This window comes from Hemicordylus capensis, chromosome 1 (assembly GCF_027244095.1).
Source record: "Hemicordylus capensis ecotype Gifberg chromosome 1, rHemCap1.1.pri, whole genome shotgun sequence".
In the NCBI taxonomy this organism is placed as follows: Eukaryota; Metazoa; Chordata; class Lepidosauria; order Squamata; family Cordylidae; genus Hemicordylus; species Hemicordylus capensis.
In genome coordinates, this window is record NC_069657.1 from 251,530,612 (window position 1) to 252,107,327 (window position 576,716).

At 43.3% G+C, this 576,716-nt stretch overlaps 5 protein-coding genes and 4 long non-coding RNA genes across 31 annotated transcripts; 5 read left to right on the forward strand and 4 right to left on the reverse strand.

The window, feature by feature from the left end:
* The first annotated feature begins 4,581 nt into the window (after positions 1-4,581).
* UGP2 (UDP-glucose pyrophosphorylase 2) lies at positions 4,582-48,931 on the forward strand. Of its 8 annotated transcripts, XM_053284393.1 has the most exons (11): positions 4,648-4,779; positions 5,949-6,047; positions 17,812-17,939; positions 18,582-18,689; positions 33,267-33,452; positions 38,471-38,604; positions 40,204-40,501; positions 41,584-41,781; positions 42,743-42,985; positions 44,575-44,679; positions 48,070-48,931. In XM_053284393.1, exons 3-11 carry the CDS (start codon positions 17,826-17,828, stop codon positions 48,175-48,177), a joined length of 1,494 nt encoding a protein of 497 aa, XP_053140368.1. In that variant the 5' UTR covers positions 4,648-4,779; positions 5,949-6,047; positions 17,812-17,825; the 3' UTR covers positions 48,178-48,931. The 8 variants fall into 8 exon arrangements, with proteins under 8 accessions (XP_053140363.1, XP_053140368.1, XP_053140361.1 ...); XM_053284388.1 differs by lacking the exon at positions 5,949-6,047 and having other exon boundaries at positions 4,582-4,779; XM_053284386.1 differs by lacking the exons at positions 4,648-4,779; positions 5,949-6,047 and adding an exon at positions 5,587-5,626.
* A 775-nt stretch (positions 48,932-49,706) lies between these two features.
* Positions 49,707-149,805, reverse strand: VPS54 (VPS54 subunit of GARP complex). Of its 7 annotated transcripts, none has more exons than XM_053284377.1 (25): positions 149,700-149,805; positions 141,183-141,289; positions 120,003-120,105; positions 116,079-116,240; positions 114,956-115,197; positions 112,600-112,678; positions 111,218-111,252; positions 108,133-108,264; positions 104,522-104,907; positions 98,450-98,576; positions 88,542-88,649; positions 84,737-84,792; positions 83,365-83,461; positions 76,290-76,630; positions 74,874-75,003; positions 72,107-72,288; positions 71,572-71,684; positions 67,804-67,867; positions 65,742-65,847; positions 59,450-59,537; positions 58,889-59,010; positions 58,080-58,160; positions 53,972-54,079; positions 51,953-52,047; positions 49,707-50,115 (listed from the first exon to the last, which is right to left on the reverse strand). In XM_053284377.1, exons 4-25 carry the CDS (start codon positions 116,212-116,214, stop codon positions 50,010-50,012), a joined length of 2,934 nt encoding a protein of 977 aa, XP_053140352.1. In that variant the 5' UTR covers positions 116,215-116,240; positions 120,003-120,105; positions 141,183-141,289; positions 149,700-149,805; the 3' UTR covers positions 49,707-50,009. The 7 variants fall into 7 exon arrangements, with proteins under 7 accessions (XP_053140352.1, XP_053140348.1, XP_053140350.1 ...); XM_053284373.1 differs by lacking the exon at positions 149,700-149,805 and adding an exon at positions 145,906-146,216; XM_053284375.1 differs by lacking the exon at positions 120,003-120,105.
* A 77-nt stretch (positions 149,806-149,882) lies between these two features.
* Positions 149,883-170,846, forward strand: LOC128339874 (uncharacterized). The gene is made up of 3 exons (XR_008313286.1): positions 149,883-150,017; positions 162,886-163,034; positions 170,708-170,846. It is a non-coding gene; the product is annotated as an uncharacterized LOC128339874 (long non-coding RNA).
* PELI1 (pellino E3 ubiquitin protein ligase 1) lies at positions 166,756-247,719 on the reverse strand. 3 transcript variants are annotated; one of them, XM_053284395.1, is made up of 7 exons: positions 247,269-247,719; positions 186,547-186,691; positions 181,800-181,929; positions 174,145-174,246; positions 170,775-170,972; positions 170,463-170,651; positions 166,756-168,276 (listed from the first exon to the last, which is right to left on the reverse strand). In XM_053284395.1, the coding sequence occupies exons 2-7, from the start codon at positions 186,615-186,617 to the stop codon at positions 167,710-167,712; spliced, it is 1,257 nt and encodes a 418-aa protein (XP_053140370.1). In that variant the 5' UTR covers positions 186,618-186,691; positions 247,269-247,719; the 3' UTR covers positions 166,756-167,709. The 3 variants fall into 3 exon arrangements, with proteins under 3 accessions (XP_053140370.1, XP_053140372.1, XP_053140371.1); XM_053284397.1 differs by lacking the exon at positions 247,269-247,719 and adding an exon at positions 247,066-247,181; XM_053284396.1 differs by lacking the exon at positions 247,269-247,719 and adding an exon at positions 210,981-211,212.
* A 101,171-nt stretch (positions 247,720-348,890) lies between these two features.
* LOC128339876 (uncharacterized) lies at positions 348,891-354,372 on the forward strand. The gene is made up of 2 exons (XR_008313288.1): positions 348,891-349,141; positions 351,815-354,372. It is a non-coding gene; the product is annotated as an uncharacterized LOC128339876 (long non-coding RNA).
* A 90,846-nt stretch (positions 354,373-445,218) lies between these two features.
* LOC128339873 (uncharacterized) lies at positions 445,219-455,540 on the reverse strand. The gene is made up of 3 exons (XR_008313285.1): positions 454,808-455,540; positions 450,415-450,576; positions 445,219-445,375 (listed from the first exon to the last, which is right to left on the reverse strand). It is a non-coding gene; the product is annotated as an uncharacterized LOC128339873 (long non-coding RNA).
* Positions 455,109-467,865, forward strand: LGALSL (galectin like). Of its 3 annotated transcripts, none has more exons than XM_053284398.1 (6): positions 455,109-455,254; positions 455,589-455,753; positions 456,488-456,559; positions 456,680-456,768; positions 457,287-457,464; positions 466,155-467,865. In XM_053284398.1, the coding sequence occupies exons 2-6, from the start codon at positions 455,721-455,723 to the stop codon at positions 466,296-466,298; spliced, it is 516 nt and encodes a 171-aa protein (XP_053140373.1). In that variant the 5' UTR covers positions 455,109-455,254; positions 455,589-455,720; the 3' UTR covers positions 466,299-467,865. The 3 variants fall into 3 exon arrangements, with proteins under 3 accessions (XP_053140373.1, XP_053140374.1, XP_053140375.1); XM_053284399.1 differs by having other exon boundaries at positions 455,131-455,254; positions 455,685-455,753; XM_053284400.1 differs by lacking the exons at positions 455,109-455,254; positions 455,589-455,753 and adding an exon at positions 455,919-456,056.
* A 26,754-nt stretch (positions 467,866-494,619) lies between these two features.
* On the reverse strand, positions 494,620-516,644 carry LOC128339875 (uncharacterized). Its single transcript, XR_008313287.1, has 3 exons — positions 516,153-516,644; positions 513,163-513,220; positions 494,620-494,736 (listed from the first exon to the last, which is right to left on the reverse strand). It is a non-coding gene; the product is annotated as an uncharacterized LOC128339875 (long non-coding RNA).
* AFTPH (aftiphilin) lies at positions 516,643-568,346 on the forward strand. 6 transcript variants are annotated; one of them, XM_053284380.1, is made up of 11 exons: positions 516,814-517,097; positions 524,434-524,731; positions 533,453-535,268; positions 544,499-544,647; positions 545,196-545,322; positions 545,612-545,668; positions 547,901-548,023; positions 553,170-553,230; positions 554,609-554,692; positions 557,689-557,809; positions 567,241-568,346. In XM_053284380.1, exons 3-11 carry the CDS (start codon positions 533,484-533,486, stop codon positions 567,383-567,385), a joined length of 2,652 nt encoding a protein of 883 aa, XP_053140355.1. In that variant the 5' UTR covers positions 516,814-517,097; positions 524,434-524,731; positions 533,453-533,483; the 3' UTR covers positions 567,386-568,346. The 6 variants fall into 6 exon arrangements, with proteins under 6 accessions (XP_053140359.1, XP_053140355.1, XP_053140357.1 ...); XM_053284384.1 differs by lacking the exons at positions 516,814-517,097; positions 524,434-524,731 and adding an exon at positions 516,643-516,742; XM_053284382.1 differs by lacking the exon at positions 524,434-524,731 and having other exon boundaries at positions 516,814-517,150.
* Positions 568,347-576,716: the final 8,370 nt, after the last annotated feature.

Genomic DNA, 576,716 nt, shown 5'->3' on the forward strand with positions numbered 1-576,716 from the left:
CGCATAATGTGTCCAAAGTTTGAGCCTGGTCATTTGTGCCTTGAGTGAAAATTCTGGATTGATTTGTTCTAGGATCCATTTGTTTGTTTTCCTGGCTGTCCATGGTATCCTCAAAAGTCTTCTCCAGCACCAAAGTTTAAAAGCGTCAATACTTTTTCTATCCTGCTTCTTCAAAGTCCAGCTGTCGCATCCATAGAGTGTCACGGGGAAAACCATGGTCTAAACGATTCTAATCTTTGTAGGTGTAGACATGTCACAGCATCTAAATATGCTTTCCAAGTCCTTCATTGCAACCCTACCAAGTGCTAGTCTGCGGCCTGTTTCTTCACTGCTGGATCCTTTACTGTTGATGGTCGATCCTAAAAGGCAGAAGCTATCCACCACTTCAATGTCTTCACTGTCAATTCTGAGGCTGGTTGCTGTACCCGTTGTCATTAGTTTAGTCTTCTTTACATTTAGTTGTCATCCCATTTTTTCACTGTGCTCCTTGACTTTCATTACTAGAGCTTGCAGGTCATCCACATTCTCAGCTATCAGAGTGGTGTCATCAGCGTAGTGCAGGTTTCTTCCTCCAACTTTAAAACCACGCTCATCTTCTTCCAGTCCAGCTTCTCTCAGTATATGTTCAGAATATAAATTGAATAAAGAAGGAGAAAGTATATAGCCTTGTCTTACTCCTTTGCCGAACTGGAACCAGTCTGTTTCACCATGTTGCGTCTGGACTGTGGCTTCCTGTCCTGTGTATAGGTTTCTCATGAGAACAATGAGATGTTCTGGGATGCCCATTTTCCTAAGGATGTTCCACAACTTGACATGGTCGACACAATTGATGGCTTTTCTGTAGACAATAAAGCACATATTGATTTCTTTTTGGTGTTCTTTGGCTTTCTCAATTATCCAGCGTGCATCAGCAATGTCTCTTGTTCCTGGGCCTTTTCTGAAACCAGCTTGAACATCCAGCATTTTCCCTTCCACATAGGGCTCTAATCTGCATTGGATGATTCTGAGCATTATTTTGCTAGCATGTGAAATTACACACACTGGCCAAATTCAGACATAACACAAAGCCAGAGTAAAACAGAGCAGAGGTTGGAACTCCATTATGTCCGAATTCATACAACAATGGTTGCGGGCTGAAAGCAACATGCAGTTTGCCTCGCCAGACTCCAGTTTGAACCTTTGGTTTGCAGTAAGGTTCAAGAGACCTGAGGTTTGGCTTCCAAAGCATTATGTCCAAATGCCGCCATAGCCATGAGTTTTTTGAAACCGCAATCTTAGAGATGGCTGTGCAGACCTACCCAGGATCATGCCTGCTCCATGCCTGTGGCACTTCATGCTGGCCGCTTTTCTGAGCACCAGCCCTGCCCCTCCTGTCTCTGATTCAACTATGCAGTTGCCTGGGAACAGGGATATCCCAAACTTGTCAGCCCGTCAAGTGGCAAAGTAACACAGGGGCTTTCCCTCTCTCCACTCTGTCCCTTGCTCCCCACTTGTGGCAAGCAGGGGCAAGGGGATGGGATGACAGGTTGGACGGTAAGTGCTTCACTCCCAGAGAATAAAGTGACAATGATGGATGTACACAAGCACAAACATTCCAGGTGGCAACATAAGCAGGGCACCTCATTAGTGCTGGGACAGGAACATTTGCTAGGGGGGTGGGTAGGTGGGTTCCTGGGATTGGGTTTAGAAGGCAACACCAACTAGGGATGTGCACGGAACCAGGCGGGGGTGTCTCGCTTTAAGGGTTGGGGAGGGTGCACTTATGCCTCCCTCCGCTTTCTCCCTGCTCAGTTTTGGTAAAGGCCTTCGGGGCGGCAGTGTACCTCCCTGCTACCCCTTTCTCCTTTTCAACCGGAAGTGGCCGGAAGTATTGGGCACATGTGCGCACGTTGCGCATGCATTTGTGCACATCGCAAGACACCCCCCCGCCTTTGAACCTCAAACCCACTCAGTGTTCGAACCTGTTCGGAGGCCCATAAAAGGTTCATACAGATCCCTAACCCCAACCAGGGATTCTTGGACAATTTCTATTTTTTCACAAATAAGATGGGGAAGGGGCCCCATTTCTTTTCCGTTGGGGATACCTGTGCAGTCCCTAGGTTTACTCATGTGAATGGCCAAGCAGCCCAAACAGCATTGCCATCACAGAAGAAAGTATCTTCCTCTGTGATAATGATGGATGCTGATCCTGAGTGAACTGCTCAGTCATGGGGACATCCCCTCACAACTCTTGAGAAGAACCATCTGTGGAGAATGGGGTGTTGGGCAGAATAGCTAATGCCACCCCCCCCTTCTCCCATATGCAGCTCTCTCATGAGAGTGTCAGGCCATGGGGGCTTTATATCGAGTCAGGTTGCTCTATGCAGGAAAGCCATGGGCAAGGGTGCCTTGGCAACTGCTCTCCCTGTCTTGGCAAGTGTCCCCAGGTAGCTGTCACAGCACTCCCTCTGCTAGCCCGTCCGCCTATGTGGGCGCATACACCCTTTCTTGTGCCCTGAAATTGCGACCCCGCTTTCTTGGGGTTGCTGGAAATCAAGGCTCTGCTCTTTTGTGATTCCCTGTGGGTGCAATGACAGCCCACACCTGGGAATTTTGAAAGGAAGTAAAGATCCATCCCCACACCTGTTCCCCCTGTCCACGCATGCGGATAGGCTCTGACACATGGAGCTTCACAATCTCCTTTGGGCCTGTGCAAGGCTCCCCAGGGGAGGAGGGAGTTGTAACTTTTTCTAGAGAGAGTGGGGCTCCCTTTGTTGGGTTTGCTCAACCCATAAGCGCACAGTCCAAAAAGACCGAGTGTGTGCCCACTGGCCCTCCCCAGTAGACTGTCTTTCTCTTGGAAATACTAGTCCACTGCCAGAAAGCCACCAGGGGAGCAGAAGTGTGGTCTGCATGGACTGGGTGAGTCCTTGCAAGAACATCCTAGGTTACGGCGGGACAGATCCCCCAGGATCCTTTGCCCTGCCTCATATACATATCCCCTCCTAGGAAGTCATCATCTTCCATTCCCTTCCCTAACAGGGTAGGGATGTGCACAAAATGTTTCATGCAGGTGGGGACAGGGGGTGAGTGATAGCTTTAAGGAGCAGGTACACAGGTCCTTACCTGCTCCTCTGCTGCCCCGCCGCCGTCCCGGTTGTGGTGCTGTACTGCTCAAAATAATGTATGGCTGCTTCCTTGTTCCAAGCAGCCTTCACATGGTGTCAACACACACATGGCATCTGCACATCTCAAATCATTTCAGTGCCTCTCTGATGTGCTGACACGTTTCGTGCACATGCCTATAACAGGGAAGTAGTGCCCCTGCAAGACCCCCCCCCCAAAAAAACCGTGCTTGTGCAGGATAGTTCTGTTGTGCGGCTTTTAGGAGGCAGACAATGCAGTTGCTGTCAGCAGAAGCAGTGGCATGGCATGGCATTTAAAGTCTCTTTCTATTTCAAGGGAGGGTGGGTGGACAGTTTCGAAAAGACATGATCATGCTCAGCACGCCCCCTTCAAATCATGTCCAACCACAGCCACCCTGGTGACATGGTGGTGCACTCAGGGGCGGAGCCACCATTGGGCAAACGGGTTCAAAGAACCCAGACTGTGCCCAATCAGGGGCCGTGAATGCGGCCCCAGACACGCCACCTTCATCTGATGTCAGACGCGGGAGCGTTATTTTGGTCCCAAACGGGGCTGCACGGCTCCGTTTGGAGCCGAAATTAGCCCGCATTGCGTTGGCAGCACGGCCAGAGTGACTCTGCCTGCCTTAAAGGCAGGGAGAGCCGTTCCTGGTTCCGCTGCCAATGCAGCGGGGCCAATCAATCAATCGTGTGGCCCCCGTTTAGGAGAGAGATTGGCCCGCGAAAGCAGTGCAGGCCGATCTCCTTTCCAAATGGGGCTACACAGCCACATGGGGCCACTGACATCAGACGTGGGGGCATGGCTATCCAGGTGCGTCTGATGTCAGATATGGGGGTTGGGGCCAGGGGGCTGCGGCAACAGCACATGGGCTTCCCCCAGCCTGGCTCCGCTCCTGGATGCACTGCCTACAGTCTGGCTACAAAGCTTAGGATATGGCCTTGGCTGCTAAGAGCAGGGAGGGGCCACCCTGGCCTGAAACTGGGGGCTGCTGAACCGCAGTTGGACGAATGTCTGTGATGCCATTTATTGATTGAAACTGAAACCACAGGTTAGTCAACCTCCGGTTTCACGTTACGTGCAACTTTGGCCACTGATTCGCAAGATGGAAATACATGTATTCCCTAATGATGCCATGCCATCAAAATGCCCACATCCTGAGGACTGGGATGTCCACACGTGCTCCCTCTTTGCTCTTTCTGTACATTGTTGCAAGCTCTAGTCTTTAGCCGAAGCCCCCCCCCCCCCGACAGACAAGCGGCGATTCCGTGGCCCTTTACCTCCAGCACCCCCCTCCCCGCTTTCTTGCTCAGTGATGATTGGCAGCAGGCTCTCCCTGTGTAGCATTGCAAGAAGCTGCCTCCGCTGCCTGTCTAGGCTTTGGGCGGCACTTCCGCTGCCGGAGCCTCCGCCTTATAGCCCGGAGCTGGCTGCTATAAGAAAGCTTGTTTTGGTTGCTTGCTGCAGCTGCTGCTCCTCCTCCGGTGTGAGCCCTGCTGCTGGAGCCCTGAGCCGGGGGTGGGAGGAGAGAGAACAAGCCTCTTGTGAAATACCCCGTAAAAAAATCACCACCACCACCACTCGTGCTTCTTCACAGATCTGAGCTCTCAAACCCTTCCCCACCCCCCAGCCCAACCCCACTGCCTGAGGAAATAGGTGGGTAATGTCTGCGGGCTTTGTAAGGCGGGGCGGGAGAAGAGCTGCTGCCGTTGCCCTTTTCAAGGAAGCTTGACTTCGTGTGCGTAGCAAACGCTGCCGGGAGGTTTTTAACTTGGATGCGGGCTTGTCTGCAACTCTGGAAGCAACCCGTCGCTTTTGCAGCTGCCTGCATGGCGGGCGGGAGGGAGGGAGAGAGAGAGGCGTGCAGCGGTCTGCGAAGCAGCCTGAGGAAATCACGAGGCGCGGTGGCGACATGACGATAGTCACATCCTCCTTTGCAGCTGTTGCTCCCCTCCCCGCCTCGCCACGGCTGGGTCCCCCCCCCGCGCTTGTTCCTTGAGTGATTGGGGCTTGCTGTGTGGCGTGGGTGTATATTTAGGTGCCCCCATCCCTGCTGCACTTGCAGCCCTGCGTTCTCCCCGCGTGACCTCCGGCAGCGTCCCACCTCCTCCTCCTCCTCGGCCCCTGCCCTTGCTCCCGGGAACGGACTGAGGCCGAAGAATGTGTGCGCGCGGGCGCCAAAGAACAAACCTGTGTGTTTCCCTTGCTAAGTAATCCCAGCTGGTGGGACGGCTGAAGCTCCCCCCCCCCGCCCGCTTTTCTTTTCTTCTGTCTTGTAATGGAGGAGGAGGAGGAGGAGGAGGAGGAGGGTGGGAAAGGCGTTGTCTCACCTTTTGTGCCTCAGCCTGGCATGCTTGAGTGAAGAAAGTGTGTTTGTGGGGTTTCTGCTCAGATCCGCAGTTTTTGGAAGGGGGTCGGTGTTCGTCGCTGCTGTCTTTCCTGTTCTCCCCCTTCGGCTGTTCCCGGTGCAGGAGGAATATGTGCGTGGGGACTCCTTTTTCCTGTTAGTAGAGAAAACTGGACAATTTATTATGACCTGCTTCGAGCTGTTGTGGGAAGATCATGAAATGAGAATTGTAAGGGACAGCTCTTCATATGGGAGCTGTAATAGAAACGCCCTCTTATTTCCCCCTTTAAAAGCCATCTGTGTAGCTTGATACGCTTGCTAGCTGATCCTTATGTACACAGCAACCACCCCATAAGAGTAATGGTGAACACTTGCTCTAAAACACAGCATAACTCGACACATTTCCTCAAACAATCTCTTATTTTTCTTTCCCTGCCCACCCCTTCCGGCACTTTGTGAATCTGTCCTGGACCCATAGGATTTGTGTGTCTAAGGAGAGATGTAAGGGACAACCTCTTATCGCCCACGATCTTAACCTTGTTCCGTTTGAAAGTTTTCATTTCGACGCGACTTCCAAGTAAGTGAGCAGAGGGTTGCTAGCAAAATAAAACCCAGCAACTTTAAAATGTCTAGCAACCCGGGAGGTGGAGCGGGGCGGGCTATCTGCGCAACCCAGTGCGAGGCGTATTTACTTGGAAACAAATTCCCCTTAATCCAGTGAAATTTATTCCCAGGTGAGTATGAGTGGGATATTGCAAAGTATGCAGCTTTGACAAGAGTAGTTGCTACCCAGAAAAGAAAAAAACACAAAGCCCACCACACTGGTTTGCTGTTCTGAGGTTTCACTGAAACTAGGGGGCGGAATGGAGTTATGAGCATCTACGCCTATGCCCCCTCCCCCAGTTGGCACATGGGGAGGAAAACTGAACCCGTGAAATCAAAGGAGCTTCTCAGCAGAGGGAGAGAAGCGAGGCCGGCTTGGGGAGGGGGCAGCGAGCAGGTCCTCGGCTGAGTCCAGATCCAGAGAGCAGTAGCCGCCAGCTGGGGTTTTCTTGGGAAACGTGCCACTGGAAGGAATCTGTAGTGAATTGCCGGGAAGGAAAAGGATTGGGAAAGCAGCAGCGTGATCCACCCCCTCTGTGCTGCAATCCAGTACTTTAGTGACGGGGGAGGCACAGTTTGAGACCCGCCTCTTTCATTGATGAAATTTAAATTCTTGTGGTTTTTACCTCTTAACCAGCTTGCCTGAGTCATTTATTTTCGAGGGCAGATTCAGGAAGGATCAGGGAGGAATCAAGCAGACGTGAAAACCTTGTAGGATTTGTTGGGCTGGCTGATTGGGAAGAGTAGTTTTATCACTGCAATTTTATTTTTTACGAAAAATACCTTTTCAGTAATTGATACTTTATAACTCTGGAATAACAGCTGGTGGAGCATCTGTTATCCCAAGGAAGGGGGCGTCAAGGAAAGGGGGAAAATACCATCCTCTTTCCCCCGAGCATTTCTTGTATAATCTTTTTCAGGGGCCGAGGGCCAGGGTATCTTAAATTTTCTATATTTATAAAAAAATAGTATTTATTTTCGTAAGGATCCAAAATGTCGTCATTTGCAAAAGGTAAGTCCTGTTTTGTTCCTGAAATGTTTTAAAGCTGCATGATGCTTGTGGTTATGTGTGGGTTTTAATACTGTACTGCTTTGCAGCTTCACTAGCAGTGGCTGCAGAAGTACCGCGGTGATGGTCGATGGTAGAAGGAGGGGAGGGGGCTTGAAAGGGGAGTATCAGTTGAGTAAATTAAGAAAATATATTTTCTCCTCTAGTGCTGAGGAGATGACAGCAGAGCGCCTTCAGCCTTTTTAGCTGGCTCCCCTAGTTTGTGTATGAATGTAGAGGTTTTTTCTTCTGCTTTTCTTTAAATACATAGAAACTGCAAAACCAGACTGAGGCTGTTGTGATGGCTAGCTCTGAATCTGGCAAATTGCAACTGCATCAAGTTGAGTGACAGTCCAAATTTGTCACCTGGTCTTTCTGCCAGGCGACAAATGTAATAAATGAATATTCAACCCATTGTCTGGCTCTTTTAATGGTTCAGGTAAATCTGGGCATGGAGTTTTTCTGGTGGGATATGGCTGGCTCTTTTCTCTATATCTGTGTGTACGTGGTCTGACTTTCAGAATAATCTATTGCGAAACTGGAAATAGCCCGTAAGAGGTCACTTTCAGGAAGCTCAATGACTCTGATGCATTCTGTGGCACTTTTTCTTTCTTTCAAGGAAATGATTCTTTGGAGTGATCCAGCAGAGCAGACTCTTGTCTTTGCCCATTATTATTCCCAAAAGACTCGTTAATAGAGTGTCTAGCCAAACAGAAGTTTTCCTACCTGTATGTACATTGTGCAGAATACTTTGGACTCTATAATATAGATATAAAGGATATTAGTGTCATTAACTTTGTATCCTTCCTGGAGACTGTTTATAACTAGTGAGCAAGATTGTATGTTCTGGTTGTTGACACACTATAACCTGTAGGCAGACTGAGAAAAGAGCTAAAAGCAGATGAAGCAGTTGTCTTGAACTAGGTAGCCTGAAAGTGGTTTAGTTATAACTAATCAACTTTGCACAGCAAAGAGACTATAAACATGTGTGTGTGTGTGTTCTTAAGCCCAATTCTATAGGAGGCCTTTTTGCATAAAGATGGTTTCACTTACATTTCTTATGCTGTCAGTTTACTAATACCATAAGTAAGTTTGATAGGCCCTAGAACTATGGTGGAGTCCAATAATCGTTAAAATACTTGGAAATGTCCCCTTCGACCCAGGCAGTCTTGCATGGTATTTCCCAGCCTGCTGATAATACCCAATTTCCAGCACTAGACATAGAAGCTGAGGCGTTTACATATAATGATTTTACTTTTTGCTGTTGGTCTTGTGGTAGCAAGTATGACTTGTCCCCCTAGCTAAGCAGGGTCCGCCCAGGTTACATTTGAATGGGAGACCACATGTGAGCCCTGTCAGATATTCCTCTCAGGGGATGGACCCGTTCTGGGAAGAGCAGAAGGTTTCAAGTCCCCTCCCTGGCTTCTCCAAGAGAGAGAGATTCCTGCTTGCAACCTTGGAGAAGCTGCTGCCAGTCTGTGAAGACAATACTGAGCTAGATAGACCAATGGTCTGACTGTATACCACAGCTTCCTATGTCAAATTATCTGAAAATGTTAGCTTGACCAAAATTGCTTTATACATATCTTCTTAAATATGTCAGATTTTTATTCTCTTAAATGCAAAATGGGTCCCTAGTTGCATACATAGGCTACTGTGAGCTGGTTCTCACGTGGCTAAAATGTAGGATATACCCCAATTTTAGGTTTATTAACTAATGGGGAGGGAGGCAAAATAAAGTTGAAACATGAACTATTAATGTATCCTCTTCTCCCAGTATACTTGAGGGTGTTTTTTTTTTAAAAAATATTTAATGTTCAGTAACTCTAAGCAATGTATTACCTACCTTTATACCTAATGGATTTTAAGAAGCTAGTATTAATCAGCTGTGATAGTGCAGCGGGGAAGCAGCTTGCCTAGGGAGCAAGAGGCTGTTAGTTGGAATCCCCACTGGTGTGCTTCCCAGACTGTGCCTAGTAAATATTGATTTGTAGTCGCCTATATCAGGCAGCAGCGATATAGGAAGGTGCAGGAGGCAGATGCTCACTTCAGTTAAAACAGCAAAGGCATCATCTCACACTGTGCAGGAGGAAGGCAATGGAGAACCACTCCTGTATTCTACCAAGAAAACCACATGGCTCTGTGGTCGCCAGGAGTAAACACCAACTTGATGGCACAATCTTTTCTTTCCTTTTTAATATGAAAGCTACTATCATTGTTAACAGCATGAGAGCACTGTTAATGAGGTAGCCCATGGCCCCCCCACAAATTTTGGGCCTCAATTCTTCAGCCAATAAAAGCATGCTTAAAACCTACATGTTACTGGGTGCAGAATTATACTTTGTATGATGTCTGTTTAAAAAAAAGAAAAGAAAAATTGAGATTACCTAGTTCTGATGTAAATTCTGTAACGGTTATCACCAAGTATTCTTTAAACTTGCACCCATGGTTCTCTCCTGTGTTGAGACCTTGTAAGTCATGTTTTCATGTTTTCTACTGAAGCAAATTCTGATTGGTCCAAACCTCTACTGAAATATATTCAGGGTATTTATACTGAAATGCATCTTCATTTTTGATAGCATAATATTGTTGCCTGAATTTTTATTAGGACTATGCTTTTATTTTCAAGTGCCATTTGTAAGCATTGTTTCTTTGTGTTGAAGTATGTTTAGGCCAAGTATCTTATCAACGAGTATATTCAGGCACATGTAGTGAGGCTACTTGGATTTGATAGGCAGTGAATGGGCACCTGGGTAAAAAGTAGCTGGAGTTTGTCCCTTATGCTAAATGCTAAGGGTACAATGATGACTGAAATAAAATAAATTATGGAAAATCTCACTGATTGCAGAGCTTTTGGCTTAATTCCAAAGATGTTTGGAAGTAGGGTCTCCACTGTAATGTATTTTAAATGTCTTGATATAATGCTTTATAGGTCTCGGTTCCATCAAACATAATAAGCCTAATGCAGCCAAAGTTAAGCACAAGGTTAAGTCTGCATTTGGAATAAATGCCAATAGGATTGGACTCGCATATTGATTTTAGTGGGACAGAGCCAAACACATGTTTAGCTCTCTCACTGAAGCCAATGGTTCTAAAAAGTGCCTGATTTTAGGTGGATTATGTCCAGTGTGCTATTAAACTCCATATTCACAGTCAGATTCCATCACTCATCTTATTCATGGGCTACTCCCTTGGACAGATAATGAGGTCTTTGCTCACACCAGTATTACTTCAAACTCCCCCCCCCCCAAAAAACCCTCTACTACAAATAATCCTAATATAAACTCTGGGGTATCTATTAATGTCTCACACTACTAGAATGAGAGAAACCACATTTCTCCCTTCTGTTTCTTGCACTTGGTATTTAAATGCTGCCCAAAACACATTGGGCAGCATGCAGAATGAGTTAATCATGACTGACTTGTCTGGATGCAGCCCATTGACAGTTAACAGCTGTGGATGCCATTGCACTTGACATTGGCAAATGTCTGAACCTGCCCATTGTGTCAAGGGAGTGCAGATGTGAAAATTTTTCCAAAATGTGTTTACCAAGTACTACCACATTCATATCATAGTCTACAGTCTATGTTTTGTGTGTGCATGTGGACTCAGATGTTGGTGGAGATTAAAAGAACCATACTACTAGTTCTGCATGCTCAAGAAAACTTTAGTCTTGTGTATCTTCAACATCAGCCTCAGATGCTTCATGACAAGCCTCTCTTGAACCGAAGCAGAGTTTCAAAAGCAATTGTATGGTGCAGTGATTTGTTAGCCAGTGTGGTGTAGTGGTTAGAGTGCTGGACTAGGACCGGCGAGACCCAAATTAAAATCCCCATTCAGCCATGATACTTGCTGGGTGACTCTGGGCCAGTCACTTCTTTCTCGGCCTGACCTACTTCACAGGGTTGTTGTGAGGAGAAACTTCACCTCTCTGGGTTCCTTGGAGGAAGAGCGGGCTATAAATGTAATAAAACGTAATAAATAATAACTGATTTTTTTTTTTAACCCAATAACAAAAAATACCTCCACTGCTACTGGGCACTCTCTGACCGTTCGTCATGCTTAAAGGAGCATCCGGATTTTGAATATCTGTAGCACTGCTTAATGAAATACTGTATTCCAAGCCTGGTAACATACAAAGAGCTACATTTAACATAACACACACCTAATGGCTCAGTGGGGAAATGCTTGACTAACAAGCAGAAGGTTGCCAGTTCGAATCCCTGCTGCTGCTATATTGGGCAGCAGCGATATAGGAAGATGCTGAAAGGCATAATCTCATATTGCTCAGGAGGAGGCAATGGTAAACTCCTCCTGTATTCTACCAAAAGAAAACCACAGGGCTCTGTGGACACCAGGAGTCGAAAGCGCCTTGATGGCACACTTTACTTTTACTTTACACCTTAGGTATTCCTTTATTTTTGGCATACCTTATGTTCTCACAGATTTCGTAGGTTGTAGGTTTCAGGTTTCCTGCTCTGGGCACTCCTAACTGTGGGCAAATTCTGTACCTTCAAGACATCCTGGTATGGTGAAACCTGTGGTATTCAAACTAGTCATTTTACTATAGAAGAGTTTTTCTAAAGAGGGAATGAGTTCATAGCTCATTTCAGAAGAAATGCCAGACAGTGGTTTGATACTACGCGAGCAAGCCTGGAATGAGAACTGGGTTTACGCAATTCTTTTCTCCATATGCTTTGCAACTTCCTCCCTCCCTTCCTGGTTTGTCATTGCATCTGAACCAGCAAACTAGGGTGTGTGCTTAATCAGCAAACCTGGATTGTAAACCAGTTCAGGAGAACATAGTGAGGTAGGCAGAGGTTTGTAGTAAACAATTGTCTTACAATTTGTAGTATGTACTACAGACTTAAGTATGTAGTACACTGCTCTGGGCTCCTTGGAGGAAGAGCAGGATATAATATGTAGATGATGATGATAATTTTGCATCATTTGCCTTTCGTTTGTATAGAGAAATCCAAATTTTCAGTGACAGTTGCGGGCCGGGGAGAGTGTGGCAAAATCTTTGAAGTCAGTAGGGTAAAATGCATCGTACTGACACTGTGTCTGTCACTGAGGATTGAGAATCTTATTAAAGGGCCAGAGATGTAGTAAGTTATAAAACATAATCAATACGGTATAAAACATTGATGCGGGGCAGGCAATAGTTGTCCTAGCCAAATGAATCCCTTGAACACCAGTATGTTCAGCTCTTCAGACTGGCAAGCAGTCATGTCAACACTCTTCCCACCATCTGAAAACAGAAACAGTTGTGTGAGGGGAAGGTTCTTATTTCTGGGGTTCTTATTTCTTTAGAGTAAAGGAATATCTCCTTATTTCTATGTTCTTCCACAGCTTCAGTGTTCTGCCAAAATTAACTGAACATTTTGAGGTTTTTTATCAATAAACCAGAGCCCCTGGTGGCGCAGTGGTAAAACTGCCGCCCTGTAACCAGAAGGTTACAAGTTCAATCCTGACCAGGGGCTCAAGGTTGACTCAGCCTTCCATCCTTCCGAGGTCGGTAAAATGAGTACCCAGAATGTTGGGGGCAATATGCTAAATCATTGTAAACCGCTTAGAGAGCTCCGGCTATAGAGCGGTATATAAATGTGCTATTGCTATAATTAAAAAAATATTACCAGGGTGCAGAACATACTTGTCTTTTAACTTAGAGGAGCACATATTGCTCATTGTATCTGCCTTTTGCTTTAGTTTCCAGAACTGGCATCCCTCCTGCCAAACTTCATCATGAAAGGTTGTTGCTTGTCTCCCTTGTTGCCAGCCCAGAGGCATGAGAGGTGTGCCTGATTTTCCCTTCTGCCCCAGAATGTTCTCTTTAATTACTGGGGGTAGGGTGGTGATGTAAAGCAAAAGGAGGAAGGGCTCCCTCCCTAGATTTGTATAGCACACACTCACACTCTCTCTAGATCTGGGTAGATGTTTCTCCTCTGCTTGCCCTTCCTCATTTGTGAATTGTTTCAGGCACCATGGAAGTACATCTCTGTGTTGCCTTGAAATGGTTTTAACAAGCCCACGACTAAACTGCAACTTTTAAACCAGCTTCCAAGCCAATTTAACTTTGGTAGGTCCTAACAAAGGAATTCTAATAATTTGCATTTCTGTGAAGAATCTGCTGATTTAATACAGAATCTCAGCACCCTTCTGAAACTAGTCCCCATAAATCTTTGGGAAAGCCATAAATATATTTAAATTTGCAGTGGCAGTATTTACTTGGACTAAAAAGCATGTCATATAAAACACCTTCTACTTCTTGCAGTATATTATTCTTGTGAATTTGTAGGGAGGGTGGGTGAGCATTTATAGTATATGTGGTTAAAACCCATGAGTTCCCCATCTATAGTAATATCAGTTAATAAGCTCCTTTCCAGTGAGCTCTATTGCAGGCATGCAGGGCTTGTAAAACGAACTTCTCGAACAGCAGCCCCCTCATGCTCCTTTGGAAGTTGGTTCTGATATCTCCAACACCATGTTTCAGAAGTAGATACAGCTTTGAAAAATAACATTGCAAGTCCTTCTGTTTGTGCAGATCTTGCTGTGACTCTAGATCTGGGATCTAGAATTTCCCCCTGTACAAGTAGGCAACTATTCTTCCATATGCAAGTAGACAACATAACAGTGGTATTTTGACATTCACTTTGCAATTTCAGTGACCTGGTGATAAGCTGTAATGGCCTAGATATGGATCACAATCATGTCACTTGGTGTAGGTACCAAGCACATAGAAAATGCACATTTTAAGTATTGAATTGGGCTGCTTTTCTAGATGTAAGATCAACAAGTATATTGAAAATAATAATAGGCAGCTTTTTAGTACATTGGGGGGGATCCAAAGTAGAATAATACCTTTATTAAAACCAGCTAAATTATCACAAAGTACTGTAGTTAGTGATGAGTTCTGAGCTTTCTAGAACTTGAAACTGGATGTTAAACGGGGATAGAAAATTTTCCATCATGTCCTATTTTATCTTCTTTATATTGTTTGACATCTAGCCCAAAGAAGAGTTTTGGAGAACTCAAAAAGTGTATTGATAATGTATAATAGCTGATATAGGGAGAACCAGTAAGAATACTGCTTTTTCAAGACAGATCTTTGTCTTGTTTCATTCCCACATGTGGTATTCTATGGTGATGAAGTACTTGCTCCCTTTAAATCTAAGCACTTAAAGCGTCTGAATGTCACTGTATTCTCTCCACTTCACTCCACTCCTGTGTGCTGTGGTACGTGCATTGCAGCACTCTGCCTACCTGAAAGACAGAGCAGTCAGGAAAATGGCTACTGTAAGCAACAGAGAAGAAATAGAATCGGAGTATACCACATGCATTCTGATATAATGAAAGTCTTGAGCAAGTTAAAACTACTTGTACATAAAACAAAAATGCTCTGGGCAATTATTGCAAAACCTAGAAATACCCTCTTATAGCAACTGGCGTGTTGTAAAATGAAAAGCAAAGTTCACATATTGAAACAGTCAGGTTTTTCTCTTGATAATTTCTTCTTTACTAATAAATTCTTTCTCTTTATTTATTTATTTAACATATTTATATACTGCCCAAAACTTACGTCTCTGGGTGGCTTACAATAAAACAGCACAAATTAAAACGTTAAAATCAGTTAAAACAATGTTAAGATCTGTAAGTCTAATTAAAAGCTTGGGTGAACAAATGTATTAACTGCCTTTCAAAAAGTCATCAGAGATGGGGAGGTGCTTATTTCAACAGGGAGCACATTCCAAAGCCTCGGGGCAGCAATAGCACAGGCCAATCCCCAGTGGCCACCAGAGGAGCTGGTGGCAATTACAGTGTGCTATTACAAAACCACACGGAGTGCCTCAAAACTCTTTTATATCACAGTTTTTTCAGATTTGTCATTCAAGATCAGTAATGGTGGTTCTGAGATTGTCAACATGTTTAAGACATGCAGCCTTTTTTTTTGAACTATCAGGGCAAGCCAAGCTGTGTCTGTGGATCTCACACTGCTATGCTGTAGATCAGCACTCTAATCTTACTACTGGATGCTCATTTCATTATCTCTGCATGTGTAATATAAGTGGATTTTAAAAACCAAAGTAAATACTGATGAGAGGGATAGAGCAATTCATTCTTCATGTTGCCTAGTAATGGTAGGGGTTAAGAAATGTTGAGTCAGTACACCAGCTGGACAAAAATCTTACTGGTCAGATTTTAATCTTACTGGTACATGTGTGCTGTTGGGGAGCTACACCAGCCTGCTGTGTTGCATAAACATGCAACACATGCCAGCTGTTTTGTGTGTGGGGTTAAGGGCTGAATGGGAGGGTGGCTCTGTTACCTGAGAGAAGGCCTCCTGCGCAGAGCCATTTTTGGAGCGGGGTGGGGCTGGGCAGGCCCTGCTTAGCTAAGGGGACACGTCATGCTTGCTATCACAAGACCGGCTCTCAACTGTGAACTGGGCTACACCTTGCAGACCTAGGGGAAGAGGAGGAGGAGAGCTGGTCTGGTGGTAGCAAGCATGAAGGGTCCCCTTTGCTAAGCAGTGTCTGCCTTGGTTTGCATTTGGACAGGAGAGCCAGCGTGGTGTAGTGGTTAGAGTGCTGGACTAGGACCGGGGAGACCCGAGTTCAAATCCCCATTCAGCCATGAAACTAGCTGGGTGACTCTGGGCCAGTCACTTCTCTCTCAGCCTAACCTACTTCACAGGGTTATTGTGAAAGAGAAACTCAAGTATGTAGTACACCGGTCTGGGCTCCTTGGAGGAAGAGCAGGATATAAATGTAAAAATAAAAATAATAATCACAAAACTTCTTTATCTGGGAGTTATTCCCATTGAATTCAATGGGACTTACTTCTGAATAGACATGCATAAGATTGCACTGTAATTTAAGTACTATTCTTTCAATGAAAACAAGATACACACATTTACAAGCCTCTAATCAGTTGTGGTTTGAAGCTTTTTATTTTTTTATTTTTAAGTGGGGTGCAGCCATGGGGCTAAGCAGAGGGAAAGAGGGGATGCCAAGATTGGGCTCTGCTTACAGGGAAATCGTTGTATTTTGTCTAGCAATATTTTGTTTTGTTGAGAAGTTTGTCCCAGTGGGGATCCTGTATAGAGAGCGTGGGAGGTGGAGTCAGAAAAGGAGAAGGAGAAAATAGAGTTGTTTCTGAAAAATCTATAGATTACTTTGGGCTTATGAGGAAAGAAGCTATAAAGCAGAAAGCCCAATCGCCAAAGCAAGCGTCCACCCTGCAAGCCGCTCCTCTCCATAACGTTTAGCCCCCCTTGAGGAAAGGAGGTCAGGTGCGCTTGTCTCGGTGACTCGGCTCTCTCTCCGTCAGCAGAGCCCAGGCGCGGAAGAGGCAGCCCCCCTCTCTCTCCCCCTTCCTCTGCTTCCTCCCGAGGCGCTTGCCCTTCGGCAGAGTTCAGTGGTGCGGCCAGCACAGCAGCCCCCGCTTTCCCTCTGCTCTCCTCGTGGCTTGGTGGGATTCCTCCGTTGCAGGTTGTATCCAAGCCGCTGGAAGAAGGCCGGGTGGGGGAGCTGCCTCCCTGACTGGGCTAACCCAGTGGGCTTCCCCCCACCCCTCCCAGTGCAAACCGGCCACCACTGCCCCTCCCTCCTTCTCCTCTCCACCTCGTGGGGCACGCGCCTGCTTTTGCTGCTGAGAATCTGCCGCACCGCAGTTCCGGTGACAGCACGAGGATTGCGGCTGCGCGGTGGGGGGTGGGCTGGGGGAGGAGGCAGGAAAATGTTCTGGAGGAAGGGAGATGGGTGATGCCAACAAATCACTAGAACTGGAGGACAGCATGGTAGCTCCTGTGGTCAGGCTTTTGTTTTTGTACGACCGGGTATGTTGGGATGAAAATTGCATGGCTGGGGTTCTGTGGTGCTTGACCACTGAGTTGCAAAATGGCTTGGTGACTTTTCTTCCAAGGCAGTTGCTACAAGCCTGACTTTTGGGTGGTGGTTGTTTTTGTTTGTTTTGTTCATGATGCTCACCGTTAGCTGACTGACACTTCTGCATTAAAAATAAGTGCACCCTCCTTTCTCTTATCCACTGATTGGGGGAGGATAATTTAGCTTTTAGAAATTGTGTGCATAAGAAATCTGAAATGCAATATAACATTGCTTTTTAATGCATTGTTAAAAGTTGCCTATACTTCTCATGGAAGGCAGCAAATAGTGGGAATGGCACCACACTAACAAATGCAGGAAGACAGAAAGAGGAACAGCACAAGAATAATTTATTACTAGGACAAGATATTTTGTAGTCCCCTAAGAAGAGGATATCAGCTGTGGTGGCGCAGTAGGAAAGCAGCTTGCCTAGAGTGAAAGAGGCTCTTAGTTCTAATCCCTGCTGGTGTGCTTCCCAGACTGTGCCTAGTAAATATATTTGTAGTCGCGTGAATTGGGAAGCAGCAATATAGGGAGGTGCTGAACAGCATCGTCTCATACTGCGCGGGAGGAGGCACTGGTAAATCACTCCTGTATGCTACCAAGAAAATCACATGGAATGTGATTGCTAGGAGTTGACACTGACAAAATCTTTCCTTTCCTGAGAAGAGGTCATTTTTTTGCATTGAAACGGTTTGGGACTCATACTAGTAATTTTTGCACCATTCCTTTTTCTGTCCTATATTTCATATGGAAGCATTTTATTCCTATTTTTCTAATGTCTAAAATTATTTGTTTTTAAATAGATTTTAGCAAAGCAATGTCTCAGGCTGGTACTTCCCCGTTCCAGGAGGTGATCAGACAAGAACTGGAGTATTCCATGAAAGTGGAACTGGACAAAATTCTTGCCACTGCACCACAGAATGAGCTAGAGGTAGGGACTGAAGAAAACTGCTGTTCATTTGGGGATGTATTTAATATGATTTCTCGAAACTTAGAAGCATATTGAAATATGGTGTAATGATCATCTTCATGTTAAGATCTGGACAGACATCCTTAGGCCTGCAGAAGGAAAAATGGACTGGCAATAGCACTTAAATCTGAACCTTTTTAGGTTCAATCTAAATCTAATTTAAGCCTGGACTTGGTTGCCCTTAAATATAATGTGATCCATATGACTGCATGAGGTTGTAAACCTAATTTAGAATGAAATCTAGTATATTCTTTGCATTTTGACCAAACAAATGATGATTTGGGACTGGATTGGGTTATATGTTTACTTGACCTATGTGGTGGAAGTGTGATTGCGTCCCTTTTCTCTGTCCACCTGTTGCTGAGTACAAGCTTAGGTGTGTTGGATTTTACATGCAAATTCTGTATTCAAACATGAGACTCGTATATGGATGGCAGAGAGGGAAGGTGTGCTCTTGCTCCCCTACCATGCAGATCAGATTAACTGGCACTGAAGAAGGGTTCATTTCAATTGCGCTTTCACTAGAGTTGCTGGCAGTTTGTGTTCTTGGCTGATACTGCTATTTGAAAAAGAAAAATCTAACTCACTCTCTGTCTTTTTCAGCACACTAAAAAAGACCTGGAGGGGTTTAAAAAACTCTTCCATAGATTCTTACAAGAAAAAGGACCTTCTGTGGACTGGGAGAAGATTCAGAGACCTCCAGAAGATTCTGTAAGTTGCAACATGATAACCACTTTTTAGTGATCTTTCTGAAATGTGTCATTAGCAACAATACATGTATGTGATCTAGCACTAGGACACTTTGAAAAGTATCCTGGTGTAGAGGTTTTGAGTATGTAAATACATTTGTTGGTAATGTGGGCCCCTTGAAGATTGCTCAATAAATATTATTTTACTTACATATGAAAACCATGTTAGCAGAGTCCCGAGGTTAGTATGAGATTCCCAGCCATGTTCACGATTATGCTGCAGGTTAGGCAGCATGTTTCAGGTTGATTCTTGCTTGAAGTAAACTGCTGCTGTCTTCCACTTCAGTTTTGTCTTTACCTTTATCTAGCTTCAAATTTAGGAGTACCTTAGTTGTGTTTGATCTTATCAGACAACTTAGCAATTGAAGGGCAGGATGTTTAACACCCTTTAAACACAATCTGGAAATACTGGTGATGGTAGCTCAACAGGGTTGAAAAGCTGGCTGTGCATCTCACTTTCATATAAAGAATTTATGTAGTTGAGACATGCAGGTTAGGAGGTCACTCCAGGGTCAAAGGAACGAAACTCTTTAGTTTTGTATGTTTCTATTGTTTTCAGTGGGAATTGAAAAGACATTGATGCCTTTTTCTTCTCCTAAATCCTGTCCCCACTAAGCTTCGGGTAACGGTTTGGGGATGGCAATATGCAGGGAAATGTGTGTCCATTTCTCACCAGAACACGTATCTCGTAATCAAAACAAATCACAACTCAAGGCAGGCAGACACCCAAGTTTTGGCTTTGTCAGTCTGCGATCCAGCAAAACCAGATAGCTCTACAGCAATAGTACAACATTTATACTCGGTGCTAAAACCACAGAAGCAAAACTTCTTCCTTCCATACTGATGTATCCTCTTCAAGAGAGGCACACTATGAAGCTCTTCACATGCAGAGGCAAAACTGGGCGAAAGAAGCCCAGCCCGGTTTTGCCTGCACGTGTGCACCGCTGGGATCGATCCCAATCCTGGTGGCACCTTGGCAGCAAACCCGCCTCTGTAGCCACCCTCTAAAATGAGGTTAGGAGAGCCCTCATAAGTCCCTATAAGTCCTGTTTTTGTGATTGTCCTCCACTCTGGCTGCCTGGAGCCAGGGCTGGCAGACATTAGGGGAGGGGAGATCCCTCTAATGCACCGTGCACTCGCGTGGTGTGATGAAAAATTTATTTTGTAATAATAATAAAATTATTATTATTTTAATTGTTAAATTTATATACCGCCTTTCATTAAAACAATCCCAAGGTGGTTTACAGCAAAATTTAAAAACAAGATTATAAAAATGATAGTTAAAATATTAAACTAAAAATATAAAACAAATCTGATTTAAAAAAATTAAAACACAAGTATAAAAACAATACAAAATATGAAGTACAAAGAGCAGCAGCAGAGACAATCATATAAAAGCCTGGGTAAAAAGCCAAGATTTAACATGCTTTCTGAAAGCTGTGATGGAGACTGAGGAGTGAATAGCCACCTGGAGAGCATTCCAGAGTCTGGAGGCAGCAACAGAGAAAGCCCTGTCTCGCGTGCATGACAGCCGAGCCTCCTTCATTGTTGGCACCTGGAGCAGAGCCCCCTCAGATGACTATGGGAGCTCCGGGGGGTTGGGTGACGTGTTGCGGCGCCCTGACTCTCTGAGCTACCAGCAATAGTCTGGGCCGGCGATCCGCCCACCAAAGAGGGAGCACTCGGTAGTCTGTGGGGAAGTAAACTTTTCAGGCTTCCTCCCCGCTAGCCCTCTTGCCCTTTCTCACTGCTCATGAGAGAGGGCTCTGTAAGGGTTCTCTCTGCTCCCCAGTCCCTTACATCTTGAAACTCCCTCCTTTTGAGTTGCCCCTCCCTTCCCATGGCAACACTTGATTTGTATGATAACAAGCCAGTCAAGAAGCAAGGAGATTGCAAGGCAGTTGGGAGCCAGTGCCAGAAAACCAATCAGCAAGGGAAAAACAGGCCTCCAAAATGGCGCTCGGAATGTCGAAACATTTTGACTTAAAATGGGGTTGTTTTGTTCCAAGCTCGAAACAGGCCCTTTATTTAAAGGGTGTTTTGTTTCAAGCTTGAAACACTTGAAAAGGCCCGTTTTGAGCTCGAAACGGCACATCCCTACTTGAAGAGCCACCAGTGCCATATGGCTTATAGAGTGTTGGTCCTTGACATGGATTGCCAGCTGACATGGCTGGGATCAGACCCAACCCCCACTTTTTTTTTTGCAGGTTTGTGATTGGTTCTCAATGCAAAAGCTGTTCATTTATTTAAATTTTGTTGTAAACTGCCCAATTTTGTTGTAGACCACCCAGAGACGTAAGTTTTGGGCTGTATAAAAATATGTTAATGAATGAATGAGTGAATGAATGAATGAATGAATAAATGAATAATAAAAATAAAATGTCCAGCTGAAATAATAAAAATAGCTAACCTGGCCTTGCTTTTCTGGCTGTGTGTTGGTCAGTTGGCAGTTCGATTCTAGGCTAATAAACCCAAATTTAGAGAGAAGCATATTGAGTTGGCTGCTGTCAAAGAAGATGGCAATAACACAGTTGAGCTATTGGCATGATAAATGGAGTCTTAAGAGATTCAGATGAATTATTGTCTTGATGATTTAGAAAAGTCATTTAGTATCTCAAGAGCTGGAAGTTTAACAAGAACTATGGTTTAGTGTCTCAGTTTGTCTTTCTGAAAAATGAGTCACTGGAGGTAATCTTGGACATGCTGGTAGGATATTAGTCTCAGGAATTGAATGTGCCAGGTGTTTCAGCCGACATTATTCCCTAATCTGTCTACAGTTGCGGATTTTAGTCCACATGGTCCACTTGTCGGCAAGAGAGTGCCTTGCGGGTGGGAGAAAGCATCAATTTTTTATAGACATGTTTTCTTTGGTTCTAGATGTGTACTGCAGCTATGAGCCAGAAGCAAAGGTTTAGTTTAAAGTAGGGGTTCCCAACTTGTGGTACTCCAGATGTTGATGAACTACAACTTCCATCATCCCCAGCTACCATTTATTGTGGCTGGGGATGATGGGTGTTGTAGTTCAGCAACATCTGGAGTACCACAGGTTGGGAACCCTTGGTCTAAAGAACCTTAGTATCTCCTTTCCTTGTACTTTATGAAGGTAGTAAACTATTTTGTGTTCAAACTGATGCTCTGGCATAATGAAATCATCAGTAGATGGTTACATAATTTGCTAGATTATTATAATGGTCAAACATGACCTTCAAAGAATTGCTCACTATAGAGAGCACTTTTTCAGGGCCAGACTGGGGGCACTGAGGGGGTGGGGGAATTTATGTGGGGAGGGCACCAGGTTTATTATTTATTTATTTGATTTTTATACCACCCTTCCAAAATGGCTCAGGGCGGTTTACAATTTTTTTAGCAGAATGGGTGGGTTTCACCATACTTTGGGGGTTTCATTTAATAATTAGTTTTTTCTGTTAACTTTTGATATCTGACCTCTGTTTTCTGTTACTTATAAGTTGCTATAAATATTTTAAATGAAGTATCACTTGTAACTATTAAGAAGCACAATTCTATACTAATAAAATAGTTTGGATATATGTGTTCCTATGTAGTCCAGTTCCTGCAAGATTGTTAGAAACTGAAGTGGATGGCATCTTAATTCACTCTGTGTATCACTCCATAATCCCTGCTTCAGCCCTACAATAGCACTGTTTTAAGTTCTCTCTCCCCACCAATTTCCACAAGATGCCTGCCCTCTCACTTCTCACCTACCCAAGAGAGAAAAACCATTTTCAGTTCCTAACAATATATACAGCATCATAGAATTTCAAAGCATTTAAGCATATCGTTGCAGTAATGTTTAAAACAACCTTGTACAGGAAGCATTAATTTTTACATGAAATGGAGCAGGGGAGATACAGTGGGGACAAACCCTGTATATTTCCAGAGGTAGCTAAATAACAATTTAAGTTTAAGAAGTGTAAATGCTATGCTGAAAGGTCCTAGGAAGATCCTGGAATCTTTTCCAACACCTTATCACACTTCCTTTGAAAAACTGATGTCATATGTGGTGTAGCGCCAAGAGCCAGTGTGATGTAGGGGTTAGAGTGTTGGATTAAGACTGAGGAGACCCGAGTTCAAATCCCCATTCAGCCATGAAACTCACTGGGTGACTCTGGGACAGTCACTTATCTCTCAGCAGAACCTTTGTCATAGGGCATAAATTAACCATGTGCACCACTCTGGGTTTCTTGGAGGAAGCACAGGCTATACATGTAAAAGGAAATAAATCTATATAAGGTAAAGCAGAGGCCAGCTACAAGGATGGACAATAAATGCATTCTGAAGTTACAAGAGCAGCTTGCCTGCCTATTTCAAAACTGCATTCATAAATAGAAAAGTCACAGGTTTTCCAGTGATGCTTGCTGCAGCTATGAACCATCTCCTGTAACTTAGAGAACACCATGGGAAGCAAAGATGCATGGGGACACCCTCTCGCTACTAGGGATATGCACAAAACTGGTTCGCCCGGTTCGGTTCGAATTCGAACCGGGTTTGAACCAGGAGGGGGTGTTTCGGTTTTGGTTTTGTTCGAACCACCCCCTGGTTCGGTTTGAATTCGAACCGGTTCAAACTGGTTTGGACACCCAAAAATTGGTAGGATGGTAGCTGGCACCCAGGGGTACCTGTCACCCAAACCCCAAAGCAATCGGACACTCGTACGATTTTTTATGAATTTTTAAAAATTATTTTTATTTTTTCTCATCCTCTATAATAAAAGCCTTGGTGTTCGTCCATGGACACCCAGGCGTGTGTCCGTGCCTCCCTCGCCCGTTCTGGGCATGCGCAGAGCGCATGCCCAGAACGCGCCAAGGGAGACACGACCGCGGCAACCAGGCGGCCATGTTTGTTGCTTTGCCCAGCCGCGGAGTTGACAGATGCGGCCACGGGGAGGGCAGAAGAGCCACAGAGAGGCAGAGGCGGCGGCTCCAGGCCACCCGCGGGCGGCAGTTCCTTGCCTGGCCGCGGAGCTGACAAAGGCGGCCACGGGGAGGACAAAGACGGCAGTAGCTTGCTTGCCCGCGGAGACAACAAAGGTGGCAATGGGGAGGGCAGAAGCGGCTGCGGTGGCTGCAAGGAGGCAGAGGCGGCGTCGGCTCCAGGCCAGCCACGGAGATTAGAGAGGCGGTGCAGGGTCTGGCCCGCCCGCCCAAAAGAACACAGGCGGCGGCAAAGGGTCCGGACCAGCCGCAAGGACCCAAACAATTGCCACCGCTGCCGCCCGCCCTCCCAGCTGCCCGAGTCCTCCTCACCCCCCCACATGATTAAAGGCCCAAACGGCCCAAACAATGGCCGCGGCCCACCCTCCCTCCCAGTTGCCCGAGTCCTCCTCACCCCGTTAGACCCGCATCAGTCGGACGATCTAAGACCATATTATGAGAAGGAGAGAGGAGCTCGCAAACAGAGCTTCTCTCTGTGCAAAGCCTCTGCCTGAACTGGTGCTATGGACGCAAAGGATGCAACAGGCGTCCTTTGTGCCCAAAGCGCCAGTTCGGGCTGAGACTTTGCAGAGAGAGGAGCTCTGTTTGCGAGCTCCTCTCTCCTTCTCAGATTATGGTCCTTGATCGCTCGACTGACGTGGGCCGAAGACGGGGTGAGGAGGACTCGGGCAGCTGGGAGGGCGGGCGCCGCCGCCGCCGCCAGTGGTTTGGGCCGATTTGGCCCTTAATCAGGTGGGGGGGCGGAGCAAGAAGGAAAAAAAGGGGGGGGAATCTAGCGCCCGTTGTTATAACGGGCTGAAAAATACTAGTAGGATATAATGGGACTCCAACCAGCCCATTATTCCTTATTGTGGAGCACCCATGGGTGCCAACAACCATGCAAACCCTGAAGCAATAAGACACCCCTGAATTCGAACCAGAGTGGTTCGGAGGTTCAAATTCGAACCAAACCAGCCATCAGGTTCGAGCTACAGGTTCGAATTCGAACCGAACCAGGGGGTGGTTCGATTCGACACAGGGGAAACCTGCTGAGAGAGCCATTGTCTCATATTTTGCTAAGCCATTTTGAAAACTTGGTTGCTAAAAAGGCTGCATATCAATATTTTTAATAAGGGCGGGGTGTGGGGGAGAAAGAAACCCATACACAGAGATCAGATTAGAGCTAGGAACAGATCCATTTTGTTAGAGCATTCCTCCTCCCTCCCCCTCATTCTTTTCAAAGCTTTTAATACTTTTGCTTGACTAATTTCCTCACAAGAAGGTATACTGTTGCGATGAGGATTTTTCTTAAAAGTTTGCACTAGAACAGTTTTTGCATACTTTGAAAATGTAGTAAAAAAAAAAAAAAGCTTAAAACTCTCTCTCACACATGATGGGACTTCTCTAGCCCGTACAACACACACACGGTTCCTGTGGGTGGCGAGAGAGAGACAGCCAACACGGTAGCTTGACGTAAGGGGAACAAATCACACACAAAACAAACAGGAAATGGTTGTTTTTTACCAAATGTGTTACTTTCCTTCTTGAAGGAGACCAAGAGGCAGCTTCCTTGGCTTGGCTCTGCTGCAGTTCCATACAAATTCCAAGCGGGGGAGGAGCACAAGACTCCAGGAGAACCAATAGGGCTGGGAGAAACGTCAACCCTTTCTTTACTCTCTGCTACTGCTGATCTCCATGAGACTCAACATTCATTCACAGGGAGTGCAACTGCACCCTTGCGCCCTCCCTGGCAGAATGCAGAGCAGACCACGGCAGTAGCAGCAGGGAGGGAAGGGAAAGCCCGATCGAAGCAGCAGCCTGTCTGGCTGCAGAGATTCCCTCCCCTGCAAGAGAGAGGCAGGTACCGGTGGGAGGGAGCTCAGGATGAGGGCGTGGGCGCTCAAACTCTAAGGCAGCAGGGCACAGAGGCGAGGGGCACACCGGGCATTCGGCTTACTGCCCGGTGGGCCAGTCTGAGCCTGCTCTGCTTTTTAAGAAGCACCTTACTTTAGTCCAGCAAAAATGAAATTTTGTGACATCTGTTTAAGCCATGTAATATTATAAAATCTCCCATCTGTGCATTCACCTATTTGGGATTTTAATATATTGCGTCTGGACATTTAAAGTGAAGTCTTTCATCTTAACTTTGGTCCATGTACTGAGAAAGGTACTATCAGAATGCCATTTCTTGCCTGCAGAGCAGTACCTAGGTGAAACTGGCTTTTGTTTTTAAAAAGTAGCTTTAACTTAATAGAGGCAATTGAATACGTTTACATATATTTTTAATTTCAATGATGGTCTGTCTCTCTCTTAAACCCCCCCCCCCCATACAACGTCCATATTCAAGCTGTTCGCAACTATGTAGAGGTAGGCCTGCAAATATTTTTAGCTCACCTTTAAAAAAAATGCCCATCTACTGGGCTACAAATATCCAGTTTCTAGACATAGAGGCTGTTCTCACGAGCAGCCAAGCTTGGGCTTGGCTGCCCGTGAGAACCGCCGGGATCTGCATGGATCCCGGCAGTGCTGCAGTGCTAAACCCAGTGCCTCAGCCCAGCTCCTCGCTGAGGTTAGTGGAGCAAACAGCTCTGTGCTGATACAGAGATGAGCGCCTGTCCGCTGGGGGAATCCTGGGGGCATCCCCCAGTGCACTGCACTCAGTGTTCTGTGGGATTCTTGGAGTCTGGGAAAACGGGTTCCGGCCTTGGAGCAGTCTACGCTGCGTGGAGCTGGGCCGATTGTGTGGGAGTGCAGAGCACGCTCCCACTAGGCAGCAAAGGATCACCTGTGGGGAAGGCAAGGTTTGAGAAGCCTCCCCTCGCCTACCTTCCCATCCAGTAGGTCGTGTGAATGGCCCCACAGACTTTTACTATTTGGGATGGGGTAGGCAAGACTAAATCAAGAAAAGCTCTAGACTGAAGCCCAAGAGGTTTGTTTAACTGTTGAAACCTGCAGAATATTTGCCATGATTACCCAGGATTCTTGTGTCTTTTGCAGTTCTTCATAATCACCACCCATTTGTAGGATCCACCTGTAAGGAGGCTTCAGTCTAACTTTGTGCACTTACGTGTGGCTTAAAATGCATTTTTAATTAGGAGTGCTTAATTTAAAGCTTTTTAACAGCTGAGCTTTCTTTATTCAAGTTGGAAAGGTTTGAGAGAAACTGCTTGAAGCTCACTCCCTGTTTTATTCTTTGTCTAGTATTTGGCACCTTCTCCTATTCATTTTTGTTCTTCCCCCTTGCCTAGCCCCTACTCAGTCATTTTATTTACTTTCTTACTTTGAAACTGAGACCAGTGAAATCTGAGAGAACATTTGATGTTAAAGTTAAATTGAAATTAGTAGGAATTAAACTATGCCAAACTTTTTCTGACTAGCAGTCTGTAGTCATACAGCTATGTGTGTGGAGGGATGGGGAGAGAGAGCGAGAGAGCGAGAGCGAGCGAGCGAGTGCTAGAGGTGTGTGTGCATGCATGCATGTATGCACTGTCTGTATGAAATTATATGGTAACTGGTTGCATGCTCCTGTGCTGGAGTTCTATACCAGGGAGCTAATTTTTCTGTTAAAGCAAAAGATAGATTTCATGCAAAAATGGGAAATGAATGCATATTTTGTCAAATGCATTGTGCAAAGACCAGTGCTAAAAAATTCTCCAATGTGGCAACAGTTTGGAACAGGCAATACACTTCATTCGGATCAGCAAATATTTTAATTTAGTATTATGGTTTCCTAATGTCGTCTTACATAAACCACAAGTCCATGTTATCTGTATGGACCTTTTTTTCTTCGCTCAAAGCCTACCCCTCAAATCTGTCGTCCTTGATGTTTAAATAGTTACACATGTTCAGTAAACATTTTGTTCCTGGAGAAACTGCTTATAAAAGGAAATAACTAACGTACATAGCACTGTGGCACTCCACCTTGGGCAAACCTCTGCTGCTTTACTATAATTAAGTTGGGGCACAGCAGCACCAAGATAAGCAGTTTATGGAAAATTTTACTAAATTCCTTCAAGCTTACATAGGGCATCAAATAAAGTTGATTTTAAATATTTTCAGCCAATAAAGCACCTGCTGTCTCCTCCCTAGAAACTGCCACCCACATATGGTGCCAAGGAATGGAAATAGTGCAATAATTTTCTGCTGTTCCCAGCTGGAAACAAAACCTGTGTTCTTATAGAACAATGTTTGATTTTCTTGTCTTCATTCCTTTTAATGCATGAAAGGAAGTTGTTTATATGAATCATACTCATGGCCATGCCCATTATAGAGAATTTGGCTCTCTTCTGATATTAAGCTTGATTTTTTTTTTCATAGCAGTTGTACTTTTTCAGATATTAGAATCTTAATTATATCTCCTCTGGAACAGTAGGGAGATTAAGGCAGGTGACCACACCAGTGATCAAGTAACAAACTGAAGCTTTACTGGAAACTTGTAAGTGTAGTTGAGTGACCTCTTGCTAACTGATCCAAGGGGCAGCATCCCTCCAGTTGTTTTTGCTGGTGTCTATGTTTCTCTTTACATTGTGAGCAGTGTTTCCTCTAAGAGAGATTCCCAGATGTTGTTGACTACAACTCCCAGAATCCCCAGCTGCAATGGCTTTTGCTTGGGGATTCTGGGAGTTGTAGTTAACGACATCTAGGAATCCCTGTTAGAGGGAACACTGGTTGTGAGCCTTTTTGAAACTGGGAACCATCTTATTTTTCTTTGTAAACTGCTTTGAGAACTTTGGTTGAAAAGTGGTATATAAATATTTGTAGTAGTAGCAGTGCGTAAGGAAAAGGATATTGGTGAAAGCTGCCTGCCTGCTGGGGGATCGTGAAGAAAGACTAGTTCAGGTACATCCTGCTGTATTTAGCTGTTCCCCTGGGGGTGTGGTTGAATCTCATTCTAGCTGCTGGCCTATTGTTTGTTTGTTCCGTACACCATCTTTTTATCCTTGGCCTAATGTGGTTTACAGGTATTAAATATATACTGTAATATCATAAACATCCCACTAGGAACTAGTCACTCGCCTCTGCAGTGATGCTCCCAAGGGGGCCAGTAGAAATAAACTCTCCCCCTAGGACTGCTGGTCATTAGTACCACTCTGTGTCAATGTACCTCCTCTCAGGAACTTGCAGTAGGTTGTATCAGCTGGGTGGTCTAATTGCCACCTGAGTTGTGGCCAACTCCACCCAGCTGTCAAGCCCCACTGCAGTGAGGCAGCCGTGCCAAGAAGGGGGGCAGATGGAAGAAGTCTCTACCCCAGAAGTAGCCATTATAAGCCACTGAGGCATGGCTAAATTCCCAGGCACCTCAGTCTCCCCCCAGCTTTTCCTCTGTGGTGGCAGCATGCTCTTTGGGGCTAGGGATGAGCCCGAAGCATTTCAGTGCCTCTTTGGAGAGGCACCGAAACACTTTGGCTTCCTGGCGCCAAAATGTTTTGGCGCAGGGTTCCCTTAAGAGGAGACGGGCAGGTCCTACCTGCCCGTCCTCCAAGCCCCCACTGCGGCGCTGTTTAAATGGAGATTCCTCTGTGCAAGCTGCGGCTTGTGCCGCTTGCCCCTTTAAAACACTGCGGTGATGGGATGTTTCCCCCGGGCATCCCTCACGTGGCTTCAGCATGTAAATGGCATCGGCACATGCGTCGAGGCCACTTGCAGGGCCAGCAACAGCATGTGATCAGTGGTCCCTATAGGCTGTATGTTAGATATCCACACAAGGCAGGAGTGTGCTTGCTCTCTCTTCTTGGGGCTAGCAATCTCCAACATCCCAAGTGCTCTTCTGCTTGTGGTGTCTTCTGTTCTAAAGGGCTATGTATGGAGACTCCCCTACGGACAATGGCAGGGTGCTCCAAACCGACTGATCTCCTCAGGCCAAATTTCTCCCTGAAGCAAAAGCACGGGTTGTGACAGTAAAGTTGCACATAAGGAGGAAGAGGCAGATGTGGGGTGGAGAAAGGGCCCCCAGTGCCAGTCTCAGCAAAAAATTTCCACACCTAGACAAATTGAGCAGTCAGTAGAATAAATGAAAAGGGACAGGCTGGAGGGAAGGTTATAAAAATTTCAGAAGTCGAGGTTAGGTCACGGGGTAGTTTTCCTGTCCATCTGTTTGGAGCAGCACTGATACAACATACACAGCAGCTTCCTGTGGACATAGCCAGTTGGTGTGAGTGTTGCAGCTGGGATGCACAGCTCTTCACTTTGACCCCTCTTTTTCTCCTCCCACTAATCCCTCAATTGGGCTCTTCCTGATTGTAGGAGCCGTTCTTGTAAATGCAGTACAATGATTTCTAGGTGTTTTCAGTTTCTTTCTCTCTCTCATATTTATATACCACTTGATACATACATCTCTAGGTCGTGTACACAATCCAAATTACAATATAAAAACAAAGTACTTTCACAGAATAAAAACAATTAAAAGCCATTCACAGAGTGAAACAATTAAAATAATTTCACAGGATAAAAACAAACAATTAAATTAAAGTTTAAAATTCATTGTTATTAAAAGCCCGAGAAAATATGTGTGTTAAGGGTCTTTTAAAAATCATTCCAATTGTGAAGAGAGGTATTACTCCAAGTTCATATAATGGACCCAATATTGTCTGTGTCCTAGACTGTACAAACACACTTTTTAGATATGAGTTGGCAGGAGCAGATCATCTGACTTTCACTTCTTATGGGACTCTCCAAGAAGGGGGAAAATGACAGCATGTCTGCTCAAGCACAAATCCTAACAAATATTTTTAAGATTCCTAAGGAAGGCTTCTTAGAAATGAGTTTCAGGGCATTGTTTTGTGTTTCCAAAGGTTAGCTTTCCCTGCATGCATCTAGATGTTCCTGGTTTGCATGACTTATTCTAATAGAAAGCCTGGTAAGCTACATGTCCATGTGATCCTTGCATGCATGATATATGCACATTGCCCACTATTGGCACTGGTTGGGGATTTTCAAGGTTGCAGGATGCTGCTTGCGCTGTAGTAATGTCTATCTTGTTTGCTGGTTTTTTTAAAAAATAGATCCTCTGAACTGAAATGATGTATGTCACTGTTAGCACAGCAACAGATCTGTTTACCTGGGAAACTGAGGGCATTTGTGTCTAAAACAAATACCAGTGTACATAGTGGCACTGTGGCACAAAGATCAGGCCTGTGCTTTGATGTAACAAAGTATTTGTTTTAACATTAGGTTATAACTAAATAAGTAGAAAAATGAATTGGAATGAGTTCAAACTGCTTAACAGCCATCTGCATATTCATAAAATAAAAAAGCTAGGAACTCGGTGATCTTAGTTCAACGTGTGACTCAACAGGACTGGCAAGTCTCTGAGCAGAGAACTACCATGACATTCAGTTTTGTTTATTGCTGCGGCAAATGAAGTAACTCTGTATGTAATATTTCTCCAGTATGCTTCCTACAGTAAAGTATGAAATAAATAAATTAAAAATAAATAAATACTGAAATTCTTAACTTCTGTTATTGGAGGCTCATGCTGTATGTCCACCCGATCCCATACACACTAACATTTCTTTTACTTAAACTTTCCTTTTGCTTATCACCTTGATTTGCAAACTGCAGAGTTGATAGATCTTTTAAGTACCGTTTGTGCCGTTTATGGTAGTTGCAGAATAATAGCATGAGTAGAAGTTGTTCCTGTCCCTGGTCATGTATATACTTCCAAATGTGTGGTATCACCACACTTGCTGTATTACTGGTGATAGTCACAAAGTACTAGTCATGTACACTTGAACCTTAGTTTCCTGTGTTACTTGTTCTTATTGATAGTGTGATAGGAGATTGGAGCCAGGAAAGATGGTCTGATCAGTTGGAATTTGATATGTGGAGGGAAATTCTGATTCTGCGCCTGGCATCATAATTAATGACTTATTTTGCAGCCTGCCTTTAGCTAGAAGTCTTATTAGGAACAAAGTTAGCAAATGTGAAATTGCTGGTGAGCGTAAAATTATTAAAGCCGAAGAAAATGAACATACTTTCTATCCAGGCAACACCTTTATAAGTCTGTTACTCTATTTGCATAATAATTAACATAAAATGTACAAATGCAACCTGTACAGATGGAAAATAACACACCTGAAGAGCAACTAATCTTGTGTCTATTCCACCACTCTAGGGACACTCTCAGTTTGTCCTCTCTACAATAAAATTTTGTTCTGCCCAATTTCGAGCACAGCTCCTATATGGAGCTCAATTTGGCATGTATTCTAACCTCCCAAAGGTGGAATCCATGTAGTCTAATTCTTGAGGAACATTTTACAAGTACCCTGGTATGTGCCTCGTGCTGTCCTTCATCTGGAAGCAGGATTGCTTAAAGTTGAGGCCAGAGTATGGGTTAGCATCTCTGAATTTTGGCTAAAGCTGATTTTCCATCCTGTAGGTTTAGTTACATCTGTGCTATAAGACACCTACCCTTCAAGATGGAAAAGAGAATTAGAAGAGAAGCTCCACTACAGTGGTTCCTCTCCTCTGGTACTGATATCTCTATGGGGTATGAAAATGCCAGGACAAACCTTAGACAATGAATATATGATATGGAGTGACAAACTGACCAGGGCTCCATTCCTGCTGGTGTCTATTTGGGTAGCCAGGTTTTGAGTTACAACCCTGCAGATATCTTAACTTGATGACCGTGCCAAAATAACGCAGAGCCCTGGTACTGGCATGTTGTAATGCTTTACAAACAACAGTTTGGGGAGGGAGACATTTTAAAAAAATCCTCTCTAAGGAATGTTTTTGCCAATGTAATTCGGGAGAAATCGAAACTACGGCTCACGTGTTCCTTTATTGTCCGTTTTATCGAGATCTACAGCACAAACATAAAATTGCTTGAATAAGTTGTCATCCAGGTCGTATGGACTTTTAAAATCTCAATTATTCTCTTCAGCACAGCATCCCTCCAGTGACTGTTGCTGGTGTCTGTCTTATGTTTCTTTTTTAGACTACGAGTCCTTTGGGGACATGGCACTTTGTTTTTATTTTATTTTGGTGTAAACCGCTTTGGACACTTTTGTTGAAAAGTGGTATATAAATATTTTTCATCGTCGTCAGTTGACCAGAATGAGTTAATATCTTATAATGTGGCTAAGTTTTGTTTGATACCCAGCAAAATTTGCCAGGAACGCATTATGAATTCAGTTTAGCTGTTTTGAGGTTTAGCTTGTTAATTTTATATTACAACTTTTATGTTTTACTCTGTTGGGCTTCTGTGTGTATATTACTATTGTACTAGTCTTGATTGTAATAAAGTACTTGATTTGATTTGTGGGGTAAGCTCAAAGTCCGTTTCTCTTAGTTTAAAATGCAGAAAGTAGCTGACTACGCAACTCGAAGAGGGTACAGTTAAAATGACATTAGTTTCTCCAGTGTAGAGCTGCTTCCAAAACTAATGCCTCTCAAAATGTATTGTCGCAAATCCTGTCTTGGGTCTTTTTATCTAAATAAATCATGAATAAACTATAACTTTAATCTGTTCTAGTCAAAACGTTTTTACAAGGTTTTAAAAATTACTAAAGAAGTGTAGGAAAGAGTATATGCTCAAGAACTGCGAAGCAGATTTAAGTTGCTTCATAATCTGCAGATATGTAAATCTTAAAATGTTTGCCTTTCAGATTCAACCCTATGAGAAGATAAAAGCAAGAGGATTGCCGGATAACGTTGCTTCAGTCTTAAACAAGCTGGTTGTAGTGAAACTCAATGGCGGCTTGGGTACCAGTATGGGATGTAAAGGCCCCAAAAGCCTTATTGGTGTGCGAAATGAGAACACCTTCCTGGATCTGACGGTTCAGCAGATTGAGGTGAGTAACTTGCTTTGGTCTTCTCTCAGGTGTAGAATCTTTGTAGACTGTGTGGATTATCGAGAGAGAGATTCAGTACTATAAAATGCAAATGGAAAAGTACTTCAGTTTGTCGAGGAACATAGGAAACTGCCATATACTGAGTCAGACCATCTATCAGGTCTATCTAGCTCAGTATTGTCTTCATAGACAGGCAGTGGCTTCTCCAAGGCTGCAGGCAGGAATCTCTCTCAGCCCTATCTTGGAGAAGCCAGGGAGGGAACTTGAAACCTTCTGCTCTTCCCAGAGCGGCTTCATCCCCTGAGGGGAATATCTTGCAGTGCTCACACATCAAGTCTCCCATTCAGATGCAACCAGGGCAGACCCTGCTTAGCTATGGGGACAAGTCATGCCTGCTACCACAAGACCAGCTCTCCTCTCCTCTCTTCTAGTTCTGATATTTACTTGATTGGAGCCAGCCAAATAGCATTGTGTGGTGCTGCATGGGTTTAATTCCCCTTCCATCTTGAGAAACATTAAGGTTGACTAAACCACTTAATATTCATGTGTGACTACCTTTTCTGCCTGGAAGTGGAACTTCACTGGAAGCACCTTAAGTTCCTCCTTGGGTGAAACATCTAAGAAATATTGAGGGAATCCTCAAGAGTGAAAAAAGGTGGAATAACCATAGAAAATGCAAAATAAATTAATGGGTGCAAGAAATAGCAAATGTATTGTACTTCCAAAGTGCCTACGGGCTTTGATTTGCACTATTCTTTAAGAATACTTGTATAGATAAAACAAATATTTGAACCTATGACACATAGATTTAATACATGCTTATGTAGTAGTTACTAACTCACCCTGGTTTTTTGTCTCTTTAAGATATCAATTCCGCCCCCCCCCCCTCCCATATCATGGTAACACTATTCTCCATTGTTGCCCCTAGGCTTTGGAATGCACTCCCTGTTGAAATAAGAGCCTCCCCATCTCTGGCAACCTTTTAAAAAGGCCTTAGAGACATATTTGTTCACCCAGGCTTTTAATTAGATTTATAGTTTTAATACTTTTTAATGTTGGGTTCTAAATGATTTTAATGTTGAATGTTTAGATTATTTTAATTGTAATCTGTCCGGAGACGCAAGTTTTGGGTGGTACAGAAATGTTAAATAAATAATAAATAAACTTTTAATAAATGCATTTTTAATATTTTATACACATTTCTTCATAGGGAAAATATATCAGAAATATTAAAAAATAAATAAATTTAAACTTCCACCTAGGTATGAGGAGAGAAATACTTTCCCGTTGTCCAAATGACAAACATAAAAAATACATAATTTAAATCATCTTGTTAAATATACAACTCAAATATTTATTTCAATCTCATTTGTAACAAGAAACTTACTTGATGGCCAGTTTATTTATATCTATATATCTCATGTCCATTTTGATAATCTACAGACAATGTGCGCTCTCTTTCTTACTTTCTCGCTCTCTTTCTCTCTGTAAATATGAAGTCCTAGATCTTAGGCAATGTCCCTTATGGACAGAGACAGTTTAAGTTCGAAGGGTAGGCCTGAGTTTTGCCTGACTATGGTTTAGTCATTGGGGCTGTGCCTCAAGCTCAGTGTTCCTTCCCTCTCCTCCTCCTGTGTGCTCAGATTTTCTCCTTCACTTTCTGGTTGAGTCAGGGAGGAGGAAGCACATAAATCCAAGGCATGGCCAAGATGTTCAAACTGGGCCACGTGCTCTCTCTTGCTAAAGCCCAAGTGCTTGTGTAATATGACTTATTCCCTACTACTCTCATTAAGAACTCTTGCAATAGCAAGTCACTTTGCTTTTGGCTACTTAAATGTAAATTTCACTTCTCATCTACTACTTGGATAGGTGCTTCTGAAGTTTCTAAAGAAAACCTTGGCTGGTTGGTATCCAGTGCAATACTAGCAGAAGGCAGAGTTGGTACAAGCAATTACCCCTTCTCCATCCTCCTTTCCAGACAAGACAAAAAAAAAACAAAACCATAATTGCCCTCAAAATGTGAAAACGGGCCAAATAAATTGCCCCACCATGCTCCGTGGGCTGCAAGGAGTCCAAGGCTGTCCCCCGCAAGTGTAAAAGTCTCCAAAATTTGAATTCCTATCTCTCCAAATACAGTATCCCCAAAGAGTGCAGCTAGAAACATTGGATTGTTAAAGCTTTTTTGTTTGTTGCAGCTGTGTGTTTTGTGTGTTCCTCTTTTTAACATCCTTGCTTATGCCATGGATGGTGATTTTTTTTAAGAAGGAGTTTAAATGCCAAAAATTTCCAGATACTATTTGGGAAAGCGGATAGGATAATTCTTCCTTTACTAGAACTATTAACAGGGATGCAGTGGGAAAATTTCTACCACACTATTTTTAAAAAAATATTGTGGTTACTACATGATTAGTGAAACTATGACTCAAAATCACGTCTTGTTTAGAACGATTTTAACTGTGTTGAAATATATATGTGTTGATGTTGTAAAAAGTATTTAGCTGGCGAGCCTTTTTATGATGCATTTCCTTATGATCTCTTGCAAAATCTTCATTTTTGTTTCTGCTGTTTGTGCAGGAGGCAAAACAGCTTTACAAGTAATTGTTTCAAAATGACCTATTAGGGAGCGAGCTTCTACAAGAAAATGTCTTCGTTTTCAATCAAGTAAAGATTAAAATTCTTGTTGCATGGTTTGAGTGGAGTATCTCCCATGCGTCTGCCAAAAGTATTCTTATTTTTGCAGGTGGTCAGCAAAGGATAGCTGTCACAATGTCACCATTTCCACAGTTTAGTCATTTTCTGCTTTAGAAGGTCAGTCTTTGGCTTATTCTTTTACTACATTTTCATACTCTTGAGATCTACATACACTTGTGAACAAAGACACACATTCTGTAATGCGAGGACAGCACAAGGTGTGTCATTTACTGGATGTACACCAGCTTTTCTAATGTAAGTATTGGGCTAAAAAGAGACACACTGTGCCTTTCTTGCATTGCAAATCACTGATCTTTGTATACAAGTGTGGATCTCTGGGTAGGAAATAGTAACCTCTGAAGCTGTCCTTAAGACTTGACTATGTGTAGCAGCCATTGTTTCTCCCATAGATTAGGTTAGGAGAACTAGTGGTTCCATAGAGAGATATGACCTTGTATCGATTTAGATATCCAACACCTTTATTTAGAAAGGTTTGTGCTTGATTTGATATTGACCTCCTGTATTTTCAGTTCAGTAGCCTGGATATTGATATCGCTGCTAAAGCTTCTGTGTCGTCTCCTAGTGCCCTATGGCAGTGATCCTCACTATTTTTCAAGTGGGGGCTACTTTGGCCAAAACAAAACACAACAAAAAAACCCATTTAATGTGAGAGTCCTTTCCCAGTGTGTTGAAATGGAGCCACCTTACGCCCCAGTGCTATCTTGCATGGAGCACCCTTCCTTGTGTTTTCCCAGTAGAGCTCCTGTGGGGAAAGTGCTGGGAAGAACTTCACTGACCAGTGTTCCTTGCATCCCTTCCAAGATAGAAAGGAGCCACACCGGCACTAGACAAAGTACAGGACAACAGGGTGGGAACAGGTGTCTCCATATGGTGTTGGGGCTGCACAGCATATCCAGCCCAAACTTTGCACAGGCCTCAAAAGCAGTTATGGAGCCCCACTGGAAGGTCGATGCCCCTCATTCCTGGGCCTTGCAGTGAAGAAAACTGCCCTGTGCTGATGTCCTGCACTTCCTCTCATCATTTATACTAATGTGTTGGACGCTTACAATTTCATAATAGTTGTTGCAGACTACTTTAAAAAAACAACCTAGGCATATTCAATTAAAGTACAAGCAGGACTTATCCTTTTGTTTCCACTTCTGAGTGCAGATTGTTGTAGCTACTTTTCAGTCAAACCGGTATATAGAATACAGGATACAGTTTGGGGATTTAAGAGTATGTTCAGAACTTTTTTTTAATATGACAGGAGCAAAGTGTCTGGGGAAAATATCTGGCATGAATACTCTTCCTTGGCAAACTGGCACAATTAATTGTTTCTAATTCAGCTGACATTGACATTGCCTGTTCCTTTTGTTACCTGCAGACATTCTTCATGCTTGCGTCTTTTAGTTCCAAACTAAATACTACAGTAGCTTAAGCTTAACAACTTGATAAATGGTTTGATAAACTGCAGTAAGGTTCTAATCCTGGCAGGTGTAAAATGATTATATTATGGTGAAACCCTCCTCTTGAGCTTTGTCCTTCGAAAGAAATCAGCATTTGGAGAGGAAACAATTGTTTGGATAAGAGCTATCATCCTATTAAATAAATCTTGATGTATGATTTTAATGGATTAAATCTGGAATTATTTGCATATGCATGAAAACTACTGTTGTGGAGAAAAAGCATACAGTACTTTGTTTTAGGTGTATGAATGCATGGACCACTTTAGAAGGGGCACCAACTCTTGTGTGAGCGAAATGGGCGAATGCCTTTTCTAAGGAAACTTACGCCATCTGTAGTATTTGTAGTTACTTTTATTAAAAATAAATAAATTAATTAAAGCTTTTCATGCCCAGTCTAACTGGCAACACTCTTTTAACAATCAAACGGTCTTAAATAAATTAAACTGTCTTTAATAAATTAAATAAATTATTTAAATTTAATAAATTAAATGTTGCAACAATAATTTGGATGTGTATCTGGTTGATTTAATTAAAAAATAAAGCTAGAGTGTGGTGATTCTTTAGCATTTGTTTTGTGAAGAAAATGAACAGTTGATAGTTTTAATGTTCTCCTACAGTAGCTTTCTGAATTTGAGACATCCATCATGTTAATTTCTTCTACTGACTGGATGTCCTGACTGAGTCAAAAGATACACTGGACAACATGCATGCTAGTTACTAAGTACCACTGAAATCAATGAGACAAAGTAGTTGGTATGGATGCTCCCCATTCTCTGGTCCTTGAGAATATGTTAATAATTTTGATTTAAATATTGAATTGTTTTGTAAAAATCCAATAACATTCAAAATGTGTCTCTTCAGCATCTAAACAAAACCTACAATACAGATGTTCCTCTAGTTCTAATGAACTCATTCAACACTGATGAAGACACGAATAAAATCTTGCAGAAATACAGCCACAGTCGTGTGAAAATCTACACATTCAATCAAAGCAGGTATTGATAGCACTTTGATTAGGTCATAAAAGCTGTGTGAATAAAGTCAATTAAGCAGTCATTCTGTTTTACACTGTATATTGTAAAATAGCATAGATTGAATGAGTAGCAATATGGTTTTGTTAATTTAAATCACTATGTAGCATGGGAATATTCTTAAAAAGAAGTTAAAGGCTGTTTAGAAGCAGCCAAACTAAACAAAATTGTAAGTAAGATGTGGGTTTCAGGGCAATGGTACTCCTGAAATGTATTTCAAAACAGATATAAAAATAGTAGTCCTTTTCACACGACTATTTGGGGCAGGAGTAGGCAATGTGTGGTTCTCCAGATGTTGCTGAACTACAACTCACATCACCCTAATCACAATTTATTACAGCTGCGGATGGTAGGAGTTCATTAACAGCCAGAGAACCCCACACGCTCCTGGAGACACCCAAAGAGCCACACGTTGCTTACCCCTGATCTGGGGGGGGTGGGTTGGAGAGTTACAGAGCTCCTACTCCAGTAGCAGCACATGATCAAAACCTCTGTTTGGGACAGCAAAATCAGGAAGCACATGACTAAGTCGGGCCAGAAGTCTGTTGTTGAAAGTGGGAGCTGCAAGCATGAAAAGTCCTCCAAGATCTGGCGGGCCTTCCCAGCATGCTTTGTGCAGCCAGCAGAGTGGAAAGTCTCGTGACATTAGCAGCTGCCCTCCGGCCATGAAGGAGCAGAAGGTGGACCCAGCCCTGCTGAATCTGCTCCAGCTACAGGATCATAGTGTGTGCTTTGCAGAGTGGCACATCCATGGACAGCAGCCACTGTAGCCACAGTTCTCTGTTGTTTCCATATCTGCTGGTTAGAAGAAGTAAATGGATTTACATAATCAGAGAAGCGAGGTAGAAAAGTTCTCCTTTCCTCCTACCTTAGTTAAGCGCAGGGTACAAAAGCTGGGTTGCCCTGCTTTGAGCAACCTGGACTGGAGGAATTTGCATGAGCTCTCAAAATCAAGCAAAACAAGTTCCTGCTCTGACTTTAATGATTGTGTGAACAGGCCTAGAGAATTTTAACTTCGTTTCATGTGTTTGAAAGTGGTACAGATGAGTTTTAAATAGTTTTGCAAGGTACCTCTTCTACTGAGGGGAGCGATTTGAAAAAGGTGAGCTTGCAGGGAAAAAGGGAGAAAGGTAAATGCTGCATCTCCAACCAGTTTTATCTCCTAATTTGCTTCTGTTTAGACAGGTTCAAAAAACTTGAGGTGGTTTCACTCCCCCCCGGACTTTATAATAGGTCTTACTATGTAGCTGTAGCTCTTCCTTAATACAAGTCATTTTGTAAGACCTCATCCCATACATCCATTTTAAATTGCACTTTGACATCATTAATCCTTCACTCATATGCATGCACACTCTCTCTCTCTCTCTCTCTTGGTAATCCATGTGAAGACTGAGATATGGTGGTTATTGAAAATTTTCCCAGAACTAGAATATTTCACAAAAATGCTCGTGTATGTGTGTCGGTCTTTGTGTGTATATGCACCTGTGTGCGTGCGCACCCCCCACCCATCTCAAATGTAATCTTGACTCAACTGGTATCTTAAAAGATTTATTCTTTTTGCAGGTATCCACGAATTAATAAAGAATCTTTACTACCAATAGCAAAAGATGTGTCTTATTCAGGAGAGAATACAGAGTCTTGGTATCCCCCAGGTCATGGGGACATCTATGCAAGTTTCTTTAATTCTGGATTGCTGGATATTTTTATCAGTGACGGGAAGGAGTATATTTTTGTGTCCAACATAGATAACCTTGGTGCTACTGTGGATCTTTACATTCTTAACCATCTCATGAATTCACCAAATGGAAAAAGGTGTGAATTTGTTATGGAGGTCACCAATAAAACTAGGGCAGATGTCAAGGTAACTAACTATACATGTATATATTTGAAGAAATTCTGGTTTTGCCCAAATAAAACCTGTATTTTAAAAAAATCTTGTAAGATGGTCAGTATACACCACATCCTTCAGGTGCACTAGACTGATTCCGTTAACATCTATTTCTTTTCCAAAAAATGTGTTAGCATTTGAATCAGATCCTGAGTTCTGCAGTGCACTGAATGGTAGGGAAGCATTCGAATTGGGAAAGACTGTATTCAGTCACATGGTTCCTCTGTTGCGCTACTAACTTCTCTTCTGTTGTCTTCCATTGCTCTCAGAAGATAGGGGCAATTCTGACATTCTGGTTTGCTTCAAAACCTTATGCATGTACTGTTATGTGGTGTATCTTATTATCCCAGTAGATGCAGTGTAACTTTTAATTTACTTCGCTTCAGAAATCTGGTTTCATGGGAGTTTTACAGAGTGTTGTCTACAGCAGTCATAGATGATTTAGGCTGGGACTGAATTCACCTGAAAATCCTTTATTAAACGTGTCTCTTTCTCTGTCTCAAAACCACTTTTAAAAGGCTCTTTCATACAAATTCTCTCATTATGCCCAACATAATTGGTTTCAATTTGTTGTGTTTAAAAAAAACAACCACAAACCACCTTAACTGCTGTGTTTGGATTGGTTCTCCAGGGTTTTTAACCGTTTAAATGTTTTAACTGTTAATTAGTTTTATGCTGCTTTTATAGTTTTGATTTTAACTGTTAAATGATTTTAATTGTTCTTATTTTGATGTAAACCACCTTGAGCCTTTTTTGGAAGGGCGTTGTATAAATCGAATGAATGAATGAATAACAGTATAAATACTGGCATAGTACCATTGAATTCCAGCTAAATTCTGCCATGCCAAATTAGACATGGACTGCAGTCCAGCTAAAGTGTTTCATGATGAAGTCCACTTGAAATCCAGTGGTACAAATTCATCATGAGCAACATTGCTTTCAATGGGGCGTCATAGTTGCAACTAACTTTAGTTGAACTGGAGCCACCATCTCCATTAAAATATGTTTACTTGTGCTCCATTCAACTTCATTTAGATTTGCTCTCCTTTTTCCAGGGTGGCACACTCACACAATATGAAAACAAATTGAGGCTTGTAGAAATAGCTCAGGTGCCAAAACCACATGTTGATGAATTCAAGTCTGTTTCAAAATTCAAAATATTCAACACAAACAACCTGTGGATTTCACTACCTGCGATTAAACGGCTGCAGGAGCAAAATGCTATTGATATGGAGATTATTGTCAATCCAAAGGTAAGAGACTGGGAAGGCCTAAAGCTGAAGAATAACAGCCTAAGTCTGAAGTCTTTGAGGAAAGATTGATTAAACATTGGATGTGTGTTAAAATAGAGCCTCTTGAGTTGAAACATATGAGAATGGTCTGAAAATTTGGTGTGTAGAACAAAACAAAATATACATGTTTGGAGTGATGGGATCATAACAGGTTAATAAACAATAAATGTTTATTATTTTGTTCTCCTGTTTGTTTTCTTGAACAATTAATACTTCTTAAATTGTGAGTGACTCCATTTGGGATGGTGATGGATAAAACTTTGATGAAACTTTCGCCTCTGATAATAGGGTTGGGTTTAAATTTTAAAAAATGAACATACAGGAATTGATGGTCTACAATGGACACAGTTCTGTAAGATATCTGTGTTAGGGCATAATAGAGCCTGGTTCCCCCTCTCCCATGTGGCAGCACATGTGGGCACCACCACACCAGATCATTCTGTGGAATGGGAGACCTGTGCATGTTTCATATTGTTGTCTAGCCTGTTCCCCCTGTCAGTCCAATGCAAGCTCTGAGCTTATGTTCCTTGACTGTTTGGAGATTACAAACTGAGTGGGCACATGGGAAACGAATACAGGGCTCCCACCCCCATGACCAGAAGCGTTTGGTGCCCAAACACATGTGCTGTAGGAAGGCTGTTTTGTCTTCTGGGGAGTCCCCTGTGCTCTGCACTGTTCTCATGGTGGACTTGATCAAACCCATTAAAAACTCTGTATTTTGAAATAATGCCATGTGATTTAGGAATGAGTAATGGCAAGCTCAGTATTTCAAAGGGATGACACTTTTCCTTTGCAAGCTTAGCAAATGTGGAGCATTTCAAATGCAACTGAATTTTCAGTTTCATGAATTCAGACTTATTCAGCTTGTTACTATTGTGGCTCTTGAGCAGTTTTATTTTACTGATGAAACTTTCTTTTCTAGACATTGGATGGTGGTTTAAATGTGATTCAGTTGGAGACTGCTGTTGGTGCTGCTGTTAAAAGTTTTGAGAATTCGCTGGGAATAAATGTACCCCGTAGCCGCTTCTTGCCTGTCAAAACCACATCTGATCTTCTTCTTGTGATGTCTAACCTATATAGCCTTAATGCTGGATCTTTAACAATGAGTGAAAAAAGGGAATTTCCTACTGTGCCACTAGTCAAGCTGGGAAGCTCTTTCACCAAGGTAAACATGATCCTTGAATAAAAAGTGCTAGTGCAAAAGGTCACCAGTGCTAGGGAAGCATCTGTCTGTCTTTTTTTAAACCATCCAATCCACAAGCCAGTTAACTTGGCACATGCCGTCCAGTGTCAGCAATATCACATGCTAGGAGAGTGGGATAAATCTGTTGTACCTGATAGTATCAAATATTGGAGGGAAGGCTGAGCTTAGGTTTGTAAAATATACCTGTGGGTTAACTGAAGTCACTCCAGATCTGCCTTCTTTAGGCCTTTTGCCACATTGTAGTTTTTGTGACATCTCATCTGGTGTCTCTGTTGCTGGCAGAGTAACTCGTGGTTTGGGATTACTAGTCCCACTTATTTCAGTATAATGAAGTGTGCTTAAATGCAAGTAATAGATTAACTGAGTCACGTGTATTTGCCATCACCCCACCACGAATCCCTTCAGCTTCCCCACCCATCAACCATACAATCTTTTGTGTCAGGCTGTAGTAAATAGCAGTTCTTAAATTGTAATTGTCTTCAAGTGGATGTTGTAAGAACTTGGGGTATCAAGATTCCCTCTTCCCAATAGGGGAAAAGATTATTCAGAAATCTAGGTACTTTGTCTTTTGCTTGGCTGAATTTATCCCTCTCGAACTCAAGAAAACACATAGACAGATGATAAAAATTGATAGTTTGTTCTCACCCAAATCTTGGCAGCTCTTAGAAGGCAGCAGTGCAATACAATTTCAGGGTTCAGGCAGCACGTTCTAATCATCAGAGACCTAGATGTTTTGTCGAAAGCTATTTGTCTGGGTTTTTTTCATACCTTCTCTTCTTCCTGTCTCCTCTGTGGTTGCCCTTGTGTGTGGTCCCTTTCCCTGTATTATTACCCCTCCCTTATATCCTGTTTTGGCATCACCCCCTCAATTTTGTCCACTTGTTCCTGATCAGAATATTGATTGATCAGAAGAATTCAGACCACTCTTTAACCTATCATCCAATTTGACACCCCTTCTTGACATATCAGTCTACTGGTCAATCATTATAGACCTTTGGTTTTGTGTCATTTGTGTAATTGATACCTGCAAAATTTGTATCTAGGTGTTTCTAATGAAACTACGTATTTCAAAAATACATCATACAGGGACTTATGTGGTTTATGCTCATCCTTTTGATCCTTTTTGATGTAGAATCTAAACTAAACTGAGAAAGTTGCCAAGATGCACTTTGGCATGCCCTCCAAAAGACCACCCTTTGACATTTGGAAAATGCTTAAAAAACAAACAACAATTTATATCAGACACAGCTTGGAAGGTATATTCGTGCCTTCATAGGCCCCAAAGCCTAGTTTTTACTAAACTTTACTAAGCGGACCAGCCAAGCAGACTGGTCAGCCTGATCATAGATAAATGCCCTTCTTGCATCCTTACAATGTGGTTAGGGAAAAACAGAATAGTTGCCATCAAATGAAATAGACATTTAAGCTACAGTTGATCCTAAATCAAAGGTATGAATAGTAATGACCTCTAGCTTATCAGCCCTGAATATCCACGTCTTTCTAGAGTAAGACTATTCCTCATACTCACATCTCTGCTTTTTTAAAAAAAGGTTCAAGACTATCTGAGGAGGTTTGAAAGTATACCAGATATGCTCGAACTGGATCATCTGACTGTTTCAGGCGATGTTACCTTTGGCAAAAATGTTGCATTAAAGGTTGGTCATACAATTTGCAAATGATAGCTTTATGTACAAATGATAGCTTTCTGTAGCTTGATAATATGCAAAAATTATTGTACTGCATAAATTCTGCTAGAGAAAATCCAGGGTTTGTCAACCTGCCTTATGATTAAGTGTGGTGGTGGTTTCTAAGGTAGAAATGAATTTTTGAACCTCAAATGGCATACTATGTAATGTGTGAATGTCAACATATCTTTGGGCAACATAGTAACATTTGTGGGAAGTAATGTTCTACATGTGCAAGTGGGGAGATATCATTTCCCACGAATCCGCCCCTTCTATCTGATGCCCCCCAGCATATACTTGTGAGTTGCGGAACCTTCAGGAGTATATATTTTGGGGGACACTAGAAGGAAGAGGGAATTGGTGAAAATTGCCCCTTCCCCTTCGTGCTTGGCCATACAAAATGTTCTTCCATGCATGTTGCTTTCTGTCTCTGGGACAGTAACTGAAGCTATTACAAGAATTTGCTTTTAAGTTAGTATATCTGAAATGAGGCAAGGTTATCAGTCATTAGGTGTTATACAAGGTACACCTTTATACTTTTCTGGAAAAGTCTTGATATTAATGTCACTTCCTCAATGTGGCAACATAGTTTCATGAACACCATATGCATTAAAATTAGATATTGTTTTAATAGTTTTAACGTTTTTAAATTTTAATTGTTGAAATGTATTAATCTTTTTATTCGTTTTTATTGTCTTGTAAGCCACCAGAGAACTTGCATTTTGGGCGGTATAAAAATATGTTAAATAAATAAAATACAGAGAAATGCTATTTTCCCCAGTGTAGGAAGTTATACATAATAATTGGTTGAGTAGAGTACCCTACATTCTCAAGGACTACTTTCAATCTGAGACTAATTTCTGGGTGCCAGGGGGCGCCAGATCCCAAGTCCAGTCCTATCTTCCTTGAGACTAACTTGGCAAAGAGGCAGCTTTTAATGTGGCGATTCTCTTTATTTAGCAGGGGGAGAGTAACTGGCCCTCTCCACCCCCAGCACAGTACCTTCAGTGACTGTTGCTGACGTCTATCTTATGTTTCTTTTTAGATTGTGAGCCCTTTGGGGACAGGGATCCATCTTTGTTTCTTGGTTGGTTTGTTTGTTTATGTATGTAAACCACTTTGGAAACATTTGTTGAAAAGCAGTATATAAACATTTGTTGTTGTATGAAATCAATTCCACATGGAAACAGTAAGGCCCAACTATTTCCACAACGGTGGCCAATTTCCAGGGATTATGGGAGTTGTAGGCCAACATCTGCAGCAGGGCCGAAGTTGAACAGCCCTGGTCTATGCCATCACAGGTTCCTAATCAATCATGTGAAAAGCCATCTAAGTCCCTCTACGATTTGGGGGCCTCATTTGACACAGTGTAGGTGTCAGTGAGAAGATTGTATCCCTGTTTGTTCCATTCACGTGCAGATCTTCTGCAAACCTGATGCTCCTGTCCCTGAGCTCCATACATGTGTCTCTGGAGACTACCATGTGTGCCAGATGGCACTCACTTCCACTGTAGTGGATTCTCCTCCCCTTTCAGGACATGATTATGGTGAACACCCACATTCAAGTTCCCCTTCCCTAGATGGTCTACAGGTCCTTTCATTGGGAGCTCTCTCCAGCGATCAGCAAGGTTCTTCCCCTAGCCGACCCAGTTCGGATAATCGTCACAACCAATGCCAGGCTGGTGGGATGGGGTGCCCAGTATGCACAGGGTTGTTGTACAAGCTAGAGTAGACATTCCAATTTGTTGGAACTCTGTGTGGTTTGGCCCTGCTTCAATTCCTCCTCTTGTCAGCGGCCAACATGTTACATTGTCCGTGTGTATCGGGACAATAAAGTCCCACTCACGGCTCCATGAGTAAGGGGTGAGATTGTCTCCAGTCTTTCTATATGCCTTCCCTCTAGCAATCACAGTTAGTCCTTCAGAAACTACGAGTGGAGCAAACGGAATTTATCCTGATCACCTCCCACTGGCCCCGGAGACCATGGTTTTCAGATCTGGTCGCCCTTTCCATTTGCCCTTCATAGCACCTCCCCCTACAGGACCTCCTGTCCCAAGGTCCTCTCCTCCATCCAGATCCAGAGTGGCTCTGCCCCTGGAAGCAGAGTGTGCAACTCCTAGCCAAAAAGGGCTATTCTCCAGCTGTGTAGGCCACCATTTTGGCTTCCTATTGCCCATCAACTAACAGGATCTATTAAGTGATATATATGGTCTGCTTTCTCAAAACTGGTCCACAGGAAACATCTTGACCCACGTTCAGCGGGAATACCAGATGAGCTGTCTTTCATGCAGGCTGGTTTGGACCTCCACCCTAGCATCCATACTTAATCTTCCCTTCACTCTCAAATCCATCAGTTCCTCAAAGGGGCTTCCACTCTCACCCCTCTGCTTATTCACCACTTCCCCTCCTGGAACCTGAATTAGGTGCTCAAAGCCCCCTTTGAGCCACTTCATTTGGTGTTCTTAAGATTGTCCTACAGAGTCCTGTTCCTAATCGCCATTACATCTGCTCACAGGGTGTCAGAACTGGTGGCGCTCTCAGTTCGCAAAGAGCTCTCTGCCTCTTCTAACTGGACTCTGTGGTCCTCAAACTTCAACCCTGCACAATAAGTACCTCTGTCTTATCTGGATTCAGTCTGTTTGTTATCCCTCATTGCCTGCAGGCAGGCATTTAGGGGAGGTTATGCTGTCTCCAGATAATGTTGACATAGAAAAATAGATTTGGGTGTCATCGGCATACTGATAGCACCCAAACTTAAGCATGTTTAGTTACATCCTATTCCTCCCCTATAATTGCTACTTGGGCGCATCCCATTATTTTTGATGACCTCCTACACTGGAGAAAAAGGAACACCTGACTTGGCGTGAAGGGTTCTTTTTCCCAGTGTACAGGGAAAACATCCCTTGGATGTATATAGTTCTTGCCTATGGGCTGGATTTTTTAGTACCCAGGGCAAATCAGTTTAGGATTTGTATGTGTAGTAACTTTGGGGGGCGGGGGGGCATTTCTAAGCTTTCTCTTTCTTCCGCTTCTCACAGCAGTCCCAGAATTGGGCTCTGCCAGCCCCTGGTGCCTGGAAACTAGTCTCACATTGAAAGCAGTCCTGTCTCCTTGAGCATGTTTGGTATTCAACCCATTATCATAAGTGACCTCTGTCTACTGGGAAAAAGAACCCTTCATGATGTTCCTTTTCTAGGCATCCCTCAATAGCTTTGATTATTATAGGATTAAAAAAAATTAAGTCTCTGTTCCAGTGATAGGTATTAGTAGGTATATTGGTGTTAGTGGGTTATATCATTATAGTATTACAGTGTGTGTGTGTGTCATTTTTTTAAAAAATCAAACATTTTTCTTTCTTTAGGGAACAGTCATCATTATTGCAAACCATGGAGACAGGATAGATATTCCACCAGGAGCTGTATTAGAGAACAAAATAGTCTCAGGCAATCTTCGGATCCTGGACCACTGAGCTGCTGTGAACAGTCTCACAGATGGAAGACCTCTAGGCATTAGGTTTCTGCACAGGGGGCCTGTACACTTAGTTATCCATTCACTGTACCCTACAGTATTATTTCAAAGTAGTCTTCTGTACATTTTTACTTTAAAAGGAGATGAAAATTAAAGGTTCTGTAATTCAGTTAATATAAAGTGCAATAATGTTCGTCTTAAGACAGGCAGCTCTTGTATAAGAACATGCCGATGTTCCGTGAGTTTTGAATTGCTTGTAAGTAAAACAAACAAACTGTGAAGCAATATGCAGTTAACTATTAAGTGCAACTACTTTGAAGTATAAATGGCACCCACATCTACAAAACCAAACCAAACCAGGTGTTGCTACTAAAGGCAAGTAAGTTGTTTTAAAAGTCTAGCATTTAATTAACATTGTTTGCCTTTCTGTAGTTAACACTTCCACGTTGTTACTCTTCGAGCAAGCCACACACCCCCTTTCACAGATAGTTCAATACCTCACTGTTTGTCCTGCTCTGGAGTTTTGTCCTGGACTGGAGTTGTTGCTCAGTGTTTACCCAAAGACAAGATACACAAGGAGGAGATACTTGCACCATTACTTCTGACACCATCAACCATCTTCTAGTGACTCTTTAGATGTTTCCTCTTAAATATGAAATGGATAACCTACTCATACAATCAAATCATGTGTTGACACAAATATGGAAATTCCACATCTGTACAGGTACTGAAATAAATAAATATCAAGCCCCTCATCTGGATTAATCAGTGTCTTATGTTAAATTAGGCTATCATTAAAGAAGTTGGTCTCTTAAACAACTCGTTGTATAGCTTTATTTTGATTGACAATGACTTTCTGCTAACGTTAACAGATAGGCATGCCTGTCTGCAGAAATCATAGGCACACAAACACTCTCATTGTACATCATCATCACAAGATTAGGCACTCACTGGGTTTAGGTAAAAATGCTGTGAGGTGAAATACACAGGCACTTCATTTCTTAATACAGGCAGGTACCAGCCTGAAAGGTAGCATTAAAAAAAACCTTCATAAATTAGTCATACCTCCCTTACCGTTGCACTTAAAGTGTAGTTCTGACTACTTTTTTACATTTGAGAAGAGATTTAACTGAGTGCGTAAGGGGAAGAATAAGAGGTTGTGGAACCTGGCAAATCAGAAGTCCCCAAGTGTTCCAAAATTATCCCCATAATAAAACATCACTGCCACATCAGCTTATCGAATTGGCTTGATAGTTCTGTAATTGCCTTACAGAACCAAGGAGGATAGCTCTACAGCCTAGTTTCCAAAACCTGGGAAATATTTAAAATCTTGTCTTCTGGTAGCAGAACAAAGAACAGCTGCAAGAATTACTTTGGAACATGAATGCACCCTAACAAATCTGAATCTATGTAGGTAATCAAGACTTTATAGAAACATCTGTAAAAAAATAATTTAACAGTAGAGTTTCTATTATTCATCAGCAAGAATGTTCAAACTGTACCATCATTAAATAAAGGTGAGACACCATGTGAATTTCATTGCACTAGAGGAAATGCAAAGCATCTTTTTAATATAAAGATTTACAGAGCACTCTAGACAAAACAGCTGTGTTACAGCTATGTATTCTTTTGGATTTGGTCCAAAGAAGCCTGAGTCTGGTTCCAGAGAGAATAAAAGAACTTGCACAGAGAACTGATTACTTTGCTTGATCAAAGATTCTCCTGAAATCACTTCGATAGTTTTCATCCTTTCAAGAGATTTTCCTCTTCTCTAACACTCTCCACAAAGTAGTCGTTCCATGCTGAAGGGCAATGCACTGCTCTGTAAGATCATCACCTCTTCTGTTCCCAGATTTCAACCATGTTTAAGTCTAGGGTTTTAAGCCCTTTCAAAGCTTGAAGGTTTCCAGTGTAAAAATCGACATCTGCTGTAACCAACCTATTTGAAATAGAAATAAAAAATATTTAAGACACACACTGTATCCAAACCTATTAATTCTACTAGGCCTCCAACTGCTTATGGAGTATCATGGTCAGGGTCACTTGCCATGGGAGTAAAAAAAACCACCTCCCTCTACTACAACAGAGATCCCAGGGGATGGCAGAAGAGGGGGGAAGAGAGGAAAAAGGACACATTTCCCACACTTCAGAAACTTCTCTCCAGCTATAGAGCAATAAAAACGAAAAGGTTTCGTGCCGACAGCCAATCCAGAAAAGAAAGTTTGAGGAAAGAAATGAGGCTATTCACATGTGTGTGCAAAACCAAGTTAAGGGAAGATAGCCTGTTGTGCATGTGTGGGCCGATCCCGATCCCGGCTACAGCACAGCGGCAAAGCCGCCTGTGAAACCACCCTCTGAAACAAGGCTAAGGGCATAAGCACTCCTTTAACCTCGTTTTGGGGACTGTCTGTCAAGCAGCTGCAGCTAGCAGATTTGGGGAGGGGCAGATTAGAGGGAGGATCCCCCTAATGCACCGTGCACTAGCCCTGTACATTATTGCAGCTCCAGGAGGTGGGGCGACACGCCCTGGCACCCTGACCCTTAGAGCTACCTGCAGCAGCCAGCCAGCGCTTGTCTGGGTAGGTGATCCACCCGCCCGCCTATGGAAGGACTGCTCGTGGGCGGGGGAGGTAAGCATTTTGTGGCTTCCTCCTCTCGCCCCTTTACAGCCCATTCCCTAATTGTGAGAATGGGCTCAAGGTATCCTTTTTCCTGCAACTTGACTTCTGTTCTTGGCTAGCTGGCTTTCTGAACAAAAGTGCTCCTGTGACAGGGAGAAAGGATACACTACAGTATTTTGTTGCAAATCTCATGGCTGCTTTTAGTTTAATCACCAATGACTGACGGAGAGTTCAGTGCAAGTCAAAAGCTTGTGCTCATGGTTTGCTCCAATACAGAATGACCTCAGTTGTTCAACAAATGTTGCTCTCAGTTGCTGTTTTCCTTATTCTGAGGGAACAACACAGCTACTAAGAAACTGTCGCAATATCGCTGAGTTAGCCTTGACTTCCCCTCACAACCAAGGTCAAGCTTCAAAGATGCATGTCAGTCACATACGGAGGGAAACGAAATAGAAACGTATAACTGAAATAACTACCACTTTTCTATCCCAAAGTCTGCTTGAATGCAAGGAAGCGTCACCATTTGCTCTGAAAAACATCACAAAATGTACTAGATGGGATGGGCACGCAGTTCGGGGGTGGAGCATCTGCTTTGCATGCAGAATGTCCTCGTTTCGGTACCTGGCATCTTTAGGTAAGGCTGGAAAGGTTTCCTGCCTGAAACCTCGGAGAGCCACAGCTGGGCAGCATGGACAATATGGAGTTAGACTGACCAATGGGCTGCCTCTGACTAAGGCAGCTTCCTACGTTCTGTGGACCAGATTCCTTGCCCATGACCATCTGCATGCCAGAGGTTTGCTCCTTCTGCCACAGTCATTGTAAAAAGGAAAAGGAAAACCAAATGATACTGTTGGCTGAATTACAGTGGCTGACATGATGAAGAAAACTAACTAGTTGCACTGAGATTAAAAGGACAAGCTAGGCACTGCCAAACTTGTCCTTTCAACTACTCTGAGTAATTTACCTCGTCACGTAAGCTAGTCTCTGCAAATTAAATCCTAATTCTAATGGAGAGTGTGGATTTATTTACTTTTGGCACACAGCTTTGCTGCCAGTATGTAAGGCATTATTGCTTTCCTATTGCAGCAGCAAAGTTTAGTAGAAAAACAAACAACACGCTAAAAAAAGCACCAAACAAAATCTAATTTAACATACCCATTTTGAGGTCCTCCATCATTGATTACATTTAAGTGGGCCAATTGCCTCTTCAAGTGAAGTTTGTAGCTTGCATTAATTCTTAAAAACAACATCTAGAGGACAATATAGAAGATATTACTATATAGAATATTTTAAAGCTTTTACTTTCTTGAAGAAAGTCAGTTTAATGTATATAGCCACAATCCCCTTCACAGCTACAGCATATTTTCACTTCAACACAAAATCTGCGAGCCCCTTCCTAAGCAATGGCTCTAATACAGAGGCTGCAGAGAACTGCTTCTCCACGGTGGCTGCTTTACAGAAGGGGCCGTAAGGCTAATGTTTGCAAAGCTCCTATTGCATAGACGGGCCTGGTCACATGAAGAGTCTTGTTTGCCAGAGGCCAGCAAACACACAGTGGTGGTGTGTGGAGAGGACTTATTGTGGCCCCACTTTAGCTTTGCCAACATTTCCAGCAACTCACAAATTGGAGCCATGATGTTTGACTGGCCCCTGCCTTAGATGCAAAGATGTACCTGTTGTCTGTTCCACAAGAAACCCTTCTCAAAAGCACATCCCCCCACCTCAATAGAGGCTCAACAGAGCATCAACACAAGGGCTGACATACCACACAAGGGTATGTCAGTGCAGTAACACTGTGTGCACACAAGCCGTGTAATTGCGTAAATGACATTACACAAGAGTAAGTACTTCAAAAAATGGGTTTACTCTTGGGTAATAATGGCACGTCCTGTGTGCACCCAATGTTGATGTGCTAATGTACTCTTGTGCAGTATGTCAGGCAAGGATGCAATTATGCTTGCAGACCAAATATACTCTGGGTCAGGCATCCCCAAACTGCGGCCCTCCAGATGTTGCTGAACTACAACTTCCAGCATACCCAGCCACAAAAAATTCTATCTAGGGATGCTGGGAGTTGCAGTTCAGCAACATCTGGAGGGCCGCAGTTTGGGGAAGCCTGCTGGGTGGTCCCCTAAGTCCTTGTAGTGTGAGTGGGAGCCATTCTGCTCAAACAAGGGAGGGCAATGCAGACACCCCCCCGCCCACCTGCTGCAGCTTCCCATGCCACATGCCATTCTGCTCTGCCCCCAACCCCTCCCCCTTGTATAACACAACTTCTGCTTATGTTACAAGCTTTCATTTATTAAAAAATAAGAGAGATGCCCTTTTACTTAATTTTTGTGTTACAAGCGATTCCATAATTCAGGACTTTTCTTGTAACCCCCGTTTCAGACTAATATAGTCTCTTCCCAGTTGTAGAATTTTTAGAATATTTAGTGTTACAGGTTACAGGTAATTCAGTAATAAGGCAGAATTCTACTTAGGCATAAAACACTTTCACATAATCGTATGGGGGTGGGCTGGACAGAAGGCATGCTCCTACCCCATGCCTCCCACACGACCCAAACCCTGGGTTGGGTTTACTTATCCAACCCCCGCACAATTGGGCTCTTGCATGCTCCAGGAGAGGGAAGAAAATGATGCAGGTTCCCCAGTATCCCACAATGCATTGTGGGAGCAGCTGAGAGACAGTCTTCAATATTACAGCCGCTCCGCTCTGCCTGGCCCCAATTGACAAAGGACTCTATGGTCCCGACATCCACCTGGTTGTGGAGCTGCTTTAAAAACCCGATCACACACACAGACAACCAAATACTGAGATAGGAGAAGAGTTGTTTTCCTCCTACATTGGTTTGGACCTGGGTAACAAAGTCAGGTTACCCAGGTATGAACAGGGTGGGCATGAGGGCATCCTGTGGGTGCAGACAACATGGAAAAAGATGGGGTTCCGCTCTACAACCCAGCTTTTCGGGTTGTGGCAGCAGCTCCATAGTCTCTGAAGCCAGTACTTAAGACCTCAATCCAAGCTACAATGAGATGTGACCCTCTTTATGTGAGCAATCAGGAGCGTAGGCTTCACTTGTGGGATAGCAAAGCATCTTAAACAGTTGTACTTGGGTATATGCATGCATGAGAGTATAGCAACAATAGAGAAACCATTCAAAAATATTCCACCTGTGTTTGTTCCTCGGGAAGTAGATCATATATTGCTTCATGCATTTTTGCCATCTGTTTACAAATGTTCCTAAAGCAGGTGGAAGGAACAGGAGCTTTCACCTCGTACTAGAAATAGAGATAGGGAGAGAGTCATTGAGCTTGTCTCCTAGATCTTGGTTGCTACCTGGTGTTTACAGAGCAGTAAAAAAATAACAACTAAACACTGATGTTCTTTTTCCAGCTGAGTATTCAAGTTTTTGATTCCTATGATTTGCAGACAGTTCGGGCTGATCTTGTGCAATGTAATTATCATATATGCTCACCTTTCCCATTCCTACCCATTTGTTAGGATACATTGCTTAAAGAAAAACAGGTTGCTCACCTGTAACCTTTGATCTTTTGGTGATCCAGCATAATTCACAACGTGGGGCTTTGCGCCTGCTCAAAAGTACCTGTGGAATAATTTCAAGCTCCTCAAAGCACTCTGAGGCTCCACCCTTTGTGCACAGAATGCAATCAGTATCTTTGGCAGCAGAGAAAGGCTGCTGTGCAGAATGGACTTCATACAAGAAGACTGGTAAATAGGTATGTACATCCGAAAGGCGGGGAGGATATCCGGGAGTTGTGAAGGATACCAGATGACCAAAATATCAAAGCTTATAGGTGAGCAACCTGTTTATCTTAGTGGTGATCTGGTATCCTTCACAACATGGGTGATTAACAAGTTCTCCTTGAAGGAGGTGGGCCCGAGGATGTGAATGAAGTACCACCTACCCAAAGTTAGCCTCAGCCACAGAACGCCTGTCCAGTGCCTGATGTTTTACAAAGGGTACATTAGAAGACCAGGTAGTGGCTTTCTAAATCTCAGAAAAGTCAATTCCAGACAAATGAGCAGTGGAGGTGGCTATAGTGCTTGTCGAATGGGCTTTAACAGCGGTAGGAGGTTCTAGCCCATTTGTCATAACAGGTCAGGATAAGCTGTACCAGTCTCTGTCAAGACACAGGTTGGCCTTTGTTAGCACCTTCAAAAGGTTATGAATAGTCTAGTGGACTTTCTGAAGTCCTTACTCCTGTCCAGATTGAAGAGGTGTGTCCTCCAAATGTCCAAGGAGTGGAGGGAGCATTCCAGGGCTGAAACTGGGTGCATTAAGAAGGACGATATCCTGGTTAATTTTGGTAAGAAGGCTGGGTCAGTTCTTGTAATGACTTTAGGAGGTGGAGAAAACAGTAAAAGGAGCAACAGCCTTAGGGCTGTTAATTCGCTAACCTTCCTAGCAATTAAGTTACAGCAATTAAGAAAGCTGTTTTAAAGGAGAGCAATTTAACAGAGGCTGAGGATAACAGTTCAAAAGTGAGGATGGAGAGAACTAGAGACAGACTCCAGGGCTCAACTGGGTTTTTTACTGGGGTGTAGAGGTTGTTAAATCCTTTCAAAAACCTTTTGCAATTGGGGTGGGAAAATAAGGTTTTAGAATCTTAGGGCTAACATATATGGAATTTGATGCATGAAGTTGGAAAGGCTCGAACATTTTAAGGAGGTTAAATACAGTAGGAATTGGAGTACAGAGGCCTTAGTCGGTTCAAACCCTTTAGCATAGTTAACAAATCTCCTCCATTTACAGGTGTAGTTGTGTCAGGTTGTTGTCCTGACATATCTTCTCATCACATGTGAGGGCTGCTCATCTGAACAGTCCCTATACACCCCTCCAAGTACGTATAGAGTGTAAAGTTGTCAGAATCAAGAGGCTAACACCAGGTTCAGGAAGACTTCCTTATATACACTTTGTCATAAACCTGGAATGACTTCAACATCCCTTTTATGTATGATCTTGTGAGTTCTTTCAAAAACTGCTTGCCCTTATTAAAAAAAAAAGAGAACATAGGGAGGACAATGTCCTGGTTGATATGGAAGTTTGTGACCACTTTAGGAAGGAAGGAAGGAAGGAAGGAAGGAAGGAAGGAAGGAAGGAAGGAAGGGTCAGTTCACCTGAAAATCTTACTGTGTTCCTTTCCAACCGCCATCATACAGCACTGCTCTCAAGTGGAGTTCTCTACTTTTCCGCATTCGTTTTGAAAATGATAAGGAAATCTTACATGTGCAGGTGTTTTGGTCCTCCCCCAAGCAGAGTAGACATTGGTCATGTGTGTCTGAAGAAGGGAGGGTCCCGCAACAGGAAAAGCAGAGTTTGAAAGTCTTTTTAGAGTCCATGAGCAGTCAAAGTAGAAGGGTTGAGACGAAGAATAGTCAGAAAAAATGGACCGAAGTAAGATAAAACAAGGAGTTGAGACAGAGAATAGTAGAAAGAAGCAGTCTGAGGTCAGTAAACGAATAACCAAACTGTATTTTTTCCTTTCACAAACCAAGCACGAGGAGCAAGAATCTGAGAGAACTGTCCACAATGGCGGTTGGAAAGGAACTGAGCTAGGAAGTGCTCTGCTGCCAGAGATACTGAGATAACTCTGCTCCACAGAGTTTCTCAAAGCAGAGCCTCAGAGCGCTTTGAGGAGCTTTAAATCCTTCCATGGGGATTACTGCGCAGGCGCAGAGCCCACATTGTGACAAATACTGGATCACCACTAAGATTCACCAAATCCTTAAAGAGCTATTTCTTTCAAGTTAGGTATCCTCTGGAATGATCACTTAGGAGGATGTGTTCTGGGTATCAGGTCCACTACCCCCACTCTCTACCAGTATGGCATATCCAACCTCACGTAGCAGTCACTCCTATTCAGACCAGTAACGTTATCTGAGCATTGGCACATGAGGCTATATTCGAGCTTGCACCAGTTTGGGGCTATTAACCAAGGAGAGAGAGAGAGAGAATCTCCTGGGTGTGCCATGGAATGTGTGTCCCAGCAGCCCAGCTGATTGGCTGGGTGGTGGAGGCACCTGATTGGCTGGCGTACCCAGGAGAATTGGCCGATGGCGGGCCCAGCCCGGCCACCGAGGTGAGACAGCAGGCCCGGCCGCAAGGCGGCACTCGGCCCGCCCGGATACTGGGGCAGAAGGTGTGTGTGTGGGGGGGAGAGGTGGCTGGCCACAGAGAATGGCAAGCGGAGGCAGTGGGCCCGGCGGGTTGTGGAGGCGGCACCTGCCGTGGTGGGCCCGGCCACAAAGGCAGCACTCGGCCCAGGCCGCGGAGGTGGCTCTCGGCCATGCAGGGGTGGGACCAGCCGCCGAGGCCAGGTACCCATGGGAGGCTGGGGTGGGAGGGAACCGGACGGCGGGACTTTCCTGTTCGCTGCCCGGGAGGAGGAGCGGCGGCTGCAGGGCCCTTTTTGGCCGCCCACTGCCCGGTAAGTAGAGTAAAAAAAAATGCAGGAGGAGGAGAGAGGGGGGAGGGCAAGAGAGAGTGTGGAGCAGAGGGGAGGGGGAGGGCAAGAGAGAGTGGGGCAGGGAGAGGGCAAGAGGAAGGGGGCAGGAGAGAGGGGGCAGGGGAGAGGGCAAGAGGGAGCGTGCAGGGGAGGGGGGAGGGTAAGAGAGTGGGGGAAGGCAAGAGAGTGGGGCAGGAGGGAGGGCAAGAGAGAGGGGGAGAGGGGAATGGCAGGAGAGAGAAGCAGTGGGGAGGGGGAGGGAGGGCAAGAGTGGGTGGGGCAGGGGGAGAAGGGGAGGGCAGGAGAGAGGAGCAGGGGGAGGGGAGGGAGGCCAGGAGAGACTGGGGCAGGAGGGTGAGATAGAGGGGTGGGAGGGGGAGGGTGGGCAAGAAAGTGGGGCAGGAGGGAGGGGAGGGGGCAAGAGAGGGGAAGAGGGGCAAGAGTGTGTGACAGAAGGGAGGAAGGGGGACGGAGAGTGGGGCAGGAGGGAGGGGGGAACAGCCGGCCCCAAAGAGCGCACAGATGTTCTGTGCAGGTTGGCTAGTATATTTTTATTAGTCAGCATATAGGTAACAAGCCATCAATCAGTGCAGGCAGTTAGAAAAAAGGGCCAGGGTCAGTGTGGTAATTTCCATGTTATCTGGCAAGAAAAAGTTAGAAACTGTGAACAACTGTTTTATAAAGGCTAATTTCTCTACTGAGAAATTAGGAGACACCTGAGTAAGAAAAATGCAGCTTGTGTGCCTGCTTAGCATTCTGCACAAAATGCACATGTCAAGCAATAGTTAAGAAACATAATTCTATCTATTACCTTAGAGAGCAGCTTGTCAAATAAGCTATCCATTATGGCTACAAGCTTTGCTGAAATTTCAGCTATGTGTTCATGATAATCCTGGAATGAAAAGAATATTTATTATTTATTGCCAGGACTCTGTCTGCAACAAACCACAGCATCCCTGTAAACTCATAGGAACATAGGAAGCTGCCATATACTGAGTCAGACCATTGGTCTATCTAGCTCAGTATTGTCTTCACAGACTGGCAGCGGCTTCTCTAAGGTTGCAGGCAGGAATCTCTCTCAGCCCTATCTTGGAGAAGTCAGGGAGGGAACTTGAAACCTTCTGCTCTTCCCAGAGCAGCTTCATCCCCTGAGGGGAATATCTTGCAGTGCTCACACATCAAGTCTCCCATTCAGATGCAACCAGGGCAGACCCTGCTTAGCTATGGGGACAAGTCATGCTTGCTACCACAAGACCAGCTCTCCTCTCCTCTCATACTCCAGGTGTTATTGGGTTGTATTTACTCTTGTTCTAGACAAAACAAAAATGGTCATGAGCAACTACAGCAGTGGTTCTGAGCACAGGTTCTGAGGACCAACTATTTCTAGCACTATGAATGAACACAAGTGGGGATGGGAAAATGCCCACTCCGACTGAGCTGGAGGAGAGGGAGGCCATCTGCATCCATTCAAAAACACACGCCTAGGCTGAAAGCACCCAAGAACTTACTGCCCATGTCTCATTAGGGAACCCACTTCACACTATGGAAGCCCTGTAAGCATACACCGTAACTGAGAAACAGAACAGAAACACTTCAAAAAAGAAAATGATTCAAATGTACCTTAGTAATGTGGTCAAAATGCCTAAGCATGCTGAACTGTTTGGACTGCAAACGAGCTTCAAAGTGAGCTCTGATAACAGGAATGTAGTGTACTATGAGCTGTAAGCAGCGTGACGAAAGGGCTGTGTACATAAGAGGAGAAAGCAAGAAGCAACATGAAGACTTTTTATTATACTGAGATGTTTTCATTAAAGATGCAAGCAATACAAAACTAACCCGGATACACAGCAATCTGCATTAGAGTTTGGAGAATATTACTTCCATTTTAGAAAGTCACTTTTAATCTGATCCTATCATTTGCTACACCAACATATAAATGATAAATTGAAATAAAAGTTTTAATCGGAAATGAACTCATTTTATAACCTGAATTTGAAATAATTCGTTATGAAGTATTACCATATCACATGCAAGAACCTTTCTGTAAACAAATTCATAACAAAACCTTGAGAGCAAGCCAAGATACAAACTACACTTCACCTGAAAGACTGACAAACATTTCTCTTAAAAATGTAAAGGGAATGTACATGAGCACAGAAAGATTGAGAGTTGAACCCATACCTAAATTTTTTGTAGTTATTGTTTTCAAGCCAACCACCTGCAATGCGCCCGCTCCAAGCACTAGCTGACAACTTCTTGAGTTGAAATACTACATGAGAAAAAGAGAAGATAAACAGTCATACAAGACCCACATACAAAATAAAGAGCAACTGATTTGTGCTAAGCATATATTTATACTCTGATAAATCTCTCCCTTAAACACAAATCCTGGTGGGTTACAGTCGAACCCAAGGTACATAGGCCCTACCTGTGCAATCTTTATATCTACGTTTTAGGTGCAAAGATCATACAGATAGGAGCGCTATACTCTGACACTATGCATATAGGCACCTACACAAACAACAAACAAACATGAAGTGCAATGCACAAACATCAGGTGGAAGCAGGTGCACCATAGGAGAAAGTGCACTTGCACTTTCCCCATCTGAATACGTCTACCCGCTGAGATCGTGAAGGAACTGAGCTGGGAAGTGCTCTGCCGCTGAAGACACTGAGCTCACTCCGCATGCAAAGGGCGGGGCTTCAGAATGTTATGAAGAGCTAATAATCCTTCTGCAGGGACTACTGAGCAGACGTAAAGCCCATGTTGTGAAGGATACTGGATCATTACTAATGTCACCCTGCTGTGTGCAGTCAGATTGCTTCCCACTCTTTCAGTGCCCCATAGGAAACAAGTTGTTCTAGTAAGAACTAATCTACCTACTTTCCTTTTGCTATCCTTGCAACTGGACTACATTTGGTCCAAATCGGTTAGGCAGTTCACAACTTAACTGACTTACACTTCAAACATTTGTGCATCCTCCATCTTGAATCAGGGTGGACCACATCATTACAAACTTGAGCCATCTCTATGTGCCACTATACCTGTAGCAAATTTGGTTCAATATGGTTAAGTTAGCCCTCTTGCGCCTCAAACATTCACACATCTGCCATCGTGGAACAGGGTGGATAACTTCATTATAAATGACACCACTGATGTGTCCCTATGTGTCACTCACTGCAACTGTACCAAATTAGGTTCAAATTGGTTAGACGGTCCACAAGTTAGCCTCCTTGCACCTCAAACATTCACACATCCACCATCTTGAATTGAGGTGGATGAAATCACCACAAACTACGCCACTGAGGCATCCCTACAGCTGTAGCAAATTTGGTTCAGTACAGTCAGGCGGTTCACAAGTTAGCCCTCTTGCACCTAAAACGTGTACGTGTCTGCCATCTTGAATTAGGGTGGATGACATCATCACAAATGATGGCACTGAGGTGTCCCTACAACTGTACCTGATTTGGTTCATATTGGTCAGGAAATTTACATGCACCTTGGATGGACATAAATTCTAATTCATGGTCAATCAAATAAAATATCTTGGGGTGGTTTTTCAACAAAACGCTGGGAAAACGGCGCACATGAGAATGGTAGCCGACTCAGCAAAATGCAGTGTGGTGGCAATTAACAGATTTTTCAGAACGCAGGGAGCAGGTTTCATTCCTGCGGCTTTAAAACTGTATTCAGCAAAGGTTATCCCTCAGGATAACAGGATCCAACTGGGACCCTATGCGAACTTTGACATGCTAGAAAGAATTCAATCCGGCTTTTTGAGAGCTATTTTTGGGACTACAAGATGCACCTCAAATGTAACACTGCGCATGGAGGGCGGCCTCATAAAGATCGAATCTCGTGCCTGGCTTTTAATCATTTATTGTTGGTTGAGAGTCCACCTATGTCCGGTGGGCCTAATTCCTCAGTTTTTATCTTTAATTCCACAACCGCAGTGGTGCACTGTAGTTAGTAAAAAGCTTGCTGCTCTAGGAATAGACCCTGAACAATTGCTGGAATTAGACTTGGCAAATGCTAAAAGAATAGTAAAACAGCGTTTGACAGATATTGAATTGCAAAATAACCAGCCTCTTTAACAGAATTTTATAAAGGAGTAAGAACTAGATGGGATCTTTCACCAGCAAACTATTTATCCCATATTACATTCAGCAAATTCCGGTGGGCATTTACAAGGGCAAGAACAAATTCTTTTCCCTCTGCATTATTAGCCGGGAGATACAATGGTGTTCCCCTGGAAGAACGCTACTGTAGATGTGGCAGTGGGGAAATAGAATCTATTGAGCATATTCTATTATCCTGTAAAATTCATAGGCAATTGAGGGAGCACTTAATTTTACCTCTGGTCTGTAAACAGCCGGATCAATCTGCTGAACAACTTGTTAAATTTCTACTCTCTGATGAGGATGTTTTAAATTTTAACTCTGTAGCCAAATTTTGTTACAGTGAGGGAAATAAGTATTTGATCCCCTGCTGATTTTGTCCGTTTGCCCTCTGACACAGAAATGAGCAGGCTATAATTGGAATGGTAGGTTTATTGTAGCTGTGAGAGACAGAACAACAACAAACAAACCCTCAAAAGCCCAGTGCCCAAAAGTCAGCGATGGATTTGCATTGTAGTGAGGGAAATAAGTATTCGATCCCCTATCAACCAGCAAGATTTCAGGCTCCCAGGTGTCTTTTCACTATATGCAGGTAATGAGCTGAGATGAGGAACACCCTCTGTAAGGGAGTGCTCCTAATCCCAGCTTGTTACAGTACCTGTATAAAAGATACCTGTCCATAGAAGCAAGCAATCACTCAGCTTCCAAACTCACCACCATGCCCAGGACCAAAGAGCTGTCGAAGGATGTCAGGGACAAGGTTGTAGACCTGCACAAGGCTGGACTGGGCTACAAGACTATCGCCAAGCAGCTTGGTGAGAAGGTGACTACAGTTGGCACGATAACTCGCAAATGGAAGAAACACAAAACAACTGTCAATCTCCCTTGGTCTGGGGCTCCATACAAGATCTCACCTCGTGGAGTTGCAATGATCATGAGAACGGTGACAAAACAGCCCAGAAGTACACGGGGGGAACTTGTCAATGATCTCAGGGCAGCTGGAACCATAGTCACCAAGAAAACAATTGGTAACACACTACTCCGTGAAGGACTGAAATCTTGCAGTGCCCGCAAGGTCCCCCTGCTCAAGGCAGCACTTGTACAGGCCCGTCTGCAGTTTGCCAATGCACATCTGAATGATCCAGAGGAGAACTGGGCGAAAGTGTTGTGGTCAGATGAGACCAAAATCGAGCTCTTTGGCATCAACTCAACTCGCCGTGTGTGGAGGAGGAGGAATGCTGCCTATGAGCCCAAGAACACCATCCCCACCGTCAGACATGGAGGTGGACACATTATGCTTTGGGGGTGTTTTTCTGCTAAGGGGACAGGACAACTTCACCACATCGAAGGGACGATGGACGGGACCATGTACCGTCAGATCTTGGGTGAGCACCTCCTTCCCTCAGCCAGGGCATTGAGAATGGGTCGTGGATGGGTATTCCAGCATGACAATGCCCCAAAACACACAGCCAAGGCAACAAAGGAGTGGCTCAAGAAGAAGCACATGAAGGTCCTGGAGTGGCCCAGCCAGTCTCCAGACCTTAATCCCATAGAAAATCTGTGGAGGGAGCTGAAGGTTCGGGTTGTCAAACATCAGCCTCGAAACCTTTCTGACTTGGAGAGGATCTGCAAAGAGGAGTGGGACAACATCCCTCCTGGGTTGTGTGCAAACCTGGTGGCCAACTACAAGAAACGTCTGACCTCTGTGATTGCCAACAAGGGTTTTGCCACCAAGTACTAAGACATCTTTTGTGAAGGGATCAAATACTTATTTCCCTCACTACAATGCAAATCCATCGCTGACTTTTGGGCACTGGGCTTTTGAGGGTTTGTTTGTTGTTATTCTGTCTCTCACAGCTACAATAAACCTACCATTCCAATTATAGCCTGCTCATTTCTGTGTCAGAGGGCAAACGGACAAAATCAGCAGGGGATCAAATACTTATTTCCCTCACTGTACATTGCTCTTAAGATGTATAATGAGAACCTATAGAGTTTCTTATAAATTTGTTTTGCCTTTTGCATGTATGGATTGTTTGTTCTAGGACCGTAAATAAAACTTGACTGACTGACTGAGTTCATATTGGTCCAGGCATTGAGAAATTGATGGGGTGCGCGTGTGCACACACACACTCACACACACAAACTGCTGGGTGGTTGATAAGCCTATTGGAAAGTAGGCTAATAAAAACCCTTCTGATCTGAGCCTTTGATTTAATTTAGATGATTATTGTTTTCTCTGTTCTCGATTCTGGTTATCTTTAGGTCTATTCAGACATTATGCTTTGTGACTATACAGACATATCTACACTCATACATGGTTATTTTGCATGTGCTCGCATTCATTTTAAGAGAATCTGAATACAGACCCCTCAAATGCATGGTATAGATAGGAAATGTGCTGTTGTACATGTGTTCAACATATTGTGTGAATAACTATCTGTGTACACTAGTTATATGACGCTTCAACATAGTGTGTTAACAGAGCTTTTGTGTTTGGTTGCTGATGTTTTTGACAGCTTTGTTAGTTAGTTAGTTAGTCGATTTGTTTTTCCAGTTTGATTTTATTGATATTTTGATTGTAAGCTGCTTTGGGTGCCTCCATATGGTAAGACAAAGTGGGATATACATTTTCAGAATGAACAAACATTCTTTTGAAAAATGTCACCCTAAAAACTGCAGAGGAAACTGACAATTCTGGTATAATTCTGGGTTCCTGAATGTCAGTTAAGAAAAGCTATTACAATTGTTACCAAGTGGTTAAGTAGCTGAAATTGTTTTAAACACACCAAATTCTGACATGAAGTGCTATAGTAATTGCTTTGCACTAACATTTCAACACTAGAAATGAACATGTGAGAGTTAAAAAGCAAAGAAAATTACTTTTAAAAAAGTGACAGCAACTCAAACAGGCCTACAATAGAATACATGCTGTCCTTTTGCTTCTACTATTTATCAGCTTGATTGAGTCAAATGACCTTCAAAGCACATGGCAAAGCCTTTCAATTTGTTTAGTTTTGGTTTAAATTGCTCCTTGTTTTTACTAACTGTGGTCTAATCTCTGCAAATGAAGTACACCCAGCTGACAGTGAGATAGGATGCACACATTGGATGCATAAATAAATGAATGATGTGTAGACTCCAGCAATGAAAGAAGAGCGCATCACCAGGAATTCAAAAAACTTAGCCAGCAACAGAAAGGCTGAACGCCAAATGTGTGAAGGGAAAAAACATCTACACATGATTATTGTGAGTAAATACTGGAAAGTCAACTCTGGAGGTTAAAAGGAGGCGCCTATACCCTATAAGGTGAACAAATGAACAGACCACTTCTAACAAAAATATAATCCTTATGACCTCTTGTTCTGTGCACTGAACAGAGTTCAAAGTTCCATACCAGTCCTCTAATGGTTTCTTACAGTGTTCTTGATCATACTTAAATATTTATGAGAAAACCAAGTGTAAAAATTAGAGATGTGCAGAATGTTTTGCCAGTGAAACATTTCAACTCAAAATGGGCCATTTCGAGCTCAAAACAGAACACCCTTTAAATAAAGGGCCTGTTTCGACAGAAATGTTATGAGCACCATTTTGGATGTCTGTTTTTCCCTTGCTGATTGGTTTTCTGGCACTGGTTTCCGATCTCTTTGCTTCTTGGTTGGCTTGTTATAATACAAATCAAATGTTGTCATGGGCAACTGTGCTCACATTGGCTGCGGGGGGAGGGAGGGGAGAACACTTTTGGAGAAAATTTCAAATTCAAAATGCATTCAAAGGGTCTGAGAAGCACAGAGAGAGAGAGAGAGCTTATACTGTGCTTCTCTTGAAGATATACCAGGAGAAGAGTTTTGTTTGTGAGATAGTATGTGGCAAGTAATGGACATTGGCAGCTCTCTCTCTCTGATTGCTGTGATGAGCTGCAGGTCTGGTCTTGAGACTAACTTGTGCTTCACTCACTGCTCTGGTCTGTTCTGCAATCTGCATTGCAAGGTGGACACTGCAAGGGGTTTGGGGGAAAGGTTAAAAATTTGTTAAAAATCATCCAGTTGCCCATTCCTTTTGTGGGTTGGGTGGTAGGTGGCACCCATCATGCCTTGCCAACCCACTTTGGTGTCCCTAGGTGCTAACCACTGGGAACAATGGGGCGTTTCGAGTTTCCCTATTGTTCCCTATAGCCAAAACACCCAAAACATTTCAGGTTAAATCGAAACAGGCGGCTTGACTGCCTGTTTCAATTGAACTTTTTGGCCGTTTTGCATTGAGTTTCAAGCTCGAAACATTAACGCAAAATCTGTTTAGTGCACATCCCTAGTAAAAATAAAAAGCTTTAACAAGAGCATTTGGAAATCTCTACCTTCAGTAAGTCAGAGAGACGAGTAAGCATGTCAGTAGCTATTGAGGGGATGTTGTCCACACACTGGCAGTACTCAAGGATTATTCTAATTAGCAGTAACACTGTTCTGCAAGAGAAAAAACCAAATATGTAACTTCAGATCATATCACAGACTGCCCAGACATTAACATCACATCAACTTCACTTAAACCTTAGGTATTTCCTTCTGCCCTTTGTCAATAACATGACCTGTCAATCTCTGCAATGGCTCCTGAATTTTACTTTCCTAGTGAATGCAGTCCATGTGCCATTCAAGAAAGTGGTGAAGTTCCCATTGATTTTAATGGAGATAACTAAATGACAGAGACCACAGGCAGAATCCAGATTAAGTTAGTTATGTTAGACTAAGTAACAAAGCAATTGTACGGAAGCAATTGTGTAAGGAAGCAACTGGTAAAACCATGAGTGTTAATTGTACTATATACTGTTATATTGTAAATGGTGTTTTGTAGGAAAGTACTGGCAGAATCATGATTGCTTGAGGTTACTACTTATCTATTGTGTTGTATTTTTGTCTGGTCAATGACCGAAATAAAGATTCCATTCCATTCCATCTAGTACTTTAGCATCACAGCCCAGAAAAATCAGGTAACAGTATATACAAGCTGCATTTGTAGATCACATAATTTTTGTCTTATAAATATTTCGACTTTTGATTATACTCCTATTATATTCCCATTATAAATATTTCTATCATTATTAACCCATCCCAGAGGATATGACATGAGATGTAACAATGGCAAGGATAACTTTGGCCAGGTCTGACTGAGACAGAATGGATGCCGCTGGCATATCAACTGAAGTTGTGGATCCTTTGGTTCATATCTGTTATCTGATCACTCAACCCAGGATAAAAATCATGTTCAGAAGAATCCCCAAGCTGTAAAGCTGTCCCTTCATGAGAAGCAACCTCATCCAGAACAAGCTCACATACCTTCACTGAATCAGTTCTCCTGACCAGCAGTGCTTCCATCTTGTCCAGATTTAATTTCAGTTTGTTAATCCACCCATCTAGCCTTTTAGTGGCCCAAATGATGGGCAGCCATCCACTCCCATAAAAGAGCTCAATTCTTCTGACCCGAGGCTGTTCTAAACTCAGCTGATGTCTTACTGAGAAGCAGAGCAAATGTGGGTGAGGGCAGAGGTGTCTTTGCTTATTCCCTCTGCTCTGTTCAGTCTTTGCCATCCAAAAATATGTTCCTGAGGATCCTGCAGCCCTCAGGAACATATTTCTGAATGGCAAAGGGCGCAATAGGGGTAAGGAGAATCAGCAAAGACTGCTCCACATTCATCTTGCACACGCTCTGCTGATCAGCAAGATATCAGCAGGGCTTGGAGCAGCCTTGGGGCAGAGAAACAGAGCTCCCTTACAGCAGTGGATAGCTGTCCATCATGTGGGCCACTGATAATAAACACCAATTAAAAACATTACATGTTTCTTCAGCTGGGGATGGCACAGTTATACTGATTACACCCCACACCCAACTGCCGGATGACTTCTCCCAGCAGTTTTATGTAAAGCATGAATTTAACCCTGTGGATATCATAGACCAAAAACAAGTACTGAGCATACGTGACTCAGCACCACATTCTGGAAATGTCCCTACAGGAAGAACCAGAGCCACTATATCAGTCCCATTCCTGCAAGGGTATAATACCATGACGGAGGGTACTGAAGTCTGCTGAGAGGTCCAGCAGACTCAATAGCGAAGCACTCCCACTGCCCAGTTCCCAGCATACATCGTCCACCAAGTGAAAAAAAGCTTAGAAACTGGCCAACAGTTATCACACACCAGTGGGTCAAAGGACAGAATTTTAGTGTCAGCCTGGGCAGAACAACAGATCAAAAAAAATAATTTAAAAATGATTAACATTTGATGAGGTGTTTTCTTTAAAAAGTTAATCAGATGCAGGAGACTTGCTTTGGGATCATCTTTATTTTTACAAAACCAGTAAACCTTTTAATATTCAAAATGCCAATTCAAAACACAAACCAGATAACTTATCATGGCAAAAAACTTACCCAACTACAGCATATTTTTGCCCATCAACAAGAAGGAAGTCAGTTGGTTTTCTTTCCTCAGGTGCTAGATAATTGAACAAAAAGAAGAGATAAACAAAACTAAAGACAACCTAAATAATGTCTAAAAAATAAAAGCAGAGAGAGGAGAACTGAGGTGAAAATCACCCCATTTTCAATTTCCCACTTTCTATCTGCTTCTGAGCAATCACACCATTCAGTCTATACCCCCTAGAGTCAACATTCCTTGATCACATGCATAGGTTTAAAGGACATATACTTTATTCTCAGCCCTCTCTTGATGATTGACAGTTGCCTTTTTTTCACCACTCCTGAAGGCTACATATAGTGTGTGGAATAACCACTGTTTGCATTGTATCCTCAGGGGCATGGTTACTATACCTCCACAAAAATTTGAAAAGCTAAGGAAAAGTTAGAGAGAGAGAAATGGGTGAGGGTGGTTGAATGAATTACCATATGCCTGGAGGCTACAAACAACCAGTTTTCCAAGTGGCTGGAGCAATCACATTAGAATTCTAAGTGGCCACCATGCAAGAAATCTGATGCCACTCATCTACATATAAGCTAATTTTGTAGATCCTGTCACACCAAGAAACTGAATGTGCGATAGGGGGTGGATGCAGAGAGGATAAGATTTTGTTCTCAGAATTCTCTTTGTTGCATGAGAAAAGGTGAATGAACTGCAAGTTGAGAGGAAACTAGATCTGCCCCTTGTATCAGACATCCAGTGAGATTTCCCCCCACCTCAGTAGTGTCCTGATGTGCACCACTGTGCTTTGTTTTTCTTATGGGCAAAAGGCAAGTGTGGCACTTGACACAGTGCAGCTGCAGATGACTTTGCGATACCCAGGCCCTGCACTCCACATATACCCATTATGACAATGGGCGTTTTGTGTTTCTGGTGACAGCACGTCCACATGAGGAGCAACTCTAAGTGAAGTGTGAAGTCCACAAGCTTGCTGACTGGCTCTGACATTCTGGTCTTAACTATGTGGATGATCTGGATATTTATGAAAATGTAGCCCTTCTGGTAGGATCTTCTGCATTAAACATAACTTCCTTTTGCTTTCTAGCCAGTGAAGTACTTCATTTACATCTCTTCAGACATTTCTCTCTGCAGATCAGGTAGAGAACAGCTCCAGGATGTGTGCAGCCTGAGGATGGCACTAAGACTTGCCAGATTTATAGACTTTTAAAAAGTTTAAAAAAGTGAAGTGACTGGTCAGAATGAGAGCAAACCAGATTTTTAAAATTGGCCTTTTGCCAACAGGCCCTAAGGTAGCTAACAATGTAGGTGAAAATACAAAGCAATACAAAAAATGTAACACAACACAACAAACAGTCAAAAGCATCATCAAGGCCACCTTCCATGCAAATCCTATGAAGCCCAAATTCTCCCAGCAATCATATACCATAGGCTTGACAGAATACATGGGTCTTTAAAAACACACTGGAAGGCAAAGACAGAAGGAGCCATCAGAATCTCCTGTGGGCAGGAGTGGCCTAAGATACTGTGGCACCTGAGGTGCAAAACACTGCCTTGCCCCATATCCCTGGGAGGGAGCTGGGCTAGGCCTCTTTGAAAACCAGCCCTTGCAAGCTTTGAAACTACACAGGGAACAGGAAAGGTTGCCAGCAGCCTCTTCTCCTCGTGCTTCTTGCACATTTTGCAAGGAGTGTGAGGAGAGGCACTACCAAAGCTCTTGGGTCCTAAAGAGCTGCTTCGATGACAACAATGGGGCCATCTTGCTGCCTGAGTTTTGACTGCTTCACTATGCCTCATTAAAGGGCCACCCCTGCCTGTGGGAATGAATTCCAGAGCGTGAAAACCCTGTTCTGCATGCACATCAGTGAAGCTTCAGGAAACGAAGGAAGAGTAGAGGCTCTCCCAAAGATCTCACTGGGTGGACTTCAGGACCGTTCCTGTAGTCCCCTCTCCTTCCATGCCCTTCCTCTCACTGTTCTTTCTGGTCTTGGTCAGGAATAACACAGCTTTTCTTGGTCACCTTCTTTCAGCCAGTCTCTGGCTCTCCTGCCCAACTGCCACTTTGGTGATTCTCATTTTCCTAGGTGGTGGCTTCTGAGCTGCCCTCTCAACCCTCTCATCTTCTATATTCACCTCAAGATACCCTCACATAGACTCCCTGCAGACTGGAAGATAGGTTCCTTGATTCAGCTTCTGACTTGCCTAAAATTTTGTTTTCTCTTTGGTTTAACCCAGGCAGCTTTTAGCCTAATGATATTCATTTTTACTTCCCTGTCCAATCCAAATCCACCCACTTTCAAGGCATCAAATTTGCATATGTGTATTAACCCCAAACAAATGCTTTCCATAAACTATTACTTCATTTCCCCTAATAACTGAAAGCTCAAAAAATGTATCTTTGCTTTCACTGTAGGTATTTACTTGTCATTTCTCTGACTCATGCAGACAACAATCATACAGTACTGTAAACAACAAATTAACTCTCTAAAGGCTAAGCCAAAGTGCATTTTCCACAAAACACACATGAAAGTAGGGATTCCTCAAAACACTCAGGGTCCAAACTGTACCGGACTTTAAAGATAATGATTGTGAGCTAAATAATGCTATTGTTAGGTGGATTCACAGCTGGTTGAACAACTGTACCCAACAAGTACTCAAGAATGGCTCCACATCATTCTAGAGAAGGGCTGCATAACTCTGGCCCTCCTGCACATGTTGGACCACCACCAGTACCCATAATGCCTGACTACTGGCCACTGTGGCTGGGGATGATGGAAGCTATAGTCCAAAAACAGCTGGAGGGCCAAAACTGTGCAGACCTGTCCTAGAGGGAAGTATCAAGTAGACTGCCACATGGCTCTGACCTGGGCCCAGGGCAACATTTTCATAAATGACTTGGAGGAGGGAATAGATCTTGTCACATTTTCAAATGACAGAAAGCTGGGGGGAGAAATAGCTAATACTTTAGAAGACTGAATCTAGACAGACTTAAATATTGGGCAAGAACTAATGAGATAAAATTACGCAGAGACCAGGGTAAAGTCCTGCATTTGGGCAAGAAAAAAATCAAATTCACAAATACAGACTGAGGGAGACCTGACCTGGAAGCAGTACATATGAAAGGGATTTGGGTGTCCTAGTGCACAAGTTGAACAAGAGCCAGCAGTGTGATGCAGCTTCTAAAAAAGCTAATGCACTCTTTAGAGTGCATAAAAAGAGAGATAGCATCCAGATCATGAGAAGCAATTGTTCCATTCTGTTATGTGCATCACTTGGAATATTGGGCCCTGCATTTTAAGGACATTGACAAAATGGAATTGGTATAGAAGAGGGCAAGAAAGATGTGGAGAGAACTGAAAATGAAATCCTATGAGGAACAACTAAAAGAGCTAGGTAAAATTTAGCCTGAAACTCCTCCAACTAAGGGTGAGAATATGATAGCAGTCTTCAAATATCTGAAGGGCTGTCACATAGAAGAATGAGCAAACTTGTTCTCTGTTGCTCCTGACGGTTAAGACTAGAATCAAAGGCCTGAAATTACAAGGAAGGAGATTTAGGTTAGGCATTAGGAAGAATTTCCTAATGGTAAGTTCAACAGTTGAATAGTCTGCCTTGTGCAGTGCTGGGCTCTCCTTTGCTGGAGGTTGGCACCAATATGAGCACTTTTAATGCAAATTGTTGTGCAAATTGTTCAAAGGGTCATCCCTGGTCTCCTTCCTCTGGAAACATTAGAATAACTAGAGATATTGAGACTAGATACTTACCTCCTGGTTTTTTTTCTGGCAAAGCAATTTTGCCATTTGATATAGAATCAACAAGATCCTGAAATTCTGCCGGAACATCGGCTTGCTTCCAGCGCTCATTATCTAGAAGAAGGCTATTTATAAAGATAAAAGGAAGGAAGTTACAAAAATAATTAAAACACCATTTCCAAATCTCTTATGCCTGTACTAACTAATTTAAGATTTACTACTAGGGTTTTGAAATCACACAAAAATTCACTTGATTCAAAGAGAATCTGTGGGAGGCAGATTCTCATGAGAATTGCACTGGCAAAGCTTTATTGAAATAGACAAGAACGGGCAGGATCCAAACAAAGCACTATTGGAATAAGACATGACTAACGTAAGTCCCATTAATTTAAATGGGCTTAGTTATGATTAACTTTCTCTCCACCATAAGAGTGCCTTTAAAGGGAGCACTCTTAAAATAATTTACAATGTACAAAACAAGGGGTGTGGGTATTAAAAAGTTATAGTGAACTCTAAGACATTATAACATATATAAGGAAACAGATACCTGAGTTTGGTCTTTCTTTCCTCATGGAATCGGTTTACAAATCTGTTTGCTTGACTCTGAAGTGCACCACGCAATGACATACTCTTCCTACCACAGATCTGTTCCGTGTCTAGGATGAAGGTTTCCATCAGTCGTGAAAGGGCAACAAACTCTGTAGAATTCAGTTTCTCCAGGAATCCATCCTAAAGGCAAAGGAAAAAGTGATGAAACTGTATTATAATGATTTCAACTTTAATCAAACAGAAATTGATTAATGCACACCCCTAGTTCTTTGGCTCTTTAGAATTAGAGTATGATAAAAGCTTGAACCAAATTGGAAAAACTCAAAATGATTCACTGAAAACAGCTGGCTTGGCCAATGCCTCGACAGATCAACCTTGAATCACTTGGATTTATTTGAGTGATTCGAGCACCATTTTGAGACCTATTTTTCCAAGGAGAAGAGGAAAAACGGGCCTCAAAATGGCGTCATTTTTCCAGGGAGATTTGGTCTACCAATTGGGGTCAGCAAGTAGACCAGCCCTCTGCTCTGGACTTAGCATGCCAGCCCTCCTAGGAGGTCTGGTCTACCCAGATAGACCAGTCCTCCAAGGCAGACTAACATGCTAAGTCTGGAGTGGAAGGCTGGTCTACCTGCCAACCCCAATTGGTAGAACAGCTCTCCCCAGAAAAATGGTGCTAAAATCTCTTGAATCGATTAGGGTCAAATCAGGGGTGAGTCTCCTTGACCCCCAATCGGGCCCTCTATTTTGAGTGTGAGTCTATTTGAGGTTGAACCCCCAAATCGACCCAAATAAATTCATCCATACAAAGGGATTCGAATCGCACATCCCTACAAAGAACCATACAGTAAGGAAAGTCCAATTCACATGTTCTAGGAGCAAGCTTTTTAACTAGAGAGAGAACCTCTTTTTAATTTATTTATCCATCCAATTAGTATCTTGCCTTTCCTATAGTTCAAGGTCCTGTACAAGGAGGATACCTAATTTTATCTACCTAATAACCCTCTGAGTTAAGTTGGGCTGAGAGTGGTAACTTGCCCAAGCCTACTGTCAGTCAGCTATTGGCTAAGTGTGGATTCTAATCCAGCCAGGTCCACTACTCTATTTACATTTTCTATTTCACCTGAAATGTACTAAAAACACTTATCCCTACATTTTTTTAAAAAATAATCTTTATCCGTACTGAGCCTGACCCATCTCAAAAGGTAACCAAGAGGGCATTGATCTACAGTGCAGAGGAGTCTCATCCCCCGCTTTCCAACTGATTAGTAAACTGCCCAGAGACTTGCATTTTGGATGGTATACAAATATGTTAATGAAAGAAAGAAAGAGAGAGAGAGAGAGTGAAAGAAGAGAGGTGTACTGTTGAGTCCTGGGCTCTAGAGTGTTTCTGTTATTAGGATGAATGAGGGTTTTTTTCAAGACGTATAGGCAACATTATAATGTATGGGGTGGAGGCAAATGCTAGAACAGGACCTGGAATTCTAGCAGGATGCTGTGTTCCACAGCAATACCACAAACTCTATAGATATAAAAATTGTCTGGATAATTCAACCTTCTTCATTAGGACTATGTAATCTGCAGTTGTACTGGCCAGAATATTCCCTTGGCACAAACAATGTACACACACTGGATATCATGCATTCATGGAGGCCTTTACACATGGGTTTCAATCGTATCAATCTGTACGTCATAAAATTCAGCATATAATTCAGGTCTAAGCATGTAAGCTTGTGTGCAAATATGATACTTAACATGGTTAGGACTTCACTCACATATAGTTAGAACACCTGCACAGAGCTATTGCATGAATTCATTTGGATTCTATTCCAAATGTAAAACTCATCTTATCTACAGTAGGTACATTTCAGAGTTCATACAAACCCTCTTCAGAAGTTATCTCCTCATGTTCAGTGAATGAGAGTGGGATGGGGGAGCCTTCCAGCTAGCCAAAGCTTCCATGCTGACATGCTCCCTGAGGACATGTCTCCGGGTATACCTGTATTCTTCTTCTCTTGTCTGCAATGCAAACACTGAAGGTGGGGGCAGTCAGGGTTCTAAGCTGCAGAGAGAAGTGTTCACATTTGCCAGACAGGTGCTGAATGTGGGGGAGTTTAGTGGGCATGATCAGGGAATGAGTTGATGACGGGGCATAGCCAGCTGGCATGCTTCTACTTGCCATCTCCCCGTTTGAATGCAGGGAGATAACATCTGAGGAGGGTTACAATCAAGCCTGTATTGCTGAACCTGACATCTATCTTGAGGTGACTTAGAAATGGTTCAGATGGTAATACTGAATAACAGTTATCTGAATAAGTCTGACTGGCCCCTCAGGGTCACATGTTCCCTTCTTCCACCTTGCCTTGCATACACCAACTTCCTCCCTCCTTTCTTGATCTGAGGCAAACCATAGTTTGAGTTTCATTTGAACTGCCAAACTATGGTTCTATGATCTTTCAAAAGAGGATCAAAAACAGGGCATGGAGGGAGGGAATCGCCTTATGCAACGTAACACATGGGGGTGGGATGCAACATAACACATGAGCCCTAAGGCTTGAGCATATGAAGCCAAACAATGAGTTAGTATTACGTCTGACTCTGAACTATCTGTTAGTGCTCTCAAAGGAACCACTGCTTTTAGGCAAACACAGAGCTTCTATTCAACTTGGTACACAGTAGTTCTCCAAGACTGATCACTGGTAATTGCAAGAAAAGAAAATGGCTTGTGGTTTCTTCTGGGATGCAGACATGTGCAGGGAACTTACTTTTGCTCTAGCCATGAGGAACTTGACAGAACGATCATGGCAAATATCAGAGGCACTGTAAAGTAGATCCTGGATTTTATTTGCCAATCTACCGAGTTCCAGTTCAGACAGCTTCATGTCCTCACCAATCCTGAAAACAATCCAATAAGAGTTTGTTTACATATTACATATAAACTAAAAAAATCCAGTGTCCTACTGGTGTCCTGGAAGAATTATTTATAAAGTGTCCCTACTGATATTCTGGAATAATTGTTTGTTTATTTACATAATTTATATCCCAACTTTCTCAGTTTAAAATGGGTAAAAAGTGGTTGAGAGAATTCACTCACAATTCTACATACCGTGATTTGACATAAATTACTTTCAGATATGGAAGATAAGTGAATCTTTGATTGTTGTGCCAAATAATCTGTTAACTAAACACTACAAAGCATATGATAGCAAATTACTGCTGATAGAAGTCTTTAACACAGAGCTTATAATGATTTAGAAATACATAAACATATTTATACATCACATCACAAAAACTTGTTAACTTGTACACAAAGCAGAGCACTGCTATGTGTTGTGCTTAATTCTGGTTTGTTTTAACCAACTAGTTATAATAAGCCACAGTTCCCCAAGGAGCATAGTAAGGTCAGAGTGGGCCCTGGGACATAAAATAAAGATGGGCCTCTACCTCCCTGCCTTCTTCAAAGAGGTGTGAGAGGGAGAGCAAAAAGCATGCTTTAACTCAACCGGTGGGGACCCCCTCCCTCAGAGGCACAAGGACATTTATCCCCTCTAATTCAATTGTAGCTACACCCCAGGTTCCCCATATATGTATGTGTTACAGAAAATTGGTTTATTCAAATGTGAAAGCAGAAGCTTTTACTCTCTTTCGCTCACACGTGGAGGATGAGATCAAATGGGGAGTATGCGAGCCTAAAGCCTGTCCTGGCTCATTCAAAATTATAGTTTAGGTGAGAATCTGATCTGAAACACACACACTGCACAAATACTCATTTGAGAAAATTTCATATTAAAACTGAAACAAAAAAAAATTGGGAGGGAGTGACAATTTCCTACTATATTGTGGGGAGTATCTGTTCAATTTACATTGTCACATTCAAAGGAGAAACCAAGCTAATGGCTAATGTTATGAAGCTAATGTTTGGTAGGGCAATTCATGTAAAGAAAGTGAGGTTTGTTTCCACCCACTCCCCACCCCACCCCAGCGCCCAGAATGTGCACCTAATGCATATTTTGGAGTTCAAATTTTGAGAGTTTTTGTGAATATTTTCCTTCAAATCTTCAGATTTGCAAGCAGTGAATTTGCACTGATTTTGTTAAATTAGTTGCAGCTAAAGTTTAAAATACGGGGACCCACTTCAATTGTTTGGACCAGGGCCAGGATTAAGGATCTTTACTACATACATCATCTCAATTCCACCAGGTGTAGTACTGGATGAAGTCTGTTCCTTGCTTGATGAAGAATCAGTGGTACATTCAGGCTCAGATACAGAGTCACTGCTGCTGGGCTCACTGTCTGGGGAAAGGTTTCTCTGAGAGACAGAGTCACCTGCTGAAAATGGAAGGTCTCCTTCATTGAAGGCATCACTTATGAACATGCCCTCATGAGTCAGATAAGCCACTTCTGTGTCTATGGTACTGTCCTTTGCAGAATTTTTCTGTGCAGAAGTAGCCCCCAGCTCCTTGCTCTTCACAGTCTTGTCTAGAACCACGAGGACAACTCTTCGAATCACATTTAGTGTTGCCTAGGGTAAAATATGTGTTAAAAATGCAGATTATGCTGGATTCCTTGCAAAAGACATATTTTAGCAAAAATATTTCTATTTTAAATATGGCATAATCTCAGCATACACCCCGGATAGTTAAAAAAATCATGTTCATCAATTTTACAACATTTATTTTGCCTCAGAACAGATTTCACTTTAATTTATGAATAAACATGGTGGAGAATGCAAACAATACCCAAAGCAAGTGAAGGTATTTTAAAATGTTAAAATCTTAGATTTATTATTGTCATTGTGCTCTGCATGTCAAAGTAGTAATATTAAAAATAATGGCTTGGATCCAAAGAACCATGAACACTGCAGAAGGAGAAAGTACCATATTTACCTAAATACAAGACTCTGAATTGAAGCTGAGCCCCTTTAAAAAGAGAGGTTAATTACAGGTTTTACCCTTATTTACCCCCAAAGAAGAGGACTCTGAATTTAAGATGACCCCCGATTTCTAACATCAAAAATCTTGGAAAAAACCTAGTCTTGTATTTGATCTAAGATCGTAAATAAACAACAACAACAACCTAGTCTTGGATTCAGGTAAATACAGTATCTTAGTCCTGTTCTGTGAACTCTTGTGTGAGTACTAGCAGAAGACTTCTCACTGAGCAATACCACAGTATATCGGAGTTGCATTACAATATGAGAAACATGGTGAGCAAGGCAGATATAGGCTCACTGAAACTCTATTGGGCCCTTCAAAGGTCTTGAAAAGAGACTGCCTAAGTGGAAGAATTTATTGGATCTGGAATAGCTTTTCTTACACAATGCTCTTCCTATACATTAGAAACAGCCCTTCTGTGAATGGACTTTGGAACCAAGTCAATAATACAGGCAGACCTCACTATATGTTGACTCAACATCTGCGGTTTCGCATATCCACGGTTGACACCCGAACTCGGCATACGCAAAAAATAACCGGCCAAAATTGGGTTAATTTCATGTGTCTGCTGTTTAGAGACAGCCGGATATTATCTCCTTTCCGGCTGCCATTTTGTGGCTCATTTGGGACAAACACCCCCTTTTCTGTGAAAAATCATCGAACAATGCAGCAATGAGGATTTTAGGGGGCATGGCTAAACAGCAGGAGGCCTGTGCAGCATGTTAGAGCACTTTATTTTGCCCGTTTTAAAGTTTTTGGGCCATTTCCCCCACAATTTTTGGGCCTCCATGAACCTTCCTTATCTGCAGTAATTGCGGAGAACGGAACCCCTGAAAATACTGAGGTTCATCTGTATTTATTATTTATACAGTGCCTCAGAAAAGCTAGGCACTGTACAACAGTTACAGTAGATTATTTTATAGAATTCACAAAAGTGCTTAGGTATTATGTCATTTGTATGACTCAGGTGAACAGTAGCTAGCTTTCACTTCCACTTAAACTCCCCCAGTCCCAACAAAATTAAACAAGGGGGGACCTCCAGATGAGGTTTGTACTGTCTAAGCACCACTGACATAAAGGAGACAAGTTAGTCATCATGGCTAAGTCTCATTCATTTCTATGGCCAATACCCAGAGCAACAAACTATACCTGGGAAGATGATGATGGATGGCCATCCTCATCTACTGGCTTAAACTATCCTTCAATCCTCAGGGTCTGGCCCCCCGACACTGCAGGATAAATTCAATCCTCCTAGAAGCAGTTCATTTGGACTAAAATGTTGTCTCTCCTCCCCCCCACCGCCTCCACTTCTAGTAGCTATGGGTGATGACCAGGCAAAAACAGCAATCAAACAGAGGATAGCAGACACAGAGCACCAAACTGACTTAGCCGGGGTCCCAAACTTCCTTATTTTGGAAAGATTCCTTGTCTCCCCCACCGCCTATTCAGCCCAATTGGAAGACCCCCAAACCATAAGTGCCTTCTCCCTTGCCCGATGTCATGCACTCCCCTCCACTGTATTAGAAGGCAGGTTTAGAAAGATCCCAATCACAGAGAAACTATGCCCTTGTGACACCAGGCAGGTCAAAAACACAGCACACATCCTTCTCTACTGCCCCTTCTATAGAGATAGTCATGCCAATTTCATCCTGCCGCTACTTCTCAAGAACCCTGGTCGTCCGAGCCACTTTAACACCAGGTTGTTGCTTTCAGATGCAGATCCTGCCATCCCGTATAATACTGCCAAGTTCTGTGCGGCAGCGTGCAGGATTTTTTGGACCCTAACAGCCACCAGGCTCTGCCCAGAGAGGTAGCTTCTCGCAGCCCTACTACAGCACCACATGAACCTTCTGACCATTCAGTCTTCAGGGTTTTTTTAAAGCTTTTATAGTTTATGCCAGTAGTACATTAAACCAAATTTTAAGTCCATGCTTGTGTTTTTCTCTTTTTAACACAGTAATCTGTAGTCAGCTTTTATTATAATGTTTAATATAGTAACACTTTATATCTATTTTATATAGATAGTATCATTTGTATAATTTGTATATAATTTTATACAAATTATTTTATTTTACACAATTTTATAATTAAGAATATAAATATAGTATTAATTTATAATATTGTATCATTTTAATACTCTCTCTTATAATAAGTTTTAATATAGTTCTATACCTGGTCAGATTTTAACAATGCCGCAGCCTTATAGCCTGTATATTTTATAAGTCTACAGTGTTTTATGTGCTTCAGTTTATAGATTGCTATTGCTTATTTATGATTATGCCATATACCCTTTTGTATTGTTTTATGCTGTTCTAGGACAGTAATAAAGATTGACTGATTGCTTTGGGAAATGATGTACTCCATCAAGAGCTAATAAGGAAATTAGAGGATACACAGACCATTGACAGAATAAATACTGACAGAGAATAACATTGACAGAGAATAAATAGATATCCTTTTGGGACATAAGTATTATCTCCTCCATTGGAGAATTGGAATGTTATGCATTTTTGGTAAGCTTTCATAGCCTTTGGTATTTTGGTTCCAAATCAATTTAAGACGTTAAAGAAAAATAAGTCTAGTGCATCTTTTGAACTTCTGTGTCGGTGTTTTCCACACACACGTGGACTGTAAGTATAATTGGTCATTTAGACACATGGTTGGATAAGGATTACATTCCTGGTTATTAATGGGAGTGAAAACATCTGGCAGATGACATATGGTATATTAAGCAGCATCAGTATCATCTGAAGTTAGAACAACCCTATATCTGGTAGGAGTTCTAAGCTGAAACCACTGGCAAGTGCAGAGGCATTTTTGAAGAGATAAATGTAAGTAGCAAACAAACAAGTTAACTTTTTGAGTAAATACAGCAATTTGTTGAAGGTATTTTTATGCTAAAATGATATATGCATTATTGTGATTTGGTTCATTGTAGATTTCTCCTGAACTCCTGCCTAAGCAGGAAGAAACAGGTTAAAAGTTACCTAGAATACCTGTAGAGTAACAATCTGGAGTATCATTTTGAGCAAGAATCTGCGAGAGCAAAGACCTATCAGGACTTTGTGGGAACCATAAGGATTGCCTTCATATTTATTCCATCAGGATACAGTAATCCATATACACAAAGGAACTTCTGAAACATTTGACCTTCAAGCAATATCATTTGGGACTTATGGAATAGAAATAATCTCTCTCACAATTCCTTCAATATTTTGTGTGTTTCATTATTGTATGTAAGTTTATCACAGGAAGTTCAATTGATACTTGTGTTAAAACATTTATATATTTGGTTAATTATATATGTTATCAGATTCACTGGATTGTAATTTTGGTAAACAAAATTTTGGCATATCGTTTATGCAGAATTATCCTGTGTGGTGTGTGTGTGAACAGATTATTATACACGGTGCATATATACATTTCTTTATGTATATGGTTTGGCTCCATCAAGAGCTTGCATTCCAGACTAGCACTGCACAACTGTGGCATGCCTCATTTGTCTTAATGGGAACTTTTGCACAATAGTGCTCTTGTGCAAATCCCCATTTTTACTGCATCCTCTTGCACCAGCACAGCAATGCTCATTCTGAATGCAGTTCCTTGCTCTGGGTGTCAGCCAGTGAGATGTAGTCATGACTAACTTAGTCTGGATCCTGTCAAACATTCACAATTTGCTCAGTGAAAAATGAACTCAAAGATCACAATAAATTGAACTGAGCTTAATATTTGGAGAGGAGAGCTGGCCTTGTGGTAGCAAGCATGACTTGCCCCATAGCTAAGCAGGGTCTGCCCTGGTTGCATATGAATGGGAGACTGGATGTGTGAGCACTACAAGATATTCCCCTCAGGGGATGAAGCCGCTCTGGGAAGAGCAGAAGGTTTCAAGTTCCCTCCCTGGCTTCTCCAAGATAGTTTATATAAAATTCATCCAAATTGCCAGGGTATCTAAGAACGAGAGGAGCAATATATTTGGAATGACAAATAGAAAGCTAAAACCATCTGAGAGAGATTCCTGACTGCAACCTTGGAGAAGCCGCTGCCAGTCTGTGAAGACAATACTGAGCTAGATAGACCAATGGTCTGACTCAATATATGGCAGTTTCCTATTTGTACATTTTAAATCTCATATGCTTTTGGACTGTGTATTTGATCAAATACACAATCCAAATAAAGGAAACCTTAAAAGGCAGATATCAATATAATAATAATAATAATAATTTAAAAAAATAATTCGATTTCTATACCGCCCTTCCAAAAATGGCTCAGGGCGGTTTACACAGAGAAATAACAAACAAATAAGATGGAACCCTGTCCCCAAAGGGCTCACATTCTAAAAAGAAACATAAGATAGACCCCAGCTACAGTCACTGGAGGTCCTGTGCTGGGGGTGGATAGGGCCAGTTACTCTCTCCCTGCTAAATAAAGAGAATCACCACAGTAAAAGGTGCCTCTTTGCCCAGTTAGCAGGGGTAAACATATACATGCATATACACAGTAAAATCTGTTACATAGAAGATTGAGATTAAAAAGTATAGGATAAAGCAAAATTTTAAAAGAAAGAAAAAGGGACAATTAAAATTGACCATTTCTGACACACCATGAGAGGATTTTAATCGCAGGCATACAGAATTTGGCTTCTGAGTGTGAGACGTAAGTGTGTTTATCAAAAAGAAATAAGTTTATATAAAATTCATCCAAATTGCCAGGGTATCTAAGAACGAGAGGAGCAATATATTTGGAATGACAAATATAAAGCTAAAACCATCTGCCACTGTTTGTCAGGTCCATCCACTGTAATGTCATGGGATGTTCACAGATATTTTAACAGATCAGTGCAAACATATCAGTAATGGATCAAAGTAGACATGTGTACGAAATATTTCGTACATGCAGTGGGGCAGGGGCGAGCGGTCACTTTAATGAGCAGATAACCGGGTCCTTATCTCCTCCTCTGCTGCTGTTACAGTTGTGGTGCTGCTCAAAAAACCCATGCACAGCTGCTTCCTTGTTCCCAGAACTCTGTGCACATTACTGCCATGTATATGTGATCTGCCCGTGTGCTAGCATTCACGCATGCACGGATCACAGGTATGTGATGACTACACGTGCAGGCTCCTGGGAACAAGGAAACACTGCACAAGTTTTTTGGGGAGACACAGCGCCGGAACTGGAATGGTGGCTGGAGTGGAGGAGCAGGTAAGAACCTGCTTACCTGCTCCTTAAAGCGATCATTTGCCCCCAGCTGAAATGTTTCGGCTGTGGCAATATGAATCATTTTGGTGCCTCGAATTAGAGGCACCAAAATGATTCATGCACATCCCTAGTTCAAAGTCAAGGTGGCTGAAAGAATAGGGACAGAGCAGACAGCGGAATCAGAAGCAGGGACCTAAAATCAAGATGGGTAGAGAGGCAGCAATGAAAGATGTGGAACAAAGAACCAAAAAGGCAGTGCAGCTGAGGAAAAATGTCAGCCAGGGCTTTGGGAAAAGAAGGAATTGTTTGCTGTCATCAGCAAAAAAGCAGGCATTCACAGGAGCACTGGACAATGAGGACTGTGGGCTTAAGAACTCAAAGAGCTGGTACAGAGATACTGGAGAAAGGGTATGATATTTTGGTTTGAATTAACCAATCAGATATTTATCTGAAGATCTCTGGCTTGAGGTTTGTTTTGAAGTCCAGGCTAAAAGAAGTTCAACTCAATTGAATATGCCAGTTCCTTCAAAATACATAATACCCTAACAACCCAATACTATGATACATTATAGGACAATAGTTAAAACACTGATTGAATGGCAATCCTGTTAAAAATAAAAATGGTACTGTACTGAGACGATCACACACACAATTTATTTTGGAGCAAATTAGTAATCACATAAATCACATACATAGGTTTTAATTTCAATAGCACAATAATAACCTCTTTACTTTAATGAATTAATGAAATAAAATAACCAATCCCCCTTCTATTAATAAATATTAATGCTCTAGACTGGGGGTAGCAACCTTAGCTCTCCAGATGTTCTTGAACTAGACCAAGTTCTGAAAGATAAACATCAGCAGACTATATCAAAAATAGAGGAACATGCTGTAGAATAATCAGAAATTTCATTACGGAAGAATCCACTGTACTTTCCTACTTGCATAAAACCTGACCCACATCTGTTACAGTGAATCCTTGGATTATGAGTTACAATGGTAAACAAGGATACAACTTATTTAGGAATCCAGAACAAGCCAAGGTACATTACCAGATGCTAGTTTTGCTGGTAATAGTATGCAAAATACAGCATAAAGCCAATACAGAAAATTTGTGTCTTACCTTAATTCTCTTGAGAAAAATAATAAAATTAGAAAAAACATTCTTCAGTAGATCAAACCACTGTGGGAAGTTCATCATCCTCATTTGATCTGCAAGTCTGTGAAGAACACCACGATAATACAATCATAATTTAATTTTAGCTCTCAGCTTGAAGGGGCACCTTGGATAAGTCACTTGGCAACCCTACCCTCAGCTTCTCAGACTCAGTTTCCTATCTATAAAATGGGACCATGATGGAGATTAACATTAAATGGCATTTTCCTAGTTTACATTTTCTGGTTTCAGAATCTGGAGGGGAGGACAAAATCAGAAAAAATCAAATTACCAGCATATTGTGTCTGAACTGTGACGGGATTGTTTAGCATTTAAAACTTTCTTTATAAATAGAATATATCAATTTGCCTTCACAGCTTTAAAAGCAAATAATTACAGCTCTCAAGTAGAACAAAACAACTGAAGCATATGGGGGTTTTCTCCTGATAGGAGTCAAGACAACAACAAAAAAGACTGCTAAGATGAAACAAGTATTTCCAGTACAGCCAAAACACACTTCTGTAATTATATATAAGTAATTATTCTATGATGAAAATCAGTCAAATCCATTACTAGAAAAACACAGAATCCCAAGAAGTAAACAAAGTAATAGACAATTAGCCTTTCAACAGAATTATAGCCAATAAAGCCTCCTTATAAATCCTCTTGAGTACTTGAGATTAACATTTCATGATTTGAGAAAACATTTTCAAAAATTATACAATTTAATTGTCTCCTAACCACAAACCGAAAACAGCAAAGGATTCTGCTTCCACTTTTCTCAGGAAACTAGACAACAGATCTAATTTTGATCAAATGGTTGCCTAGAATACTAGCCATGACACTTGCTTATGTCAATCAACATTCTTTAGTTTGTAATAGCAAGCCTCCCTCATTTCCTAGTCATGCCAGAGGTTTTGAGAATCAGACAAGCTACTCAAAATTCAAAATTTAACTCAAAATGAGTTATAATACTCATTTTATGAGTATTATAACTCATAAAATGAGTAAAATGAGTTATAATACTCATTTTAACAACATTTTCCTGGATGCAAGATACACAGGATTGTGACAATCACACACACACACACACACGCGTTGTAGGAACCCTCTTCCCTCACTCCCCTCATTATGTAAGCATCTTAATATATTTAACACTTGATATCATGCTATTCATAGTTTTATGAATATGAATGCTATTCATAGTTTTAGAAATGATGCTAAAGCACAAGTGATAAAAGCATGTGGACTTATTTGACAGTTCTTAAATTATTCACAAATAAAAAAGCAAACAACAAGAATCAGCTGTTTACCAAACCAAGATAAACTTTATACTTACTTAACAACCACTTCTGTGTCTATTTCTTCTATCTGTGATACTGTATTAACCACACACTGTAAAAATAAGAAAAGGGTATTTTAGTTTCTTCCCTAACTTTAATTATTTCACTCCCTGAATTATTTGAAAATTCCCCATTTAGCCTAATGCTGAGGTTTATTTATATTTGGAATAACAGCATCAAAATGCTGCAAAAGGGAAAGATGAAATATGGACCATGCATATATTCAAACATCCACAGATTTGCTTATTTTGCAGTATTCTACTTCTGTTAATTATTATAAGGAGATAAGAGGTATGCACGAGACTGAAGCCTAACCCCATTATCACTTTTAATTCAAAACTGCTTCTGGTTTCTGAAGGCCTTTTCACAGATTGCACTGTAGCAAATCTGAGTTGCTCTCAGGGACATATTCCTGGCAGCAAATACAACTTCTGGAGGAAGGGGGAAAAAGTAAGCATAGCTTTCTCCTCCCCTTCTGCCCATGTAGTGCTGCAGAGCAAGGCTTCAACACAATCAGGGTTTTAATTGTTTTGATAGTTTGTTTTTTAAGATGTTTTTAAATTGGTGTTTATATTTATATTTGTTTTAATTGTTTTTAATGATTTCTGTTTTTAATTGTAAACTGCCCTGAGCCAGCTCGGAAGGGTGGTATAAAAATCGAATAAATAAATAAAAATAAATAAATTAGGCTCCTGGCACCCTGAAAGGGCAGAGCCCTTCTTCCATTCTTGTTGTGGAGATATATTCCATCCTTGTTGAGGAGATATAAGCAGGACATGCAAAACCTTTCAAATGCTTGGATTAAGTTAATTTAACATCAATTATATTCCACCTCAAACAGAAAGGCTTGTGTGCAGTGTTCCCTCTAACAGGGATTCCCAGATGCTGTTGACTACAACTCTCATAATCCCCAAGCAAAAGCCATTGCAGCTGGGGACTCTGGGAGTTGTAGTCAACATCTGGGAATACCTGTTAGAGTGAACACTGTTTGTGTGGTTTCATGAAAAGCTAGTGTGGCTGTTCTACAACCAGACATTTTAAAGGCAAGTGAATCCAGTTGTTTTTAGATATGATATTTATCAGAGGGTGTCTAGATAATAATATCTTTAAAATGCTAACATTTGAAGAGGATGAGAGAGAGCATTTGCTATAACATCAAAAGTGGAAGCCCTGCCCCCAGTGCATCTCATGCAGGGTGTCCAACGCCACCCTCCTAACATGTATCCTCTTTCCATGTCAAATGCTCCCTCCCTCACACGTGTACTTCTGCCACTTTCTTCTTTGCAGTAGCATTAGCTGCCACACACTGCATGCACACTCCTCTGCCTCCTCCCTCGCATGCTGCTAGACTGCGGATGTAAGTGGGAAGATGTGGAAGAGGAAATGGCAATAGAATACTGGAGATGTACTGATCTCCACATGCAGGATGGGCAGAGGAAAAGAAGGGAGAGGAAAAGGAGCGTCACAGAGCTGCTCTGGGGAGCAGCCGAGCAGAGGGAGGCAAGTGACGTGGCATGTTGCTATCCTGCTGGTGGCCCAATAACTCACCACTGGAGAAGAGTGCCTCCCCTCCCCTCCTTCAAGGACCACCCCTTCTAATATGCACTATACTCAGGTGCGGGGGGAAGAATCTAATGGCCAATTCATACATGCACTTCTGAAATAGCAAAATCCTCATACAATGATGTTATTTTGGTTCCTTTGGGTGGCTTTTTTCACAGTGCACCCTTTACAGGCTTTTGGAATGTAGTTTTTCCTTGGACGTGTGGCACATTTCACAGTGAGATGATTTAAAGCAAATATCACTATGGCAGACTATACTGTCGGTTATACTATATTACCTGTTTAGGATTACTAGGTTCCATTTTAAAATGGCAGAACTCCATTTTGTATATAGAGATATAATCAGCCTTACATGTGTTTTTTGTCTGTCACCTTGGCAAAAGAGCCACACTCTTCCCTCTTTCTATCTGCTCCATTAGCCTTAAGTGTCTTTGAATTGTTCTAAAAGGCATTCCTCAAGAATGGTCAAACTTGCAATTCCTGCTAACCAATAGAAAATCCTATGAGCGCAAGCCCCTCCTCTTGCCCAGCTCTGGGTGACCTGGGGCAGCAAGATTTAATGTGGTTACCAAGGAGAGGTTATGGAAGGGGGAAACCCAGGAATACGGCTCTCTCATCCTGTTTCATTCTACCAGAGGCTTATATGAAGACACATGCCTGGAGCTGAAGCCTGAAAAATACATTCTTGGAGCCATTTTCGACTTAGTGCATCGAAACAAAGAACTCTGGTAACACATACATTTTGGGAATCCTGCTGGGTAATCCCACCTCTGCCAGGTAATACTGAAATGCTCTCGCTAGAGACATTCGTCTTTCTTGCTCCCCTCCACCGATGGTTTTTTCTCCATCTTGTGAAGACCCTTCTGTTCCAACAGGCTAGAGACATTCCAGGCTAGAGACTGTTCCAACAGGCTAGAGGCCTGTTGATTTGAGAGTTTTAAAATTCTGTCTTCCTTGAATTTTATTGTGGAACAGCTGCTGCCTCTTATCTTGCATTTATTGTTCCAATTGTATTGTTTTTAAAATTTATTCTAAGCTGCCTAGAGCATCCTTTAAACAGAAAAGCAGTATATAAACATTTTTATGATTGAATGGAGTAAGTTCTCTGTTCCTTGCTATTTTTAAATCTATTTTTGTCTGTTTCTTCTCTATGACATGCTGCATAGCCTTATGAGGACAGAGTAAGAGTTCCATCCTTACAAGGAGCGACTCAGTTTGCAGGGATTGCGTTGAAGCCCTGGACAGGCAGAAGGGGAAGTGAATATGTCCATGAGAATCACACAGCCCCTATGGACATATTCCTGGACACAAAATTGGCTTTTGCAGGGAGGTGAGAGAAGAAAATAATTTCTCCCCCCTTCACCCACCAGCGTTGCAAAGCAAGCCTTGCATGTTGTCAGTTAAGTCATCAAGAATGTCACTATCTTTGTTTAAATAAGAGTTTTGTCTAAAAATGACACTTATGCCTATGTTTTAAGAAAAAAGCTACAGACAATTTGGTTGTACAATCTCTTGAAAAGGGTTTCATACCTAGATTAGCAAAGGGAACCCAAAATCATGGTGGAGACAGTTACGGCATATTAATCCTTGCCTTTTGCTCCTTGAATAATGATCTATTTTCCCTGGAGCTCAACCTTGTTTCTTTGGGACCATACTTGTCTCTGACTACTGGACCCTGATCTATCTTTTTCTGAACGCAGCATTTCCTGTTCTGGACCATATCAGTGTCTCTGGGCCTTGGGTGAACAACTACCTCCTCTGGTTCTTGGCACCTGATAACCTGTCGCAGTCCTTATTACTGTTGATCTGTTCAGCCAACGTGGCACTCACAGAACTATACAAGCTACTCTTTCTGTCAGGTCACTAGTCTTTCACCAATCTCATTCAAAATATTTGCAGAAACAAGCCTGGGAACAGCTGGAACATAGCAGGCATTCTGATTCTTAGCTTAAAATAATTATTTTCTATGACATTGTAGAGGCGACCTAATCTGTGTAGAAAAATGTTCCAGAATATCTAACACATCTAATTAACTTGTTTTCCAATCAATAGCCTATACAGAGCTGTACAATAAACCAATTATATATGGTTTTCTGTAACATTTTGGCTTTCTGTAACACAAGATGGATAAAGTCACCTGGAAATATCAGATAATCTGAAGAATACATATGTAAATTATCAGTTAAAATGTGTGTGTGTGGGGGGAAGGGGTAAAAATCCATCAAAGAAACAGATTACCTGCTTAACTATATTCTTTGCTGTAATAATAATTTCATCTCCATATATTTCAAAAAAATTCAGCTTCCTTTGTTTTAGAAGTCCAAAAACTAGTGATATAAGCCTTTCCTATTTAGAAAGAAAACAAAAACCAAAAGAAAACATTGGAAAAAAGGTAATTGGGATCTAAAAGTCAACCAGAAAACCCAAAATAGCACAAACAAACTAGTGCACTAAATAGCAAACTGGACAAGACATGTAGTAATAGTCAGACTCTGTGCTATTATCTAGGTCAAGGTTTGATTCTGGACTGGCAAAAGCCATGGAATTAAATGGGATACATTATCTACAAGTGTTATTACTGTAGAAACTGTAAAAAAAGAAGAGTTGTCAAATATTTACATGTGTGAAAACTAAGGAAGGCTCATCACAAACGTCTTGATACAGGGGGAATAAATAATGGAAGTTGTATTCAGAACCCAGTATTGTGTTTTAGTCCAATACTGTGCTTAGAATACTAACTGTACCAATCCTGAAATGGAAAGAAGAATTTGCAGGTTCCTGCAAATTATTTAGAAATGGTATGGGGAAACTGCTAAAGCAGCTCTTCCAGTATACATGAACTGAACCAAAGAACAGAAAAACAGGTTGATTACTTGTAACAGCTGATCTCTCTGGTGATCCATGTTCACTCACAACTGGGTCTTCTGTGCCTGCTCAGTAGCTCCATGGAGGAATCCAAAACTCTAATAGGCGCTCTCCAGCATTCTGAGGTGTGTGGACAGCGCCTTCCCTCTCAGTTCTTGAATGGGCCGCTGTGATGTGACTGAAGATGAAGTATGATAGAGTCCAAGAAAGACCGGTGAGAGCAGAATACTATGGATGTACGCTAGGAGTGGGGTTGGTTGGGCAGGTGTTGTGAGTGAACGTGGATAATCAGAGAGATCACCTGTTACAGGTAAGCAACCTGTTTATCTCTGAGGTGATGCATGTTCTCTCACAACTGGGTGAGTGACTAACTGTGGAGATAGGAGGTGGGATGTAGCGTGTAAGAGCACTTTCTTGAGAACCGCCCGACCAATGTTGACCTCAGCAGCTGAGTGGAGATCCATAGCGTAGTGCCTCACAAATGGCAAGTCCAAGAATGCGGCAGCCTTGCAGATGTCAGAAATGCTGATCCCTGACATGTGGGCAGCATTAGTGGCCATTGCCCTGGGAGAGTGGGCCCGGACTCTGGCTGGAGGCTGGACCCCTTGCTTTCTGTAGCAGGAAAAAATGGTCCCACTAGCCAATTCGAGAGTCTCTGTCTACAAACTGCAGACCCATTGTTGGAACAATGAAAAGGAGATGAAAAGCTTGTTAGATCTCCTGAAGAATTTTGTCTGGTTCAGGTTGTAAAGGAAGCATCTACAAACATTCAGGGAATGCATGGACTGTTCCAGAGGCGTAGAAAGATTAATAGATAGTATTATATCTTGACTGATGTGGAAGCTGGTAACCACCTTGAGACAGAAACTGGGGTCGGGGTGAAGCACCACCTTATCTGGGTAGAATTTTGTGTAAGACAAAGACAAAGAGTTCACTAACTTCCTGGCCAACATAATGGCTATTAAGAAAGCAGCCTTGAGGGTGAAATGCTTTCGTGAAGAGGAGAGCAAGAACTCAAAGGGCACTTCAGTAAGTTATGAGACCATCAGAGACAAACTCCATGGTTCAACAGGTTCCCTCACTGTGGGGTAGAGATTATTAATTCATCTTTATTAATGCCCTTAATAAAGATTATTAAGAAAGATTTATGTTATTAGTAATGCCATTAAGAAAGCGTTTAGAATCCTGGTGGATGAAAACATCCCACCCTGGGTGACAAGCAGAGATAGCCGATAGGTATGCTTTCAGTGAAGTGTTGGAAAGTCCCTCTCTTTTGAGGGAGGTCAGGTACAGGAGGATCTGACGGATGGAGACTGAGAAGGAGTAAAAGCCACATGCTGAGGCATGGGATGTGAGACGTTTCCACTTACACATGTATTTTTTTCTTCATCTCATTGAGGAAGATTTGGTATAGTATTTTAGCCTCCATGTCATCAGATTGAGGGTTCCTAAGGCGTGATGAAAAACTTGTCCGGATTCCCAGGAGAGGAGGTTCTTTCTCAATGGGAGGCAGCGATGTTGGCCCTTAGAAAGTCTCAGAAGGGTCGGAAACAAAGGTTGCTTTGGCCACTAAAGGGAGATGAGGATGCACAGAGTCCCTTCTTGAAGGATTCTGTTTAGAACCTTGGAGAGCAGAGGGAAAGGGGGAAATAGATAGAAGAGGCCGTAGATCCCCATCCTACACCTGCCCTTGAGCAGAAAAGCTGACATTTGGCATTGTCCTGAGTTCCAAATAAGTCCACCTTGGGTGTGTCCCAGAGTTGAAAGAGGTCCTGTAGGAAAGCATAGTTCAGTTCCCATTCACGAATAACGGAGACTGAGAGGTCCTTGCTCAGAGAGTCTGCAAGGATGTTGTTGACCCCCTTGATGTGTAGAGCCATAGGGTGAATACCTTTGGTCAGACACCATTCCCAGAGAAGTAGAGCCAGGTTATTCAGGGATCTCAACACTGTGCCACCTTGGTGGTTTATATAGGCAAAGGCTGTTGTATTGTCCAAGTGGATTTGGACCCCACAGAACAGGTAGGAAGGCTTTTAAGGCCAGAAAGACAGCCAGGAGCTTGAGGAAGCTGATATGGAGTCCCTGTTGCTGGATGTTCCACAGGCCTTGAGATCTCGGAATGCAACAATGCCCCCCCTCCCAGGCCTGAAAGGAAGTGTCCATTTTCAGTGTAACTGATGGAGAGTGAAGGTGGAATGCAATGCCTTCAGATAGAGAAGGAGTCCAACACTTCAGATAGTCTTTCAGATAGTGGAGTCCAACACTGAAGGGACTGCATGAAATGAGGTGGAATTGTCAGCCACTTGGTTTGTTTGTCCAGGTTTGAGTGAAACATGGAGAGGAAACACAAAGAACTGCAGCCTGTACATCTTCAGGCAGGTGTGAGCAACTGTGGTTGTGCAGGAAGCCATCAAGCCTAGAAGGTGTACGATGGAGCGAGCCCTCTGCTTGGGAGCAGCTTGGAAGACTGAGATCAGGTTGTTGATATAAGTTTTCCTGTTTGAGAGACAGGCGTGTTTTGAGACCACATCCAGGACAGCTCCAATTCAAGGTAGATGACATTGAGGTGTCAGGGTGGATTTCTTCAAGTTGACTGACAGGACCAGATCTTTGAGAAGAGACAGAGAATATTGAACGTCAGAACATAGGGTGGTTTCACATTTCCCAGTTATGAGTCAATCATTTCAATAGGCGTAAATAAAGATTCCCTCCATGCACAGATGGGCAATAACCACACTCATGAACTTAGTGAGGGATGGGATGCCGCAAATAAGCCAAATGGTAGGATCGCATACTGATAGTCCTGAGAGTCCAGACAAAATCAGAGAAACTGACAGTGACGTGGATGGATTGTTATGTGAAAGTAAGCAGCCTGCAGGTCTAATGTCACAAACCACTCCTCCTCCGACAGGAGAGGGAGTATGGCTTGTAAGGAGATCATCCGGAATTTGCTCACATGAATGTATTCGTTAAGCTTCCCCAAGTCCAATATAGGGCAAAGTCCCCCATCGTGTTTAGGAACCTGAAAGTAGCTAAAGTAGAAATCATTTTGCATAGCCTCAGTTGGAACATGCTCAACGGTACTCTTCTCAAGTAGAATAACACCCTCTTCCTCCAGAGTAGGAGCTGAGTGGGTGTATTTCATACCTGTAAACACAGGTAGGGAGTCAAATTCAATGGCATAGCTGGAGGCAACTACGCGCAACATCCAGGTATCAGATGTTATGTGTCGCCAAGAGGAAAGGTAAGGGGCAACATGGTTAGAATGGTTCCGGGGGTGGGTGAGGGGTGTACAGTACTTTCAGGGCCTCATAATTTTAAAAAAGGCTGTTTAGCCTGGTCCTGTTTGCTTTGCCTTGTGAGGCTGGCGTTGGTGTTGATGGAAGGACTTTTGGGGTAAAATCTGGAGGTGTGCCAGAAATCCCTTCTGTTCTGGGGCTTAGATTGGTATCACTATCTGTTGTATGTCTTGTATGACTGCTGTGAAGTTGGCGCAAAAGCCTTCACAGTGAAACAAGACTTTCTGAGTTTATCCATCATGTCATCTGAAAAGGGACCCTCATCATCAAAAAGTAAATTGGCATCCAACACAACCAGGCATGGCAGCAAAGAGCCAGAGCCAGTCAGCACCCTAGACTGTTTCAATCAGGTGCTTGGTGGTGCTTAAGTGTTGGTGTGTTAGGTCAGCTGATTTAGACAAGGCCGCCATGTATTTGGACTGAAAAGAGTCAGGAAAGTCCGCCTTTAAATCATCCCATAAAGAGCAATGGAATTTCAACATGCACACCATGTAGTTGGCGATCTTTAGGGACAGGCAGGAGGCAGAATAGAATCTTCTGCCCATGGTGTCATGTTTGTGGCCTTCCCTGTCCTTGGGAGCTGAGTGTTTTTATCCAGTTTTCAACTGAAGATCACAATCCACTACAAGAGAATTTGGGAGCTGGGTGTTTAGATAAAAAGGGGCAGGAAGCCTCCTGCACCCTGTAGAGGCTCTCCAATCTCTTTGAGGTTGTCATGGAAGTAACTGGAACATCCCATGAGATCTTTGACACACCAACCCAAACAGGCAGCATGGGCAGAGCTGCTGACTGGGCAGTTGTGGATGTTGCAAGAAAGTCATAGATAAGGTCACTGACCTCAGCAGTTGGAGTCTGTATTTTGAGGCCCAAGGCCTTGGCCATCTTAGACACCTGAACCAGATAAGACCTGGCTTTTCAACAGGTGAGTCAGATGGAGCATTCATTACTTGGTTGTCAGGTGAAGTACCAGACAGGATTTCTTAGTTTGCAGTGACTCCTCATCAGATAATTCAGAAGAGTGACATTCACCTTCTGAGAGGGGTCATTCTTCTAGGTTGGATAGGGTCCACAGGTTGTTCATGCTCCCATATTGGGGACTGCATTATGGGTGGGCAGCCAGAGCTGCAGGCGTAGCAGGGTGCTTGAAAGAGTGAGATGAAGTCTTCTCCTTAGAATCAGGTGTCCCTGGCTCAAATAGGTTTCAGTTTCATGGTCTTCTACCAATGGTAGTCCTCAAAGTCATAAGGAAGATCAGGAGAGGTAAAGCACATTTGACCTCCATATCAATATCTTTATTATGGTACTTGGCCAGATTTCAGCATTATAATGCAAATTTAACATTTAATGCAGTTGGTACAGTCTCTAAGATATCACAGTAACATTTAGGTAGAGAAAGTTTATCCAAATCAAGGACATATCTTTACCTAACTGATGGTGGGGGGGCCTTCACCATTGCTTGACAAATCTTGTAAGCAATGGCGCAAAATTTAGCCACACAAGAAGTAACAAATATAGTCTTATCTGCAAGAAGACAGGTCACATAAAAATCCATTGGTCTTCCTTGTAAGTTCTCTAAAAGGGGTAAAATCTATTTGCTATGTGGAGTGCTATAAAATCTACAAGTAAGTAAAATATAAGCCAAATTTTCAGCTTTAACTGAACCACCAGAACACTTGCGCAGGTGATATGGTATCTTTTTATATCTCCCCTCCAGCCAAGCTGATGAAAACATTATAATGAGCTAAGGTGAAGGCTCTCCGATGGGTTGAACATGTCAAATTATAAAAATAACTTGCCAGAGCTAAAATTGAGGTGACCCACCAATTCTTAATACAGTTAGAGAGTTTACTTCTCTCTTCTTGTGATTCGATATCTAGAAGACGTTCTAGGATTCTATTGGCTATATAACCCCACAGCAATTAAAGATTCAGAAGAGAGTCTGACCATCTAAAATTTTCTCATTAACTTGGATAACCACTTAGAGTGGGTCTGATTCTCCAGAACTAGGGAGGGAGCAATCCACTTGGTTGAGATTTTAGCTTTAGCCAATACTTAAAGATTGCCAACCACACTCTAGTCTCCAACCTTAATTCACCCCAGCCTCCAACCTTAAGGCCAAGTTGGATATGCCTTTTGGTATTTGAAGAACCATTCTTAGAAATTTAGTTTGGACAACCTCGTGGGGGTAAAGTTCGAATATGGGCCCAATTGAGCTCCAAAGAGCAGCTGGGTCATTGAGGTGGCTTGAAATAATAGCTGCTGGGACAAATTGTTCCCCTTTGGAGCAACAGAACCTTGAGATCATAGTAGAACTTTGTTGCACTGTTTGCATTATATATTCTAAGGGCACCTTCCTCTCTCCGGAAGCATGAAACACCACCCCCAAGTACTTAAAACACTTTACCTGTTCAGTCATGTTGCTATTAATTCTCCATCTGTGAGATTGGGACTCTTGGCAAAGACCATTACTTTAGTTTTTTGGTAATTAATTAGCAAATGGGCTTCTAAACAGAACTGAGAAAGTGCCTTTAGTGCTCTCTAAGGCCAATGGGTATCAACGCTGAAATCACTGCATCATCAGTGTAAAGAAGTATAGAGATCTGCCTACTTGCTATCTTAGTGGGGTGCATGTCTACCCTATTTAGATATTTAACAAGTAAATTAATATAGAAGTTGACAGGGGGGCTAATAACAGGAGGGCTAAAACACATCCTTGCTTAATGCCAGTGCCTGTAGGAATTAAGTTAGATATATCACCTTTGGGATTATGTCTTATACAAAGAGATGTATTGCTATATAATTTATTAATCAGAAATAATGACATTTGTCAATTGAGGATGCACTGAGCTTGGACCATAAAAGATCTCTTGGAATAGAATCAAAAGCAAATTTGAAGTCAACAACGGCAGCATATAATAAGGAACCAGGTTTACTGCATATTTTCCCACAAGATGTTGGAGTACTAGGCTTCGATCTATTACAGAGTGGGCAGCTCGAAAGCAAGCCTTCTCCTCAGTCAAGATTGATTCCTGCTCCAAACAATCTTGGAGCTCCAATTGTAGGTGTTTAGCATAGTTTGCTGATAATGCTCAATAGACTTATAGGCCTATAGTTTCCTGGGTCATCCTTCCTCCACTTTTTGAAAATATGGACAATTAAAGCAAGATCCCAATCTTCAGGTATTTCAGCAGTTCTGTCTCTGTGTGTGAAAAGGGATGCCAGAATGTGGGTCCACATATTTGACCCCTGTACCTGCCGTGTAAACGAACATGACCTGGGTGAAGGAGAGCTAAGGTAGTTGAGAGGACGTACAGGTAGATGAGAGGAAGTACAGGTAGTGCTCCTTCCAAGGGTAGACTGGCGAGCACCTTGGTGACTGATGCACATTTGAGGCTGAAGGAGTCTTAGGCACTGCAGAAATAGAACCAGCATGGTCGTCATCCAGGCTCTCTATCAAGGGGCATCCCTTGAAAGTTGAGGCAGATGGAGTGGTGGTATTTGATCCCAACAGAGACTATAATCAGTGTTGTGAGACAACTGAGGAAACATGTGACGGGTCCACTAAGGAGCAGCAGTGTTCCTTGTCAGGTCCAGAGTCACCTCCCCAAGGGGAGTGGCCAGGTGTCGAAGGTGGTGAGATCACTGTGGGTGAAGGTGGCTTGGAAGGCACCAGAGACGTATGCACCGTCGATGTCGAATGTTGCACAGGCATCGACGCTGAGTTGGTTGTAGACAAGCGTGTTATCGACAACATCGGAGGGATCTTCTTAATGGAAGGTCTCGATGTTGAGGTAGTCAAAGTGAACAGCTTTGGTGTCAAAGTCATTGACCTGAGCCATTTTTGGAAGGGCAGTATATAAATCAAATCATAAATAAATAAATGTCTTTGGAGACTCTCAGGGTGCCAAGATCGCCAATGTTGAAGTCTTAGAGGAAGTCCGATGAGCTTTGATGTCAAAGCTAGAACCAGCCCAGGCGCTGGAGAGAATGTTCCTGAAGGTTGGGTGGTGGATAGTGATGGGGTATGCAATAAAAAAGCAGCTGCCACTCCTGACATAGACTTTGATGTTGACTCCGAGGGATGATGATGCTTGGACTCAAATTAGTCTGGAGGAGCTTGAGTGATCATGCTTTCTCTTCTTATGGGCATGACAGCTACCCGTTTTTTGAAGGTCGAGTCATCATGGTAGGTGCTAGACATTGAAGCAGTCAATGCCAATGATCCTAACATCAACAGTTGAGGGTTGATTGGAGCTGGTGCCTATGACACTGACAGATTTAGTTTGGGAGACGGGGGTTGGAGTGTGGTTTTGTAAAGAGTGGCTCTTAGTCTAAGTTCTCTGAACTTTCTCATCTGCCAGATTTTACAAATATTATCATTATCATTACATTTATATCCCGCTCTTCCTCCAAGGAGCCCAGAGTACTACATACTTAAGTTTCTCTTTCACAACAACCCTGTGAAGTAGGTTAGGCTGAGAGAGAAGTGACTGGCCCAGAGTCACCCAGCAAGTATAATGGCTGAATGGGGATTTGAACTTGGGTCTCCCCGGTCCTAGTCCAGCACTCTAACCACTACACCATGTAGTGATTCATGTTGCGATTCTCTCCCAAATATATTCGACATTCATCATGCCTGTCAGAGAATGATAAAGTACCTCGACAGGTCTTACAGCACTTGAAAGTTTTCTGAACGTCCATGAAGCAAAGAGTAGTGCAGGCCAGGCAGAGTCAAAACTTTAAAAAACCCCACCCTCACCCCCACACTGAGATGTCAAAATCAAGGGGCGATCCAAAGCGGGTAGTCATGGGATGAGTCGAAGTAAAAAACCTGCAAAAGCACAAATTGACCAGATTGGAGGGTCCTTCTTAGAGAATAGTGAAGAGAACAGTCAAGCCAAAATATCAAACTCATTTCTTTCCACATGAACAAGCAAGCGGAGTAGGAGCAAAAACCATCGCAATACAACTAGCTCGGAGGACAAGGAGGAACTGAGAGGGAAGGCGTTTTCCCACCTACGTATTTTAACTGACACTGTCCACACACCTCAGAATGCTGGAGAGCGCCTATTAGAGCTAACTATTCCTCTGTGGAGCTACTGCGCAGGCGCAGACCGAGTTGTGAGGGAACATGTATCACCTCAGAGATCTACATTATGTAGCTATACACAGCTTCGCAAGAGTATACCTGAGAGGCAGAGTATATATATTTAAAATAAATAAAATAAGAAAAATACAGAGCTGCTGCTGAAAATATTTTGTGAAGTTCTCCTGCATCCCTTCTGTAACATATAGTATTCTATGATGTACATCATTATGCTACGTGCTTCCTTACTTCCATTAGAGAATTATGTGGATTGGGAGGACTCAACACACATAATCTAATGACATTAAGAGTCAGGATAAGTTATACTACATACAATTGGAGTAAGTTCCATGTTTATCATTATATAAAATTCTACCCTGTGTACTTAGCCTTAAGGGTCTAGAGGTAACATATACTTTGACAACAGCATCCAGATGTGTTTGTTTAGCCTTGCAACAAACAACATGTCTAGAATAAGTGCTACATTAGCACCCAGACCTTATAATTCATTCATTTAGAAAAAGCAGCATATCAACAGTAAAATGTCCTAACTGTTCAGTTTCATTGTTTCAATTATAATTATATTCATATTCAATCATTTCAAAACATCAGAAGTTGTAACTGTGGTATTTTTAAAAAGCAACCACACTCTTCAAAGACAAGGTGACATCCTGATACCAAGCATTCATTGATCCCCAAATCCTGCACAGAAGCAAGAGCTATTGAGACCAACAGAGTTAACCTATTAATGAATACTAATAATATTACCACTAATAAATCACGGTGAGAGTTAAAGATGTGTTGGTGCAAACTGACATTTTTGGCAGTGAATTTGAATATGTGTCCAGAAAAGGGAGCTATCTGTAATTAAGTCTATTCAATGATGAGCACTGTACCTCTTCCAGAACATGACACTCTTCCTCCAGAGATCTAGTTAAGTCATTGCGAACATAGGTAGAAAATTCTGCAATCATCATTTTATCTATGAGTTTTTCTAGTTCACAAAGCTGTGATCCAAGATGCCTGTTCAAGGAAAAACATGAGAAATGAAAGTTAAACAATGAAAGCTGATGGAGAAAGCCCAACCCTTCTGGTTTTACTATTGCAATGTGGTGTACACAGAACTGCTCCTGAAACATGCTCCAAAACTGCAGTTTGTTTGCTTGCAGCTGCTGGGCTTCTGAGACCAGTCATTGGGAACACATCATGCCAGTTTTTATGCAACTGCACTGGCTCCCCTAACTATTTTCCAAGCATAATCCAAAGTGCTGATGCTTACCTTTCAAGCCTACATGGCTTTCTAACTGGGTACCTGAACATCTGTCTACTCCCACATTAGCCTGCTTACAGACATGGACAAATGTGTTGGTACCCATCCACACAAAAAAGAAGAACTCACAATTGTCTCTGAATTGCCAAAAAGCTTGAGTTTTGTCTCATCTGTCCAAAGGACATTCTCCCAGAAGCATTGTGGCTTGTCAATATGCATTTTAGCAAATTCCAGTCTGGCTTTTTTATGACAAAACTGGAGCTTTTTGGCAAGTCACATCAGCTCTATGTCCACAGATGAAAAAAAGGAAGCTTTCAAAGAAAAGAACACCATACCTACTATGAAACATGGAGGAGGCTCGGTTATGTTTTGGGGCTGCTTTGCTGCGTCTGGCACGGGGTGCCTTGAGTCTGTGCAGGGAACAATGAAATCTCAAGACTATCAAGACATTCTGGAGTGAAATGTACTGCCCAGTGTCAGAAAGCTCTGTCTCAGTCGCAGGTCATGGATCCTCCAACAGGATAAGGACCCAAAACACACAGCTAAAAGCACCCAAGAATGGCTAAGAACAAAATTGGGCTATTCTGAAGTGGCCTTTTATGAGCCCTGATTTGAACCCTATCGAACATCTACGGAAAGAACTGAAACATGCAGTGTGGAGATGGCACCCTTCAAACCTGACACAGCTGGAGCAGTTTGCTCAGGAAGAGTGGGCCAAACTACCTGTTGACAGGTGCAGAAGTCTCATTGAGAGCTACAGGAATCACTTGTTTGCAGTGATTGCCTCTAAAGGTTGTGCAACAAAATATTAGGTTAACGGTCCCATCATTTTTGTCCATGCCATTTTCATTTGTGTTATTATTTGAAATATTCTGTTGCATCAAAACTCTAAAGTTTTCACACCCCACCTTCGCAGGGGCAAGGGACCTATTAGGATGGTCTGCCCGAGAAGGTTATTGGATCCAATCGGATTTCAAGAAGGCTTGGAGAGATTTAATGTTGGCTCTGCTGGTGATCCTGTTGATGCCCTGGTGGAGAACTGGAACAGCAAACTCACCGGGGCAGTAGACATGACTGCTCCTAAGCGTCCTCTCCGGCCCGCTTCAAAATTGGCCCCTTGGCATACAGAAGAACTAAGGGGGCTGAAGCGGCAAGGTAGACGACTGGAGTGCAGGTGGAGAAAAACTTGGCTTGAATCTGACAGATTGCAACATAGAGCTCATTTGAAGATCTATGCTCAGGCCATACGTGTGGCAAAGAAGCGATTCTTTTCTGCCTGTATTGCATCCGCAAGTTCACATCCGGTGGAGTTGTATCAGGGTTGTGAGAGAGCTAGTATGTGTCCCTCCTCCCTTGAATCAGATTCTGGAACCATCGATTACCTGCTGTGATGTGTTTAATGAATTCTTTGTGGGGGGAAATCTCGTATCTGGGCCGACTTAGATTCTGTCTCCACAATTACTTCAGTGTCTGATGTGGAGGTGTTCAGTGACTCCTCTTATGCACTTAGGTTGGATCAGTTCCAGTTTGTGACTCCTGAGGATGTGGACAAGCTGATTGGAATGGTGCGGCCCACCACCTGTCCTCTTGACCCTTGCCCGACATGGCTTATACTATCTGGCAGGGTGGTTGTTGTAGAAGGCCTGGTAGAGATTATAAATGCGTCTCTGAGGGAAGGTAGGATGCCTCCTAGTCTTAAAGCGTCTGAGGGGGTTGGGGGTGAGAGGTACTGCTCTGCAGTGGTTCCGCTCCTACCTCTTGGGCAGGTTCCAGATGGTGTCCCTTGGAGACTGTTGTTCTTCAAAATCTGAACTTTTGTATGGTGTCCCTCAGGGCTCCGTATTGTCTCCGATGTTGTTTAACATCTACATGAAACCACTGGGAGAGATCATCAGGAGATTTGGTGCAGGGTGTTACCAGTATGCTGATGACACCCAAATCTATTTCTTTATGTCAGCATCATCTGGAGAGGGCATAACAAGCCCTAAATGCCTGCCTGGAGTTGGTAATGGGCTGGATGAGGGATAACAAACTGAGACTGAATCCACATAAGACGGAGGTACTCATGGTGCCGAGTCGAAACTCTGGAGACGATTTTGATCTGCCTGTTCTGGATGGGGTCACACTTCCACAGAAGGAATAGGTACGCAGTTTGGGAGTGCTTCTGGATCCAAGTCTCTCCCTGGTGTCCCAGGTTGAGGTGGTGGCCAGAGGTGCCATCTATCAGCTTCGGCTGATACGCCAGCTGCATCCGTTTCTTGAGATAGCTGACCTCAAAACAGTGGTACATCTGCTGGTAACCTCCAGACTGGATTACTGTAATGCGCTCTATGTGGGGCTGCCCTTGTACGTAGTCCGGAAACTACAGTTGGTTTAGAATGCGGCAGCCAGGCTTGTCTGTTGGTCATCTAGGAGAGACTATATTGCTCCTGTATTGAAGGAGTTACACTGGCTGCCGATATGTTTCCAGGCAAAATACAAGGTGTTAGTTATAACCTATAAAGCCCTAAACAGCTTGGGCCCTGAGTATTTAAGAGAACGTCTTCTTTGTTATGAACCCCACCGCCCATTGAGATCATCAGGAGAGATCCGTCTGCATTTGCCACCAGCTCGTCTGGTGGCCACTCAGGGACGGGCCTTCTCCGTTGCTGCCCCAAGGCTTTGGGATGCACTCCCTAGTGAAATAAGAGCCTCCCCATCTCTGACAGCTTTAAAAAGGTCTTTAAAGATGCATCTGTTCACCCAGGCTTTTCACTGATTCTGTTTTGATTGTTTTTAATGTTGTTTTAGAGCATTGTTTTAAAATTTCTTAAATTGTTATGTTTTAAATCTCTTGTTTTTGTTTTTAACTAATGTTTTAATGTTGTTTTCATCTGTTGTAAACCGCCCAGAGACATAGGTTTTGGGTGGTATAAAAATATGCAAATAGATAGATAGATAAATCGAAGTCTGGTGTTTGTTAAATGTGGAATAAACAATGATGAGTGCCAAGTACGTTTGTCAGTTTCAAGTTATTTCAGAGACAATTGTGGACTCTTTTTTTGTGGAGGGGTACCAACACATTTGTCCACATGTGTATGTACCAAGATCATCTTTGGAGGTCCTCCTCCAGAGGCCCCTGCTCTAAGAAGTGATGTAGGTGGCAACTGAAAATAGGGCCTTTTGCATTATGATGCCCTATTGATGGAACACTCTTCCCAGAGAGGGTCGCACAATACCTATACTAATGTCCTTTTGACACCAGATGAAGAGCTTTTTATTTTTCCAGGCCTTTCCAGGATATTATTGCTGCTATTTTTGTTCTGATGTTTCATTGGTGTTCGTGTTTTTTGTTGTTTCTAAGCATTTATTGTTTTTATATATTATGTGTACTGCCCTGGAAATATTAATAGAAGGGTAGTATCGAATTTTATTAAATAAATACTGTAAATTAATAAATATGGGAAAATAAACAAGCTACCATTGACATTTATATGCAGTAACTAACACTATACAAGTGAGCATACAGAAAATCCAAGAATGTTTATGTTACTTCTTCCTTTGAAGCAAAAATGTCCACTGTTATACTGGAAGTCAAATGTTCATCAAGGGGAGAACAATTTGCTGAAAAAGATGTTTTTCATGCTTGTTAACTTTCTTCAATATAAACACTCATTTGAATCTCAAAGACTGGCTACCTGAAGTACAGGAGAAAGAATCTCGAAATGATTTAAGGTATAGAGAAGCCAGAGAGATAGTTATAACTAATTAAATTTACAAGCTAGACAAGTGCCAGACCTGAAGTCAGCTACTGTTAGAAAACATACAACCATTTTTGAACTGGCAGCATTTAAATTCTGAACTCCTGCCAACTTTTAGCCTCTTCTGCAATAAATGTATCACAGTGTTACATCCGCTTACTCCAGGCACCTCTAGTCTTTATATCAGTATTACAGTGAAAAATTCAATTTTACCCAGTGTATTTCTGCTCTTCTTTCCTGAGGAACTGGAGCAATTATTAGAGCAAAAAGAAAGCCTGTTTTGATGGCTGCTGGGATTCTTTTTGTTGAAATATTTGGGCTCAACCACTTTGCTTTCTAAACAAAGGGCTTCCACAGTAATATCTAACAGCAGACATGTGGGCTTTCTGGAAAAATGGAAAATTTTCTCAAAAATATCCCCATGCATGTTTTCCCTCATCTGCATAAAATTTGTATTATTATTTTTCCTCAGAAAATTTTACTATGCAAATTTTACTGATGCCCTAAATAGATTGTGATCTCATTTGGCATATTATTTGACCTATTTATTTAGTAAAACAAACAAAACACCATATTAATTTCCTATGCTGTCTCTCAAAGGTTTTTCAAGCAGCCAAGTAATTGAACTGCAACACTTGATTGGGGCAGGGAGGGAGGAAATCAATACAACATTTAACATGGTTTAAACATTATACTGAAATAAATTCAAAGCTTTAGGTGGAAAGGATTTTTTATTGGAATAGGTCTATAAAACATATATGTATTCTCTCACACCTCTCCTAGGGATAATCACCCAAAAAACACCTGTGACAACTTTAAAATTGCCAAGATTCACAGGGGGTGTGAATGTAATCAGGGCCTCTCATACCCTCCACGGCTTGGTCTCTGACTGACCCCCACTACTATCGAACACTATAGAGACTGAATCCTAACACATGGAGTCAAAAATAGACAGAGCAGATTGTACTGGAGCCACACATGCTCCACACCTTGCATTTATTATTTATTTAATGAATACCACATTTTACGCCCCCAAACCCTTAAGCAACCACACAATTCCTGGCTCAGCAGCAGACAAATTCTACTGCTATGTTCCACAGGCAGGGCTGGGCGGGGGACATACTTCCCTGCTGGAACAGGAAAGAGTATGCAAAATTATGGGAGATCCCAGTTTCCCAGGAAGTCTTGGCTTGCCTCTCAGATTTGAAAGGTGGTCCATCATTGTGTTGATCACCTTTCTGCCTCAGCATCTCTGGTATCTTCTGCTCCAGATCATAGTCATTTAAAATTACTTTTTTTGATAAGTTCAGATAAAAATGATTGTATAACAGACAAAAGTTATTAGTACCAAGGCCAAAGAACAAGAGTTCACAGACTAAAAATTGAAACTGATCAGTAGATAATGAGATTTGCACATCATATCCCAGTTACCTCTAGAAACCAATTCACCTTTTCTGCAGAATTCAAAAGTGTAACTTGTCCTACAGCCTCCAAGTATGCAACTGTTATTTGAACAAAGAAATAACTTCTAACTCTGAGTAAATCAGCAAATCACTACTTACACAAATTAACTTCCATTTCACATATAAAACTTAATAACTCACTAGTTAATGTTTTTCATTATAAACCCTTTTCACTCCTCTGAATTCCCTGCAGCCCAAATTTCACAAATGACTGTGCATTTATGTGATATACAGGTTTAGCACCACAAGATTTCAGCTTATATCAAGGATATGGTTAAGGCTTTATTTTACTCTTATCAAGAAAACTTCACCGTGCTCTCACAGATACATTCCCTATAGAAAACTGAACTACTAATTGGAACTACCTGGGAAAGAACATGCATTAGAAAAGATACAGTTTATCTGAACAAACATAATACACTAACTTCTTGAAATTGATCATCATAACTTGACCCATGATTCTGAATTTCTACTGGTATCTTAAGTGTCACCTACCGGAAACTGTGAATACCCTGGAGTTCCTGCTGTAGCACCTCCTGAGTTGTTGATATTAAGTCCAATGCTCCAACAAATTCAGAAGTGGATAACAACAGCTGTACAGTAGGTTGTGTTTGATGCACAGTTGCCATTAATTTCAGCTTATTATATGCTCTTATACAGTTATTTCTTGTCAGTGACAGTCTTAACACTTTAAGAGATCCTTCACACATTACTTTATCAAATTGGCCTATTTTATCTCGTAGCATTTTCACAGCTTGGGAGGTTTTCCTGAGGTAGTCTTGCAGTTCATGCTGGGAGGTCATTGCATGGAAAAATGCTTCTGAGCGGAGGGAGATCTGATGAGCAATGTTTACTTCAACAATATCCAGATAGTGACTCAGCTTAAAAAGAGTAAAAAGGAAAGGAGAAAAAACAACACTGTTGTAATACAGTGGTTGGTCTCGTCTATCAAAGGCAGTGGCCAACATCCTGATTAATGCTGTGCTAGTGCAAGGCTACTGTGTTACCTACAGTGAGGGAAATAAGTATTTGATCCCCTGCTGATTTTGTCCGTTTGCCCTCTGACACAGAAATGACCAGGCTATAATTGGAATGGTAGGTTTATTGTAGCTGTGAGAGACAAAACAACAACAAACAAACCCTCAAAAGCCCAGTGCCCAAAAGTCAGCGATGGATTTGCATTGTAGTGAGGGAAATAAGTATTTGATCCCTTCACAAAAGATGTCTTAGTACTTGGTGGCAAAACCCTTGTTGGCAATCACAGAGGTCAGACGTTTCTTGTAGTTGGCCACCAGGTTTGCACACAACCCAGGAGGGATGTTGTCCCACTCCTCTTTGCAGATCCTCTCCAAGTCAGAAAGGTTTCGAGGCTGATGTTTGACAACCCGAACCTTCAGCTCCCTCCACAGATTTTCTATGGGATTAAGGTCTGGAGACTGGCTGGGCCACTCCAGGACCTTCATGTGCTTCTTCTTGAGCCACTCCTTTGTTGCCTTGGCTGTGTGTTTTGGGTCATTGTCATGCTGGAATACCCATCCACGACCCATTCTCAATGCCCTGGCTGAGGGAAGGAGGTGCTCACCCAAGATCTGACGGTACATGGTCCCGTCCATCGTCCCTTCGATGCAGTGAAGGTGTCCTGTCCCCTTAGCAGAAAAACACCCCCAAAGCATAATGTGTCCACCTCCATGTCTGACGGTGGGGATGGTGTTCTTGGGCTCATAGGCAGCATTCCTCCTCCTCCACACACGGCGAGTTGAGTTGATGCCAAAGAGCTCGATTTTGGTCTCATCTGACCACAACACTTTCGCCCAGTTCTCCTCTGGATCATTCAGATGTGCATTGGCAAACTGCAGACGGGCCTGTACATGTGCTGCCTTGAGCAGGGGGACCTTGCGGGCACTGCAAGATTTCAGTCCTTCACGGCGTAGTGTCTTACCAATTGTTTTCTTGGTGACTATGGTTCCAGCTGCCCTGAGATCATTGACAAGTTCCCCCGTGTAGTTCTGGGCTGCTTTGTCACCGTTCTCATGATCATTGCAACTCCACGAGGTGAGATCTTGCATGGAGCCCCAGACCGAGGGAGATTGACAGTTGTTTTGTGTTTCTTCCATTTGCGAGTTATCGTGCCAACTGTAGTCACCTTCTCACCAAGCTGCTTGGCGATAGTCTTGTAGCCCAGTCCAGCCTTGTGCAGGTCTACAACCTTGTCCCTGACATCCTTCGACAGTTCTTTGGTCTTGGGCATGGTGGTGAGTTTGGAAGCTGAGTGATTGCTTGCTTCTATGGACAGGTGCCTTTTATACAGGTCTGTAACAAGCTGGGATTAGGAGCACTCCCTTACAGAGGGTGTTCCTCATCTCAGCTCATTACCTGCATATAGTGAAAAGACACCTGGGAGCCTGAAATCTTGCTGGTTGATAGGGGATCGAATACTTATTTCCCTCACTACAATGCAAATCCATCGCTGACTTTTGGGCACTGGGCTTCTGAGGGTTTGTTTGTTGTTATTCTGTCTCTCACAGCTACAATAAACCTACCATTCCAATTATAGCCTGGTCATTTCTGTGTCAGAGGGCAAACGGACAAAATCAGCAGGGGATCAAATACTTATTTCCCTCACTGTACTTGCGCTAAGTCTGGGGCTTGTGTTCCAGACTAGTGTTGTGCTTGCACTACAGGTGCACAAACTGTAGCATGTTATATGTTTTCGAAGGAACTTTAGCACAATAATGCAATTTTGAAAATCTTCCTGATTTAGTGCAGCCACTCTGCTTATACAGCAAGTGCAGTGTTAGTCAAGATACCAGCCAATGTTAACAATTTGGGGGAAGTAGGCATATTGCCTTTACAAACAAAATCCTATCCTACCCCAAATCCACCTGGCATTTTTAAGAAAACTAGTATCTGGGGGGTGAGGGACACAAAGAGTCTCCAGCAGCATGAAGCTAAGGATGTGCTTCCAGCTCTCTGGATATTCTGTAACATACTTAAAAGTTAGCATACTTCAACAACAAGAGTTTCACACAGAGACTCCAGCATGACTCTGCCAAGCTATATTTCACTTGCAGATTTGATAAAATCAGACTGAGAGTAGCTAGCTGGTTACAGAAAGTAGCCGTCTCTCTGTAGATATTCACTTACACTAGGGGTTCTCAAACGTGGGTCCCCAGATGTTGTTGTGGCTGGGGATTATGGGAGTTTATTTATTTTATTTATTCGATTCCGAAGGACATCATCATCTGGAGACCCAAGTTTGAGAACCCCTGACTTGCACTATCCTCTTGCATTTGCCAGTTTATGACCTGCTGAGAGTAGATAGTTGGGATTCTGGCTTCACTTTATAACAAGATTCCTGCCTTGCACCTGCCTTTCTTTGGTATATCCATTTAGGATTGGTTTTTTAGGTGTCTATTAATCCATTTCAATGTTTAGTATCTTTTTTTGTCTGATTTTTGGAAGACTTTTTTTTTTTAAAGCTTCTGAGTGAAGCCTTGAAATTGGCACAAAGGACCACCAATCAACATTCTTTCCTTCAAAACTGGAGGAACCATTGCTCCTAGGCTCAATTCATGTGAAAGTTTGTACATCAGTTCTAAAGGATGTGAGTTTAGCATAGCAGTCTCATTTCTCATGGTGCATACATCTGTCTTGGTGCTATATCTGTCCACTAAGAATCTTCACTCTTCTGGTCAATGGGCTCTGACTCATGAAAATTACACTTAACAACTGTGTTAGCCTTTAAGATACCATAAGATTTTTTGTTTCTTTTTGCTGCAACAGAATAACACCCCCTGGAGCATCTGGAGAGTTTTCTGAAAGAGCTCAACCAGAATTACAAACTAGTCAAATGTGCATAATTTTTACTAAGCCCCCACCCCCCAAAAAGGTTTTGTGTATTTTCATTACAGAATGCAACCAATCTTACTGATAATAAATTAACCCCACAATCAAATCAGTCCTGAACTATATCCATTAACATGATGTTCTCAGCTGTCCAAACTAGGGCCGATGGAGACTGGAACATGCATCATCTGGAGCTTACCCCTTAATTATTCGTTACCACTGCACTTACTAAGTGAAAACATATTGTACAAAATATTTACCTTCTCCTGAAGTAACTTTGAAGAAGCTGCATCACGATTTCCTTTCCCTCCAGCAGTATTAAAATGGGACCAGGGTAATACTGCATTAAATGTTAAGGGATCTTCCAAGGCAAAATCTGGTTTCGTAAAAATCTGAAATAATAAATCAATCCCAATTTGCTACCACACACCACTACTGTTTTCCCATTTACAGATATAATGAAGTTATTGTCCAATACATTTAACGACAGGAAATGAATTTCATTTTTTAAACAAAGTATATCCTTTGTGTACACATTAACTTATACATGTAATCCAAAGCAGTTCTGGCTTTATACATTGTGTATGCAACAATTCAAGGCACTGGTTTTAATCTTAAAAGCCCTAAAAGGCTATCTGATAGTTCGTCTGCTACCAGCAGAATCTGATCACCACACAAGATCAGATTGGGGTCTCTGCTTTGGTAGCATCCCAACTAGTAGTTGTATGCATGGAAAACATGAGGGGCAATTTTCACCGATTACTTTCCTCTGCAGTCTCTGAGAACATGTCCTTCAGGATATGATATACAATGTTACTTGTTTTTAATTTGTTTTGGCTATTTAATTGGTGTTTTATGATGTTTTAATTGTTAATTATTTTATGTAGTGTTATAATTTTGGTTTTAATTGTTAATTGATTTTAAAGGTGTTTTAATGTAAACTGCCCTGAGCCTTTTGGAAGGGCAGTATAAATTTTTTAATAAATAAATAAATAAATAAATAAATAAATATTTTCGGGGGGTGCAGTAAATTGCATTGGGAAAGGGAGACTGGTGAAAACTGGTGAAAAAGGCCCTTTCCCTCCTTGACAAAACATACAGGTTTCTACTGTTTCACATATTTGTGGTCAGGTAATTGGCACCCAACTTCAGTATAGGTGGGTGGGGGGGAAATGGTGTGAAAGGGTTAGATCCGCATATCCGTTGATCACGGTGGCTGGAAATGACCTCCAAGCTAATTTCTGGCCTCTATTTTGTGAACAGGAGCCATTTTTGTGGCTTGTTTTTAAAGAAAAAAAATGTTAAAACCCCACAATTTTCTGTCAAAGAAATAGCAGAATTGAGACACTTGGGGGCACTGTGGGACTGCTGGGGACTAGGGATGTGCACGAACCCATCCACAGGCCATTGTAGAGGCCTGTGAAGCGGTTTGGGGGGGGTGTCGCTTTAAGGGCGGGGTGTGTGTGTGTGCGCTTACCCCTCCTGCCGCTTATCCCCCTCCGGCACTCCATTTGTGAGTAAAAATTTCGGGGCAGCAGTATTCCTCCCTGCCACCCCTGCCCCCTTGTTGTCTGCCTAAATTACGGGAGTAACTGCAGCGCATGCACCACAGTTACTTCAATAATTTGGGCAGACAACAAGGGGGCAGGTGCGGCAGGGAGAAACGCTGCCACCCCAAAATTTTTACTCACAAATGGAGCGGCGGGGGGGGAGCAGCGGGAGGGGTAAGTACAACCTCCCACCCTTAAAGCGACCCCATCCAGCGTCGGACCGCTCCTCCGTGGTCCATGCACACCCCTACTGGGGACCCATGGAGCATGGTAGGTCACTTTCCCCCGCATTTCCAGGGCCATTTCCACTGATTTTTGCCTTTTATTATTCATTCATTCATTATATTTCTATACTGCCCTATCCTTTCAAAGGCAGTGTTGCCTTTCTCTGCCTTTTCTGAGACCTTTGGGAACCTAACCCCACTTTCCACATTGCCCCAATGCCACGGTTTGTAATGCATGCTAGAACCAGAGAACCAAATCCCCACCGATACAAAGGTCCACCTTATTTCTAGGGATATGCAGAACGTTCAGAGGTCGGAACAGAAAACATCTAAAAAAGGGGTCCTGTTCCAAGCCTGGAAAGGAGCATCCCATTCAGAGGCAGAATGTCCCAACCCCAGTCCAAGTGCCATTTTGGATTTTAAAATGGCCACTGAACATATGTGGCCACCATTTTTGAATCCAAAATGGCAGCAAGAACAGTCTGGTGGTCATTCCGTTGGCTTGCCACAGATGGTGTTTGCCAAAGCACCATCACTCAACAGTAGAGCACATGCTTTGTTTGCAGAAGGACTTTTATTTTTATTTATTTTATTTTTACATTTTTATACCGCCTTACATTAAAAGAAAACCCCAAGGCGGTTAACAAAAATTAAAACATACAATAAAAGCAGTGAAAACATCAAGCTAAAATCATACATAAAAACAAGACAGCAGATAAAAAACACACAAGAACAGCAGTAAAAAACGATTATGTAAAAGCCTGGGTAAAAAGCCAAGTCTTTAAAAGCTTTCTAAAGGGGACACTCTGTGGCATCTCCAGGTAGGGCTGAGGGGAAAACCCATCTCAAATCCTGGAGAGCCACTGTCAGTCAGTATAGACAACACTGAACTAGATGGATCAATGGCCTGACTCATAAGGTAGCTTTCTAGGTCTGTCTGAAGTTTCACATTGTCATTTCACATTGTCTCATTGTAACTCTTCACTATTAGATTTTATTTTCACTGTGAATCTGTGCCACTGCACACACGCACCTACACTCTTTTCTAATTTCATTTGGTAGCAGAAGCTAAAAACTACTATTTCAATTATCTCAAACATAGCTATTTCACAAGTTTCTTCCTGCTCCTATTCTCTGCCTTTCTGTATGCGGAATCATGTTCATCGGGAAGGGTATTAATTAAGTTGTACAAATCTAGAATCTGTTGTTTATTTGTTTTTAACCTTGTCATTCCAGTGGAAGAGTTTATGTTTATGAAACATGTAGAGATTATTTCCTGGGTGGCAAAAGTAAAATGAAATGAAATGAAATGTGACAACAGTGCTGGTATGAACAGTCTACGCCTATAAACTAAGGAATGTAACCAATGGAAGTTGTATTTTATCTTCAAAACATGAAGAAATATAGGGAACATAAAAACTGTTGTGAATTATGCATCTTAATAAATTCTACATAAATTACCATATTGGCAGGATAAGGCATCTCTCTCACACCCCACACTAAAATAATATGCAAGCCATTTTAGCAGAATATTTCTCCTTACTATTGCCTATGGAATACTTAAATCATACCTTAGGTACTTGCTCCAGATCTGTCCTGGATTTATCTAAAAATGGTATGAAATAAAAATAATGTCATGGCAAACACGAAATTTTATTAAATACTTTTCACAGTGAATATAACAAAAATTTGATTTTCAGTGCTCATGAAATACTAGAGAACCTTATTAACTTCAAGACATTTCATTTCCTTATAGACTGAATACATAGCAATGAAAGGATTCTGAGCTCAGCTTTTTTAAAAGAGATGAAAGTATTCTAATTATAGAGAAAATTCTCATTTAAGAAATTGGTAATGGGGCAGTGAAGACTCCTGTTGTGCAGCCCTCAAAGACATATATATTTAGCAGAGCTATTGCAGGGAGGGGAGAGAGGCAAAAATTGCATCTGCATCTTTCTGCCTGTACACAAAACCAAACCAGCAGGGCAGCTAGTTTACTCACTCCTTGCAAAGGCAAAACTCTTGCTCTGCCTTCATAAGAGTATGTAACATTGTCAGCCCCCGAGAGTGGGCAAAAGTAATATCAGGACTTTCCGTTAATTATAATTTACCGAAGAATTTTGGGGCATATGGCTATTCGTGAGTAGGATACTTGATACATTTAACAGGCTAGTAAAAGTTTCAATCTTTCTTAAAGATTTTGACCCCTGCTAACTCGGCAAAGAGGCACCTTTTAAACGTGGTGATTCTCTTTACTTAGCGGGGGACAGTAACTGGCCCTATCCACCACCAATACTTCCAGTTACTGTTGCTGGTGTCTGCCTATGTTTCTTTTTAGATTGTAAGCCCTTTGGGGACAGAGAGCCTTATTATTATTATTTATTATTTCTCAATGTAAACTGCTTTGGAAACTTTTGTTGAAAAGCAGTATACAAATATTTGTTGTTGTTTTTAGTACAATGGTATTGTATCATCTTGAAGTCTCTTATGAAGCGAATAACAAATGGAGCATAATTTATTTAGCATTATTAAAGCACCAAAGGTAACAAAGTCACCAAAAGTAACAAAATTCATGAATATTTCCTCAATACTATCTTTGCCATAGCAATTTCCACAAATGATGAGTGAATGATGGATGGAAGAAGCAGAACAGAAGCGGATTCAAGGCATAGCACTAGTTTATTGTAAGACTAAGGATAGTTAAAAAGGAGAACATTTGAACCTTCAAGGAAAATTAAGAAACAGTATCATGACTTCTTCTACCTAAATATAATAGCTCCCAATTATTTCTGTTACATTCATTGGAGTTATTTTGTAAAAATGGTGGGATATGGCTGGATTTTTCATTGCTCAGTCATTATGCTACTGATGATGTTTTTGATACAACTAGAGATCATGTGCATGTTTCATTAAAAAGAATGACAAAGGTTTTTTTTTAAAAAGAGAACCCTACCGTGAGTCTGTAACAGAGTCCTGTCAAAAGTGTCTTTAGGAGAACAAATGGTCTTGCATTTCTCATGAAGCTTCTCTCTCTAAAAACATGACAATTAACAAACACATATTTTAGTTTAGGAACATACTAAACTATTTCTTTTACAATATGTTCAGGTTTCCTGTGCAAGGTAATAGCTTTTGCAAAATTACTCAGAAGAATAGAAGCATACAGTGGATGCAATATGTACCTATAATTCATAAATGCAACCCTATTAATTACACACTAAATAATAAAAAAGAATACAAGCAAACCTTGCCATTTGTGTATCCGACATCCACGGTTTTGCGTATTCCCAGTCGGGTAATTGCCAGCGGGTGGGGGGGTTCACAAAGGGTTAATTTTGCATATCCGTGGGTTTGAGGTGGCTGGAAATGACCTCTGAGGACATTTCTGGCCATCATTTTGAGGAGAGGACCCATTTTGTGGGTCATTTGTTTTTAAAAGCCCACTTACCCCCATGATTTTTTGTGGGGAAATGATGGATTTGGGACATTGGGGGAGGCATTTCTGGACAGCTGGAGACATGCTGACATTTCTGGACATAAATTTTCCGCCCTTTTCTCCAGCCTCCAGGAACCTAACCCCCCCCCCATCCCACTGTCGCAATACCCCATTATCCGCGGTTCTGTTAACCGCAGTTGTAGCAAAGAGAACCCCTGCAGATAAAAGGGTTCAATTGTACACTAAACAGCACTCTTATCAAGCCTTTAATCAAGCCTCTATTTCATTGTAAGGTTTAATACTGAATTTCAGACAAAATAGTTTTTCATCACATTTCTCAAAAATAGTGATTCAGCTGAGGATGCCATTAAAGTGAGCAATAGGCATGTCTCCTAAATCTCATATAGGTTCTTTAGTAGTACAGTATTACCCCATTAAGCAGATCACCAATAGACAGTGTTGCAATTTTCTTGGTCCTACACGAAGTAGTTTGTTTTAAAAACCTGATTCATACTTCCCTGGGAGAACAAGAACACTCTCCCATTAGGTGACAATTATGACATCAATACTGTTCAACCTCCCTGCTTTCTCCTGTTGCATGTAGATAGACTGACTGAATTTTAGCACTGTTTGTGACTTGTTTTGCACTGATTCATTATGAATGGCTAAGAATTTCATAAAATCTACCAATAAAAATTACACAAATGAGGGAAGCCGAGACCCCAAGGTTAGTAGTAGAGCCGGTTTTATAACTCAACACACCCCACTCCCCGCCATCACCCTCCTTTATGGCATGCCAGTATGGGAATATTTCCTCCCAACCTATTAAAAAGGGAATGACTATGCAGAGAAGGGAATGTCCCTTCTCCATATAGTCAGTGCTCCCTGCTCTGTGTTTTGCTAGTCCTGAAAACAGCGGAGAAAAGCTTCTGTCAGGGCTGGTGACATCTGACTCAAGCCTGCCCTCCCCCACCACCCCAAAAGAGAAATGCATTGAAAATAATGGGCAATCATGTATTTATAATCGCCAACCGCGAGAGTTTCCAGGAACGGAACCCTTGTGGTTGGCGAGGGACAACTGTATAACCAACCACTACTTTGACCTTACTGGGTGGAAATAATGTTGTGTCTGCATCCAGCACAGTGTTCAAATATGTAATTACTAAGGAAGTCCAAAAGTATATTTTTATGAGTAGAATCAGCTATAATAATTTTCAGCAGCTGATATCCAGACTAATGTTGCACTGCCCTGTATGGCTAGCTGCTAGAACTACAGCCTAGATCATCATCACTCTCAGTCTGGATTAACCCTGCCTACCCAGGCTGGCCACTGGATTCTTCTGGAATAGGTAGGGTAAGCTTCCTGTTTGGGCTGAGGATTTGCCTGAGCAACCAAATCTTCTTGGCTCTCTGGTACATTCCTGTGACTTCTGGCCTGTTTCCTTGGCCTGACTCTCAGTTTGCTTCTCTTGTCTTGGCTGTGACTTGCTGCTACAGACTTGACTTGTCCTCACCCCCCCCCCAACTGGTTCTAATTTCTGACTCCTGACTCTGCTGTAGTGTTCCTGAAGCCTGGTAGTGACACCTGGAAATTCATAGATAACAATACAGAGTACATCTAGCATGCAAATGAAAGGTTAAGACCATTTTAATCAGATAACGTAAGTATAATGCATAGTTGATGAGAAAATATTTAACATTAATAGAAGTACTCTGTAATAAATGTAACACCATGACATGAGCCAACTAATTGGAACAAAGCAATTTGCAGGTAGCAGCAGAATCAGATCGGGTTTGAATACCTACAATAATTAATTTGTGTTAGCAGATTTACAAGTGACTAGTATATGCATGCATAGCTTATTCTTTTTACCTGAACAGCTTCCTGTTGGTATGTTGCAAAATGTTCCTTGTTTATCTGTGGGAGGTAGAGTGAAGGCACGACTCCAATGTCTACAAAATCCTGTCCCCATGTCTTTGTAAAGAAATCGGATTCCCTTTTTGCTAATCGAGGATCATTTAGTGCTGCTGGGAGATTTACTTTGGAATGATAAATAGTCCACCTATGCTGATCAGCAACTAAAGATGGGCTGTCACATAAACTATTAGGATCACCTACAAGACAAAATAACCGATTTTAATATAGACAGACAGAGGTATAGATATTATCTGAAAGAAATATGCTTTTCTCTTTAAGATAAAATAATTCTTAAAAATAGGTTATAGATTATGGATTTGAACAAACAACATCTAAAGAAAGAATTGCTTAGCAATATATGCCAAACAATACTTGATATACACCTCAATTGTTCAAGTCAATTTTTAAATATGCATTATTGGACATGATGCTTTTGCTTTCAGTGGCTACTGATATTATTATCTGTGCTTGGAGAAGAACAGAATACTCTGAACCATACGCATTCATTGAGTGAGTGAGTGAGTGAGCGAGCAAGCGAGCAGGTAGCAATCCCTATTCAGTGAGTTATTTCTGATGGCAGAATTGTCTGGCATGAAAATGATCTTTTTTCACCTTTGAAAGTTCTGTAAATAGCCACAATGCTAAACACTACAAATTGCAATATTTTATAAATGGCAACAGTTACCATGTAGTTTACTATTCTTTGTGTCTGTGGTTTGCTATATGCAGGGAAAATCAACAAGATTACTCAAAATCAGAATAGCAGAATATAAAATGAAGAACAGAACACTATAAAGACGCCTCTTTAGCACATCATTTCAATGATCCCATGATCCCCAACAAAGATAATATTCCTTGGTACTATGAAAAGATATCAAGGAACTAATGTAGTGGAAAGAGCCTAAATGCTACTTTGCCCAATAATCTAGTTAGCATTTGTTTAAAACATATGCTATCCTGACTTTTTATAGCAACCAAGACAACTTATGAACACATATAAATTACAATATATACAGGAAACAAGTGCAAGTTATATTCTGAAGATAAATTCCAAGCTTAATTTTGTTACAGGCATTACCTGTGGGTTCCTTGGGACATACATCTGGCAGTGACTGCATTGGTTGAAAGCGTTTAGCAGCATCCACTTCCTTTTTAAAGAAGATATCACTTGTGTTTGACTGAGGCACTGGTGAAGACCTGTGGCTTGAGGCCATTGCATAAAGTCACCACTAGATAAGTACTGGATTAGAAAAAATAAAATGTATTCATGCAGATCAGATAATATATTCTGACAGAACGGTTATCTATTTAACCACCAAGTTATAGGACGAGAAATTCTGTTACAGCAACGATAACAGAAATAACCACCAAGGAGACAGATAACTAGTTGTCCACAATTCTACTTGCTTCATATGCCCTTTGCCTCTGGGGATCATCACAAACCTCTACCACCCCTCCACTGAGCTGCATGCTCCCTTCCCCTCAACCTACCCACCCCCTTTCCTAACACCAGCCATTGCTGGGCATGGGAGCCTCCTCCTCTCTTCTCAGCAACTCTTACTACTCACAACAAAAGCTGTTGTTGCCTGCTCAGCACATCCCCACTCCTTTCAAATTGAGTGGACCGCAGCATCTGTATGTGCGGGCCATGAACAGTGACAGTGGTTTGTGTGTGAAGTACTTCCTAAAGTAGAGAGGTGCTGGAAAGGGAGGGGGTGGCTTGCTTCTCAATCTAATGGGTGAAACGGGAAAGATGGCAGCCACAGCAATGGGTGGGTGGAGGGGTGGGAGGAAGGGAGGCAATAGCAGTGAGGTTCTCTCACCTCTTCCAAGCTCAGGAGTAGGGCAGCAAATCCTTTGCAGGATGCTGTGCTTTGGAGGTGCTCTTTGAAGTACGGCACTGTATGGAAAATTCCTCCTTCACACTGTCCTCCCCCTCGAGCACCTTGAAAGTAGCAAGTGAGGAGCTGTCAGCACTGTTGTGCACCCCTCTGTACTGCTCCACAGATTGGACTAGAAGAGGGCTGGGATGTAGGAATGTGCACGGAACCACAGAAGCGTGGTCCGGCACTGAGGGGAGTGTGTCTTTAGGGGGGGTGATAGTACTCCCCCCCCCGCCGCTCTACTCCCTCCAGGGCGCTGGAGTTGCCAAAAACGTTCTTGGGGCGGCAGAGTTCCTCCCTGCCGCCCCTGCCCCTGTCGTTGTCTATAAGGGTTAAAATTAGAAAGAGCTGGTAGCGCCCATGTGCTCGCCGCTCGCGCCACATACATCAGATGAGCGCATGTGCCATGAAGGGCGCATGCACGCTGCCAGCTCTTTCTAATTTAACCCTTACAGACGACGACAGGGGCAAGGGCGGCAGAGAGGAACTCTGCCGCCCCAAGAACGTTTTTGGCAACTCCAGCGCCGGGGGGGGGTAAGTACTACCGCCTCCCCTTAAAGACACACTCCCCCATCCTGCCGAACCGCCAGAATTCCGGACCGGTCCAGAGTCCTTTTCTATGGCCCCGGATAAGCTATCAAGAATAGAATGCAGAACATCAGCCTTTGTGCATTGTTCTGCAGACTGCCAAATCAGTCTCATTGGGATCCACCCAAGATAAATATTTACTTTACTCATCCCGTAACAAATATATGGAAAGGGTTCTCTAACAGAGAGAAAGGAGGATTTGGGTAATCCTTATCACTCATTCACGTGTCAATTAACATAGTCTATGACTTTGCTTTTGCTTAAGTTGTGGGAATTCGCTCCAAAACCAATGTACAAGTGTGTAATAACAAAGGATCTGAAGTCTGGTTAAAGACAACGTCAGCATTCACTTCTAAGGAGGCAACAGGCTCAGAGACAGACTGGTGAAAACAAAGGAACAAGCTTATTGAGATAACAGAAGCACCAACCAAAATGGAATGACAATCAGTGCCAGGAATAAGACCAATTCTGTTAAGTACTCAAATACAATTAGGAATTGCTAAGTGAGCAAACCAAAAGGGCAAGGTAGAGGGAAGGGGGAGATAGGGATAGAATACAAAGTACAAAGGTAGAAGGAAAAAAGGACAGATCTGTATATCTTTCCCTGAATTCTAACCATCAGGGTGCTGAAAGTCCCTCTGGCAGAGGACATTTACCTGGCAGAGGACATGAGCAAGCAGTGGGGTGTAGGTGCAGTACTCAAGGCTGTCGCTCTGCATTTGCTCACAGCAATCTGGGGGAGCTCCCAGGGTCCCTATCAGTCAGACCTCAAATGCAAGACTCATAGCCAACCCAGTCTGGGAGAACTTTACCTACAGAAGGATTCTCTCTGAGTTTTCCTGTTTGTTTATCATATATGTATACAATTGTTCAACCACTTGGTGTCACTGTTGACTTAAACTGGATGCCTTGATTTTAAAAAAAGCAAAACAAACTTAGGATGATAAACTGTATAACTGAATACAGTTCGGCTATCAGTGTGATTTGATTTGATTTGATTTATAAATATATGCACCCCAATTTTTTTCCACTGACTCAAGACAGTTAAAAATTAAAATACAACAATACACTCATAAAAGCAGAGCAGCAGCAGCAACCATTATAAAAACATTATACAGACAGCATAAGACAGCATAAAAATGGGAGCAGAGCTGGTCTTGTGGTAGCAAGCATGAATTGTCTCTTTTGCTAAGCAGAGCCCACCCTGTTTTGCATTTGAATGGGAGACTACACACGACTGCTGTAAGATTTAGGGGATGGGGCCACTCTGGGAAGAGCACCTGCATGCTTGCTTACAGGAGGTTCCAAGTTCCCTCCCTGGCATCTCCAAGATAGGACTGGGAGAGACTCCTCTCTATAACCCATGCCACAGGAGAATTAAGGTTGTCCATTTTAACATACAGTATGCAGCCAAGTTCCATCTTCTCATAGAACTTTCTAAAATGCACCTTTTGATTATAAAAACATAAATCAACCCTCTGAGTATTAATCAAAAACCAACATACTGGGGAATAGGCAGGTGAGGTAAACACATCAGATATTCAGAACCATAATGAATTTTCTTACAACTTCTTTCTCTGCCCCCTGTATAAAGATAACCTTATACCCTGCCTAAGGTGCAAGGTACTGAATGCTGTGTACCATTATTCCAGTAATGGAGCAGACACATGACATAACAGAAAATTTCACTCTCTAACAAACTGACTTCAACGTGAAACAGAGGCCTCCTTGGTGAACTGCAATATGATGCTGCACTAAATTATTCATACCTAACAGCTATTAGACTATAGTCATAATTTAGGAGCTTATGGATAATTAACAGCAATGAGCCACTGCATTTGCAATCTATTCACATTCCCAAAAAGGGTAAGTCACAGAAGAGTCCACCATGCCTACTCATATCAGTTAAATAAGGATAATGATCTATGGGGAAAATATCAAAATGTGCTCCCGAAACTCCTCTGAATTTCCAAGGGGCAATTAGTCAGTCAGTAAGGGGTAAAAACCACCTTAAGTGGTGCAGCAGGGAAATGCTTGACTAACAAGCAGAAAGTTGCCAGTTTGAATCCCCACTGGTATGTTTCCCAGACTATGGGAAACATATATCGGGGCAGCAGCAATATAGGAAGATGCTGAAAGGCATCATCTCATACTGTGCGGGAGATGGCAATGGTAAACCCATTATAGGTTTACCTCTAGGTAAACCTATAAGCAATTATAGGCCTGTTTCCAACCTCCCATGGGTGGGCAAGGTAATCGAGAGGGTGGTGGCCTCTCAGCTCCAGATGGTCTTGGAGGAAACCGATTATCTAGACCCATTTCAAACTGGTTTTCGAGTGGGCTATGGGGTGGAGATTCTCTTGGTCGGCCTGATGGATGATCTCCAACTGGGAATTGACACAGGAAGTGTGACTCTGTTGGTCCTTTTGGATCTCTCAGCAGCTTTCGATACTATCGACCATAGTATCCTTCTGGAACGTCTGAGGGGGTTGGGGGTGGGGGGCACTGTTTTACAGTGGTTCTGCTCCTACCTCTCGGATAGATTCCAGATGGTGTCGATTGGAGACTGTTGCTCTTCAAAATCTGAGCTGGTGTCCCTCAAGGCTCCGTACTTTCTCCAATGCTCTTTAACATCTACATGAAACCGTTGGGAGAGATCATCAGGGGATTTGGAGCTGGGTGTTACCAGTATGCTGATGACACCCAGATCTACTTCTCCATGTCAACTTCTTCAGGAGCTGGCACATCCTCCCTAAATGCCTGCCCGGAAGCAGTAATGGGCTGGATGAGGGAGAATAAACTGAAGCTGAATCCAGATAAGACGGAGGTACTTATTGTGCGGGGTCAGAACTCTAGAGATGATTTTGATCTACCTGTTCTAGATGGGGTCACACTTCTCCAAAAGGAACAGGTTTGCAGTCTGGGAGTACTTCTGGATTCACACCTCTCCCTGGTTTCTCAGGCTGAGGCGGTGGCCAGGGGTGCTTTCTAACAGCTATGGTTGATACGCCAGCTGTGCCCGTTTCTCGAGATCAATGACCTCAAAACAGTGGTACATCTGTTGGTGACCTCCAGACTTGACTTCTGTAATGTGCTCTATGTGGGGCTGCCTTTATACGCAGTCTGGAAACTTCAGTTGGTTCAGAATGTGGCAGCCAGGTTGGTCTCTGGGTCATCTCGGAGAGACCATGTTACTCCTTTACTGATGGAGCTACACTGGCTGCCAATAGGTTTCCGGACAAAATACAAAGTGCTAGTTATAACTTATAAAGCCCTAAATGGCTTAGGCCCTGGGTATCTAGGAGAGTGTCTTCTTCAATACAAGCCCCACCGCCCATTGAGATCATCTGAGGAGGTCCGTCTCCAGTTACCGCCAACTCATTTGGTAGCTACACAGAGACGGGCCTTCTCGGTTGCTGCCCCAAGATTGTGGAATGAGCTCCCTGCTGAGATATTTTTTAGGAAGCTGAGAAAGCTTGGGAGAAAAGATGGGTTTTAAGGTGTTTTTTGAAAATTGCCAGAGATGGGGAGAATCTTTCTTATTTATTTATTTATTTATTATAAATAATAAATAAATAAATAAATATGATTCTCCCCAGCTCTGGCAATTTTCAAAAAACACCTTAAAACCCATCTTTTCTCCCAAGCTTTCTCAGCTTCCTAAAAAAATTTTTTTTTGTTTTAATCTCTGGTTTACTTTTAAATTGTTTTAAAGTTTTTTGTATATGTTTTAAACTGGTTTTATGTTATTGTTAACCGCCCAGAGACAAAAGTTTGGGGAGGTGTACAAATTTGATAGATAGATAGACCCCTCCTGTATTCTACCAAAGAAATCCACAGGGCTCTGTGGAAGCCAGGAGTTGAAATCGACTTGACGGCACGCTTTACCTTTAAGTGGGAAAAACCTTCCTGTCACATATAGCCCTCTACAGTACCCAATCATTTGCTAGACATTGCCACAGCTTATTCAGCAAGGCAAACTTCCTTATATGGCAATGTTAAATATTCTAAATTAGAATGAACAGCAGTCATTTAAACTTAAAAGATTCCTTCAAACATGCAGCAGTGCAGAGGTCCATCCATTTAAAAAACACAGTTTATTGGTTTTTTAATGTTCAAAGACAACATAAACATTAACAGTCGTCACCATCTCTAAGTCATCAAAAAAAATTCTTTATTGTTCGCTTCACACATATTCACATAGGCCACAAACAAACAATAAATCCTTAAACTTCCTCCCTACTCTCTCACCAATGTCAAAATTAAAAGGATAGTAAAAGGAGGAAAAGGGGGGGAAACACACAAAAAAGAAGAGAGGGGAAGAAGCATATTTAGATATCAGGTGCTACTAAGGTCAGGCAGAGAAGTCTCAAAGCAAAATCAACACAAAACAAACCCATACAAGAAAAGCTGAGCTATTGCCACTAGAAAATGTTTTAATTGCACAACCATGAGAGAATTCTGTTGCAGAAAAAGTATCATGTAAGCAGGCACTGACATAGTTGCAGAAGCCAGCGTAGATAAAAAACTAAAAAATAGGGGCTGACATCCCATGCAGAGTAATGCGGACATCTAAAGCAATGCCTGTAGTGTTGCACAAGACCATTCTTATGCTAATACATAAAATTGCGTAAACGTAGATGAGGAATGCTTTGTCTAATGGAAATAATGGACATAGCATTGTGCAATTGCATTTGCACAATTTTAGGTCTTAGACCTTAGTTTAGGTCTTGAATGAAGACCTAAAATTGTGCAAATGTAGAATCCCTCTTGCACAATACCACAGGCAATGCTTTAGATGCCTGCATCAGCATGGGTAATTGAGAATAGCCTGTATTACTCTGCGTGGGATCTCAGCCAGGATTTTTTTTTAAACATTATTTTAAAATGTAAATAAGATTTTAAAAAATAATATGGCTAAAATTTAATCTCATCACAAACATGCTACCCCTACACTTAGTCTTTTAAAAATGAATTACTGGCTCTCTAACACACACTGGGTTACTTACCAATTAAACACGGGCATTCAACTTACTTTCATCTCATGAAAGTGGCTCTTGTCTGCCTAGCACTGCCCAGTAACTACCAGCTCTCGCGTCTGGAAATTTCTGAGTTTTCATTTCTAAAAACAACCTGAAGGCACACGTGCAAAGACACAGGCTGGATAGTAGGATTCTTGTTTGTGATGGGGCTGGGCCAAGGCAGAGAACTTAATTAAAACAATATAGAAAAAGGGGCAGAGTAGATAGAAACTTTAAAATAAATTTATAAGTTTAAAGGACAGCCTAGGTTACACAGGAGATGGCCTCAACTACAAATGTGATATTATATTTGCATATAATATTTCAGATCATTTAGTTTAATACAATATAAGTGCTATTTTGTCTGAACATGATTTCTTACCATTTTTAATTTACTGCTGCTGCAACTGCAGCATAACACAAATAATGAACAAAAGTATCCATCACATAAAAAGCCAGGTATTATGTACTATTTCCTAACTGAAAAACTGAGACTGAAGACTGAGACTGAAAAACTGAGACTGAAAAACTATTATTATAGGTATTATGTGCTATTTCTTAACCGAAAAACTGAAACGGAAAACAGACAAACTGAATCCAGATAAGACGGAGGTACTTATCGTGCGGGGGTTGAAGCTCAGGAGATGATTTTGATCTGCCTGTTCTGGATGAGGTCACACTTCCCCAGAAGGAACAGGTACACAGTCTGGGGGTGCTTCTGGACACAAACCTCTCCCTGGTGTCCCAGGTTGAGGCAGTGGCCAGAGATCCCTTTTATCAGCTTTGGCTGATATGGCAGCTGTGTCTATTTCTTTAGATAAATGACCTCAGAACAGTCGTACATCTACTGGTCACCTCCAGACTTGACTACTACAATGCGCTCTATGTGGGGCTGCCTTTGTAAGCAGTCTGGAAACTGCAGGTGGTCCAGAATGCGGCAGCCAGGTTGGTCTCTGGGTCATCTCGGAGAGACCATATCATTCCTACCTTAAAACTTCTACACTGGTTGCCAACAGGTTTCCAGGCAAAATACAAGGTCTTGGTTATAACCTATAATGCCCTGGGAATTTAAGAGAATGTCTTCTTCGGTATGAACCACACCGCCCACTGAGATCATCAGGAGAGGTTGTTCTGCAGTTGCCACCAGCTTGTCTGGTGGCTACTCAGGGACGGGCCTTCTCCATTGCTGCCCCAAGGCTTTGGAACACACTTCCTGCTGAAATAAGAGCCTCCCCATCTCTTACAACTTTTTAAAAGGCAGTCAAGATGCATTTTTTCACCCAGGCTTTTAATTAGACACTGTTTTAACTGTGTTTTAATTGTGTTTTAATTGTTTTACATTCTAATTGTTGAAATGTGTTAATCTTTTTATTGGTTGTTTTTATTGTCTTGTAAACGGATGATCTTCAGATTAAATTACCAACCTTGCAGTTCACACTATGGTCCACTAAAAAACCTCTAGTTGTATAAAAAGGCAAAGCATCAGAATATAAATTCATTTTTAATGCTCTCTTTTGGGTTTCAAAATTACATGCTTACAACCACAGTAAAAATAAGAGCCTTTCATAGCAGACAGACAAGTCTGGAGTATTGAAAACCTACTCTCTATTCCATGTCAACACACCAACCTGATGAGTTTACATGCTAGTCACTTACTTCACAGAAATTCATTTTTTGGTCTTTCAGAAAGCAGTGAGAAACGTTTGTGCTGACATTCGCTGTTCATAATACATGCAGCAAAACGAAACATGAAGACACATGGCCACAATCAGCACACACACAAAAATTCAAAGAGCACAGATTGAAAAATGGAGGGCTCAGTTCTGTCCTATCATGGGTGTAGAATCTACAAAGGGATCCCTCTGAGGCTAGAGGGGGCCCACAGCCCTCCGACTGGTAGCCATTGATAGACCTCGCCTCCATGGGGTTTGGATAACTTCATGGAGGAGAGGTCTATCAATGGCTACCAGTCGGAGGGCTGTGTGTCACCTCCAGCCACAAAGGCAAGATGGCTTTGAGTACCAGTTGCAGGGGAGTAACAGCAGGCGAGAGGGCATGGCCTCAACTCCTGCCTGTGAACTTCCAGCAGCATCTGGTGGGCCACTGTGCAAAACAGGATGCTGGACTAGATGGGCCTTGGGCCTGATCCAGCAGGGCTGTTCTTATGTTCTTAAACCACCCAGACAACTTGTGTTTGAGGCGGTATATAAAATGTGTGAAATAAAATAAATGAATGAATGAATAAATGCCCTACTGAGTTTGAAATTAACATGTTTTAGTTATCAGATCTGCACCATTATTTAGGAAACACTCAAAGAAATATCAGTGGGAAACTTGGTTTAAATCGACCATATAAGCCAGGTTTAACTTTTCGTGATTTAAATCATAATTTAAATCACTTATTTAAATAGTCTTGATTTAAATCAATCCACCCTGACAGAAACAAATCTGTTCTGAAAACATTTTTAAACTAGTATTTTTACAATGCAGCCACCTACCATCACCCAACAACATTCATTACATTTGCATTGAAATGCTCTGCTTTCCCTGCAGGCTTCTACAAATTCTCACTTGCTATACTTCTGTCCTTCAAGCCCATTCTGAATCTGACTTTTGCTTTCTGATGGTTCGCCTTAGTTTGGTAAATATTCTACTGAGCAAGAAGTATGGTCTCCTCCTCTCCAGTCCTTTCCTTTGGCAAAGCATTTTCCAACTTTAACCACTTTTTCTTTCATATCAGAGCATATAACTCTTACACAGCAAGTCTCCATTCATGCAAATAGGTGCTTTGGTTCAGCAAACAATTAATTTGCTCTAATTTCTGTATTGCTATTGCCTGATAAAAGTGATAAAGTGAGAAAAGGGTAAAAAGTAGAAGTATCAACTCCCCTTTGTAGAGAAGTAGACACACTTACTCCTCAATTATTTGCTCACTTGAACGTTACTATTAAAAGTATATTTATATACCACTTTTCAACAACAACAAAACCCCCAAATTTTAAAAGCAGCTTTTGTAACAAAAGGAATTATAACATCATGGTTCCCTGTCCCAAGAGGACTCACAAGCTTGCTTTCTTTCTTTTTTAAAAGACTCACAAAGGAACACCTGCAACAGCTTTGGGAAGAGAAAGTGTTCGGGGATAAATAGAAATAGTTGTTCTTCCTCTGCTAAATATAACAGAACCACCATTTTTAGCCTAGATAAATCAGGGTAACCAGCGTAACATTCTGGTACTGTACTGCGCTTCCCGCGGTGCATCTATGCACTGTAAAAAGAACTACAGAAGGTAAAGCAGAGGACAACTCAACAACTCTCTCATATTGCTTCATTTAACCTAACCCTTCCAGTGGGGGATATACCTGTGCATAAAGAATGTGGGAACAATATTCAAGAGCAAGAGTTCTCATCCTAAGATAAGTGACTGTGTGAACAATAGTAGATTATCTCAGATGGGTTAATTCACAGTTCCATTAAAAAACCTGTGCCTTCTGAGTGAGTCAACAAATGAAGGGTGGCTGAAAGTCATCTGAATAAACAAGTCTTGCCATAGCCAGCAACATCCAGTTTTTTTCCAACTTGGCCAAATGATTAACACACTTAGGAAAAGCTGGCCTCCAGAGTAACATACAAGTATGGACCCAGGATGAGCTGCTATCTCCATTAAACGATGAATTGATTACAGGGATAACTAGTCATTAAGCTCAGGTTGAGTACCCAGAAGACAAGCTCTTTTCTCCAATGTCACCTTTTACGAGCTATAGCTCAAACCAAGAACTGCATCTGCAGCCAGTTGCAGTAGTGGTCGGTGTTGAACACAGAATATCACTAATCCAGCTACACAGGTAACATGCTCTCATTCTATATTCTAGTATTTAAGGATAGATGTAGAGCCACACATGCAGCTGTCTCAGCACTGTCTTGTGTTGAACTCTGATCCAGGTCTATGTGCAATGGGTAGTTTATAGTCTAACAATTTCAATTCAGTGTATTACGATCAAAGATAAGCACACAGATCAAATCCAGATACAAGAGTCCCAAAAAGTGAACATCAGGAACAATGCATGCGCATATATATATATATATATATATATATATATATATATATATATAAACATACACATAAAATATACAATTAAGAACTATTACAGCAAATATAAAAGGAATAAGATAACAAAATAAAAACAAAACAAATTAAGAGCCTGAATTAACCATCTCCGACACACCGTATGCGGGTCTTAATCGCAGCTGTACAGAATTTGGTCACCAGATACAAGACATTGGTATACGTATCAGAAAGAAATAAGTTTATATAAAACTCATCAGAATTATTTGGATATCTATAAACAAGAGGGGCAATAAGTCTAAGATAAAAGATCACGATAAAATGAGCAATACAAAAGCACATGACCTACTGTTTCAACATCGCCATTCCCAAAAGGATACAATCTCTCCAAAAAAGGAACCCTCCTAAATCTACCCTCTAATACCACAGAGGGCAACACATCCATCTGGGCTAGCATCAGGGCTCTTCTGTGGGTTGAATATGTCAGATTATACAGATAGTTGGCTGGTTTTTGCAAGGGCTTAACTGCTCCAAACCACCTGTAGCTTGATGCCTGACCTAAATCTATCTGGTGTCCCATATCGATAATACACTGCTTAAGGATCATTCTGGCATTATCATAGCCCAGGGGGAGAAGAAATTCTATTGCAGTCCATATACTTTTAATTTTTCAGTGATTAAGAGGGTCCAATCAGAGGGGTGTTCATCCTTAAAGATTAAGCAAGCTAAACCAGAAAGGGGGGGGGGGGCAGAATCAATTTCAGCCAGAAGCTGAAAATATAAATCCAGGCAGAGGACTCCAAGTTTAACAAACCAGTTTTCAGTCGCAGCTTGATATCTGACACACAACAGGGGGTTGAAAAAATAGCCTTGAGAAATTTGGACTGAATTCTTTCAAGTGGACAAAAGTCACGATATATGCAAATCTGTGAGCTATAAAGAAGCTGTGAGATTACCTTAGTTTGAAAGACCTTAATGGCAGCTGGAACATATCTGCCCACTGCCGAAAAGAAGAATCTCAAAATCACAGTAGTAGACCTCAGGGCGTTTGTTACGGTGGCCTTAGTTTGCTCTTTCCAGCTACCTGTCACCTGGAAGATGACCCCCAAATATTTGTATTGCAATGTCTGTGCTACATCAACCCCGTTAATTTGCCATTTATGCATAATAGGTTTCTTGGCAAACATTACGACCTTAGTCTTCTGGTAATTGATGGAGAGCAAGTTTTCATGACAATAGTCAGCCAAAACTCTCAGCATTTTCCTCATCCCCACCAGAGATGGTGATAGAAGCACATAACTTTATAGTCTAACTTCAGAGAGCTGGCAGCTCCTGAGGGCTAGAAATGGGAGCTAATAGCAGCTATACATCACAGCAGTGGTGAGGAAAAGACCACCACCACCACTGAGTGGAGCAGAAAGCAGTAAATTACCCCCTAAAGAATCATTTGCAAGATTGCAAGCAGGGGCATAGCTAGGGGAGAGGTGGCCTGTGTTCATCCTTCTCTCTGGCGGCCCCCTAATGAAGAAAATAGAGGGATGATCTGGAGGGCCCTCAGGAGCTGGGGGCCGTGTTCTTTGAACCCTTTCGCTCAATTATAGCTATGCCCCTGATTGCAAGATTGCATAGAGAGATACTGATACTAGATGGAGAGAGAGAATATGAAGATAAAGTTCTTGCTGAAGTCTCCAAAAACAAAAATAACACTCTCACACAACTGGGGAACAGTAAGCTGAAACTCACTTAGAGGAAATAAGACAAAATACTCAGTTGTCAGCACTTTCAGTTTTATTATAATCTGCTTTTTGCAAGTTTTATGATCGGAAGGGCACCAGAAAATACAAGAACCCTGAAAAATGCCAGGAAGAACTTTATTATATGTTATATCCTACCCATCCTCCAAAGAGCTCAGGGCAGCATGCATTATTTCCCACCTCACCCCAGCCTACTTTATCCTTGCAACAATTCTGTGAGGTAGTTTAGGCTGAGAGATATTGGCTGGCCCAAACCATCCAATGAGCTTCACAGCTGAGGGGCGGATTTGAAGTCAGGCCTGGCTTGTCAATGTCTAACATGCTGGTTCTCCAGAAGTCTTACAAACTGAAATGAAATTTTTGAAAATTGTGGATTGTGGGGTGGATGGTTAGGACTGGGTTCTTCCAGAGTGTGTTACATCATTGTTATGTTCTGCATCATCTTGCACACAGCATGTCAGATGAAGAGTGGAAGAAGTTGAAAAGAAGAGGAAAAACAACATTTACCTCAACTTGCAAAAGCTGTCTGGTTGCCTGGAAACAGGACCCAAGGGTGTGGAAAACAGGTACACACTTTACCCTAGAATGCCCACCTTTGGCTGCAAGCCCATTGCCACAAAGAACAATTTAAACTAAACTGGAGATCAGGCTTGATATTTACGTAAATTTGCTTTCTTGTATCTATGCTATATGGAGTTTTCAGGTTTTGTAAGATTTGCTGGAGCTAATGAAGCAGTGTTAGAAAAGAACATGCAACACTCTAAACAGTGAGCTGTTGGCCCAAACTCTACTCTAACACAGAGACAGACAAAGAGAGCCTGTACAGGAAACTTTGGAGACTGTAGTTGAGTAACAGAGTGACGTATGCTATCCTATACTCTCCCTCAAGAACAAAAAGACATAAAAAGAAAAGACATCTCAGAGTTCCTTAGTTCCAGTTCCTTTTTCTGCTGACACTTCCCATACACAGAGAGGAGGAACCAACAGGGTGTGACAACTGACATCAGGAGGGAGAGCCAAACACTGAAAGTCAGGGGCATAAAGATCCCAGGGAAAGCACGAGCCCACGCTGCAGACAGAACTTACAGATTCCAGAACATAAGCCTCTAGTAAGCCTCTTGTAGCAAAAGTGCACAGAAATGACACCGAATTGCAGGCCCAGGGAGCAATTTCTAAAGGGCATCCATTACTTCTGATCTTTCATCAGAAACTATTCCCATGAAAAATGTTTCCAGTATCAGTAGATCTTTCAGTATAATACTGAATCATATCAGTATCACACTGAATACTTTTGGAGAAGGGGCTTGTCTTTCAGCTTCTCTGAATAAACCAGCTGCATTTTAGGCAGCAGCAGCATTTCAAACTGCCGTTTTTCCTTCCCCGGACTCACCCTAAAATGCACCACTACAGGAAGCGTTTTCCTGATACATTATAAGGCGAGACCCAGGAAGGAAAATGGCAATTTCAAACACTACCACTGTGTCTGCCCAGAAGGCAGTCAATTTCCTCAGAGAAGCCAGACCTTCATCAAAAGGCAAGCTCTCAGCGAACCCTGCCTTGATGCACTGAGATTATTATCTAAATGCAATTCAAATCAAATCAAAGCAAAGAAAAACCAATTATCAGCCTGATATGATCTAAACAATCCCCTGCATCACGTGCATGACACAAAAATGGCCTGGATTGCTATTGAGCCAATAATGTGACATGTGCACAGCTCTAAAAATTAATAGCCAGTGTGGTGGAGTAGAGATTAGACCACTACAGTGTTGGACTAGGACTGGGGACTAGGACTGGGGTTAAAACTGAGTAAAGAAAGTAATGACTTACCACTGCTGAATCACGGAAATGGCCAGTGTGCATTAGGGGTGTGCAATTCGGTATTTTTGGAGTTTTGGTTCGGACCCGAACCGAAACACCCCTGTTCTGTTCCCGAATTTTGCTCACCCAAATCACCCCGATTCAGTTCGGATTCGGATTTACCCGAATCCGAATCTGAATCGATTCGGGTAAGAAAAACGGGTCCTGGGGCCAAAAGAGTGGGGTGGGGTGGTAGAGCCCAATGGGTGGAGGCTACCACCCAAACCTCAGGGGGATTGGGCAAAGGGCTGATTTTTGGTGATTTTTTGAAGTTTTAGTGTATTTGGGGCAGAAAGTGGGATCTGGGCCAGAAGAGTGGGGTGTTAGTGCCTAATGGGTGGAGGCTACCACCCCAATTGCAGAGTGATTGGGCAGAGGGCTGATTTTTGGTGATTTTTTTGAAGTTTTAGTGTCTTTGGGGCAGACTGGGGGCAGAAAGTGGGATCTGGGCCAGAAGAGTGGGGTGGGGTGGTAGTGCCTAATGGGTGGAGGCTACCACCCCAATTGCAGAGTGATTGGGCAGAGGGCTGATTTTTGGTGAATTTCTGAAGTTTACGCGTTTTTAAGGTTTCCCCCCTTTAGGTAGAATGGGGGGTGTATCGCTTCACGTCGGGGGGAAAGCAGTGGCCTAGAGTGGTGTGGGGTTGGTGGTAGTGCCGGGTAGGGGCAAGGAAGCTACCTGAATTTTTTCAAAGGATTTGGGCAGAGGGCTGATTTTTGGTTAATTGTTGAAGTTCATGTCTTTAAGGTTTAGATTCTATGATAGCAGATTAGAGTGGATTCATGGTGTGTCATTGAAAATCTCATTTGCTATCATAGAATCCACACTCAGAATACCTCAGAAACAACAGAACCCTGTACGCCATGGGTTAGAAACCCATGGGGGTGGTTGGCACCCTATGTGCACTACACCACCACTCGCTCTGGGCCACCCCAGCACCCCCCAAGTGCACTTATGGGGCTGCTGAAAGCTCCATTCTATTATAACTTATGAGGAAAAACCTTAAAGACGCGTGAACTTCAACAATTAACCAAAAATCAGCCCTCTGCCCAAATCCTTTGAAAAAATTCAGGTAGCTTCCTTGCCCCTACACGGCACTACCACCAACCCCACACCGCTCTAGGACACCCCTTTCCCCCCGACGTGAAGCGATACACCCTCCATTATACTTAATGGGGGGAAACCTTAAAGACGCGTAAACTTCAGAAATTCACCAAAAATCAGCCCTCTGCCCAATCACTCTGCAATTGGGGTGGTAGCCTCCACCCATTAGGCACTACTACCCCACCCCACTCTTTTGGCCCAGATCCCACGTTATGCCCCCTATCTGCCCCAAAGACACTAAAACTTCAGAAATTCACCAAAAATCAGCCCTTTGCCCAATCCCTCTGCAATTGGGGTGGTAACCTCCACCCATTAGGCACTACCACCCCACCCCACTCTTTTGGCCCCAGGACCTTTTCAATTAAAGTAAAAGAAAAGCAATTTCTGCATTGAAATCAATGGAGGCAAAAAGGCGGGAAATTCAAAGAGAGGTCAAACTGAAAACAGAGGGGGAAGAAGAAGACAAGGCTAGCACTTTTCTAGGGCACAAAAAGGAGACCCCAAACACCCCAAAAATTTGGACCCAAAACAGGGATGATTCGTTTCGGGTCCGAAAATTATCGGGTCTCATCATGGGTGATTCGGTTCGGCTCCGAAGCACCCGAAATTGGTCGTTTCGGGCACAGATTGTTCTGTGCCCGAAACGTTTTGCACATCCCTAGTGTGCATGCATGGCAGCCCCAAAAAATGGCCGCCCCATGCACATGCACACAGAGGGCCGAAATGGGCCTGAAATGGGCCCAGGGAGACTCGGGAGGGGAGCCATGGGAGACAACCCCTCCCCCACGGCCGCCGCAGCCCCCTCCCCAAGGCAGCTGCAGCTCTTAGCGGTGGTAAGCCATTACTTTTTAAACTCAATTTTAATGCAGCCAAACTCAAACCGGCTTGGAAAGTTCGGCTCAACCTCAATTTTGAGCTGGTTTGCACACCCCTACTGGGGAGACCTGAACTCAAATCTTCATTCAACCATGAAACTCACTGGGTGATTCTGGGCCAGTCACTTCTCTCATAGCCTAACCTACCTCACAAAGTTGTTGTGAGGATAAACATAACCATGCACTTCTCTCTGGGCTCCTTGGAGGAAGAGTGGAATATAAATGTAAAAAATGTAAATGAATAACGATACATACGAGCCACCCTGCTACATCAGGTTATAAATTCACCAGCCAAAAATATCAGAAACTCACAGAGCACAAACACAGAAAAGCTAAAGGACACCCACCTCATCCTCTATAATGCTCTGTGAAAATGGGTAGGATGGCAGGTTTCAAACCTCTCAACTGGAAGAGCAAGAACTATGTAAGCTGCTTCCCACTTTCCTAGGAATTGGACAGTATGAAGTGTGCTACAAGAAGTTGTAAAATTCCCTCAATTCTCTGCCCACCACCAACTAGTCTGCCTGGCCACCTGCTCTTGCTACTTGTTAAGTAGAAACTTAACAAAGTACCCCATAACTGCTTTGTGGCCACACATAATCCTTTTACCTTGAACAAGCATCTGAAAAGGCAGGAAGCTACACAACTTCCTCTCATCCAAAGGCTTTGTGTGAAGTGAGAAGATCACACTAACCAAGCCCTGCTACCCTCTTGACTATTACATGTTGCAGAGTGAGTGATCCTCTTATTTTGCATGAGGCTCCCAGAAGAAAGGAAGTGTTGCATACTCCTCACTTCCCAGATACCTGTGGAAGCGAAATGTGTGGGAGTGTGAGGTGCTCCTCAGCCAGAATGGGGAGCAGTATAGATATAAAAGCCAGTGGGGAGGAAAACAAAAGAACTGGGGGGAGGGGGTTCTTTGCTTTCTCCTCAAACTCAAAATGGAAAATATAAAAGGCAAATAAAAAAACCTCTTATGAAATATTTTCTTGTCTAGAATGATGAAATACTTTAAGCCGCATGTTAAAATAATATTTATAATATTTTAATCCTGCCTGATATGTGCAACTCTAGGCAGTGCACAGAATTTAAAACACAATATAAACAGAGTAAAAACAGTTAACATTTCACAGAAGTGAGAAGAATCTCATAAGAGAAAAACAATATTTGTATTTATCGTATCATCATACAACCCATACACACTACTGCAAATATCTATATGTGCATACAACTGCATGTATAGTCCAGGCCATATGAAACAAGGCACATTTCTGTATCCAGCAGAGCACATTTATTTAAATCACGATTATCAATTGATTGCTATTACACCTTGGTTTGCAAGTAAATAGTCATAATCTAGAAGCACAGTTAAGGATGTATGAACAGCCATTATACCTACTTACAGGCAAAAATTGGATTTCTATTAGATTTTTTTCTGTACACATGCAAGGTTATTAGACAACATCATTTATGCAAAGGATAGGGCTGCAATTCTATACGTACTTATTCAAACGTAAGCCACAAATAAAAGAGACATTGGTCTTACCGTGAAGGTTCTTTTTCCCTGAAGTAGGAGGTCCTCAGATAGGGTGATGTACTGCTCATGCTCGAGACAGAACTAGAATCATGTGGTTTTGTTTGAAGGCGTGGTTACCTCCCAGCCCCAGTTCCAGGGGTGACGAGCGAGGTATGAAGGAGAAAAAACTGGAGAGAGCTCAAGAGAAACAAACTAGCAATAGGAAAAGGTTTAGAATGAACATTCAACATACAGAGTGGTGGATAAACAACAGTATGGATATAGAAAACAGGAAAACACTAAGAACTAAATAACCCTGGGAGCAGTCTCAGAGAAAAAATGCACCCCCGGGCCATCCCGCCCAGAGCAGTCAATTGAGTCCCCAAAAACAGTCAGCACATCCGGGTGGGGCTGAGGACCTCCTACTTCAGGGAAAAAGAACCTTCACGGTAAGACCAATGTTTCTTTTTCCCCTGAGTAGGAGGTCCTCAGATAGGGACATGCCAAAGCAGCCCCCACAGGACCTGGGACGGGAAGGATGTGTTCAGACAACTTGCTGAAGAATGGTGCGGCCAAAGGCCGCTTGATCTTGGGGAAAATCAGGGATCTTATAGTGTTGTATAAATGGCGTGGTCAATGACCAGGTAGCTGCCCTACATATCTCTGTCAGTGGAACGTGGGCAGCAAAAGCGGTTGATGTCGCGGTGCTTCTTGTAGAATGCGCGGTCACTCCAGTTGGAAGGGGAAGCTGTAGAGCCCCATATGCCATATGTATACAGGACCTGATCCAACTAGCCAAAGTGGCTTTAGACACTTTTTCGCCCATGTTTGCGGAGCGGAAAGAGATAAAGAGGGCGTCCGCCCGGCGAATGGGCTTAGTGTGTCGGATGTAGAACTTCAGAGCTCTTCTTACGTCGAGCTTATGCCACAGTTTTTCCTTGATGTGCACTGGATCCAGGCAGAAGGACGGGAGGACGATGACCTGGGATCTGTGGAAGGTGGAATTGACCTTGGGGAGGAAGGTCGGGTCCAGTCGCAATATGACGGAGTCTGGGTTGAAAGTGCAGAATTCCTTATGGACCGATAGAGTGGCCAATTCGGATACTCTACGGGCAGAAGTTATTGCTACCAGGAAGGCAAACTTAAAAGACAAGGTCCTCAATGGAATAAAAGAAAGAGGCTCAAACGGTTCCTTCGTGAGTGCATTGAGAACCTTGTTCAAGTTCCAGGTGGGAAAACGTTTCAGTGGAGGCGGAGCTAGGTTAGAAACTCCCTGGAGGAACCTGGAAAGGTGTTGGTATAGGGTCCCTTGCCCGGTTGTAGGTGAAAAGATCTGTAGGACCGAAGCTAGAGCGGATGCCTGTCGTCGGAGCGTATTGGGCTGTAATTTCATATCAAATCCGGCCTGAAGGAATTCCAGCACCTCTGGTACTCCTGCCTCCAGTGGCTCCTTGTCATACATCTTGGCCCAGCGTAAGAAGGCAGACCAGGTAGATTGGTAAATTCTGATAGTGGAAGGTCGACGTGAGGCGAGGATGGTATCCTGTACCTTCCTGGAGTATCCCTGTGCTATTAGTCTTGAGCGTTCAGCCTCCAGGCGGCTAGTTCATTGCGGATCTGGGTGCAGAATTGGACCCTGATGAAGTAGGTCCGGACGACTTGGTAGGCGCCATGGTGGAGCGGCCGCTAGACTGAGGCGATCCGAAAACCAAGGGCGTCGGGGCCAGAAGGGTACCACCAGGATCAGTTCCACTTTCTCTAGTCGCAGCTTCTGGATGACCTTCATCACAATAGGAGTCGGGGGAAAGGCGTACAGTAGGCCCTTCGGCCAGCGTGAATGGAGAGCATCTAACCCTTCTGCGAGTGGTGTGTAGTACCTCGTGAAGAACCGAGGTAATTGCTTGTTGCCTGGAGAGGCAAATAGATCGACTAGAGGTGTTCCCAGGATTCGAGAGATTTGGAGGAATATTTCCCGGTGTAGAGACCACTCTCCCGGGTCCATCACCTTCCTGCTGAGCCAATCCGCTATTTCGTTGTCGTCTCCCTTGAGGTGTTCGGCCAGGAGAGATAGAAGGTTGGATTCTGCCCAACTGAATAGGAGGTTGGTTTCCAGCATCAGAAGGGATGACCGCGTTCCCCCTTGGCGGTTGACATGTGCTTTGACGGTGGTGTTGTCCGTTCGAAGCAGAACATGTTGTCCTTGGAGGAGCAGGTGGAAATGTTGAAGGGCCAGACGAGCTGCCCGGAGTTCCAGCCAATTTATGGGTAGGCCCGCTTCCGACTTGGACCAGGTACCCTGGACAACTGCCCCTTGGCAGTGGGCTCCCCAACCGAGCAGGCTGGCATCCGTTGTCACTACCACCCGGTGAGGCTCTGTCAGCTGAAGTCCGCGGAGGAGGGCAGGGGACAACCACCAGCGGATTGAGGACCTGACTGCAGGTGGAATGGGAATGATCTGATGCTGGGCCGCCATGATGTGATCTTGCCATGGAAGGAGCAGCCATTGCAACGGCCGGGAGTGCCAACGTGCCCAGGGGGTGCAGTCCAGGCAGGCTATCATCGATCCTAGGGCTTGGGCCAATTTCATCACGTCCTCCCGAGGCTTGAGAAGTAGAGGGTGGAGTTGCTTGACAATGCGGTTTTTGCGTTCCGGTGGTAGGGAAATCGTGTTTTGAGCGGTGTTGAAGAACGCGCCCAGATGTACCAACTCCTGAGAAGGGGTCAGGTGACTCTTTTGTTCGTTGACCACGAAGCCGTGATCTCTCAGTGCTTGCAGAGTGGTGTGCACGTCCTTGATGGCCCGACCTCTGGAGGGCGCTCTGATAAGTATGTCGTCCAAGTATGGGTGGAGTGCCACCCCCTGGAGTCGTAGGAAGGAGACAAGGGAGACCATCAACTTCATGAAGACCCTCGGAGCAGACGCCAGACCGAATGGTAAGGCGCAATACTGGTAGTGAGCTCCGTTGTAGGCGAAGCGAAGGAAGCCCCGGTAGTATGGAGCGATAAGTACATGTAGGTAGGCTTCCGAGAGATCCACTGAAGCGAGGAAGTCCCCCTGTCTCACAGCCTCCTTGATGGTCCAGAGGGATTCCATACGGAACTTCTTCTTGCGTACGAAGTGGTTGAACGACTTGAGATCCAGTACCGCTCTCCATGATCCGTCCTTTTTTGGTACTAGGAAGATGATGGAGTACACTCCTTGAAACCTCTGAGACAAGGGCACCGGTTCTATAGCTTTGATTTGTAGATGAGTCACTGCCCGCTGCATCCGATGATGTTTCAGTGGGATGGAAGACCTTGGTGTGGGGATGAAGTGGGGTGGGGGGAGGACACCAATTCTATGGAATATCCCTTGGATATGGTCTCTATGGCCCAGTTGTCTGTGGCTGTTGACATCCAGGTCAGACTGAAGTGGGATAGCCTTCCCCCCACTGGGATGCCGTCATTGTTTGTGTTGACGGAAATTGGAGAATGGATGGGTAGATGAGGAACGTGACTGGCCTCTGGAGCGCTGCCTCCACTGTGGTCGGTTGGAGCCTCTGAATGAGTTGGCGCGGAAGTCCCTGGTTTGATAAAAGTGGGAAGGTTGGTAAGAGGGTTGTCGAAAGGGACGAAAGGAGCTGTGGCCCCCCCGAAAGGAGGGCCTAAAATCCTTTCGAACGGATGGCATAACTTTTTTCTTATCCTTAGTATCTACTAGGATAGGGTCCAATGCCGCGCTGAAGAGAGATGTGCCCGTGAAGGGGGCCGCCGTCAAAGCCAGTTTGGACTTGGCATCAACATTCCATGGTTTCAACCAGAGTGTCCTGCGCACCGCTACGCCTGCTGAGAGGGCCCTAGATGCCTGCTGGATAATGTCTAAGCTAGAGTCGGCCTGCAGGGCTGCGGCCTTGCCAATTTTATTAATGCCCTGACGTAACTGTGGAAGCTCCAGGGGAACCAGTTGCACTAAATCCTTTGCCCAGAGAACAGTAGCTCGCGCAAAGATGGAGTTAGTGGTGGCCGTTTTAATCGTGAAGGCGGACGCCTCATGGGCCTTTTTTAGGAGAACATCGCATTGCCTGTCTTCTTGTGACTTGAGTTGTTCCTGGTGCTCGGAATGCACCACTGCCCCGACACCATTTGAACCACTGGGGGGTCTACCTTGGGGGTTGCTAGAAGAGTGGCAACCTCAGTAGGTGGAAGGTAATGTTTCTTTGGGATGCTACCTATGGTTCCGGAGGAGGTAGGGTGTTGCCATTCAGAGGACATGACTTTATGGAACGGTGGGGGGGGGGGGAGGAACCACCGGTGTGACTGGTCAGCGAGGGGAAAAACCTGTTGATCCAGAGAAGTGGACGGTGGAGCAGTACTCTCAGTTGGTGAAACTGCGTTAATCGTTCGTTTAGCTTTAGCTAGTAAGATATCAAAGTCAGTAGATGAAAATAGCCTTGTAGAGTTAGAGATGGGAGGGGTGATTTCCTCATCAGAAAGTTCCCCTTCCTCCTTTTCTGATTCTATGGGTTCTGCAGGGAGCATAGGGTCTGAGTTTGAAGATTCCTCCCCAGAAGATGAGGGAGGGGCCGCTGGGTTGGATGGAGGGGGGGAGGGGGAGCGCAAGCTGGACAGGGGGTAGGAGAATAGGGTTGGAAGGAGCAGGAGGAACCGGTCTGTGTGGGGGCCTTGCTCTATCAGGAGAGGAGGAGGAGGAGGAGGAGTGTCTCCTACGTTTATGAGCAGATCTATGCCTGGGTGGTCTGGGCAGAAAAAATCCCCGTTCCCCCAGCGGAATAGCCCGACGTCGCGGGCTGGAATCAGGAGAGGAGGAGGAGGAGAGGCGAGCGGCACCCTGCCGCCTAGTCCTCTTACGCTCCCTATTTCTCAGTAAGAGCCCAGGAGGAACTGCATTTTGTTCCTGTGAAGGGGAGACCTCCCGCTCTTGAGGAGCAGCAATAACATTAGAGCACTCTCTCTGGATAATATGTGGAGCCGCAGGTGGCTCAGAGGCAATCAGAAGGGGGAGGCCCTGTTGCCTAAGAAGCGGAGCCGCAGGTGGCTCATAGTTAGTTACTGCCGAAGGTTCTCCCTGTGCGACACACGGAACCGCTGCCGCCCCCACGCCAAACTCTTTGAGAAAGAAATCCCGAAGCCATTTAGTGGCTCTTGGAGAAAAAGGTGCACTACTCACTGTTTGAGGCGGAGTCAGCTGTTTGGCGAGAGAGGCGGCGCGGACAACATCGATAGGTGTGGGGGGACAGCGCAGACCAGCCGGTTCCCCCTCAACCACAATAGTCTGTCCCTGAACAGGCACTGGAGCCAGCAGGTTGCCCACCGGGCTCCAGACTCCAGGCTCTGCAACCGGTAACTTGCTGCGCCCCTTGTTCCGCTCCTTGGGCTTCGCGCCATTTTTGTTTGCCTTTTGCTTCGAATGGCGGCAAACCGCTTGTATGAGCAGCCGCTCGCTCAAGCGTTTACGCCCCTCCAGATGGCAAGACTCCTTCCGCGAGTCCTTGTGTTTCTTCTTTTTCTTTAGAGTAGAAGTTTGGCCAGTCAAATGCTTGGTCTTTTTAGGGGCTTTAGTGGCGCATTGCCCATTTCCAGCGGGGGCAAAAGAAGTTCCAGCCCTGGGCTGATTAGAACTCGGGCATGGAGGCGGAGACAAACCGCCGGCAGTGGCGGGAGAAATGGCCGCCACAAAAGAAGCTGGCAGGGCTGATAATGTAGCCGCCAAAGCTTTTGAACTGCCCAGGTCCTGCGGCAGATGCGTGCTTTCCGAGAGGGAGCCTTGCATAAGCTCCTCTGAATGAGCCGCTTGCATTGCAAATGAGGGAACCGAAAAACAAAGGAAAAAGGAATTTGGAGCCAAATATAATTAGAACTGAAAAAGAGAAGTTTGGTAGTTGTTGTTGTTGTTGTTTTAAGACGCCGAATCAGAAAACTGCTCCCTTCCCACCCTTGCACACTACCAAGGGAGAAGAGATAGGATAGTAGGAGCAGTAGGGACCAAATTCTGAGAGAATAAGAGAAAAAGACGCCAAAATACCCAAAAAGATCAGAGCTCTCTCCAAAGCAATCCTATCCCGAGCGAGACAGAACTGGAACTGGAGCTGGGAGGTAACCATGCCTTCAATCAAAACCACGTGATTCCAGTTCTGTCTCGAGCATGCGCAGTACATCACCCTATCTGAGGACCTCCTACTCAGGGGAAAAAGTAGGACTTCCTTCAGACTAACCACGCATAGGAGTGGGCTTGTAAGTTTCCAGAACTGCCCATGGGCTGGTAGTTACTGAGCAAAATAGCACTTTCCAATGAAATGGAAAGTAGATATTCATGCTGCAGTTTGGTAGTCACAAATATGCATAATTTGAACACACTGCCAAGAACTAGAGTGGGCATAAAACAGAAGTGTAAGACCCTATGGCCAAGCCTATGTACCCAGCTGCTGCATGAGGTAGGAGGAAAAGCCCTTTGAGCCAGCTGCTGCTTACCACATGAACACGGAAGGAGCCTTCAACCTTGTTTTCCCCTCACAGACAATCAAGTGTCAGGAGTGTTCACAACTCCCAAACTGGAGAAGGCATCTCCTCCCCTAGTCATCATTGTGTAAACCGTCCTACTGAGTGGTAGTAGCTTTCCAGAGTTTCAGACAAAGAACCTGGAGATGCTGGGGACAGAACTTGGGGTCTTCTGCATGCCCATTATGCCATTTACCCCATTGCTCCAGCTCCATCCCCAAATACGGCAGGTGCACTGGCAGCATTTCCTTTTGGCGATGTTTCGTGTCACCCACCTTGGGACAGGGTTTGGGGAGGGGGAAATAAGCAACTGCTGGAAGGGGTGAGCTGAATACCAGCCACGGCACTTTAGATCTCATCTATAATTTTTGCCATGTACAATACATCTCATATATTTTTCCCAGGGTTCTTTGTTACACAAAGAAGAAGCTTTTGACTCAAACTGTTTGAGATGGTCAAAGTTCAGTTTTTAAAAGATACAAGTGTAGGTTTTAACATCTATGTTTGCATTAAAGCAATATTTCATTTCAGTATTTTTTAAAGAGACAATGATTTTTGTTTAAATTTCATTTATTTTTATCCACCCTGGAATATGCAACTAGTTAATTGGGTTTGGCAAACAACATATGAACCCAACCTATTTCTAGTAACATCCTCTTCCATTCAAGTGAAAACAACAGAGGCATGGGATATCTGGAGATACTAGTGGACCTAACCCAAAGTTATATACATAAAAGACAACTTAGTCTTCTACCGCAAATCCTTCACATTATGGGTACTCAATTCAGGAAATGCCTCTTCTATATGTAAACATATATAAACAACCAATTTCCACTGATGTTAAAAGCAGAATAAAAGTCACATTGCATGACTATTTAAGTCAACATTCACACACATTCCATTTTCTATCTTCTCCTAACAGCAGCATGTTACCAGTCTTTACTAGTAGCAAGAAAATGTACTCTGCAATTACTCCACAGATGATAAAATGCAACAATACTAAGCCACAAAGTTTGCATACCTGAATGACAGAACTCCAAGAATGTCCCAGTAAGGCAGACCTCATATCTCTTCCAGTTCCATTAGTTTAAAAAAAATTCTTCTGACTGTGACATTCACAACTGTTTTCTAAACAAAATATATCATCATTAAATCATTGAATAGAACTAAAAGAAACATTTAAACAAGTGATAAATCTATTTATTTCAGATTTTAAATGGTGATTAAAACAGCAGCTGTACTGTTAGGAGGCACCAAGTCACTGAGTGACTTCTTTACCACAGAGTAATCAAACTCCTTTATATGTGAACACAGTCCAACTAAAAGCATCTTCTCACTTTTCAATGCAAGGAGATGAGCTAGTCGCTCCAAAATCTGTATGCTGAACACACACTGTATGCATGTGGATCTCACATTAAGACATGACACTTCCAGGGCTATCATATGGAGTTGTCAACTCATGTATGCACCACACATTCCTGTTTTACATATGTATGCCACAATGGAAGCAAACTTGAAGAAAAAGAAAAGTCTATGACGATGCCAACTACAATGGAAAAAAGCCCCATTCATACTGGCAACAGAAAAGTATAAATGACAGCATTTTAGAAACAGCTAGCTATCTGGTTATCATGGAAGAACAGATAAAGATATCTGTTAAGGCAAAGTCTAAACCCTGCAAAATAAATCACAAAGTTGATTTAAACTCATTAAATGTTTCCCCTTCCCCCCCCCACCCTGTTTCATTATTTTTAGATGTCACAAATAGACCAAAAATGAGCAATAACATGCCTGAGGGTGAAACCTTTTGCTTCAGAATAGTTTCCTTTTGTTTTAAAGTGAGGTCTTTTCTCACTTTAGCTCAATATGGACACCCTGTGAGGAGTCATAACCTGTTTCAAGATCAAAGAAAATAGAATGCCTGAACTTATCACACATCTGTCTTGAAAGTAAATAGAGCAAACATCTGCAACCATATGAACCTGGCTTACACCAGCGTGGTGTAGTGGTTAGAGTGCTGGACTAGGACCGGGGAGACCCGAGTTCAAATCCCCATTCAGTCATGAGACTAGCTGGGTGACTCTGGGCCAGTCACTTCTCTCTCAGCCCAATACACTGACTGGCAGTGTATTGTCTGCGTGAAACTCTAAAGTTTCAGATGGGGCTCATTCCCAGTCCTACCTGGAGATAACAGAGATTAAACCTGGACCTGTATGCAAAGCATGTGCTCCAAATGAGCTATGGTCTTTCCAGAGGGGACACATTTTCTCCTCCAGCCAGTTGTAAGTCTTGCAGTTCTAACACCACATTTTCACAGGTGAAAAAGAGTAACCCTGTCACAAATGCCTCCATATGTCAGACAATTAACTCCTTTTAAAATTATTTTTGAATGACACAATTTGGCAACTAGAGAAAATATTCCATACAGGCTGGGTTCCCAAGTCAACTGACTATCTGGACCAGCCACTGGACCAGAAGAAATAGAAGCAGCATTAACAACACAAAAGCAATACTGAGAGGCTTAAAAAAAACCACTTTACTTAACAGGGAAGTTATCTTAAAAAAATAAAACAAGGTTGGCTACTCCAGCTGCCACCACATAAAAACATGAATTCTAGGCATCAGAATATGGTGCCCCCTCCTGCCCTAGAAAAATATGTCATCCTGGAAAATGGTAACACCTCTTCCTAACCAATGTTCTTTCTAAATTTTTTCATCTACGTGCAGAATGAGTTTTGTTCTGGTGGCAGAATCAAGGCATTGTGTGCGCATGTGCATTCGGAGTGGGAGTTTCCTGATTCAACCTGAGTAGGATCTAAAATTAGCTGCGCGGACATTAAAAAAAGTGTGCGAGCACAGTGTTCCTTAGAGGGAACACTGATCCTAACCCACCCTGCACATGGGTCCATATGGAAGTCCCGAATCAAAGTAATACAAAGGAAACATTTGAAAATTATTAGTTCTACTCTCCCAAACAGTATCTGTTGGACATGAAGATAAGGAGGTAGCCTACATTTGGTTATCAACCAGAGAAGCAGAAATTGTAGGAACATGGCCAACTATGAGGTCACATGCAATACTGAAGAAGAATCAGCACCATGCTAAACAATTTCTACATGGAAGACATTTTTGGATAGGACTGAGAGGGAAACCTGTGTGTTTATCTTCAGAGGTGTAGCTATGTTAGTCTGTTGTAGCACATGCAATGAAAAGCCTTGTGGCACTAACACATTTATCGAAGTATAAACTTTCATGGACTATAGCCCATCAGATGTATGGAGAGTATTAACCTGCACTTCATGTATTTGCTGAAACCCACAAAAGTTTAAGCTTCAATAATTGCATCTATCTTTAGGGTACAAGACTGTCTATTGCACATGAATACAATTTGTGATCATCCTCTATGCAAAATGCTTCCTTGGTGCTACTTTGATTCAGGAGTACCATATGGGCCCCTGAGTAGGTTCTTGTGCTTACATATAGGACAATCACAAATTCAGTGCACGTTTCACATCGATCTATAAGAACTGGAATGTATTGAAGAATCAGAATGGTGAAATATGTAAAGAGACGATTTCTGGGATTTAGTGGTAGGCCTGCAGCAACTATTATTGCTAGGGGAGGCTGCCACATTTCCCGGTGAAGCTTCAAAAAAATGAATGGAAAAGGAATGGTTTCAAGAGGAAATCTTTGGAATTTGGAAACCTTCCAAAAGATTCTGATTTCCTCAAAACCAACAGAAACATCTATAACTCTACCAACCCCAACTATGTGTGTGTGTGAATTATTAGAATAAGAAGTGAACTAAGTTGAATTAAAATATGGTTTATGTAAATTTAAATGAGCGTGTTTCTTAAACAATGTATTTTAAGATACTTCTCGTTGTTTTTGACCACTCTGCCATGTTCACAATTATAACAGCTAAAGAGGAATTTTTCAAGACCATTGAATTTTTCAAAACCACCCTTGAAAACAATAATTTGAAATCAAAATTTCATCTCCCCCCCGGCCCGCTCACCCTTGATCTTTTAAAATCTGTTCTGAGACAAGCGGGGCTTTGGGTGAGCAAAAGCAGGAAAGTCAGAGAGTGGAGTTCAGAATATCACTTTTGAAGGGGCCCCAACCACGAATGACTTTCTGTTAGCTAGAAACGTTCCTGTTCTGAAAACAAGGTGACATTTTTTTAAGCAGAAGCTGTCATGTCACAAAGTAAAGAGCCTGTTTTGTTTTTTAAATGCCCAATAGCCTGAATCAGTGGCCTAGCTAGAACAGCGCGGTGTAGTAGTTAAGAGTGCTGGACTAGGACCAGGGAGACCTGAGTTCAAATCCCCATTCTGTCATGAGACTTGCTGGGTGACTCTGGGCCAGTCACTTCTCTCTCAGCCTAACCTACTTCATGGGGTTGTCTGAGGAGAAACTTAAGCATGTAGTACATGGCTCTGGGCTCCTTGGAGGAACAGCAGGGATATAAAATGTGCAAAAAAGCCCACCAAAAAACCAGTACTCCCACTCGTCCCTACCCACCCCCTCTAAGGGGAAGCTAGACTATGTCTCTCTCTCTACATACACACATACACACACATACACACACAAACACCCTACTGAAAGAAAAAATCTACACGATTAGCTTGTTTGAGGGTGAGGTAATTGAGGCGATCGGCATCGAGGTGAAAGAGGAGAGGAGAGCTGGTCTTGTGGTAGCAAGCATGACTTTTCCCCATAGCTAAGCAGGGTCTGCCCTGGTTGCATATGAATGGGAGACTTGATGTGTGAGCACTGCAAGATATTCCCCTCAGGGGATGAAGCCGCTCTGGGAAGAGCAGAAGGTTTCAAGTTCCCTCCCTGGCTTCTCCAAGATAGGGCTGAGAGAGATTCCTGCCTGAAACCTTGGAGAAGCCTCTGCCAGTCTGTGAAGACAATACTGAGCTAGATAGACCAATGGTCTGACTCAGTATATGGCAGCTTCCTATGTTCCTATGAACGAGCAGTCTATGGGAGCTCCCTCGGCCGGATAGAGCGCGGCCGGAGAGAGACCGCCTTCCCTTCCAAACAAGGAGGAGGAAGGGGAAATGGGGGGAGTTTGTAAACAGAGCCGTGCCGTGTGCCCCCTCGGGGTTAAAGGGGCGGGAGGTAACTGGAAGAAAACAGGGAGCCTGCTGAAGTCTGTCCTCAGAAGAATACAGGTCTACACTGGACCCCGTCCTTGGGGGGTGAACAGGGCGATCAGGGCGAGCGAGAGGGAGAACGAAGCCTACGACGGGAGGGTAGCCCCTGCTTGGCGGGAGAGAACCAGGGATGGAGTCAGCTTGTCCCTGACGGGGCAGGGAGAGGAGGAGGACGAGGAGGAGGACGAGGACGGGGGGGGGGCACCCTGTAAGGGACTGGGCGGGGGGCGGAGGAGGAGGAGGAGGAGGACTCTCTTGCAAAGAAACGGCTCCCACCAGCAGGTGCGGGGCGGCGGGGGTCGACCACCACCCGCTCTCTCTGCCTGGAGGCGCGCCACGGGAGTCGGCGGCGAGAAGGAGCGGAGGAGCGGTCTTCTCCTTCTCCGCCTGGCACCGACCGAGGTCTCAGACCCGGGCTGGGGAGCACGTCGCCGGGGCCGCGGGCAGTCGGATGTCTCCCCCGCCGCCGCCGCCGCCGCCGCCGCTCTCTCTCTTGCCTTGCCCAGCCTAGCCTGGCGTCCCTTGGGGCAGACGGGCTCCCTCCCCTCCCGCCCTTCTTCCTCGCCTCGGCCCGAGTACCTGCAGCGGCGGCTGTGGGAAACGCCGAGGCGGCGACGCGGCCTAGCACATCCTCCAGCAGCGCCTCGCTAGAGCGACACGTCGCTACCCTGGACTCTCCCGGCTCGCTCGGCCCAGGGAAGCTGCCCGGCGGGCGACAGCGCAGCAGCGGCAAGCAGACCGGACTCGAGAAGCGCCGCCTCTGCCCGCAGCAGCAGCCCTCCTCACTGGCTGGAGGAGGAGGAGGAGCTACTACGGGACGGGAGGGCAGCAGAGCAGCCGCCGCCGCCGCGGCTTCCCTCCCTGGCGTGAGCTGCAGAGGCAACGTCTCCCGCCTCCGCCTCCTCCTTCTCCTCTCCCAGTTCAGGGGAATTCAGTAGTAAGCGGGGAGGAGGGAGGGGTGTGTAATGCGCGGAGATTGGGACTTTGGGTTCGCCTGCCCTGGCGGAACACATGGGCCCAAGACTATGGTGTCCTCATGACCTGCCTCGGTTCACTAGGGGGTGTATTGTCCAGAAACCCCACCCCAAAGTTGCTTCCCTTTCCTTCTAGTTAGATCCTGCCTTTCTGTCCAAAGGGTCCTCCTCGAGGAGGTTCACGCTTCATCATATAAAACGTTAAGAACAAATACAAATAAGTGGCACACAGCAAATGGCATGATACAGCAAAGAAGAATATAATAAAACCACATCAGCAGGAGCACCACAGAAATACATCAGGTAGGTCCTCTCCCATACAATGAGCAGAAGGACCATACTTTTGCAGCACAGTATATACAGCCAAGAAAGATGGAGCCAGATAGGTCGAACACAGAAGGGCTTTCTATAATTGTGACACAGTGAACAAGAAGAGTCAGTCCATGCTCACCTGCCACATGGTGCTGGGAGATGTTGGAAAAGGCCTCTGACTTCTTTCTAATGTTCAGGAACATATGGATAAAGATGGAACTGAACATTGCTCGCTTCCGGGTCATTTAGGGCTTTAAAGACACCATACAATGGACCCAGAAACAAATTGGTAAGATATGGTAAAGTATCGGAGTGCTTCAGTAAAATACAGTCCATGGGCTTAGCCCCAATCAATACTCTGGGGGCTGCATTCTGGACCAATTAAAGTTTCCAAACACTTTTCAAAGGCAGCCCCACATAGAGTACATTACAGTAATCTTTCATGTGAAGCACTCCCACAACACTACCCTATGCATATTTTTTTACACCAAGGAAAGACTCATTGAATTCAAAGGGGCTTGCTCTCAAGTAAGTGTCCGTGAGATTACAATGTCAGAGAAATCCACTGAAATCGTGGTGTAGTAGTGGTTAGAGTGCTGGACTAGGACCGGGGAGACCTGAGTTCAAATCCCCACTCAGCCATGAAACTAGCTGGGTGACTCTGGGGCAGTCACTTCTCTCTCAGCCTAACCTACTTCACAGGGTTGTTGTGAAAGAGAAACTCAAGTATGTAGTACACTGCTCTGGGTTCCTTGGAGGAAGAGCGGGATATAAATGTAATAATAATAATAATTTATGCATAAGCATGCATAGAACTTAGCCATTTATTCCCATGTCCCACTGCCATTCCTTCCTCCATTTGATCTTTCCCTTTGTTGTTCCCTTGCCTTGCTGCTAAAGTTTTTTCATAAAGTGTATCATCTCTTTATTTCCCTGTAATCTCAAAAGCACAGTTTTCATGCATTGTATCAATAGATCAAACATCAGTATATTTTGAAATAAATAATATATAACAAGTAAATATATTACAGCAGGTATGGGGAGGGGGAACCAAGCAACACATTACGCTGTTTTATTCCAGACTAGTAGACATTAAGCCCGTTACATTAATGGGCGCTAGAAGAGTTGTGTAGAAATGTTTGCAAGAACAGTCTTTATTCAAGGGCAAGGGACGTGGACCTCCTTGTGCCACTTGGCCATATGCGGCGCGCGCAGCGGGCCCCGCGGCCTCAGCTAGAGGGCGGTTCTAGAAGGCCGCAAGGGGCCAGGCGGCAATGGGGGCGATCGTGGCCGGGGCTAGGTGCACGCGGCCAACTAGGCCGCGAGCGGGGGAGGGGTTTGACTCCTCCCAGCACTCACGGCTGAAGTCTAAGAATCGCATAAGGTGGGAGGAGGACCATTCGTGGCTAGGCCACGTCCAAAGAGAAGGGAAACCGAAAGTTTATACTTCGATAAATGTGTTAGTGCCACAAGGCTTTTCATTGCATGTGCTACAACAGACTAACATAGCTACACCTCTGAAGATAAACACACAGGTTTCCCTCTCAGTCCTATCCAAAAATGTCTTCCATGTGGAAATTGTTTAGCATGGTGCTGATTCTTCGTCAGTATTGCATGTGACCTCATAGTTGGCCATGTTCTTACAATTTCTGCTTCTCTGGTTGATAACCAAATGTAGGCTACCTCCTTATCTTCATGTCCAACAGATACCGTTTGGGAGAGCAGAACTAATAATTTTCAAATGTTTCCTTTGTATTACTTTGATTCGGGACTTCCATATGGACCCGTGTGCAGGGTGGGTTAGGAACAGTGTTCCCTCTAAGGAACACTGTGCTCGCACACTTTTTTTTATGTCTGCGCAGCTAATTTTAGATCCTACTCAGGTTGAATCAGGAAACTCCCACTCCGAATGCACATGCGCACACAATGCCTTGATTCTGCCACCAGAACAAAACTCATTCTGCACGTAGATGAAAAAATTTAGAAAGAACATTGATTAGGAAGAGGTGTTACCATTTTCCAGGATGACATATTTTTCCAGGGCAGGAGGGGGCACCATATTCTGATGCCTAGACTTCATGTTTTTATGTGGTGGCAGCTGGAGTTGCCAACCTTGTTTTATTTTTTTAAGATAACTTCCCTGTTAAGTAAAGTTTTGGTTTTTTTTTAAGCCTCTCAGTATTGCTTTTGTGTTGTTAATGCTGCTTCTATTTCTTCTGGTCCAGTGGCTGGTCCAGATAGTCAGTTGACTTGGGAACCCAGCCTGTATGGAATATTTTCTCTAGTTGCCAAATTGTGTCATTCAAAAATAATTTTAAAAGGAGTTAATTGTCTGACATATGGAGGCATTTGTGACAGGGTTACTCTTTTTCACCTGTGAAAATGTGGTGTTAGAACTGCAAGACTTACAACTGGCTGGAGGAGAAAATGTGTCCCCTCTGGAAAGACCATAGCTCATTTGGAGCACATGTTTTGCATACAGGTCCAGGTTTAATCTCTGTTATCTCCAGGTAGGACTGGGAATGAGCCCCGTCTGAAACCTTAGAGTTTCACGCAGACAATACACTGCCAGTCAGTGTATTGGGCTGAGAGAGAAGTGACTGGCCCAGAGTCACCCAGCAAGTCTCATGGCTGAATGGGGATTTGAACTCGGGTCTCCCCGGTCCTAGTCCAGCACTCTAACCACTACACCACGCTGGTGTAAGCCAGGTTCATATGGTTGCAGATGTTTGCTCTATTTACTTTCAAGACAGATGTGTGATAAGTTCAGGCATTCTATTTTCTTTGATCTTGAAACAGGTTATGACTCCTCACAGGGTGTCCATATTGAGCTAAAGTGAGAAAAGACCTCACTTTAAAACAACCGCAGCCTCATCTAGAGGGCGGTTCTAGAAGGCCGCAAGGGGCCAGGCGGCAATGGGGGCGATTGTGGCTGGGGCTAGGTGCACGCGGCCAGCTAGGCCGCAAGCGGGGGGGGGGTTGACTCCTCCCAGCGCTCACGGCCGAAGTGTAAGAATCGCGTAAGGTGGGAGGGGGACCATTCGTGGCTAGGCCACGTCCAAAGAGAAGGGAAATGGAAAGTTTTACCAAGGGGCTCTAAGCCCCGCCGCCGAAACGCTCGCCCTCGCCGCAGGTGTAGCCTCCACCCTCCCTGGTCTCCCTGACTCCGCTCTCCCCTACTCGCCGGTCCACGTGGCCGCAGGTTGCTCCCGGCAACGATCCTTCCTCCTGCCAAGCTGAGGCAGCCAGGACCCCATTGGCCCGCTTCCTTCTCCTATTGGCCGGCCCCTGTCATGTGGAGGGGGAGGCAAGTCGGCGCCCCTGCCTGCCTCACATGACGGGGCACCCCCACCCCCTCCAACGCGCCACGCATGCGCAGAACACCTGCAAGAGACACGGACGCAGGTACCTTAGGGTTTTATTATATAGGATGGCATAAACTACAAAAAACTACCAGGCCACATTTCTGTATACACAGAAGCAGATGTGATCATCACTGCACAGAGAGGCTGCACTGGCTCTTGAGAGTGGTAATGGACTTTGCTAGAGCTCACTCTGCTTCAGCATCACCATTCCCACTTTCCCTGGAGCACCTAAGAAGGTGTAAGGCAGAGCAAAACACATCCCCCCCCCCACACACACACCTGCCACACAGAGATGACTATTTTGTTCTAAGGCACAGCCATAGAGCAAATAAAACAGCTATCCACGTTTTATTTTAACATTTTCAATAGATATTATTTTGCTGACTGCAAAAACATTAGATAGTTCCATGGAGGGGTGTGTGTGTGTGTAACAGAACAAAGTAACAGTCAAGTATAATTCACTGTACTACCAGGAGCTGCACCTTATTTTCCCATGTGTTGTAGGTATGGAAGCCCTATTCAGACATTATATTATACATACAGGCTGATGTCTGTACACATGTACATGTCTGTGTGTAAGTGGCTGCAAGTGTGTTGAACTTAATGTGTGAATAGGGTTGGAGATCAGTTCTTCACACAAAAACATGTACATGTTTACAGATAGCCTCCTCAAATGCAAGACACAGACAAGCCCTCAACAGACACTTAAAAAATGGGGTACTTGCAGACTATGTCTCAACAGCATGCCTGCAAGCCCTGTTCCGGGGCTAACACACTCAGAAGACCCATTCCCGTGCTGTCCATGCTTACAGTGTGTCTACAGAGACAAATGCTATTAGCATAAGAAGTGTCTTATCATGCTGGGGCACTCCAGCCTTCCAGTCACATATGTAATCTAGAGCATAACAAGGTACCTTATACCAAGCCCATTGGTCCATCTAGCTCATGATTGTCTACACTGATTGGCAGTGGCTTTCCAAAGTTCCAGGCAGGAACCTTTCCCAGTTCTACCTGGAGATGCCAGGTAATGAACCTGGGACATTCTACATGCACAAAACTGACACTATACCACTGAGCTACCAGTATGACCTCAACTGTAGCTTCTCTTCATGTTTACAGTGATCTGATTCACACAGTCATTGAATCTAGGTTTAATGTGGATTACCAACTTTAGTGTACACATACCAAGGCAGGAATCCTAGATTCACCTTGGGCAATCAACCACCTTTGTATGAGTTCACACAATCACGCTAACGTCAGTAATCCACATAAAACCTAGATTCAAATGATTGTGTGAACCAGGACAGCGTTTGTTTCTGCAGACAAATGCTGTAAGCATGGACAGCACAGGGTGAGCTTCTGAGTCCATCAGTGCTGGAGAGGGGCTTGCAGGTGAGCTCTTGGAATGCTGTATGTGCGTCCAACTTTTTTTTTCCTTCGGGGAAAAAAAAGTCTAAGGGCTACAAGAACTATACTACTAAGGAGGTAGTATAGTCTAAGGAGGGCTACAAGAACTATACTACTCTATACTACGGTGGATTAACGTAGTAGCAAATGTAGCATTTGCTATGGGCCCTGCATTTGCTATGGGCCCGGCTTCCAACTGGGAATTAAAGTTAAAACTTTACCTGTTTATTTGGTCCATGTTAGATAAAATATCCCTTTTCTGCTAAATATGCCTTTTAAGAGAAGGTCCAGCACAGCATTCGTCCAGTGGCTATTGCTGGTGCCTACCACATTTTTCTTTTTAGAATGTGAGCCCTTTGGAAACAGAATCATCTATCCACATTTGATTTTTCTATGTAAACCACTTTGAGAATTTTGATTGAAAAATGAAATATAAATGTTCACTGTTATTGTAGTAAGTGTGAGTTTGTGGCTTGGTCTCCCACACTCCAAAATATAGCAAATGAAAAAATTGAATTTCTTTACTATGCAAGTAAATAATTTTTGTTTTAATATTTATGTGCATTTTTTTAAATTTAGGGCCCCTTTATAACATATGCTACAGTCCCCGCACTAGCTTAATCTGGCCCTGATTCTACATGCATTGAACAGAAAATGTTAAAAACTGCATATGCATACAGATTTAATGTGCATACACTGTCCACCATTTGTACGTGCATTGGACATAACATGTGGATAGGTCTTACAGTCTTTGTGCCTTCAGAAATTAAAGATTTATTTTGGCTATCCTTTAGGGCCCTAGATAGTTCAGTAGTGATGGAGGACTTCAGCCACCAGATCTCAGTGACTTCTCTTCTTAAACCACACTCACCATCTTTCTGGGTTTTCTACAGATTCTGTAGCAAGTGGCAACCAAATGACTTGCAGCTGAAATATGTACTGAATTACTATTTGGCATATTCCCTCCAATATTTCATTAGCTAAGAGTTTCTCCCCCTTCATTACAACTAGCATACTATGTTTTACATTTGCTTTGAAAGAATAAAAAATTATACCCTTTCGCCCAATTTCCACCATGCTCTGCAATTAACAAAAATAATTTAAATATAGAAGTGAAATAAGCTACATCAAATGATTCTGAGGATGTGGCTATAATTAAGGCTCTTTGGGATAAGCCCCTGGTGGCGCAGTGGTAAAACTGCCGCCCTGTAACCAGAAGGTTACAAGTTCGATCCTGACCAGGGGCTCAAGGTTGACTCAGCCTTCCATCTTTCCGAGGTCGGTAAAATGAGTACCCAGAATGTTGGGGGCAATATGCTAAAATCATTGTAAACCGCTTAGAGAGCTCCGGCTATAGAGCGGTATATAAATGTAAGTGCTATTGCTATTGCTATAAGTGGCAGAGAAGATATTTTAGATACATAAACAAATTGATACAAATTAAAGAGGATATTGAGGTACATGAATGCACACTCGCTCACTAGTTTTATTATTATTTTTGCATTTTGCATTTATATCCCGCTCTTCCTCTAAGGAACCCAGAGTGGTGTACTACATACTTAGGTTTCTCCTCACAACAACCCTGTGAAGTAGGTTAGGCTGAGAGGGAAGTGACTGGCCCAGAGTCACCCAGCTAGTATCATGGCTGAATGGGGATTTGAACTTGGGTCTCCCCGGTCCTTGTCCAGCACTCTAACCACTACACCATGCTGGCCCTCGGTTATCCCATATGCTGACTAACAAGGGTGCAAAGGTGGAGGCAAAGAGGGTAAACTGCCACAGGCCCCATGGGGCTGAAGGCCCCCCATATATTAATGTTATTTTTATCTACTGACAACAGTTGAAGGAGGTGCAGGAGGAAGTACCAAGACTATGTTTTCTCTCGGGCTCTACTTACTTCACTGTGGCATTTCTGATGAGCAAGATTGACTGCACCATCCATGAATTGTGAAATATTGATAATATTGTGAATTGCTACTGAATATACTTAGGCTGCCTACACTGCTGTTATGTTATCACTTACCATCTGGCATGCCACAAACAAACTTCTTGATTAAGCAGATGGCAGCAAATAAATGCATCAAAGGCCAATCAGTGAAAACCTGATTCAAATATGGCAGCATAGCAGTCAGAATATTGGCTTGTATAGTTGGGCAGTTGGTATCTACACATCTTTCCTCCATGTGAACTCTGAATCAGATTTCTTTATTTTGCTATTACAGAGTCAGACCTGTCAGCACTATCATCACAGAGTACCAAAAGTGCTATAAATATGCACATTATGATCAATCCTCGAAGTACTTACATGAGAAAATAAGTTGAAATGAAATAAATTATTTACTTCCAAGTTAATGTGCATTAACCTCAAGTTGCCCAAAGAAGTATTTCAGCAATCTTGGCTTTTTTCCAAATTAGAGGTGGACATTTTATTCTGGCTGCTGTCAAACTATATGGAGCTAAAGCATTAGCCCATCTCCTCTATGTTGCCCAAATCACCTTATACTCCAATTTTGCAGCCTTAGAAACAACCCAAACCAAGTTTTTGAGAAGCGTATTTCAAGTGCCTTGCTGTATGCCAAATGTGATTTTACATTTAGAGGCAGGTGTACCAACTGTGGAACATGGCTTGTGACATGTAATTTATGGTTAAAGCTTATTTTTCTCCATAAGGGTTTGGCGCCCTTGATACTGAAGGATGGCTTTCAATTACGATGGAAATTACTGATAGCGAAGAAATTCTATTCACTTGGACTCTCTCCTGAGCTATTGATAGCGTGCAGCCATAAATGTGCCGTGAGCCCAAACAAAGGCTCCTAGACAGTGCACACCAAAACAATCTAAGTTTTGTTACAAATAAGTTTTACAAATAAGTAAATCAAGTATGTAACTCCAAACCATCTAGGTACCTTAACACGTTAACAGTGCCTAAGTATACAAGATGGCTGCCTAAGCTGAAAGCTCTGGATATCATCAGGCCTATATGCTAAAAACTAGCAGTAAATATGACAAAATAGTCTCCAAAAAGTATACAAAATATGTGGGAATGAGCTTTGGTCATTCACTGAAGTGGAAACGGAGTCTTAAATCATATTTTTCTTTGCAAAATCCACTGAGCTCTTCAGAGGCTTAAGAGGGGGAAGATTGTTGCAATGAGACCCCGGGCCCTGAAAAGAACTCCAAAAGCACCAAAATGGCTGAGAGCAGTTCCACAGAGAGCGAGCTAACTACGCTGATTAGGCAATTAAGACATGATTTCTCAAAAAACTGGGCTGCTGTGTTCCAGCTCACTGAAACTAAACTCAATGAAATGCCAGAGAAGCTGGCAGATATAATGGAGACAGCTGACTCAGCAATGAACTTAAGCTTGAAATATCAGGAAAAGATTGAGGGACTCACTACCATAACCAGAGAATGCCAGATTAAACTGGAAAACATGCAGGACAGGAGTCTCCAGATGAAAGTCCAAATTAGGGGCCTGGAGGAATCTGCTGAAGGGGAAACTATGGGAAATTTCTTAGTCATATGGCTGAATTCAGTTTGCCCCTCTCTGGAGGTCTCCCTGAGCAACTCTGAAAACCCTTCACAGCCAAGAGACATAATAGTCTGTTTCACAAGATATGCTCACAAAGAAAAAATTATTAGAGCATTAAGCACCTTGCATCTGCTGGAATGTAAAGGCAATAAAACCCAAATATTTCAAGACCTGTGTCCAGAGACTCTCCATAAGTGCAAATTGCTTAAGCCGTTTACAGAGCAGCTCAGAAAAGCTGGAATTAACTATAGATGGCAGTTTCCCATTTAAACTTATGATAACGCATAATAGAAGAACCTCTGTGGCAACAAGAGATCAAGTGACTGAAATATTTGAAGCTCTAGACATCATGATCCTGCAATTGACACAGGTGTTAAAGAAGGAGGAGAAACAAAAGAAGGAAGAGTAAACAAAAGTGCACTATATGGGCACCCAGATAAGGGTGGAATTGGGGTCCCCAAACGTAAGCTTTATTTTGATGCCTTCCAACTGAAGCAACTCATTCATATCCTTCAAAATGATCAGGTGCTCCCATGGGTTTCTATTGAGCTATCCTCAAAAGCTCAAATAATTCGAGCTCTTCCCCTTAAACAGGTCACTGAAGCTAAATGATCAGGTCTGAGTAATCCTTTCTTGGCCACCACATAGAGAATCTGGCGTCCCTGGGCTATGAAGGCCCCACCTGCTTAACCACTCCTCCCTATTTTAGGGATCACACTGCGTGCGTTTGCAAACCCAAGCAAATATCAATAATATGAGAAGTGGGAGTCAAAAGGGATTTACAGACTGAGGGACATTATTGAAAAAGGAAAACTAATATCAGAAGCTAAACTTAATACTATGCTGATTGGCAACCAAGCTACTTGGATGCAGGAAATTCAAATCCGGACCTTTGCATCCAAGTTGCTACAGAAAAGAGAGGCTACTAGATCTTTGACTATCTATGAAAACGTATGTGTCTCACCAACTAAGAAAACAGGGGGGATAGCCTTGCTTATATACAATACCCTCATCTCTGAATCCTGTGGTTCCTCAGGAGGGCTAAAAGCAACATGGGGAACTGATTTAGGAACTTCTCTTGAAAATAATGAATGGGAAGCAATTTGGCTGAAGCAATTTGGCTGAAACAACCACTTAGAACAGTTCTGGTGGGCCACTGTGTGAGGATGCTGGACTAGATGGGCCTTGGGCCTGATCCAGCAGGGCTGTTCTTAAGTTCTTATGTTCTTAACCACATCTGCCCAGATAAGGGAGGCAACATTAAAGGTTGTGCATAGATGGCATCTTACTCCAATCAAGATGCACTATTTCACCAAAACGTCTTCCCCATTTTGTTGGTGAGGTTGTAAAAACAGAGGTACTCTCCTTCATTTGTGGTGGGGTTGCCCATACATAAAAGGCTATTGGCAGCAAATTTTTCATATAATCTCTGAAAAAGACCAACTTGATCTTCAGCCTGGTCCAGAGTTAGCACTTTTATCGATTTACAAAAGTACTCACAAAGATATACCTCATAAAAATCTAATAACTCTGCTGCTAGCTGTAGCCAAGATAGAGGTAGCTAAACACTGGAAATCCTCAAAGGGTCTATGCACTGAAAAATGGTTGATTAGGGTCTGGAAGATCGCATTATCCAAAAAGCTAACCCATCAGATCAGGTTATCTAGAAGAATAAGAAAACAAGACAAGTTTTTGGAAATATGGTTTCCATTTATTGAATATGTCAATAAGGGATGGTCAGTTTGCAACCCTCCATCTACTCAAATCAAATTTTGGAATGATGTTCTTTCTTGAATTCAATTGTTTTCATTTGTCTCCTATCAAGTTGTACCTGCGTGCTCAGCAACTGACAATCTCTTCTTAACACTGGACTTAAGTATAACCTCAAATGACTCTTAATTTCTGGCTTGTATATGAGTTTTTATTGTTCTTTTCCATTGCTGCACAGTTTTTACACATGTGCTATATTTGTTGAAAATAAAATAAAATAAAATAAAATAAAAAGTAATGCCTAATGATGTTCTGGTTGGCACATTTGGCACATTTTAATGCTCTCCTTTCAGCAGTTCTGGAGGGTAGGTAAAAGCAGATTCCTTATAAGGAACAGGTACATCTGTGTGGCGATGGATCAGTTGAGTCTACAGATCATGGTTTTTTATACGTTTTATTGTGATTCTCAGACTTCTCTTATAGTTCCGTTATTAAGAAATGTTCAATGAGATGAGTTTTTTGTTTGCTTTCTTCTTGCTGACCATGATGCTGACGTTACATATAAAGTTGCCAAATTTTGTGTGGTGGCTAATAGAATCAGACAGACTCTAATACTTAATCCGATTGTTATACTGTAGGATGAATTGTTATTAATGCTTACAGATTTTTATCTGTCTACTCTGTATTGCTGGTCAGAGACCGAAATAAAACAAAACTGAACTGAAGTTGTAATAAGGTGATTACCTAGTGTGATAATGGTAATCAAAAATATCCTTGTTGACAGTGATTTTCCCAGGGTATGACATCTTGATGATATGAACTGAAGATTACCAGTGTTCAGTTTTATATGTTAACCAAGGGCCTATGCTTTTATCGTAAGCTTCCCCAAGCAAGAGGTGGGGTGTGTATGTGCGTGTGTGTGTGTGTGTGTGTGTACACAGTAATGAGGGCCTTGCCCTCCCCATGAACTATTACATTAACCTGCCTTTCATTTTCAGCTTTTATTTTTTTAAAAATAACTCTCTTTCATATATCCTTAAAGAGGAATAAGGAAATGAAATAAATTGAATTTTTACTGAATTATTTGTTGCATGTATATCTCTGAATGGCTATGCATGCTTTTTATTTTTAATAAAATAAAATAGATAAATAAATAATAAAGGAGAGAGATCAGGAAAACTATGCAGGCAGCATTTTACTCATTTATTCAGTAAGAATGAAAGGGCTCATATTTTCCAGTATTCTGCAGACAGATGTGACTGGCAAGCAAGGGAAGCAATTATGTCCTGTCTAATTTCTCTCTGTCTCACATACTGATCAATGAAAGAAAACGGGGCACAATATCTGTACTTCCTTTGCATTGATAATAGCAGTCATTTTTTTCTAATTGGTCATGGGTGTATTATTTCTTGTGTGGTGGGATGGGCATTGAATTTCTGGCCAGGGAACAAGATTGGTGGGCACATGGCACTGAAATTTGGAAAACGTCAGAACTGATCAGAATATTAGTAATAGTACTTGAGTGCATTTCATTTAATTTCTTAATATATTATTCCTATACCTGGTCACTTGTTTATATGAGTAATTTAATGCATGAGTCATCATGCTCTCTGATACTTATGCAGTGAGTGGTTTCAGAGTGGTTTTATTTTACGGCACACTAGGCAACTGAGCGGTCTTTGACTTGACTTTAACAGGGACCTAACCTTCAAGGAGATGCTACTGAGGCCTTTCCAAAGAAGTGGTAGCTTCTGTTAGTGTCAAACACTGCATCCATTATGCTGATAAATGAAAACATAATAAAGAAAATAACATTAACTTTAACTGTTAATTCTTGAACTCTGCAAAAAGAAGAGAGGCCTCAAGCCATAGGAATAAGTGGCTCATTGATTCAGAAAGTATTTAAACTCCTGCTCCCCCACACCCGCCTGCCCCTGTATCTACTCTTCTGCCAGGTGGTAATCCTCTATATACCAGAAACTTTGCAATCTTTTGTTTGTTATTCAATGTTAACATCTTGATCTTTTCAGAGGGTAATAAGGCCCCCTTGGCTGTTTAGTCATTTATTTATTTATTGTATTTTTATACCGCCCCTCCCAATTTGGCCCAGGGCCAAATAGTCATTTGACTTTCTCTCTCCTTTCTGTTACTGTCCTTGGACTTCCAGTCTTGTCTCAGTTTTTGCTCCCTCTGCTTAGGGAGCATTCTACCCATATTGTCCTGCCTCTCAGTCCTAGTGAATCTTCCTGAATGACTGCCTGCATTGTAGGCCACCTTGCCACTCCACAACCTTGCAAGGGCTGCCACTTCCTGTCAACACATACACAGCCTGACCAAAACCAATTCCTTCATCTGTATCTTGATGTTTTATTTAGTATTTATGGATGCACTATTTTGCCTGCTGTGCATACTCAGGGCTGGCCCAAGGATTGCTAGCACCCCAGGTGAAGCCTGGCCTCAGTGCCCCCCGCCCTTCTCCTGCATGGTCATCCTTGCTGCCCACTTGCTGTCCTTGCCGCTCTGTTGCCTTCACCTGCTGCTCCTGCCATTGCCAGCTGTTTCTGGGCAGTCGACATGCCACAACGCATTATAATGTCCTTGTCAAGCAATGGTTATAATGTGCCGTGGTGGGTCAGCTACCCTGAAGCAGCTGGCAGCAGCAAGAGCAACACACGGAGGTGGCGAGGAGAGCAGGTGTGTGACCAGGCGGGCAACAGAGTGAGAGATGGGGAGAGCCTGATTGGTCACCCACCCACTCATTTGTACAACAGGAGGTGCATGCATGTGAGGGCAGGGCCACCCGCATGAGGAAAGGAAGTAGGTGGCGCAATAGCACACCCCACAGATTGGTGCCCCAGGTGGCTGCCTAGGTCCACATGGTAGTGGGCTAGCCTTGCTTTTGGCTTATTGGGTGGCACATAACCCAGGCTGTCAGTGCCCCTCCCTGATTGGTTCCCTAGGCAACTGCCTAGTTTGCCTAGTGGATGGGCTGACCCTGAGGGGCCTCTATACTTTGTAAGGCACTCCTGGTTTTTTATTCTTCAAAACAGCTGAAACATTAGTGTTGCTTATTTGTTAATCCAAAAACTTCTAGTTCTTGGCCCCTCATTCTTAGCCCTCCCTCCTCCAATGTTTTTTTCCTCCAGCTGGCCACCTGGCCAACTGCTTGTTCTGGCTGGCCGCCACTCCCCTGCCGCTTTCTTCACCCCCACCGCCACTTTCCCTAGCCCTGTGCCCCCCGCTGCCACCTTCTCACTTTCCCCAGCTCTGCTCTCTCACCCGTCTGTCCATTTCTGCCCGTTCGCTTTCCCCCACCCCTGGCAGCTCGCTCGTGAACTCTCACGAGAGCTGCCACGCATGGGATTAGCGACGTGTACATTTAAGAGAAATAAATATATAGAAGATAGATACTGCTTAATACAAATCTCTAAAAATCTACCATATAATATAAATGACAAGAAAAGGACCAGGACAAGATAAAATATGCTCCATATATTCAGAAGACCCACAATAGCGAAGGGCAACCAATCTGGGGATTGGTGTTTCATTACACTGTTTGCCAATCAGAGGTACAAGGGCTTAGGCCTGATTACAAGTCATGCTTTTCTTTTCTTTTATCTCTAATGTGTGAGGGCTAGTTATGGTTACTTAGTCATGATGGAAATGCACTTTGTTGTTGGCTGTTGAACTATGACTGTTGAACCATGACTGGTTCCATATAGGTGGTGGGAATGTAACTGATTTATACAACTTCTGGGCAGGGCTCTGAACACATCCCTGCAACACAGTGTCTTTAGAGCAGGGTTATTCAACTTCAGCTCTCCTGCAGATGTTGGCCTACAATTTCCATCATCCCTGATTACTGGCCACTATGGTTGGGGATACTGGGAGCTATAGTCCAAAAACCACCGGAGGGCCACAGTTGAATAGCCCAGCTTTAGAGTCTAGACTAAGGGAGGAAGGAGCTATTGGGAAACAATGAATAAGGGGACAAAAGGAGTTATCTCCAGCAGCAATCTCAAGGTGTTACAGCAGATGGCAGTCCAGTACCATATGTCATAAAATATCCTTTCCTGCAAAATTATTGCTTACATCTTTCCACATGACCTGTTAGTTTAGAGGGAAGCCTCACTCAGGGCAAGAGCTACTCGATCACACAGAGAAACAATCTATAAAGTTGAACCAAAATTACTGACTTCTAGTACATATTTTGCCACATGAAATGGAGGCATTGTCAAACCAACTTTTGAATTTGGTTTTTACTCTGTCGTCCTGAAAACTACATTCATGTTCACTTAAATGCACCTTTCTGCTATTTTCCAGTCTCACATTGAGATTGGACAGTAGTAATGTACACTCTGTGGGGCTGCCCTTGAATACATCTGGAATCTTGATCATGCGACTCCTCTGTTATTCCAGCTGCACTGCCTTCCAATATGTTTCTGGGCTCAGTTTACCTTTAAAGGCCTAAAAGGTTTGGGACCAGAATACCTAAAGAACCTCCAATATCAATCTGCCTGATTTCTGAGGTAACCTGGAGAGATCCTCTTGCATGCCCTGCCTTTATCAGAGCTGTATCTGATGGGAACATGGGGGAAGGCCTTCTCCATACAACTCTAATCTCTGGGAGTTTCATCTAGACTTCACTGTGTGTTTTTCTTTCACCTTCTGAAGATGTGTGTGTTTAAGCAGGCATTTAATTTCAGCTAGCTAACTATGTTTTGTGGACTGTTGTCTGCTTTGTCTTTTATTGTGTTTTTCACTGGTTTTTATTTATTGCTTTATCGTAGCATACTGTTTGGTTAATTGTTTAAACTGTCAGTTGTGGTGTCAACAACTGTGGTGTGGTGTTGACTCCTGGCGACCACAGAGCCACGTGGTTTTCTTTCGGTAGAATACAGGAGCAGTGTTCCCTCTAACAGGAAATCCCAGATGTTGTTGACTACAACTCCCATAATCCCCAGCCAACAGAAGAAAACAGCTTTCTTCACATTAATTAAAAACCTGAATAATATTTACAATCATGCAAGTGGTGAAATAACTCATTTAATTTGATGGGAGCATGGCAGCTGGAGTATGTCATAACTGTTCTGTTCTGCATTGCTAACACCACACTCCTGGACTCAATTTAAGATGTTGTTTTTAATCTTTAAAGCACTACACAGTCTGGGACGAGGATACCTTAAATATTGTCTTTCCCTCCTGTATGATCCTCCTGGGGCCCTAAAATCAGTCCCAGAGCACCTTCCTCTCTGCTACTAAGATAAATTTGTTTAGGGTACCAGAGACAAGGCATTCCCAGTGGCAGCTTGACAGCTCTGGCTTTCCCATCCCACAGAGATCAGCGTGGCTCTCTCTTTAGGCAGGTAGCGATGGCATTCCTGTTTAGATTTTATTGCTGTTTACTTATGGATAGCTTTAATTTTGCTGTTTTGTTATTGTATGGTATTATTTTTAAACCACTTGATCACTGATCAAAAGTGGGATATAAATAATCTGAAAGACTATTGAAATTGTGTATATGTATAGTACATACCCTGCAACGTTTCACTGATGAAAATAGGGACACATCTATGAATTTGTCGGAAACATGGCTGGACAACCTGAGAGGTGTGGTTTACAATTCTGACAAGCATGCAACAAACGGAAAGCAGATAATAAACTATATCCAGAGCAGTTGACCAAGCCCATACCCTTCAACATAATTGCAATCCCTGAACCACCATCATTTTTCAATCCCTGAGAACAGGAATACACTTGTGACAACCAAAAGCCAATGCTCCCCACCCCCGGCCAACACATTACACATTGCAGGATTCAAACGGCTATGTGCTATGCACTACATAGTATCTTGGTGTGTTGTGCATGCATGCATTATTTACATGCTGGTGCACTAGCAATATGATGCATCCACCCAGCAGCCACTTGGGAGACTTAATTTCTAGAGATTCTGGGTAGGAAGCAGAGTCCTAAAGAACTACAACTTCTCATATGGAAAAAAATTGAGCAAGCCATCTCCCCAAGAGACAAAAAACAGGGATAGTGCTTTACCACAGGCAGATTCCAGGGAATAGGGACTGTCCCAAACAGTCCCTCTTTAGGAGAGAGAGATTCAATTTATATGTTGACTAGGTTCCTGAGGAAGAAGAACAAAGTTCAAAATGGGAAATTTTAACATCATCCCTTCACTAGGCCTTCCTTGCACCATTGATTTCACATTCCCTTCATTTTGGTATGTGGTGTGTCTCTCTTTCTCCAGGTGCCATTTTTAAACCTGCACCAGTGATGACAATAGAGGACTGGTAGCCTGGAGCCCTCTTACTGCTGCTCAGAGTTTGAAATGAACAGTTACAGCAGCAAATGAAGAAAGTTGTCCCATCTTTAAGTACTTTGAGAGGATAAATGACAGTGAGCTAAGCTTTTTTATATATAATTTCATCTGAGTGGATGTGATGATTTATTGGTCACAGCTGGATACAGAATAATTTGATTTGCCATCATGACTACAATGTATGCAATTAAGGAAACACAGTAGTGTGGTAAACAGGTGCAGAAACACTGTTGGATGATGTGGAAGGTTCCCCCTTCTGCTTAACCCCGAATCTGCTTAACCTAGAATCAGATTAACAGCATTTGTACATTGGTGAGTGAGAAATTAGATGGTTAAATAGTGCATCAACTAATTAGCTGCTCAGCACAATGAGTAGAGGAAGCAAATCAGAAAAGTATGGTTTTTAAGGCATATAATGATGAAAGGACCAAAATGCTTCAGGGTTCCAAGTTATACAGAGTATTTAAGGCACAATTAGTCCTCAGAGGAAAACATGGTAAATTGTGGTAGTACTCTGAAATTCTGAATACATATTTCACCTGTAGAGAACTCTTGTGTACCTTGAATCCTTGCAACATCTTTAAATTAGATTGATTTTTTAAAAATCAATTCATTTTATATTTATTTCTTTGAGTCTAGCCTTCTTAAGTTGTTTTGAGAGTGGGCATATTAAATTTTTTTTTTTTATAGATGTGGCCTAAGTAATTTTTAATCTCCCAGATTAGGATTTACACAGACTATAAATAATCCTATATGGCATTATCCATGTATGTGGCACTTTTAAAACTGATACAGTCACACAAAAATCAAGGTGTCAGCATTACCCTCAGATATGACTCTGTTTATGCATAAAGCACATTTCGGGCTGCATTTTAATTGTTAGTGACTGACAGAGGCTAAATTTGCATGTGCCAGATAAGATATTGTGCATGCCACAGGGGAGGAGCAATTTTCACCAGTCCTCTCTGCCGTCATCTGAGCTTCCTGAAAATATGTTCCTAAGGCATATATGTTTGAGGAGCACAGAGGCTTGCAGAAGGAAGACAGGATTGTTGAAAAATCACCTGTGTGTTGTGTGTGTGAAACATTGTGCAGTGCAAGCAACATTATCTGAATACCTTAGGTTGTCATTTCAGTTATTCAGGATTTAGTTTCCTTGACATCTCCATTCTCAAATATCATGTACTGCCTTGTAACCATCTTCACAGAGCTCATAATGGGGGGGAAGTTAATACCTTTATGATAGAAAATTATTTAATTATGCTTAAGCAATGCTTAAATATTAGATTATTAAAACTTTTAGAACACCGGTTTTTTCTCCTCCCCACTCTGTCCCTTTCTTTTTAGTTCTATTTACATGTATCATCATCCTTGATTATGTCTATATATTGTAACCTTATTGTAATAAAGGGGGGGAACCTTAAGTTTATTATGAGAGTTAAGAAGTTTACAATTTTCACTCATGCTCTAAAAAGTGTGGACACTGCAAGTTAAAATTGTTTCTTTAATGTCCATACCTTGTAAGCACAAGACTTTGCACAATCTCATATTATTCTAACATTATAAATTAGGTTCCATGTACCCACACTTTGGGTTGGGAAGGAATGCATCCTGGCTGAAGATCAACAGGTGCACCTTCTCTAATCACTTGAGAGAGATACCCTTGAAGAATTTCTGCCTGGTGTGTCTCTACAGAGCTTCCTCAAAATGGTACTTATGATAGATCTGCGATAGAAGAATTATTTTTGTGGTGAGGCCTTACACCTCATTGCATAAATAAGGAAATTTTTGTTTGTTCCGAAGCATTCAAACACTGATTTACCATATTACATAGAGATGAGTCTGGATGCTTTATTCATTCACTCCCTGTGCCATTAACAAATCACTAAGTCACCACTGATGACTAGAAACTGTGCCCAGACCATATACCAAACACCTATTGGATACTTTCATTTTAGTGCCAATTTAAGCAATCAGTTATCATGCTCAAACTTCCATACCAGAAGCCTTTGTTTTGTGAAGAGCTGTGTTTGCATTTTTTGTGCAGGTCAAGGACCAATAAATTAAGATAATCTCAGTCAGTGGATAGTGTGCTCCACATCTTTGGAGAAACTTTCTCCTTCCATTTACCTTTTCCTTGCTCTGAGGTGGAGTCACAGCTGGGAAAAGGTATGAAGTGAATTTATTAGGAGTCAGCAGTGAAAGAATGCCACCTAATGGCACAGCGGGGAAATGACTTGACTAGCAAGCCAGAAATTGCCAGTTTAAATCCCTGCTGGTATGTTTCCCAGACTATGGGAAACACCTATATCAGGCAGTAGCGATAGAGGAAGATGCTGAAAGGCATCGTCTCATACTACGTGGGAGATGGCAATGGTAACCCCCTCCTGTTTACCAAAAGGCAACCACAGGGCTCTGTGATTGCCAGGAGTCGACACCGACTCAATGGCACACCTTACCTTTAGTAAAAGAATCCCTTGCAACTGTAGCCATTATTTTTTATACATGTTCCTGTTTTGCTGCTCTAAAGTTATATCATGGTGAATTTTTTTCCACTTTAGTTTTAATTTTTTTTATAATCCAAATCATGTGTTCTGAAGACAGATTAAAAATATCTGTATTTATGTATGTTGTAGTTAACCAGGCTACTAAAAATATCTGAAGTAACTTTTGTGAATTTAATTTGCAAGGCTACTTTACATGGTTTCTAGTCACATCTTAAGCACTTCTTATTAAGCGTGGCTAGGGGAGGAAGAGGAAACACAACTGTGAAACCTACCCCTTATCAAAGTTGTTACTGAGACTGAAAAGATAGTGATCTAGAAACCAGAGTATCTACTTCCAACAAACAGCTTGTGCAAAGATGTCAGAGGAGAAATGGTATGGAGCTCCATCTTGCTAAACTGGCACCAGATTGTTCCAAAGGAGGTTACTGGTTACTTACCAGGTTTACCTAAGTAAGCATCGATGTTATTATGCTATCATGTTAACAGGTTAGTAATCATAGTCAATAGAAAGATTGTACCCATTATACTTAAACTAAATGCAACTCAGACACCCTTGTCACCAGCTGAGCACAAACTCATCTCCAAAAGCCCAATCCATAACTCATTTCAGTTAAAGTATTTGGATTTAAGCCAACTTGATCCCACTAAAGTTCCATGGAGAAACTGGCATGAATCTAAGCACATTAGCAGAACTAGCTTTTATCTGTCTGTTGGAATGATCCAAACCTACCTATATTTACTCAGAAGCAAGTCCAACTGATTTCAATGGAACTTACTTTCAAGTAAAGGCTTAAGACTGAAGGTCTAAACTAATTACAAACATTTCCCATTGTAACTTCATGCCACAGTAGTCTTCATTTGCTGAATTTTTCACATCAGCCAGCTTTTAATGGTAAATCCAGATACTATGGTTGTAATTCTTCATCAGCATATTTCAGAGAGAGAGAGAGAGAGATTGATTATAGGGCTGCTGCAATCCTATACTTATCTGGAAGTAAGCTTTATTGAATACAATGGGATCCCGCCCTCCCCCCCCATGCAATGTATATAGGATTGTACTGTGAATGGGGGAAACTTGCCTTTTTCTAACTGATAATGGTATAACCTACACATATTTTTCCCTCAGGTGATTTTAGGACAGATATCAGGAGTCATATTGCACTTGTCACATATATATATATTATATATATATGTATATACATATATATGAATGAGAGAGAGAGAGAATGAGAATATGAATATATATATATACACACAGCCCTTTTCCATCAGCAGGAAAGTAACACACACCTAGTATAACTTGTTTTTTTATTATTTAAATAAACATTAACCCTTCAGTTTTGCAAATGCAAAAAACAAAAAAACAAAAACAAAAAACCAACACAGAATAGTTAACACACAGAGAGAAAAATACTTCATTGAGGGTAAATTGCATATTCCAAGTATCAGGTAAATTTTGTGTGACCAGTTCATTTGTTACAGTTCTACCAGAGAGAGAGAGAGAAAGAGAAAGAAAGAAAAACAAAGTATTTATCTGGATTATCTGACATGTAGTTAAGCACCTTTCTTCTTTGAAAAAACACATCAATGTAATTTGCATTAATTTTGTTTATAAACCTTCTGCTTTTCTATGAACTCAATACTGTTTTACTTTTACAAAATAAGGAAAGTTAATCTACATTTTTCTTTCTCCTATCCTTTTCTGGTAGAGAACTAATCTACACATCCAGTCAATGGATGCAACACACTACTACCATGCTATTCTACCCAAGTCATCTAGGATAATTTTTCATAGTAAAGATAAATAGAAAAAAGAGTTACTATACATGTTGCTCTATTTTACACAATGTTTGCATCCAAGCTGTAAACTAATGTTCTTTTGAACTGATCACTTTTACCCTCAGTTATACATTAAAAAAACTTTTAGATATTGAAGGCATGTTATTCAAAACATTACATTGAAGGCAAATAATTTTCTCCTTTTCATCTCAAAAAAATGATGGACCAGGAACCACCTTCTGTCCACCCATTACCAATCTTTTCTATGTAGCCAGATATCTCCCATTATCTACAGAAGAATTTAACTGTTGGGGGGGGGGAGAGGAGGGGGGAGAAGTATTCTTCATCTCAAAACAAACTGTCAAAGCCCAGAGAATGAAATATAGTTGATTTAAGATGACAGTTCATTTGAAATCAGAATCCTTTAGCTTATGCATTTAAAAGCAGTCCTTGAGCAACACATTTATTAGTCAAGAGGTCCTTGGAAAATAAGTCTGATGTAGCCTTGTTCGCCAGAAAGCTGATGTGCGCAGAATGGACAGGCTGCATGAAAAGTGTGGGTACCATGAGGAAGAGGAATTTGGGACCAATAGGCTGTTGTCTTTTCTGAACATACATGTCCACATGGGCTGAATGCATGAGTTGGAGGCCCAGCATCCACATAAAATCCAGCTTCACAGCCAAGCCAGAGAGGCACATAGGGGCCGACAGATCGGCACATTGGGCATTCGCGATCCTTCCCATCTCTCTCTTCTTTGTTCCCCCAGTTATGGTAGCCATGGACGTGGCCACAGTTAAGGTAAACCCAGGGTTGCTTTTCATCTACAACATCTTTCCTCTTCATACTAGGAAATGCTAATGTGTTAAAGCCCACTGGGCACTGGGGCCTGGCGGCATTTATTTCCTGTCTCAGAGCTTCCAGGTGTTTCACTGTTGGTGTGCGCGAAAGACCTTCTGCAGTGCGCCACAGCAGTGTTGCTCCACAGAGGTCAATCAATGAACCATCCTGGAGCTGGTTGGTTTCATTTTCAACCTGGAAGGAAACACACACATTTTACAAATAGGAATAGCTTTTAATATCTGAATCTAATTGACATTCTTAGTCAAAACTCATACCCATTAAGTGAATGATTGATACCCAATATTTAAGACTGAGTGACTTAAAGAGGTAGGAAGATCAGAACATTTAAATCATATTTGGTAACTAAAATCACTGGGGGGGCATCCAAACTACTGGCCAAAACGTTCCCAAATACTCTAGACTTGGAGCAAAAATTTGAGATGTTGTCTCCTGCTCTAGGCTGGAGTGATTTTATTACTCATTTTTCACATTTTATACACCACCTTTCACCTGAAGACCTTAAGAGAGTTTACAGGCATCATAAACACAATAAAATAATGGCTTCATCTTGAAAAGCAGCAGCAAATGGAGGTGGCAATTGTGACTCTTAGCTTGCAGGCTTTTTCTTCTCTTCCTCTTACTGAAATGTACTTGAAGCACTTTGAACATAGAAGTGCTAGCTATCAGTATTGATTTAAAAAAAATTATATACAAGTGGAGATTGGAGGAAGGAAAATGGCGCACATCTTCTAGTACTGGCAAACTAGAACTATTGTTTGTAATTTCACTATTTCTTTAGGAAGTCATTAAGGTTGTTCACACGACTGAAAATGATGGGGTTGGCAAGGGTTGGTGGGGTGGCAGGCTCCTACCACATGATCAAAATTCCTCAGAAGGCTCTGCCACTCGTGTGGCACACAAACTATGCCTCAGTGAGTGGCAGAGCCGGGAGCCGGAGGTTCTCTGGCATCCCACAATGCACCACACCAGGACTGCAGTGCACTGGGGGATTCCCCAACTGCCAAGTGCTTTTGACACCCAACTTTGTACACGTGGCAGGCAACCTGAGCGTGCACATGTTCAGGGGCTGGGGTAGAAGAGCACGTTCACCTTCAGTAATCGCCCGGGGGGGGGGGGACTTGGGCTACTCGGCGGGGCAGAACCAGGATTGGGCCCAGTCCTGGCACTCCACATTATCAGCCCTACTCTGGTAGGACTGTGCAAGCCCAGGAAGGGTTGCTCGTGTGAACAGCCCCATTGTGTAGTACATCCCACAGTTTTAACATTTCATAAACTGCCTTGTATATCCTGAATGCTAAACAAGTGGTAAGGATTCTGTATATCAGGAGATGGGCTAAGGGAATCCCACTGAGGTTGATTGATTGATTGATTAAGTGCTGTCCAGTCGGTGTCAACTCTTAGCGACCACATAGATAGATTCTCTCCAGGATGATCTGTCTTCAACTTGGCCTTTAAGGTCTCTCAGTGGTGCACTCATTGCTGTCATAATCAAGTTCATCCACCTTGCTGCTGGTCATCCTCTTCTTCTCTTTCCTTCAACTTCCTCCAGCATTATAGACTTCTCAAGAGAGTTGGGTAGTCACATAATGTGTCCGAAGTATGATAGTTTGAGCCTGGTCATTTGTGCCTTGAGTGAAAATTCTGGATTGATTTGTTCTATGATCCATTTGTTTCTTTTCCTGGCTGATCATGGTATCCTCAAGAGGCTTCTCCAGCACCAAAGTTCAAAAGCATCAATGCTTTTTCTATCTTGCTTTTTCAAAGTCCAGCTTTCGCATCCATAGAGTGTCACGGGGAAAACCATTGTCCGAATGATTCTAATATTTTTAGGTATAGACACGTCACAGCATCTAAATATCCTTTCCAAGGCCTTCACTGCAACCCTACCAAGTGCTAGTCTGCAGCATTACACTGAGGTTACACTCCCCATATATCAAATATCCTCATTTTTCTAGAATTCTGTTTGTACAACATAGAATTCTGTCATGTCCAAAGTAGCACAGACTTAGGAAACAAATTATTTCCCAAACTTAAAAACTATGATGCCAATGACAGAGGGAAGCAGCACTAGAGTAGCTGCAATTGTTGTAAAGAATACATCTTGCACCCCACCTTTCAGTGCCTTTAGCACTCAATTAAAATTAAATTAAGCAGAAATGCAAAGTCATAATTTAATCCTTCTTGGGGCTAAATGGTAAGCCCTCATTCTGCATCTGTTAAATTCAGTTTGTCAGATCTTCAAGGAAACATGGTAGTTTACTGTAAATGTAGCATGGACACATGGATACAGGAGGAAGACCCTGGTCACAGTTAAACTGCTTACAGCTATTTGGAAAACTTGCTATTCTCAAACTTACCATTTTCCCCCTCTGTTGAGCAGATCTTGTTTCACGGAGGCTGAACACATTCCCACACACAGAAATTTCCCTCCACACCCCTGGCTTGGAGTCTTCAGTGAATCCATTGCGTGGATGCATAACAAGGACTCCGTTGGTTGTTAATCCATCCATTTGCCCATCAGATGTCTTCCATTTGGCGGCTTTCTCCTGTGGGGAAACAAATGGAAACAGCTTTTATTCATTTATTATATATTCACCTGCAGATCTGCTGGAAGGCAGTTGGAAGTTGAAAGGCAAGTCTGCCTCAAACAGAGAGAAGAAGCTCCTTACCCCTAGGAAGATGTTTTTGGAGGAGTCAAAGCCAGCAGCATATATTCTTGCTGTGAAAGGAGGATTTCGTTCACATATGATCCTGCAGGCAAACCTTGAGATGGTGCTCTGGACAGACTGTGTCTCTGAATTGCTCTGGCTTCCAGGAACTGTATCTGTCACTACAAAGTCTATGGGGCTCTCTGTTGATCGACCAATCTGGCAAAGATAAAATGTACAAAGAGAGATTCAGATATGATGCAAAATAAAGAATAATAGAATAAGCAAACATTTATCTTTCAACCATCTAAACTCACTCTCCAGGCACTTTTGTTGTGCTAAACCAGAATTACAAAACACTCTCCAGGATGTGGAGAACAAAGTGCTAATATCACTTAGGCGGTGGTATGGACAATATGATAAGATTGGCCCACATATATTACCTCTTAGCTGGCTCCTCTGTCTCCAGCTGTTGCTACTTATTGTGCTATTTGGTTTGTGGGGAGGAGATGCCCTGTAACAGCAGGTTTTGGGCTTGGCCTGGGGAAACAAAGGTTACACCTGGCATAGATGCAACCCTCATTGGGAGACCCTGGGTCAGTCACTACCTTTTTGCTAAATCTATCTTACAGGGTTGTTGCGAGAATAAAACAAAGTAATCCCTTGTATGCCATCCGGAGATCTTTGGATGAAGGGGAGGACATAAATTAGTTCACATAATCTCCACTAACTGGGAAGAGGCACTTTTTAAAGCTGGGGCTCTCTTGTAGCAGGGGGAGAGCAACTGTCCTCCGTGAATCTCGCATACTGTCTCTCCAGCAGCTATTGCTGGTATCTACTTGGCACTTTTCTTTAGACTGTGAGCCCGTTTAGGACAGAGATTCATTTTCTCAGATCTTTTCCTATGTAAACTGCACTGATAATTCTTTTGTTGAAAACCAGTATATAACTATTTTAATCCTACTCATAACTGAACAAAGATGTACCTTTTAAAGTGGCAAGTCTCAAATTTAGCAGGGGGAGAGCAACTGGCCTTATCTAATCCCAGTGCAGTGTCCCTCCAGTGTCTACCTTATGTTTTTAGATTGTGAGGCCTTTTGGGACAGGGAACCACCATTTCTTTTTCCATGTAACTACATTAAGAACGTTCTTTGGTTGAAGAGTGAAAAATATTCATTAATTTAAAAATTATATAGTCAATCTGTACTGAAAAAAATGATGGACAGATGTATTTTCATTCATGAATCCTCACAAAGACATGAAAATAACCAAAAACTAAAACAGTCCCACATGAAAAGCATTCCACTGTAACATTCCAAAGCAGAAATTCTAAGGACTAGGTCAGTGTCTAATAAATGGGCAACTGTGCACCAGGGTTACAGGGCAACATTTATTTCCAAGGCAGCAGGTATGTGAACCCAAGGCGCATTCCAGCCAGCAATTTTACGTTAGATGTCTTTGAGCTGGTGAATCCAAAGGCACAGACATTGTTTGCTCTGCAACCCTAGATACGCATTGGCTGCACAATGGAGAAATAGAAGCCTGCAACACTGAGTGATCTTTGGAACAGAGTTCATATATAGCCAGAGCACAGATGAGCTACTTAATGCAAGTTAAGACCAACAGCCGTGCTCCCTTTCTCTTAGCTGAGAACAATGGGCTGTCCTATTGCCCTTGGCTGTAATCCAGGAATGTCCTACAAGGGTAGATTAACTGGCACTCCTCAAGTTTATCATTGACTTCTACAAAACCACAATAGCAGTGTCCTGAAAGGTTGTTACACAAATGTAACAGAGCAGAACTCAGCCAGTCTAGCCATCTCAACTTTAAGAATCAGTGCAAGTTTGTTCTCTTGCTCCTTTCAAGTTACTCAAATAGTCAAGTTAGAATTGGCAAGGCAACAGCTATTAGAACCAGCACTCTAGATCAGAATACTTACTTATAGCCATTGGTGGAAATGGTGGCCCCTTTCTCTCCCCCCGCCAATAAAAAAATTCAAAGCATTGAGGGTGGCATTTACGCATGCCCTAGTTTGGAGTAAGGGTTGATGAGGTTGCAACTTTGGCTCCACCAGATAAAAGCAAAGCAATTCTGCCTCCTACTCCATGAGAACAGCAACAGAAGCTTGGGTAAAGTTCTCCTTATGAACTTTCATGTACTATTCCAACAGAACTGCTGACAGCTGCCTTGGGCAGTATTGCACTCAAGTTGGGCTATAAAGATATTAAACAACAAACACAGCTCTGTTGCCATTTACATGGAGTAGGGCTGTTAGAAAAATATTTTGCCCGCATATCTGGGCTACTTTATACAATCAGAAGAATCTAGTGGTAAATTTTCCCCCTGGAATGCACCACTTCAGGCTACAGGCAAAGGCTGTGTGTTTGAATATCTCTCCAAGAGAAAAACTCCCTGCACACAGAAAGAGAACATGTTGGAGAGAGTGAGCTAGCCTAGAATTCTTCTCCCTAACATGCCGGTTCTTCTCTATGTGAGGTGTTGTGTTTTTTTAAGAAGCATTTAGGTATGCAACTGTCACCTGCAAGCTGAAATAGTATACTGTACCTTTATTTGTTAATACTTCCAGTTGTTTAACTGTACCTTTATTTGTTAATACTTCCAGTTGTTTAACTGGTTTAGGCTACTTGCTTGGCAGAGTTAAACTCATCAGTTTCAGTTATGTGGCTTGCTAAGGACTATTTGAAAACCAAGATACTGTGCTCAGAAATGTATTTGCAGCAATTATTGAGGATGTAGTTAATTTTGTGATCCCTCTGTTACCACCCCCACCCCACCCCAATTCTGGCTCCACCTAGAATCCAATCACAAGTTGCTATGGCATTATTAGTGGTACATAGTTAACAGAGGCTACTGCCTCTGAAAATGCATGCCACAACAGACAGGACAGTTAAATTGTTACCGCACTTTTTGCCTTCTTGCTACTGTCTGAAACATGGCGGTTTTTCTGAAATTTGAATTTAAGAGTGTATGCCTGATATGGGTTTGATATCAATCTGATTTATCAACACCCCCACCCACCCCAAAAACCCACAAATAAACTCAAGAACAAGAACAACAAAGTTTGGTCAGATTCAGGGCAGAATCTCTTAAAGGGAACAGAGGAGGAAGGCATCACAGTGAGAAAATCCCCGATTAAGAAATCCTCCCCCTTACAAAAGTCTGTAGCGTGCATGCAATTTACAAATCACAGGAAACAGAGAACAATCTTTTTCAACTTTAACCTCTCTTGGGCTGTCAAGTAAATGACATCACCAGTGTTTAGCAGCCTGGGGAAGTGAAGTAAACTTCCTATAAGCCACAGCCAGTTATTTCAACATGAGAAGAGTGTCAACAAGAAGAAATTTGTCCAGTTCATGCCTGCTTTAGATACCTGAAACATGTCTGTGTTGCTGTCATGTGTATATTCAACCACCACTGTTTGAACTCTGGACAAAGTGTAGGATATACTATGCTGGTCCTTGTTGCTTATTGCCTGTAGAGAAGGAAAAAAAGTATATTAAAGAACCCCAAATAATTTTTAGCAGAAGCAATTAAATATCATTACAGCGTAGACTCTCACTAGATAAACCCATTCATGATTTGCAGATCTCACTATTTCCGAGAGACTCCTTATAGGACATATGAATGTAATGGCATATGAATGAAATAGTAACTTTCTAGTGCCCCTATTTAAAAAGCATAGGTTTTTAGTGCATCCAAAAGGCCCATTTAGCATCCATGGTGAGGACTTATAGACTCTCTCATTGTTTTAAAGTTTTAACTTTGTTTTTAATCTGTGTTTTATTGTAAACCGCACAGAGATGTGAATTTTGGGCGATATACAAATATGCTAAATAAATAAATAAAGGTTCCCTTATTGCATGGGTTGTGGAAGATACTGTACCAACTGCCCTCTACATGTGCTTCAAATAGGGGTGGTTCAGATGATCCAATCCTGCATGCAATAAAGGAATGCAGTGGGAGAACATTCGCAAGAGACATCACAGGGGCACATACATGGCACCCACCCCCTTTAATCATATGTGTAGGGAAAATATCATCTAAACCAGCCCTGTAACTGCTAAAGTCTTGTCGATTCACAAGATCTGGCCCAGGAGTAGCTTTACAAAAAAGCAAAGAGACAGCTGGCACTTACAAGCAAGTTGCAACACTACTATATCATTTACTAACGTAAAGTCCATTAGTTTAGTGCAGGGATTCTCAGTGTTGGGTCCCCAGATGTTATTGGACTTCAAGTCCGAAAATCAGGAGTGGAGGGAGGCTGGCGGCGGCCCATATTCGGCTGCCGCCGCAGCCCCCTAACCCCGCCCCCTACATCTGACATCAGACACAGGGAGCCGGCTAGCCACACCCCCGCGTCTGACATCAGGTGCTGGGGAGTGGTCTCCTTCCCAAACGGGGCCGCGCCACCCCTTTTGGAAGGGAGACTGGCCCTGTTGCATTGGCAGCGAGGCCAGGAATGGCTTTCCCTGCCTTTAAAAGGCAGGGAGAGTCACTCCGGCTGCACTGCCAATGCAGCATGGGCTGATTTCAGTCTCAAACGGGGCTGCGCAGCCCAGTTTGGGAGCGAAATAACACCCCCGCCCCAGCGTCTGATGTCAGACGCGGGGTGTGTGTCTGGGGCAGTGGCCTGGGTTCTTTGAACCCATTTGCCCAATGGTGGCTCCAGCTCTGCCCACAATCCCCAGCGGCCTTTAACTGGGGATGGTGAGAGTTGAAGTCCAAATAACATCTGGGAGCCAATGTTGAGAATCCCTGGTTTCATGCTTTGCTCTCCCACAGCAATGACTTTGTGATGTCACGAGGCTATTGATGCTCTTTGGCATGAGTTCTCCTTCCCTATCTGTTGTGAAGACAGCTGCTGCTCCTGGACAATCATGGGAGGCCACAATCCTTCAGATATTCCCTTCATTGCTAAGCCTGTTACAGTTTTTGCTATTTTATAAAAATGCTTATTTCTATTGTGGTTTGATTTTTGTGAAATTTATAGAATAGACTTTATAGAAATTTATGTGGGAAGATACATACATCTTAAATACATACATAAATAAGTCCAAGAATGGCAAGGAAGGTCAATGCATGTTGTACTGTATGCATGTTGCTAAGATATTATTCTTATCCTTCATTTTAGCCTTCTTATAATCAGACCATGCATTGAAAGATATCCATTTAAAATTGACTGGTTTGTTTATTATAGTCTAAAAATGCTACAGGGGTGCAGCATTCCCAGATTTTACAGCGACACTGAACATATTAAGCATAGCTTGGCTCCCTTTTTAAATCATACAAAGCTTGCACAGTCCAAGATGAACTGAAGTTAGAATGAAGATGAAATTCAAACAACTGATGGCAAACGACTCCCACGTATTGATTCTGAATCAGAATGGGGTGTTCTTTGGAGTGGGGCAAGGCAAAGCATTCTAAAGGCCATGCACAAGAACTCTTTCTTTTCACCTGCTAGCAGAAACAGAAAGTGCGCCACTGTGAGCCCATGTTGGGCGGCTGCGTAAGGAAATGCTGCTGGCCCACCCCTTTCCCCACTGGCAATGTTCAGCTTTTAACATGAAGTTCAAGGGAAAAGCAATTCTCAAGAGGGCTCCACATTAATTGCCTTTATTTTATTGCTAGGAATACCAGCTCCTTCAGAAGCTGCTATAGAGGCACTGCATCACTCTTGGAACACAGCTATATACAAAGCATACATTTTGAAGCCAATGTTACGAGCCTCCTGTTGCACTCACAGAAAGTCTGAACTTACACATGCTAATTAGGTGCAGGTGTGTCACTTTCCAACTATGAATTACACAGAAACCATTTTTTTTTAAGTGCATGACTGATCTATACAACAACACAGACCTGACTGGCCCCACTTAGTGCTTCGCAACAGAACACGTGTTGCTATGAGACAAGGACATTAGTCATGCCTACTGTTAGCCATATGTTGGCCTAGACACATTGAATGATTAAGATGATCAGGTTGATTAAACACCACAAAGGATGAGGCACAAAATGTGATGGCTGACACAGCCTCCTCACAGCTACTGCCACAGGGATATGGGGAAGAAAAGTGGTTTTTAAAAAAATATATATAAACAGCCCATTTTTCCCCTCTTGCTGATATCCTGTGGTGATTAATAAGTCACTTAGACAAAAACGAGACAATGGGAATGGAAATTTACGCCATGCAAGATGGGAAAGATCTAACAAAGCAGATTAAGCTTGCAATTTGACAGCCTGGACAGTGTGGCTCAGGGAGATGGGGGTTATTTGTCTTGCAAGTCAATGCCTTGTTGTCTGTAACTGATCCGACTACATCTCTGTTGGCTCCAAATGTAAGCACGGAGAATACTAACACACACACGACTTGCAGTCAGATAGGGGCTCACAGCTCCTAGCTTTTTAAAAGTTTTGAGCTTACCAATCCAAAATAATCTTCAACGTTAGGACACCAAGGATTAATCACACAAGATAAATGTGTGTAGAAGTCCCTTCAGAATACAAAACTGTGTGAATCCCACATGTACGTCAGGATACTAATTTGAACATCTATAGTGCCATGATACCAGCTTCCTCCACGGCACTGATGTTTCTTTTACATATGAAAGAGTCCTGTTACTTGACCCTTTTAGATTAAACTTTCACTGCCTATCATGACAGCTGGGAATTAACTTGCTGCTTCTATTTGGAGCAATTTATTTATTATTTATTTGATTGATTTCTATACCGCCCTCCCAAAAATGACTCAGGGCGGTTTACAATAAAATGTTGTATTAGACCAAAGAGAATATCATCAATGTCTATGTAAGGTAATAGCAGGCAGAATACCCAAGACTCAACTCTGTCTCTTGAGCTTCAAAATCTGAGCAGCTTCCAGACACAATGACTGAATTCCTTCTTTTAGGTAAATTTAGAGATGGGAGATAAGTAGCCTAGAAAAACAAGGGAGGAAACCCCTGTTTACTAGGCAAAAAGGCATCTTTTAAAGTAATGGCTTTCTTACATTTAGCAAGACGAGAGCAGTTGTTCCTACTGAGCCCAGCATAAGATCATTTCCCAATCGCTGCTGCTGGTTTTATGGGGTCCCCCCCCCAAAGATCGCAAGTTCTTTTGGGACAAGGAACCACCTTCTCATACCTTTTGCCATATAAGTCACTTTGAGAATGTTTTTGTTGAAAAGCAGTATGTACGTATTTTAACCATGCTGCCACTAACACCAGACCAACAAGGAAATATGAGGGGGAGCCAGAATAGCAAGTGGCCCAAAGCAATGAAGGGAAGAGAAGAACACCAGATAAAGAAACCTGTGTGGGGAAGCCAAGTAGTAAGAGAGAATGGGCAGGTGGGAGAGGCAGACGTCAAGTGGTGAGAAAGGCTCAAATTTACTTATTGCTCTGAAATAACCAGCCAAATCTTTGGCTACATGCCTGTAGCATTTTAAAAATAATCTTCTTCTATGTGGTTTGGTAAGAGTGTTATATATCTTGAGGCCTTATGGATAGAGGGGCCCAAGTGTATAAGAGAAGCAAGCACAGTGGAGACAAAATCAGAGAATTATAATAAAGGAACGTGTTTGTTGAGTGCTCTATAGAAAATGGAAAACAATTCCCATGTTCTTATGTGGTCACCCTAGCTTTCAAAACAAATGGATGCTTACAGACATGGCGATTTATGGCCTTTGCAGACAATAAAACAATCCTGATGTTTCTCTTAGTGCTATTATGAATACAAATCATGCGGTACTCCATTCATATGTACTCGATGTGACTGGGTAGTGTTGAGCTTTTCTACTGTACTTAGCTGCCTTGGCTATTTTAAACAAGGATAGGATATAAACTATTCTGCAGTGCTGCAGAAAGGAAGTACATAGTTTTCAAAATGAAGCAGAGATTCACAAAGGAGCAGGACATTGCTTCACAAGGGGTTGGAAAAGAGGTGAGAGAAGGAAAGTATCCCTATGCTTGAATGGGTTATATGAAAAAATGCACATGAAAAAAGCCCACAAGAAAATTACGCACAGAAAAAACCCCACTGTCATAAAAGTGCACAAGAAAAATGCACACACTGAACATTGCCCCACACCGGAAAAATGCCCACACCGGAAAATTCTTGCGTTGGAGTGTAGTATATATGTGGGCATTTTCCCGTGTGGGCATTTTTCTTGTGCGCTTTTATGACAGTGGAGTTTTTTCTGTGCGCAATTTTCTTGTGGGCTTTTTTCATGTGCGTTTTTTTCTGGTTACAGCTTGAATGTCATAGCAAGGATAGAGAGGTAGCATAAAGAAACTGAAGCCTTCCCCTACCCTTCCCTCCAAAAAGATTCCCCAAAGAATAAATATGTAATTATGATTATTCACGTAGTATTATCCAAATACATGATGCTTTACAAAAAGTGTAAGTCCCCCCCGTCCAAAGTGCTTACAGTGCAACAATGCAACAGAGAAGAATATGCAATTTTTCTAGTTACACTTTCAGCTGGTTCAAATGTAACAAGAACAGCCCTGCTGTATCAGGCCCAATCTAGTCTAGCATCTTGTTTCACACAATGGCCCACCAGATGCCTCTGAGAAGCCCACAGGCAAGAGGTGAAGGCATACCCTCTCTCTTACTGCTGTTCCCATTCAACTGGTATTTAGAGGCATCTTACCTCAGAGGCTGGAGATGGCCTATAGCCACCAGACTAGTAGCCATTGATAGACCTATCCTCCATGAATTTGTCTAAGCCCTTTTTAAAGCCAACCAAGCTAGTGGCCATCACCATATCCTGTGGCAGAGAATTCCATAGATTAATCACGTGCTGTGCATTGTTCCCTCTAAGGTATGCACATGTGTGAGCACTCACAAGTTTCTGGATATCCGCTCAGTTCATTTTCGATCAGGTTGAATCAGGAAGGCCCCATTCTGAATGCAGGTGTGCACACACTGCCTTGATACTGCCGCCCAGAACAAAACTCATTCCGCACAGAGATGGGGAAAAAATAGAGAGAGACCACTGGCGCTATGTGAAAAAGTACTTCCTTTTGTTGGCCCTAAATTTCCTGGCCTTCAGTTTCATGGGATGACCCATTTCTAGTGTTGTGAGAGGGGGAGAAAAACTTCTCTTTCCACTCTCTCTACTCCATGCATAGTTTTATACACCTCTATCATGTCTCCCCATAGTCACCTCTTTTCCAAACTAAAAAGCCCCAGATGCTGTAGCCTTGCCTCATAAGTGCTCCAGGCCCCCGATCATCTTGGTTGCCCTCTTCTGTACCTTTTCCAGTTCTATAATGTCCTCCATAAGATACAGTGACCAGAACTGTACACAGTACTTCAAATGTAGCCGCACATAGATTTGTATAAGGGCATCATAATGTTCACATTTTTATTTTCAATCCCCTTCCTAATGATCCCTAGCATGGAATTTGTGTTTTTGACACTTTCAGCCAGCTGTCCACCCCCCACCCCCAGCTCAGACCCCATGAGTGTATAAGGGAAGTTAGGATTTTTTGCCCCAATATGCATCACTTTACACTTGCTTACACTGAACTGCATTTGCCATTTTGTCACCCACTCACCCAGTTTGAAGAGATCCTTTTGGAGCTCCTCACAGTCCATTTTGGATTCCACTACCCTCAACAGTTTTGTGTCATTGGCCAATATGGCCACTTCACTGCTCATCCCAAATTCTAGATCATTTATGAATAAGTTCGAACACTGGTCCCAGTACATATCCCTGTGGGACGCCACTTCTTACTTCCCTCCATTGTGATAACTAACTGCCTATTATTTATTCCTACCATCCATTTCTTGTTCTTCAACCAGTTACCAATCCACACGTGAACCTGTCCCCTTATTCCATGACTGCTAAATTTACTCAAGAACCTTTGGTGTGGAAAAGCTTTTAGGAAGTCCAAACTATACTGTGTCAGCCAGATCATCACCTTTATCCACATGCCTGTTGACATTCTCAAAGAACTCCAAAAGGTTAGTGAGGCAAGACTTGCCCTTGCAGAAGCCATGCTGGTTCTCCTTCAGCAAGGCTTAAGTACAAAATAGTTAAACATATAGAAGAACAGGCCTTGCTAAAGGAGAATCAGCATGGCTTCTGCAAGGGCAAGTCTTGCCTCACTAACCTTTTGGAGGTTATTTACCCGGCACAGAAGTTAAGCTAACTGGCCTGCAGTTTCCTGGATCCCTCTGGATCCCTTTTTGAAAACCAGAGTTACATTAGCTACTTTCCACTCCTCTTGTACAGAGCCTTAGTGATGTGCGAGCTGACTCAGCTTGAAGGCTCACTCTTGAACTGAACCAAGGAGAGGGGGGGAGGCATTCTGAAGGAGAGTTGAGCAAATCCCGCACCTCATGAGCTGGCTTAAGAAGTTTTTAAAAACTGTATTACTACTTCAGAAATAGTACAATACATCTGAATGTTTACTACCAGGACCATGCGTACAAACATCACACAGCCTTGTCTTCCGCAACTGACCTTCCAGATAGGAGCGGCCTACTATGTTCCATGCCAGATCCATGTGGAAAATGATCTCAGCCCTGTTCTTGCTCTCTCCATTTGGTGCAAGTTGAGCTGCTATTTCCTTCTTTCTATTTTACCATTGTGCTTTCAGGTATGCTGCTCCGAATGTCTGGGATATCCCCAATATCCTTCCTCAAAATTCATTTCCACAGTGCACTCTTTCCTTGGCCATAAAAACCCCACCTTCAGCTCCATTAACATTCCACTATATGCCAATAGTTAATTCAGCCCTAAACATTCCAACACCGATGAACCCTCCAGATGAGTTGCATCATTTAATTTCTCCATAGAGCACCCACACTACACACTATTACATGAATGCTCAAAATAGAAGGAGCAATACTACTGAAGGAAATGTTTTTCTCAAGAGTAAAAGGTTTCTCATTTTAAAATTGTCCTTCTTGCAATGTATTAAAATAATTCAACCAGTTTCATTACAATCTGCTTTCAACTGACACTGGTGTTAAAAAAAAAAAAAAGCTCAGACTTTTTGTAATGGGCTGAGTCAAGCTTACCTTTGCTGCCTGAGGCGTACAGGCAATATGCACGGTGCTAGGTTTCACCCCATTTGCTTTGGGTCTTTTAAATAAAGCAAACCTGCTTTTTCTTCTTCCTCTGTCTCCATTTGGCAGAGAGCCATTGTACCTGTGGAAAAGAAGCACGTGAAGAGTTACACAGAGTTTATGGAACAAGAGGTTGTGGATTCATTTGGACACATGAATGCAGAACATGCACTTCTGAAGGAGATGCATGTTCCAAAGGAGTGCAGCCAGAAGAGGAGCACTATACTGAGGGAAAGGAATGATGGATCAGCTATACTACTATTCCAATTTTTAAAAGACAGTAGGATCCAACATAGGGATTTAAGAGCAAAATATTTAAAATGGAACAAACCACATACAGTCAATTGGAACTGCAAAAGTGCAGTCTCATTTTCCCCCAGAACTATCATGATATGCCAGCTGCATTCAGACACAGCATGAAATCATGCTTTAGTTAAACAAACTGTTTAGTTAAATTATGGCTTCACATTATGTCTCTGTTCAAGCCTGTCTACAAGCCATGACTTCTTTTGGGATCTGAAACCATTGTTTGAAGCAGCTTTGTAAACCACAGTTTGTGCTGACTGTGGTTTCCTGGTATGTTTGAATTCACAGATAGTTTATAAACCACAGTTAGGGTCATTGTTCTATCTAAAGAGGCTGTTTTACTATTATGAACAGACTTATGATGCCGAGCCCTAAGCAGCAGGGCAAGAAAGCAAACAGCACTAGACCAAGTTTACCTGTTATATGCCTAGAAACCCCATTTGTGATCTAGGTTCTTTACCATGGCTAACACAAACCATGGTTTTAATTTGTGTCTGAACTCAGCCTCCCTCCAAAGTATCACAAATGATAATTGTTCTGATGTTACATTGTAAACCCACGCAATCATTTTCAGAATGATCTGTGGATATGTATGTGAAACTACCATATGGGAACTGGGCTAATAGAGTTCTTGGACTAATTATGTTGATTACACAGTCAGCATAACTTTTCTGCCCAATTATATGCTTCCACAGGAATAATTAGAAATACCATCCAACAAACAAAAAATGTTATATCAGAACTGGTTCTCAGGTACATGTAACTGTCCCAGCTTTCCTCCCCAACAATATTATTTAAGACCAAATAATCCTTCAGCTATGTAAACATCTGTCCCTATTCACATGTTCTCATCTCAAGCAGGTTCAGATGCATGAGTTGAGTGTCTAATATGCATAATATCTGGCCTTCAAGCACTTTTACCAAGCTTCATGGAAAATGTGCACATAATCCCTACATGAAAAGGTGTTGTGTTCCTTCTCTGGTCAGGGTGTTATGCATACTCTCCAAGAGGCCTTGGGGAGTGTGCATATCTTGATGGAATTTGGCACATTTGCTAATCAATATGCATAATCTCCAAGAGGTATTAGAGATGCTGACAGATTTCTGTACATATCCCAGGCAATCTGCATAATCCACAAAAGGTGTATATCCTCACCTGGGAAAGGTGCATATCTTCACAGAATTTGCCACATTCTCCAGTCAGTATGCATAATCTCCGAGAGGTATCAGGAAATGTGCACAAGCTGACAGAACTGTGTGCATTTCCCAAGCAATATGCTTAATCTCCAAGAAAAGCACATGGGTTTCCTATTGCAGAAGCTCTCTGCAGGGTAATGTCCATAGTCCCTCAGCAATATGGCACAAGTGGAAGTACAGGAAATTTAAATAAAAGTTGTGAGACACTGTGGAAAGCCTTCTAGCTGATTATACAAGCTTCCGCAGGAATTGTATGGTATGAAAGAAAGTACTGGGGATGTGTTTGATCATATGTCCCTGGTGGCGCAGTGGTAAAACTGTTGCCCTGTAACCAGAAGGTTGCAAGTTCGATCCTGACCAAGGGGCTCAAGGTTGACTCAGCCTTCCATCCTTCCGAGGTCGGTAAAATGAGTACCCAGAATGTTGGGGGGCAATATGCTAAATCATTGTAAACCGCTTAGAGAGCTTCCAGCTATAGAGCGGTATATAAATGTAAGTGCTATTGCTATTGCTATTGCTATGTATTAAAACTATGTGCAACACTTTAACCATGAATGGGCTTAACATCTACAAGAATGCCCCATGACAGTCGTAGGGCAGGTGAACCAGCCTGAAACTAAGCAGGTCAAGGTATTGTCAGTACCTGGATAAGAACATAAGAACAGCCCTGCTGGATCAGGCCCAAAGCCCATCTAGTCCAGCATCCTGTTTCACACAGTGGCCCACCAGATGCCGCTGGAAGCCACAGGCAGGAGTTGAGGGCAAGTCCTCTCTCCTGCTGTTACTCCCCTGCAACAGGTGCAACTGGAGACCACATGGAAACCCCATGAACACTACGTTTAGTTCCGCCATTGGAGAAACATGGGATATACAGGTGAAACTCGGAAAATTAGAATATCGTGCAGAAGTCCATTAATTTCAGTAATGCAAATTAAAAGGTGAAACTGATATATGAGACAGACGCATTACATGCAAAGCGAGATAAGTCAAGCCTTAGTTTGTTATAATTGTGATGATCATGGCGTACAGCTCATGAAAACCCCAAATCCACAATCCCAGAAAATCAGAATATTACATGGAACCAAGAAGACAAGGATTGAAGAATTGAACAATATTGGACCTCTGAAAAGTATACAGTGTACTGTGCTTGATTGGCCAGCAAACTCGCCTGACCTGACCCCATAGAGAATCTATGGGGCATTGCCAAGAGAAGGATGAGAGACATGAGACCAAACAATGCAGAAGAGCTGAAGGCCGCTAATGAAGCATCCTGGTCTTCCATAACACCTCATCAGTGCCACAGGCTGATAGCATCCATGCCACGCCGCATTGAGGCAGTAATTGCTACAAAAGGGGCCCAAACCAAGTACTGAATACATATGCATGCTTATACTTTTCAGAGGTCCGATATTGTTCTATTCTACAATCCTTGTCTTCTTGGTTTCATGTAATATTCTAATTTTCTGAGATTGTGGATTTGGGGTTTTCATGGGCTGTACGCCATGATCATCACAATTATAACAAATTAAGGCTTGACTTATCTCGCTTTGCATGTAATGCGTCTGTCTCATATATCAGTTTCACCTTTTAATTTGCATTACTGAAATTAATGGACTTTTGCACGATATTCTAATTTTCCGAGTTTCACCTGTAAGTGTCATTCATATATATCTATATATCTATCTCACATTTAAATAACAGATTTGTCCTCTTGACAATAGATCTATTGCATGCAACCCTTTGTTCTGTAACCCACACCTCTTAAAAAGAGAGGACGCAACATAGCCCAGAAAAATTTTATTTGGATCTAGGAGCCAGCCAAAAAATTTAGAAGCCTGCCAATGGACACCTGACAAAAGCTACCAGACATTGTGGAGTGGGAGGGTAAATGGGCTTCTCTTTAGCCCCTTTACAAGTAACATACTTAGAACAAAAACAGGGCTGCCTGAGACAAATATAGATTTTATTAAATAACTCTGCCTTTGCATATCCTAGTCTAGGTGCCATGGTTACACTTCTAGGCATCATGGCTCCCTGGTAACTGGGAACTTACAAGCCCTGACATAGCCAAAGTTAACATCAATTAATGCCATTTTTAGCATTATGTGCTTAGATTTAATCACATGCTTAACTCTCCATTAAGCACGTGGTTAAATCTAAGCAGGCCTGGAAGACGGCTTCTGGGGCCTGGAAGAGGAGCACGGAGACCTTGGCTGCCCAGGCCCAAGCTGCTGCTTGGTCCTCCTCTAGAGTAACCAGTAGCTGTGTTCGCAACCAGTTACTGCAGACTGCCTGGAGGAGGTGGTGCTCACTCTGCCGAGTAGCTGAAGACTTTGTTCCTGCCTTTTACCTGTTTCAGCTTGGATCTCTCCCACCTCAAGATGGTGGCTGCCTCCTTGGATTTTTTTGTGCCCAGCCTGGCTGGGGCAAAGAGATGACAAGGCTGAGCAATGTTGGGTTTTGTTGTGTTTTTTTTTAAGAGGCTTTAGGCTTGCAGGCCGCCAAACCTCTTCTAGCTGAAACAAGCTGCTCCAGAGTGGGGGTGGGGAGTCTGCCAGGATATCCCCCCACTTGAGAGAATTCCTTAAGGAGATAGAGGAAGGCAAAGCAGGGGGAAAGAGGTAGCAGAACCAGGCAGAGTGAGCATGAAGCAAAGAGGGAGAGCCTAGAAGAATCACCCCAATTTCCTTTTTCCTTTTCTTAAAAAGAGAAGGATGTATCTCACGCAACTGGAGAAGTGGAAAAAGATGAAGGCTGAAGGTGTGCGGGCAGGAGCTCCCTTGTGGCACACCTGTCCTGGAGCAAGACAGGAAAAGAACTAGAAGGGTCCAGAACCCACTGCCTGCTGAGTAAGGAGGCTGGTCCAGCCACTTGTTTGATCTACCTGAAACCTTCCTGCCTTTGGATCAAGTAGGAGAGAATAACCCATAGTTAGGAAAAATGATCTCCTACAGAATGTGAGAAAGTACTTTACTTTGGCTGGTGATCAAACAACTAACTTGGTCCCTCCGGCATCAGTGCAAAATGGTTTTGCCTGAAGTCATGATGCTAGAACAAGATGGCAATGGAAATCATCTCTGCGATTCCAGACTACACTGCAAAGAGCTACACAGCAGCTTAAAAGTTGGCACCAACAAAACAGCTTCTGCCTACAGGGTTAACTGCAGCATGGACTCATTTCGTGCAAGGCACTTACCCCAACACAATCAGTTCACCATATTTCACTGGTGCTTTTGATGGATGATTTTCTTGATCAGGTGAAAACATGAGCCTAGTTAGTTCCTTTATCTCAAAATCCACTTCTCTGATCAAGACCCTTGGCAAACTTTTTTCATTATTTCCTGTGGGAGGGAAACAAAGACAAGGTTAAAGATAACAGGAAAACTGTCCAAGAAGTTAGTTATCAGTTTTGCTAAATACTGTACAGAGAATAAAGTGAGCCTTCACACTGTTCAACAGGGTGTTATATTGTTTGTATTCTTGGCCCACTTAACTTGCTACAGTATCCATGGAGTGAATTAGGTTCTCAGCTCTTCTCTTTGCCTCGCTTGAGTCACACATTGCAAAGGAACTCAAACATTTACTCAGCCTAGACAGCAACAATAACGCTGTTAGCACAATAGGCAATAAGCTGCACTCAAAGTGTGCAAGTACCACCTTGGAAGAGTCCTTCAACTCTGCTTTCATGTCTGGACCAAGATTGGTCACTCTCATATACTCTAAGAATCATCAACTACAAGGATTCATTAGATACCTGCATTGTGTGTGCTTGTTAAAGCATCTGCTGTGCATCAACATTCCTCCTACTTCCCCCAGCCTTGCGCATACAGCGGAAACATGCTGCAAGATGTGATGAATGGTCCTGGCACACATTCTGCAGATGAGGTGTGTGTTACTTCACAAGCCCTCTTCTCACACAACACTCCTCATGTTCAGTAAATGTGGGGAAGGGGAAGTGGGACCATGCTTGCTAGTAGAGATGTGCAAATTGATTCAAACTGAATCAATTTGAGCTCGAATCAGGGTGTTTCAACTCGAATCAAATTGCCCCTAGAATAAAGGACCCAATTAAGAGTTCAAACTGAATCAGCCTTGATTCAAGCTTGAATTGATTTGAGTGGCGAGCACCATTTTGTTTTTGTTTTTTTGAGATTTTATAATGCGTTTATTGTTAGTTTAAGTAAAAAAAGAAAGGGTTACATCTCTGAGAGTATACATGATTACACACAGAAGCACATCCATCATAAAAAAACCACCTCTATTTGCAAGATACAAATAGTAATAGTGTGTGTGTGTATAAATAATTATAGAATAAGAAATGTTAACATAGGACTCAATCTTACCATCAGTAAAATTGCGAATCTAGCAGTTAAACAAAATACAGAAGGGAGAGCCAAAACGAACAACCACAAAGAGAAAAGGCAGCAACATATACATGAATATTATGATTAATTCAGGCAGATCAAAACTTCCACTACAAGGGTCCCATATTGACAAACTCAAAAATATTAATAAACATATTAATTAATCTTATATCAATAAAAGCTTATGATTAGCCAGGAGAGAAAAAAAAGGGGGGGGATTCAAACCCAGCAAAAACCTTCATGAATGTAACTCACTGAAATCCATGATTTCAATAAATATGGTTCCCCTGCATGAATGTCATCCTTCTTTTGATTCAAAAGCCTATATAAAAATCATCCAGAAGCTTTCTCAAAATAAAGTTCTAAATGCACAAGTCTTTCTTATCTTTTTCATCCTGATTCTTCTGATTAACACGTAGTACAGTTTCTCCTATAAGGAACTATAGATTCAATAGGTCTATGATGTCAGATAGAAAAATATGGAGAAAAATTCCTAGATCCGATTTCACTGTCATGTTACATAAACGAAAGATATAGAAACCGTTGGTTGTTACCTGACTTATGGCTTTTAGATATCTGCATAGAACTAATAGCTTTCATGAGTTCTAGATAGAAACTCCAAAATAATAATACAAAAATAATAAATTAATAAATATTATTTTTATAATAATATGAAAATATAATTTTTATATCTCCAGTAGAGTATTTAAAGGGGTCCCTCAGAGCAGAGCAACAGTCTGCCCAAAATGTAAAGCTCAACACCAAATCATGCAGCAAAATCTTCATGTATATCTGTTATCACTTCGTATTTGGCTCTCCTCCCTACATAACACTACACCACAAAAAAACTATGATATCGTAATGATGCAAAGAAAACATTTCAACTCTTAACTGTAAAGATCTCATTAAAACCAAAAAGTCAAAATAAGTCTGAGGTCTAGTGTATAAAGGGATATATATCTTGGAGTCTAATATATAAAAAGGTTGGAGAAATAATTTTTGAACCTCTCGTCTAACTCCCCAAAGTATCTAAATATTAGAATGGTAACGAAAAGATTGTTCATAGAGAGAGAAGATGCCGACATCATGAAAACATAATATTTAAATGTAAATTCTTCTTGCCAGTAGCACAGAGCTATGATGGAGTTCCCAGCACTTACACGCCAGTTACATAATAATTTAACATATATTCATGACTGGTATCCAAAGCCTATTGTGCAGAAACAAAATAAAAAAGGTGAAAAATAATTAATAAAAAAGGGGGGGTGGGGGCAGAATGACTAATAAAATAAAGTAACTAGCTGGGGACTCTCTCATCATTTTAAAGACCAACTAAGATTTCTTTGACCCCAATCTTGTAAAATACCATCAAATCTCATATATATAGAGACAGAGACAGAGACAGAGACAGAGAGAGGCTTTTAGTTTAAAGATTTCCCTCTTCACAGAATGGCGAGCACCATTTGGAGGACTGTTTCCCCCTAGCTGATTGGCTTGAGATCTCCTTTTTTCTAGGTTTGCTTGTTATAATTCAAATCAAGTGGTGTCATGGGCAACTGTGCCCCCATTGGCTGGGAGGAGGCCAAAGGAGGGATTTCCAATATGCACTTAAGGGGCTACTTGGAAGTAGAGAACCATCTGTGCCTCAGGAGAGAAGGCTCTGAGAGAGAGAGAGTGGTAGTGGTCTGGACCTGCCTGCCCCAGAGAGGGACAGAGTGCCTGCTGACTTGTCTTTTTTTTAAAAATCCTTTTAATTTGCAGTGCTCAGTCCCCTAAAAAAAAAACACACACAAGAACTCCACCCCCAAATAAAGCCTGCTTCTTTATTTGGGGGGTGGGATTTAATTTTTCTGGCTTCTCGGTGTGAACCACAGTGCTATAGATAGTGCTCTGTGTGGCAGAGCGAGCATAAATAGACCACCCCCAGGCCCACAACCTTAAAGGCACTTCTCTCCCTGCATCAGAGCTGGGGCTTCCATTTTAAAAGAAGTGTTTGGGATGGTGTGAAGCAGAGCCAGGAGTAGAGTAGTAGGCAGAGGGAGGGGTGATGCTGCCAGTCATGGTTGGACAGAGCAAGAGGGTCCTTCTCCCTGAGTTACCCCCACTGATGTACACAGGTTCTCCTTTCTGAAGGAGCCTGGTTCTGCAGCGCTGCCAGCTGTGGTGGCCAAGGTAGAATTCGGGGGGGGGGGCTCTTCCTGTGGTAGCGGAAGAGGAGGCTTCATTGACTGCTAGCCCAGCCGGAACGCTCTCTCCATCCTCTGCAATCCCTGTTGGCAGTGCAACCCCTCCCCCCACCCTGCAGCTGAGACAGAGGAGGAGCAGGAACTACTTCTTCTTCCTGGACCTTCTCAGCCCTATGAAGGCAGTGGTGGTGGTGGCAGCCTCCGGAATGAATCAGCAGCCCCAGCCCCGCCAAAAAGATCCTGGACTGATAGCCTGGTGTGGGACCACTTTCAGCTCCACTATGGTGACCCACACCACGCTGCCTGCATCCACTGTGGGACACAGGTTAGCAGGGGGAAAGACTCCAAGCATCTTAAGAAGTCAGGGATGCTGCAGCACCTGTGACGGAATCACCAGGGGACCTCTACTCCTGCTGGCAGCAAAAATGTGTCCTCAGTTAGAGGCACCTGCTCCCAAGCAGGGGAAGTTGCCTGCAGGGTGGGTGCAGTTGGTGGGCCTGGTAGCCCAAAGTCTCATCTCATCACCCAGGCCATTGGGAAGACTATCGCTTTGGATGACTAGCCATTTCAGGTGGTGAATGCTGGCTTCTGCCAGCTGCTCCAACTGCTTACCCCCGACTACAACATCCCCTCATACACCACCTTCAGCAGGTGGGTGGTGCCCTCCTTGTATGCAGGGAGGCCATGTCGGGAATGCAGCTCTGTGGACCAGTCCAAGTGGAAGCCACGCTGCTTTCCTGTCCCTCATGGCACACTAGTGGGTGCAGGAGAGTGAGGGGACATCTGCTGCTGGTGGCACAGTCATCCCCTCCCATGCAGCAAAGAATAGGTGGGCTGTGCTGCATGTGGAGGTTCTGGACAATGACCACATGGCTGTCGGTGGCCATGGATCGCCAGGTGGAGAGGGGGATGGCTGTCCAGGCAGCCAAACCTTCACTGGGGGAGGGGGTCTATGTTCACCAACAATGCTGCCAACATTACCAAGGCAGCTGAGTAGGGTCAGCTTGTGTCCATCTGTTGTGTGGCAGACATGCTGAACCTGGGTGTGCAAGATGCGCTTGTCCCTTCTGGGGCTGTAGCCAGGCATGAAATGCCTGCTGCTGCCATGGCTGCTCTTGTGGAGAGGTGCCGAAAGACAGCAGCTTAGTTCCCCCAAAGCGAAAAGGGTAGGCAGATGCTCAAGGGGGGAGGCAGCTTGAGCTCCACCTACCTGAACACCAGACCCTTCAGGATGTTCTGACCAGTGTTCCCTCTAACAGGGATTCCAAGATGTTGTTGATTACAACTCCCAGCATCCCCAGCTGCAACAGCCTTTGCTTGGGGGTTATTGTAGTCAACAACATCTGGGAATCCCTGTTAGAGGGAACACTGGTTCTGACCCGGTGGAACTCCACATTTCTCTTGCTGTGGCGCCTGCAGAAGCAAGAGGTGACCACCCATGCTCTGGCAAGGAGGCATGGCTTGAACGTGTGCAACCTATCCAACCAGAAATGGGCGCTTTCAGAGGTTGTCTTGGCACTTGAACTGTGCCAAGACAGGAACACTGAGCCAGGCTTTGCCTGCCTCTCTTCACCTTGAAAAGATGATGGGTGAGCTCCCGACCACACTGATCAATGGGGAAGCAATCACCTTGGCAAGTCGGCTGAGGACTGTAGTGTTGGATCAACTCAGGACACACTTGGGTGCATTGGCAGTGCATGTTTTGTTATCCTGTGTGACCCAATGATGAAGGACAAAGCAGTCACCCCTGCTCAGCTGCCCACGTGGAGGGACCTCCTTGTTGCAGAGATTAGGCAAGCAGAGGAGAGGAGGAAACAATGGGGAACTAAAAAACACCCCATTGATAGGTCCTAGGGACACCAAGTGGGTTAGGCGATATGGCATGGTGGGTGTTACCTACCACCCAACTCAGAAAAGAAATGGTTAAGGGCGACTTTTTTTGAAAACCCTTTCCCAAAAAAACTATAGGATGCTATGAGGACAATTTTTTTAATTGCCTGCTTGCCCATTTCTTTTGTGGGTTGGGTAGTAGGTAGCACCCATCATGCCATATTGCCTGACCCACTTTGGTGTCCCTAGGACCTACCATGGGGAACAATGGTGTATTTCAAGTTTCCCACTGTTCCCTATGCACAAATTTTGCAACCCTGCCTCGTAAAACACTGCAGAACAGAAGCAACAGTCCCTCCCAACACAAAACACCACATTTACCAAACACACACTTCAAAAATGGCTAAAAAAGAACCACTGACCCAGACTATGGAATGCTCTCCTAGTGGTCATTCGCCCCTCCTACCCCATGGGCATCATTCAAGGTAACTGCAGAGAGCAGAGCTGGCTGTTGGGCTTTTTTTCTCCCTCTGAGAGGGAAAGCAAAACTTTTTTTTAATGAACCCTTATGTGTTTTGATTAAGCGTTTCTCTTCCCCTAATATGAACCAAGTGTATGTGAAAGAAGTCCCACCCCCCACGTGTGAAAGAGAGTTTTAAACAACTCCCCATACCAACAATATGCCTTCTTGTGAGGAAATTAGTACTAAAGTATTCAAACCTTTAAAAAGAATTAAGAGGGAAGAAAAAAATGCTCTGACAAAATGGATCTGTTTTTGTTCCTGAGGATACTAAACTATTTATAGCTCTAATTTGGTCTGAGTGTGGGGTTACACCTCCCCCTCCACCATTAAAAATATTTATATGCTGCTTTTTTAAAGCAACAAAGTTCTAAAAATTCTGAAATGCTTGGTTGTCTTCAAATCCTAATAAATTGGAATAACTCCTTTCTGCTGTCCTGGAAGAGATCAAACGGGACTGCTTGCTGCTGTGAAAGGTGTAAAAAGAGCTTTTTGAATTTGCTTCTGTTTACATGCTTAGGATTGGCATGCATGTGGCTAAATGTCAACATAAAGACAACATATACATATATTTTATTATGACATATCCTTTTCTTCCTCCAAAGAGTTCAGGGTACTGTACGTGTTCTTCCTCCCTACTTTTATCCTTACAATAATCCTGTGGGGCAGGTTTGGAGGGGAGAGAGAGAGAGAGAGAGAGAGAGAGAGTCTCAGCTAAAGTCCCACAGTGAGTTTCATGACTGAATGGGGAACACAAGTCCCCCAATCCTAGTCTTAACACTCTAATCACTACACCACACTAGCTCTCAACTGTGTGTGTATTGATTTCAGGAGAAATCTGATGCAAGAGAAAAGGGAGGTTCATGTTTAGTGGTCAAGCAAACTAGTGGAGAGAAGAGTGTTGGATACTTTTAAGAGAGCATGAAAGGGTTTAATTATCAAAATGAGGGGAGACTGTGGGGCCCGGGCAGGCCCTGTGGGCCCAAGCCCTGGATCTTTTAAGTACTTAGCAACACCTGTGAGAAGGAGAGAGCAGCAGGATTGTCCATGCAAAATCTGGTATCAGCAGGTATGTTCAGAATTGCTTCTTCTAATAATAGTAACTATCTTAACCCACGCAGAGCATCTGCGCACTAGTACTTGATTGCTCCCCTCACCCCCTGCCACAGCCCTCCTCACCTCAGAAATTTCTCCACCCTCACCTGAGCCACACTCCTGCTTCTCCTCCTCCATCCCTCTTGGTCATGGCTACAGCGTTGTGGTGTCTATTGGCTGATTCCCCTCAGGCCACTGACAGGGTCAGGCCCATCCCTCACCCTTCCTTCTTTCTCTCTTTCCTCCACTTGCTCTTCCCCTGTCTTTCTCTCTCCCCCGCCCGCCCTTCCTGAGTCAACAAATCTTGTTCCTTCATCTAATTCACACAACAGCAGCCTCCTTCTCCTGAAGGGGATTTTTCCTCCCTCATGACCCCTATCTTCACAGACCCCTGCCCACTATCCTTTTATAGATAGAGAGATCCCTCTCCTCTACAGTCAAGAACATCTTCCGACCAGTAACAGTTGCATACCAACTGACCTTAACTATCACAGGCTCCTATCTGCATATGGAATCCCCACTGCTTAATCACCACGGTGCCACAGGCTCCACCTCCCTATCTGCATATGGAATCCCCACTGCCCAATCACCACGGTGCTTCTGCTCACGAACTCTCGTGAGAGCTGCCACGCACTGGATCAGCCACAGGAACGCCTTAGAGAATTATATTTATAGATTTTTATTTTTTTTAAATCATTTTTTTCCTGAGTCTATTTTGGTGTAAAAAGTAGTGAATTCAGCTAATTTAAGTGGCAGGACAAGTGGGGTGGGGAAAAAAAGGAAATATGAAAGAGGAGGAGGAAGACAGAAGGTGGTGCAAGGTGGGTGCAAGGCAACAGAAGGTGGCACGAGACTATGTCTGGCTCCACAGAGGTGCATCAGAAGCCAATCTGGCCCACCACCAGATTTGAATTTTACAGCTAGGGATGGGTCCGGACCAGTCTAAAGGCCTCCGGACTGTCTGGACCTGGCCGGTTCGGATGTTGGGGGTTACTTTAAGGGCGGGGGAGGGTTTACTTACCCCTCCCGCCGCGTTTCCCCCTCCAGCGCTCGTATTTCTTGTAATAATTGGGGCAGCAGGATACCTCCCTGCTGCCCCTTCTCCCTCTTCAATGCAACATGACGTGAAGCGCGTGCGCAAAAGGCTTGCCGGAGCCTTTTGCACTGAAGAGGGAGAAGGGGCGGCAGGGAGGTATCCTGCCGCCCCAATTATTACAAGAAATACAAGCGCTGGAGGGGGGAAAGCGGCAGGAGGGGTAAGTGAACCCTACCCCACCCTTAAAGGAACCCACCCCACAGTGCCGGGCCGCAGCTCTGCGGTTCCGTGCACACCCCTATTTACAGCCTTGGCATAGTGCATTTGCAAGACAAATAAAATCCAAGCCCAAGAGAGAGAGAGATCTTTTATGGGGAGGGGAAATTGCACCCCCTGTAATTCCCTGCTGGATCCACCCCTGACCTTCAAAGTACTCTGCTGGCTTAAGTAATTTAAGAATCAGTTTTCAATTAATATAAGTTTGACCATACAAAGCAATTCCCTTTGGGAAATGTATGTAGTGGGGGCAGGACCGTATTCTTCAGCCAGTAGCCCAGGAATGACCAAAGCAGTATTTCCTGAGTACTTTTGGTTAGTTCCTGCAAACAGTTCCACCATTCAATGTAAATTACATGCTAGAGCAAAGTGAGCATTTTAAAAGAAGCTACAGCAAACTAGGTTTTTCCAATGGTCTCCTGAACGGACTATTAGTATGACTTTACAAAAACATAATTTGGCTTGCATAACCTGTTCTTCAACAGACTCTTTCCTTCCTCCATTTCATTCTCTGCTATATATTCCAACTTTCACCTAAATCAGGGGTTTAGTTGCTGTTGCTGGACCACAATGCCCATCATCTGCAGCCACAACATCCGAAGGCCATGAACAGAGACAATAGTGGCAGCACCAATTTATTTTTTATTTATTTGAGAGGAGAAGGGGTAAAGAAGATTGAGGCAACTAGCTCTGACTTAAATATTAAATCCTTTCCTAGAAACAGACACCTCTAGTATTTCACTTTCATACTTTAACCCTAAATATATTCAGATGACATATTTCATTAAGATTTAGATCAAAGTATGGAGGTTTAGGACTGCAGCCTTAAAGTTATAATTTAAGACAGGTTCATTTAGTTATAGATTCTAGGTGTTGCTGAAAACGCAAGGCTGTTCCCTAGACAGTGGGGCGGGGAAAATCTAACAGAACTAGGCCTTGCATGGGGGAAAGACTGGCTTTCAGCAGCTGCACAGCAGGCATGCAGCAGGAACTTTTACGAGCATGGGGATGCAGGGACTGAAGTTTTTACATGTTAAATTTTTCTGTTTTACAGCTATTAAAGTGCAAGAGCCCCAGCAGAAGAATGATGATAAGTCACCAATACCACACTGCATCAGAAATGCACTGAAAAATGGCTCAGTAGAACAATTCCAATGGCTTAGAGACTCAATCAGTAGAACTTAGCAGTGAGGCAACTGAGAATTCCAGACACAGCATATCAATAACAAGGAGATAGATGTGTAGCACTGATGCAAAATAAATAAATAAAAATAAAAGGAGAAAAGGAAAAGATAAACATGCACTGGAAGAGCAAGGGAAAATCCACAATTACACTTTTATTTTGTATTCAACCTAGAACTACTAATACTTGGTTAGAGGTACATTCACAATTCCTGTGCACTCAATCCTTTGGAGAACCCAAGCTGCCCTGAAGAGAACATGCCAGTCTAGAAGGCTTTGCAGAGCTAGAGCAGAGAAAGGGTATCTTGCTGGACTAGGACCGGGGAGACCCAAGTTCAAATCCCCATTCAGCCATGAAACTAGCTGGGTGACCCTGGGCCAGTCACTTCTCTCTCAGCCTAACCTACTTCACAGGGTTGTTGTTAAAGAGAAACTCAAGTATGTAGTACACCGCTCTGGGCTCCTTGGAGGAAGAGCGGGATATAAATGTAATAATAATAATAATAATAATAATCACCATCAGCCAATTACAAAAAGCAGCTTTACTGGGAACAGCCTATATTCTGCGACGATATCTATAACAACAGCAACAACATTGACAATAAAATTCAGCCATCCTAGGTCCTTGGGAAGGACTCGATGTCTGGATAAAACAAACCAGTCAGTAACACCTGTCTGACTGTGTAAACAAGAGATAATAATAATAATGTTCCTGGAGTCTCACTTCCAGGTATATTACTACCTTGGCATTAGCGGAGACTTTTCCTTTCACCCCTTTTCCCCATGATCTCAAACACGTCCACAACTTTCTTCCCTTCTTCACTCAGGCAAAATGTACCAAACTCCTCCAAGTGGAAGAGATGTGGTCATTTTGCCCATTTGTTGAATCCTTTTGCTTGAATCCTGATAGCAGCCAACTTCCTGACTAAGTGTGCACCCATGCACTGGGAAGAAGCATTCCCACTGCAGAGAGATTCCTGAGCTCTGCAGTGCCTACTGCATGAGGAGAGGGTAATTTTTGCCACCCTCTCCTTCCCCTGAAGTGCCCTGTGCCACCCAAGAACATATCCCTGAGGGTTGTGCTTCTTCCCTATGTATGGCTGCACAGTTAATAAGGAGGTCAGCCAGAGTCTAGAAGGAGCAGTCTTGACTAGCTGGAACTGAGGCAGAATGCATCAGGTAGTTTAACAAAGATGTGTAAACCATGGTCTCCTAAACCACTGAGTATTGCCCTGTTCAGGCATTCAACTGCTACACACATATGAGTATCAAAAGCGGGCAGGAAGTCCCACCCTAGACGTCACTCACCTCCCTCACTGCTGCTAATGGAAGAGGCAGCATTTATCTGAAGGGGGAAGTGCCCTATGATGGCAAGTGCTTCCCCCTTCAGACAAATGCTGCCTTTTCCATTAGCAGCAGCGAGGGACGTGAGTGACGTCTAGGGTGGGACTTTCTGCCCGCTTTTGACACTAATACGTGTGTAGCAGCTGAACTCCTTAATAGGATGTATGTGTTGGAACCAGTCCATCACAGAGTGTATCTTGCTGACTTCCAACAGCCAAGTCTAAGAGCATAGCTGAGAACTGCACCCTGACATGTGCCAGATTTGGATGGAGCTAGAAGGAATGGTGGGTAAGGTCTATAGGCTAAAAACATGAAGCAAACATTTAAAACATTGCTTTAAACAATGGCAGTACCTCGCTCACTTTAATATGATATTTTCAATTTCTAAGGCCTCTTTACATTGATGTACATATGCAACTTCATTTCAATGTGCAACTTGTTAGGCAGATGTGCAACTTTGATCTCTCCAAACTGAGTGAGTGGACAGTAAAATGGCAAATGTGGTTCAATGTAAGCAGCAGAAAGTGATGCATATTGGGGCAATCCCCCCCCCCCAATTTCACATATACACTGATGGGCTTTGAGCTGTCAGTGATTGATTAAGAGAGAGAACTTGGCGTTATGGTGGACTAGGCTTGCTCAACTTTGCCCCCCCCACAACTGTTTTTGGACTACAACTCCCATAATCCCCAGCCACAGCAGTCAATAGCTAGGGATTATGGGAGTTGTAGGCCAACATCTGTGGGGGGGGGGCAAAGTTGAGCAGTCCTGTGGTGGACAGTCCAAAGCGTTGACTTAGTGGGCAACAGCTGTGAAAAAGGCCAATTCCATGCTAGGGATGGGAAAGTGTTTTGGTTTTTAAAAATGCTAATATTATAATGCCCTTATACAAATCTAAGTTATGGCCACATTTGGAGTACTGCGCGCAGTTCTGGTCACTGTATTTTAAGGAGGACATTGTTGAACTGGAAAAGGTACAGAAGAGGACAACCAAAATTATCAGGGGTCTGGAGCACCTTCCTTATGAGCCTAGACTACAGCATCTGGGGGTTTTTAGTTTGAAAAAGAGGTGACTACAGGGAGACATGATAGAGGTGTATAAAAATTAATCTAAGGAATTCTCTGCCAGGGGACGTGGTGATGGCCACTTGGTTGGCTCTAAAAGGGGCTTAGACAAACTCATGAAGGACAGGTCTATCAATGGCTACTAGTCTGGTGGCTATAGGCCACCTCCAGCCTCAGAGGCAAGATGTCTCTGAATACCAGTTACAGAGCGATCAACAGCAGGAGAGAGGGCATGCCCCCACCTCTTGCCTGTTGGCTTCCCAGAGGCATCTGGTGGGCCACTGTGTGAAACAGGATGCTGGACTGTATGGGCCTTGAGCCTGATCCAGCAGGGCTGTTAAGTTTTACTTGAGATTCAGAGTAGAAATATCTCAACTAAACTAAGGATCCATTAATTCTGGCTATTTTTCATGTGATGTTAGGAATGCCTTCTTAGCTGTATATGCTGCTTCCGAATGTGTTTAATGCAGGATTAAAAAACCCCTGAAAATTCAATTCCAAATTAAGTACACATATTTGAAGCACAGGTGTTAGAAATGTAGGAACCTGTTTAACATGTTTATACCCTGCCCTTCAAGGCATACAATTCTGTTTGCTGCCTGAGAATACACCACCACAAGAAGAAAACCACCACACACACCCCTAAGCAAAACAGACATTTTTATTTATTTTATTATTTTTACATTTATATTCCGCTCTTCCTCCAAGGAGCCCAGAGCGGTGTACTACATACTTGAGTTTCTTCTGACAACAACCCTGTGAAGTAGGTTAGGCGGAGAGAGAAGTGACTGGCCCAGAGTCACCGAGCTAGTCTCATGGCTGAATGGGGATTTGAACTCTGGTCTCTCCGGTCCTAGTCCAGCACTCTAACCACTACACCACGCTGGCTCTCATTAAAAGCAGTATCACACACCTCACAGGAGTTAAACATTGAAAATAAAAATATTTGGCCAGCATTTGAAGGATGTAATTGTGGGGCAATAGGCAAGCCTTCCAGAGAAGAGCACTGGCAGGGCATCAGAACTAAGAAGGTTCCCATTTCTGGTCACCACTTTTCTCACTTTAAATGGTGGAAGAAGCCAGAGGAGGGCTCTGAAGTTGACCATGTGCATGCATAGGCATCCCTTCAGGAGCCCATATCCCAAACGATATAGGGCTTTAAATGTTGAACACCAATGTTTTGAATCCTGTTTGGAAGCAAACTGGGAGCCAGTGGAGGTCTCCAAACCCTGATCAAATGTGTTCCTAGCAACATCCCAATTAGCAGCTACATTTTGAACTAAGTGCATTTTCCAAAAGTCTTCAAACACATTGCCATGTACAACAGAACAGTAGTCTTACCAGACCATGTTTGTCTGTCTATGAGGACCAGAGCTGATACACCAGCCTTAGGTTGGTGAAAGCGGTTCCTTACCTTGGATACCTCTTGGGCCTCCAGTGTAAAAGCTGGATTCCGCCCCCCTTTTCCTAATTTCCTTATTCTATTTACACCTGCCCTCCTTCCAAAAAGAGTTCAAAGTGGCATTCTACTTTCACACATCCCTGATGGACAGGTTGGGCTGAGAGGGAGTTATTTGCTCAAGGCTCCCCCAGGCAGATTTCTAGCTAAGTAAGCATCTAAATCTGGGTTTCTCCATATCCAAAGCCCAAACGCTAGCCATTGTTTCATGCAGACTCTCAGTATGCAGAGCAAAGACCTAACCTGCAGTCCACAACCATTTTTTAAAAACCAAACCACCACTAAAAACACTGGTACTTGCTGACAGCCTAAGTAAAGGCAAAAGCAGCAGGCCATGAATACAGCAGGAAGTTTGTTTTGTACCCGACTTACAACTCAGAATGGCCAAGTAAAACACACACAGATACCAAAATTGTATTTCTAATGAGATGCTAATTGAAACAACCAAGACTCTCAGGTTTTGGACAGTCTATTTTCAAAGCTGTGGGAAAGGCACTAAGAACACTTCTCTATGTGCAGGAAAAAGGCTATATTTGCCTACCTCATTTCCCAGACTCCACTTCTATATTGTAAGAAAGGAAAATCAGAAAAGCTGATCAAAAGTCTGCGAAGCTCCCTTCACAGGGAGCCAACAGGTTTCACTCAATTACTCCATGATCACTACAGGAACAAAGCTACCTTTTTTGTGTGAAGACAGCAGTCAGGCTTTTATGATCTACCAACTCACAATACTGGATGATGTTCTAACAATTAGGAAAAAAACAAAACCAGAGAAAGAAAGATAGTTACAGAGTGACATGGGCCAAAACACAGATTAATATATTGCTGTGTTCTTAAAAATGCTAGAATAAAAATGTGTCTTTGTGGTAAAGCTAACAGCATTTCCTTAACACAGAAGCAGCATTATGTGGCATTAGCAACTAAAGCTAGTAAGAGACTAGCCTTTCTAAAGCATTTCAACCATGGAAAATAGGTTTCACAGTATATTCTTTGAATATACTGTGTGAGTGTGCCGATTCAAAAGCAAAACCAGGAAGTTTCAGTGTCTGAATATTGCAATACATTCCCTTTCATGTTCTCCGCCTTCCAGCTCTAATCCTACAGAGAAGGCACAAAGGCCTGTAGAACTTTTAAACAAACAGATTCTGTATACACTAACCATGTAACCTTTGAACATTCCCCCTCCCCTCCCCAATTTAAGCTGCTTCACTAACTTGAAAACCAACATCATGAAATCTGAATAAAAGCTTCTCTCAATTCCACCAAAAGGCTAATCCTGATCACTGTGGAAGTATGCATCAAAAGCCTAGTTCATTAAGGTAAAATGTATTTGACCATTAAAAATAAGAAGTATTTAGTACAAGATTCAAACCTTTATAATGGCATTTAGCATTGGTTCAGATGAACTTAACAAACCAATATTGGTGCCACAGTCTATCACCAAAACTTGGTTTGTTTAGGTCCTGCCTCACCCCTCCTGCCCTCCCATGAGGGCAGTGTGGTGCAGTGGTTAGAGTGTTGGACTAGGACTGGGGAGACCTGAGTTCAAATCCCCATTCAGCCATGAAACTCACTGGGTGACTCTGGGTCAGTCACATATTTCTCAGCCTAACCTACCTCACAGGGTTGTTGTGAGGACAAACATATCCATGTACCTCTGGGTTCCTTGGAGGAAAAGCGGGATGTATAAAATAAAAAATAAAACGGAGTGCTTGATTTTGGTCGCAGCTGGCTTTGCCCTACCCTACAGCTGGCACGGCATCACTTCATCAGCTACTCTTTCCCCATTTGTCTGATTAGAAAGGGGGTATGGACTGAGTACAAGCTCCTTTGGAAACTCACATTTACTATCCACCCTTCCTCACCTTCCACAGACACTGACCAAGTCCAGTTAAGCATTTCCTACTCACTCCAAGACTAGGAGACGGCAATGCTAATGCCTCCTGGAGACACAGGCACATGAGGCACTAGAACAGGCGGTTGAAATAAACCAAGCTTCTGTGCGACATCGGAACTGGCCCTCTGTATTGGTGCAGAATAAAATGGACCCAGCTGCTTACCAGCTTGCTTTAAAAAAGTTATTTTTTAAGTTATTGCCACACATCAGCAGTCAGCAGTCTGCTTGATAGACCAAACATGGTGCAATTCTTCCCTACCAAAAGAGTTTCCCCACAACGTGATGTTGTGCCACCACAGAAGTCTCATCCTGGAAACTGTTGTTCAGACAGAACTCCTCTCACCACTCACTGGTGAGGTCACTTTTCTTTTCAGAAGAGTAAGCCAGTCAGCTGCCCTGCCCCCACCCCCGCCGACAAAATTTCTAGCCTAATGAATCACACGAGTTACCAATTCATATGTCCCTTAACCACTTTTCTGTAGACAGCATTGCTTACATCTCTTTTCCTGGATTAGACCTTAAGAGAGCCTCATTAGCAGCCTGGCAAGAGTGAGGTTACTGGATTATATGGACGCTTGTTATGATTCAACAGGTCTTCTCTTATGTTTTAGAGCGGGCCCTCCTGCAGATGTTGGCCTACAACTCCCATAATCCTTGGCTATTGCCCACTATGACTGGGGATTATGGGAGTTGTAGTCCAAAATCAGCTAGTGGCGGGGGGGGGCAACGTTGAGCAGGCCTGTTTTAGAAGATTGTTTACATGTATAGTAGTACCAAACATTTACAAAAGGAAGTGTGCTGGTACTTTATCCCACTAGCATACTTCAAAGCAGGAATTAAAATATATACAATATCATGGATATATTTAGTTCAGTGAACTGGCTACCTTGTCAACTAATGCTTGCCTTCTTAAAGTCGTTTGGTGGAAACTCAGAGGTGGGTCTTCTCTATAGCTGCTCCTGGGCTGTGGACTGCACTCCTGGCAGAAATTCGCAATCAGAGTTCATTATTGGTCTTCTGGAGAGTCCTTAAAACCTATGTTTGGCCTGGCCTTCCAGGGTTTTTAAACTGTAAATGTTTGGCTTGGTTTTCCAGAGATTTTTTAAAAAAACCTGTTTTAATTGTTAATGGTTTTGTGTTTTTATAGTTTCTGATTTTAATTGTTAATTGATTTTAGGGTTTTTTTTTATTTTAATGTAAATCATCCTGAGCCACTTTTGGAAGGGTGGTATAGAAAAATCAATAAATCAAATAATAAAGGCTCTGAACTGGTATAAAGAGTATGTTTTCCTACTGGGTTTAGCTACACTTTACTACAGAGCTTTATTTATTTACACATGACGACATGCTGGTGCTTCATTTTACAAACTCTTGCGATAAGGAGAGGATGACTTATGACACTACACAAACACTGGATGCTGTACAGTTAGTAGAAAAAATTAGTTTGAATACCTACCCAGCAATGTAAAACGAAGCCACTAATTCAATTTAAGGGCCATGCTTTAAATAAGTTATACCAAGCATTTCTACTTCTCAATGCTTACCTGGCTTACACAATATTATCAATACTTCTACCCTGGAGGGTACCTCTATTTTGACATCTTCCTTCCTCTTCTCCCCACACTCAGCCCATCCCCACTAAGACTCACTTGTTATTTCTCAGACATATCCTGAATAAATTTCATTTCTGAAGGCTTTGAATTGCATATGACTTTAAAGCTGCATTCAGCTTTTACAGTTCAGGCTGAAACGTACCTTGATTCACCCAATGTAGGCAAGATTTAAAGATAGCATCAGTAGGTGGGGAGTATAATTTTGACATCAGTAGTGCAAATTCAGCAAGATGGGGGCATTCTTGCCACTGGAAATGTACAGGCTCCACCTCTTTAGAACCTAAAATGCCTCTCATGTCCATTCTGTCAGCCAATAAAAACTCGCAAGGGGAGGGGAAGATCACATAAATAGCTCTCAAAAAGGGTTACTAACTTCTACCATATACCAGTACACATCTAAACCTAAGATCTGGTAATTTATACTTTAGAACAATTTACAATTATGCCATTAAGTTCAGAATCTGGCAAACGTGCATGTCGGGAGGGGGAGAGGAAGGAAATAATGCAAATCTGCCCCTCTCCACACCACCAAATGTCCAAAAAGGCTGGAGAAGCTATCTTCAAATATTGCTCTTGTCTTCATAACAACTGCAGGCCTATTCCACTGGTCCTGTAAAACAAGGCAAGCAGCCCTTGGATGTGATGTGTTGTACCTCTTACTGGGGTACCAACAAAACAAAAACAAAAACCACCATCTCCCCCACGAACAGTTGCCATGGTTGGTAATAGTTACACTAAAGGTATTTTCTCACTCTGGTGTTCCTGCTAGTTTAATCTGCTTTTTGAAATTCATACAGTGAGGGAAATAAGTATTTGATCCCCTGCTGATTTTGTCCGTTTGCCCTCTGACACAGAAATGACCAGGCTATAATTGGAATGGTAGGTTTATTGTAGCTGTGAGAGACAGAATAACAACAAACAAACCCTCAAAAGCCCAGTGCCCAAAAGTCAGCGATGCATTGTAGTGAGGGAAATAAGTATTCGATCCCTTCACAAAAGATGTCTTAGTACTTGGTGGCAAACCCCTTGTTGGCAATCACAGAGGTCAGACGTTTCTTGTAGTTGGCCACCAGGTTTGCACACAACCCAGGAGGGATGTTGTCCCACTCCTCTTTGCAGATCCTCTCCAAGTCAGAAAGGTTTCGAGGCTGATGTTTGACAACCCGAACCTTCAGCTCCCTCCACAGATTTTCTATGGGATTAAGGTCTGGAGACTGGCTGGGCCACTCCAGGACCTTCATGTGCTTCTTCTTGAGCCACTCCTTTGTTGCCTTGGCTGTCTGTTTTGGGTCATTGTCATGCTGGAATACCCATCCACGACCCATTCTCAATGCCCTGGCTGAGGGAAGGAGGTGCTCACCCAAGATCTGACGGTACATGGTCCCGTCCATCGTCCCTTCGATGCGGTGAAGGTGTCCTGTCCCCTTAGCAGAAAAACACCCCCAAAGCATAATGTGTCCACCTCCATGTCTGACGGTGGGGATGGTGTTCTTGGGCTCATAGGCAGCATTCCTCCTCCTCCACACACGGCGAGTTGAGTTGATGCCAAAGAGCTCGATTTTGGTCTCATCTGACCACAACACTTTCACCCAGTTCTCCTCTGGATCATTCAGATGTGCATTGGCAAACTGCAGACGGGCCTGTACATGTGCTGTCTTGAGCAGGGGGACCTTGCGGGCACTGCAAGATTTCAGTCCTTCACAGCGTAGTGTGTTACCAATTGTTTTCTTGGTGACTATGGTTCCAGCTGCCCTGAGATCATTGACAAGTTCCCCCCGTGTAGTTCTGGGCTGCTTTGTCAGCGTTCTCATGATCATTGCAACTCCACGAGGTGAGATCTTGCATGGAGCCCCAGACCGAGGGAGATTGACAGTTATTTTGTGTTTCTTCCATTTGCGAGTTATCGTGCCAACTGTAGTCACCTTCTCACCAAGCTGCTTGGCGATAGTCTTGTAGCCCAGTCCAGCCTTGTGCAGGTCTACAACCTTGTCCCTGACATCCTTCGACAGCTCTTTGGTCTTGGGCATGGTGGTGAGTTTGGAAGCTGAGTGATTGCTTGCTTCTATGGACAGGTGTCTTTTATACAGGTACTGTAACAAGCTGGGATTAGGAGCACTCCCTTACAGAGGGTGTTCCTCATCTCAGCTCGTTACCTGCATATAGTGAAAAGACACCTGGGAGCCTGAAATCTTGCTGGTTGATAGGGGATCGAATACTTATTTCCCTCACTACAATGCAAATCCATCGCTGACTTTTGGGCACTGGGCTTTTGAGGGTTTGTTTGTTGTTGTTCTGTCTCTTACAGTTACAATAAACCTACCATTCCAATTATATCCTGGTCATTTCTGTGTCAGAGGGCAAACGGACAAAATCAGCAGGGGATCAAATACTTATTTCCCTCACTGTAGGTACAACAGGAGTTTATATCCACACCAAAAGTGGATATATCATGTCTCCTTTACTGACCAAGCAGAGCATGCAGGACTGAAGCTCATGAACCAAGAGCTGGAAATGGGCTGCCAAATTATTTTAAAATAAGGAAAAAAGATGGATACAAAGTAAAGTCCGGGGGGGGGGAGAGAGCTTTTGTTACCCCTGCCAGGTGGTCTGCAAAGTGCCATCCCAGAGAACAGTGTAGAGTTGCCTCATCTCTTGCTCAGAAAAAGGAAAAACACACCAGCATCCCTTTCCTTTGGCATGATTTAGAGATCATAACCAACAGAATCTGAAGCTGGGGTTAGGGACAGCAGAGAGCTTTATCCTGCTTTCTGTGGAATAGCTTGAAGTAGTGTGTGACTTTCTGAACCCCCTTGCCCAACCCACAGCCTCCTGCAACCTTCCTAGCCTTTCCCCATAGCTCAACAGGACCCACATTCCCTTGCTTGAGGACAGCTGAAGCAGCCTCTCTCCCTCTTCCTGCCATTTGTAAAGGCAGGGGAGGGGAGCAGGACAAGGAAGCATTTGGAGTATCTCACACCTCTGCTTCGTGTCCCCCCACCCCTTTGCAGAGAGAGGCCGAGGATGGATAATAGCTGTGGCAGAGGCACCGGCCTATGGAGTGATTGGTGAGATAGGCACCAGGGGGGGCCATGGAGGCCATGATATACTGGCAACAAACATTCTAATGGCATGATGTGCCTAATGGTATTGGCTTTACTTGCAAAGCTGGGCAAGAGGAATGGAGCTGAGTGGAATATTTCCTATCCTGGCTAGTGGATGCCAGTTGGAAAAAGTTGGCTTTAACCTTTTGACGTCCTTAATAAGCTGGGCCTTGCATACATTGAGTGATATAAAGGTAAACAGGAAGCTGCCGTATATCAAGTCAGACCATTGAGCCATCTAGCTCAGTACTTTCTACTCTGACGGGCAGCAGCTTTCCAGGGTTTCAAATGGAGACTTCTCAGTGCTACGTGGAGATGCCAGGGATTGGATCTGGGACTTTCTGCATGCCAAGTGGATGCTTTGCCACTAAGCTACAACCCCATCCCCTTGCCTGATTTCCTGGAATGCCCACTCAAGAATCCTATCAGCACGGCTGGTCTGAATGCTAAGAGCACACAGAGAACAGTTCATGGTAGATGCCATTTAAAAAAACCCTGCCAAAAAGATTCAGAGCTCTACTGAACAGATTTCAAAAGCAGTCTTCTGTTGTGGTAACACAGGGCTAAGCAAGGTAATCTGTGGGACCAACTTCTATATTACATTCCATTTCAATTTCAAATTTCGTTTTGAGTTCTCACATGCCCAGACTCTCTAAAAACTGGATAATACAAAATCTAAATAAAATATATTTTAAGAAAAAGCCTCAGAACATTTTTGCTGTTATGAAGAGGCAACAGCTGATCCTCCTCTGAGGGAACCATAACACCATCCTACATATTATCTGTGATGTTCTCAGCTTCCCACACACAGTGTCTCAGAATTACATGTATCTTTTTGCACAAAGTGGCTATTTTAAAGCTGCCTGTGTGACATTACCTTCAACTGACAGTATTTCTCCAGGTCAATGTAGAACCAGTCTTCCCTTTGCTTTGCTCACTCTCATAAAATGAACCGAGTCTTGTAATAAAACTAACTACACCAAACCATTTTCTAGCTCTTTACAAGACCTAAGGATCACTTGCTGCAGAATCAGAGCACGTCATATGATTATTATACCAGGAAGTAAAAAGGTCCTGCCTTCAGCTCTTGCCATTGGACAACTTAAGGACATAAGAGCTCTACTAGAGGTGACAAAGGGTCCATCTAGCCCAACATCCTGTTGCCAACCATGGCCAGCCAGATGAAGGAAACCTACAGGAAATGCATGAAAACAGCAGGGGGTCCCCATCCCCCATCAATGGGAATCCCCAGCACCTGGTATTCAAAACTAGGTGGTGTCTAGACATGTGGATTCATTTAACATACATGACAAATTACAGGTGATAGACCTATCATTCATGGATGTATTTAACCTTTTTTTAAAGCAAATGGCCATTCCTGTGGTTGAATTCCAAAAGGTGACTATGCAATCTGTGAAATAGGGCTTTCATTTGTCTGTCCTGCCCAATTTCACCAGGTGACTTAACGTTTAATATAAGAGAGTTCTTGTTCTACCTACATTACTGAGACTACAAGTGTGCTGTTTCGGTTAAAAGCAAAAAAGGTGGTTGACAGCCAGACTACCATTGCGTGCACAGAATTACATTTTGCATGCCTAAAAGGGGAAGGGCTATTTTGGCCAATCCCTGCTCCCATGCCTCCCAAACATACATCCCCAAACGACTGTTTCTGTAACACTCAGGGGCAAAGCAGAAGGTGGTCCCCTTCTGGCAAAAATTGCCCCTCCCCCATTGTACACATGAAACACTATTTGGCATGTGCCATGTTATTGGCTTGTAACTTTATCATCCTACCTCCTCTCTGTGCAGCGGGGAAATTACTTGACTAGCAAATCAGAGATTGCTGGTTGGTATCCCCACTGGCATGTTTCACAGGCTATGGGAAACACCTAAATTGGGCAGCAGCAATATAGGAAGATGCTGAAAGGCATCATCTCATACTGAGTGGGATATGGCAATGGTCAACCCCTCCTGTATTCTACCAAAGACAACCACAGGGCTCTGTGGTTGCTACGAGTTGACACCAACTTGACGGCACTTTACCTTTACTCTCTGTACATGTGAAAGATAATTGCTTTAGAAATTAAAATGGAGATTTTCTTATACTCCTGTCACCTATTCAGCTTAAAAAGTGGCTTTGCAAATGAGATATAAAATATATGGCAATTAACACAACAGTATTCAAAATAATGTCAGCACGCAAAATAAATTGGATCAGGAGTTCTCAAACTTGGGGGTGTGTGTGTCCCAAACAACTCAGGAGGACAAGGGTCTTACCTAACATGTCCAAAGTGTGGAGGAAGTCAGGGACTATGAGAAGCAGACAGACAGAAGTCGAAATACGACTTGGCTCCTCTGCCGCTCACAGCCAAGGGCAGGCACAGCAGTGGGACTTCTTTGGCTGATGGGCCTGGGGAGAGTTCCATCTTGGGAGACACCTGCTAGAGCTCATGTAGTGCGTGGCCAGAAAAGCACCATTGCTGTGCTGCCCTTAGCTTTGTGAGCAGTGGAGGATCCAGCTGGTTTCCAACTCCTGCCCGCCTCCCTATACCCTGGAGAAGTCAGAGCAGCTCTTTGATTAAGTTCTCAACAGTGTCTCTTCCTGAATTCTGGATTAGTGTGCAGGCCGAGTACAAAGAATGAAGTGAGACAGCCATGGAAATACTGACTCCTTTTGATTAGTTCCTACTTGTGTGAATCAAGAGTTTTCAGCAGTTGCTGCTATAACAAACAAATATCTAGTGAAAATAACATGGAGCCAAGTAGGTGCAAGCAAGCTCATCATCATGCAAAAAAGTAAATGGGCTTTATTGCTCTCTACTTCTCAAAACAATGACCGACATTCTGACTAACAGAGAGACAGAGAGAGAGTGTGTGTGTCTAAGATCTACGAAACACTAGCTCATGCGCTGGACTGATGTGCTTCCAAAGCATGGGCACTCTCACTCTTATGGAAGAGCGCAAATACTTTTGGGAGCTCTGGAAGTGCTCCGCTAGACTGGAAACATATTGCTTGACCATCAGCAACACTTTTCTGGTCTACACATTAGTCAAGATGTCAGCCAGTAGCTTTAAACATGGGTGTATGTGTGTGGGGGTGGGTCACATAGCTTTATATATTATTTTTAGGGGGTCACAATATCAAAAGGTTTGAGAACTCCTGGATTAGATCATAAGGCCTCAACTTACTACACACCTCCCCAAATTCAATGATGAAAATGATCAAAGTCACATAAATACAGATAGAAAAATAATCTTATTTTAAACTGGAGTAGGGGTTGAGAAGTCTAGGGTGGTTCTGGGTTGTTTTTTGCACCCTCTTGACCCAAGCAAGGAGGCCTGCATGAATACTCTTGCAGTACTATTTAGAAATCAGCATTTTTTAAAAGTGCTGTTCTTAATACTGAAGAATCCTAGAAACAGCTTTCTTTTTGCCTTTACAGAAAGAACCTGTACCTGTTATTCCCTCTTCCAGTGTACAAGTTTTATCCATTTGCCATTTGAGAGAGTGTGCACCTATATTTGTCTAAAACCTACACGCAAACTTATTCTGCATTCTACAAGTCATGACCCAGGCCACACAGGGTCCCACTGTACATGTGCGGCAGCCTCCAAAATAGCCACTGCACCAGAGAACAGGCCCGGAAAGGGACGAAGACTGCCCAAACTGGGCAATTTTTGCATAAAGGCAGGCAGAAGGGGGGACCTGCACAGACCCCGCCCCCCACCTCAGAGAAACCCCCCAGAGGGGATTAGTTAAAAGAATGTTGTTGTTTTTTTAAGTCAGCAAACTGACCTGATGGCGGGGGGGCGGGGGCAAAACCAAACTGGCCCAGTACGGTTCAAACTCGAACCGAACCAGGCCAGATGGTTTTGTGCACACTCCTACTAGGGGCTGAGTCGCTCAACTTTTGGAAACCCACTGACCCAAAAATTAAGCAGCATGTATTTAAAAAAATCTCTATTGATTATTGCAGCAGCAGAAGCAAAGCCATCAATTCTGTCAAGAAAGGAAGGTTGCTAGAATTCTTTAGTCAGTCATTTATTGTAGGGTAGGGAAAATATCAATACTTCTAATGCTCAGGCACTGGCCATAAGGTTCAATAATGTTATGAACATGAAAAAACACCATTCTAAATTTTCTAGTATATCTGACTTTTGTTTTTAATGCAGTAGATTCCAAGTTTAAACAGATGGTTTTTGTTGTTTTTTTAGATCATTAACAAATCAGAACTATACAGTAGTTTCATTTGGAAATATTTTTCAATTGCCTCCTCCCCTATCCCCAGTTTTACACATTTCCTCGGAAGCATTCAGATATCCAAACTAGTCTCTCTCTCTCATGTTCTACCTGGAAGTGAGTGAGTGAGTGAGTGTGTGTGAGTGAGAGAGAGAAAGAGAGAGAGAGAGAGAATATGACCAATTCTACCCAATTTTGATGGAATTTACTCATCAATAATTAGGTGCTAGGATTGGGGCTGTAATGAGCAGGCTAGACAGCTTACGGATTGAAACTCTTCAATTTCAGGTTGGAGCTGATGAAAGGCTGCCATTCACCCCATGACAAACATTAAATGTATATTTGAGCTATTCTTTGTTCACTCAAGAGACTCTTTTCTGGGGACAGAAATCTCAATCTGACATCACAACAAAGACACTTACCTGTGCCTTCTAGCCCTGTGTTTCCCCCCTGCCAGCAGAGTGAAAAAGAAGTCCACCTTTTTTTAAAATTAAAAAAAAGAGAGAGAAAAATACAATCCACAGGTATGCTTTCAAGAGACCAACAGCCAACTCAGAAGCTCGACTCTGTCTTGCTCTGTGCTTTCACTTAAGCTATTGGAGTTATACATGCCGACTTGAAAGGAGGCAGGCCCTGAGTTACGCAAGCTAGGTAAACACTTGACAGAAGTCTGATCCCATTGGTTAGAGTCAGAGCTGGCATCTTGCTTACCTTCCCAAAATTAATCTCTGACTCCAAAAGGAAGAAAAGGAAGTGGAGGCAGGGTGTGGAACCGTCCCCCCCCCCCCAAAAAAAACCCCCACATACTGAATCCCCAGCAGCTTGTCAGGATTGGAGTCTTGGAGAGAGAAACTGTTCTATTACCTTGTCAGCCTGTGTTACATAACTGTACCCATACAAGCTACACTATGGGCTTTTTAAAAAAATAAAAAAATAAAAATTAGCATTTACTAGACCAACTAGCTTTCTTCACCTCCCACATCATCAGCAATTCTCTCACACAGTAGGTATTAGATCAGCAGTAGAAATGCTTCAGGCACAGGCTGTTTTGAATCAGAGATACATCACGACATTCACACACACACACATGGCCAGCTAAATCCACCTAATTTTAAAGTGAATATTCATTTTAAGGTACCATCCATATTGCTCCAGGTTTTATGAACGGAATGCTCTTTTTCAATCTAACAGATCCCCTTACAGTACAAATGAGGCCTCTTGGGCTTTCCTTCTCCTCTCTGCTCATCTATCCCAGGGCAAGATCTACTGCAAGGTAGAGTGAAGAGGGATTATTGACAGATCAGTACAGGGGCCATATGGATTGCACAGCTGACTCAAACCAATCTGAATGTGAGGGTGTCCCTGGGCGGACAACAAGGTGCCTGCCTTTTCTAGGCCTTTGGCTACTCCTTGGGTTGTGCACTACACCACCAAACCAGAAGTGCAATGAACCAATCATATTTTTAGAGTTGGGAAGCCAGTCCCAAAGGAAGTTTGTATCTAATTTTTTAGACACATCGCAACTACTCTCAGCTAACTTAGAGATAGTGGTATCACATTTGCTAGCCACAGGATTCAGAACAGATTTACATGAAGATGAATTAAATAATCCCTTAAATATACACAAAGTTTAAGTTTACATTTGAAGGCTTTAAGTCAAAACCAGCACTTTTTTTCCATTTCATCTTAGCTGAATCAATCCAGATGACACCTATCCATTTATATCAATGTATTATAAATTCACACAATTAAAAAAAAAAACAAAATTAAAATTTGAAATAAAATTTGCTTCTTTTGATCTAGCCCTAAAGGCAATCAGTGCATCAAAGGCAAGTCAACAGACCTGCCTGGAGTGCTAGTGCCCTGAAGGCAACATGCAAACTAAATGAAAGCTTTTATTGTGAAGTAAAAGTGCAGTAAACTAGATTCCTTGTATGAATAAACCCTTGGTTAATATAAGCAATTCTACTGAGGTCAGTAGGCATAAGCCTGGTGTTCCTTCACCCCACCCCTCCACTGCAGGTAGTGAGAAAGACAAGTCAAGGCTGCCAACCTAATCGGAATGGAAGCAGAGACTGACTACACCCACCTGATCTGGGTGTAGGTGATTACACCAGGTGCAAGACAGTAGAGGAACAGGCCCAGTGAGTTAGGTGAGACACACTGTAACTAGGGTAACAGCAAAATAGGACTTGATACAGAGACACACCAGAGTAGACCAGCACCTTCAGAATGAAGATGATCTGTGAAGAGATCATCTTCATCCTGAAGGTGCTGACCTACTCTGGTGTGTGTCTGTATCAAGTCCTATTTTGCTGTCACCCTAGTTACAGTGTCTCTTGCCTAACTCACTGTATTAGGCAAAACTTTCCCTTCCACTTAGAACAGTTTATAGAACAAGGATCAGACTAGGGATGTACACAAAGAGATGGGGTGTGTGTTCCTTTAAGGGGCAGGGAGGGTGCCCTAACCTGCCCTGCCGCTTTCCCCTCGCCGGCGCTCTCCCCAAAACCCTTGGTGCAGGGCTGCAGTGTACCTCCTTACAATCCTGGTCAGTGTCATACCGGAAGTGACCGACGCCTGTGTGCGCCCCACCCCAAAACCTCGGCCTTATTTATTCAAAGCACTTTTCAGACATTAGGGGTAGAATCTTGTATCTGTTGAGAAAGCCAAAATATTCAGTCTAACAAAAACCCACAGAAACTGCACAGCCTGCATACCAGCTACTATCTTGCATATTCTACTCTGAAATCACAATGCCGATCTTTGTTTCATGTACTATATAGTTGTGGTGGGCAATGCTCAGTTGCATTCACCAGCTTAATAGAAAAATTTGCAAACTCCTTAAGCCTTCATTATTTGGCCTACTACAAAACAGGTACACTCTTAATTAGGAATGTGCAAAGAGGTTCAACATCGAATCGGTTCGGTTTGACTGATTGGGGTGGAACTGAATGACCCCCCCTGTTTGGTCTGAGCCTGGACCGAACCCCCCTAGGGGTTCGTGAATTTTTTTTTTAATCTAATTTTATTTTAAACCTACCCCCTCCAGGAGAGTTGTCTGAGGCAGCGGGGTGGTGGTGTCCATGAAGGTCTCCCCTCCCCCGCTGGCCTCCCTTAGTCCATAAATTTGGCCATTTGACTGTTCTTTGGCCAGTTTTCAGCCTTTCCCCCCCAGTTCTCTGCATGGCCTGGCATGCCCCCGACCCCCCTCCTGGTTTTTGGCCTCCCCCCAGGTAAAGCAGCCATTTCAGAGGCTGCTGTGCCTGTGCAATTGGCCTCTGCATGGCCTGGAATGCCCTGAACCCCTGAGCCTCCTTAGACAACACCCCCGGAGGGAGTAAGTTAAAAAATTTTTTCTTTTCTTTTTAAAAAGCTAGGTTCATGAGGGTGCTGGACCAAACTGACCCGGTCTGGGTCCAGTTCAGACTCAAACTGGACCAGCTGGTTGTATGCACATCCCTATTCTTAATTTCCCATTTTTGCTATTTTTATTAGCATTGTGATCAGTGGTCTCTAACTGATTCATCTGTGTGTGCAATAAACGTTGTTCTGAGCAGCAATATCAAGGCAATGTGTACGTACATGCATTCAGAGTGGGGCCTTCTTGATTCAACCTGAACGGGATCTAAAATAATGATTTAGAGCAGACATCAAAATCCACGTGAGCACACTCATACGCCTTAGAAGGAACACTGATTGCGATACTGACCCACTACTGAACTAGTTTAACCAGCATTACTTGGGTTAAATTAGAAATGATATCTACAGATGTATACCAGATACCAGTTTGGCAGGCTTTGTTGTCACACTACTATATGTAATAAATGCACTACTGTGCACACAATGTGGCACGTCAGTGCAGCTGGACACCAAGAGGGGCCAAAAAAAAAAAAAGCGCAAAGGGGGCAAAAATAAAAACAAAAGGACAGTATCTTATTCTCCAGGTCTCCTGCAATGCCCCCACAAAACAGTCAAAATATAAGAGCCACAAAATGGCTCTCTGCTGGAAAATGGCAGCTGGAAATGACAACAGAAGTCATTTCTGGGTCATTTACGGCCACTAAAAACTGAAGATAGGCCTATTTTTCTATCTGTGGATAATAAAACTAGGTCTCTAAGATCAAATCACGAATACGCTAGACCACAGATGCGGAATACGTAGATAACGAGGGCCATCGGCATTTGCCATCAGCAATCCCAAGACATTTTAGGTTTTAATATTGGAGAAATAAACATCCATATTAAGTTCTATGAAACCTCGATAATGATAAATTGAGGCTCAAGTTTTTATAAGATACTAGAACACTGACACTTTTTTCTGTTTCAATTTAGATAAGTTTTAAGCTAGTATTGTCAGTAGTAGTAGCTTCCAAGAAAATCAGGAAAATGTACATTCAGTTGCCATGTCATGGAGATCACCCAATACAAGATTACAACGTTCACTTGGCTCTTGACTGCGTCTCCCCTGTAATTTTATAATTGTAGTAATACAAGTGAATGTTATCAGCTGCACCACTTACACACACTTATTTCACTCGGCGAACTTGTTAGCCGTTTTGTCCCTTGGTATTAAAAAAAGAGCGAACAACAGTTTCCAAACTCTGGAGTTAATACTGTGATTTAGCTTAGTAGAAGAAAAAGCCTTTTGCAACATTTATGTTTGGATCAAACCACTTTAAAAACCAAGAGAATACTACCACAAAAAGGTTGTCCAAATGACTACATATGTTTAGTAACTTTCATTAGCGGGATTTTAATTATGGTTTCCTGGCAAGTCGGAATTTACTAATGCCATATTCCCAAGTACATGCTCTTGGGCAACCGTCAAGTTTACTGCCAGGAACTAGCATGCACCTTACTCTCCATCCTCTCTACCTGTATCTGATGCTAAAATTGCTCCTAGAGGTCTATCATCAGCTACTAGTTGGAGGGCTAAAGGCCACCTCCAGCCTCAAAGGCAGGATGCCTCTGAGTACCAGTTGCAGGGGAGTAACAGCAGGCGAGAGGGCATGGCCTCAACTCCAGGCTGTAGGCTTCCAGTGGCATCTGGTGGGTCAGTGTGTGAAACAGGATGCTGGACTAGATGGGCTTTGGGCCTGATCCAGCAGGGCAGTTCTTATGTACTGTATGCTTCTTCAGTGAAGGACACTTTGTACGTGGTACTTGGCTCCCTGTCAGTCCCAGCACAGCCTTCTGATTCCTTGGTAACAAATTATTATGAGTTTTGTTTCCTTGGATTGCTGGTGATTTGATTCACTTAGTCTAGTTTTTTGAACAGCAAGGCCGCACTGAGTGAGAGTAGCCAGATGTATATCAATTCAGTATAGGCAACATGTCAAAAAAACTGCTTGATTTTTGTTTTCTACATCAAAACACATGATACGGATACAGCACTGTGGGAACGATTTCATCCTTCTGTTATATGGCACACACTGGAAAGATATATGACATTTTTAAATCAGCCACCAAGTGAGTAGATGCTTACACCATTCTTGTTTTGTGCTGTTCAGTACCATTCCAATCAAGCTACCTAATGGCGCAGCAGGGAAGTAACTTGCCTAGTGAGCAAGAGGTTGCCAGTTTGAATCCCTGCTGGTATGTTTCCCAGACCATGGGAAACACTTATATCAGGTAGAAGTGATATAGGAAGATGCTGAAAGGCATCAACTCATACTGCACGGGATATGGCAATGGTAAACCCCTCCTGTATTCTACCAAAGAAAACCACAAGGCTCTGTGGGGCGCCAGGAGTCGACACCGACTCGATGGCGCAACTTTACTTTACCATTCTGGCCACCTTAATTATTCTCTGATCATCTCCCACATCACCACTTTAAAAACAACCAACAAGTGAATCTTTCAAGTGTCTGACAAGCCCAAGTAGATAATGTGTGACCACCTAGAAGACACACTTTTGGCATGCAGTGGATCTGGGAGAAGAGTAGCATTTGTCATTAGAATGGTAATGTGTATCATTTCCTCATTGAGTGCTTTTAGGTACAGGAGTACTCTTACAAGTTGCTTCTAAGGAATGTGGAAAGCTGCACCAAAGTCTCTACAATGCTGGATTACTTACAACTTTACACACAGGCATCTGGCCAGCAGTTCCTTTATTGCTTCTAACTGGGAGTAACTGCTTCAGCTAGTAAATGCACAGCCACCTCTCTCTCGAAATTATGACCCTGCAACTGATGGGAGTTATACTCCAACACATCTGGGGACCCAAGCTGGAGAACTCCTGTTGTAAAGTTAGTTGCATAGATGTTATGGGGAACAATCACAGATTGAGATCTTATGTTTAGGCTTAATTACTTCTAAAGGAGGAGTTCAATATCTTGCATTACATCTTATTTATATGATGCCCTAGAGGTCAAAAGATCTTAAATCAAGGAGTCCAGTGTTTCCTCAGGAATACTCAGATGTTTGTTACTACAACTCTCAGCATCCCCAGCTACAATCGCCTTTCCTTGGGGATTCTGGGAGTTGTACAACACCACCTGGGAATCCCTGTTAGAGAACACTGAAGGCATCTCAGGATATTTGAGCCATGTAATAATAATAAATACTTAGCACCTCTATAGGACTATTGTAATGTCTAGAGCACTTCACACAAATTGTCTTGTATTCTTTAAGCATGTGCTCTTCAAAAACAATGACATTTTGCCAGCCTTCACGTGAAGTTTGGGGTGGGGGTTTACCTCAAACGTTTCATTATTCTCAGAACACATTTATTTAGTAAGTGGCACTTAACAACATTTAACGGTTCTTGGTACTATCCTTCTCCCCGCTTTTATTTTTGCTTGCCTAAGGCCATCTCTTGAGTTTCATCTATCAATGGATATTAGCCATGATAAAGGCAAAGCAAAACAGAACTTCTAGGGCAGGGGTGGGCACCCTTGGCTTCCCAGCCATTGCTGAACTACAACTCCCATCACCCCCAGTTGCAGAACCAAGGTCGCCCACCCTTTCCCTAGGCAATATTCTCCTGAATGCCATTGCTGGGAACACAAAAAGGTAGTCTTCACTGCCCTGCTCATGGGTTTCTTAGAAGCCACTACTGTAAACAAGATGCAGGACTAAGTAAACCCTTGGTCTGATCCCAGCAGATCTCCTTGGTCTGATCTTCTATTTGAACCAGGAGCTTCCCACTTCATTCTCACTCTCTTAGCCATTACACCAGCTCTGCACTTGCACTAAGCTGTGAGCTCTAATGGCTGCAGACTAGAGACAGTGGCCATCGTACATTATACAAGGGTTAACCCCACTCAGCAGCCTCCCTTTTTTAAAATACCCCATCTAGTTATGGATATATGAAACTACCTTATATGGAGTCAAACCATTGGTCCATCTATCTAGCCTATGGCTCATCTTGTCTAAGAGCTGCAGCTCGTCAGTGATCTCAGGCAGAGGTCTCTCCCAGAGAACTGGAGATGCCAGGAAGGACTTAAACCTGGCTCATTCTGCATACCACCCACATGCTCTATGACGGAGCTACTACCCATTTCCACTGGGAGGGAGCATTATATGGAATCCTTTGTCACTATTTTCATCTCACTATAAGTTACCTAATGGCACAGCAAGATGACTTGATTAGCAAGCCAAAGGTTGCCAGTTTGAATCCCCGCTGGTAACACCTATGTCGGGCAGCAGCAATATAGGAAGATGCTGAAAGGCATCATCTCTTACTGTGCGGGAGATGGCAATGGTAAACCCCTCCTGTATTCTACCAAAGACAACCACAGGGCTCTGTGGTCGCCAGGAGTCGACACTGACTCGATGGCACACTTTACCTTTATCAGCCATTTTGCTAGTTTTCTTGCAACTGCAGATTTAGTTTCAACATTCACTGGAAGTTGAAATATGACTGGCAGAAGCATGATGAGGAAGGAGGTGCCTGTCATTCTGCAACTTCACCCACTTTAATTGGCCAGAACATATGGGCAAGTGTCACTTTTTCTGGACAGCTGTATTTTAAGAACTGTGTTCCTCAAACAATAACAACAACAAAAAAAGGACTTTATTATTCACAACTCTTTTCAACACATTCTACTTGCCTGAGCCACTATTTAACCCTTTGCCATGAAAACAAATCAGAAATGGTAGCTGCTTATGCACAGAACCAAACATTTAATCTTGCCAGAATTTCTTACATTTGAAACAGGTTTCCCTGCAAGTAAGCCTTTTTGCCATTAGTCAGCATAGTAATTCCTGATCACAGTGCCACAAGAGGAAAAGGTATAAATCACTCACTTCTCCCCCAAATGAAACCAAAAGCAAAACAAAGAGGAGGATGCTGGAGATACCTGTATAAAGACTAGGTATGTCCAATTCTTCCCTTTCCCTAACACGGTCAGTCGTAAACAATTGAGATATTTGAAATAACCTACAACGCACACACAGCACAACCCTGAAAGGCAGAGTACATGGACACTCAACCCCCACAGTTATGACTCCACCATGCTTTCACCACCCACCTCTTCAGCCTTCTCAAAGTAAGATTTCCCCAGCAACTGTGCAGGAGGTAAGGCCTACATACCACCTGCTCCAAGACTGCGGCAGCAGAGAACTCCTACTCATTCCTGATGCCTGGTGAAAGGACAGCAGATCTGACTGTGCCTCTGGTCCCTACCTCCACAGTACATAGAATGAGACATAGCAAGGACATGCAGCACTGGGGCCACACAGTATTTGAATTATTATGCCATCTTATAATCTATGGGGAAAAGGGCGAAGACAACCAACATCCGTGCTGTGGGCTATGCGAACATTCAACTTAGTGGACAGAGATATACTAGGTTTTTCCATCTATGAGAAATACCATACATACCTAGTGGCCATCACCATATTAAACCCCTATAAAAGCAACTGAAAAGGGCTCCCTCATGGCAGCCCCCACACATGGAAGCTGTAACATTTGGATTAGTCCACAGTTGCTACTTGTTTCTCAAGCACCAGATAGAAACAGTGTCCGAGTCATTGTTTTTATGACTATGAAAACATGAGGCAGCACAAAAATGGCTATTTTCAATCTAGGGTTTATACAATGTTGCTCTGAAGCAAGCAGCGAAATCAGTATTTAAACAGAATTATAGACAGCCACCTTTCCCCCGGGGTCTAAAAACCTGTTTGCAGCACAACACAAACATCTAAATCTCAAAAAGTTAAGTGAAATGGAGTACAATTCCACAGGTGGCCTTTCAAGTTGTTTCAGAGGAATGCAGCCTTCAGGAATTCCTGAAGGAAACTCTAGGAACTATTTTATTTGTCTGCATGCTCCAGAGATCCTAGGGGACTCCACAGGCCTCTCTGGCTACTAAACAAAAAGCCAGAGCAGTCAGCCAAACCATTCTTGTTTGGGCTTAGGTATGTTTGCAAAGCCTTAAGCAGCTGTTATGATAGATTCTGCGAACTTTTGCTCCAGTTCCAAACTCCATTAGAGCAAAGCTGGTAACAGGAAGGAGAAACAGAAGAAGGTAGCAGGCTGAGACATTGCTTCTGCTTCAAATGCACTGGTGGTGGTGGGTTTATTTAAGCAGTGGAAGGAGACTGATCTATTGCATCTTATCAGCACTGTAAGCCACTCTGGGGACTTTGGTCAAGAGGCATGATAGAAATCTACAACACAAATATAGGACACTTAGGTGAAAGTTAAAATGCTCCTCAAGCCATATTTAAGAGTGGGCAAACAGCTCAATTTTTTAAACAATAAGAAATCCAGTGGACCTGAAACTACATAACTACTCCTTTCATGTTTATTTTGACTGAATTTGGATTTTTCTTTTTCCAGAATCTAGAATGCTTATAACAAACTCAGAACAGGATTGTCAACAATGGAGTATGGAAAGTGACGCAGACTGAAGCTTGTGGACAAACACAAGTTCCTAGCAGTTTGTGCCATTTCTAGCATAAATGGTTAGCAAAATCCACCAGAATGATTTCTTGATTTCTTTCAGCAATCATGAGCATTATAGCTCAGGATGAGGCTAGAGGCCATATACCTAACTCCTTTATCATTACATTTTATAGGCTCTTTTAAATGTCTAGGTTCCCAGAATAAGTTTCAGACAGACAAACAGGCGCTTCACATGAGTAGTGTGAAGCACAATGAGGGCTTGTGTGGGGAAAGCGGGCTTGACCCGCACACAAGCAGGGAGCTCACCCTGGGTGGCCAAATCGGTTGCCCACACAATTACCAGCTCTGTCATGAGCCAATTGGGGCGACAGGGATCAGGGGCCACCCAGCCCCCAGAAATCCCAGAATGCCCCACTTGAGTGCGCAGGGCATTCTGGGGAGACGCTGACACCAGGAAGCTTGTTGTAGCCTCCCGGTCGGGTGTCTTCTTGTGAGTTGCCATGGCAACTCACCATCACAAAAATAGGGTTAGAGGAGCTAACCTTGTTTAAGGGAGGGGGGCATTTTAGAGAGCTGGCCGCCGGGAGCTGCAAGCTGCATAGCACCTGTGGCGACACACAACCAGCCAAAAACAGAGATGGGCTCCCTTAGCCTGGTTTTGGCTGGCCATGGGAATAGCCTCAAGGGATTGAAAGTGTCTGTGTACATTTGAAAAAGGCTTGTTGGCATTATGTGGACTTCTAAATAACTGATTTTAAAATTAGCATTACTACAAAAGAGAAGCACGAGCTTCTCTTCCAAACCTCACGTCAGAGTTACAAATAGGGATATTTGCTACATGGAGATAGCATGTAGCCTTAAAGCCCTTTATTTTTCCTAAACACGCATTACATTCCCCCCCTAGCTAATCAGTTGATAGAAAAGGAATTAGGAATTGAAGTGAGAAAGAGTAAGGGATTCCCAAGGCATTCTCACCCAGTACCCATTCAGTTCCAAAGAACCAGAATGCAACAGATTTATTTATTTATCTAACACATTTATATACCACCCTATATAAAATCTCAGGGCAGTTAACCCAAATAGCCACTAAAACCCAAGATTCATATTAAAAAGTTTAAAATAACCACAAATACAACTTTAAAACTTTATATCATCATAAGCTAAAAGCCCGATTAGTTTTCAAAAGTTATTTAAAAACAACCACAGATGGGAAGATTCTGATTTGCGAGTGTGTTCCAGAGCCTCGGGGCAACCCTAGAGAAGGCCTGGTTGTGGATCACCACTAAATGAGCCATTCCATTACCTCAGGACCTGCAGTATGGAAAAGTTCTAAATTACAAGGGCTCCCATATGTTAGTGTTAGAGAGGGCAAAAGTATACATAGTCACCTAAAGCAGGGGCATAACTACTATTAGGCAAGGGGAGGTGGCTGCTTGGGGGCTCCCAGGCCTCGGTGGGGCCCCCAGAGGCAAATCACATGACTATATATTGTGAAGTGTGTGTGTGTGTGTGTGTGTGTGTGTGTGTATCAGCGAGGGGCCCATTTTAAAATTTTGTCTCTGGGCCCACTCCAGCCTTGTTACGCCCCTGACCTAAAGCCCAGATCTTGAAAAATAAGAACAGTAACATTTTACATTCTTATTGCAAATTATACTGGGAGATGAACAAAGTATTGTGCACACATGCTTCTCAAATGGGCACAGAAGGGTGTTTAATGTCTGTAAAGGTAAAGTTGTGCCGTAGAGTCGGTGTCGACTCCTGGTGACCACAGAGCCATGTGGTTTTCTTTTGGTAGAATACAGGAGGGGTTTACCATTGCCTCCTCCTGCACAGTGTGAGATGATGCCTTTCAGCACCTTGCTATATCACGGCTGCCCGATATAGGTGTTTCCCATATTCTGGGAAACATGCCAGTGGAGATTCAAACCAGCAACCTCTTGCTCGCTAGGCAAGTCATTTCCCTCCTGCACTAGTGTCTAAGTAGTTTACAAGATGAATACTTCATTAAATACACATCACACCCCATAATACATTTTAGCTACCAAAGTCTCCAAGGTTAAAACACTCAAACCATTTATTAGAAGCCAACAATACTATTTATAAGCAGTTGCCAAACAAGCAGTAATTTTCAAGTCATTTATTAACAAGGAACAAGTCACTTATTTTTACTGCAACATTCAGCTCTTTATCCAGAACCACAATCCCATCAAGGCCATGGAAATCCATCCAATTCTGGAATTTGGAAGGAGAATAAATAGAATGCTGCCAAGCTACTCCTGGGATGACATCATATGTCTAACATTAGGAAGTCAATAGACTATACCGTATACTTGCACAATGACGACTTAATCTACATATGTAGCCGTTTGAGACAGCATAAACAGACTGTACCACTTAAGACTACAACCATTTGTAATCCTCCCCCACTAAAATAATGCCTGTAAACATTTTTTAAAAGCATATCAGGGAGAAAGTTTAGAAGGATCTTTTCTTGCTGTGCTTTTTTTTTTTAAATTTGCAAGCAGTGTTCCCTCTAAGGCGAGTGCCTGTGTGCACTTTTTTTGATACCCACCCAGTCAATTTTAGATCCCATTCAGGTTGAATCAGGAAAGCCCCACTCTGAATTCACATGCGTGCACACTGCCTTGATACTTCCGCCCAGAACAAAACTCATTCTGCACACAGAAGAAAAAAAATTAGAGAGAACACTGTTTGCAAGGCATTTTGAAGTGTAAGGAAGCTTTAAAAATGTAATCCCCACCTGAATAATGGCGTGTTGCAACAGACCAAGACGCTAGAACTCACTGCATGTGCAGAACAGGCCTATGACAACCTTGTTAAAGTGGGCCTATCATTCAGACAAGCAGGGTTAAAGTGTTAAGTGACTGTGAAAAAAAAGAGTAGGAGTGGGGTCATCTCCTCTGAACGACTGCTGCTGATCAGGAGTGGTCTTCACCTCTTCCTTCTTGGTTGCAATGTTCAAGTCTCTACCCTCTTCATAGAAAGAAGCTCTAAACCAGGCCTGCTCAGTTTTGGTCCCCCAGCTGTTTCTGGACTACAACTCCCATAATCCCCAGCTACAGTGGCCAATAGCCAGGGATTATGGGAGTTGTAGGCTAACATCTGCAGGCAGGCTGAAATTGAGCAGGCCTGCTCTAAGCCCTCAGAAACACGAGCTATTGTCCTGGTTCTTCTTCCTCCTGAGAACTCTTGCCTATCCTCCCCTCCACATACAGAGATGCAAAAAAAAAGTTGTGTGGTTTTTTTTTTTTAATTGAAATGTTTATTGGCACCAGAATAATTTAATGGCACACATATAGATGTTTCAGTTGACTCATCAATACTTTCTAAAATCAAAGCCAGAAGCCATCTTTATTTATCAGTGAAGAAGATTACATATTGGAGTTCCTCGCATGATAAGTGAGACTGCGGCAGTCTGCGGGGAAAGCGGGTTACGCGGGTTACACTCACCCTCCCCGCAGACGGTCTCCACTCCTTCTGTGAGAGGGCGTATTGCCTGCCCAGATGAGCAGTAGCTCCCTCTACAGTTTCAAGGGTCGGGGTGCTGGTACGTGATGTGACGCGTCACCTTGTCCCTGCCCCCCAGAGCTCCGATAATGCACCGTGCAAGTGTGTGGTGCATTATGGGACTCCCTCCTCCCTGAGAGTGCCAGCCACAATTGCAAGCAGCCGCAGCTGACACAAATCAAATAAGTGAGATAAAGAGAGCGCTTGTTCCCTTAACCTCATTTTAGAAGGAGGGTACTTAGGTGGGTTTGCTGCCATGTAGCCACTGGGATCGGGCCCGATCCAGTGGTTCATACATGTGTGGAAAACCAGGCTGGGGTCCCTTAGCCTGGTTTTGCATGTGCGTGTGAATAGCCTCATTGCTATTGTCAGAAATCCAGTTCTCACTGAAGCAGTCACTCCAGAACCACAGGGTATGTGTAGGGTGTGTGTGGGTGGGGTGGGGGGAGTAACACACATTCCACCCATAACCACAACTACACTTCAGCTTCAAGGCCACTTCCTGTTTTCTGTAGGATTCCTTTCTGTAGAAGAATCCTTCTTCTGTAGGATTCCTATCTCTCAGGCAGATTTCAGATGATATCCCTCAGGGACCCATCCTATCCCTGATACTTTTTAACATGCATGAAACTTGGGTGAGATCATCAGAGGATTTGGAGCAGGGTGTTATACCCACATCTATTTTTCCATATCATCATCATCAGGAATTGGCACAGCTCCCCTAAATGCCTGCCTTCAGACACTAATGGGATGGATGATGGATAACAAATGGAAGCTGAATCCAAACAAGACTGAGGTACTAATGGTGAGGAGTCATAATTCAAGGAATGATAAAACTTTCTGTTCTGGATGGGGTTGCACTCCCCCAATAAAGGCCTGCTCAACTTAGGCCCCCCAGGTGTTTTTGGACCAGAACTCCCATAATCCCCAGCCACTGTGGCCAATAGCTAGGGGTTATGGGGATTGTAGGCCAACATCTGCAGGAGAGTCCAGGTTGAGCAGCCCTGCCCTAACTGAACAGGAACTTAAGTATAGGAGTGCTTCTGGACTCAGGCCTCACCCTGGTGTCTCAGGTGGAGGATATGGTCAGGAGCACTTTCTATCAACTTTGGTTGATACGACAGCTGCATCTGTTCCTTGAAGATAATGATTTCAAAACTGTGGTGTCCTCACTTAGCTGGACTACTGCAATGTGCTGTATGTGGGCCTGTCTTTGTACATTGTTTGGAAAATTCAGTTAATTCAAAATGAAACAGCCAGATTGTTCTCCCTATGGATATTAGAGGCTTAAGAATTTTAGCAGCCTTTAAAAGAATCCTAAACATCTCTTTTTAGCCTGGCCTTTAGTGAGTACTGAAATTATTTTAAACTAGTTTTAATGAATTTGTTTTTTTAATCTGTTTTTGTATTTATGAACCGCCTAGAGCCATCTGAGTGAGGTGGTATAGAAATTTAATCAATACAAATAAATCATCATTAGATAATTAAACTAAGGCAGCTATTAAAAGAACTAAAATATCAAGAGACAGCCCCAACAGCAGGCAGAGGCAAGTTGTTCATTACACTTGTATCTCACTCTTCCCCCACACCTGGCTTGCAGCTGGAAGACTTCAGAATCGATTCCATGCGGTGCCAGCCACTTCTACAACCCTCTTATTATATGGGCAGAGCTGCACAAAGCAGAACATTAGGCATGTGCAGAGAAAACTCATTTTATTTTAACTTTTTGTAATTAAATTTCATTTTAGTTTGTTTAATACCTCTCTTTTTTTGTTTATTTGTATTAGCTTTTGTTTTCATTCTTTAAAAAAAGAAAAAGTTAGACTGAGTCCCATTTAACTGAATGGGACTTCAGTTAGTCACGACTGACTCCTCTCATCAACTACAATGTGCTTAGTCATGACTAATTAGTCTGGATGTTGCCCAGTATCTCTTTTAAAAGAAAAAGTTCCTGGCTAGAACTCTACTGCACAGCTACTTTTTTGCATCAGTTACCCAGGTCTGTGCAGAATCTTTGTGGGGCAACATGGGTAAAAAATACAACTGGCTGCCATCATGGAAGGGGGATGGTGGCTATCAGTGGTGGCAGCCAATTTTTGTTTTTTAACCTATTCTGCCCAGCAATGATGCTGTGTCGCAAGGAATATTGATAGTTAAGACAAGTCTTGACAAATTTTGACACTTCACAACACTTGTGATTGATTTTTTTGGAGGAAGAAGGTAAATGGACGCTCTTTATGTCCTTTACAAGGAACATATTTAGAAAAGAAACCAGACTTCCTGTGATGAATACAAATTTTATTGAAGAATACTTATCTGAATATCCTAAACTAGGCACCATGGTTACATTTCAAGGTGCCATGGCTCCCTGATATCTGGGATTTGTCAAACCCCTGAATTAAGAACACTGCCACATGGCGATAGCTATATGGTGGAACTCCAGCCACAAGCTTTTTCCTATAAGTAAGCAAAAACACACTGGCTGACATCCTAACAAAGTGAGCGTGCTTCAAAGGACTGCTGAGACGCACTGGGAGCTCTCACACAACTCCTCCAGTTCCCCTGCTGCACATATGCTATTGCATCAGAGCCCTTGTGGAGTTCAGACCAGTCTCTGTGTTCCAGAAGCACTCTGCAAGATTGGAAACATTTCGCTGAGGGTCCCTTAAACACACCCACCCACACCCAGAATGTTACTTCTGCTCTGCGTCTATTTGGCATTAAATATTTTGCAAATCCCCTGGCAGTTATTCACTAGGGATGTGCATGAATTGTTTCGGTGACTCTTATTTGAAGAGTCAACACAATTTCAGTTCCCCCAGCCAAAACGTTTGGGGGGGGGGGACAGTTGCTTTAACGGAAGGGAAACAGGTCTTACCTGTTGCTGCTCCACAGCCGCCCCAGTGAGGCGCTGTCTCTATTAAGCATCACGTAAATGGCACCTACGCAAGCACCATTTTGAGTGGCCAGCAACACTGATGACCACTCAAGTTGGTGTCCGCACAGATGCCGTTTACATGACAACATCTGTGGAATGCTAGGAACAGGAAACTTGTCCCCTTCCCGTTAAAGCAACCACTCCCCATCCACCCCCAGATGTCCACGAAGCGTTTCATGCACATCCCTATTGTTCACCTAGCCTTGGGCCCTCAACTGTTGTTGGATTAAAACTCTCAATATTCCCATCCAAAATTGCCAACAATGGTGGCTGGCAGTGATGTGAGTTGTAATCCAACAAGTGGAGAACCAAGGCTGGGAACTTCTGAGGCAGCCCATCAGTAAGCCAGCTTGAGAAACTGTATGCTCAAAAATACCTATACAAAAGGTAGACTCCTCCCACCCCTTAACAACTATTAATAGAAAGATATATCTAAAGATATGTCTGTAACACAATGCAGTTAAAACTGCAGTTTAACAAGAGGAAGGTCACACTACACAAGTCATGAAACAGAGAAATTTAAAAAGGCGAAGTAGGGGCAAGAAGAGACATGAGTGTGCTTTTCTGCAGTGAAGAAGTCAGATGCATGTTTAACTCAATTACGTCTAAATACACTAACAAAGATGGGACTTAGCAAAAATAAGCTGATTTGTCTACGTAAAGAGGGGTGTCTAAAGATTAAAATCAAAGTCATTATAGGAAGCAATAGCTGATAGAAATCAAGGTGCCGGCATACAGTCTTTTTAGGGAAATTAAAATAAATATGGAAATTTCCCTCTACTGGCAAAGCACAGCATAATTTAAAACAGCCGGATAGCATAATACTATAGAACTCCATTCCTCCAAGCATTTGCAAACACAATATGTCCCAGAGACAAGATTTGGACTGATGCAGACCAAAAGAAAAGGTGCATAATAGAAGGGCAGGGGAAATAGTTTGTTCCTATGCTATGTGTTCTTCTTCTGGATGCAATGTTGCTATGCAACATCCCCCTATTAATCTATAGAATAGATTAGTTTACATGGTTAGTGCCAAATACAAGCTTTAGAAATGGTCTTGCCCTGTCCCCATAGACAGCTGGAAAGTTTATGGTGGAATATAAGAGCTCTTTGGTTCTCTTAACATTTTGAACAAAACCAGAGTAGTTATTGTGATCATTAGCCCATATGTCTAGCAGATTATTTCTGATAAATCCATGGTAGGTCTAGAATTCCAAGCATCCCAACCAATAAATTCTTCAGTCAAAGAGTGCTGGGAGGGAGACAGCCACAAGATTCAGCCTAAATTCTGTGTTGTTCTTCATGAAACCTTACTGAGCCAAAAACAGATTACATTTATGAGATCGAAACTGTGATGCTAATTCAATTGACTGAGTTTTGAAAGCATTCTAGAGATCAGCATTCTAGAGATCAGTATTAGGCCAATTCTTATTCTTTTAGCGTGTCCCTGGGTTTGAGATATGCCAAACTTCGGTCAGGAGCATAGTTTAAAACCAGTCACCATGTTTTACGATAACTCAGAAGGCAGTCCTGGTTTTGAATTCTGTATCCCTATACTGAAGAAGCTTTCAACCTTTTATATACATATTAATGACTGCATAACATCAAGTGTCATTAAGTATAAACAAGGAACACACTTACTAGCATTTACAAGCAAATGCTCCAACAGAAGCATAGGAGGCCAGTGCGGTGCAGTGGTTACAGAGCCGGACTACAACTGTGGAGACCCAACTTCAAATCCCCATTCAGCCACGAAATTCACTGGGTGATTCTGGGCCAGTCACTTAGCTTTTTGCCTAATCTACTTCACAGAGTTGTTGTGAGGATATATATGACCCAAGGATAAATATACACACTGCTCCGGGTTCCTTGGAAGAACAGTAGGATATAATGGAAGCAAACAAATGGAACATAAGAACATAGGAAACTGCCATATACTGAGTCAGACCATTGGTCTATCTAGCTCAGTATTGTCTTCACAGACTGGCAGCGGCTTCTCCAGGATTGCAGGCAGGAATCTCTCTTAGCCCTATCTTGGAGAAGCCAGGGAGGGAACTTGAAACCTTCTGCTCTTCCCAGAGCGGCTTCATCCCCTGAGGGGAATATCTTGCAGTGCTCACACATCAAGTCTCCCATTCATATGCAACCAGGGCAGACCCTGCTTAGCTATGGGGACAAGTCATGCTTGCTACCACAAGACCAGCTCTCCTCTCCTGACGACCTGACACCAAAAGTGTTCTGGGAGTGTACTCCCAAACCCCTTCCCTCAAAAAGTTCCAGCAACAGAAGTCACAGGCACTCTTATATCTGTCTGCAGGGAAGATCCCTGGAAGCAGAGGACAGTACTATGTAAGCATTAGTCCCAAGGAGAGACCTGTGCGAGTAATTGTGCCACTGAGGGAAGACAGCACAGGAAGCATTGGTCTCAGAAACTGTGGGAGGCACCCAGAGCTTCAGCAGAGCAGTGTGTTGTCATTGGAAGCTACTTCCATGAATGGAAGGAGCAAGTTGCACTCACACAAGGATACTTTCACTTGTAAGACTCTCCCCTTCCATTGTCAGCAGTTCTTTCCATGCATGGAACAAGATTCTACTGAAGGTATGGATGTCTCCCAGAATGGTCTTTAGTGAATCCCTGCATCCATAAAAGATTTTGGGTGCATGAGTGTGAGACACACACATAAAAGGAGCGTGGATGTTGGCTAATATTGTAAAGCTGTGGTAAACATAACATGTTATCTCCAAACTCAACATAAATGGTAATTAAGTTTATGGTCCGCTCTAGGAAAATGCTCAGTTTTTGATTATGATGTCAGCAAAGATCATCTATTTAATTGAGGGAAAGCTGCCATTTGCAATGAGCAGCAAAAAAATAATGCACCCCCATCGTCCTTCCAACTATTTTATTTGAGAATGATTCACACAATAAAGTGTTAAGTGAAAATATTATGCATTAGCTTGGTGTGTACAAAAAAAATCAACCACCCATGCCTAAAGATCATTCATGGATGCATTTATTGAATGAATGTTGTAGGCATCAAGCATGTTTAGTACCAAAACTATCATTTCTCAACTGCCATGTGTACTGTGAATTGACTCCAGTGTTTTCCAGTTTCAGCAAACACATTTCAATCAACATAAAATAAGGCAGGATGGGAAGAACTCCAACACATGTTTAGACACATAAGGCAAATTGGGGCTATTCCACAGATTAAGGCCTTGTCCACTCATACATTATAAGCAAAGATAAAGTTGCGTTGTCAAGTCAGTGTTGACTCCTGGCGACCACAGAGCCCTGTGGTTGTCTTTGGTAGAATACAGGAGGGGTTTACCACTGCCGCCTCCCACACAGGCTGAGATGATGCCTTTCAGCACCTTCCTATGTCACTGCTGCCCGATATAGGCAAGTTATTTCCCCGCTGCACCATTAGGTGGCTATAAGCAAAGAAACCACCATCTAATTCAAGGAGTCAATGGGTGGCTCATACATATTGTTCCCAATTCTCCAAAGCCATGGTTTGATTAGAATTTGCAGTTCTGATGTGGAAAGCAACAAAAAAAGTTTACAAGTTTGGATTCAAGATCTAGCTATAGATTGCACTAAACAGGAAGAGGAAGTTATGTGTAAAAGCCCATGATACATTCCTAGTTCTTCAAACCATGATTTGGAGGACTGGGAGTGTTACATATAAATCAGTGCTGTGACTGGAGGAGAGCTGCTCTTGTAGTAGCAAGCATGAGTTGTCCCCTTCGCTAAGTAGAGTCCTCCCTGCTTGCACCTGAATGGGAGTCTACAAGTGAGCACCAAAAGATATTCCCCTTAGGGGCCAAGAGAGACTCTTGCCTATAATATTGGAGACGCCGCTGCCAGTCTGTGTAGACAATACTGAGCTAGATGGACCAATGGTCTGACTCTGTATAAGGCAGCTGTTCCTATGACTTAGTTCAAAGGTCACAGTCAGCCAGGACTGAATCCTGATTTCATATTATGTCTCCCAGGCGTATGAGGTAAGGAAGAATTCTACCCTTGAGCCTGACTTTGAACAAGCCAGTATCCACTGTGACCTTCAAATGGGGCTGTATCCGGGATAGGAAGTAGGAGCAAGTGTGCCTGAGGCTTGAGGACATTGAGTGAGATCAGTATTCAAGCCTGCCTCCATATGACATCTGAACAGGCCATTGTGCTGTCAGGAGGCAAATGGCAAGTAACTAGGCAGTGAACAGTCGTCACCCAGTACACAGTTTACAATGCACTCTTCTAGAATCTGCAACACACACACACACACACACACACACCCCACAAATTGCACAAGAAATGTAATGAGCAAAGAAACCCGTGGTGTGTCATACCTGCAAATACCCACACAACAAGATATTCAGACTTGAGAAGAACTACCCTCCAAGTTACACCAGGGAGAGTCACTGATCTCCTGACTTCTGAAGGTTTCAGAAGCCTCCAATAAAACTCTGCCATAAGCAAAAGCCAGCTATTAAAGTTTACCATATTGCTATGACTCAGGACAACTAGATGATCTGAAGGATGTTTCACCCTAGGGAATGAGAGGCCAAGCAGGAGGCGACTTACTCATTTGCAGCCTACTCTGTTCCAAAATATTTTAGCAGGATCTTTATTTCACCAATAGGCCTGTGGGAAAGTTTATATATATTATATTCTAAAGCAAATCAAAACACACACACACCCCGATTTGTAACTCAATGTTACATCAGTTGGCATGGTTTTTCTTTTTCTGTTGACAACTCTTTTTTGCCCCCAACCTTAAATATTTGGCTAGACCCTCAACAGGCAGAAAATTGGTTTTGATTCACTCTTTGCTAAACACTAAAGACCCAGTTCTCACATGTACAATTTCAGATTTAAAGAGGTGTGTGTGTTTTCAACCTAGATAAAGCTGGCGTTGATACATCACTTAATTCAGTTTTCTGAAACTGCTGCATGTTTTGAATGCACACAAAATAGCTGTAGCGTCATGAGGCATTCACATTCACAGCTGGACTCCTAGTGCACATACATGTAGGAGTACATTGGGAATATGCTTTGGGGGGCAGATGATGCATGTGTATTTTCCAATAATGCTAATTGGAGAACACCCCCCTTTTCACACTTAAAGTTTAAAGTGACTCATCACTCAGGTCACCACCGCCATCACTGCTGCCACCAGCCATCAGCTGTTCTGCCCCCTTGGCTGGTCAATGGCTGCTGTTATTGGCAGAGCTGGCCCCATTGCTGCCATCACCCTGATGGCCACTCTTCAGGGCCACACCTCCACAGGTGGCAGGCCTCAAGCACAGCGGCACCAAGAACCATTTGGCGTATGAAGGGGTGGTGGAGAGTACGAGAGGGAAAGGCCATTTTAAAAAAGCAAATGCCTTATTTAACACTTGACTTATTAGGAATGTAGGGATTGTAGTTCCTCTAAGAGCTGTAGCCCACAGAACAGGGCCATCAAAGCAGCAGAGGCGCTGGAGGCCTGCCACATGTGGAAGCAACCACTGGGGGCAGCTTAAGTAGGGCCAGAGTGGCCAGGAACTGTAGCCATTGGGGCAGAGCAGCCAATGGGAGGGGGTGTTAATAAGCATATCGGATAATAAGCATATTGATAATATGCATATCAGAAAAGAAAGAGTTCAGTTGGAGTTCCAACTCTAGGGGTTCCTCTCCACATTACTGCCTATTACCGATATGGGGATTATTGGTCCAACATGCTTATCGGATTTATCCAACTGCACAGGCTTCATAGCAAGTGTCCATCCTTCCCAGTGGCCGCTGCTGGTGTCTCCATGCTTCCTTTTAGACTAGGAGCCTTTGTGGGACAGAGAACTATCTTCTAACTCCTTTGGCTATGTAAACTGCTTTGTGCACTTTTCAGTTGCAGAACAGAACAGGTATGGAGAAACTGTTTTGTAGTCCAGCGATGCCATTGGCTAATAGTGTGCACAGTGTTCCTCAAGTAATTTTCTTCCTTTCCAGCAGTACAGCTGTATTTTTATTTTCTTGCTTTGCTAATTGTAGTATTTACTTCCAAAACACATCACCTAACCCCTACTGATTCCTTCTAATCTATTCATGAGTTTTATATACCATTTCATTCACGTATACTTGTAGCTCACAAGAGCCTGGATCTCAAAGCTCATGTACCCCCTTGAGAGCTGTCAATCTTCTAAACTAAAGGTGGGGGGGACTTAGTACTATTTGAAGGTTTTGCTGCTATGCTATTCACCCCCTTTTGAACATATGAAGAGGCCTCATACAGTCAGACCATTGATTCACCTAGCCCAATATTGTACACTCTGGCTGCAAGTGGTTCCCTAGGGATGTGGAAATGGCCTTTCCTGCTACCTGAGACTCTGGAGATGTCAGGGATGGAACTTGGGGGGACTTTCTCTATGCATGCAACAGATGTGGTCTGCTACTGAGCTCCTTATTGAAGAACCTTGTCAAACTGGTACTGAACGTGCACCTTCTCAACCACACTCTACACTCGCATGATCTAGTTCTATTACATAAAAGGTGTGATTGCCCTTGAGAGAATTCCTGTCAACTACCTTAAGTGGCACAGAGGAGAAAGTTTAACAAGCAGAAGGTTGCCGGTTTGAATTCCTGCTGTTACTATATCGGGCAGCAGCGATATAGGAAGATACTGAAAGGCATCATCTCACACTGTGCAGGAGAAGGCAATGGTAAACCCCTCCTGCATTCCACCAAAGAAAACCACAGGGCACTGTGGGCACCAGGAGTCGATACTGACTTGACGGCACACTTTACCTTTACTTGCTTAGTTTATCCAGCTAGCTTGTCTGTTCTTAACTAGTCAGTCTCATGGACCTGTAATATCTATAATTAGTTCTGAAGCCCTAGGAATGAGGTTGGGGTAGGGTGTGTGTGTTTTATCTATATCCATATCTCGATGGAAGGGGCAGCTTTATATAAGCCTATCTAGAAACAAAGAATTAACTAGCTAGCCAACTGTTTCATGAAACCTGGGAAGTTCAAACACAACCTCTTAACTGCAGTTTAAATAAAAATGTGTTTCAGTACAAATACATGTGTGAGCAGGTCCATTTATAAGATTTCAGTGCATCAGCTGTGACCAAACAACCCTAAAATCCTCTATGGAAAGCATCAGTCTAAGGAAATCCAATAAAGCTGGATGCAAAGTATAAAACTGAACAAAATCTGGTTTGGATGCTTTCAGTACATGCAATACACTAAATCTGGCACAGGTTCTGCAGAACACAAAGTACTTGCGGACAGAGTCTGCCAAAGCCAGGAATATAGCAACTAAGGCTTTGAAGAACAAAGCAGAACAACTAATCGTTTCCACTTGAAGCAGTTTTCTTAAAACTATCCATTGATTCAAGGTGATCTCTAAGGACATGACTACATTAGAAATAATTGGCAAACATTATGAAATGTTGTATTGGACACAGATTGGCAGAGGGCCAATGACGTCCATTTTAAAGAGTGAAAAGGGTTGTGGAAAGCTGTCAAACCTTGGCAACTGCACCCTCTTGCTCCAATTTTTTTCACCAGCGATATATATAATCACTAGCACACCCTGGCCTTGCCTATGTTGCGGTGTGAACTATGACATAGACCATTAGGCAGAAATAAGGCCCACAGATTTCCAAGGATGGTATTATTGCAAGCAAAGGGACTCATCAGCAGACAAATTACTATTTACATCCCTCTCACGCACCACATTTGTTCTTAAGTAGTACCTTCTCAACATCCCAGTGCACATGACTAATCCTGCTGAATTGTGTGGATACATATCCACCTAGCAAGATAGTTACTGCCCTTGCTTCAGATGTACAGGCAAAGCACGATTAGGCTGTTTGCCCTGGGTCATGCAAATGACAAGTGGAGAAATTGTCATGAGAGGATTTCTTTTTCCCCATAAGTAGAAAAAGAGATTTGGGATATGTGGACATTATAAAACTTTGTACAATGCAACCTTTACTTCAGCACAAAAAGGAAGCACCACCAAAGTTTGAACTGCAAGAAAAACCATGATGTAGGAGCCAAGAACGTAGAAGCTCTGTTTTTTGTAAGCTTTCCAAGTTAATTATGCAGACTTAAGTGATTTATCACTTAAAATTAAGTGATTTATCTTCACACCCCAAAAAATACAACCAAGTTCTGACCACAACCCTAATTACTAACTGCATTTATCTTCTCTATTTTCTTCAAAAAACAAAACAAAACTCACCCCCCCCACTCCCTGAACAAGGGAGGAGCTAAGTTTACAGAAGATGGCGAGAAACCAAGGAACTGACATATTTCTAGAATTAGCAACATATCCCAAGTGGTGCATTACAGAAGTAGAATAAGCTGTAACTTTGTTTGAAAGGAAGTGAATTATTTTATAGTAAACCTACATAAGTGATGCATTTTAAGATTCCTTTTTCTAACCACATACTGAAGATTTCATTTAGCCACATGCTAATATTATTGTAAACTGCCCAGAGATGCAAGTTTTGGGCAGTATAAAAACATGTTGAATGAATGAATGAATGAATAGATACTGCAGATCATTTGCTCAGTTGTAGGTTCCACTGAAACATCATGCACGTTTGCTCCGGTGACAACGCAACATTTCAATGTATGCACAGATATCGCATTGAAGGTATACTTTTGGATCTCTCTTTTGGATCTATGAAGCTAAAAGATCCGTGAAGCTAAAGTTCACATCAACTGGGTCACATGAGTCAAATGTACTGGTGGAACTGACTCCACTGTAAAGCATGTGTGAATAACCTGTGACTGACCTGTCATCGCAGGGACAGAACTTTCATACAACTTCAAAAGCAGTGCTCTAACAATAGACAATTAATGTCAAGTTACCATTTGACAGTGCAGAATAAGGAATGGAACCCCACTGAAACCAATTCAGTAAGCACAGGCCTTAGTCTACTGTGGGTGAATTAAGAGGGGAAGTTATCTCCTGCCTCTTTGCCTTGTGGGGACAACAATGCAGGAGGGAGGGTAGACCCTCCTCAAGAACATAAGAGCAGCCCTGCTGGATCAGCCCCAAGGCCCATCTAGTCCAGCATCCTGTTTCACACAGTGGCCCAGCAGGTGCCTCTGGAAGCCTACAGACAGGAGTTGAGGGTATACCCTCTCTCCTGCTATTACTCCTTGCTCTTTCCATAGCAGCAGAATACTGGACAAGGCCCCTATCCTCTGAATATGCTGTCAGAGGAGTCTCGGTCATATGAGGAGAAGAACTGATGGATACTTGTTGCCTTGGAGCACCCCAATCTCTGCTTATTGGGAACTTGCAAGGGGAAGGGAATGCACAGAGAAGCTGCATCCTGATCAGAATTCCCAAAATCCATTGCTTTTCCCTCCTCCCACCTACCTACAAATGAGAGGCATATCACTAGCAGCTTTTTTAAGACTAAAGGTTTTCACATCATCTTGGTTATGTTGTCCTTGAATACAAACACCTATTCATTCCAAGCCTATTAAAGGTAGATGCACACCCTTTAAAAAGGGAAAGCTGATTTGCTTATGTAGCACAACCAATTCACAGAGTTCTCACGTGTTTGTTTGTAGCCTGTGCTGACCCTGTCCTGTCTACAGTATGAAACGGGCTTTTGTGGCTGAATATGCATGTTGGGGTGGGTGGGGAGAAAGGGAAAAGCTTCTACTCTCTCATGTCTTCTACTCTCTAAGCGCACCAAACCAAGATTTATTTATTTCTTTATTAAAACATTTTAATACTGCCCAAAACTTCTGTCTCTGGGCGGTTTACAACAGAATAAAAACAAAGTAAAACATTCGTTAAGACAAAAATGGGGGGGGGGACGCACACATTACAACAATTTAAAATTTTAAAATAATATTTTAAAACAGCATTAAAAACATTAAAACAACATTAATTAAAAGCCTGGGTGAAGAGATGTGTTTTTAAAGACTTTTAAAAAGCTGTCAGAGATGGGGAGGCTCTTATTTCAGTAGGGAGTGCATTCCAAAGCCTCGGTGGCAGCTGCAGATGGACCTCTCCAGCAGATCTCAGTGGGTGCTGGGGTTCATGCCGAAGAAGGCGTTCCCTTAAATACCCAGGGCCCAAACTGTTTAGGGCTTTATAGGTTATAACCAGCATCTTGTACTTTGCCCGGAAACATATCGGCAGCCAGTGTAGCTCCTTCAATACAGAAGAAGATCTCATTCAAAAAGTAATTATCAGATATGCCTTAATAACATTCTGGGGCATTTCTCACGATCACCAAGAGCAGGCGGGGAGGGCACGAGGGGACGGCTGCTTTTAACTCACCTTCCCCCTCAGATGACTGAGTTCTTCTGTTGGGAGCACGAACTGCGCTCCCCAGCTCCAGAGGCCAGGACACCATGTCCTGGCCCCTGGAGACCCCACAATACACAGCACAAGTGCAAGGTGCATTGTGCGGATTCCCACAAAGACAGGTGGGTGCCCGTCAGTGCTTGAGTGCCGGCTGAAAGCACCCGGCACTGGCACATGATCAGGTGAAGGGAGTTATGGGCGCGTTCACTCCCTTAACCTCATTTAAGAGGCGGGCTCCCTAGGCAGGTTTGCCGCCAGGAGCCACATGTCTCCTGGCAGTCCTTATGGGAAGCCAATCCTGGGCTTGGCTGCCTTAGCCCAGTCTTGGCTGCTTGTGAGAACAGCCTCTTTGTGGAGATCATATAATTCTTCCTACATCTGCTGAAGTGGAAGAGCAGGAAGTTAGCAGACCAATATATACATCCATTGTTCTCAGAAAGTACCGGCAGTTCTTCAGGGAGGTGCAAGCTTCTTTGGGATACTCAGTGTAGCTTTATTTATGTACCTGAATGGGCAGAGTCCCAATATACTTCTTCCAATCCATGGAATATGAAAGTCTGTGGGAGCTAATTGATTGACTGAGCCAACAGAGAAATTCTAGTCTTTTCTTCTTCTATGAGTGTCACTCCCCTGGAGACCCTACAACACACAGAAATCCTACATGGCTCTAATCCTTCCTTTGCTCCTGGGAAGCATTGGGGGCTAGCTTAATAATCAATTCAGCTATTTCTGAAAAACACACGTGACAGGAAAGCCATCCATATCATAGCCGGAGAGACTTATGGTCCACTTGATGCATGTTTCTGTATGTTCAAGTTTTACATGTATTTAAGATTAGACCATGAAGTTATAAACTGAGAATTCCAGAGACCAACTTAATCAGTTTAAGGAATTCAAAATTTATTTACAGAGTACCTACTATTGCAGCAGGCATTGTACTGTTTCTAAAATACTGTATAGCAAGACTCTAGACCAGGGTTTCTCAGCGTGTGGGTCCCCAGATATTATTGGACCTCAACCAGGGGTGTAACTACTATTAGGCAAGGGTAGGCGGCTGCCTGTGGGTCCCCATGCCTCAAGGGCCCCCCCAGAGGCAAGTCACATGACTATATATTATGAAGTAAGTGTGTGTGTGTGTGTGTGTGTGTGTGTGTGTGTGTGTGTGTGTGAGAGAATCTGCGAGGGGCCCATTTAAAATTTTTGTCTCTGGGCCCACTCCAGCCTTGTTACGCCCCTGACTTCAACTCCCATAATCCCCAGCCCCAGTGGCCTTTGGTTGGGAATTATGGGAGCTGAAGTCCAATTACACCTGGGGACCCACACGTTGAGAATCCTTGCTCTAGACAACCTTAAAAATTTGTAAAGTTGCTCAATAGCATATAACATAGATGCTGCTGAATTATGTCATGGTGCCTGAAAGCCTATTAGGGAGATCTAGGACATCACTATGAGTTTTGTTCCAGGGTGAGAACAAGAAGGTAGTATATGCATTCATTCAGATCAGTAACAGATGTGTAGGAAGCATTTTTTATTCTCCTATGCAAAATGAACATAGTCACTGAAAAATAACTATTCTGAAAGCCCAAGAAAAAGGCAGGAGAAGATTAAAAGGAGACATCCCATAAAGCTCAATCAAGAAAATGACAGCTAGGTATTCTGAAAAAATGATGGATAGTCTGCCTAACTTTTAGTTCACTCTTTGCCTTATCTTCTGAGTTAAGATAAGACAGGCATTTTTTTTTAAAAAAAAGGTTATATAAAGAGTTCTTTCCTATCTTACCTACCTGATTCAAGAGCATAGCATATGCTATACCAAGGGTGCTACACCTTTTTCAGTCTTGACTGTAGAAAGCAACATACACAGCTACCTTGTGAACAAGCTGGAAGGAATCAGACACTAGATCAGATGAAGGCGCGCTCACTTTTCCCCCCTCATGGAAACCGCCTCAGTAGCATTTAACACTGCTTGACCTAGTTCCAACATTAGCACTTTGCTGTCACTTTCTTGGACAGCTTTGTCAGGGTACTTGTGAAATTTAGAGATTAAAGAAGGGCCATCTAGAAGCAAACAAGATGGGCTCCTCTTTCTTAGGAGTCAAGTAAATATTTGATTATCTGAAGTATACAAATGAGTTGTGAGCTGTGTACTTCCGGGATGACAACATTCTGCAAAAGGATGGAAGTTACAATACTGTGTACACTTTCCTGGAAGAAAGATCCATTTAATACAGTGGGACTTATTTCTGAGTAAATATGCATAAGATTGTACTGCAAGCTTACATCTTAACTCTCAAAGTTTGGGAGTAGGTTTTTATGGCCACTTAGATCAGTTTATACTTCTTACAAAATTGATGTGCGGGATGATAGCAATGAACAGATCATCCACCTCTCAAATGCTGAGCAAGTAGACCAAGGTAATGGCAGGGCAACATCCAGACTATCAGATAAGTTACTCACAACCATCTTAATTCCCATTCGTTTCAGTGGGACTTGTCTGGATGCTGCCCATTGACTGTACCTTAAAAAAAAAAAAACCAACGATGTAGGGAAGAGGACATCTTGAGTGGAACGGAATATAAAGCTACCCATAAAAAAAAAAAATTAAAGGTGATGAGCACAAACTAGAGATGTGCACAAACCTGTTTGGAGGCCCTTAAAGTGAGACACTCCCCACCATCGAGCCACCCACACCTGGTTCTGTGCACATCCCTACAAGAGACTGCTCTGTCAGACTTTTGTTCAAATAGCAGAGATACAAAGAATCTCAGTTCTAGAAGTAGCACTGGTAGGTTTAAATGGGGGAATCTGCAAGATTTGAGGGCCAGTTGATCCTAGGCAGCCATTAGAGTGGCAGTAAACAGTCAAGATTAGAAGGAATTCGTCCCCTTAAGGTTCTGATCCCACCCACTCCCCAAGGTATTCAATATGGTTGGATTGGGAGGAGGGAAGTTGGATTGACAGAGTATTCTTAGCTCCTCTCCCTATTTCAAAGGAAGGCCCAACAGAAGTGGTAAAAAAGTGGCCAGAACAGACAAGTATCAATATCCAGCAAAAAACTAATCTGCATTCATAACTGGGCTTACCAGAAACATACATAATTCAGTTTCACCTCTATTGTCCAACAGAAAGATAGATAACATGAAAGAAAAATCTAATTAGTACAATACCTGGCATTAGGAAGGAATTTGTCCATAATTCTGGCTGGTTGTGATCCTTATGAAAGTTTATGAGATAAGAAATTAATCTTCTCAGGGTGAAAAGAAACCAGTGATTTTAACATACATCGTTTTTTATTTAAATCACTTATTTTAAAACACAGTTATAGCATCTTTTTTTCTTTAAAGTAGCCTGTGTTAGAACAAAATCTGAATATGAAAACAATAAAAATTGAAATCCACATTTGTTTCTGGAAATTATTTCAACAACCTAAACACATTCCACATGAAGAATGACTCATCTGAAAAGTATCTTCCCTGCATCCCCATGATAATGAAGGTTATCATGATCATCTGATAATCATATTATCAGAGGGTCTGGTAAATATTATAAATGCTTCTCTGAGAGAGGACAGGATGCCTCCTTGTCTTAAGGAGGCTATTATTAGACCACTTTTGAAGAAACCTGCATTGGATCCCTCGGAGTAAGCGAATTACCATCCTGATTCTAACCTTCCATGCTTGCGCAAGGTGATTGAGCGGATGGTGGCTTCTCAGCTCCAGGCAGTTTTGGATGAGGGAGATTATCTAGACCCATTTCAAACTGGCTTTCATGTGGTCTATGGGATTGAGACTGCCTTGGTCAGCTTGAAGCATGATCTCCAACTGGTTATCAACAAAGGGAGTGTGACTCTGCTGATCCTTTTGGATCTCTCTGCAGCTTTCGATACCATTGACCATGGTATCCTTCTGGACCGCCTGAGGGAGGTGGGATTGGGTGGCACTGTTTTACAGTGGTTCTGCTCCTACCTCTCTGGTGGATTCTAGATGGTGTTGCTTGGAGACTGTTGTTCTGCAAAGCAAGAACTGAAGTGTGGAGTTCCACAAGACTCCGTACTTTGTCTAATGCTCTTTAACATCTACATGAAACCGCTGGACGAGATCATCAGGTGGTTTGGTGCTGGGTGTTAACAATATGCTGATGACACCCAGAATTACATCTCCATGTCAACCTCATCAGGAAATGGCATATCTTCCCTAAATGCATGCCTGTAGGCAGTAATGGGCTGGATGAGGGATAACTAACTGAGGTTGAATTCAAATAAGACGGAGGTACCGACTGTGGGGGGTCGGGACCCGAGAGATGGTTTAGATCTTCCTGTTCTGGATGGGGTTACACTCTCCCTGAAAGATCAGGTACGTAGCTTGGGAGTGCTCCTGGACCCAAAGCTCTCCCTGGTTTCTCAGGCTGAGGCAGTGGCCAGCTTTGGCTGATACGTCAACTACGTCCATTTCTAGAGGAGAATGACCTTAAAACAGTGGTACATATGCTGGTAACCTCCAGACTTGACTACTGTGATGCACTCTACGTGCGGCTGCCTTTGCAGGTAGTCCGGAAACTACAGTTGGTACAGAATGTGGCTGTCATGTCCCTACTCGAGGACACTGGAGAGGAGTGGGGTCCCAGGAGACTTACTAGATGGTGGGGAGGCACCTGAGGAAGAGCAGGCCGGTGATGTGAATGGGAAGATAATTGAGACAGGCCAGGGCGAGTGTTTGATGCAGGAGGGGGCCAGCAGGGCTGGGTGACTTTTGGAGAGAAGGGTCAGGATCCAAGCCAGAGTTTGAACAGCCACTATCTCCTCGAGGAAGCAGACGGGAAAAACGTCAGCAACAGGTGAGGGAATTCTGGAGAAGTAATCAGTTCGCGAGGAGGCAGCAGGAGCTGGATTGAATCTATGGCAGCTGGCAGGGATGGAATATTGATTAAGTGCACGTGGCTGCTGACTATAGATTGGGCAGCCTGTGCCTTGAACAACTGCTGGAAACAACACATCAAATCGGCTTGAGCCTCTGTCAGAGAGACGGTGACCTTGAAATTTGGGCTTCTCACTCCTTACTTCTGTATTCCTGGTGAGACATTTAGCAATAAAACTGAAACCTGAGCTACTGGATATTGTATAGTATATCTCTGGCCAGCATCTTCCATCGAGTGAGCTCGTGACAGCGGCAGCCAGACTGGTCTCGGGGACAATACGAAGGTACCATATAACACTGGTTCTGAAAAGAATTGCACTAGCTGCCGATATGTTTCTGGGTGAAATACAAAGTGCTGGTTATTACCTATAAAGCCCTTAACAGCTTGGGTTCAGGCTATTTAAGAGAGCACCTCCCTTGTCACAAACTCTGCTGCCTTTTACAATCTTCAGGAGAGGTTTGGTTATGGTTGCCACTAGCTCGTCTAGCGGCGACTCAGGACTGGGCTTTCTCTGTGGCTGCCCCAGGGCTTTGGAATATGGTAATGCCCACTGGAATTTTGATTTTAAAACAGTGGAAATTTACCATGCCCTGACAAACTGAGCATTAAAATATTCTAAGCATTTATTAACCCCAAATCCAGCTTGGACTAACAGAACAAGCTGCGGGAATATCTTTCTTCAGAGTTCTGGCTATAGTCATTCGTGGCCTATTTACAACCAGATTGGATTACTGCCGCACACACTAAGTAGGGCTTACTTTGAAAAGTGTTCAGAACACAGTAGCTAGAATATTGGCTGGTGTGAGCATTCTGGTCACATGACACCAGCACCATTTTAGCTGTATCAGCTGCCAATTTGCTTACAGGCCTAATTCAAAGTGCTGTTCTTCAGCTTTAAGCCCATATATGGTCTTGGACCAGGATCTCTTAAGAAGCAGCCTTTTGTGTAGAAGCTTGCCTGGTCATTTCACTCAACACTCAAAGCTCTGTTGGTCATTCTTCTCAGCCATCCAAGTACAGTGAATGAGACCACAAGGGAAGGTTTTCTTCACTGGAGAACCAATGTTATGATATACTTGATCTATATATCCACCTTGCTTCTCATTTTTAAGCAAACAGATAAAATTGTGTGTATGTGCATTTTTAAAGAAGCCATAGACCCAAATTAATTGTCTGCTGTGCTGTGAAGTTTGTGGATATTTTCTCTCTGTTGTGGTATTTTTATTGTTTGTCCAACAATAGCTTTTGAGGGTCTCTGATAGAAAGGCAGGATATAAATATTTCAATAAATAAACCTCATTGACTTCAGTAAGATTTTGGCAGCTTACTCTGTGCAGGACTGAAGCTTTGGTCTTGAAGTAAGTGATCTTGCTCAGTGTTCTTGCTTGTTGGGTGGGGTACAAAAAAATTAAAATTGCTCAACTCCCTATATCTCTCAAGGTATCACTTTATTTTATCTTTCTCTTTTAAAAAGAGATAACTGTAGGTTGACCCTGGCATTTCAGGACAAGAACCAAAGAGAAAACCTTTTCACATTCATAGGAAGCTTATCGAACATTGTCAAGTTATAATAATTCATTATGATGGTCAGCATCTAGAATAATTATGACTATTTACCACTAAGTAAAAGGGACACATTTAATTCAATGGGACTTGGTCTTCAGGTTTCCCAAGTGTTTAATTCTTTTTATATACATTTAACTATTTTTGTAGTTGCACAATATCAAACATTGATTTTTGTTGTTTAAAGGTCAAGTATTTTTAAAACTTTAACATTATTTGCTCAAATCTATATCTCTGTGCTAATTACAGCCCAGAGACTGTAAGAAAAGGAGAAGGGGCTTCCTCCCACATCTTGCAAAGGGGGATAACCTCCAATTCTGCATCCCCCCACCCCCACTATTAATTTTGCAATGCTTGGACGACTATGAGCCAAATTGTGTACAGTTGTAGAAACACGCAAGGACAATGGTATAGTTTGTGATGTCATCCACCCCAATTCAAGGTGGCAGACACAAACGTTAAGGGCGCAAGTAGGCTAACTTGTGGACCGTCTAACCAATCTGAAGCAAATATGGTACCGTTGTAGTGAGTAACACAAAGGGACACCCTCAACAGTGTATGATGTCATCCAGCCCGATTCAAGATGGCGGACATGTGATTTCTTGAGGCAGAAGGGAGCTAACTTGTGAAGGTGGTAATTATCAATTAAGAGTATAGTGAAAGCAAAGTAGGCAGATTAGTTCTTACCAGAACTTGTTTCTTATGTTTGGTATGCTAACTATGACTGCTGTGTTTCTATGATGCTTTAACTCTTGTTCAGCTTAATTTCACCAACATTATTTGGATGCATATATGGGTCTACGGCAGACCACAACCATCATTCTCAAATGTGCTGGAGTGAAGCTCTTCTAGGCTCCTGGCATCTTCAGGAATTGAATCTTCCAGTGCATGAAAGCAAAACCTGAGCACTATTTATGAGATACTACTTTGCTTTCAATGCCCTATAAATTCTGCCATTTTACCCAACATCTCTGTTGTTCCCAATTCCAGACTTCTTGGAATACCAATTCACACTTATGCTAGTTTATACCACTGGTATCTAGTACAAGATTATGATGTGGGGAGGCAAAACACAAATTTGATATGAATTTTTCAAAGTAACATCCTGACTCAACTCACTAATTAGACCTTAGCATGTGCGCAATCCAAAAGAAATCCTATTCAAACACAGCTACCTTATATTTGTGTAGAGCTCATGCATAGTGGGGAATCAGGATTACTTCTGATCACCTTCCCTCCTGACATCTCTGCTGTGGGCAATGACAAAGCAATCCATATATGTAGATCCAATCCACACAATCACCACTCCTCAAAATTGGTGCAGGGAGAGAGTGGGGAAAAGAAGAGAAGATAAGCACAACCATGCAGATTGGTTTCTCCATATCCAAAGTGGCCATGACTGATTTTATGAACCATTGAAATTATAGCAGTACCTGCCCAAAAGCAATACTACCAACACATTCTTCACCTCTCTTGAAAAAACAGAAGTTGAAGCTGTACAACCAAGCCCACACATACCAAAATTAGAAGCAGATTCCCTTTCTAGTCCCATTCACCAGCCTTGATTAAAAGCCATACAGCTAAGAGGAGGAAGGAGGAAAACCAAACATACACTTTTGAAGTTTGAGCAAGTTTTTTTTTTTTGGAAGAGGTGTTCACCCAAGACTATAAGAAAACAACCTGAAACTTTGAGAGAGCACCACAATTAAGGAATTACTAGGAATAAAACTTCTACATCACCAACTTTAAAAAGGATGTATTTGAACTGTTGCCTCAAACATAGCACATGAATTCTGAAATAAGCCCCCTGGTTTTAATTAAAATGACTCTCAAGTCAATGTATGTAGTAACTGACCTTGCAGCATTCCACTATTAGTTTTTCCATACTCATCAGTCAATTTCAAAAATCAATAGCAATTCTTAAAATCCAGACTGCATTACCTTAAAAGGGGCCTGATTTCAGAGAGCATCTCTTCAGGATCTCCCCCCACCCCATGAATTTGAATATTCATCTGAGTACAGACATATTAAAACATCTCTAATCAGTAGATAGGTTTGAAGACGGTAGGCATTACTGCCTGACATTACAATTACATGTATTCAACTACTAGGTATACCATATTGTTCTCAACTCAAGTAAGTATCAATTAAATCCAAAATTTAACATACAGAGGGGCAGGAAGTTGGACTAGAAAAAACCTAGAATGCACCCAGATTGAAGCATCCAACTCTGCTGCTAAGCCGTTCATTATATCTTATTTGCAAGATGAAAAATAGAAACAGGAAACTCAGCCTTCCCTCTCACCCCATTCCTCTTCCAAATTTAACATGGAATCAAAGCCAATATCATTGTTGTGCAGTTTGTATTCAAAACACAGAAGTCTGGAGTTTAGTTGATAGGAAGCTAAAAAATAAAGAAGAAGTCTCACAAGGATTGTACTAAAGAAAACAAAATCCAAACAGTAGATTCATAGCCAGACACAAATCTTAAAATAAAATGTGAAAGACAAAATACTTCACTAAAACTACAATATTGTATGCAGATACTTATGCGACTACATTCTGCAGCAATGAGTAACTGCAGGTTTTTTTTAAATAAAGCTGTACAAAACATAACTGCAAAGTAACTGGTACACAATTTCAAATGATCTTAAGACTAACAAAGAGAGGAAGCTTCACCTTCCAAGACTGAAGCAAACATAAACGTAAACACAAAAAAGACAAAGAAGATCCAAGAGCCATTCATTGTGTCTTGCTTAAAAAAAAAAAAAAAAGTATACAAACAGAGAAACAAGCAATATGCCCTGACATTAGTTTAGCCATTTAAAGATCTTTGAAGAAATAGGTTGAGAAAACCCTTGCAATGCATATGTCAGACTATTGAGCATTTAGAGGGAGCATATCAAAAGCAAAGGACACAGGGACAAAGATTCTACAGTAAAACTTCATAAGCACAAACGTTACAATAATGGGGGGGGGGAGATGCATGCTTCCTTCTAGTGATGGGAAACCTTCAGGAGGCAGTGGACAATAACTGGAACTCAAGAACACAGAACCCTTATGCATTAGCCCAGATAAATAAAACTTCTTTGTTTTGCCGTTTTCCCCTCATCGGTTGATGTCCAGCACTTTTAAACAATTTTAGGAACTGGACAAATGGAGAAACCAAGCCAGAGTTTGAAGAGACATCTCCTACTCAATGTCCTGTCACCCCCCGCGACTCCGCGAGATTTCCTAGCAAAAAGCTCCATGACAAAGACCTCCCACAACACTGCCAGATCTTTGCCAAAGGAAAATCAAGAGAGGATGTGGGACTGTTGAACTCGGGCGCCGATGCAATTTCCCCTTTGAGGAGGAGGACAAAGAACATGCACACAAACCTAAACAGAAACACGCCAAGGAAAGGAGACGGAAAACAATCCACAACGAGAAAGCAAAGGGAGAAAAATCAGAGTCCACAAGGACGGAAGAGTCTTTCCTTCCTTTTTGTTTTATATTTTCCTTCTCCCCCTCGTAATCCCGCCCCCCGCTAAGCAAACCGATCAATCGTTACTCTGTACAGACTGGGAGTCGGGATACTTACCCGTACGAATTAGTGGCGTCTCTCCATTGCAATTTCCTCTGGCTAGGAGCCCCAGTAACACAGCCAGGCAGGAAGAGGAAGACCCAGGCTCTCCTCGCAAAACAGCAGCAGAGATGGTTGTAAATCAATCACCTCCAGGGAAAAACAACCCTCACACATATGCAGGGGGCGGGTGGGTTGAAGCTGGGAGGAAGGGAGGCTGAATTATTTATGGGGGCTTTAAATAATCCCCACAAACAGCTCCCGCAAGACTGGCCGCAGCTCGAGGCGACAGAGGGAATTGAGCACAGAGCAAGGAAACAAAAGTAGCTCGCCCTCTTTGTGGCTGGGATCACGGCGGACGGAAGACAATAATCCGATCAACCAACCTCTAAAACAAGCCTCTAGCCCTCTGGGGCAGCAGCAGCAGCTCCACCACACATACACACAAAAGTGGGCGGGGAAATGGTGACCTCATAAAAATCCACCACCCCTCTGAAGGAGTCTGGGAAGTGTAGTTCTCCAGAAGGCGAGGCTGGTGGCTTTGGTCTGGTGGTTGCAAGAGGAAGATGTAATCGCTGGTAGTATCTGTGTGGGACATATACAATGAAGATGAATAGCATATCTTATCCTTTCATATTCACGGTCAGGGTAAAAACGGCCATTTGTTCAAATCAAGCCGGTTAATGTGTTTTTTGTTTTTTTTAAACCAAGCAGATTTCCCCTCACTTTCAACACATGCTTTATGCTTAAGCTACTGCAGCAGCTGCTAAGTTACATAATTATAAATAATAATAATTAATAATGATAATTTTATTTCAGTACATTATCAATAGTACTTATACAGATTCCCCCAGCAAGTTAGCATCCATTCTCCTTTTAATAAAATAAAATTCGACAATGGCCGTCTTCAGATATTACGCTAAACTCGCCTCAAGTTCAACCTCCGTGATGTCCAAATGATTGGAACCGCAGTTCCCAGACCCAACCATGGTTCCGATTTTGCCCCCAGATCTAGGAAAGAACCTTTGGTCTGTAGTGAGTTCCACTCACGCAGCCGAGGGTCTGTTCCCTCCATCGTCACATCTGGATTGGGATTTCACCCCAAACTCGGAGTTAAGGGAGGAAGCTCCTCCCACAGGCTGCTGTCCAGGGTTGGAGGAAGCCTGCTCAGCCAGCCCCAGCCCCTTTGCTAGCTCTCAGACTGAAGATTACGCATCTGAGAATTAGGGGTGTGCACAAACTGGCAGACGGACAGTTTGGCGGTGGGGTGTGTGTTTGCCTTTAAGTAAGAGGGAGGGTGCTCTTACCCCACCCTCAGCTGCGTTTCCACTGCTGACGCTGTGCCAAAAATCGCTGGTGCAGGCGGCAACGTACCCTCTTGCCACCCCAGTCAGTGTCAGACTGGCTGGTGTGTGTGCATGATGTATACCAGGCACTTCCAGTCTGACGCTGATCAGGATGGCAAGAGGGTATGCTGCCGTCCTGTGCCAGCGATTTTCAGCACAGTGCTGGTGGAGGAAACGGGGGGGGGAGGTAAGAGCACCCTCGCTCCTGCTTAAAGGTAACCCCCTTGCCACCGAACTGCTGGACCAGTTTGGAGGTCCAGAAAAGGGCCTCTGAACCAGTTCATGCGCATCCCTACTGAAAATGTTTACACACGCCTGGGGGGTGGGGCGGATGGAGACAAACCGCAGGTCTGCTGGACTCGCAGTTTGGCGTTGTGTCCAAAGGGGGCCAATGTTTTCTCTTTTGACAAAGCTGGAGGGACTACAATCCCATGAAACTTACCTGGAGTAAACCCATTGGTCTTCTAGTTACTGGACTGGACTTAATAGGAGGCACAGTATGAAACTTTTGTACAGGTCAGAACTGTACAAAACTCATAGATCCCTATGAGAGAGATAAAGAGCTGGATTTCCTTGTTTAGACACCAATGGCCACAATTTTTTCTCCTATTAATAAAGTTAGTGCTTTTTATAAGAGCCGAAACTAGTTTGGGAGGAGCAATTTCCCCACACACATAGTTCTTTTGTCTCACTGTTGCCTCTGATCAGAGTTTGCTTATTTTGTAACAAAGCAAAATGTCTCTTGAACAGACGTGAAAGTGGAATGGGCATACACACCACCACCAGCAATATCCTTCAAACCCCCACCCCCCTACACAATGATTACCAATCTAGCTAGATTCAGGCAATTGAGACCAAAATAGCTACTTTGAGCCTTTCCCCCTTGACCTTGCTCAGCATGGGATACGATCAGGCAAAAGCAACCATCAAGCAGCGCATTATAAACATTGAGCGCCAAACTGATCTCAGCAGAGTTCCAACATTTCGTATCAGTGACGAACTTAGATCTTCTGCCTCTCCAGCAGCATACCTCACCCAACTGGAGGTTCCAAAGCATAGAAGGGAGTTCACTTTGGCTCGCTGCCATGGCCCCCCCTCAGCAGTGCTAGAAGGCGGCTCTAGAAGGACCCCATTTGCAGAGCAACTATGCCCCTGTGGCTTTGGGCAGATCGAAACTACTGAGCATGTCCTCTTATACTGCTCATTCTATAGAGACATTCGCACCTCTCTTATCCTTCCTTATACTTCCTAAGCAAGTAACCAGGTCGTCCGAGCCAATTCTACAACTCCTTGCTACTCTCTGACTCTAAGCCTCCCATTACATATAGCGTTGCCAGGTACTCTGAGGCTGCGATCAGCATTCATCAACAGATGACGGGCAGTGAGCCCTATCAGCCTTAATCTAACTCCCTGTGACTCTGGGCAGGCCCTGCAATTGCTCACGTGCCTCCCTTTCTACTGCACCTTATAACCTTTAGTCTGGCTGTTTCCCAGTTTTACTACCCAGGATTTTATATATTTCTCTTTTCTTATGTCTTTTAACCTTATTACAATTTTATGCCCTCTTTTTATGCCTTTTATGCATTTTTATGACCTTTACTATTTCTCAGGCATTTAGGCCTTCATGCATTTGGTGTATTATTTTAGTCCTAGTAGTCTTTCTATGATGTTCTCAACTTTGTTTCTACTCCTGATTTTTTTTTAAAAAATAGCTTTTTAGTATATGCTTGTGTTGTTATGTACCCACGGGCTTTTAATATTCCCTCTTTTGTAACCATAGTTTTATTTTGAATTTTATTTCTATTTTTGGTCCCCTGTAGCCTCAAGATAGATTTGTATCTTGTACTTAGTCATTCATCCACAGTCTTTTAATATTTGTTCTTTTATGTAATCACACTATTACTTTATGCTGGTCTAAGACCGTAATAAAGATTGATTGATTGATCTTTCAAACGGCCTTCCGCTCTCTGAGGAAACTATAATCTGTCCCTCAAAAGTCTCCAACAAATATCAGGACGGTGTATATCTTTGTACATCTTTGAGCCTGACAAAATTTATACAGAGATCCATGCAGCTAAATCCAACAATCTGCTTTTAAAAAGATGTATGAACCTGCTCAAACACTTGCTGGGCTCCCTGAGGGCATGGAAGGGCCAACCCAAGCCCCTGGCATCTGCTGCAGCACAGCAAGCCACCCTCCTGCCCCCCTGGGCGTGCCAGTCAGCCCTAGGACCCGGGCTGTCCTTAGAGAGCTCTGGCTGGGTGCAGGGCCTGGGGCAAAGCAACCAATGAGGGGGCCCTTTCCAGTTAATTTTAATGGGGGTTAAAAGAGTGGGCCTGGGGCAGTTGCCCTGCTTGCCCTGCCCTAAAGTCATCCCTGTCCAGGACCCACAGAGTGCACCCCAATTCCCTCTACTGTCCCAGCTTCTCTCCTCCTGTATCCCTTCTTTCCCCCTTATCCCGGCAGGGCCACTCTTTTTCCACCCTCAGGTGGGCTCCTTGCTACCCTGCCCCCGCAAACTCCTTCCCCTTGCCCATTACACTTACTTGGTGGTGTGTGCTAGCCTTGCTCTCTTCCTCCTCTGTTGCCATTCTGGCATTTTAAAACACCAGAGAGGCAGTGGGAGAGAGGCAGTGTGGTGGAGGAGAGTATAATGATGCTGTAGCCCAGCAACCCTCTAGCTCAGCACTCTCTCCACCGCTTCCCTCTGGCTTTTGAAAATGTCAAGGCAGCAAGAGAGGAGGAGACCGGCAGTGGGTGGTGAACTGGGGAGACAGCAGGTAGGCAGAGGCAACTGTAGGTACTGGTGGAGGCACAAGATGACACCTGAGGCAGCAGCCTCATTAGTGGGCGAGCCATGGGAGCAATTTGGAGCAGAGAAGCAGTGGGCACAGGAAGGGTCAAGCAGCCTCTGCCCACTACTTTTTCTGCAGTGTGTATTGCTACCTCCTAAAGCTGCTTGTTCTTGTAAGAATTAGCTGCTGGAGTTTATACAAATCTTGGTGTAACTTTTAGTTAGGCCCTTAGGCTTATACTAGAACTGTTCCACTGACACATATGGGGCCATTCCTGGTTAGGTTAATTGCAATCTATGCTTCTATATAGTACTTCAATAGACAGACTGTAGGACATGTAGGAAGATACATGTATATAGTATACTATCTTTATTACAATAATGCCTATATTATATCTTCAGGCCACAAACCTGATTGTAACCATATTTTGCTGACTCAAATGCACAGGGAAAATCTGGCTTAAAAAAAAATTACAATATATATACCACGTTTCTAGCAGATGTGTCCAAAGTGACCAAATAGAATCACAATAAACACAATAAACAGTACGTGTAACAATACTTCATAACAACTGAAGAAAAAGCAGCAGCAAAAGCTGACCAATCAAGCAGGAGCAACTGATCGATTGAATCAATCAGTCAATCAGGACAAACAAAGACACATAGCAAGAAATAGGTTTTACTAGGTATCTACCTGTCAACAGTGAAGGTGCCAGTCATAGCTCCTGAGGCTTGATGGCAGAAAAGGTGGGTTGCTCCACCATGAAGCAAAGTGAGACAATAACCTCAGGCAGCAACTGTGCCCTGGGCCAGTGAGTGTGGACACCCTGCCCTGCCACCCCATGGACATCAACTCACTTGCCTGCCACTGCCACTATCTCCTCGCCACTCCACTGCCAGAACCTTCTGAGAAGCCAAAATGCCACATATACTCAACAAACAGATCTAGATGTGGAGTAACAGGACTTCTTGTTTTAGTATGACTACAACACACACACTGCCTTGATTTTCCTAGACAGGAACAAAAACTGTTTCAGATTTGTCTGTGCATGATTTGCCAAAGAAATGACAACAATAATGAATTAATTAAGGCAAGGCTTAAGTCATTGACTAAACACATTTCTTGCAGTCTTCAAACTGAGGAATGGTGCTAGCTAATGATAGGCAGGCTCCTGCAGGGTTGATTCAGTTGGGACGAGCAGGAATGCAAGAAGAAAGCTCAGGAAAAGACGTTATATTTTGTTACAAATAGTTCTAAACTGACTCCACAATTTCCACCCCCTACACCTGGTGGCTGCTGCTGTGGTGGCTGCTCTTTTCTCTCATCTTCATCTTCAGCATAGCTCTCACCTATCCATTCTTCTCCTCTTCCTCAATGAAAGGGAGGCAAACTTTTATCTTCCCCTCGCCCTGGGGCCAGTGTTCCCTCTAACAGGGATTCCCAGATGTTGTTGACTACAACTCCCAGAATCCTCAGCTGCAATGGCTTTTGCTTGGCAATTATGGGACTTGTAGTCAACAACATCTGGGGATCCTTGTTAGAGGGAACACTGCCTGGAGCCTGTAGTTGTTATGGCAGTAATGGGTGCCAGGAGGCCTCAGGTATGTAGCTATCCCAGGACCCTGACGTTCCCAGGATTCCTGACAATGTGCCACAGCAGCTTTGCAAGCATCATGGAGACCTAAGACTAGAGTTCATCTCCATCTTGGATTAAAATCTGAGCCAAAGAAAAGCTTGAGAGCCACAATGCTCACCTTTGTACTGAAGGCAAACAGTACAAGTCACCAAGAATCACATTCTGAGCCAAGAAATTATGAACTTTGACAATATCACTAGTGTTGGTTCCTGGGTCCATATCACTACCCACCAGCACTCATAACTGTAAAAGGCCAATTATTAATTTGTAAAGGAGGCTCCCATACTGTGCAAAGGACCATAGATCCAAGAGAAAGGCATGTACACTGCTGTGAAATGCTCTAAAGCATGTCTGCACTGCTGAGAAGGTGGGGCTGTTCTGTGCCTACTAAGCATTGCAAATTGCAGTTGCGACACTATTCCCATCGTTCTCTGAAGCAGCACGGGCATGCTTCAAAGTGCCTCACAGCAGTACGCCCACCTCTCTCTTGGATCCATGGTTCTCTGAGAGGTTCTTCGGTTAGCAGTCTTAAGCCCAGTGTTTCTGGACATAAAGACATTATTTTGAATGAACATCCAGCACAAACCTAGCAGTCTCGCGGACATGCCATTCTCCAGACGCCGTAGAAGAATATCTCCAGAAACATTTCAATTAAGTCTGCATGCTGCTCTGTGGCAAGCAGAAACCACAAGAAAAAATAAATGGCAAGGAAGCACCCTGGCTCTTGATTAAATCTTAATTAATTCAAAAAGGTTGAGGAGAGGATGATTTGAAAATGAAAAGGCACAGATGGAGGAGACTTCTGTAACTAATAATATTGGATGTGAGCTATTGCAGAGCATAGCACAGCAAATGTGTTGTGCGATAAGGAATATATTCCACACTCAGGTAATGCTCCCAGAATGGGTTTTGCAGACACTTGACATGAGGAATGAAATCTGGCAACTTTGTTTAGTTCCTTAATGCTGAAAACAGCAAGCAAATACATTTCTGTCTGGATCCTCCAAACTCTAATAGGTCATCACTTTTATTTATTTGTTTGTTTTATTTATTACTAATTTAACATATCTTTATACTAGTTTAGCAGTTAGAGAATTGAAAATAATAAAATAAAACACATTAGATATATAAATAAATTTCCCATCCCTTGCACAGACAGAGGTGGGAAGACTGTGTCACATAATAAAGAAATTTGTACTCTCCTTTGCAGCTCTGATGTTATATACAACCATGAAGCTGTATGGAGTTATCAAAGCAGATCAAATATATTCAACCACATTTTTTCCTTTAAAAATAAAAGGGCCTGATGGTATTTCCACTGAAGTATACACCATGGGAACTCATCTCGCCCTCACAGTCTGGAGACTGAAAATCGATCTAAATGAGTTGATAACTGGCGTGAGAAAGATATCTTTGCCCATAGTATACGGACATTTGTTGTTGTTGTTCCACTGTCACCTCTAGCAAAACACGCTTTGCAGGTTTTTGCAACAATACAAAACCCTGCAAAACTTGCTTATCAGTGGCAAAGGGGCTGTCATGTATATACCAACAGGGTTGCCTTCAGGGATCAACCAACTCAGGCATTGGCCAAGGGCCCTGGGTCATCAGAGGGCTCATGGCCAACCCCTGACACAGTAGTAAAAAAAGAGAGAGAGAGAGAGAGAGAGAGAGAGAGAGAGAGAGAGAGAGAGAGAGAGAGAGAGATGGCACCTGAAGTACTTCAAGCTGTTGCCACTCCTGCCTTCTCCAGACCCTTGTGGAGATGTACATGAGAGTGGAGTACTCTTTGGGAACTGCACTGGCAGCTACCATCTTGCTTTACCTAAAATGCAATGCCCTCACTGTTGTGACCAGTGCCACAATGGCAGAGGTATTGCATTATAGGTTAAAAATATATACGGCCACCAGTGCAGCTGCTATGCTAGCTTGCTGCCACTGAGGGGCTGCTTGCCCCACCCTGACAGAAAAAAGCAATTTGCTCCAAGTGTCAGTTGCCCAGGGACAGTAGAAGGAAAGGGAAGCCAGCTATGATTCAGAATCATGCGTGTGCCTGAAAACTACACGTATGGTGGCAGAAATCCCAGTCAGAGGACTGGGAAATGATTGTGTGCAAAGCATAATAGTTGGGCACCACCCTGACATCGGCAATCTCAGTTCTGAAGTACAGTGGCTTGGTGCAGCACCAAGAGGCTATGATTGAGCTTCTCACACAATCACTTCCAGGTCCTCTGACTGGGATTTCCATTGCCACACATGCAGGTTTTGTGAGCACACATGACTCTGAATATAGCTGGCCACTCCTGGGACTAACTTTACTAATAAGTAAAGAACATGGCCTATGTTGCCAGAAGTTAGAATGAATGGCAGATAGGTATGTTTTATGGAGGGCACTTATTTGGATGTAACACTTCAGGGAGGCCAGAAAATAATTCATGATTCTGCTTAATCATCATGGCTGCTGTTGACTTCCACTTTGTATTGCAGATGGAAATATTGTAGAGAAATTAGATGAATGCAGGCACAGCCATATTGACTGCATTGACTGTAAACTTCATTTGTTTACAATGTTGCAAGTATGGAGAAAAGTTTAACCATCCATTTCTTCATTTCCTCTAAGTCACATATTCTGCTTCTTAGGTGACTGCATGACAAAGTCCCTACTAACGTCTCCCTGAGAACACCTCTTTCTCACAACTCATGTTAGGACATGTGAACAGAAACTGAATACAATATTCATGAGTTATTGACTGAATATAGGTGCCAACTAATTGAAAGAGACAAAATCAAAAAGAGTTGCCACCTTGTTATTTTATATTATTTACTGCTCACACAGAGACGTCAATGTATATGTTGCTTTACTCAATAATAAAAGTACGGAAGAGCTCCTTCCCCAAAGGAGCTTATAATTTAATTCTGACTATGGAAGTGAAGACAAAGACAGGCAAGTAAAGGGTAACAGGGAATGTTAGTCCTCATCCAACACCTCAGTTTGGGATAAGGACTAAGGGGATAATTCACAGGCCTCACAGAAGGGGTAGATTTTAAGGTTTGTTTTGAAGGAAGAGAGAGGTGGCTTGCATCACACGCAGGAGTGGCCAGCAAGAATGCCATTCTAACATGTTGTCATCAAGCCACTCTTGGGGTGATATCATATATCAAGAATGCTCATGGCATGCCCCTCAACCACTATGTGAACCTAGCTTCTTCCTGCCTTAGCAGTTTAATTGACAGCTATATGAACCAGCAAATCAAACACTAAAGCAGCCATGAGTCTTGCTACTCCCTGACATGCTGGCCAAGGGTAACAAGGGAGGAAAATAAGTGAATGCATAAATAACTCAGTACACTCAGGTAACATAAACAAACCAGTTGTTTCTTAATGTGTGGTCAAACTGGCTGTTTCAACAAAACAAACTCAAAACATTTTGAGCGTTTTGGCTATAGGGAACAACGGGGAAACTCAAGGGCATGATGGATGCTAACTACCACCCAACCCACAAAAGAAATTGGCAAGTGGGTGATTTTAAAGAATTTTTTAACCTTTCCCCCAAACCCCCATAGGATTCTATGGGGGTTTGGGGAAAAGATTAAAAATTTGTTTAAAATCATCTGCTGCCCATTTCTTTTGTGGGTTGGTTGGTAGGTAGCATCCATCGTGCCCTACCATATAACCAACTTTGGTGTTCCTAGGAGCTACCTATAGGGGGAAATTGGGTGCTTCGGGTTTCCCCATTGTTTCCTATGTTTTGAGTTTCTTTCGTTGAAACAGCTGGTTCAACTATGCTTCAGCCATTTTGTGTTTCACTTTGAGCTCAAAACGAAACATAAAATCCGTTTCATGCACATCTGTAATACTCACATGCACTGGAGGATCTGCATGTATATACCCATCCAAAGAGAGCTAGTATGAACATTGATAGTGACATTCACCTGTTCTAGAGGGGAAGGAGGCCTAGCTTGAGTCCACTGCATCTCTGAACCAGTCATCAGAGCTGTTAGGAGCTGACAGACCATTTGTATGAGGCTGATAGACCATGCATGAGGCCTCAAACCAAACATGCATGGGGGTCTGCACAGAAGATGTTTTTATGCATGGACCGATTGTGTTGGATCAGGATGAAAGTGCCACTGTGCATTGGGCACAATTTTTCAAACCTCACAGAGATCTTCATTAGACACAAAGGTACAGTGAGTTACTGAGTTAGTATTACAAGCCCATTAGTGTAGGTTTAGTTAAAATGTATTTTAAAATTTGCATTGGTGATGTGTGATCACATTTGTAAGGAAAGGATGATTAAATTCAAAAGCTTCAGAAATTCTACAAATTCTAGTAGAATTTGTTATAATGGAAATAATGCTTGTGTTATAAGAGAAATAACAGTTACTAATTTCCTTGCATAATAAAGTATTTGTTTAAATGATTTTACATAGTTGCATAATTCATTGCTCACAAGGTACATGTGAAATTGATTAATAATTAAAGTACATAATTATCTGAAGTTTACTGAGGAATCACAGATGAACCTAAGGAAAGGTAGTGGCTACCTTGGCTAAAACTCAGGAATTCCTGCATTCTGGTTCCTGCCCTTGCTTAGCTACTGTAGATGAGATTTTAAAAAACAGTAATTATTTTGTTTAACGTTTGTAGAACTCTTGTCTTGACTGTGATAGTCCACTTTGCTCCTATGCGCACCATTTCCAGATGGCTTCTGTATGCTCAGATACCCACTGAATTACATGTATCTTGACAGAATGAATTGTGAATGTAAATTGACTTCAAGTTGCTGTTCGGAGCAGCTTTAACTTTCACCGCTTTTGAGTTGTTTTTATTCACCTGTGTTTCTGGAATGTAAACCATCTCCAAAAGTCATGACAATTTTTCAGGAGTTTCAAATCACAGGGTTTGCTAGACTTGTTCTAACTTTAATTTGCTTTATGAATTCTCATGCTTTAGTTCTACAGCTACAAATATCAGCAAATTATATTTGAATAAGTGTGATAAATCCACACAGTTATACTGAATGCTGTGGAATGTGCAACAGCATTAAAAGCAAGAGATAAAAATCATGAGAGCTGGCAGCCACAAAGACTGGCAGATAAACCTTTATTAAAACTCATCCCCCAGCAGTCAATGTGTGTGTGTGCACACAAACATATTTTTCCATTGTGTTTGAAGTAATTCAGATGTTGATTCTTGCCCCAACTTTCAGAGATTAGGTATATTACAACTATAAACAGGCAACTAAATTCTCCATCATCATCATCATCATCATCATCATCATCATCCTTTATTACAGTCAAAGACAAGAATAAAAATACATGTTAGAGAATATGAGTAAATAAAGTGGAAATGGAAGGTAGTTACATATGTGATGATGCATACTAACATTAAAAGAACTAATATACTTAGAATGTATGAGAGTGTTAAAAATGTGAATGCTAAAAGAGTTAAAAGTACTGAAATACTAACAATGTAAGTGCATAAAATAATAATACTATTACTATGTTTAGAAGTCATAAAAATGCATAAAAGACATTAAAAGGGGACATAAAATAGTAGAGTTACAAGACATAACATAATAGAGCTGTAAATGTCAGAGAGTAAAAATTATATTGAATGTTAAGACCAATAAAAGGAGTAAAAAAGGAGGCATGAGCAATTACAGAATCAAAATAGGGCTAAAAAGGCTCAGAGCCCATCATCTGCCAGCGGATGCTGATCGCAGCCACACAGTATCTGGCAACGCTATAAGTTATGGTAGGCTTAAGGTCAGAGAGTAGCAGGGAACTGTAGAATTGACCCGGACATCCCGGGAACTTGATTACAGTGGAAGAATGAGAGTGGCACGAATGTCTCTATAGAACGAGCAGTATAGGAGGACTTGCTCAGTAGTTTCAATCTGCCCTCAGCCACTGGGGCATAGACGGTCTGTAAATGGGATCCTTCTATAGCAACCTTCTAGCACTACTGAGAGGAGGCTATGGCAGCGAGCCAAGGTGAATGCCCTTCTGTGGTTTGGGACCTCCAATTGATTGAGATATGCTGAAGGAGAAGCAGAATATCTAAGCCCATCACTGATATAAAATTTTGGGGCACTGCTGAGATCAGTTTGGCGCTCAATGTCTGTAATGTGCTGCTTGATGGTTGCTTTTGCCTGATCATAGCCCATGCTAAGCAAGGTCGAGAGGAAAGGCCCAGCGTAGCCATTTTGGCCTCAATTGTCTGCATCCAACTAGAATGGTAATCGTTGTGTAGGGTTAAGGGGGCAAGGCCAGTTGCGCGAGAGGGTAATCTGAGTCAATAACAAAGAGTGGTCACCCACACCCTGGCCTCAATCTTGATCAGGCTTGTCTCCAGTCGCAGAGTGGCATTGGGGACACATCTTGGAACACAGAGCGCTGCCCTCAGGAATTTAGATTGTATCCGTTCCACAGTCACAATGTTGGGAAAGGGGCCCAACTGAGCACCATAGAAGAGTTGAGCTAGTGGCTTGGCTTTGAACAGTTCAAGTGCTGTGGGTAGATAATGGCCTCCTCTTGTCCGTAGCTTTTGAAGAATAGCAGAGGAACTTCTCTGGGCATTTAAAGCCACATGTTCTCCCTGGGCTTTTCTAGAGCTGCCAGAGTGGAAAACTACTCCCAAGTACTTAAAATGTGCAACTTGTTCAATCTTATGACCTTCGATCCTCCAAGAGTAGATCTTGGGCCTCTGGCAAAGACCATAATTTTAGTTTTGTGATAGTTAACTTCGAGGCGATCCTCCTTGCAGTGCAGCAATAAGGCCCACAGTGCTCTTCTAAGGCCGATGGAGGTCCTTGAGAGGATGGCTGCATCATCCACATATAACAATATGGCAATGTGTCTCCCCACAAGTTTTAGAGGGTGAAAATCAGGATTGCTAGGATGGCCCACCATAGAATTAATGTAGAAGTTAAACAGGAGTGGAGCCAAGATACATCCTTGTTTGATGCTCTTCTGAGTTACAACAGCCCTTGTGAGGTGGCCTTGTGGACTACATCTCATCTTGAGTGAGGTGTCTATATGCAGGGTGCAGAGAAGATATAGCAGATGCCGGTCAATGGAGGAGGCCTCCATCTTCTCCCATAGTTTAACACATGAAATAGAATCGAAGGCTGCCTTGAGATCAATGAAGGCAGCATAAAGGGAGGTCGTCCTGCAGGAGGAATATTTCTCTATGAGGTACTGTAGGACTAGGCACTGATCAATGGTGGAGTGCCCTTCCCTAAAGCCTGCTTGGAGATTTTCCTGTTCCAGCCAATCTCTAAGTTTCCCATATAGGTGTCTCGCATAGAGTTTGCTGATAGTATTGAGCAAATTAATGGGTCTGTAACTGGCGGGAATGCGGGATTGTCGTCCTTGCCATTTTGCCAACTAAATTAAAAATAAATAAATAGGGAGTATTGGGACTATCCATCCACTGAACTTAAATGATTTTTTCCTTCATCAAAGGGAACAGATATGCTGGAGGAATACTGCTCTGAAATAATCTTTGATATTTAAACAAGAGTTGGTTTCTGTTTTGTGACAGGCACATTCTGTTCTGGCATTTGTGTCTAACAAGGCTTTCTGAGTCATGTACGCAAAATAAAATGACACATGGAAGTCTGCATTGTTTTCTGCAGATAACATATATTTCTTCCCCAGCATGTCTTTGAAGCTACAGAAGAAACAATTTCCACTGCATGTACACATGGCAGGAAGTCATGGCCAATCTCAGTTCTTTGCACAATACTAGCATTTAAAAGAAATGTTTGAGGTGTGCATGTGAAACATTTTTACTTATTCACTCAAGCAAGTGAATATATTTACATGTTAAGCACCTTTAACTGAATTACATTTGGGCTCTAATCACTTGGTTCTTTTGTCTGAGTTGCAAGCAGCGTATTGGACCCAGATTGACAGAACATGGAATACCCCTTCCATTCATTGTCAGGTAGACAAAAAACAGAGATGCCAGTGGTGCGCACACCCCCAATGGAGTGTGTCATGTGAATTCAGGTTTTTTGGGCCACCACTGAGATCTGTAATCTAGGATCTGAAGTGGGCTTGTTGATTTTACCTTCATGTGGGTTTGCACGTTGCCAGCTGGAGATTGCTGAAAACCCTTGAGTTCACACAGCACACTCTGTTGGAGCATACACACCACTGGAATTAGAGGTTTTTGCCTAATTGACATTGTATTAATCGTACAAAGAGCCCCTATGTTTCATAAGAGGCTATATGTGTCTGCCTAGATAGTGCCGCAAATGACCTGCAGTTAAACTGTTACCTTTTGTCACATGGAGTATGAGTCCCTGTCAAAGGTAACATCTTTAATAGAGGTGTTGTCATTGTTGACATACTAGTCAATCTTTAATGTACAAGTGGTGGCTGATGTAAGTTATAACTAACTTCAATTAGCAAAGACCATGAAGCCCTTAAATTACCGTAATTATCTGATAGCCTGGCACTTCCTATCACTACCATTGTATTCCAAATACTATAGGTAGTTTGGTTCCAGTAACAATTTAATCAAAACCTTATCCCCACAATAACTCTTTCAATTTATCCAGAATTGGGGAACTAATATCTACTGTTACTCTCTTTCTTTCTCCAGGTTATGCTTGTACTCTCTCCAAGTTATGCCGTCTTCATATACCCAATTTAAGTAGGTAGATGTGTAAATTATTGCAATCAGTCTAAGGCTGAATGTAGATGAAATTATTTTCTTTGGAACCTATTAGAGATGTAATTTACTGTGTGCCAATTAACAAGCATCAAAGATTTATAATGATCTAAGCTCCTGAAGCATATTTGTAAATGTCTGGAGTCAAGAGAAACTTGATGACTGGGGGAAGGGTACAGTTATTGTATATAGCAGCAGCTGATAACAAGATAGCAAGGGTCAGAATACTCTGCTACTGCATCATTAGCAGTATTTTCTGGTATTTTACTGTATGTTGGTTGCTTGATGTAATGACAGTTTGTCTTTAGGCACTTCTTTGAAACCTTCTTTGTGTGCATCTCTACACACATTTTCACATGCTCACCCCAATCCAGCAAGAGTGCCTACCTATTAAAATGAGCTCTACGTGTAGCTTGCCTCTCTGGAAGTTGTCACATGCATGCTACATGATGACAAAAAAGTTGTATACAGCACCAGGGGATATGCTATGCTATGGTTGCACTCTCCTCATACTGCCAAAGGAATTGGTGGTATGGGGTTGGGGGAGGGACTATTATGATTATATGATTGTGATTATGAACAACATTTATATCACAGATCTCTGCCCCATTACAGGTGTGGGCAAGGCAGCTTAAAACAGTGCAGTTTAAAAAAATCAAATCAAAATAAATAAAACATTGCCTGCGTCCTTTGTCCGTACATAGGTGAGCAGCCCTGTCAAAGCTGACAGTATTGACTATGTTTAAAGGAGACATCTTTGTGTGCAACAGCAGCTTATATGCAGCCCATTGCTGCACGCAAAGATCTCAAGTTCAAATCCCCATTCAGCCATGGAACTCACTGGGTGATTCTGGGCCATCACTTATCTCTCAGCCTAACTCACCTCACAGGGTTGTTGTGAGGAGAAACATAACCATGTACACTGCTCTGGGCTCCTTGGAGGAAGAACAGGATATAGATGTAAAAATACATAAATAAATAAATATTTGGCATTCTCATGGTGACTATAATGAGCATCCCAGTCCAAAATATTGTAAGGATCAAGAGGATCCAAAGCAGCTGAATTATATTGTGAAATATCCTAACCCCTACATCCTTAACCCTTGAGAACTTGGCAAAGAGGCACCTTTTACTGTGGTGATTCTCTTTATTTAGCAGGGGGAGAGTAACTGGCCCTATCCAGCCCCAGCACAGTACCTCCCGTGACTGTGGCTGGTGTCTATCTCATGTTTCTTTTTAGAATGGGACTGGACTGATTAAAAAAGGCTGAGCAAGTAAATATTTCATCTCTTCATGGTCAAGAGATATACAGTCTGGAAAGGGGAAGATCAAAGAGAGGCTAACTCATTCTTTGTATGATTCCTCTTGCTTCCCTGCCTCACACTTTGAGGATCTTGTTCAAGGGTCCAGTTTCCTTCTTTTGCATCATCAGTTTACTTCAGATCTTAATGCCAGACTCATTCCAATGTAGGGAAGTGATTCAGAACCACTAAGTAGCGGCCTACCTGACCACAAGATTGCCAAACAGGCATAGGATTGCATGTATGCCAGAGGTCACTATTATGCTTCTCAGGTGAAGTTTGCATCGGCAAGTCACATGAAGATGTACAATGTAATACAAGAACCTCAGGCATAATGGGGAAAGCAATGCTTCTCTTCTAACAAGAAGAATGTGAAAAAAACACCCAAGCAGAATGTGGGGGCGAAAGACAGAAGAATCCGCTGCCAATTCTTTAGGTATCTTATTTAGTCCTCTTTCGATCCCTTCTCTGCTCAAGACAGTTAATAGTTAAAGACAAAACAATCTCTCTCTCTCTCTCTCTCTCTCTCTCTCTCTCTCTCTCTCTCTCTCTCTCACACACACACACACACACACACACACACACACACACACACGTATAAATATATAAATGAAACCTATCCTGCACCTCTTTAACACCCAGGCTGTCAAAATTCAGTCAAAACAAGAAAGGCTTATGACGCTCTGAGAAGGCACACAGCCTATGATTTTGACCTATTTGTCACTGAGATGATAAAGCACTGATTGGGCTGTATCTCATCAGACTGAAGGTGCACGTTAAGATCACAGAATGTTCCTTCTTGCCAAATACTCCCAGCATATAGAAAACTAGATGTCAGGGAGAAGGCTTCTAGTCTAGTTTTCTGTGTGGCTGGACCTTTTCTGCATTCGGTCATGTGAGCTATCACTTGAAGTCTGAGGTGTGACAGCCAGACAAAGGCTTACCTCCTCCTGATGCAAATTAGATCACTGATGGTCCCTAGGGAAGGGAGTTGCACAACTGTGGAACAGCGACCACAAATACTTCTCTCTGTAGTCTTTTTCAAACTTGGTGCAGTGATAGTACAGCCAAGAAGGCATAATCCGTTGATCTTAAAGTGTGGTACTTGAGTTTACCCTCCTTGCCTATCTCTTGAAGTCCAGACACAAATTAATGTTTCCACAGTTCATCAAAGATCAACATTAGTTAGTCAGTTAGTTAGTTAGTTAGTTACTTTTATTAAAAGCATTTTACCCTGCCTTTAAGTCCTTAGGCCTCCAAGCAAAGTGGGTTATAAAAAAACAAAACCAGTCATTAAAATAACAATACAATGGTTCCAAGATGCCACCACTCAATCTAGATGCTGTAACTGAGAAGACCTTGTTGATATAGGTGAAAGAGATCCTTGAGACTGCCAGGTTCCAAAGGGCTTGAGACATCAAGACTAGTGCTTTGAACAGAGCCTGGAAACAAATAGGTAGTCAATGATGATGAAATAAAATTGGTGTTCTATGTTTCACAGAGCATGTGTTAGCTAATGGGTGGCAACATTTTGAACCAAATGAATTTTCTGGACAATTTTCAAAGGCAGCCCCATGTAGAGTGCATTGCAGTAGTCTAATCTAGATGTGATAAAGGCATAAATGACTGTGGCTTGGTCCATTTTTCCAAGGAAAGGGTGTTGCTGGCTGTGAAGGAATGAGGCCCGAATCTCTTTTTGTGTTACAGATTTCTGTACTGGATATGTAATTGCTTATTCTCCATGTTTTGTGTGTGTGTTTTTTTTTAAAGCTGTGCAGGGATCAAAAGTCCACAGCTCCTACTGTTTGGTTTGGGAGGGAGAAGAGTTGTACTGACTAGGTTTTGGAAGGAAGAGAGAGTTTGTTTTGATTGGGTTGTTTAGAAAAATTGAAGAGAAGAAAGAGAATAAAAGGAGGCTTGCCTGCAGCAGAGAATGTGTGCAAGTTCCAGTTGAAGTTCAAGTGCAGGAGTTCAAGGTAGAGATGTGCACAAACCATGGTTTGACCTGTGGTTTGAGCAGAGTTTGGATAGCCATTTGGAAGCTTTAAGAAAGAGGAAAGCAGATCCTTACCTGCACTCTGCCCCCCCCCCCCGATGTGCTCCTGATGTAAACTACAGAGAATGCCATTTGTGTGGCTGTGTGAGCTGCAGAGCCAAAGAGAGGCTCTGGTCATCTGGGAGCAGAAAGGTAGGATCTTGTCTTCCCGCCCGCCCAACCCCATTTGGTTGTGTGAACAAACCTAAAGTGTAGTATCACTTGTCAAACATAGAATGCTGCTATATCACTGTCTGTCACTCTGTGCACTACTATAGTAATGCACATCCTTGGGATTTGTGACCCTGCAGCCACGTAAACACTAATGGAGACAATTTGCCTTACATGCACAAGTGGATACCAGACTGCAGTCCATACGTGTATCTTCCCTATGTGCACTGCTCCCTGCTGGGGCAACGCACATCCCCAAAAGCCCCGTGTGGCACCAGCACACACATGATGTCCGCACATGCGTGGGCGCCGTGTGTGCTGGTGCCATGGAATGCAAGTTCCAGCTGGAGTCTTGGAGAACCAGGAGTTGAACCACCAGAACGGGATAGAAAGAGCAAGATCTGAGGCTGAGAAAGTCAGTCTCACTGTAGAAGCTGACTAGAGGTAATTAGAAGAAGATGCCTGTTAAGGACACTGAGCTAGTCACAGTATTAGGTGCAAGTTAGATTGGATGCATTTTTTGTTAGGAATTCTCTCTGGTAGGAGAAACCCTTATTCATTATAGTAGAGTGCACAGAGACACAACACAGCAGAATTTGGTTAGGCATGTGTGTATGCTGAGAGTATGATAACTTGGAGCCAGATCATAGTTTCAAATCAATATAAGGAGTATTTATTAGAGAACTCCATTCTAGATAGGAAAGTGGAGAGATAGGATCTCTAATCTATCTATCTATCTAGCTGGATGCAGATGGATTCTGCATCTCTGTACACATGCTGCAGGGAGAGAGGAGCTTGCATGTTGCAAGGGAGGAAGGAAGGGAAGAAAAGGGAAGAGGAAGTGGCAGGAAGGAAGGAAGTCCCCTGAGATTAGCAATCTACATATCAAAGGAATATCAAAAGAATCATATTCCACCCTACTTACCTTTGAATAAGACAGAGGTTTGGAAGGCTGTTTCAGAAGACTCTGCCAGAAAAAAAACCTAAAAGTCTTCTTAGTGGCAGTGGTGAAGCTTAAGATCATGGGGCTGGTTGAGACTGGACTGTGACACTGGCACACCAGATGCTGGTTGAAAGGCATTCCTAGAAACCAATATCACTTATGCATCCAGCAGCAGACCCAGGAACATCCCCAAGCTATGGATCTAATTTTTAACAGTAATTGCAACCTTATCTAAAGCAGGCTGTACGCTTCTCTTGGAATTAACAGAATGTCTAAATAACAGTATTTCCAGGGGCACCATCAGGGCCTGACGGCACATGCCCACCAAACAGCCCACCGAGTTGACCCCTGAAGCCCCTATTGCAGTACCCACAGTGGGCAGCAGATATTCCTTCTTCATCTGCAGCACCATTTTAGATTTCCCATCATTCCATGCCCTACCTCCTGACCTCTGAATCAGAGGGATGGTTAATGACACAATGAAACATCCTGATTTAAGAAGGTGCATCTGCCTTCTTAATGATTGCCCATCATCACCCACCCTTAATGATTGCCCATCATCACCCACCCTTAATGACTGCCCATCATCACCCACCAAGCTTGTCAGGGACCAATGTAGGGGCTTGGGGGGACAGCAATGGACATTCCATTAGCTCTACTGTGTGTGTTGATGTTGTAGCTGTAGGCAAATCAACTGAAGGAGGAGTGCATGCTGCCCTTCCTGGGCATTGGTGGGGGCATCCAGCCAGCATGGGGGGTGGGAGTCCAGTGTGCAAGCCCATGTTCACCATCGGAGGGGGTGTTGGCACATAATTGGGGGAAACAGTACAGAGTTTTGCCCCAAGGTCCCCCACAATCTAATGATAGACCTGAGTACTTCCATTTTGTCTGGATGATTATTCACTCACACATCCAGTACATTAACGAACCCAGGTAGCGGTTTAAGATCCTATCTATTGCCACTCTGTGATCAGATGGAAAAGAGAGAGCTGGGTGCCATCAGGGCTGGCCCAAGGATTACTAGCACCCCAGCTTTGGCTTTGGTGCCCCCGCCCCCATTGCTGGCACAGGCAGGCACCTCCCATCATCCAAGTGGGTGTGTGAGTGGGTAGGCCGTCCCCATCATCCAAACATGCGGGTGTTCCGTCCCCTTCGCTCACCCACCCACCCACCCACCCATTTGCTCTCCTCACTGTTCTGCCGAGTTTGTCCACTGCTCCTCCTGCTGCTGACTGCTTCTGGACAGCCAACCTGCCATACTGCATTATAATGATGTCACCGAGTGACACAGCAGTGTGATTATAACGAGCTATAGCAGGCTGGCTGCCCAGAAGCAGCTATCAACAACAAGGGTGGTGCGTGGAGGCAGCACAGAAAACAGTGGGCAGCTGGGGGGGAGGGTAGCCATAGGAACATAGGAAACTGCCATATACTGAGTCAGACCATTGGTCTATCTAGCTCAGTATTGTCTTCACAGACTGGCAGCAGCTTCTCCAAGGTTGCAGGCAGGAATCTCTCTCTCAGCCCTATCTTGGAGAAGCCAGGGAGGGAACTTGAAACCTTCTGCTCTTCCCAGAGCGGCTTCATCCCCTGAGGGGAATATCTTGTAGTGCTCACACATCAAGTCTCCCATTCATATGCAACCTGGGCAGACCCTGCTAAGCTATGGGAACAAGTCATGCTTGCTACCACAAGACCAGCTCTCCTCTCCTAAGGATGTGGAGGTCAGGATGCGGAGTGCCTGAATGTTTACCCACCCCCTCACTCAGATGATGAGAGGTGCACCTAAGCAGGCAGGGGCACCCACATGGGGTGGGGTGCCACAGTTCACTCCACAGGTTGCTGCTCTGGGTTTGCATAGCAGGTGAGCCAGTTCCGCTTTTGGCTCGCTGGGTGGCACGTAACCCAGGCTGTTTGTGCCCCTCCCTGCATGGTGCCCTAGGCAACTGCCTAGTTCGCCTGGTGGATGGGCCAGACCTGGCGGCTACCTGCATATTGATGACCCCAACAGTGAACTACTGTAAATTCAGTAGTTTCATGTAGATGTTAGATAACATGGAGGACAACGGTTGATTGCAGTGAGTGCTGAGCACGGTTATTTTAAACCACTTGAAGCTGATGCTCCAGCTCACAGATGGCACCATTCTAGTCAGTACACCGTGTATTTGGTATGTTCACTTGACTGCATGCTGCATCCTGCCAAGATCACACAAATGGAGTGCAAGAAGTTTAAGTGCAGATGTATGTAAGTGCTGCATAAAACACCACACAGGAACAGGTATCTTTCTAAATAATTTCCCTAGCAAGCATACACTGTGACTTGCCAAGATACTTGAAACATTCCCTGAATCTTGCCAGCATGCATTTTGCTTAGCTCCAGTTCACATTTACCACTAGCATCATTGAAGTCATTTCTTTATTGTAAGATCTCAGTTCAGTGGCAGCCACTGCAAACAAACCGTAGGGAGGCAGAAAAAGAGCAGGAAGTGTAGGAGGCTTCCTGGCTGAGGCAGGCCTGGCCTCACTATCAAGGTTTGCTTGTGCTGTGTGTTTTCTTGCTCCTAACTACTCCTTGGTTTGATCTTTGGCATGCTCCTAGCTGACCCCCTCTGGCTCCTGACATCTTTGCTTTGACTCTGGCGTGTTGCTGGCTCTTGGTTCCTGTCTTGACCCTCCTGGCGCCCAACTGTCTACCTGGAATGACCTCTTGTGTTCCTCCTGGATCGACCAGTCTTGGCTTTGGGCCTGTAACTCCCGCTGCCTGCTGCCTGAGGTTTAGCTGCCTGACACTTGACTAAGTGTCAAATGCTTACCCAGTCAGCTTCATAGCTGACTTCATAGCTTCACAGCTTCATAGCTGATATGAACCTCGGTTGGGTCTCCCACATCCATCATATGGCCACTACACTCTACTCTGTATTTGACTTCTCTAGTAATATGAAATGATTTTAAATTGATTTTAATTTTGTTTTCAGCAAATTGATTTTAATGAGTGTTTTCAGCTGTTTTTTTATTTGTGAACCACCTAGAGCCATCTGGGTGAGGCAATCTAAAAGTCTAATAAAACAAACAAACAACATGTAGGAATGCCTATTTCATTTGAAACAGCATAGCATTTGTACAGAAAGCATGACCATAGCTGCACAAGAATAGGAAAAAAGAACATAAAACATAGGAAACCCTCTCAGAACAGATGTGAACTTTTCTCCTTAGGAAATAGTTTCTCCATGTTTCTGTCAGGCAAGATAATACGTTTACAAATTTTGCCTAAAAGAAAAACAGCAACTGCACTGAAGTGGCAGAGACTAACAGTGTTTGCCAATACATACTTTTAAGCAGTACTCAAAACTGTGTGACAAAGGATCCAAGGAAAGAAAGAAAAACAAACAAACCATGTGTCAAAATAGTGCTTCAGGGCACATAAAGTCCTATGATACTGGCATCTTCCCAATCCATTCAAATGCAAGCTAGTTAGTCATAAGCTGGATGGTTAAAAAATATATGAGAATGCTCTTAGGCTCTACTGGCATTCTCTCATGGCAGGTTCAGACATCAGAACCATGGTTTATTTATTTTGTCCCATGCCAGTCAATACACTGTGGTTTATTTTCAATAGTCAGGCTAGATCTCAACCTAGGGTTTGAAGTTGGTCTTTTGTCCTAACCATAGTCTCACATTGAGGCTATTTACACGTGTGTGCAAAACCAGGCAAAGGGAGCCCAGCCCAGATTGGCACATGTTTGTGAACCACTGGGATCACAAACCCAAATGATTTTTCAAATGTTTTTAATTTATTTAAAATATTTCTTTACTGCCCAAAACTTGCGTCTCTGGGTGGTTTACAATGGAAATCATTTAAAACCTCAAATCAATTAACAAGTAAAATCATTTAAAACCCAGTATTAAATTTTTAAAACTATAAATCTAATTAAAAGCCTGGGTGAATAAATGTGTCTTCAGTTACTTTTTAAAAGTTGCCAGAGATGGGGAGGCTCTTATTTCAACAGGGAGCACATTCCAAAGTCCAGGGGCTGCAATCTTAGACAAAATTAGGGCTGCAATCTCAGACAAAATAGCTTGGAAGTAAGGACTTGCTTCTGAATAAATCTGCAGAGGGTCTGGCAGTAAATCAGAATTTATTTATGATTAAGTTATAAATAGCTGTCCCAGTATAGAAGCTGCACTGCTGTGTAGAACCTGAAGTGGAACAATCCAAGTGCTGGGGGGTAAAAGGAAAAATATTGTTGCCCTATATATACAACAAAAACTTATGCAAGAGAGCATCACCATTGTTATTTCTTGTATGAAGAACTGACAACTGTTAATGCCCTTGCTGTAAAGGTAATGTGAATAGCTGTAAAGGTAATGTGAATATGACAGAGTACCTTCTCAGTCATCCTTGGAGCTACCTCAGTCATCCTTAGAAGGACTTTAAGGAAGATGGGGTGTTTGTGCGTGAGAGAGAAAATATATAGAAGCTATTCACATGTGCGTACAAAACCAGGCTAAGGAAGCCCAGCCTGGTTTTGCACGTGTGTGTGTCCCTGGGATAGGGCCTGATCCTGGCACCACCGTGGCAGCAAACCCACCTACGGAATCACCCTCCAAAACGAGGTTTGGAGAGTGAGAATTCTCCTAACCCTGTTTTACCGACTGTCATGCCAACTCCAGCTGGGCCTGGCATATTGCAGGGCTCCCGGCCAGCTTCGGGAAGGGGAGGGTGGATCCCCATAATGCACCAGTCGATGCATCTGGCACCCTCAACCCTCAGAGCTACTGGCAGCAGCCAGTAATCATCTGGGCAGACAATCCGCCCGCCCAAAGGACAGGACGGGATTGTCTGTGGGGAGGTAAGCTTTCAAAGGCTTCCTCCCCACTAGCCCTCTTGCCCTTTCTCACTGCTCGTGAGAAAGGGCTCGTACTCTATGCTTTTCATTAGGAATCTCATTTGCAGCCCCCTGAAATTCCCCCATCATTCTGAAGGTCTGCACATTTGGTTCAGTTCTACAATGACTGAGGAGCCTCCATCCATCATCTGGGAACTGTGCATGCCTCTGTTTGCCGATCATGTGTCAGTTAAATACTAAGTTGGAGGCTCAGAGCTCGAGCGTGAGCTAAGCCCCAGCTGGGTAGGGTGATTTCATTTATTTATTTATTTATTTATTTATTGCTAAATGTATATAAAGTTTAAAAAACATATAATAAAAATGACAGTTAAAAGTATTAAGCTAAAAATATAACAACAGATCTAAATATATAAAATACAAACATAAAAACTGTACACAGATAAAAACACACAGAAGCAGCAATAAAATGATCATGTAAAGACCTGGATAAAAAGCCAAGATTTAACAAGCTTTCTAAAAACTGTGATGGAGTCCGAGGAGCGAATGACCACTGGGAGAGCATTCCAAAGTCTGGGGGCAGCAACAGAGAAGGCCCTGTCCCATGTGCATGACAACTGAGCCTCCCTCGTTGTCGGCACCAGGAGCAGAGCCCCCTCAGATGACCTCGTTAAGCGGGCAGCAACCCTTGCGAGCAGGTGGTCCCTCGGGTATCCTGGGCCCAAACCGTTAAGGGCTTTAAAGGTCAAAATCAGCACCTTAAATTGGACCCGGAAACACTCTGGTAACCAGTGCAGCTCTTTCAAAATAGGTGTGATATGATCACACCGGGCAGCTCCAGATAGAACCCTAGCTGCTGCATTTTGTACAAGCTGCAGTTTCCCGATATTCTTCAAGGGCAGCCCCACGTAGAGCGTGTCACAATAATCCAGCCGTGATGTGACTATTCTTCCTACCTTGTTCTGAAGCTGGGCACAGAATCTGAGTAGGGTGTGCTTGTTCTACCCAACTCAAACAGCTCTGAGGGCCAGAGCCAAGCAGAGCAACAAGGACTGGACAGGGCAACATAGGAGAATGTTGCCCCAGCAACATATAGCAGCAGATTGCAGGCTCTTACAGCTGCTGCCTAGGCAGAGGGAATTGGCCCCACTCCTTTCCTTGGAGTGATTCTTGGCACACTATGTGCTTGTATATTTAATTATTTGGAAGAAATGTTTCAAGAGTGTGCACACACATTTTTTCATTGCTGATGAAGAATTCTTTGGGGTAAACAGAATTATCCAAGAGGATGGCAAAGAATACAGAATGGACAAGAATGCCGCACTGGAAAAGGCACCCCTTGTGGAGTACTTTCAGCACTGAAAACAGCCCCTTCTAATATTTCAAATGAAAAAACCTCAAACATTCAGCAATGAAGCAATTATAAAGTGTTTGATTATAATACCTCCATTATTTATATTATTTTATTATAATAATTCCATTTTACAGAGCATTAGGGAAGGAAAAAGAAATGAAGCCAACCACAACATGCTATTAAATCAATTAATAGCAATTTCTAACCAATTTTATCTCTCAGGTTTGGAGCTGCATAATATACCCACAACATACAACTAAAATGATCTCCATATTCCTGACCAATCAAACCCACTTAAATAAACTATATGTATATATAATTTTCGGAATAATTTTTCAGAGCTCTGGGACTGGATCAGTCATGCTGCCTCAGCCAGACTCTTATTTTGGTTTGAACACCCAATAAAGGTTTTGTTTTGTTTTTCTGGATATTTGTAACTTGGTGTCACAAGCAGTGCTTTTGCTCAGTCTTTCTTCTTTGCTGCTACTATCTGCTTGCCTCTTCCACACTAGGGCTGACATCTTGACTGAATTACTCAGTAGACGTCCCATTAAAATTAATGACAAATTAGTCATGACTAGTTAATAGGCTAAGGAAAATTACTCAGAGTAGTCCCATTAAAATTAAAGGACAAGTTAGGGATTGCCTAACTTATCCTTTTAATTTCAGTGGAACTACTTTGAGTAGTTTTCTTCATCATGTAAGCCACTAGATTTTTTAAATTTTATTTTTAATATAGACATTTACAAATAGAGAGATTATCATGAATTCATAAAACACATAAAAGAAATACAAGTATTATTAATTAAACCAAAAACATTTCAGAATCTAACGTGGGCATATAGATTTATAACTTGCAGAGTTCTAAAAATGCCATAAATTCACACTGCCTGCTGATTCAAAATAAACCAAGCAAAACAGAGGGGGGATAAAACCCAACCATGACTAAGGTGAACGTATATGAAAATAATATATAGCAAACCAACAATGGAGATATGTATTAATAAACAATAAACCACTAGTAAGGAAATCTCAAAATTCTACTGAACGGCTCTTCCGGATATAAGCCGTTTCGCAGAGATAGCTTCATCAGCTTGTTCAATGTTAAACATAAATGCAGTCAGCCAGGGGAAAGTCTGGCTGACATAAATTTGAGAAGCTTTTACTGGCACATATGCCGGACAATACTGAGAGGCTCTATTTAACCTGAGGATTAAGGTATCGGTATTAATGATGTTAAGGAGGTTTTTATGTATTTTTGCACTAGGATATTTTTTCTGCAGCATTTTGGTTGTTGGGACTTTCCCCTGGCTGACTGCATTTATGTTTAACATTGAACAGGCTGATGAAGCTATCTCTGCGAAGCGGCTTATATCCGGAAGAGCCGTTCAGTAGAATTTTGAGATTTCCTTACTAGTGGTTCATTGTTTATTAATACATATCTCCATTGTTGGGTTGCTATATATTATTTTCATATACGTTCGCCTTAGTCATGGTTGGGTTTTCTCCCCCCTCTGTTTTGCTTGGTTGTATTTCCGTGATCGCCCTTGCTTTTGTTTTGGATTCAAAATAACGGCAAAACTCAACGTCAAGGCGAAAAAGAATTACCAATCATTCTATGGCCCTAAGGAGGAGTAAGTGCGCCAAGGCCAGGCGCGGCTCGTGAACGTGCCTCCGAGGGGGCGGCAGGCGGCTTCTTTAAGGTAAACGGAGCCAGTGCTCTGTGCCACCCAGCAGCCCCCATGACAGGTAATCGCTTCCGCCACATACCTGGCTCCCGTGGAGGTGAGCCCCCGCCAGCGGCCAGGTGAGTAGCGGAGGCGATTCCCCGCCATGGGGGCTGCTGGGCGGCACAGAGCACCGGCTCCATTTACCTTAAAGAAGCTGCCCACCCCCCACCCCCCAGAGGAGAGTTCACGAACCGCGCCTGGCCAAGGCTAATGGCTAAAAGTGATCTAGCAATATATTTGCCTCTTCCCTTCTAGGACTGAAAACAGCATGACAGCTCTGGCTGCATGCACAGTTCCTTGCATGCATCCATGTTCTCTCATTAGAACCGGTGGTATAGGAAGCCTGTGTCCTGGACCGCATGAGGCCCGCCCCCCCCATTGCCCCAACAAGCACCCTGCTCCCTTTCATTATCATGTAGGAACCTGGTGCTCGCACCTCTGTGGCATCCCCTGCATTGCCTCCTCTTCTTTTGCCACTGCTGCTGCTACCCCCTGCACTGCCTTCAACCCCTGCCTCTGCTGCCCACCTTTCACTTCATGTGGGCTCTTGCCAGCAAGCAGGTGAATGGTTGTTTCCTCTCTCAGATGGTGAGAGAAGAAGCAACTCGTCCATTCTCTTGCCGGAAAGAGCAGACTGGGAACGGCAATGGACATGTGGCATCAGGGTGCACAATGCACCCGCCACTATGCCCAGTCAGCTCTTGACAGCAAGAGGGCAGATGGATTGTTACTTCTCTTGCTCGCATAAGGGAGGAAACAACCGATCTGCCTGCTCACCAGCAGGAGCCCACACAAGGTGGGCAGTGGATGCAGAAGTCAGTGGCAAAGCAAGCCAAGGCAGGGGCAATGCAGAGGGGTGAGCACTGCCACCCCACATGCTAATGGAAGGGAGTGGGGCAGCTCTTCATGAGAAGGCAGCTGGTCCCCAAGAGTAGGCGGCTTGTGTTCTTCAGATAGGAAAGGAAAGATTGAGCCGTTGAGTCGGTGTCAACTTCTGGCAACCACAGAGCCATGTGTTACAACTTTGCCCCAATTAGAACTGAGTAAAAGGGGATTATACATCTGGTAACTGAGATATAGTGTATATGGCTTTATTAGAACTGAGACTGCATGCCATTGTCCCACAACAGGATACAAAGCTCACATTAAGATCTTAACAAATGTGAAGTGATACATTTCAGCTTCCAGGTTGGATTGCCAACCATATCCCACTTCATCTTTGCTGTGTGGTTTTTAATTTCTTATTCCCCTGCATAATAGGCTATATATCAATAATAGAATCTGTGAATTGGTTTTTATTTTATTTTATGGCCTGGTTCACACAGTCATTTGAATCTAAATTTAATACAGGTTACCAACATTAGTGTGAACCCATGACAGGGTAGAAATCTCGAATTCATCTCAGGCCATAAACCACCTTGGCGTGAGTTCAGACAATCACCCTAATGTTGGTAACCCACATTAAACCTAGATGCAAATGACTGTGTGAACCAGGTCATAGTATGCATAACAAGTACAAGGATGTTTCCAAAAGTAAGAAAAAATGACTGCTCACAGTACATGTCAAAGTTGCTGGTCTGTATTCACCCTCCTTTTGTTCTTATTTAATAGGGACAGTATTTCCTGACCATGTGTAACAATGTCATGGTCTAGGATATGGGGCATATGGACTGATATCCTATGTTGAAATCACGATATTAGTTTGAGAATCTTTTTATTCTGTTTGATCAAAGATGGAACACTACCTAATAGATCTGATGTGACAGTCTGTAGGTGCTGTCTGAAAAAGGCCACAAAACTGTCAGTTCAGGCATATATTAAATGTTGTCATGACTGTCAAATGTTCTGTGGGTTTCCATGGTGAGTCCTGATTGGGTCAGCAAGTTTCATAAACCAGGAAGTATGCTTTCTGAATTGAGGAGAGGTTGATTTTTGTCAGGACTATGATGCAATGGGAAAAGCGTTAAAACCCTTCTTCTTGGCAGCAGTTCCAGTCCTGATCAGCTCCACTATGGCTGCTATTGAAAAAAGACCAAATGCAAGACCAAATATATCAAACTGCCTTACTATGCCAGGTGACTGGTCCACCTAGACCAGTATTGCCTCATCAAATGGCACAGCTCTCCAGACTGCAGGCACTGATCACTCCCAGCTTTGCTATCTGAGACCCTTTTCACAGAAGGCACTAAGGAATGGATTGGACCTGGAACTGTATGTCCGTAAAGCATGTGCTCTGCAATACACACCGCTCTGTTTTTTTAACCAGGCTGTTTTGCAGAAAGATGGCTCATTGATTAATATGAATCTGCTCAGGGGTGGTTTAAGACCTCTGTGCCTGAGGCAGGATGCCAATTACTGCTCCTTGTACACAGCCTCCTCTTTCTCCCCCCCCCCAAAGTGGGGGCATCTTGCTGCCTCACTGGTGTTGGAATAATCTGATGCCTGAGGCAATGGCCTCACTTGGCCTCACAGAAGGGCCGCCCCGACTCTGCTGTCCTAGGCATGACGAGGCCTTGGGTGCATTTCCCTACAACACAATTTAGCAGCATTTAGTTAGCATTTAGTTCTTCAGCTCCACTGCTTGTAAAGCTGTTAGAGCAGTAATTTCCTAGCCTATAGAAGTGCCAAAGCGATGACCAAAATACAGGTTGCTGAGTACTCAAAGAGAAAGATACCTGAGTGTCCGCCATTAGCTTGGGACGACTAGGGCGACAGCATATAATACCCCTCCTTGTATAAAATGAATCCACAGCCATTTGTGCTTTATGAATAGAATAACTGAATTGCTTTATGCAGATTAAAAAAAGAACACAGCTTGTTACTTGCTGAATTCATTGCACATTGTCATTTAACCCCCCTCCCCCCGCCAAACACCCCACCACCACCCCAAGTCTGTTTCATGTCTTTTTAAAGCTAGCTTGAGGTAGGCAGACAAACTCCTCTTTTTGTGTACTGTTATCCAAATATATATACATATTTTGATACTGTCAAACTATTTTTAGTTTCCTTTCGAGTATGTTTGGAACAAGTCCTTAACTGTTGCCATGCTGCTATGGAGACTGTATCCATGTATAGTGACATGTTTACAATTGTTTTAAACACTTTCAAGGGCAAAGGCAAGCGGCTTCATTGCTTTTAACATGGCTGTGTTTAATATTATTGCTGTGTTGGGACAGCAATAATATTTGGGATGCTTCTGGGCTTCATAAAGTCTTGTCGTTTTGGTGGTGTCGGGACTTTGCTTTTTAGATCAGCAAGTGAATGGCAGAGAGGCATGTTTCAACAACAACAACAACAACAGAACAGCTGTTTTAGACCCCCAGTTTTCAACCCAGCTCCCCAAATGCATATTATTAAACAGTTCATTGATTGCCAGAGAGTTCCTTTAAGGCCAATTTAGCAATTCATAAAGCCAACAGAGACCCATATGCTGTACTTTACGGGAACATCTAACAGTTCCCTCAGCAATAGCTTCTTGCATCCATCCAGCACGTCATTCCAGAACTGTTTGTGTTCCTTTAACAGCATTGAGCCTGTTTTGATTTTCAGTTACCGGCCCTAAATTTAGCTGCCATCATCCATATTTAGGTTGCACAAGATGGGTCAATTTCCCAGTTCCCCATAGCAACTTGCTTCTTTTTTCCTTTCTTGTTTTTGCTAGGTATGGTAGTAAAAGAAAGAAAGAAAGAAAGAAAGAAAGAAAGAAAGAAAGAAAGAAAGAAAGAAAGAACATGATGTGTCTCTATTCCTTTTCAGAACTATTCCTGTTCCAGTGGGATCCTTGGTTAACCCATTGCATATTCTTAAGTGTCAACCAATCCTCAGGCATATATTGAATGTCTGCCTATTTCTGATTCAATTGCATAATCAAAAATGATACAAAATTCTTTTCGGTGCATAAGGAACAGAGAACTATATGGTATAATTCATTTCAAAGTAGACTTTAAGAAGTTCTTCCAGTGTTGATATTTTGATAAAGAGGATGAATTTACTATTTGTGGAAACTGCTGGACTGCTGGGGACCCATGAAGCATGGTAGGCCACTTCCCCCCACATTTAAAGGGCCATTTAACCTGTTTTTGGCCATTATCCTGACCTCCAGGAACCTAACTCCCAAATTTGCATTGGCCCAATGCTTCTGTATTCATGGTTTCTGTACCTGCTGTAGTAGTGGAAGATGAAACCCCCCACAAATATGGAGGTTCTCCTATATATCACAATTCTTCTTATTGGATCAACTATTACTGAAGGCCAGAATGCAGTATTTTAGCAGAATTCTGAAGCTGTGTGTCTTTAAGCAGTTTCTTAACTAGGAAATTTTACCACAAGGTAATATTTCCTTGTAACCCTTCCATAGTTCTTATATATGTTATTTTCCATGATGAAATAAAGGCAGTAACTCCTGTTTCCCTTCCCTCTCTGACTTTTTTTTTTTAAAAAACAGGGAGTAGCATCTTATTCGAGACTAATGCTGCACCAGAGCTGGGGTGTGTGTGTCTCTGTGTGTTTAAATTTCAATGACCCCACCTTCCACCAGCCCTCTGAGCCACTCAAAAATATGTCCCTGAGGGCTGTGCAATCCCGAGGGAATCCTGAGGGAATCTTTTGGGGGTGTCAGAGCACTTCTTGAGCCAGTTGAGCTTTCCAGAAACGTCTTCCATTGCACAGGTTCTTTGTTAGTCAGGATGCCGACCACTGCCCCTCCAGTCCTCGCACTTGGCCCAGTTTCCAAGTAAGTTGGAGAATATTCTGCCATCCGGAAGAAGGTACCATTGACAGACTCCTTGTTGTCCTGGGTACAAATACAGTCCTGTGACTCTGTATATATGTAATACGGCATGATTTTGGATCCTCTTTTCTGTACAATTTTGATGGATGCGTGAGATTCCCTTGCACATACAGAGCCTCATGTTAGGAAACGCTTCCAAGGCTGAGCTTACGGATTCTATGGCTGAATCTGAGTTATCTGACCTTAGAACAATTTACAGACACATGGTGGTTGTGGCCCTTGGAAATATCCTCTGATGCTGTTTAATGGCATATTATTGTTTCTGCCTTATTTGGTGAGAGCTGAGCACTCTGATAAATCATATAAAGCAGTTTTAAGCATCATGTCATCCTTGATTATTCATCTGCTTTTTCCAAGGAGTTTGTACAGGTTATCTGAAATTAACAAGGGAATGCCAATTGCCTATAGCAATGGATCATTTTAGACATTCAAAACATGTGGATATAATGTTTCATTTTACTTCTAAGCCTATGTTCAAAGCCTGCTTTCTTGAACAAGCATCCTCTAACAAGTTCAACACTTAGCCTTACTACAAGACATTGATTACATGTCTATGCATTCATCAGGTCTATTGATTAAGAAAACCCTTCCTTAAACAAGAGGCAGTCATAAGCATGGATTAGACAAGAGTATTACTCCTTATCTGCAATCAAACTTTTACCCTGTACAGCATGATTATATAGTTATTTTAAAAGCTGATTGTTTTATGATGTATACTAAGCAGTGGTGGCTGGAGCTTGTTCCCTGCTCTAGGCAATCCAAGTCTCCCCAGCCCATACCAAGCATCAGCCAAGTGCCAATGTGGCCCCACCTCCACATAATTGACTCCACCCCAGCCACCTGACTCACTGCATCTGGGCGGGAGAGATTCAGGATGGAGATGTGCACGAAACAGATTTTGCATTCTCTTAGGAGTTTGATAACAAAGCACAGATAGCTGAGCTGAAACGTTCCATCGAAACAGCGGTCAAATGGGCTGTTTCAATGGAATAAAACTTGAAACTTTTTGAGGGTTTTGGCCATAGGGAACAATGGGGAAACTCAGACATGGTTTCCCATGGCTAGCTCCTAGGGACACCAAAGTGTGTTGGGTGATATGGCATGATGGGTGCTACCTACCACCTAACCCTCAAAAGAAATGGGCAAGCAAGCTATTTTAAACAAATTTTTAAACTTTCCCCAAACCCCCCACCCATAGGATCCTATGGGGGTTTTGAGTTTCCCCATTGTTCCCTATATTTTGAAAACATGGAAATCAGACTTTTAATATATTTTCTGCAGAAGCAGCCATAGATAAGAGAGCATCATGGACAGGCAACAAGTTGTGTGTGTGTGTATTCATGAATCAGGCTTGCAGTTTTCAAGCATTCCTCCTGTACCACAAAATTACCATGCTCTCTTCCTTCACCTGTTGGTAGTTGATGTGATATTTGTACAAATCTGACATGAACTGAAATTCTATGAACTGAAAAAAATAGCTTGCTCATTGCTTCATAACTGAGTGAAAATCCAGACTCTCTATCACAAAAAGTGTCTGAGAAAATTGCCAAAGTTTGTCAGAAGGTATCATTCACTATGCTTTTCCAATGGGAGAGTTTTTCTGCATTTTCCAACAAATTAATAATTTTTTCTGGGATTTAAAATTTTTTCTCTCTGGTAGTCTGGGGCTGGGCGAGGTCTGGAACCTACCTGTAAAATGGCATGTTTCTCTTCTGTGGTTTGGTCTGGGAGTTTCATGTCAGTAACTGAGTGAGTGAGTGACTCACTCTTCACATGATCAGTGAGAAGAGTTTCTGGCGAGTCTGTGGGGAGACCGGGCTTAGCCTGCTCTCCCCACAGACGAGCAGTCTCCAAGCCCTGGGAGACCAAATCAGCTGCCCACATGACTGCTGGCTCCATCATGGATGCCCCACATGAGCTCACGGGGCATTCTGGATAGACCCCTGAGCCACACGGTCAGGGATCTACTCATGTGTTGCCACGTGCCGCAGTGGCACACAAGCAAAAGAATGAGGTTAACGGAGTGCTTGCTCCATTAACCTCACTTAAGGGGAAGGGGAATTCGTCGGGCTAGCCGCCTTGGAACCACCGGGCTCGCTGGCGAGCCTGGTGGTTCTGACGATCAGTAGAAAGCGGGAAAGTAGGTTCCCTTAGCCTGCTTTCTACTGATCGTGGGAATAACTTCAGTGAGGCTCAAGCAGCTCTGTCTATGTATATGCATCCTCTAATTGCATTGGAAGCAAAAGCAATACACATACAACTGTTCAATCAAATGGCAAGGCAAACATGGAAGGAAGTATATCATGCATGAGACTATCAAGCTGAAGGGAAATACAAGCCAAATGTCTCAGCTGGTTTTATGTACTCACTGGAGAGACCACAAGTCTTTATGCAAGTAATGCAATACATAGTTTGACAATAGGAGAACTCCCCACTTTGGAACTTACTCCCAGATAAGTGTGCATAGAATCACTTGTATCAGTGCTTACTTGCCAGCTAGAAACTTGTCACTTGCCTTCTACAAGCAAAATGTTAGGTCAGAAAAATTCAAGTAACAGAGATTTGATAATAAACTTTCCCTAAGAGTAAAGTTGTGCTGTCGAGTCGATGTAGACTCCTGGTGCACACAGAGCCCTGTAGTTGTCTTTGGTAGAATACAGGAGGGGTTTACCATTGCCATCTCCCTCACAGTATAAGATTATGCCTTTCAGCATCTCCCTATATAGCTGCTGCCCGACATAGGTGTTTTCCACAATCTGGGAAACATACCAGCGGGGATTCAAACCAGCAACCTCTTGCTCCCTAGGCAAGTTACTTCCCCACTGCACCATTAGGTGGCCATTTCCTAAGAGTATTAGTGTTTTAAAAAAAGAAAGCAGCTTCCCACATGCTTTAAGCGCTATATCACTCCCCCCACCCATAGCGTGCCAGTAGGACCTTGCCTGACACATGCTACAGTAAATTATCACAAACTGTATCATGACTTTTTGACAGCACATCCATAGGCTGCAAACACATCTGCAGACTGCCAAAATCCTCTACAGTATTTCAATGCAACCGGAAAAATATAAAGGGCGTTTCCCTTTTTGTCATTCTGGATGCTTGCCAAAAACATTTTCTCTATTGTTTTGAATATATAGATCTCAACTGGGAAATAAATAGTGTATAGCATATTACTTATGAGGACAAGAAAGTGAGAAATGTACTTTTTAGGCCAGTGTGTTGTAATCTCCAACTCTGACAGAAATGCCCCATTCCCCTAGTGCTGTGAAGGCAGGCGTTCCTGGTACAGCCAGGAGCTTTCTATTTCTGGCATTGGGGGGCGGGGGGGGAGTTTTTCACCAGAATTGGAGGTTGCAAATGGGATGCTGGGAAGGTTGTGGTTTCACCGGGAGGGTGAGTGGGACACTGGGAAGGCACACACTAGGGCCACACACTGCAGAAGACGCACACTGGGGTCACCCATGGGGAAAGTGCTGGGAGGAACTACAGTTTCCTTTTGCCTTTCTGGTGTCTCATTTGCAGCCTCCTGCTGATCCGATTTGCCTTCCCAGAATCCTATTCGCTGTCTCTGATTCCAGTGAAAAGCGTTACACCACAATCCATGGAGATGAAGAAAAAACAAAAAACAAAAAACAGAGCTTTATTGCTTCACAACTTAGCAGGTACTTTTACAACCTGGTTGCTCTCTGACTAGGCCAACTCTAAAACTATCCTGGGTTTCCCTGCTCCCTTTCCCCAGAGTTCTCCTAGGCTTTCCTTTTCAAAGTGACAGTATTGTATTCACAATCAGTACCAACAAAGCCTTAACCAGATTGGATTTCATATCAATTCCTTTCACACCCTCCCCCACTAAAAAAATACCCCCCTCATTTTACATTGGTACATATCAACTGGGATAAAATACTGGAACGGGAAATTATTATGGCACATAGCTTTGTGGATAACACACCACAGAAGAGCAATCTTTGTTACAGCTGAAGGAAGACGCTGAAAGGAGAGTATCCTTAATTGGCCATAGGTCAGTACATGAGGGGTCCATTTCTCTCTCACTGGACGATCTGCCACATTTGGACGGAAAGTACAGCCCCCACAGCCAATTGAGAGGGGTAAGGGAGAAGCTTCCTCCCTCAACCCCAGCTTTGTGGGGGCCCAAACTGCAGTGCCAGCATTCATATGTAACTCGTTCACTGCAGAAATTGAGTTTGCGGCAGCGAAACTCCACTCTGATGGAAGGTTCAGAATGGAGTTTGGCGAGGGAAACCATGGGTCGCTTTCCCCCGCAAACCCCATTTCCCTGGGTTCAGACGTTCAGGTGAAGGTGATGTATAGCACAAATGTTATTTGCTTTTAGGATCATTATGCTTTTAGGATCACACATGTAGCACATAAAGAGTGGGGCAGGGCTGTGGAGTATTATTTTATTAGGTGCTGTTATCTATCTTTGCTGTAACTGCCATGCAAGTAGGGAACAAACAGGAGAAGGCTTGGGCATGCACTTAGATGATTAGGGAGGGCTGTTGAGGGGGTGGGACATGAAACCCATTTCTTCTGTCTTATCTACACTTTTGGAGAAGTGAAACTGAACTGGGGCCAGGGGCATAGCTATAATTGAGCAAAAGGGTTCAAAGAACACGGGGCCCCCAGCTCCTGAGGGCCCTCCAGTCCATCCCTCCCTATATTCTTCATTATCTCCCTCACTCTGGGGGGCAGCCAGAGAGAGGGATGAACACGGGCCCCCTCTCCCCTAGCTACGCCCCTGGCCGGGGCATAACTATAATAGGGCCAGGGGAGACAGTTGTCTGGGGGCCCACTGCCTTGGCCCCCCCAAAGGCAAGTCACATGGCTGACTCCCCCAGCCACACACCCACCTGGGCTTCCTTCAGTTGTATTCATCCTCCAAAATTGATGTGAGTGTTAAGAACTGGAGCTACCAGAACAGCATCTCTCTCTCTCTGTTTCTCTCTGTCTGTCTGTCTGTCTGTCTGTCTGTCTGTCTCTCTCTCTATATATATATCTCCTCTATAATAAAGTGCCTGGGTGTGCGCCCGTGTCTCCCTCAGCCGTTCTGGGCATGCGCTCTGCGCATGCCCAGAATGGCTGAGGGAGAAATGGCCGCAGGCACCAGGCGGCCATGTTGGCGGCAGGGAGGCACCAGGCGGCAAGGCAGGGAGCGGGCGGGTGGACGGACGTCTTGCTGCCGCCCGCCCGAGCGTGGTTTCTCCTCCGGTCCGGGCGAGATTTTTCAGAACTTTACTACTATCCATTAGTGGTAAATTCACTCAGGGAGGCTAGTCTCACGATGGGGGAAAACCGGGCTAAGGGAGCGCAGCACGGTTTTTCCCATTGTGAGACTCACCGGGCTTGTGGGCGCCTAGCCTGCCAACAACCCCTCCCCTTAAATGAGGTTAATGGAGTGAGTGGTCCATTAACCTTGTTTTGTTGACTGTGTGCCACTGTGGCGTGCCTCCATGCCATGGCAACATGCGAGTAGACCCCTGAATGGGAGGCTACAACCAGCCTCCCGGCCTCGGGGGTCCCCCCAGAATGCCCCGTGCACCTGCACAGGGCATCCTGGGACTTCCGGGAGCCAGGTGGCCCCCAATCCCTGCCACCCCTACCGGCTTTGTGATGGAGCTGGTGGTTGTGTGGGCAGCTAGCTGATCTGACCACCCAGAGGGGAGGCAGTGATCATCTGTGGGGAGGTAAGCACTTTCGGGCTTCCTCCCCACAGAAGGGGGTAACTTCCTGCAGCAATGGTGAGGATTGCTTCAGGGTCTTCTTGTTAACAAAGGTAGTTCAGTTCCACTCAGTTTATTTATGGTCGTTGACCAGAGAAATCGATATATACTTCTCAAACAGTAACAAAAGCTAATCCAGCTATTTGTAGACCCGATGGAGTCCAGCTGTACAGATATACTCATACTTCGAATTCTAATGGCAATGAGACAGAACTTATCAATTGCATAAGTAATTTTGTCTTCACTATCAGATAAAAGATGGCTAACATAGAATTCACGAGGGCAGCCAGGGTGACTTGCTAGGAGGGGCACTATATTAGTTCATAGTGACTGTCCCTGTAAGCAAAGGTAGTTGTTCAGTGATCTTGTTAATTAAGCAGCAATTTAATAGGCCTGCCCCGAGGTTTCTACCTCAATGTGTGATTCAGAAGCTGCATGCTATCCCCTGTTTCCCTTAATGCAGGGAGAAGGTGGTGAGTAAATGTGGGGGTGGGTTCTGACAACTGAATAAAACATGGTTATTTGGCCATAAACCTGCCTAAGCCCATGTGATTCTTCCTCTCCCTCCTCTTATCACCTTGGCTCTGTCACTGAGGTGTGCCGTAGAGATCATGGTTTGTTTAATGCAGCTCTGTGGCTCATCCAAACCATGCTGTTGTGCTTTAACTGTGGTTTACAAACCCCAATTAAACTAGCACTTGAAACTAAAGTTGAATCATGGTTTCAAGTGCTGATTTAACTGTGGCTTTTAAAGCACAGCTCCAAGTTCGGATAAACTGTGAGACTGTGGTCTAAATAAGCTGCAGTATCAACAGATGGGAACAGAGGAGGCAAGGGGAGGAGAAAGGAGGAGGAAGGAGCACGTGAGCTTAGGTCACTTTTGAATACGATGTGGTTTATTTAAAATTCCAATTAGACCTAACTTTGAATGAGATGTACAAAAAACTAAAAATCAGTCAATCAACCATATTTTTATACTGCCTGATATGTACATCTCTAGGCAGTAAACTAGATAGAAACTGCAAATAAAAATGAAAAATTCTCTCTAAAGTGATGGGTCTTCAAGTGTTTCTTAAAAATTAGGGATGTGCACTGGTTCGGCAGCAAACCATTTCGGTGCCTCAGGGAGGGGAGTGGGGAGTGAGGAGTGGGGAGCGGGATCTTTTTTAAAAAGGAGAGCAAGTCCATACATGCTCTCTTCTGCCACATGCAGCTTCCTGCTGCGGCGGTGCTTGTCCCAAGAACCCATGTCTGATGCCAACATACATATGGTGTCCGTGCATATGTGGGAGCCATTTGTTGCGGGTAATTACTTATATAGCAGAGCATTACAGGAGTTAACACACTCCCAGTACAGCAGAAGTTAACAAGGTCTCAGGGGCAACAGCTTGTAAGTGATAAGCATGGAGATTCATGTAAGGTTAAACTAATCTACTGTATTCAGAAGTCCATGATGATAGAAAAGACCTATATCTAACAGCTGGCTACATGTTGTTTGGAGAGAGACCTATAGAAGCATGGTGCTCAGAGAGAGAGTGCTAGAAGCATTCTGGGAAGAAGACGGAAGTCACTCCCAGGAAGTTCCTAAGTACATTCTATCAATAGAGAGGTCATAGAGGCAGAGATAAACAGGAAAGAGGAGACCCTAACTATCTATCTCTACTCCCAATCAGTATTCTCTCTAATTTTTTTCCATCTGTGTGCAGAATGAGTTTTGTTCTGGGCGGAAGTATCAAAGCTCCCAATGCCCCTAGTGGCCATCAGAATTACTGGTGCAAGGCTGATGCGATCAGGAGCTGGATCTCCAACACCATTTGCGTGGTCAGCAACACCATGCTGACCATGCAAATGGCACCCACACCAGTGTGGACGCCATGTGTGTGCTGGTTCTTGGGACAAGTGCCACCTCTGCAGGAAGCTGCATGTAGTGGTGGAGAGCAGGTAAGGACCAGCCCTCCTTTGTAAAAAAAAAACCCCATCCCATTCCCCACTCCCCTGCCTGGGGCACTGAACCAGTGCACAAACCTTGGTTCGTGCACATCCCTATTAAATACAAAACATACCATTATTTGTGATGAAATTGCTCTGTTCCTTTTTAATGTAAATATTATCTATATAAAAATAATTACCTTGGTTCTTCGCTTGCTAAAGCTTTAGACTTTGCAACCTTCCTTCATCTTGCTGTCATGTTGTGTGGGTGACAAACATCCACGAACGGCTTAGATGCAGAGTGCTTTAGGCCTTGCTTCCATATTTGACACATGATGACTGGCTTTCTTTCCCCCCAAACCCTCTTACTATGGTGTCTATCTGAGGAGATACTTCTTCCCCGTTCTGATCCTGTGTGCTCAATCTTAAAGTGACAGTAACAAAATATACACGTGTTCTGTGTCAGCAGGAGGAGTACATGCAAAATATCAGCATGGGTGGTTATTTTTAGCAGTAGTGGCCAGGGTTCCCACTCTGATTGACAGTTAGGGTTGCCATATGCAAAGGAGGCCAGGGTCTGTGGCTTATATTTGCAAGTACAGCTTGTCATGAAGGATGTAAGAAGGTACAGAGGGCCCAAGTCCAGCGTCTCCACAGCCCCTGGGGCCCCCCAAATCTTCTTTAGTCTGTCCTGGGTGATGTGGTTGCCTGGCAGAGCATAATGATGCTTAATTTGCAAGAGAGGGGGCCTCCAAAGGCCTTTAGGTCCAGACTCCAAAATTACCTAAGTGCACCTCTGAGAAGGTACACCTGCTGAAATGGCCTCTTCTGCTCAATAATTAAGGATACAAGAGATCTCTTCAACCATTGCATCCTGTCACCCTACTGACAGTCAAACCCAACTTTCAAGGGTTCTCTGAGAGAGGACGTTTCCAGCCCCATGATGTCTGATATCCTTTCTCTGATGGTATCAGAGAATGCAAGCTGCATCTTAGGCAAAGTGTAATTTACCTATTGCCTTCGGATATCTTCTTCCAAGAGATTGCTATACATACACTCTGGAAACATTTTAAGGGTCTTTCTGGACAGAAATAGTTTAATTGCAGGATCCTTCTTATGCTTTTGGCATGTTGACACTTACTGTGACGTTAACAGAGAGAATGTATTGTATCAGAACAGCTTTCTAATTTTTCTTCCATGTGGCAGATGTTGCTAGACTGTTGCCTGTGTTGCTATGGGATTTTTCAAAGTGTGCGAGAATGTAATTGGCTTAGTAAGTCTTATTTTTTGTGCCATCCTGTGCTGCTAACTTACAGCAATGTTACTAGGGTGAATCATAAAAGAATTCCAGTTTGATTGGTGGAAGGAAGCTCAACAACAGGATACCAGGTGAAAGTAATTGTGTGCAAATAAGGAAGAAAACTTGAGTGGCCAAAAATGGGATTCCAAGCACTTTGGGACAAACATTTTAATCCTAAAGAATAATGGCTAGCAAAATGCGCTTTCAAAATCACAAAGCAGGTACATTTAGACAGAGTGGGCATGGAGCCAGCTGTAAGTTATCCAAACTTGTATGTCTGACTGTACTTTTTAAATAGGGGTTCAGTCTATTTAAAATACAGAATGAATGTGAAAGTTGTATGCATTTAAATGAAGAATATGCATAAATGCTTGTTGGCACAAATGAGTAATAGCATCTTTTCCCTTCTGGCAGTAATAAGCCTTGTATTTACATAAGATGTAAATACATAAAGTGCAGTATATAGTGAAAAAGTTGAACTTAGAAAACTTGTGTTTATTGACAAGGCTATTGCTTTAATTAAACAAGATTGGCTGCATTCTCACAATCATGATACACCTGATTAAAGAGTTAACTAGGATTGCGGAGCCCCATGGAACTGGTCAAACCACTGTGGTTAAACTAGGATAGAGAACCAGTATGATAAATAACTCCCATTGGGAATTATGTGGTTGGTTGCAACTGTGATGATGCACAGCAGCTATGGGTGTACAGAGCAGCCTCTGCCTTTGCAAGGTGCTGGCACCAAAGCAGTGTGCCTGCATCCCCCTTGGATGTGTGGCTCACTGTGCAGTATGTCACCCAGTGTTGCCTGTGCTTCCCTCTTGGAAGATACTGTGCCCATTCTTTGCTTCTCTGATCGCCATGTAATTTTGTGTTGTGTCACCATGAAGGAGTGCCTGCTGACGACTATCAGCTGTAGGATGATATATAAATAACACAGCAAACTGAATGATTCTATGTTTATCAGAAACAGCTATTGGAGGTGTGTTTATGTGTTTATTTATCAGATTTCTAAATCATCTGATATATGCACCTCTAGGCAGTGTGCAAAGTTAAAAAAAACACACAGGAAACATAGAACAATATAAAAGCAATTAAAATTCACAAAACAAAACAATCTCAGGTGATAAAACACATTAAGAGGCGCTTCACATGAGCAGTGTGAAGCTCCAGAACGGGTTTAGCGAGGAGAGTGGGCTTGACCACCCACACGATTACTAGCTCCGTCACGGAGCCAGTTGGGGCAGGAGGGTTCGGGGGCCTCCTGGCCCCCTGAAGTCCCAGAATGCCCCACATGAGTGCGTGAGGCATTCTGGGGAGCCTCCCGATGCAGGGAGGTTTGTTGTAGCCTCCCAACTCTAGCCTCCCAACCAAGTGGCTGCTGTACCACATCTATATTATTAATTCTCCTGGGTGTGCCTTGAAATGTGCATCCCAGTGCCCAGCTGATTGGCTGGGTGGCAGAGGCACCTGATTGGCTGAGGCGCACCCAGGAGGATTGGTCACCATGGCGGCGGTGGGCCGGCTGCGGAGGCCAGAGGTGGCGGCAGGCCCAGCCCAGCCGCAGAGGCAAGGCCCAGGAGGAGGGAAAGAAAGGGGGTGAGGGCAGAAGTGGCGGTGGGGAGGAGAGGCGGCTAGGCCCGGCACAGGCCGGCCGTGGTTAGGAAGCAGAGACTGGGACAGAAGGTGGGGGGGGGGAGAGGTAACCGCCGGCCCCAAAGAGCACACAGATGGTTGTGGAATTCTCTGCCACAAGATGTGGTAACAGTCAACAACCTGGAAGGCTTTAAGAGGGGTTTGGATAACTTCATGGAGGAGAGGTCTATCATCGGCTACTAGTTGGAGGGCTATAGGCCACCTCCAGCCTCAAAGGCAGGATGCCTCTGAGTACCAGTTGCAGGGGAGTAATAGCAGGAGAGAGGGCATGCCTTCAACTCCTGCCTGTAGGCTTTCAGCGGCATCTGGTGGGCCACTGTGTGAAACAGGATGCTGGACTAGATTGGCCTTGGGCCCAATCCAGCAAGGCTGTTCTTATGTTCTTAAACAGAGAAGGCGATGCTCTTATTTCATCAGGGAGTATATTCCAGAGCTGCAGGGCAGCTACAGAGAAGGCCCAGTCCTGAGTCGCCACCAAATGAGCTGGCGGCAACTGTAACTGGACCTCTACAGATTATTTTAATAGGTGACAGGGTTCATGACAAAGAAGGCACTCTCTTAAATACTCTGAACCCAAGCCATTAGGAGCTTAATAGGTAATAACCAGCACTTTGTATTTCATTCGGAAACATATCAGTAGCCAGTCAGCTCTTTCAAAATCGGTGTTATATGGTCCCCTTGGGGTTGTCTCAGAAACCAGCCTCGCTGCTGCATTCTGTACCAATTGTAGATTCCAGACTACATACAAAGACAGCCCCACATAGAGTGTATTACAGTAGTCAAGCCTATAAATTACCAGCACAATGCAACATTTTTTAAAAGGTCATTTACCTCCAGAAATGGTTGTAGCTGACGTATCAGCCAAAGCTGATAAAAAGCACTCCTGGCCACTGTCTCAACCTGAGAAACCAGGGAGAGTTTGTGATCCAGGAGCACTCCCAAGCTACGTATCTGATCTTTCAGAAGGAGTGTCACCCCATCCAGAACAGGCAGATCTATACCATCTCTTGAGTCCCATCCTCCCAAAGTCAGTACCTGCATCTTATTCGGATTCAACTTCAGTTTGTTATCCCTCATCTAGCCCATTACTGCCTCTAGGCAGGCAATTAGGGAGGTTATGCCATTTCCTGATGAAGTTGGTATGTAGAAATAGATCTGGGTTTCATCAGCATATTGATAACATCCCAGACCAAACCTTCTGATGATCTCTCCCAGCGGTTTCATGTAGATGTTAAAAAGCTCTGGAGCCAGTATGGAGCCTTGTGGAACACCACACCTTAGCTCTCACTTTGCAGAGCAACGGTCTCAAAGTGATAGCATCTGGAATCTGCCAGAGAGGTAGAAATGGAACCACTGTAAAACAGTGCCACCCAAACTCACCTCCCTCAAGTGACCCAGAAGGATACCATGGTCAATGGTATTGAAAGCTGCCGAGAGATCCAAAAGGAACAGCAGAGTCACACTTCCTCTGTGAATAGCCAGTTCAAGATCATCCATCAGGCCGACCATGACAGTCTCAACCCCATAGCCCATTCAAAAGCCAGTTTGAATTGGGTCTAGATAATCTGAATCATCCAAAACTGCCAGTACCTGAGAGGCTACCACCTGTTCAATCATCTTGCCCAACCATAGAAGATTAGAAATGGGTCTGTAACTAGCCAGCTCTGAGGGGTCCAGTGTAGGTTTCTTCAAAGAAGGTGTAATAATAGCCTCCTTTAGACAAGGAGGCATCCTGCCCTCCCTAGGAGAAGCATGTTCACAGAATAAAAATATCATCATCCATATAAAACCATGCTGGTTTTTATGTGGTGAGCTTTGCTCCAGTTCACAATAGTCCAATCCAAATAAGTTGATTGGGTTTGACGTGGACAGTAGTAGGTGTGTGCAGAACCGGTTCTATCTGAACCTGGTTTGAATAGAACTGGCCTAGTTTGACCTGTTTGGACTCCAACTGGACTGGACACCCCCCCCCCCCTGCACCTAAGAGGTGCTGGTCCATGTTCGAGCTGAACCGGCCCCAGATCTAACAGCCACAGAACACATGGGGAGTACATTGTCCATGGCTCTTGGAGTACATAGATGCTATGGACTAAGACTATGCATCTTAGCTGGGATGTCAGGAATCAGGGGAAATTCATTCCCCAAGGCTCCTGATGGCCTCAAGAACCTGAGGTGTAGGGACCAATGGAAGTTCCAGATTTGAATGCTTATTGTTGCTTCCAGATAAGCTTGGATCAAAGAAAGAGAAGGGGCAGCAGTAAAATATCATGGCAAGGCCTCCATCTGAGAGATTAAAATGGATCAGTGTTAATCCATGTCTGGACTCAGGGAGTGAAATACTGAAATGTCGATTGATTGATTGATTGATTGATTGATTGATTGATTGTTGAATTTATATACCGTTTTTTAACCTCTTCAATTCCAGATCCAGTGCCATTGCTCGTGACCACATTGTACCTCCATAGATAAATATTGAGCCCTTTCTCCCAATCATTGAGAAATGGCTTGAGGGCAAGCAGAGAGGAAGCCTTGAAAAGCTTACCTCCCCACAGGTGATCCTTCCTCCTGGTCTGGGCGTGGAGACTGTGCACCCAGATGTGCAGCTGCCTCCTTGGGCAGTGCGCAAGGTCAGGAGCTGGGACACATTGCCCCAGCCTCCAGAACTCCCATAATGCATCACATGAGTGTGCAGTGCATCATGGGGATACCCTCTGATGCCAGCCGGGAGCCCCACAGTCTCTGCAAACAGCCGAGGCTGGCAGACAGTCGGAAGAATGAGGCCAAGGGAGCGCTTCTCCCTTAACCCCATTTTGAAGGTGGGCTCCGGAGGTGGGTTTGCCTTTGTGTTGCCGGCAGGAACCTTAGTTGTCACGCGCAGGCAAAACTAGGCAAAACACGCAGGCAGAACCTTAGCCGAGTTTTGCCTGCACATGAGAATAGCCTCATTGTGGACAGATGGTTGATTAATATAGACTGAGGCTAGTTGCTTTCCTCATTAATCCCTTCCTGGTGATTAACAGTAAGAAATCTATAAACCTCTTCCACTTATCAAATACTGACATTTTGGATTTCCAGTGAACAGGACTTTACAGAAGTACAGAACATTCTTTGGAATTTTGTATGGGGATTTTTTTTTTAAGTGTTCACTTAAAGAGAGGGGGGAAAACACCTCCATGCAAAATTGTGAAACACAACTGGGTTAAGTATAAGGTTTGTCTTTATTCAGTCAGCTCACTAAATTGTTGCCTTTTTCTTTTTTCCTAACCAGCAGGTAATTCTGTCAGCCCCCATAAGCCTCCTTTTTTTATATGTGTATAGTTAATAATTGCACTCTTTTCTTCAGAGATTACTACAAAGGTAAGTAATACAAAGGTAAAGGCTTGGGCTGCTTTGATTCTGCTTTGATTCTTTTAGTAAAAGCTGAATATCTAAAATACTCTGGGCAGAGTTGTGTAGTAAACCTAGAAATGTATGCTTATGCGGAAGAAGCATTCTCTAGACTAATAGGTGGATGCCTTTACAACCACCAGTATGTTTTCGGTTCCAGAAGCTGAAATTCTGGTAATTTTGTTGATTTTGGATAATAAAACATGGTGCTTGTGGTTGGCTAACTATTCAGAATGTACCATGCAAATGTTTCTGGTCCGCAAGTGAGTCAAGAGCTAGTTATCTGCTGGCAGAACTTTCCTTTCCCTAGATCTAGGTCTAAGTGAAATGGCTGTTCTGTCAATTCTGACATGCAATGGTTCTCATAAGAGGATCAGCCATATTGCTGGATCAGGCAAAAGTGTTCTAAAGTGGCCACCCAGCAAAGATGCCTTTAGTCTAACATTCTAAAAGTGGCCACTGAGATGCCTCTGGCAAGCTTACAAACAGACATGACAACTGCCCTCTCTTTTCTTTTGGGGTTTCCAGGGCCGGACTGGGGGCACTGAGAGGGCGGTGGAATGTATGTGGGGAGGGTGCTGAGCTTTGAGCAGAATAGGTAATTAAAGGTGGGACTTGGGGCGCAGGGACGCCACACGGCTGGGGCACACTGGGAATATCCCTGTTGCCCTGTGGGTCAGTCCGAGCCTGGGTGTTTCTAGCATCTGGTATTCAAAGAACACGAAGGCTCTACTAAGCAATCCTGGCTGATAGCCATTGACAGACCTCTCCTCCGTGAATTTTAATTTGAAAGGCCACCTAAAATGAATGATTATGCATTGAGTGAGAAACTTAACTTTGTCTGTCCTGAATTTACTCCAAATTATTATTTATATACCACTTTTCATCAAAAATAAAAATAAAATAGTTCTCAGGGTGGTTCACATAGTGGTTCACAAAATAAGAAAATGGTTCCCTGGCTCCAAGAGGCTCACAAACTAAAAAGAAACACAAGATGGACACCAGCAATAGCCACTTGACGGTGAGGAATCCTGTGCTAGGGCTGAATAAGGACAGGACAGTTGTACTCCCCCTTCTAAATAAAATGAACTGTACATGTGTCTTTTAAAAGTTACACTTTGGAGGAGGGTTGAAAACACTTTCATGGGATTAGCAAAACTCCACCCCAGAGGATGAATGATCCGGCCAATCCCAGGTGAGCACCTTGAGTTGCCTTTTTGATGGCAGAAGTGGCTTAAGTTGAGCTCCATGAGCTGCTGGGACCTCCCACATCCTCCTCCGCTGCCACCGGCACCTCCTCCTTATTGTTGTCCTTCCACCATGAGCACAAGAAGCACAAGCACTGGAACAACAGAGGTGTGGAGGTGTCACCAGCAGTGGAAGGGGGCGATGGAGAGAAGCCAGGACAAGCAGAGCAGTCAGTGGAGGAGCAGGTGCAAGCGTTGGTGGCCTCCTCCTCCTCCTCCTCTTCCTCCGCCTCCTCCTCATGGAGTAGCCACACTGGTTTTGGTCTAGGAAGTGGCAGCCAAGGGATATGAAGCCACCCAGAGCTCAAGTCAGGGAAGGGGATCCATCAATGTGAACAGTCCCTGCTTTACTCCAATTTATGCTTATTTACATGTATGTGCTTAAAGGTGCTTTATATACTCTTGTCCTAACTTGTGTTAAGCTTTGCTAACTTAAGCCATGTCCTGCCATAGTAAAGCTCGCTGTCTTGAAAAGCTCCTTTCATCTTCGTAAATCAAAAAGCCCCAAATGCCTGAGCACTTCCTCTTAATGAAAGTGCTTCAGAACTGTAAACAGTGGGCAACTGTTCTGACTAATGAAGTGTGCGTGTATGGGCATTCATGCCACAGGCAGCCTCAGGCGACATATATTCATGTGGCACACAGTGCTTCGGAGGGAAGGGAAGATCAGCAAAAATCGCCCTCCCACTTTATCACTCGCACTGCTGTACTCTGGAATGCTGCTGCTGCTGCTGCACACACGCCAGTATTCAGTATTCATGTCAGCCAGTATTCCAATGGTAACTGCTCCGTAGTTTTACATCAAGGCATTGTGATACTTGCCATTTTACTTTCAACCCCTTTCCTAATAATTACTAATATGTGTTGTTTATGTGAGCTCTTAAGCTCCAGAATAGCATAAAGGGGATATCACAGAACAACGTATATTGATTTTCATGTACTACCTGGCCCGGGTGCAGAGCATCTGCACCTCTAGTTCAGGGCCCCTTGTTCTCATCCCTCCCACGCTCCAGTGTTTTCTCTCTCTGGCTGGCTGCCTGGCTAGCCGTTGTTTTTTAAAAATCGCCTACTGCTTCCCTCTCACCCGCTGCTGCTTTCTCTTCCCCCTGGCCACCTCTTTCTCTCTCCCCCCTGCCACTTTCTCTCCCTGCCCGCCCGCCCACCTTCCTGCCTGCCCTTTCGCGTCCCTGTCCATTGACCTTATGTTCCCTGCTGCTGTTGCTTTCCTCTCCCCCTCCTCTCACTCGTGAACTCTCACGACAGCTGCCATGCATAGGATTAGCGACGGGTACGTCTAAAAGAATTATATATATATAGATGTACGCATGCATGCATGCATGCATGCATCATATTCTTACTTTCTTTTATCTCCTGAAAGGCTCAGCATATCCAGGGGTGTACCAAGGTCCAAAAGCAGCCTGGACCTGATGGGTTTCAGAGGCTGCTCCCGCCGTGAGGCCCACCTTTCCCCCCTTAAATTTAATTACTGCTGCTGCCCCACTGCTGCTCCTGTCTCCAGGGAGGGGGAGCTCCCCAGAGTCCCGCTCCTGCCCTGCCCCTGTCCTGCCCTGCCCTGATGCTGTGCTCCACTCGCAGCTCATCCCCCACCCCTCCGGCGGTGAAGATGGCAAATATAGGACAGGGCAGCAGTGCGGTTGCGGGTGGGCAGCGGGTAGGGCTCTGGGAGTCCCCTGATCATTCATTGGCCCCCAGGAGGCAGGAGGCCACGGACCTGGTCCCCAAGGTCCATAGCTAAATCCTCCTCTGAGCACATCGTTCATATAACACAAGACTCATATGATGACAACAGGAGCAATGGTCTTTGCAGGGTGGGGGGATGGAGGGTTGTCTCTGATGTCTATTCAGTGATGACAACTGTAGTGACCAAGAGGAGGCTTGTAACGGCCCCTTTCTTGGGAGCACATATTTTGATGCCCTCTTTTAGCACTAGCGGTGGGTGGGATGGGGAGGGGAGGGGGAAGACTGGTTCCAGCTCTCCCTCGGTTGCTTGCTGTTTACATCTTTCTGACAGCTGTTCCTGGGAGATGTGTGGGTGGTGCTTGCTCTTGCACTACTGTGCATTTGTGCGATATCAAGAATTTATTTATTACATTTGTAGCTTGCCATCCTGGAACTGCCTAGGTAAACAGATGCCATGGGCAAGTCTGTGAAGAGCCTAACCTGTGGGAAACTGGCATCAGGCTCCCTAATTGATCAAGACAACTCTAAAAGCACCTTCTTTTTACACTGCTTTCCTGAGTCCTAGGGAGCAGTGGGATGAGAATGTACAAAATGTATGCTACTCGCCATGGCTGAGGGAACTGCTCTGTGTGTGACTTAGGGGTGTGCATTTTGGAATTTTTTTGTTTCAATTTGTATCCGAATCGAAACATCCCCGTTTTGTTTTGTACCCAAATTTTCTGAATCCGAATCAGCCCTGTTTTGTTTTGTAGCCAAATTTTCCGAATCCGAATCCGAATCGATTTGGATTTTTAAAAAGGGTCCCAGGGCAAAAAGAGTGGGTGGTGGTGGTAGTGTCCAATGGGTGGAAGCTACCACCCAAATTTCAAAGGAATTAGGCAAAGGGCTGATTTTTTTGTGTGTGAAATTGTTTTAAGTTTACACATCTTTAAGAATTTTCCCATAGGGAATAATGGGGATTCTAGCAAATGTATCGCTTCAAATCAAGGGGAAAGGGATGACCCAGAGCAGAGTGTGGTGGGTTATAGTGCCCAATGGGGGCAAGGAAACTTCCAGAATTATTTCAAAGGAATTGGGCAAAGGGCTGACCTTTTGTGATTTGTTGAAGTTTACGTGTCTTTAAGATTTCTCCCATGGGGAATAATGGAGGTTTCAGCAGCCCCATAATTCCACTTGGGGAGCACTGGGGTTGCCCAGAGCGAGGGATTGTGTAGTGCACATAAGGTGCCAACCACCCCCACACCCACAAGCCTGTGGGGTACTGGGTTTTGTTGTTTCTGAGGTGTTCATTGTAGATTCTCTGGTAGCATATGAGATTTTCAGTGAAAAACACGAATCCACTCTCATATGCTACCAGAGAATCTACACTCAGAACACCACAGAAACAGCAGAACCCAGCACCCCATGGGTTAGCAACCCTTCCACCGGCCAATGTGGGGTCAGTAAAGAGTGGGAAGAAGCAAAAGAGCCAATGGGGAACAAGGAGGGAATTGTCAGCAGGTCAGCCCATGATTTAGGCCACCGATCAGAAGGCTGGAAGGGTGGGAAATTCAAAGAGATGTCAAATACAAAATGGAGAGTGACTCAGAGATCACCACAAAATGGAGGTCCGAAACAACAAAAAGTTTTGTAGCTGAAACAGGGACGTTTTGTTTTGTATACAAAACTTTTGGATCTGGAAAGTGGGTGTTTTGTTTTGTCTACAAAACACCCGAAACAGGCTGTTTTGGGTACAAAACTTTTTGTATCCGAAACGTTTCGCATATCGTGTGTGTGTGTGTGTGTGTGTGTGTGTGTGTGTGTGTGTGAACTAGTCCAGGATTTGGTATGAGATTTCTGTCTACGGCTATTTTTGTTGTGCTGAAAGTTGAATGGGTACCATCCAAACTCCTCTTCAGTTTTGTTTTAAGGGTGATGAGTGCACAGGTTCCTTCCTAGCTGTGCCTCTGCAGATGCTGCGGAAATGAAGCATCTGAAATGCCCAGCGAAATGAATGCATGAATGACAAGCCAGCAGTTCAAACAAGTCCTAGGTAGCAATGGAGTTGCCCCTCCTGTTCTATAATCCCAAATTTCCAAAAGGTGGCAGTTTATTAATAGCTTCCTGGACAAAACAGAGTGCCATGTGATTCTGCGGGTGGGTGGAGTTCTCAGGTGGAGGAGGTATCACTCCCCTGCATGGGAAACTGTTGGGGATGTATGGTGACGGCTACTTAAAATAAGTGCTAGAGATCAAGCTGCTCAACTTTCCCTGCCACCTCACTTTTCCTTCCCTTTGCTTCGTGTCACACTGAAATCTACATTTCGGATGCAAGGCCTCCCACGCACATTCCAAAGAGCTTCCTTTTATGATGCTGAATGGCAGAGTTCTCTCTGCATCTATTAAGGAAAGGCAGGTCTGTCACCTTAATGCTTGGAAAAATATGTACTAATTAATCAACCTGTAAAAGTTAGGCTGAATTCCTAATGCAAGTCATATTTAGACATTAAACAGGGAGCGGGGGGAACAGAACCCCCAAATATTATAGTGGATCTATGTTTGTACAATATATAATTTGCATGATAGAGCAGAACATGGAGTTAGCTGTACATTTCTCAGTCCTTGCTTCCTCACATTGGCCATCACACATGGCAGTGGCAAAGCCAGTCATATGCCATGCAGTGAATTTCAGTATGTGATAGAAGAGAGAGAAATAACTAGGTAGATAAAGGTAAAGTGTGCCATCGAGTTTATTAATAAACTGGCGACCACAGAGCCCTGTGGTTGTCTTTGGTAGAATACAGGAGGGCTTTACCATTGCCATCTCCCGTGCAGTATGAGATGATGCCTTTCAGCATCTTCCTCTATTGCTGCTGCCTGATATAACTGTTTCCCATAGTCTGGGAAACATACCAGTGGGGATTCGAACTGGCAACCTCTGGCTTGCTTGCCAAGTCATTTCTCCACTGCACCATTTGGATGGTGGTCCTGTGTCTTCCATAACATCTGTTTCCACCCTCACAAGCAGAAACAAACCAATGATTCCCTTCAGGGCTAACTCAGAACGTGAGTATCATTTGCACAATCAGTATCCAGGAGTTATTTTTTCCAGCATTCATTGTGGGCTACAATACAGATTTATCTTATTTTAGTCTCATAGTACCTCTGTAGGCCGAGAAATAGTAACTTGTTCAAGGCTCTCCAGTAAACTTGATGGCTGAGCAGAGATTTTAGCATAATGCCATTCACTGCACCACACCACATGAGGTTCTGAGAGGATGGGATTGCCCGGTGGGGGGTGGGGGATCACCCCACATCACTCAATCATAATCTCTCAACTAAATTGAAAGGGATGAGCTGGAAGTGGAGTTACCCCCCACACCCCCCATACAAGTTCTACATGCACATGAACGGCAGAGCAGTTAATGGTGATGTTCCATACTAATATGCTTCCTAACTTGGCAAAGAGGCACCTTTTAACATGGTGATTCTCTTTATTTAGCAGGGGGAGAGTAACTGGCCCTCTCCACCCCCAGCACAGTACCTCCAGTGACTGTTACTGGTGTCTATTTTGTGTTTCTTTTTAGATTGTGAGCCCTTTGGGGACAGGGATCCATCTTATTTATTTATTTATTTATTTATTGTTTCTTTTGTAAACTGACCTGAGCCATTATTGGAAAGGCGGTATAGAAATTGACATCTACGCATTCAGTCAGACAGGTGTTATTGACTGGTTTGTTTTATCCAGACATCGAGTCCTTCCCAAGGACCTGGAATGGCTGAATTTTATTGTCAGTTGTTAAAGATATCGTCGCAGAATATAGGCTGTTCCCAGTAAAGCTGCTTTTTGTAATTGGCTGATGGTGATTTCTGTGGCCCCTATGGTGTTGAGGTGCTCTCCAAGGTGTTTTGGAATTGTATGTAGGGCACAAATTACCACTGGGATTATATTGGTCTTTTTCTGCCACAGCCTTTCAATTTCCATTTGTAGATCTTTGTATTTGGTGATTTTTTCTATTTCTTTTTCTTCTATTCTGCTATCCCCTGGTATTGCTATGTCGATTATTTTAACTTGATTTCTTTCTTCTCGACTACAATGATATCTGGTGTATTGTGTGGCAGATGTTTGTCTGTTTGTAGTCGGAAGTCCCATAATATTTTTTGCATCTTCATTTTCTTCAACTTTTTCAATTTTATGGTCCCACCAATTTTTGGCTACAGGTCGCTTGTATTTTTTGCAGATGTTCCAGTGTATCATCCCTGCTACCTTGTCATGCCTTTGTTTGTAGTCAGTCTGTGCGATCTTTTTACTATTATTTATTATTATTATTATTATTATTATTATTATTATTATTAAATATATACTAGCTGACCTGGCACAGAGCATCTGCACCCCTAGTCCTCCCTGTCTCTCCTCCCTCCCTTCAGCCCCAGTCTGTTCTCCCCCTCCCAGTCTGCTTTCCCTCGCTGCCCGCTAACGGTGCTTTCCTTTGCTACCCCTGGCCAGCATACCTCTCTGGCAGTTGCTCGTGAACTCTCACGAGAGCTGCCATGCATGGGGTTAGCCATGGGTATGCCTTAGAGAATTAAATATACAGATTTTTAAAAATCAAACTATCGTCTGCTACTATAGATTAAGCAAGAACTATTTTTGGCACCAACATAGACAGAGACATCTAAGCATATTATCCTCCTCCTCTGCCAATTAAATGTAAACAGAACATTTGACACACTGTAGGAAAAGTCTGAGATCAAAGATCCTCTACATTCCTTGAAGTTGTCCTTGAGATAAATATTTTTATAATATTAAATGCAGGATATTTGAAATCCATGGAGAGTGGAAAGATGTGTTTTTCCCCTTGTTGCCATGTGTATGTGCATATATGAGAATGTCGGGGGGCAGGGGACGACACTCCTGGAACAACAAGGTTCTTCAAGGTTGTCAATGATGTTTGAGTGTTAGCAGCATGGGACTGGGTATATGTTGTTATCTAGCAGGCAATGTAAAAAAGAATCCAAAATATGCAAGCACTGTGAAGTAGTCACTGTGAAGTAGTCATTGTGAAATAGTCCTTTGCTAACTCAGCAAAGAGACACCTTTTTAAAGTGGTGGTTCTCTTTATTTAGCAGGGGGAATGCAACTGGCCCTATCCATCCCGAGCACAGCATCCCTCCAGTGGCTGTTGCAGGTGTCTATCTTATGTTTATTTTTTAGATTGTGAGTCCTTTGGGGACAGGGAGCCATTTTATTTATTTATATCTATGTAAACTATTTTGGGAACTTTTGTTGAGAAGTGGTATATAAATATCTGTCGTATTTATATTCGTAGTCATTAACATTTGTTAATTGCAATACAGCATTCCTTGCCATAGAGGCTTTGAGCTGGTTCACACGTACACTTTAACTACAGTTAATGCTAACTGGAGTTAAAAATCCTAACTCCAATGTGCGTTGCAGATGTACAGAAAACAATGCCAGTTAGCCTAACTGGAAGGAGAGGGGATCCCCTCCGAGCCTAAAACGTCAAGATAAGATCTGAAACTGGCTGTGGCTGTGAAGGCTATGGGCGTAATGGGCGCTGTTTTTCTGAGTTTTGAGAACAGTTTGCAGGCTTGCTGGGATGACTCAGAAGTAAATGACTCAGTTCAATGGGCTTCCTCTTAAGTAAGAGTGCATAGGATTGCAGCTGTAGAAGTGTGGCTTGCTTTTAGAGGTGTGTACACACATACACAGAGCATACACAGAGGTTTTGTAATTAGAACTTGCAAAGAGCTTGCTGCCTGAAAACTGGTTTTTCCATTCTTTGAATCAGGGTTTCTTTGCATCTGGGTTAGAAGGCACGGCAGCGTCCTATTTGCATTTCTAAAGCGTGCTTTGCTCTTATCATGTAAATGATTATGTGAAGACTCAGTTCCTCTCGCTGACTGCTGCTCCAGTGTATCCAGAAAAATGGGAAACAGGATTTTAAAAACTCGGACATAAACCGGGAGGAGTTGAAATTCGGAAGGGAAAGCCTGGTTTTGTGTGTGGGGTGCTTCCAAAGATCTTGCATGGACTTTGGAGTAAATCTGGCTGATGTGTGAATGAACACTCTCTCTTCCGGTGGAGACTCGAGGTAACAGCCCTGTTTATAAATACTCCTGGAGAGGGAAAGAGATCATGGGCCTGTTCTTATGATCCACATAATTGCAGTTGTTACAGTGACTACAGTCACCAAGCCAGGCATGCTCCCACAGAGCATGAGGTGAGAACGCATGCTGTACCAGTGATAACAGACCTAACCCAGTGATAACAGCACACTTTTCAAGGAGTAACCTCAGGTTCATCAACCCGTGGTTTCATGCGATGTGAGAAGGTGGCCTGTGAAACCAGCTTTTAACTCTAGTTTAACATCCTGGCTTGTAAAATCAAAGCTAAACCGCAGTTCCCAGCTTCACATAAGCAATGTTTTAACTAGCCAGGATTGAAACATCATGGCTCTGCAATGGAGCCGAAGAGATAAATTGGGAAGGAGGAAGCATGTGGGCTCAGCTCACATTCCCAACCAAGCAAACCATGGTTTGTTTAGTCATAAGAACTAGCCCATTGTCTGGAACATATGAATTGTACGGGCTCTTGCATAAATGGCTTTGCCTTGCAATGGTGGTTTTGGCTAGACAACCTTTGTTCTTTTCCAACTCTGATTCTATTATCAGTCGTATTTAAGTGCAAAGAAATCCAAGACAATACTGATGTAAGACAAAGTGGAACAACAAATTGGTGGGTGTCTAATTATGAGGAATCTCTCTCTCTCTCTCTCTCTCTCTCTCTCTCTCTCTCTGCAGCCCACTTAACATGGAGGTGGATAATTCTGAGATGCAAAGACACTATTCGATTAACCATTGGAGCAACCAAAGTGCTAATCTCGCAGACTGCTTAGTCACCTATAACTGCTCATGCATAATATGGGGTATATGTTTGAGTGAGTCATCCATGGTTGCTGTTGAAATGCTAAAGAAAGCAGCCTGGTTTCTAACAAAGCTTGGGTTTTCTTCCTAGCTCAATTAATCTGGCACATTGTAGAAGCTGGCAGTACTTAATAATTACATTATCTTTTGAAAGATGAGATGCAGCCTTGAAAATAGATGACTGTTAAGTGTTAAAAGGTCAATAGATGCTTGCTTTGGCTCCTTTCCTGCCTGATTAATGGCTTTGTCATTTGTGTGTCACATTCTAAAACTCAATCAGTAGGTGAGCCCTGTTGCATATGTATTTTTTGGCACACAGAAGTCAAGTGGGATAACTTCAGGGCTTTCACTGGTCAGCCCTCTGGAGATCAACCAGGTGTACTTTGAAGCAAAACATGTCATCGCTATGTAGAGAGTTTGTCGTCGCTATGTAGAGTGTTTGTTGGAAACTGAAGACAGAACTAGGTGTTATGAAAGAAAGACACACAGTTGCTGCTGTTAGAAACATACCCCATGCTGTGACCTCCTCACATTTTACATTTTCCCACTGGTAGCAATATGGACATGCACAACTTCATGTGCTTCTACAGATTACAAAGGGTGGTGGAGAAGTCAACATGGGGAAGCTGGTTTGGGTGGCAGCTCTGCTACTTACATCTAGTTCCATCCACAGGATCAACGTCCAGCTCAGTCATGAATCTGAGCGCTTATTTGCATACTCTCCTGGGACTGGCTAAGTTTCAGTCACATTTCTTTCATTGGCTACAGAACCCTTTCTGCCAATCTATGCGTGAAGGACTTTTCAATCCTGTGGGAAGATTAAAATAGACTTTCTGAATAGATGTAGAGTTGCAGATGCATGTTAACAAAGGCAATTGTGCCTTGGGGGAGAAAGCAGTGGTGATAGAGAGGGGGAGGGGACTTATTGGAGCTTTGTTATACATATTTGCATGTCATGTGTTCTTTGTTCCTCACAGAACAGAGTCAACACTGATTCAGATGCTAGATGTGACCATCTAGCCACTACAGTATAAATTACCCTTTCCCCACAGATTTACCAAGATGTCTGTCTCGGTTAGACCTTGAAGTAGGGTTGCCAACCATCCTGCACTGTATAGTATGTCCCTACTTCCTGCGGGGAAATGCTCGTCCTGTTTGGGATGCAATTTCTCCCACGTTTTGACCTTAACACACACACCCCATTTTAAACCTTTAAAGCCGCTGCTGAGCGGCGGTGAAGCGGGACAACGGTGAGAGCTCTCCTGTCTACCAAACTGGGAATGGGCCATGGCTGCTCTGGGGCAGGGGCTCGCTGTGGCGGGCACACTGGCGAGAAGTGTGCTGCAGCTGAACTAAAAGCACTCGAGCACTCACCGCCACTGACACACTGCAGGAGGGAGGGATGGAGTGGGAGAGAAGGCGGCAAAAGAGTCCCTTCCTCGGCCCTGCCTTCCTCCCAAATGAGGCAGTCAGGCCAGTTTCAGGCTTCTGAGCAGACCCATCTGTCTCATTTGGGAGGAAGGTGGGGCGAGGAAGGGACTCTTTCGCCACCTTCTCTCCCACTCTGTCCCTGCCCCCTGCAGTGAGTCAGTGGTGGTGAGTGCTTGAGTGTTTTTAATTCAGTGGCAGTGCACCTCTCACCAGCACACCCACCCCAGCAAGCCCTGCCCCAGAGCAGCCATGGCCCATGCCCATTGTTTGGGAGGCGGGAGAGCTCTCACCGCTGTCCTGCTCTGCCACCACTCAGTGGCAGCTTTAAAAGTTTGTTTTTAAAAAAAAGACAAGCCCTGTCCCTAGGTGGCCATGCCCCCGGCCCCTCTCTGCCCCCTCGGAGTCCCCGTCCCGATTTCAGCCAACACCATGCTGGCAACCTTATCTTGAAGTATGAGTATGGCAAGTACGGTAGTAGCAAAATTGGAAGTGTAGCTATTATGTCTTTAAGGCCATTTGTCAAAATACCCCTGTATGGCCCACTCCGAAAACATGTTCAGGATTAGTCCAGCCCAGTACAATAATATTGACTTGTAAAGCAGAGATGGGCCCTATTTGCATGCAACAGGAAACTGGAGCTAAAGGAGCCCGAGATTGACTTTCCTGTACATCTGAATTTGTGATACCCCGGTCCTGTCAGAAAAGCGACCCGAGGTTTGCCTTCCCAAACTCCCATTTGAAACCCCGGGCTGTAGCGAGTTCCGCTGCTCCTACCTGAGGTTTGCAGCCACCTGCTATATGTTCGAATTCTAAACTGCAAGCTGAATTGGAAGTAACTAGAGTTGAGAGAGGAAGTTCCTCCCTCTCTCTCTGGTTGTGATTGGCTGTCGGGGCAGTCCTTCCTGCCAGTTCAGCAGAGGTGCTCTTACCCCTGGACTTCGGGGTTGAAGTCTGGGCCCCCCAAATCCTCTTTAGCCTGTCCTGGGTGGTGTGGTTTGTGCCCTCAAGAACCTACATGTTGAAAAATGATGCTTAACTTGCAGCGGGGAGCCGGGAGCGGGGAGTGGGGTAGGGCTTCAAAGGCCTTTAGGTCCAGGCTCCAAAATTACCTAGGTGCACCTCTGCAGTTCGGTTCCGGTCTGAATGTGGACAGGTAAGAGTGTGGTGGGGTGAGGGCAGAACCATGGGTCCATTGGGCCCTTGATTCCACATTACATGTGGATGGGGCATTTGTCTTGTATACTTATGAGGCCTCCTGACAGGGTTCCATGGGCTGGGAATATATTTTGCTGCATAGGTGACCAGATTCTGTAATAAAGTTGGTACCATTTAGCCTTAATGAGCTAGACTGAGTGTGGCCCAGTACTGCCATCTGAACAGGCATGAACAAACCTGAAGCTGTTTGTTCAAATACACAGGAAGTCTACTGGCTCAGAGCCACTTGGTTCCTGAAGAAGACCTCTAAATGATCTCCAAAAAGAGAAAGGTAAACACACTATAACTGCGTTGCACAATATAACTTAATAGAATCTAATCCCACTTTCATCTTTAAGATTAACAAACTGAACTAGAAGAAAATGACCCTTTATGGAATCTGGCTTTCAATGCCATGGGATTATAGCTTTTTGAAAATAAGACCAACAAATGAATAATGCAAGAGTTCAAGTATGTTTTTGTTTTGGAAGTGGGTAAAATGGAGTATGCCTTATGGCTCCTTTGCCATTTTCCTTTCATTCTGTGAACCATCTGAGCAACAGCCTCATTGGCACAAACACACACAAACACTCTTCCAAGGAAAGTGAATTGCAATATTGCATGACACATGAGTACATATTCATTGGAACCAGATGTTTAAATTCAAAGCAGCAGTTTATGCTGCAATGTGTGCATGTTCCTTCAATAAGATTTTAATGCCTGTGAAGTTTTGTTTTGTTTTGATCTATCTCGGACTATGCTGCTTGACTTTAGATTTAGTGAATAAATCTAAATAAAAAACTGAAATACATTGTAATGTGTTAGAAATGTATTATTTGCTCCTGAAAAATATGAAAATTAATTAATACCTTTGAGATTGGATTCGCCATTATATAAAGTAAGCTGAAGAACCCTTCATTCCTGTTTGGTCAAAAAACTCACACCTATAGAGAGTTTTATACAGTTGCAGAAGTTATCAAAATTGTGCTGCTCATGGTTCATTTATGAGACTGCAAAGCTATGGAGCTCGGGGAGCTGTATCCTGATTATTCTGGATGACATGGATAGATGTCATCTGTTGTAATCTTGTCATCTGAAACTCTGTTATACTTGTTCAAGATTTGGAACCTATTCTAAGCATTAATTCTCTTGCATGCTGTTTCTTTGGTTGGCTGAAGTTCAGCACCTGCCTGGTATCGTGATTTGCTGTCATGTAGAAGTTGGTAACTAGATAGGCTCATAACTTTAAACTATCATTACTTTGAATTTCTATATAATGAATGGACACTTGATGTAGCCAATTGTGTGCTGTGCAGAGTGCGTGAAAAGAGTCAGCAAACTATATACAGAGCAAAAAGAGCACTATTGGCTATTGAAGGTATGGATGCGAGGTTATAGGTACCTTCAGATGCGAGGTTATAGATACCATATAACAACAGCTTCCCTTGCCTGGCTTTTGAGGAACAGAGTTTACTGGTTCCATTAAGATCTCCTGATTCATGGGAAAGAAAACAAAACAGATGAAAACTTGTTCTAGAGAGGATACTTACTTGATAAAGAGTAGAAATATTATAATCATGATGGGGAAACAGTTTTACAGGTGGAGAATAATTTGCTCAACTGTAAGATGAATCGCAACAAACTGTGTTTGTGTTAATAGAGAGAGATGAGACAGGCAGGAGCACTTTACTGTGTTAAGGATCTGTGCCCTGTTTACCAAAGTTATACCTATATTTTGCTCCTTGCTGTGACATCAAGATGTCACGATGGGTCAGAATTGCCACTATAAGTGCACATAGCCAAAATATCTATCTATCTTTGGTCTATGTGTGTGTGTGTGTGTGTGTGTGTGTGTGTGTGTAGAGGGGGAGATTGAGAGAGAGAGAGAAAGAGAGACTGTTGGCCTGTTGATACTACACCATGCCTTAAGTGTCCCTGTGCTCATGAGTCTTTTTATATCTACCTGAATATATGGTAGTGGGAGAAAATCTATCCATAATAAGGACAAGCCTTCTTGTATACATATTACAAGCATTTATATGGCTAGCATTTTGTGAAAGAAGCAAGTCTTCCAGTTTAGGGTTAGCATATAAATGTTTCTTTGTGCTATCCACAGTGTTTAAGTTGTTAGTGCATTATGCAAATAATCTGATTATTTTGATGGAAAATGTTTGAGACAGTCTTCAATTTATTATCCCAGGACCAGATCTAGTGCTGGTCTTGTCTCCTCAAAGTCGCTCTCAAAGTTGCTACTCGGTGTGGGAGTCATGATAATGACAGTTATTGCCATAAAAAAACACATTTCAACATGTTGAGTTACCTGTTCAGATTTGCAGTCAGACTTTCTCAGTTTAAGCAATTGTTTTCAGGAGGCATTTTAGAAATACAACAAAGTAGTAGAGCAGAATAGTAGAGCAGAAATTCACAAGTTGCTGCTCACCAAGCTGAACACTGTTCAGTCACCATGTATTGTGCCCTACCAGTGCTTGAAATCCCCCACATATCTTGTGCACCAGTTGTAAATACAGGAGGTTTAACAAGCCCTAGTAATGGGCCATTATATGTGGCTGATGGGTGGTATCTGTCTTCACAGTTCATACGTCCTTTGGGCTTGTAATGACTGAGGCTTACCAGCCCTTCACAATTTTGTATGGGATTAATTGTTTATACTTTTGAGTGTTCTGCCCATAATTAGTAGAAAACTTGTTATGGACAGTCTGTCCACCATTTATGGCTGAGTAATTTTGCAGAAGAAATGAAGTCCCTCCCAGTGGACATGTTCATGTCGATGTTGAATAACTGATGATGATGTGCTATTTTGAGAGATTAAATTAATCAATATATGCCCTCTATTGATGCAGTACAATCTACACTGCCATCAGCCTTATGTCTCTTCAAAGCAGTGTTGCCAGAAATGAAAGTTCCATCACTGAAATCTGATAATCTTAACTTTTGAGTAAACTTTATATATCTATATCTATATCTATATCTATATCTATATCTATAGATATAGATATAGATATAGATATAGATATAGATATAGATATAGTGTGTGTGTGTGTGTGTGTTTATATTTCAGTTGCTTCAAATAACTGTGCCTCGCTGTAAGATACTGTTTTAGTATTTCAGAGAAAGAAACACAAGGGCCTGGCAGAGAACCAAATGCAAGGTCACCGAGACCGTGAGAAGAGTGTCAGCCTGCCATCACACCAGATAGAAATCAGATGTTGCATTATAAGTAAACTGCAAAGGGATGATAAATGGAGAGGGAGAATGCACATACAGGGAGGCAAAACATTAACTGAGGGCTGATTATAGGTCTAACCCCTGCTAACTTGGCAAAGAGGCACCTTTTAACGTGGTGATTCTCTTTTATTAAACAGGGGGAGAGTAACTGACCCTATCCACCCCCAGCACAGTACCTCCAGTGACTGTTGCTGGTGTCTATCTTATGTTTCTTTTTAGATTGTCAGCCCTTTAGGGACAGGGAACCAGCTTATTTATTTATTATTTCTCTGTGTAAACCGCCCTGAGCCATTTTTGGAAGGCCAGTATAGAAATAGATTTAATAAAATAAAATAAAATATTGTTATAAATGGGGTATAGGCAAAAGAAAGTCACATTTTATTAACTGCCTAAGTGGGACCCCCTTAAAAAACAACAACAAGCAAACCATGGGAGATTCAGCCATGGACCTCTTCTTGTTGTGTCTAATGTGGCCCTCACATTCAGTTGCATAAGTCTATGGAAAATGTGATTGTTTCTATGGCTTCACCCAGTTTGGAGCTTGGATGGAAATTCTCAAACCTCTTCCAAAAACAAACAGGTCCATGTTTGGGATCCCACATGAGCTGCTGACCAGGGGCTTAAGAACTTGGGAAGCAGGGCCCCTCCCTGCTCTGCTGCCACCCACCTGCCTGCCTATCTGTCATTTGTCTGTCAATGCCATACAGCTCCTACCTGTTTGGGCTAAGTACCACACTGTTTTCACTGGTGGGAGAGTGGCGAGGTGCCATGGAGTTGGGTGGTCCCAACTCCACCCCGGGGCAGTCTGAGGTAATTAGACCACATTGTGTGACAACACAAAAACAGGGCCATCTGTTTTGCTGACAAGTGTCAAGGAGGGTAAGGGCGAGCAGAGGGGGGTGGGAAGGAGTAGCAGGTGGGCCCTGGAGGCACATGACTGACACCTAGAGAAGAGGCTAGGGCACTAGGGGCTAGGGGACATTGTGCCAGAATAAAAACAGATTAGGCAACATTGGGCACCTGGTTCAGCAGGGGCACACAAGGACTCGCAATGTATGGGGGGGATATGGTCGTATAGGGGGCCATGGTCATATGGCCCCTAGAGATGAATGTCATAGGGACATTTGTCCCCCACGTTCAATCAAAGCTACATTCCTGCTGCTGACTCTTACAAAATGTCAATTTGAATGTACACACATGTTCACTATATTATCTTTTCCCTTCTTAGTGCTTAGTCAACATGATTAGAGGTAGGGTGGTTGAAATTCTAATACTAGTCATTGCTTGGAATGTGCATGGGCCTCTTTCCCCATTTTTATTATTATTATTGTTTACACAGTCAGACAGGTGTTATTGACTGGTTTGTTTTATCCAGACATCGAGTCCTTCCAAGGACCTGGGACGGCTGAATTTTATTATCAGTGTTGTTGCTGTTATTATTATAGATATCGTCGCAGAATATAGGCTGTTCCCAGTAAAGTTGCTTTTTGTAATTGGCTGATTGTGATTTCTGTGGCCCCTGTGGCATTGAGGTGCTCTTCAAGTGGTTTTGGAATTGCACCTTGGGAGCCAATTACTACTGGGATTATTTTGGTCTTTTTCTGCCAGAGCCTTTCAATTTCAGTTTGTAGATCTTTGAATTTTGTGATTTTTTTCTATTTCTTTTTCTTCTATTCTGCTATCATCTGGTATTGCTATGTCGATTATTTTAACTTGTTTTTCTTTCTTCTTGACTACAGTTCTATCTGGTGTATTGTGTGCCAGATGTTTGTCTGTTTGTAGTCGGAAGTCCCATAATATGTTTGCATCTTCATTTTCTACCACTTTTTCAATTTTATGGTCCCACCAATTTTTGGCTGAAGGTAGCTTGTATTTTTTTGCAGATGTTCCAGTGTATCATCCCTGCTACCTTGTCATCCCTTTGTTTGTAGTCAGTCTGTGCGATCTTTTTACAACAGCTGATGAGGTGGTCCACTGTTTCATCTGTTTCTTTACAAAGGCGGCACTTGCTGTTTGTTGTTGATTTTTTGACTTTTGCTCGTATTGAATTTGTTCTTAGTGCTTGTTCTTGTGCAGCCAGTATTAAACCCTCTGTTTCTTTCTTCAAGTTGCCATTCTTAAGCCATTGCCGGGTCTTGGTGATGTCTGATTTTCCACTTGTATTGTGCAAATGTTGACCATGGAGTGGCTTATTTTTCCATTTTTCTTGACTTGTTCTTTCTTGTAGGCCTGCTTTGTTTCATTGGTGCTGAATAGTTTCTCATTATTGCCCATTTGAAGTGCATCTTCTTCACTGTCCTTGATATATTCTTCAAGGCCTCTTTTCTCCTCCTATACTGTTTGATGGACTTGCAGCATTCCTCTTCCACCTGAGCTGTGAGGGAGGTATAGCCTATCTACATCACTGTGGGGGTGCAGTGCATGATTGATGGTCATTATTTCCCTGGTCTTATGATCTAGCGTCTCTAGCTCTGCCTGGGTCCAGTCTATTATTCCTGCAGTGTATCTGATAATAGGTATAACCCAGGTGCTTATGGCTTGTATGGTGTTCCCACCATTGAGTTTGGAATTTAGGATTTTTCTAACTCTCCTGGTGTATTCACTTCCAATTTTTCTTTTAATTTCAGTGTGCGCGATGTTATCAGCCTGGAGAATGCCCAAGTATTTGTTATGTTCTTTCTCTTCCAGGTTCTTGATGTTGCTTCCATTGGGCAGTTCTATTTTTTCTGTTTTTCTTATTTTCCCTCTGTTCATTATTAATGCAGCACACTTGTCTAGTCCAAACTCCATTGCTATGTCGCTACTGAATATACGGACAGTTTTTAGCAGTGAGCCAGTTTCTGATTTGGACTTTCCATACAACTTCAAGTCGTCCATGTACAGCAGATGGTTGATTTGACTTGATGTTTTAGATGGTTGGTATCTGAGGCCTGTTTTGTTTAGTATTTGTGAAAGTGGAGTCATGGCGATTACAAACAACAGAGGTGATAGTGAGTCCCCTTGGAAAATACCTCTTCTAAAACTAACCTGTCCAAGTGTCTCACCATTGATTGTTAACTGTGTACTCCACATGCTCATTGCTTTTTAAAAAAAAAATCTGAATGTTTTTGCTGACACCAGTTATTTCTAAACATTTTAATATCCATGTATGAGCTAATGAGTCTCAAAGGCTTTCTTGTAGTCAATCCATGCAACACTTAGATTGGTTTTTCTTCTCTTGCAATTTTCTAAAATCATTTTATCAATCAGCTGCTGGTCTTTTGTGCCTCTGGTATTCGGGCAATTTCCTTTCTGTTTAACTAGAAGCTGCTTATTAGTTAATAAGTGTTGCATTAATTTATATTACTTTATTATTATTATTATTATTATTATTATTATTATTATTATTATTATTCAATTTCTATACCACTCATCCAAAAATGGCTCTGGGCGGTTTACACAGAGATATAATAAATAAATAAGATAGATCCCTGTCCCCAATGGGCTCACTATCTAAAAAGAAACATAAGATAGGCACTAGCAACAGTCCCTGGAGGTACTGTGCTGGGGGTGGATAGGGCCAGTTTTCTTGGATCTTAAGCTCCTAAACACTGTTGCTCTAATCCAGGGCTGCACAACTTTGGCCCTCCTGCCGATGTTGACCTACGACTCCCATAACCCCTTACTATAGGCCACTGTGACTGGGGCTTATGAGAGTTGTAGTCCACAAACAGCTCTAGGGCCAAAGTTGTGCAGCCCTGCTCTAATCCAAGATTTTAAATTTTAAATTGAAGATAAGGTCCCCGTTGGATGCGTTCTATGTTGCCCTATAAAAAGCAGATGTTTGCTTGCAGTAAGGGAGGAAAATGGTTATGTTCTACAAAATCCTGAGATTTTCTGAGGGGAGTGAAGAGGGACACCATAGAAACCATAGACTCTGGTGCCATGCCGTGATTTGGAGGAACAGGCAAGCCAAAAAGCACAATGGGTTGAGAGAGAAGTGGCCAAGTGGAGAATTGGAAACTGCTGCAGCCTATGTTTGAATGTTATTACTCCCCAAGAGAGCGCTGAGAAAATGGGTAGTGCATGAACCTGTTCGGAGGCCCTTTTATGGGTTCGAGCGACCGGCGGTTCAGCTGGTTCGCAGGTTGGGGGGATACCTTTAAGGATGGGGGAGGGTGCTCTTACTTCTCCATTGAGTTTCCCCCGCTGGTGCTGCACCAGAAGTGACTGGAAGTACCTTATGTGCGCATGCGCATCGGGTACTTCTGGTCACTTCCAGTCTGGCAAGGCAACAAGGTGGCAGGGAGGTACGCTGCTGCCCTGCTGGACCCTTTTAAAGTACAGCACCAGTGGGGGGGGATGTGGCGGGAGGGGTAAGAGCACCCTCCTTTACCCTGAAAGGTATCTCCCCCGCCTTCGAGCCGCCCCCTGCCTGTTCCGTGCATATCACTAAAAATGGGAGGGATTGGTAATATCTCCAGCTCCCAGGAAATTAGCAGTCATGAATAAGACTCCAAAAATGCCACGGCATTCCCTCCCCCATAATGAAGTTGATGAGGAGATTAACCATAATATTTTTTGTTCAGACACCATTAATGCTCAGATCTACATTTGTAGAAGGAATAGTAACACAAAGAGAACCTCTCTTTTATCTGGATTGAGTTTCAATCTATTCATCATCACCTAGTTTTCCCTCCCTTGTGCCAAACATTGGTTCAGCATCTCCACTGCCTCACCTGAGACCGCTAAGAAGTCAAGCTGTGTGCTATCAGCATGCTAGTGGCTCCTAACTATGAATCTCAAAATTACCTCACTCCATGGTTTTACGTAGTTCAGGGCTGTACAAACGCAGCCCTCCTGCAGATGTTGGACTACAACTCCCCTCACCCCTCACAAATGGCCACTGTGCTTGGGGATTATGGAAGTTGTAGTCCATAAACAGCTGGTGGGTCAAAGTTATGCAGCCCTGGCTAGTTGTTATAAAAAACATAGGGGAAAGATGGAACCAACCCTTCAGGACCCTGTAGTGCAAACAGAGAAGAGAAGACTGAAGGAGGACATGATAGCTTTCTTCAAATACCTAAAGGTATTCCCACAAGGAGAAAGATTTATTCTCTGCCACCTCAAAAAGAAAGACTAGAGTTAATGTGCAAATAATTTATAGGAGGGTAGATTTCAGCTGAGCTTTTTTTTTTAAAGCTTCTTAACCATAAGAACAATTCAAGGTCCTTTCCAACTGAATAATTCTGTGAAATGCCACAGGGCTGATTAATAGTCACCTTCTAGAATTGGCCACCCCCATAGGAGCATAAACACTGAAATTCATTGTCTTTCATTCCCAGCCTAGACAGCTTGTCCAGAAGAATACTCTGGCTGATAGTACAGAAAACTGCTGAAAAATCTTGGAGAATCTGGTGTGAGATGTTGGAGTAGTAGATCCATTGGGGAACAGTGAGCTATATGCTCCTCAAACTCTCTTTTTGCATCCCTTATTGTCTCCTTGCATTTCTTTTGTCAAAGTTTATGTTCCTTTCTGTTCTCTTAATTCAGGCAGGCCAGAGGCATTCTAGTGTTATGTGAAAGGGAGAAGAATTCCTCTCTATCCACTTTCTCCACACCATGCATGATTTTATAGACCTCTATCATGTCTCCCCGAAGTCATCTTTTTTCTAAACTAAATAGCCCCAGGTGTCCATATAACAGCTCCCGTTTTGAGGAGCAACTGTCACCAAGCTCCACCATCTGGAATCTACCCGAGAGATAGGAACGGAACCACTGCAAAGCAGTGCCCCCTATCCCCAACTCCCCCAGGCGATCCAGAAGGATACCGCCGAGAGATCCAGAAGAACCAGCAGAGTCACGCTCCCTCTGTCGATTCCCCGGTAAAGGTCATCCATCAGGCCGACCAAGGCTGTCTCAACTCCATAGCCTGTTCTAAAGCCAGTTTGAAATGGGTCTAGATAATCAGTTTCCTCCAAGACTGCCTGGAGCTGGTCAGCCACCACCCTCTCAATCACCTTGCCCAACCAAGGGAGATTGGAGATTGGCCTGTAGCTGTCCATCGCTAATGGCATTATAATATTAGCAGTTTTATTTTCAATCCCCTTCCTAATGATCCCTAGCATGGAATTGGCCTTTTTCACAGCTGCCACGCATTGAGCCAACACTTTGGCTCAAAAAAGCAAATTCCATGCTAGGAATAATTAGGAAAGGGATTGAAAATATAAATGCTAATATTATAATGCCCTTATACAAAACTATGGTGTGGCTACATTTAGAGTACTGCGTACAGTTCTGGTCACCACCTCTAAAGAAGGACATTGCAGAACTGGAAAAGGTCTAGAAGAGGGCAACCAAGATGATCAGGGGGCCTTGAGCACCTTACTTACGAGGCAAGGCTACAGCATTTGGGACGTTTTAGTTTGGAAAAGAGGTGACAATGGGGAGACATGATAGAGGTGTATAAAATTATACATAGTGTGGAGAAAGTAGATATAGAGAAAATTTTCTCCTTCTCTCACAACATTAAAAGCAAGGGGTCATCCAATGAAATTGAAGGCCAGGAAATTCAGGACCAATAAAGGGAAGAACTTTTTGACACAGCAGATAATTAATCAATGGAATTCTCTGCCATGGGATGTGGTGATGGTCACTTGCTTGGATGGCTTTAAAACTGGCTTATGCAAATTCATGGAGTACAGGTCTATCAATGACTACTAGTATGGTGGCTATAAGCCACCTCCAGCCTCCTCAGAGGCAAAATGCCTCTGAATACTAGCTTCTGGGGAGCAACAGCAAGGGAGAGGGCATGCCCTCAGCTCTTGCCTGTGCGCTTCTCAGAAGCATCTGGTGGGCCACTGTGTGAAACAGGATGCTGGACTAGATAGGCCTTGGGCCTGCTCCAGTAGGGCTGTTCTTAAAATTAGCAGGTCCTTCTCCTAGCATGAGTCATCCATCAGGGTGACCAAAACAGTTTCATGCCGAAAACAGGCCCGAAACAAGACTGAGATGGATCCAGATAATCAGACTCGCCAAAAAGTGACTAAAGTTGCATGGCAACTATCTACCCATGTACCTTGATAAAGCACATTTGAACTGTGTTTGTCAGGGGGCAATGACATTTAAATTGAGGACTTTTACTGTAAATCTCCCAATGTGGCATGATGAGATAAATGCCAGAGCAGGACTGCTCTGGTTCTGCATCTGACCCCTCCCTCTCATGCCCTGTAGTGAATGGGTATCAGATGTGCTGCACAGCTGTTGAGGGAGGAGGATGCATGAGAGAAGGTGGGGAGGAACAGATGATAAAAGCTGTAGCTGCCTTGTTTCCTGAAGCACTAGGAGGTTTAAAGGTCTGTGTCTCATATCTGGATTACAAGGTAGCAATTCTTATATAAATACATAGGAACAGAGGAAGCTGCCATATGCTGAGTCAGACCATAGGTCCATCTTGCTCAGTATTGTCTACACAGACTGGCAGAGGCTTCTCCAAGGTTGCAGGCAGGCATCTCTCTCAGCCCTATCTGGGAGATGCCAGGGAGGGAACTTGGTTGGAACCTAGATGCTCTCCCCAGAGCAGCCTCATCCTCTAAGGGAAATACCTTACAGTTATCACACATCAAGTCTCCCATTCATATGCAACCAGGGTGGACCCTGCTTAGCTAATTGGACTAGTCATGCTTGCTACCACAAGACCAGCTCTCCTCTCCATTTTAGGGACATTTGCAGAAAAGTCAGTTGGTTGAACTGCCTTGGTTGAGTAAGATGCCTGGGTAACTGGTTGGTAAGAAGCATGCATCTTAAGACATTGACCTGGGCTTGTGGTGGTGAGCATGAATTGTCTCCTCTGCTAAGCAGGGATTGCCTTGGTTTACATTTGAAAGGGATACTACTTGTGAGCACTCTGCTGTAAGATATTCTCCTCAGGGAATGGAACTGTAGTTTAATGGTAGGACATCTGCTTTGCCTACAGAAGGTCCCTGGCACCTACAGGAAGGGCTGGGAAAGACTCCTGCCTGAAAACCTGGCGAGCCACTTCCAGTCAGTGTGGCCAGTACTGAGCTAGATTGGCCAATGGTCTGACTCAGTAGAAGGCAACTTCCTACGTTCCTAAGAGGGATGCTTCTCTGTGGAATGTGACTGTGGGGTAGCTGGCGATTGCCTATCCAGCCAGAAGCCTGATTAAACTAGAGCTAGCTGTAAAGTTGAGCATTAGGACCCTGGTCGAGAGGCACTACTTCCTGACCTCTGGGGGTGTGTGTGGGGAGAATGGAAGGAACTTTAAAAACCATCTCTGTAGGATGGCTCTGAGAACCAGTTGCAGGGGAGTAACGGCAGGAGAGAGGGCACGCCCTCAACTCCTGCCTGTGCCTTCCAGCGGCATCTGGTGGGCCACTGTGCAAAACAGGATGCTGGACTAGATGGGCATTCTTGGGCCTGATTCAGCAGGGCTGTTCTTATGTTCTTAAATAAAGGAAGGCTCCTTCTGAAACCTCTGCAGGCTGGTAATTCAGGGAGGAGGGCAATATAAAGCAATTTTATTGAGGTTATTTTCCGTTGGACTTGTAAAATAGATTGGCTGAATAGTAATTGACACTCCCAATAACACCAGAAGCAGCCTGCAGGTAGGTAGGTTTGTATGTTTTCTGCTCCCCCCACCCCCGCCCCACTCCATGTGGGTGGTCTGGCTGATAATCAGGGCTTATTGCATTCCTAGCCACCTAATGGCACAGCGGGGAAATAACTTGCCTAGGGAGCAAGAGGTTGCTGGTTCAAATCCATTGAGAGCCAGTGTGGTGTAGTGGTTAGAGTGCTGGACTAGGACCGGGGAGACCAGAGTTCAAATCCCCATTCAGCCATGAGACTAGCTGGGTGACTCTGGGCCAGTCACTTCTCTCTCAGCTTAATCTACTTCACAGGGTTGTTGTGAGGAGAAACCTAAGTATGTAGTACACAGCTCTGGGCTCCTTGGAGGAAGAGCAGGATATAAGTGTAATAATAATAATAATAATAATAATAAAAAATAAATAAATAAAATCCCCGCTAGTATGTTTTCCAGACTATTGGAAACACCTATATCGGGCGGCAGTGATATAAGAAGATGCTGAAAGACATCATATCATACTGCGTGGGAGATGGCAATGGTAGACCCCTCCTGTATTCCACCAGAGAAAACCACAGGGCTCTGTGGGCGCCAGGAGTCGACACTGACTCAACGGCACAACTTTACCTTTACCTTTACTGCATTGCTATGGGTTAGCTTTATCTTTCATGGATGAGACTTCATAGGCAGGGCAGAGGTTCCCTTCCCATTAGTTTTGGCAGCTGATCAGTTTAAATTGTTGCTGGGACAATGAAGGAGGAGATCTGAACATTGTAGCACATGGCTGATATGGGAAAGTGGGGGGGGAGTTTGGTGGTAAACTCTCAGCACTGGTTGCAGATGTTGTGGTTGGGAGGCAGCAAAGCAAATCTGCAGCAGCACAGTATGTTACCAATCAAAGCCCTACTGGACTGATTCTGTCTCCTCTCTAGCAATGACATGCTCACAGAAAACAATCTTCAAAGGAGAACAGGGAGACAGCTCTGCATTTCTTCCTCTCTGCATGGTGTGTTGTACAATGTCTCAGCAGCAGAGGTTGAATTCCTATGACAGTGAATAAAGAAAAACTCAAAGATGTTACTGGGCTGCATGGAACTAATTAGGGAATCAAACGGCATTTGCTTTTTAAGAAGAAGCAGCAGCAGCAGCACACACACATACACAAACATATTTATATTTAACACATGCCACTGAAGTCAGTGTGAAATGCAGAAGTGACAAAGGCCATATATCATACCAAATGTTCCCTGGCTGCAATGCCATCTGTCCCATATTGAAGAGACATATGTGTCCTAAGGTCTTCCTCAGAATAATAGGTCAGTTTGGACAATAGTGTTGACTGGCTCCACTCACCATGTGTTTGATATTGAAGTCGCACATGCCCCACTCCTCCCCCCCCCACCTACTCCACTTACTCACATGGAGGAGCGAACATCCAAACTGCCTTTATTCACATGGTTCTAACGCTATACATAATTGGGGCGGTTTGGATGTTCTGCCTCACCCATGAGTACATAGAGAGGAACAGCACATCAGCGGAGGGGGCAGAAATTACCTGCTTTCACCAGTGTTCTCTCTAATTTTTCTCATCTGTGTGCGGAATGAGTTTTGTTCTGGGTGGCAGTATCAAGGCAGTGTGTGTGTGCATGTGCATTTGGAGTGGGGCCTTTCCTGATTCAACCTGAGTGGTATCTCAAATTAACTGAGTGGACATAAAAAAAACTTGCGAGTGTGCACACATGTGCATGCCTTAGAAGGAACACTAGCTCTCACTATTGATCGTGTAGTGGGCGGGGCTGGAGGAAGGCATTGTCCAAACTGACCCAATGGCAGTCTCCCGTTCAGGAGTGTAACTACCTCTTAAGGGGGCCATGTTCAAGTTGAGCTGCCCCCCCCTTTGAGGCATTCAGTTTTTGAGGGAGTGTTTTCAAGGTTCTGCTGCTCCCATTTCTGCAGCCCACTCACTCAAACCATTTGCCTGCCTGCTTGCCTGCCTCATCTGGCCTCGCCATTTGCTGCCTCCACGGCCCGCCAGACATCTCACCTGTCAGCAGCTTTGTGGCCCCTGTTAACTAACTGCCAGTGGGGGTCACCTTCTTTGCCCCTCAGCCAGTCAGCAGACATAATGATGTCACTGCCCAGCACATGCCAGGCAGTGACATCGTTATATCATGCCAGCTGTCTGAGGGACAAAACAGTTGGCCAATGCCAGTGGTTAGCGGGGGCTGCAGAACGGCTGGCAGACGGGCAGGTGGGCGGACAAGCCGATTGGCTGGCAGGCAGTGGAGACAGTAAGTGGCAAGGCCTGTAGCAGTGCCCACAACTGCGCCCCACCCTTTGCAGCTCCAGGACCCCCTGCAGCCTGCATTCATTGAATGCTTCACTCAGTGGAAGTACTGCCTTTGCTCCAGTCTTTCATTTGTCATTGCACACTGTGCCCATGGCTCTTCTTTCTAGTCCTCTTCAGATATTACGTTGTGCCTGCATTCAGACAGCTGTACACATGGACTTGTTTTTGTGCTGTACTTGCATTCCTCTCAAAAGTGAACCTGGATGCAGGTCCCTCGGAGGCAGGGTACAGATAAGATCAGAAGCCTACCTGCGTTCAACCTCACATATGCATAACTGTACCTGAACATTTGTACACTGTACATAGATTGTACAATAATTCAATATAACATATAAATAGGGCTTCTCTCTTGCCCCATGGTTATTGGCACTGAGGTGCCGAATCCGTACAAACAGAGGGATGCACTACAAATACACAAGAACATGAAGAAGAGCCCCGATGATGAATCAGGCCTATCTCCTCCAACACCCATTCCAAATAGTCGGCTTTTCATATCCCCTTTTAAAGTCATCCACACAAGTGGCCATTATCCCATCTTCATCTTGTGCAGCAAATTCTGTCAGTGAATTACAGGACTTTGCTGAAACGTTCATCACAGAGTGGTAGCTTCACACACTTAAGACTGGCCAAGTTTTTCATTTTGTTGTAGTGGTTTCAGCATTGAAAGAATTCAAATTTTAGAGCAGTAGACATCAAAATAGGCTCAGGCCGCATTCAGACATAACGGCTAACCCACAGTTGGCCATGTTTTGTTATACTTGAATGCATAAAACCATGGTTACAGCCCCAAGGGGCCCTCCAGTTTGTCTTGCCAAACTCCAGTTTGAACCTTTGGTTATCTATAAGGTTTGCCGCCGAGACCTTAAGTTTTGCCACCAAGGCATTACGTCCGAATTCTGGTGCAGCTATAATCGCGGTTTTGTGCTGATTTTCAAACCCAAATCATAGAGGAGGCAGCGCAGACCCACCCAAGGATGTGGCTGCTCCATGCTTTCAGCACTTCTTGCCGGCAGCCTCTCAGGAAGTTAGCCACGCCCCTCTTGTCAGCTATGCAGTTGTGGAGTTGCCAGGCAACAGGGATGCCACCACCACTCATTGAAGGCTTGTCATCCTCTCAAGAGGGGCATTCCCTCTTCCCACTCTGCCCCTTGCTCCCCCTACCTGGCAAGCAGTAGGGCGAGGGCACGGGATGACAGGCGGGCACTCAGTGCTTTGCTCCCCGAGAACGGAGCAGCAGTCATGTATGTCCACCAGCACTAGCACTCCAAGTGGCCACATAGGCAGGGCACCCCATCACAGCTCTGGGACGGGCACAAATGGCTTGGGTGGGGCAGGGTGGAGAACACAGGGTTAGGGTATAAAAGGCAGACCCGAGGAGGGAACCTGGAGCAGCAAAGTTCTGTTTTTTCCACATATAGGTTAGGGAAGGGGGGCCCAGCCCCTTCCCTGGGTGAAGATATTTGCTCCCTAGTCTTGCTCATGAGAAGAACCTTATGTGGGGACTAATTGCAAATGTACGAGGTGGTATTTGCGTAGTATGGGAATTTCTCTGTGCTGAAAATGAAGCCCATTATCCCATGGATCACTCCTTCATGAGAGTAGCAGATTAAGGGGAGGGAGGGAGGATTCTCCATGGAAGAGGCTGGGGTGGGTCCCTGGGCAAGTGCTATCCTGGTCTCAGCGCCTGCCAAGCCACTGCCAAACCCTGCGCCCTGCCAGCCCGCACACCCATGTGGGGATGTGCGCCCCTGACCGCGGCCCTGAAGGGCAAGCCCTCTATCCCGGACAATCTGCAAATTCTCTCCTGGGAATCCTCCACGCTGGGAGATCTACATACATCTCCATGCTGGACCCAGCTCTGGAGCTTTGAATGGGTTTAAAGTTCTGCACCCAACCCCTGTGACTGCACCACCCATGCAAGCGGGTATGCCCTGGCAATGAGCCCGCTCATGGCAGGGATGGCCAGCGTGCACAGGGCTTCCCCCCTCCTGCTGTGGAGCAAATTTTTTTGTGGCGGGGAGGCTCTTGTCTGGGTTTGAGGGGCAGCCACAAGTGGGTATTCAGGAGCAGCCAAGTTCTTTCCTTTTTAAGAAAGGTGGGGGAAGAGGGGCTCAGTCTCTTCCCCTTTTGGGGGGTTTGTGCTTCCCAGGCTTACTCATGACCAAGGCCAGGCACCAGGGTCAGCATTGGGTAAACTGGAATCCTTTTTCAAGGATACAGCCACCTGACCCGGACTCATTTATTTAATTTATTTATTTATTTATTTATTTATTTATTTAATACATTTTATATCCCGCTCTTCCTCCAAGGAGCCCAGAGCGGTGTATTACATACTTGAGTTTCTCCTCACAACAATCCTGTGAAGTAGGTTAGGCTGAGAGAGAAGTGACTGGCCCAGAGTCCCCAGCATGGCTGAATAGGGATTTGAACTTGGGTCTCCCCGGTCCTAGTCCAGCACTCTAACCACTACACCATGCTGGCTTATTGACCAGGCATGAGTGGGAAAGACCATAGGGACACTCCCAGACAACTCATGAGAAGGACCATTGTGTGTGGTGTGGTGGGGGAGAGAAATGCCCGGACAAAACTGAAATGATGCCAGATGGCAGAACATCCATATCTCCCTCATGGGAGTGTCAGTCCATGATGGCTCTGAATGGAGCCAGGTTGCCATGTGCAGGCGAGCCGCAGGGAGGGCTACCCCAGAGACTGCTCTCCTAGTCTTGGCGGACTGCAGACAAGCTCCTGCTAAGCCATGCCCCCTGACAGCACGTATACCTATGTGTACATCTGCACCTTTGCCAGCACCCGAGAACGGCTGCCCCATTGTCCCAGGGTGGCCAGAGAATGGGAGCTCCCCTCCCCCACAAATCCCCGCGAACGCAGATCTGCATACAGTGCACAGTTGAAGCAGCACGCAGGATCATGATTGGGTTTAAAGGTCCATTCCAGTGTCTCCCCCTCCCCGCCTGTCCAGGCAATGACACATGGGGAGTCTAGATGTCCTCTGGGTGCATGAAAACATCTGTACAGGGAAGGAGGGTGGGAGGTTTTAGAGGGATCTTTTTTTTTAACAAAGAAAGGGTGGGGAAGTGGGGCCTAGTCACTTCCCATAGGGAGTGGGGTGGGGTGCATAACCCTGGCTTACTCATAAGCAAGGCTAGCTGGATCAGAATCACTCCAGTTTTTGCAGCGATACTTCCTCTGTGATGATGGCGGGTACCAAAGCCCACGTGGACTACACCGGCTCACAAGAGGCTCAGGCTATGGGTTCTCTAAGTAGAGCTGTGCTGTGTTGCTGTGTGTGGGGAAGCTGTGGGCAGGGTATCCCAGAGGCTGCTTTCCTGATCCCAGGGACAGCGGCCAAGGTGCTGTGGAAACAAGCCCCCTGCCTGGATGTCCACACCTGTGCACAGGTGTGCCCTTGCCTGTGTGTAGATGCAGCCAACCCTGCAGCCAACCCTGCTGCCCCGGGGCTGGGGGAGAAGAGGAAAGTGCCTTCTCCCGTGATTCCCTGCACCCTATTATCTGCATACGGTGAATAGACAGTGTGGACCCCGGATTTTAAAATTTTGTGTAAATGTAGAGTCCTGTTGGCCCACTCCATGGCCGTGCATGTGGCCCATCTATGGCACATGGGCTGTGAGGATTTCCTCTAGGGTGCGTGCAAGGCTTCAGAGGGATTTGCAGGGAGGTGAGGTAGTGGAGAATGTTTTCTATTTTTTAACAGAGAAAGTTGGCCTCCTGAAAACTGTCACCCATGTTTTGCTATATTGTTCCTTGTATCGGGATGCCAGAGAAGAACTTATTTCCCCTCTGGTACTCAAATTTCCTGGGAGGTGTGAGCTTTTTTATGCATATTATTGTCTCGCAGATTTAAGCTCTGAGATTAAAAAATTGTAGCTAAATTTTTCTATATCGCCATTAGGTTAAGGTCTCAACTAAGTGCATAATTGCGGGAGCTGTTTATGGTTTTTAAAAGTAATTTCATATGAATGATTGTATTTTGTTTTATTGTGTTTTAGCATTGTTGTATTGGACATGTTTGTTACCTCTGTTTCTGCTGGCCAATGGCTGCAATAAAATTGATGATGATGAACAGAGAAAGTTGGGGGCCCCATTCTAGTGGTGCCCCCTTGGGTTCATTGGTGGTTAAAGTGGGTGGCTGAACTTGTGAGCTCACAGTCTGTGGGTGGGGATGATCTGTTGGTGGATTTACCCTTCTCTTCTGCAATGAAAGCAGAATTTTCACCCCCCTGGCCCCAAAACTGCCCAAGAATTTGTGTTTGCATGGTGCTTGGGGGGGGGGGCGGCGGTGCCGTGGATGGCAGAAAAGCCACTGGCATTACAGGGCACTTAAAGGGCTCAGAATGCCCTTTCCCTGCCACGGATGGGTGGAGTTCTCCAAAAATGCACAATCACACTCTGCACACCCCACTGGAGATCGTGGCCAATCGCGGCCGAGCCACAAATGTGATGACGCTTTGGCCCAGTCTGGCCTTGGAGCAGTCTGGGATCGGCCTCAGAGGCCAAGCACCAGGGATGGGCTCCCCTTTCCTGCCACCGGAGTTTGGCTGGCCACAATTTGGAGAATGTCTGCTGCACGAATTGGAGTTAAGAACAGGAACCCCGGCCACAATGAACTGCGGTTAGCTATTATGTCTGACTGTTGCCTCAGTCTCTCTACACAGACTCCAGTACCAGTTACTGAGAATACTTCTTTACATTTCTACTTTGTATTGTCCTTCCACGTGGATGGTATAGTGAAGAAGGTGGTCTCATCTTGGAGATTTTGATGGCATATAGAACAGGAGATGTATCATAAAAACATGGGGTCCAAACTGTTTTGTGGCCTGCCCCCTAACATTTGTGACTCACAGACCTCAGAAGTTCTGAGTTCTTATGAAGTACATCAAAAAGTAGTTAAATGCAATCACTTATCTTTTAAAAACCCAAAGAACCAGAACTACTTTTTAATGCATTTTAATAGCATTTTCCTATTTCTGGCACACACTAGTTTAGTAATTATATTTGTAAATATATTAAAAGTGGTGGTGGAATAATTTATTTTTTTAGTTCCAGTACAAAATATGACTTGTATTTCCCTATTGTTCTTTCAGATCCTAGCCAGAATTTAAAATCACTGGCCACCTAGTGGTCTATGCAGGATGTGCAACTTCAGTTTTGTTCCCTGGTTGGTCGTAACATTTTAAATTTCTCTCAAACTAGCAATGACAGCAGCCAGATTGATTCATTTGCCATGGTGAGCAATGCGGTGGCTGTGGATTATTTAGCTAGATGACAAAAGTGGTTCGCTTTGTCATAAACATGCAGAAAGCCTAGCTGTACAATATGTCCTGGCTTAGCTTAACTTGCATTTCATTCATATTTCAGGAGTCAAACATGAAGAGTCCCAGTCATTATATAATGTGTGTTTGAATAAGTAGCCAGCCTGCCAATAACAAATCCCTGTGTTGGGTTTACCACCTTTCCTACAGTTAATTCCCATCCCTGTCAACCAACCAACTTCGTTCTATGTCAACGTGCACCCTCTCTTGTCTTATGATGAAGATAGTGACTGATATGATGAGGGAAATTACTCACTGTAGTCACATTATAATTAAAAGAACAAGTTAGGTAATACCTAAGGGACTGTGCTTCAATGGGAGTACGTCCTGTAATTTTCCTCATCATGTCAGCCACCATCTGTGTGGTGATGTGTGGGGAGGAATGTTTTTTATGGTATCAAATATCCTTCAGCACAAGCTTGGTCAAAAACAAAATAGTAAGTAAAGGTACACAAGAAAATGAACCTGCCTGTGGAAATTAATACTCATGATTGAAAGCTCAACAAATCACCCAGATGAGCCTGGCAAAGAAAACTGATATAATGATTGGGCAACTGACTTTGGTCTCAGAAATATTCCAGTCAGTAATTTCCAGGCTATGGAAAACCTGAAGCCTGACAAAAGGATGAAAACGTCCTGGTTATCAGGAGCATGTGACTCCTGTTATATCACTCCATTGGTTCCTGATCAATGTTTGGGTCCAATTCAAAGTGCTGGTTATGTCTTTAAAGCCAAAAGGTTTGGGGCCAGAGTACCTGAAGGATACTCCTCTACAGAGATGTGCAAATCAGTTCGAGTTGAATCAATTCAAACTCAAATTGGGCCGATTCAAGTGATTCAAACTCAAACCAAATCACCCTTAGAATAAAGGGCCGAATTCGAGTTTCAATCAAATCGACCCTGATTCAAGCTTGAATTGATTTGAGTGATTCGAGCACCATTCTGGTGGGTTCCCCCCGCCCTTGCTGGTTGGTTTTCTGACACTGACTTCCAATTGGCTTGAGATCTACTTGCTTTTTGATTGGCTTGTTATCATACAAATCAAGTGTTGTCATGGGCAACTCTGCCACCATTGGCTGAGTAGAGGGTGAAGAGAGGAAGAACAAAACAAAAAAGGAGGGAATTTAAAAATGTTTTCAGAGGGCCTCAGGAGGAGAGGCAGAATGTGCTCTTAGTGTTCCCTTGAAGAGGATACATCAGGAGAAGAGGAAGGAAGGAATCAAGGGAGGTATGATTTTTTTGGTTTTCTTTTCTCAGCACTGAGTATAATATGCTGTGCTATTGCTGCTATATTATTAACTATCTGTTTTTGCTGGATTTCAGATTGACAAAGGCAGAACTTGGTTACCTGCCTATCTTCCTTGAGTTGTGGTTTGATCAGTTTGTGAGATGATGTTGTGGTGAGAAATGGAAAATGGCAGCTCAGCTCTGTGTATGTGTTTGTGTAATATTTCTTGGTGATTGCTGTGATGAGCTCCATGTCTGGCCTTGAGACTAACTTGTGCTTCACTCACTGCTCTGGTCTATTCTGCTATCTGCATTCTGCATTACAAGGTGTACTCAGTCAAAATGTGGCTGAAGTTGTTCTAGTTAAGCATATTGCTATGCTTGCTGCTAAGAGTGCTGCTGTGGCAGCTCTTGCAATTCTAGGAAGTAATGTAAGGAGTCATAATTGTATGTGAAAGAGCAATTTGTGCCAATGTTGTTACTGCAGTGCTAGCACTGTGGCTGGCAGTGGATTCTGGGTGAGTGATTCTTTTTTAGCCATTTTTGGACTGCCTTTGAAATGTGTGTTCTGTGTTAGGAGTGGTGGATTCCCTTTTAATGTGTGCTTCTGTAGTGTTTTTCAAGGCAGGGTTGCAAAATGAATTGCAAATTGCAATGAAAACCTTGTGTGCCAAACTCTGTGAGCGCAGCTTGTTCTGGCCATAGGGAACAATGGAGGAACTCAATGCCTCATTGTTCCCCATGGGTAGCTCCTGGGGACACCAAAGTGGGTTGTGTGTTAAGGAATGATGGATACTACCTACCACCCAACCCACAAAAGAAATGGACAAGTTTTTAATAGGATCCTATGGGGTTTGGGGGAAAGGTTTGTTTTAAAGGTTAAACATTTGTTTAAATTTGCCCACTTGCCCATTTATTTTGTGGGTTGGGTGGTAGGTAGCACCCATCATTCCTTATCACACAATCCACTTTGGTATCCCTAGGAGCTACCCATGGGGAACAATGGGGAGTTTCGAGTTTCCTCATTGTTCTCTTTGGCCGAGACACTCACAGTGTTTTGAGTTGTTTTGTCAAAACAGCCACTTTGCTTGCTGTTTCAACAAAACGTTTCGGCCATTTTGCATTTTGCTTCAAGCTCAAAACCAAAATCAATTTCGTGCACATCCCTATAGGTTAGTTTAGGAGTTCAGCTACCTGATTCTTTACCTGGTGATATATCTGTAGAGTTCCAAACTAGTCCTTTGAATTGTTCCTACATTAATTGTATGTCATTAACTTTAATATGTCATGTTAATAATTGGGGACTCTCAACAGCTTGTAATTATCTCATTTATTATTGTTGCTCATTTGACTATCATCCAGAGAATGTGGTTCTCAATCCTGCCAAAGCAGCTTTTCCTGCAGATCTCTATGAACAGCTCAAAGTCAGCTCAGATGATACCATTAGTGGTCTTATTGCAACACAAGGATTTTGCCTGCAGGAGTAGAAGTCAATAATGAAAACTTCTTCTTGTTTTTCTTACCTACTGTAAATTAACTTAATCTTACTAGTTTAGCTTTATCAGCTAGTTTCACTATTTTTTTCAGAGAATCTGTTTCTCAGTTACTGTAGTACAAATTGTATATAGACGTAGAACTACTTTTCTCAGATTTCTGAAAAAGAAGGTCCTCTGGGTGTCCTTAAAGCATTTGATGAACAGAAGATAGATTATGTGCAGGAAGTTAAATATTCCAAGTTCAAATTTAATTTGTATCAATCAATAACTTTATTACGGTCTCTTACCAACATAAGGCAAGGGAACATAATATTGGCAGCTGTTGAGGGCTATTAAAATTGAGGGAATATAAACAATAAGAAAGCTATAAAATTGCTAAATGGTTAGAACCAATAAGGTTTATAAAGACTGTATTATGGTTAGGGATGTGCGAGCTGGGCTCAACGTTGAGCTGGCCCGTTTCAGGCGGTCTGCGGTTGAACTGAGCCAGCCCCCCAAAGCGGGATGCTGGTCTGAGTCCGAACTAGACCACCTCAGGTTCTAAGAACCAGTTTGCAGAGTTGCTCAGGTATACGTGTAAAGGGGAATCCTTGAGGATCCCCCTTTACAAGTAAAGGGACATCCCTAAACTTAATGGTAAAGGCCCGGGTGGGGGTTGAGAGAAAAAGTAGCCTCTGCCAGCCTCCGTATCTTTAGCGGAGGTGGTGGCGGCAGCAAAGAAGTGGTGAAGAAGCTGTGAAGGCGGCAGAGATGGCAGGGGCTCCCCCAAGCCACCCCCCCAGTCTCCCAAATGATAGCCTGTGCTGGCTGCAGCCCAGTTCATGCACAGAGGCTGTTTTCATGACCTCCACACATGTTCAGAGGCCCAAACCAGGCCGCCCACGCCACCGCCACCACTTCTTCACCGCTTCTTCGTCACCTCAGCTAAAGTACGGAGGCCAACGGAGGGCAGGCCTCTTTTTCTCTCAACCCCCTTCCCCCACCAACACCTTTACCATTAAGTTTAAGTATGCCCCCTTACTTGTAAAGGGGAATCCTTGAGAATTCCCCTTTACATGTATATACCTGAGCCAGTCCATGAACCCTTAGGCTGGCTCACACACCTCTAATCACGGTCTTTGGCCATCATAAGGCAGGCAGAACGCAGAAACTGTAAGCGCCATGAATCAGCAGTTACATTATAACACCACAGGGCGCTTTCCAGATTACACGCTACAACAGTGTCACTACATGTCTGTTAAGTGTGCTTCTACACTGCCTGTGTTTTGACATCGCCGTACCGTCACTGTCAGCAAGGTGCAGACATTTCCAATGCCTTCTTTCAGGTTTTATCTTTGTGTTGCATTGCTACAACGCTGCAAAACAACAACAACCCCAAACCCTGTATTTTCCCATTGTAGGAGGTTTGCACAAGCTAGAAAAGACTGCTCCCCCTCCTGGTGGCTTTGCACAACACCCTTTATTTACAGTTTCAGTATGATCCTGCCAAGCTGAAGTAAACTACCACTGTTGTAGCATGTTATCTGAAAAGTGCCTAGGAGACTAAAAGATTTTACAAATTAGAAGAGATTAGAACTGTACAGGTTAAAACTGTTAACATTGTGGGTAAAAATAGGTGTAGGTAAAATCTATAAGTAAAAGGCTATAGGGTTAAAAACATTGTAGAATTAAAACTGAAAACTATAAAATTGTAAACAGTCTGTGGGTTACAGGTAGGGCTCTGTGCTGCATCATGTCTAGTTAGCATTTACTGGTGGTCAGAATCCGGCGTATTTTGCACTCAGCTGTGCAGAACTGTACAAAACTTAGCAACATTGTGTGTTGTAGAGGCATTGCAGTCAGAGAGTAATAGGGAGGTGTAGAATTGATCAGGGCGGCCTGGTAACCTAGTCATTTGTGAGAGAATGAAGGTATTGCAGAAGTCTCTGTAGAATGGGCAATGAAGAAGGACATGCTCTGTGTTTTTGATTTGCCCAGTGTTGCATGGGTCCAGGCGTTCCAAGAAAGGGATCTTCCTGTATTTTTCATCTAGTACAGCCGAGGGGAGGGCACCAAAGTGGGCCAAGGTGAAGGCCCTTCTGTGATTGGGGGCCGCAAGCTGTGTAAGGAAAACAGCAAGTGTTGCTATGTATCTTAGACTTTCAGAGATAAGGAAGTTTGGGACCCTGCCTAGATGAGTTTGGTACTCTTTGTCCATTATTGTTGTTGTTGTTGTTGTTTACACAGTGAGACAGGTGTTATTGACTGGTTTGTTTTATCCAGACATCGAGTCCTTCCCAAGGACCTGGGATGCCTGAATTTTATCATCAATACTGTTGGTTATTATAGATATTGTCGCAAAATATAGGCTGTTCCCAGTAAAGCTGCTTTTTGTAATTGGCTGATGGTGATTTCTGTGGCCCCTATGGTGTTGAGGTGCTCTTCAAGGTCTTTTGGAACTGCACCCAGGGCGCCAATGACCACTGGGATTATTTGGGTCTTTTTCTGCCACAGCCTTTCAATTTCAATTTGTAGATCTTTGTATTTGGTGATTTTTTCTCTTTCTCTTTCTTCTATTCTGCTATCCCCTGGTATTCCTATGTCGAGTATTGTGACTTGGTTTTCTTTCTTCTCAACTACAGTTATATCTGGTGTATTGTGTGGCAGATGTTTGTCTGTTTGTAGTCGGAAGTCCCATAATAATTTTACATCTTCATTTTCTTCAACTTTTTCAATTTTATGGTCCTACCAATTTTTGGCTACAGGTAGCGTGTATTTTTTGCAGATGTTCCAGTGTATCATCCCTGCTACCTTGTCATGCCTTTGTTTGTAGTCAGTCTGTGCGATCTTTTTACAACAGCTGATTAGGTGGTCCACGGTTTCATCTGCTTCTTTACAAAGGTGGCACTTGCTGTTTCTTGTGGATTTTTCAACTTTTGCTCTCATTGCATTTGTTCTTAGTGCCTGTTCTTGCGCAGCCAGTATTAAACCCTCTGTTTCTTTCTTCAAGTTGCCATTCTTAAGCCATTGCCAGGTCTTGGTGATGTCTGATTTTCCACTTATATTGTGCAAATATTGACCATGCAGGGGCTTCTTTTTCCATTTTTCTGCTCGGTTTTTGACTTGTTCTTTCTCGTAGGCTTGCTTTGTTTCATTGGTATTGAATAGTTTTGCGTTATTGGCACTGTATCTGATAAAAGGTATAGCCCAGGTGTTTATGGCTTGTATGGTGTTCCCGCCATTGAGTTTGGACTTGAGGATTTTTCTAACTCTCCTGATGTATTCACTTCCAATTTTTCTTTTAACTTCAGTGTGTGCGATGTTATCAGCCTGGAGAATGCCCAAGTATTTGTAATGTTCTTTCTCTTCCAGGTTCTTGATCTTGCTTCCACTGGGCAGTTTTATTCCTTCTGTTTTTCTTATTTTTCCTCTGTTCATTATTAATGCAGCACACTTGTCTAGTCCAAACTCCATTGCTATATCGCTACTGAATATAAGGACAGTGTTTAGCAGTGATTCAATTTCTGACTGGGACTTTCCATACAACTTCAGATCATCCATGTATAGCAGATGGTTGATTTTACTTGATGTTTTAGATGTTTGGTATCCGAGGCCTGTTTTGTTTAGTATTTGTGAAAGTGGGGTCATGGCGATTACAAACAACAGAGGGGATAGTGAGTCCCCTTGGAAAATGCCTCTTCTAATGCTAACCTGTCCAAGTGTCTCACCATTGATTGTTAACTGTGTACTCCACATGCTCATTGCTTTTTTTTTTTAAAATAAAAATCTGAATGTTTTTGCTGACACTAGTTATTTCTAAACATTTTAGTATCCATGTGTGTGGCAATGAATCAAAGGCTTTCTTGTAGTCAATCCATGCAACACTTAGATTTGTTTTTCTTCTCTTGCAGTTTTCTAAAATCATTTTGTCAATCAGCAGCTGGTCTTTTGTGCCTCTGGTGTTTGGGCAATTTCCTTTCTCTTCAACTGAAAGCTGTTTGTTAGTTAATAAGTGTTGCATCACTTCATCTGCTATTATTCCAGTTAATAATTTGAACATGGTTGGCAGGCAGGTTATCAGTCTATAATTACTTGGAACTGCACCTTTTGCTGGGTCTTTCATGATGAGATGAGTTTTCCCAGTTGTTAGCCATTGTTCAACATTACCGCCTTGCAAAATGTGATTGAACTGTTTTGATAGTTGTTTATGAAGGCTTGTTAGGTGTTTAAGCCAAAAGCCATGCAGTTCATCGTCACCTGGCACAGTCCAATTTTTAATTTTCTTTGCTCTTTCACTTATTAATTCTGGTGTTATTATTAGATCTTGCATTTGTTGGTTACATTTTTTTACCTCTTTCATCCAGCCTGCTTTTTTATTATAATCTATTGGATTGTCCCATAATTTCCCCCAGAATTGCACTGTTTCTTCTTTATTTGGTGTTTCTACGTTCCTTGCAGTTTCTCCTTCTATACTTTGGTAGAAACGTCTCTGATTTGACAGGATTTGGAGATTCTGCCTGTGTTGTGTAATTCTGGCTTCATACCTGCTAATCTTCTTTGACACTGCTGTTATTTGCTGCTTTATTATTTCCAGGACTTCTCTAATTTTCCTTGACTCTAGGTGGTATTTTTGGATCAGATACTGTTTGGTGTTTTCATTCTTCAGCTTCTTGTCTTTCATATCTTTCAATTTACTAGCATCTGATCTAAGGCTGGAGATTTTATTTTCTAATCTAATCTTCCATTTAGGTGATGTACTGCTTTCTTTTTTTTCAGGTCCACTGATCTTATATCCAAACTCTTGTGTTGTTATTGTTGCTGCACTGTACATTAGTTGGTTTGTTTCTTGCAAATTCTTGGTTGTTATTTCTGCAAGTGCAGCACTGACATCGTTTAATGCCTGAGCAAGTTGTTTTTTGGCAGCTGTTTTTAGAGCTGGAAGTCGAACTCTGGTGTTTGTTTGGTTCATGTGCTCAGTTATTTTTTGCTTTAGTTCTTATTGCTTTTCTGTTAAACGGCATTTGGGTTTTTGAGGTGAAGACAAAGGGGCGGTTGCCTGGTTTTGATTTTGAAACAGTTCAGCAACAGTGGCATCCTCGATTTCCGACACCTCCTGCACCTGCGCCTGAGCAACCTCTCCAGTTGGTGGTAATTCTTCTTCCATATCTTGAGACTGTGTTGCTCTTTGCAGTTCTTCCAGCTCAACCCCTGTGAATACCTTATTTCTTATTATGAATCTTCTCTGGTCTGCTAGCCTTTGTTCTGTTATTTCTGTTTCTGGATGCTTCTCTTTCCAAATTTGGTACATTCTTTTTAAATAACCTCTTCTAGTTGGACTAGACTTGTAATTATTAATTACAAGTATTATTATTATTATTATTATTATTATTATTATTATTATTATTTTGATTTCTATACCGCCCTTCCAAAAATGGCTCAGGGCAGTTTACACAGAGAAATAACAAATACATTATGCATGGTTTGAGGGGTGTTCTGGCCTGCTCATGGCCCATAGAAGGAGGTGGAGAGGGGTTAGTCCAAGTGATGCTATTTTCATCCTCAGAGTTCATTTCCATGTGGACTGGTAATTACCCTGTAGCATTAGGAGGGCTAGGCCCACCGGGAGGAAGGATAGTCTTGACCAGTAATTGAATATGAACAGCCATACTCTGGCCTCCACTTTCACCAGACCCACTGCCAGTCATAGACTGGCATTTGACGCACAACAGGGTGCTTGAAATCTTGCTTATAGGAACTTAGACTGGACAAGTTCCAGAGGGGCAAAGTTGGAGGAGTCCAGCTGTGCGCCATAGAGGAGTTGGGCCAAAGACTTGGCTTTGAATAATGTAAGGGCTGCAGGTATGTATTGTCCTCCTCTTGTGCGGAATAATTTTAGGATGGTGGTGGCATCCCTCTGGGCATTTAATGCAATCTAGTTGCCATGGATCTTTCTGGTGCCAGAGACGTGGAGGAGCACCCCCAGGTATATGAAGGATGTGACTTGCTCAATTGTATGCCATGAGTGTGTCTTTGGTCTCTTGGCAAAGACCATGATTTTGGTTTTGTGGCTGTTGATTTCTAGTTGATCCTCCTTATAGTATTGAGTGAGGGCTCTCAGGGCTTTTCTGAGACCCCAGAAGAGCCCTGAGAGGAGAGGAGAGCCCTCTCCTAGAAGACCCTATATGGGTCCCAGAATGGATTGCAGTGTTGTCTGCATAGAGCAGAGTAGAGCTGTGTTTTCCTATGAGCTTGGGTGTGTGTGAATGTCTGAGTTGTTTAGATGACCCACAATGGTGCTTATGTAGAAGTTACAGGAGTGGAGCCAGTATGCAGCCCTGCTGAATGCACTTAATGCACTTAATGGGTTGAGATAGCATCTGACCTTAAGGCATGTATCACTGAATTTAATTTGTATGCTCTACCATAAAGGTAAGCCACCTAATGGTGCAGGGGGGAAATGACTTGATTAGCAAGCTAGAGGCTGACGGTTTGAATCCCCACTGGTGTGTTTCCCAGACTTTGGGAAACACCTATATTGGGCAGCAGCGATATAGGAAGATGCTGAAAGGCATCATCTCATACTGCTTGGGGGAGGCAATGGTAAACCCTCCTGTATTCCACCAAAGTCAAGCACAGGGCTCTGTGGTCGCCAGGATTCAAAATCACTTGATGGCACACTTTACCTTTATCTTCAACTTAAGTTTTGCAAATGGTTTGCATATAAAAATACATAAATAAGATGGTCTCCTGCCCCCAAAGGGCTCACAATCTAAAAAGAAGCATAAGGTGGAGAAAGACAGTTTAAAATAAATAATTCAAGCTATATGACCATAGTATGTTGTGAGTGTATTGTCTGACACTTTGCTGTAATGTTTCAGTCTGGAGGATGGGGGAACAGAAGCGGGGAGTGGGGAATATTTTTTTGAGAAGTGCCCACTACCCTTTGCTACTCCTGGAATCATACCTCCTAGCTATACCATTTAAAGTGTGGTGAGTGGGGTTTGAACACAGGGTCTGAAAGCAAATACCTCAGAATGCAGCGAATGTGTGCATTTCAGACTGTTTTCACATAGTTTAGAGTGTCTGATTGTTGTTGCTTTTTAGTTAATAGATACCTGTGTGGAATGTATAAGCAGAAAGCACTCTTACCCAGCACAATAAACTGCAACGCATGTTGGGTTTGGCTTGAGGTTGGAACACCAATTTCCTGGTGAACAGGGCCGGACTGGGGGCACTGAGAGGGCAGTGGAATGTATGTGGGGAGGGTGCCGGGTTTTGAGCAGAATGGGTGCTTAAAGGTGGGAGTATTCATTGCTACCGGGTGCGGCAGGGTGCAGGGGCACCCTGTGGGTGGGGCGCACCGAGAATATGCCCTGTGGGTGGTGGATCAACAGAGGCATTCAGGATCATCTCCCTGGCCGATCTCTCTCTCCAGCAATGAAGCGCCAGCTGGGAAGGAGCAGGAGAAGGGCTGTGCTGCCCCATCTGGCTGCTGGCTGCATCCCTGTCAGAGGCAGGAAGACTGGCCAGCGTGCATACTCACAGCAGTAAAAGCAGGGGCAGCCGAGCTCCCTATGCCCCTGGTTAAGATATTTGGCTATTAGGGGCATTGGAAGAAGTTCTCAAAGTCTTTTGATCCAAAGAAAGTGGTAGATAGGTTTGCTTTATGTTGCAACAGGCATATTTAACTTCATTTAAAAAGTAAATAAACTAACAACATTAATTAATAATAACTTTTTTTTTTTTGCTAGCCATCCCATAACAAATTGTTCTCTGGGCAGCTCACAATAGAACACCAATAGAATAAAATATACAATTAAAACGCATAGAACAACATTAAAAATGACAATAGAATACAAAATAAAAATACAAAATAAAATTACTTTACCTCTGTAAGTATTTAACATATAGCAAAATCTTCACCCCTCCAATAATGTTGCCATCCCTTTGCTCCCCCAGACTAGTTGGTCTAGAGCAGGCCTGCTCAACTTAGGCCCCCCAGCTGTTTTTGGACTACAACTCCCATAATCCCCAGCCACAGTGGCCAATAGCCAGGGATTATGGGAATTGTAGGCCAACATCTGCAGGAGGGACACAATTGAGCAGCCCTGGTCTAGAGTCTCCCCGGATGGCTAGGCTTATTCTCATGAAATCTTCCCTGCATTTACTGAACAAGAGCAGAAAGGACCTGAGCTAGGGGAAGGGTTGGCAGCTGGCTGGCTGGCTGGCTGGCTACTGAGCCAAGCCAAAAAATTGTGAACCCACTGGATGGTCATGTGAATAAATCTAGCACTTCACAATGGGGGCCTGCAAGCATTATTTTCTCCAGGGTCCAACACTTTTCTCCAAAGGCCTGTTGATCTTAACAAGGATCTTCTATCTAGCAGCACAGTTTGTTTTTTATTGGAATTGCCTGTTCTCTGCTGAAACGTTTAATTTCAGTTTTCACAGTGTCCACTATGTGGTGCTACAGACACATTGCACCAGAACGAAGAGTTCCCTTTCTCATAAAAACACTCATGTCTATCTTTGCAACATTAAGAGGAATGTACGCAGAAACAGTGTTTCCTTCTCAGAAAGCAATTAGATTGGTGCTAATAAGCAAGGGGAAACTTGTCTGAGAGGACTTCTTCAGAGGATATTCTAGATGACTAATGGCAATACTTTTCTGATTGATTGATTGATTGATTGATTAAGTGCCGTCAAATTGGTGTCAGCTCTTAGTGACCACATAGATAGATTCTCTCCAGGATGACCTGTCTTCAACTTGGCCTTTAAGGTCTCTCAGTGGTGCATTCATTGCTGTTGTAATCGAGTCCATCCACCTTGCATAATGTGTCCAAAGTAGGATAGTTTGAGCATGGTCTTTTGTGCCTCAAGTGAAAATTCTGGATTGATTTGTTCTATGGTCCATTTGTTTGTTTTCCTTGCTGTCCATGGTATCCTCAAAAGTTCAAAAGCATCAATACTTCTTAAAATTGTGCTTCTTTGAAGTCCAGCTTTTGCATCCATAGAGTGTCACGGGAAAAACCATTGTCCAAATGAGTCTATTCTTTGTAGGTATAGACACAGCATCTAAATATCCTTCCCAAGGCCTTCATTGCAACCCTACCCAGTGCTAATCTGTGGCATATTTCTTGACTGCTGGATCCTTTACTGTTGATGGTTGATCCTAAAAGGTAGAAGCTATCCACTACTTCAATGTTTTCATTATCAGTTCTGAGGCTGATTGCTGTACCTGTTGTTATTAGTTTAGTCTTCTTTACATTTAGTTGTAGTCCCATGACTTTCATTACTAGAGCTTGCAGATCATCCACATTCTCAGCTATCAGAGTGGGGTCATTAGCAGGCAGTTACAGGGGAGGGGGACTTAGAAATCTAATAGCTCTTCCCCTTCCAGCTGTCCTGCCAGCTCTTTGATCTTGGGGAGCAGTGCCGACCACCCATGGAACCTCACCTTGCTCCTCTGTAATGCCAGGTCAGTCCAGAACAAATCAGAAACCATCCATGATTTTATTCTGGATGATGGTGCTGACCTAGTATGTATTACAGAGATCTGGTTGGGGGAGGCTGAAGGGCAAGTGTAACCTCCCTAAATGCCTGCCTGGAGTCGGTGATGGGCTGGATGAGGGATAACAAACTGAGACTGAATCCAGATAAGATAAAGGTATTCATTGTGCGGGGTCGAAACTTGAGAGACAATTTTGATCTGCCTGTTCTGGATGGGGTCACACTTCCCTGGAAGGAGCAGGTACTCAATCTGGAGGTGCTTCTAGATCCAGGCATCTCACTGGTGTCCCAGGTAGAGGCAGTGGCCAAAGGTGCCTTCTATCAGCTTCAGCTGATACACCAGCTGCGTCTGTTTCTTGAGATGAATGACCTCAAAACAGTGGTACATCTGCTGGTAACCTCCAGACTGGATTACTGCAATGCGCTCTATGTGGGGCTGTCCTTGTATGTAGTCCAGAAACTACGGTTGGTCCAGAATGCGGCAGCCAGGTTGGTCTCTGGGTCATCTAGGAGAGACCATATTACTGCTGTATTGAAGGAGCTACACTGGCTGCTGATATGTTTCTGGGGAAAATACAATGTGTTGGTTATAACCTATAAAGCCCTAAACAGCTTGGGCCTTGGGGATTTAAGAGAACGTCTTCTTCGTCATTAACCCCACCGCCCACTGAGATCATCAGGAAAGGTCCGTCTGCATCTGCCACCGGCTTGTCTGGTGGCCACTCAGGGATGGGCCTTCTCCGTTGCTGCCCCGAGGCTTTGGAATGCTCTCCCTGCTGAAATAAGAGCCTCCTCATCTTTGACAGCTTTTAAAAAGTCTTTAAAGATGCATCTGTTCACCCCCAAACAATTAATATTGTTTTAATTGTTTTAATGTTATTTTAAAATATTGTTTTAATTTTTTTTAATTGTTGTGTTTTAAATTTCTTGTTTGTGTTTTTGACTAATGTTTTGTTTTCTGTTTTTATTTTGTTGTAAACCGACCAGAGTCACAAGTTTTGGGCAGTATAAACATGTGTTAAATAAATAAATTCATACAGAGAAACACATATATCCTGTCTGTACCCTCCACTTGAGGGGGCCTATACCCAGGCTCACTTTTAAAATGAATTCATGTACAGTCTTCTTCTTTATATCTATATTTCTTTTAGATATACCTGTAGCTAATCCCATGTGTGGCAGCTCTGGGGTGATGGGGATGGGTGGGAGGAAAGAAAATGGTGGCGGCAGCCAGCCGGCCAGCAGGGAAACAAAATGGCGGCAGCTGGCCGGCGGGCAGGGGAAGAGGGAGGGCTGGTGGGGCCTGGGAAGAAAACAGAGGCAGCGGTGGTGGCAGGGGGTGGGTGGGTGGGGGCAGGCAGGTGGGTGGGGGAAGCATGGGGGGAACAGTGATGGAGGCTGGCTGGCTGCCTGGCTGGCTGGTGGATGGTGGGGGAAATGGCGGTGGAGGTGGGCAGGCGTGGAAGAAGACAGTGATGACGGCAGCGGGGTTTGTGTGTGTGGCGGCGACGGCAACAAACTAGAGATGCAGATGTTTTGTATCTGGCCCAACTAGTTCCTATAAAAACATGTACACATATACAGACATTTGTACATGCATTCAGTGTGATGTCTGAAAAGGGCTTAGGAAGAGATATATTCAATGTCTGAACTGTAGTAATGGCAAGCCTTTCTTGTTTTAAAACCTTATTGTTAATTGAATTTTCCCAATGTCACACTGCACAGTACAATTTCAGTCATTTAAAGTGTTTATGCGGGGCAGAGGGAGAGATCTAAGGCATCTCAGACCAGGGACTCCAGCAAGAGGCTTTAGGTTTTACTTCCTGTGCCCCAGGGCAGAGAGACTTCTTAGCCTGCTCTCTATGCCTTCCACATAATGGCTGGAATGGATATTGCGGATCTTAATCCAGGTAACCTGAGGGCCAATAGGGACCTAGTATATTCACAGCTGCTACAGGTTTGGTTCCTCCGTCTGAGCAGAGTTACTTGACTGAGCAACAGCCTCTCCCTGTCCACCCCAGCATTTCTGCCTGTGATCCTTCTGCTTTGTCAATCCAGCTCTTAATCCCAGTCTGCCTTGACCATGTCTGCAGCCTCTGGCCCTTTTGCTCTGGTCTGCACTCCAACCTCACCTAGCCCCCAGCAGTCCACCTTGGAGCCAGGTGCAGGTGCAGCCTTTTGTGTCAAGCCAGTTCTCCACCAATACAAACTGGATGGGGTTAGTTGATAAACATCATTCAAGTTGCCTGGGAATCTGCTTTGCAACCACGTGGAACTGTTTCCATATGGCTGTATTTCAAATGGCTGCCTCAGTGCAATCTTCCCAAGTTAGGACTTTAAATTAATTATTTATTTGTTTGTTTGTTTGTTTGTTTGTTTGTTTATTTGATTTCTATACCGCCCTTCCAAAAATGGCTTAGGGCAGTTTACATCAAAATAAAAACAATTAAAATCTACTAACAATTAAAAGCAAAACTAAATCAATTAAACAATTAAAATTATTAACATTAACAACATTTAAAACCAACACTAAAAATCTAAAACCATAAATCTAATTAAAAGCCTGGGTGAATAAATGTGTCTTCAGTGCCTTTTAAAAAGTTGCCAGAGCTGGGGAGGCTCTTATTTCATCAGGGAGCGCATTCCAAAGTCCAAGGGTGGCAATGGAGAAGGCCCATTCCCGAGTTGCCAGATGAGTTGGCAGATGATCTTAACAGGCGGTGGGGCTCATTGTGAAGAAGACGTTCTCTTAAATAAGCCAAGGCTTGGGATTATGGGACTGATTTGTTGAGAGAGAGATTCTCAAGGCTAAAATCGTAATGACGGAAAGGTTTGCACATGCATTTACTTGTGAGAAAAGGCCAAGACTCTGTGGGTGGTTTGGCAGATCTGTGTGTCTTCTGAGCTGACATGTTCATAAATCCAACCCATGTTGTTTTTGTCATGCGATCAAGAGGAAGGAGCATTCAGGTGACTTTAAATGAGGGGCAGTTTAAATGTGATGACAGTCTGATAGACTGGTTGTGAAGATATGTGATTTTTTGGGTAGCTTTTGTATAGCTGTCACATTGAATATGGCCCTAAAGCAGCTGTTTTATAAACCACTAAATCCTAGAGGCTTGTGTTGATAAATAGTAGAAGCTCAGTGATCACTCGAAACAGAAACTTAAACAGGACGTAACCTTGAAAGTTGCTAGAAGACGTCTGTGTTAAATTTCTGTCTTTAAAGGCTGTTTTATGACTCTGATTCTGGCTCGTGGTTTAGAAAGAGATATTGTAACCAGTGGTTCGACATTTGTATGCATCAGGGCTTTGTCAAGCTACCTACTTTCTGGTTTGTATATGGCTTTAAATCTTTGCATGTCTCTGTAATATAAATTATGTACTTTGACAAGCTGTCAGCAAAGCAGAGCGAAAGGAAACCTGACACTTTGCTCACCCCACCAGGGAAGCAGAACCCTGATATGTTGTACACACGCAGGGTTGTTTTTAATGCAAGGAGGCCTTCATTCCATTATGACATCACTGACTCAAAAGGCACCAGAGGTGCTCTTGGATCTGCTGTTGAGGACTCAAAAGGGCTGCTCATTCCAGGGGAGAAATATTTAGAAGCTGACCAGATTTCCCTCAAAGGCAGTAGTAATGGTGTGGCACTAGATTGCCAGCCTTTATATTTGGAGGCAATTATAGTGGCCAGCTCTTGCTTCTCTGAGGATAAGGATAGTCTATCACTCAACAATCTAATATTATCTGATCCTTGAGACCTGATATAAACCCTGTCTGAACTGGATGAATAATGGTAGGGAGCACAGTCTGCACCTTAAGTGCCACTGTAGCTGTCAATATGTTAGCATCCACATTTAACAAAGAAATAGGTCTATAGCTAGTACATAAACTAGGATCCCTGTCCAGCTTAAGGAGGACAGTTATGTAAGCCTCATTAAAAGGAGGAGGGGAATGCTTGCTAAAGAAAGCATCATTATGGATTTCCAATAAAATAGGAGCCAGAAAATTAATATATTTCTTGTAGGACTTCACAGAAAATCCATTGGACCGGGGGCCTTTCCAGATTTCATGGATTTGATTGTGGTCATTATTTCCTGTAGAGAAAAAGTTGCAGCTAGATGGTTAATCTGATCTTGTGTTAGATGTGGAAGATGCACATCTGCATCTTCTGCAGGAAACAATCTATGTCTGCATCATTGTCAAATGTACTGCTTGTATACAGTTTAGAATCTCATAGGAACATAGGAAACTGCCATATACTGAGTCAGACCATTAGTCTATCTAGCTCAGTATTGTCTTCACAGACTGGCAGCGGCTTCTCCAAAGTTTCAGGCAGGAATCTCTCTCAGCCCTTTCTTGGAGAAGCCAGGGAGGGGACTTGAAACCTTCTGCTCTTCCCAGAGTGGCATCATCCCCTGAGGGGAATATCTTGCAGTGCTCACACATCAAGTCTCCCATTCATATGCAACCAGGGCAGACCCTGCTTAGCTATGGGAAAAAGTCATGCTTGCTACCACAAGGCCAGCTCTCCTCTTCCATTTGTCTAGTGAATTGCAGATCATTCAGCAGGAATGTATTCATACAGAGATGCTCTTACCCCTGGACTTCAGGGCTGAAGTCCAAGGCCTCCACAGCCCCTGGGGGGTCCCCAAATCCTCTTTAGTCTGTCCTGGGTGTTATGGTCACCTGGTGGAGCATGATGATGCTTAATTTGCAGGGGAGGGGGGCCTCCAAAGGCCCTTAGGTCCAGGCTCCAAAATTACCTAGGTGCACCTCTGTATTCATATACCACCTAAACGAAGTACTAGAACTACCTTCCAAACCAACAACCAACTTAACAGGGGCATGATCTGAAATTGCTATAGCATCAATGTTACATGCCTGAACTAGAGATACTAAAGAATGAGACATCAAAAAATAGTTCAACCTAAAACAATCTGTATGGACAGGAGAAAGAAAAGTATATTCTCAGGAATTATTTAGAAGATGCCATATATCCATTAAATTTAAGTCACAGGCCTTAAGTATGATATGGGTGCAAGAGTATAACCTAGGTGGTATGGTGTTATGATCAAGAAAGATGTCAAGAGTTTGACTCAAATCCCCTCAAACAATCAAGTGACCAACTATCCAAGTGTGTAAATGTTCAAAACAGCTGTGTATTAGTTCTGCAGAATCCATAAATGGACCATACAGATTTGTTAATGCCAAGAGTTGACCACCCATACTAATATTAAGTATAAGAAAGTTACCTTCACCATCTGTTATTTCCTGTTCAACAGTTAATTTGGAGCCAGGCGGTATGAGAATTAAAGCCTGTAGAGTCAGGCAGTATATCAATCAATCAATCAAACAAACAAATATAGAAGAATTGTGAATTATTACTGCATTATGATCACAGTACAGCAGTACAAAGTAACTTGCCAATTCAACCAGCTATTCCATATCAATAGAGATGGACCTCTTGCCACATCACTTGCTCACAACAGATGGAGGATGGAATGGCAGCACATCCATCCCACAGTCACGTTGAAAATGTGCACACCCACAAAGTTGTCAGAAGCTGAAGACTACTGCATGACTGAGCGGAACTGTGTTTTCCCACCCAAAACATGAGTCTCTCTCTCTTTGCCTCTTCTCAGGCTCCTTCAGGAAGAACCTGCCTAGGCCTTAGTCATATTGCTGCTAACCTGCCTGCAGACCTGCTCAACAGCATATTTCGCAGGTAATGACCCATAAATGTAGGAGGAGTTGTACATGGGCATGGAAAGATGAGCAATAAGGAGGACCAACTTAAAATAGGTTGTAGGTGTTCAGTGTGTGTGTGTGTGTTTGTGTGTGGTGGGGGAAGTTAGCCAGCAGTGCTTGATGTAACAAATTGTTTTGTTACCTAACCAGTGGTGCTCATGTACCAAATTGGCATGGAAAGCATTTGTCCTAATAAAGAGGATTTGATATTGTTATGGGGCTGGCTTGGACAATTAGCCTCCCCCGCTCTCTGCCGCAAGGTGACATGCCAAGAGCATTCCCATTAGGAAGGTGACATGCCAAGAGCATGCCATCAGAACATCCTCCACAGGTCTCTTGGCACACCCCTTTATTGTATGTGTGCATGGGGAAGGGGTGTTCATCCAAGTGGCCCTGATACATGTCCTCCATGTACTTGTTTAAACAAATATTTGGGCATGTGTACAGGGGCCATGGACAGTCCCCACCCCATGCAATAAAGAGATGCACTAGGAGGGTGTTGGACTGTCTGTGGAGGATGTCCCAACGAGTGGGCTGCTAGCAGGTCCTTCCTAATCACATGTGTCGGGGCTGTATCATCTGAACCAGTCCATAGGGGGTATACTAATGTAATAAAACACTATAGTCCTATTCACACATTAAGTTCAATGCATGTACAATCCACGTACAGTGTATATATTCAGAGTATGTACATGTATACAGTTTTTTTGCACATTATGATCAGCTTATAGTATATTTTCCATCTGTATCCTCTGTCTGAGCTGGGCTGTACCCAGGTTCACTTTTAAAATGAATACAGTCATTCATACAAAAAGATGTACATGTGTACAGACACTTGTAAGGCTGTAGAACATAATGTTTGGACATAAGAACATAAGAAGAGCCCTGCTGGATGAGGCCCAAGACCCATCTAGTCCAGCATCCTGTTTCACACAGTGGCCCACCAGATGCCGCTGAAAGCCTACAGCAGGAGTTGAGGGCCTGCCCTCTCTCGTGCTGTTACTCCCCTGTAACTGGTAATCAGAGGGATCCTACCTTTGAGGCTGGAGGTGGCCCTCCAACTAGTAGCTGTTGATAGGCATCTCCTCCATGAAGTTATCCAAAACCCCTCTTAAAGCCATCCAGGTTATTGGCTGTCACCACATCTTGTGGCAGAGAATTCTACAAGTTGATTATGCGTTGTGTGAAAAAATACTTCTGTTTGCTGGTCCTAAATTTCCCAGCAATCAGTTTCATGGGATGATCCCTGGTTCTAGTGTTATGTGAGAGTGAGAAGAATTTCTCTCTATCCACTTTCTCCACTCCATGCATGATTGTATAGACCTCTATCATGTCTCCCTGCACTCTCCTTTTTTCTAAACTAAATAGCCACAGGTGTTGTAGCCTTGCCTCATAAGAAAGGTGCTCTAGGCCCCTGATCACCTTGGTTGCCCTCTTCTGCACCTTTCCCAGTTCTACAATGTCCTTCTTTAGATGTGGTGACCAGAATTGTACACAGTTCTCCAGGTGTGGCCGCACCATAGTTTTGTATAAGGGCATTATAATATTAGCAGTTTTATTTTCAATCCCATTCCTAATGATCCCTAGCATGGAATTGGCCTTTTTCACAGCTGCCACACATTGAGTCGACACTTTCAATTAGCTGCCCACCACAACCCCAAGATCCCTCTCTTGATCAGTCACTGACAGCTCAGATCCCATCAACGTATACTTGAAGTTGGGGTTTTTTGTCCCAATATGCATCACTTTACACCTGCCAGCATTGAACCACATTTGCCATTTTGTTGCCCACTCATCCAGTTTGGAGAGATCCTTTTGGAGCTCCTCCTCTCAATTCATTTTGGATTTCACTACCCAAAAGAGTTTGGTATCATCTGCAAATTGGGCCACCTCGCTGCTTACTCCTGCTTCTAGATAATTTATGAATAAATTAAAAAGCACTGGTCCCAGTACAGATCCCTGGGGGACCCCACTTCTTACTTCCCCCCATTGTGAAAACTCTCCATTTATACCTACCCTCTGTTTCCTGTCTTTCAACCAGTTAGCAATCCACATATGTACTTGTCCCCTCATCCCATAACTGCTAAGTTTTCTCAGGAGTCTTTAATGAGGAACTTTGTCAAAAGCTTTTTGGAAGTCCAGGTATATTATGTCAGCTGGATCACCTTGATCCACACACTTGTTGACACTCTAAAAGAACTCTAAAAGGTTCATGAAGCAAGATTTACCTTTGTAGAAGTCATGCTAGTTCTCTCCCAGCAGAGCCTGTTCTTCTATGTCATTTATAATTTTATCCTTGAGGATGCTTTCCATCAATTTGCCTGGAATAGACGGTTAAGCTAACCGGCCTGTAATTTCCCAGATCACCCCTGGATCTCTCTTTGAAAATTGGTGGTACATTTGCTACTTTCCAGTCCTCTGGTATAGAGCCTGATTGCAGGGATAAGTTATATATTTTAGCAAGGAGGCCGGCAATTCCACATTTGAGTTCTTTGAGGACTCTTGGATGGATGCTGTCCAGCCCTGGCGATTTGCTAGTTTTCAGTTTTTCCAGACAGTTTAGAAAATCATCTCTTGTCACTGCTATCTGACTCAGTTCTTTAGCCTCCATCCCTAAAAAGCCTGTTTCAGGAACAGTTATACGCTCATTATCCTCTGCCGTGAAGACGTATGCAAAGAACTCATTTAGCTTCTCTGCAACCTCCATATCCTCCTTAATAATCCCTTTCACTCCCTCATTATCCAAAGGTCCAACCGCCTCCCTGGCAGGTTTCCTGCTTCTGATGTATTTAAATAAGTTTTTGTTATCCCCTTGATGCTTTTAGCTAAATGTTCCTCAAACTCTCTTTTTGCCTCCCTTATTGTCACCTTGCATGACTTATGTGCTCTGCTAACAAAGTGTATGACAATGAGGACACTGTAGCCTAGCAACTTACAAATCCATATGTGCCACACAATCCGAAGCACATATATTCAAAATTAAGTCCTGATGAGTTTGAGGGGGCTTACTCCCTAGTAAGTGTGCAGAAGATCGCAACCCAGCCTACTTGAAGGAAATTGTTTCATTTATCTGGGTATTCTAATTATATGTAAATTGGAGTTGAGTATCTACCTGCTAAAATATATTATGAATTAATGGCTGGGAAATGTTCTAAGAAAATATGAGTACCATAGACAGATCCTTTGGACTGTTATACAAGCTTGGCAGAACTCACTGCAGTGTTCATAATTATCTTGTTGACTTCTCTCCAGGGTCTCTGTGTGTGCAGCACAATTGGACACATTAGTCTTGGCAGAGAGTGTAGAGGGAATCTAATCACTACTTTTGTATTAAGTAACGGAGTTATTTGCTAATTTGATCCCTCTTGTGTAAAATGGAATTGGTGTTGCTAAATTCTTCCCTGGGAAGGCAATTCTTTGAAATGAATCAGGCAACTAATTTCAGCCATTTACATTAGACTCATAAATGAAGGCAGATCCTTGGCCTGAAACAATTAGCACAAGATGAGCTGTCCTGTTCTTACCACCGTTATTTCCAGTTATGGCTTCCTTCAGCTTCTTGATCAGTACAGACTTTGAAGAAAGTTTGTGTCAACCTGCTTAAATTGACTAGAATTAATAATAATCAGTTCTGTTTATTTGCATGTAGATTTCTGAGGGGCTTGGAAAGGCAAATTAGCTAACCACAGCATATTAAATGAAAAGTAATTTAAAAAGCAGTTACTGGGCGTGTTGTAATGGATGACTAGCAATGGAATGCTGGAAATTGGGTTATATGAAAGGGTATGTGGCAATGAAGCAGAAACAGACCTGTCAGATGGAATTTAAGGGAAAGATGCAAAAGTGAGATGGATTCAGACCAGGAGCTGAAGAATGCACGTGTGACTGAATGAGACTGAGTGTCTACCATTCCAGTGCTATCTTGTGTCCTACCTTTTAAAAAAAAATGTTGGGTGCTTTGTTGCCAGGTGGCATTCAGTCCCTGAGATTGTCCCTCCCATGCCCTTTTGTGGGAATTAAGATCAGCTTTAGTGCCAACTGTTCTAAAATGTCATCATCAGAGAGCCTGAGGCAGAGCATTCTCTATGCAGGAGTTACATCTTGGGAAACATGCTTGCTCTGATCAGCGCTGACTTGGTGATGTTAAAGATTGTGTAGAAGACACATCCATTTAGACTTGCTTATGCTAGTCTACAGGGGTTGAATGGCAGTGGCTTTTAATAACTTTGTGGTTTTAACCTTTTAAAAATTCTAGATGAATTATTTATATGTCCATGTACAAGGGCCTTTGGGGCACCCTGTATATTTTTAGAAGTCTCTGTTAATAACATTCATGCTATTCTTCCCCCTTCTCTGGCCTACATTGCAATTCTGAGCTCTAGCAATCCAAAACCCAATGTCAGTGTGTGTGTGTGTGTGTGTGTGTGTGTGTGTGTGCATGTTTAATAAGAGCAAGTAAGGTTACACCTGCCCCTTTGGACAGAGGGCCTTGTTCAGCTTTTCTTCACACTGGGTCTCATAACTCTGAAAAGCTTTCTCTCTCTGAAAAGCTTGTCGATGCTGTTCAAGAAGGGCTACAAGGTGTTTCCCCATTTTCTGCCCATGTTCTTCATATTGTGCATAATTTTGTAAGTTTCAATCATGCTCCCATTAGTCACCTTTTTATTAAAACGAAAAAGCCCTCAAAGTTGTAGCCTTTCCTCATAAGAAAGGTGCTGTAGCTCCCTGATCATTTGGGTTGTTGTCTTCTGCAGCTTTTCCAGCTCTACACTATTGTTTTTGAGATGTGGCAACCTGAACTGAACACAGTCTTCCAAATGTGGCTGAACCATAGATTTGTGAAAGGCACTATAATATTAGCAGATTTGTTTTTGATCCCTTTTCTAATTATGTCTAGCATGGAATTCATCTTTTTCACAGCTGACATACAATGTTTTGACATTTTCATTGAGTTCTCCACCATGAGCCCAAGAAGATGCCCATGTTCATGGCCTGAGCACCTGATGCTCAGAGTGGCAGCAAAGTAGAAGGTAGAGAAAACCCAGCAGAATAAACCTCAGTATCTCTGCCTCAGAGAACAGGAAAGTGATGTCATAATCGCATCAACCAATGGGGATGTTTTTTCAGTCTCTTTCCAGGATTGCAGTTTTCATCTAACTCTAAAGTACTAAGGAAAACTATAACAGCTAGAACAATGATCCCCCGCTCTTTTATAGGTATAATATGGATAACAATAATTGACAACACAATGAATTCTGAAATATAGGGGAAATCCCCATTACACAAGGCTTTGTGCCCACAGTTATGCAGGCCTGCCTTGGGAATGAAGCTCTGCTATGATCCAGAAAGAAGATTCCTCTCCTGTCCTGAACCCCATTTTGCACACATGCACACCCTCTGCCAAGCCTTCTGCTCCTCAGAAACTCTATTATCCACATTTACTGGGACCCCCCCCCCCCCGCCACCACGTACTGTAACACCTGTGTGAATAAGTCTCCCTATAAGTCCTTCCCCTCCCAAACATCACGGTATGGAACGATATATGCAGGACTTGTGGGGTAGCAGGCTTCAACACCGTGTTCATCAAGGGCAGCGAGTGGTAATATGTCTAAAGCACAATCAGTGTATTTTCCCTCTAAAATACATTAATTGACCTCTAAAGGTCTGAGGACCCAGATGTTTAGACTATTCCTCCTGCCACTTGGAGAAAAGATATGGCCATGTTGTCCCCCATTGTGTCCTCAGTGACTGACCAGTTTGGATCTGGGTCTGCAGGATCCCGGTCTTTTTACTGGCCTGGCTCCTGTGCCTTTAAAAACAGATTAACATACAAAAATTAAACAGGTGAAGCTTTTGCTGTCATGGAAATGAAGAGATGGAGAAATCTTCAACAGTTTAATTTCTACATGCCAGGTTTCTTTGAAAGGCCCAGGATTAGTTAGAGAGTTGGCAACTCAGCCTGCTGGTGCCCCATTTCCACCACTGGGGCCTGGGCATCCTGCCATACTTGTATAGATTCAAAAAGTGGCAGTTGCTGTGCTGGATCCCTGGGCTGGGTGTCTTTACCTGGTTGCCATGGTGTTGTGGTTCTGATGGATTGTGGTGGGGGCTGGAGGTTCTGCTGCTCCCCTTGGGCTCTCTGGACTCGGCCGTTGGCAGGAGGGCTTTCTGGTCACTCTTGCTGCTCATGCCAATTTTTCATCCATATTTGGCTGAGGGGGAGTGCTGAACATGGCCTCAAGGAAAGGTAAGTCTTCACCACTGTGCCCCAAATAGCTTTGTGTGGTTGGGGGGCGGGGGCGGGGAGAGAATAGCCCACTGAGGGTTGGATTTTGGTCAGGGTGGGGAATTCTAGAATGTGAGTCCATCCTGGCCTCTTTGGAGTGACCCAGGTGGACACTAACTCACCCAGCCCATCTTCACTTCTGTCTCAGATGGATTTCTGCCCTCCTCTCTCCTTTGTAGGACATGCAAAAGGGATGCCTGTTACTTCATCGTGTGGGCAGCCTCGATGAGGAAGTTCCCATGGCTCCCCTCAATTAAGATATCCTGCTCCCCATGGATTTTTAGGATCAATTTAAATTTAAATAAACTGTTTGTTTATTTGTAGTTACATTTGAGTCCTGCATGGCTGCACAATGGTGGGGGTCTCTATCAGTTCCTCCTCGTCCTGCTGGGCTCCCCCCGGTTGCCCCTGGGCTTTTTCGAGCCATTTTTGGCCATCTGGGGGTGCTTTCTGCCCTTTCTGCCATGGCAGTGGCCATTTTGGAGGCTGCTGTGTATGTGCCCTGGCCATTTGCATGGTTGGATCACACCCGGGCCACGCAAATGGCCAGGGCGCATGTGCAGCAGCCTCCAAAATGGCCACTGCCATGACAGAAAGGGTTGGAATGCCCCCAAAATGGCCCAAAAAAGCCTAGGGGCAACCGGGGGGAGGCCAGTGGGGAGAGGGGGAACTAACCAAGACCCCCCCATGGCTGTGGCACTACCCCCTGAGGCCACCAGGGGGGAAAGGTGGGGGGAACTTTAAAACAACAACTGTTGGACCCTCGAACTGGCCTTGAGCCGGCCCAGGCGGGTTCAGCTCCACCTTGAGCCAAACAGGCTTGATGTCAAACCAGGTCAAAGGTCAGCCGGTTCATACATCCCTATTGAGGGTCAAATGATTAAGCAGGATGGCCACAGGAAGGGGGCAGCAAAAGATAAGAATGCTCTATGCCTTTTTTTTAAATAAGAAAAGAAAACCCAAAACAAATAAAAGCAAAATATGGATTATAAAATAAAGAAAATGATAAATTGGATAAATTATGAGCTGAATGAAAAAAAAGTGTGGGGGAGAAAATTAAGTGAAAATGAAACTCTTTTGCAATCTGGGACAGGATGGCTGTAAGAACCCCTCATCCCGTGCAAAGCCCTCCCTTTATTACTTAAGCTGCAGTTACCATCAGTCTACCTTTGGATTAAAAAGAAAAACAATGGAAAAGAACGTGGTTTGTAATTTGGTTTGTGTGGGTGTGGGAGGTAGCAGTAGACAAGCAGAGACTAGACGTAAGGGAGCCAAAACAAAATAATTGTATTGTAGGGAGCAGAATAGGAGGAAACTTTGGGTTAATATAGGATCTGCTGAATTTGCTTGCTTGTTGCAGTTTCAGAGAAGTGAAATAATTAAGTCAGTGTGGGCTGGGTTAGCACTTTCCCCTCAACCGCTTGCCAAAGCCAATTCCCCTCCTTGCTAACTCTCCATTGTTTCCCCCTGATAAAATCCTTCTACCTGTGCCAGTTCCCCTGAACTGAACTGACTTGTCTCCACCTGGTTCACCCCACAGAACCTGGAGGATTCTCCTCCCATGGCCTCCGGCTTAGGCTCCCGCCTTCTCAGGACACAGCTGAAGGGCTGCTTCTTCTGAGTGGGGGGACTCCTCCTTCCCTCTACATCCTTCCCCTCTCACTGCTCCTCCTGGGACTTGCTCAGCAAGATGGCCTTACTTGGCCTGGGATCTCAGCCACCCTCTGGCTCTCCTGGCTGATGGCCACCTTGGTGCTCTCCGTCCTCTCAGGCAGGCTGCTGCTTCTCTTCCCATCTCCTGAGGTAACCCCACCCCCCAAAGACTCCCTCTCTTCTATCATTAGCTGAAAGATCTTCACCAAGAAACTCTCCTCTGAGTGGAGGACAGGTTTGTGGATCCAGAGCTTTTCTTCTTTCTCTCCTTTTTTTGGGTCTATCTATCTATCTATCTATCTTTATAATACATAAACATGAATAATAAAGCTGATATATAATGACATTCATTAACCATCCTTCCAGAGATGTAAATAATTCTTTCTCTCCATCTTAATCCAATCCAAATTCACCCCCTTTGGGGGCATAACATTCACATCTCTAGAGTTGTTCAAAATTTACCCCAGACAAGTGTCTTTCAAAAGCCACTACTTAATCCCCCAATGACTGACAGCTCCAGCGAAGTATCTCTGCCTTTCACTTCAGGCCTTAACCTCTCATTTCTCTGCCTTCTGCAGAGTAAGGGGGAGAAAGAACATCCAACCGAAAAATAATAATCTGCACACAAGCCTCCATACAGAGTCTTAAACCAATCAACAAAAGTGATTAAGAGAACTGGAAGTGGTCCTTGGAGTAAGCAAAACAGCTCCAGGGACCCAATAACGCACCAGAGCACACTGTGAGTCAGCTTTAGGATGTAACATTTCATCTCTCAGTTATTTGGCTCTGAAGCAGCCATGCTCCTATACCAAATCATCCTTTCCCAGCACTGTTTTGGGATGCAAAGGGACCACTTCCAGCCCACTTCTGGCTTTCAGACCATCTGCTAAGGACTGGTTGAAGGAAATGTGAAGTTTGTCCCTCAGTAACCCTGGAAAGATCCAAAGGAGCACCCATTTCTCTCTTCTCTCTCATTCACAGAGCTCAATTACTGAAGAAGCCACGGTTCCAGGCATCAGGACCAAGGATGAGAACCTAGGCTGGGAAGATGCCCTAAGTTCCCTGATGTCCTTTGTTCTTAAAATTCTGAGTACCGTGCAGGGATATTTTCTGTCCCCCTCTCAACACTGGATCTGGAGCGCATTCAATACAGTCAATTGGCAACAGGTGCAGGGCAGGCAAAAACCAAGGATGTCCTCCAGCATTGTATAATTACTGTAGCTGATAGAATTCACTACTACAAGACATGGTGATGTCCGCTAGCTTTAAAGTCACCGTGATAATTTCCTGGAGGCATCTGACTGTTTACTGTTGGAAGCAGATTGTGGGTTAGATTTGGTCTGATTGAGCAGGGCTCTCCTGAGGTACTCATGCCACATGTGTTGCGTCTTGCTTCTCATCACTGTGTCTTGAAGCCAGAGGAAGATGCTGAAGAGATGCTGCTAGAGACCGTCACCACTGAGTGGTCTTGTGAGGTGTGACATGAGAATCCAGTCCCGTACGGAAGGGCTGGGCAGGAGGATAGGAGATTCTGCATTTCCATCCATAGTAGTCTGACAGTGGAACAGATCTAGATTGGGGGACAAATGTAGTTCCTGCATGTTGTCGAGGAATTCTGATTGATGGGATGAAATCCAGGGCTCTATTACACATGCACACCCTCATTACAAAACATAGGAAGGAGGTGGTTTGAAATATCACTATGAAACAGCATGTGAAGGATTTGGAGTTGAGTGGTTCTATGTTGAGAAAGGTTTTTAATGCTCCTGAGAACCCTGCTTTCCCTCTCCCCTTTCCCCACTCTGTGGGCTTTCAGATCGATTTTTTTGCCAAATGTATCTAGAGTCTCACATGGGGAGGAAGCCATCTGGGAGCGGAATTAATGACAGGTCATGGCCAGGGAAATATCCTGTACCACCTCTCCAATTGCTTTATTCTAACCCCGCCCCCCGCCCCCATTTCAGGTTTGTGTAACTTGGGTGTGAGGCATCGAATGATTCTCAAGCTCCTGATACATGTTGTGTGGTATGGGGGACATATTTCTGGCAAATATACTAGGTATCTCTTGATCAAAGAGGCATTTCATGTAGAAAAGGGTCATCTCCTCATGTTAAAGCCCAGAGTCCTATACAGCACAATGGAGGACCCACACTTCTGACTCTCTGACTCACATGGTCTCCTCCTCTTGAAATGCACTCCAACCCTACTCTGGAAAGATAGGAGAGAAGAGGGCATTTGGATTAAGAAATTTAATCCATTTGGTTCCTCTTAGGGCCAAACTATGCAAGAGTAGGCATATTCATTCCTTTCTTAAACAAATAGCAATAGAGATATAAATGGGTTCCATTCCTGTTTTGTTTCCATTCTCTCAGAAACAAATGCACCCCAGAACAAATGGCAGTACATGGCAAATAATAGACTTTCCTTTTGGATCTCCCAAGTCACAGACTTTTCATTCAATTGTTTTTATTTTGGCAAAAAGAGAAGAGAGAAATGCCATTTTTAAACTTTAAAATGGAGCTCCAGATGCAGCCACTACCTACTGGAGGCCATTTTGAATCATGGTGGCCATTTTGTTGACAGCAGTGCATTAGTGGCTCACTGCTGGACATATGATAAAACAAAATAGCCACTGGGATTGTGGTAGCTATGCCTCAGCGCTCCTCAGAGAACCCAATAGTTAAGGCTATTGTATCCTGTTCCATTTTTTATAAGAAAAATTAAGAAAATATATGAACCTATATTAAACAAATGAGAAAAATGAACTAAATGAAAACAACAAAGTAAAACTGAAAAAGAAAATCAAATGACAACCTAAAAGCCTGTGGGGCTGTAAGTTCCTGAACCCTCGGTTGGGTGATGGGGCTTGATGCATTACATGGATAGGAAACGATCCTTTAAAGCCTCTGAATATCCATGGGGGCTGATTCTGTATGGGATTTCAGATTATGATGGGGTAGTGTAGTGACCAGCCTTCCTTCCTTCTATAGGGTTAATAGGAAGTGAAGCCCTGTTTTGACTGACAGGCTGGTGACCTCCAGGGCTAGACCAATCAGTCCACCAGGTGGGTGGGACATGAGAGCTGCAGGGGAACAAACAGGAAGTCTTGGCTGAGAGTGCGGACTAACCTGAAGTCTGTGCTGGGAGCATGGAGGACATGCAGCAATGGAGTTTGCTGCAGCAGGATGGCTGTAGATCCTTGTAAGACAGGATTGCAGGAGGTTTGATTCTTATCATGAGTTTGGTGAGTTCAAAGACAGGAAGCCAGGGCTTTTGCTTTGGGAATTTAGCATGGAAAAAGTGTGTTTAGTCAGACTTCACATCAGGAATTTATATTTCTTTGTGTGTGTGTTTTGCATTTTCCTAAATATCTGTTCATTGTAACTAAGTAACTAAGATTTCAAAGTGTGCCGCCTTAGAACCAGCAAGGCTATTGAAGCATTCTTGTAACCAAGTTAAACATTTTTAGGAGTATCTAAAAGCCTCAGATGGAACTAGTCTGTAGTAATTTTAATAAACAATCTTTTTTCTGTTCTTTACTTTTTACAAGCCTCCAAGGGTTGGTTATTAACCCAGTAGGTGAAAGCGGGGGCATAAGGGGGATTTTTCTGGTGCAAAACGCATCTCAGTGAGAGCTTGGCCAAATTAACAATTAACTCCACACATGCAGGCAGACGCCAGGGAGAACAATGGGATTTATACACTTGCTTGTTAGCAAGGGGGGAAAGGCAAATGGGGATCTTTGATCACGCCAATGCCCATTCAGAGTAGCCTGTAGGAGATATCTGGTGGCAGCTACCAGAACTTCTACCTACCAGAACCTCTGCGTTTACCAGAATCTTTTTCTTAGCTTTCTGGGTTTTGAAAGTTAAGGATTTTAAAACGTTCATAGTCTGAGCACTCTGCAGAAATGACTCCTCGCTGATAGGAGTCATTGCTGAGCTAGTGGACTGAGAAGGCTGCTAAGCTGATTAAAACCAGTTCAGCCAGTTTATTCATTGACTGGCCTGAATCAGGAAAGGAAATTTCCACATACCAATCCTCCACAGGCAGGTTAAGTCTTTATCTTCCTACCTTTTTGCACTCAATCTCACCTCCGAAGCAGTGATTTGCCTTGGAAGGAGTCATGCTCTCTTGAGGGATGCAACACCACTGTGGATGTTTCAGGACCTAAGATGGACACTTGTGATCCAGTTCCTACTTTAAGCCCATCTGCTAATGATGTGGTGAACATCATCTGGAGTTTGGCTCTCAGAAGCCCAGGAAATATCAAAGTGAGTGCAGAAGCACTCATTTTTCTCCTCCATTTCATCTGTAGGATTCTAACATCCCACACGTTAGTACTGAGGATCAAGAGCTGGATGTGGAATGCATCCTGAGGTACTCTTTTCTCAGTTAAAGGGCAACTCCAGTGCTCATGGAAACAGAACACCTTCCTTAAGAGCCCAGGGAATTGAGGGGATGGTTAGCCTGTGGGGGGATAAGAGCAAGTCTCAAAGCTCTGAGCACCATGGAGGGTTGTGTGTCTCCTCCTTTCACAACACTGGAAGTGAAATTTACTTGATGCACTTGAAAGGCAGCAGGTGCAAGACAGAGAAAAGCAAGCCTTAATGATGACAAGGCATTATGAGATATATGGAACTCACTGCCACAAGATGTGAGGGCAACTAGCTTGAAAAAATAGTTGGTGAAAGTCCTAATGGATAAAAGCCAAATGAAAGGCGTTTAGCCATGATGTCACTGGAACCTCCATATCTCTGAGATGCCTAGAGAAATGCTGGGGGGGGGGTTCAGTTGTCCCCATGCCTAGCCTATGGGCTTCCTGGAGGCATCTGGCTGTCCACTCTTGGGGAAAAAGGGAGTTGGGCTGCATGCCCCATTCATCTCATCCAGCAGGGCTCTTTGTAAGCACTGATGTTCTTATCTCACGTGTCTTCTTTCTTTTCTTAGCATCCAGAGGCCACTGAGCTGCATTCTAAGGAGGCCTCTAAACATCGCTGCTGAAGAAAAGTAATCCCTTGCAGGTGTCAGGAACAAACATCCAATCCCTTAGGAATATAGAAACACAGGACGCTGTCTTATACTGAGTCAGACCATTGGTCCATCTAGCTCAGTACTGTCTATACCAGGGGTGTCAATTGGGTGCTGGGCCAGATTTGATTCCAATACACCCCCAGAGAGGCAGTGCATAGCCCTGTACTGCCTTCCATTGCCTCGCACCCACCTCACACCAACCTCTATCCTCCTCCTCCTCCTCCTCCTCCTCCTCCTCTTGCTTTCTCTCATTCTCTTCCTTTCTTCCTCCCTCATCCTTTTGTATGAAAACAAAAGGACCCAACAAGAACGCACCACCATACAACAGCCTGAAGATGATGATGATGATGATTATTTTAAATGAATTCTTAAAAAAAATATGCATGGAGCATTAAAAGCTATCTGATTTATAAATGGTGGAAGTATGCAATACTTCCAAATATCATGAAGTAAAAAAGTAACATGAAAATAAATATTTAGGAACATAGGAAGCTGCCATATACTGAGTCAGACCATTGGTCTATCAAGCTCAGTATTGTCTTCACAGACTGGCAGAGGCTTCTCCAAGGCTGCAGGCAGGACTCTCTCTCGGCCCTATCTTGGAGATGCCAGGGAGGGAACTTGGAACCTAGATGCTCTTCCCAGAGCAGTGCCATCCCCTGAGGGGAATATCTTACAGTGTTCACCCTTCTAGTCTCCCATTCATATGCAACCATGGCAGGCCCTGCTTAGCTAAGGGGACAAGTCATGCTTGCTACCACAAGACCAGCTCTCCTCTCTATAAACACTCTTCTAACGCAGATGTAGACAATGTATATAAAACAAGTTGTTCTAGTAAGAACCAATCAGCCTACTTACCGTTCTCTGTCTCTACAACTGAACTATATTTGGTTCAGATTGAGGTTCATAAGCTAGATCTCTTGCACCTTGGCTATTGCCGGCTGTTTCAATGAATCAACTCAAAACATTTCGAGTGATTCAGCCATAGGGAACAATGGGAACCTCGAATCACCCCATTGTGAATTACCCATTGTTCCCCATGGGCAGCTCCTAGGGACTCCAAAGTGGGTTGGGTGGTAGAGCATGATGGGTGCTACCTACCACCCAACCCACAAAAGAAATGGGCAAGAGGGTGGTTTTTAATTTTTTTTAACCTTTCCCAACCCCCAACCCTCCCAAGGATCCTATAGGGTGTTTTGGGGGAAAGGTTCAACTTTTTTTTTTTAATAGCCAGCTTTCTGGGGTGTCACTGCTTGGCCAGAATCTTTCCAGCCAAGCTAAATGTTAAAATAATTCTCTGGGTTGGACTTTAGTAATACAGAAGAGGGTCAAGGCTCCTGAAAAGTCACAGTAAAGTCACCGTCTAAAAAAGCTCCAGGGCACATAAGGAAAGGGAAAAGAACAGCTGCCCAGCAGGTCTGTCTCAATTCCAAAATGACAGAGGTTTGCAGTGAAGTGCTCTGGATGAAAGTTAACTATTGAAACCGACAGGAGCGTAGGAAGGTTGGCGGTGTCCCGTGTGTGGCCGCCGCCATGGTCCCCTGGCCCCACTCCCGCATCTGACATCAGATGCAGGGGCCCAGTTAGCCATGCCCCTGTGTCTGACATCAGATGCGGGCCGTGGTCTCCCTTCCAAATGGGGCCACACAGACTGACTCTTCCTGCCAGAGTGACTCTTCCTGCCTTAAAGGCAGGGAGAGTTGTTTCGGCCGCACTCCCAATGCAGCATGGGCCAATCTCCCTCCTAAATGGGGCCGCACGGCCCCATTTGGGAGTGAGATCGATTGGACCCGCTGCATTGGCAGCGAGACCAGGAGTGGCTCTCCCTGTCTTTAAGGCAGGGAGAGTCACTCCCGCTGTGCTGCCAAAGCAGCACAGGCTGATTTCAGTTCCAAATGGTCCATGTGGTCCCGTGTGGGAACAAAATAACACCCCCACGTTTGACGTCAGACATGGGGGCTCTCGTGTCTGGGGCTCACGGCCCCTGATTGGTGGCGGCCCAGGTTCTTTGAACTCGTTTGCCCAGTGGTGGCTCTGCCCCTGGAAACCGGGCATTTTGCAAACTGGGGACATTGCCAGATCTGATGCAGATCAGTCAGTCCGGTGTAAAGTGGGCTGCAGGTCCCCAGAGAGTCTCCAGCATCCCTGTAGTGATGGTGGAAAATGGGCAATTTCCACTGCTCTCCTCTCCTTCCCCCACCCCCCATCTTCAGGAATATGTTCCTGTGGGTCAGCCAGCCCTCATTGACAAATTCCTGCAGGTGGAAAGGAGAGGAGAGTAAGGAAGCAAAAATTGATCCCCCTCCCTCTGTGCTTACTCAGCTATGCAACAGAGCCAGCGTGGTGTAGTGGTTAGAGTGCTGGACTAGGACCGGAGTTCCAATCCCCATTCAGCCATGAGACTAGCTGGGTGACTCTGGGCCAGTCACTTCTCTCTCAGCCTAACCTACTTCACAGGGTTGTTGTGAGGAGAAAATGAAGTATGTAGTACACCGCTCTGGGCTCCTTGGAGGAAGAGCGGGATATAAATGTAAATAAATAAATAAATAAAATAAGCGAGCCCTTGCTGCAGGGACACTGGGTAGGCCTGCAGCCCTTCTTACACTGACCTCCTTTTGTGTACCATCTGACCATGGTATTCACATGCAGCTTCCCCAAGGACATGCTTGAAAGCCCTGCCCCCACCGTAATGCAGGTGAAAACTCTACTGCCCGGTCTCTGCGGCTGCCTCATTTGTTGACAGACATATGCTACACCCATGGAGAAATCGTCCCTGTGATGCAGAATGCTGGGGCGCCACAGCACTCTGACCAAAGGAAGGCTTTTCCCTCTAGGGCAGCCTTTGTCTCTGCAGACAAGTGCTGTATGCATGGAAAGCGCCGGTAGGTGGGTTTTGCACACATCACGGTGGGGGTGGGAGTTTCAAGCACGCTTTGGAGGATGCTGGATGCAATTCCAGTGTTCCCCGTTTGCATAACGCCTAAATAGGGTAAGGGTGGAGTCCATGCCATAAAACAGATTTTTCTGGCTTGTGCCCTGGCAACCCCACCTGCCCAATCCCTGAGTGAAGCTGGGAGGGCACTGGGCTGCTGGAGTGGATCCAGAGGAGGAGCAGGACAACGCCACTGACACCACTTCGTTCTTCTGTATGCCTTCAGGGAAGGAGAGTGGAAGATGCCATCCATTCACACTGTCAACATGTCACCTGGCCTCCAACCTTGTGAGGCAGGGGCAGCTTTGCTGTACCAGCCTTTAAAGTACAAGAGACTCTGGGTGGGTTAGAGCTGATGGTGGGCAGAGAGTCCCCTGGGCATTGCTGCCCTTCCAGTCCTCTGCTCATTTCCTCCCTCCCTCCATTCCTTCCTCCCTCCCCAGAACAGAATGGGCTTTGCTGGTCATCCTATTGGGGGCTGAGTAGGAATTTCTTCGCTTTCCAACAGGTTGGCCCTGTTTTTGCTGGTTGAATGACCATAACAATAAAGATTTGATTTTGATTGGCCCAGTTGAAAAGTGTTTTTGCCTATTCCATTCTGCCCTGTTTTAGTTTAAAAGTTGCATAATTACAGCAAATCTAGTGAAGTTTATTAATAAAGCCACAACCCTTTCATTCACATACAATAGTTACTTAGTTCTTATTTGCATCTGGTCTTGGTGGCCATTTTCTTTATTGTTCGATTTGTGCCACATCATTTCAGTAATTGTTCTCTGTTATTGACCTACAGTGTTGTTGCTTGTTATATTATGCTGCTCTCAGTCTTTTGTTTCACTAGAGACGGCCAAATGGACTCTAACACAGAAAGCTGGAGTGAAACCATCTCCCCATAGCACCATTTTGCTCCTTCCTGGTCTTTTGTTACCCTGCTTCCTTTGACTCCGTGGAGCCTGTGAAGGACAGCTGTAGAGGAACCAGGCACAACTGCCCTGATGGTTCACCTACAGCAGATGGGGAATGGCACCCTGGGACTGAGTGTGCCTCAGTGGGCTACACTGCTCAAGAAGGCACACTGCGAACATCTGATGTAGTCAAATAATTTTACCTTTTTTTAAAAAGTCAAAGGGTTCAAAGGTTTTTTTAAAAACCCTGGCCAAATAGATTTTTCCCCCTCCCGGTCAGTTGACAATTCTAGGTGAGAAATGAAAGTTACAATCAGGTACAGCATTTGAGACACTTTGGTCAAGGGTGGTAGAAAAAGAGTTCCTCAGCCTCCCTCCAGTATCCCCCAAGAGCTGCTACTGACTCATATACCAAAGGCCTGCAGTATCAGAGAAAGAGGGAGTTCCCCAGTTCCCCGCCCCAGCAGTATCCCACCCAAATCAGAGCTGCAACCTCCTCATTAGCTGGTAGCAAAGTTGGATGAATCCATCCCCCACCGTAGTTTCTCACCTTAATAACTGTGGGACCTGTTAGTTGGCCAGTGACAAAAATATACATTTTCCAGTCAAAGGTACAAAGAACATCTTCTAAACTTGCCATCATGATACAAAGAGCACAAAAATAAGAAAATATTGAAACGTTCTACAATGCTGGCAACTTAAAAAGTCTTCTATTATCCAGTGTAGCAAATTATCCAGTCCCTAGCAAAAATGTTCTTCTGTTTTCCCCAAATGTGTTTCCACGCTTGTCTACTACTTTTCCTTATTTTTCGAAGAATTCGCTTGGGGCCTTGTTTTGCATGCTGCTAAACTAGACATACTTGTTTATAGAAACTAAATACTTTCAGGGGTAATCTTCTACATGTATTAATCATACCTTAAAGTGGGCACATTTGTATCTATCCATTTGCAAAGGGCTGAGTTTCTGATGTTAATGTTAAGCCATAGCACAGTCTGTTTATATATGCAAGGGTGTTAATAATTGGATTAACATAATTATCTAAATCAGATATCACCAATTTCTGCATTAGGGTCTACTCTAGAAAGCTTGATCTGTGTGTACCTTATACTGAAACCAAGTATTTCTGGCCACTACCCTGTCCATTTCCAGTTCTCTGGCATTTTGATCTGCCATTACATTTTATGTTATAGGGCCTCCACCCTAAGTAAGAGCAACTTTGAAATTCACACAAAACCCTTCTTTTATACTTACATAACTATTATACCACCTGTGGTGTTAACTTCTGTTAGATGATCAGTCAGTTAACCCAGCACAATCTAGACTACTGTGCAAATATGCCACACACAAATAATGAAGTATATGCAGAACTCTAGATCACTCAAGTAGAAGCATCAAGCCACAGATTGTAATACATGATAAGTCAAATGCATGATTATTAGGAATTAGGGGTGTTCATGAAACACATTCCAACCCATCTGAGTGCCATTTTGAATTCCAAAATGGTGTTCTTCTGGCCTCTGCACAGGCATGGTGGCCATTTGTGTGGCAGTGCTGACCACGCAAATGGCCAGCATGCATGCACAGAGGCCAGAAAAGCGTGATTTTCAATTCCAAAATGGCACTTGGAATAGGTCAGAATGTTCTGCCTTAGAATGGGCGTTCTATTCCGAGTTTGAAACAGGCCCTTTTTAAGGGTGCTTTGTTTCATGCTCGGAACACTTAAAACAACCCATTCCAAAGCAGAACATTCCAACTGTGGAACATTCTGCATGTCCCTATTAGGAATTAAGCATTTATACAATCAGACAATATCCTAGAAAACATTTCTTCCACTTTAGAGCTAGGTAAAACTGAAACTGTAAATTGAGTCTGTCAGCTCATGGCAGAGAACAACCATTTGTTCCTCACTATTATAGCTGGAAAACAGAGGTTGAGAGATTAGCCCCAAGACCAGTCCGTGAATCAATGAGAGAGAAACCTTACAGTAAAATAGCCCCTTGTTGTGTGATTCACCTTTCTGAAGAATCACAGGTGTGCACAAGCCACAGTTAAGGTACACGGAGCATGCAGCCACCATGACCAACAGTCCTGGGTCCTGGGGCAATGCATTGGGTTTTCCATGGCACTCCACCCCTGGCATACCCTCCCAACCTTACCTGAATGTTGGCAGTGGGCAGGGAGACAACTTCTCTCATGGTCCTACAGGGAGATCTGGAAGGAACAGGAAGTCCCTTTCCTGAGGGAGAGGGGAGAGCAGGGCAAAAGCCGTGGTGCCACAAGGCTCTCAAGCCAGTGATGCTGTTTCTGACCTGCCTCCCCATCCATAAATTGGAGACGTTCACATCTATGAATGGGATGGTAGGTGGGAGAAAGCAGTGGTAGAATAAGAGACACATGGCTCTGTGGCCTAGTCCCAGGATCCCCCATATGGGTTCCGGAGCATTGGGTTGGCTGTGAGCCCCAATCCAGGGCTCCGTTTGGCTGCCCTGGGATGCTGGCCCTGTGTGCAACCCCCTTTCAGCTGCTCATGTGATCATGAAAGCCACCCTGTGCAGAAAGGCAAATGCCATGGCCTGCTCTCACCTATACAACATTAACTTACCTAGCTCAAGTCAGACTTGATAGCTTGACCTGATTGACAGGCAAGCACTTTTGGCATACAGAGAAGACATGAGAGCACCTCTAATGTGAAACTGGCACTGACCGGATTCCCCAGCAACTGGCATGGCTATTGCTCATCTACTGTCTGCTGTGGCTGCTGCTTGGACTGGCACTAGAGTCCCCTGGTCTGGAGAATGCTAATCTGGACAAGCAGGCAATGTTTGGAATGGTGCTATCTCACAGTGATGCAGGTGAAAGGCCAGAGGTGATTGCTTCCCACCCCCAGTAAGTAACCATATTCCCTTCCCACAAACGGGCTCTTTATTGCACACTGCACACTTGTAAAAATGAAGGATATGATAAAGTGTGTGTGTGTGATGACTGACACTTCTGGCAACTCACCTGATGGTAATAAAAAGTGAGCAAGCTGTTTCAAAGTTTCGCTTTTTCTCTGATCAGGTAGCAACTCTAATGGGACTACTTTGAATCGGCAGTTCGATAATTTTAAATATTCCATGTAAAATTTCCACACAAGTTGCCTATGCTGGTGTCCTAATATGCTGAAAGCTCTAATTTTGGCAGCCATGGATCTGTTGTAAACAGCTCAAAAACAAACCCTGTTTTTCTATCTGCAGTTATGTGTTTTGATTTGATCTCATCCATGCAAACAAGTGGGTTGTTGCTTGGTTTCACTGAGAAATACAAGTTATCTTTTGGGGGAGGAGTGTGAAATTGTGATTTTGCAAGAGGCAGCTGTAGTCAAGGGTCTCTGCATGGGATGCCAGCCTTTGCATGTTAAGGATGATCAGTGAGACAACTTGGGTCCTGATCTTGCAGGTGCTGGGAAACGCAGGCCTTTATCTGCCTTCCTGCCTTCCTTTCTCCTTCCCATTCATTCCAAGAGCCTGCCTGTACACTTGATACTCATTCCCCCTCCCAAACTTGTACTTGTGCTGTAATCAAGTTGGCATCATGCCAGCCTCTAATGCAACCATTCAAGAGCATGATGCTGTTGAAACAAATGCATGTCTCTTTGTCTTATAAAATCAGTCCCACAGATTCCAAGACCAGTCCTGTCCATATTTTATCCATATCTGTTGGAGAGGTTTTTGTCATCAACTCCTTCTAATGCTACGAAAATAGAACTGTGATCCTAAATGGCCCCTTCTTTCTTTCCTTTGCCTCAGGTCTTCTCCTTTACTTCATTTTTGCTGCTGCTTAATTCCCTTCCTCGGCTTCTTCTCATTGGGGTTAGTGGAGTAGTGGGTTACACTACGCAGAAAACCCTTTCAGAAACTGCTGTTATCTTGAGTGCTTTAAATAATATAAGTGGTGCTCTTCAGACAGAAGAGGTTTTGGATAGCAGCTCTTCAGTTGGCAGGAGAAGTGAACTAAGGACACAAATCAATCTCCTCCTCTCAGACTAAAAGTATGACGATAGACAAAAGCATTACTCTGACCTTGCCTGCAGGACTGCATAGATAGAGCAATGTTTCCCAAGCCTTTCTGATCCTGAGACACACTTAAATATGGCACACTGCCCCCGCACCCAACACGCCCCCCCCCACCTTTGTTTTTGTGGTGGAAAAGTCACAACACATTTTTATTTCTATATTTCTTTATTTAGAGTCAATTCCAAAAGTGGGGGGTTAAATTCCCCACTTTTGAGCTGACTCACCCCATAACACACCCAGAGGGACACACCCCTTCAGTTGCATAAGAACATAACAAGAGCCCTGCTGGATCAGGCCCAAGAATGCCCATCTAGTCCAGCATCCTGTTTCGCACAGTGGCCCACCAGATGCCCCGGGAAGCCTACAGGCAGGAGCTGAGGGCATGCCCTCTCTCCTGCTGTTACTCCTCTGCAACTGGTACTCAGAGGCATCCTGCCTCTGAATTTCTCCACTGTAGCTGCCTGAGGGGGTGGGAGAGTGAGCAGCAAAGAGGGCCACAGAAGTTGGGAGCTGCCAAGGGCAATCCTAGCCAAGACATTTTGAGAGGGTCCCTGGATCATGCTGGATTCAAAAGCAAGACATTTAAGCTCCCCACTTTTGGAGCTGGCTTGAGCCATAATGCACTGGAGGGATATACCCCTCCCAAGTCTCAGTGCATTATGGGGCAAGTCAGTGCAGCATACTGGCCTGTATTCCGTGGCATACTGGTTGGAAAACACTGCTGTAAACTGCAGCTACTGCTGCACTGCATGGACAACACTTATTAAATATAAGATTTGTGTGAGGGGGGAGCTCCCCTTCTCACTCTTAGTGCCTCCATCCATCACACCAGTTGCACAGGTGAAATGTAGTGGGTGGGAGCCTTGATTCAAGGGGAACAGCCATGTGAGATGCCTACATGCTGGCTCCCACACATCTGGAATAATTTTGCTCCACAAAAATGTATTGGATCAGGGGTTCTCAAATCTGGGTCCCCAGATATTGTTGGACTGGGTCCCCAGATGTTGTTGGATTGTTGCATCATCCCCAGCTGCAATGGCCTTTGGCTATGGAGGCTGTAGTCCAACAACATCTGGGGACCCATGTTTGAGATCCCCTGCATTAGATAATTTATTTTGCTAGTCCTCTTCAGTTGCCTGCACCCATGGCACAGTCCCTCTGGCTATCCCAAGTGAAGCTGATTTAATTTATAAGGTTTCCAAATAAATCTTGACTGGATTATATATGTCACATGGGACAATTCTGACATTATAGTAGGAGTTGCTATTGCTGGTAAAGTTGGAGCATATGCCAGTAAAAAGCCCGTGCAGTGTGAGTTGGGCTGATGGGGTGAACTGGGAAACTTGCATTCAAATTTTGCTTCAGCCAAGAGATCAATAGGTAATCTTAGGCATGCCCCAATGTCTCAGCCTCTTCTTCCCCTACACCATGCAATATGTGGCTATAGAGATACCAAGTATTAAAAGTGTTATGGGATATCACTTTGTCTGTCAGAAGCTATTAGAATGTACACAAACTTTATATACAATAAATATACTACTTTCCAATATAGTCATCTCTCACCAGTCATGGTTTTCCCAATCATGGTTTTGAGTACGACAACCACGACCCAAGTATCTGCAGTTGGTGAGATTTATTTGTGATGGGGTCCTGCCCCCCCGTGATTTTGGGAAGTTCAGAGGTTCAATCCACTCATTCCTCTTGCTGACCCTGCCAATTCCTCAAAAAATAAAGTGACTTTGAGTGATTTTGTTGGATTCATATGTGCTTTTTAGTGATTGGGGGGGAGGGGTTTCAAAAGATTTCCAGAGGTTCACTCTGCTCACTCTTCTTGCTGACTCTTGGCATTTTTAGGGAAGTTTTGCTGATTTTAGTTGATTTTCTAGTATTGTTCTTTATTTTTAGATATTTTCATAATCTTAGTTCCCCTAACCCCCTATTTCCCTTTGGTTTTAATGCCTCGCCAACCACGAATTTGCAGATCACAGGGTTTTCCAGGAATGGAACCCTTGTGGTGGCTGAGGAATGACTGTATACACTAAACTGCAGCCAGTCCAAATGGAATCTTGGCACTATATCCCGCCACATACAGGTGAAACTCGGAAAATTAGAATATCGTGCAAAAGTCCATTAATTTCAGTAATGCAAATTAAAAGGTAAAACTGATATATGAGACAGACGCATTACATGCAAAGCGAGATAAGTCAAGCCTTAATTTGTTATAATTGTGATGATCATGGTGTACAGCTCATGAAAACCCCAAATCCACAATCCCAGAAAATTAGAATATTACATGGAACCAAGAAGACAAGGATTGTAGAATAGAACAATATCGGACTTCTGAAAAGTATAAGCATGCATATGTATTCAGTACTTGGTTTGGGCCCCTTTTGCAGCAATTACTGCCTCAATGCGGCGTGGCATGGATGCTATCAGCCTGTGGCACTGATGAGGTATTATGGAAGACCAGGATGCTTCATTAGCGGCCTTCAGCAATTCTGCATTGTTTGGTCTCATGTCTCTCATCCTTCTCTTGGCAATGCCCCATAGATTCTCTATGGGGTCAGGTCAGGCGAGTTTGCTGGCCAATCAAGCACAGTACATTGTATACTTTTCAGAGGTCCGATATTGTTCTATTCTACAATCTTTGTCTTCTTGGTTCCATGTAATATTCTAATTTTCTGGGATTGTGGATTTGGGGTTTTCATGAGCTGTATGCCATGATCATCACAATTATAACAAATTAAGGCTTGACTTATCTCGCTTTGCATGTAATGCGTCTGTCTCATATATCAGTTTCACCTTTTAATTTGCATTACTGAAATTAATGGACTTTTGCACGATATTCTAATTTTCCGAGTTTCACCTGTACACATTTCAAAACACTGGCCAAAGAAGAAGCACTTGAAATTTTTGTCATGCTGTGGAGGGTGTACTTTCCTTTTCCTGAACAGGAAGGCTTGCTCACAGTTCTTAAGTATATGCAGTTATATTTTAGCCCCTCTCTCCCTGCCCACCCCCCTGATCACGTGCATGTCATTCTGACAGCCAAGAAAGCACAGAAAGAGTGATTCTGAAAACATGTTTTCAGGTTATACATGATTATGGCCAAAAGAAATGGAACACCACCAAACTGGGCGACCAGGTAGAGCCACTTGGAACATTACGTTATTCAGATGTACACCAAAATATCTGACTTGAGTGAGAGAAGCATATGTTTGGAAACCAAATAAATGGATGGATAATGTTTTATTTGGCCCTTAGAGAGCAGCAAGCGGAATCTACATGTCTTTTTCTCAATTACACCCCCATTAACATCTGGGACTTCTGCCACATGGTCCTATTTTTATAACCCCCCAAGATCAGATTTCTTTTGGATCGTGGCATAATTGCAGACTAGAAAGGAATTTGTCTTCTCTCTTACCCTTGAATGGCAGCTTGGGCACGTAATTCTTGTGCAGTGGAAGTAAAAGGAAAGGAAAGGAGAAACCTACAACGAAGAAGAACTTCCACAATCGGTTATGACTTTCCCAAGAACTGAGCTTGAACAAGACCTTTAAATGATAATTACAATTACAGAAGTGTTGAATCTCTGTCACTGAAGCTATGAGAGATTAATTAAAAAGGGGGGGGGGAAGGACGACAGTGAAAACCATGCTATGACTCACCATCTGCGTATCAGCAGATGTCTGATTGACACCCAATTTCAATATCCATGGATACTAAAGGGTTAAAACCCATGTATCCACAATTCATACAGGGCTGAAAGTGACCATGGAGGTCACTTCTGGCCATTCTGTAAGCAGGACCATTTTGTGGAATTGTGGCATTTTAAAAAGGCATCCCCCCCCATGATTTTTCACAGTTTTGTGGAGCGTTTTGTGTTTGGGGGGGCATTGCTTGACACAAGGAGGGCACAAGGAGACCCTGCAGAGCATGGTGTAGTAGTTTGTTTGTTTTTTAGTTTGTTTTTTGCTGTTTCCCCCCATTTTCCCCATCAAGGAACCTAACCCCCTGTTTTCCATAGGCACTATGCCTCATTAGTCAGTTTCGTTACTCGCAAAACTGTGAGTGAGAAACGGAATCCCCGCGAGTAACCAAGTTTGCCTGTATTGTGTTGCCACATGCATAGTAGACATGCATAATAGAGAATTATGTTATTGTTAGGGATGTTCACGAGCCAGTTCGGTGCCTCCTCTGGGAAGTGCTGAGCTGGCTTGGGTGCCGGTGTTTGAACCAGCTCACCGGGGTGAGGAGCAGTTCCCTTAAAAAGCAGATAAGGAACTCCTTACCTGCTCATCCCCACCCCACCACTTCTCCAAATGGAGAGCAGGGCTGTAGTGCTGTTCTTTGCAGCCTTGCCGCAGCGTCAGAATGCATGCATACCTGTATATGAGCAGAAATCACCTGGTCAAGCCTGATCAGAATCCGAGTCAAGAATCAAGGTGCCAGGGATTGATTGACAGATTCTTCTCTCAGCCAACCAATCCTGTGAAAGCAGCCCTTCCTGCTTGTTTACTTCAATCTTTGGCATGTATTGTCATGAAGCTTTCTCTCTGGCACTCATTAAGAAGGTCTCACCTAATAGATCAAGAACCAATCCTCTCCATCTACAATAAAGTATCTCCTGTGATTTCATTTCTATTTGAACCATCAACTGTCTGCAATCTCCTTCCTCCTTACATGTGAGTTATTTGCATGCTTTGGAAGAAATAAACCCATTTAAAAACGAGTTTGGATTCTTGACTGTTCAAGTTGACACTTAATGAGATCACTAAGATCAGGGGCGGAGCTATCATTGGGTGAACGGGTTCAAAGAACCTGGGCCGTGCCCAATCAGGAGCCACCATTCGCGGCCCTGACACACACACCCTGTCTGACGTCAGACGCAGGGGTGGGAGTTTAGCTCCCGAGTGGGGGCCGCGCAGCCCCTTCGGGAGCTAAACAAAGGCTGGCACTGCGAATGCAGCGCCAGCCTAACTAGCTCCTGAAGGGGCCGCATGGCCCCTTCAGGAGCTAAGATTGGTGCTGCGTTCGCAATGCAGCCCAGAAGCGGCACCAGCCTTCGTCTAACTGCTGAAGGGGCCGCGTGGCCCCTTCAGCAGTTAAGCTGCTTCTCCCAAACGGAGCCTCAAGGCTCCGTTCGGGAGCCAGACCACGCCCCCCTCATCTGACAGCAGACTCGGGGGCGTGGCTATCCCCTGCGTCTGACGTCAGACGCAGGGGGCAGGGTTATCGGGGCACCCGCTGCGGCCACACATGGGCCGCCAGCAGGCTAGCTACGCCCCTGACTAAGATGCTTATGACATCTATCAAAGCACCGGTGCTATGGGAGAAGCACCAGTGCAGCACTGGTGCTTCTGAAGAATTGAATTTCCGTGAACTCCCCCTGGAAGCAATCTGGGTCACCGAAAAATATGTTCTTGAGCACATAGTCATAGTCTTTATTTTGGTCTTTGACCAGCACAACAGCAAAATATACAAAAACTTTTCAAACAATCTACTCCGACAAAATAATAAAAAGTCTTTATAAAATTACGTAGTATAATAAAGTAAAAGCAGCTAGAAGTTAAAACTATGAACATAAAATATAAATGTTAGAACACTAATAACAGAAGGATACTGAGTATAAAGGTAGCAAGACAGCAAAATTATGTAATTAATACAGAGCAGTGTTAAAGTTCATAGAATATTTAGTTCTTAATGAGCTCTAAATGAATTTTGCTAGCTATAAGGCAGCATTTAGGCACATTATAGGAGCTAGAGTCATTCTGATCTGCCAAGAGGAAATTTAGGTAAAAGGAATCAGTACAGCCTGGATATGAGCTACTATTTGAAGAGATGAGCTTATGCCGAATATCACGGTAATAGTGACAGTACAAGAGTACATGAGCCATCGTTTCAAGCTCACCTGAGCCACAGGGGCAAATACGCTTTCCATATGGAATTATTTGATATCTCCTTTCCAACACAGCTGTGCACAAGGCATTGCATTGGGCCAATGTCAGGGCTCTGCGGTACTTTGGGACTGTTAGCTGATTTAAATAGTTGGTGGGGGTAAAGCTCAGAATTTGATTGCCCAAAAGACACTAACCAGAATGGAGCCCTGATCAATTTGCCACTCCATATCATAAATTATTTCCCTTATTTTGAGTCTGGCATTTTCATAACCCAGGGTTAGCAGTGCAGTGGAAGAAAAACTGTAATAATATAGCCTTTCCTCCCCACTCCCCCCCACTACCTTGAGTTATATATGTCCTTTAGCACCGATGGAGCTAAATCAATGGGATGGAAAATCAGCTTAAGCCATAATTCAAAAATAATAATCCAAGTCCTAGCCTCTATTTTGAGCAACCCTGCTTCCAGCCGTAGAACCTCCCTAGGAATGCAGCTGGGGACCTGAAATATATTCTTCAGAAAATTAGATTGAACCGCTTCTAATTTAGAGAAATTAGGGTATATGCCCAGCTGCACTCCATACAAGAGCTGTGCACGGACTTTGGCCTCAAAGAGTTTAATAGCTGCAGGGATAAAATGGGCACCCCTGTCCTTGAGCACTGCACAACAGTCAAGGACATATTTTTGAGTGGTAGGGATGAACATGGAACTGGTTCCATGAACACCTGGGAGGGCAGGGGGGTTCTTTAAGGGGCAGGGGAGGTACTGCCTACCTGTCAGCCCTTGCCCTGATGCTCCCCGCCCCCCCGCCGCTGGCGCTCTCGGAAAAAGCAGGCACATGGGATTGCAGCATCCGTCCCTATGCCCCGGTCAGCATCGCCAAGTGGTGACACTGACCCGGGTGCAGAGAAGGACACTGCAGTCCAGTGTGCCCGCTTTTTATGAGAGTGCCAATGGAGGGAAAGTGGCAGGGCGGGGGCTGACAGGTAGGTAGTACCTCCCCTGCCCCTTAAAGAAACCCCCTCGCCCTCTGAACTGGCTTGAACGCGGTCCACAGAACCAGTTCGGTGCTCCTAGAATGGAGTGCCAAACGGTTCTGTGCACATCGCTATTGCATGGTACAGAGCATTTTCAAGAGAAAAGGAAGCTGTTGAAAATTGCTCCTCCTGCCTGCTGCATGAGTGCAGAGGCGCATCTAGGTGATTCTGGAGCCTAGACTAGACCTAGAGGCCTTTGGAGCCTCCCACCCCCCGCAGGTTAAGCATCATCCCCCGTACACAAACACCATGACATACAGAGTATTTATAACATGTGGGTTCTTGAGGGCACAAACAGCAACTGAACTCACAAAAATGTTGGGCTAAAAAACAGGTATATTTTTGTAAATATGCATTAGCAGAAACATTTCAACACATAACATATCCCCAACCCACATATGTATTATTTATTATTATTTATTCGGTTTCTATACTGTCCTTCTAAAAATGGCTCAGGGTGGTTTACACAGAGAAATAACAAATAAATAAGATGGCTCCCTGTCCCCAAAGGGTTCACAATCTAAAAAGCAACAGTGACGGGAGGTACTGTGCTGGGGGTGGAGAGGGCCAGTTACTCTCCCCCTGCTAAATAAAGAGAATCACCATGTTAAAAGGTGCCTTTTTGCTAAGTTAGCAGGGGATATTTCTTTCCCCACTCCCCTCTCTGTCTCTAAAGCAGTGGTCACTTTTGGTGCCCAGCACAGGTCACAGTCATGCTTGGCTGCCTGGTGCAGTGCTGGTCAGTGGCGCGGCAGCCACACCACCCAGGACAGAGTAAAGAAGATTCGGGTGGTGGGGGCAGGGGGTGTGAAAGCCCTGGACTTCAGCCTGGAAGTCCAGGAATAAGAGTGCCTCTAAAAGAGTAGTGGAGCTGAGTTAGCTGAACTGTTTAGAAGAAACGGGTCTAATTCCATACCACCAATGTTTCTAAAGAGTCCTGCTAACTCAGCCCCATGCAGCCAAGGGTGGCTGGCCAGTAAAGGTCCCTCTCTCAATCAAAAACAAACACAGGATCCAGCAAAATATTGGACTTACCAGCTGCCTAAGAACTCTCTCAAGCAGGGAGTTTTCTACAGCCCCTCCTCCTTGTGCTTGTAACATTTGGGCTGGAACAGCTGCTAATCAAGCTGATCTGCTTCTGATCCCTAATGGGCAGCACCTGGCATCGCCCACTTAAGGAAGTAAAACTCAGGTTTAAAATACAGCCCCTGAAGCCAGAAGGAGCTATATTTTTTTGCTGATTTTTTTGCCTTTTGGGGGCAGTGGCATGCCAGTGCCCCCTGACAATCAGACTGGCTGGAGCAGCTTGATGAGCAGGCTGTTCCAGCCAGTAAGAACAAAACAGGAAGTTAGGGGGAAGAGGGGTTGGAGGAAGCTCTCTTCTTGGGAGAGTTCACTGGCTGTTGTAAGTCTGAGCTTCCTGTGTTTGTTTTTGTTTGGGGGCATGGAGAGAGAGAGAGAGAAAAGAAGGGTTGGGTGGTAAGGCTTGGCGAGAGAGAGAGAGAGAGAGAAAGAGAGAGAAAAACTTGGTGAGGGGGATAGAGAGAAAGAAGATTTGGTGAAAGAGAGAGATGCTTGGTGGGGGGCTTGGTGTGTGTGAGAGAAATAGAGGGGGGCATGGCAAAGCTTGGAGAAGGAGAGAGAGAGGCCCCTATAATTGGCTCCATCACTCCTTATGTCTAGTTCTGCCCATCACCTGCCCAGCCTAGGGCCCCCCTCCCCTCTTCCCCAGTCTCAGGAGCCACCAGCCGCCACTGCATACTGCCAGTGCTTCATTAGCTTGGATGTCAGTCAGTTCACAAGACTTCCGAAAACAGAACTTGAAAACAGAGATACCATTTCCTAGGAGTTCAACATTTACAGCTGTAAAACTGCCTTTCTGGATCATCAGGCCAAGGGTTCACTGAGTCCAAGTTCCTGTTTCCAGCAGGGGACACAAAAGCCAAAGGGAAGCACCAAAATTCGGCAAGAAACAAAAGGCAAAGCCAATAGGAAGCCAGTGCTCTGTGGTGTGTGTGTATGTGTACATTACAAAAGAAAACAACTTTGCCATTTGAATGCTCTGTGGGCGCCAGGGGTCAAAATTGACTTGACGGCACACTTTACCTTTAGAATGGGAGAAAGTCAGATGAGGAAAAAGACAGTAGGCAGATGAAGCTGGAGCATTGGAGGGCAGTGGCTTTCTTTGGAGACAGTGTGCTTGCCATAGGACTGCCTCATTGCCTCCAAGATGCTCTGTTTGGATATTTGTATATAAAGCAAAGGTAAAGCTGCTGTAAGTCTCCAGTGCTCTCTCATCAGAAGGAGACTAAATGCCACAGTGTTGCCCCTGGAACATCTTGCCACATGGGGAAGTTGGGAACATGTAGCAATATGCTTGAGAAAGTGCATTTAGGGACACAGCTTGTTTTTGAAAATCGACAGAATTGGCTTTACAACATAAAGTTCTCTTCATTTATTCATTCATTTAACTAGAACTATTTTCCTTGGGGTTCTCTGTATCCTGAATGCACCTGGACTTGACTTTCTTGCAGGTTTTAAAAATGTGATTCTTAAATTCCTTTTGAATTAACAAGCTTGAACTCTCTTCTTCCAGATGTATTAAAAGTATCCCCCCCCCCAACAAAGAGATTGCAGTGTGGTCCTGTTGTTACAAACCGGGAAAAGACCACTTCTGCTGATAGGCTGGAAACATTGACCGCATTCACATGTAATGCAAAACTGCGGGTCAAAGTTCCGCGCCCCCTACCCCCACTCTCCTGTCCACATTTGGACAAAACAGAGAGCAGCCTCTCTGCAGAACTGGCTGAGCAGGCTTCTTTCTTGCTTGAAGGATAGCCCGCACAGCCAATCATGCATGGAGAGAAGGAGGAGCTTCTTCCCTCAACTGTCTTCCCTGACCTAATGCAGCCTCCAGTGCTGTAGTCGGATTAACAGCAGCAGGCTGAAACCCTGGTCATGAGCAGCGAAACTCTCTACAAACAAAGGGTTCAAATTGGAGTCTGCTGAGCACAACTTCAGGTCTCTGGATAAGTGGGACTGGAGTTGTATGCGTTCGGATATAACGGTAGGGAACCCTCTGGCCCATGCAACTCCGGTGCCACGTTATGTGTGAATGTGGCCAATACTGACTGTGTGTGAACCACAGGCTATTGGAAGCACAGGAATTTGATGGCCTTAATGAATGAATTCCCCCCATTTGATAAATAGGGGAGGGGGGAGAAAAAGAACCCATGAGCAGAAAGTATTTGAGGGGAAGAACTACCAAGCAATTCCTCAATATAAGTTTGCTTGTAAAAAAGATAAATAGATCAGATTTTGAGTCTGCTAATTTAAACTTTTCTTCATAATTCTAATTACAGATGCTGTAGAATTTGGGGAATTTAGAAAAATGAAGGTATAAAAATATTGAATAGGGTATGTTTGATCATCAGCACCATTACTTTACTTTAAACAACAGTTCACAATATTTAAACGTTTTTAAAATACCCCTAAAAGGTAATTTTCAAAATTGAGTGAAATTTTGAAATTTTGCCAAATTTCAATGATAGTTGAAATTTATTTCAGCCTTAATGTCAGCATTTAATACCTTTCCAGAGATGTCAAGTGTCACTGCCTGGCTTAGATGCCTATGTGTGTTCTTTTTCTAGATTAGCAGCTCTCTCTGCTAATTTTTTCTACTTGCTCACATGATAAAAGGAATTACAATATAACCGTGTGTGTGTGTGTGTGTGTGTGTGTGTGTGTGTCACTGTGCATGCAAGAACTCTCACAGGCCTGTTTATAACCTCTTTTGTAGTGGCAGCAGACACTAGTACAGGTGTGTGCACAAATGTGAGTAGCCATCAGGCAGGGAAATGCACTGTATATCTTTTAAAGATCAGTTACATTGCCTGAGTCCTGTATGCTGTTTTGCTACCTCTAGTGCACATGGACTTTTGTATAAACAAGTGTTCTGAAGCCAGAGCATCATTGGGGGCTGCTTTTATGGGGCAATTGCAGAAATGGCTGGGGAAAGCTCCCAGCAAGCAAGGGCTTTTTTCACATGAAATCCAGGTCAGCTAGTCTTTTGCATTAGCAAATCATTACGTTTAAAGAGAAGTCATTGACTGGTGACATTACATAGCTCTGACAGCCATGAAAATGAGCTTCTGCATTTGTGTCCCCTCTGTGGTTTTTCTTAAAATGTGAACTATTGCATGAAAATACTGAAAAACGCAAAGACTGGGCGGACAGTAATGTATCTGTAAGCACTTGATTATTCTAGAAGTCCTTTCGATTAAGCAACAATTAGAACAAGGCAATGTGGAATGTTAAATAGCACTCTCACAAATAAGTTTTGCATGTGCTGTCACTTAATTATACAGATTTTGGCTTGTCATAAGGCATGAATGTCTACAAGATCACCCAGCTGTCACTCTGGACTTGGGAGGGAGAGAGGACTACCAGTTCTGACATCACCTTTCTCAAGTAGCTTCCTGAAAAACCACACAAAAGGAATGGGACCGAACATGACTGCACACTCACACAGACACACACACTCCCCTTCATAATGGGTAAGACTCAGACATGAGTCTGGCAAAGTTCCCAGATGCTGCTGTGCTATCCATGTGTCTCAGCCTTGCAGCTGAGCAGAAGCGTCATCAGATATGGCTTCATTCCATTTAAACCAATGGATCACTTTCTTCTGACGTGAGTGAGCCAAGGATCAAGACATTTAATCAGGAGGGGCTGAGATGTGAAGGCAGTGTCAGGAGGCTCTGCTAATTCTTTTAGGCTGGCTCTAAAAGGGCATACCTTGCTTGATGTCACTGTCCATTTATTACGACAGGGCTCTGAGCCAACAGTGAGGAAGCAGATGAAACTATGTCAGGAGAACAGACACCTGAATTAAACACAGTCCCATATTTAATTTGGTTCTAGATGCTTATCTTTTCCTTTATGCATCCTGTACCTGTAAAGTGATTCTGCAAAGAGTTTTGTGGCTGACTGGGCAAAATAGATGTGCAGGTGATAAGGAGGAGGTAGGGATGGCAGAAGCATACAGCAGCAACCCACATGATGCTCCCTATAATGTCAGCACCTGGAACACAGATCTCTATTGGATGAGCCAGTATTTAAAGGCACAAGGTTAGTTGAGCAATGATCATGGCTGCAAGTGACTTAATAGGTCTCATTGCCTTCCACTTAAGGACTTCCATCAGGAAACAAACATTTCACAGCAGTTCGTCCAGAGTCTCTTTCTTATGTCTCCAAGTGACAAGTCCCAGCCGTATGCCAAATATGACACACACCACAGCCAGAAGCACAGCTAGAAGCAAAAGAGAATGGTCTTTATTTACTTAAGGGGAAGGAGAAAGTATAGGCTTTATTGTCGCTAAGTAAGACAATAGTGCTAATATTTGTTACCTTTTTAAAAAAACTTGGCAGAATATTGGTGGTTGCCGACTTTTGGTAATTGATCATTCAAACATTTATAATATTCAGTGACGGTAAGCATCACTGAAAAGTTTGTCATACAGGTGAAACTCGGAAAATTAGAATATCGTGCAAAAGTCCATTAATTTCAGTAATGCAAATTAAAAGGTGAAACTGATATATGAGACAGACGCATTACATGCAAAGCGAGATAAGTCAAGCCTTAATTTGTTATAATTGTGATGATCATGGCGTACAGCTCATGAAAACCCCAAATCCACAATCTCAGAAAATTAGAATATTACATGGAACCAAGAAGACAAGGATTGTAGAATAGAACAATATCGGACCTCCGAAAAGTATACAGTGTACTGTGCTTGATTGGCCAGCAAACTCGCCTGACCTGACCCCATAGAGAATCTATGGGGCATTGCCAAAAGAAGGATGAGAGACATGAGACCCAAACAATGCAGAATTGCTGAAGGCCGCTAATGAAGCATCCTGGTCTTCCATAATACCTCATCAGTGCCACAGGCTGATAGCATCCATGCCACGCCGCATTGAGGCAGTAATTGCTGCAAAAGGGGCCCAAACCAAGTACTGAATACATATGCATGCTTATACTTTTCAGAGGTCTGATATTGTTCTATTCTTCAATCCTTGTCTTCTTGGTTCCATGTAATATTCTAATTTTCTGGGATTGTGGATTTGGGGTTTTCATGAGCTGTACGCCGTGATCATCACAATTATAACAAATTAAGGCTTGACTTATCTCGCTTTGCATGTAATGCGTCTGTCTCATATCAGTTTTACCTTTTAATTTGCATTACTGAAATTAATGGACTTTTGCACGATATTCTAATTTTCCGAGTTTCACCTGTATTTTGGTAGAAGTCATTACACTGAAAGTGGCCCTAAAAGAATTTTATTTTATTTACAGTGGCTGGCACCATCAGATTTGTGCTGTGGAATGGTGGTGTTAGGGACACACTGGGACTGAAACACTCATGGCAGGCAGCCTCAACCCAACAGAACATAACAGGGCAGTTGCACAATGACTTAAAACAGTGCCCACACAGTTACACAGTGCTGCTTTCATTGGAAACAATGGCAGCAGCACTCTATAACTGCTAGGAATCTGTTTCAAGTTGCTATGCAACTGTCTGGTTGCACAACACCATCAGGACTGCCTGCCACATGAATAGCAGTCCCCAGATGGTCCCTAACACCAGCAATCCACTGCACTGAGTGTCAATCAATGGCGGACACAAACTGCATCGGGGCTGCTGCAGGTTTATAAGGCAGCCCTGACACTGCTGAGAATGAGCAATTGCACAATCATTGTGGCAAATGGGAGTAACTGTGGTAGTGCTGATTGTGCAGCTGCTCATTATCGACAGCCTCACGGCTCCACAACCATCATCACCACACTTGGGACTGAGCTCTTTTGTTCTTCTTTTAAATTGTATTTATGTTTTCAATGTCACCTTCATTTGTGAAATAAATCATTAATTCCTCAGATTTTGAGCTCCTTCAACAGATATAGATATACAGATATATAAACACCGAACACTGCTTTGAGCCCATGGGGCAGAGTGTTATATAAACTATAATAAAATAAATAAATAAATAAATATAATAAAATAAATAAATTACAATACCATAGCACCCACTGTGGTAAAATTGACTGACATACCCAGCTTTACCTAGTGAGGGAAATTCCAGACAAGGTAGAAATCAAATATTGGATGGAGGTCCCATTTTCCCCCATACTAATACATACTTACCTAGATATCTCCCTATGTAGGCCCCATTTGTTTTAGTTTCTGTGTGTCGGTTCAAATGATACTTTGTCCATCGGCCCTAGCATTTGTGATAAGGGACTTGTACGCACCGTGAGCACACAGTCATTCCGCGCTCCTGGTGCACCAGGGTGCTTTCCCCTGATTGTGTGGGAATTACTATAAACTAGCATTTGCAGTGTGTGTAGACAGCAATTTGGATGAACCATCCTCTCCCACAGTTAGAGAAAGACCCTGTCCTCCTTTCCATTGCATTGAAAAGAGGCAACAAAAGGGAAATCCTAACAAAAAATAACTCCTATATAGTAGCCTCTTCATCCCCACTTCTTTCTCCCTAGAGATTTCTGCCATTTCTAAACTGGAAATTTCTGCTGGAACCCCCCAAGAACTGTGTGTGCTTGGTCATACTGCCTTTTTGGAGGGCAATGGCCATGGTGTGAACATATCCACAGTTGTCCCAGCTACGCTCCTGGTAAAAATGAGATCAGTGAATCTGAGTCATCAGATTCTAAGCTTGAAAAACTAGTGTTGAGAAAACTGTATGAGGATTTTAATCTTTCTCCTCACATCCCTCAACAAAAACTAGTTACGGAGCATAGACAGAGTGGAAACCCCAAAGTTATAGATAAAAATATTTTTCCTCAGTTACATGTGGGGTGAAATTTGCTACACTCATGATAAAACAGAAGAGCAGCTGATAAACACCATTAAACCTAAACATCTGAGACAGTAAATCATGAGAACAGCTTACTGAAAAAGAGATGGAGATGGGAGAGAATACAAATTATATTTTGGACCCAGAGTATTCTATTTGCAGTTCTCGTTTGACTCTATGTGATCAGCAACTAGCAGCAGGTAGCTGGCTTGTCAGCTTGATTCTAGAAAAGAAATAAAACAGAGGCCTTCCTGCTATTGGATGGCAGACATGTTTGGGTTTTTGTTTTTGATTTTTTAAATTTGCTACAACTTTAGCACCTGAGGTCTTATGGGGTTTCCAAAGTGAGGGTTTCTCTAGGAGTGGATTGCTGTTGTTGGCATTCATCCTCCATCTAGAACAAACTTCTTCTGCCCAGGAAATGAATGCAAAACACAAGAGGCATGACTGGATATCCCATATTATTCCACTGGTGGAGAAAGTAGACCCATGAACTTGGCACTCTAGATATAACAGTAGTACAATGTACTTGAGAAAGATAGCAACACATGAAATCTGAGTGCCATGACTACTCAGTCAAATCAACATAATAATAAATTTCTCCTCCTTGTGGTGGTTTTGTATTATCACTTTTAATAGAAAGGGTGTGCTTGTGACCTGCCTCTAACATTGTGCAATGCTAGGATGCAAGGATGAGAAATTTGGATGTATCTGTTCTGTTCTGTAAAATGATGCAAAGGTTATTAAAGGCTCACCTGTAATAATGCTGACTGTATTTGGAGAGGAAGAAGTATAGTTCTTCTGCAAGGTGCCACTTAATGCTAAAATGACCACTGGGTAGACGGTGAGGTTATAACGCACATACTTATCAAACAGGAAATTCTCCAGATAAAACCTGATGGAAGAAATATTGAAAATAAGATAGCAAGCAGTTTAAGAAGTGGAAATGCATGTGGTATTCCTGAAGGCTGGAGTTGAGTTGGTCTTTTTGTGTTGCTTATCTGACTAAAGTAGACATTGAACAAGTTAAACACCATTGGTGATCCCTTTAAAACCTAATTTTTATCTGTGTAATGATCAAAGCTTTGGTGATCAAAGATCTATGTAGTGTTACTCTGAGCTATGTAGCGTTACTTTGATAAGTTCACACTACAGGGCAGCACACTCCTGCCCACAATGTATTATCTTTAATGCCAATAATGCCAGCAAAATATGCTGGAGATCTGGTGGTATCTCCTGTTGCTAACATGAGCAGCTTTTTCTAAGGCGGTTTTTCTCAGAGCTTTTTCATGGATTTGCAGTTCTGGGAATGACTTTATTTCCACCTTCCAAGCTATAGGATGCTGCTTGGTCTTTTCATGGTAAATGTAAAATGGGCAGTGAATTGTCACATCAGTTGACATGTTGCAGGGCCAGCTCAGATTACCACTGTTCACAATACCCCGTCCTGACATCACTGGAGGGTGTTGCGATGTGCTGTAGTGGCATCCCTTAATTGTGTGAGGGGAGGTGTTCATCTGAATTGCTCCTCTACATGGGCTCCATAACTGTTCAAACAGGGTTTTGGAGTACATGTACAGGGACAATTCAAATGATCACCTCAACAGTGCATTGAGATGTCCTCCAGTGATGTCAGGGAGGATGCATTCTCAGTATAACCTTATTCTGCTTACATGTTGTGGCTGGTGCTCCTCCAAATTGGCCCACAGTAACACATATATGCTACAGTCATGGGGTATGCCTAATCAATATATACAAAAACTATCTCAGGTTAGTCATTTCAGCTTATTTCCCATGACATGTCAATATTCAGTTCATTAAACCTGTCAATAGAGCTCAATAAACAAAACAGAACAATGATGTCGTATATTGCAGGCGTGGGCAGACGTAAGATTTCTGGGAACTCCTTTTGTGTGTGTGAGAGAGAGCCTTGGGAGCTCCACCACAAAATGGCAGCTTGGTGAGGTGGACCCAGTCACTATAGTGGCTCAAGGAGGTACAGCCTCGCAAAATGGCAGTTTGTTCAAAAATTTACATGAACAGAATACGTGATTTTGACATCAAAACCCTGAATTCCAGGATAATTTTGCTTCAAGACAGGAGAAGCTGTTTTGTGGGAGTTAGAAGTGGAGAGTAATTAATGGGAGAGAAGGCAAAAACAAGCCAATCAGTACTGACAATCAGTAGCCAATCAGTACTGACTGGAACGGAAGTGAGGGAGAAGCAAGACCAAACACCTGAAGAGCTACTTCAGATAAACCCAGGAGCTACTAGTACCTCCCGGGCTACCAAATGCCTGCCTCTGGTGTATAGTATTGCAAATAAAAACTCATAAAAAGATCATACACCATTAAGCATACAAGATGCAGAAGAGCTAGATATACAGCAAGAGACTCCAAATGTTTATATTTGATCTTTAATAATTTTGGCTTGTGTCCTCATAGCTATCATTTAAATTTTGCTATAATTTATGACACTGCAATATTTAAACAGTAGCACAGTCCACAATGTGCTGCTTTGGACCAGGAATTCTCGTACTGTATAACAACCCACTTTCCAAATCACAAGAGCAGGTTATTTATGTGCTATTTTCCAGTCACCAGATCACTCTTAAATTGTTTCCCTGTTGACCTGCAAATTCCAGAGTCAGATTCAGAGTTCATGGGTCAGTAGGAAAGCAATTCATCCACATAATGCATTTAGACACCAAATTTTCATAGCTGTTCAGTCCAGGAATTTCTTGCAAAGGTACTCCTAAAACCAGCAAATGTAACATGTGAATTGACTCCTTACATTTAACACCACCCTGCTTTCCAATGTTAATAGTAGCTCATTATTTTAAAGTAATGTCAACTTTTCCTTTAGTTACTTTTAATTTCATCTCTCTCGAGTTGTGTACCCTGAGGACTGTGTGCATAGGGATGGGATGTTAGTTATAAGTTATAAGTTGCAAGTAACTGATTAATTATCACTTTTCTACTTGTCCTTGTAATCGGGTGGTTATTCTTTGGGCAATTACATTTGTGTGGATGCTTGCAAAATAGGTGGATACTTCGCACTTGTGAACAAATCTTGTGCCAACTAATCTTTGACTTTTTGGCTGAGACAACTTCTTTAAAAAGGCAGGAGGGGACTTAAATCACAAGTTGGGCGAAGCTACATTCTGGCATCTTTGGACTGATTCAGTCAAGATGTCCACTAGCCCATCCTAAACTGAGGTAGGAACACTGCAGTGCACATCTCCCCACATCCCCGTGTGCCATCTTGCTGCCAGTGGTCTCTCTAATTTTTTTCATCTCTGTGCACAATGAGTTTTATTCTGGGTGGCTGTATCAAGGCAGTGTGTGCGCACATGCATTCAGAGTGGGGCCTTTCTAATTCAACCTGAGCAGGATCTAAAATTAACTGAATGGACATCAGGAAACTTGTGAGTGTGTGCACATGTGCACACCTTAGGGGGAATAATGCATGCTGCTGTCTAATCATGTGGTCAGGCTCATCTGAATTACCCTAAAAGTGCAAATTAAACACTACAATAATAGAAAGGATGTTCACACCCATGGCCCTCCCCCATGCATTTAGGATGGATCAGAGTATTGTCCGAGTCAGTGCTTTGGTATTGCAAATGGAACCATGGTTTCTCTTTTACCAGCACACATACACAGAAGCAGTCTTGGGTGAACAGAACCTGTCCAGTTCATCCTATGCTGCTTTGGAACAATAGGTGGTTGCACCCAAGTTCAGAAGGGAATGCACTCCAGCTGAGAATTCCCTGGTCAGCAACCTGATCTGGAAATTGTAGTCTGAAGTGCAACGAGCAGAAGACACTGCTCTGTTAACCAGGCTAAGCAGAAAGTTCTGGGTCCTATGCTGTCAGTCATCAGGGTTGATGTTGCACCCTCCTAGTTCCTTCAGCATCTGGGCAGGCCTCTGAGCACATGGAATTAAGGTAAGGCTACCTTCCAACCTCAGGCTTCAGGTCCATGTCCTAGAGTCACCCACAGGGTAGCCAATGCTCCAGGATTGGTCTGGAATCTACAGGAATCAAAATCAGTCACCAGGTCACTCTTGAAATTAATCCTGGAAATATTAATTACTTGATATTGCGGGGGGGAAATGGGATTCTTCCCCAAACCCAAGGAATAGCTTCAGTCAGAGTTGGCAACCTTAGTCCCCAACAAACTCAAAGTGCTGTTTATGTTGACCAGGCTACCAGTGCTTTCGATTTTATTTTGTCCTAGAAGATGATAGCCAGTGCTCTTCTATCTTGTGGTGATTATAGCCACTACTTTAAAAAAAGAAAGAAAGAAACAAGTCAGGGACTTTTAAAGAAACCTTCTGCAAAGAGCAGAATGGGTTGATCTTCAAGGTAATTCAATCACATCAGAGATCTGGCTGGGGTCTTGGGCTGAAGTTTAGTTGGAACAATGGTTCATAGCCCTATTTCCACAGCATTACTTACCATACTATCAACTTAAAGAAAAGGATGCATAGTGAAGTTACTGTTGCAGTCGTATTGGATACATTCCCATTGTAGATCAATACAACTGTTAAGTTTAGGAGTGTGGCTATTGTGGTCCAGGTGGCATAAACTGCAATTCCATTTTGTACCTGCCATATATAGAAAGTGTGTAAGGGGAAAGCACAATTACAAGCTCAAGAATTACACTTTTTGCCCTTTGTCATATGTAAGGTTGATACAAATCTGAGTACATTAAGCATAGAGGTAAGAAATCTGCTTGGCTTATAGTGGCATCATTTCTGGTGCCCCATCTAGAAATCAGAATGTTATCCTTCTCCTTACTGCATCAGGCTGATCCATCATGTGATGTCCTAGACATGTTCAAGGGTAGCTCTAGAACAGGGAAAGGGCGCGGGGGGAGGGATCCCCTCAGACAAGTAGAGCATCTTTTCTACTACCCTTTCATAATTTCCTCTTCTGCTTCCTTCTTTTCATTACTAGTCCAATGAGGGAAGTAGGAGGGTGTCTGCTGGGCTAGAAGGAGCATCCACAGATGTCTGTCTCAGGGCAGGTCTTTAAGGAGTAGTGACTGTGCCATGGATCTGTAAGGAGCCACTCCAGTAATAGTGGGGGATAGGCAGTAGAGGCAGGGAGGAGAGATGAGGGTGCCAGGGGACATTTTGTTGCTGCCTCCTGGCATCCCAAAAATCCAAGAGAGAAAAAAGAGATTGTGGACCCACTGATTGCACATGTATGGCTACTATATCTGAATTAATTCTGATTTAGGAACTTCTTTTCACTACTGCCCATAAGCTATATCACTTCTAATGTTGTTGCCCTGGATTTAAATGTTTGTAATGAACATCAAATCGCCATACCAAAATCCGAGTGAGCCAGAGATCTTCTTTGCTATGCTTATGTAACCAAGCTGCATAGGGGTACAAAGCTTTGTGTGAAATGAAGAGAGCAGCATAATTGGTGAGAGTGAGAAATGCCAGGATAAGCAGGGCCGGAATGAAATGCCTGGAAGAGGAAGGAGACGTGAGGCAGCAGGAGGAGTTACAGTTCAGCATTCTCCTTAATCATTCTCACAGTCACTTACGGAAACCTCAGAAAAGGCATCTCAATACACACAGCCTTGAATCTGAGCAGGGCTGAAAGCTGGAAATGGAGGATATGGTGGTGTCCAAATGGGAGAGTCAGAGCTAGAGCATTGGAGTTTGACCAAGAAAACCCAGGTTCAAATCTCTGACACTGACTAGGTCACTCTGGGCCAGTCACAGGGACAGGTCACTAACGAGGTGAGAGGAGGCAACAGCCTCAGGCAGTGATTGCAGGAATCCTGCCACTCACCCCTGCTCCCCACTGCCACCTGCTACCTTCCCCTTCTCCTGCTGCCTACCTTCTGGGTGTTGGAAGTGAAGGACTATACGCTGTCTCTTGTCTCAATGACAGTGGAGGACAGACTAGTGAGTCAGAGGGCTAGAGGGTCAAGACATTGGTCATCCCTTCTCAACTGCTCTGACACTATCCCTTTGGAATGTAGAATGCTACTCTCAGGGACACTTCCTTCCTTCCAGCCACTTCCTTCCTCTCTCCTTTCTCTTCCCTTCCTTCTACCTTGCAACATGCAAGCTCCTCTCCCCTACACCATGTGTGCAGACATGCAGAATCCATCTGCATCCAGCTAGCTAGCTAGACTAGAGATCCCATCTCCTCACTTTCCTATCTAGAATGGAGTTCTCTAATAAATACCACTTATATTGATTTGAAACTATGAACTGGCTCCAAGTTACTTTACTCTCAGCATACACGCATGCCTAACTAAATTCCGCTGTGTTGTGCCTCTGTGCACTCTGCTATAATTGAAAAAGGGTTTCTCTTAGCAGAAAGAATTCCCAACACTGGGTAGGTGGAGATTGTAACAGAGACCTTGCACTCACTGAGTGTGGAGCTCCGGTTCCTATGTTTTGCAGTTCCCTTGCCTTTAGCAAAAGTTGCAAGCAAAGCCTAGGATGCCTTGCACAGCTTTGCAGGGATTGGTTGGGCCTGACCTCCAGAAGTGTCTTACTCCAGAAGTGCCTTACTCCTGGAGTAAGCCATAAGAAGCTGGAAGGTTAGGCTAGTTAGTGGGGCTGTTCTCATGATCAAACGTGAGGGAGGGTGGGCGGGGAGGAAGCCTTGCAAAGCTTACTTCCCCCGCAGATGATACCCCTGTGGTGCAGGGTGTGTAGATCATGCGCCCAGATGCTCAGTCGCTGCCCCTGACAACATGGAGGCACAGGGACCGGGATGTGTCGTTCCGGCCCCCGGATATTGCAAGTGTGTGGCCCCTGGATATCGTCCTGGCCCCGGATATCTCAAGTGCGCGGTGCATTGTGGGGATTCCCCACGTAACAGGCAGACGCCTGTCAGTGCTTCAGCGCTGGCTGAAAGCAGCTGGTGCTGGCACATGAACAGGGAAACAGGATTCAAGGAGCACTCACTCCCTTCACCTCATTTAACAGGCATGTTTCACACCAAGGTCAGGCAGGCTGGGATTGGGCCTGATCCCAGCAGTTCTAACCCACAGCCTAACCTGGACTGGGCGTCCCTAGCCCGGGTTAGGCTGTGTGTGAGAACAGCCTCAGTGTTTTTACTATATTTTGGTTGGGTTGAGTGTTGTTAATCTCTCTTTCCCCCTCCTTCCTCTTAAATCCAGGCCCTTATCCCTTTATTCAAATAAACCACCTTTTTGTTTGGTAATTGCTGGTCTGTGTCTAGTTCTTAAACTCCCATGGCCTAGCTGCTTGGGGCACGTGGATGTAAGTAAGTGGGTAGCACTAGGCTTCACATCCTACCCGGTCAGGAGGAATGTTACAGGAACGGGATTTTAAAAAATAATTTAAAAAAAAAAACATTTTTCACATGCTCAGAGGTAAGCGGTGAGAGAAGGGAAAGCAGCATGCTAGTAGGGGTGTGCATGTTCCGGAGTCCCCCCCGGTCTGGCAGGGGGGGACTGTGACTTTAAGCGGGGGTGGTAGTACTTTACCCCCCGCCCGCTGCTCTCCCCCCTCCGGCGCTCATCCGTTGAAAAATCTTCTTGGGGTGGCAGAGTTCCACCGGCCGCCCCTGCCCCCGTCGTTGTTTGTATTAGGCTGAAAAGAGACGAGCGCTCGCGGCGCGTATGCGCCCTGCGCGGCGCGCGCACTTGTCTCTGATGCTGCGTCTCTGATGTCATGTATGCGGCGTGCGCGCGGCACGAGCGCCGGAGGGAGAAGAGCGGCGGGGGGGTTAAGTACTACCACCACCACCCTGCTTAAAGTCACAGTGCCCCCCCCCCGGACCGCCGGACCGCTGGACCTCCAGACCGGTCCAGCAGTCTTTCCAATGGGGCCGGACCAAAACCAAGCACACCACTACATGCTAGGGATACATGCCCCTCCCCCTTACCTTCTGAGCGCGCGGGGGTAGTGTTTTAAAAACCCATCCCTGCCCACTCGGGGCTAAGCAACAGGAGAAGCGGAAGGCAGTGCCTCTCATGTTGCTGCTTTCCTCTTGTCCCTTCTGCTTCTGAGTGCCTGAGAATGGGGTCCCTGCTGTGTAGGAAGAAGGTAAGAGGTGGGAGAAGGGGGAAGCAGCACACTAGGGAAGTTGGGTAGAGCTGGCCAGACCGGCCCAGGTCCTTGACACTGTATCAGGGGTGTGCCCAGCGTGGCATGTTGCCACCTTAGGTGGTGCTGGCACTGGCCAGTCACAAACATTCTCTACCTTAGAGTTGTTGTGATGATACTATTGGTTGAAAGGACCATTCATGGCACACCTGAGGTTCTTATAGGAAAGGTAGGGGGAAAGGCAGCTTACTATCTTAAAAAAAAAAAGTCATATGACCTAGAGTTGCCATGCCCCCCCACCAATTCCTGGTTTCACCTGGATTTTAAGTATCTCACTCAGATTGCTTAGTCCACCCAGATTCACCTGGATTTCAGCTTTCTTTCCCCCCCTTTTTCTCTCTCTTTTTAAAAGCTAAGCTCTAGCCCTTGTAGAAGAGGAGTTATGGAGCAAAACATGCAGTCACTTAAATTATTTTCAAGCCAATTTGCATAATATGCAATTTGTATAATATGCAAATTAGGCGCCTGGATTTGGAAAACCAGAATATGGCAACCCTACATATGAATATACCAGGTTCAGGATTTCTATGGCTGCCTTGGAAATGTGGGAACGCATTCCCTTAATGGACCATGAGACATTCTAGGCTAACTGAATGAATTAACCCGAACCGAATTAGGGTTAGTTAATGGCATCTTTTGGCAAATCTGTTAGCCCTGTGAAAACGATGAGGATTTTGACGGTTGGTGTTTACTTACAGTGCACCCCACAGAAACAGCCATCCAACATTGAAGGCATTATTCAGCATCCACACCAGGTAAAAAGAGATTGGCAGTAAATCTGGCTGCATGTAGACCCAGCCAAGTTCATTCCTGACAATACAAAGGAATTATTCTGGAAAGCAGCACTTAGCAGAAAATAACTTAATTAACAATTTACAGCCAGAGAGAGGATTCTGAGCTAATGCCAACGAAGGATGCATAAAATGCTTATTGGGAAGCAGCTGGAGCTATTTCACACAGCAGGCTTCACTGCGGGTTTGCTGTGTGGCTTTACTACGAGTCTGCCCCCAAAACCCAATGCAAAAAGTGGATATTTTTTTAACCCACATATATATCGGGCTACACTCTAATGCTCAATTAAAAACCTGAATCATGTGATCATGTGTGAAGTGCTCTTCGATAGCTGACAGGGGTTTGGGGGTAAATCTGGCCGATATGTGAACACACCCCCTCCATTCCAGAGGACATGCGAACTAAAAGCCTCGTGGAAAACCTCCTGGTAACCTACGTGTGAATTACCACATTTGACTGCATTCTGTGGATTTTGGTGTGTGTGCTTGGAAGCCAGGATTGGTTATTCCTTCTCAGTGCAGGAATAACAGGTGTATGTAGCACATATACACATGTGCACAGTCATCAGAACATGGTATTCCATCCATGGGTTATCGTCTTTCATATTGTATTGGAAATGCATCCCATACAGGAATTTGTTTGTGTGAAATGTCCCTCAACCTGATTGGGGAAGGCTTACTCATGTATTCTTATGCTTTTCAGGGACTACTCAATGCCCATTTTAAAATAGTAACTATCTAAAATGTTTGCTCTTCCTTGTATTTCTTAGCTTCTTGAGCTACATTGATACAGCTCCCACTTTTGGCCTCTGGCCAGCCACCATTTGGGAGTCATAATGTGGACTCTCAGTTTTGCTAAGGAAGGGTGAACCTGTTCAGGATCTGGATGGGAGACCACTGGGAATCCCAAGGAAAATTCCTTTCTTGGAACATTTAGCCACTTAGAGGGTGGTTCTTGTCAGGACTGCTGTACAATGGGAAAGTTTTAAACATTCCTTCCCAATGCACCATGATTCCAGTCCTGGTCTCTCCATGGCCTCTGTTTTAAAATTTTAAAAAATACACACACACGTGAACTATGTATTCAAAGTAACATTCAGTTTGGCCCTGCATTTTCTAAAAGAAGAATGGGATTTAAGCAGAATATATAATCATTATATTGGGATATTATAATTATATTATAGCAGAATATATACTCATTAAAATAATTTCATTTTCTATAATACAGAGATGGAGCCAAGGGCAGGAAAATGGTGCCCTCTGTGGAATCTACTGCCCAAAATGGCTGCCTCACATTTCTTCATGGTGAAGCCAGCCTTTTCCTTTAAGTCCTTTTCCCACAGAAAAATTGAGTTAAGGTTAGAATATTTTGGAAGCTCCAGTGATGCCTCAGGCCCTAAGGTATATTTCTTAGCTTGATGAGGAGCAGACCTATTTCAAAGCAACAAAAATGGAGTACCTTCTGCAAAGTCCTGATAGTGAGTAGCCTAGCCAGCTATATTGCCATAGAAAGATGACGTTCCAAATGAAGAAAGCCCAGCGTGCTGGTGTGAGGTCAGTATCATAGTGACGTGAGATGTTTCCAACAGTAGTCAGAAATACACCTACAGCAATGGACATTAGAAAGCTGAATATATATTTTTTCAGTAGTAAGAATAACTCCGTGTTGGTCAGTTGCATTGTTACAAAAAGGGGTAGACAGTTGCTTCTGAATGAGGACCATAATTATTTGTTTCATTTTAGTAGTCAATCACAGTTTATAGTCAATTAGTCAATTCCTTCATTATTTTCTTTAGTTTGTGTGGGGTTTTTTAGTGACTGCAATTGCACTCTTAAAAAATAAAATCTTAAACATAGATGAGTATGACTGTGTGAAACAGGATGCTGGGCTAGATGGGCCTTGGGGCTGATCCAGCAGGGCTGTTCTTATGTTCTTATGAGCTCTGGCTACAAAAAGGAACCTGAGAATTAAAGCACCCCCTCCAGCAGAGAACAGGAACTGATTAATGAAAGGCAATTCATAAATGCCAGGGCTACAGAAAGGGAACCGTTTACAATTAATCAGCCACTTTAAAAGAAAGCCATAAGGAGAATGCTACTATTTTATTTTATTTTATTTATATACTGCACTTCAAAAAAATGGCTTAGCATGGTTTTGCTGTGGCATCTACTGCCCAAAATGGCTGCCTTGCATTTCTTCATGGTGAAGCCAGCCTTTTCCTTTAAGTCCTTTTCCCACAGAAAAACTGAGTTAAGGTTAGAATATTGGAAGGAAAAGAAATTAAGGAAAAGTTGCAGGGGAAAATGGCACTTTGCTGGATTGTAACTTCTGAGTAAGCATATTGTGGAATCTTGCCCATGGAATGACCATTGCAGACTTTTATGGGGGAAATAGTATTAAACTAAATGCTACATGGAGCCATCATTTTAATTCTGCTTCCAGCTAACTGTGGAATGGCAATAAGCCTATAGCAGTACAAAAGGGCCCTAATGTGGAGCAACCCCGGTTTGTAGACATCATGCTGGAGTTCTTCACAATCTGCTTTGAATTTCACCATCAGCACGACCCCTGATTCTGATCAGACCCCCAAACAGCCATGTTTGCATAAGTTCCTACAGGTTGCAGCTACATCCCACTTAGCTAGATCCACCTAAAATCTCCCAGCTCTTTGATTTTTGCTGTATCTGCTCAAATTCATACTGCTTTGTCACTTTGTCCCCGCCCTTCAAACTCTGGTGTGGCATTTCTAAGGCTGGAGAGATTGCCAGCCATTATGGACCAGTAATCCCCTTTTGTCTGTTATCAGTTGCCAGATAGTGCATTCTGAACTATCACAATAATTTTGCTCAATTATTGACCAAGATTGCTTCCCCTGATGCATGCACAGAGGCATCTGAAAATACATGTACTTTCATATTTTACTTCTACGCTTTTCAAATTGGAATGTACCAGACTGATGCTGATGTTTCCCACAACAATGGGAACATGTACTACTACCATAGGTATGGAAGTAATGCATGATCCTGTCATAACATTCTATAGCTATAGTCAAACACATGACTATTATTGGGAGCTATTACAGGATCAAGATTTAAGCGATAGAGTACAAATGGACCAAACTAGTTCTTAAGATTTTATTCTCTGTATTATCTTAAATGCCTGATTTGAAACTTGTGTACGGATGGACTGATACATCCAGGAAACCAATCATTTATTATTCATTCATTCATTCATTCGATTTCTATACCGCCCTTCCAAAAATGGCTCAGGGCGGTTTACACAGAGAAATCATAAACAAATAAGATGGCTCCCTGTCCCCAAAGGACTCACAAACTAAAAAGAAATGTAAGATAGACACCAGCAGCAGTCACTGGAGGTACTGTGTTGGGGGTGGATAGGGCCAGTTACTCTCCCCCTGCTAAATAAAGAGAACCACCACGTTAAAAGGTGCTTCTTTGCCAAGTTAGCAGGGGTGGTTTTTGTGATTTATGTAGCACAAAGAAAAGACAAAACTTTACTGCTGTTAAGGAGAAGAGTTTCTTTGCTACTATGGCTTGCCTAGGGCCCTGAGGTTGACTGAGATGGTCACCCCAGGTGGTGGATTGATGGAGGGCCCCCTCTTACTCTATGGTGTGGCAGCTACCACTGCTGCTCTTTCTCTTCCTCCTGCTCCCTGGATGTTAGGGGGGGGGGGAGAAAAGAACAAAGTGGAAGAAGAGTGGAAGAGGGAAATGGTAGCCTAGAGCATCTCCTGGGTGACTCTAGCCCACCAGTCTGCTTCCCCTCCCCCCACGCCTGCTTTGTTGCCCTCTTCCTTTTTGAACTCTAAGGACGAGGAAGAGGAGTGGTGGTGGTGGTGGTGGTGGTGGAAGTGGTAGTGGTGACAGTATGGCACAAGGCAAGGAGTGAAGGGTCACATGCCACCAGCACTTGGCACACTAAGGAACTGTAAAGCGGGGAGTGGGAGCATCTTGATGCTTCACCTTTAGACACACACAGGAAGGGGGGCCCTCAGGCCAGCCCTGAGCTGAACTGCCTACATTATCTATCCACTTTTATAATTTGTATCTCTTAATTTTACCTTTGAATACTCCTGAACCAGCTCCTGCATTCATAATCACCATGATTGTGTAGGTAACCATTGTCAGTAGCATGATGAAAATCTTCCACTTGTTGTGGGTAGGCATGCTTTGGCTGGAAAGGAGAGAGAGAGAGACAGCAATGAGGTTAGTGCTTGTGAAACAATGTATGTTTGTATCATTCTATTCAGCAGATAGACTGCCAGTATAATGTTTACATCTAGATCAGAGTCATCCCTTTAAGCATACCAGAATATGTGGTGACTCCAACCCTGTTATACTTTGGCCTGGGGCTTTCTCAGATGGCATATTTAATCACAGGATGATGCAACTAATCATAGAGGGATTATGCGACTAATCAATCGTAGAGAAGTTGCATAGAAGCCGCAGCCTGAAGCCCAAACAACAACAATTCTGGGGGTGTTCGCATAGGGCTGCTTGCCCTTCTGTTCCTTTTGAATTTTTGCTGTGGACCATTCATACCGCTTGCTGCCTGGTCTTTCTCTGACCAATGGCTTTCTAATGTAGGTGAGATGCCGTGCCTCCTTTCCTCCCCTACTGAGCGTAGGTGGTGTGTGTACCCTTCTAAAAAACTTTCATTTCAATTAATAAAGAACATTTATTTATTTTTTTAAAGATTTTTTTTTTAATTGCTTCTGCTGTCTTCTGCAACATCACCCAGCTGGCGGACTCCCTCCATCCCTCCCGCCCTCCTGGCCAGAAAGCAGTTGCAGAAGAGGTGAGGAGTGCAAGCCATGACAGCTGGGTAGGCAGAGAAGCATGGAGGCAGGCACGTGGATCCTTTTTTCTTACTCTTTTATTTTATTTTTGTCCCAGTGGTCAGTAGTCTTGTGGAAGACCACCGACTCGGCAAAGACAGTGGTCTTGCTGGTGTTCCGCAAGATCACCCAGCAAAGTTGTTTGGTTTTTTAAGCACAAAGAAAAAAGGGGCTATCACTATGGCCCCTTCACAGATCTCAGAAGACATGTTGAGGCACTTCGAAGTGTCCCACAAAGCTGCCGTAGAAAGTGGAACTTTTTAACATGGAGATAATTTGGGCGAGGCTCCAATGTGTAAGGGGAAACCCAAACCATATATGGAGTGCTACCTGGTACCTTGCAGGGACTGCAAGGTAACCCCCCCCACTCCCCCGATGTGCTAATGCAGGGATCCTCAACGTTGGGCCTCCAGATGTTCTTGGACCAACTCCCATAATCCCCAGGCCCAGTGGCCTTTGGCTGGGGATTATGGGAGTTGAAGTCCAAGAACATCTGGGGGCCCAACGTTGAGGATCCCTGTTTAATGCACACCCACCATACCCAGGGAACTTTGAATTAAATTTGCCATCTGGGAAAGCCCCTGGAGAAGCAGCTATATAAGAAGTTTTTAAAATCATTCCTTCATAGACTGTAGGCAGGCAGCAGGCGAGCTGAGTGCTAAAAAGGTCCAGCTCAATAACTATTTGCTTGCATATGCAGACAACTACTTTACTATAGAAAAACACTACACTACCAACTGGATTGTGTCAGCCTGTATGCTGCTGACATGCTAAAAGATTCTTGATGTATGCACTCTCTCTCCTTATAGTTCTGAATGCTTTTAATAGCCAAATTGACATCTTGAATGCTGTCAGAAGAGAGGATTGATAGTAATGGTCAAACTGACTTTTGGATAGGCTGTCTGCTAAACTGATCTTTACACTGAGGATTTCCTGGTAAGTTTCTAGGGTTTCCTGGAACATGGTTTGAATCCCATGGCTTCAGACATTGGGGGACTGTTCACAGATGATGGCTGAGAATAGTTTCTAGTAACAGCAGACCACCACATTTGTCACATCACATTTCATTTCTGATTTGTCCCTCACTGCCAGAACAAATCTTTGTGTGTTTGCCATATATTTGTTCTTCCTCTTCTACCAGGATCACAGGATGAGGCTTTTATTTGCTTCCCTCATAAACATCAACATCATTATATATGCATCAAATGTGTTCCAGTTTGCCAGCAAGGTGAAGGGAACAGGGTCGTAGCAAGGTTGGAGTGCGCCCAGAGACAAGATTTTAAAATGCCCCCCCCCACCCACTGAAGCTCAGCTCATGAAGTAAAGAAATCTTAAATGAGGCTGAATAGTGGTAACAAAAAGCATAGTAAAGTGTGTGTGTGTGTGTGTGTGTGTGTGTGTATAAAAGGTTTTGTAAATTGTGGACGATGCAAGTCATTTAATGGTACTAGAGAAAGACATGCTGTTCTGGTAGCTCCAGGTCTTAACACTCACATCAGTTTCAGAGGATGAATACAACTGAAGGAAGACCAGGTGGGTGCGTGGCTGGGGGAGTCAGTCATGTGACTTGCCTCTGCCCCCCCCCAAGGCAGTGGTTCCCCAGACAACGGTCTCCCCTTGCCCTATTATAGTTACACCCCTGGAAGGGAACCTTGGGGTTTGGACACAATTGGGTTATCTTCAGTTACAAGGAATCAACAGAGGAACAAATTAACTAGGTGTCTCTGTAAATGGGTGCACAGATGCAATGATGCAAATGCAAATTTAACAATAAATAAAAAATTCACAGCTTGGAAAAACCAAAATGACCCAAAGATGAAAGAAGAGCGGAGTAATGATCTGTGGCAGTGCACAATTTTTGCCCAGACCAATAATCCCAAAGCTAGTATCTCTTTAATGGGGTATAAGATTTTGCACAGAAGTTGAGTGCAAGTAATAATGCATCCTGGAGCTTGCTGTTGTGTGAGTTGCAGATTGTGCACAAATTAAAAGAACCTGTTTAAATGCACCCAGAACTGCCAACATCACTACTAAAAAACACAAAACAAAACAAAAAACTTGAACAAATGGGCGCTTCTCTACCAGCGTGGTGTAGTGGTTAGAGTGTTGGACTAGGACCGGGGAGACCCGAGTTCAAATCCCCATTCAGCCATGAGACTAGCTGGGTGACTCTGGGCCAGTCACTTCTCTCTCAGCCTAACCTACTTCACAGGGTTGTTGTGAGGAGAAACATAAGTATGTAGTACACCGCTCTGGGCTCCTTGGAGGAAGAGCGGGATATAAAATGTAAAATAATAAAAATAAAAATAATGCAGAGTCAAAACTAAACTTGCCACTCAAAGATGAGCTACAGCCAGTCACAGCTCTCTGACCACTATACGGCTATGATGCACATTCGGAACTTAGGAAACTGCCTTATACCAAGTCAGATATTGGTCCATCTAGCTCAGTATTGTCTATACAGACTGGCGGTGGCTTCTCCAAGGTTGCAGGCAGGAGTCTCTCCCAGCCCTATCTTGGAGATGCGAGGGAGGGAACTTGGAACCTTCTGCATGCAAGCATACAGATGTTCTTCCCAGAGCAGCCACTTCCTCTAAGGGGAATATCTCATAGTGTTCACACATGTAGTCTCCCATTCAAATGCAACCAGGGTGGATCCTGCTTAGCAAAGGGGACAACTCATGCTTGCTTCATACATTACATTCATTATTTTCACTTAAAACATCTGAAGAATACACCTACAACCTATAATGTGTGAAGTGACTCAGAGTGTGTGAGGGTCATCCAATCCATGCCAGAGCTCTGGCCAGTTTTGCAAGGGCTGATATGTCACATAAGCTTTAACAAAGGCTGTAGTGACAAGATGATTCCCTTTTTTTGTAATCCTGAGTGGACTACAGCAAGTGATTAGCAAGCATTTTTAAAAATCACATACTTTTTGTTCACTAAAGAAGCGGTTCAAAATAAAATATATTTTATTATATTTTCAAATATTAAAATACTTCATTTGAATTCCCAATCTTTGCATCGGTAGGCTGCAGATTGTTAGCCATCTGCACTGATCACACTGATGCCTAGGAGTAAACCCAGTGACCACTGTAGAACTTGCTTCCAAGTAAACATGCAAAGGGTTGGGGAGCACATCCCACCCCCCCACCTCCGATTCACCGAGGCTATTTCATCACCCCCTTAATATCCATCAGCTTTCCCTCAGCTGGAAAGAACTCTAGTTTGCTCCTGATCAATAACAGAACCAAAGACTGCTTGCCATAGATTTAGCAAATGCACCAAACCTCGTATTCCTCACAAGCTAAAGGCCATATCTGGAGAGGTAGCCAAGAAACTTCTATCATCTTGACTCCACCTTAAGTTGGGGAAGTCCTTGCTTCAGAACTCTGAAGCTGTGCTATCTTGTATATACTTGCCAGCCTGTTTACACAAACAAAATTCAAAGACTGTTGTCTCAGGTTCATAATCCTCATAGAAAAAGAAAGAATTCTGAGGTGTTTCAGCCACACACCCATGCTGACTCTCTTGGGTCCTTTATAGTTCACTGCCTTGCTTTTTGAGACTGTGAACTCCACCCTCTAGGGGACATGTTTTGCCATTGTTTACATGATTTCTTTGCCTTGGGGCAAAAGAGAAGAGAGTTCCCTAATCTTGCCAAGAGTTACTGACTCTCTTTCATCTCTCTTCAACCAGTGATTCAGCCTTTGAATGTGTAAACAGGGGCGTAGCTAGGGGATTGGGGGCCTGTGTTCATCCCTCTCTCTGACGGCCCCCCAGAGTGAGGGAGATAATGAAGGAAATAGGGATGGATGGAGCTGGAGGGCCCTCAGGAGCTGGGGGCCCGTGTTCTTTGAACCCTTTCCCTCAATAATAGCTACGCCTCTGTGTGTAAACAAAATGTATCAAACACTGAAAGAGAAAAAGTTATAATCCTAGGGGAAAATGATAATGTAGGTAGGCCTGGATGATACAAATTCTGATTCTTGAAAGAACAAAATCAGTTTTTATTATGATTATTATTTCTTGTTTACACAGTCAGACAGGTGTTATTGACTGGTTTGATTTATCCAGACATTGAGTCCTTCCCAAGGACCTGGGATGGCTGAATTTTATTGTCAGTGTTGTTGCTGTTGTTATAGATATTGTCGCAGAATATATGCTGTTCCCAGAAAAGTTGCTTTTTGTAATTGGCTGATGGTGATTTCTGTGGCCCCTATGTTGTTGAAGTGCTCTTCAAGGTCTTTTGGAACTACACTCAGGGCGCCAATTACCACTGGGATTATTTTGGTCTTTTTCTGCCACAGCCTTTCAATTTCAATTTATAGATCTTTGTATTTGGTGATTTTTTCCATTTCTTTTTCTTCTATTCTGCTATCCCCTGTTATTGCTATGTCGATTATTTTAACTTGGTTTTCTTTCTTCTCAACTACAGTTATATCTGGTGAATTGTGTGGCAGATGTTTGTCTGATTGTAGTCGGAAGTCCCATAATATTTTTACATCTTCATTTTCTTCAACTTTTTCAATTTTATGGTCCCACCAATTTTTGGCTACAGGTAGCTTGTATTTTTTGCAGATGTTCCAGTGTATCATCCCTCATACCTTGTCATGCCTTTGTTTGTAGTCAGTCTGTGCGATCTTTTTACAACAGCTGATTAGGTGGTCCACGGTTTCATCTGCTTCTTTACAAAGGCGGCACTTGCTGTTTGTGGTGGATTTTTCAACTTTTGCTCTTATTGCATTTGTTCTTAGTGCCTGTTCTTATGCAGCCAGTATTAAACCCTCTGTTTCTTTCTTCAAGTTGCCATTCTTAAGCCATTGCCAGGTCTTGGTGATGTCTGATTTTCTACTTATATTGTGCAAATATTGACCATGCAGGGGCTTATTTTTCCATTTTTCTGCTTGGTTCTTGACTTGTTCTTTCTTGTAGGCCTGCTTTGTTTCATTAGTGTTGAATAGTTTCGCGTTATTGACCATTTGAAGTGCATCTTCTTCACTGTCCTTGACATATTCTTCAAGGCCTCTTTTCTCCTCCTCTACTGTTTGATGGACTTGCAGCATTCCTCTTCCACCTGAGCTGTGAGGGAGGTATAGCCTATCTACATCACTGCAGGGGTGCAGAGCATGATTGATGGTCATGATTATCCTGGTCTTACGATCCAGCATCTCTAGCTCTGCCTGGGTCCAGTCGATTATTCCTGCAGTGTATCTGATAACAGGTATAGCCCAGGTGTTTATGGCTTGTATGGTGTTCCCGCCATTGAGTTTGGACTTGAGGATTTTTCTAACTCTCCTGATGTATTCACTTCCAATTTTTCTTTTGACTTCAGTGTGTGCAATGTTATCAGCCTGGAGAATGCCCAAGTATTTATAATGTTCTTTCTCTTCCAGGTTCTTGATGTTGCTTCCATTGGGCAGTTCTATTCCTTCTGTTTTTGTTATTTTCCCTCTGTTCATTATTAATGCAGCACACTTGTCTAGTCCAAACTCCATTGCTATATCGCTACTGAATATACGGACAGTGTTTAGCAGTGATTCGATTTCCGACTGGGACTTTCCATACAACTTCAGATCGTCCATGTACAGCAGATGGTTTATTTGACTTGATGTTTTAGACGTTTGGTATCCGAGGCCTGTTTTGTTTAGTATTTGTGAAAGTGGGGTCATGGCGATTACAAACAACAGAGGGGATAGTGAGTCCCCTTGGAAAATGCCTCTTCTAATGCTAACCTGTCCAAGTGTCTCGCCATTGATTGTTAACTGTGTACTCCACATGCTCATTTCTTTTTTTATAAACATCTGAATGTTTTTGCTGACAACAGTTGTTTCTAAACATTTTAGTATCCATGTGTGTGGCAATGAATCAAAGGCTTTCTTGTAGTCAATCCATGCAACACTTAGATTTGTTTTTCTTCTCTTGCAGTTTTCTAAAATCATTTTGTCAATCAGCAGCTGGTCTTTTGTGCCTCTGGTGTTCGGGCAATTTCCTTTCTGTTCAACTGGAAGCTGTTTGTTAGTTAATAAGTGTTGCATCACTTCATCTGCTATTATTCCAGTTAATAATTTGAACATGGTGGGCAGACAGGGTATTGGTCTATAATTACTTGGAACTGCACTTTTTGCTGTGTCTTTCATGATGAGATGAGTTTTCCCAGTTGTTAGCCATTGTTCAATATCACCGCCTTGCAAAATGTGATTGAACTGTTTTGATAGTTGTTTATGAAGGCTTGTTAGGTGTTTAAGCCAAAAGCCGTGCAGTTCATCGTCATCTGGCTCAGTCCAATTTTTAATTTTTTTTCACTTATTAATTCTGGTGTTATTATTAGATCTTGCATTTGTTGGTTACATTTTTTGACCTCTTTCATCCAGCCTGCTTTTTTAATATAATCTATTGGATTGTCCCATAATTTCCCCCCGAATTGCACTGTTTCTTCTTTATTTGGTGTTTCTAGGTTTCTCGCAGTTTCTCCTTCTATGCTTTGGTAGAAACGTCTCTGATTCGACTGGAATTGGAGATTCTGCCTGTGTTGTGTAATTCTGGCTTCATATCTGCTAATCTTCTTTGACACTGCTGTTATTTGCTGCTTTATTATTTCCAGGACTTCTCTAATTTTCCTTGAATCTAGGTGGTATTTTTGGATCAGATACTCTTTGGTGTTTTCATTCTTCAGCTTCTTGTCTTTCATATCTTTCAATTTACTAGCATCTGATCTAAGCCTGGAGATTTTATTTTCTAATCTATTATTCCATTTAGGTGTTGTACTGCTTTCTTTTTTTACAGGTCGACTGATCTTATATCTGAGCTCTTGTGTTGTTATTGTTGCTGCACTGTACATTAGTTGGTTTGTTTCTTGCAAATTATTGGTTGTTATTTCTGCAAGTGCAGCATTGACATATTTTAATGCCTGAGCAAGTTGTTTATTGGCAACTGTTTTTAGAGCAGGAAGTCGAACCCTGGTAGTTGTTTGGTTCATGTGCTCAGTTATTTTTTGCTTTAGTTCTTGTTGCTTTTCTGTTAAACGGCATTTGGGTTTTTGAGGTGAAGGCAAAGGGGCGGTTGCCTGGTTTTGATTTTGAAACAGTTCAGCAACAGTGGCATCCTCTATTTCCAACACCTCCTCCACCTGCGCCTGAGCAACTTCTTCAATTGGTGGTAATTCTTCTTCCATATTTTGAGCCTGTGTTGCTCTTTGCAGTTCTTCCAGCTCAACTCCTGTGAATACTTTATTTCTTATTATGTATCTTCTCTGGTCTGCTAGCCTTTGTTCTGTTATTTCTGTATCTGGATGCTTCTCTTTCCAAATTTGGTACATTCTTTTTAAATAACCTCTTCTAGTTGGACTAGACTTGTAATAGTAGATCATTATTTCCTTGTTGGCATTTTTCGTATATTTTTTCCAGTTAAGCGACGTTTCTTCCAGTAACCCTGCTGTCTCCAGCCCTGGTTGCTCAACTGAAGATCCTGAGTCCTGTTGCCCACTTGCCACCAGATGTCCAGGGACTATAGCACCTGGCACGGTCCTTGTTGGCCCGGGTGACGACCGATCCGGTATAGTTTTATTAAAGTTATGTCTCACCATATTGTTGATGGGAGAGGCATTCTTTGTCTGGCTCCTGTGGTGAGACCTGTCCATTATGGTTGGACCTCTGGCATAGCTCTCACCTTCCTCAGAGCACACAAGCCCCACAACCACGCCAAGGTAGTGCCTCACTGGGGGGGGGATGATGATGATGATGATGATTAATCTCTTCCTCTAAGGAGCCCAGAGGAGTAGGCTAGGCTTTAGGTATGCACAGATTGTTCTTTACTTGTTTTTTGTAGCATCCATCCTGTTGTGACATGCATGAGATACCATAGACCTAGCATTGCAGACAGAACTTCCAGATCTCCTCAAACATAGGACTCTTCAGCGCAGTCAAAGCCAAATTAATACAGTAACACAGTAGATTTATGAACAAGATATCTATGCTAGATTTGCCAACCCTCCAGGACTGGCCTGAAGTTATCAGGAATCATCATCAGTCTCCAGGTGGCTATTGAAAGCCATCTTTGGAATTTTAATGCCATGGTATTGTGGAAAATATTTGGCGGGGGGGACTGGGGAAATAAACTACAGGGCATTTTCCCAATTACATGCTGCAATGTACTCACAACGTATCCGCTAAGTGCCCCTCCATATTGCCTGAGTTTCCACATCAGCAGGGTGCCATTCAGATTTCCCATGCCTTGATTCAAATTTTAATGATGTGTTTTTGCCCTACGACGTTGTAAATGCACTGCAGGAAAGTAGCTGTATTTTTCCGTTGTAGAAACCCTGACCTGCATTTTATGTGTTGTAGCATGTTGCAGTATGGACAGTTCTTTGCCCCCACCCCACCCGTGCTTGCTTCCTCCACCCCCTTGCTGCAGGGAGAGAAAAAGGCAGGGAGAAATCTCGGCTTTCCCCTCCTTTCTTCCCCACAGATCCCCAACCACACACCTCCCCCCTCCTCCGTTTGCTTCCAATATAGCTTGAGCTTGTCAACACAGAAGGGGCGGGGGAGAGCAGCTGAGCAGATTTCTGAATCCAACCCTTTCTCATGCACTTTTTACTGAAGAGGAAGCCCATTGAACTAAATCATTTACTTTGGTGCAATCCCACTTGCTTAGTACAAGGCAAAGGGCAGGGAGAGAGAACAGTCTTAAAAGGGAGCCCAATGAACTGAATCATGATTCATTTACTTCTGTGCAATCCCACAGCCCTCACTGGAGGAGCGCTCCCCTCCCCTCCGCTTCTTCACTCCTATTTATTTATTTATTTCTCTGGAGGTGTGCCACCACCATCCTCCCTCCTCAGGAGAAGGCCCAGCAGGAGGGAAGCAGTGAGGGCGACGGCGGAGAGGAGAAAGGCCCCCCACTGCCACCGCAAGGATCTCCGGCCCTAGCGAGGCTCCTCCTGGGGCACCAACTGAGGACAATTGGCGGAGGCTGCTGCTACGGCCGCCACCAGCAGCCCCAGCAGGGGTACTGAGGGGCCGCTGGCTGCCATCACCAAGGAACAGAGCGCCCACATGGGCGCACCAGTTCCTCTCTTCCCCGCTTCCAGGCTTGCCACAGGGTTCCCTTTCGCTCCCCCCTTTAAAAAACATTTTTTAAAAAAATATTATTCCTGGAATCACTTGCACAAGGATGCAGCGACAAAAGGTTTTGTTTTGGAAAGGTGCTTTCCCCTGCTGGTGGATTAGCACAAGGTAGCAGAGCAGGAGGGAAAATGTGTGTTTGTATGTGTGTGGTCACACACACACCATGACTCCATTGACCCAAATGAAGCAGGAGGAGGGGCAGATAAATGCATTTCAGTGAGAATATGGACACTCCTGCCTGGAAAATAAGTTTCAGTGGATGGAAAATATGAATGGCCACCATCTTACAACAAAGCATTAAACAACCCTTTACTCTCATTTTGTAACCGTTGCACTATTCCGTCACAGTTTGCAATGCACTAACCACCGCAAATCACGTAGTCTGGAAAATGCCCAGGAATAGCTTCAGTCAGAGTAGATAGATAGATAGATAAACTTTATTACAGTCTTTGACCAGTACAGAAGGAAGAAGGGGGGGGGACACACAAAATCAGGTCCAAACAATAATATAGCAACAATAACTTTACAAATATGCAGTAGTATAGTAGATTTTTCCAGTATATTACTCATTAGATGCCATCGTATATTCATTGCTATTACACAAAACCTAGCCACGTTATGAGTAACGTGGGCTTTGATGGTCTGATAAGAGAAATAAAATATATGCTTCATCTCCTCTGCCTGGTAGGTCCTTAATCAGGGGTAAAATTAATGATTCACATGAATCCCTATAAAAATACAGTATGATAAAACATGACCCACATCCTCTATGGCCTGTGTACTACATGGACAGAAATGTTCAGAATAAGGAATCCCACCATCTCTGCCACATAACACTGCTGAGGGCAACAGGTCAAAGCGGGCCAGTGCAAATGCTCTACGACATTTGGAAGTTATTAGGGCTTGACAATAATCAGCTGGCTTGGTGCTAAAAGCATGTCTCCATGATTTAAGTCATTTTGGGGCTTGTTGCAATTCCATATCCAATATTCTTTGCTTTACAGCCTTTTTTGCTTGTTTGTAACCCATGGATTGCAGCACTTCAAGGGAAAAGCCATAAAAGGCGAGCTTTTCTTTAATAACTGACTTCCACTGTGATTGGAAACTATCTTCAAGCATCAGTGGGGCCAGACCCATTGGTGAGAATACTACCTTCAGCCAATAGTTAAGGGTAATAATCCACACTCGAGTTTCCATTCGCATGACTCTCAATTCCAATCTTAATGCTGTATTAGAGACGCATTTAGGGGCTTGCATAATTGATCTCAGAAACTTAGATTGTACCGTCTCTATCCAGGCAAGGTTAAAGTAAGGGCCCAACTGTGCACCGTATAGTAGCTGCACCACTACTTTTGCCTCAAATAATTTCAAAACCGCAGGGACATATCGGCCTCCTTTGGTATGAGAGTAGGATATAATGGCCGAGGCACTCCTCTGTGCTACTTGTGAAGCACAATCTAGGTGTGCATCTCTCTGACCTGAAGAATGGAAGGTTACTCCTAGATAGTTAAAACAGTGTACCTGGTCTATTTTGTTGCCATTGATGTACCAGCTATTGTCCTTTTCAGTCAGAGTAGGCAATTCATTCTCTCTCTCCCCCAAGCCCCTCTATCCCTGATCCAACAGTCATGGGGGGACTTCCAATTTGGATAAGAACTGGAAGTTGGATGAGAAGAAATTTCTCCTTTCTTTTCTTCTCTCATGCCATTTTCAGGCTGAAATTACTCCCCACCCTTGCAAAAAAGCAAGCTCTCTATAGAGGTGTTCTCCCTCTATAGTCCTCTATAATTAGTCCTCTCTAGAGAGAGGGCCATATCACACTCCTAGAATGCTACATGCACTTTTTTGAAGATAAATATCCTGCCTTTAGAAAACATATTTTCAGCTTCTTTTTTCATTGAACCAGCTGCCAGCGTAAAATGGCCCTATGTACAGAATTTTAATCTGGCAAATGAAACCTAACCATCACCCCAGGGTGAAATTCTGGTTGGAATAGTCTGATATATGTTGATGCCCTGGTGCAAAACTGGAATAACATGCTCACCAGGGCAGTAGACACGATTACTTCCAAGCGTCCCCTCCGACCCGCTTCAAAACAGGCCCCTTGGTATATGGAAGATCTACGGGGCAGAAGCAGCAAGGTAGGTGACTGAGCGCAAGTGGAGAAATACTCTACTCGAATCCGACAGATTACGACATAGAGAACATTTAAAGATCTATGCTCAAGCAATACGTGCGGCAAAGAAGCGGTTCTTTTCTGCCCATATTGCATCTGCGAGTTCACGTCCAGCAGAGTTGTTCAGGGTTGTGAGGGGGCTAGTAAGTGCCCCCCCTTCCTTGAATCAGAATTTGGAGCCATCAGTTACCCGCTGCGATGTGTTCAAAGAGTTTTTTGCAGATAAAATCTCTCAGATTTGGGCCGACTTAGATGGAGACTCCACAATTAATTCGATGTCTGAATTGGAGGTGTCCGACAACTCCTCTTATGTGGTTCAACTGGATCGGTTTCAGTTTGTGACTCCTGAGGACATGGACAAGCTGCTCAGAGCAGTGAGGCCTACCACTTGTTTTCTTGACCCTTGTCCAATATGGCTTGTTCTATCTAGCAGAAATTCTAGAAATTCTAGCAGAAATTGTTCTATCTGTTGTAGGAGGCCTGGTAGAAATCATAAATGCTTCTCTGAGGGAGGGCAGGATGCCTCCTTGTCTTAAGGAGGCAATTATTAGACCTCTTCTTAAGAAGCCTGCATTAGATCCCTCAGAGTTGAGCAACTATAGGCCTGTTTCCAACCTCCCATGGTTGGGCAAGGTAATTGAGAAGGTGGTGGCCTCTCAGCTCCAGGCGGTCTTGGAGGAAACTGATTATCTTGACCCATTTCAAACTGGTTTTCGGGCGGGCTATGGGGTGGAGACTGCCTTGGTCGGCCTGATGGATGATCTCCAGTTGGGAATTGACAGAGGAAGTGTGACTCTGTTGGTCCTTTTGGATCTCTCGGCGGTTTTCGATACTATAGACCATAGTATCCTTCTGGAATGTCTGAGGGTGCTATGGGTGGGAGCACTGTTTTACAGTGGTTCCGCTTCTAACTCTTGGATAGATTCCAGATGGTGTCAATTGGAGACTGTTGCTCTTCAGAATCTGAGCTTAAGTATGGTATCCCTTAAGGCTCCATACTTTCTCCAATGCTCTTTAACATCTACATGAAACCGCTGGGAGAGATCATCAGGGGATTTGGAGCAGGGTGTTATCAGTATGCTGATGACACCCAAATCTACTTCTCCATGTCAACTTCTTCAGGAGATGGCATAACTTCCCTAAATGCTTGCCTGGAAGCAGTAATGGGCTGGATGAGGGAGAATAAACTGAAACTGAATCCAGATAAGACAGAGGTACTTATTGTGTGAGGTCAGAACTCTAGAGACGATTTTGATCTCCCTGTTCTGGATGGGGTCACACTTCCGCAAAAAGAACAGATTCGCAGTCTGGGAGTACTTCTGGATCCACACCTCTCCCTGCTTTCTCAGGCTGAGGCGGTGGCCAGGGGTGCTTTCTATCAGCTTCGGCTGATATGCCAGCTGCGTCCGTTTCTTGAGATGAATGACCTCAAAACAGTGGTACATATGTTGGTAACCTCTAGACTTGACTTCTGCAATGCACTCTATGTGGGGCTGCCTTTGTACGTAGTCCGGAAACTTCAGTTGGTTCAGAATGCGGCGGCCAGGTTGGTCTCTGGGTCATCTCGGAAAGACCACATTACTCCTTTGGTGATGGAGTTACACTGGCTGCCAATAGGTTTCCGGGCAAAATACAAAGTGCTTGTCATAACTTATAAAGCCCTAAATGGCTTAGGCCCTGGGTATCTAAGAGAACGTCTTCTTCATTATGATCCTCACCGCCCACTAAGGTCGTCCAGAGAGGTCCGTCTGCAGTTGCTGCCAGCTCGGCTGGTGGCCACACGGGGACGGGCTTTCTCGGTTGCTGCCCCAAGACTATGGAATGCGCTCCCTGCTGAGATACGATCCTCCCCATCTCTGACAATTTTTAGAAAGCATTTGAAAACCCACCTCTTCACCCAAGCTTTTTCTGTTCTTTAAATTTTAAGGTTTTAATTCATGGTTGATTTTTAAATTGTTAAATTGTTTTAAGTTTTTGTGTATATTTTAACTTGTTTTATACTATTGTTAATCACCCAGAGTCAAAAGTTTGGGGCAGTGTACAAATGTAATAAATAAATAAATAAATAAATAAATAAATAAATAAATAAATAAATAAATAAATTTAGTACAATACTGCCTGGTTAGACTCATTTGTGGAAGAGTGAAATATTTAAATAAATGCTTAAAAATATTTCCAGGAACCCCCCCCCCTTTTTTAAGGAATGGAGCTTGAATTATTTATTTAATAGATTTTTATCTATTCCAGTGCCTTCCAAAGCAGCACCAAAAAAAGAAAGAACACACAATTACATGAAGAAAGAGCAATTAAAAAATACATTGGCTGACATCCAGGCTAACATTACAGGCACTGAATAACTTTTTGCAAGCACAGCAAGGGAGGGGCAATTTTTGCCAATCCCCCTTCCCTCTGGAGACTGCTGAACCTCCCAAAAAATGTCCCTGAGGGTCTTGCAAACCTCAGGGATGTATTTTTAGGAGGCACAGAGATTTGCTAATGGAAGGTGGATCAGCGAAAATTGCCCCTCCTCCATTTCACAAGCAAAATGTTATCTGACATGTACCATGTTGATCTAAATGTCAGACAGCAAAACCACAGAGTATATAAAACTGAAATCAACATTTAAAAGCAGCAGCTATGCAGAATCAGCTAAAGCCTCATCAAACAACCAGGTCTTTACACTCCTCTTGAACAAGGCCAGGGATGGGGACAGTGGGTCTCTCCAGGGAGAGCATTCCATAGTTGCCCTGCCACCTCCAAGAGGTCCATCTGGTCACTGTCCACCAAACTCAAGTCAGTGGTGGGTCAATGAAGAGAGCCTGAGAAGCTCATCTTAAGGACCAGACAGGTTTAGATGGGCACAGGTTTCAAAGTACCCCAGTCCAGGCCATGAATAGGTTAAAACCAGCACTTTGAATTTGACTTGGAAGTGAACTTGTCTGCATTAAATTGATGGTGCTGTGCTGTTGAGTTCTCTATTGTGAATTGATGTGGCCTAATGGAATGAATTCCTGTTGTGCACGCATCAATGAATGGTCATTTTTGTGCTTTGTTCCTGGATTTAACCATACCAAAAAACAACATTAGGAATGGAGAGAAGGGACTTGTTTTTCCCTCCTCAGTGAAACAAACAGTGCAGTTTTCTTAAATCATTCCGTAATAGGAAAAGAGCCTTTATGTTCAGTCAGCCTCAGTCCAAAGCCCAGATTCACAACTCGGAGAAGCAGGGTTGTAGTTATGATTTCAAAGAACCTGGGCCCCCCCAGCTCCTGAGGGCCCCCTCATTTCCACCTCTCCCTATTTTCTTCATTATCTCCCTCACTCCAAGGGGTCGAACAGGCCCCCTCTCCAATAGGTATGCCCCTGCGGAGATTGCTGTAGTAAAAAGAATATGGATTCTGATTGACTAGATTTTTCTTACACATATCTGCTCCAATTCAACTGATTTTGGCAAAAAATATTTGTGATTTACAACACAAATTAGAGATGAGAAGCCCTGCACATACTCTTTCTTACAGGCATATTGGGAAGGGTTTTCGGACAAACAGCTTTCCTGAGAGACAAATAAATGTGGGGATTTGAAAAGGAAATGTGATTTCCATACACAAGCATACTACGACACACAGTCTTTTCCCCCTTTCTCCTTTGAATTCATATGTAGAGTACAAACACATTTTCTAGCATTTTGAAGATTAAATTTCAATGCTTGCAATTTATACAAAAGGTTTAAATGTTACTTACACTTTTTCTTTAATGCCAATTGCTTTTGCAAATATCTTTCTACGTTAGTTGAGTTATTTTCCAGTCTGACTTTGCACTCTGCCTCGAGGAACTATGCCTTTTGCAATTACGTATAGACAAATGTGTACAGTGCCAGAAAGTTCAATAGGATTCACTCCGTAGAAAGCAATCTGCTGTTAAAGAAGCTAGTTTAGCACACTGTATTTATTGGAATGTCTGATTGGCTGAAGCATCTGGAAAGCAACAGCTTATGCAACAGAAGTGTGGTTACTTAACCCACTATGTCTATAATCCTGTTGCATACTACTCAACTTGCAAACTATGAGCAAGTGAGCTCATATTTTATAGAAGCCACTTATCGTATTTTAACATGCAAATATAATCAAATGCTGTTATGGAAGAAGATAGGATATGATCAGTCATGACCAATTGACTTCTAAAGGACAGCCTGCCAAATTGTCCATGTCTGAGACTTTGCTCTTCAAAAAGCATGGGTTTCCGTATCATTTCAATATGTAGTTTCTCTCTTTTTGTACAATACCAAAATCTAGTTGTTAAACACCGTTTGTCATTTCCCTAGTGGCCTACCATATTTCTGTTGCTATAAACATATTGGAAAGAACACTCTGTTCTTGCTGGAAATATGTTTTGCCAGAACCCACTTCTTTTTGTAACCGTGACTTTTATAGGTTACTAGCAAAAAAAACAACCAACAACCCAAAAACAAAAACAAAAAAAAACCCCCATTTTAAAATAGCTTTCCCACTGTTTGGTTCAATAACACTTGAACACTGAATAAGACGTATCTTAGTACTGCTCCATCATGAATGCTGAGAATGCTGAGGTCTCATCCCTGCACTTTCCCGTGTGATAATGCTTCACTGAGAGTGATTCATTTGATGTTGTGTGAGAATCAGGATGGTGGTGTAGTGGTTAGGAGTCAGATTAGAACTGGCAGACAGGGGTTCAAATCCCTGCTCAGCCCCTGAAGCACGCTGGGTGACTTTGGGCCAGTCGCTCATTCTCAGGGCCAAACTACATATTATGTAAATTGTGCAGTTTGACCAGAGGTGTAGCAAGGTTGGAGGGGGCCCAGAGACAAGATTTTAAAATGGGCCCCTCGCTGATATACACACACAAACACACTTCACAATATATAGTGCACTCACACTCACATCCCCATTATGAATATGGTGAATATCCAGTTCACATTGAATCTAGTTTTTTTACTCTCTGCTCCTGCCGATCTCCAAGAGACTCAACATAATTCATAGGGGGTGCAACATGGGCGGGTGGTGAGTCATGTGATGTGCCTCTGGGGGGCCCCTCGAGGCAGTGGGGCCCCAAGACGACTGCCTCCCCTTGCCTAATGGTAGTTATGCCCCTGAGTTTGACCCTGGTATACTGAAATAGCAGCCACTGAGTTGCAGGGAGAAAGGGATCCAGATCAGCACCATGATGAAGGGTGAAGGGGAAGGATGGCTTTCTCCCCATTGTGGATCCATCGCTATTTTCATTAGAAAATAAGCACACAACGGCTAGACTGCATGTTTAACTGAACATGTAGTTGACTCTCAGTCTAACCTTTGCCTCTCCAACTTTGCCTCTACAGCTGCCATGGAGCTACAGCTCCTATCATCCCCAGCCACAATTTATTATGGTTGGGGATGATGGGGGTTGTAGTTCCACCACTGCTGGTGAGCCAAGGTTGCCTGCCCCTGCTAACCTATTGTTGTGAGCTGGCAGCCGTTAATCTTGGCTGGCCATTCTGTTTAAGTAAGATACTACTAGTAGTGCCAGCTGACCATTCATTTTGGTGCCATTCACATCATCTGCACAATGGGGCAGAGATTCCTGAATACTGAAATTCCTGTATATCTGAATGTGTGAAGCTGCCGTTTCATGCCGAAAGCCACTTGCAGTTTCCTTCGCCAAACTCCAGTTTGCACCTTCAGTTGGTACTGAGTTTTGCCCCTCCAACCTGAGGCTGGGGGTGGGGGCAGCATTACGTCCAAATGCAGGCGCCGCTATAATTGTGGTTTTGTGCTGTTTCTGGAACTGCGATCATAGAGAGGCCAGCCCAGACCCACCCAGGAATGCAGAAGCTGTATGCCCGCCACGCTTCTCAATGGCTGCCTCTCAGCAAAAGCGCCATGCCCCTTGCGTTCTCCTTTCTCTTCCCACTTCTGCCTGGCAACAGTGGTGCTATGCCCCTGCACTTGGAATATTTTAAGAGTCACTATCCTTTCAGGGTTTGCCAGCTTTCTGCCACTTTCCCCAGGAACTGGGTGCCCCCTACAAATTACAGGAAAGAAAGACGGGGATGGTGACAACTGGGAAGGCATACCTTTGCGCCACTTTACATGGCGTGCCATTTCAGCCAGATGGGGCCAATTGTGCAGAAACCCTTGGCCACGCAACACACTGCTCCACTATATGAAAGCATTGCACTCCTCCAAGACCACCCTCGCTAGGATGCTGTCGATGCCGATGAAGTATTGCTGGGGGTAGGGAAGTGCCTGGTAAAACATCAGTGCTCCTCATTGCACAATCTGTGCTCCCTCCACACACCCCACCAACCTAATGGAGCAAATATTGGAAAGGAGACACCTGCACAAAAGGTGTTTATCTGGTGGAATGCCCATTTGCAGGATACTGTGCAGATGAAGGATGGTGGGCATGGGGTGCCAACACACCTGCCGCAAAGGCACTTGTCTCCAGCTGCTGGACAGAAGAGTTTCTGTGCCACCTGTTAAAAGCAGGGGTCATAACTTGGCATTGCTGAGCTCACCCCACAAAATATGTTTCGCCTCACAAAATACAGTCACACAGCCTCTTGGTTGTTGTGAGAAAACTTAATTCCTGTGTGCACCTGCCGGGGGCGTGGGGGTGGGTGGGCGTTGAACCTTTCAAATACTCTGGGAGAGATTAACTGGGAGGGGGTGCTAAGATAGCAGTGAGGGGAGGCCCCCATTTGCCCACAGAGAGAGCATTATCCTCTTGTTCTTGCTCTACAGCAGCCTCACAATGGAGGAAAGGTTACTTATTAACATTAGCATCAGCAGATAACATCGGATGAGGGATTGGTGTGTGAGAGGAACCTTGTCCTGGTTCAAGAATAGGCCAGAAATGCTGAACCAGGGGTCCTCCAAGGCTACCTGATGGGTGCCCAGACTTGTTCCTCTCTAGGAGCACTACATGAATCTGTCATCAATGCCCACTCTAGTTGTCCTTGGAGGTATCTCTTTCCCTGCAGCTGCCTATGGGTTTGAAGCTCTCAGCAGGGCTTTCATGGCCTGCCAACATTAGATATTTTTGTTAAGGCCTTGAGGGCACGTCCCTGCACCTGGCCCACTGTGTGCACACGAGTTGTGTTGCTAAACCCACAGATGCTGAGCACTTCATGAGCGTGCACGCAACAGACATAAGAACCGCCCTGCCAGATCAGGCCCAAGGCCCATCTAGTCCAGCATCCTGTTTCACACAGTAGCCCCCCAGATGCCTCTGGGAATCCCACAAGCAAGAGGTGAGGGCATACCCTCTCTTTTGCTGTTGCTCCCCTGTTGCAACTGATATTTAGAGGCACCTTGCCTCCAGGGGTGTAGCTAGGGGAGAGGGGGCTGTGTTCATCCTTCTCTCTGGCGGCCCCCCAGAGTGAGGGAGATAATGAAGAAAATAGGGAGGGGTGGAACTGGAGGAGAGGAGAGCTGGTTTAGGAGAGGAGATCTGGTCTTGTGGTAGCAAGCATGACTTGTCCCCATAGCTAAGCAGGGTCTGCCCTGGTTGCATATGAATGGGAGACTTGATGTGTGAGCACTGCAAGATATTCCCCTCAGGGGATGAAGCCGCTTTGGGAAGAGCAGGTTTCAAGTTCCCTCCCTGGCTTCTCCAAGATAGGGCTGAGAGAGATTCCTGTCTGCAACCTTGGAGAAGCCGCTGCCAGTCTGTGAAGACAATACTGAGCTAGATAGACCAATGGTCTGACTCAGTATATGTCAGTTTCCTATGTTCCTATGTTTCCTATGAGGACCCTCAGGAGCTGGGGGCCCATGTTCTTTGAACTCTTTTGCTCAATTATAGCTATGCCCCTGCTTGCTTCTGAGGCTGGAGGTGGCCTATAGCCACCAAACTAATAGCCACTGAGAGGCTTGTTCTCCATGAATTTGTCTAAGCCCCTTTTAAAGCCTATCAAGTTAGTGGCCATTCACTACATCCCGTGGCAGAGAATTCCATAGATTAATTACGCACTGTGTGAAGAAGTACTTCCTTTTGTTGGTCCTGAAATTCCGGTCTTCAGTTTCATGGGATGACCCCTGGTTCTGGTGTTGTGAGAGAGGGAGAAAAATGTGTCTCTGTCCACTTTCTCTTCTGCACTAGCGGAAACAAGTTCCAAGGAGCCCCGTGCAGACCTTCCAACGTTCCCAACAATGGCAGTCGAGGTCCTGAGCTGTTTCTTGGTGCTGGGGTGCCAGCACCCACCCCTCCTTTGAGACAACCTCCTCCTCTGTCCAGCCTAGTGGTCCAATGGCAACAACAAAAAGAACCAAACAGATCTCTCATAAAACTAGCCAATGGATAGAAAAGAATAACCACAATATGATGGAAAATTACTATATTGGAAAGTATATTCAATATGGATCGATTGTATGTAAATAGAACAATGGTATATACAACAAGAAACAATAGAATCCACAGTGGAAATGACCATATAAACAATAATAGTCCATGGACTATATATCAAAACAGAACAATGGAGTCCCTAAGATGAAATTGTTGGTGAAGACATCCACACACTATGGTGACCTGGTGACCTCTGTTTCAAAACAGTTCTTTATCAAGTGCTGCTGCACATGGATCTTGTGAGTTGACATTAATCAGTATACTCAAATTTCTTGATCTTTGCTTTATCCAGTGGCAACAACTGCAGTACCCTACATGTGTGGGGAACAACACTGTACACTGGAAGATCCACCAGCTCAGTTATTTTTATTATTTTTTTATTAACATATTTTATACCACCCAAAACTTACGTCTCTGGGCAGTTTACAACAAAACAAAACCAAAAAGTTTAAAACATTACAACAATTTAAAATTTTTGAAAGAATATTTTCATTAGGAAGTGCGTTCCAGAGTTCCAGGGCAACTCTAGAAAAGGCCCAGTTTCAAGTTGCCACCAACCCAGCTGGTGGCACCTGCAACCAGACCTCCCCAGATGATCTTAATAGGCGGTGGGGTTGATGAAGAAGATGCTCTCTTAAATAACTTGGACCCAAGCCATTCAGGGCTTTATAGGTAATAACCAGCACTTTGTATTTCACCTGGAAACTTATTGGCAGCCAGTGTAATTCTTTTAAAATGAGTGTAATATGATCTGTTCGGGCAATCCCGGAGGCCAGCCTGGCTGCTTCATTCTGTACTAACTGCAGTTTCTGAACTACATACAAAGGCAGCCCAACACAGGGCGCATTGCTGTAGTCAAGCCTGGATGTTACCAGCATATGCATCACTGCTTTAAGGTCATTATCTTATTATTTTAAACATTTTTTAAAAAACAATTTACACTTATCCCCTCTGGGGGAGTTGTCTAAGGTGGTGGTGGGGTGGGTGGGTGGGGTGGGGTGGGGTGGGGTCCACTGAGGTTCCCTCTCCCCCTGCTGGCCTCCCTTATTCCTGAAATTGGCTGTTCGGCTGATCTTCTTTGGCTGGCTTTTGGCCTTCTCCCCTTTGCGCAACAGCCATTTTGGAGGCCGCCGTGCCTGTGCAATAGGCCTCTGCATGACCTGACATCAGGAATAAGGGAGGCTGGCGGGGGGAGGGGGCAACCTCTGTGGATACGACCCCACTGCTGCCTTGGAGGGGGTAAGTGTAAAGAATTATTGATTTATTTGTTTGTTTGTTTATTTATAAAATTCTCACCCCCTGGACCTAATCGAACCGGGGGGGGGGGATTTCAAGGGGGTGTTGGACCAAACTGGTCCAGTCCAGTTCAGGTCCAGTTTGAACTCAAACCAAACCAGACCAGCCGGTTCCGTGCACAGCCCTAGCAGGGAGGGCTTTAAGTGGCTGGATGCAGATGGCAAGGATATATTCATGCTGACGTCCTGCCCACAATCTGGTGATGCAAGCAGCATGTGGCTTGCTAGGATGAGGACTCGGTGGGCTTAGAGGAAGGAGCGGTGCCCTGCCCTGAAACCGGAGGTTGCCAAACTGCAGTTGGGTCTACATCTGCATGTGATTCATGGTTTCAAAAATTAGCCGCAGGTTCATCAACCTCCAGTTTCACATTACGTGCGAATGCAGCCTTTGTAAGTCAATTGCATATCCATGTGGCTGCTTGCTAGCATACACTGGGGTCTATTACAGAGCCTGACCATGGTTTTTTGTTTCCTTAGGGATATTAAAATGGTGTCTGCCCTACCCCCACCATGCCTTTTCTATTAAAGATGAAGAGTTGGCCAGAATATTATCTTACTTTATTTTTAAAACTAGTATTTTTAAGCCCGTTATATTAACGGGCGCTAGCCTTCTCTTCCTTGGGTTTGTTTCCCCCCCCCCCCCCGTTTTTGTGTTTCTTTTTCTGGTTTTTGCTCATTGTCTCTTGGTCTGTCTTTTCTGCATTCCCCCCCCCCCTTCCGCTCTCTTGTCCTTGTTTATTTTACTTTTTGCCCCTGTTTGCTTTCCTCTCCCTTGGCTCTTTTCTCTCCCTTCCCCCCCCCCCTTTTAAAGATTCTTTTCTGGCTTCTGGTTTCTGTAGTAATTTACTGTAGGGCAGTCTTCCCTTCAGAGTTTTATTTTTATTATTGGTTTGGTGTACTCAGCACAGCAGCATCAATTTATTTCTGCTTGGTGATGGGCTGTTTTTGTTTATTATTATTTTGATTATTTTGACAGTTTTTTTGGGGGGGGTTGGTTGGCAGAGTCAGTTGGGATGTAGGGGAGGTCCGTCTATGCTCTCTTTTGGCTCACCTGAGCGTGTTAAGACTGCCTTTTTCTCTGCCTTGCCTGCTCTATGCTGTTCTGTAGAGTAGGGCTATTAGAGTATCTGTCTTTCCTTTTTTTATCGGTTATCTTGCTCAGCTGCTTTAGTGCTAATGGCACTGCAGGAGTCCACTGCTGACGACCGTTAGGCTGTCAGTCTGTGGGTGCGAGCGCAAATACCGGTTCCCCCCCCTCCGCCCTTGGATGTGGGTGGGGGACTCTCTTGGTTTTTTTGGGGGGGGATGTGGGGCACGCCACTGGCCGCTGCTCTAGTCTGTGTTTTTGTGTGTGTGTAGTTTTGTCTTCTGGGTGTGTGTGGTGCTTCGTGTTACTTTTTGTGTTTTGGGATTTAGTGTAGTGCTTAGTGTAATTTTTTTGGTGTGTGTCTCATCGGCGTCTCTAATCTCCCCATGGCTGGGAAGTGTGCTGAATCTGCTGACGGAGGAAAAGCAAGTGGATGTGTGGAGCACTCAAAAAGAGCTCCTCCCTGAGCTATGCTGCTGCCCATACTGTTTCAATGAACGTTAAGTACGCATTAGGCGTCCGTTTCGTTCATAGCGGCAGTTTGGGCAGTGGTTTAGCACAGGGAGGAGCTCTTTTTGTGTGCTCCTCTCTTCTTTAATGGTTTTTTTTCTTGTGACTACCATGGGCTGGTGTGAGTAAGTTGGGTTTGGGCAGTTGGTTGGGTGGGAGTCCGACACGCGGGGGCGACGTGCAAATGTTTAATGGTGGGGGGTGGGGAAGGTGATCCTGGACAGCTGGGAGGGCGGGTGAGTGTTTTTGGCTTCGCTGCCAACTCGGCCAGCGTTCCTGTCTTCCGTTTAGTGTTTTGGTCCTCCTGTTTTCAAAGCATTCCCCGCTCCTTTTTCTTTTCTTTTTACTTTTGTTGTTGTTTTCTCCGCCGCCATTGGCCCCGTTTTTTTTGGTTCTGCTGGGGCCGAGTTTCTCCCCTTCATTGCTGCTCATGGCAGAGGCGGCGGCTTTCCCCCTCCTCTGCTTCTCCGGCTTCTCATGGCTGCCGGGTGCTGGGTGTTCTTGTCTCCCTCTGGCTCCGCGCATGCCCAGAAGGTCCGAGCGAGGCACGGACACACGCTTGGTGTCCGTCCACGGACGGACACCAAGCCTTTTATTAGATAGGATTCCAGTTATTTAACTTTCTTGCACTACTATTGTAGTGATGTGGATGACGTAAATATATGGGGGGGAGGAGGGAGGGAGGGAGGGAGGGAGAGAGAGAGAGAGAGAGAGAGAGAGAGAGAGAGAAAGAAAGAAAGATTAGTGGCAATCTGCAGGCCTGAAACAGAATAATTTACCTTCCTTACAGAACTCAGTCACATATGCCCCATTCCACCAGCTTTTCATAACGAATTGCACTTTTACTTTCGGTGTCAGAGTCTTAAGCTGAGGCCAGTTTAGCAGCACAAGGCAAGCACCCTGTTGAGATAAGAACCTGTATGTCTTCCTTTTTAGTTCTGAAATAGCCTTAGTTAATATGGCCACTTAATTCCAGCTTTTGTCTGAAAAAGAAAATCCTAATGTAACCTTTACTTTGAACCCTTAGAGCATGAGGAGAAGGAAGGAAGAGAGAGGACAAAAATAGTTCTAGATTTGGTTGATTTCTTTAAAATAATGAGTTGGTTGGCATGGCATTTATTTATTTATTTATTTATTACATTTCTATCCCGCTCTTCCTCCAAGGAGCAGTGTACTATATACTTAGGTTTCTCTTTCACAACAACCCTGTGAAGTAGGTTAGGCTGAGAGAGAAGTGACTGGCCCAGAGTCGCCCAGCTAGTATCATGGCTGAATGGGGATTTGAACTCGGGTCTCCCCAGTCCTAGTCCAGCACTCTAACCTCTACACCACGCTGGCTCTCTGTAATGTACCACTTGGGATATGTTGCGAATTCTAGCATAGCATAGAAAAATAGACTCGTGGATCAGAATTCTGTTGAATTAGGTGAAGTCTGCCTGTGAAGCAAAATGAGGTGGAATTTAAATGGTAAAATGGTGAGGTGGCAGAATGGAGTCATCTTGGCTGGCATTTATTCAGAAGGTAGTAAGTTCACACTTAGTTGATCCTGGTATATACCTTTAGTAGAACAAAGAAATAATTTGGGGGGGAAATAAAAATAAAAAGACCAAAAGGTCAGGCAAGGCAGGAGATGGCTGTAGGTGTTTCACTGTATCATGCAGAGCATAAATAAATACAGAATAAATCCAGTGAATAAGATCCAGTGAGTGTGTTGGTGTGAGACCCACACCTGACTAACTTCTGCTGGTGATGAACACGTGTAGCTGACATGATGTGCAGCATTGCAGAGCTGTAACGGGGCATACCAAGTAGGGATGTGCGAAACGTTTCGGATACAAAACGTTTTGTACCCAAAACAGCCTGTTTCGGGTGTTTTTTAGACAAAACAAAACACCCATTTTCCAGATCCAAAAGTTTGTATACAAAACAAAACGTCCCTGTTTCGGCTACAAAACGTTTTGTTGTTTCGGACCTCCATTTTGTAGTGATCTCTGAGTCAGTCTCCATTTTGTGTTTGACATCTCTTTGAATTTCCCACCCTTCCAGCCTTCTGATTGGTGACCTAAATCATGGGCTGACCCGCTGACAATTCCCTCCTTGTACCCCATTGGCTCTTTTGCTTCTTGACACTCTTTACTGACCCCACATTGGCCAGGGGAAGGGTTGCAAACCCATGGGATGCTGGGTTCTGTTGTTTCTGTGGTGTTCTGAGTGTAGATTCTCTGGTAGCATATGAGAGCGGATTCTTGTTTTTCACTGAAAATCTCATATGCTACCAGAGAATCTACAATGAACACCTCAGAAACACAAAACCCAGTACCCCAAGGGCTTGTGGGTATGGAGGTGGTTGGCACCCTATGTACACTACACAACCCCTCGCTCTGGGAAACCCCAGTGCCCCCCAAGTGGAATTATGGGGCTGCTGAAACCTCCATTATTCCCTATGGGAGAAATCTTAAAAGACATGTAAACTTCAACAATTCACAAAAGATCAGCCCTTTGCCCAATGGAGAGGAGAACTGGTCTTGTGGCTGAGCATGACTTGTCTCCATAGCTAAGCAGGATCTGCCCTGGTTGCATATGAATGGGAGACTTGATGTGTGAGCACTGCAAGATCTTCCCCTCAGGGGATGAAGCCACTCTGGGAAGAGCAGAAGGTTTCAATATCCCTCCCTGGCTTCTCCAAGATAGGGCTGAGAGAGATTCCTGCCTTCAACCTTGGAGAAGCCGTTGCCAGTCTATGAAGACAATACTGTGCTAGATAGACCAATGGTCTGACTCAGTATATGGCAATTTCTTATGTTCCTAATTCTTTTGAGATAATTCTGGAAGTTTCCTTGCCCCCATTGGGCACTACCACCCACCACACTCCACTCTGGGTCATCCCTTTCCCCTTGATTTGAAGCAATACATTTGCTGGAATCCCCATTATTCCCTATGGGAAAATTCTTAAAGATGTGTAAACTTTAAAAATTCACAAAAAATCAGCCCTTTGCCTAATTCCTTTGAAATTTGGGTGGTAGCTTCCACCCATTGGACACTACCACCCCCCCCCACTCTTTTTGCCCTTGGACGCTTTTTAAAAATCCAAATCGATTCGGATTCGGATTCGGAAAATTCGGCTACAAAACAAAACAGGGCTGATTCGGATTCAGAAAATTTGGGTACAAAACATAACAGGGGTGTTTCAATTCGGATACAAATCGAAACAAGAAAATTCCAAAATGCACACCCCTACACCAGGGCTGCTGCAGACTTCAAAGGCAGCCACAACGCTGTTCCTGAAGCTGCAGTTTTAGAAACAGCATTTCCTCAGGTTTTCTTTCACAACAATGGGGAAACCTACAGAAATGCTGCTTCCTGAACCACTGCTTTAGAACAGTGTTGGGGCTGCCTTTGAAGTCCATGTCAGCTCTATAACACTGTGCATCATGTCACCCACTACAAACAAATACTATCATTGCCTGGCTCTTTTTAGATTAAATTCCAAGAAATAAATTTGCTAATGAATTACAATTTGATGATTTCACATTGGAGTCTTTCTCTGAAACTTCTTTGAAGAAGTATGGTGACTTTAAAGCATGCTTCCAAATGCTCTCTCATCAGTTTTTGTTACCATTTTAAAAATATGATCTTCTTGCATAGAGAGTGACCTGTCTGGTCATTGCTAAATTTAAAATGGTGGCTGACATGATGTGCACCCTCAGCAGGGACATGAGTATATTGGGGCATTGGAGGACAGCAGTTGCTCCACCAGCGTAACCATAATTTCACCAGTTGTGGCGAATGAGAGAGACTAAAGTAAAGCTGCTCCTTGCTGCTGTATTTCCTGGTAAGGTGGGGGAGGGGGCGGAGTTGTGTGCCTGGCTCCATAGGCCCACCATCTTGTCTCCCTCAGCATGTGACGATGGCTGGCCAATTGGAGCTCGGGAGTGCCTGCTTAAGCGGCAGGCTCTCTTTCCTTTCACCCAGTTGCTCTGGGGTAGGGTACTCACCTACCTATTCCATCATCAGTGTGGGTTACTCAGTAGCCTTTTGGGGCTAAGTAGGAATTTTTTAGGGTCACACCCAAAAAAGGCTCAAGGTGTTGCCTTTTTTTGCTTACTTCTCACTGATTTTCCTGATAAGGTGCCACTGCTCAGGATTCTTTGGTCACTTTGTAGGTGAGTGTAGGTTGAAGTAGGTGATTTTTGGTAAGGTTGTTTGGCTGGAGGACCAATTAAGGTGAGAGGGAACCAAGAAACAGCCCTTTCAGGTTTTGTGGCCCTTGGGCTGGGATCTGCCCCTACTTGAAGGGTGGCTTAGCTCGCCACTCAGAGTTTTGCAGCATGGGTTGGAGTGAGTCAGGCTGGCCTCCCCTCAGCGGGGATAAAACCTCATGGGGTAATGATGTCAGGACTTGGTGCCTGGCTGAATCAACATCCAGTCCTTCACCCTGCTGTGAGAGGTCCTCCTTACAAGGCTGACCAACGTGGGTGGTACCTGCACTCTGTTTAGTTTGGGCCTTGTTGCAGGTTATTTGTATTTATACCAATAAAGTGGCCCGAGTTTTCTCCAAATTATGCATGTCCTGTCTTTATTGGAGCCTGGGTGTGCAATGCTGGTAGAGTAGCCACCATCTTCCCCTGCAGTGCCACTGCTTCCACATCCAAGCAGTGAAACTGTAATACCCTCCCGTCCCCATTGAGGCTGCGCACCATGTCGGCAGGTATAACTCACAATACAGGTAATGTAATTAGAGCTGTACCACCTTAGAAGGGTGTTGCTGCTGTTAATGGAACTGCTCTGGGGTGATTGGTGAACACTCCTAAATGCATTCAGGTTTGTGTGGGGGAATTAGGGAGCTAGAGTGGTGCAGCTCCACATCAGAATAAATTTGTGCAAAGTTCTGGTCCCGGGGAAATGAACTGACAAAGAGTAAGTTGAGGTTCAAATAAAGTCAGGTTTTTATTTGGGGATTTAGTGGTACCACTAAAATATGTTACAGAGATTAACCACATATCTTACGAAGAGGCAATTTAGCTTGGTGTTTGAATTAGATTTAACTCAGGCTGGCTAGAGAAAGAAGGCTGTAGAGAAACAGAGTTTTGGACTTAACAAGGAGCAGTAATAGGAAGAGCCAAAAGGGTTCTCATACAAGTGGTTATCACACAACCTCGTCCTTCCGTTTAGAGGCGACTGGACCGTCGTGGTTCAGGTGCAATCCAAGGACCTCTGTCCTCTGGAACGGAACTGGGCAGCAGCGAACTGAATGCAGCTCAGGGGTTAGGCAGCAGCAGGGATGTCTGTTCTCATCCAAAAGGTGTCTGTTCTCATGTAGCTAGCTTCTTGTAGCTGTGAGGCAAGTTGAGTAGATTGGGCTGACGAGGAAGGCCGACCCTGAGGCTGAGAGCAGGAATGGCACAAAGACCCAGACATGGCCTGGTGTTATGGCTGGTGTCAGGTCAATCGCCCAAACAGAGGTTGATTTAGAGAGAAAATGAAGTGCACTGGTTTATGAAACCAGGGCCAGTTATAGCCCAAAATGTGCCCTGAGCCAAAATACCGGCTACTCCTCCTTCCTGAGAAGGGAAATTCTGGTGGATCTCAAAAGGATCCATTGTCTTTGTTTGCTGTGCTTGAGTAAAACACAATGGCATGAATGGTCAAGAACAACTGGTATGAAAATGGACTGAACTGACATGCAAGGATGGTATCTATCAAGTCAGTAGGACCTAGTAAAGCAATCAGTAATTTTAATGAGCACATCTCCTGAGTTCCTATTGCCCACTTAGCTCTTCTTTTGATTGAGAAGGGAGTAGCGTTCACAGTGCCTTATCTGCTTTCCTGCTGAGGTGAATAGTGTTAGCTTGTTTGAGGCAACTGTAGAGGACTGGGGAAGTAAAGGGTCAATCTTTGGACAGAGAGGCCTTGAAGTGGAGTTAACTCGAAAGCTAACTCCAGGTATGCTTAGATATTCCCAACATAGGGAAAGGCATGAGGCTAATCCCCTTTCAATTAACTTGGTAGCTGGTAATCCTGGGGGCGATCATCTCACTGCCTGCTAAGTGAGGTGTCCCCATATGCCAACAAAAGGGGAGCCCTTGATCCTGAGAGGCTCCTGACTCTAAGCATGTTAAGAGTGGGGGCTACAAGCCTGTAGTCCCAGACAAAAGCCGAGAAGCTTCTGGGAGCCTGCAGAATGGCAGTGCTGGCAACACTACTTGCTATGTGAACACATAGTCAGATGCATGGCAGAGCCCTGATCAAATTGCCAGGACCCACCTAGATTCATCATGTTCTAGGACTACATGAGCCACTTTGGGCAGTATTGGATGATGGACTATTGATTTGTCAAATGATCACCCTCTTTAAAAACAACAACAACAGGTTGGCATCCAGGCTAATGATGAGCTAGTGCCATGAACAAAGATGCTCCCAAGCAAGAAGGTCACATAGCAGAGCTGATGCTCAAATTTTCTCAACCTCTTGTACTCACACGAGGATAGGGATAGTTTTGCATCATTGCCTCCAACCTATATGGACTGATTAGGAGGTTTCAGAGCAGGAGGCATACCACAGGTTGTGCAAGTGCACCCTCTTGCACTGATGCAACACTAGTCTGGAACACAGGCTCCCGACTTTGCATAATCCATTAATGCAACTTCCTTGCTCTAGTGCAGGGACTGTTTGGAGGTCAGCAGGGGCAGAACCACCACTGGGCAACAGGGTTCAAAGAACCCGGGCCGTCACACCTCAGGGGCCGCACCTCACGACCCCAACAAGGCCCCAGTGTCTGACATCAGACGTGGGGGTGTAGCTGATGTCAGATGCAGGGGGTGGGGTGAGGAGGGCCGTGGTGGTGGCTGAACATGGGCCGCCACTGGCCTCCATCCGCCACTGGATGTCAGCCAGAGAGTGCACTAGGTTGGAAATGGACTGAGAAGAATGTCCTCATAGGATCTTTACAGCAGAGACTTTGGTTTTCATGTTAACCACCATTTATCATTTTTACTTCTACAACTAACCCTGGAGAACCTAGCTCAAAGCTCTGCTGTTTTAACTGATGAGCTGCTCACAGAACAATTGTTATGGGGGGGGGGCAATAAATAAAGTCATCATTCATTCATTCATTCATTCATTCATTTTAATATTATTTAATGTACTAAGGAATATTGATTCTGGAACTCCCTTCTGGAATATGTACATGGGGCCATCCCTCCCTCCCTCCCTCTCTTGGGTTAATCTTTCAGTCCTCATTCACAAACAATATAAAGCCCATGCATTGGTAACTCCATTTGCTCACATTCATCTGTTGTAACCCTCTCTTTGCCAACTGATTCCACCTCTGTGTATAAGATTATTGCCTCTTCCTTGTGGCAAAGATTGGTCCCTTTTTTGCTTATTGTACTTGTAGAGCATCATAGACATTGATGGCATAACAACCACCACCACCACTTTTAAAGAATCCAAGCGTCCTGGGGGCAGGATGTTCATGTGAGCCCCCCTTCCCCTTCCTTCTCACTACAGCCTCTATCAATTTTTTTTAAGTTTGTTGGGTGCAGGCAATTACTTGTTGCTTGGCCAGGGTGCCTTGAAAAAAGGAGTAAGAGGAAGAAGAAGAGGAAGTAAGTGAGTTAGGAAGAAGGAAACATTGTGAGACAGACGGGTCTATGCAGTAGGTGAGGCCTCTGAGATTAGGAAACCTAATGCCCAAAGGCTAAACTGCATGCTGTGTTAAGCATATCATGGGCTTCACTTTTCTGTACCAAATAGGAGCCATGGAGAGTCCCAATCTGGACCAGACTGGGCATTCCCTGTCATTCCTTTTTGGATGTCCTGACACTAGTCCACCATAGGACTTGATTTTTGATGGTCCCAGGTTCAATTTCTGGCAGCATCTCCAGGAAGGGCTGGGAAAAACTCCTGCCTGAAACCATGGAGAGCCGCTGCCAGTCACTATAGACAATAGTGAGCTAGATGGACCAATGGGCAGATTCCATATAAGGCAGCTTCATATGTTCCTAAGACAGGAAGAATGGCAACGAACTCTTGGAATAGCAAGAGCAGCACATTATTTCCACATAGAAAGCTGAGGGCTTTGCATCCCTGCTGAGACCCTGGAAGGAAAAAAGTACTACCGGTAGGACTGCATCCCTGCCCATCCCTGCAGCACTAAACCATTGCCCTTTACTCCACAGTCACAATCCAGATTGTTGCCCTGCAGCTGCTATCTTCCCTAAAAGGGAATCTCCTGGCACCAATAGGTCCTTTCCTCCCGGGGCATATAGCACTGTGGTGGTGGTGGTGGGGAATCTGGATTAAAACCAAGGCAAAGGCTTGAAGTTCTCTCCCCTACCCTGTTTGCTGACCCAAATCAGCATCCAATTACTCAATTAATTAATTACACCAAGATCACTTTTCAGGAAAATCTACCAAGGCAGCATAGAACAATTACGCAATAAATACAGTAAAGGACAAATGAAAGTAAAGACAGCAGCAAGAAGTCATTTAGTGCAGTGCTTAATAATGTGTGGTTTGGCCCTGAGGCGACAAGTTGGATATTCAAAAGGAAAATATAGAAAGACAGAGAACATTTAAGATAGACACTTCAAAGGAAGAAGCTGAGTATTCAAAGGGAACGTTAAGAAGCACTGAGAGAGATCTGCTCTCTCTGAAAACGATGAGGAACCCAAACCTAGCAGAGCTCAACAGTTCCTCTATCTAGTAGCAAGAAAGCCCTTGTGGTTCTCAAGGGCAACTGATTTTTTCCCTTCACATCTGGTTGCAGCAAAACAGCTAGCATTCAGTTAAATTTGCCCTGATATCTTCTTAAACCTTGCTAAGTCATTCTGATATCATTTTAAATAAAGAGTGCTACTTTGCACCAAAAAGTCAGCGACTTGGCCTCCAATAATGTTCACGACAAGTTCTGGACTCTGTGGACTAATCCTCTAAAAACAGCTCAGCATCTTAATCCTGCACAGAGTTAATCTGGGTGCTTTTAGTGACACAGATTAACATCTTTGTTGGCTGCATGGGGTGGGATTTGAGTTTTGGCAAAGGCAGAGAGTTTAGTGTATGTAGGTTACCTAGATCCAGCTGGAATTAGATTTGGTGGCAAAAACAGCAGCTGTTTTGTATTTCTCTTGGCAGGGATATAACTATATTTCATATTCTGGCAGCTATAAGCTCTGGAAGAAATCACAAGGAAAGAAATATAAATCAACCAGAATTCAAAGCCTATTTTCCTCATCAGATTATTGTAGGATAGAACCACACATTCAAAAAAAAAAATCAAAGATTGTCTGATTTTGCCCTTTCAAATCGTTTAACTCTGAACTGATAATGTGGAATGAAATGTATCACTAAGAGCGGGTTTACAGCAAGGCTTTACTGAAAGTTTTAATTTGCCCCCCAAAACCGGCACAAAAAGTGATTATTTAAATTTTGGACATCAGGCTTTGTTCTAACGTGTAATGAAAAACCCGAATCATATGGAGTGCTCCTTATTCAGTAAATCTGGCCAATATGTGAACACATACCCTCCATTCTGAAGGAGAAGCAAGCTAAGACAGAAATGCTCCAAGACAGAATTCTTCCCCAAATTTTAAAAAGGCAGCAACTCAACTCCTTGAGAGAGAAAGAATGGAAAACAGATCATTCAAATAAGTTCTTGATTAAAGGCTGGGTTGGGAGGGAGGATTTCTGATCCAGCCAGGAAGAAAGAATGCTTGTTTTACACCAAGTTTGTGAACAGATGCAGAAGTGGAGAACTTGAATGAACTATTTGCAGTGTTGAAATGGTTCTTTCTGTCAGGACTAGAGCAACCTGCTTTTTTCTGGTCTGGGAACAAATTATCACACTAGAATAGTCTATATTTAATTTTATGTAGTAATAATTAAATATTTGTGTGCACTTGCACCACTGAATACATTATTTCAAATACTTCTTTGTTCCTATTAGTTGCATTAAATATTGATCTAAGCACAGATAGGCAGCTTCAGGAATATGTGATAGAACTACATATGAAACTGTACAACCATCTACAAGAATAGCATATTTTGGATGTAAGGCTCCTCCTTCATTTTCTTCTGAGAGATGTTCCATTAACATTTTTATTAAAATGTGATCTAAATATTTGAAGAACCACCTGTTCTGCAATTTTCCAATGTAATATTAGTGCTCGATATTATGTAATTGTAAAAAAACAAAATCTTGATGGCTCATATACCATGCAGCAAGCCATCTATCTATGCAGCAGGCATGCTCACTGCTTCTACAGCACTGTAAACCCTTCCAACACAACTTGCGAAGACAAGGAGGCTCCATGCCTAAGGAGTGTGTCCTTGCAGTCCAGCTGCTTACCCTCATTGGGAATAATGGCTATAGCAGTGAGAGTGGGAGAACATACAGTGGTCCCTCGACTTACAAACTACTCGACATAAGTATTTTTCGAGTTACAAACGGCAGTTTTAGATCCGGTTTTAGATGCGGTTTTTTCGACTTACAAATTTTTAGATGGGGTTTCCTCGACTTACAAATTTTTAGATGGGGTTTCCTCGACTTACGAATTTTACATGCGGTTTCCTTGACTTGCCTGCCTGTTTACTGCCTGTTTATTCTTGAAAAGAAATGTTCCTGTGCAGTTTGCAAGCCTTACTGGGGGTCTGGGTCTTTTTTCTAGGCTCCGGAACGCATTAATCCGTTCCCAATGCATTCCTATGGGAAACCGCTTTTCGACTTACGAATTTTTCGACTTACAAATGTGCATTTGGAACGGATTAATTTCGTAAGTAGAGGGACCACTGTACTCCTTAGTAGGCATGGTGCATCTCTACCTATGCAGACCATGCTGGTGGAGTTTAAAGTGCGGCAAGCACACCTGTTGTTTATATAGACAGTCGCTGCAAGGTATGTGAGCCAATGTATACAAATTCAAAATTGGAAATTAGATTTATTTCAGGCTTTACAAATGGTTCTTCAGAAGCTTTTGAACTCATTCTTCTGTCTTATTTATGCTGAGATGTTTTACTTTTATGGAAAAGAAGGAAATGCAGGTGGACTTTTGACAGACAAAAGGAAATTTCTTTTTACACATTGCATAAACAATGGAATCCAGTACCACAAGATGTGATGGCAAATAGCCTAAATGGCTTTAAAAGAGGACAAGAGGACAAGTCTATCAGTGGCTACTAGTCATGATGGCTATATGCTACCTCCATTTTCAAAGGCAATATGCTCCTGACTACCAGTTGCAGGGGAGCAATGGTAGGAGGAGTATGCCTTCATCTCCTATTTGTGGGCTTCTCAGAGGCATCTAGTTGTCCACTCTGGGAAACAGGACATAGGACTAGATAGACTTTAGCCTGATCCAGCAGGGGTTTCTTATGAACTTATGCCACCATAAACACATGTGGAGTGGAAGCAACTTCCAGGTACACATTTTTTAGAGCATTTTGGTGTAAAGCACATTTTATTGAACCATGTTAGGTTAATATTAGTGAGCATTCTGTGACATCAGAGCAGCAGCCAACCACGGTCAGTAAATTCATTATTGCCCTTAACACATTATAATATAGAATTTGTGATGTTTTATAGATTTCCAGTGTGATCAGGTCTTTCCACTTCAACCATCAAATACTCAGGATGCATACTGTGAAACACTTCCAAGGAATGGAAAGAAAAGCAGAGGGAATAAAACATGCCACAGAAAAGTGTGATAACTGAATGCATTCCTATTGCATACAAGAATTTGCTTTTAAATATGTTCTTGCAGCCTTTCAAAGTAATGTCATTTTTTTAAAAAAACCAAAAAACCTGTCCTTCCTTCACTCTTGGTCAGAGGTGCACCTGGGTAATTTTGGAGCCTGGACCTAAAGACCTTTGGAACCTACCCCCGTCCCCACCGCTGCAAATTAAGCATCATCCCCCCTACACACACACAGACACACACACACCATGTCACACACAGTATTTTTAACGTGGATTCTTGAGGGCACAAACAGCAACTGAAATCACAAGAATGGAAGAATATAAAACAGGTACATTTATGCAAATATGCATTAAGAGAAACTTTTCAACACACACCTTAACATATTCCCATCCCACATATTTCTTTCTCCAATCCCCTCTCCATCTCTAAAGCAGAGGTCACACTCAGCTACCTGGCGCAGGTCACAGTTGTACTCAACAGCCTGGCACAGCGCAGTAACCACACCACTCAAGTCAGACGAAAAAGGATTGGGGGGGGGGCAGGGGGTGTGGAGGCCCTGGACTTACTTACTTACTTACTTACTTTATTTATTTAATTACATTTTATATCCCGCTCTTCCTCCAAGAAGCCCAGAGTAGTGTAATACATACTCAGGTTTCTCCTCACAACAACCCTGTGTGGTAGGTTAGGCTGGCCCAGAGTCACCCAGCTAGTTTCATGGCTGAATGGGGATTTGAACTTGGGTCTTCCCGGTCCTAGTTCAGCACTCTAACCACTACACCATGAAGCCCAGAAGTCCAGGGGTAACAGTGTCTCTGCTCTTGCTGACAGTCTGGCAATTTACTCTTTATATTTGCTAGTTTAAAAAACACAGAAGGTAGCATTCTACTCCTTGATACAGTTAAAAGCTTGCTATTATTTCCTTGGTTTTTGGTTTTTGGTTTTAAAGAAGCATAAACAAGGATCTTTCTTTTCCTTGTGGATAACAGCTGCCAAATCTGTACTGAATTATACAGATGTGTACTGTACATCAAGTCAGGAAATCTCAAGAGTTCCGGAAGAACAATTTGTGCTATCAAAGGAAGCTCTTGAGCCAAAACGTTTTCAAAAATCAACCATTGCTTTCTAGGAGCAGATTCACTTCTTAAACTAGAGATGGGTAATAATACTTGGGGAATTTGGCTGCAAAAAATCCAAAGCCACTAGTATTTTTATGTGCACTGCTGACATTCACAAAAAGGGGCTTTCCCTTCACTTCAAAACCACCACCACCACCACCACCACTGTACCTCTAGTGACTGTTGCTGGTGTCTATCTCTTGTTTCTTTTTAGATTGTGAGCCCTTTAAGGACAGGGGTCCATCTTATTGACGTATTTATTTATTAATTTTCTATGTAAACTGCTTTGGAAACGTTCATTGAAAATCACTATATAGGTTGTTGTTTTTGCTATGTTACTACTAGTGCTTAATGTACGGGGAAGCACCATTTTATTTGCACTGATGCCTCTGTCTGTGTTCTCAATGCAGCCATTCTTTCATATTGACCACAGAACCGCCCCCCCACCCAAGACAGTAGTTTCTGTTTCCAAAAAGCCAAACAGTAAATGACAAAGCTTGTTGCCGTGTCATTCTAGTCTGTTCCAATCATATTAACGACAAGCCGTTCATCCACTCCACAACATTTTCTCCAGATTCTGAAAGCTGTGTTAGTAATCCTGGCCACAGTCCAGTGCCAGCTTCATAACTAGTTTAGCTTTTGTGCCCACAAAATTGGCATGGGCTCTGCCACCATTTTTCATTAGTTGGTTATTGGTTAAACCACCAGCAGTAATGCATACCAACAGGAATAATCTGCAATGGGGTTGTAATGATGTGATCACAATCAGAGAATCTGCACAAATTCTATTGTGTCCAATGCTTATTTTTATACAAAGCTACAGTACTCTGGATGCCTGGAGGCATTTGGAGGTGTGTTCCCCCCCGCCCCGCTTCCATTTTATATTACACTTTTCTCCCTGTCTTCAAGTACAAGTTGCCCTGAAGTTATGGAATGGTCTGCCTCCGAGGTCTGCCATTTCTCTCTCAATTGGGTGCAAAATGCACCACTACTGTTTGGTCTTTGACTCAGAATCAGATGACTAATTTCATTGGCTTCATTGGCCGTCTGTTTTTGTGTGTTTATTCAGCAGTGTTTATTTGTTTTTGACTGCAACCTTGATAACTGGAAAGGCAGCTAATAATGCTTTAAAAAAGAAATATCTTCCTTTCTTTACTCCCAGTCTCAATGCAAAATGCTTAGTGTAGACATGCCCAAGAGATTTAACTATCATGATGTCTTTTCCCACAAAGTATAGCTGGATGGATAGATACAGATATAGATATAGATATATAGTTATAGATATAGTTATAGAAGCTATTCCCACGATCAGTAGAAAGAGGGCTAAGGGAACCTAGCCCGCTTTCTACTGATCATCGGAACCATCAGGCTTGCAGGCGAGCCCGGTGGTTCCAAGGCAGCTAGCCTGCCTAATTCCCTCTCCCCTTCAATTAGGTTACCAGAGTAAGCACTCCATTAGCCTCATTATTTTGCTCATGTGCCACCACAGTGCACAGCGGCACACAAGTAGACCCTCGACCAGGAGACTGCAGCCAGCCTCCCGTCCTTGGGGTCTCTCCAGAATGCCCCATGACACGTGCTCACACAGGGCATCCTGGAACTTCCGGGGGCCGGGTGGCACCTGATCCCCGCAACCTCCACCAGCTCCATGACGGAGCCAGCAGTCATGTGGGCGGCTGATCTGGCTGCCCAGGGCTTGTAGGCTGCCCATCTGCAGGGAGGGCGGGCTATGCCCGCTCTCCCCACAGACCCTCCAGATGATCTTCTCACTGATTGTGAGAAGAGCTTCATTGACTGTCTGTCTGTCTATCAATCTATGCACACACAAAACTAAGCACTGGGGGGAAAAGACAAACTAATATAACAGACAAAATGTAGTAGTAGTAGTAGTAGTACTTTTCTGAGTCTCAACAGATCAATTTTGCAGAATTTACACATTTATGGAAATCAGTCAACCAAATGACAAAGCCATCACACATTAAATGATTTACAGTTGACTCAGAATAATCACATATATTAGTCTGTCACATGTTTTAACTGTTGCAGTAAGGAAAATGGCTGTTCCCCCCGCCCCCCTGCTATTACATAAGGTCTACTATCAACTAATAGAAATTAACAAAATCTGCAGATCTTCCCAGATAAGTTTTCAGCACTGAAAAATAAGTACTTTATGTAGAGTTCTAAGAATTATGCTGGGGTGGGGGGGGGGAATGAACGACAATTTCAGCTTCCCCAGACCCACAAAGCCATTGTCCTCTACCACATGAATTTCTGCAAGATGCTCAAGTCAAGTTTGTCTCAGTCTTAGTCAAATCAAATCAAATCAAATCCTTTATTACAGTCACACAGACGAGTACAAGAATTATATCAAAATTAATAAATAAGGTGTCAGAAATGAAGGCAATGAAAGAAAAGGAATTAATTCCCTTTTGTATGTTTATCTAGAGTTTGGCAATGGCTGAGGTAATAGTAATGCCAGGTGCTTAGTAAAAGGAGACACCTACTGACCATGCTTTTGAAAAACAAAGTGAAGTTGGCTTCTTGATTCAGGGTGAACCATCTATAACAACTGCCACCGGGAGCTGGTACAAAGTATAAATAGTGGCTGACATGATGAGGAGAATTACTCAGAGTAGTCCCACTGAAATCAGGACAACTTAATTTCAATGGAACTACTTCAGTATATTTTCCTCATGTCAGCCAATGTCTCCTCTCCAAAAACAAGAAAAACATTAAAATTCCAAACCATTACATGGGTTGGAAGCCATTAATGCAATGTTTGAGTTCTTTTTTCTAGCCCAACAAGAGAGTCTCATTCGCGCAAAATACAGAGCAAAAGATCAACAAGTAGTACAATTTTATTATTTATCTATTGGATTTCTATGCTGCTTTTCAGTAAAATCTCAAAGCTGTTTACAAGATAAAAGAATACACAGTTAAAATACACCAGTCTACTTACTTAATTTCTTCCATACTTCTTGCCTGCCCTCCCTCACTCCTTTGAGTACATCTGAATGAGGTTGTAACTTACAATTACCTTAGAACTGGGAAGTAGCCCCACTGATCAGATGCAATGCGGTTCTAAGATTTGTATGTTAAATTATCCCATGCATTTTGATGGGATCAGGCAGGTGTCTGCGCTTTGTGCTCTGCCCCATTGCTGCAAGACATAAACTTGGGCTGAGGCTGCATTAATAATACTTAGCATTCATATGGCAAACATTATTCTTCAGTCCTTAAAACAGGTCTATAAAAGGCAGGTCAATATTGTTAGCATCCCATAGTTATTTAAATATAACACATTAGAGAGGATAATTACAAGCAGTAAAAAAATAATGATAAATAATTACAAGCAGTAAAAATGAGAGGAAAGGTAGGTTTATTGTAGAATATAATTTATTTCTTGCCACATCCAACTGTGGCTAATTCTACAAAATTAACAGCAATGTGAGAGTCATTAAAATGTGGAGTTCTACTGGTGGTTTCTTTTTTGACCACCCAAGTTCCAAAGGTTCTTTTTGTTGTACGATTGTGTTTGCTTTAATTTTTCTAATCTGCCTTGTTATTTTAATGCTGGAAAGGTGGGTTATACATATTTACAATGGTGCAATAACAGGGACATAGCAAGGGGAGAGGAGACCCATGTTCAATCATCGGGGACCTCCCCACTTGTGGCAGCACCCTCTGTGCACCCCCCATCGCTCACCAGGCTCCGCCCATCCTGCTTCCACCAGCCAGGCTCCTGGCTGATGGAAGGATGAGAGAAGGGCAAGCAGCCAAAGGACCTCTATCAGAAACACGTACAAGCACTTCTTCCATTGGCTGGGAGCCTGGCTGATGGAAGGAGGATGGGCAGAACCAGTCAAGCTGGGGTGTGCACTGCCAGCCGCCTCCTTCAGTAGCTCTTCCCATCTTTCTTCCATCGGCCAGGCTCCTGGCTGAGGGAAGGAGGATGGGCAGAGCCAGGCACACCGCCAAAAGAGACGGCTGGCGGCAGCAGCTGCAGGTGGCTGGCGACAACTGTGGGGGGAGCAGAAGTACACGTAGGTAATTTTGGAGCCTGGACCTAAAGGCTTTTGGAGGCCTCCCGCACCCACACACAGAGCATTTTAAACACATTTTTAATGTGACCACACCATTCGGGACAGACTAAAAGGGATTTGGGGGCCCCCAGGGGGTGTGGAGGCCCTGGACTTTGGCCAAGAAGTCCAGGGTTAAGAGCGCCTCTGGGTGGGAGTCCTGGCCAAAGGTGGGGGGAGATTGATGGCTCCTTCCAGAGGCTTGGCAGCTCCCAGATGCAAGGCACGATGAGTGATCCATGATTTTTGTTGTGAGCTACACCTGGTTTCGCACTCTGTATATGCTCAGAGGGAAAGAGGGAAAGTCACATCATACATAAACTGAATTGGTTCTTGTAGATGGTGACCATGTAGGATCTGAGCGCACAAACAGAGATAGAGGAAGACACACTCAGAAAGTTCAATGGGCTTTATTATGGAAAGTTGCTCATCAGGATAAAATTCAAACAGGTCACCCAAATTAAACATGTTTCCGATTCAAGGTGTAGTGCAATGTGCCTAGCTATCACATGTGTGTGCAATCAGTAATTACAGCTGTCTAACAAATCCTAATAAAACATTTAGAGAGAAACAGAGAGAGAAGAAAGAAGGGAGGGCTTAGGAAAGGGATGGCAGTGATTAGTAGGGAGGAGGGAAAGGGAAGCAGGCTGAGCTGTTCGTTGAACAGGCATCTCACCAGGTTCACAAAGAAGGCTTCAAAGGACTTGTTCGTTGCTGGGGCCTGGGGATGGTGCAGGCTTCAAGCAGTCAAGCAGGCTGGTGGTAGATGCTCAGAGCAAGGCAGAGAGCGAGCGAGCAGCATGGCTGGGTAGTCTTGACTTTTCACTGCGCAGCAGAGGTCACAGACAGTCTCCGTCCATGGAAAGAATACCTGCTTTAGCCCCGTGGCTTGAACAGCGAACTTTGGGATCGCTCTTGAGCACAGATCTGTGGTTAGGCAAAGCTTGCTGATTTGCCATGTCCAGAGACCCTTTTTTTATAGCCGCTAGATCCTATAGACCTGTACTAGGAGGAATTCTTTCAAGATGGCAATTTCAGTCATGGATCTCAAAAGTGTCAGTCAGTCTTATCATAAAACTTCCCACTCATGACAAAACTCTTTCTTTGTTAGGTTTCAGTTCAGAACGGCATCCTCTGCATACTGTCTTTTTGTTTTCAGGAAGCCATTTGCTTCTCAGTTTGTTCTCCAAACAGCTGCATTTCTTAAGTTGTTGGACTGTCTTTGCCTAAGAGGCAGGCTTCTAGTGCCTCTTGCTCCAAAGAGTGTTAAAAAAGTCAAAAGGGGTTCTTTAAGAAGGAAGAAGCTAAGCTATATGCGTGAGACAGCAATTAAAGTACTTCTTGTGTACATCTACCTAGAGTGTAATTATCAAAAAGAATGTTCAAAGTACCAGCAAAAGGGTACATGTTTGAGGCTAGTTAATCAATGCATTTGACTAAGGCAAAACAATATAGGTGGCATCAACATGGCAAGCATTCTGTCAGAGGAAGTAAAGGATTAGCTTCCAGCTTGTCTCCTAGGAGTTAAACATTTCACTCAGAGTTGAGTGAGGCCTTGCAACAGGGAATCACCCATTGGAATTGCTGGCAAAGACACACAGGCCTCAGCCTGGCCCACAGGGCTATGAGTTCTGGTCCAATATGAGTGGCCTGAGCCATAACACTTAAGCTTTTTAACGTTACAGACTTATAAGCCATGGATCTGAGAACCACTAAGAACTTCAGGACTAGAGACTACTTGTGCAATTCACAGATTTAAGAGGGCAGACTTAAATTTAATTTAACTGGGTTTCATTGCTATCAACAGATTTAATTTGGTTTAAATTATGCTCATTTGGGATACTTATGGTTTGCTGTCTCAGTTTCAAGAGTTTCTTGCATTCTAGTTATGCACATGCTAATAAGCTTGTTTATGCAGTTTTGTTCTGGCATACTCACAAGGGAAATGGGATGGCCTGATGATCCTTCAGAAACAGATTAAAGCATTCTTCAGATATAGGGCAACATTGCTGGACAGAGTCAAGTGAAACTGGAATCAAAGGAGCATTAAGCCACAAGAACCCTAAAAATAATTACATTTCAAAAACACAAGTGTTGCTGTCCACTGCAATTAGGGTAAGTTACCAAGTAAATGAAATGCAAAAATCATCAAACTTTTGTTTATGAATAAACAAAGAAAAAACTTCTTAGGAGGAAACATCATGACTGTACACACCCATTCGGGTAATATCGAAAACAATGAAGCAAATCTGAACTGGTTCTGATTGTAGCCTACTGGTAATTAGGCCAATGGTTGCTTGCATTAATGACATTCAAATATTGTGGCAAATATTACAACATGAGAGTCAATGTCATAAAAGTTTATAGCACATTAATAAAAGCTTCTGGCATCTGAAATCACAGCCCAGGAATTTGGCAAGGAAAGCAAATCAGGAGGCTAAGAGGTGAACTAGGATATACAATGAGGGTCAAGAAAATCCCCATCACTGTGTCCAAAGGAGCTAGACGGGTTGTGATGACATCATGCATTGCGGCATTGATCAGAGTCTTGTCCACAAGTTTCTGTGGCCTGGGTGCTCTAGATGAGGATTAAAGACAAGATGCACAGACATTCAGTGCAATGGGAGGATTCAAGTTTGGGGATGTTTTGCTGGCAGTGCCAGAAGATCATTATGAAAGTGGTTCATGAGCCACCTTATGGAGCAACCCTGCCTTTATTTTTAGTATGCCTGTCATCACCTCATTTGCATGTTTATACCATGGCCTGGCTTGTTTAGGCAATTATTTGTACCCAGCTGCATCCCTGTGGTTTACTGATCGACATTGCTTTGTAAGATGAAACAAATACACATTTCATTAATGTCAATGGAAGCCTTCTGTAACTACAGGAAATGTAAACACTTGCTGATCATGGTTGCAACCTGGAAAATCAAGGGTCAAAGTCATCCGGACAAACTCGTCATGATGAGGTTGTACACAAATGGATAAACTAGTTCTTAAAGATTCTGTGCAGTTAATTAACTTTAAAGAGAACAGTGTCAATTTGTCTGAGCTGTTTCCAGTAGCCTACCTATCTTTTTGGATGGAGAAAACATGGTCATGTATGTTCAGGCATCACATTTGAAGGAGTTAATCCACTAATTTGTAAACTTCACTGCATTGCATTGTATAGTTTGTGCCTTTGTATGTCGAACACCACAGATACACTATCTAAAACAGCAACTACACACAGAGGGATCACCATTGGGTCCCACAGAACTCTTTTTCACCCCTTGATGCATGCACACAGGTACACACACAGGCAGTACTACGACAGAGGCTGATAAGTCTGTGTGCACCACTCATATCCAGCCTTTCTCCTTCCAAATCCAGCCTTTCTCCTTCCAAAATGGTCAAGTTATGGTCAACAACCTGACCATAATGGTCAAGTTATTGATCATAGTCAATACATAGAATGCAGGACTAGCCCACTAATGAAGTCAGGTTAGATAGCTACCTCAGATGGTGGATTGGAGGAAGTGGCAAATTGGCCATTGCTGCCACTTCTGGCGATCTACTTGGTCTGCTGCCACCCCAAACCTCACATAGTAATAGCACATTTGTACATCTATGCCACCTCTGCTGCCCTCATCCTACCTCCTGTTCTAACTACGCTGCTTTTTCGAAAAGCAGCAGGTGGGAAAACCGAACAGAAGGAAGAATCCTTAAATCACTTCCTGCCATTCTGCTCCACGGTCTGCCTTTTAAAAAGCAAGGATGGGACAGGGAGCAGGAGCAGCTCTAAAAGGGAACACCAGTGATCAAGAACTCTTCAGCTAATCTGCATATACATTTTTGCCTGTTCTTCAAGTGCCTCACATGGTGTAAATGATAACGAACGACTATATGTTCCAGGCCACTAACCTACTACACAAATGTGTGACAGTTAAAGCTCACACTCTTTGTTGAGTGAAGAATAATGCTATTTATTTATTTTTTGCCCTAGATCATGACAAAATGCAAGGAACTGCACTAGAGGTTGGCCATCATTTGTTGTTAGAGTGGCCAGAGGCAGATCTTCCTCAGTACAAAAGAGTAAATTTCAACAGGTGCCACTTGTTAAGCCAGAGGTGAAGAAAAACTCAACTTGTTGAAATTATCTCCTATACAACTCATTAAAGGTACAGGGACTCTTTTCTATTTTGCATCTGGACTTCAGATGGACATTTTTACTTTGTATGAACCATTATTCTTAACAATCCAGTGCATGAGCTCCTAATGTATTATAAAATTATGAACGTTTTGGTTTTGTGCCTTACACAATATAAAGTTCAATTGTTGCCTCTCGTAGTTTTTACCTTTGATATTTGAATGTTATCCTAACAGTTGTCCATTTGATAGGCGCTGCTTAATACGCAAAGCGGGAGTTCTGATATAATTAATGATTCAGTGCTCTGAGGATCAGGTGTGAAGAAGAAGAAGAAGAAAAAGAAGAAGAAGAAGAAGAAGAAGTGGTAAAAGTAGTAGGTATCACTTTGTCTAAGTTTCCCCCTAAAGTTGCTTCTTAGATCTCCTACATTTCATCCTTTTACTACTACTACTATTGCTGCTGCTGCTGCCGCCGCCACTGGAGAGTGCTATGCTGGGGTTGGAGAGGGCCTCATGGTAAATATAAGAGAACCACCACTATTAAAGCCTAGCTTCCTAGAAGTCCCCCTTTTTACATTCACCATTTTTAAGGTGAATGTAAATTTTCACCTTCAATCTTTTAAAAAACGCATATTCACCAAACGCATCAAAGTTTTAAAGTCATTTCAATTGTTACACATTATTATTTCTACCTTAATAAGGCAAATCCTATATTTAAGTTTAAAAAGTAAAATCAGAACTATCCAGCTGCATAATCAACAAACGATGTTACATGAAACCTGTACCATCTTGCAGCAGGATCAAACAAGGAGCAAAAGAGAGTATTTTGTATTTTATTTGCATGTTGTTGTCTAGTTTAACTCTTTAGGGCTTTTATAATGTATGTTGATATAAGAATATATGGTTCTGTACTGCTATAATCTAGAGTCTATATGTGATATATAGGGAAATCATAATTTTAGACACTTATTCTTTTCCGGGAACATTTTTAGACAGCAGGCTTTACCATAAGTTTACTGTGAGGCTTTAGTGTGATTTTGAAGTTGCTCCCCAAAAGTGGATTTTTTTTTTACCACAGATATAAATCAGGCTACACTCTAACAAGCAATGAAAAACCCGAATAATGTGTGAAGTGCTCCCTGATAACTCTTAGGGACTTCAGGGTAAATCTGGCTGATATGTGAACAATCACCCTCCGTTATGGAGGAGGTGTGAACTAAAAGCCCTGTGTGAAAAAGCTGTTAATGAAACTGCCCTGGGGTGATTGGTGAACACCCCTAAATTTGTGTTCGGGCTTGCGTGGGGAAATTTAGCACAAAGAGGACAGTTTCATGTCAGATTTAATTTGCGCAAAATTGTGGACTCCGGAAATGACTGGACTGAGGCAAGACTTAAGTTTCAAAATCAAAAGAGAGTCTTTATTGTAGGGAGGGGTAGAGTGGAAAGAAATATGTAAAAGCAATATTACTATCAAAAATGCATTTAACTGCAATGAGGCCTTTTAACTTAAAGTCCTAATTGTATACATTCCCAGATGGGCAAGAGAAAGGCTTTTTAGAGAAGGAGGAGGTTGGATTCAAGAAAGGGGAAGAGAGATAGAGTTGGGCCCAGCAAGGGGCAAATGTTTATCACCTGAACTGGACGAAGAGAACTCTGGGCTTCTGGGACAACCGAAGGACCTCGTTCCTGAGGGACAGCTCGATCAGGGGCGAGAAGGTTGGAGGGTTTGGTTGATAGAGGTGAATCCACGAGGGTGCTTCCTCAGTAGGACCAGCTTCCTAAGTTAGCAAGGAAGACTGGGCAGATCAGGCTGGGCAAGAAAGCCGATCTGAAGGGTGGCATGAACTGAACACAGCTTTGCGTGGTGGCCTGTGAACAGTAAATAGCCCCCAAAGCTGCTGGTAACTGCAAGGTAGCTGGTACACTCAGAGCACATGGGATCATGGAATTCTGGCTTGTTATACCCCAAAACATATCCTGGGGGCATTCCAATAGGTCTTTTCCACTGAAGAGGTATGTTGGGTGGAACCAACAAGGATGCCATTGTTGCTGATCGCTCTTCCTGAGTGTAACAATGTGGGAATTGCCAAGGCATGCCAAGGCTTTTTGTCATGAAAACAGAGTGCACAGATGTGAGAAGAAAAAAATCTGCATGGACAGAGGGTCCAATAATCCAATCAGTACTTTTAATGGGTATACCTCTTGGTCTTTATCATTGACTCTTTTGTGAAGGGGGGAGATTTACCTCTGCGAGCCTTATCTGCATTCTTCCTGCTGTGTTAATTGGGGCATTAGCTTGCTGCTATACTTTGCGAAAGGAGGGGATGGTGATTCAGGTTCCCTCTGAGTGCAGAGTGAATTTGGCACAAAGTTAACCTGCTTTTAGTTATCTTCTGGGGTCTACTTAAGGTTAGGGATGTACAAGGAACCGGCAACTGCCAGTTTGAAGTGGGGGTTGTTTTAAGGATGGGGAGGATGCTTCCCCCCCCACCCTGCCAGGTTTTCCCCACCGGTGCTGTGTTAGAAAATGGTCCAGCGGGGTGGCAGCGTACCTTCCTGCTGCCCCAGTGCACATCGGACCAGAAGTACACTTGGAAATAGCCGGTGAGTGTGCATGCGTGTGATGTGTGCACCAGGTACTTCCAGTCTGATGTGCACCAGTGTGGCAAGGAGGTACGCTGCCACCACGCGGGACCATTTTTTAACACAGCGCCGACGGGGAAAACGTGGTGTGGGAGGGTAAGAAAGGTCCTTAAAAGCTATCCCCCTGCCTTTGAACTGGTTGAAACACTGGACTTTCGAATTGGTTTGGAGGTCCATGAAAGGGCCTCCGAACCAATTCGTGCACATCCCTACTTAGGGTATCCCGGACAGGGAAGGTGTGCATCTGCTCCCCTTTCAAATTTGCTTGTTAGGAGCCAAATTTAGGGGCAACTGGCCTACTGTCATTGTCCCCTGGGAGCCAGCAGAAAAGCATTGCTAGTAACAAAGCTCCTGGCAACTACTGGCCATCTCATCTGATATGTTAATTTTTCAAGTTTGGACAATATCCCAGATGTTTGTGTGCCACTGATTCTAAGTGAGTGGGTTTAATTGTTTTCAGTGATGGGCTATACTCTTTCATACTTCTGTAAGCACATATGTTGCCAACATATGATGGCAAGGATTCTCCTTTATTAAAAATTGAATAGAACCATTTTGTGGATCGAATCTAAATGATAGCTAATGACTTTGCTCAATTCTCCTAAGACTACCAGCCAAAAATGTTGTACTATTGGACATTCCATCAGCAGATGTACAATTCCATTGATAATAAGCCAACAAAGTTACAGCCAGTCTGACAGAAATGTCTGACTGAGGAATAAGGCACCAATGTAGTAAATTACTTGTTCACTAAAAAGTTGTTCAGAGAGAGAAATGAATGGATGAATTTCAGGCTTCTGACCATCCCTTTTCTGTCCTATGTAAGCTGAAGACTGTCTCCCAGGTTGCATGTAGATTGTCTTGTTGTATAATATGATAAGCTGAAATCTAACCATTCATGTCAGCTTGAATGACTTGTAGTATCTTGAAACAAGACTGGATGTTTTCTTGATAATCTAGTTCTTTGTGCAGGAAACTGTGAATTTAAAAATATTGAAAAACTGGGGTTTCTGCCATAGTTTGTTCATCCGTTTTCTCTTTCTTCTCTAATTGTGTGGTTACATCTCAGTAGCTCCACTAGAGAGTAGATCCTTTAAACTCTACGTGATGTCATTCTTTCATCAGACCTCAAAATTAGCTTTTCCTAACTTTGAGCTGAATTGATGGTAAAACAGTAACTTTTCCAGGGGAGAGGTACTGTTGTATTCTGTCTAGTAATATTTTGTTGTTGAGAAGTTTGTCCCAGTGGGGATCCTGTAGAAAGTGTGGGGGGTGGAGAGGAAAAAGAAGGGAAAGGAGAAAGCTGAGTTATTTCTGAATAAACTTTTCGTTAAATCTACATAAGATTTCTTTGTGTTTGTGAAGGAAGCAGTATAAAACATGTACCCAGAGCCATTTTACTCTCCAGGAGGTTTTACAGACAGGGCTTTCCCCCGAATCCACTCCTGATTGGAGTGTGCCAGTCCACATATTCACTGGATTTAACCTGACCTCCCTGTGGGCTATCAGGGACCAGGACAGACAGGACTTTGTTTTTCTCCGAAGGGAGGCTGCAAATTCTGGCTTAGCCTGAGTTATGTCCAGGGTTAAAAAAAAATCCTCTATTTCCAGCAGCTTTTGAAAAAAACTACGGGGCTTCTGCTTTCTCGGAAGGTGTTGATGGAGGTTCTGATGGCTATGCAAAGGAGGTGCTGATGGCAGTGTGAATGGTCCATCTAATCCCTCAAATTAAAATGCCTCGAATTTGCTGCGAAGCAGATTCGCTCTTCAGATACCCTGAGGCATAGAGGCATGTGTGAAAAACCTCCAGTGATCCCAAATCTGATATATTGCACTTAGACGGGTATCTGTCGAGCAGTGTCCTTGTCTTCTGTATGTCACCAATTAAATCATTGCAGTCAGAAGAAATGTGCTCTTGATCTTAGGAGAGATACATGAGAGATATCCTCTTTTGCCAATTCCCACTGTAGTAGTTGGGTTCATTTGCAGCCATATCGCAAATTAACCCATAGTAAGGCAAATGAAGTAATGCTACTCCATATTTGTATGTTTTTCTGATCAAAGTCCTTAGAGCTACTCTAGATTTCTTTGCCCAAATAAATTCAGAGAGGAATATTTGCTGCTTGTTTGTAAAGTGGTTTCATTCCACTTTTATTCCTGGCATGTTAGGAGGCCAAAGAATGGCAGGACTGTCTTCTTGAAGGAACTCTGTATTGTTTTTGTTCTGTTTGTTCTGTTTTTGCTCCAAGCCAGTTTTGTTCTTTTCAGCTACTGGAAGGGAGGCAGCTCTTGGTAGAACATGTGTGTCGATAGCATCTTGTCTCAGCTTCAGTTCCGAATATCTAGTGAAAAGGATCTTAGGTAGAAGGGCTGGGAAAGAACCAAGTGGAAAGGTGTCCAGGGAGTTAGACTATTAAGAATTGCAAGGGCCTGTTGGACTAGACCAGAAGTTCATGTAGCTCAGCATTCAGTTTCTAAGAGTGGTCAGCTGGATGCCTCTGAAAAGCTTATAAGATATGAAGGCAGTTATTTGTCATAATAGCATATGGTGTTCAGAGGTACACTGCCTTTAAACATAGAAGTTCCATTTAGCAACCATGGCTAATAGTCATGGATAGACCCATTCTCTGTGACAGGGCTGCATAACTTCAGCCCTCCAGCTGTTTTTGGACTACAGCTCCCATCATCACCAGCTATGGTGGCCAGTAGTCAGGGTTTATGGGAGTTGGTCCAACATCTGCAGGATGTATGAAGTTGGGCAGCCCTATGAATTTGTCCAATTTTTTTCAGAGCCATCAAGAAGGCAAGTAGTCTGACTTGGACAGAGCCTGCTATTGAATTATATTTTGGTACTGACTTATGTTTTTTGGTATTGCATTATATTTTGAAATCTACAGTCCATATATTGAATTGAATGTTTTCTGTAGCTCAGTTCAAACTTACTGTATGCATACATAAACATGTTCATTTCAGGCTTCAACCATCATCAACTCTGGACAAAAAATATAACACAATCATGTCCACGTAAATGCTGGCATACAAAATGTATTTCCAGCACACTAATGCTTTTTGCTACAGGCAGTCTGACAGAACATGCCCTCTGGTTATACCACAAACAAAAGGCGAAATGAGTTTCATGTTTATGAAATACATTCTTCTGCCTATGATAACATTAACAGGATCAATGTAAGATCACTGTCACTATGCTGGACTAAAAGCTTTTTATACCATTAGTGGTACATTTACATTGATTTCTAACAGATTTGCAGATTCCAGATGCTACCGTGTGGTTGAGTTTAACTATGGTACAATCAATTCACTCTTCCGCCTTTTGCTAAGTAAGGCTGCAATAATGTTGCAGGAAAGAAGGTGGATTAAGCCTTAGAGCAATCTGCAAGGAGCAAAACTTGCTTTGGTGTCTCACGAGGAAGGCCTTACAGAGAACAGGTAGCAGCAGGACCACACCTGCCACTAGGTGCTGGCCAACATTTCAGTTCCCCTTGACAGAGCTTGTGTCACATTGCACACAGGCACGTTAATTGCCTCCTTGCTTCATTTGTGCTGCTACTATGCCATTTATGCTGCAGTCGAGCGCATGTGGGTGGTTGTGAAGCGGGTGTGTTTCTGTGATCATGTCAAATGGTATGTGGTGCATGACATTCTTGTGCCTAACCACCTGGGTCATGATCTGAAGAAAAGAGAGCCTAAGGAATCCAGAGACTAATTCTGTTACGGTTCCTGCAGATCACATCTCCAGCTTTGCTTATTGGGCAGCAAAATGCGGGATTGGCATGTCCACTCTACGGCAATGAGTTGAGACGTCATGCAACATCACAACTTCCTGGTCAGTGCTAATCACATTAAAGATATTGCTCTCCACAATTAGGCTGACCACTTAATAGAAGGGTGTGGAGAAATCTTCTGAGAAAAATCTCTGCTGTTTAGCAGGGATACCCCCCAGCACAGTACCTCCAGTGACTGTTGCTGGTGTCTATCTCATGCTTCTTTTTAGATTGTGAGCCCTTTGGGGACAGGGATCCATCTTATTTATTTAATATTTCTCTATGTAAACCGCCCTGAGCCACTTTTGGAAGGGCGGTATAGGAATCAAAAATAAATAAAAATAAAAATAAAATAAAATAGAGGCATAGCAAGGTTGGAGTGGGCCGTGTGTGTGAGAGAGAGAGGGGAGAGGAGGGAGGGGATGGGCCCATGCCTGAACTTCTTCAGAGGGGCGCGTGGGGGAGAGGAAAAAATAAGCTGTTGCCAAGCTTGTGGGTCTCCCTCCCTCAGAGTCCAGGGACATTTGTCCCCCCTCTGCCTTTTTTAGCCGACTTTCCAGTAGGCTTATGAGATCACCCGGCATTCGGTGTCCGTCCATGTGTCTCCTGCTATCAACTTCGCAACACCTGGACCAATATGAACCAAACTGGGCACAGTTATAGGGACAGATAGGGAAACCTCAACAGCATAGTGTGTGATGATGTCATCCACCCCAATCCAAGATGGCGGATGTGTAAACTTCTGAGGTGCAAGTGGGCTAACTTATGATCCGCCTAACCGATTTGAACCAAATTTGCTACAGCTGTAGGGACACATAGGGATGCCCTAATGGCTTGGTGTGTAATGAAGTCAACCACTCCAATTCAAGATGGCAGCCATGTGAACATCTGAGGTGCAAGCAGGCTAATTTGTGGACTGCCTAACCAATTTCAACCAAATTGGTTTCTGTTGCAGTGAGCGGCACACAGGGACACCTCAATGGCATAGTTTTTGATGATGTCATTTACACCTATTCAAGATGGCGGACATGTAAACTTGTGAGGCGTAGGAAAGGAATGTTTGTGCCGTTGAGTAGGTGCTGACTCCTGGTGACCACAGAGCCATGTGGTTTTCTTGGTAGAGTACAGGAGTGGTCTACCATTGCCTTCTCCCATGCAGTATGAGATGATGCCTATCAGCACCTTCCTATATCCCTCCTGCCCAATATAGGAGTTCCCCATATTCTGGGAACCACACTAGTGGGGATTCAAACCAACAGACTCCTGCTCTCTAGGCAGGTTGTTTCCCTGCTGCGCTATGAGGTGGCTACTTTGAGGCATACATGGGCTAAATTGTAAACCGCTTAACTGATTTGAACCAAATTTGCTGCAACTGTAGGGACACATAGGGATGCCCCAATGGTGAAGTTTGTAATGATGTCACCCACCCCGATCTAAGATGGCATAAACTTTTGAGGTGCAAGTGCACTAACTTGAGGGCTGTCTAACTGATTTGAACCAAATTTGAAACAGCTGTAGTGAGTAACACACAGGGACACCTCAATGGTGCAGTTTGTAATGATGACATCCACTCTGATCCAAGATGGCGGACACATGAACATTTGAGGTGCAAGAGATTTAACTTGTGGACCTCAATTTGCACCAAATTTAGTCCAGATGTAGAGACAGTGAAAGGAAAGAAGGCGATTAGTTCTTACTAGAACAACTTGTTCAATTATAGTTATGCCTCTGCTGATGTTCCTCTTTGGAAGAAACCCTGAAATTCCTCTTTAAATTTCAGTTTCTCCTTGGAGGATCCTAAAATTTTCTTTTAAATTTCACTTTGGAGAAATTTTGGTGTCAGCCCTAATTTTAGTACATGATTTATTTGACAAGAGCCCAGGCCCACTTTTGCTAAATTTCAGAAAAAATAACATGGAGTTTGCCTGTGACACCTGACCTCTAAATCTTTTTTAAAGGCAGGAATGTCAACATGTGTTACTGCTCAAAGGGCAGTAATATATGTCTAGTCTAGTATAATGGTCCTTAGACCATCCAAAAACTGGTACTGTAAACTTAAGCCATAACCTGGTAACACTGTCTTAAATGGAAATACACATAAGGTGCTCCCTTTTAAAAATTGTATTATCTGCCTTTTAGCTCAAAGCAGCCTTCATGGTAACTTTTAAGGGATTCAGAATAAAATAATTGCACCTGCTGGATATCTCTCTCCTAACTGCTAGTTTTTAATTGATTGTGTCATTGATATTTTTATGTTTTCATTTTGGTGGGATATAAATATCTAAAATAAATATTAAATGAAGAGCAGGTGTTACTAGAACTAACACTAGCAGAAAATCCAAACGGTGCCCCCTGACTCTTCTGCAACACGCATGATCATAAATTAAACCCCTGGCAAACTGCTGTGCTTTAATGGTGCCCCAAACCTGTCATCTGAGGCAGTCACCTTATGAGAAGTCTAGCCTCAGGTATTTCACCTCCTGTTATTGCAGCAGAATGATGAAAAAATCTGTGCTGGTCCATTTTCCCTGCCAAACTGTAGTTAAGAGCACAGATGACCTCTTTGGGTCATAATGACCTGGGAAGCCTAGCTGTGGTAGTTCTAAACCACGTGGATGTTTCATGGAGCATAAAGGATGGAATGGAGTCTGGTTGCTGTCCAGGGCCACAGCAGAGAATCGGCCTTGTGCTGTCTCCACATTTTGAACAGCACCAGAGGACCTTGACAACCTCTGATCTTATGTTCTCATACCATTTTTAATTGGTCTTTCAGCCTTAATTTGGCACAGCATTCCAGATCTCACTATTGTGCTGCTTGAATTCCCAGTTGCCAATAAAACAGGGAATACTGGACAATTGTTTTCTAAGTGCTTAGGAGAACATTGAGAGAGTGTTTATTCCTCTAGAATTATCCATATTCAAAACATTTTTGGCTCAGCCCATGTTTGCTCAGATGACTCAAACACTTGCCAGACTTTCTTTGGAGCCTTCTTACTCGTTGCTCATCTTTTCCAGATTGTTGCTACAGCCTTCCACCCTGAAACCAAAGGGAGCCAGGATGAAACCTGAAAAGACTCCGCATCTTGACAACAAAACACAATATAGGCAGTGCAAGTGTGTCTACAAGCATAGCAGGCAATGACATACTGCTATAGGGTGATAAATGCAGAGTAATTATGCCACACCAAAACTCTGATCTGGCTGCATTCCTTAACGCTGAAGGGGAGCCAAAAATTAGATACAACTTTTGAAATCATCAAAGGGAATACTAGTAAGGGCAAAACATTTGGTTTCTGCTGATTGTGGATAACTTTTGTGGCCAGGATGAAGGGATATTAAAATATTGTTGATTGCATACTTTTCAAAAAGATCATTGAAAACATTTCCCATCATAATTTATCTCTGCAGCATTTAGTTTATGGCTTGATACACTGCATTCCATTGTATATTATTGTATATTATAAATCATTATTTCTTTATGATGTCACATGAGTAGTCTGTCCCCACAAATGAATGTTCCAATTGGAAGCAGGAGGTGGGGGCCTCCTCTACAACCCTACTGGACAAAAATAGGCAGGGTGGATCAGATGAAGCTGACTATGTGAACAAACCATTGTTTGAAGAGCCGTAATGGAACAGAATCAACCATAATAAAACAACAGCAATGTGAACACCCCCTGATATACTCTGATTGATGCTTATTTACATTTGTGTGCACTTGTACACACTTTATATATGGTCATCCTAACTACCTTTCGCAGTAATGCCCCAGTCTGGGAAACTTCCTGGTGTTTTATTCTAAAAGCACAACAAATGCCACGCTGGGCCAGATTGAAACCAGTAATCTGCCTCTTAGTCTTTGAAGCTGAACACCAGCATTGCTGACATGGATGGAAGCTTATAAGCAGGCAGTACTACATGGTGTTATAATGCCTATTTGTCTACAGCATCTGCTGATCAGCCCATAAGAATAGGAGAATTTAAGAATTGCAGTTGTCTGTCTAGTCCAGCATTACGTTACCAGTCATTTAGGTGACTATGGAAGCTCACAAACAAATAGGGATGCACAAACCTGTCCGGAGGCTCTTTTAAGAGCTTCCAAACCGGTTCCAACAACCGGCTGTTCAGCCGGTTCAAAGGTTTGTTGGGGGGTTGCACTTACCCCTCCCTCCACTTTCCCCCCCGCCGGCGCCCTATTATCAAAGGCTCCTTCAGGGCGGCAGCATAACTCCCTGCCGCCCCATCCCGTCTTTGCCTGGAAGTAGCAGGAAGTACCTGGTGCACATGCGCTCAATATGCGTGAGCGCAATGTTCGCGCACACATACGCCAGGTACTTCCTGCTACTTCTGGGCAAAGAGGGGACGGGGTGGCAGGGAGGTATGCTGCCGCCCCAAAGGAGCCTTTGATTACAGGGCACAGGTGAAGGGAAAGCAGAGGGAGAGGTACGTGCACCCTCCCCCACCTGGTTCAATGCACATCCCTACAAACAAGAAGGAAATGGCCTTCTGTTCTTTCTCACCCCCCAGCATAAGTGGAATACTGACTCTGAACAGGGAGGTTTCCCTTCTGAATATCACTGGTAGTAGCCATAGAAAGAGATATTTCTTATTTCTCTAATCCCTTTTTAATATGTGTTGCTTGTATGCATTTCAACATTTTAGGGCAATTAATGCTATAGTTTAAACTATATGGGAAGCAAGGCATAAGGGATGGAATGCCTCTTTTTGTTTGCCTCTGAGTCTGTTCATACATACATACATTGGAATATGATCTCTTCCTAGAAGACTTCCTGAAAGACTGAACATCAGCCTTCTGCAACTGCTTTCAAGGGGGGCAGGAAAGATATAAGACACATTGTAATGTGAGATCTCCTTTGAGAAGTGAGGTACTACAGCAAAACATATTATGTACATCGAAGATTTCATTTTGAAGGCAAGAGCAAGGTTGACTCACCCTCTCCCAGCCTCCCTCCCCCCAATTTGAGTTGGGGAGAAAAGACACAAGAATATATTGTAACAGACTATCTGAAAAGAAGCCTCTTGACCACTGGCCATTAGGAGCAAATTTAAAAAAAATTGCTTTTCTGCAATTAATACTTTCATGAAAATATTCAATACATCTGACTCCCACTCCCCCAAAATACAGGAAGTCAAAGCCACAGACTGTAGTACATCATACCCCAGTTCCAGTATTAAAACAACATAGGAAGCCTGTTCTTTAAATTCCAATCTCATAGTCCAAGTTGTTGAAACAAATTATCCCCAGAGTTAAGAGAACAAAAGCTACATTTATTCCAGCTTCTGTAAACAAGCCAAAACAAATATTATTATGGCTATTATTTTAAATTTATTTATCCACCCTATCCCTTAAGTTAATGGTAGCTTTAAACCTCAGGGTTAAAAGAACTTCTTTCTAATATCTTGCCAGCAAATGACAAAGTCAATTATAATGCAACGAATTGCTCTATAAAATGTGAATACTTGGTTTTTTAAAGACCTCCAATGGAAAGGAATTCTAAAACTGAAGAACAACCACCAAGAACGTCTCTCTAAATATGGCCTTCAGCTCCTTGAGAAACAGTCCTCTGTGCTACTATTTAAGAACATAAGACAAACCCTTCTGGTTGAGGTCCAAGGCCTATCTAGTCCAGCATCCTATTTCACACAGTGGCCCACCAGATGCCTCTGGGAAGCCAACAGGCAAGAGGTGGGGGCATGCCCTCTCTCCTACTGCTACTCCCATGCAACTGCTATTTAGAGGCATCTTGCTTCTGAGGATGTAGGTGGCCTATAGCCTTCAGACTAGTAGCCATTGATTGATCTGTCCCCCATGAATTTATCTAAGCCCCTTTTTAACATCCAGGCTGTTGGCTGTCACCACATCTTGTGGCAGAGAACTCCTTGGAATTTAAAGAATTTAAGATGATATCATGTACACTTGCTTCTTTATAAGTCCAGTTCCTCCTAACATAATTTCTTCAGAAAGAGCCTTTTCAGGATACTAGCCAGCCCGCACAGAGCATCTGTGTGCTCTTTGGGGCTGGCTGTTCCCCCCTCCCCCCTGACCCACTCTCCCTCCCCCTCCTTCCTGCCCTACTGTCTTGCCCCTCCCCCTGCCCCACTCTGTCTTGCCCCTCCCCTCCCCTCCTTACTGCCCCATTCTCTTGCCCTCCTACCCCTCTCTCCTGCCCCACTCTCTCTTGCCCTCCCTCTCCCTCCCACCCCTCTCACTCTCCCTCCTTCCCCCCTCCTGCCCAACTCTCTCTTGCCCCACTCATTCCTGCCCCCCTCTCTCTTGCCCTCCCCCCCTCCATCCACACTGAGCATTTTACAGCAGCAGGCGGCCATTTTTGGCTGGACCTCACCGCTGCCACAGGCCCTCCTTACCGGGTGGTGGCCGGCCGACAAGGACACCTTAAATAATAAGCACCTCAATACCACAGGGGCCACAGAAATCACCATCAACCAACTACAAAAAACAACTTTACTGGGAAAAGCCTATATTTTGCGACAATATCTATAATAATAATAATAACAGTATTGATAATAAAATTCAGCCATCCCAGGTCCTTGGGAAGGACTCGATATCCGGATAAAACAAACCACTCAATAACACCCGTATGTGTAAACAAGAAATAATAATAATAATAATAATAATAATAATAATAATAATAATAATAGGGCCCACATCTTCCACAGTGCTATGAAGGCGGAAAGGCTCCACTCACATAGGGCGGCTGGAGAGAAGCAGTGTTGAAGCCCTGCTCTGCAGCCCTTCTCTCTTCTCCCTCCCCAAGTTCCTTTGCTTGCAGAAGTATGTCCCTGAGGGTCATGCAGCCCTCAGGGACATATTCCTCAGAGCAAAAAGAGCTGCTAGAGGGAGGGGAAAGAAGTGAAAATTGCCTCCCCTACCTCTCTGCCCATGCTAGGCTGCAGAAGAAAGTTTCACCTGCAGCTGCATTGTGAGGGTGGAGTTCTTCTTCTGCCCTTGTAGCACTGCAGAAGATGTGAGCCAGTTTTAAAAGAATCCTTCCCCATCTCCCACTCTTCTGTGTAACCAATACTAGAAAAATATTTCAAATCCCCTTGTTTCAGCATAAGGTACAGGCACCAGCAACAAATGTTTAAGCACCCAGCTTAACTATACACTTTGAGATCTCTCCAGCCATCATTACATCAAGAGAGGAAACACAGGAGCCAAAGTCTGACTGTTCATTAATTGGTGGTTGCCCCATATTGGGTAACTCCCATGTCTGGGAATGGCAGAGATGTTGCTTCTGTAGCACAGAGACAATGAGAAATAGTGCACAGTCAAACAATCAGCAGGATGCATTTAGAAACAAATATGTTCATGACTGAGATGTGAGCGAAAGATAGTATTGAGGACTGGCAAAATTATCTCCAAGAGGCACTTAATTCTCCAAACAAGAATCTGATTATTTTAATTTAAAATAATAATAATAATAATAAATACTTTTATGTTCTACAGATAGTAATTCACAATGTGTGTGCAGTACTATATACTTGAGGAGATTTCAAAAACAATCATTCTCTCTGATAGAATGAAACATCTACTTAACACTTAGTCCTGTTGGCAATGCCACAGAATAGGAGAAAAGTCATGGATCAAGCCCACAGTTCTGCTGCTTAGCAGCACTATATATACAATGATCTGTAGTACTAAAATATTCACAACTGTAGCAACACTGGGCTGGCTGACATCCAGACTTACAAAGCACTCATGCAACTAACGCTGGGCTGGTCCTGGGGCAAGGGGGTGATTTTTGTTGATCTCACCTTCCCTCTTAGGCCAACTGTGACACCTGAAAAAATGTCCCTGAGGGAGTCATCCTAAGCTTCAGAGGGAAGGGGAGATCAACAAAATAGCCACTCCCCCATATCACCAAACACTGCACCAGTGCTGCTTTAGTCAGGATGCTGGCCATTGCTACATTTTAACATTTACTTTAAAACAGTGGTCTGTAAACTGAAATTTAAAACCCCAAAACACAGTTTTATCCATATTATAATGAGCTAAAGAGAAACTCGGGATTAGATTATATAATTCAAACTCACCTAGATTTTATGAGAGAGGGACATTTTCTCCTTCCCACCCAAAAAGTAGAGAGCTGTGTTTCATTGTTCCTGAATCGTTGTTGGGGGATCTCTCAACTTGGATTATTAGACATTATCAGACATTTGGAACATCATGCTGATTATTTATGGCGGTGTCGTGTTCTAAACAAAAGTGACAAAGTGGCTTCCATCAAAATATGGAACATCTGACAACTTCCTTTTATTTCATCAGACTTATACTAGCACTAAGGATCCTAATGACAGAAAATAACCATTCCAAATTTGCCTGCAGGTTTATAGGCCTTCCATTCTAATTCAGTCATAGTTTTGCTCACAAGATCAAGCTGCAAAATCAAAACAAGACTATGCTGCAAACCAATAAAGGTGCAAAATGAAATACAAACCCATTTCTGGTCTTCTTCCTAATTGCTCCTGTCTTGTTCTCTCTCCAACCAACCCCTTCCCTCACCACATTCCCTTTATACAGGCAACATCATGGCCCAGCCTAAAGTAAGAACAGTGCTTCATTTCTGACTAAACAATAAATTGATCTCTTTTCAGGAGCAAGGCAAGACACAAATCAACTAGCCTGCTGTGAAACCTGAGGAACCAGATGGGGCGGAAGCCTGTGACCCACTTCATTTCAGCAAAGCCAGGCCTTCAGCAGGGGAACTGGACAACAGCAATTATGATTTAATAATGGGAACAATGCTTTTAACCTGCTGGGAGGAGAGTGCAGGCCCAAGGCACTCTAATAAGACAATATCGCCTTGATATTGAAGAGAACGTCTTCTTTGCCATGAACCCCACCACCTGTTAAGGTCATCTGGAGAGGTTCGTCTGCTGTTGCTGTCCACTCGTCTGGCGGCTACCTGGGAACGGTCTTTCTCTGTTGCTGCCCCTGGACTTTGGAATGCACTCAGTTGTCCCTCTAATTTTTTTCATCTCTGTGCGGAATGAGTTTTTTTTCCTGGGCGGCAGTATCAAGGCAGTGTGCTCACACATACATTCAGAGTGGGGCCTTCCTGATTCAAGCTGAGTGGGATCTAAAATTAACTGAAAATTCTCAAAATTTCTGAAAATCAGAAAACTTGTGAGCGTGCGCACGCCTTAGAAGGAACAGTGAATGCGCTCCCTGTTGAAATAAGAGCCTCCCCATCTCTGGCAACTTTTTAAAAGGCACTGAAGACACACTTATTCACCCTGATTTTTAAATTATTTATAGTTTTAGAATTTTAATACTGGATTTTAAATGTTTTTTAATGTTTTAAATGATGTTAATTGTTAATTGATTTGATGTTTTAAATGATTTTCATTGTGAACCGCCCAGTCAGTAGGGTTTTGGATGGTATAGAAATATTTTAAATAAATAAAATAAATAAAATATTGAGGACCCTGTGGGTGCCCCTCAGGGAGTTTCCTTCCTCCCACCCACCCCCACAATTGCCAGAAAGCAAGCTGTCAAAATTGCTCCTCTGCTGAGCCAAGAGCTTTCAAGTCAGTAGGGTAGCAATGTTGACACCTTGCCTTCTGGAGACTGAGGGATGGTGGGACAGGGGCAACCCCTGAGGGTCATCCACAGGAATAGTGGGTGCCTTAGAGGTTGCCCCTTTCCCAACTACTTTGGGATACATACTACTACATTCGTAAATTCAGCTATTAGAACAAAAATCACTCTGTGTGCAGCAACAATGGCTGTCATCCTAAATAAATTTATGAGAGGAAGTCCTATTGGTATTTAATAGTCCTTTAGAGTAATCCCTGAATAGTACTACAGAGTAATGTACTCTGGATGTCAGCCAGTGACTTGAATCCAAAGATGCCCAACCCTCTTCTGCTCACAGAAGGGCTGATTCCAAGAATGTTGAGTGAGAAAAGTGATTCCAAATCCAGAGTGCTATTTGTGCAAGCTCTTGTGCAACATTTTGGACAAACTCTTTTCAAGGTGGTGGTTGTTGTTTTTAATGGGGCACTGAGGAGCAGTAATTTTCACTGTTCTCAAGTGAGGGCCACTTTGGCAAAAAGCCTTCAGTGCAAGAGCCATTTCCCACTGTGCTGACCTGCGCACAGTACTATGCTTTTCTCAGTGCTGGGAGAGTCCTTTAAGGAAGATGGAGCCTTCTCTTAAGACCTCTAGGAGGAAAGCACTGGGAAGGGCTACATTTCCCAGCACTCGGTGCATGCCTTCCATAACATGGGTGTGCTGAACTGGTACAAATCGAACCAGTAGAACTGGGTTTGATTCAAACTGGTCTGGTTCAACCTTGAACCAAACAGCCTCAAAAAAAAAAGGCCACCAGTCCGAGTTTGAACCGAACTGGGCCTGGTCTATTATGGACCGGTTCAACAGACTATGCTTGTCAAGGGGAATCTGGTGAGAGAATTCCCTTTACACGCAAAAGGGAGTCCTGACTCTAAAAGGCTTCTAAGGGCAGCTGGGGGGTGGGTGGCAAAAAGGCACCTTACCACAACTGCCGGCTCTAAACCCTGGTGCTCCACTCAGCAGCACAGCCCACGTGGCGGCATGGTTCCCGCCTACGCGCATGCACGGAGATAACACAAATGGCTTGTGTGAAGGCCGGAACCACACCACTGTTGCATGGGCTGTACTGCTGGGGGCAGCGCCAGGTTTTAGAGGAGCCACGGCCACTCATGATAAGGTGCCTTCTCCCCGCCCCCCAGCCACCCTTAGAAGCCTTTTAAGGGCAAGATTCCCCTTTGCTTGTAAAAGAAAATTCTCACTGGATTCCCCTTTACAAACACAACCCATTGAAGCGGGCCGAAATGGTTCAACCCGGTTTGATCGAATGGAACGAACCGCTCGTTGGTTTGACCGAACTGGTTGGTGTGTCTGTGGTTCGGTTCTAATTTGGTTCAAATTCAAACTGAACCGTAAACATATGATAAATAAATCAGGTGATTTATCAAAAATATGATAAATATAAATAAAAACCGGTTCTGTGTACACCCCTACCCCAAAATGGTGCAGAAGCTCAAGAGAGCTCTGTTTCCCTTAAAGCACTCCCCAACACTGAACAAAGTGCAGTAATGCACAGTGAGAATGGTTATTATTGCCACCTGCTGTGACAATGCATGTACATGCTAAATACCTGCCTTTCACTTACAAATTAGGTGAATAATAAATTTAACTATAATTAATAAATGCAATTATAAAATTTTTATATTAATATATTTATAATACAAACATAATAACGGAATAACTGCCTTTCACATACTATCTCAATGTTAACTACCTCCTAGTGGCAGTTGGGTGCTTAGGAGAATCACAAAACAGGATATGAAAAGTATTAAATAAATTTTCATGGGTGGGCAACGGCAAAGCAAGTTCTTTCTAGAGCAAAAAATTTCAAACCTGACACCACCTAGAGATGTACATATCAGGTGGTATAGAAATATGATAGATAAACAAACAACTTCACTGTGGTGGTGGTGGAGAGAATAACAAGACCACTTTCTAAAACCCCTCCTGAGTTTTAAAAAAATTCAGGAATAGCAGGAGACTATCATTAATATGAGTTTTGGAACAGATAAAGGTCTATTATTTTAGCCTACTTTCCTTAAGGAAAGTAAGCTTATGAAATCACTAGGCATTGTGTGTGTGTGTGTGTGTGTGTGTGTGTGCTCCTATAAATTTGGCAATGCCTGGACCAGTATGAACCAAACTGGGTACAGCTGTAAGGACACATAGGCACACCTCAACAGCATCGTTTGTGGTGATGTCATCAGTCCCAATTCAAGATGGCGGACGCATAAACATTTGAGGCACAAGTGGGCTAACTTGTGAACCACCTGATTTGAACAAAATTTGCTACAGCTGTGGGGACACAGAGGGACACCTCAATGGAGTGGTTTGTGATGATATCATCCACCCTGATTCAAGATGGCAGACACGTGAACGTTTGAGGCGCAAGTGGGCTAACTTGTGAGCCGTCTAACTGATATGAACCAAATTTGGAACAATTGTAGAGACACGTAGGGACACCTCAACAGTGTCGTTTGTAATGATGTCATCCACCCCATTCTTGAGCCCCTGGTGGCACAGTGGTAAAACTGCCGCCCTGTAACCAGAAGGTTACAAGTTCGATCCTGACCAGGGGCTCAAGGTTGACTCAGCCTTCCATCCTTCCGAGGTCGGTAAAATGAGTACCCAGAATGTTGGGGGCAATATGCTAAATCATTGTAAACCGCTTAGAGAGCTCCGGCTATAAAGCGGTATATAAATGTAAGTGCTATTGCTACTGCTATTCAAGATGGTGGACGCATGAACGTTTGAGGCACAAGTGGGCTAACTTGTGAACTGCCTAACTGATTTGGACTAAATTTAATCCAGTTGTAGGGGTAGTGAAAGGAAAGTCGGCAGATTAGTTCTTACAAGAATGACTTCTTTTTCAGTGTGTCCAGTTAGTGGGGCAGCTAAGGCAGCTGCCTCTTCCTCTTCTGCTACGTGCTGTACAACGAGGACTGCCCCGCAGGCTCACCACCGAAAGCCCTGAGACTGTTTGGGAGGTGAGGGGGAAAATACTGTAACTAAAAGGAGATTTTTTTAATCATTTGGCACTGAGCCGGTGGCCCCAGATCTAAACACCCCCTTCCAACTGCTCCTCTCTTTGTAGGGCTCGGTCCCCCTCTCCACATCGTGTCGCCAGCGGGCTGCCCGGCCCTGCTTCTTGCAAGTCGCGTGCGCCTTGGTCTTCTTGCTGCATTGTGCCCCCGCCGCTGCTGGCAGAGCCAGGACGCTCCTCTCTCTCTCCTCTCTCTCTCTGCGTCAAACAACTAGCTGGAAGGCAAAGTGCGATCAGGACGAGCTGCAACTGCCTCGGTGAGTGAGTCCCTACCCGCCTCCTCCTCCTGGTCCCATGCCCTGCGCTGGGCTTCCCAAGGGCCGGGGGCAGGGCTTGATATCCTGCCTGCCTGCCTGGCAAAGAGGCAGAGCAGCAGGCTTGGCTTGGCTGTTCACCTCCCCTCTTGCTGCTGCTGCCGCCGCTGTTACTGCTGCACACCACCAGCTCTGCATTTTGCATGCAAACCACTGAGGATTTGCAAGGATCTCCTCCTGGATCCAGTATTCGGGACAGCCGCGCTGCTCAGCTCAGCTCCGCTCCCTCTCGCCCTCCCTGTCTGTCCCGCCCTCGGCCCCTCCCTTTCCCTGCCAGGTCAGCTCCGGCTGCGCCTTGCCCAGCGCTCAGCAGGCAGGCACGTCTGAGCCGGGTTCTGCCCTCCAGCAGCAGCTCCCCCTCTTCCTCCTCCAGCTGATCGAGGCTCGGTAGCTGCACGGTTTCAACAAGATGGCGGGATCGGTGGCAGAAAGGGACGCGGTGGTAAGTGGCACATTTCCCCTCCGTACTTGAGGAAGCGGGAGATGGAGCGGTAGGGGTAAGGGGGCGGGCTCTTCAGGTTGCCTTGCTTCTGGATCTGTGGGGCGCATGCCGAGATCCCCCCTAGCGACGGAGGGGAGTTGGGGCTCGCAGTCTCGAGGTCAGAATACCTGTTTGCAGGGGAGTCGGCTCCGATATGCCCAGGCATGCAGGAAATCCTCTTGCTTCGGTCATATACAAATACGATGAATATTTATATAGGGCGGCTGAAGGGGGATGGCTTGCTGGAAAAGGAGGGCTGGCAAAGTAAGGGCTGTCTGTGGCTGGGGGAGTGAAGCAGCTCCCTCTGTGTGTGTGTGTGTGTGTGTGCGGTTTGTTATGTCTCCCCACTCCCAATCTTCAGGTGATATCTTGGTGGGTGTGATGTGTGTGTGTCTGCGCTTCTGCAATCTGCAGCGCTAACGCTCGTGTAGATAAACATCTCTCCTGAGACAGATGGGAATTGTAACCTGGAATGATTGCTGGGAAATTATGAGAAACAGGCAACACCCTTTGTTTTGCAAAGGGGCTGGGGTTGAAATATGGATTCTCTCTCTCCAAGACTTGAAATGAAATTGGCGCTCTCGGTTGCTTGCAGGGCCCTCCCTCTTTCTTTTCCCCTTAGACAGGTCTGGTGGTGAGCACAAAGGGTGCTTTCTCCGACTCAGTACTGAATGTGCATTTGTTTTTGTCTTCAGAAAATAGAGGATGGGCATTTAAACAACTCCTTGGGATCCCCGGTGCAAGCAGAAGTGTATTTTCCACGACTGGTAAAGGGTTTTGGCTTCCTCTCTTCTCCCCTCCCTTGTTCTAATGGGGCCTCATATGGCCCTGCCGGCCCCCATTATATAAGAGGCTATTCATTTTGAATCCCTGCAATCCTTTTCCAGATTGTCCCATTCTGTGGGCACATCAAAGGAGGAATGAGGCCAGGCAAGAAGATCTTAGTAATGGGCATCGTGGATCTCAACCCAGAGAGGTAATAAGCTGGAGGCAGGGCTTGCTTCCATTGGCAGGACTCCACCTCCCCTGTCCATGTGGTCCTTCTCAGCCCAAGAGCTGTGGTTCCCACAAAAAGAATGTGCCCTCCGAGCATCCATCATTGCTGAAGAAAGCTATTTTTATCTGCGTTTGTAAATATAGAAAGCTGGTTTCCCCTTTGACCTGTAGAGGAGGCATACATTTTAAGAGAAGATGCTTGGTTCCCAGCATTTCCCTTGTGTACTGGGAGGGCTGCTTCTCACACAGTGTGTTTTCTCAGCAGAGATCATGCCCGTGTTGTGGGGAGGAAGGGGGGAGGCACATGTGAAGTGACCCTCAGAAAGGCGGAGATTAGAAAGGCAAGAATGAAAGCTGGTCTATTGTAAGGATTTGCCAGCTGCCAGGAATTCCTGTTTAGATGTATTCTGCTTGTATAAGGTTGCAGGCCAAACATTCTACATCTTGGATTTGATTGCTTCTTTGGGGTGAATGAGAGAGATCCTGTTCCCATTGCAGTTTTGACATCAGTCTCACGTGTGGGGACTCGGAGGACCCTCCTGCTGACGTAGCTATTGAACTGAAAGTCATATTCCCGGACAGACAGTTCCTCAGGAATTCTTGCGTATCTGGCGAATGGGGAGAAGAACAGTCATCTCTTCCTTACTTCCCCTTTATCCCAGACCAGCCCTTTAGGGTGAGTACTGACGACTCATAAAGCAGCCATGTATAATTGATAAAGTGATCTTTTAAAATGTCATGTGCATGTTCAAAATAACATTGCACTATAGGAATCTCTGCCCATTGTAATAACTCAACGGTGTATAGACTCAAAACTACTCATTTATATAAAGGAACTTTGTATTAGGCGTGCATATATTGATTCTGTGTGATGGCAGCTCATCTGCCAAACTAGAAACTCAAGGCATAGGAATGCTACAACAAATAAGATATGGTAGTGTTTAGTGGTATAGCTAGCTTTCTGGTTTGGGTTATTACAACCACAAATTAAAAGCACCCTAAAATTATGCCTCTATTTGAAGTGGTTACTACATAATTTATATTCTCATTGGTTGTGTCTCCATACTTTCTGTTTGTATTGGTCATAATGTGTGTCAGTGTGGTAGTTGATGTGCTTCCATAGAATCCAGTGGAGGTTCCCCATGGGTAATTGTAGCTCATTATATCCATGGTAGGCAGACAAATCATGGATAAACAAATAGAACACACAAAAATCATAGTTTGTATATTTGGCTCCATTTTTTCTGTAGAAGGGAGGGTGGGGTAAAAAAACAGGAAAAGTAATATTTAACTTTTTAAAAGTTGAATTTCACATTTTTAAAGTTGAATTTATTTTGATTTTAAATATTGCTATTTTCAATGTGGACCCATGAAAGAAATGCACTTAGGTGGTGGGGGAGGATCCAGGAATTGTGGTTTTTCTTCCTTTTACTGTCCTCTCTCCACCCTGCACCCCTACTTCCTTGTCCCAATTCAGATAAGGTGATCTTCATAAAAGAGCAGGCTTCTGAGTGTATGATTAGGAGCGGGCATAAACTGGATGTTCATCCAAATGTGCATTCTGGAACAGATGCCTATTTTGAAGGAACTGCTTTCAATGGATTGTGCATACAAATGGTCATTCCATTGTTATGAAAAGATATCTGTGCTTGGATTCACATTTGGATATGTAGTCCAGTTAGGACTGATCCATTCAGAAGATCCCCATTCAGAAGCTAGCTGCCCTGGCACCAAAGCAACCATAGGGCATCAGCTTGGCAAATGATGCAATGACACTGGAGCCCAGGAGGGAGCTTTCTTTCTTTCTTTCCCCCTTCAATAACATCCATCACATAGGGTTGTTCTAGGCTGGGAGGAGCAGTCCCCAGAGGATGCATCTGAGGATCCTGCCCTTCCTTTGTGGGAAGAATATTTCCCAGGCAGTTTAAAGGATCCTGTGGGCAGGGGAGAAAGTGGCCTCAGAAAACTGAGTGTGAGGCTCGGCTTTCTCTGATGCTAGTCCTTTCTCCCTTCAGTACTTTAAATGGCAACCTCACTTCCTTGCCCTTTGGGGCCCCATATGCCACATGTTTCCCTACAACCTAATTCTCAACTTAGGTGGCAGGCATGCTCTCTTTGTTGCCTGTGTAAAATGCATAGTCAGTATTCTGAGGCAATGTGGAGCCAGTGTGCATGCACAGACCTAATCTCCTGACAATTTGGATTGAAGGGGAGGTGGGAGGCTTTATAAAATGCAAGGTGTCCCTGCATTATTTCAGGGCTCCTCCGCCTGGTATTAAGGAACCCACTCTGACCCTTGTCCACTACCCATTTTGATGCTGAGCTCATCCACACATAGGACACACACTGTATTAATAGGAGGAGAATTCTCATAATTTAAAAATATTCATAATTTAAAAATATTGGACAGGGATGCTGTATTGTGCAGTACAAGGAGCAATGCTGAACCATTTAAGAAAAGACTGGTGTAGTATGTGTAGTCTATTTACATCTATGGCTGATTTCCTTTGTCTTCAGTTACACTGAGTAAAGCAAGTATGAAGAGTGTAACCTGGGATTATGTAATTTCTAATCTACTAGTGAAGGACAACCAGATCTATCCATATGTCAAATGTGTTGCTTTGTTCTTAGGAAAGTATGACTCCCCAGATGAACATTTGCAAGCCATCCAAATTATAATGATGATTAGTATTATTGTTCATGTTATTATACCTCTTTAAGGAAGTGTGGGAGAGTGTAATTTGGAATGCAGGACAAATGGCAAAGTCAGCTTTTGAGGCCACATCAGGAGAAGGGTCAGTTGGTTACAACTATGTAGGTCAGACACACATCCTGCATTAATCTCTGATACTGTGAGCTTTGCTAACAATGCTGTGCATGTCCTTTGCATATAGAACCTGTGTTTTGTGTGCTTTCATGGAACTGATATGTTAATACTGGAGACACAGTTTTTCAGTGTAGATTTACTAGGATAAAGGACAATCTTGTGGAACAAGAAGACTGTGGGCTGGTTTGGACAAGACAGCCCTTCCAGCACATCCCTTTATCACGTGGGGAGGTTTTAATCCAAATGCTTCCTATACATGTACTCCAGCTACTTTTTAAAAAAAGTATTTGGGGTGTGTGTATAAAATACATTCGGATGAATAGCCCTCCCCATATGATAAAGGGATTTGCCAGGAGGGCAGCAGGATGTTCTGATGGCGGTGCTGGCCCAAGGATTGGTGGTGCCCCAGGCAAAGCCGGTTGTGACGCCCCCTGCCCCTTTGCCCGCGCAGGCAGGTGCCTCCCGTCAGGTGGGCAGGCAGTCCCTGTTGCCCGCTCAGCCGCCCACTTGCTTTCCTTACCATCTCCACCCGCTGCTGGGCAGCTGGCTGGCCATGGTGTGTTATAATGATGTCACCACACCACATGGTAACATGATCATAATGCGCTGTGGCAGACTGGCTGCCCAGAAGCAGCTGGCGGCAGCAGGGGCAGCAGATGGAAGTGGCAAGGAGAGCAATTGGGTGGCCAGACAGGCAACAGGGATGGGAAGCGCCCACTTGGTTGCCTGCCCACCTGCTCCCTCACTCCAATGACGGGAGGTGTGTGTGCGTGCCCACCTGCGCTGGTGGCACATGACCCAGACCATCAGTGCCCCTACCCGCTTGGTGCCCTAGGCGACGACCTAGTTTGTCTAGTGGGCCTTGGCTGATGGGTGCATTCTCAGCATGTCCATTTCCTGGTTGTGTTTGCCTGCGGCTGTCTTGTACAAATCAGTGCAGTATGTTAGGCATCATAATAATTCATTATTTATTTAATGTAAACCGCCCTGAGCCTTTTGGAAGGGCAGTATAAAAGTTTTAAAATATAAATAAATAAATAAATAAATATTTTCTGTAGAATCATAACTGCTTTGTATAAGAGAGAATCAGAAACAAATCTCTGCTCAGGGTCCTTGCAAACTATCTTGTTCTCACCTTAGATATGAGCAGTGGTTATCCATTTGTTGCAGCATCCTGAAATACACCTTTCCTCAATTAATATATTCCCTAGTCTCAAAAGTGCAGTATTGAGTTGCTGGAGAAATGCTGTTTTCCTCCAAATCCATGCAGTTGTTGCATGGATTGCAGTTGTACTGGTGCAGGCCTGCAGAATATAATCTTGCAACCATGAACTGTGCTCTTGACAATCTTATTTCTACAGTCCCAAACAGCTGGCAAAAACAAGAGATTGATTGCTGGGCCTCCACCATATCTTGTGTGCTGTGCGTGGCCAGTTGTTGATGCATAAGAACAGCCCTTCTGGTTCAGGCCCAAGGCCTTTCTAGTTCAGCATCCTGTTTCACACAGTGGCCCACCAGATGCCTCTGGGAAGCCCACAGGCAAGAGGTGAGGGTATGCCCTCTCTCTTGCTGTTGCTCCCCTGCAACTGGTATTCGGGGCATCATGCCTCTGTGGCTGGAAGTGGCCTATAGCCACCAGACTAGTATTCATTGATAGACCGGTTCTCCAAGAATTTGGATTTGATGTCTGTGACATCACAGAGATGAGTGATTTAACTGACACTACAAACAGGCAATTTGTCTTATTTGTGCATTAAGTGTAACACAGTACACTTCCTACCTGTACGCTGCTTTTGAGGGCATCTTTTAAAATTAATGCATGTACAGCTGTTCACACAAAAACATGTACATTTGTACAGACACCTGGATGCATGTACTGTACAATGTAATGTCTGAATGGGTCTGTAGAAAAACCAATGCGGCCAGTTCAAATTATACTGGGGACAGTGCATGCAAAGAAGGAAAGGGCGTGCCAAGAGCGTGCCTGTCAGAATGCCCTCCATAGACACCCCAACACCCTCCAGGTGCGTCCCTTAATCACAGGTGGGGACTGTTCATCGAAATGCCCCTTAAACACACATACTTAACAAGTATTTGGAGCTCATGATTAGGGACCATTTGGATGACCCCCACCCCACACACACTCAAGAGACACACAGGGACGTATTGGGATGTCCGTGAAGAATGTCCTGATGGGTGCCCTCCTGGTGTGCTCCTTCTTTCTTCACCTGTGTTGCTGCCAGTATCAGTTGAACTGGCCTTTAATCATTGTGGATGCTGCTTCAGCCTGTTTGGCTGGCTTTTGTAGATGTTATGGCAGAGAGGGGCACTGCTGAGAGAGAGTTAAGGGCTATGCAGCTTAGAAGATTTTTGTTTGGGTCTAAGAGGGATTTGAAATAGTTCTTCCCTACAGAAAGCAGTATACCTGAACAGTGCTTCACTTGGGCTGAATTATGCTCATACTGTTGACTGGCACCTCTCTTTCCTATCCCTCGGCCTCACTCTCATCGGTTCAAATTAAAGTTTTTATGGTTGTTATTAGTTCCCAGACACTGCAGTCTCCCTCATGTGCCCAAGCTCATTTCCTTGAATCATGGCAAAGGGGGGTGCAATACAGTTGCACCTTGCTCAGGAATATCGTGAGCAAATTCTGTTGGCTCTCACTCTTCCATAATGAGGCAAGTCTCACAATCAGTGAGACTCGCTGTAAGGGGGTTTGCGGGGAGAGCGGGCTTAGCTCATGACTGCTGGCTCCATCACGGAGCCGCCGCCGGCTGCGGGGATCGGGTCCCTTCTGGAGGGACCCCCGAGCCCGGGAGGCCGTGCACCGTGGCAACACATGAGCAAAAAGACAAGGTTAGCGGAGCGTTCGCTCTGTTAACCTCAGCTAAGGGGAGGGGTATTTAAGGCGGTTAGCTGCCGGGAGCCGCGTTGCTCCTGTTGCAGCACACGACCACACAAAAGCAGGCTAGGCTCCCTTAGCCCGCTTTTGGGCTATCGTGAGAATTGCCTCGATGACTAGCATCTATCGCATTATTATCCTAGGTAAAGTGTATAGCGGAGCTTAAGAGACTTGTTTCAGGGGGATGTGCTGGCATAGTATTTCAGATGAAGAAGTAATGTCATGAGTTATGATGACCACTCACTGGTCCCCTATCTTGTGGTCTGTGACGCCTGTTTTATACATGCAGATGATCACTTCTTATTGCAATCACCAAATGATCATGTTAACTTCCCCTGAATTGCTGACATAGCAAGGTTTAGGGTTGTGCCTAACTGCTGCTTCATTGATGTTACACAAACATAAGGTCCTGAGGGACTGGGGTGTCATACTTACAACCACACATGCCACAACACCCTCCAGGCTCAATCTGCTTTGTCTAGTTGAAGGAAATAAAGTACAGCAGGGGCTTAAAGAGAACAATTCACTCTAGAGTAGTTCTGGTAATGTCAGCAGGGCATACTCAAATTTGACACCCACACCCCTGCTTGAAATCTGTGGAGCACACTCTCCAGGGAGGTACAACAGGTTCCCTCTTTCTCTGTAAGTGGCTCTTGAAAACATTTTTGTTGCATAAGGCTTTTAAAATCTGTTTTTATCAGTTTAGCTATGTGTCATCTTTAGTATGGCTTTTTTTGGAGGGGGGGAGGCGGGTTCCTCTGTTTTTCTTGTATTTTAATGTTCTGTTAGCTGCCTTGTGCTGGGGAAAGTGAGATATAAATGAATGAAAAATATAGAAGATATGAACCGCTTTGTGTCCATCTAAAGTTCTAAATGCATGGAAGTTTGGCTTGGCCCTCAGCATGTGTTGCCTGTGAACCACCACCACCTCCTCCTCCTCCTCCTCCCTATGCTAGTCCTGCCTTTGCAAGCAGAGGAGAAACCACAACCCTCCACATTGTGTTGAGGGGTGGGGGGAATTGGCAGCAGAAGGGAGCCCAGCTCACTAATAATGAACTTGGACAGAGCATACTTTGAGTGGCATTTCACAAACATTATTTCAGTCATCATACAGCGGACCTAGAAAGTAGCCTGCTTATGATTCCCATATTATACAGTAGATGTGGGGTGGGGTGCAGAGGGGTGAAAGTGGGATACTAGCAGCTACCTATCATTATTATTTATATAACATCTTTCAACAAAAAAAGAATTCCATTTGAGCCAGGGACTTCCCAGCTCACTCTCACAAGTATAATGTCATTTTAAAGTGAGTATGGTCATTGACCAGCAGCAGCGTCTATGATCTCAGAAGCTGGGGAATTATGCCTCGGAAAAAACCAGAAGTCGCTCTTGCCAGTATGTGCGTCCTTCTGGATCGCAAATTATGTTTGCTAATGCAAGCACACACTCAGAAGCATTCGAGACAATTTATGTGAACAAAATGTCTGAGCAGGTCTGGAGCTGGGCAGGGAGCCTCTTCAGATCACAGCCTGCTTCGTTAGACACATGTAGTCTACTGAATCCAGTGCCACAAGAAGCCAGCACATAGCTAAAATGCTACAGCACTTTGGAAGTGGGATTGTGGCTTTTAGACCTTTGTCTCTAAAATCTTTTAGACCCTTTGTCTCTGAAATCCATTGCACAGAGGTTCCAAAACACCAGGGGTGATCCCTTTTGAAAAGTAAACCTGTGAGCAGATGGATAGCGAGTGTTCCTATTACATACATGCTTGAGGGCTGAGCTATACATTTTCTAAGAGATCTGTAGTGTGATCTTGTGCACTGTGCTCAGTGAGATTTACTTTCATTTAAGTACACAGTATGGCAGCCCTGAACAAGTTGGAAAAGAAAAATGCAAACCTTTGTAAATCAATGTGCTTTAAAAAGAACTGGGCTCCCATTCAATTCAAGCTGAAGCCATTGAGATTGGTTACCATTATCTAGAACGGAGTTGGTTCTGGGTCTCTGGGCTAGGATGGACAAGGAAATTAGCAATGTATATAGTATAAGGGCTATGGAATTCTTATTTTTCAGTGTAGATTGAGCTCATCCTAGACCAGTATACCGGGCATCAATCCTTCCTAGTCCAAACAGCCTTCTGGGGGATTTGCATGGACTGCACCATGCACATGGACCTAATTCCACACACTATGGCGTTTATTTTTGTGTGACTGTTCCTTCCCACTTCTACATTACTGACACATGAAGGTGCTTCCTATCAAGAGAGGTGTATAAAATATAGATTTGGACTTAACCTAGGTTCATGTATGTATGTATGATGTCTATATGTTTCGGTGTGTTATACATATTTCACTCTTCCTCTGCAGAGCTTAGAGCAGCTTGTGTAGTATCCCCATCCAGGCCTTCTTTAGCTTCAGCAATAGAACTTTGTCACGTGCCATCAGACCTGCCTCCTCCACCATAGAAGTCATTGGGCAGCTTTTGTTGAGTTAGAAACATGGGAAGCTGCCATATACTGAGTCAGACCATTGGTCCATCTAGCTCAGCACTGTCTACACAGACTGGCAGAGGCTTCTCCAAGGTTGCAGGCAGGAGTCTCTCTCAGCCCTATCTTAGAGATGCCAGGGAGGGAACTTGGAACCTGCTCTTCTCCATCCCTAAGGAGAATATCTTACAGTGCTCACACATGTAGGTTCCCATTTATATGCAACCAGGACAGACCCTGCTTAGCAAAGGAGACAATTTGATTGGCCTCATTTCCTTGTCTGTAAAATGGAATAATAGTGGCCTAATGCACTATTCTTGTGAAGATAAATAATACACTGGCTGTGCACATTCAAGGTGCTCTAGCAGTTACAGAAGTTATAATTTAGATGTGATGTGATCTCACGGATAGCTGTGAAGCAATTCCACATTTACGGCTATTGGAAGCCTGACATTGTGTTTTGGCATTCTTGTGATGTCTATTATCCATTTAGCAATATGAATACCACTGGCAGTGATGCTTCTGAGGACTTGTGATTCTTATTCCATTATTGCTTTGACTATGTACTAATAATGTATATGCACTTTTGTTGTGCCTCTTCAGATGTTCTAAAATCAGGGGCACTGTTCTTGTATACAGCATCCCCCATAGCATGCTCTGAATCCCCGATCCCATGCTAATGGACCCGGATGCCCCCCCCCGCCCCGCAGTCCATGTTTACAGTATTTGTCTCAGCAGACAAATGCTGTAACTGCACAACAGGATGGTGGGACTTCTGAGGGTGTCAGCACAGGAGGCAGCGATCCAGTGCATTCTCCATGATGCTGTAGAAGAAAAGGCTGTTGTATCTAGCCATTTAGTACTCCTTACGTCTAAAGAGCTTTGTGATCCTTTCCATACTGCAGATGGGGAGCTGAAGCTAAGAGACAGTGGCTTGGCCAGTGCTTCCCACTGACTCATTCTCCCAGCTTTCCCACTGCAACATCCATAACTGGTTGATGATGTGATTCACAATAAACCTATAAGTGCTGTAGTAACCCAAACCTACATTTGACCAAGGCAATATACAATTCTGTATTTGTGACATTGGCATTCTCTGAAATGTTCCTTCCAGCCACAGTTGTGATCCTAGTTCCTAATTTATTTCTTACAGGTTGAAATTCTTTGTGAGCACCCTCGTTTTAGAATATTCGTGGATGGACACCAGCTTTTTGATTTTTACCATCGTATTGAGAAGTTGTCAGCTATTGATACGATAAAGATCAATGGAGATCTTCAACTTACTAAACTTGGTTGACCTAGTTTTTGATTAAAGGAAAAAACCAAGAAAAAGATAGAAACCAAAATTTTAGATTCCATATTGGCTCAGGTGCCATCAACATCTGCCTGAAGGAGCAGTGACAATGACAGCTGGGCACCTCCTTCATAGCCAGCATCACAGTTTTGTTCCTATAAGCTGTAAAGAACATGTTGATGAACTGAAATGCTGTTTATGCTAATGAAGAAAGAGATTGATGATGAATAGATACTGAGCCATCCGCCCCATCCTTTGGAACTTAAAAGTCTACCCCTGCTGGATAATCAAATGATAATGGATTCCGAAAGAGCTATTTCATTGTCTAAATTGCAGACGATATTCATCTTCCCAATGAAAGGGCAATCTTTGAAACCAAGTGCTAAATCTGTTCCTAAATAGCAAGAAAAAAGTTTTCTTTTGCAAATGTTGCTCTGCACTTAAGTGGATTAGTGTAAATGTAACACAGATCACAAGAGATGACCAAATATTTAAGTCATTATTCAGTGCCTAATGGCAGAATCATTAGAATTAATGGCAAAAGTCCCATGGACTCTAATGGCGTATGGTTAGCTGAACACAATCACTGCAGTCCAGTGCATTGTTCAACACGTGCCCCACTGAATCAAGGGTGCTTGGGTATGCTTACCTGTGTACTGGATTGTGGCCGTTTGCTAATGTTTTGCCGTGCCAAGCAAGGGGTTCTTTAGAAACTGAGAAATGGCTTCTGGATTTGGCCTGCATATTTTAGTCAGGGTATTTGCATAGAATGTAGGTCATTAAATGTTTTGCACAATGTAATATTAATACAATTTAAAAAGCTTTCTTCTAGTTTATTTATTGATGCTCATTGTGTTAATGTGTTAACAGTAAAACTGAACAATATTAGTGAGATTTAAGAGCTGCAAAGTATAAACTTTCTGAATGTACGAATGTTCTTTGGGCAAACATTAACATATCATTTTTGGAGCTCCAACCTCTTGTCTTTGGACAGTTGGCATTCTTACGATGCCCTCACAATTAACAAAAGTTTGTTCATGTCCTTCACCAGAAATTGCTTTGAAGAGTGCTATAACTGCTGTAAATTGTAGGTCAAAACTAATGGTTTTTTGAGCGGGGAGGAACCCATTTACATAGGATTTTCTAGGTTTATTGGTACACTTAGAGCTTGAGAATATAATTGTCTTTTTTGCAGCCAACTAGCCCTTTTGTGGCTACTGTCCTGGTTAGTGTAGAGAGTGAAATTCTCAGTACATCCAAGGATTCTCACCACATCCTTTATAACCAAAACAGTTAATAATGTAGGAAAATCAGATACCTCCACACAAATAATAGCTTTTAGTTGTGGCCGTAACTGCACTATCTCTGTAATTACACTGCACAATGAATGAACACAGTGACTTTTCATAGGTTCTTTAGGACTACGTTTGATTTTGGACCCTTGGACAGTGTTTCACAGAAGGCTGTAACAGGACACATTTGGATGTTATAGTCCGAGGAAAAGACTTGTATTTATGTTATTTTTAAAACTTGTATTATAGGTGACTTTAAAAAACATTTATTATGGAGACTTTTTTGTAGCACAACGTTTTTTTAAAAGTAACAGAAAGAACTTATGCTGGAATCATAAAGAAGATCTTTTTGAACCAATCAAAACAGGAGCCTTCTTTCTTAAGGCTATACCTTTCATTGTCCAGCCCTCATATACCCTGGCAGCTCTAGGTTTAGTTGATCAGTTAATATCTAATTCTTCAAGTCAGGTACTCTGTTGGGGTTGGGGGTCCCCTTTATTTGGCACTTATGGGACACTCTCAATTTATTTATGTATGACCTACATCTTCTGAGCTATGGTAATTTACAGTGCCTTATTTTGAGGCTCTGCACTCTCACAAATGACAGATACATGGCTAGTCTGAGGTACAAAGTCATCACACCAACCAAAAGTTAGTAACATTACCTTCCTCATCCTGTGACACTATGTCATACAAAGTAGGTGGGACTTATAAGAAATGACAGTGGACATGGCAATGACTCAGAGGCCTGCCTCTCCCTCTAAGAGAGGTAAGAGATTCCTTCAAACAAGAGAGCAACAAGAATTATCACAAAGACCACCTTCCTAAACTCACTCCCAAGAAGTCCCATTGAACACTATGGGACTTACATCTGGATAAACATGCTAAGGATCATGCTGTGAGGCTGCAATCCTGTTCAGACCTACTTGGAATTGAGCCCCATTGAATTCAGTGGTGCTTATTTCCCAGTCAACATACATAAAAGCAGCAAGAGTAATATTCTCCTTGTGAGGGAGTTGATCTGTTGAAATAAATTGGGTTTTCATGGTTAGGATCAGCCTCCATGTATTAAAATCACACTAAACACTACCTGTTATTGGCTGTAATGCTGCACCCTGGGTTGCTGTGGACATCTAAGAGAGTCCCAACCTATTCAGCAGCCGCAGATGCAAGAGCAATGTTTCTGTAGGTTTTCCCAATTCGTGACAATGGGGAAGCCTGCAGAAATGCTGCTCCCACATCTGTTGCTTCAGAACAATGTTGGGGCTTGCTTTGAAGTCCATAGTAGCCCAGGGGTGTAGTGTTATGGCCTCACAGTGCTATGCATCACTATATTGTGTTGCCCATTGTATTGATGATCCATCAAAAAACGTACCAGTTATGAATTAATGAGAGAATATGCAGATAGTCAATATGCATCTGATGCATGCTGTTCCTATAACTCATAAGAGGTATGCTTCTTTAAATGAGTATTATCCATTATAGTTCTTAACAGCCTGATCCTTATATATTCAGCATTTTGTACACTGTAAAAATTCGGGAACACTGAGTTGGATGGTTGGAGCTGCATGGATGTGTGACTGGACTTGTAAGCATGCAACTATTCACCTTGAAATCAATGTCCGGTCAAACACCTGACTAAATCTCTGAAAATTAACAGAGCCTGCACTAAACTCACCCCTAGAACTATTAACCTCTTATCCTCTCCTCTCCTCTCCTCTTCCTCTCATGTTGTGGGCATGGTTTTATTTCAGTCTCTGCTGGTTTATCTATGTGTATTATTTGTCCCTCAGCAGTCCTCAGATATAAAGATAATTTATGTCTCTTGAGATTTTCAATATTGTTCTGCTGTGTTACTGTTACAAATGCCTATGAGAATTAATTAGACCTAGACAATTCATTCAGACATATTCTAAATCATAGATGCTGAGCCTGGAAACAGCACCCATATCAGCATGTGTGTAAGCCCCACTCTCAGACTGAAACCTCCCCCCCTCTGTTCACCACATTTCCAGCATTTGTCCAAAGAGACGAATGCTGTACTCAGGAAGAGATTCTCTCTATGACCAGAAGCAATGGTGCCCCACTGTTTGCAATCACAGGGCAAATCTCTCCCCCAAGTGCAGCATTTTTCTCCTCATTTAACTGCTGTACTCCAGTACAGCATCAGGGTGAATTTTCAGCACACATCAACACAAGAACGGGGTTTACAGTTATGCTCTTGTGGACAATGTAGCCAGTGACAGCATCCATAATTTGCAATATACCTGAACAGGGCTAATATTTTAAACTGGAACTTTATCCTTAATTCTGAATGTTTCCTTGATTTCCCCTAGTTTATAGCAGAGTCCGAAAGATTATTTTCAGGTAATATTTCCCCCCTTTTTCTGATGAGTGGTGTTGTATGCATATTGTATTCTTTGTACTGCAGGTAGATACGTAGATTATAGGGATGTCAGGATGAAGTCACATGGTGTATAAAGTGTTGAACTGATTGTGTCATTTTATAATGTCTTAAGAAATCCAACAATATTTCTATACAGTACAAAAAAGAATATTCTTGAAAATAAAAAAAAAACCACAGAGAAAAAGAAGATTTTATATACTGTAAGATGCTTGAATTCTTTGGTAGTTTTCTCTGTCTGATACACATGCACAGGCAGGAGGAGCTACCTGTTTCTAAAATTTGGTGGGGGCACATCATTTTTGGCAGAGTTTAACCTTTTGTTTGCTTCAGACAGGCCACAGATCTTGCTAGTAAGGAGACGTATAGAAAATCTTGGTTATTTCTTCGATACTCATGAAACTATCCAATAGGAGCATAATTTTTAAATTGCTTGTCATTGTAAAGTTGCAGGCTTCAAATAGATCAGGGTTTCTTAACCTTGGGCCCCCAGATGTTGTTGGACTACAACTCCCAGAATCCCCAGACATGGCCTTTGTGGCTGGGGATTCTGGGAGTTTTACTCCAACAACATCTGGGGGCCCAAGGTTAAGAAACCCTGAAATAGATTATATAATGACAGACAGCAGATATTACAAGGAATAAAATTTTCTGCTTAACTTATTTTAAGGTCAGTGGAGGTGGAAGATTGTCCATGGTAGAAAGTGAAGAGAACTCAGAGTCTGCTAAACCTGTGACAAAGGACATCAACGAATACTCAAAAGCTGAGCCCAAAGTCACAATGGCTTAAAATTTGGGACTCCAGTGCTGGCGTACAAAACTCTCTGTTTTTTAAGAATAAGAAAAGTACCAGTAGATTCTGATCTAGCTTTAAACACAACATGGCTTCTTGAGTTGGCATTGACTGATAGTTATTGTATATATTTGTTTAACTCATTAAGTATATTTGCAGAAACAGTACTGAGACACTCTGGTCTTCTGTGGACACAGAGTTTGTTTAGCATTTAGTAAACTGCTTAAAGTGTTAATTAAATTCGCCCACCCCCACCCCAGCTTACATCTCAGCACAAGGTGGTGAATGCCCCAGAAGTCTCTTCCTGTTGGACGTCCTCTCCTTTTATACTGGAAAAAGGAGGGGAGCAGTGTTCCCTCTAACAGGGATTCCCAGATGTGGTGGACTAGAACTCCCATAATACCCAGCCAAAGGCCACTGCAGATGGGGATGCTGGGAGTTGTAGTGAACCTCATCTGGGAATCCCTGTTAGAGGGAACACTGGGGCGGAGCTTCCTTTGTCCTCAGCCAAGATCCTTGATTGACCCTTGACAAGCTTCCCCAGAGGACTGGACGATGACATAGCCTGGGAGGAGTCATTGGCCTCTGAGCAGCTTGGCTGGAGAGCATCCAGTCTTCAACAGGAAAAGCTGACCAGTCCTGGTTTAGGTGAAAATGTTTTCACTAACATTCTAAACAAGCATCCTGATCCAGAAATCTCTTACCACATTTGGAACACCTGTTCTGTGTGTGCAAACCCATGCAATGTCTCATTGCACATGGATAAGAAAAGGGGCTGGTAGAGTCACTTACCTGCCCTCCAGGTAATGTGGGATCTCTGTGCATGACCCACACTGCCCCAAACAGAGTACCTTGCACTGATCTGCTACTCTGCCTCTAAAGGTATGCATGGAAACATACAGAGCAACTTTGAGCAGCATATGCGTCTTTATTTACTAGTTTGGATCTTACTGGCTATTTGCTTCTGAACACAGCTGCAAATGGGCATTAGTGGGGGGCCAGGGCAGTCACACCAGATTACATAAAAGGAATCCTTAGTCCAAGGAAGTTGTGTAAATGTAGGGGGCAGTGGACAGAACCATGGATTTGTTCCTCCATAACTTTTAGTTGGGTAAACTCACTGTTTCCTAGATTAATTTATCTCGCAGGTTTTTAAGTGGATCCAGCATTTAGGAATTGTGACACACTCTGTACTGAAAAGCTCTATAGATGCTATTAATATTAATTGGTGGCCATTTATGTTCTCCTAATACTGGAAGAAGTGTGCTTGCTAAATTTATGAGATGAGAAATTGAACCTAGAAGTTTCACACTGTGATTCAGATGCCTTTTCTCCTAATGCTGGTGATAATGGAGACTGGCTGTGGTTTCTCTCTGTTAAGGAAAAGGTGCTCAGCACATGCTCAAGGGCACTCTCTTCTTTATCATCCCTTAAGTACTATAAGTGTAAGCCTGCATCAATCTGTTCAATGTGAACGTTTATTTTTCTTGCAAAAGACAGTGGATAGTTATCTAGTCCACTAGTTAGTAAATGGTGATTAAGCACCATTGAAATCAATGAGACAAGTTAGTCATAACTAACTTAAGTCCCGCTAATTTCAATGGGATTTAGTCATGACTAATTTAGTCTGGATGCTGCCCACTGACTCTACAATGTAATAAGTAGAAGCAGTAATAAGAGCAATGGCAATGTTAAAGTTACGATAAGTGGGGTATGTGTGTGTGTGTGTGTGCGCGTGTGCGTGTGCAGATAGTTTTGTTCTTTAACTTGCACAGGATATTAATGCAGGTTAATTTCTTAATAATCACATTGAGGCATACAATCACTTCTGACTGTATTGTAATGACAAAGTGGCAAGTGCGAAATCTATCGAAGTGTAAAATAAGGCTTGTTCAGGCAATATCAACGTGGAGGCTGCCCCAGCAGGCTGATCACATGAAGCATCTCTCGACCAGTGCAAAGTTTGTCTCTAACTGTGGACAGCAGAGGCGGAGTTCACGCTGAGTGTGTCAGCGTGAAGCAGAGCTTGCAAGCATGCTCTTGGGAGCTGTTGTACGCAGGTACAGCAGTATTCCCAGTTTTGATAATACCTGAACAGGGCTAGGGTGAATTGTTATTCCAAAGCATCTGAGAAAGTTATGGTCATTGTAAGCCACCTCTTTGAGAATCAATATTGATGTTAACTTAGGAAAAACTGGACTTAGTTTTATCCCGTCTTCATTGTTTGCAACAGGAGGCAAAGATGAAACTGAAGAAAAGCACTTAGTACGACCACAGAGAACCAAGCGACTGTGTTAGTCTGGTATGGTATTATTGCATATTGACCTGACAGTCATTCAGTATGGCTGACAATTAGAGGTGTGCATTCATTTTTGGAATTAATGGAGTATGAACTGAATGGCACCCATGTGGGTACAAATGGGGTCCATTTTCAAATCCCAGTCATACTCATGTGCAGCCATTGGAGAGTGTTGAGTGTATTCCAGACTCTTGGTTCACATGGAGCAAGGCTGAGGCTGGTGTCCTCCTAGGTGAACCAAGATGGCATTCTAGAATGCAACACAGAATCCCCCATAATATGCCAGAGTTCCAAATACACAAATCAGTATAGAAAGGGTTCCCAGAGGGTAGGAAGTTCGAAAGCCACTATTGTCAAATGTATGAGCAACATTGTATGGTATTATTGCATATTGATCTTGTTCCATTAAAATATATAGAGTTGAACTGATTTGATGACAAGTAAAGAATCTGATCCCATAGAGATAAGCATTATCATTGTTTGTTTTGACACACAAGTATTTAAAATTAGAGTTCATCCCTGCTGCTTCTGTTAAACAGTTCTGTGTATAGAATGGGATTCTTTTGCTTTCTTTGCTGGGCTGCTTTTCAGATTCTAAATATTCAGAACATAGTGGCTGTTCTCTGGTCTAGTGAAAATGGAACGTCCATCGTGTTACTGTTGTGGGGAGATTTTAAATAGTGAGAGCCTGTATATTATGAAGCTCATGTTCAGAATGATCATGTATCCTTTGTTGTGCTGTGCAGTTGCTGGGGCAGGAAAAGGTATCTGCTTCTCAGATAGTTATATCCAAGTTCAGGTGGAGAAGGGAATATGGCATATAGGCCAGGAAGGATGGAGAGTAATAAGTCCATGACTTTTCATCTTGTACTGGCTAGTAACATTATTTTTCTTTTTTCCTACAGAAAGTGTTCAACACTCTTTCTCTTGTGTAACATGTTTTTTTTTCTTTAGTCTGACTAAAAGTGTGTTTTATTATGTACACCAAAGTTGCATGAGAAGATTTTATGAAGGTTCAGATTCAGTTGTTAGGACTGTTGACAATCCAGACCTCTCAGGAACTCAGAGGGTAACCTCTGGATTTATACCAGTGACGCTAAAAACGGCTTCTTTATCCAAAGAGAGTCAGTCCATTTTGCCTCCTGTTTCAATATTGTTGGGTTTTGATATGGAGCCTTTGCTTCATACCAATAAATAAATTCCTAGTTCTCATAATGTAAATTTGGCAGCTCTCCCACGGATGCCAATAACTGAGCCCCAGTGTTTACTTCGACGGTTTAAAAGTTGGTGGAAAAAAATTGTTTGGTCATCACCTTTTACTTGCCATGAACTTTTCGCTGAATTTCGTAATTCTGATTTCATTTTCAGAGTAATTAGCAAGATAGCACAGGGTTGTACTATAATTCAGCAATCATTTAGGAAAAGGCATCTGACATCATGACTGGAGGTGATTCAGTTGCGGATTAAAAAGAGCTGTACATGCTTTGTTGCTTTGATACACCCTCCTAATTTCTCCTGGTAAACAATACAATTAATGTAATATAAGAATGCCTGGTGTAAGATACTTAGCAGCGGATGCAACATCACTATAATCAACTCCCATTCTGCTGCAGGTCTTCCATAGTTTCTGTTGTTAGAGCTGACATCACCTAAGTGGATTATGAAGGTTGTGGAAAAATTCCTGTTAACTTGCTTGGCTGAAGTACAAGGCCTTGTCTGTATTACAAGTTTACTGCAGAGTTTAAATGGACATATCCAGCGTCTGCTAAATCAGCATCTGTTCTGGAGACTAGGGAGGTGCTCTTACCCACTCACCCCAGCTGCATTTTCCCACCGGCACTGTGTTTAAAAATAGTCCTGCAGAGCGGCAGCGTACCTCTTTGCCACCCTGGTGTGCATTGGACTGGAAGTGTCTGGTGCGTGTGCATTAGCGTGACGTGCGCATGCACACCGAGCACTTCTAGTGTAATGCGCACCGGGGTGGCAAGGAGGTATGCTGCTGCCCTGCAGGGCTGTTTTTAAACACAGCATCAGAGGGTGAAATGCAGCCAGAGGGGTAAGAGCACACCCTGCTCCTTAAAGGTAACCTTCTCACCATTGAAATGGCTTGGACCTCTGCAAAAGGGCCTCCAAACTGGTTTGTGCACATCCCTACTGGAGACATTAAAAAATAGAGGTGAAACAAAATGTTGCACAAGTTCAAGCTTTAAACAACATTTTCGAATTCTGGTTTGATTTTTGGTGTTTTGGACATTTTAAAAGTATGGTTTAAAATGTAGCCTTGGGGTGTATTAACTTAAATTATCTTAAGCCTTGTCATTGAATTTTAAGGGAATCGTGGTAAGCACCATGTTCCTCCTAAATTCCTAAGGCCAACAACATTCATTGTGTGTGCTTATTGTGGAGTTTGCACAATTCTCTGTGCAATTCAGAATTGTTTTTAAATTTGATCTATACATACATACATACAAATATTTATATACCGCTTTTCAACTAAAGTTCCCAAAGCAGTTTACATAGAGAAAACAATAATAAAGTAATAAGATGGATCTCTGTCCCCCAAGGATTCACAGTTTAAAAAGAAACAAAGAAGACACCACCACCAGCCACTGGTGGGATGCTGTGCTGGGGCTAGATAGGGCCAGTTGCTCTCCTCCTGCTTAATATAAGAGAATCACCATTTTGAAAGGTGCCTCTTTGCTCAGTTAGTAGGGGCTATGAGGGTGAGAAACAAGAAAAGCTCATGTAGAGAGCCAGTGAGGCTGAGAGTATGAGCTGAGACATTCCTAGTTCAAATCTTTCTCCAGCCATGCAGTCACATGCAGCCCAATCCTATGCCTGCTTATCCAGAAGTAAACCCCACAGTATTCAAGGTCACTTATTCCCAAGTAAAAGTGGCTAGGACTGCAACCTGAGTCTGCAGACCTAAAGACGGCTACTAGGGAACAAACACTACTGAACACAATGAGACTTATAAGTAAACAGATACAGGACAGGCTGCATATGGCACCCGGGCAAGCCGCAACTCCCCATATGCAATATTTTATGTATTTATTTATTTATCATATTTATATACCACCTGATATGTATATCTCTAGGCAGTGTATACAGTTTAAAACAACAAATATAAAATAGAGTAAAAAACAGTTTCACAAAATAAAAAGTTAAAACAATTTCAAATGATAAATACAATTAAACTGTTTAAAATTAATTTCACTTAAAAGCCTGAGAAAACAGGTTTGTCTTGATGGTCTTTCTAAAAGCAATCAGAGATGAAGATGCTCTTATTTCAACAGGGAGCATATTCCAAAGCTCAGGGGTAGCCACAAAGAAGACCCAGTACCGAGTTGCCACCAAATGAGCTTGTGGCAACTGTGACCAGACCTCCCCAGATGATCTTTATAGGTGGCTGGGTTCATTACAAAGAATGTTTCACTCAGAAACATATTAGCAGCCAGTGCAGTTCTTTCAAAATCTGTGATATGGTTCCTTCAAGTTGTCTCAGAGACCAGTCTGGCATCCGCATTCTCTACCAGTTGTGGTTTGCAGACTACATACAAAGACAGCCCCTCGTAGAGTGCATTACGGTAGTCGAGCCTGGAGGTTACTGGCATATGCACCATTGTTTTAAGGACATTTACCTCCAGAAATGGGCGTAGCTGACATATCAGCCAAAGTTGATAAAAAGCGCTCCTGGCCACTGCCTCAACCTGAGAAACCAAAGAAAGTTTTGGATCCTGAAGCATTCCCAAGCTATATACCTGATCTTTCAGGGGGAGTGTAACCCCATTCAGAACAGGCAGATCTAAACCATATCTCAGGTTCCAACCCTTCACAGTCAGTACTTCCATCTTATTCTGATTCAGCTTCGGTTTGTTATCCCTTATCCAGCCTATTACTGCCTCCAGGCAGGCATTTAGGGAAGTTATGCCATTTTCCGATGAAGTTGTTTGGGAGAAATAGATTTGGATGTCATCAGCATATTGATAACAAACCTCCTGATGGTATCTCACAGAGGGTTCATGTAGATATTAAAGAGCATTGGAGACAGTATGGAGCCTTGTGGAACTCCATACAGTAACTCTCGCTTTGCAGAGCAACAATCTCCAAGTGACACTATCTGGAATCTACACGAGAGGTAGGAACGGAACCACTATAGAACAGTGCCACCCAATCCCACCTCCCTCAGGTGACCCAGAAGGATACCATGGTCGATGGCATCGAAAGCCGCTGAAAGATCCAGAAAGATCAGCAGAGTCACACTCCATCTGGCAGTAGCCAATTGGAGATTATCTATTAGGCCAAACAAAGCAGACTCAACCCCATAGCCTGCTCGGAAGCCAGTTTGAAATGGTCTAGATACTCTGCATCATCCAAAACTGCCCTGAGCTGAGAGGCTACCACCCACTCATTCACCTTGCCCAACCATGGAAGATTGGAAACAGGTGTGCAGTTAGCTAACTGAGGGATCCAATGCAGGTTTCTTCAAAATAAAGTCTAATAATAGCCTCCTTAAGACAAGGAGGCATTTTGCCCTCTCTCAGAGGAGCATCTATAATATTTACCAGATCCTCTCTGACAGTACAGCTATCAGATGAAATATGCCAAGTTGGGCAAGGGTCAAAAGAACAGGTTGTAGGACGCACAGTCCAAAGCAATTTGTCCACATCCTCAGGAGTTACAAACTGGAAGTGTTCTAATGTAAACCTAAAAGAGGAATTGATGGACACCTCCACAGTAGACTCTGCTGTACAGTAACTGTGGAATCCAGTTCAACCTGAATACGATAGATTTTATCCACAAAAAAGTCTTTGAAAACATCACAGGGAGTGACTAAGGATATGAAGATAATAATATTGACTTGCCTTATGGTGTTGTTGAAAAAATTACTGAGTTTATGTCTGTAAAGCACATTTAAAAATTCCAAGGCACTGTATAAAGGCCAAACATTGTTAGAATGTCAGGCTAGGAGTTGGGAGACCTGGATTCAAATACCCACTCAGCCATGAAACTCACTGGTGTCTGTAACTGTGCCAATCACTATTACTTAGTCTAGCCTACCTCACAGGGTTATTGTGAGGGTAAAATGCAGTGGGAAGTGTAATGAGGTGATTCTGGGCTCTCTGGAGGAAAGGCAGGGCATAAATGTTACAAATAAATATTATCATGTGTTAAGAAGAGAAAATTCCAGTGGAGCACATGGATAGTCTTTTGGGGTACATGATAAATCACTTCTCTTTAAACACATTTCCACTTATAGTTAGGCAACAAGTCTGAGTCTCTGGTCAGTCATAATATATCATAAGAACATAAGAACAGCCCTGCTGGATCAGGCCCAAGGCCCATCTAGTCCAGCATCCCATTTCACACAGTGGCCCACCAGATGCTGCTGGAAGCCACAGGCAGGAGTTGAGGGCATGCCCTCTCTCCTGCTGTTACTCCAGAGGCACCCCACCCCCGAGGCTGGAGGTGGCCTACAGCCCTCCGACTAGTAGCCGTCAATAGACCTCTCCTCCATGAAGAGGTCTATCCATTTGCTCTGGCTTTCCATCTGAATGGTAAGCTATTCTTTAATGTTAATGATGCTCCTTATTGCTCTGATTGGGAACACGACTGTCTCATGCTGCCATGATAGTGGTTTGAAAATGAGTCAAACTAAATGCTTTCTGCAATGTTACATATCGATTTGTTTTTTTAAAGGACTTTTGAAAAGATATTGCATGAAATGACCCAGCAATAATATTGTGTATTGTCCACCCACAAATCTATTTTTATGTGTTGTGCCAATTTGATAATAAACTTTTAATAACAATAAAATGTGAAATGTTCACTAAGCAGTGTGGTGTGAGCTGTTTAGTCTGACTACACACTCTATTACTTTAAAAAATCTGCTCTGCCCCATATTACCGTCTCTTTCTTCTCTCAGTAAAACAGTCAGCGAAAATGTTGGAATTGAGGCTTGCACCAGATTGCAGCTTTGATAACTTTCTCTTGAAAATTATTTTTCCATTCAGTCACTCATATTTCCTTCTTCAGGGCAATTCCTGCTTGGCTTACTCAGGCAAAATCTCTGTTGTGGTTATATTATGTTTTGTATTAGGCAGAAATAAAATAGCAGATGACTATCCCACAGTGTTGGGGCAAGATGAGGGGAGGCGAAACAGCTAGGGGAAGGTGAGAAGAGTGGGGAAAAGCCTCACCTGTGTTTCCTCCGCCCTGCTCCCCTCCGGACAGGCCATCACTGATCATATATTATGAAGTTAGAATATACCATTGAAAAAGTTATTCCAGAAATGTTTTTGATGACAACTGAACAACACTTTTGTTGTTTCAATATACCATTGAAAAAGTTATTCCAGAAATGTTTTTGATGACAACTGAACAACACTTTTGTTGCAATATGAGCATAGAAGGGGATCCACATGCCTGCATCCTTTACAGACAGAGGCATCTGTGTTTAAGCAACTCCACTTCTCAGTTCCTCCTTCCGAGCAGAGACATTCACACCCAAGAACCTAGTTCAAACCATTGGATCTATATCAGAGTCAGTGGATGGACGAGATCCCGGAGCAAGAGAGACCAGTTCTAGGAAGCAATCAACTAGGTGAGTGAGACACACCGCCCAGGAAACAGACGTAGATGGTGCTCTGGCCCTGTTGAAGGGAGGCAGAACTCCAAGTACCAACAGGTACACTTAACGAGCTTTCTGACCTTTTGGGGAGTGACTCTTCCTGAATCACAAGAATACTATCCAGTAGGCCTGTGTAATGCTTAAGTTTTGAATATTCAGAGCCTAGTAATTGTGCAGGTCTTGCATCCAGACAATCTTGGTGAATATGAATGTGGGGGGGGGTCTCACCTCTGGAGCACCTGTTCTAACCAATTTACAATGCTGCTGCTTGCTTGTTCTCCAGTTAAGCTACGATCTGTCAAGGTAAGGAGACCGTAACAGCCCCAGGGACAAGTCACAGTTCACCGACTCCCTTTCTTCTGTATATGGATTAGGCTTCGATAATAAAAAGTGAGGAATGCTAGCAAGCTCTTCATTATAATCAGAGCCTGAAGGCAAGTTTTTTTCCAACAGCAAACTATAACCCCACAGAGAGGTTTTGGAGATTTTCTCACCCCCAGATCTACTTAATTTAAGGAGCCAGCTCTGTGGAGCTTTATATTTGGGTCTCATGGATACAAGCCAGAGTTATAAGACCAGGAGAGTACAGTATCACCAGCATTACTCTCTTGTTGGAATTATGTATGCATTTTTTAATCAGAGTAATTTGAACAGGTTCACTGAAGACAGTATAGAAATAGAAGTCCCCCATTTTCCCAGAGAATAATGCTGGGAAGGTAGGGGCCCTCTTTCCCTTTTGGCAGTCTGTACCTAACTCAGACTTCATTTTGGATTTAGTCTTTTGGGCAGATTTACACATTAAAGGATTATAAAACTGAAGCTAGTGCACCTGAAGACCAAAATTTATTACATGAACACTTTTTGAATCTCCACTCAACCATGAAACTCACTGGGTGACTCTGGGCCAGTCAAGTATCTCTCAGCCTAACCTACCTCACAGGGTTGTTGTGAGGATAAAAATAACCAGGCATACCACTCTGAGCTCCTTGGAGGAAGAGCGGGATAGAAGTGTAAAGATAAAATTAAAAATAAAATAAATAAATAAATAATGTAATGGATTTGAAAGTTGTGAAAGGTTGCTGGCCAACTCTTTTGCTAGAAAAATAGCTAAATCAATAGTTCTGAGGGCCCTTGGATGTTCCGGAATGTGAATGTCTCCCCACCCGCTCAGGATCCTGGGTCCATTAAGAAGTAATTAAGAGTCTGGCAGCATAGCAAATAGCCACTCTCATCATGTGGACACGATGGAGGCCAAAGTGTAAAGTGATGTCACCCATCTCCTTACCCCTCCAGCCAGAGGTGTTTCTGTGTTTGGCCAATGAAAATATATAGCTGACAGGCCAGAAGAGAGATAGGACACATTAACACGTAACTCGGAACCAGAGTTGAATGGGCCAGAGGTTCTCCAAGCATTATGTACTAATGTGTGCAAATGCAGTTCTGCCCAGCGACATATCCGAGGTTTCAGTCTTCTGACTCCAGTCTGAACCCACGGGTTGTGGTGAGTTTCATCGCCACAACCCAAGGTTGGATGCAACCTGTGCTGCATCCGTATGCTGAACCACAGGCTGCATCCCCTTCAACCGGAGATGAAGGAGGAAGCTCCTCCCTCAACTCTGGCTATGGTTAGCTGTGTGGGCTGTCCTTCAATCATGCCAGTTTCCTCCTCTTCTCTGCAGTCTTGCTGACTGCAGAGAGATCACTCTACATTACATCCACATTCAGATGGGAGAGCGGAGCCGTGGCTCTGTGTTACGTGTGAATGCGGCCATAGATTTCTGGAGACCCTGAAATACAAACACTAGCAGGAAAACTGAAGCACCTTAGAGGGCAAGGCTTGCTCTTGGCAAACTGATGTAACTTGTTGCTATGCTTGAAGGACTGCTCTGCTATTCTAACTTGCATATTTGTAAGTAAACCAAATATTGCAAAGAAACGATAAACATCTGGTGATCTCTCCTCCAAGGGAAACCAGGTAGCACCACACCCATAGAACTTCTCACCACTTGGGGAAGTGGGGTTTGGGTGCATAACGATGCATACAAGTCAAGTGACAAGCCTAAATCTCTGTTGTCTCCCACCACACCCCATCTTGTCATCTTCAAGAGGAGACATGCTAGAAATCTGCATCTGGCTTAGCACACTGAATAATATCAGTAGTATGGCCAAGTAGCAGTTATTAATAGGGATAACCCACATTTCTGTTACTTCTGACCTACCTTTGCTTGTCCCCTTGCTTTATTTCTCAGGATGAGCCGGGTCTCACGATCAGTGAGACCTGATTTGCGAGAGTGAGTGGGGAGAGCGGGCTAAGCCCACTCTCCACGCACATGAGCAGGGTGGGAGCCCTGGGCGGCGTTTCAGCCGCCCACACGATTGCCGGCTCCATGACGGAGCCAGCAGGGGATGGGGGAGCGGGGGCCAATTGGCCCCCGGAAGCTCCAGTATGCCCTGCGCGAGCATGCCGGGCATGCTGGCAAGACCCCTGGAGTCGGGAGGTGGCTTTTCGCCTCCCCTCCTGGGGTCTCCTCATGAGTAGCTGCACCGTGGCTACTCACAATCAAAAAGATCGTCTTTGAGGAGCACTCACTCCGCCAACATGGTTTTAGGGCTACCTGAGTGGGTTACCCGCTCAAGAACCACCAAGCTCGCAGCCAAACCCTGTGGTTCTCACGATTGCAGAAAATCGGGCTAGCGGAGGCTAGCCCGATTTTCTGCAATTGTATTAATAGCCCCAGGATGTCTGACGGGCACTGAGGAAACTTGGAGAAACATCTTTCCAACTTTTCTTTGAAAATAGCAATGTCTAATTAAGCACTGGAAAGTAATATGTATGCACTTTCTGTATTACTTTCCATAACAATACCCATTTCCAGCACAGCATCCCTCCAGTGGCTGTTGTGGGGGTCTATCTTATGTTTCTTTTTTAGATTGTGAGTCCTTTGGGGACAGGGGGGGGCATTTCATTTACTTATTTTTATTTAAACCACTTTGGGAACGTTTAGTCCTCTCCAGACCTGCTTTATTGCATAAATAAAAACATAAGAGAACAAACATTTCGATGTAAACATGTCAGCTTCAGTGTTCAATGTTCCACTGTTTAAAATCCACATCATTCTATCTAAAACTTTCCCCAATCAAATCAAACACCTTGTTAGCACATAGTGGGGGGGGGGAGGGGGGACCGGACCGATAACACACAGCTTTGCCTTCTTAACACTAACAAAGAGAAACACAAAGGAGGAGGACAGTATTACAGCAAATTCCTTTCTACACCCTTTAATGACTTACATACTGAGTTTCTTTCAGTTCTTCCTTGCTATTAACTTCAGGTTTCAGTTTCTCTACATATAACGCTTCCCTTATCTTTCTTTTAAGTGTTCAATGTTCCGACTCCAAAATGCATACTTTGAGTGGCATTGCTATTCCATTATGTTTATTTTTCATATGTGTTGACCATGGTCTTTCCCAGTTTATGTATTTAGAATCCGCTAGATGATTCTGCACAAGTGATTTTATAAACAAACCCTTTTGTTGAAGAGCAGTATATAAATATTTGTTGTATTCATCCTATTCATATGTCCCTAATGATTATATTGTTTTCTTTTTTTAGGCATTCAGAAAGTCATATTTTTAAGCAGCTGGAGGATGATTACCTCTGGAAAGTTAGAAGCCATTAACCCCTTATTTCTCACTAGATAAAGCAAATGTGCAAAATGTTAAACCACCAGAGGATAAAGAAGATGAAGTTCTGGTATTACTCCTTTATACTTGGGATATTTTTGAGTTCTGTATTCTTGGTTCCTCGTGTTTAAACATGTTTAAACTAGTTTATGTTTTAATCCTTTAAAACATAAACTCTTTAGTCCTCTAAAACATAAACAAAAAAAGGTCAGTGTAGCTTTGAAAGCAACATGGTGGTTTGCACCCATATAGTTTTGTCTGCATCTTGTAATTGGCAAGTGGGGCAAATCCATCATGTGATGCTGACTGCCAGTAGCAATCCCATTATAAAGGTTCCTCCAAAATATTGATGTAGCTGGTTGCGTCGTAGTTCAAATGCCTTCAAGATGTTGTATTGGTGATAGGGATGTGCACGGAACTGCGGTCTGGCGGTCCGGCACTGCTGTGGGGGGCTTTTAAAGGGTGGGGGAGGGTGTACTTACTCCACCCCTCCGCGTTTCCCCCACTGGCACCTTCGTGTAGTAAAGCTTTTGGGGTGGCAGGATACTTCCCTGCAGCCCCTTCCCCCAGTCGTTGTCAAAAGGCTTCACACAGCCTTTTGTGCGTGCGCACATTGCGTGTGCACGCCACGTCTCCGTGTCACGTGCGTGCATGCATCGCAGAGACGTGACATGCGCGTGCAACATGTGCACATGCAAAAGGCTTTGTGAAGCCTTTTGCCGACGACTGGGGGAAGGGGTGGCAGGGAGGTATCCTGCCGCCCCAAAAGCTTTACTACACGAAGGCGCTGGCGGGGGAAACGCGGCGGGGGGGGTAAGTACACCCTTCCTCGCCCTTAAAGAGCCCCCCATAGCAGTGCCGGACCGCCAGACCGCCCTCAAGTCCGGACCGGTTCGGAGGCCTTCAAAATGGCCTCCGGACCATTCCGGGCTCATCCCTAATTGGTGAGTCTTCACCTGCTACTCCCCATGCCTAACCAATGATTTGCTACACAACCTAAGGGAGTGCCTTCTCCCATATGTCCCAACCCAGACCTTAAGATCCTCTTCGGAGGCCCTTCTCCAGGTGCCCCTGCCAAACAAGGTGAGGTAGGTGGCTACCACGGAGAGGGACTCTTCGGTGGTTGCACCCTGTTTATGGAATAGCCTCCCCAGTGAAGTTAACTTGGCTTCATCACTTTGTTCTTTTAGTTGCCAGCTAAAGACCTTTTGATTCACTCAGGCCTTTTAAATTTTAAATTTAAGAAGCTTGCAGTAGAGAGAAGAAGAGAGACAACATCTGCTCCTAGGTAGAACCCAGGGTGTGAGACTGGGTGCCTGCCTGTTTGCTTCTCCTGCTGCCCCCCTGTCTGTTATCTGCCCCCCAGGACAGGCTGCTGTGCTGAGGTGAGGCCTTGCAGGATTAGGGCCGGAGAGGAGGGTGACTTGACAGTTTCCTGTATTCCGTCTGCCTAGAGCTGCCTGCTCAGGGCTATATAGGCTTCTGCCATTAGCGGCAGGCCCGCCACCGGCAGGGTTGCCACCAAAGGGGCGACACCAAAGGGGGTTGCCCCCTTGGGGGAGCCACTTCAGGGGACAGCGAGGGTGAGGGCCAGGTCTCTTGGCCTAGGTATTTGCATATGGGGGGCACTTAAGAGTGGAGCTTCTGTTTTAATTTGTCCTGGGTGAGACAATCTTAGAATGTGTCTGGGCTTAACTGGAGATAGGGAGACACATATTGCTGGTCACACACTTGATTTGGTCTTTCACTCTGATCAGGGTGGTGTTCCGTGGGTGGGGAATCCTGTGATTTCCCCATTTTCCCAGACAGACCACCATCTAGTTAAGGTCGGACTCACAATCACTTCCCAACTTCGCAGGGGCGAGCAACCTATTAAGATGGTCCGCCCAAGAAGGTTATTGGATCCAATAGGATTTAAAGAAGCCTTGGAGGGATTTAGTGTTGGCTCTGCTGGTGATCCTGTTGATGCCCTGGTGAAGAACTGGAACAGCAAACTCACCAGGGCAGTAGACATGATCGCTCCTAAGCGTCCTCTCCGACCTACTTCAAAATTGGCCCCTAGGTATACAGAAGAACTACGGGGGCTGAAGCGGCGAGGTAGACAACTGGAGTGCAAGTGGAGAAAGACTCGGCTTGAATCCGACAGATTGCAACATAGAGCTCATTTGAAGACCTATGCTCAGGCCATACGTGTGGCAAAGAAGCGATTCTTTTCTGCCCGTATTGCATCCGCAAGTTCACATCCGGTGGAATTGTTCAGGATTGTCAGAGGGCTAGTGAGTGCCCCTCCTCCCTTGAATCAGATTCTGGAACCATCAATTACCCACTGTGATGTGTTTAATTAATTCTTAGTGGAAAAAATCTCTCGTATTCGGGCCGACTTAGACTCCGTCTCCACAATTACCTCAGTGTCTGATGTGGAGGTGTCCAGCGACTCCTCTTGTGTGGTTAGGTTGGATCAGTTCCAGTTTGTGACTCCTGAGGATGTGGACAAGCTGATTGGAATGGTGCGGCCTACCACCTGTTCTCTTGCTCCTTGGCCGACATGGCTTATATTATCTGGAAGGGGGGTTGTTGTAGAAGGCCTGGTAGAGATTATAAATGCGTCTCTGAGGGAAGGTAGGATGCCTCCTTGTCTTAAGGAGGCAATCATTAGACCGCTTCTGAAGAAGCCTGCCCTGGATCCCTCGGACTTGAACAACTACAGGCCTGTCTCCAACCTTCCATGGCTGAGCAAGGTAATTGAGAGGGTGGTGGCCCCCCCAGCTCCAGAAGTCTTTGATGAAACTGATTATCTTGACCCATTTCAAACTGGCTTTTGGGCTGGCTATGGGGTGGAGACTGCCTTGGTCGGCCTGATGGATGATCTCCAATTGGGAATTGACAGAGGAAGTGTGACTCTGTTGGTCCTTCTGGACCTCTCGGCGGCTTTCGATACTATCGACCATAGTATCCTTCTGGAGCATCTGAGGGGGTTGGGAGTTGGAGGCACTGCTTTGCAGTGGTTCTGCTCCTACCTCTCGGGCAGGTTCCAGATGGTGTCCCTTGGAGACTGCTGTTCTTCAAAATCTGAACTTTTGTATGGTGTTCCCCAGGGGTCCATATTGTCTCCAATGTTGTTTAATATCTACATGAAACCTCTGGGAGAGATCATCAGGAGATTTGGTGCAGGGTGCTATCAGTATGCTGATGACACCTAAATCTATTTCTCCATGTCAGCTTCATCGGGAGAGGGCATAACCTCCCTAAATGCCTGCCTGGAGTCAGTGTTGGGCTGGATGAGGGACAACAAGCTGAGACTGAATCCGGCTAAGACAAAGGTACTCATTGTGTGGGGTCGGAACTCGAGAGATGATTTTGATCTGCCTGTTCTGGATGGGGTCACACTTCCCCAGAAGGAACAGGTACGCAGTCTAGGGGTGCTTCTGGATCCGAGCCTCTCCCTGGTGTCCCAGGTTGAGGCGTTGGCCAGAGGTGCCTTCTATCAGCTTCGGCTGATACGCCAGCTGCGTTCGTTTCTTGAGGTGAATGACCTCAAAACAGTGGTACATCTGCTGGTAAGCTCCAGACTGGATTACTGTAATGCGCTCTATGTGGGGCTGCCCTTGTATGTAGTCCGGACATTACAGCTGGTCCAGAATGCGGGCAGCCAGGCTGGTCTCTGGGTCATCTCGGAGAGACCATATAACTTCTGTATTGAAGGAGCTACACTCCAGGCAAAATACAAGGTGCTGGTTATAACCTATAAAGCCCTAAACAATTTGGGCCCTGGGTATTTAAGGGAACGCCTTCTTCGGCATGAACCCCACCACCCAATGAGATCTGCTGGAGAGGTCCGTCTGCAGCTGCCACTGGCTCGTCTGGTGGCTACTCAGGGACGGGCCTTCTCTGCTGCTGCCCTGAGGCTTTGGAATGCGCTCCCTAGTGAAATAAGAGCCTCCTCATCTCTGACAGCTTTTTAAAAGTCTTTAAAAACACACCTCTTCACCCATTAATGTTGTTTTAATTGTTTTAATGCTCTTTTAAAATATTATTTTAAAATTTTTAAATTGTTGTAATGTGTGTGTTTCCCCACCACCCATTTTTGTCTTAACAAATGTTTTACTTTGTTTTTATTCTGTTGTAAACCGCCCAGAGACATAAGTTTTGGGTGGCATAAAAATGTTTTAATAAATAAAAATAATAAATTTGATTGTAACAGATTTTTGAAAAGGTTTTGAATTTTTAAAATTGTATTTTGTATTTTCTCTCCCCTCCCCCTCTTTTGGTCTGTTATGATTTAATGTTTTTTTTAATCTCATGTTTTAATGTTGTGTTGTAACAATTAAAGAGAACAATTTGTTATGAGCGGCTAACAAATAAGTGTATTATTAATCATCATCATCATCATTATTATTTTTATTTATGCTGTTTAATCTACCAGATGTTATTGACTGGATTTGGTACTTTAATTATCAACCCCTTGCCCAAGGTCTAGGATAACTAAAGAAGAATTAAAGAAATTGTCATAGTATTCGTGCTGTCCCAAGTAGTGTGGCCTTCTCTAGTTGATGTGTTGTAATTTTATTGATGCCATTATTATTATTGTTATTCATCATCATCATCACCTGCCAGCGAGGAAATGCCAAGCCATAGGGGTGTGCACAAAACTGTTCTGTGGTTTGGTTTGAGTTTGAACCGGACTCAAACTGGGGACCCCAGTTCAAGTGCCAGTTCTACTGAACCAGCTGCTGGTTCAGTTTGAATTTGAACCAGGGTTGAACCGGCTCAAAGTGACTCTGCCATGGAGAATAATGGGAATTCAAACCAGCCCATTATTCCTTATGGGTATTGCCAAGGCTCACCAAAATGGGTTGGTTGGTACATCATGATGGGTGCTACCTACCACCCAACCTGCAAAGCAGTTGGGCAACTGGGCTATTTTTAATTATTTTTAAAAAATTTCAAGGGTCATCAGTAGGTCAACCCTTGACCTATTGACCCTTGAAAAATTCTGATGACCCTGCCTAATGGCCCCACCCAGCTGCCTTCTTTGGAACCCCACCTTCTTCTGCCGCTACCTGACCCCCACCTGCAGATCTGGGAGGGACAGAAGCAGGAGGTTCACAGCAGCAGACCAAGACTAGCAAGCAAGCCAAGAAAGCCACAAAATCAGCTGGAGCACAGCCAGAGCTCTTCCTGAAAAGCAGAAGAGTAAAAATAGGCAAGTTTGAAATACATTTCAAACTCCCTCCTCTTTGCCCCCTCTTCATCCCGCCCCCCCAAGTCAATGGGGGCATTTGAACAACAAGCCTACCAGAGGAAAGGAGATTGCTAGCCAATCGGAAGGCAGTGGCCGAAAACCAATCAGGAGGGCGGAAAAATGGTAAACACCACAGCTCTAAAGGGGGGTGCCACATTTAACCATCGAACTGGTTTGATTCGAACCAAGCTCGGCTCGATTCGAACTCGGACCATCCCCCTCTTTTCAGGGGCCGATCCGGCCCAAACTTGAACTGGTCAAAATGGGCCAGTTTGAGTTGAACCCAGTTCGAATCGAACCAGTTCTGCGGACCCCTGCCAAGCCAAGCCATACTGCTCTGATGAGTTCATGTTCTTCTGACCTGGATTCCAGTACACCATCACTGGCTGCGATAGTCCAGTAGTAATTATTTTCCCCACTCTAAAAATGTATTTGATGGTGCAGAGATTTATAGGAACAAACCATAAAGTCCCTGTAAAATCAGTGGGATTAAGCCATATTAAATCCAAGTACTCAGACTCAATTGCTTTACGGACTGATTTTTTAAAAAATTATTTCGGGAATCACAATAGAAAATGCAGGTAGGTACTACTTCTCCCCACTGGTATGTTTCCCAGACTATGAGAAACACCTATATCAGGCAGCAGCAATATAGGAAGATGCTGAAAGGCATCATCTCACACTGCATGGGAGGAGGCAGTGGTCAACCCCTCCTGTATTCTACCAAAGAAAACCACAGGGCTCTGTGGGTGCCAGGAGTCAAAATCGACTTGACGGCATACTTCACCTTACTACTTCATTCTAGTATCATAAATATAAAATCATGCATACTACTGTTTCTACTTCATGTGGTGTTTCATGAGTTGTAGTGGTTAAAGTGCTGGACTAGGACCGGGGAGACCCGAGTTCAAGTCCCCATTCAGCCATGATACTAGCTGGGTGACTCTGGGCCAGTCACTTCACTCTCAGCCCAACCTACTTCACAGGGTTGTTGTGAGGAGAAACTCAAGTGTGTAGTACACCACTCTGGGCTCCTTGGAGGAAGAGCAGGATATAAATGTAAAAATAAATAATTTCAGCAGGAAGGAGCATCATCTCCACCCCACACTACCTCACCCTGTATTTCTAGCCACATGTGATTTTTGGATCACCAACATTTTTGGTTTGATATCCTGAGTGACTAATGCTGCATGCAGCTAAATGGGCCTATGTACTAGGTACGCATTCCTGAAATGCAAACCAATTTGTTTTGAAAAATGAAAGTGCTTGCCCTCTCCACACGAAACACAGTGGCTGAAATTTTGACTAATGCTGCAGCCGTACAAGGAAAGAAAGCACACATGTAGTGCTAGCGTTTGCACTTGTGAAACACAGGTGCTTATAAGAACATAAGAACAGCCCTGCTGGATCAGGCCCAAGGCCCATCTAGTCCAGCATCCTGTTTTACACAGTGGCCCACCAGATGCCACTGGAAACCTACAGCAGGAGTTGAGGGCATGCCCTCTCTCCTGCTGTTACTCCCCTGCAACTGGTACTCAGAGGCATCCTGCCTTTGAGGCTGGAGGTGGCCCATAGCCCTCCAACTAGTAGCCGTTGATGTAGGGGACTGATCCCCCCTTCTCCCAGAGCACTTTGTGCCCAATTTAATCCTGGATGTAAACAAGAGCATCTTTTAATCCTTGTTGAACATCTTGCTCTCTCTTACTGAAACCTCCTCCTCCCACAACCCTGCAAATATGAAATGCTACCTCCTCACGAACAAGCATCTCCATGATTAATTGGCACCAGAAGACTTTCCAGACACAGCTTTCAGCTCTCAGCGTAGCGTAGCATGTGGTGTAGCCACATTAAGAGTTGCAGCATTAGGGAAGCAGCCCCTCCCATCTCTTATCCAAGTTTTCTTTGTGTAAGTTAACACAGCTTGCTTCTGGGTTTTGATTATGGCCAATGGCTTCTTAGAGGAGACAGGAAGCCACACCTCCCTCCCCCCCACAAGGGTTTAGTAATTAAAATACCCTATGTTGAAATCCACACACATATGCTCCTGCTTAATTGGTTTGTGGATCGGACTTCCTGTTAGTCATCAGTCTTTGCTTTCTTTTCTGCCCCCACCCCTGCCATAACCCCAACACACACACACACACCCACACACACACCCACACCCCAAGCATGTGTCAGCCCTCCTGCAACGTTGCCTCTGCTTTTGCAGTCCCCTTCCCAGCTTGGATTGCATGCTCACTTTCTGCAATGAAAGCCCTCTTCAGACTCTCTCTTCTCCATGGATCTCCCCCGCCAAAAACTTTCAAAGAGCGAAAAGGTAGCTATGCTGCTTGAAAATGGGGTTTCTACTCTTTGCCTCTGGGTTGAAGGCAAGGCAGCTCCCTATTTGCATTTTACCATGTTAATGTGAAGACTTTACATCAGTGCCTTGCTGCAGCCCCTCCGGTTTATCCAAAAAACTCTGCTAAAGTGCAGGATTTTTTAAACAGACATAAATCAGGATGAGGTGGAACTCGGAAGGGAAAGCCCTAATTCTATGTGAAGTGCTCCCAAAGATCGAACATGGACTTCAGGGTAAATCTGGCAAATGTGCAAACACATACACTCCCGGTAGAGATTCGAGGTAAAAGCCCTGTCTGGAAAGGTTCCAGTACAATTATTCTTTAATTACACCTGGAAAATTTCCAATTTAAAAGGACACATTAAGGAACTTCCACTACCACAGGACACTCAGAAGATGCATGTGGGATTTTTTTTAAAACCAAAGAATGGGCCGCTTCAGACGAACAATGGCCACTAGATGTGAGGAGGAGAGGGTCGCACTGTGAGCCCGCCCATCCTGACGTCATTAAAGGATGTTCCAATGCAATCAGCATGTCCTTTACTCGCTTGAGAGGGGCGAATCAGATGGGGAAAAGATTGCAACCAGCAGAGATGAAGAGAAACCTTTGATAATCAATGCATTGTATAAATCTATGAAGAACTATGGGAATGTGTGTGTGTGTGTGTGTGTATATATATATATATATATATATATATATAGAGAGAGAGAGAGAGAGAGAGAGAGAGAGAGAGAGAGTTAGTTTAACAGCTGCATTGATTAGTTTTAGACTATGCACCAGTGGTAACTAAGAAACATGAAACAGAAACGCTTTTGAACTGTTTGAAGGTAGCAGATAATGGATTATTTTTGGAGCAGACTCCCACAGTGTAATCGAAACAACCCACATGATGAAATACTCATGCATAAAAATACAAGTGGGGGAAAAAAATCATTCCTAGTCAACTTCTATTAACAGGCTTTCTGTTTATAATAGCAGGGGAGAAGATGGTCCCAGGACTGTATGTTTGTATAATACATGTATCAGTTTAATCAAACTAATTTATTTCTGTGTACAAACAAGGCCCTAGGGCTTTTTAGGTCAATATGGAGGTCAACTGACTGACTGGAGGTCAACTGAGGAAATGTAGTTAAACTTAACAGAAGTCAGAGCTTATTGATTCGTTCACCATGTCAAAAAATGTCATGTCTGTGCATTCAGTCTTGAGGCCCAAGCTCATAGAAATACGAGGACAAAACAAACAAGGATCTGAGGAGAGCAACAGAGACAAGTTGCCTTATTCAACATACCATTTTATTTTATTTATTCATTTGAAAACACTTGTATCCTACCTTTGTGACTACACTCAAGGTAGCAACAATTAAGTTTTAAAAAATAAAATAAAATGCAGTCCCCAATAAAACAATTAAAACAGAGATGATGGTTGACCAAAGCATAATGAAAGACAACAAGAGAAGGGTCATTCCAAGGCCATTATTGAAGATTAAAGTTGTATTAAACAAGCGGGTTCTTCTTAGTTGTCTGAGAGAAAACAGCCCTGTTCAGACATTATGTTGTATGTACCCACAGGTTTCTGTACACATGCACATATTTTTGTGTGAATTTAGAAGTGAATCTGGCTCCTGGCTCCTCAGAATACAGATAGAAAGTATAATGGTGTATGCACATTGAACATAATAGGTGAAAAACAATATACATATCTACATGCATACACTGTACACAGATTGTATGTGTGTTGAACATAACATTTGAATCGGGCTTATGATGAGTAGCAATATTAAGAAGCCCATAAGTGGTGTTATTCTGAGGAGCGTTGGGAGCTAAGAAATATTATGTGCTAGTATCTGGGGCTTGTCATTGACCAGCAAAGACATTTTACATAGATTATACTGAAAGGGAAGTTCCAGAAATTAAATATACGTAATAGAATTTTCATTAACGTGCTTGCAAACGGGAAGTAAAAGAACAATTTGAAATTTGTAGGATAGACCAGCACAGGTTATAAAACAGTAATACTATACAATAAATGCTATATAAAAGGGGGGAAAATGTTACAGTATTACGGAGAATAAGATTGATATAGCAGATAAGGCTGAGAAGGGAGGAATCTAAAAATTATGAAATGTTTAAAATATGCTATAAAGCACAAACAGAGTAGCTAAAATACATATAAGCTAAAAAGGACACAGTCAGACACTTTGTTTCGGTCGGAGACCAGCGTGAAGTCAGAACAAATATAAAAGAGAAGATAATCAGCATTCTATGGGATCAGTAGCACCCAATAAAATCCAAAAAGTCCTCCTCAGCACAAAATCACTGGAAATACTACTAAAATACTACTAAAATAATTTAAGATAAAAGGGGCAGCATATTCCTGCTTATAGGACTATTACAACTCAAAGCACAGCTCAACTCCCAAAACTGGGAGGGGATATACAATTTAGGAGCTCTATAAAATATTATCATTAAATTAGCTGCCTTTGAGCTGACGATACCTGTCCCCACATGCCCACCTGCAACTAGCCAAGATGTGGCTACAAATTGCTCTGACATTAAGTCCATCGTTTATTTGCCCATTTTTAAGCTCTTCCGAAAGTGAAGGGCTGCACTGCAAAATTTGGCTACCCATCTAGTGGTACAGGAATTACTTCCTTCCAGCAGCCTGGCAGTCATCTGAGGTAAATCGAGACCTGGGCATTTGACTGTCAAAGGGTGAATGAGATCCCGGCGCAGGTCTCTATAGAGCAGACATTCCAATAGCACATAGGTAACTGTTTCAACTTGACCCTCACCGCATGGGCAGAGCCTCTCCCCGTAGGGGATCCCTCTATATCGTCCCTCTAAGAGGGCTGAAGGCAGGGCATTGCATCTTGCCAAGGTGAAAACTCTTCTAAGAGGGGGCACCTCCAAGACAGTGAGATAGGGTGCTGGGGCCAAACGATACCTAACTGATTCCTGGCACTGAAAGTCAGGTACCCTTGCCATATCTGTTTGTCTCTCAATATCCTCAATTCTCTGTTTGATGAGCTTCCTAGCTGTCTCCAAACTTTGCGTAAGCAGGGCAGACTGATCAAGGCCCAAAGAAGTCATCTTTTGGTTCAGTGAGTGCTTCCAGATCGACTGATAAGAGTCCGTTAATACTAAGCGGCTCAGCCCTATCTCAGAGGAAAGGACTCTCAGCCAATAAAACAGCGCCATTTGCCAACATCTGGCCTCAACTCTGACGAGGCCCGCCTCCAATCTGAGCCTTGCATTGGAGGTACATTTGGGGGTTTGAAATAATGCTCTCAGGAACTTAGACTGCACCACTTCTAAGGGGGACAGATCTAAGTAAGGACCCAGTTGGGCACCGTACAGTAACTGTGCCAATGATTTCACCTGAAAAAGTTTTAAGGCCGTATAATTACCATATATGGTAAATTTGAATAATAGTAAACTTCGAATTAGTATAGTGGCGATGAAATACGCATGATGACACTCAAAGCAAATCTCCTTTGTAGAACATTTTATTATGTATAAAAGAAAATTAATCCAACAAAATTCTGTAAAGAAAAGGAATCCAACAAAATTCTGTAAAGAAAAGCAAACGTTTTGATGTAAAACATCATTATCAATGCTTGATATTCAATAGTGTTTGAACCAGCATTCTTATATTGCAAAAGTTGAAACTTTTGTTAAAATTTTAATCTGGGAAAGATCTGCTTCTCTTGAGCATAATGCCATTTCTGAATTCTGATTCTTGAGTGTTAAACATCTGTTGAGAACAATAACAGTTAAAGTCTGATGATTATATTCAAAATTTCTTCTTAAAAAACACAAAAGCATTATTTAAACCTTTCCCCCAGTAGTGCAAAAAGGATTGTATTCAGTTAATTTTAGTGCCAGGACTGTATACACAAAATTTTGTATCTGTAGGTAATCGAGAAGTATGACTTTATTTCGCATAAACAAACTCTCCAAAATATATAATAGATTACTTTCATAAAAATGGAAAGAATTACTTTTGTTCAGGGAGGAACAAAATCCAAGCTGACAACATACTCAATCCGACAAAGACAACCATGTCACACATGTTAGGTGTGTTTAGTTTCACCTAAACTACTGATTCAGTCACTTAAATTACCATTTGAATTGTTTCTCACTTCACAGGTGAGTTTCCATTCATGGTCATGAGCCACAGTCTGTCACATTTGGCAGAAACATCAAGCAGCAGGCTGACTCTTGCATTGCTTTGCAGCAACATGTTGCTATTGCTAATGTCCTTACTAAAGGCAAAACCCTAAATGCATTTGCTATTTCTAATTGGCTGGAAGAATTATTTTCTTAAAATAAGCACTGCTAGGTGCACAGAGCAGAGCGGCTGACATCCTTAAATCCAGAATTCACCACGAACGTTGTTGCAAATGCTGCTAAATGAATGACTATAATGAGTAGGTTGGATCGATTCTCTGAGCATTGCCAACTCCATTTTTAAAAATGACTGTGAACAGCAAAGAAGAAAAACAAGCACCAAATAACTGGCAATGGATGAGTTACTCTGGAAGATGCTTTTGTAAAGTCACCATTTTTTTAAACCAGCCAAAGAACTTCCAGCTTTTAGGATTTTGCTACCTAAAGGAATTGAAAATATGTACAAATAGACAGTTCTCTAATTATATTACTCCCACGGGGGTTAATTTTGGATGAAATATTAAGCTTATGAATGCACTAATGAGCAAGCCTCTTATAAACTGTAACATTATACAGAATTTCTCTTGCTATTACAGACATGAAAAATCAGCTACCTCCTCTATATGATTGCAACATGAAACACACTTGTGATCTGCTTTACACATTAGAGCAGGTTTTCCCCCTCCAACTTTAAAAACTCAGGCCTCTTTTCTAAACTTATGATGCCCTGTGGGGCTCCCCAAACTAGCACCAATAATTATTTCACTGAAGATGTCCATAGATCCTTGTACATAGCCATGTGGATACAGCCAGCTTCTGTGTGCAAGGGACGGTAGAATCTGGTAGTGATCCCACACTGGAATTTGAAGAGGGAAAGAACAGGATATCTGGCTTCCCACTGAAGCCACATATGGAGAAACATGAGAACCAAGTAGCTGCTCCTTCTGAACTCCCTTTCTGAATCGAACTGGCTGTAAGGGTACAATCATCCCCCCAAGTCCTATGTGGATTTGTGAGGGTCCTCTGCCAGGGAGCCTTCAATCTACCAAGGTCTTGACTAGTTGCACAGAATCCTCCTAGTTCCTCAGGATCCTATTTCTCTCCTTCTAGGTGCCCCATGCCCCCAAGGAGGACCTGCATCACAGTTTAAGAATCATGGCATCCAATACGAATTCTTATGCTCCCAAGGCTGTGGGAAGTTCTACGGGTTGCAGTGCACCTTGGATTTTTCTTTCCCATGGAAGGAGAGTCACTGCAGGCTTATGATGATTTTATAATATTTGGTTTGTTGATACAAATATAGAGGTTGAGCATGGATGAAACTAGAAATAGCAGAACATTCCTAACAATCAGCAACAGGTTACATCAGAGAGCCCAGACACTGCATCCCAAGATGCCTCCACTGTCTGCTTGGCTCATGTCACTCCTAAGCTCTTAGATCCTTTCTGAGTATCTCCTCTAGAAACTGCCTGCAGTTTCTTTCACTCACACTCACATATTGCCAGGGGAGACAGGGCAAGCAGGGTGTGTGGGTGAAGTAATCTCACACCTTACTCTTACTCTTATGTAGTCTCTGCAGTGAGGGGGGGCAGAAACACAACACTTGTAAGATTCTTTATGGCGGTTGCCTTTGAAGGTGATAGAAGCTTCACAAAGCTATTCAGGGCCATCCTCTGAGCCACCAGGAGCCCTGCCAGATGATGATTTTACTTTGGAAGGGCAGGTTTGCGTTCACATATCATCCAGATTTACATCAAAGTCCCTGTGAGCTATCGGGGAGCACTCCAGACATGATTTGGGTTTTCCATTGCACATTGGAGCACAGCCCGATATATGTCTGGGGTAAAAAATTCCACTTCTTGCATCGGGTTTCTGGGCAAATTTGAAATATCTGATATGCCCTGTAACAGTATTTCACTCCGCAGTTAAGCCTGCTGTCTGGGAAAGGCACAGGCAGTGATTTACTTACAAAAGAACCGCCATCCAGCTCATTACCTGCCATTTCGCAACACTATTTTTCTACCTAGAGGTCATCTCTGTGCCTGATTGTGAAGTTGCCCATTTCATTGAAGGAAAAGAAAGAAATCTGTTTCATTAAGCCTTAAATTAAATACTATGCACTTCAACTGTTCTTGTTTACAGAATTACAGTTTCTGTTTTATTATCGCCTTCATTTTATGCCAGTCTGCCCCCAAGGGGCTCATTTTTCCATGAGCAGATGATTTAACAAAATAATGTAGCCTGAATGATGTGAAGCTTTTGAAAAGCTTACTATATAAGGTCATTTATTAACATACACTTTAATGGTGAAAATATAAATACAGAACGTATTATCTTTTCTACATACACCCATAATGCATATAAAAAGTTGGTGATAATGTAAAATACACTTTCTTTTGGCTATGATGAGGCTACACATTATATTCTGAGTCTTTGGATCTCCAAGTGTAGCTCTGTTACAATTGTTAGGTTGACTTTTCCTGTCTTTGATATATTAGATATATTATATAAGACATATATTAATATATTAGAGCAGCCATATCTACATATACATTTATTTTCTCAGATCTTTACAATATGTTATGGCTGGTTTTGAACTCTTTCCCCTCCATCCCATAAATTTCTCACCCGTAAGTACCACCACTTGCTTTCCATTGGCGCCAACTGGACCTTTATCCAGGGGCCTTTTCACATGCGGCTTCAAGATCGCTGTGTGGGTGTGGGGTATCCGATGAGTGAAGACAGTTTGCATAAGAATTGCTGCATTTCAATTTGGGGAATTGATGGCACCACTTTTGTGTACGTTCGCACTGCTTGCTACTTCTGGCACATACATGGTGTGCTTTACAGTAAGTTTTTTTAACCATTTTTTTAAATCAGCAAACTTTTGACATTCTGCAAAAAACCAAACACCTCAATTTAATGCCACAAGGGTCGTGGCAAAAGCCTTTAGCAAGCGGACTAATAAATTTGCACAAAAAAGTGAACTTGAGCATACCCAGAGGTTTCGCAAGTTATACTTTCAAATAGTAGAAATACTTTCAAAGAGCAAAATGTAGCTGGCTGCTTCTCTGAAAACTGGTTTTCCCCCAGTATTTGCATTTCGGCAAGGCAGCTTCCTATTTACGTCTCAAAAGCTTGATTTGCCTTTTTATCATGTTAATGTTACGACTCTTCAAGTCAGAGTCTGGCAGCCTGCTTCGGTTTATCCAGAAACTCCGCTCAAAAACAGGAGTTTTTTTACCTTGGACATAAACTGGGACAGGCCGGATCGCGTGTGAAGTGCTCCCCAAAATCCCACACGGACTTTGGCATACATCTGTCCAATGTGTAAACGCACACAATCCATTCTGGTGGAGATTCGAGGTCAAACAAACAAACAACAAATATGTATATACTGCTTTTCAACAAGATTTTCCAAAGCGGTTTACAAATAGATAGATAGATAGATAGATAGATAGATAGATAGATAGATAGATAGATAGATAGATAGATATGGCTCCCTGTCCCCAAAGGGCTCACAATCTAAAAAGAAACATTAGATAGACACCAGCAAAAGTCACGGGAGGTACTGTGCTGGGGGTGGAGAGGGTCAGTTACTCTCCCCCTGCTAAATAAAGAGAATCACCATGTTAAAAGGTGCCTCTTTGCCCAGTTCGCAGAGCCCCATGTGAAAAGGCTCCAGGGAAACAGCAGCTGGAAATACCAGCCCCTCAAATATTGGAACCATGGCATAGGGTAGGGTTAAAGCCACCACAGTCTTCACCCCAATCCACACATCATTCTCTCCAGCTGGTGGTGAGTAGGAATATGTTAAGGTGTTCAGCTTGAACCCGAGTAGAGGAGGAATGGGAGCAAGCTGGCTTGCGGTAACCCTGAGCCTATATGCTCCATGACCACACTCCCTGCCCTTCCCACATCCCGTTTATGCCTGCAGAAGCAAGCACTGAACCTGGGGACTGTTTCTAGAATGAAGGAGAAATTCTTCTAGGGTTCAGCACTTGCCTGTACAGAGAAGTGCTAAGCACAGGGAGAGCAAGGGCACATGGTCACCGAGCACATCAGCATGGGGGGCGGGTGTAGCTAGCTGGTGGGCTCCCTCCTAGTCCCTCTCCAAGGATAGGCTGAATGCCTGAACAGGATGAATGATGTCATGATATTGTGGCAGCTGCATGTTTAGGGGCAATTCAAGTTGGGCCTTACTGAGAGCTATATGACAACTCTACTTAGGGAGCACAAGGTGGGGGGGGGCTGCTTCCCTCCCTATGGTGCAGACCACCTGTGATTATTCCTCAAGGACATTTCTCTCTCTGCTTATGTTGAGGTATAAGAAGCAACTACAGGAAAGGCTCTTACTAGGGGTGTCACTATGATCGGGCAAGGGGAGGCAGTCGTCTGCGTGGAGGGCCCCCCAGAGACACATCACATGACTCCCCATTGCCCACCTGCCCAGCCCCAAGGCCCCTCAGCCACTTGCCCTGTTCGTCCTCTCTCCTGCTTGCCCTCCTGGCCTGCAATCAAAGCAGCCTGCAAGCTGCTAGAGCTCCTTCTCTCCCCGCCTCTCAGCTGATCGGTGGGTGGGCGGGGCTTCCAGAGAAGCCTCAGTGCAGGCTTCCCTGAAGCCTGAACTCAAGTAGGCAGGCAGGCAGCAAGGAAGGAAGGAAGGAGGCAGCCAGAGTTTTCTGCAGACTCTCTGCCCAGGCCGGCCAGCCCAGCCTTTGCCAGTAACGGAGGTAGAATGTGGTTTTTTATGTAGAATGTCCTTTTTTGTGGTTACCCCGCCCCCCATATATAGGGATCTGCTTGCTTGCTGCAGGGCTTTGATATGGGGGGCGGGGTGGCCTGAGAAATCTCTGAATATTACATTTGAAGCAGATTGGAAAATTTGCTGGCCTTTATTTTTTAACTATCTAAAAAGTCCTATAAGTGGCTTGTTTCATGGCAGAAAATTACAAAAACTTCTGGAACAAACAATATTATATTTATATTTATTCATTCATTCATTCATTCATAAATGCACTTATGTTCAAGTTGTTCTGCAACCCAGAAGGTCTGAGTGAGAACTGTGAACCATGTGTTGTGCTTTTATTTTATTTTATTTTTCTTTAGAAATGCCAAGCTGGTTGGACATGTCCAAAAACGTCACTCACACTATTCACACTGTATGTCATCAATCAGTATGATTCTGTAATGATATGAAATGCTGAGGAGGCCCTGCACATGCTGATTCGCCCCCAGCCCCGCACCCCCTAGGGATGGCCATGCTTCTGAGCACCTGCAGAGAGTGGTTTTTATCTCAGTAGAGTGACAGACCACAACCAGCCCTACTTCCACATTGGAGAGCAGGGAGAATGACTTTTTGGACAGACTAGGGCATAGCTTCAGGAGCTCCTTGAACCCTGGCATGTCTCATCTATCTTAAAATTTTACCAAGAAGAGGCAGATTCTTCATTCTCCCCCCACCCTCCCCCACCCTCCTGAGGAATGGTGTCAATTCTTGCTCTTTTCTCTATTTCTCCGCACCTATCTTACTTGCTTCAGTGGGACTTACTGGTCTCCTATAGGGAGCAAAATATGCTGGGAGCACAAATTAGTTTGGTTTGGTTTACATCCCTGAGCATGTGCATCTCAGACAGTGCAATGGAGTTTACTTTTAAGCAGACATGCTTTCCTTGCTAGTAAGTCCTTTAGGAAATGTACTTCCAGCTAAATGTGGTTAGATTTGCTGCCTGAGGCTGCAATTCTCCACACACTTACCTGGGAATTTTACACACAGCAGGCTTTACTGCAAGTTTACTTGGAGGCTTAACTGCGAAATTGAAGTTGTCCCAAAGAACCAACACAAAATAGTAGTTTGGTTTTTTTACTCCAGATATAAATCAGGCTACTCTCTAACGAGCAGTGAAAAGCCTGTATTGCGTGTGAACTACTCCCCAATTACTCTCAGGGACTTCAGGGTAAATCTGGCCAAAATGTGAATGCAGCACCTCCATTCCAGAGGAATGCCCCATGTGAAAAACCTCCTGGAATCAAGGGGCCCATTTTAATAATTAGTGTTTGTAGTGTGTTCTAGGTATTAAAAGTAGCACAAATATATAACATTCAATGTATATCACTATATATTGTAAAGTGTGCATGTGTGTGTTCAGTGAAATGTATTTCCAGGCAGCATACTTATTTTGAAATATCAGACTTAAATCCTTGGGGGCCTGGGGTCTGCGGAGGCCCTGGACTTTGAGTGGGGGGCCCATTTTAAAATCTCGTCTCTGCCCAATCCAACCTTGCTACGCCCCTGTCATTGACATCCCATATACTTTGGTCCTAAGGCACGTATGTCTTTTATGTCTTAAGGAAAGAAGTAGAGTTAGAATAGCTCCAGTCCTTCAGGCCAAGTTGGTGGACCTGTCTCTCCCCTTGAATAAAATAAACAAGATCAAATTTTTGATCTCTGAATCCACCTACACATCTTCCACACTGGGATTGGGCCCCCAGGAATAAGCACACACAAATGGGTTTAAATGATTCCTAAAAGCATTGTTCAACTTTTACAGGATGCACAGTGGAAAATGTGTTAAAACAGCACCAAAAAAGCCTTGCATTTTTATTGCTGAATTTTTAGGAGAATTTTCTGTAGGCTGTATGTCATATAAGAACATAATGCATACTGATTAGCCATATCCTTTGGTAACAATGACTGGGTGTGAACTACCACTTTCTTTACAAGTTCATCACATCAAGAGTTCATCAAATAATTTGAATGCAAACCATTTGGATGATAAATACATCCCCCCCCCCGAAATGAACACAGCAACACATAATTTTTATGATAAATATCACTGTTTCATGTGGGTGTATACATAAATTTGTGTCTGAGCACACACCCTATGACCCAAGTCAAGTCTTAAGCTTGTCATTATTACTAGCAGAGATTACTAGGAAGGAGGAAAGAGGATATGAATACACAGCTTTTTCTTTTTACATTTTTTATATCCCACTCTTCCTCCAAGGAGCCCAGAGCAGTGTACTACATACTTCAGTTTCTCCTCACAACAACCCTGTGAAGTAGGTTAGGCTGAGAGAGAAGTGAATGCCCCAGAGTCACCCAGCAAGTATCATGGCTGAATGGGGATTTGAACTCGGGTCTCCCCAGTCCTAGTCCAGCACTCTAACCACTACACCACGCTGGCAAGCTTGAAACAATCTCTAAACTACGCAGGCGTGCCTCACACATTGTTAAAGATACTGGCTCGAACAGATGCTGCCAGCGTCCCTCTGGTCTCTCTGCCACTGGGGGAGGGGGGGGGAGAAGGGAGAAAGACTGCTCTGCTTCCCCCTGCAGGCACCCTTTGGCCGGCCGTAAGGGGGTGAAAGGTTAAAAAACAAAAAAAACAAAAAAACAGAGGTTTGGCGGGGCAGGCATGGGGTGGCTGCCAAGGCCCTCCAGCCATTTGGAGGCTCCCCCTGACCTTGGAGGACTGGACCGGGTCCCCAAGGTCTGGGGGTTAGTGCGCCTCTGATTCCCAACTACACAATAAAGAACTTCAGTCTTCTGTACAAGTATGAAAGTGTCCGTAGGCAGGCCCAAGAAAAAGCACTGCTGGGAGTAGTGACTATAGATTCCTAATTGCTCTATCTAAGGGGAAGAACCAGCAAGAAAAAGAAATAGGCCACTTTATGATAAACATATGAAACTGAAGTAGATAAAAATATTTGTTTGTAAGACTAAAAGAAGGATCCTAAAGCCATTTATTTAAGGAATCCTAACAACATGATTATGAGAGGCTTTCAAAATCTCATGAGATATCCAATATATCATATGTAAATATATATGTGTGAATGTAGCATTGGCATACTAGTCTCACGGGATTTTCAGTGGCAGACTGCAATTGGGATTCCATTGAAATATATAGTATTTTTTGTCCGATCACAGACAGACAAGGGATACAATTCACAAACCAACACCCCCTAGTGCCTTTCCATTGATATGATAGAGTACAAGCTACACATTGTTAATTTGTTAGAGGAAGAAAATTACTCAGGACAGTTCTGACCTCATCAATATTAATATTCTTGAGAGCTGGCATCAAAGCTAGAGTGTTGGATCTCAGGGGGCTGATTGTGCTTTGAAGATATGTTTTTATACCCTTAAACTTCAGAAAATAAATGACAAATGGCTGGCAACAGTAACAGCACTGTGCATTTTTGAAATGCGAATATGCATCTCGCAAGCCAAAATGTCTAGATATTTCACTTTTCATTTAGGTAGTTTTGGGTGATCTGTGTTTTCAGGATGCTTTGTGCTCTAATAATTTCACCATGCTGGTCACTTGCAAAGACTCCTATCAATGTGCTCGTAAGTGCCACATCAGCCTGTCATAATGCATTTACAAAAGGGATGCCATATTGCCTGGAAATCCAGAAAATGCCAGCATTCCAAGCTTTTCCTCTGACCATGGGTGCTGCATTGCCTGTCCAGAATTCTCCATGCTCATTATTACACACATTTTTAAAAAAAGGAATGTTACACTAGAGAGCCAGTGTGGTGCAGTGGTTAGAATGTTGGACTAAGACCTGGAAGACCAGAGTACAAATCCCAATTCAGCCATAAAACTCACTGGGTGTCTCTGGACCAGGCATGTATCTCTCAGCCTAACCTACCTCACAGGGTTGTTGTGAGGACAAACATAACCATGTACACCACTCTGGGCTCCTTGGAGGGATAGAAATGAAATAAATTAATAAATTCAGCCAGTAATTTTGAGAAAGATCCATGTTATCATCACTAGAAACAAGAAAAATCAAGGCACATAATAACCTGATGGAGGCTTGCTTTTCACAAAAAGCAAATTAGGTGATAAACTTCCATGATAGAATTCTCTCTCCTCTCAGGGGTATATAAGGATACTCCTTTCTTTATGTGTAGGAAAAGAAAACTACCATGTCAGGAAGAAGACTAGACTAGAATCCTTTACATGACATCAAGTTTTCTATCATCATAATTTATTATGATGTTAATAAATGTTAACCTGGTTTTCAGGGTTTTAATTATTTTGATTGTTTAATTGTTTTTAAAGATGTTTTTAATTGGTGTTTATATTTGTATTTCTGTTTTAATTGTTTTTAATGATTTCTGTTTTTTAATTGTAAACCGCCCTGAGCCAGCTTAGAAGGGCGGTATAAAAATCAAATAAATAAATAAATAAATAAATAAATAAAAGTTGTTGTTGTTGTTTACACAATCAGACAGGTGTACTTGACTGGTTTGTTTTATCCAGACATCGAGTTGTTGTTGTTGTTGTTATGGCTGTTGTTGGCTGACATTCAGATTAACACTGCATGCAAACTACAGAGGGATACAAATATCACAAATATTTATATAATGCTTTTCAACAAAAGCCCCCAATATCTTACATAGATATTTTTAAAAAATTAAATTGAATGGCTTCCTGTTCCCAAAGGGCTCACAGTCTAAGAAAAGAAGCACAAGATAGATACCAGTAACAGCCACTGGAGGGATGCTGTGCTGGGGATGGACAGTGCCAATTGCTCTCCCTTTACTCAGTAAAGAGAAACACCATTTTTAAAAGGTGCCACTTTGCTCAGTTAGCAGGGGTGAGACTCGATCCGCTGGGACATATCTTTGGAAGGCGTATTGGGTTTCAGAGGGAAGGGGAGATAAGTGAAAATCAGCCCACCCCCCTTTTGCACACAGCATTAGTCTGGATGTAAGCCATCATAATTATTATTGTTATTTTCTTAACACTGGCATCAATCTAGATTTCCATGTGTATGGAATTTGGAGGGATTATATAGGCACTTTCTGTTGGATTTCCACCTGCAGTCTGGTAGTACTACCCATTAGGGATGTGTACAACCCAGAGTTCAGGCCAGTTTGGTGGCGGGGGGTACCTTTAAGGAGCAGGGAGTGTGCTCATCCCCACCACCGCGTTTTCCCCACCAGTGCTGTCTCCAAAACCATAGCCACCCCGGTCAGCATCGGATCGGAATTGGCCAATGCGCTGCAGGTGTACACTGGATTAAGTCTTCCTGTTTTACAACCTTCCCCCTCCTCTTACACACAGTTTGTACATTTAATGTTAGACTCACTAGAAAGTTAAAAATAGACTCTAAAATCAATATACAGTAGTTGTAGTGAGGAAATTGCTGTGTCCTTTATATTGAAAATGGCTTCATCCCTGAGTTTGCCCTCTTGTGGCCAGAGTCTGTACTAGACAGTTCAGCCGACTCTACTGTCCGTCTCTGGCCATATTCAGACATTATTGTATTTCCTTTCGAAAGGCGGTACCAGGGATGTGTGGTGTTTTTGGTTGCTTCTGAATGGTGCTTTAGTTCAGACCAGCTTTTGAATAGTGCTTTTATTCCAGTCCTGGAGTAGAGGCAAGGGCTAATAAAAATAACCCACTCACCCCTTCCCTATACCCACCCCTTCCCTATACCCACCTTCCTCCTTTTCTGGCACGCTGCAACCTGCAGGTCCTCCCAAACTACACTTGAGAGATCCGTTTCCAGAAAAGCTTCCTGAGCACCAAAGAGCAAGGCCTCTGAGAGGAATTGTATCAGGCAGGGGCAGAGCCACCATTGGGCCAACGGGTTCAAAGAACCTGAGCCACCGACCAATCAGGGGCCGCAACTCGCAGCCCCGATACGCCCCCCGCATCTGACGTCAGATGCGGGGAGGCTAGTTTAGCTCCTGAGCAGGGACCGCATGGCCCCTTCGGGAGCTCAACAAAGGCTGGCACTGCATTCACAGCACCAGCCAGGAGCAGCTCTTCCCTGCAAAGGCAGGGAAGAGCTGCTTCTGGTTGCGCACTGTGAACGCAGCGCCAGCCTAAGTAGCTCCTGAAGGGGCAGTGCAGCCCCATCAGGAGTTAAAAGGCTGGTGCTGCTTTTGCAGCGCACCCCAGGAGCGAAAGCAACACTAACCCTTTAACTTCATTAACTTCATTAATGCAAACTTCATTAACTTCAGCGCCAGCCTACATTTAACTGCCAAAGGGGCCACGCGGCCCCTTCGGCAGTTAAAGGGCAATACTCCCGTCCCGGGCTGAACGGAGCCTCAAGGCTCCATTCAGCCAGACCACGCCCCCGCATCTGACATCAGACGCGGGGGCGTGGTCAGCCCTAGAGTCTGACGTCAGATGCGGGGTCAGTGGGGCCACGGCGGCAGCCGCACACAGGCCACTGGCAGTCCCGCTCCGCTGTTGGTATCAGGGGGTACAAAGTTTCTTTCGGGCCCCCTTCCCTTCTCCATTAGTCATCCTGTTTTTATCCACTACGGTTTTATGCCATGAGCTGTAGCCTGTAAGGCCAAAAAGGGTGTGGAAGATGAGTGAGGGGTGGAATGGAACGCTCTGTTGATTTTCTGTTGATTCTTAAGCTAACACAAACATTTGGAAACAGGTCACCAAGTCTGTACTCTGTTCAACAGATCTAATGGCTTTAACTGTGCTTTTACAAAATTTGCTTTATGTACTGAGGGTAAATGTTGCATTTCTTTTCCAAAATCATCATCATTAAGGTCAGCAGGATATTGCTCTGATAAAGATAAAGCTTTTCTCTCCACATCACTTTCAGACATGGTGAGAGATTTCCACAAGAAATCATTTTTTTTCTGCCAACTGCTTAACAGCATTGATGTGGACAATTAATCCTGCTACAGCATTGTTCACCAAAACGTAAAACACACACTTTCTGAAGTAGGCCTCTTCTGTCATTCATTTCCTCCAAGTTAGCATCTGGTGTGCTGTCACTATGTGGCCTTGCCCTCCTGCACTTAACTCCACCACATCTACAGGAGAGTTTTATTTCTATCTTTAGCTTTGATGCAACCAATTTGGCTTCATTCCACATGCATTTCCAGTTGTTTCAAAGTTTTATCAGACCTGTGAGGAAAGTTTCTATGTTTGCTACTTCAATATCCGGTGTGGCAACTCTAGCTTGGATGACCTTGTTGCAAATATCTATGCCAGCTAATATTTTGTAATATTAATCTAATATTAATCTAATAAATCTATTCTAATCTGATCTAATATTAATCTAATAATATTAATCTAATATTAATCTAATAAATATTAATCTAATATTTTGTACCACACAGCTGACATTAACACACAGGCAAAAGATGTCACATCTTGTTTCAGACATACCGTGAAGAGAACAACCAATAGGGTTTTGTAGTAATTCCCACCACTTAGGACTGGAACTGAACAGGTGGTACACAGTTTGAATTGTTCCGAAAAAGTTGATTGCTTCAGGTATACATTCAGCAGCAGCATCTTCACATACGTTGAATTATGAAAAATTGTGACAACCGCAAGGTGAAAAAATTGCTGTTGAGCATTGTTCTTGTATTTTTGCTTGTGCGCCATTCTATTTTCATACCTACTTAGCATAACATACCTACTTAAGTACCAACAAAGTTTCTTTGTAGCATAAAATCATTGGCTTACCAGAATGTACAATATGTGATGCCTGATCTTTTGCATAGACTTAGCCAAGCTCGCGATCATAGTTATCATCATTAGGCCACAAAAGTTCTATAGATAAGCTATGAACTGTAATATAGGTTACAGTTAATACTTTGGCTCCCAGGCCCCATTTTGGACCCCGGGCCCGGGCACGATGTTCTCCCTGCATCCCCCTATTATAGGCCCTGCCAAAGAGATAAGAAAAAAATTAACAGCTCTGACTCTTGGTTCTCATTTGAACAGCTTCCAATGGCGGTGGGGGGAGCTAATTATGCTCCTTTCCTGCATTGTACTGTATTCAAGCAGGATATCTGAGCCATGTACGTCTCCCCTTATCTCTCTGATCCCAGTGAATCTCTCTGGAAATTGGCCTTGCAAGTATGCCATGGGGCATAATATAATATAGTGTCCCCTCCCACACTAAAGACAGGGTAGGGCCTTAGATTCCGGCCCAAAGGTCCATATCAAATCGCACCACTGGTCTATACATATGTATATGCTTTTGTGTGATAACTGTACAAGTGTTCATTTAAAGGTGAACCAGGGTACTGACCCTCTCAAATACAGGCTACAGACAGGAGGTGGACTGCTGCTCATGCATTAAACATAATGTGTACATAAACTATATGCGTACTGCTCTGTATGTGTGTACACTGTACACAGACTGTATGTGCATTGAACATAATGTGGGAGTAGAACAACTGTTTCTAATCACCAAGGTCCCTTTGCAGGACACATCTGTGGCTTTCTTAATTGAACTGTAGGCGAAAGAAAAATAGGACTCCCATGTGCAGCAGTTGTGGTTTCCCCCCACAATTGCACTCTTCTTTAACCTTTAGGGAAATAAGCTTTCTCCCCTTCCAAATAGCTGCTGCTGCTGCTTTTGATTCAGTGTTGTAAGCAGGTACATCCTAAAGCACATCAAATGGGCATTAGCAATAACAGCAATTGTTTCATCGTTCCCATCTTGCTGCAGTTATGCAATGATTTAAAAGGCAAAAGGCAAATCTCAAAACTTTAAAGTGTACATGCAGATAAACATTCTGTCTTCCATTGTCCTCCTCCCACCGTTTTTGGGGTGGTCAGATTAGCTCCAGGCTCTGCCAAAGGCTCCCTCTACACCTCACTGTTTGCTTGTCCTTCTTATCGGCTCTAACACTGAGCAGCTGGCCAACCCTGCCCATTGCTGTGAAAGAGACAGCTGGTTGGGCTTTTCCAGCTCTTTGGCCCTTAAAAGAAGGAAGCCTTAGCTGGAGGTAGGGACGTGCCCGGACCGGTCCAGAGGCCATTCTAAAGGCCCCCGGACTGGTCCGGACCTGGGCGGTTTGGTTTGGGTGGTGGGGTTGCTTTAAGAGCAGGGGGAGGGTTTACTTACCCCTCCCGCCACTTTCCCACTCTGGCGCCCGTAATTTTAGTAGTAATTGGGGCAGCAGGATACCTCCCTGCCGCCCCTTCCCCACTTTCGCTATGAAAAGCTCCCAGGAGTCCTCTGCGCACACGTGCATGTCACAGAGACATGAAGCGCATGCACAACGTGCGCGCGCAGAGGACTCCTGGGAGCTTTTCATAGCTAAAGGGGGGAAGGGGAGGCAGGGAGGTATCCTGCCACCCCAATTACTACTAAAATTACGGGCGCCAGAGCAGGAAAGCAGCGGGAGGGGTAAGTAAACTCTCCCCCTGCTCTTAAAGCAACCCCCCACCCCAGTGCCGGACCGCAGTTTGGCGGTTCCATGCACACCCCTAGCTGGAGGTGTAGCCAGTTGGGTGTGGTGATAGCTGCTGCCATCTGGGGTGGGGCCAAGGCATCATTTTAGACTCCTGGAAGGGACCTTCCTGCTAATTAGACTGTTGTTGCCCTTGTAATTACGGAGCCTAGTACAGGTATGTGTCTTGGGTCATCCAGAGATGGGGAGGCAGGGGTGTTTCTGGGGCAGCTATTCCAGTGGTGGTGGGGAATTGATAAAGATTTAGTGCTGGTAGATCTGTAGGGGAAGGGTATTTAGAAATTTAATTGTGGCTTCCCCCTCAACCAGGCCTACCACATCTTTAACCTTGGAAAACAGTGCCTATAACCCACAGAGCCTCACCTTATTATTTTGTAATGCCAGATCACTCCAAAATAAGTCTGAGATCATCCATGACTTGATCATGGACGAAGGAGCCGACCTGGTGTGTATTATGAAGACCTGCTTGGGAGAGGCTAGTGGCCCAGTCTGGTCTCAGCTCCTCCTAGTGGGTTACTCTGTGGTGGAGCAGGTTAGAGGATGTGGGCAGGGAGGTGGTGTGGCTGTGGTCTATAAGAACACCATTTCCCTTACCAGGATCCAGTCAGGGAATTGACCTATATTGAGTGTGTGTACCTAAGTTGAGGGACCAAAGATTGATTGGGACTTCTGTTGGTGTATCGATCACCCTCCTGTCCAACAGAGTCCCTAACTGAGCTGACAGACCTGGTTGTGGAATTGGCATTGGACTGGCCCACGTTGTTGTTGGTAGGGGACTTCAATGTACATTGGGACCAGGTTGGGACCAGGTTGTCGGGAGTGGCTCAGGAGTTCATAGTGGCCATGACGACTATGGGCCTATCCCAAGTGGTTTCTGGATCGATGCAAGATGTGAATCACATGTTTGATTTGGTCTTTGGCTCTGACCGGGGTGGTCTTCTGTGGGTGGGGACTCCTGTCATCTCCCCACTGTCATGGATGGATCACCATCTGGTTAAGGTAAGACTTACAACCACAACCCACTTCTGCAGGGGTGAAGGACCCATTAGGTTGGTCTGCCAACGCAGGTTATTGGATCCAATAGGATTCCAAGAAGCCTGGAAGGGTTTCAAGCTGACTCAGTTAGTGATTCTGTCAATGCTCTGGTACAAATGTGGAATGATGAACTCACGAGAGTGGTAGACACAATCACTCCCAAGCATCTACTCTGACCTGTTTTCAAGTCAGTCCCATGATACTCAGAAGAACTACGGGAGCTGAAGTGGCAAGGCAGACAACTAGAGCGCAAGTGGGGGAAGACTCAATGCGAATCTGACAGATTGCAACACAGAGCACATTTGAAGATCTATGCTGGCAATGTGCATGAGCACTGAAGAAGCAGTTCTTTTCTGCCCACATTGCTTCTGCAAATTTATGTCCAGCTTAGTTGTCTAGGGTTGTGAGGAGGCTTGTTCAAGCCGCTTCTGACTTGAATTTGAACTTGGAATAACTTTTTTGTGGATAAAATGTCTTGTATTCATGCTGAACTAGATTCCACAGTTATTGCAGAGTCTACTGTAGAGGTGTCCAGCAACTCTTCTTGTAGGATTGGTTTGGATCACATTTTGTTCCTCCTGAAGATGTGGACAAACTGCTATGGACTGTATGTCCCACCACCTGCTCCACTGACCTTTGCCCAACTTATTTCAGCAGGCAGTTACATTATTAGAGATGGTCTGGTAAACATCATAAATACTTCTCTGAGGGAGAGCAGGATGCCTCCTTAAGGAGGCTATTATTAGACCTTATCTGAAGAAACCTGCATTGGACCTCTCAGAGTTGGCTAATTACAGTCCTGTTTCTAATCTTCTTTGGCTAGGCAAGGTGATTAAGCAAGTGGTCACTTCTCAACTCCAGGCAGTTTTGGATGAAACAAATTATCTTGACCCAATTCAAACTGGCTTTTGAGTGGGCTATGGGGTTGAGACTGCCTTGGTTGGCCTGATGGATGATCTCCAATTGGCTGTCGACAGAGGGAGTGTGATTCTGCTGACCCTTTTTAGATCTCTTGGTGGCTTTTGATACCATTGACCACGGCATCCTGCTGGGTTGCTTGAACGAGGTGCGATTGGATGGCACTGTTTTACAGTGGTTCTGTTCCTAGCTTTCTGTTAGATTCCAGATGGTGTCGCTTGGAGACTGTTATTCTGCAAAGCAAATGCTAACATGTGGAGTTCCACAAGCATTGTCTCCAATGCTTTTTAACATCTACATGAAACCGCTGGGAGAGATCATCAGGAGGTTTGGTCTGAGATGTTATCCATATGCTGAGGACACTCAGATCTATTTCTGGATCCCAACCATCAGGAAATGGCATGACCCCCCTAAATGCCTGCCTGGAGGTGATAATAGGCTGGATGAGGGATAACAAGCTAAAGTTGAATCCAAATAAGACAGAGGTAAACCACATGGTTCTGTGGTCACCAGGAGTTGACACCGATTCAACGGCACAACTTTACCTTTACTGTCTGTAGGGGGTCAGGACCCAAGAGATGGTTTAGATCTGCCTGTTCTGGATGGGGTTACTCTCCCCCTAAAAGGTCAGGTCCATATTTGGGAGTGCTCCTGGATCCTAAACTCTCCTTAGTTTCTCAGGTTAAGGCAGTGGCCAGGAGTGCTTTTTATCAGCTTCGGCTGATAACGCCAGATACTGGAGACAAATTGCTGGAGACAAATGACTTTAAAACAGTGGTACATATGCTGTTAATCTCTAGGCTTGACTACTGTAATGCACTCTATGTGGGGCTGCCTTTGTAGGTAGTTCGGAAACTACAATTGGTACAGAATGTGGCAGCCAGATTGGTCTCTGGATTTACCTGAAGGGGCCGCAAAACACTGATTTTGAAAGAACTGCAATGGCTGCCGGTATGTTTCAGAGCAAAATACAAAGTGCTGGTTATTACCTATAAATACCTTAATGGCTTGGGTCCAGGGTAGTTAAGAGAGCGCTTTCTCTGTCGTGAACCCTGTCACCTACTAAATTGATCTGGAGAGGTCCGGTTATGGTTGCCTCCAGCTTGTTTGGTGACGACCCAGGACTGGGCTTTCTCTGTGGCTGCCCCAGGGCTTTGGAATAAGCTCCTTGCTGAAATAAGAGCATCTCCTTCTCTGTTTGTTTTCAGGAAGACCCTGAAGACGTACCTGTTTTCCTAGGCTCTTAACTGAAATATAAGTTTTAATGGTTTTATTTGAGATTTTATCTGTTTTATGAATTTTAGCTGTTTTATATTTTTATTTTGTGTTTTATTTTGTACGCCGCCTGGAGATTTCTGTATCAGGTGGTATAGAAATACAATTATTAATAATAATAATAATAATACAGGGGATAGCAGAATAGAAGAAAAAGAAATAGAAAAAAATCACAAAATACAAAGATCTACTAATTGAAATTGAAACGCTGTGGCAGAAAAGGACCAAAATAATCCCAGTGGTCATTGGCGCCCTAGGTGCAATTCCAAAACAACTTGAAGAGCACCTCAATCAACACCATAGGGGCCACAGAAATCACCATCAGCCAATTACAAAAAGCAACTTTACTGGGAACAGCCTATATTCTGCGACGATATCTATAACAGCAACAACATTGACAATAAAATTCAGCCATCCCAGGTCCTTGGGAAGGACTCGATGCCTGGATAAAACAAACCAGTCAATAACACCGATCCTGTGTAGATGATAATGATGATGATGATGATGATGATGATAATAATAATAATAATAATAATAATAATAATAATAAACAACAACCACTGGACATACCTGCATGAAATTCATATGGCTTCACAGGGGTCTATCATGTGTGCTATTTTCATTCCATCTGAAGAAGAAACAAGTCAGTCATAAGCTTTTTAGTGTTTTCCCATCTGGCTGAAGCATTGTGAGAGGAGGAGGCAAGGACAACCAAGTGTACCAGTAGCTCTTTGACCTTCTTAAATATGCAAAGAGACATTTTAGAATAAATAATTAATTCTGTTTTTCATAGTGTTTCATACTAACCACTAGGGGGCAAAGCATAATAAGAATAGAATAAGATTCTCACTTTCACCCCAGTGGTTATGGAATAACATATTTCTTGCATTAAGTTGAATTGAGTATACTTTCCTTGTATTTCAAAATCACTTTGCAAAATTTTGAAACCAGGGAATGTTAATCAAAGATATAGATTTTCTTACAATCACAAAGACATAAAGGGACGGTACCAGAAATATTAGGAAAGATTGTTTGTGTATCATAATTAAAGTATATTCATTACTTAAAGCTTAAAAACTTTAGAAAGGAGATGGAACACAAAATAACATTTATTATTAATTAAATAATAATTAATAATATAGTTTAATAATAATAATAGTATTTATTAAACTGTTTGGTTAATTATCAGTAATGGAGGTTGCTTATTGTGAATAACATTTTATTGATGTGCTTTTTCTCTAATTAATAGTGTGTGTGTGTGTATGTGTGTGTGTGTGTGCATGTGTGTGATGCAGTTCTTTAAATATTTTGGTAAAAGACAAAAACCAAAATAGGGCTGCTATTTGAAAGGTTGCAGACCCTTTTTGTGCCTCTGGCCACAGCCACAATCAGTACCTCCAAAAGAAAGTGGGGCCCAAAATCATCTCCAGACCAGGGCCCAGACTGTTAGTGCCAGATGTCTTTTTGTTTGTTTTCCCCCAAATTTGTATAATGCCCCAGACTTCCATCTCTGGGCGGTTTACAGCAACTATGGGCCTATCCCAAGCCGTTTCTGGATCGATGCAAGATGCGGGTCACACATTTGATTTGATCTTTGGCTCTGACCAGGGTGGTCTTCTGTGGGTGGGGACTCCTGTCATCTTCCCACTGTTATGGACTGATCACCATCTGGTTAAGGTAGGACTTGCAACCACAACCCACCTCTGCAGGGGTGAAGGACCAATTAGGTTGGTCTGCCAAAGCAGGTTATTGGATCCAATAGGATTCCAAGAAGCCTGGAACGGTTTCAAGCTGTCTCAGTTAGTGATTCTGTCGATGCTCTGGTACAAATGTGGAATGATGAACTCACTAGAGTGGTAGACACGATCGCTCTCAAGCATCCTCTACGACCTGCTTTAAAGTCAGCCCCAACATAAAACATATTAAAAATAAAAACCTTAAAACAGTTTTAAACAACAGTCCAGTTAAAAAGCTTGGGTGAAAAAGTCTTTAGACTAGAGGCTTTTTAAAAGCTGTCAGAGATGGGAAGCCTCTTATTTCAGCAGACTGCATTCCAGAGCCTGGAGCAGCAATGGAGGAGGCATGTCCCTGAGTAGCCAGCAGATAAGCTGGTGGCAACTGCAGAGGAACCTCTCCAGCTGATCTCAAGGGACCAGGTGTTGCTAGTCAATATCATTGCATATCATATCTGGAGTCAGTCTCATTGTTAAAGCTAGGATTATTAACTATATTGAAGAACATGACTTGCTGAGGAAATATCTACAAATGGAAGTCGTAATATTTGAAGTTCTTTGAGTGTGTAGATTGGGATGAACTGGTAGCCAAAAAGGTTTTTGATTCTAGCCCTATTAACATGTTTTGTTCAATGCATGCATAATCTGTGAGCAGTGTAAGGTAAAGTGTGCCGTCAAGTCAATTTTGACTCCTGGTGCCTACAGAGCCCTGTGGTTTTCTTTTGGTATACAGGAGGAATATACAGTATTCTTTTGGAATACAGGAGGGGTTTACCATTGCCTCCTCCCTCACACAGTATGAGACACTGCTGCAGTGTATGTACATACAAATCTGTTCACATGTACATTCACACATTATATTTAACACATACACAGAAGTACATTTCCTATTTGCACCCTGCATGTGAGAGGGCCTGCACCTAGGTTCACTTTTAAAATGAATGATTTACAGCAGGCATCCCCAAACTGCGGCCCTCCAGATGTTGATGAACTACAACTCCCAGCATCCCTAGACACAATTTTTTGTGGCTGGGTATGCTGGAAGTTGTAGTTCAGCAACATCTGGAGGGCTGCAGTTTGGGGATGCCTGATTTACAGTCATCACGCAGAAACATGTGCATGCATACAGACACATGCATACAGATGCATGCAAAACAAACGTCTAAATAGGGCTTCTGTCTCTTAAGAAATATTCTGAAATAAGTTTGCAGTCATAAGGTAAAACTATGGGACATCTTATGAATCAGTAAGGTTAAAGATCAAGAAATGATACAAACATGTTCACAAAACATTACTAGAAAATGGAGACTTATTCTTCTAGAATGTATTATCAAAGAAGTTTAATTATAAATACACTGGCTACCAAGTTTTGCATTTAAAATACTTTAATATGTATGCATCCCTATTACAATACTGCTATAAAAAGAAGGCTTGATTTGCCACTGTAAAAAGCTTTAATTATTGCTTTGGTAGCTGCAGGTCATATCTTAAAACATAAGTTATTGAGATAACAATACTTATTGTCAGATCCTTTTGATCGGGCGGTCTAGAAAGGTAATAAATAAATAATAATGTGAATGTTTTTCTCCCGTTTTCAAAAAAAGACTTAATTTTAGTTAGCATGACGACAGAGCCTGCGGACGTGTTGTTTAAAAGTTCAGCAAAGAGCAGGATAAATATAAATAATGAAAAGATTTTTTTTCCATTATGAAACTTCATTACGAAACTTCATAAAAGGGTTAAGGGTAGTTCGGCAGCTTTAAATGCGATTGAACTAATAAATGAGACCCAATATGTTCTCATTGAAGAAAAACAATTTATTCTCACGATAAATCGCCGAAAGGCTTCGACATCTATTGCTAGTAATTATCATGTAGGATTTTCCTAGCGACAGCACGCTCCTTGATCAGAAACCAAGTTGTGACGGAAGCGCCTGTGCAGCATTGCAGCTGCAAGTGCAAACGGAGGGCGAGGCAGTCCCTGACGTCGAAGGCGGCTCAAGTCAAACTGACTCGTCACGGCTCTTATTTATTCCTCTCTTCACAGACTGAGGGCAAATTTGCCCTTGCCCAACATGGCTGCCTCAGTATCGCTTTAGCTACAGTGGGAGATAAAACCTGGGACGGCTTTCCCAAGTTGAAGATGGCCGCTCCGCTCCACTGTAGATCGGATTCACATATGCCCAAACCAAAAATGGTCGGCGGATATCCTAGAGAGACAAAAAAAAAAAAGTTAGCATAGCACACTGTCGCATTTCTAATGACATGTGACAGCCTCTACCATAGTGCATGGAATGGACAGCCTCTACCCGAGGCCTCAGTTTCGTTCTTTCCCTTAAAATCTCTATGGTGAAAGCAACTCTGCAGGTTGCATTGGATATTAGAGTTGGGCCGCAAGTGCCAATAAGGAGCACGATGGTGGGTAACTCCTCCTTCTTTCTAACTCTATGGGCTGCACGCGTCGACAAAGGATTAGCCGGAAGTGAGGTGAAAAGCGGGTGATGGTAGTGCGGACGGAGCGCGCAGACTGTAGGAGTGTTTATAGTCGCGGGGCATGCCGGGATAAAGTGAACTAAGTGGGCGGCAGGGGAGGGGAGTTGGGTTGGACGAAGGCGCTTCCTGGGGCTCTCTGGAGGGAGGGGGGAAGTTCGAGATGGGCTCACCCTGATGGCGATTGCCGCGGGAGGCCTCGAGTAACCCTCCCCTCCCAGCCCTGTCCAGTCTGGCCCGGCTCGGCCATGCCCGGCCCAGCTGCCCCTGGAGGAGCCCAGAGGTAAGAAAGCTGCGCTCGGGTTACGCCGAGGCTTCGGGTTTCAGAGCGGAAAGGTAAGACACGCAGCCTCCCGCCTCAGCCACCCCCGCCCTTTCCCGCGGGGTGGGCTGCTGCTGCTGCTGCGAGCTCCGGAGGGCAGCGGGGGAGGAAGCCTCTTTCCCTTTCCCCTCCTGCAGGAACCCTCCCCATGGAAACGGGGAAAGCCCCCCGGCCTGCCATGGACCATGCAACGCAAACCCCGCCCCCCGCGCGCCACCAATCTGTGGGGGGCATTCAGAAGCCAACAAAGAGTTTGGGGACGGGGGACTCGCCACCTTCCCCTCTCCCCTCGAGGAGAGAGGAGAAGCACACGCGTGTACTTGGCATGTGCCTCTTCGGACGCCTTTCGTTCTGAAGAAAACACGCGTTGGGAGAGGCGCCCCCGCGGTGGCGGGGTTGGTGGTGGTGGTGGTGGGAAAGGTAATCTCTTTATTTGGGCACTTCCTCTTTCATTATTTCGTGAGAGGCGAATGGTACTTCCTCCCATGGAAAAGTTAGGCGACAGCAACCCGGGGAGGGTGGGTGAAAGGAATAGACACTGTCGTCATGAAGAGATACTGTAACCCTGTCCGGGCTATCGAAGGTGTTGGGTTGTTTTCCCCCCCTGAGGTTGTTGCCAAGCTCTGACTGCCCCTTCTTCCTCTCCAAACCCAGTAGTTGGTGCATCTGTGGCCTGTAAGTACTATGGCTTACTCACCTGTTTTCTTTCTCTCTCCATTATTTTGAACCTTAATGGGGGAAAGGTGGGACCAGCAATGGTGACTTCATTGTCGCTGTCATTATAGCACAGGTTTCTCATTGTGGGGATCATGACATAAATTGGGTTACCCTGTGCATTAAAGGGGAGCTTCACACATGACCATTACTGGAGCCTTTTGTGTTTGGGAAATGGACTTCAGTTGAGGTTTGTGGAGGACCCCAAAATGTGAGATCGGCAGTGTTTAAGTATGAGCTTTTTGCAACTTAACACAGGCAGAAAGCAAACTTTGACTTTATTCTCTGTTCCCATTTATGTGAATTACATGAGAGGATGTCTATTGTGTGTTAGGCAATGAGAGATCACTCCACTCACTTCTTGACAATTATTTGAGTCATTGCATCAGGATAGTTATTTTGGGGGTGTAAGCACTCATCTAATGACCGGTTTCAGGGTGGCTTTCGGGGGGGATATGGGGTGGAGATTACCTTGGTCAGCCTGATGGATGATCTCCAATTGGGAATTGACAGAGGAAGTGTGACTCTGTTGGTCCTTTTGGATCTCTCGGCGGCTTTCCATACTATCAACCACAGTATCCTTCTGGAGCATCTGAGGGGGGTGGGAGTGAGAGCCACTGCTTTGCAATTGTTCCACTCCTACCTCTTGAGCAGATTCCAGATAGTGCCCCTTGGGGACTATTGTTCTTCAAAATATGAAGTTCAGTATGGTGTCCCTCAGGATTCCATATTGTCTCTGATGTTGTTTAACGTCTACATGAAATCACTGGGAGAGATCATCAGGAGATTTGGTGCAGGATGTCATCAGTATGCGGATGACACCCAAATCTTTTCCCCATGTCAACATCATCAGGAGAAGGCATGATCTCCCTAAATGCCTGCCTGGAGGCGGTGATGGGCTGTATGAGAGATAACAAACTGAGACTGAATCCAGATAAGATGGAAGTACTTATTGTGCAGGGTCGGAACTCAGGAGATGATTTTGATTTGCTGGTTCTGGATGGGGTCATGCTCCCCTGGAAGGAACATGTATGCAGTGTGGGGGTACTTCTGGACAGAAACCTCTCACTGGTGACCCAGTGAGGCAGTAGCCAGAGGTGCCTCTTATCAGCTTTGGCTGATACACCAGCTGCATCCATTTCTTGAGATAAATGACCTCAGAACAGTGGTACATCTGCTGGTCACCTCCAGACTTGACTACTGCAGTGTGCTCTATGTGAAGCTGCCTTTGTACATAGTCCGGAAACTGCAGTTGGTCAGGAATGCGGCAGCCAGGTTGGTCTCTGGGTCGTTTTGGAGAGACCATATCACTCCAGCTTAAAAGATAAGCACTGGTTCCCGATAGGTTTATGGGCAAAATACAAGATCTTGGCTATAATCTATAAAGCTCTAAATTGTTTGAGCCCTGGGTATTTAAGAGAACATTTTCTTTGCTATGGACCACACCGCCCATTGAGATCATCAGGAGAGCTTTGTCTGCAGTCACCACTGGCTCGTCTGGTGGCTACTCGGGGACAGGCCTTTTCCATTGTTTCCCCGAGGCTTTGGAATGTGCTCCTTGCTGAAATAGAGCCTCTCCATCTCAGACAGCTTTTTAAAAGGCAGGCAAGACACATTTGTTCACCCAGAATTTTAATTAAATACTGTTTTAATAGTTTAATGATTTTTTTATAGTTTAATGATTTTTAATAGTTTAATGAAATAAAAACTTTTTACATGTTTTTATTGTATTATTGTAAACCGCCCAGAAGCTTGTGTTTTGGGTGGTATACAAATATGTTAAAAATAATTAATTAATGGCCAGTTCTGTAATTACATGAAGGGTTTAAAACTGAGTTTTTAACAAATACTCGCACAAGTGGTGCATCCTTCAGTGATACCTTAATATAGGTATTGCCTGCCTGCCTACCTACCAACAATGGGATTCTTGGTTTAGGTGTTCTTTCCTGTGTATTATCTTTGTTTCATGTTTGGATTGGATGGGCTGTGTTTTGTTTTCTTCCTAGAAGTCAAGTTCACCTTCCAAGACTCTTCTTGAATTTTGTGGTGAAAACCCCCAACAGCTTAATAGAATACTATGAAAATGTTCACTGTTGTATGAATGAGAGTAGAACTACTTATGGAGTTAATTGACTTGAATTTAAATCTTTCTGAAACAAATTCTAGTGCTCCCTGAAATTTTGTCTTAAGCTTCTACTTGGCACTAAGAATGAATTTTTAATCTTTTTGGAGATTGTCATTCTGTTTTAAGTAGCATTGAACAACATTGAATCAACCTTTAACTGCCAGATTTGTCGTAAAGTGGATTGGCTTTCTGTTGAGAGAAAATTAATGCACCAGTGGAGGGTTTTTTCCCCTAAATTTTAAAGCCAGATTTAATTTTGGGCACCCTTTTGCTTTTAATCAGATGTATGTGCACACAAATGACAGCACAACTAGTACAGTAAGAACTTGCATGTGAGCTTGCCCTGGAAAGAGTAGAATTTGTTGCTCTTTACTGTTTGTTCTAAGACTTCCTTCACGTGTGATCAGAAAGAAGAACACAATAAATACCACTGTTACATGGGTCGAGCAACCAAGTTAAAACCTTCTTGTTTTTCTGAACATTATAAAACTTCATGTCTAGGTTAGAGACAAGTAAAATACTTTCAGTCAAGGGCGTAGCAAGGTTGGAGTGGGCCCAGGGACAAGATTTTAAAATGCCCCCCCCCCCGAAGCTCAGCCCATGAAGTAAAGAATTCTTAAATGAGGCTGAATAGTGGCAACAAAAAGCATAGTGTGTGTGTGTGTGTAACACCTATGTGCCACAATAGAACATCATCCTAAATTATTTTTAAACAGTTTTGTAAATTGTGGACAATACAAGTCATTTAATGGTTCTAGAGAAAGACATGCAGGATTGGTAGCTCCAGGTCTTAACACTCACATCAATTTCGGAGGATGAATACAACTGAAGGAAGCCCGGGTGGGTGCGCAGCTGGGGGAGTCAGTCATGTGACGCCTCTGGTGCCCCCCGGCAGTGGGCCCCCAGACAACTGTCTCCCCTTGCCCCTGCCTTCAGTTTCTGTACTCTTGGTATGGATTAAATGAAAGAAGATTTAAAATATTGTAAAGAGACTCCAGAATATTTGGCATGTTGTTGGATCATAAGGCCAATATATGCTTATGTTTCTCTGTCTAGAGTGCCTTGGTTCTCTTTATTTAGGAATGTAAGAAGCTGCCTTATTCAGAATCAGACCATTGATTCATCTAGCTCAGTACTGTACTGCTAACACACTGACAGACAGCAGCTTTCCAAAGTTTCAGGCAGAAATCAGGCATGCACATGAAATTCAATTTGAATAAAATTCAAATTGATTTTATTGGAACCATTGAATAGAGTGGAGATTTGTTCAAATCAATTCAAATTTGCCCAAATTAAATTCAAATTCACCCAAATTTGAATCAATTCAAACAAATCTACACTCGGTTCAGTGGTTCAGAATTGAATCTATTTGTATCGAATTCAGGTGAATTTCATGCACAACCCTAGCAGAAATATCTCCTATCCCTACCTAGAGATGTCAGGGATTGAACCTAGGGCTTTTTGCCTGCAAAGCAGATATTCTGCCACTGAACTTTGACCACATCCCAACCACCATTTCCATAAGCAACTACTTCCATGCAGTGCTTTCTCTAATTTTTTCCATCTGTGTGCGGAATGAATTTTGTTCTGGGCGGCAGTATGTGTGCACTTATATTCAGAGTGAGACCTTCCTCATTCACCCTGAGCGGCATCTAAAATTAACTGAGCAGACATCAAAAAAATGTGCGAGCGGATGCACGTGCACACACCTTAGAGGGAACACTACTTCCATGTATTTGTATGTATATATTTCAAAGCTACAGTGGTCCCTCGACTTACGAACTACTCGACATAAGTATTTTTCGAGTTACAAACGGCAGTTTTAGATCCGGTTTTAGATGCGGTTTTTTCGACTTACAAATTTTTAGATGGGGTTTCCTTGACTTACGAATTTTACATGCGGTTTCCTTGACTTGCCTGCCTGTTTACTGCTTGTTTATTCTTGAAAAGAAATGTTCCTGTGCAGTTTGCAAGCCTTACTGGGGGTCTGGGTCTTTTTTCTAGGCTCTGGAACGCATTAATCCGTTCCCAATGCATTCCTATGGGAAACCGCTTTTCGACTTACGAACTTTTCGACTTACAAATGTGCATTCGGAACGGATTAATTTCGTAAGTAGAGGGACCACTGTATAGTGTTTTAGGCAGCATTCAGGCTAAGACTTGCATAAGCAAAACACTTCTGGGGGGGAGGGGTAACTTTCTCCAATTCCTCGTAGGCAGCTTTTAAGCAGACATATAGTCTCTTTAGAATTCACTTCCATAGATACATTTACCATCAAGATCAGTCAGCCCATAACTGATAAGAAATAATAAGGTAACACTTCATTTTCCCCCTTAAATTAAGATGGGTCATTGCTAGGGGTGTTCACGAAACAGATTTTGTGTTTTGAGCTTAAAATGAAATGCAAAATGCTCAGACTGTTTTGTCCAAACAGTGGCAGAGCTGGCTGTTTTGATGAAACAGACTTGGAACCTTTCAAGTGATTGAACGATAGGGAACAATGGGGAACTCGAATTGCCCCATTGTTCCCCATGGGTAGATCCTAGGGACACCAAAGTGGGTTGGGTGGTAGAGCATGATGGGTGCTACCAACCACCCAACGTACAAAAGATATGAGCAAGCAGGTGACTTTTTAAAAAATTTAACCTTTTCCCCAAACCCCCATAGTATCCTATGGAGGAAAGGTTAAGAATTTGTTCTAAATTGCCTGCTTGCCCATTTCTTTTGTGGGTTGGTTGGGTGGTAGGTAGCATCTATCATATGATAAATAATAAATCATGCTGTACCACCCAATCTACTTTGGTGTCCCTAGGAGCTATACCCATGTGGAATAATGGGGTGTTTGGTGTTCTCTATTGTTCCCTATGGCCGGAACAAGCAGAGTGCACAATTCTGCAACCCTGCCTTGAAAAACACTTCAGAAACACTCAGTAAAAGGGAATCTGTCCCTCTCAACACAGAATACACATTTCAAAGACAGTCCAAAAATGGCCAAAAAAGAATCACTAACCCAGAATCCACTGCCAGCCGTAGTGCCTGTGCTGCATTAACATCATTGGCACAGGTTGCTTTCTTATACACGACTCCTTACATTTCTAGTATTGCTTCAGCTGCACCCATAGCAGCAAGTATAGCCATATGCTCAACTAGAGCAGCTTCAGCCACATTTTGACTGAATACGCCTTGCAATGCAAATTGCAGAGCAGTGAATGAAGCACAAGTTAGTCTCAAGGCCAGTCATGGAGCTCAGCTCATCACACATGCTCATATTTTACACACTCACTCACTGTCCATTTCTTGCCACAACACTATCTCACAAAAAACCAAACTACGACTCAAAAGCAGGCACCAAGTTATGCCTTTATCACCAGCAAAACCAAATAGTTATAGCAGCAGTAGCACAGCATATTGTATTAATGCTGAGAAAATAAAACCACAGAATCAAACCTACCTTTCTTCCTGTCCTGATGTATCCTCTTCTTCAAGAGAGGCATAAGGGCTCTCTCTTTGCCTTCCAGTCCCTTTGAATAAGTTTTGAAATTCCCCCCAAAAGTGTTCCCGCCTTCCTCTCCTCCAGCCAATGGAGGCACAGTTGCCCATGACAACTCTTGATTTGGATGCTAACAAGCCAGCCAAGAAGCAAGGAGATTGCAAGCCAATTGGAAGCCAATACCAAAAAACCAATCTGCAAAGGAAAAACAGCATGCCTAAATAACACGCGAAACATTTCGTGTTGAAACAGGATCATTCCATTTTGAGCTCAACGCAGGGCCTTTAAGGGTGTTTTGTTTCAAGCTTGAAACCTTTTGCACATCCCTAGTCATTGCCTAATGGAATCAGTGCATTTTTATTTTTTATTCTAGTGGAAAACTAAGTTTCCCAGAAAGTGTGTCAACAGAAGGGACCATTTGACCCTTGTATTATGGCATTGGCTAGCCATCCTGGAGAGAGTTGTTGATTTTGTTACATTTTTTTAAACTTGCAAGGTGGTGGACATACTAGATTTAGTGCAAAAAGCAGTGCCGAACTGTATTGGAATGTGAATGCTAATAAGAGGGAGGGAGGAAGGAGAGAACATAGTATTCTCCAAATTTCTCCTTTCTTGTTCACATTATGGAGCAAAGATGAGTTACATGTGAATTCTGCCATTCCAGTATACTGGTATTTCAGTCCTGTCAAATCTTGTGTGTGTGTGGGGGGGGGGGGAATTTGAGGCAACTTTTAACCACGTTTTTATGAGTGACTTGAGTACTATTTTTGTACTGGTGCTTTGATTAAATATTGAGTTTTCACAGTCTCTGCTCATCACAAATAAAATGTGTTTGCAGAAAAATAATGCTTCTTAGTTGGCTTTTCTCCTGCATTGCAAATATTACTTGTATAGCCTTTTGGTATTTTTAAGTTTGGGTAATGGCATGTCTTGAAAGCTGTGATAATTTGCTCAAATCTCTCTCTAGAAAAAGGTCATCTTCTACTGCTACTTGGGACCCCCCCCCCCCCCAAAAAGAAAAGAAAAGAAAAGAAAAAGCTTTCAAAGCCAAGATCCCTGCCTGTTCTACAATGCCATGGTCTAACATGGACTGCAGAGATGGAGTGTGTGCATGACTAAAATTCAGTGAGATGTTCCACTTTAAACTGGAACACGGGCAAACTGAAGCAGGTAGCTGCTAAGGAAATAGAATACCTTGAGTTCATGTTTCCATTAGAAGCGAATGGAAGGCACTGGTCATTATTTCAACACTTCAGTTTATACAGGTACTATAACATTCCCAATAGAGCAGCCTTTTTAGATACAACCCAATGATACATTATAGATGATGTAAGCTTATACTGGGTAACCCAAGTACAGCACTGTTTCCTTGTGTGTCATTGTAAATCTCAATTTTAATTTATTTATTGAGAGGTAAAGCTTTGTGTCGATCAAAGGAGGACTGCTCTTTGGTGTGTTGGCATGTGAATTACTGATATATTTTTAATGTTTGAGATGTCTAACTTAGTACTGATTAAGCAAAAAGGATTGATATAATTGTTGGAAAAGCTTCCTCCTGTTTTGAGGATAGTGAAACGACAGAAAAACTGAATATATATTTTGTGCCTATTTGCACTCTGGAAGCTGGCAGGGGGAGAGGGAAATGGCAGAGACACACCCCTTGTGGCCATGGCAGCACCTCCGAGGCCACCAGACCTGGCGGTGAGTGCTTAATGTTTTTTTTAAAAAATTAGAACGCCTGGCCCTGAGCAAACTGTCCTAACGTATACACTGTTGGGAGTCTGAACTAGAAAAGGGAACATTAAACCTTGATCATCCACCCCACTGAAAGCCCAGGCAGAGTGCAGATTCTGTGTATTAGTCCTAGAAATGCCCAAGGTAAGGGGTATGCTGTCAAGCCCTGACTCTGAGGCTCCAGAGGATGGGAGGAGGAAGAAAGCCACAGCATAGAGTTAGGTCTCTGTGTATCTATATATGTGTGTGTGTATATGTATGTGTGTGTTTTGCTTGATTCCAGGGCAGATTCATTTAGCTTGTATTTTATTTCCTGCCAGCTTTGGCAAGATTTACTTCTGGGAATTACAATTCATGGCTGCTTATATGGGGTACCAGAGCTGAACTTTTGAGATAGAAAAGGTACAGTTGTTTTTTTTAAAAAAGAAAAGTTTAAAGACCAAGGTGGATCCTTGGTCTCAGCCAGCAACATTCTGATGTTCAGGATAATATTACTTGTTTTGAAGTAAACGTGCTTAGCAATGTTACGTTGAGAAGCTTGAATTGTCAAAAGTCATAACTTCAGGTCACTTTTAATTAGCCACATTGAGAATTCAGCTTGAAGCTGAACTGGACAGTGGCTGAAATCAAAACAGCAGCAAGCAGTGTTCCTCATCTGCTCTAGGACTTTTCAGTTTTTCTTCCTTCTGCAAACCATTGCACCTTGGAAAGCTTATCCTGAAGGCAGTCCTCCAGGATGTTATTGGGTGGCATGAGGAGCTGTGCTGAAAGGGGGAAATTTAATATTTTTCTTCCATATGGCTATGGCATGTGGAAGCGCTTCTCTCTCTCTCTCTCTCTCTCTCTCTCTCTCTCTCTCTCTCTCTCTCTCTCTCACACACTCACACACACACACACACACACACACACACACACACACACCTCTTCCCAGGGGAGGAGCCTCTACCAGGAATTTTAGATTTCTGTGCCAAATGACTTGGAACCAAATTATAGCAAGCCTTGCTGTGCTAACCGAACGAACATGTGAGTGGGGCCATGCTGACCATGGTACTAGGAGAAGAAAAAACTCAGAAGCCATGACATTATGCTTGTTTTGCAGACACATACAGTGTTGAGAATGCTGAAATTTAGTTTGTCAAAGTTTTTAGTGTCATATGATAGTTGGGAAAAGGAAAGGTTGTGCTGTTGAGTTGGTGTCAACTCCTGATGACCACAGAGCCATAGTACTAGCAAAATATCATTTGGCTCCTCTTCAGTGAAGGAATATCAGTGAAGGGAGATCTTGTGAATTTAAAAACACATACGTTAACTTGTTTAAGTGTTAACTGTTTTTTCAGCATGCTCTCTGATATGCTTATTGTTAAAAGTCTCATGAATCTACTTAAGCTATGGGTAACTTTTTTAAAAGGCACCTGCCAGGAAGGGATTGGCAGGCACTTAATCTGTGCACATAAAAGTGTTGTTATCCTTAGAACCTTTTGCTCTAGTTTTGCTATACATTGAATAGATGCAGAGTTGGAAAAGATTGCTGACTTTTAGTTTGAGGCACCATCATTTGGTCATCTTGCTAATTGCAATATCCCAAATGATGGCGCCTAGCTAAGTAGAAAAAACAAAAGGATTCTGTTCTTAATTGGTAAGGGAAAGAGTCCTAAATGGTAATAAACAGTCTTGTCCGCACTGCCTACAAACTCATCTTCATCACCAATTTTAATCAAATGCCTTTGGTGACCAGTAAACTGAACTTGAGGAATTTCAGGGTTTTGATTTTCCTTCCTGGTGTATGTGCAGTTAGTGCTTTTGTTTGTTGAGAGGAACTCGAAGACTTTGTATTGATGCTCTCAATCTGAATTATCCTATAATTTTAAATTCTGTGCATACTCTCACATAGAAAGTACTAGAGAAATTTTGTGGAAAATATTTGCTTACCATTTTGTACTCTGTTCCTGAAAGACTTTGACATTAGGAATTCTCAGTCTGACTTAAACTAGAACAGAGCAATGCTGTTCTCTGCCTGGTTAATTTTTAAATGTTTAAAGTAACCAGTGTCTTACCGTAAATTGATCTTTAATTCGCTCCCTCTTGAAGTTTATCTTAGTTATTCTTATGTCCCACTAACTGGAGCACTTGTGCTCTTTAAAGGTTAAACTATCGCTATGGGATGAGCCTACAGAGAAGTGTCTCCCCTTGTACTAGTTTAATGTTAAAAGAACACACAATTCTCTCCATCTTATCTTTTCTAGGTTGCATAACTTATAAATTCTATGTATGCGATGTGGTGCCTAAAGCAAAAACAGATGTTTTAATATAGTTTTTTTAAAGAGGCATAGCAAAAAAGCTAGCTACTATATATTATTGACAACATTATGTATGTTTTACTTTTTAATTTCTCATATTTTAATATGAGGAGGTGGTATTTTCATATAATGGATTGAGAGCAATGTTCCCTCTAACAGGGATTCCCAGATGTTGTTGACTACAACTCCTAGAATCCCCAGCTGCAATGGCTTTTGCTTGAGGATGATCGGAGTTGTAGTCAACAACATCTGGGGTTCTCTGTTAGAGGGAACACTGATTGAGAGAGACTCTATCCAATGAGGTAACTGCCCTAAAGGTCTGTCTGTCTGTCTATCTATTGATTGATTTATTGTCAAATTTATATACCATCTTTCGTTGAAACAATCCCAAGGCGGACTAACTGTATAGGAAGTGCGTGGGCGGTATACTTCAATTGATGTGTGTTTAAAACACATTATGCTTGCTGACTGACATAACTTCTGTCCATTCCCTCCTACACCTTGTGACAGGGAAGCTTGAATGTTATGGTTTTAATTTAGTCCAGTAAAGCTGCAGATTAGAAAAGGTAATTGAGACTCTTTCCTACCCTGAGGCAAAACTAGCTAACTTTCCTCTTCTACCTCTTTGCCTTGCCCACCCAATCATGCCAAGCAATTCAGTCACGGTGCAACAGAGAGCAGGTACATTTGAGAAGGCATGTATGCAGTAGGGGTGTGCAATTCGGGATTTCGGGTGATTCGGCTCGGACCCGAACCGAATCACCCCGTTCTGTTTTGTGCCCGAATCTGGGTCACCCGAATCACCCTTGATTCGGTTCGGATTCGGATTTAATCCGAATCCAAATCTGAATCGATTCGGGGGGTAAAAAGGGGCCCAGGGGCAAAATTTTGGGGTGGGGTGGTAGTGCCCAATGGGTAGAGTCTACCACCCCAATTTCAGGGGGATTGGGCAAAATCCTGATTTTTGGTGAATTTTTAAAGTTTTAGTGACTTTGGGGCAGTTCGGGGGCATAGCATGGGATCTGGGCAAAAGGAGTGGGGTGGGGTGGTAGTGCCTAATGGGTGCAGGCTACCACCCCAATTTCAGGGGGATTGGGCAAAGGGCTGATTTTTGGTAAATTTCTGAAAATTTCATGTCTTTGGGGCAGATTGGGGCATATTGGGGCAGAAAGTGGGGCCTGGGGCAGAATAGTGGGGTGGGGTGGTATTGCCTAATGGGTGGAGGCTACCACCCCAATTTCAGGGGGTTTGGACAAAGGGCTTATTTTTTGAGAATTTTTGAAGTTTTAGTGACTTTGGGGCAGTTTGGGGGCAGAAAGTGGATCTGCCCCAAAATAGTGGGGTGGGGTGGTAGTGCCTAATGGGTGGAGGCTACCACCCCAATTTCAGGGGGATTGGGCAGAGGGCTGATTTTTTGAGAATTTTTGAAGTTTGGGTGTCTTTGGGGCAGATTGGGGGCAGAAAGTGGATCTGCCCCAAAGGAGTGGGGTGGGCTGGTAGATAGTGCCTAATGGGTGGAGGCTACCACCCATCCCCAATTTAAGAGTGATTGGGCACAGGGGTGAATTATGGTGAATTTATTTGTATGAGGTTTGTCTTCATAAGGTGAAGTGTGCTAAATTGATTACTTCCTCATATTATTCATAGTAAAGGAAAGTGTGAAAAAGTGAAAGTGGGGTCATGAGAGTTGTTTAATTGAAAAATAGCTCATTTGCTATGATAGAATGAGAATTCACACCTCAGAAGTTTTTCCCATTAGGCACTACCACCCCACCCCACTACTTTTGTCCAGATCCCATGCTATGCCCCCGAACTGCCCCAAAGTCACTAAAACTTTAAAAAATCGCCAAAAATCAACCGTGAATCGAATCATCCGAATTTTTCGTGCCCGAAATTCGGGTGATTCGGCTCGTGCCCGAAAAATATCGGGGGACATCGGGGGTGATTCGGTTCGGCCCCAAATCACCCGAAATTGTTCGTTTCGGGCACAGATCGATCTGTGCCCGAAATTTTTTGCACATCCCTAGTATGCAGACCATGTAGTTGCAAAGGACTCATGAAGTTGCATGAGTCCAGTTGCATTTTGTCTTCCCGGCTTGCATGGAAGGCAAAATACATATAATGAGAGTGAAAGGTCTAAACTACTAAAGTGAAAAAACCTTGCTTCTAAAATAATCCCTCAGATACTTAAAAACAAAATATCCTGTGTATTTGGTGTCAGATATTCAAAATGGGTATAAAATACTGCTAACATCAAATATTAAATCTTTACCCAAGTTTTATTGCTTGACACCCTGAGATGGGTGTTTAATACTTGACTATCAGAATTTAATAGGTAAGAATATTTACCACTTCAATTTTTTATATTGATCTCCGTGTTTGGTTGGATGCTAACTGCCAGTGCAGCAAAATACTGAGTTTTGTAGCTTGACTGGTTTATTTAAACAATTGGGTAAATTGTTACCTTAAATAGGTAACAAGACAATAAATTGAGAGGCTGCCTTGCAAGTCTATAAGACTTAGATTAAATCTAAGTTTGACTTTTGGATCTGTTGGGCATTCAGATGAAGGAAGCTATTGTACAGGAAAGAACTGGAAGAAGCCAGATGCATGTCTGCTATAATCGTGGTCTATTTGCAAGAACACGTTTGATAACTAATATTGAAGTTTGACCTTGACTGATTAAACTTCAGCTTGTGAAGTAGTGCAGCAGAATAATTAATACCATATTAAGTGAAACTTTGCACAACATAAGTTTAAAAATAATCAGATTCTTACAGTATTTTGGTTGAAGATAAATTTTGCTAGTAATGTACTTGTGCTGAAATAAGTTAGTCGGAGGCAAACATATGGGAAGGTAAAGCAGACTTCTTCGTTACATAAAACTTAAGTATTTGTGAAGCATAACAGGGTGTGTCCTGTAGAGGAAGTGTTTTATGGATCTTAAACTTACGTTTATTTAAATAAAGAGACAATGTTTGTGAATCTGTATATCAATTTCTGAATGGAATTGAATGATGACATGTTAGTGGAGTGTGAAAGAACAAGAGCTGATCAGAATGCGATACTGGTGGAAATTAACACTTTAAAAAATGCACGCTGATATTTGTGTGTCAGTCTTAATGTAAAATGGTTAAAAACCGACCTGAGCCATTTTGGAAGGGTGGTATAAAAATCAAATCAAATAATTAAATAATAAAAATGTCCAGGCAAGCAATTTAGAGGTTGAACAGTCAAGGACAAATTCCATTTTTTATTTTTATTTTTTGGAGGAGAAAAATGTGTAGCTGCTAGAAACCTAGATTAGTTCAACATTTAAACCATCCCAACAGCTGCTTCTCTCACCACCACCCCCTTCCCAAATCTGGAGCCATTTTATTTCCCCCAAAAAACATATAAGATGTAGCTGTGTTCAAATTAACATTTATCAGACAACTTTGGAAATAAGCCCTGAAGAGTGCTCCTTAGCAAAGCTGGATATACTTGCATTGGAAACATATTCTTCATGGTTGAAGATGAAATATAGATTCTTGAAAGCAAAGGCTTAAATCTGTTGGATGCTCTCCATAAATTGTGAAATAAATAAGGTGAAAAATACAGAATTCTGTGACTTTAAGTTTAAGAACTTTATTGTAATTCTGAGATCTATGTTTGTACTGGTGGGCATTTAAAGAGCTATTTTGTGTGGCCAAGGGCTTGGCCATGCCCAGTTCTAATACACCCCCACTAAACACACACTTTAGAATAGTAGATCCCAATACCATATCACAAACAACTTCTGAAAGTCCATTGAGTTTCAAAAGAAGCTTGCCCATGAGGCAAAGGGCACTGCCATTCAACAAACACGAGCCCAAAGCTGGCCTGAGTGCAGAACTAGCTAAGTGGTTCTCTGGTTCCTGGACAGTGAGTTGTATTGGAATAATTTCTTCCACAAGCTGAAGAAGCGGGGCAAGGCAGTCTTTGCTAATATGCTTTCCTCTGCAACTCCTGGCACTCTTGCGGGAGTCTTCCAACCTCTCAGGAGTGAATTTTTCAGTGACATAGAAGGATGGGGCTATTTAGTTCAGACTGAGAAACTTGAAAGTTTAAAGCTGTATAACGATAAACTATGCCTCTGTTGCATGCATGTTGACTTCGCATACTATATAAATGTATTTGCAAGTGAAAATTTTAGAATGAACAAGTTGAAGCCTGGTGATATGAGTTTTCTGGATAATTCCCTAAGACCTTTTTTCTAATGCCCTAAATAGATTGTAATATTATCTGGCACATTTATTTGACTTAGTAAACAAAACTTGGAAAGTTTTGTTTACATCTGCTGTATGAATTTCAAATTTTCCAAATACAGTAGCCCCAAGTGTTTGTTTGGGGGTTGCGAGTGGGATCAATACAGCACATTTAAAGTGGTTTAAAAATGTTCAAACAAATGTAGAGCTTTATATGGAAATTATTTTTACTAGCATATTTGCAGACAGTACATAATGGCATTTTATACAAGCCCTTCCAACATCCTCAGCACAACAAAAGAAAGGACATACTGCTCTGTTTGAGCTTGCTGGAAATGAAACCAAAACGATTCAGTTTTATTTTTGCTTTCTCTTGCTATTGGATGTATTTTTTAAATTTCTGCTACCAAATTTGTCATTCTGCATCACTGGTTAAGCTACGTCTTCTGGATGACTGCATGCCAAAGACCAAAAATGTGTGAGCTTGCTGCTTTACTTCTAATATATTTGGGAAACATTTTCCTGATGGCGGAGCAATTCAGCTGCGTGTAGTTGCTGCTCTTCAGGATTGATTCTCTGCAGTTGTAGTTCCTGGGTCCAAACTAGATATGACTGGGGCTCTATGCACTGTTCTCTCTAAGACGTGCGTGCGCTCATAAGTTTTTGGATGTCCACTCAGTTAATTTTTGATCCCGTTCAGGTTGAATCAGGAAAGCCCCATTCTGAATGCAGGTGCGCGCACACTGCCTTGTTACTTCCGCCCAGAACAAAACTCATTCTGCACGGAGATGAAAAAAATTAGAGGGACCACTGGCTCTATGTGTTATGATTTCTTCCTAAATCAGTAATAAATAACCCATTTAATAGCAAAAGGGACAGGTGGTTAAGGAGACTTGAACCCTTCCCATGTCTGCAGTTTGCTTTCTCATAGTCTACCCCCTCCCCATCACTTGCTTCACAGCTCTGATACCAGAAGTGTAGTCTGCTTGTAGAAGGTCTTAGGAAGTAAGCAGTGGGCAGGGAAAGGGTTCTTCATACTTCATCTGTACAGCCCTTTGCTAAAAACAGTGCCCGGCACACCCCTCTACATCCATGTTCAAACACAGATCTGTCACCACAGTATCTAATGAATGGTTTAGCTGCCAGACTAATCTCTCTGGAGGATGAACATAAGGGCATTTTAAAAAATTTATATAGTGTGACAGAGATCTATAAATACAGTGAAATAATGGAAGAGAAGCAATAACAGATTTCATTTAACAGGATGATGTTAATGTCTAATGGAGTTGTAGCAAATCTCATAGAGCAATTTGTGACTATCAGTAGGAAACTTGGATTTCCCACTCCAATGTGTCTTTCTAACTCTTCAGCATCTTCCCATTGAGTGACTGTTACTGTGTAAAGGCAGTGTAGTGGTTAGGGTATTTGACTAGGGCCATGGAGACCTGAGTTCAAATCCTTGTTCAGCTAGGAAACTCACTGGGTGATTGATATCTCTTGTTTAACCCACCTCCACAGGGTGGTTGTGAGGATAAACATAGCCGTGCACACCGCTCTGGGCTTCTTAGAGGAAGAGCAGGATATAAATGTAAAAATAAACATTTTAGTAAAGATATAACAAATTATTTTAAGATCAAGGTGTAAGGTATTTCTGTTCTGTATATTCAGTGTGATTGTTTGGTGTTGGAGAGCTTAGCATATTGAAATAATTTCCCCTTTTTTTTAATAGGTGCAAGCTAACCTTTATAAAAAGCTGAACAATGGAACCAGATATCATCCGAATGTATTCTTCATCCCCTCCGCCACTAGATAATGGAGCTGATGAAGAGGACGATGATGAGTTTGGTGATTTTGGTGGGTTTTCTGGTGCTGGCACTAGTGTAGGCTTTGACTTTGCATCAGATTACTCCAGTTCAAAGGAAGAACTCAAATCTTCGTATAACTCTGATTACTCAGGCAGCGTGGACAGCATTATAGCCTTTACTACTGTTAGATACGCTAATGATAAAGATAGCATTACAGAACTTCCTAGTTCTACTAAAGGACTTTCTGATAGTACTAACAAAGAAAAATGTGAGTGTAGAAGTTCAGGCACATTATTTGATGAAGCAAACTCTGTAGAAGTAAAAAGAACTGGGAAATTAGAGGCACCTTACTCGGAAATCATTAGAACTGATATGAGAGCTCCAAGTCAGGACCAGCAAATAGACAGTTGTAATGGTGGGAGACAGCAGTGCCCAGAAGTTCTAACAAATGGGTTTGCATCGTTGGACATGGCAAATCCTCAGGGAGTGGAAGATCTGGACAGTATCAGTGATTCAAAGGGATTTAAAACTATTAGCACTCATAGTACTGAATTAGATTCGATACCCAGCATAGTGGAGGATTTTGCAGATTTTGCCACTTTCACAAATAAACAAGCAACCCAGGTAGAAGAAACGGGAAATATATGCAAAAATTCTAGTGAAAGAGAAGTACTAACTGTGCTGCAAAGCAATATTATAAATAGTGTTGGGGAGGGGGAATCTGTGAAAGAAGGGACTTCTGATGGAAACTCTGCACATAAAGAAGAGACTTGCACTGAAAGTGAACAGGTTTGCGTTTCAAAAATTAGTATGGTTCTCAATGAAGATGTCAAGGCTGAAGAAAATTGTACAGCTTTGGAACATTACAGCGTTGTTTCTTCCACACAACCAAATGTGAATTCAGCAGATATAACTGAAAGTATTGGAGGAAGAGGAGAGTGTGACACTGGAAATAGCAAAGAACATGATTTTTTTCGGACCAGTGATACTACAAATACATTAAATCTTAATGTAAGTGAAGTTCAGAGTCTTAGCAGTCTTCCTACAGAAGAGAATGTGTGTGCTTCTGAAATAGTTAAAAATGGTGAAAGTGACACTGAACAACATGCATCTTGTGGTGATTTAAATGAAGATGATTTTGGTGACTTTGGCACAGTCAGTAATGGGTCTCTTGCTTTTGCTGAAGGTGATCAAGTTGCTATGTGCCAAGAAAATCTTGAAACTTCTGGGGGGGAAATTAATAGCCCAAGTAGCAAATGTGATGACTTCATGGATAGAAGTGGTATTCATCAGCACTCAAAAGTAGCTCCTTCTGAACCAAATGAGACTTCAAACACTGTGTTGGAAACATGCCGAATAGCTGATACTGGTTCTAGTGTAAATATCCAGCCTCTTCCAGAATTGGAAAATGGAGATGGTGGTGAATTTGCAGATTTTGGTTCAGTGACCAAAAGGTTTCCAGACTCTGATGACTTTTCAGACTTCAGTTCTGCTGGTTGTAACCAAGCTGCCGAGTGGAATGCTTTTGAGGCTGATCAAAAAGAAAGTTGTTCGTGGGCTGCTTTTGAAGATGATCAGGTAGTGGAACCTCATCCTAGAAAAGATGTGTGGTTGTCGCATAGGACAGACACAACTTCTGGTGCTGAAGATTCAGTGACTCCTAAGACTGACAGTGTTTCCATAACATCTTTGCAAGGAACAAGCAGTAGGCAACTGCAGGAATTGCCAACTTCCACTCAGGTAACTATTACAGTTGTTCTTTTGTGATTGTTCAGAATATTAAGATGCTTGAATCTTTTTACAGTTTGCTTTAGTAGGGGAAATTGTCATATTTAATTATCTCTTAACTTGTTACTGTTGGAAGAAGAGTTCCATGCTTACGTGGATATATGTCCAATCAGTTTTTAATATAGACTTAGACCAGCAGTAGAATGGATATATGTCCAGATTCAGATAACTCTGTGTGAGTAGAAAGCATGTCCCTATGCACAGGTGATGGGATATCACCTGTTTGCCTTTCCAGTAGGGAAGTGCACAGAACCGCGGTCCAGCACTGCTGTGGGGGGCTCTTTAAGGGCGGGGGAGGATGTACTTACCCCCCCCGCTGCGTTTCCCCCGCCAGCTCCTTCGTTCAGTAAAACTTTTGGGGCGGCAGGATACCTTTATCTCTGTAGCCCAGTTTGCCTCCCAACGAGATGCCCCTGGGACCTATAGCTGTATTTTCAGGTAGTTCAGTGGGTTACAGAGGGAATGGGAGATTGGCAAAAATCACTTCTCCCAATTCTGTGTGCAAACCTTATTTCAGTGTGTGCAACATTCGCCTGGATGTTAGCCAAGATTTCATATCTTCATCAAACCCCATTTTTAATAGGAATTGTGGCATAATGCTTTCCATTTGTGTGGTAAAAGAATGATGCCTGGACTTGCTTTCTGTAGCTACAAGTGAAAGAGATGACAAGCTGTTGGAAGGCCAGTGTACACATGTGCTGGATTTAACTTTCTAAACTCTCTCCCTGTGTTCATCCGGTGGTTGCTGTGCTTTAAATATTTTTTTAAGTGGATGACATTTCACTTGACGCTAATGTAGGCAAGATACTGGCACACATGGTAGTTACAAGTAGATCTATGAATTGGCCCTTGGACTAGTTCATTTGTCCCTGCACATAGCTGCATATTATCAGTTTGTGAAATTCTCCTTTTCAAGGAGCCATTTTTAGTACACTGTGTGTGTGTGTGTTTAGTTAAACATTCTCATGTGTTTGGTAAGATGCCTGAAGACTTATTTTATCTTCCATAGTGTTCAAAGCACAATAGGCCTTGGTCATCCTGAGAAATAAGTGTGAGGACAGAAGACAAAGGATATCTAAAGGGATTTCTGATAAATATTAAAATTCATCTTTTCTTTGAGGAAAATAGGCTAACTGGTAATTCTCTTGTCTTTTTGCTTCTGCATTCCTTTTAGAAATAGGTTTCTTGTATGCTGCACTTACAAGTCATAGGAAGCTGCCTTATACCAAGTCAGACCACTGGTCTATTTAACTCAGGATTGTCTTCACAAACTGGCAGCAGCTTCTCCAAGCTTTCAGTTAGGAGTCTCTCTCAGCCCCTAACTTGGAGATGCCAGGGAGGGAACCTGGAACCTTCTGCTTTCAAGCTGCCCTTTTAAACCTGTTTCAGGCCTCCTTTGGACTCACGGCTCTCACCAAAGGAACCCTGGGAACTGAAGTTTGGTGGAGGGATGGATCTCTGTGGAACACAGAATCTCCATCACCCTCACAGAACTGCATTCCTAGGGTTCCTTGGAGAACTGTGACAGTGAAGTTGGTTTCCAACTGGGCTTAAGTATGTAGTCTAAAGACAGCTAAAGTTGTGACTTAGCTTTGTGTATCTTTGAAAGATAGCTTATAAAAACCATTGCATTATTTGTTGGCCCATAGTGTTTTGTTGTTAGAAAATGTATATCGACCATTACAAAAGGAAAATGGTCAGGACAACTTACATTCTCAATACATTCAATTAACAAGAAAAGCAGCAATGCAATCAACAAACAAATAAGAATAAGCAAAAGAACAGAAGATAACAAACAAACAAACTATAAGGAGCCAGTCAATAAAAAACATCCTAAACCATTTTTAAAGCTTCCAGCAAACTTTTATCTGTTGCAGAACACTGGTAATGAGGGAGCTAAATTGACCTTCTTGGACAGAGAGTTACACTCTTGGAGCTGCAACAGTAAAGTCTCTCTTGCACATTCCAACATTGGTAGGTGATGGGGCTTGCAAATATTTGTCATCCCACCCACCCCCAATTCTGTTCATGGTGACATAGGTAGATGTTATGAAAAATGTATTTGACATCTTGAAAACATTTGTTGTACGTCATTGATTTCAGTCTTCTTCAGGTTACAGGGAATTGATCCAGTTCATCACAAATGCAATGCTCACATATATAGGGGTCCCCATAGGGCATTACATGGCCTGGTTTCACTCTGCTTCTTTATTGTTCATATATAGGCACTCGGGGTGTCAAGACATTACAAGGCATGGGAGGCCAGTACATCCTTCTCATATCTCCATCCAATCCCCACTTGGCCCAGGAACATGAGTTCTGAATTCTACTTGTATTCCTTGATTGGGTGTGTATGTGGAAAGTGTGTACTCACTTCCTGTTGCTGAGAGTGAATCTATTCTGAGAATCTTCCTGAAAGTGAATCTGTTAGAACACAAGAACAGCCCTGCTGGATCAGGCCCAAGGCCTATCTAGTCCAGCATCCTTTTTCACACAGTGGCCCACCAGATGCCTCTGGGGAGCCCACTTCCAATCCCTTTCCTAATAACTCCTAGCATGGAATTGGCTGTTTGCATAGCTGCTGCACACTGAGTCAACACTTTCAATGAGCTGTCCAACACAACCCCAAGATACCTCTCCAGGTCAGTCACTGACAGCTCAGATCCCATTAGTGTATATGTGATATTGCTCCAATATGCATCACTTTACACTTGCTTACATTGAACCACATTTGCCATTTTGTCGCCCACTCACCCAGTTTGGAGAGATCTTTTTGGAGCTCCTAACAATCTGTTTTGTATTTCACTACCCTAAATAGTTTAGTGCCATCTGCAAATCTGGCCACTTAGCTGCTTACCTTAACTTCTGGATCATTTATGAACAAGTTAAAGAGCATTGGTCCCAGTACCGATCCCTGGGGGACCCCACTTCCTGCTTCTCTCCATTGTGAAAACTGTCCATTTATTCCTACCCTCTGTTTCCTGTTGTTCAACCGGTTACCAGTTAACACATGAACCTGTTCCCTTATCCCATGACTGCTAAGTTCATTCAAGTGCCTTTGATGGGGAACTTTGTCAAAAGCTTTTTGAGAGTCCAAATATACTATGTCAGCTGGATCACCTTTATCCACATGCTTGTTGACATAAACTCCAAAAGGTTGGTGAGGCAAGACTTGCCCTTGCAGAAGCCATGCTGGTTCTCCCTCAACAAAGCCTGTTCTTCTATAGGTTTAACAATTTTGTCATTAAGTATGCTTTCCATCTATTTACCCGGTGCCAAAGTTAAGCTGACCGGCCTGTAATGTCATGGATTCCCCCTGCATCTCTTTTTGAAAATCGGAGTTACATTGGCTACTTTCCAGTCCTCTGGTACAGAGCCTGATTGTAGGGACAAGTTACATATTTTTGCTAGATCATCAATTTCACTGAGTTCCTTCAGCAATCTTCCCTGGCAATTTGTTAATTTCTAGTTTTTCAAAACCGCATAGAACGTCTTCCCTTGTCACTTCAAATTGGCCCAGTTCTTCAGCCACTAAGCCGGAATTGAAAAGCTCAATTCCGGATAAGTTATATGGTCAGTATTTTCTGCTGTGAAGACAGATGCAAAGAACTAATTCAGCTTCTCTGCAATCTCCTTATCCTCACGCCTTCCTCATCTAAGGGGCCAACTGCTTCTCTAGCAGGTTTTCTACTTCTGATATATTTAAAGAAATTTTTGTTACTCCCCTTAATACTTCTAGCTATATGCTCCTCAGCCTCTCTTTTTGCATCCTTTATTGTCTCCTTGCACTTATTTTGCCAGAGTTTGTTCCTTTCTGTTCTCTTGATTTGGGCAAGACTTCCATTTTCTGAAGGAATTCTTTTTCCTACAGCTTCCCTGACTACTTGTTAGCCACACTGGCATCCTCCTGAACTTGGTGGTACCTTTTCTCCTTCTTGATATATATTCCAACTGAGCTTCTAGTATTGTGGTTTTAAATAAGTTCCATGCTTTCTGGAGTGATTTGACCCTCTTGACTTTCAACTTTTTACCAGTCCTCTCATTTTTGAGAAGTTTCCTCTTCTGAAGTCCAACACATCTGTGTTGGACTTCCATGACAATTCTCCACTTGCATATATGCTAAATTGTATCACACTATGGTCACTGCTACCCAATCGTTCTACAACTCTGACATCTTGCACCAGGTCTTGGACACCACTCAGCATGAAGTCCAAGGTCACCATCCCTCCAGTTGGTTCTGCAGCTAACTGTTCTAAAGCACAGTCATTTAAGTCACTTTAAAAAGTTTAAGTACTAACCTAATGTTGATTATGGAACCACTCTTATGCTATTGAACCTCATTGAACAAGATGGAAATAGGACCTCTTTGTTCATGTTCAAATACATGCAATTGAACTGAAGATATGGGTTACATACTCTCCAAAAACAGGTCCTTGTCTTCTCTGCAAGGGTTCCTTTTTGCTAGATTATAAAACAGCCTTGCGGACTGAAACTTTGCAGTAGCGCAGACATATCAAATGCTACAAAATGCTCTTGTGGCAAGTAAGTATGTCCTCCAAAAGAATAAACTTGGATATTCATACATATTCAACGTATGGGGTCAGATTGTTCTTGTGTTGTAGAATACTGAATATTTCAAACTTGTCATTTCCTGTCTCCATCTCTACTCATGTTATGAAATTTATTTAGTTTTTTAAAAGCACCAGCCTAGCCTGAACTACACTAATATTCTATTCCTTTATATTATGTGCCAAAAGAGCTTCTACTGAAGTTGATTTTTTAAGGCAACCAAGCAGAAAAGGCCTTGACACATTTTTCAATACAACAGCCTCATCTTAAATCATTGAATTAGAGAATTTTCAGCCATGTGTAAAATAAAAATAGAGAGAATTGGTGCTGGGAACACTTCTTTTCGATAAGATGCTTGCATGTTCTTGCCATGTAGATCCTGCCTTTTAACATGAAAAGACGCTCAAGGTGGTTTGTGGCCATAATTAAAACTAAATACAATAAAGAAAAACTAGTTATCTTTACAGCGCAATACTGTACATGGAGAAAACTGAAAGGAGTGAGCATTTAAAGAATGCTGAGCAAGGGTGAGACATGAAGGAGATGGTTTTGTTTGTTTGTTTGTTTTGCATATACTTTTTATTCCATTTTCACAACACCAAAAGGCAAACACAAATAGTACAAACACTCACAGACACACACAATAAGGACTTCCATCTCATCCTTGGAACAAGTGTTGTTAACAGTAACTGGAAGACATGAAGGAGATGTTGAGCCACTTAGAAAGCTGTCAAAAAAAGGAGTCGTCTACTTGCTAGGAGTTCTGGGAGGCTGGGGCTATTTTGTACAGAGAAATCTCATCTTAATCTGAGGGATCTCTAGATAAGTATTAAGTAAAGTTTTAATTCAGACAAATCCTACAGGGATTAAATGTTCTAAATATTCCCCAGATCCCTCCAAACTTTAGGGGTTCAGTCCTTGGGCCATATGGGGAAGGAAGATCTCCACTAGCACTTTCTTCAAATGCTTGCTCAAGGGCTCATGCCATGCTATAGATAGGTTCTGTATCGGGCCTCATGTCTCCAGGAAGAACTTGCAGTAGTAGAAATCCTGTCTTTCTGTTGACTTACATCTTTGGTTCAGTTTCACTCTTATTACATATTTTACTTATATAGTTTGTATTTCTGTGAGCAGATAATACCAACTGTGTGCATGCAGGAGGACACTTTTTGATCCAACCCTGAGTGTACATGGCAATCCCCCTTCTTCTCCCACGGAAATCTTAATGAGAAGTGCACTTATACTTCCATGGTTATTGTAAACACATTACTACAGGAAGGCAACCGTGGTATAAAATATCCAACCTTTGCCACATGGATGGATCTGCCCATGTTTTCCATTTCAGACCCTGGAAAGTGTTTTGGCAAGCAAAAGAACAGTGTGTGGGATCCAGAGAACTGCAAGTGGAATTGTGCTTTTGCAATGGTGCTTTCCTGTCTGCAGCCATCGCATCTGAGAAGCAGCTTCTGGGGTTTAGGGGACCCTCTGGTGTGCTGTGGTCAAGGAATAAAGTTAGGAACATAAGTGTAACCCACCCCCACTTCCCTTTTTCATTGAACATCCAGAAGTGTGTTATGCTTGTCAGGTGGGATCTAGAGAGTCTCTTTATTAGCAAATCAAGTTGTAAGAAACTGTACAATTTTTGTACACAACTTTTTTGTGGTGTGTAAAGTTAGTGTCAAATGGAGGAATCATCATCATCTATATATTTATTTGTGGCAGGTCGTGGTAGAGAGGCATCCTCTTGTATGCCAGAAATGGGAATACCTCTCATAAGATGGTGGTGCCTCCTACTGTTCTTATATTTTTAATACAGTATTTAAGCCTGCTATCTTATGAGGACATCTTTTCAGCCTGAGCAATCTGTTAACCAGTTATCTGGTTAAAAGTTGCAGCCCTAATTATGATCCCAGTATAAACCTTTATAATAAATTAGATATACTTGCACTAAAAGGATGTGTGTGTCATAAATGAATCTAAGAAGCCAATCATAAATTGGTGCACTAAAACATTTAAATGATACTGATGCTGTATTTTTATTCTTTATTACTTAGGGTCAAGCTAGTATGCTGGTAATTTTTTTAATAAGTTTCAAAATTCGGTGGATAACTGTTTCCTCTATTTAAAGCACCTAGCTACGTTTCCACACGAGGGGAAAAAATGTGTTTACTGCCTCAAGGCTTTAAAAAAATACTCATTGATTCTATGTGCTAGATTTTTTTTTTTTTTAAAGGCCAATGATTGATCTTTCTGTATTCGCTTTTGAAAATGGAAATTTATGTTGAGGCTCTGGTTATCATAACCATAACCATACTCTTCAAGACCCACATTTGCTGCAGCGGGGTTTGTGTTGCTGCTTAACAGGGCCATTCTGAGTACCCAGAATGTTGGGGGCAATATGCTAAATCATTGTAAACCTCTTAGAGAGCTCCGGCTATAGAGCGGTATATAAATGTAAGTGCTGTAAGTGCTATTCCTCTGGAAATAGACTCTTACAGATTGTTGATTTTGTGCAACTTATCAACTTTGCTATTGTTTGTCCTTCTGATGAATAATAGCTGCTGTTCAAAACAGGTTTTATATTGTTGGAATTGAGTTTCTTCCACACATTCTGTGAGTTAATTATTTTCTATGGAACTTAGTGCGTTCCGTTTTTAGAGAAGGTGAGTTTTGAAAGCTGGAATATAATCCTTTGCTAGAACATAATCCTTGTTCCTATGAACTAAATAGATTGTTTTCTCTCTCCCCAAATCCCAGTTCAGCAGAAGGCAAAATCATTTTTCAAAAACCATGAACTGTATTCTTGGAAATCTGACTTTGATTTCTTCATGCCATCATATACTTCACAGATTACACATAAGCACTGATACCCTTCAATTTAAATTTGCAGAAGCTACACAGATTTCTGTGCTCTCAGCCCCCAAAACTGTGGCTGTCTGCCACAATAACATTAGCTTCAGTTGTGTTGAGTTTTGAAATAAATGTTGTTCCATATAGGATAAGAGAGGCCAGTTTTGCTTTAGCCCAGGCCCATGTGATGGTTCTTTAACAGTAAAAGAGATAGCTGGTGATCGCTTCCTTAGTTGTTCATTTATTATACAATTTAGTATTCTATAAAAATCTGGCCTTTGCACATTATATAGTTGAACTCTTTCCTTATGCTGCAAAGCAGATTGAATTCTTAAGGTAACTTAAAGTAAGCTCTTATCAAGAAGCAAAGACTATGGATTGAAAACATATTGCTCCAAGCTTTGTATAGTGTTAATGGTTATGCAAGAGTGATGCCTGTTACAAATTACCCCTTACTGAATGTGGTAGGAACCTGGCTATTCCATGGAACATAGATTTGGGAGAAGACATATTGGTAAGAACGTATACCTGTTTGTACTACAGCTGTGTTCCTTTGCCCATCTCTCTCTCTCTCTCTCTCTCTCTCTAATTCTCTAAGGCGTACCTGTGGCTAATTCCGTGTGTGGCAGCTCTTGCGAGAGTTTGTGAGCAGAAGCACCTGACTGGGCAGTGGAGATTTCATATGCTGATAGAGAGGAGGAGCCTGTGATGGTTAAGATCAGCTCTAATTCACACAACAGCGGCCTCTTTCTCCTGAAGGGGCTTTTTCCTCCCTCACGACCCCTCTCTTCACAGACCCCTGCCCACTATCCATTTATTTATTTATATATATATATATATATATATATATATATATATATATATATATATGTATATGTATGTATTCCTCTCCTCTACAATCAAGAACATCTTCCAACCAGTTACAGTTGCATACCAACTGATCTTAACCATTACAGGCTGCTCCTACCTATCTGCATATGGAATCCCCACTGCCTAATCAGATGCTTCTGCTTGCGAACTCTCACGAGAGCTGTCACACATGAGATTAGCCACGGGTATGCCTTATATAATTCTCTAATATAGATAGATAGTGGGCGGGGTCTGCAAAGAGAGGGGTTGTGAGGGAGGAAAGAGCCCCTTCAGGAGAAGAAGGCTACCGTTGTGTGAATTGGATGAGGAAACAAGATGAAGAAGACATGTTCACTCAAGAAGAGGGAGGGGAAGAAAGACAGATCAGAAGAGTGAGTGGAGGAGACAGAAAGAAGGGAGGGGAAGCGAGAAAGAAGGGTGAGGGACAGGCCCAGGCCTGTCAGTGGCCAGAGGAGAATGAGCGGCCTTGGTGATGGTGGCAGCGAGGAAGAGCCCGGTCAACTGCTGCTGCTCCTGTGGGGAGGAGCAGGGCTTGGGTGAGCGTGGGGTGGTCTCTGGGGATAGGGGGCTGCAGCTTGGCCAATAGGCGCCAGCAGCGCTGCGGCCGCGAACAAGAGGGGTGAGGGGGATGGAAGCAACCGGATGGAGGCGGTGGCGCAGGAGTGTTCCTTAGATGAGGGTGGAGAGATCTTTGAGGTGAGGGGGGCAATCAAATACTAGCGTTCAGATGCTCTGCACAGCTTAAGCTAGTACTTACTATATAGCTTTTTTTAACTAATGCTGAGCCTGTGCTTTAGAATAATATCATACTTGTCATTTCATGTTCCTCTGTTTCTGAAAAACATGTATTTCTTGTACTTTTTAACAATTTGGTTTTGTCTGTCCTGATGCAGACAATGCTGCTGAATCGTCTTGAACGAATATTTGAGGCCTGCTTTCCTCCTGTACCTGTTCCTGAAGTAGAAGAGGATATTGCTCCTTTAAATCTCTTGTTGGAGTTGGGTAATAAGCCAGGCAGGAGAGAGGAGGCATTGTCAGAAAGGTACGAACGATTTATTAATGTGACAACCACATCTATGTAGGCATGTGTGTAAGAATTTAAATAACACTTTCTGAGGCAGGACAGCAAAAATATTTCTTTGTGTCCAAATAGTAATGCATTTTTAGTTGATTACACTTCTACAAGAAATGATCATAGTTCAGTGTGGTTTGTTCTCTAGTGACTGCTTGAATTGCCACAGATTAATGTACTCAGTGGTTTTGTGTATTTTAAGTGATGTACAAATGAGGTAATTAATTAGGATGTGGCTTATTACTTACACTTGCTACAAATTATTTATTATGTCTAATTCCAAGTAGACACCATTTTGTCTGCTACAGGCATCATTTTTCTAATTATAAGTTGGAAAAATAATTGTTCAGAGAACCTTATACCAGCATTATCTCCATAGAGACTTGGAGTTTGGGCATGAGTCTAATTGGAATCTTATAGTCTGCCAGTCACTTGAATAAAGTGGCTAAAATTGCTGAGTCCCAGAATCCCCCCCCCCCCCGCCAACTGTTTCACTTGACTTATAATTTGCTGCATAGGGAACTGCTGGATGTGTGGACAGAGCTTCAAGATATCCATGATGCATATGGATTGAAATACCAGTGGGGTGGCTCCCACAGCAACAAAAAGCTTCTCTGTTCCTTAGGAATCGACACAAGAAACATTGTGAGTTATCAATATAGCATCTTCAGCTATTCCCCCCCCCCATTATTATTTGAGCCCCACTGAATGCAGATGCACATATTTCTGTTGAAATGTTTTTCTTGTGATATTGGCGGAGTCATGCAATAGTATATGGTTTTACTCCTAAGAATGTCCGTATTTGATTAAACTTTATAGGTGTAAGCACAGAAATTCTTAGTATCTCTGTCTTACTAAAAGTGAGTCTTGAGACTAATTGGAAAACTTGCAATTGAAATATTTCAGTGTAATTATATGGAAATATTTCTATTAGCTCTTCACAGGCAACAAGAAGCAACCTGTTATAGTGCCCATGTATGCAGCAGGGTTGGTAAGTATTATTTTCCCAACAGTTCTGTGCATTTGCCTGAAAATGTCTAAACTTTAATTTGAATTTAGAAATAATTACAAATTTGATATAACTAAAATTTTACAGTATGCATTGTACTAATTTGAAATGCAAAGGTACAGTGAATAGGGTTGTATCCTAATGTTTCCTTTGGAGGTGCTCCATAGGTGCAAGTGCCTTCCACTCACAGAAGGAGAGGTGTGTTCATGGAAGAAGCTTAGCCTTCCCTTGAGTGGAAGGGGACCTTTCATGAACCCAGCTCTCTCTTTCCATGAACACAGGGAGTTAGCATGCACAGTGTGAAAGGTTAGGATGCAATCAGTAATTCAACAGTTATGTAACTCAAGATCTTAGCAAACTGGGTGAAATTATATTTTATTTAATGATATTCAAATACACTAATTGTACACTTTGACTAAGAATAAGATTTCAAAATTGTAAGAATTATCTATTACCAAAATTCTCCATTGGATTCTCTTGTCTGTTTCCTGTAGGGCTGTGGGGAATCCTGGTAATTTACTTGGTTGGATTTTTAGGCCTTACTGTAGAAAATAACTGGCCCCTATGTGATAGATGTTGATTATGTTGCACAATATACTTTTCAAGGATTTAAACTTAACAGGGTTTCATTATAACTAACCCGAATCAGCGTTTAATCTATTTTGTTATGAATACTTTGTCAAAATGGGTGAGGAATTTCAGGATGTTTAATTCACAGCCCCTTGAGCTGCCACCTTGAGTAATTCACATCTTGATCTTTGATATAAGAATTCACTGCAAAGGACCATGATGACCTTTCTTTTGTTCACATGGTCAGTTATATTTAGACACACACACCCCCAAAAAACCCTCCATGGTGGTTTACAGTAAACTCAAAATCATACATAATGCAATAAAGTTACAACAAAACAAAATCAAAGATGAGAACAGGAATTTTATCTGACATGAAATAGAAGAAAGTCAGAAGCTATCACTCAGGCCCTCTGCTTAGGAAGAGGGTACTCAAGGCATGGTTGTGATGGCCAAACCATTGCTGAACTGTGAGGTTTGAACTGGTCCTACATGCTTTGAGGAAAACCGATTCCATCTTCAGCCAGATCACTTTGATAACTAAATCTGCCAGTTCACGTGATATCGATGATGACATATTTAAGAGCATGTCTCTTTGCGCAGTTTATTTTACTTATTTTATTTATTTTAACATTTTATATCCCGCTCTTCTTCCAAGGAGCCCAGAGCGGTATACTACATACTTAGGTTTCTCCTCACAACCTCAACCCTGTGAAGTAGGTTAGGCTGAGAGAGAGTGACTGGCCCAGAGTCACCCAGCTAGTTTCATGGCTGAATGAGGATTTGAACTTGGGTCTCCCCAGTCCTAGTCCGGCACTCTAGCCACTACACCACGCTGGCACTCAGTTGTCTTTCCCATCTCAAGAAAAGCTATGCCCATGACTGTGCTAATATCTGTTCATCCTGTCACCTTACTATAAGTCTTTCATGAATCAAAAACCTTGCTCCTTGGTGCTGCCAACACTTGGTTGAATCCAAAGGCCTCACTCCCTCTGACAGAAAGTATCTTCTTCCAGTGAGATGCTTTGTATCCAAACCACTGTGTGTCTGTTCAGTGTCACATAAATAAGAATTACAATAAAGCATGTTGAATGTGAGCATGTAAAAAAAGGAAGTGTTGGCTTTGACTGAGGCCATTGGATGTGAATGACTGTTCTTTGTTTAGAAAAGACATCATTTTTATGGTAACACTTGTAATTTTTCCATGAAAGGATTACAAATGCAATAACTGGCAAAAATTTCTCGGTCAGTATCAAGCCTTATTAATTATGAAATTAGCCTTATTTTCCTTTTTGAAGGAACAGAAATTGAGTTTTCTTGTATGCAAAGTAGCCAGGTGCACCCAAAAGTAGATCGAAGAATATTGTAGGAAGTACTAGTTGACATCCGGACTAACATTGTGCTTGCAGAATAGGTTTCTTGAGAATGTCTCCTTGAGGGATGTAGGACCCGTGGAGGCATCACAGGGAAGGAGGGATGGGTGAAAATTGCCTCACGTCTGCTTCTGCAACAGAAAACACTCTTCCATCCATGCAACATTAGTCTGATTGTTTCTTTAGGGTTTAACTGACTATTGCTCTGAGTGTGGTGAATAGGTGTGTGTATCTGAATAGCTTCTGCAATGTATTATGTCTTAATTTCTAGGGTATGTTAGAGCCTACTAAAGAACCCCTGAAACCAATATCTGCTGCAGAGAAAATAGCTTCAATAGGACAGACTCCCCCTGTATCGCCAGAGATGAATATATGTACACCTGATCAGTTCCAGGTAAAAAGAAAAGTGTAGGCTTGTGGTGGTGGTGCCAAAATCAGCGGGCTTTTTGCATATGCATGCCAAATAGAATGGGTTGGAGCCAAGATGCTCTTCTGCTTGTAGAATGGCCAACTGCAACTTGGCAGAGAAGTGTCTTGTAAGAAAAAGTGATCCCAAATCATGAGAAATGTTTGTTTGCATAAGCTCTTTTCAAATCCTATTAAACAATCCACTAGTTTATATGCTACAGCCTATATCATTAGTCATGTGCTGGCATCCGTATTAGTCCTACGCCAGTGTACCAGGGTTTTATTTCGTGGGTGGGTGGGAGATTTTTGACAGTTCCCTTCTTCCCTCTGGACCCATCTGTGCCTCTCAGAGCAATGTCCCTGAGGGCCATCCCTCAGGGACATAGTTTTGGAAAGCTCAGGCAGCTGCAGAGGGAAGGAGGGAACTGCCATAAACTGCCATCCCCTTGCATGATGGAAAACCCTGGAGCATGAGTCTGGATGTCAGCCACTGTTTCTCATACTCCTAATTCAATCCCTAATGCATTGTGCCCCATCACTGCAAGAAGTCTTCTGCCAGTGCCTGCACAAGAGTTTATGGAACAATAAAGGTAAAGTGTGCCACCGAGTCTATGTCGACTACTGGCAACCACAGAGCCCTGTGGTCGTCTTTGGTAGAATACAGGAGGGGTTTACCATTGCCGTCTCCTGCGCAGTCTGGGATGATGCCTTTCAGCATCTTCCTATATCACTGCTGCCCAATATAGGTGTGTCCCATAGTCTGGGAGACATACCTGCGGGGATTCGAACTGGCAACTTCTGGCTTGCTAATCAAGTCATTTCCCTGCTGCACCATTAGGTGACAATACTCACACTTTATCTGCTCATGGTCCTTTACATCCATGCCAAGCCACTGGTCTGCATATGCTCACAATTCTTTGATGGTGGTTGTTTTTTTGAGAGGGGAGGAGAGGGATTCTCTTGACCTCTTCTGTGTGTGTCACCTGCTTTGAGACTTGATTCTTGTGTGACTGAAAAAAGCTGCATAGTTAAGTCTCTGACTACTTGCTAAGAGCAAGGAGACTTGTGTCTCTTAAAGACTGTGGAGACTTCAGTAAATGAACTGCTTCGGCTGTGGACTGATCCTCTAATAGATTACAGTTCATTTAAGAAATCAGATTGTTTTCCTGTGCCCGTCCTCTTATACTGCTTCTCTTTTATATTTTAGAAACTACACACATACTTTAATTCTTTATCTATTGCACACCCACACAGTCCCTCTTACTCCGGTATATGAAAGAACTGTTATGGTTCAACTATAACATCTATTTTTATGCACAAGCATGTTTTCTCTAGTATTTAGATATAGATCCCATTGCTTGAATTTCAAAGGGGGGGGGGTGAATAGATGATGAGAATAAATCATTTTTGTAGTCTACCTGTATTTGTGGAAATAGTGCTATATATATTTTTCTGTGGACTGAAATTGCAATGCTAATCTATGCCATGAAGCATCTTCATTTTTAGGAACCCCTAACAGATCTGCATTGCAAGTTATTTCCCCATGGTGATACTCCCTTATCTGGAGCAAAGGCATGTCTGTTGTATAGACAGGGTTTTTTTGCCAGTGCTAGACACCCTCAAGAATATCTGGTGATGACATGGAAACTTTTTCCAGTCCACACTAGATGTTTCTGGAGCTATGTAGATTAACTGTGTAGACAAGAAAATGGGATAACTAGACTGTGCTCCTCCCCAGCAGAGGGCAAGCTAGAGGCAGGTCTGAATGCAACATCCCTCTTCATTGTTGCTGGATTCTGGGGGTTTTGTGTCCCTGTCAATAGCTCCTTAGTAGTTTGGGGTCTTAGTACTCTTTCATGGTAGTTCGAGTTACCAAACCAGTCTAAACATGTTTAATCATGCTTTAAAAGTGCTGGGCAAATCCTGCATCCCTCCTCCTTCCTCTCCCCCTCCCCCCTCCTGAATATTATTTGTAAAACAAGCTATTAGCATACTTTGATTCTGCCCTTCATGATGCATCTCTTAAAGTGGTAAGTATTACTTAATGTAAATTTATTAAGTAGAAATGGCATTAAAATAGGTGGGGATAACACCAGAAAATGAAAAGCACAAGAGGACACATGAGTGTCAAGCAGATACTGAATAGGATATGGGGATTTTGATAAGAAGAAAAATCATTAAAACTCCTGAAGGGAAGTGGAAGGTTTGGGTGTGTTCGTTCTCTCTCTCTCTCTCTCTCCCCCCCCCCGACCCCCACCCTGAGCCTAAATTTGCTTATTTGAGCTCTAAAGAGATCATTTCAGAAGGAAACCCCAAATAGAATCTTGTCATGATCTTTGCCTCTGCCCCTGAAGGGATAAACAAACTGAGTATCGGCTTCATGATATCCTCTCTCTCTCTCTTTACAAAACAGAAATAGTGAGCCGGTTCAGACATAACACAGAGCTATGATGCTTTGTATGACATCTGCCTATATTCAAGGTTGAGATTTTGGCACTTTGGTTTGAATAAACTAGGATTGCTTGTTTTGGACATAACAACGAATCCCAGCTTATTCTTAGCCAGAATCAGAAGTAGAATTCTTCAACACTGTGCACACTGATGAAGCTAGAAGATACTGTGCAAAGCTAGGATTTAGCCCTAGCTCTGAATCAGCTTAATGTTGTATTAGAAGCATGTACAGTGAGGGAAATAAGTATTTGATCCCCTGCTGATTTTGTCCGTTTGCCCTCTGACACAGAAATGACCAGGCTATAATTGGAATGGTAGGTTTATTGTAGCTGTGAGAGACAGAATAACAAGAAACAAACCCTCAAAAGCCCAGTGCCCAAAAGTCAGCGATGGATTTGCATTGTAGTGAGGGAAACAAGTATTCGATCCCTTCACAAAAGATGTCTTAGTACTTGGTGGCAAAACCCTTGTTGGCAATCACAGAGGTCAGACGTTTCTTGTAGTTGGCCACCAGGTTTGCACACAACTCAGGAGGGATCTTGTCCCACTCCTCTTTGCAGATCCTCTCCAAGTCAGAAAGGTTTCGAGGCTGATGTTTGACAACCCGAACCTTCAGCTCCCTCCACAGATTTTCTATGGGATTAAGGTCTGGAGACTGGCTGGGCCACTCCAGGACCTTCATGTGCTTCTTCTTGAGCCACTCCTTTGTTGCCTTGGCTGTGTGTTTTGGGTCATACCCATCCACGACCCATTCTCAATGCCCTGGCTGAGGGAAGGAGGTGCTCACCCAAGATCTGACGGTACATGGTCCCGTCCATCGTCCCTTCGATGCGGTGAAGGTGTCCTGTCCCCTTAGCAGAAAAACACCCCCAAAGCATAATGTGTCCACCTCCATGTCTGACGGTGGGGATGGTGTTTTTGGGCTCATAGGCAGCATTCCTCCTCCTCCACACACGGCGAGTTGAGTTGATGCCAAAGAGCTCGATTTTGGTCTCATCTGACCACAACACTTTTGCCCAGTTCTCCTCTGGATCATTCAGATGTGCATTGGCAAACTGCAGACGGGCCTGTACATGTGCTGCCTTGAGCAGGGGGACCTTGCGGGCACTGCAAGATTTCAGTCCTTCATGGCGTAGTGTGTTACCAATTGTTTTCTTGGTGACTATGGTTCCAGCTGCCCTGAGATCATTGACAAGTTCCCCCCATGTAGTTCTGGGCTGCTTTGTCACCGTTCTCATGATCATTGCAACTCCACGAGGTGAGATCTTGCATGGAGCCCCAGACCGAGGGAGATTGACAGTTGTTTTGTGTTTCTTCCATTTGCGAGTTATCGTGCCAACTGTAGTCACCTTCTCACCAAGCTGCTTGGCGATAGTCCCTGACATCCTTCGACAGCTCTTTGGTCTTGGGCATGGTGGTGAGTTTGGAAGCTGAGTGATTGCTTGCTTCTATGGACAGGTGTCTTTTATACAGGTACTGTAACAAGCTGGGATTAGGAGCACTCCCTTACAGAGGGTGTTCGTCATCTCAGCTCGTTACCTGCATATAGTGAAAAGACACCTGGGAGCCTGAAATCTTGCTGGTTGATAGGGAATCGAATACTTATTTCCCTCACTACAATGCAAATCCATCGCTGACTTTTGGGCACTGGGCTTTTGAGGGTTTGTTTGTTGTTGTTCTGTCTCTCACAGCTACAATAAACCTACCATTCCAATTATAGCCTGGTCATTTCTGTGTCAGAGGGCAAACGGACAAAATCAGCAGGGGATCAAATACTTATTTCCCTCACTGTATTCCTTCCTTTTTCCACTGCACCCTGTCGTAACATTTGCACTTGGGGGGGAAATGCCTCAGTATACCAGTATAGCCTGATTCTTTGCAGAATTAGATGCAGCTAAGCTTTTGATTTGTTTCTTCCATTGAAATGCACCCAAATCCTCCTTTTTTTGAGGAGTCATATTAATTAATTACAGGGAGCATCCTATTGAACCATTGTTCTAATCTAAAGTTGCAGCAAAGTTACCAGCTTAATTACATTACAGGTAGCCCTCTTAAATATTTTCAGAGCTGAAAAATGGATAAAATTGCATTTTGCCTGAGAACACTCCCTGTCATGCAGCGAAATCCAGGTGGTTGGGCACCACCTGCACTGCTGTCTGCCTCTACTGCACCGCTGTTGCTGTTGTGGGACAGTTCTATTCCCCTGTGACTTTAAATTGCGCAAGTGCTCTTGCACATTGCTGTCTCCATTGGAAATAGTGAAAGTAGCATCACACAACTGTGCTTGGCCATTTTAAAGGAGCAGCCGAACAGGACTGTTCCGTAAGAGTGCCAGCAGTGTGGGCAGCTTGCTGGACTGAATATCTGTTGGGTTCGGTTTCTGCCACCCTGATCCTAAACACTTTGACTGGCGTAGCATCATGACTTGCCTCGCTGGTAGTGATTGTCATGCCCTACATATATTTTTTGGACTTAGAAAGCTCTAGGAAGAGATTGTGAGCCTAAGTTGTTCATAGATGACTTGTGACCCTCTCTTATGATTCTCATCATACTCAGTTCGTGCTTTGGCTTCTCAGTTGTTGCCTTTTTACTTGCATGCAGAAAAGAACGTCATGCGAGATGGTTTGTGATGCTATGACTTGACCTAACTAAAAATCTGATTTCTGACTTTTCAACTCTAGGAATCTCTACCACCTGTCCAGTTTGACTGGAGTAGCAGTGGCCTTACTAACCCTTTAGATGGTACGTCTCTCCGTAGAGCCTCTAGCACCAGAGCTAGAATTAAGAAAGCTACAAAGTTCAGACAAACATCTCTCTGCTGATTTTTAAATATATATATATATTTATTTCTTATTCTTAACTTTGGAAATTCAGGCTTTCTTTCTGTTTAGCTGTAGCCAGTTAAGTTGTTTGTTTTGAAGAGCAAGGTAAGACATCATTTGCTAAATTTGTGTAACATACACACAGTTGCGGTATAAACACTTCACTGTATGTGCTAAGACTGGAATAACATGATTTCTACTTGGCCTATTTTACAGCTCTTGTCCCAACAAGCTCTTGTCTATTTAGACTTCTTTATACAATTCTAAATGGCAAAATCAAGTGTGTAGTGGCGGCTGCTTCAAAGCACAGTTTTTCATAAAGCCTGTTTGCAAAAGGTACACTTTTTTAAAACAAGCTGTCAAATGTACGGATACTATATATGCTAGTCCACTTTGTTTTGTTTACTTCATTGTGAAAAATATTACTGAGTAAAACTTGCTGTTAATGGCAAGCAGATTGTATTGCTATGCTTTTCTCTGGTGTAAGTGCCAAGAATATGAACAAAGTATCAAAGTCTAAACATTTATAAATTGACTTCCTGGCCTGTTCCATTAAAATGCGGTCAGATTTGTCTTAATTTTGGCCATATAGTGTTGACCAGAAAAGTATTTTAAAAAGAACAACTTTGTGATTCCTGACAAGGTTCTGAAGGAAAGCCTGGATGGACTCTCTTGCTGTTGTCTGGTGTTTATTCATCATGCTTTCTTTTAACTATTTCTTTAAAATGTATCCTTCTGATTTTTCTGTTTCAGTATTAAAGGGGAACAATATAATTTACCACTGAGGTGGATGTAATGAGAACCATTGTTAAGAATATTCATACTCATGTTTTGTGCTAACCTACTGACAATCCACTACTTAAAACCAGCAAATACAACTTGTCAATTCTTTATGAAATAGCTGAGAAAACAATCTGGCTTTAAACTTGAAGAATGGTTCTGGACTTTAAAAAAAAATGTTTCCCTTTAATTGGGCACATCTCTTCTGGAATCTTTCTGGTTCTGTCCATTTTCTTTAAAAAAAAACCAAAAAAAAACCATGTGTTCTAGCTCAAGTTACTAGTGTTGAATCCCTTGCTGCATTTGTACATGAGAATGTACACTGACTTGTTAACATCTTTAGAAACTGCAAACTAATCTTGTAAGCACTATTATGTCAATTTTTTTAAAACTATGTAATGAGTACTAATTATAACTGGCATGTTCAAGTGTGTGTCTTACCCCCTTTTTACACATAAATCCCTCCCTTGGCTTACCTTCTATATGGCTGCCTACCAACACGGTCACTGAATTTCAAGCTAGTGGAGGTTCCACTCTTCTGAACCTTGATTTCTTTGGGCCCGTGGATGACAGTAGCTCTAGCACCACCACCACCATCCCAGGTCAGCAGAGTGCTAAACACTGCAAATTTAATCTCTTAACATTCTTACTAAAAAGCATGAGCCGCATTTGACTTTCCTACATGTGACTTTCCTACAAACAAGAAGAATATCTATGCTTTAATTTTCTCTGAGATAACCACTTTTGATAGTTTCCCCTTCTATCACTTGCCTCAAGTGGATAATAGGTGCTACTTGATCTGGGCTGGAGCATTTTGAGCAGAGAGTGGTTTTTAAAACCAAACATGTGAACAGTTTTACAGTACTGAAGTATCGCACTTTTAAGAGCAATTAGAACAAAAGGCAAGTGTTTCAGAGTTTGTTGCTCAGTTGAAAATCCCTTTAGTCCACAATCCCTGCACCTGCTTGGTAGTAGAGCATATTAGTTTTGATACTCCTTCATATGTACAGAAGATGGCAACAGGTGGCTATAATGCAACTTCCCCCATGGTAGTAATGAAGTCCCTAAGCAAGCGCTGGCACACCACTACTTTAAAGCACAATGTAGTTGCCGTTTAAGGCAGTGCATTGCAGTTCTGCATGACAGTTGATACTTTAACAAAATGTTAATGATTGAATACAACTGCATATTTTAGGATAATAATTGGATACATGGCATGTTTCTGTCACAATATAGTCTGTTCAGTTTAATTCTCTTGGAAGCTGAAGGTGCCTATCAGTTCTTACCTTGACTGACTAATCTGTAAAGAAGTCCAATTACAAAGAGAAAAATGGACACGAAAGGGAGTCTGTCCAAATACATGTTGTAGCTATAGCATTGCTGCATTACTAGGAAGTCTTCTGTACCGTTTGGATGCTTTAGAGGATGAAAGTTTTTCTAAATCCTTGTGAGATTATCCTTCCTGGTACAACTGCAGCAGTGTCCACAGGACATAGCAGAGAGCCTCCGCACAGGTTAGTTCATGGATCTGTGTACACCTCCCATATCCCCACCCTACTACCTGCATTGAACTCTTGTTCCTTGCTGAACAGAGAATGCACATGCATGAAGAAGGGAGAAACAGGGCTGTTAAATTCTATGGCAGTCTTTCCTTGTGCAGAAGGAACATGCCTGTGGGATTGTATGAGAGGGTCTCTCTATTTCATTGTCTTATTTATTTATTTATTTATTTTCATTTATTTAACATATTTATATACTGCCCCAAACACAAGTCTCTGATTACATTAAGCCAGATTTTCACTTCTTAGTGTTTAGATGTTGGAGCTAATTGATACATTGATCATACATGAGTACTTGCTGGAATCCAAGAGTAGAATCTTGTTGGGCTTTGTATTTCACAGTTACTGTTGTGCTATTTTAAAGCCCCATCAATTCATTTTAACTTCCAGCAGTGTTGATCATTGATTAGTGGACATGTATTGACATTGAGTAAAATACACTTTGACTCTACTTCTGATGTGTTCATCTGAAGTGATGATTATGAAGAAGCTTTACCTTTTTATTCTGTGTTTTCATTAGAAATTCATCATCAAATTCACAGATGCCACCATTGCCTGTAGGTTTTCTAACTTGTTTCTTGGAAAGTCATTTGCTTCTAGCCTGCAGCTCTGTATGTGGGTTTTGTTATATGTGTGCGCGTGTGTGTGCGTGAGTGCGCATCTGCCAGGAATTTGGTCTAAGCTTGGTTGCCTAAAGTCCCTCAATCTCATTAAGGTTTTTAAATATGCCTATTTTGCAATAAAAACTGTGTACATATTTCTTACCAGACAATTTGACCACACCAGTGTCCAAACTGCCAATATCTAACCTATATAGACTAGTACACATGTCAGCAGTCTTCATACTGAGTTTTTTCAAACACCTTGGTGTAAAAATAACATTAGACATGTTTTAACAGTAATATCATTATAAGCCACACACTGAGGCAACCAATTTCAACTAATTAATGAGACTGTATTTGACAAATGGCTTGAAAATACTGATTTCAGCAACATATAACTATTTTTGCATATCAAAGGACAGTTCTGATTGACATTTAAAATATTTACAGCTTTACAAATTGGTATACCTTAATGGGATTTCTTAAGCTTTCTTAGTTGGTTTCTACGACTCTTCCAAAGGCCCATGTTTGGTGTACTTAGTATTCTGTAAACATCTGACAGTATTTGAAATGTAAGCTATACTGGTTTCCTATTGATATTTGAGCTCAGAAATAGTTTCAGCTGATAGCTTGCTAGACTAATATCTTGTTAAGCCACCTCACAAATTTGTTAAGCACCCCCCTATGTAGCTTAACAAAATAATTACCAGTTTAGTCATACCAGGAACAGAGATGTTCACCTTTTAGCCTTCATACAGCACACATTTCAGACAAATGAGCTGTGTATACCTTGGAGTCTCATTAAAATGATCAGAATAATATCTTTCTCCCTTTGTGCTCCTAGGTGCCTAAGTTTTTGTTTTTTTTAAGTGTGGCTTAAATAGTCTGCCCTGATGGTGCTGCTGTGCATTTTTTTAAACTTTTTTATTCTTGAAGTTGGCATGTAGGATCCTGAAATCATTCCTTCCATACATACATTTGAATGGAAGGTAAGAAATCGGACTGAGACATTGCAGTCCTCGTGCCACTTGATCCCCACCCCCCTACCCCCAAGTATAAGCAAATCATGCTTTGCTTGTATTCTGTAGAGCCAGTGGAATTGAAAATAGATGCTATCTATTTTATCAAAGGAGCATGTGTCACGACGAAATTGTGCTCTAATTAATAGTTTAAAACTTGTTGTTTCAGAGAACAGTTGTTCAAAGGTAAAGTTGGCTCTTGGCTATTGTTTTATATGCCACTTTTGTCTAAAATCACTCTCGTTAGCTATAATTCTCTCTGTGTGTGGCAGACATGAACAAGTTGTACCCTGTTCGCTTACTAGAAGTTTAGGTAGCTCAGATGTTTACAGAAAGTGGAAAATACGGTATCCTAAACTGGGATTGATCATGCAGCACCTGTTTCCATCTATCACTGATTATAATTTTATACTATAAGGTGTGGATCCAGAACTCTACGAGTTGACCACTTCCAAGCTGGAAACCTCCACCACCAGTAAAGTGACTGATGCATTCGCAAAACTTATGTCAACAGTAGAAAAAGCAAGCACATCAGCAAGGTAAACCATTGATCAATGCCTCTTCTGATTTTGGGTTGTGAAGTGACCACAGATGAATCTTGTAACTTATTTGTGAAGATTGCATCAAAAAAACTTCATTTGCAGAAGTGTCCAGACTTGTTTAATCTCATAACCCGAAGATGTTTAGCCTCTTCTATTGCTTTCTTACTGGACTCCTTTCAGAGTTACCGTTCTGCTTCTGACACTATGATTGCTGTGGCAGATCACCCATTGGAATGAAATGGATTGCTACCACTATTTTTCTAGTTCCCCACCCCACACCCTCATGTAGCCTTCTAATGGCTCAACGACACGGCTACACTGTTCCTTATTTCAGTTTCCCTTAAAAGTGACACTAGGGGCACAGTTTCTGTGCTGTTTTGAGAATTAAAATGCCATCATCTTCAGTAGGAAATGACTTCAGTTTCTTACATGCTAGCATTTTAACATACGTTGTCTAGCTACTGCGTCATCCCCTTTGCCCAGCTGCATTCCCTTTATAATTCTTTTTGTTCTCTATTCATGATGGCCCCCTTCTCTTGCATACTAACTGGCTGTGTCTCATTGATTGAGGATTGCTTTGCTGATCTGGAGCCATTTGGCATCTGATTTGCTTTATGTGGGAGAAGGTACAAGCTTGCAAGCAGAGCCATTGCAGACTACCAAGTGAAGTCCCCTAATCTGTAATTGACTAGAAAATAGGATCGTTGATTACGTTGTTCTTGGGTTGTGCTTGTGTGCACCACACAAACCATATCTGAGTTGTATGCCATTCTAATAGTCTGGAGTAAAAGTACAGTATAGATGTTTAGACTGTGACTGTGGTAGTGTAGCTTTCCTGAAGAGGTGCTTGTGTGCTCTCCAGTGGCTTACACCATCTACAACTCCTTGCGCTGTGGGACTTTGAATATTGCTTGCACTAGTACAGGGAATGGTGGCTTAATGCTGCTCCACAGATGCATGTTCATTATTTGATTATTCAAATCAAGTGGCAACTTGCGTGTATGACCACATTCAAACATTGCTTCTTATTTGATTCTGTTTGCCCACAGTTGTTGCTTTGAGCTACATTTAAAGCATTATTGCACTCTAGATAGCCTCACCTCACACTGAAGTGATGTTTTGGATGCTTGAAGCAATGGTGTCTGGTTCCTATAGCCATTGTCAGTACATCTGTACTATTTCTGTGTATGCACACGCTAGAGCATGTTGTTCTTCCTTGCATGTTGGTCTTGTTTCCTTGTCTGCCATGAGTTGTAGTATCCCTGGTATTTCACGAGGAGTGCTGTTGGTCCTTGCGCAGTACTAAGAATGGTGCTAGTGTACAAAAAAACTAGCAAGAGAGTAGAACTGACTAGGTAATTGAGTCAGTGTCTATTAGCAGGGTTGCTGTCTGTACCTGGCCCTTTGAATGCAAAATAGACACACTGACACTGCTCCCCCCGCCAACTCCCTTGGCACACACCTGTATCAGATGGCATATATTTTTAATAAATGTCCCCGAATATGAGAAACACCTATATTGGGCAGCAGTGATATTGGAAGGTGTTGAAAGGCATCATCTCACACTGCACGGGAGAAGGCAATGGTAAACCCCTCCTGTATTCTACCAGAGAAAACTGCAAGGCTCTCTGGTCTCCAGGAGTCGACACCGACTTGAGGGCACAACTTTACCTTTAGTAGGCCTGTGCTTCAACATAGCTGAAGGCAAATAACCTGCACCATCTTTTTGGTACCACATGGATCTGACCACTTGCCGTGTGCCAGTCTCCATACAGTACTGTGTACTTCAGTTTTGGGGGATGGGGACTCTTATGGGAAGCAGGACCCCTTACTACCCCTTCCAGCATTCCCACATACTGTCACTGGGGCAGCACGAAGTTCTGCTTCCCAGGGGCGTAGCTAGCCCGCCGGTGGCCTGTGTGCGGCCGCGGCGGGCGCCCCTATAGCCCCGCCCCCTGCGTCTGATGTCAGACGCAGGGGATAGCCACGCCCCCGAGTCTGACGTCAGATGCGGGGGGCGTGGTCTGGCTCCCAAACGGAGCCTTGAGGCTCCGTTCGGGAGAAGCAGCTTAACTGCTGAAGGGGCCATGCGGTCTCTTCAGCAGTTAAACAAAGGCTGGTGCTGTGTTCGCAGCTCAGCCCAGGAGCGGCTCTTCCCTGCAGGGAAGAGCCGCTTCTGGGCTGCGTTGCGAACGCAGCACCAGTCTTAGCTCCTGAAGGGGCCGGGTGGCAGGGAAGGGGCCTTTGCAGGGAAGAGCCGCTCCTGGCTGGCACTGTGAACGCAGCACCAGCCTTTGTTTAGCTCTCGAAGGGGCCGTGCGGCCCCTGCTCGGAAGCTAAACTCCCACCCCCGCATCTGACGTCAGATGCAGGGGGTGTGTCAGGGCCGCGAATGGCGGCTCCTGATTGGGCACAGCCCGGGTTCTTTGAACCCGTTTGCCTAATTATAGCTATGCCCCTGCTGCTTCCCATAAAGTAGCCCCCACACACCCTGGAAGCAGACAGTACTGCATGGAGATGTGCACTGCCAGTAGCCACCTCCATGTGGTACCAAGGAGATGGTGTAGATAGTTTGGCATTGGCTATTCTGAAGCACAGGCCTAAAAGGTAATACAATTCCAGTAGCCTACATCCAAACCAAGAGCTACAGGAAGGCATCTGCTCGCACACTCAAAGCGGAGGGTTAGTTTTTAGTGATTCTTCCCCTTTCCTCTGTAGCTGTCTGTGCCTCTCAGATCTGCACCTGTGGTCCTGCAGCCTTCAGGGACATTATCAGGAGGCACAGACAGCTGCAGAGGTGGGGAGATTGCCGAAATTCACCCCTCTCCATGTGGATGGAAACATAACTTGTGCTGTTTGATGTCAGCCAGTGGATAAAGAGTCCCACATCTATGAAGATACCCAGAGAACTAATGCAGGTAATGAATTTCTGAAGTTAATGTAATGTCATGGCAATGAAGATGTAATGGGACCTTACAAAAAACTGCTCAAGTTTTCAGAACTACTTTTGCACTAGCTTGTGCAGTTGAAGTGGTAAAGCATAGAACAAGAAGTCTTGACTACATCATGTTGTTTCTACCACTTCCCAATAGGGGGAGTGTGAAACCTCAAAGATCCCTTGCTGCTGTTAATTTCGGCTTGACGATTTCAACAGCTCTGGTACAAGAAAAGTGAAAATGCCGCTTTTCCAGGTTTGGCACAACTTAATTTGCCCTGCAGCTTTCAGAATAACATGCTAGAGATTTCAGTCCCTTCATGCCAGGACATTCCTTCCTTCATTGCTCCTATACAGACAGTGCAGATGTGATACCCCCACCCCCCAAAAAAACCCCTCTAGCTTTAACTCTTCCTCACCTGCTAAGTGCATAGGGATTTTAAAACTCCTTTATTTGCACTGGCTCGTCATACATTTGCACTGAGTTGGATTGTAAAAATATTTGTGCTCTTGTTACTTCAGTGATTTAGTAGGCAGTCTGTTTTGAACTAAGCATTTTAACTTGGTGATGCTGATAATGTCTCAGTGCAAACTGCAGCAGTTCTGAACCAAACACCGTATCTAGACATAGCCAGTTTGAGGAGGAGCATGAGGAGGTGGTAGAGGGATGTGATTCTTTGACTAGTCGTTTGCGGTATTTATGGCTGCTTGATTTGCTGACAGGCATTATTTGGATTTTCCAAAGGCTATGAGTGTACAGAGATGAGTCGAGGAGGGAGAGGGAGAAAGAAATATGAGTGAGAGGCTGGGTGGGGAGTGAGAGGGCATCTCGGGATAAGGAGGCAAAATGAAAATGAATGCTACATTCCCAAAATACAAGCTTTGTTTGTTGTAACTTGAGCACAGCATCTCTCCCTGTGAGTGTGTCCTTTGCGGTATATTGTACAACCTGCTTCTAGCTGTTAGCTGGATGTCATATGGATGCTGCAGAGGGTGACAGCTGAAGGAGAATGTGGGACTTGTTAGACCCTATCCTTAGTTTTTGGCAGCTGCTGGAGGAAGCTTTGAGGGTGGACAAACCTTTTTATGGGCAGTCCTACATAGCCTGGCCTATGGGGGTGGCGTGACTGTGGAACAGCTGGGGCCACATACAAGTTTCCAGCATTGGGTACATCTCAGTTGCTAAATATTCACTTTGAATTTGCTTATCTTTTAAAACCATAAATACTGTATTGGGGTGGGGTGGGGGGAGACACGTATTCTTCCCCTGGCAAATCCCCCGCTATGTTACATACAATGATTGTGGAAGATCCCCCAATCCTCAGGAACAACTTCTGGGGAGATGCAAGGGGCTACAGCAGTAGGGGGAGAGGAAAGCCCATTGCCATGTGTCTTAATTTGCATATGCTAAAATTAGAATGCATGTTTGAACCAAGTCAAGTATTCTTGGTAAATGTGATAAGAAAACACCAGGTTTCTCAGTTTCTTACAATTCAGCCTTAGCCTGCTGTTGTGACAGTAGCAAACTGCTGCCTCTGCTAATATGAATAGCAGAAAGCAAGTTCTCTCTGTGTGCCATGCCATTTAACACTAGTGATATTTTTACCAGAATTATCTAGAACATATATTATACCCACCCCTATTTGTGGGTGGGTGAGAGGGGAAAAACATTGGCCCTTTGTGACTTGGTATCCAGGCTGAATTAGTAATACAGCTTCTGGCTATCTTGGCCTGTTCAGGGATGGGTGGGTGGTCTCCCTTGTAAAGATGGATAACTGGAGCCCCAAGATCTCATTTCAACCTCTTCAGCATGACCTCTGAGGATCACCCTCTTACGCCCCTCAGCCATATTCTTCTGCTTGATCCAAGGTACAGGGGAAGGTCACCTTAATTTTTCTGCTCCTTGTTGTGAATAGTGATTTTCCTTCTCTACCTCTAAGGCGTGCGCACACTCACAAGTTTTTTTTTTATGTCTGCTCAGTTAATTTTAGATTCCGCCCAGGTTGAATTAGAAAGGCCCCACTCTGAATGCATGTGCGCGCACACTGCCTTGATATTGCCACCCAGAACAAAACTCATTCCACACACAGATGAACAAAAAATTAGAGAGAACACTGCGACCTAGTACATCCTGTGAGAAGTACTTGCTCATGGGGGTCTTTGTGCTTGAAAACCAAGATGTTTTCATGAAAAGGTAATATCTGTGGGGCTTTTAACAAAGAACTTAATAATATAGAAAGGCATGACATGAAATTCAGGAAGGTGTAATATGAAATTAAGTAAAAGCTGCTGTTCAGGAAATTGATAGATCTGCTGGTTCTGGATTAGGTTACACTCTCTCAGAAGGAATAGGCCTGCAGTTTGAGAACATTTTTGGACTCAGCCCTATCTCTGATATCCCAGGTGGAGACGTGGCCAGGAGTGCTTTCTATCAGCTTTGGCTGGTTTGCCAACTACGCCCTTTCCTGGAATTGAATGACCTTAAGACAGGGGTGCATGCGCTGGTAACCTCCAGGCTTGACTACTGCATTGCACTCTATGTGGGGCTGCCTTTGTAAATAGTCCAGAAACTGCAATTGGTGCAGAATGCTGCTGCCATATTGGTCTCCGGGACATCCCAAAGAGACCATATTACTCAAGTTTTAAAAGAACTACACTGGCTACTGATAGGTTTCCAGGTAAAATACAAAGTGCTGGTTATTACCTATAAAGCCCTTGACGGCTTGGGCCCACAGTATTTAAGAGAACACCTTTGTTATGAAACTCAATGCCTATTAAAATCTTCAAGGGAGGTTTGTCTGAGGGTGTTGCTGGCTCGTTGGGTGACAGCTTAGAGGTGAGCCTTCTCTGTAGTTGCCCCAGCACTGTGGAATGCACTTCCTGCTGAGATTAGAGTTACTCCATCCCTGTTGGCTTTTAGGAAACAACTAAAGACTTCTCTCTTCAGCCAAGCCTTTTAGCTATCTGGTAGTTTTAATGGGCATTTTAATTGGCTTTTTAAATGTTTTAACTGTTAAAATTTCTAGTTTTGTTTTGTTGCTGTAAACCACCTAGAAATTTCAATAGTGGGTGGTATACAAATATGTTAGATAAATAAATAATAAACCTTTTGATATGTAACCATTTTCACACTTGTGAGTTGATTTTGTTGATTGAAAATGTTGCCTTGGTTTTTATTGGATGGCTGTTCACATAGCAGACTTATTATATTCTAGGAACTGCCATAAATGTGCTGGCTCTTATTCAGTTGGTTTTAGTCTTTAGGCAAAGGACTTGAAGAACAGAAGTATTTGAATGTCCAATTCAGTTGAATCTTTGTCAGGCTTAATTGATCAATTAAATGATGTTCAGGACAAAAGCTGTGAAACAATGGAAAACAGGTTAACTTTTTGGAATGGGTCTTGGCTCTTTCCTAGTGTGGGTGATACCATTGTTCCCTCTAAGACGGATTCCCAGATGTTGACTACAACTCCCAGAATCCCCAGCTGCCGTGGCTTTTGCATGGGGATTATGGGAGTTGTAGTCAATAACATCTGAGAATCCCTCTTAGAGGGAACACTGGGTGATACCCACAATTTATTAATGAGGCAGAGAGCCAAGATAATGTAAAAGAGATACAGGAGATCGAGTCATGTTTAGATTATGTTGATCTTACATAATAAATGTTTGTTAGAAAAGCCTTTAGGTACTGAAGAGCAGTATCAAAATATACATCTCGCAGTCAGGCTGATCTTTATGGCTGTTAAGTTAACTAGCTAGTTTTGTTGGTGGTGTGTTTTTCTTCTTCCCCCAGGTTTGGTTCAGTCCTCTAGTGTGGAGTCACTTATGTTATTAGCAGTACTTAGTTATGAGCAGTAGCTTTAAAACACTGTTATCTAAAAATGGTCATAAAACCTAGTTTTGGAACTGAAGTGTTCTTCCAACTGCTGAGAGACCTATAAACAGTGCTTTAAATAGTCTATAAGTTGCCAGAATATATAGTGGATAGGTAACATTTTGTTTTATATTCTGAAAGCATAATGGTGGAACTTGTAAGGTTTGATTGTTTGATTTTATCCAGTATTTTTGTTCATGGATGGTGTTTGTACTGTGCTGAGAGTTGCTTTTGTGCCAGAAGCATGTTGATTTGGCTGCCATTTTCCCATCTTCTAAAGGCCGGGTTTCCCCAAAAGAAGTGCTCCATTTTGAGAGGCTACAGCCAGGGAAGCAGCTTACTTCCATGGCTTTTCATATTTACCTTTCCTGCAGAATACCTGAGGAATTCCAGGCAGCCAGTAAAAGCCATTTCTGATTATTTTGCAGAATAAAAAGTTAAAACAATTTCATAGGATAAAAACAAACATTTTAAAATTTAATTTCACTTAAGAACCTGAGAAAACAAGTGTGTTTTGAGAGTCTTTCTAAAAGCAATCAGAGATGGAGATGCTCTTTTGACATGGAGCATATTCCAAAGACCCAGTCCCAAGTCACTAACAAACGAGCCAGTGGCAACCATAACCAGACCTTCCCAAGTGATCTTACTAGGTGGCTGGGATGAGGACACAGCAGGCACCACCAAGGGCTTTATAGGTAATAACCAGCACTTTTGAATTTTGCTCAGAAACATATAGGCAGCTGGTGCAGTTTGCAGAATTGGTCCCTTCGGGTTCTCTCAGAGACCAGTCTGCTGCATTCTGTACCAAATGTAATTTCCAGACTACATACAAAGGCAGCCCCAAGTAGAGTGAATTACAGTAGTCTGGCCTGGAGGTTGTCAGCATATGCACCACTATTTTAAGGTCTTTATCTCCAAATATGGGTGTAGCTGAGGTATCGGCCAAAGCGGATTAAAAAGTGCTCCTGGCCACTACCTCAACCTGAGAAACCAGAGACAGTTTGGGATCCAGGAGCACTCCCAAGCTACATACTTGATCTTTCAAGCAGAGTGTAACCCCATCCAAAACAGGCAGATCTGAATAATCTCCCGTGTCCCAACCCCCACAATCAGTTCCTCTGTCTTATTTGGATTCAACTTCTGTGAATACTCTACAAAATGTGCTCTAAAGATAAGACAGGCATAGAATCGGCAGGGGGAAGCTTCAGTCCTTAGTTTGTAGTAGACAAAATTGAAAATTAGTTGTATAATTGATGCTTTGGCATGTCACAGAAATAATGAGTTACCAGAGTGTAAAAAAAAGTCCTTGGTGGGTAGTGGTTGTTGTTTTTAACACGTTGTGCTGTATAAAACTGGAAAGGCAAGGATCATTACTAGGGGATAGGATCCCCGCCCCCCCCCCCAAAAAAAAACAAACGATGACGAAACACACACAAGCATCTGGGAGAAAATATTTAATGGGATCTTGTTACTGGCTTGTAGCCTACTGAACTAACAACTTCTAAAAGGGAAAGGTAAGTTCAAGCTTCAGCATAGATGTGCAAAGAGCTGCCAAAGGCTAAGCCCACCACAAGGTTCCACTGAAACAGTCACATTTTTATGCCTTCTTGGTGCATGGTATTGACTCTTTATCAGCCTGCTGTTAAGGAGTCCCTGGGATTCAGTACCACTATTGTTCAGCGTGGTTGTAGCTGAAATATAGTATGACATCCCCCTCTACAGTATAACTTCCTGAATCTTCTCTAGAACAGATTCTGTATCCTGTTTTGGGAACATGTTAACTAAGATGACTTAATGTATCTACCTTATCACCATTATTTCACTTGGTAAACAAGGTAGCAGTCTCATTACTAGGCCAATAGATGGAGCAGAAAGGTCATTTTGTGTATGTAAAATGTTAGGAATTTGTTGAATTCTTAGTTCTTCAGTAGGTAGCATTTGAGTCTGAAAAGTTTACTTTGTAGCTGAAGCTTTCCTTCTCACTAAAGTATGAGTGTTAGCACTCATGCAGAAATGGCAGTTCCTTCAAATCTGAATCTGTACCCAGTGTCTGGAATTAAAAGTATGAAATATCAGTACAGGTACTGTATTCAAAATCCATGCGCACACAAGGAATAAACTAGCCAAGCAGTCCATGCAAGATCAACGCAAAATATGCTAGAAGAGCACGAAGCTGGACTAGTGAGATGTAAATATCACTCCACCTACATATACCCTTGTATTTATGTGTATCTTCTGGTGGATTATAATAATAGCCTGCTTTGGGAACCAACTGGAGCTGAAAAGTGAAACAAATATAACAAATCGTATATTCAAATATAGATGCAGAATTGAAGGGTTTTAACTTCATACGGTACCACAGGATTTGATCCACTTGCAGATGATTGATTCATATGTAGGCCCTGTTGCTCTTAGTGAATAGTTCCAGAACAATGCATTGAATTTACACACAAGGAGAGAACCGGTTTTCTCTTTCGGCAGGTAATAAGCTCCTTATTAAACAGCCAAGTGAAGTCCTAATGGAAGTTGAAGAAAAACTCCTCGTTGTTTCAGAGAGGTTGACTTGTCCATCTTTCTCCACCAAAACTGAGTAACTTTTTTCTAACTCTTTTTTAATAGAAAGCCCAAAAAGGAAGAACAACTCAGTGAAGAGGCTGCCAAGGTGATTTCTAGCCTTCCTGACTTAACTTTCATGCATGCCAAGGTGTTGATGTTCCCAGCCACATTAACACCTTCAACAAGTTGCCAAGACAAGGTAGACTAAAACAAAGTGAATTGGACAATTTCTATTGAATATCCCCCAGCCCCCTTTTCTGGGTCCTATAAAATGATATTGCTTTAATTACAAATTCAAGTTCAGATGATTTGTTGGTAAGCAGCACTAGAAAGGTATACATAGTTATGTATATTTATTTACATACTGGAGTCCTAAAATTTATATTAGAAAAAAAATGTAAATAACTGGGGAGGGTTGAACCTTTTTTGAAGATTTACCCCTTTTTGTTGTGCTGGGATGTAAACATTTGTCTTTGTGGAATACACTGGTGGTGTCCTTACAAAACTTTATAAATTTTTAAAAATTGAAATTTCCAATCTTGCAAATTCCCCCTCAGATTTTTTTTCCAGCATGAATTTTTTTATTTGAAAATATTTCTATGGAAAGCCTAAAATGTTAGGATCTTTCAGTGATTTCCATTTTAAGCAGACTGTACCTTTTTATCCATCTAATGTGGCTTTTTCTTCAGAGAAAGGATGGTTGATTTTTAGCGCTTTGATTTCTAACTGTAAGAATTTATCATCATTGCCTTTCAAAGAGTTTACTACTATCAGTTCTTTTTAGTCAAGTGCTAGATCATCACCTACCTACTTGATTGTTGGGCTCTAGGTGTTAATCAATTTGGTTTGCGGTAGAAGGACCAAAACTATCTGAATGTCTTACATATAAATATACCTGTTTCCTTTTTTGTTTGTTTGTACCACTATTATGTTTGATTTTGCACAGTGTAAATTGACATAATCATAGATTGCTATGGTTTAGGCTGTATGTACAGTAAAACTATGGGTTGTAAATGTTTGGGGAAATTCCTATGGAAAAAAGAGAATGCTATGTAGAACAACCTCTAACAAGGTTTATGTGCATGCCCGAGGTCTTTTTGAAATTCCAGTGTGTAAATTTCCTCTTAGCTTACACAAAAATAAAAAAATAAAGTTATATAGTCTGTTAATGTGTCTAGTGGTGATGTATTCCTTGCGCTTCCACTGCTGAACTGAACGTTCTTTTTGTTCAGAGAAAAGTTTAATCTGCAGCATCTTTACAACATACCTCACCCAAACTCATACTGTTGATTTTTAAAGGCAATGGCTGACATCCTTTCTAGAGGAAGTCCTTTTGAAATTTAGTAGTCCTTTAAAGTAACTCTTGAGTGGGACTGTTGAGTAATTTAGGCAAGATGTCTGCCAAAGTGTATTTGCATTCAGTTGACAAATGTGGGAAAGTTTTTTCCTTCAGCTACCATGGCACAGAAGGTAAGTTGGATCATGACTCTGTGTGTCACCCCTGACTCTACCAACCGGAAGGACTTCTGTGTGAACCAGAGGACATTATGGGATGCTCCTCTGAGCTTGTTCAGACACTAAGAGTAAATGGGGCAAATTATATTGAAAATGGTGCAAGCAGCTATTCTGGCTCACCTCACCACTTTCTTCTTCTTTTTGACTCTATGTAACTGGTTAACTAGGGTTCACACTATATCCCTGTTAAGAGTTATGTGTAAAAACAAAGGGACTTACACTCCGCACTGCAGTTGGAACCGGAACAAGGAGGAGGCGAGCGAGGCAGCTGCCTGGGGGTCGCCTGCCTCTAGGGGCACAATTTTATCACTGTATACTTTATAAACATTTTGAATATCAACATTCCTTCCTCCATGGTGCCTATATTGTGATGCATCAAGTTGCAGGTATTAAAATGAAGGTCCAAAGCCTTTCAGTGGACAGTACCACATGAATTTTGGGCGGTTTGTGGTATGGGGGAGGGAGGGGTTACCCCAGGTCTGCTCAACTTAGCCCCCCAGCTCTGACTGCCCCAGGGCCCCCCCCTTCTCTCTAGCTCCACCTCCAGCAAGCCCGTACAGCTGAAGCCATCATGCTCGCTGCTTCATTGCTTCCTTCAGTCCCCGGTCCATTTTCTTCTGACCACCGCTCAGCCTAGCCTCCATAGGCACCCCACAGCTATAAATATGTTGCTTATGGCAGAGGGGTGTGTGTGCACGCATGTGCCCTGAGATTTGTCACTTGTTCTAACTTCAGCTTGAAACATGTTGATATCTGGCACACAACAAACTTTCGGAAAAATAAAATACAGTTTTGAGAGGCAAAGTGGTGTACTTCATCCTCTCATTGGGCGGGGGGGGGGTGATTTTCAAACTTTGCCTCGGGTGTACAAATGACTTGTCCTGGCTCTGACTGTGTATCAATATAACAAAGTAACATATAATTACATCACTGAAATGATGCTCCCTTAAGCAGCAGCCCTTCAGTACACAAAAGTAAGAACAGACTGATTTGGGAATTCTGGGCTGAGTAAGAATGTGGGACAAATGTAAACCTGACTAGGTTTTTTGTTTAGTAGAAGGAGGGTTCTTGCGCAGATATTGAGGGAAGACCTGGGCCTAAGGAGGTTAACTGTCTGACCTCTTAACTGCAGCTTGTGAGCTTAAGCCCTTCACCAGAGACTTTCTACTTAGTCCATTTCCAGGGACCCGTCTTGTTTCACAGTTCCGCCACTTGCTCCCATTCCAGAAGAAGCATGGGCCAAGGGCTCCTTAACATTCTCCTCTCTGAAAAGAAGCTGAGCTCCTGAGATTGAAGCCCTTGCTTCTAATGGAACTCATCCCAAGGCCCAAACTACACATGGTGGTTCCTTTTCTCCCCCACAGATTTTTCCTTTTCTCCCCCACAGTTTAATAAAGCAACTTGGGATGAAGATGAGCAGATACATGGCAGGAAGGAGCCCCCACTGCTCTTCCTACTCACAGTCCCCAAGACTGCTTTAGGAACATAGGAAGCTGCCTTCTACAGAGTCAGACCTTTGGTCCACCTAGCTCAGTGTTGTCTACACAGACTGGCAGCAACTTCTCCAAGGTTGCAGGCAGGAGTCTCTCTCAGCCCTATCCAGAGATGCCAGGGAGGGAGCTTGGAACCTTCTGCATGCAGATGATCTTCCCAGAGCATCCCCATCCCCTAAGGGGAATATCTTGCAGTCGTCACATGTATCCCATTCAAATGCAAACTAGGGCAGATCCTGCTTAGCAAATGGGACAATTCATGCTTGCTACCACAAGGGACCAGCTTTCTTCCCAAACCTGATTTGCATGGCAATATGTATGTAGAGGGGTGGGGGAAGGAGAAAGTATCCTCCTGTGCAGTTGAGCATGAGATTCAGGCCAAGGACCCTTTACCCCGACTCCAGCCCAGTACACCAAGTAAGAATTTATTACAGTCAATGACCAGTCAACATACACACCAAAATATAAATCAGCACAAAACAAAAACAAAACAGTAAAACTTGATAACACTGCATCAAGTTATGCAAAATCTGTTACAACTAAGTTCTTCCTGTCTAAGTTTACAGGCTGCTGCACAGAATCTTGCTGTCCCCGCTGTGACAACTGCATGTTGATCTGCCAAAAGATAGGAGATGTAATACTCTTCTGATTGACCAGGCCTGTTTTTTTAAAAAATGGTTCCATCTAGATAGTTCTAATGCCCTATAATAGGCACAGTGTAAAAGAACATGTAAGACAGACTCAGTGTCACCCGAACCACATGGACATAACCAGTTTCTTAGCAGTATCCCCAAATCTGCCATCCAAGAAGGCAAGGCCTTTGCCAGTGAAAAGGCTCTCCTCTGATTTAAGGTGGACAAGTGGTTCAGGTATGCAGCTGGCCGGGGGTAGTTTGAAAAACCACCAAAAGTGCTACTGGTGATAACCAGACTTAAATCCAATTGCTTCTCCATATCTGCCACACGCTGTTTAATAATTTCTTTGGCATCATCATGACCCAGAGCCAATAAATACTGTGGTGAGAACTGAGAAGCCATATCTGCCTAAATTGTCATAGAGGCTCTTGCACCAGGATGAGTGAAACTCATCTTTCAGAACCAAGGGGGCAGGCATATAATTTAAGCCAGTAGTTAAATGTATGAAGCCACCTGTTCGACTTTGTGCACATTAATTTGCCATTTATGTTCTTTTGGTCTCTTGGCAAATACCATGACCTTGGTCTTCTGTGTATTTATAACAAGCGACTCATCTTCACAGAACTGTGTGAATTTTCTAGGCACTCTCCTCATACCAACTAGCATTCTTGATAGTATGGCCGCGTCATTGGTATAAAGTAAAATCGAGATGGGTCTACCAGATAGCTTAGGCTGATGGATGTCAGGGTTGTCTAAGAGGGGGATTAAGAACTAAATGTAAAAATTAAACAGAAAGGGAGCTAAACTACATCCTTGCTTTAAACCCTTTCTGCATAGCAACAAGTTCAGACAAGTGACCTTTATCGTTACATTTACTCTCAATGAGGTGTTTTTGTATAGCATACGGATGAGGAAAAGTAATTGTGGGTCTATGCAGGCATTGGCCAATTTGCTCCAGAGTCGAGATCTAGGGATAGAATCAATAGCAGATTTGAAATCAATAAATGCCACGTATAAGGAGGAGAGCCCAGTACACCTTGCCTGCTCTGACAATTCTCCCCTTTCAGCACCTCAGCTATTCACGCCTGTGTCTGAAAAAAGACATGGGAAAATGTGAGCAAACTGAGTATAATTGGAAGTCTCTGCCCAAGCCTCTGGTGCAATTCTTCCTGGGAGTTGGGGGGGGGGGGAATGGCTCTTTGCTCCCTTACAAGCTGAAGTTTGAGCAATGCACAGAGCTGCTGTAGCTTGCCTTTCCGTTCTTGCTCAATTCAGAGGATAATTTTTAACAGAGGCTATCTTCCAACAAGGGTGTCTGCACTATATCCCTACTCTAGTTCATCTTGTCTAATAGGGGTATGCTTGCTCTGCATCTTTCTGCACTGTTGTGTATTACAAACAGGCATGTGGCTGTGTGCCCACTGTTCACAGAGTTTTGAATAGTTGGTAAGAGATGGGTGCAGCTCCAACCCAGGGAGAAGAATGGGTGTTATCTAACTGGTGCAATTGCATTCTCATTGACCAAGTCCAAAAGACTTGATGTGAAAAGTGTCACTTTTTTTTTTAAGCAAGCTGGATTTTTGATTCTGTTTTATCCAAAGACAACATAGGAAACAGTCATTCCTACTACACTGGCATTACTAGTATATTTAGAGAACAGTGCCATCTACTGCATGCCTGAGATCAATCTTTAGTCCCACAAGAGGATTTTCTTGGAGGCTGTATTGGACTATCTTGATCTCACCTGCCTGTGATTAACTTTAAGATCACTAGTGGGGAGTTCATTAGAGCATACCAAGCACTACACTTTTCCTTTGTTCAACAACCATTTGTCTGAAATGCTTGCCAGATTATTTAGCCTATAGTGATTTGAGGTTTCTTATATGCTGAACTGCTTCCTACTGTGGAGAGGAATGATTGGGCAACTTATTTGTTAAGCTTATGTACTTCTGTGTTAACTTACCTCTTTATGTCCAAGTTGCATGTTTTTTTAAATTGGCACATTACTGCCAAGATACGAGATGTACGTTGCAAAAACAGAAGTTGCCTGCTCAGATGTGATTGCTATGCATAATCTAGATAGTGGTAGGTAGACTTATTCATGAGTAGTCCCACTGAAATTAAGACACATTAGTCATGACTAACTTGTCCCATTAACTTCAGTGGGACTCCTCATAAGTAACAATCTGGATGTCAGGCAGGGACTCTTTTGCTTTTTACATAAAGCATACAATTGCATGCATTGTGTATGCAATGTAACAGTCCATTTATTTAAGGGAGAAGCCTTCCCCCATTTGGAAGTAGAAAAGATCACACCAGGGTAAACAGAGAGCAGACCTTGAATCTTCTAGAAGTTCTTATCGACTGAAAGTGGTATAAATAAACAAAATATGATGTAGATATACTTAAATGTTGTAAACTGCCTGATTTTACAGAAAGGAAATAATATAAAGTAGAAAGTGCCTTATTGTTCAATTTCTTAGTAAAATAAAGTTCTGAAATGTTTCTCTGCTTACTTATTATGGCTGGGATCCAAAGAACTACTATATCCATCCCAAAATCTGAGGTTGTCTGGTGGGGAAAATAGATATTTATATGCACACACTACTTATGTTAAACAGACTCTCATACTGGATCACAAACTGCTTTTGAAAGTTGCTTGATTTCAAAAGTTGTTTTCCACTAGAACTGATTTTTAAAAAATGTATAGATGTATAGACAAGTCAAAATGCTGTATAGACAAGGCACAATCTGTGCTGTTCTCTGGATATTGGCCTATGTTGGACTTCATTTTGAGGCTTGCTCAGCTAGATTTATTTATTTATTTATTTATTTATTTATTTTTACATTTTATATCCCGCTCTTCCTCCAAGGAGCCCAGAGCGGTGTACTACGTACTTAAGTTTCTCCTCACAACAACCCTGTGAAGTAGGTGAGGCTGAGAGAGAAGTGACTGGCCCAGAGTCACCCAGCAAGTCTCATGGCTGAATGGGGATTTGAACTTGGGTCTCCCTGGTCCTAGTCCAGCACTCTAACCACTGCACCACACTGGCTCTTGATCATATCAAGATAATTCCAATGAAATAGAATCTACCACCATTAATGCATTCAGAGTCTCACCCTATGAATATTGCAGCTTTTAATGCACATACACCTTCAGTTTTTAATTTTCCATTGCTTTAAATGTAAAAATGCATGAATAAATCCCCCATAATGATTACCTAGCTGGGCCAAGTTTTTGAAGTGTGGCTCAGCTGTCATCAGAGTGCAAAAACTTGTTTGTTGCATCACAAAAGGGAAGTACTGTGGAGCACTTTTAACTAGCAGTGCGTGTCTTTGCTGGACACTTATAATTGTTTTGGAAGTCTGTTAATAAATTTAGACATGTGATTCTGATCAGCTGTATTAGAGTTGTCTTTCTCTTGTCTGTTCACTTCTTCCTCATTTGTTTAATTCCTGTAGTCTTGTCTACAGTAATTCTTCATCTTTCTTGGTTCCTTTGTGCTTCTGTCAGTAAGGTTTGGTCTCTGGACATATTCTTGGACACTAAGTGCAGGTGAAAAATGTGATGTACTTTATACCAAATGTCTTGGGACTAGTAGTTATACACCACTCTTCTAAATGTGTTACTCCATTCACTCTATAGTCAAAGCCTGCAATGTCTTACTCTTCTCCAAAACTGTTGCATAGGGGATCTGTTTAACATTTTGTCTCTAAAAGTGGCCAGTCTCTAAAAGTGGAAGCTCACAAATAGGACACAATACTAACAGCTCCCCTGTTGATCCTCTTATCATCCAGTATTCAAAGAGAGAGTACGTGGAGATGGCATTCATCTTATGCCAGGCCTACCTCCATGAAGTTGTTTGAGTCTTTTTAAAAGCAGCTAGCCTACCAGTAGAAACTTCATCAAACCCTGTTAAGTGCACAGGTTTCCACCCTATGTTTTATCCCTATAACTTCCCTGGATTGGTACTACAAAGCATGAATGTAGCTGAGTTAGAAATCAAAAGCCTTTCAAGCATTGTCCTATACAGTGGCTGTAAAGATGAGAACATGTGTTGATCGGTAAAGTGCAGTTAGACTAGCATTGTGGTCCTCAGTATAATGCATTAAGGCCTTCTTCAGAATGATTACAGTTTACAGGGTAGAGGAGAAGATATATGCCTTCCTTCTATATTTTGTATATAATGTAAGGTGTGAGATATGGAGGCCTATACGCCCAATTTACATTAATTCTGCCCTGTTTTAAGGTCCAAAATCTGGGCTTCTACACTGAGCAACCACTTCATACCTTGTTAGGCTTCTTTCCAGTAGGCTTTTAAGATCACCTGGCATTCTGTGTGTGTGTCCATGTGTCGTCGTCCCCCCCCCCCATCAATTTCACAATGCCTGGACCAATATGAACCAAATCAGGTACAGTTGTAGGGACACTTCAATGGCATAGTTTGTGATGTCATCCACCCCAATCCAAGATGGTGGACATGTGAACATTTGAGGTGCAAGAAATCTAACTTGTGGACCTCGTAGAGCCAAATTTAGTCCAGTTGTAGAGACAGTGAAAGGAAGGTAGGCTGATTAGTTCTTACTAGAACAATGTTACATATGGTGGAGGGGAGGAGTACCCACTTGCTCCGCCACAAAATGAAAAAGACCACCAGCCTGTAAGTGTACGAAGGAGGCCTTCAGACACATTATGGTATGACTTATCTTTTTAGTGTGCAACCCATATTGTGCTGAAAATTGTTGTCTCCGTGGTAAATTGTTATCAAGGGCAACCAATTATCACTTTCCTGGGTTATAACACTGAAGTAATTTAAAAACAAAAACCCAGTCCTCACAATTCAACTGCTGATCTAAATGTGACATTGTGCTACTGTTGTGAAGATGGATGAGTAGTTTAAAGAAATGCTGCTGAGTGAAGGCTGGAGCTCCGACAAACCTAGCCAGCAGTTTTGGCACCAAGCACTTTCCCTCCTCCTTTCATGCACTTTTGCTCCCTTCTCTTTCACTTTTCTCCCCACCATGGCTTTTCTGTTTGCAATGAGATTTATGCACTGCTTCGAAGCACAGAATGAGCACCTTTGAAAGTGAGCAGAGCAGGTCCATACCTGCTCCTCCGCCACTCCACACAGCTTCCTGCGGCGGCACACACACACACACACCTGTACCCCTTGTGTGGCAGCATGCTCACGGCCTCCACACACAGTGTCCTGGGGGACATGCTGCTGAAGAAAGCTGCATTGAGCAGTGGAGGAGCAGGTATGGACCTGCTCTCCTCACTTTCAAAGGTGCCCAATCTATGCTTCAAATTAGTGCATGGATCTGGTTGCAAGCACATCCCTATAGTTGTCTGTCCTTGTGCCTTTCCTTTCCTCTTCAACTGGAGAAGGAGGAAAGGTTCGAGAGAGAGGACCAACAAGAAGGCTACTGGTATGGTTCATGCAAAGGCTGCATTTGATTTTTTACCATTCTTTCTAGACATGGAGCAGGCTCTAATGACCCACAAAAAATAAGATGGAGGAAACTGAAAGTTCTCAGGGAGTATGCATTCCTGGTGCAAGCTGGTACTTCTAGTTACTTCCATGTCATTTGAACCTGGAAATGGTAGGTTGACAGTGTCAGGTTCCCTCCACTGCCTGGCATTCACCCCACATCTGTAACCAATGTTTGAAGTTGGACAGAGAATTCCCCAGTCTGGCACCTGTCATTTGCCATTTCCAGCTTAACAGGCACCATACCAAGACAAAGCTCTAGTTATAAAATGATGGAAATCAGTATGGGCTGAAAAAGTAGTGTGGGCAGTGATCCCTTATCCTGTATTCCTCATGACTGAATTTTCTGCAGAGAAGGCCAGGTTATTCCACGTCCTTCAATACAGGTGATTTCTTCAATCTAA

Bases quoted from the DNA above. Each gene is read 5' to 3' on its own strand.
- UGP2 (XM_053284386.1), top strand. From the start codon at position 5,602: ATGTGCGTGGGGACTCCTTTTTCCT. The intron at 5,627-17,811 runs GTTAGTAGAGAA...GTTTTTAAATAG, and splicing joins CGTGGGGACTCCTTTTTCCT to ATTTTAGCAAAGCAATGTCT. The intron at 42,986-44,574 runs GTAAACATGATC...TTTTAAAAAAAG, and splicing joins TGGGAAGCTCTTTCACCAAG to GTTCAAGACTATCTGAGGAG.
- VPS54 (XM_053284375.1), bottom strand. From the start codon at position 116,214: ATGGCCTCAAGCCACAGGTCTTCACCAGTGCCTCAGTCAAACACAAGT. The intron at 88,650-98,449 runs GTACAGTGCTCA...CTTTCTAAATAG, and splicing joins AGTGTCATGTTCTGGAAGAG to GAAAGGCTTATATCACTAGT. The intron at 54,080-58,079 runs GTAATAGATAGA...CTCTATTTCTAG, and splicing joins TTGACAAGCTGCTCTCTAAG to TACGAGGTGAAAGCTCCTGT.
- PELI1 (XM_053284395.1), bottom strand. From the start codon at position 186,617: ATGTTTTCACCTGATCAAGAAAATCATCCATCAAAAGCACCAGTGAAA. The intron at 170,973-174,144 runs GTATCTAAAGCA...TATCTTTGCCAG, and splicing joins GCAACACAGACATGTTTCAG to ATTGGTCGATCAACAGAGAG. The intron at 170,652-170,774 runs GTAAGGAGCTTC...GTTTCCCCACAG, and splicing joins CCAAAAACATCTTCCTAGGG to GAGAAAGCCGCCAAATGGAA.
- LGALSL (XM_053284398.1), top strand. From the start codon at position 455,721: ATGGCGGGATCGGTGGCAGAAAGGGACGCGGTG. The intron at 455,754-456,487 runs GTAAGTGGCACA...TTTTGTCTTCAG, and splicing joins TGGCAGAAAGGGACGCGGTG to AAAATAGAGGATGGGCATTT. The intron at 457,465-466,154 runs GTGAGTACTGAC...TATTTCTTACAG, and splicing joins TCCCAGACCAGCCCTTTAGG to GTTGAAATTCTTTGTGAGCA.
- AFTPH (XM_053284384.1), top strand. From the start codon at position 533,484: ATGGAACCAGATATCATCCGAATGTATTCTTCATCCCCTCCGCCACTA. The intron at 548,024-553,169 runs GTAAAAAGAAAA...TTTCAACTCTAG, and splicing joins GTACACCTGATCAGTTCCAG to GAATCTCTACCACCTGTCCA. The intron at 554,693-557,688 runs GTCAGCAGAGTG...TTATACTATAAG, and splicing joins CACCACCACCACCATCCCAG to GTGTGGATCCAGAACTCTAC.